Source organism: Pelodiscus sinensis, chromosome 12, assembly GCF_049634645.1.
Source record: "Pelodiscus sinensis isolate JC-2024 chromosome 12, ASM4963464v1, whole genome shotgun sequence".
Classification (NCBI taxonomy): Eukaryota; Metazoa; Chordata; order Testudines; family Trionychidae; genus Pelodiscus; species Pelodiscus sinensis.
Window position 1 is genome coordinate 22093858 of NC_134722.1, and position 511749 is coordinate 22605606.

Consider the following 511749-nt stretch of genomic DNA (forward strand, 5'->3'; position numbering starts at 1 on the left):
TGCTTATTAAAATGCTGTCATATGGGTGAAGCACTTGGAAGAGGAGAAAGTGATCAGGAATAGTCAACATGGATTCACAAAGGGCAAGTCATGCCTGACCAATCTGCTTAGCTTCTATGATGAGGTAACTGGCTCTGTGGATATGGGGAAGTTAGTGGATGTGATATACCTTGACTTTAGCAAAGCTTTTGATACAATCTCCCACAATATTCTTGCCAGCAAGTTAAGGGAGTATGGATTGGATAAATGGACTGTAAGATGGATAGAAAGCTGGCTAGACTGTTGGGCCCAATGGGTAGTGATCAACGGCTTGATGTCAGGTTGGCAGTCGGTTTCTAGCAGAGTGCCCCAAGGATTGGTTCTAGGACCGGTTTTGTTCAATATCTTTATTAATGACCTGGATGAGGGGATGGATTTCACCTTCAGCAAGTTTATAGAGGACACTAAGCTAGAGGGAGAGGTAGATATGCTGGAGGGCAGGGATAGGGTCCAGAGTGACCTAGACAGATTAGAGGATTGGGCCAAAAGAAATCTGATGAGGTTCAACAAGGACAAGCGTAGAGTCCTGCACTTGGGACAGAAGAAACCCAAGCATTGTTACAGGCTGGGGGCTGACTGGCTAAGAAGCAGTTCTGCAGAAAATGACCAAGGGATTACAGTAGATGAGAAGCTGGACATGAGTCAACAGTGTGACCTTGTAGCCAAGAAGGCTAAAGGGATATTAGGTTACATTAGGAGGAGCACTGTCAGCAGATCTAGAGAAGTGATTATTCCCCTTTATTTGGCTCTGGTGAGGCCACATCTGGAATAATGTGGACGCATTGGAGAGGGTCCAGCGGAGGGCGACCAAAATGCTTAGGGGGCTGAAGCACATGACCTATGAGGAGAGACTGAGAGATTTGGGTTTGTTTAGTCTGTAGAAGAGAAGAGTGAGGGGGGATTTTATAGCAGCCTTCAACTTCCAGAAGGAGGTTCCAAAGAGGATGGAGAAAGGCTGTTCTCAGTAGTGACGGATGGCAGAACAAGGAGCAATGGTCTCAAGTTACAGTGGGAGAGGTCTAGGTTTGACATTGGAAAAACTATTTCACTAGGAGAGCCCCACATGTGTACTCCTTACCCTCCTAGCACCTATGCTGATGGTCATGTATCCCCTTCTCCCTAATGCTTGGCCCCCCCCTCCTGTACCTTCTTCTCCCCAACTCTGCACTCTCCTCGTGCACCCTTATCCCCATAACCTGCATTTCCCTCCTGGACTCCCTTCTCCCTTATCTTCTCCAGAATTCTTTCTCCCCAATCTGTGTACTCCCCTCTGGCCTTAGCCCCCTACACCTCCTCCCCACACACTCCAGTCCCCAGGCAGCTCACTAGATATCAGTTATGCAAGCTTGTCCTATTGCCCATCTCCTCAGCTGCTTTCTGGCACCTGCCACACCATGATCAGCTGCTCCTCCAAAGTGAAGGTCAGCTCCTGATAGTGCCACTCCCCAGAGACAGGGTGTGGGGCCTGGAAGGGTGAGCCCGACATGCCACACTGTGGAGCTGGTAAGCAGTGGTGCCAATTGAGGAGGGCAGAGGGGTGTATCCTTACCAAAATCAGAAATGGTGCCCCTACACGGCTGCAGTACAAAACTCAGGGGAGGGAGCAGTATATTTTGTTGCCTATGAAAATTTGACTAATTATTATATCCACAGGTCACAGAGATCTTATGGAAATGGACACAGCCTCTTAACAAACCCAATAAAAAGATGAGGCTCTAAAATGTCTTTCCCTGAATCACTGCATGGTTTTGTGGGTATCCCTCCAGTAGTCCTTTAAAAAAAGAAAACCAAGTGTTGTTAAAGGGGCATGTTGGCTGCTCCGGACTTGTTGCTGTTGGTGATTTCTTGTTCATCTGGTTCCGTACAGCCAGAAGGTTGAGCATGCAGAGTACTTACAACAGACTAGATGGCATTTGCTGCAGTATGAGATAGTTGATAATCACATAATCTGTGCTAACAATCCCATATTGATTATTTTGGTGCCATGGTTCAGGACAGTAGTTCTGTGATGGGGCAATGATTTCTAAGCAGCTGCCAGACCAAACAAACCAACTCTGTGAGAGGTGCATAGACTAGAGGGAAAATGTCAGTTGCCAGGAGAAAATGGCTGCTTACCATTCTAATAAACATGCATGACACAGAGAGTGTGTATTGCGTGCACTGGCTGGCTTCAGCAGTGACATGACCTTGAATAAGAGGTGTTCTCGTCACACACACCTGGAAAAGATCTTTCCCCAGGCACTGAACTGCACACTGGGCTAGGCTGGGGAAATGCTATGTTTGGACAGAGAGGGTGATTTGTCAGAAAGCAGTGTCACTGAGAAGTAATTATCTACACACCAAAAGTAGCATATAAGATGAAATTCACCTCTTCACTCACAAACACACACACACCTGCCCAAGTAATAAGGCTGGGTGCTAAAGGACAGTCATGTGAGATGAAATTTCCTATCCTGGCTCTGGGACCAGGCTGTAGGGCTGCAATGCAGTCACTGGAGCACACAGGCTAAAATGGCAGCCACTACCACTGCAACATGCCTATGTGGCCAGGGGCCTGGGTTTGGCCATGATGATCCTCTCCCAGCTTGCCCTTAGCTCTGCATGCAAGTTCTGACTGAATCCCATTAACTTCATAGGCTGTTAGATCAGGCCCAAAGGACAACAAGCCTGTTTGTGGTTGGCTTGTAGACCTACCCTGCTTTTAGTCCCTGCCTTTGTGTCAATCCTATGAATGTCTTCCAGGTGTTACCAGTTTATCTCTTTGTTTCTTCTGTAGCCTAGCAAGCTATGTTACTGTGGCATGTGTCACATTCCCCACCCAATTCATCTTCTGATCTGTTGTTAACTGTAGGATCAGTAATGACGCGGCTTTCCAGCATGGTTTATGCTTCTCCTTTTGGTGTCCCATCTTTCCCTGTGACGCCAAGCAGAGCTCAGCAGAGAACAGAAGTTCTGTTTTGCAAAGGATTTTGAAATTTGGCTTTGTTCCAAATCCAGTAAAAAACTTTAAAAAAAAAAATCAAATTCTCCACAAGGAATGTTTTTTTCCATTTTAGGTTGATTGAACTGTGTAGTTTGAACAAAACTGAAACATTTAATTGATTTTGGCCTTCTTAAAATTTCAAAATGGAAAATCAGAACGTTTCATGCAGAAAAGGTGGAAATGAGAGGTTTCAGCATTATCAGGACTAATTCCTCCCCTCACGCCCACCCCAAGTTTTCTTCTGATATGAAATTGTGGCAAAAATCAACCCAATTTTGTGAATACTTTAGATTTTGGCAGAATCACAAATTCTGACTGAATTTTGCCAGATAACTCTAATGACAACTGCAATCTTTTTATAACATTACACACACAGACACACAAAACGAAACAATGTTATGGTAGGCACTCACCCCTGGAGTGTCCTCTTGGTAGCCTTGTGTAGAAATGTCACTGTATCCCCTGCCTCAGTCTCCCCTAATGGACTTTCAGCTAGTTCAATGACACTCTTAAGCAGTGAACAGTGCCCCTTCAAGCACTGTAAATCCTTTTTAACCAAAGGAAAAATCATGGGACTCAAGCAGTCCTCCAGCCCAGCTTTCTAACTGGAAGGTGTGGGTTAATTTAACTTAGACTGTCCACTCTAGTTGAGCCCAGTTTCCTTCATCCAAGCTCCTTATGAGTAAGGCACTCTCAGCCCAGAACTCCCTCTGGAGTTTAGACTCTTGCTATCACAAGGGAAGTGTTCCATCTCTGGACTCAGAGCCCCTGAACCATTCTGCGGAGCAGCAAGTAGTTCCTTTGAGATCTGGACCACTGCTTCAGTCTAGTAAGGTCTGTTTGCTGGGCCCAGCTCTCTCTTTAAAGGAACATCTTTCTTATAGCAACATGTTTCCTGGTGAGTCCTTCTTCACCATAGCTTCTTCTCTGACTAAGCCATCACAACCTTTTATTAGCCCAGCCTGTTCCTCAACTAATTATCTGCTGCCCAGCCACTGAGGTAATTAATTTCTCATGGGTGGATCTAGACTGGCTCATTCCTTGCAGAGTCTGTCACAGGTAGCTAGGTGCCAACTCATGCAACTCTGTGACATATAATTGTGCCCATTTTACAGATAAGGAATCAGAAGTACAGAGACAACAAATCCCCTGCCTTCCTGATGCAGGATTAGGCATAGATACAGAACTGGATTCTGTGAGATACTGAGCACCACAAATTCCCATTGGCTTTAGCTCAGGGTGCTCAGCATGCTGCAGGACTGAGTCCTAAGTTCACCAGAAGTCTGTGGCATAGCCAAGAACAGAATCTAGGCTCCTGGTTTAAACTGTTATATCTCAACTACAAGACCATATTTTTCTACCAATGAGCCATCAAGCTATGAAGTGCCCACAGAATAATGACAGCAATATACACTACAGAGTAATGTTGCAATAACATGGGATCTTTAAACATGGCCCAGTAGACAGAGAAGCCAACCATTGGTACAGGAAGGAGTTACCAATAGGGATTCAAAGAGAAATACAGGCAGTCCCTGAGTTACGCGGATCCGACTTATGTCGTAGCCGCAGTTACGAGCGGGGATTTTCTCACCCCGGAGGACTGGAGCAGCGGGACGCCTGGTCCCGCCGCCCGCCTCCTCCGGGGTGAGAAAAGCTGCTCTGCGTCTCCCTGGTCTGCTGGGGGAGCCAGCAGACCAGGGAGACGCGGAGCAAAGCAGCGGAGGACCCGGGCCGGACCCACGGCGCTGATCTGGAAGCTAGCTGCGTCCCCCCCCAGCAGACCAGGGAGACGCTGAGCAAAGCGGTGGAAGACCCGAGGCTGGACCCGCGGTGCTTCCAGCTGATCTGGAAGCGCCGCGGGTCCGGCCCCGGGTCCTCCACCGCTTTGCTCAGCGTCTCCTTGGTCTGTAGACCAGGGAGACGCTGAGCAAAGCGGCGGAGGACCTGGGCCGGACCCGCGGCGCTTCCAGCTGATCTGGAAGCGCCACGGTCCAGCCCAGGTCCTCCGCTGCTTTGCTCCGCGTCTCCCTGGTCTGCTGGGGGGGACGCAGCTAGTGCCCCCCCCCCAGCAGACCAGGGAGATGTGGAGCAAAGCCCGGGGCCTGTGGTAGAGCAGGTGGGGCGCTGCCGGTTGGTCCCGCAGCACCGCTCCTTGGCGCTACTGGACCAACCCGGCAGCACCCCAGCTGCTCTGCCCCAGGAGTCCTGATTCAGCCGCTGCTGATCAGTTTCAGCAGTGGCTGAATCAGGACTCCTGGGGCAGAGCAGCTGGGGTGCTGCTGGGTTGGTCCAGTAGTGCCGAGGAGCGGCCGCGCTACTGGACCATCCCAGCAGCACCCGAGCTGCTCTGCCCCAGGCGTCCCCAAGTCAGCCGCTGCTGAAACTGACCAGCGGCTGACTACAGGAAGCCCGAGGCAGAGTTGCTGTGCCCCGGGCTTCCTGGAATCAGCTGCTGATCAGTTTCAGCAGCAGCTGACTGGGGGACGCCTGGGGTTCTTAAGTTGAATCTGTATGTAAGTCGGAACTGGTGTCCAGATTCAGCTGCTGTTGAAACTGATCAGTTTCAGCAGCGGCTGAATCTGGATGCCAGTTCCGACTTACATACAGATTCAACTTAAGAACAAACCTACAGTCCCTATCTTGTACATAACCCGGGGACTGCCTGTATTGCCTCCTAAATAACACATGAAAGCAAGAAGATGGAAGAGAGGAAAATAAAGAGGGAGCTTGTGGTCCATGGGCAGAGCAAGCCAACACCTAAAAGTTTAAAATGTCTAATATCCTGTACAACCAATCTAGAGAAGTAAATCTGGGAGGCTGTGTCTACACTGGCATGAATTTCCAGAACTGCTTGAAACGGAATACTATTCCGTTTTCAGTTTTTCCGGAAAAGGAGTGTCTACATTGGCAGGCTGCTTTTCCAGAAAAGCCCTTTTTCTGGGAAAGCGTCTGTGGCCAATGCAGACGCGCTTTTCAGGAAAAGAGCCCAAATCGCCATTTTTGCGATCGGGGCTTTTTTCCGGAAAAGACTACTGAGCTGTCTACACTGGCCCTTTTCCAGAACAGTGTTCCAGAATAAGGACTTATGCCCGAGCGGGAGCAGAATAGTTTTTCCAGAATAGCGACTGATTTTGTACAGTAGAGCGTCGTTGCTTTTCCGGAAATTCAAGAGCCAGTGTAGACAGCTCGCAGCTTATTCCGGAAAAGCGGCTGATTTTCCGGAATAAGTGGCCCAGTGTAGACACAGCCTAATAGTATTTTATAAAAATAAAAACCATACTGTGACTTAAAAGATGCCAAGAAATGTCAAATTATGAGTTGGTAAAAGCACAGTTCTGACATATAAAGTTAGCCTAGTTTTCATTTATAACCATAACTGCTAACTAGTAGAAATAAATAAATAAATAATAATTATTAATAATAATAAATCACAGGCATTAAGAATATCATGAATGGTTACTGTCCCATTTGGCAGTGATGAAGCCTCAGTTAGAGAAGCAGTATCTAATTCTGGGCACCACATTTTAGGAAATATCGGGACATACTGGAGAGAGTCAAGAAGAAAGCAATTAAAATTACAAAAGATTCAGAAAATGTGACCTCTAAGAAAAGGTTAAAAACTGTCCATGTTTAATTTTGAGAAAAGAAAATGGAGGGGAGACCAGGGCGGGATTAAAACATGCTGAGGCCGTAAGCTATGTCAAGTTTAAGAGGCCCCATAGCATTACCCAAAAAATGAAATTTAGTCATTTTTTAAATTTAGATATCCCTCATAATCTGAGGCCGAAAATGTAGTTTACTTAGTTTATGTGTAAATCTGGCACAGGGGGAGACCCAATATCACTCAACAAATGTTCAATGGACTGTTATAAAGAAGACTCATTTTCCATATCTAATAATGGTAGGACAAGAAGTAATGGCTTATTCTTCACCACTGGAGATTTAGGTTAGATACTAGGAAAATCTTTCTAACTATAAAGGTAGTTAAGATCTGGAATAGATTTCCAAGGGAGGATGTGGAATCTCATTACTGGAGGCTTTTAAGACCAGATGGACAAATACCTGCCAGTGATTGTCCAGTTAACTTGGTCCAGCCTCAGAGCCAGGGGCAGAACTTAATGACTTCTTGAGGTTCCTTCCAGCCCTACATGTCTATGAGTCTATTATTTTTATCTTTTAACCAGTAAATTAGCTGTTACAAAGCTCATTCAGCCTGCATTCAGCAGTTTCCTAGAGAGAGAAAAAAAGTGCAAAGAAATCCTCCATCCATACCTGTGCTATTGTGTGGCACAACTTGCATTCTCTGGAATGCAGGACCTGCTTTATTTATTCACCCTCTGGAACTAAGGCCAGGTCTACACTGGTGGAGAAAATCAATATAAGACACGCAATTCCATCTACAATAATTGAGTATTTGGAGTCGACGTACCTTGCATCGATTTTCTTGGATGGCCCCTCAGTGGGAGGTTGACACATTTTAGGAAATGCTCCTGTTGAGAGGAGTATCATGGTCAACAGGGGCACCTTCAGTGTTCGATTTAGCAGGTCTTCACTACACCCACTAAATCGAATGTCAGAAGACTGATCACCTCAATGTTGATCTCCATGGCAATGAAAACAAGCCTTAAGAAAGTGGTGCTAACTGGCAGTGTTGATTGGTGCTTTGAGCTGGGGGTAGTATGCTACATCCTGCATTCCCTGAGTGTTTTAAGAATTAAGGCACTCATTTTCACTCCAAAGACAGAATTCCTCTCTCAGCTCTCCCTGGAGCAATGTGAAACCTGCTCCCCCACCCCCACTGTACTTAACACAGGGCCATCTTAAGACATAACTAAACCCAGAGCTGGCAGAACAAGTTTCAAACTTAATTGCATCTGTAATTGAGAAAGCTGAAGATGGATCTCTCACAACAAAATTTTTCCCTTCTTAAACCATAGTTTAGTGACAGGCAGGAGAAGCACCATATTTCTTTTCTGTCCCCATAAAGTTCATGACCTGTTCCCTTCATGAATATGATTCTGTCTGGGTAGAATAAAACAAATTATTTCACTCAAAATCCTTGTTCCTTATGTAGGAGATACAGACTACCTGAAGAATTTACTGCTGGACTCAAAGATCAGGAATGGAAATTTTGGGAAAATCACCTGCCTTTCCTCCTTGTTAGAGTCCTATGGAACCCTGTTGTAGTTCTGCAGTAATCAGACCACCAATTCCCGGAAATATATGATCAACTTTAAGATGGAGTTTCTCCTACCTGTGGTGTTGATAATTTTGTCGTGCAAACTTAGTTACTTGAAATTTTAAAACCTTAAATCTTTTCTCTAGCAAACTCCTGGATGTTTATAAGCATCTTGTCTTAGCTCATAATAATTGCGATGACTTTTGATTGATTCCTCTTATCTTATAGCTCTCGATATGAAGCCTGATGTTCTAGCTATTCAAGATGTTGGCTATATTCCCACTTGGTTAGGTGTGTAGCACATGATTTGAAAATTCTGGCTTGTTCTTATACTTCTGTGCTTCTTGAAAGGAATTCCTGTATAAAAAATGTTCATTTCCTACCATATTGTTTAGTAAAACTGACAATACAGAAACAAAGTTGCTCGCAGCCAGGTGCTCCTGCAACACATCTTGTCTGCAGCTCATTCAGGCTCTGTGCCCTGTGAAATCAACTTTTTATGAAGAAGAAAAGGCAAAGGTAGCAAAATCACTTGTGGCTTTGGCTGAGAAAAATTGGCTGATTACATTACCTTTGGGTTCACACTGGTTTTGAACAAAAATATTGTCTAAAGAATGTATTTTCCTTCTCAGATGATATTCTAAATATTTAGGGAAAATTGTTCATGCTTTGAAATCTATTAGCAATCTAATCAAATGGGTCCATGAAGTACAGAAATCTTTTAAGGTAAAATAGCTAGTTATCGGTTATCAACTTTCTCCCAGCTCCTGTTGAGACAAGCTGAAACTAATGTATCATCTACAAATGTCTGAGATTAGATCATCTAAGATATTTGTTGCCAGACATTTCAGAGGTTATTCTTCTATTTTCAACCTCACTAAATCTTTGTGCTGCATTTTCAAGGAACATAAAGAATTGCACGTAGTCTACTTGGTTACCAGCTGCTACTATCTGACTGCTGTGGTTGGCAACTGTAAACCTGTGTGGCCATTTTGAAACCATAAGAGATTAAAGACAAGAAGAGGAAGTCCAGCAGCTCGAAGATGCTATCATCAATTCACAGCTGGCCTTGAAACAGGAAGCAAGTGCAAACATGGCACAGAAAGCATCAGCCAGCCAGGGAAGAGAGGCAGAAACAAAACATAGAGCCCAGTGGAAGTTCTAGAGATGTATATATGTATCTATGTATGTAATATCCACTCCTGATAGGCCATAGATTATGTATATGTGCATAATACTTAGCCGCCATGGGTTATTTCTGCAGCCTAGATTATAAGATAGTGTTAACTGTATAGCTCCATTGACTGTAACCAAATACATCTTTTGACATCCCAGGAACATAGTATTTTTCATGTGGGTGCTTAGGTGCTCATATAGAGCTTGGGCAGTACACATTTAGCAAAGAGAACTCTCCTTCCCCCCATATGTTACTGATGTCAAGGGAGATTTGTAACTGTCAGCAGGTCAGGCCTTTTCTGAATAACAAGTAAGTCTGGGTGTGTCTACACAGCACCCTAAATTCGAAATAAGATACGCAATTTGTGCTCCACGAATTGTGTATCTTATTTCGATTGAATTTTGAAATTTGGCGTTTTCACACAGCGCCAGATTTCAAAATAACACACTATTTCAAGCCATTCCTTATTCCTCGTGCAATGATGTTTACCGGGATGGTGAAATAAAGCATCCATTATTTCAAAAAATATTTCAAAATAACGGGCAGTTTGTGTAGATGCAGGGTAGCTTTGGGATATCGCTGGTATCCAGAAATAGCCATGCAGTGTAGATGTACCCAGATCTGTCTTGTCAGCAGATTAGCTCCACAATTCAAACCCCAAGGAAGAATGAAGATTGACTCCTGCTCCTACAGCAGTCCAGGGGAGCTTTGCCATTGGCTTCAATGGGTAGGGTCAGGCCAGTTTAACTGCATCAGGTGAAGGGCAAAGCAAGCTGGGAAAAGATACAGCTTCTTACCAGGCTTGTAAGGGAGAGACAATGTCATTGTCCCCTCAGGATTTTGCAAGCAATGGAAAAATGCTTTAAGAAAATGACATTTAAGGCAAACTCTGGGACAGCACAGGTGGGAATAAGGGGCACAGCACCAAAAGCAGTCCCAGGGGCTGTGCGACTCATGTGCCCTGTGGCTATAAAATGAGAGTCCTGCACAGCTGCTTTGTTCTCTCTAAGCAAGCTCTCTGAGACAGAGGTGTGGGGGTGAGGAGGAGTTGTCCTGGATTTCCATGGCCACATCCTCAAGTCTGGAATGGCTGCTGGGTGCTGCACAATGGAATACATTGACTGTAAGCTGGCTTCTCTGGCAAAGGGCAAATTAACATAATGCAAACCCTGATGTACCCACCCTAACCACACAATTCTCTGATACCAGCTTAGTAGAGAAAAGAGGGAATAGTAGGGATAGCCTGATGATTCTGGCATATGTTTTGGCCTCTTAGGACCATCGCAAGACAGCATAAGTTAGAGCAGCCCATAGGCTGCTCTAATACAGTATGGGAAGAATAGGCTATTCAGTGAAAAGAAGAGTGTTAAACTCTGGCTTATATTCATGCCATTTGACCATGCATTGTGATCTGGCCCATAGTTTATTAAACAATTTCAGCTGCCATATTAATGGCATCTGATGTTGCTTTGTTTTTTAATGCAGCTGTTTAAGTTGTACCTGTAGTGTGTGGCATCTATTGCTTGCATCTGGTTGGATCAAGATACGAAAAGCTTCTGGAATACAAAAGTGCTCATTGTAATACATTCATGACCTTGTACTGATTTAGAGCAGAGTTCAGCTCCAGCCTACTGAGTTGTCAATGAATAGAAATCAATGTGGGTATGTTCAACCTGAGCACTAACATACAATATCTTCACCAGTGATGTAATGATGCTAATCCCTTAATTACTGGCAGTGGGAGAGTTTGGGAAAACCTGCCTGGCAAACAAGTTCACCTTACGAAACCAAAAGTTTGCAAGCCTGGGGAAAGCTGAAAAGGGCACCAAGAGAAAACAGAAGCTGATGAAGAGAGAAAGGGAATCAGAAGAAAAGCCAGGCTTCCTACTTGAACTATGGAAGCATGATTTTTAAAATGGTTTTATTGATGTTTCCCAATTTCTGTAGTTCTTTTCATAGACCATTTCACAATGAATCCTGAAGTCTCTCCAAACCCATGATGTTATTTGTTATGACGATTGTGAACCCACAGTAGAAAAAAAATTAAGGGGAGACAGAATTCGGGGCCTTGCCCAGAAATCCTATAGTGAAGAACTAGAAGACTCCAAAAGACTGGAGGCAGTCACTTGCCCTAACCAATAGACAATACTGTCTCTTTACAATAAACTAATAACTGAACTCAGCCAAAACTAGAATTAGGTTCTAACAGGAAACTAGAGAGAAATTAAAGGGAATAAAAAGCAGCAGACACAATATACTTAACTGTGGGCCAGGTTTTAACATTCTGCCCTGAGTAAGGGACAATGTGTAGCTTTGCTGCCCCAGAGGCAAACCAGGATGGGAACTCTGCCTCTGTGACTTGTAATTCATTTCCTATTCCCTCCCAGTTTGAGGAGTGTGAGGGGAAGTGAAGAGTAATCTCTTACTGGTCTCCACACGCAATGGGTTACTTCCCTCTATGCATCAGCTCAGCTGTTGCGAATGGTCCATTGGGTGCCAGTAGAGTCCTGCTCACTTTCATGCATGTGAGAAGGAGAAGCAGTCCAGAAAAGACTGTTCAATGACTATGCACTGAATTCTAGGACAAGTAGTTGGCACAGGGAAGGAAGATGTTGCCTGCATATGCCAGTATAGCAAATGATGATCTGGGGTGTGTCTAGACTACAGAGTTTTGTCGACAAAAGTGAACTTTTGTCGACAAAACTATACCTGCGTCTACACTACCGCTGAGTTCTGTCGACATAACGTCGACAGAACTCAGCAGTTTTGTTGACGCTGGTAAACCTCATTTTACGAGGCGTAACGCCTTCTGTCGACAGAGTTCTGTCGACAGAAGGTGTTATTGTATGTAGGGTTGTGTCTAGACTACAGGGTTTTGTCGACAAAGCAGCTTGCTTTGTCGACAGAACTGAATGTAGTCTAGACGCTCTTTGTCGACAGAAGCTTTGTCGACAGTATCTGTCAACAAAACTTCTGTCGACAAAACCCTGTAGTCTAGACGTACCCCTGGTATGAAGCTCCTTATTCAGCCCTAACTCAGAGAAACTCACATTGAAATTACTCAGACTTTGCCGGTGCTAAAACAGTGTAAGGGCCTCATATTTGTCCTTAAGACGAATCATCAGACTTGGTGATCTTCCCCCAGCTGAGTGTTCAGGCACACGGGGCAGTGGGTGCTTTATCTAGGTGGGCACTTTCCTTTCAGATCTGTGAAACATACAATCACAGTCTTTAACACCAGTGGGGTTAGGTCCATGTGCATTTCACAACAGAGCCAAATGGGGTTCTGAGGAAAATACAATATCGAATGAAACAATGCTGCCTCTGCCTGCATGTAGAATAAGCATTGGGCTAGGGCTCTTGAAATAACACACTCTGAACACTACATATATCTACTAATAAAGCAGAGCCTCAGCAAACTTAGCAAAGCACAACCCACCTGCAAACCTCTGAAAAATTACTAAAACTCACCTTAGTAAAAAAAATTATAATACAGCAAACGAAACCCTGCATACACTGTTCATAAACTTTCTTCAACATAACAGGTATCTTTCTTTTTATTTTAATGGAAGAAAATAACCTTCTGGTTAAATCACGCGTTTTGTTTTGTTTTGATCATTGCTCATATCAACTCATTTGAAAACTTCAGTCGTGGCTTTGATCTGAAGAAGGTTCTGTCTTTGTTTTAAATGCAATGAGTGTGGAATGGGTTCCATACAGACATACAAATGTATCTGATAGATTAGCACAGGATTATGTCATGCAAATTGAGAGACCTGTGCAGCAATAGGAGGACATATGGTAAAGGGTCAGGACAAAGATAAAGCAAATATTAGGTACATTTATATAGAACATATGCTGCACTACTTTACATTCTCACACACACATCACTTTTAAATGTGTTGGCTACATTTTATTCTGTGATGAGTAATCTAGGCTGATAAATAGACATTTTGTGAAATTTACAAAAGGAGAGCAAAACAGACAGATACACAGGCCTGATAGAAGTTTCAGTAATAGCAAAAAGTTAGAACTGTGTCCTTTATGAATAGCATGCTCAACTGTTTGCTGTGGTGGTTCCAGGATGTGACACAGACAAGATGGGCGAGGTAATATTTTTAATTGGACCAACTTTCAAGCTTTCTAGCTCCATGGATCTTTCCAAAAGCAGACGAGCTCTGTAGATATTACTGCATCCACCTTGTCCTTGACATTCTCAGAGTAGAGTTGTATGTAATCCTTCCCCACAAATCGTTCCATCCAATGAATGTTAAAATAAGGTTTATACACCTTCTAGATTACTAGTATCTACATTCTTCCAAATGTAGGTATAGGACCAAACTATTCTATTCTACTGACCTCCGTGGAGCCCCCCAAGGGATACATTTGTCCCTCTGACTTTTGTTTCTTTTAAAAATTGGAGTAAAAGTTGTGAAGATGGAGAGAGTCAGACAGTGCAGACACGTGCTGTGTAAACTTCCCTACAGAGGTCTGCTGATACAACACAATCCTGACCTGCAAAACCTCTGCTATTCTTAAAGAGAAACTATTTCTCATGAGACTTTGTATCCATTTTCTTTTTTATATGAATAGATGTCTCCTAGCAATTAGCCTGAGACCAAACATGTTCCATAAATATGGTATATTTGAACCCTGCAACGTGTCAAGAAATAAAAAGCTAATGAACGAGGGAGGGATAATGGTCCCTCTACAGTTAAGGTTGAATCTAGATTGTATTAGGAGCCCACATTTCTATCTTCACAAAACTTCTCCAAAGCAAACAAATAAAGAAATGTTAATGCCATCCCATGTTAAACATTCTCTGGAATGTTTAGGGCACATCATGCAAGGAGTTCCAAGTGTGTGTGGGGGAGAGGAGAAAGGAGGGGAATCACATTTTCATTAGGATTCATTAAGATTAAGCATGAGGTACAGTATTAGTGGATTTGGGGTTACTCATGATTGCACAGCTGGTTTTATGATACACAGAGTAGTTAGCATTCTAAAAAGGCAGTGGGAAAAAAAATCTAAGGGACATATTCTGTCATCCATACTTCCTTACTTTGCTTCTTGAGTAGTACCATAAACTTCAACTCCCAGTGAGTTTTAATAATGAAATGATCCTGTGTGCTGGTAAGCTAGAGGGTTGTGTGGATGTGTTCTGATTAATTGCTGCATGCGGTGTGCTTGGTCACAGAACAGGAATGAATCCAAGGTAATTAATTCTGGGCACATTGCCTCTACTTACAGGCCTGGCTCAAGCAGCAATCCAAGGGAACAAGAGAAATCAGTCGCCTTTAACTAAACTGCAATAGAAATCCGGGGACTGCTTAAATTTGTGGATAAAACATCAGTTTATCTATCGGAGGTAAGTCCTGGTGCTGCTTTCAGTGCACTTGTGCTGCCAGAGAGGAGGAGGTGATTAATTTCCTCTAGAAATAAAAGGTTCAGCACACATTGTAATCATTAGGTTTATTTGGATTCTTAATGTCAACAATTAAGGACTTAACTTGTTTACTGTCTAACTATGTTGGCAGAGCTGTAGATTGGTTTGTGTGGAGATGTTTATAATGAGATTCAGCAGCAAGGGAGCAATAGAAAAACCATAGAAATGGAACTGATCTCAGGATAGAAGCTCAGTATTGTCCTAATAATTACGTTGGCAGCTGTATTTGCATGAAACCATGCTTTTTCGGTGGCACTCAATTACGGTTATTCATCTGCCTTGATGTGTTTAGAAAAAAACCAATGGCATCCAAATAAGCCTAATAACAAAAATATGATGTTTCCCATTTCCAGCAAAGGGCAACAGAACAGATGTTCCTTATGTTGCCGTGTTTCATCAGCACAGGGGGTAGCAGAGGAAGTTTGCAATTCATAGTGACTGTGCCATTAAACTAATGTAGTACAGAATGTTTGCAACGGAAATATACAGATCTGAACAATCTGTTTCGGCACTGAGTAAAAAAAAAAGATGAGTGTGATCTTTAAAGTTAACACTGACCTTTTAGGTTAAAAAAAAATCAACAAACCAACCCCCCTTGGACTCTCCTCTAAAGAGCATATAGCAATGAGCTTTCTGGCTTGGCTATGAATGGAATCCATCCAGTTCCAGTTTCTTCTCAGATTTGTATTTAGCCCTGGTACAGATACTACAGATCCAAAGATAGATTTGTTTCAATTTACCCAACTGCAGCTAGTTTATTTGAGTATTATGCACGTTGCCATACTTCTATATAGGTAGACTCAGACACTCCAATAATGGGGGATACACAATTAACTACTGTAGCTGGCTAACTGGATTGAAAATTGATACATAAGCCACCTCAAGCCATATAGTTAACTCTCACTTTATAATGTTTGTTTCATTGCAGGGCTCTGGATCATGGTGCAAACTCCAGTTCCTATTTCCTCATTGGAGAGGTAAATGTAGGTTTTCAGATCTCCAAAGCAGACACAAGGTGGCAGCATTTTCAGAATATTGCCACTCCTTTCCAGTTCTTCCTTCCTCAGCGTCTATACAGCATAGATTATTTGGTGGTCCCTGGCTGGTCAGCTTTCCTGTCCCCTGATGATTCCTTTGCTCAATGCAAGGCCCAGCCTTTCTCTAGAATTGAAAGGCTTGAGACTTTGTTTCCTGCTGGAGCCTACAAACAAAATCTGAACGGGACTCAACGTAAATCCCACAGAGCCTGAGCTGCCGGAATGCACGCGTCGGTACTGGGATGGGATTTTGGCTAGTAGCTGGCAGCAACCACACAGATTACATCACTAACCCGTAAAGGATCAGCAGCGGAACAAGCAGGTGGGAGTGCCACACTGCCCCATAAACATTTGTTTTATGTTGGGTGGTTAAACAGACCCATGCCCAGGGACACAGTAACTCTAGGATGGGGGGGGTCACCTACTGTCTTTTTCAGAGTTGTTGCCTTCTTTGCAAACATCCCTGCTTGTTGGGAATGTCTGTGAAATGTTCCAAAAACTGAATGAAGCAAAACCCGAGAGCTTCATGGACCCGATTAAAACCTGTACAAAGGTCTTCTTAACCAAAGGCAGCTCCCGAAAGTAACCTTTGAGCTAGTATGATTAGGTTGCACTGTGTAGGATAGAGAGTTGCACATCTCCCTGTGGCTATTGCTGATTGAACAGGGGCCTCACCAGCAATTTGGAGAGCAGACGGGAATCCTGTGAAGCAACTCGGAGTAGTTTGGCTTGACATGTTGGGTACTATAGCCAGTTATTCAAATAAGGGGAACTGCAGCATACTCCACATGTATTAGAGAGCACAACCTTCTTCAGCAAAGCATCATCAGGCAGCAGAATGCTCTGTTGTAGCACCAGTGTTTGCATATTGCGGTGAAGTCTGTCATCAGCCTTAGGGGGCCCAGTTCTCCTCTTAATGTGGCCCTGCAAGCAGCAGAACAGATCTGGTTCCTGCTCTGTGCAGTGGGGCAGAATACAGTCAGCACATTAGCAGCCTCCACAGCAGGCATGCAGTGATACACTGGACTGGCCCAGCCTAGAGCTGCATGTAGGCAGTTCTTACAGACCAAGATTCTGATATATTTTAAATTCCTGTTTGCATCAATGTCTTTGGGGTCTATTTTCCACTCACTCCCTGAGCAGGTGTTCCCTGAAAATCTGCTGAAGTTATTCAGAGGGAACAAGGGGAGTCTGTAACCTGTCATGACTCATTAAAAGCAAAATTATCTTCTCAGATCCCCTGTGCTGAACTCACCCCCTCTCCTCACCCCCTCCTACACACGTACCTCTCATATGGACACGTAGGTCCAAAAAGACACTTATCCATAATGCTCTCTATTAGCATGTTTAGGTGGAATATGGGCACAGAATGGACAATACCCACTTTAAAGTATTTGGCTGGAAGCAATAGGAAAAGGTTAATGGTTCAAAAATTCCCATAGGGAGCTGAGAATGAGAAGACTATTGGAAAACCACATAATATCAAGGCAGATGAGATTGGGGCCACCAGCAGAGAAGGAGACACACATGAACCAGAGGATGCCAAAGTAAAGTGTCCAAAGGATACAGTATTGACCTCTTTATTTCTGTGCAATTCCTCTGGAACTCTGTATGCAGCTCCTGGACTCTTAGTGTGATCTTCAAAAGCAAATTATAGTTCCCAGACCTCAGCCTTAGTCCTGAGCAAGTGACTGGTATCTCCAGCAAGCTGCTGAGAGCCTCTCACCTTCCATTGGAAGCTAAAAGGGTCAGGCCCTTTGGCAGAACTGGAGTATTTTCACTGACCTTCCCCCAAATCTCCAGCTCTGGCTAGCTATGCCAGAGTAAATAAATAAATAGACTAACTAGCAGAAATGCCTTTACCGGACATTATTCTGGGCTGATTGGTTGTGAAACTTTATTCTAAACCCCAAAACCACAAAAACTGCCAGTTTTCCAAGCCCTGTGTTTTTCATAGCTCTCATAGCATTCTGAATGGGTTGCATTATTTCAGACATAGAATAAATATACATTTAAACTGCTTGGATTACTGATGCAGCAAAAATGGCACTTAACTCATTGCTGGGCTTCTTTTCTCTGAGAGGGGAAATAAGAATTAACACTATTTATTAATCGCTAGTACAGCAATGGGCAACCAAGGCTAGTGAGTGGACCTCATACGTGGCTCTCTGTCTCAGTGGGCTGCACTGGTGGGCAACCTGCAGCACACTGGGGTTCCACTTGTGGCCCATGCACCTCCTCCTTGCTCCTTTCCCCCATGCCTCCCATGTACTGGGGCACAGGAACCCTGCATTTCCTACTCTTCCCTCTCACTTCAGCACTTTCTGGGCGCCATGAATCCGCTGATCCACCCCTCACCTTCCCTCCCAGGACTTGAACAGCTGTGAACAGTTGATTCACGGCATTCAAGCTCCAAAAGTGCTGGGAGGGAGAGAGAGGAATTGCAAGTGCTGAGCTCCAGTGCCCCAGTGCGCAGAGGGGTGGGGGGAGAAGGGGAAGGGAGGAGGAGAACAGCCAGGGGGTGTGCAGGCTGCAGGGGGAAACCCGGTGGGATGCATGCAGCCCATGAGCCACATTTTGCCCACCACTGCATGAGCGGATGCTGGAAATCTGTTAATGCTGATGTTTTCCCAAATGCCCAGAAAGGCATTGGTATAAAATCCATTTTACAGCTGTGCTGTTAGCTAAAAACTCTTTAAAATAGCCACTAATGTCCTGGTAGCCATTATGCATGGAATACAGGTTGAACCTCTCTAGTCCAGCATTCTCTGGTCCAAAGACATCAGCGTTCAAGCATGATTTCAGTTAGCTGGATGTCCACTTACTATGGGTGTGGCCAATTTTCCCACAGTCAGCAGTCCTGGCTCTCAGTGTTCTATGCTGTTATTTAGTTCTAAATTACCCCTAATAAATGTCTTCTAAGAGCCCAGTAAACAGTGAAAGAGTTGGTAATGCTGCTAGACAATACTGACCTCCAAATGGTCTAGCAAATTCTCTGGTTTAGCATCAGTCAGGTCCCAAGGGTCCCGGACTAGAGAGGTTCAATCTGTACCCATTTTAATAATACTTTGCATTTTCAAATAACTTTTATCTGGAGGATCCCAAAGTGCACAACAAACATCATCAGAGTCCCACCATGCTGTGAGGTAAATGTCACTGTTCCAGTTTTACAGGAACACTCCGGGAAAACTGAGGCATACTTGCTCAGAGTCATAGGATGAGTCAGTGACAGAACCCAGGAACCTGAACTACCAGGCCCTTGCTCTAAATATTATACCTGATGAGTCTTTAGCAGATAAGGGCCTGATTTTAAAAACAAGAGGTCATGGCCGGTATGAAGTATGTGCATACTTCTGAAAATCTGCGTTTGTATGCACATTGCCAGACATGTGCATGCACACAGGTATTCATGCAGGGCCATGGAACAATGGCTTGCCCAAGAGCAAGCTCACTTTGCATGTGCACTCTTGCAATAAGTATACAAGTATATGCAGGAGCAGAGGTACACCTGCAAAACCATGTTTAACTTCCATGTTTAATTTAGGGGGGATATGATAGAGGTCTATAAAATCATGACTGGTGTGGAAAAAGTGAATAAGGAAAAGTTATTTGTTTATTCTCATAATGTAAGAACTAGGGGTCACCAAATAAAATTAATAGGCAGAAGGTTTAAAACAAATAAAAGGAAGTTTTTCTTCACTCAGTGCACAGTCAACCTCTGGAACTCCTTGCCAGAGGATTTGATGAAGGCTAGGACTTTAACAGGGTTCAAAATAGAGCTAGATCAATTCATGGAGGTTAGGTCCATCAATGGCTATTAGCCAGGATGGGTAGGAATGGTGTCCCTGACCTCTGTTTGTCTGGAAATGGATGACAAGGGAGGGATCAAGTCAGGATTGCTTGTTGTGATCCCTCCCTCTGGAGCATCTGGTATTGACCACTGTCAGCAGATAGGATACTTGGCTAGATGGACCTTTTGTCTGACTCAGTATGGCTGTTCTTATGTTCATAGCCCTCTTTTGAAAAGCAGGCAAAAAATGGCATTTAGTTGTTTTCACTTTCAGGTTGTGGTACTGGCTAATTTCATAAATTTGACAAAGAACAATTACAAAGGACTACTCAAAGCTAGCAGGGAGTTTGGGAAGCAAGCTTACAACACACAGAAAAATGTAAATACACAGGAGTCAAGGTCTCGTACTGGACAGATATACTGCTCAATGTAGTGAAGTAAGACGCTCAACTATAACACAGTGATGCCATCCATGATTAACTCTTTCTATCTCATTATGCTAATATCATTTCCTCAAGGACACAAATTAATTCAGAATTACAGGCATGGGCATGGAAAATCATCCTGTATCTAATTTGTATGGGCAAATTTCCTGATCGCGTAATAGCTGGAATTAATAGCTCACTTTATAATCTGAAGTTGAACTTAGAGAGATACCTTCCCCTTTCCATCCATATGAAGTGTGAGAACCTTGGTCACCCCAAGGCCTTGATTTATGAGTAGGAGTTAAGGTAACTCTCTGTCAGACTGAAAATCATACACTATTGTCTTTCTCGGTTTTATTAATGATATTTTATTAATATTTATTAATATTTTATATTAAAAGAAAGGACATTTTAAAAAGTCAAATTCAGCTTTGAGCATTATTTCTTGTCACTAACTTTTTGCATTTCTTTGATCCTGGGCAATGAAATTGACTAATCAGTTTCAGGAGGCATTTTACTTTCAGCTTCTCGTACAGTAAGGCCTCTACTTAGCTAAGTGACCCTAATATGGGCATCAGTCTCATTGTCATTAATGGGGTTTTAATCCTTTAAAGTTAAGCATGTGCTTATGTGTTGTCCTAAATAGGGATGGATTAAACTAGGCATTAAGTGCTTTCCTGAAATGGGGTCCAGGGTTGTTTGGATTCAGAATACTACAGGGGAATGTTTACATTTAAAAATAATAGGGGAAAAATCAGTGACCACAAATGTTTCTAGTCAGGTTTTGAAGACTATATATAAAGATCTTTATAACAAAAGTTACATTTTGAGTCTAGAACACACTGTGCCTCTTCAAGAGAACATTCTCCATTTTTGAGATTTGGTAGGACAAGTAGTAGCTGCTGTAAAAAATACAGTGAAGTCCTTGGGCCTCCAAGCTGTTCCAGGCTACAGAGCCAGTGTACACATGGAGCCTTAGTGAAGTTAAGGAGGGCTTTGCATGGGTGCAGGATTCCATCCAACCAGGCAGGATCAGGGCCTAAAATGAGGCTGCAATGGCTAGAAGAACCAATGCCAATTTCCACTGAAAAGACAAATGACGTCAGGACTACATGAAAAGTCTCTGAGTTCATTTTTTTCTTGGTTCTTCTGAGCTGAGGGACACTTGTCTATTGAGAAGGATGAGTTTTGTTCAGAATGAGTTTCTATTATAGTACAAAGATAAAAACTAACGTGCAGTATTTCAGAAAAAAAAAACAATATTACTTTGTCTGCTGGAATGTCAGACTATAAAATAAATAGGCTAATGAAAAAGTAAATTCTCGGGTGATTAATTCACTGCATTAAATATACCCAGTTCAGAGACAACACAATACACAAGACTGAGAAAAAAACATAAAACAATAAGAAATAATTTCAAAGCTGCTAAGTTTCTGTAGCGCTTTCTGATTTAATTGAACAACTGTAGAGAGCATCCCTGGTAAATAGAGCATGCCTTACAACAGATTCTCAATGCATAAGTGGCATGATGTTTTAAGTCAATGTATTGCTGTACAGAGGTGTTAGATTTACATTCCAGTAGTCTACTTTTCATCAAATAGGTTCAATGCCAAGAAAGACTTAGTTGTTAAATATGCCTCAACTTTCACTTCTAGAAGTTAGAGGATTATTCAGTTACCAGACACATTTACAGCCACATTTTAAGACACTGGCCTCCATTTTAGCAATAGTTATTTGCATCCACTCTTTAGCTTCCCCCACAAAATGGAAGACTGGATAAAACTGGGCTGTAAATCTATTTAGGCCTCAGTTGGAATAATTGTGTTCAGTTCTGGGCAACACATTTCAAGAAAGATGTGGAGAAATTGGAGAAGGTCCAGAGAAGAGCAACAAAAATGATTAAAGGTCTAGAAAACATGACCTATGAGGGAAGGCTGAAAGAATTGGGTTTGTTTGGTTTAGAAAAGAGAAAACTGAGTGGGGACATGATACCTAAAAGTACCTAAAAAGATGTTACAAGGAGGAGAGAGAAAAATTGTTCTCCTAGACCTCTAATGATAGGTCAAGAAGCAGTGGAGGTTTGCAGCAAGGGAGGTTTAGGTTGGACATTAGGAAAAACTTCCTAATTGTCAGGGTGGTTAAACAGTGGAATAAATTGCCTAGGGAGGTTGTATTAAATATCATTGGAGATATTTAAGAGCAGGTTAGATAGACATCTGTCAGGGATAATCTAGATGATGGTTGGTGCTGCTGTGAGGGCAGGGGACTGGACTTGATGTCCTCTCGAGGTCCCTTCCAGTTCTAGTATTCTATCATTCTATGAACCTAGTCATCACTAATGAGTCAATTCATACAAACTGTAGTGGTTTTTGACGTTTCTAAGTAGCTTTCTCTCAGCTAAGAATTGGATGTAGCCTCCAAAACACTGTCCTTCAGACAATAACTTCATGTAGGCCCTGAAAACATGGGCAGAATTTGATGAGCTAGAGGTGAAATGCTATCAGCCCCGTTAACCCACTGGCACTTTCACTCTGGCCCTCATTTTTATTTCCTCATCATAGCTCCCATCACTACAGCAACCCTCCAAGTAACCACAGAAGATGGATATGGCTCCACACAATGCTAGTCTTTGCCGTGGCCAGAAGAGTCCACATTTCCCTCCGTCTGAGAGGGTTTTGGTATTGTCCCTTATGGTGCTAGTGGAATTTTTTGATGTTCTCCTTTTGGTGATCATTCATGTTACATTTTAAGAGAAAATGTGCCATTTGCAATTCTCAGCTAGGTTTATTACACATGACTTCAATAGAAACAACCAGGGAACAGCTTTGAAACAGTGACTAATTACACCCATGACACTTTAACCTATTTGTGTCCAATGTGCAGCCACACATTCTGGACACCTAAGAAAAGCAGAGATCTGCTTTGCAGATTCTGGACACCTAAGAGGGCATTCTCGCTCAAGATCAAATGTAATTCTCGGCATAAAAGAGACTTTCTATGCTCACACATTATCATACTCAGTTCTTCTAAATGTTGTGGCATCATCACACTTTTGCAATCCTTTCCCCTTCTGTTATTCATCATGTTTATTACAGTCATGCCTTAGGGCCAGGCAAAGGTTGGGCCCCATTGTGCTGGGTGCTGTTCAAACACAGAGCAATAGATGGTTCCTGCCCAGAATGCTCACAGTCTAAACAGACAAACTAGACCAAAGGTATAGGAAGGGGTAGAAAACACAAGCTGAGTGAACTATGTGATGGCAGCAAATTTCATGCTGGTTGTACTATTTTGTAGTGGGGGGTTACTTAGGCAAGAATCAGCTAATAGGAAAGAAAAGGGAAGGCAAGGGGGGAAGAAGCAATTCCCTCCTCGCATTTCAGTATAGGAAGGCCGTTGGCAGAGGTTGGCTGCTACACAGTAGGTGTGCCAGTGCTTCCTCGTTTAAAACCTATCATGGCATGTTTCAACAGCAGAAAAACATGTATTGCAACAGCAAGTATCTTATGGTTTATAGCCAGTGCAACTGTTACAGTTACATTACAGAGCTGGGGTCCCTTTGTCCGCTTTTGTGGCTACAAATTTCAGAAGCGCCCAACCATAATTCATACAATTATTTGGCTTTTGACAGGTGAAGCTGACTTTGCTCATTTGTGACCTGATCCTGCAAAATGCCTGGCTCCCCCTATGGGAGTTCCCAGTCTGGGCAGCACAAAGAAATAGAGCCTTAATTTTAATTATTTGTTGCTTATGATATAATGGATATATAACCATTGTGCGCTGAGGAGGAGATTTTCAAAGTCACGGGATTTTGAATTGAAAATCAGTGGGAGTTTGGTACCTATGTGCCCTTTGAGCCTTTGAAAATCTCTGCATGGGCATTTCACAATGCCCTGCCCAAGTTGCTTATAAAGCAGCCAGCTTACAGAAAGATAAGAGAGGCAGAGATGTAACAAAAAGCCTGTAGCTGAACAAAGGGGAGCTGTGTTTGGTTCACTGACAACCCAAAAAATGATCTATGTTTCAAGATAAAATCATTTGTTTTTATTAAAAAAAATAAAAACAAGAGACTGACCATTAGCAATTAAATTGCAATGGAATTGTTTTAAGAGTGACATAATATGCTGATGGTATTTTATGCCCAACAGTAACACAGAGTCAATCACAACTAGTAAAGGCCATGATCGGTATGAACAATGCAGGAACAAAATCAAAGAGTGATTCAATTCAGTCCATATAGTGCCATGTTTATCTACCCTTAAAGTATGTTATTATTAACCCTCAATTTGCTCATACAACTCCTGCTGTCAGTGGGAAAGTCTGTGTATAGATCAAGGCTACGATGTAACCTTATATATGTCTTAACAGCTGAATAAACTAGGAGCTAAGCATTCCCCTCAATTTGGTCTTGTCCATACATAGCTCTGTGCCATACCCTATTGGCTACACCCTTTCGCACAAGTGTAAACGAGGGCTGCCTTTGGCCTTATATTATACTTAAGGGCCAAATTAAAATCTGAGGTAACTGGGGCAACTCCATCAATTTAAGGGAGTTTCACCCAATTATACCTGATCTGAATTAAGTACCATGTCTCTTCAAAATCCTGTTGAAAAGGTTCACAGAAATCTTCATTCGCAGTGCACACTGTAGCCTATAATCCGAGTAAATCTTGTAAATCAGTGCACTGTGGCTGCCAAAGCCCAATTACAAAACTGGAAATATTGCTTTTTTACCCCCCTCTAATGAAACCTGAAGCAAAATGAGTTTCTTTGCCAGACACCTTCAAATCTCCAGGGATTAGCTTCCCAGACTGGCGTAACCAGATGCTTTAAATGTTGTTTTGCGTTGGCATTAAAGGTGTGGTCTCGGGCTTTCAGTTTTGCACATTTAAAATCCTGCCCAAGAACTTCACAATTTCTAAGGAGACTTGTTGCTGGCCATTCTTCTGGTACAATGGAAAATCTGTCCAGTGCCTTTCAAGCACTAGCCCTTGTCTCTACTAAGGCTGTGGTGAGCACACTTTGCCAAAAAAACGAAGTGTCACATGAGAAGCCCAACCAAGTTTAAGAGCTTCTTGCTATTGGGCTGGTGGAGATGATGGCCTTTGCTGTGTGCCCTAATGGCTCTGTGGGGGCTCAAAATCAAGTAAGACCCTTCAGATCAGTGGAAAGCCATGCTGGCAGGGAACTAATACCAAGCCACTGAGAGAAAGAGAGGGAACATTCTGACAGACATATTGGTCAGTACCATGTTTTCAATGTAATTTCTGTAAAGGCGTCTCTCCAGAAGCAGAGCTTGGCAGAACAAACTAAGCCCTCAGATATGATCCTGAGGAATTCCCCTCCTCCTGAATCTGAAAGCCTTACTATTGGGAGGGAAACATTCACATTAATTATCAAAATGCTTCAAACTGCTCTCTCAGATGAATTGTATTCAGAAAGCATCAGCTGAATCGATGGCACAGATATAGCAGCTAGGCTGAGCCTTAAAATGCCTGCTTTGCCCATTATACCAAAAATCCCTGAACAAACAGCAGAGCAATTTATTGGTCTGTTCTCATTCATGCATGCGAATTATTTACAACCAGATATGCTATTAGCATTATACAAGTTTCCTGAAGGACTTCTGTTCTGATGGCAGAATAGAGCCCTAGATTAGAAGAAAAAGAGAGGAATTTAACAGAGCAACATATAACCAAGTAAGACTCAAGGGTTAATGGGATTAGCATTCCTGAAAGATGTGGGGACCCCACCCCCACCCCCGCAAGCTTATTGGCAGAAGATAAAAACATAGCCTGTTTGACTAATCAATTTGATCTTGACTTCTGCTACAAAACAATCCACTCAGTCCTTCAAGAATATTTTGCATTTTGTCTTTCCCAAGATAGGAGTATCCCTGAGCCCTTGTTTACACTGGCGGTGAAATTTTGGCCCCCACAAAGACCATGAAAACTTTACCATTGACTTCACTAAAGATAGGATTTCACCTCATGGTTACAGTCCCAGTGTAGCTACTCTTTTTATTAACCATGTCTATATTATGTTAGCAGCCAAAGACCCTGTTGGGACTGGGATGTCATCAGGCTGGGCACTTAAAAAACACTAAAGAGACTCCAATAATTGAATGCAAAAAGCTGTTACATTGATTACTGAGGTAGAGGGGGATCGTTTTCTCCTCCCAACCCCCACATTTCACTTCTAAACAGGGAGACAGAGAGAGAGAGAGAGAGCAGATTCAGCCCTACTTTAAAATATTAGCATCCAGGGACCTTATTTTCAGAAGAACAGGAGACAAGAGCAGGTTCAACTGCATGTCTCATTTGTTCATGTGCAGCCAGATTCTGACAGTACTGTATGCCACAAAAGGTCTGTCGTGTCAGTGGCACTGCTTCTGAAGTTGTGTTATTGAACGTAAGAGTTGGCTTTGTCTACACTGCCAGAACCTTTGCAACAAAACAGTGAGAGCGTTTACACTAAAATGTGACTTTTGTTGGGGAAAACGCTCAGTTTTTGTGACAAAAAGCTTCCATAGCTGTGAGAGACTTTTGTCTTTTCCCCTCCCTTTACTGTTGACAAAGAGACAACGTGGACTCTGCTGTTTGGTTTATTGAGGGAACTAACTTCCACCAGTATCCCACAATGCCTGCCCTGGTGGCTGTGCTTAGTGTTTTGTGATCTTTGCTGCCTTGCATGCATGCACCCCTCTCCTTTCAAAGCTCCAGGAAGTCTCTGACAGCTGAGTAAGCTGCTATGTTTGGGGAACAAACAAATAAACAAATAATTGGAACACTTCTGTTTTGCTGCTGCAGGTGGAGGGCTGGAGAGACTGCTGTGCTGCCTTGACGTTCCCTAGCACAAAATGCTCACAGAGGTATGATTGAATCCCAAGAAGTGCAGGGATCAGCTCTGCCTTCCCACAACACTGCGTTGCGGGATGCTTAACCACATTGCTTTACTGTATCTGGGGAGCTAATAATGTGACCATGACATGTCAAAAATGGGAGGCAGAAAAACTGGTTTGACTGGCTTTCACTTTTGGCAACTTTTTGCACGTTGATAGCACTTTTGTTGCCAAGACTTTCCTGTGTAGACATAACCTAACAATTTTTTTTGTGCAGAAACAGAGACATAACCTAACAAACTTATTTGTGCTGGAGCCCACTTCATCAGATGCATGAAGTGGAAACTTCAGTTTAGCAGGCATGTATACATACATGCAAAGGGGAGAAAGCTACTTACTAAATTATCAACATCACTTCCTTCAGTATCTGGGTCATAGTGAGAGTTTTCCTGCTCAAGTGTTGATCCAGACCTGCTCATGCTAAGAAATCTGGTAAAACCATACAATTAGAAGCTAGGACTACAAGTCAAATCTTTGAAAGATTATCAAGAGATTTCGTATCATCCCTTTATGGAGGGAAACTGAAGGAAGGTAGATGTGGTCTTAAATTATACAATACAATATAGTTTTACCCCACGGAAATTACAAATACATGTCTAATTGCTCTGTTGTTTTGTGGCAAAATCCTTCAAACCTTCAAGTCTATAAGACTGTCAGGGAAGAATTACTTTTGGTAGCAACTTTGGAGCAATTATTTTCTTTAATATTGGAAAATTGCTGAAATTACTCCAATCATGAATTGCTTTTGTTGGGAGCAACACATATCACTCTCACTCCTATCCATATTGTTGAAAGGAGCGTGGGGGGGTTAATTAATGGTAAATTCTGAGATGTGTTTTATCATTTGTAGCCAGACAACATTAGTTCTGAAAGATCTCTTAATTTAAATATGATTAGGATGCATTTGTTCCATGCATTTGGAGAAAACAGCAGATGCATGTATGGGTGAATAATTATGGAAACTATAAGCCTTTAGTTAGGACACATGGTGATGTACTGTTCACTAAAGGTTTTAGCCAAGATTTTCAAAAGTAGGAGCCTAACTTTTAGACAGTAACATCCATATTTTGATTCACAAATACGCAGTCTGTTTTTCTAAAGTGCAGAGAACCCAGCAGGCTCCCACTGAAGTCAGTAAAGGCTCAGCATTTTTGAAAAATTGAGTCCCACTTATTTAGAAATTTAAATATGGATTTAGGAGTCTAATTTTAGATGCCAGAATTTTGAAAATCTTGAGATGAAATCTCAGAAATGAACAGCAAAAATGCCCATTGACTGCAATGGGGCCAGGATTTTCCCCTGGGTCTTTATGGAAATTAATTTGGAAAGATCACATTTACTCTAGAGTGACAAAGCCACCAATTACTGATGCAAGCCATCCCAAGAAAGTACTAATAAAACCATTACACTGCATATTTTAGAAGGGCTAGAGATGGTTCTAAATATTTATTGGTACTTATTATTTTCATATACAATATATTCCCATTAAATTTAATTCTCTTTAAAATCCTACTTATCAGACTCCACATATCTGATCGGTAGCTCTATGCTAATCATTTTAAATAATTTCTCAGCAAGACTCTTATTGCTAATCAGTACAGAGCTGTTGACTAGTGTCACTGGACACTAAGAGACTCACGGAAAGTATGCCTGCACAGCATCATTATTTCAAAAAGACGGACATTATTCCAAAATAACATAGTCTGCATCTACACACAAGCAATTATTTTGACATTATGTTGAAATAATGTTGAGCTGGAGGACTTCTTATGCTGACTCCTTTAACCCTCATTTTATGAGGAATAAGGGAAATCGGAGGAAGAGTGCTGTATTTCAAAATAAGTGCTGTGTAGATGTTTAACGTAGCTTATTTTGAGTTTAGCCTTGCTGTATAGATGTACCCTGAGGATACGTCTAGACAGTGCTGCTATTTTGGGATACTGGAAACATCCTGAAATAGCTATTCTGGGTTTTTAAATGTGCCCATTATTTCAAAATGTATTTTGAAATAATGGACGCACTATTCTGGCATCCCTTTAACCCTTATTCCACGAGGGTTAAGGGACTTGTTGGAATAGCACTTTATTTCAAAATGTGGCACTGTGTAGATGGCACCAAATTTCAAATTCACCTCAAAATATGCTACCCAATTTGGGTAGTGCAAATTGCATAGCTCATTTCAAGGTAAGGGTGCACCCTGAGAAGTTATTGGTGATAACATAGGGTATGTCTACACTACCCTCCTATTTCGAAATAGGAGGGTAATGTAGGCATACCGCAATTGCAAATGAAGCCCGGGAAATTCAAATCCCGGGCTTCATTTGCATAAGCGGGGCGCCACCATTTTTAAATCCCCGCTGGTTCAAACCCCGTGCCGCGCGGCTACACGCGGCACGAACTAGGTAGTTCGAACTAGGCTTCCTAGTTCGAACTACCGTTACTCCTCATGGAATAGGAGTTTCGAAATAGGAGGGTAGTGTAGACATACCCGTAGAGTTATATGGGGGAATGCATAGTGAATTCAGGTAACTAGGATTTTTATATCAGTGAAACACCATCTCAAAATGGCACTTCTGTTTATCTGAATGCCTGGCTATTTGAAAGTTTTAGATGTCACCCAGCCATTTGGGGTACATTCTCATATATATATATATATATATATATATATATATATATATATATATATATATATATATATGGACTCCTACTCAATCCCACTAAAGCCAATGACAGTTTTGTCCGTGTTAAGGCCTCAGAACCAGTCACTATGCTTATACAAAGCATGTATAGTACCTAAGGAAACAGCACTATAGTGAAAATATTATATTTAGATGGTTAATTCCTAAGATCTTAAGTCATACTAGTGCACCTTCAGGGTTTCATAAAATATGTGTGTCCTCAGCAATGCTCTCTCTAATTTTATCCATCCATGTGAGGATTTTATATGCACAGAGGCATGTGTGAATATGCACCACTAATAGAAACACAAAACATAGCTGTGGGTGTGCTGCTAATTAGCTGGGCAGCATTTAAATTTCTCTTGAGCAGCTGCACAAGCACACAGGGAACACGGGAACTCCTCAGAAAGAGCTGTTAAAATGGATACAGCTTTAATGATACAAAATGTCTCATTACATTTACATGTATCTTATGTCCCACCAAACACCTTTGAAGGAATATAATTATAGAAGTCAAAGCATCAGAAAATGTTTTCAGACAGGAACCTGGTATTCTGTCTATACAATGGTGGGATATGGACGTCTGTGATGCAACAGGAGAAATTATCCACCTTACAGTTGCACCATCCAAATTACCAGCAACTAAAGTGACTTCCTTTCAGTAATGGACAGTACTTCCCTGCTGCTCTGTAAAGATCTTAATCTCTTTATCTGTGCTGCTTCTACATCCTAAGAAACTGGGAAGCAAAGAACCTGATTCATTGAGCTTTGGCTTTTGGTAGCAATCTCTGTTTACTTCATTTCTCCAGTAAGAGTCATCTGAAAAACATGCTTCGTTGTAAAGGAGTCGTGCAATGGAAGATAAATGTGGAATGATAGTGGTATTGTTAAATGTGGTTTATCTTCTCCACATCACTATTCCTCTTTCCCTCAGAGGTTTGTGAATGACCCACATTAACGTTTCCTGAGGTGTATCAGAAAAGCTGCACTTTGGAAATGACACTGAGTGAGATCTTCTGCTGCCCCAGTATTCTGCTTAGTGCAGCTGAGAGAAGTGGCAAGGATCGTTCCATGCTCCGTTAGTGCTTCCTTATCCTGGGCATCACTGGGGATCATTTTGGCTCTTGACATAATATAGATCACTGGTTTTCAAACTTGGGTTGTAAGTCATGTTACAGACATGTGAATAAACAAAGCACGACCAGCCTGCCAGCATCTTACCCAGGCAGGCTCACAATTCCCATTTGAAAACTGGTGATCTAGACTATTCAAGGTGCTGCTCCGAATTAGACCCAGTTGCAATGAAACTCGTAGGACTGTTCTGCACCTAGGGATTGTTGGAGCACAGCAGCATCCCAACAGTGAGGCCTGGGGATAGAATGACATTGGTTCTTCATAGCCAGAGAATTCCCATCGGATTACCATCTCTTTTTTTTACCTGCTTTGAGCAGCCAAAATACAAACACGTACACCCTATATACATGCACCCTCTCTAAGTATGCAAAGCCTTGGAACATGGGACCAAATTTACTACTTCCCAACGTCATTAATGTCAAGGAAGCTATACCTGCTTAGGCCAGCAGTGAGTCCCTTTATCACAGAGATGAACCACATCAATATGAACCTTGAGTGTTTGGTGGGAGATACACCATAGCTCGAGTGTCAAATATACAGGGCTTTTCTTGAGCCTCCTCTGCTTGAAGAGTCCTTCAGTTTCAGGAGGTGAGAACCACAATGATACTCTGCCCCCAAATAAAACCTGGCATTTATTCATTGTCCAGGGCTTTCTTAATGCCAATTCTGTGGCTATTATTCTTCCAGAGAAATGTTACTAATAATGAAGATAACTCTTAAAGCATTCTAAGATTTAAACCAACTGGCAGCACACTCAGTCTCTAATTTTTTTTTTTTTTTTGGAACAACGATCATCTTAGTAGCTGCCAATCCTTTCCCCCCAAATAACACAGGCCACTATATCCTGGTTTAATGTAGCTGTTGTATAAAGAATATATAAGTATTTTACCTTACAGGGTGGGGTGTTAAAACCTGAAGCATCCATTTAAAAGGTAGATAATTAATTACTAGCAGTGAACAAAGACCATTCAGTACCATAAGCTCTGACTTTGTCCAATTAATATTATAACAACACGGAGGTAACTCTGTCAACAAGTTTAAACAAAGCTCCAGTGGAATTATCTGGATGGGTAACAAACATCAGAATGTCATCAGGGAAAGGGGAAGAGAGAAATTGTATATTGTTTCTAATTGACTAAAGAAGCATTGTAACCCTTGAAGTTGCTTAGGTCCTGTGGGGCTAGCATAGTGTGTCCAAGCCAAAATTAACTGCAGTTAGAGAATGATCAAGATTTTGAGTTATTTGGCTAAGGTTGCATCATATCCTTGTTTTATTTATTTAATTTATTTCATTAGAAAACTCAACTAGCTTGGCTGTATAGCATGTGCCGAGTAACGATTTCTATTCTTGAAGTTCTGATCTTTGAAACAATCTTGCAATCTAAAACCCTGTTTGCCAAATAATGATAGACTAGAATGATACTTTTACCCATTTCTGATTATGACAAACTATTATTCATACCGGTCTAAATCCAGATATAAGCTAATCAACTGCAATGGCTTGCAAGTGTTGAAATGCAGCCCATTTAATTCATACTAGAATTAATTAAATAAAACACAAATACAGAAGTTAGATGTTGAACCATAACCATCTCAGAACTTTTTGAGGGACTGATTTTCAAAGCTAGCCATGCCCTTAGCTCGTGCCTATAACTACTGTGTGATTGTGTCGTCACTTCAAGTATTTATGCATGCAGGTGAAGAATTGAATATCTAACTGGCTCTTTGCCATGGATACAATCAATTGTGCACATAAGATATGTGGTATTTACATATCTCTGTATTTGAAAATCAGGCCCCAAGTAAGTCCAATAAGGGTTCCAAACAGCTCTCCAGAGATGTCACAGATGAATTTAAAGGTCAGTTTAATTTTCAACATTTATCCTAAATGCTTAGGATAGTCAAACTGTTATGCTCAATTTGGGTTATATATTTTTAATGGGACACTTCCCTGTGGTTGCTGCCCGGTGATATTTGGCCACTTTGTATTCTCTTTACAGCAGTGGAATTATAAAATTAATTCACAACATCTGGTTTCTGTAAGGGTATAAATATATCTCAGAAGTGTTTGAGTGAGAGGGCTATGCAGCTGAGCAGTTCTGGAAGCCAAGCTGCAAAGGAAAGACTTCACATTCCCTCAAAGATACCTCTGCACATGCAGCATTCAATACTAAGTGACTTTGCTAGTGTTATTATGCGGTTGGGATTCTTTGCATGGGTTTATGGACATAATTTACTAAAGGAGAGATTTCATCCTCCCTGCAATGGAATGTTTCACAAGCACAAAATAACTTCTTTCCAGCCAACCTGGATTCCCCAGCATTCTGAGATGGCACGTTTTGCAAAATGAGAGCTTTAAAGAATTGCTGATGCTTGGTGTTGATGAGTATGTGTGAAGAAAAGGGTCTGTTTAAAATAAGGTCCCACAGGACACCAGGGATTTATTGTGTGTGTGTGTGTGTGTGTGTGTGTTGGAGGGATGGCTCCATTTTTCCAACATGGTTGCCTAATTAGGAGATCCACTTCTCATCCCAAATCTGGATCTTTAAATTGGCAAACAGGCACCTGGAATGGGTATTTATGCAGTGTGTGTCAATTTAATCATTGGCTAAAAATGTGAGTGTCTTATTTAGGTTGTTATCTTTGGAAGTATGGGATCCCGTGTGTGTATAAGGGGGAAAGGGAAAGTCATAAGCCTATCCCATAAAATGTAGCAGTCACATCAACTTTGTCATCCCACTGGTTTCATAAGTACTGCTAAATCATTTTCCTTCCAGTGCAGTATTGTTCCTTCCAGTGCAGTGTACGTTCCCTAGTGCTTTCCCTAGGCCAGGTTTAAATATTATAGCTAGAGGTGATATAAGGAAATGACCTTTTTTTTTTTTTTTTGCATGAAAAATTTAGACAAGAGCATTTTTTCCATTTTTTCAGTTTTCAAAGAAAACTCTAATTTATTGTCAAAGCCAGTTTTTCTCCAAAAACTACTATTATTCCAAACCACCATTTTCCAGAGAAAAACATGTTTGAAAATTGTCAACCCATCTCTAGTTTCATGTGATAAAGGAGATCTCATGCAATCCTCTTACCATATTGAGTATAACCATGTTCCTTTCTTTAGATAAGTTTTATCAAACCTAAGGCTAAGGTTTGGTCCTGGTTACATGGAAACCTATCTGAGTTTCCTAGACATGGAGAAGATCACTAAAACATCCCATTCATTCTACAAATCCTGGAGGAAATCTGAAGCCATAGCAATACAAAGTGCCAGTGAATATTCCCAAGATGTAAGTGAAGCTTCTATAGAGTGCCATGCACAGAAAAATTCATAGTTGTTTATATTACAAAACAAATAGGGCAGCCATTAATTTCTATTAATATTCTTATCATTTTAAGCAAGGGGTGACAGGTACTGTGTAAATATAAGCGAGGGGTGACAGGTACTGTGTAAATATAAACATAGGCAAAAAAAGCATGCAAGTTTTAATTAAATGCACCTCATTGAAAGAATAATTAGGATGAAAGTTATTCTTAGCAACTGTGGCCTGTTATCTAATTAGATGTACACTAATTTACCATTTTGTGAGTATAGTTTACTCATGTTTCAGTTATTTAAGGATGAGAGCAAGTAGCTGCCTGAGTCTTGCCAATCAGTTAAGGTCCAGGTGTCTGCTGCTCAAAGATATCAATAAACTCTGGTTTATCTCTCTATGGAGTTTTGTTTCACTAGACTGCATTAGGATATGTACTAAATCCCATTCTTGGAGGAAACCCTTGAGAGAGTTCCTTCAGTGTAGGATTTTTTTGCTTGATACATGTCCCTTGCTAATTATAGAATTATCTGAAGGACTTTTTAAGTGATAAAGACTGTAAAACACAGTTCAATGGTGCAATTACATTTCCTCTCTCTCTCTCTCTCTCTCTCTCTCTCTCTCTCGGCTAAAGATTAACTGATTTTGTTTTAACATGCCAGTTGTTTGATAACCTCATAATATTTCCTAATCTCTGAGTAATTTCCAACTGATAATTTAACTAGTATAAAAGAGGTAACACAAAATTGCCATTACAAGCATTTTTCTGCAAGAACATTGAGAGCAAAAGAGAGCAGAAACAACTAGTCCTTAGCTTCCTTTATAGATTATTTGGATTTGGCTTGGATCAATTGGCTTGTGTAGATATAAAAATACATTAAATTATTATTCATACTATGTAATCTACAGATAAAATTGTATGCATTGTTTGCTCCCCAGGAATGTTTTCCACACTAATTTCATCTTCAAATTCAGTTATCAAGAAATTATCCACCCATAACAGCCAGGGAATGATGCTAGCTAGATAAAATATCAGATAGAGAAACTGCTGCTCTGGCAAAGGAACGATCTGATAGGCATGAAAAGTAGTCATGTAATCAGAGTGGTCCTGGATTTGTGCCTTGACTGGGTTGCACTTTTCATGTGCATGAAGGCGACTAGCTGTGTGTGTGCAAAAGATGTATGCATGTGCATACCTATCTGGATACTTGCAGTCAGACTCTGGTTATGAAACCTTTTCCCCCTCCTATCTGAGACAAATTCCTTTGGTTTCCCACGTGGCAGTGAGTGGGTAAATAGGCCATGAAATAGTTCGAGGGGATGTGTCCAGAATTCTTGAATGTGTGTCTGTGACGGGTCCACAGGGACCCGCACTGGGTCCGGCAAAGCCTCCACCGCTTTGCAGGAGGGTGGGTGAGGCAGCCTGGGGGAAGAAAAGCTGTACCGCCAACAGCCCGACGGCCCGCGTACGCTAGTTATGGGAAGGGGCGGGCCAAGCTGGGGGAAAGGCGACGTGGTGGAGCACCAGGACACCGGCATGGCAGAGTGGCAGGCTGGCATGTCCATCAGCGGGCCCATTCAAAAGGGTGGTGGTCAGAGGAACAGGTGGTGTCGGAGGATGGCAGAGCCCGGAAAGGGACTGGGAGGTGACCCGAACCGGGGCCAGAGCAGAACGGTGGCCATTGCGAGTGTACTGCAGCAATGACAAGAAGCTCCAGGGACTCTGGAAGGAACCCCGGTCGGTGAGCAGCGGGACAAGGACAGCGAGGGGGGAAGGAAGCAACGATACTGGTACCCATAGGCTAACGAGTTTTGGGCAAGCACCCCATCAGCCGGGTAGGGACCTATGCGTCCCTACACCTTAGGGCCCTGGGTTGGGACCTGGTGGAGAGGGAGGGCCCGGGTCCCCCTTACCCTCCCCCTTCATAACCGGAGGGCGACTGTAATCCTTACGTGGGTGGGGGATGACCAGCCCAACATACGGGACTATTGAATTTTGGACAGTCAGATAACAACTAGCATATGGGAATGTGGGGGACGTTAAGGCAGCAGTTGGCACGGGGCCCTGCCTGGACGCATGGGTAGGGGCTTTGGACTAAGCTGAACCGGCATTGTGTCTATGAAAGGAGTTCCATCAATAACAGGGAGAGGTTTCCTGTTAAACAGAGAGAAGAGAATGAGAAATTTGTGATGTGCCTCTGTCCCTGAATTTAACAAAAAGATCTGTCTCAGTTGGCTGACATTATTATAATCACTGTATACATTCTGTAGTACACCAAATGACACTGGAGTATAGCTATTACATCTCCCTACCCTTTCAACCTGTCTTCAGCCCAGTCTGTAAGAGCCCCTGTGGCTACATGTTTTGTAGCACTGACTGAACCAGCTTTGAGCTAAGGCCAGGTCTACACTACCATTTACTTCTGTATAACTTACATTGCTAAGGGACGTGACAAAGCCACTGCCATGAGTAACATAAGTAACTTCAACCTAAGCACCGGGGGGACAGCACTATGACAGAGGGAAAGCTTCTCCCACCAACATAGCTACTGCTGCTGTGGAGGTGGCTTTATTATGTTGACAGGAGAGTTCTCTCCCACTGGCATAGAGCATTTTCACCAGACACACTACAGCAGCGCGGCTCTGCTGATGTAGCCCCTCTAGTGTAGACTAGCTCTAATTCATTAAGCTTCACCTGTCCCTGAATAAGCAGTAGGATCGCCACCCTTATTTTATGGAGGCATTTGCTCAATACCACATATTGAATCTGCAGCAAAAACAGAACCCAGGAGTTCTAGCTCCCAAGCCTCCTGTCCTAATTATTAGACCTCCTCTTTTCTTGAAAAATTTTCATAGTCAAATAGGGTCATTTTTTTTAAATCAAGGATGCTGGTTGGCCCCTGATTTTGGCTGTCCTGTGCTTGCCAGTCATACAATAGCCAAAAGATCAGCTGTTTCTCTGCTTTCAGAATAAGGCAGTAAACTGTAGTATCCCAAGTATGTAACTTGTGGCCAAATATAGACTTGTTACGATAATCATCAATTTATGCCAGACTTGATTCCATTACCCAATGCTAAACAAAGAAGAAACACTACTCTGCTCATATATATTTCACAGTGTATGACTTGTTCAGCTGGTGAGCAGCACACAGCATTGTAGTGATCTACTGATACAGCTGTGACGTAGACTGAACAGCACTTGATCTTTTTGTACCTTGAAAAAATGGTTAGCACCGGTGGGAATTATCACAAATACAACCCATGGGGAAAAACTGTGACTGGTTGGGTAAGGAGATTGGGCAGGGCAGCTTGAGGAGGAAAGAATGGGTGCCAGAAGGTGGGGGCAACTTAGATCAAAGGAGAAACTGCAGGGAAAACATTGGGGCTGAGAACCCATGAGGTAGAGGAAGGAGGGGAGGAAATGGGGAGATATATCTGACAAGACAGAGGAAGACCTGGGAAGGGCTAAATATACAAACTGAAATCAGGAGTCATGGGGCTGGGAACGGGATTCTGAGACTGGATGAGGAATCTGGGAGAAAGAGTGGCACTGGGACCCAGTGAGAACTGGGAATGGAGGATGGGGGTGAATGAAAACAAGGATGGGAGACAGATTGGATAAGGAGCCAGGCTGGGGAAACAATGGCTAAGTAAAAAGGATGGGTATAAAGAGCTATGAAGAAGGAATTAGGAATTGCTGGGTTAGGAGATGGGGACTGAGATGAGAAGACTCATGAGTGGACTTGAACAGAACAGAGATGACCTGGACAGGAAAAGATTGGAAGCAAAAAAATAAAGGATCAAATCAGAATTAAAGCAGCTGAAAGCTTCCCTGAAAATTTTGTTTCTATCCTTGCCTCTTCCACATGTTCCTATGTGATGCCAGGCGAGTCACTGAAACCCAGTTAGGCACAGGTGGTCACTTGTAGTTTATTCTTCATTTTTGGATACCTGACCCAACTCAGGTGTAACTGACATCATTCAGAGCTGTGCTTGGATACATAAAGTACTATGTGATGCTAAGCACTCTGAAAAAACAGGTCTTCAGTGTCTCAGATGGGCCCCCAAAATTAGTGGATTATTTGTATCTTAGTTTCTCTATGCCTCAGTGCTCCAGAAGTACAATGAAATGAGAATAATATCAAACCCTCACTTCACTGGGATATAGCAAAAATAAATGCATTCACATTTCTAAATCCCTTGGCTGCTACAGAGAGGTGCACCATAAAAACACCCATGGGGAAATTAATAATTCTGTCTTCAGAGCACAGTTTGAGTAGAGTGCAGTAAATAAAGCCTACAGCCATACTCTGAATAAGACAAAATACTGACTAGCAGCTCATTGAGGTTATGTCTACACTGCATGCTTATTACAAAATAACTCATGCTATTTCAAAATAACAGAGTGCATGTCTTCACAGCAAGCCTGTTATTTCAAAATAATTTTGAAATAATGGGTTTTTTACTCCAACTTCTGTAACGCTCACATCACAAGGAGTAAGGGAAGTTGAAGGAAGAGTGTTCTTCCTTCAACTTCCTGCTGTGTAGACTGCTCCAAAAGCCAAGTTAAGGTACTTTGACTTCAGCTACACAGTTAATGTAGCTGAAGTTGTGTATCTTAACTTGACTTTAGCTCGCAGTGTAGACGTACCTTAAGTAAGCACCATTCATCCTGTGCCCTAAAAGAGGGCCCTGCGGGAAGACAGTATGCCATCTTGTATCTAAAGGCTTGTATCATAAGGCATACACACAAGGAATGCAGAATTAAGGTAGCACAGGCAACCTTAATTCTGGCATTTTCTAGCTCGAGAGCTTGATTTTGCAATGTTAATAACACTAGTTCAATGTTGTTTTATGTAATATTATACATATTGCTGAAAGCCAGAATGCCCTTCCTCACTCATGTGCCAAAGCCAGGGTGTGCTTAAGTAACCGGTGGACATTTTTTACAGGTAAATTATCTCCCGTAATTATTTTGGAGGAGGAATTTGTGCATTTTCAGGCTGTTGAAGTATTTTCTGCATTAATAAGTGCACTAACTCTTGATCTCAAACAATGTAACTACTAACAGGCGCACACTTTGCCTGCTGAAATTGCTTGTGAACCCGTAAGAAAAGTAATAGGCTGGCTATCACACAGTGAAAAGTCAATCTGTTTTCATTTGCATCTCTTTACATTTACCACAAGTCCTAATCCTGAAGTAATTTATCTGATTTTTTACAAGGCTGTCCATTGCTTTCCATGAAAATCAAACACACACAAAAAGAAGTTAACACAGTCATTCCTGAGAAGTTCAGTAGAAGTTTTGCTTGTGCCAGGGGGATGGCAGGATTGGTCTGTAAGTGCTTATTAATAGGGTCTTAATTTTTAGATTGCTCTGAAACAATCATGCTGATTCTCTAAAACCCAAGATTTATCTGCTTTGCACAATCGAACATTTGAATGACCTCCTGCAATTATAGATTTTATCAACGAACTATTCTCTGTGTTTGCAGGAGTCTTACTGATACATTTCATCTGGACAGATGTGAAAAGCAGATAATGAGTTGGACATTGTGGTGTTATTACCAGTGTATCATTGTTTTTTAATTGATTAATCAGATAAGGAGGACTATGGGTGGTTTTATAATAAATGGTAATTTTCTTCCTCTCTCACATGCATATGTTGTAGGAAGCAATAGACCACAGAAAATGGCTACCCCCTTTGATTTTACAGCAGATCTGGCCACAGGAAATGTTGCACTTTTGGATCAAGCAGGATAAACAGCAGGGGCTTCCTCTTTTTGTGAAATCATCTTTCAGCAGCACCCCTCCCCAGGAAAATAGGTTTCCACTTTACATAATGTTGCAGCAGCAGTGGTAAAAAGTGGTTTGTTCCTAAGTTTTTCTGGGTAGGTTATGAACTTTACGGCTCTGACCACAGATCAGTTATTTACCATAACAGGAAAGATGAGACCTAAGATATTTCCTAACCTTCTTTGCAGATCAGAGAAGAGTAAGCCAACAAACATTAACGCCTCATCTTCAACTGACAACGATTCCTCAGAAATATTTACTCTGCTTTATGAATATTTGGTTGAATACAAATGAAATTTTTAAAAACATCTAGCAGCAAATCTGTAAGAACGGTTTCCTTCAGTTTCCTATCAGTCCAAAGCAATGAAATACGATCAGTGTATTCACTCAAAGATAAGAATGCATGCAGGAGGGGGAAAGTTTCTTATAAGAGACAAAGAACTAAATTAGCAGTTTGCGAATGTAAGATTTTTTTCACTAAGAGAATGGAGAATGTATATTTTACAATCTGACTTTAAATTAAATACAAATTCTACATGCAAAATATCCTTTTGAAAAGTCTCTAGGGACAAAGTAACTTTTTTTATCCAATGCAAATTTCCCCTCAAATCTGAAAACTCCGGTGACAGATTTAGGATATTTTCCAAATGCAGGAGAACATATTCAAGTGTGACCTTAATTTGTAAGGCTCTATGACGAGATGCACATTATGTGGATTGCTCAAGTTACTGTACCACATACCTGCAGTGCAGCATATTACATGCACAGAGTCAGATTGCAGCATTTAACCACAGGCCCACACTGTGCTAGTGCAGAGAAGCACATCCCAGTGGAGGCGTGACAATAGCCATTGGAGTCAGTGTCTGGCAACAGGGTGACTAACCTCTGTGACCCTAAGGTGGCAGGCCAGTAAATTAAGTGCAATCTCTTACAAGCACTCATGTAAGTCAGATGTTTAATATGGGAGGGATTGTGCCTCAGTTTATGTGTATGCAAAATGGTCCTTTCCCCTGCTGCCTGGCAGAGCAAGGGCTCAATTCATTTCAGGAGGTTCATCCAATGGCCCTCACTGGGTTCATCTACACTCCAATCAAAAACCCAGGGCTGGCCAATGCCAGCAGACTTGAGTTTGCTGGACTTGGGCAAAGAGCCTGTTTAATGGTGGTATAGATAAATAAATTGCCTAGGGAGGGTGCAGAATCTCCATCATTGGAGATATTTAAGAGCAGATTAGATAGACATTATCAGGGATGATCTAGATGGTGCATGGTCCTGCCGTGAGCGCAGGGGACTGGACTTCATGACCTCTTGAGATCCCCTCCAGTTCTAGTGTTCTATGATTCTGTGATTCTAGATGTTCAGGCTGGGGTTGGAGCCAGCTAGCTACATGGATTAGTGCAGAGGGAGGCTTGGGGTCATGTCCCCTCCTCCCTACCTAATGTGGGGTGAATTGGACTCACTGGGCACAGAGGAGGAGCGCCGATTTTCTGACAAGGCCAGTGACAGCCTACCTCATGGGATTAGTGTAGTAGGATACTTCTGCACTGCAGCAGGGAGGTGTGATTCCAAGCTTGGGTAAACGTACACATACTAGGTGCACTCATTTTAGCCAGGTGGCCATGGTGGCATAGGCAGCAGTTTGGCCTCAACACCCGAATACATACCCAGGGGATCAGGCATGATTTTATTCGAGTGGCCAGCCTGAGCTCACTGCCGTGGCTGCTGCACCCACCCTGCCAATCAGACTTAGCACATGGATTTCTACGTAAGCTGGGAATCACACCTCCCATGTGCTGTGTAGGCATATCCAAGAAAGACTGTACCATTACTGTAGTCTCTTCTTCCCATCACTCCTCTTTTTATTTCATAATAATGGCCACCGTCCATGAGTGTATGTGCTTATTACACATACTCCAGATCATCTGTTTAGAGACAGTATTTCACCCTTGGAGACTTGGGGTCAGATTTACTGACTAGCTGGGCTGCCATTTTGCAGCAAGACACTCTGCTTAGGTCCTTCCCATGCTGTGTTTCAGTTTGGTTGTTTGCCACATGGTAGCACCCAGAATGGAAGATAGCCTTAGGACATGTCTACACAGCAGGGCTAAAGTCAAATTAAGCTACACAACTTCAGCTATGTCAATTGCGTAGCTGAAGTCAAAATAGCTTAATTCGGCTACACAGCAGGAACTTCCCTTACTCCTCATAAAATGAGGGTCACCATGGGTCAGAGTAAGTCGTCCTCCAGCTTGACATTATTTTAAAATCCAGGCTTGTGGTGTAGACATCACTATGTTATAATGCTGCCCTTAGCAACTAGTCAGCTGGCTTTTAGCCAGTAGAGGCTCATATACTAAGCTGTAGAGGTCCCAGATTTGATTCCGCCCGCAGATGACCAGGGTCTTTGGGACCCATGAAGTTACTGTGAAAGAAGAACCTTGACACCTCCTTCAATATAATGGGGAATCTATTCAGAAAGCACAAGTGAGGTGAATGTCACTGGTTTCATTTACAGAACAAGGGCCTGATCGCAAGGCCATTGAAGTCAATGGAGTCTTTCCATTGACTTCAGAGACCTTTGAATCCAGGCCCAATTTGGTGCTTCTGGGTTCACTCTGACATTAGCTGGGAACTTTTGAGTTCACAGAATTCTTGATGAAGCTTGTAAGCAAAAGATTGGGCTAATTACAGCCCTAGAGCTGGGTGTAAACCAAGCAATGGCATTGACATGTTCTGTACACTATCCTATAAACAGATTTCTACTGCTAGAATTCTCCTCTATTCTGGACTTTGTACCCAATCCAGGATGGATTTCCCCTTCCAGCCTTCCTTCACCAGAAACAACATAAGAATAGTGTCTGAAATTAGCACTAGATGAGAATCTGTGACTCGACTCTCAACAGATCCATCAACGCATATCAAATAGGTTTAACATTTGCAGATAAAGAAATAGGCACATTATCAGTCTGCTAATAAACTTTGTGCCTGATTCCTGCAGCTAGTGAGTCATGCAGGCTGTGTCTTTTCTGCTGGGTTCAGAAATCCATCCGTTCTTGATTTTGGGTTTTGTTGTTGTTGGGTTTGTTTGTTTGAAAGAAGCAATTACCTTTAAATTCACTTATTACTGAGACTAAATTTCCCCTCACAAAAGTCTCTGGCTTATTTCTAACTACCTGAAAGCTGTTCAAATTAGTTCTTTAAAAGGGAATATGTTTTTCCTCATTGCCATGTCTTCTTAATTAAAACCCCTCCTTGCAGGGAGCAATGTACTCCCAGGATTGGCCAAGGAAAAGTAAACCTGTTATCTGAAAAGAATGTGCAATTAAACTTCCAGAGCTGTGGATGAATTGAAGTGAAGGAAGTGGTGGATGGGGCTTTGTGGGTTGCCTGTCTGCCCCAAGCACTGCTGATATTTCCAAATACAGCAGCAACTCTCCACAGGGATCTTGCATGTTTTAGCAAGGAGTCTCATTTTAGTGCTGTAGTCCTTTCAAAAACAAGTTGTTGCACCCCGCTCTCCTCAGCTTGATTATGCCTCTATACAATTGAATCACAACTGACATCTCTGGGGCTCAGCTGCTTTGAAGGTGTTTGTCTCATCCCCTGAGCTGCCTGGTCAAAGATAAGAATGAGGATTTAAAGGGCTCTAGCACACACAGCTGTTGCAAGGCATAATTAGTAACGGTGTGTCAAGTGCTTTGAAGATAATTGTAATGATGAAATATTATTATTATTGTTGATGTCGTAATCACTGGGTTTTGGGGTGGGGGTATTTTGTCTTTGAGCAGTACTCCAATGCCACAGTGCTCTGAAACACAAAGAGGCAGAAAATAAATACTCATCTGGATATCATGGTTTTCTTGTGAGTAGGACTGAATGAAAATTTTGGGCTCAATTTTTTTGCATGATGATGTAGAAGAGAAATTCAGATTTTGGTTGACTGAAATAGTTCACAAATCCACGTTGATTTCACCAAACTACTTCAGTTTAAAACAAAACAAAAAATGTGAAAAAAAATCAAAATGGTTCAATTTGACACTTTTAAATTGATATTGTTCTATTTTTCAGTTCACAACTGTTTTTTCCATTCAGAATTTCCTGCAGTTTTATTTTAAATGGCCCAAAAAGTATGAAACTGAAACAAAACATTTTGTTTTGGGCTCACACAAAACACCGTTTGACCCCAAACCATGAGATGGGGGGTATTTTTATTTTCAAGAACTGTGGGTGAACTGAAAGATCAGTTAGTCACATGGCTCCATCAGTCTACTAGGGAGAGCTCACCCCCTACATATGGAATCTGGGGACTCTATCTCCTCTTGACCTCCTTCCCCCCACTTCTGGTTGTTGTTCGATGTGTCTTCTACAACATGAGTTAGGGCTGTGATTCCCCTCCTGGAGTACGCAGCCATGCTAGCTCTCCTGGAGCTAGTGTAGCAGAGCAGCAGGGTAGCAGTGGTGGAGGCATAACTGGGCTGTAGTGACAAAAATGGCTACAGTCCTGAGCTTGGGTAGTGTGGTCCCCGCATTCTGGCCAGCCCCAGGGATCCAACAGCCAGGCCAGCTCCTCCTAGTCCCAAGCTCCCCATACACCTGCCTGCGCTGTGCCCCCCAATCCTCTACCCTGAGCTCCCACACCTTCCCACAACCCTCTGCTCTGAGTCCTGTACCCCATAGCTCTGCCCTCCACTCCCTTACCTTCTGCCCCAACTCCTGCACCTCCATAGCCCTATCCCAAATCCTCCACACCCCGTTCCCCGACCCAAGCCCCCAAGCCCTCGCCTCCTGACCCAACTCCTGCACCCCTCACACTACTGTCATGAATCTTTCACACCCCACACCCTTGCCCTGAGCCCCCCTCTCCAGTTTTAACTCCTGTACCCCCACATCCCCACCACCTGCTTGGGTAGGGAAGGGTGCATAGTAGTGATCATGGTAGACTCTGCTTCTGAGCTGGAGAAGGAGGTACACAGATCTGTCAGGGTTGGGAGAGGAGAACCAGTCTCTGTGGGGTTCTATGAGCTCAGAGGCAGGGCTGGGCAGGAGGGCTGTGGCTGCGCTGTGCCTCCAGATAGCAGTGGAGTCCGGCGATGTTTTAAACATGTAGCATACTATTGTGATTAGAAGCACTGAAATATATCCAGTTTTTGTCTCCTAATATCTGTGAAAAAATTCAGATATTTTATGATTATTAGGCCCCTGGGAGTTCACACTGCAAATCATGGACAAGCTCCTGTCTCGGAGTACAGATAATTTTTTGTCCAGTGGTATTTTGGCCGACAGTTTCACTATGCTCCTGAGCCAAACAATCAACAGTGTTTTGAGGCCAGCTAACTCTTCATTTGTGCTTTATGGCACCTCTTTATTCTGTAAACAATAATAAAAGCCTTGACAAATAATTAGATTTGTGTATTTCAGCTTTTAGAGGGCTAGGCAAATTAACTTGATGATTTTGTGCTCATCTTTACCTTACCAATTCTTCATTTCTACATTCAAAATGCAGTTAGGGCATGATCCAATTCCCATTGAAATCAGTGGACAAGTCCCAATGATTTTGGTAGTCTTTGGATCAGATTCTTAAAACATTTATGCTAAATTCAAACTGTATTTAAGTGGGTAAAACATGACTACTTTCGCTGCTATTTAAATGAAGTCTGAATTTGGTCTGAATCTGTTGGAACTGTTAAATAGGCTTAAATCATTTGTCACAAGCTCTTCTCTGTTCCTAAACCAATTGCCAGTTTCTCTAATTTAGACGTTATTTGGGAATATTTCTCAATTTACTCATTACTCAGATTATTTGTGAATTTCTTCAGCAAATCATTCTTGCTCTGTAGATTTCTTCTGGTGAATATACTGAAAATATTCATCAGTCATGCTGTGATGGCTGCTAACCTCAGTCATGAGGTTTTGTTTCTGCTGCCTCAGGGATGACTTATGTAACTAAAAAAATTCACAAATTCAACTTCAAATTTCACACTGTCATTGGTTACTTAAATAACTTCCAATTTACTTTCTGGGAATATCAAACATTCAACCTTATTTTTCATGAGTAGCCAGGCCAAAAAAAACCTAATCACTAGAATATTCATGGAATATAAATACAAAAAGGGCATGAACATTGTCAACGGGAATTTATTTTAAAATAAAAACAAATTTTGTGAACATTTTTATATGCAGTGTTTACCGAGCATTTAAAGCTGTAGAGGGAATCCAGCAGAAAGGCTTCTTTGTTTCTCAAATTTTCAGGAGTGTAATCTACATTTCAATCCTCTTCTGCATATTTTAACTCAGATGACCTCAGAGGCACAGCCAGGTAACTTCTCTGAGGTATGCAAGCTGCCTAGATTTGTTGCATCAGGGACAGGTCTTTTTCTTTTCATTTTATGATTTTTAATTTCCATCTTAACTACAGCCTTGTGGATAAAAAAAACCGGTGTAAATAATGAAAGTTTGTTCTCATTAGAAGTATTCTTTTCTGTCTTTCCTTATGCAAATAAATCTCCCTCTGATAGCACATGTATAAGCATTGTAGAATTGGGCCCTTTCTAATAACATTTAAATAATGCTTAACCCTAGTCTAAGCACAAATTTTCACTAGTTTAATTAAATCAGTGCAAACCCTTAGTGGACAAACTAGCTCAGTTTGAATGACTTATTCAAATGGTTTACCTTTAACCTGTTCCTGACTGCTTTAAGCTAAATCCAAATAAGCCTGCTTTAAAGCTAAACAAGAGAATTCCCCCAACCTTTTGTACAGTTAAACTAAATCAGTTTAATAACACACATTTAACAGGAGGAACTGTGCAAGTAAAAATCCTTTTTTTACAGCTCATGTCTCTTTCAGAGCACTATTCAAATGTAAAAATTGCTTATTTGTAACTTATCATCTGCATTTTACAGCTAAGAGCATGGACTGGTGCACACACAAGTGTGTGTGTAAAAGTACAATGGGGGCCTGCTCATGATTGAGTCATTTGGGCATTGCCTCACAATAAACAATAAATGATAACAACAAATAAGTAACACAGGTTTAAGCAAATTGTCCAGTGCCACAGAAGGCTTCTAATTAGCACTCAGGTTTCCTAGCTCCAGCCAACCCGGTAATCAGCTCACCACTCTCCCCAAAATATTATATGCAGAAAAGGAGTCAACAAGGGTATGTCTACATTACAAAGTTAATTCGAACTAACAGCCATTAGTTCGAATTAACTTTAATAGCGGTTATACATACAAACTGCTAGTTTGAATTTAAATCTAACTAGCGGAGCGCTTAATTCGAACTTGGTAAACCTCCTTCTACGAGGAATAATGCCCAATTCAAATTAAGTAGTTCAAATTATGTGCTGTGTAGCCACTTAATTCAAACTAGCTGGAGGCTAGCCCTTCCCAGGTTCCCCTGGTGGCCACTCTGGACCAAACCAGGGAAACTCTTCTGCCCCTCTCCCTGCCCCAGAGCCCTTAAAGAGGCAGACTCTGGCCACAGTGCCTGTGCCAGTTGCCAGCCTGCCAGCATTCAGCCAGCATTTCCCCCTCTCCTCTCCCACCCTCATTCCTCCTTCTCCCACCTCAGTTCTGTGAAATAAACAGACATATTTGTTGGCAAAACGGGTGTTTTTATTTTACATTAGGAAGGGGGGTTAGGGAGGGGAAAGGGGAAGGAGGTGAGGGTGGAAGAAGGCCCCAGGGGGGCATGCCAGGGAGAGTTTGGTCCTCCTTCACCTGGAAGCACTCCTGCAGGGCTTCCTGGATCCGCTGGGCCTCCCAGACAGCATCAGTGTGGGGCTGCACGTACAGGCCAGCCAAGTGTTCCGCCTCAGCCATCCAGGCTGGCAGGAAAGCCTACCCCTTCCTCTCACATAAATTGTGCAGCACACAACATGCTGCCACCACAGGAGGAACATTGTGCTTGGCGAGGTCGAGGTGGGTGAGGAGGCATCTGAAGCAGGCTTTCAGGCATCTGAAGGCCCCCTCCACAATGTGGGCCCTGGTGAGCCTGGCATTAAAGGCCTGCCTGGAGGGGTTGAGGTGCCTCGTGTACGGTTTCATCAGCCAGGGCTGTAGGGGGTAGGCCGCATCCCCCACCAGGCATACTGGCATGTCCACGTCCCTAACCCTGATGTGGCGGTCGGGGAAGAAGGTCCCAGCGTGCAGCCTCTGGCACATGGAGGAGTTGCGGAACACCCATGCATCATGTGCCTTGCTGGACCAGCCCACACTGATGTCTGTGAACTGGCCCCAGTGGTCAGGCACGGCCTGCAGGAACATGGAGAAGTAGCCCTTCCTGTTGATATACAGGGAGGCCTGGTGGTCCGGGGCACGGATGGGAATGTGTGTCCCATTGATCTCCCCCTCCCCCACACAGTTGGGGAAGCTGAGGGCGCCGAACTCCTGGATGACTGTATCCAGGTTGGTGAGGCGGGCAACCCTGAGGAGCAGCACCCTGATGATGGCCTTGACCACCCGCAGAGAGACACACAAAACCGAGAATCACTGGGGTGCCCGGGTGGCTGGGAGTGTTCGTTTCCTGGCACTGCCCCATGCCCCACTCCCAGAAGCAACCCCCGCTGCAATCCTGGCCACCGCGGACAGTGTAGTACGGCTGGGACAGACCAAACCCTCCCATGCAGGGCACTTTCACCTCCTCCCCCCTGTTTTCCCTGGGGCAGCCCATTCCCTCCTTGCAGCTCTCCCTCCCCCCCGCCAGCCCAGTGGCCGGTGAGTGCCGTACCTCCATGAGCACTGCTCCGATGGTGGATTTCCCCACGCCAAACTGGTTCCCGACAGATCGGTAGCTGTCCAGCGTGAAGAGTGTCCATAGGGCGATGGCCACCCGCTTGTGGAGGGGAATGGCAGGCCTCATGCAAGTGTCCCATCACCACAGAGCAGGGGCGAGCCACTCACAGAGCTCCAGGAAGGTGTCCTTCTTCATCCTGAAGTTCTGGGTCCACTGTTGGTCCCCCCAGTGCTCCAGGACGATGCGGTCCCACCAGTCGCTGCTGGTGTCCAGACGCCAGATGCGGCGGGGCACGCTGGCATCCGGGCACTGCTGTGGCACCTCCATGGCCCCCAGGGAGGCCGGGGGAGGGGCAGGGAGCTGACGTGCACCAGATGGTGCCAGGCAGCCTCCAGCCATTGCTGCCAGGCTTGTAGCAACAAATCCAAAAACTGCACCAGAATGCCCAGAGGCAGCTCTGGCTCCATTGTGCCAACTGCTGTGGTATCCCCAATGAGAATGACTGAAACAGACAGGCAGAGAGGAAAATGCTTTGCTGTCCCTCGGCGAGGTAGGCAAGCAAGCAGAAAAGCTGAGAACCGGCTGTCCAGGGGGGTCTCTTTAAGCAGAAGCCTCAGATAGCCTCATACAGCAGCCACACCAAGCAACTACTGACTTTATGCCCATTCTGGAACCGGTTTCAGCTGGCCTTAAATGTGACCCAGCGTCCAATCAGTGTGGATGCGCTAATTCAAATTAGCAAAACGCTAATTCGAATTAGTTTTTGGGTCTAGATGTGTTATTTCGAATTAGCTTATTTTGAATTAACTAATTTGAAATAAGTTAATTTGAAATAACGCTGTAGTGTAGACATACCCCAAGTGAATAGGTAGTGAATCTCAGTATGATTCTGGTTTGTATAGGGTTAGTTAGTGTTGATGATATTGTGTGAATTTAATCATTGTATTGAAGGCTATGAACTGTGTAAAGATTGATATGCAATGGGTAAAAAGTCCTGAGCCAGGGAGAGGTGCAAAACAAATAAACATTTATAAATAATCCAAATACCTCCAAAGTTGGTAAGTCCAGATTCAAGATCCGATTCCAAACCCTAACTGTGCAACTAATGGCTTATCTATGCAGGGAGTTATTCAGGAACAGCTATTCCTGAATAACTCCATATGGGGACACCCTTATTGAATAAAGATGTCTTGTTGCTTTTTATCTTCATCCAGTGAGTTCCTAAATAACAGCAGTCACAGATGGCTATTCAGGACTAGCTGTTCCTATAACCCTCTGTACGGTCAAACCTTCATGAAGCCTTGCCTACACTAGAAAAGGTTGAAGTCTATATATTTACACAGTGTCTTCTGTGTGGTAAGATTGGCAGGGGGCTGCTCTTCTGTTGACTCCAGCTACTTTTCTCATTCTGGTGGAGTACCGGAGTCAATGGGAGAGTGCTCAGAGATTGATTTATCACGCTTAAGCAGACACGATAAATCGACATCTGTCAATTGCTGCAGTGTTGATCCACTATCCACTACGTAGTGGAGACAAGTCCTCAGACTCACCTCTATTTGAGGTTTACTTCCACAGACCAGAGTGAAAGAACAGTAAAGAGGATAAAAACCACACAAAAAAGGAACAGCAATATGCATGTCACAGTTTTTAAGCAATGACATATTTTTCCAGTTTGCATACTGTATTTTAATACTAATGTAACCAATACAAAGTTTAATACACATATTAATTGTCTTGGATCTCCAAAAGATTCCAAAATACTACTGTTATACTCCTTGCTTTTTCAGCATGATTGGCTGTTTTGCTCTTTCCTTGTACATTGTGGCGAACCACAACAAACATATGTAGCCCCTGCCCTCTGTATGGGAATCTTTATGAAGTAGTCAAAATTGTAAAAAAATAAATGTTGAGAAAGAAAAAAACATTCTGAATACTGCCCTTTTAAGAAGCAGATGGAATGTTGGCTCTTGAAAGCTTCATAGCATTTGGGAAGTGACCTTAAGAACCCTCTGGCAGCAGTCTGAGTTATCTGTTGTGAAAATACATGAAAAAATACATAAAACATAGAACACAGGCTAAACCTCTCTTCTCCGGCACATTCTGGTCTGGCAACATCCATGGTCCCTCATAATTTATCCACTTATCATGGGTGTGGCCAAGTTTCCTGCAGTCTCATAAAGTTTGTGTGCACCTATCAGTCCTGGTTCTCGGTGATCTATGCTGATATTTAGCTCTATTTTATCCCTAACTGTCTTCTAATATTGCAGGAAGCAGTGGAAGTGTTGGTAATGCTTCTAGACAATATTGACCTCCTATGGTCAGGCAAACTCTGGTTCAGCATCAGTCAAGTCCCAAGGGTGCTGGACTAGAGAGGTTCAACCTGTACTAAATTAAATGTTCCATTTAGCACCAGAATCATAAAAACAAAAATGGAAATTGAACAGCAAAATGAATGTCCAGAATCCATCAGTAAAGACTTGGAAATCAAAGGTGTATTGAAGAAGTAAAACAGTGGAGGACTAACAGGCTTGGACATTTGTTATACTGGGGTGCTGAGAGCCACTGAACCAAAATGTAAATCTTATGTATCATGGAAACCACTTCAAGATAGGGACATAGCAGCTCTTCTACTTCTAGCACCTATGGTGGATGGGGAAGAAAGAGAAAACCTGATAAACTTTGAAAGCATTTGCTAGAGTACTTACTCATTGCTAAGCAGGACCTGTAGCGGTGTAGTTGTTCATTGCACAATTGTCAAGCTATAATGCAGAGTTCAGTGAGTAATTAATTAATAGTGCTTCTAATGGAGCTACTGATTTTGTATCATGTAACAACAATGATATGGTGTTATTCTGCACTCATCCCACTATGTTGATTCAGTTTATGTTCAGTCAACTTCTGTTGGCATGATCACAGGGAAGGCTGCATCTAGAAATATTTTTAGTGCAGCAGGAGGAAGGAAGATCATCTTGTCGCCAGCAAAGGAGCTACAATGGATTGATTTAGGCTTAAAATAAAACAGCCTGTAAATGTTGTTTAAAGCTGAAAGGGAAAAAACACAAAGGATTTAGAAATGATGGGAAATGGAAGAAAGAAATCTCTAGATATGCTTAGTAATACTTCATGTCCTCTGTGTAGCTAATGTATAATCCAAGATGTAGATTGAGAGAAAAATTATTCTCACCCCATCGTAGTTTTGAAAAAACAGAATTCCTTCTCAAGAAATGTGCACAGGGATTATTAATTCTCTCCCAGCCTCTGCTTAAGCTTATGTTCACATGGATCAAACTGGCAAGAACATCATTTCTCATGTTGGAAAACACAAGAGAGCTGTAAAATTGGGATTTGTATGGAAAATTCTGCTGAGGAGAAACGTGAAAATGTGCATATCCAACAATCCCCATAACAACAGGAAGGAGAACTGGATATTGGAAGCAAGCAAAGACAAACTAGAGCACATAACACGTCATACTGAGAACTTCAGCATCACATGGTGTAACATGTTTGAAAGATTCTTTGGCCTGCTCTGAGTCTATACAAGTTACTGCCTATTGCACTGCCTGGGCATATGAGAAAGGGGATGTGTTCATACTGTATGGCCAAAATGACTGCTGAAACTCTCTTTTAAGAGATGTTGAGTGCCTTCAATCCCATCCCCCATCTCCACCCACCCATCCCAAATTTCATCTCCTTTCTTTTAGTCTCACTTTTCTTTCTGATCCTTCACTGGGTACATAGCTTGCCGTACTCCACTGCATGGCGTGCAAGCCACAGATAAATGCAGAGCCAGAAAACACATTTATTGATAGCTTTCTGGTGTAGGCAGGTATGCAAGCTATTTCAGACAGGAGTTGAGATACCGCTGCTGTGCAATGCAATGAATCAGTATTTGACTTCCCTTATTTTATTTTTCTGAGACTTGGGACAGCCAAAGTAGAACTTGCAACTGCTGTGCTCTCGATTATTGATGAGGAGGAGGATTATATTGCACTGTAGGCATGCGAGATATTTTACACAAGTATAAGAAGACTGGAACCTGAAGTTTTTACATAATGCAAGTAAGACACAACCCAGTGAAAAAAGAAGACATGCACTTGGAGGCTTAATATTGTAAGTTGTATGTATATCTTACTAGCTGGGCAAAAAGTGGATGTTTCTGTTTTAGACTATGTGAAAACTACAAGGGCATCCTCTGACTTTTCCCCCAAGCTAACGTGTCAATGTAATATCTGACACAGCCTCTCTCACAAGGACTTAACCCGTCCTTATAAATGGATAGACTCCGTGGGTTCATAGGACTCCCCTAGCCAAAAAAAGTTCCAGACAGCAAATTAGTGGAAAGTTTTAATTGCTATTAACAGCTTTAGTTAAATGTATAGAAAAAATACCATATAGTATTATGAAGCCATGTGCGCCCCTATGTCATCGCTCCATGAATCTCTACCACCTGACCCTAACTAGGAACTGTAGAAGAGTCATAGTCTCAGTGGCGTGAGCAGAATGTAACAGGCTGACTAGCAGGTAATAGCCTCAGGAGAAGAAAACAGCGAACCTCTCTCTCTGCGCATTCCCAACCCAGTGGCACAGCATTAAGAAAGGACTCCTATGTAGTACCCAAGAGTGCACTCAGGAAAGCAGGCCAGCTTCCAAGTATGCCCATGGTCTACCACAACCCCATTGTCCGTCCACGAGAGACCCTGGTCAGAGCCTCAGCCATCTAGTGTCTAGGCTACAGTGCACATGCAAGGGCATGAGTTTCTCTTTTCAAAATGTGTCCTATATTCCTTTCCCCTGCCTACTCTGTACTGTCTTGTGGTTGTAGCTCATATCTATTTCAAGCACTGCTTTGCTTCTTACACATGACTTTCAACAGTGAGGGAGGATCTGGTCCTAAGTACACAGAAACGTCACCATTATTACATTTAAAAAATACCCTGCTGTATTTATAGCATGTCACTGCATACTATACACATAATCTACCAACAATATCTATATTCCTACAATATGCTCATCACTGGTATATCCTAGTAACATAGAAGTTCGTAACAAGTGAGAATATTCACCAGTTTGTAATTAGCTCCTTCCCCACATTTCTGGCTGAGCAGAATTCAGATTTGAATCAGCTACTGCTCTATATTTAGGTTCGGTCATTCCACCCTCTGCTCTGGGTGGGGGGAGAGGACATCACATGAGTTAGTCAAAACTGTCTGAGAACTTTCACATGGTTATCGCTTGCTACTTGGTATCATGCCTGTCTCGTTGCCTCTGTCTGCCTTATCATGACATAGTGTCTGAACAAAATGGTGAATAAAAGTCTCTGCCACTGCTTGAATAGAGAGCAACAGTAAATTGGTGATTGTTGGCTTGCGCATAAGTTTTCATGTAAATCAATTACAAGACACTTTGAGTAAGTGTAGGTTGAAATAAGGGATGAAACAAAAAAAAAAAGTCCTCCTTACAGTGCTTTACTTAGATGTTCCAATACATTTGTTACAGAGGAAGCATGGTCTAGCGGATTGATCTGGAAGCCTGGAACTCCTGAGTTCTAACCTTCGTCATGCCATTTCATTGCTCTGTGTCGAGTCATTGAGGCTTACTTTTTCAAAAGTGTCTGCTTATTTTGTGTGCACAGATTGAAAAGCAGGCCCTGTGTGTCTCAGAGTTGCTGAGAATTTATAGTATCAGCCAAAACTGATGGGACTGCAGCTGACTGGCACCTCTGAAAATCAAGCCCAAGATTTCTCAAGTTGAGCATCAAAAATGGAGGCATGCAAAATCAGTGCTTGCTACTGAAAAAACTTGACCTTAACTTCTCTGGTTCAATTCACCTGTCTATAAAATAAGGATGATTATAATGTGTATTTAGATATACTCCAGTTAAATTCATTGGGCTTTGCAGCAGACCCTATTTAAGAGTAGAAGCTTTTGAAATCACATGCTCACTCATGTACTAGGTAGGGATGAAAAATCCCTATTTAATCAGTTCACCAGTTAAATATTATATTTAACTGGTTAACCGCTTAAATGAGAGTGCCCCCCTACCTATCCACCACGGCCAGGCGAGAACCGCCCCTGAGCACAGCAGGCGTCAGATCAACCAGTTAACTATTCGCAGCCTTAGTAGCAGGACATACAACCTTGTATTGTTCAACAGTTATTTCTTTGATTGATTTAGGAATTTCATTCTTGGACCTTTATGGTGGCTGATTGCAGACAAATCAGGAGACTGGACAACTGCAGAAGAATGCGAGAAATACAAGGACACACTGAGGTAATCACCAAGTCTCTGATAGGGATCTGTCATGTCTCAATGGAAAAAGCAAACAGGACAAAGGAAATATAAATGGTCATAATTAATTTAGTATGTTCAAAGTCCTTCTAGCAACACTTACCGACTTATTACTATAGTTTAAACATCATCTCTAGATTATCACAAATGATAGGGATCAGACAGAGATGAAAAACTGCACCCAAATGTTACAAAAGAATGAGTAGAACTTTGGCATTTTGAAAAGTTGTCAAATAAATTGTGTCAAAACATTCAGTGCTGGCAATGATTTTTCAGCAAAATCCTTCCCTAACAGCTAGAGCCTTAGAGTCAGCTCTATTTATTGGAAAGGATGCAACATGGATGACTCCCTCCTGGTAGAGACAAGTATGCAAGCCAAGCTCTATGCCTGCAAAGAAAGGGCACTGAATAACGAGCTGGCATGGCAAGACACATTTTTTATTCCATAATCCTTATTGGTTGGCTGCAAGCCCCAAAAATTTTGCAAATCATGATTGTTCCTAGGAGAATATCTCTGTCTGGCTAGTTTTTTGTTTGTATGTACATTTGGTAACTAGGTCATAAGCTTTATAGCAATGACTGTCTCTAAACTGTAACTTCACTCTGATTTTCTAGCCAGAGTCTTAAGACTTTTTTGCAATATTGTTAATAATAGAAATGTACATTGTTTTTGTTTAAACTAATTATAGACTTGTCAGATGCAGTATTTCATGTTCATGGGTGAAGGGCAACTCTAAATCTAAAGATTAAATTCTGCCCTCAGTTACCAGGATTTCACTAAAGTTACTTGGGGTTAAATGAGGTTAGAATTTGTCCCTAGTACTGTTTGAATTTGCAATTACACTGCTATCTCCTGACCTGAATATTTCCAAACCTTAAATGACACTTTTTTTCTGCAGGTAAAACAAATTCAAAGTTGTAAAATATGAATCACCCAATATCTGAAATTGAGCTATTTGAATCCTGCAAAAAGCCAATATCTGAATGTTTTTGCAAATTCTGAACATTTCTCAGTTTGCCTAGGTTCAAATCCATTATATTTGCTGTCTGTAAACACTAGGGGCTCGTCTACATTGGCCCCTTTTCCGGAAGGGGCATGTTAATTTCAGAGATCGCAATAGGGAAATCCGCGAGGGATTTAAATATCCCCCGCGGCATTTAAATAAAAATGTCCGCCGCTCTTTTCCGGCTTTTAGAAAAGCCGGAAAAGAGCGTCTACACTGGCTCCGATCCTCCGGAAAAAGCGCCCTTTTCCGGAGGATCTTATTCCTACTTCAAAGTAGGAATAAGATCCTCCGGAAAAGGGCTTTTTTTCCGGAGGATCGGGGCCAGTGTAGACGCTCTTTTCTGGCTTTTCTAAAAGCCGGAAAAAAGCAGCGGACATTTTTATTTAAATGCCGCGGGGGATATTTAAATCCCCCGCGCATTTCCCTATTGCGATTTCAAAAATTACCATGCCCCTTCCGGAAAAGGGGCCAATGTAGACGTAGCCTAGGGGTGTGTCTAGACTACAGGGTTTTGTCGACAAAATTGGACTTTTGTTGACAAAACTATACCTGCGTCTACACTGCATAACGTCGACAGTTTTGGCGATGGCTGTAAACCTCATTCTATGAAGAATAACGCCTTTTGTCAGCAGAGTTCTGTTGACAGAAGGCGTTATTGCATCTACACTGTCATGTCGACAAAGCGGCTTGCTTTGTTGACAGAACTGGATGTAGTCTAGATGCTCTTTGTCGACAGAGGGGCTCTTCCAAAAGAATAGGCTTTTCCAAAATTTGGCCCAGTGTAGAATTTAGGAAAAGCCTTTTCTGAAAAAACTATCGGAAAAAGGTACGCAAGTTGCAGAGCACCAGTTGTGTGCCTTTTTCCAATAGATCATTGTAGTGTAGACATAGCCAAATTTAATTAGGGTATTAGGCCATAAGCTTTCATGAGCTACAACTCACTGTAATATAATATTCTAAGTGGTAGTTAGGTTTCCAGCTAGCCCAGCAAAGCCCTGTTATCCCATTATGTAGCTGAACTACTGTATATTTGCAATGAAAAATAGTAGAAATAGGTTTTTTTAGCCTTGAATGCTGGTGTCTGAAAAAAGGAAGGTTTATTTAGAGGAGGATGAGGAGGTAGGTGGTGATTCTGAAGGGGACTTCTTAGCTTTTGATGTAAAAATATGGTGTTAAATGCAGGGAAGACTGGCTTCCTTGTTTTTACATCAAAAGCTAAATATGGGACACTTTCAGTCCACTTAATTAGGCTCATTATCACCTGTTCTACAATTCACACCTTTTTTCCCTTCTTTTTCTGTTATAAATACTGGGTTTCTATTATTCCTCTCCAGCTCATCATCTGATGAAGTGGGTTTTGCCCACAAAAGCTCATCTCTCTCTATTTATAAAACAAATTTTCCTGTAGGATAACTGAGTGACGTCATCACATCACTCTGCATCGCCCCAACCCCCTGGATCCTCAGACTCAGAAGGGGAAGCGGCAGCCCTGGCTCAGGGTTCCCCCCAGTCCCTTCTCAGGGACGCCCTGGGCTCCCCAGTGACCCCCAGCTCCTCTGCAGGAGAGCTAGACGACAGCCACTTCCAGCTGCCACTTCTGCTTCCAGGTCCAGGGCCTTAACGCTAACCGCCGCCACCTGCCTCACCTGCCTGGCGCTCCAGCCTCATGCCCTCCCTTCCCGCAAGATTAGAGCACCAGTGCTGGCTTCCTGGGGAGTAGGAGGAGAAAGCCCCAAGGCTCTGTGCCTGCCCCCACCCCACTCCTGCAACCTCCCTCCTGGCCAGACACCCTGTCCCCAGCCTGCTTCTGACCCTTCTCCCTGTCCAGACACCCTGGCCAATTGGGGCCCAGCCCCCATCTGACCACAGCAATCTGCTCCTGGCCCTGATCCTGGGGCAGGCCCCAAGGTCCAGCCCCCATCTGGCCATAGGAAGGGCTAGGGGCAGCCTCCCTCCTGCAGTGGCACAGGTAGGAGAGGAGGCCACAATCTGGCTGCAGCAGATAGATAGGGAGCGGGTTGGTGAGCACAGCTCCTAGTAATACTATATATTGTTAGTCTCTAAGGTGACACAGGAATACTTGTTGTTTTTAAAATTACAGACTAACACAGCTACCCCCTGAGTAGTTTTTGTTTGCTTGTTTTTGATAGAGAGATTATTATTCTTAAAAAAAATCATTTGGTTGTTTCAAATTGGACCAGATAAAGCACTGGGAGTATGTTCAAAAGAACAGGGTTGATGATATGTATGTTAAACCATTTAAAATGCAAAGTCTTGTAGCACCACTTTGGACGTGCCATAGGCTAAAAGGGTTCAAATTATAATTATGTGCCTCAGTGTGACATTGGCATAGTATTTCCTGAAATTTAATGCTCATCTCCGCATACTTTTAACCACAATGTAAACTTGAACACTGATACTTCTAACACTTATGAACAGGTGTAGCTTTTTGCACATAAGAAGGCTCATTGAGGTCAGTGGTACTGCTCACATGAGTCTTTTCTGGACTGTGGCCTTAATTTAGTAACATTCATTTTGTTATCCATGTAATTTACCAGACACAAAGATGAAAAGAGAACATAATATAGCATTAGATCTATATTTCCTGTGGGCTTCTTTGAAACTAATGCAATTACAAAGCCATTGTGATGAAGACACTTTTGCTGACTCCTTCATATAGGAGAAGTTACTGGCGGGCTCTTATCTCCTTAATCACAAGAGTGTTCCTGGAAACAGGACAGTACGTGGCTACTGATAACGCATCGGGGAATCTGCTGCACCTGCTTGGCTGCAGTATCCGTCCTGGTGGTCACATGCATCTTATGGAGATAAGAGATAGTCATTTTTGTCCCTGTACAAATCAACACACTCTGTCCCACAGAGCAGAAGTGGTAGCAGTGGCGGTTTCGATCTGATCAACCAACAAGAAAAGCTTTTTAAAAGCTTATTTTGAGTTATGCTTGTTTAAACATCGATTGTGTGACCAAAAAATCTTACAAAGCTCATGAATATTAATAGTTTCTCAAAATATATTTTCTACAAGCAAAATACAATGCACCCCACAGGAGTCATTTATTGATAATTATTGCCACTATTCATTTTATTACTAAGAATCAGAGTTAATTGTTTACCTTTTTAATTGACAAAGGATCTTGGTTAATGTAAACTGTATTCAATGTATTTAGTTTCATCTGATATTTATTATGAAATATTTTACTCAGTTCTAAATATTATTTTATAGCACCCAAAGGTGTTCTATTGTAACCCACTAGTCCCTGCAAAATACATGCCTCCACTGCCCTCTCCAGATGTGAGTCTATTGAACCAACTGCTTACAGAGCTCTTTAGCTCAAATTATAGCTGCCCATGCTTTTAGTTCTGGTTTAGTCTGTTTCAGTCAAGATGGCAGCCATCACATCAGACACTTCACAAAACAGACAAAGATGAGGGGCATCCTTCCAGGTTAATCAGCTTAGTCCTACCAGTTATAATGCACTCTCAATCTTGCCCCAAGATGCTTATAAATTAAGGCCTCAATCCTGTAAACTAAGACTTCTGGGTTTGTGTGCATGGGTCACACCAGCATCTCACCTCAGACAGAACAGGAATGAGGTGAAGAGGATGGGAGCTAGGAATTTACTCCTTGAAGTCTAGTGCAAAGCATGACAGAGTAATGGAAATTTGAGGGTTTGGTTTCTTTTTTGGTTCAATTAATTAAACAAACAAATGTGATAGCCACTGATGCACAGGGGAATAGCTCAGGAAGGACATTCCATGGTTTGGAGAGGTAGGGAAAAAGTGCATTGATGACTGTGGGAGAAATAGGCAAGCGAGACACAGAGGGGTTTGCATAATTGCTTCTTATTGGTCAAATATCATAACCCTGCCATGACCTTTAGTACACTCTGATATGACACTAATTTCCCAAAAACTTAGGCACAATGTGTACTGTCCTTTGTAAATCTGAGTACAGGGGGTCAAAGGGGGTGAAATGTGCTCTCATTCTTCTCAGAAAGTTGCCATGCTGAAGGTTTAACTAAAAAGGAAGCTTCTCTTTGGTCAAACATTTATAGTCATTTTTCTGCATTGCAGTTATATTTTTAACAGCTTGCAACAGAAAGAAACGCATGACTTTCTAAAGTTTATAGTACATTGTGGTTTTGGGCTTAAATGTGTAACTTCACAGCAGCAAGCGCTGTTCCTACTGTAGGCTGCTTCTGGTAACTCCTCTCATCTAGTAAGAAATAAGGAAAATTGTCACCTGGAACTTGAGACGGTGCTTTTTAATAGCTCTTCTTTACTTTCAGGAACAAGGTTATGACTTACTTGTTTAACAGAAAAGAAAAGTAGACTATCATTATGATATTAGTAGCATGACCTAATGGTCAGCATACAGGACTGGGATGTGGAAGGTCTGAAATCTAGTCCTTACCCTCATAGCTGAATCACCTTGGGCAAGTCATAACTCTTCTATGTGTCTGTAAAAAATGAATGTTTCTGTGGTTTATTCTTGAGCATTTGAGCAACTAATATCCTGCATGCCCAACTTATTAAATGGTTACATCATTTTGACTGCTATAAAAAGTTCACTTAAAACGGTATTTCAAAATCCATCGCTATGGATTGTACTTTCTGTTCTCAAGATTCTGTCTATAGTTTAGCTTCTGGCATCTGAAGTTCTGACTATTGTGGTTTGACTTCAGACTATTGTCGCTGAATACAAGTGCAGGTCTCACTTATCAATGGTTACCTGAATGACATCATTAAAACCATGGGAAAAATAACACAGATATTTTTCAGCTGTGCCATTCATTCAACCATGAACAGAAAAATCTTGACCAAGATTCAGGGAAGAGACAAAAATGTACACTGTTATTTAGAAACAAAAGCAGAATGCCCTAGTACCTGCTTGATAATGAGATTTTCTAAACAACAAAAACAATATTTTAATTCTTTGGATAGAAAGCATAAGGCTGAGAATTTGGAAGCTTTTATCATGTATACCCATTTGAATGTTACTACCTGTTCAGTCAAGAACTATTCGAAGTGGCCAGCTGACCAGCAGTAATTATAGCTGGGAAAATGATTTTTGACACAAAATTTTTTCTTCGTGAATTGTGCATGAGCTGCTTGTGATTTTCTTAGTCATCTTTGTTCTTCAAAACTATTTGATCTCAAAACTCAATAAATAATTATTGGCCTCTATTTTCCTTTTCTCTTTCATTCTCTCATTTTCTCAGTCTGTTGCTCCAACACTATAAACATCTTGTAGGTGAGCAATGGAACTGTGGTGTTACAGGCAAATAAATGGATAACAGAGCTGTGATATCAGAAGTAAGAAGGACAGAGAGACACATAGGCAGCAACAGCAATCTATGTAGAGGTTATTACAAATAGCAGTTAGAGAAACAGAGTCAGATTCTGACCTAAATCAACTTGAAGTGAAATCAGTCCAGCTCTACAAAGATGTGATTAAGATCAGAATCTGGCACATTGCTCTGGCTATGACTACACTACAGAGTTTTTTCTGGAATACCGGAGGTAACCTGGAAAAACTCTGCCGTGTCCAGGGAATGCATCCTCTTTTTCGGATCAGTTTCCCAAAAAGCGGGCATGCTTTTGGAAGCCCTGTATTCCTCATTTTATGAGGAATAAGGGCTCTTCCGAAAGAGATTTTTCCTACATTTGGCCCCGTGTAGATGAAAAGCCTCTTCCAAAAAAAGAATCGGAAAAAGGTACACAAATTGTGAACTGCAATTTGCATACCTTTTTCTGAAAAATAACTGCAGGGTAGTCATAGCCTCATATAGCTGAATATAAGAGAATAAGAATAAGAAAGGCTTCTGTGGCTTAAAAAAGGATTCCTTTTTCCTAGTTTCTTGTAGGGCCCTTGCAATATAACTCACAATAAAGATGCAGTCATGTTATGTTGGGTTCTGCACATCAGCGAAGGGGCAAAAACAGCAAGAATGGCTTCTGGAAGCTTCAACCCGCAAAAGGCCAGATAGATAGAGCCCTGCAAATCCGTGGCTATCCTGCTTTATATCCGTGGATATCTGCAGCTCGTTTTTGCTGATTCTGACGCAGAGACAAATTTTGTATCTAGAACCCTGCAAATTTGTGGCTATCCATTTTATATCCGTGGATGTGGATATCCGTGGCTCTTTTTTGCAGATATGAATGTAATGTGCAGGGCTCGACAGATGGAATTTTAAATGATCCCATTCCATCATTTGAATAGAAAGATACAGTACTGAGATAATCCCTTGTGAACAAGTACTTCCACAGTGGGCTAGAGAAATACCTGAGTAAACTGCAAATATATATGAAAATAATACAAAAATATGGATATTGTTGTATCCATAAATATCTTACCTAATATTGCTGTACAAAACAATAGGCTAATCCTTCAAAGCACTGCTCACATGAGGTGATCTACTGACTTTACTATTCACATGAATTAATAAGTATAATATTTAATACCCTCCCAGAATGAGTCATCAGTTGGGTTTGAATTCAGAATTTCAGCACTAAAACATGGTCCTCTATCAACTGAGTTAAAAGATTAACTCTATTAGCTTGTCCAGTATTTGGCTTTTATCTTCTAGTGGACCAGATGTCAAAGGAGGCCACAGCACTGTAAACGTGTTACATATTTCTCCCTCCCTCCCTCCTAAACATCTGAACTTCACAGGCATTAAAGTCACCATTTAGAGGCCAGTTTTGAAATGACCTGCCTAGGCATGCTTTGAACCTTCAACTTTCAACACTAAGAGTAGTCTTCACTACAGAGAAGATTGAAGCTGCTGCTGTCCACCTTCCACAGTTTGAATGAGCAGGTCTAGAGAAGGGACACTAATTCGAACTGAGATGGGTGCTACAGTTGATGCCAGTAGTCCTGTTCCAAGAGGAGTAAGGGAAGTCGAAGGGAGAGTGTGCTTCCTGCAGTGTGGACAGTGCCAAAAGTCGAGTTAAGGTATGCAATTAATGTAGCTGAAGCTGCGTATCTTAATTCGACCTTGTCCGAAAGTGTAGACATACCCTGAAATAGTCTGCTACCACAGGAACTAAAGGAAGACTGACATTAATTGTTGGCAGTAAACAACTGCAGCCTAGCATTGTGGCTCAGATTCTAGAAAGGACACACGTACACCCTGCAATTATGTTCCATATGCAAATAAGGACCTGCAGTATCAGCACTTGCATCGGTACAGACGGGGACTGAAATCATTGTTTTCTGTGATTTTGTGATAAAACTCTTGTCTTACTAACCTTTACAAATCCTATTGCATATAATATGACTATCTCCAATACAACTGATGAAATATTGCCATTGTCTTACACGCATGCCTTCCTACAGTTACAGCCCTCACAATCAACCTATTTGCAGGGCAGTGTGACATTTAAGGAACTGCAAATAATTACTTGAAAGTATTGTGTGAAAGTAATAGTGAAAAAGTATATTCTGCAGTTAATTGGAGTAAAAAAAAGGAACATTACAAATCTATATTACTTCCATTATTTGTATACTTCTGTTACTGACATTCAGAAAGTGTCTTCCAGTAAAATCTGGTCAACCAAATGACTCATCTGACATCTGAAGTGACTGTGGATTGCTTTTTAGTTACATGCACTCCCTGGAGTGCTTGTGTCCAAGGGCGGAGCAGAAAAAAAGAAGAACTGAAAATGGCTGACTGTAAAGATGGCTACTCATTGTACTTCCTTATTTATACTAAAATAAAATAGAAAACATCATTAACCATTTTACACTTTAAATCATGGTCCCTACAAACACTACAAGGACCAGTGAAAACCAGGCCTCGTATTTTTAAATAGGGCATCTGTCTCTTCTACACACACAAAACACCCTACATGGCGATTGCAAAAACACAAAGCGATGTGTACGTAGAAAACCTCAAATTACATGCCTATATCTCATATTGTACAAATAAAATGTTACGTATGCTTAAAAATGGATCTACAGATTTAATTCCACATCATTTACATTTCCCATACTCTTCAGACTCTTTCTAGTATTAAGTATAGAAAAATTATAGGGGGTAAAGGTAAATGCTTTGGTATAGTAAAACCTCAGGCCATTATTTTTAAAAGTGACTAGAGATTTCACGTGGCTATATTTTCAGCTTCCCAATTTGAGATACCCAAAAGGAATCTGACAAAGAAAACGCTAAGTACCCACCCACTGGAAATCAAACACCTTTCAAGTGTCTTACATTGAGCACCCAAAAATTGCACCACCTAAAATCATTAGTCACTTTGGAGAAGCTTGACCTGGCCAGTTCTCACTGGTGGCCGCAGTATGTAGCCATCAATATAGGTCTAAAATGTAAAGATTATAAAAAAGAATAAGAATAAGAATGCAACTATGGAGATGATTGAGCACTATGGAAGTGAAACTATTTTTAAAGATAAACAGTGACTGTGAAAGAATTCTGAACTTAGAAACAGTGTAACTTTCTTGGAGGATAAAACTGAAGATCCCATATATCACAGCAGATCAGACATCAGAATCAGTAATATTCCAAAGGAAGAAATTTAACTGTCATCTCTTTTTATTCAGCAGTTAATTTAAATGGTATTTTTAAATGTAAAGTGAAAGCTGCTGTCTTTGAATTTGAGCAAGATTACCATGCCCCCTTCAGCAAAGTCTAATGATAATGAGTCTCCCACATACCATCATTGTGAGGCTTCTCCAATTTCTAGATAAGGTACCAAATTCTATTTTCAATTGCTTTTTTTCCTTGGGCTAAATTCTATCCTCACATATGACCATGAACTCCCACTGGCATCATGGTTGTAAATGAGGTTAAAATTTACAGCCCGGAGAGAAAAAGCAAAAAGTGTCAGCAATTAGAATTTCAGCATTTACACCACTATAGCCTTGATTTAAATGCTGAAACTTTGAAATGCCAGAGAGACTGGAATAAATAGATGAAGCTGCTTATTAAACAGGCATTGCTGACCTGCGTGTGGCATCCAGCCAAACTGAATTTATTGCAGAATCAGGAAGAAATATCTCATTCCACTATTCCTCAAGAAACCACTGTGTTCATTAGAGGTCATTTTCTATTTAATTCATCAAAACAAAAGCTCTCACTTCAGAAGTCACATGAGAAAATATTCCCAGTAGCAGAGTCTCGGAAGAAAATTCTGGACTACTGCTTGGATCTCAGAGTATACTATTGGGCCACATTCATTTTGCCTTACTCCTGATGGAAACACATATGTATAGTAAAATAAACATGATTTGACCCCCTCAGAAGTTTATATTTCTACACTATATTACCATAAATGGTTACATTAACAGTGTAAATATTATCTGGTTAAATCAGGTTTCTAGTGGGTTTGAGGCCTACTGAAATCCATTTTATAACTGAGGCCTCTTATGTGCCATTAGAAGCCACAGAACATACCGAGGGAGGCCACCACCCAGCAGACAAACATAATACACATATTGGGAGAGAATACAAAAGAGAAGGTGGGTGGTGAGGTTTGTTGGAAGAGGGAGGAAATGGATAGTGAGGGCGAATGCATGATCCAGGGAATGGAAAGAGATGAGGGGGCTTCAATGTTGACTCCAAAGAAGGGAAAAGCTACCAAAAATTCTCCATGAACTATGCTTAGGACTAGCTCTGTTATCTTCTCCTTACTTAAACCCAAAGCTTTCATCTTCTAGTTCAATCTGCAATAGCCTGATGTATCAAAGCCTGTGTGAACCTCTTCTTCATAACCAAAGTAATGGAGAAGGAAGTTCCATTTCTTTGAAAAGAACACTAGAAGATTATCTTGACAGTGACTGTGTACCACTCTACAAGCATTGATATGGTAAATTTGTATTTTCTCTGCATCACTATAAATTATACAGTATTACAAAATACTCTACTCATACTGAGGGGAAACTTGAAAAAAGTCTAATGGTAATTATCAATGTTCTCTGTAGGCTGAGCACTTGGGCAGCCATCCAGGAGAAATTCAAATGTCGCCCAACTGATTAGCAGAGTGCCCACAGCCAGCACCATGTGTTTCTACTGGTGGCACATATTGGCACGTTTTGGTGCATGTAACAAAGTTTATTCCGCACATGGAAGGAAAACATTAGAGGGAACACTGGCTATTATTGCAGCTTATTTGTATCTATAATCTACCAGGCAAATGGGCACAGAATGACTGCCCAGACATTTCACTTCATCTATAGACAAAGTTTGTAATAGTTTAATTAAAATCAGTTTTAAACCCAGTTGGGTAAATGGCAAAAACCTTGTATGGATGGTCTTAAACTCATAAAAGATTTAACATACAATGAATTACACTAAACCGATATAGGTCATTCTGAATAAACAATAACTGGGAGTTTGCCAAAGAGTAGCAGTAGTGTCTGTGCCATTATATTTTGTTTACTGTTGTCCACACACACGGGGTTGCCAGATTCTGCTGGTTTTTCATCGATGTAAATTTTTTCCTACCAGTATTACTAAAGTAGCATGCAACTAAAATGAGAGTATGTGACATGAGGTGCATGCTGATTGGACACAACATTGTGAGGGGCTGTGTGCTCTCTCTGCAGCCAAAGTGCTGCCACGGTTCAATTGGCACAACCACAGATTTTAGGTACACAAGCACAGTTAGCAAAACTACCCTCTCCTGGGAGACCATCTTGGTGACAACAACCCAGCGGCCCACTGAGATGAAGGAGGGCCACTCATGTGGCCCCCTCACTAGCCTAGGTTGCCACTCACTGGCCTAAGGAGAAGCAGCAAGTCCACCTGGCTGCCAAAAGCTTTTTACAGCTGCAGATTTAAACTACAGCATTTGCCCTCAGCTGATCTGGAAGCGTGAGATTGAGGATGAGCCATAAGCAGCCATGGTAGCCACCCAATACATGACACTTGGCAATCATGCTCATAGGAAAGTGGCTTGATGGGAGGAGACCATTCTGATCTCTGCTGCTATTTTCCCCCCCTCCCACTCACCCTCCACTACTCTCCTGAGAAAGTGTCTCTTTCTTCAGGGTGGTAGGTCCCCAGCTGACTGGTTTGGGGGCTGCCAGCCTGCTTTGATGCTGGTGTTGTGGACACCTGGCATTACTGTCCCCATGATAGCACTTCTCACCAAGCAGACTCTGCTTCTTCAAGTATTTGGGGTTGGACAGAAAAAGTGGTTCCACAGCCACTTCTCAGGAGACCTTCTTGTGCCATGGAAAGAAAGCATGGCAAGGCCTCAGGGCTATGAAGTAGCAGAGTCAGATTTTGTCCTGTAGACTTAAACATCATAATATAGCCAAACATTTCCATTAGCAAAGCAAAGATGTGACCTGCTTGTCAACACCGATTAAGCTCATCAAACTGCATAATCCACAATGAAAGCAACGTTAAACCCTATGTTATTAAGCAATCGGCAGAAGTTCATGTAAGCAATGTGAAGGCATTCGTCATTGCCTTGTGCTGCCCTTCTCCAGGCGCGTAGGCAGCACTTTGAGCAGCCAACTGACAATATAATGCTTACTGGTACTGCTAAGTGAGTGCCATTCCTGCTAGTATACCCCAATATAAGTGAGAGGAGGAGTCTGGCTCTTTATCTTCTTCTGCACCCAAGGGACCAAATCCCCAAAATATCTTCTCAAAGGACATGCTAGCACATGGATCCCCAAGCACTAAAAACACCAAATGATTGACCTACAGTTGCTGGCCCTGTGACAAGGGCGGAGGGGAATGCAGGGGTGCGGCAGAGGGTATCAGAAAGGGAAAAAAAAAGGAAGCTGACTCAGACAAATCCTTTGATTTACTCACACTCCACTCCCTTAGCTTTGGGGTGCACCGGTCTGCTGGGGAAGGAGATAAATTTAAGAGAGGCGTGTATTACCAGAGAAATGGGGAAATCTTGTTTTTTAACATTACTGTAAATCCTGCTTCACAAAAGGGAGGGAAGGGAACAGGGGATCATGCTGTCTGTGAGGCGGCCTAGGATAGTCAGAGAACAGACGGGGCATGTGCTCCTCACTCACAAAGCATGGCTTTTATTTATTTCTTTCTCTCTTCCTGTTGAGCTGCCCAAGACTAAGAGGAACATTAAATAAGCCCACTGCCTCCCTTCCTTCCCTATGCTGCAGTCCCCAAATGGACTGATTTGTTTTCATCTTGGAGACATTACTTTGCTACAGAGCTGTTGGAATCAGTTCATGCAGCCCGGGTACAGAGCTATCTCCCAGGCACAGAAGAGTGGGGACAGAACAGGGTTGGCCCACAACATTTTGGCACCTCAAATGATGCCCCCATTCTCCCTTGCTTGGGCCAAAACTTTGAAAGGTCTCAATTCTGCCTTCTTCCTGTTCTACTCCTCTCGTGGTACTACAGAGAGAATACACATGCACCAGCAGCAGACACAATTTTCTACACTCTGGGTCCTAATGGAACCCCCTTCCCCCACAGTCTGGCACCTAAGGCGGCTGCCTCAGTTCGTCTCATGGTAAGGCCAGCCGTGGGACAGAACACACTGTGCTCTGGCAGGCCCTTGGTAGCTGTAGGGAGAGGGTGTCAATTTGAACACACACACACACCCCTATGACCTGTAATCTGTACTCTTATATTACTCCCATCTGGGGCCAGTGTGCAACCTGAACCAGGAGCAAGGAGCTGTAATTAATTTGCTTTGGCTCCCAGCAGAATCTGAGGATAACTAAGAACCTGGCTATCTTGTTTAACTTGAAGCTAACCTTTCTTGGGCTCTAACATAGGTATGATAAAGTTTTCCTCATGCAAAACAAGACTCACAGTGTTCCAGATTAAATGGAAAAGATCTGGGGACATGAGTGCGTGAATCATTGTGATTTATGACTACTCTGTAGGCAAATTTTAGCTCCCAGTTTACATAGTTACAACAGGCCCTTCCTTGGTGCAGAACCCATGGAAGCAAGACTATACACAAGTCAAACCTGAACAAAGCAGTAAAACTACATTATGTATTTCTACTAGTAAGTCTAATAGTAAATAATCTACCAGGTTAATGATTCACTGATGCAACTCAGTTTAAAAAAAAACCCTAGGGGATATTTTATCTATGACCTTTAGTTCAGGTCTTTTAAATACAACTCAAGAGCAAAGGTTAACTGTAACAGTCAATGTTCACTTGATGGTAGCTGAAACCCCATATTCTGTACCTTTTTATTAAAATGAAGACAAAAGCACTTAACAATAATAACAGCCACAAAAAAGTCTGTTGTTTGAAATGATCTGCCAGGCATTCCTTAAACTGGACAGATGGGAGTAGATAGAAAGGGAAGAGAGAGAAGAAACTTCCAACTAATGTAAAAACAGTACAGAGAAGAGCTACAGTCTGGAAATGAATACAGACCTCACAGAGGCAACAATTCAGAGAATATGTTTCATATAAAAGTGACTGAAGAATGTAGTCAGGAAAGAGCTAAATACATTTCTAAACAAGGTCCTAAGAGAGTACTGACTTCAGTGGGAATGGTCTGTGCTCAGTGCATCTCAGAATCAGGCTTGGAGAAAAGAAGAGAATGTTCAGAAAAGCAGGGAAATGGAAAAAAACAGGGCACGTGTTCATAACAATTTGTCCAAACCCTGGCCTCAGCTGTGCTTACACAGGGTGTAAGAGAAGCAAGAATATGATCCATCCATACAATATACCAGCACAGAATTAGGAAACATGAAATAAAATAAGACAGGAGAAGCTATGACAGATGAGATTTATACCATCTAGAAAAAAAAGCATTCTCTGTGGTTTTTCTGGTATTGTCTATTGTAAAACATTGGGGTTTGCTACCCTTTTCCACTTCTGAAGTTTTCTCAAGGCCTCCAAACCAGATCTTTATTTATTATAGGAATTTTGAAACTTTTCTTTTTACATTCTTTGAAGCTCATTCATTTTTTGAGCCCAATTAAATTGGATAATGTGGTTATGACTAACATAAATATAGTTCCTTTAGAAATCAGGACATGTTTGCCTCAAGATAGCAATTTTTCTTCCTCTTGCTTGTATTCCACAGCTGTCCAAATATATTCCCACAATCCTTGGAACCTGCAGCATGTTCACATTGCCACAGCTGGGGATGGAAATGTGCTATAGGCTTCCCTTCCTCTACACCCAGCCAGAAGGCAGATTCATGCTTCAGTTTACATGTTGACACTGAAAATATAATCTATTTCTGCTATAGACCTGCAGTTGTGAGAAGGGTTCTCCATAGCAGTGGGAGATATTTAGATTTGCTTCACCGGTAACAAAAATCCAATTGCAACTCCATGCAATGAATAAATGATCCTCAGCGATATCACTAAATCAAACAGAGCACCAAAAGCTTCTGACACTGGGTAACCTTAAAAACTCAGAGTTTGCCGTCAGTTACCAATTAGATTCTGTGATGCCATCTTTTTTCCTAGGCTTAAAATAGAAAATCAATGTGATTGTGGTGTCGTGTCCTGCAAATGCTGACTTTTAATGTGTCACTTTGAAACATCAGCTATTGGCTTTCACCACAGGCCTGACTAAAAGAATATGCAAACTTATCCGGCATCACAGTTGTGTGATTTTAATTTCCTTCCCAAACTGAAGGCCTATCTGGAAGGAGACAGTGATGTAAATACTAGGGATTGGCAAACCAGCACAGAAAACAAGGTCAATCTGAAAGTTCTGCAGAAACTCAAACTAGTGCTTCATTAAGATCATCTACCTTTTTTAAAAAAAAAAAAAGTTCTCTTCAGGTTTCATATGGCATAAGAAGCTAAAGAGACAAAATAGTTTAGGAAACACATAGGAAATTAAAGTACAGGTTGTTCCTCCCTTAACTGGGGACTCTGTGGTCTGGCAACATCCATGGTCTGGAAAGACCATGGATATTCCTGGACCACAGAGCCCAGGAACAGGGAGATCTGGTGGCAGGGCAGGAGTAAGGTAGGGGGGGGACCAATGACTCAGCCGGGAGCCCAGTGTGGGGGGACACGACATGGCAGGGAGTTCTTGTCCCAGTGGCCAGGGAGCTCCAGTCACGGCCAGGGAGCTGTGACCCAGCGGCTGCTATGGAGCTCCAGCCCCAGCCCCTGCTGAGGCTGCAGAGCCCTGGACACAGAGCCAAGCAGCTGGAGAGCTCTGGCCCTGGCCATGGAGCCAAGCGTTTTTTGGAACTTTGGCCCCAGCTCCGGAGCTCCGGCTGTGCCACTCCAGTCCTGGTAGCAGCAGGATTAGCAGCAGCTAGAAAGCCCCAGGACTGGGACAGCAATGGGGCCAGCTTGCCCTAGCCTGGTGGCAGCAAGGCAGCATGGGCCATGAGGAGAGGGACCTTCTCTGGTCTGGCAAATATCCTCGTTCGGGACCAGTTAGGTCCTGAGGGTGCTGGACAAGGGAGGTCTAACCCTTGGAATGGAGGCTATGTTTGTGATATTCTATGCTCAGTTGGGATAAAGCAGTAATTGGATACCTCATTAGGAAACCCATTGCCATGAGATCCCTGGTCCAGTTTCTAGCTTATAGGATTCAGATGAGCAGCTAAACTTTTGGATAAAATGATCAATTAGCAAATACATACAATTAAGGGTCTGATCTTTCAAACCGTTATTCATGCATACAGTCCTAGTAAGTCAATGATTTGTTGCAGTGAACCCTAGAATATAATCCTTAACATCCTACATAATACTTTTAAACACAAACATATGAAAACCCTGTATTACAGCACCAAGAAACATTTCCAAAACAGCCTTTGAGTTTGCATCAGCAAAAAGCTGAAACCTCAGTTTTACAGAGATGAAAGTAAGCTGGTGTGCTCTGGTGCATCGCACTGGCAAGGAGTTTGCTGGCTGAGGTGCTCAGTTGCAGGAGTAGATGGGGCCCATACCCAGTGCTTTTTTTGTGATGGTATGGGGTACCGTCACCGTTTTTTGGAAGCACTCGCTGCTTTCCCTTGGCACAGTCCCCCGCCAGCCCTTGGAGCGACATTTTGCGACATTTTGGTCTCGACCTTCCAGGTCTCCCAGGTGTTTTTTTTTTTTTGCTCGACAAATTTTTGAAAACATCTGGCCACCGGCACACTTTCTTTTTTTAAACACAAAAAAAGCAGTGCACACACCCAACCAAGTTCCTGGGGTTCACCTACAGGGCACCATTTAGGGACCCTACTCTTCCCTACACACACATCAGCCATCTGGCCTGAGCCCCACACATCTCCCAAACCTGACCCCTGCACCTCCCCACACCTGAACCCTTCTTCACCCCGTGACAGGACGTCTGCCCCACACTGGCCCTGTAAGGGTTAAAACCCAGGCCCTGGGAGAGGGCTGGAGCAGTGGAGTTGTGGAGCCAGCAGCTGTGGCCAGCATGAGGTAACTGGGGCTCAGCTGAGGATGGTATAAATAAAGGCTTCTGGAGGGGTGGAGACAGACATACTCTTGCTCTGGTTGGGTAGCAGGAGGGACCTGGCTTCCAGAGACAAGGCCTGAGAATATTAGGGCTATAGTTAGCAGGTTCATACCCCCTTGTCAATGATGAGTGGCCATTTCAGACTGCAGTTTTCCCCTGAGGTAAGGGCTAGACCAGCGGTTCCCAACCTTTTCCAGATGGGGACCCATTTTGACAGTTCAGGAAGACTTGGTGACCCAGGACAATTCAAAAAATGTGTGAATGGCTCCTTAAGAGCCACCTGGGGAGACATCTGGTGACCCTTTTGAAATGTAATGGCGACCCATATTTGGGTCCCGACTCATAGGTTGGGAAACCCTGGGCTAGACGAAGACTGATGTTGGGTCACTGAGGCAAGGAGGGCATAGGGGGTTATAAGTTCCCAGACGGGGAGGACACCAGAGTGAGGGGGCACGGTGGCAGGGCATGATCAGAGGGATGATGCTGCAATCTGGGAGGGACATGGGTCCTAACACAGAGGTGGAAAAGAACAGGTAATAGAAGTGTGAGACAAGCCAGATGGGGGTGCTCCAGCACCAAAGAGCTAATTCCCAGAATGACCAACAGGAGGCGGCATGGTGGTTCATCCACCCTGCAACAGCCCCTCACCACTGACTCCTATGCCCCAACACACGCACCTAGTCCCCTAGCCCTGAGCCCTTCCACATCCCCAAGCCTCTGCTCACATTCCTGTATCCCCATCCCCTGCCCTGAGCCTCCCCCAACTCTCTGTTCCACAACTTAAATTTCTTATAGGTATTGTTGTATCACAACCCCCTGCCCTGAGGGACTCCGGGGGGGGGGGGGGGGGGAGGTTGCAATACAATAGTATCTGTAAGAAATTTAAGTTACTTTCACCCATTTTTAGATTTGCTAGGCAAACGTGGTAGGTAGCCAAGTATCATTTGTGCCCACTGTTGATTGTATGTCCATAAACTAGTACTATCATAAGATTTGGGGTTCATTTTGCACGTTCAATCAATGTACATTTTTGCCCCAATGAAAACTAAGTAGGGATTGAGGATTTGCGCTTGATATTTTTTTTTAAGTTTATTTATTGTGCCTCTCTGGCCAGTTTTCTGGCATCACATTGCCAGCTTGATCCTGAAACCCTTCTCCATGTGAGTAGTCCCTCTGAACTCAGTGTTACTAAGGTTTGCAGGATTAGGTAAGATCTGGCAAGGACTTCTTTGCGGTTGTGTGGGAGGGTGTTTGAGGAGTTTAATTATAATTAAGCTGTAATTTTACTGATAGAAACAACAAAGGTTCATAGTTCTGGGGTAACAGGGAGTGGGTACTGTTGCCTTGTGTTCAATAAGTGAGCAATGCACTTGTAATATCTATTATGCAACTTTTCTTAGGAATTCCTCAGAAATGTAGCTGGAGAGAATTAGTACAGCTAGGAACTCACAGGTTGGAATCACTGAGGGCAAAACAATTATTCTTCAGTCTTAAATGAGAAATTACAATGATATAAAAGCACTTTCTTGAGACTGTATCTCTAAATGGCTTACCATCAATGCAATTGATATACCTCTTTTATATTCATCCTGTCATTACCGTATAATTTTTCATGTCTGTTTGATTTACTCTCTATCCTTTGGACAGAGACTGGAATTGAGGGGTTCCCTATGCACGGCCAGATTCTGATACCTTTCCTAAAGCCAAAATGCACCTTACTCCATGAGTTAATCCCTCTGAAAAAAAATGAACTGCTATCCAAATAAGACTGCTATCCAGACCTGGCCCTTTACTCATGAGAGCCCAGGAGAGAAGGGTAGTGAATGTGAAGACTGATGGAGGAATTCCTAATTTTCTCTATTTTCTGCTCATCGAGCTTTTATTTCAAAAGACCTCTGTATTTTTAGAAAATTTACTTAAAAATTCAACCACCAGCACGTGGTACATTGGCATGAAGTGAAAGTTTGCAGCTGCAGATGATCCCGGAAACTTTGCAATATTCAGTGAAGTGCATTATCATAGTTTTGCAATTAGATTAGCATTTATAAAAAAAACTAATCACACTAAGAAATGTTTTCTTTACAATATGGTTTAGTCCAACAAGAACTTAAGTTAACATTGCAGACAGCCATGTCACAAATACATTTGCCATACAGGAGCCTTGTCATACATAATCCTAGTTTCTTTCTCTCATTTTAGAAGAGTAAGGCATGAAGAGCTGAATAAGTAATGCACACTGTGGGCAGTTCTACATGAGAAGCACTACATCGGCGCAGCTGTAGTGTTTCTGGTGAAGACTGTCTGTGCTGACAGGAGAGCATAGTGAGAGGTGGAAGTGATGTTGGCAGCAGAGCATTTCTGCCAAAGTAGTGCTGGTATGGACAGCACTTAGCCCGCTATAATTTGCGTTGCACGGGGAAGTGTATTTTTTCATAACACTGAGGAACACAAGTCAGAGAAGGACTTACACGACAGTATAGATCTGCCCTGGGCCCGGGAAGAAGATTAGGAAGAACCACCTCCCTCCACAGCCGACTGTTTTCATGCTCCATTTGTGGAGTTATGCAGGCTTGACACCACTTCTAGGTGTCTGTGACCGGGCCCTTACGGGCACGTTTATTGCTTGTATCAATAAGAATGTTCATCAGTCCCTCGGCCTCGTCACTTCTCCCTTTTTAGTCTTATTTTTGAAGTTCTTGCATCTGTGTCGCCCCAAGTTAACTCAGTCTATTGGCGCTTACCACAGTTCGAGAATGTTAGCTCGTGATTCCCAGTCGCCAGTATACTCCCACTTCTGGTGGTAGGAAGAGGGGGGCCCGGGCCCACCCTCACTCACAGGCCCCAGCCCAGGGCCCTAAGGACAGAGACTGTTTCCAGTCCTGTCCCACTGATGAGGCTCCTTGCCGAAACACGCCAGCCTGCGGGCTTCAGTCAGTTGCCCTGCCCTGGGCTGCTTCCTCTCCCCACTCTCTCAGCATCACTCTGCCCTCCAAGAGACTCTGGTGGCAGTGCTCCCACCAAGTTGAGGCTCTCCTTTTTCCTTCCCTTCTTCCCAATGACCGCCTTGCTACCTTCTTCCACCCTCCTCCCCTCCGTGCAGCTGCTCCCGCATCTTTTGAACAGCCCATACCCCTGTTTCCCCTGACATCACTCTGCACCATCCCTTTGGGTCCCTCCCGTTTGCCCCTACATCACTTCCTGCTCCCCTCCCCCCGCCCTCCGTGGTTCACGTTCACCGTTACCTTAGGATCACGAGGCTGCCTTGCGGCGTGTGAAAAAAAGGATAAATTTTAGCTCAACACATCTCTACTGTGGAGGTCCCGTAGTCTAACACTGGCTGAAAGAAAGGCCAGTTCAAACACTGGAGTGAAATAACCAATATGCCTTGGCCATCTCATTAGGTTGACAGAAAGAGATACCTAAAATGTAAGTTGGGACATACTTTTTTTTCCCCCTGCATTTGCACAACACCTAGCACAATGGAATCCTGATCCATGAATCCAAGGCACTTCTACCATATGCATAACATCTGTCTCAGTTCACCTATTGCACCTTTCACCCTCTGTCACCAATTCAGCCACCAGTACTCGCAGTGAGTAGCTCTGCACTCAGTGAACAGTTTCATTAAGTGCTACTGCTGTGAGTGAGGATGGCAGAATCAGATGCTGAATGCATAACCACAGGTCTGTTATGTATTAGTACCTAAGGTTATGTCTGAACTATGGACTTTACAGCTGTACTGCAGCAGGGTCTCCTGAGTAGCCACTCTATGCTGGAAAGAGAGAGCTCTTCCTTCCAGTATAATTAAACCATTCCCAGCATGTATCGGTAGCTATGTGGGTGGGAGAGCATAGTATCATCCACACCTGTGCTTTCATTGGAGCAACGCAGGGATGTGTTCTTTCACAAAAATGATAATGTAATGCAGATAAAGCCTAATTGCTGACAGTCGGAGCCCAACTTGGAGAGTTCAGCACAGTGATTCTATTATCCTGGGTCTCTGTGAGATATGTACTGTGTGGGATAATTCAGTGTACCTGTTGACATGCTGGTCTTCTAACACAAACATAAACACTCTTCTGATAATGTCATTCCAAGTTAAGGCAAATTATTCATACATTCAAAATGGAATACAACCAAGAAGCCTGTGCAGTGTTTGGTAGCTGGGCTAACATCAGCTAAAACTCACAACTGAGGCTTAAAACTGGCTCAAGTAGTATTTAGAATGTTATAGCCTAAGCTTTATTCTCAATTCTGCATTTTTCAGAACATTCATGTTGTCAAAGAAAATCTGCAAGCACAAATGCAACACAACTTCCATTGACACCTCCTTGGAATGATTTTAAAGGCACTGGGCCAAAGTCTGAGCTCAAACTATAGGCTGGATCTCCCTGGTCCAGCACCCTGGGGACCTAAGTGATCCTGAACCAGGGACTTTGCCCACTCAAGGGAGGTCAAAGCTGCAGGCAGCCCCATTGCAGACTCTGCCCCTGTCCAGCAGGGCTCACAGCTGCAGGCCCCCCTGCCACTGGGGTTGCACCTTCCCACCTGGCTGGGGCTCCAGGCTATGGCTTCCCAGTCCTGTCTTTTCTCCCCTACCCCCAGCCGCTAGCCTGACTGGGGCTTCTACAGCCAGTCCAACCTGGGATTCCCAGTGTACTACCAGCCTTTCCTGTTGCCAGTCTGGCCTGGGGCTTCCCAGACACAGCTGGCCCCCTGTTGCTGGCTCTACCAGGAGCTTCCAGTCCACCGTCTGCCCCTAGCACTGACCCTGCTGCAGCCAACTCATCAGCCCCTCTACCACTGGACTCCCCGCAGGCCCCATTCCCAGCTGCTGGGGCTCTCTGGCCAGCAACATCTTGTCAGACCATGGATGTTGCCAGACCAGAAAATCCTGGACTTCGGAGGTGCAACCTGTACAACAAAATGAATCTGCAACAATTCTACTGAAGCCAATAGAGCTAACTATGGATTTACAACAGGCCAGGATTTGGCCTGTTGACATGTACTTTTGAGATGTGACTACTTTCAATACACTTCCTTTCCCCATGCAGATGCTGACCACAATAAAAGCCACAATGATAATGCTGTTTTTCTTATTAGCCCATTGTTGTAAACAGTCCTGAATGCCTGAATTTTTGCACAGACCCTGACTCTGTACATTATAGAACCTATCTGTGTTTTAAACTGACATTTTAATTAATAAATCTTTGCATAGAGGGCCTTATTTTCCACTGCTTCGGCATCCGTTCCTTTAATTCCTTTGTGAACTCAATGGCAGTATTGGGTGCATACGTAATGCAAGAGCCAACCCTGTTTCCATACTTAGTGAACATTAGCTATCATTCTACACATTGCTCATACTGCTGTGATATTTTTACCTTACAGGAGGGGATTTTTTTGTTTTGCTTTGCTCCCCATTTTCTCTGAGTTATACCATTTTATATCTCAATAACAAATATTTTTTCAATTTGTCCAAATAGATCTGACTTTTTAGCCTAAATTAACGTAGCATATTTTTCAAATTATAATTTGAAAGTCTAATTTTAAAACCATTTAAAATCTAATTTACGTGTCTCAGCTTTTGCCAGAAAAAAACATAGTAATAATATAATAAAGTCTAACTGGAAGAGATAGTAAGCAGAAAAAAAATTGACAAACACATTTTACATAGCAAACAACTGAACTTTCATTATAGTTAAAACTATTGGGTTTTAAATAAGCCAATTAAATTGTTTTCTTCATAAAAAATAATTAGTCACATTTTCAAAAACAAAAGATTCTTAACTACAATGTGAAAAAGCTTTTTACAGATCTGGCTTATAGAGCAAGTACACACAAAAGGAATTCTTGCCTTTAAACCACATACTTACGGCTGTTTTACTTTGTTCCCACAACCCCAATACTAACATGTCTCTGAAACAATGATGAGCTGATAGAACCTCCTAGGAACAGATATGCAAATGAGTAAACAAAGAATAAAACCTTCCTTCAGAATTCCTGCATCAGCGTTGTCATAATAAGTAATTTAAGCTGGTTGTCATCTAAGATCTTGATATTAAAATGGAAGATGTGGGTGTAGGTGTCTTGTCTTCACGCAATTTGCCTGATCTCCAGAGGACAAAGAAAACTATTAGATCTGGAAAGCAAAATCATGATTTTTGCTTTAAAAAAAATCAGCAAAACAATGTATATAAATTTTCTATGAAATATTTGTTTTTATTTTTTGTTGTTTATTTGCAAAAACCAAACAGCCACAAACTGAAATATTTTGATTAAGAAACATTTCTATATTGGTTCAGGGTAGAGGTAGCTTGGTTACCTCATTGTCCTATTTTTGTCTACAGGCCAAGACGCACCATCGTCTGCCCTAAAGAGAGAAGGTAAGTGCTTTGTGGGAACCCTTACTTATTGAGGATCATAGGAAATGTAGCCCAGCTGGAGAGCCTGGCCCATAGAGAAGAATGGAAGTAGCTATATCTTATGTTGTTGTATGAAAAATAATCACTTTGAAATCTTGGAGTCAATAATTAGGAACACTTTTGACAGCTGTGCATGTCATTAGAAACTGGGGCCTCAATCCTGCAAAAGAGAACCATGTGAGCAGACCTTCACGTTCACTGCAAGAGTTATTTAAATTACATATGATTACATCTCTTTCCTTTCTTTTATTGACACTAGTGGAGCCAATTGAATTAAGGAAAATTGTCCAGCTGTAAACTTAGGAAGCCTAACTCTATGGGTCTCAGAAAAATGCTGTTTCTGCTGGACACTTCATGGGAAATGGTACACTGCAGACACAGCTACTTTCTCAGGCCTGGGTCTACACTATGGGAAGATCAATGAGACACAACTCCAGGTACATAAATTACGTAGCTGGAGCTGATGTATCTTAAATCTCCATCCACACTCAGCAGGTCGACAGGCGCTAACGCTCCCATTGGCTTCCTTACTCATTGCAAGGAGTAGGAGTACTGGCACCAAAGGGGTGCCCTTTGAATTTAATTTAGTGGTTTTATACTACACCTGCTAAATTGAACCCCAGATGATCGACCACAGCAGCATCAATCTTCCATGTAATGTAGACATGCCCTCACTGTCAGGCCCCTGCACTTATCCTCCAACATCTCACATTGACTGGCACACTATTCACTTATTTCAGTCAACATAAGAACATAAGAACGGCCATACTGGGTCAGACCAATGGTCCATCCAGCCCAGTATCCTGTCTGCCGACAGTGGCCAATGCCAGATGCTCCAGAAGGAGAGAACACAACAGGTAATCCTCACGTGATCCCTCCCGTCACCCACATCCAGAGAAACAGAGGCTAGGGATACCATTTCTACCTATCCTGGCTAATAGCTATTGATGAACCTAACCTCCATGAATCTATCTAGCTCTTTTTTGAACCCTGTTAAAGTCCTAGTCTTCACCACCTCCTCTGACGAGGAGTTCCAGAGGTTGACTGTGCGCTGAGTGAAGAAAAACTTCCTTTAGTTTGTTTTAAATCTGCTGCTGTTTAATGTCATCTGGTGACCCTTAGTTCTTAAATTGTGGAAATAAGTAAATAACTTTTCCTTATTTACTTTTTCCATGCCAGTCATTATTTTTTAGGCCTCTATCATATCCCCCCTTAGTCTCCTCTTTTTTAAGCTGTAAAGTCCAAGACTTTTTAATCGCTCTTAATATGGGACCCATTCCAAACACCTAATCATTTTTGTTTCCCTTTTCTGAACCTTTTCCAATGCCAATATATCTTTTTTGAGATGAAGCGACCACATCTGTACGCAGTATTCAAGATATGGGTATACCATGGTTTTATATAGTGGCATTAAGATATTTTCTGTCTTATTCTCTATCCCTTTTTTAATGATTCCTAACATTCTATTTGATTTTTTGACTGCTACTGCACACTGAGTGTATATTTTCAGAGAAATATACACAGTGACTCCAAGAGTCTCCTCAGCACAATTGCTGCTGACAAATAAAATGTCACTCTTTTTCTTTCCTTGTGTTTGTTTTGTCACAACATTAAATGGTGGCGTTACACACGAGGAAAAGAGACAAATAGTTTTCTGGTTATTAAAATGGGAGATCTAGATGAAATTCCCTGCTCTGCCATATATTTCCTGAGTAATCTAGGGGTTAGATTTCTGTGTCTTGGTTCCTTATTTGTAAATTGAGGATAACAATACTTTCTTTCTCCCACCCTTTTTCAATTGTCAGCAGGTTAGAGCCAGAACTCTCTTGCTATGTGAATGTACAGCACCTAGCATGATACCACCTCAGTTTTGGTTGGGGCCTCTAGACCAGTGGTTCTCAACTAGGATCTGGAACCCCCAGAGGGTCCATGAGCAGGTTTCAGGAGGTCCTCCAAGCAAAGTCAGCATTAGACTTCCTAGGACCCAGGGCAGAAGGCTGAAGCCTCTCCTGCATGGGACAAGCTCAGGGCTCCAAGCTTTCTCACCCACAAATGAAGCCGAAGCCTGAGAAACTTAGCTTCGCTGGGCCCCCAGGCAATTGTCCTGCTTGTTACTCCCTAATGCTGGCCCAGGCTTTTGCATGAAAAAAAAATCCTAGTTGTTGTGGCTTAGGTGGGCTGTGGAGTTTTTCTTGCATGGGAGAGAGGTTCAGAAAGAAAAAGGTTGGGACCCCCTGCTCTAGATGCTACAGTAATGGAAATAATAAAAAAGTATACAAGTATAAGTTAAATCTCCTCAGGGTAAAGATAAATTGATATTTGGATAGGGGTTTATTTGTTCATTACTAAGTAGGGCCTAATTCTGACACATCCTATGAAAATTCTTGTATTCCGTTCCTTTTTATACTTGGTAAGGCATAAACAAAGGGTTAAGGAGAAATACGGCATTGTAATTGACAAGATACTTTATACGGTTTGCTTCTTTAATTCCCCCTTCCCCCATGTTCTGCCAAAACCAACTCAGAATCATCCTGTTCAATGTTTCAAGTGCCTTTGCCTGTGGCATGGCAATTTTTTTCACCTACGCATGTGTCTTTTTTTCCTAGCATTTGTATGGCTATTGTGAATGCTGGTATCCTTCACTAAACTGCTAGATCTTCACGACGAACAAGCATAGATTTCCATTCCTCAGCTGAGATTGATCTATTATGTGAGTAGTTACTTTGAGTTACAGGCAGTCCCCGGGTTACATGGATCCGACTTACATCGGATTCCTACTTACAAACGGGGTGAAGCAACCCTGCACTAGCTGCTTCCCCCCAGCAGACCAGGGAGATGCGGAGCGGCTTTTCTCAGCAGACACCTCAGCTTGAGAATAAAGGACTGAGGGAAGTGAGGTGTGGGAGAATAAAACTGACCTCTGGAGAAATGTTTGGCTAGAGTTTCCCCTACAATATGTACCAGTTCCGACTTACATACAAATTCAACTTAAGAACAAACCTACAGTCCCTATCTTGTACGTAACCCGGGGACTGCCTGTACTACAGTTCAGGAAACCCCAAGATATACGTGCTTTCTTAATGTCTCCTTCCCATCATGTTATAATTTCTTTTCTTTTCACTTGGAATCTCTTACCATTTCTAAAAATATCAAAATAGTCTGTCTTGTTATATACCAACAACGCACTATAAATACATACTTTACATGTTGGAGTATTTGCTCTATGTAATCTTTAAGTAATAGTAAAAGTAGGATTTTTTAAAAAAATATTAAACTCTCCAGACACAATTACAAAGTCCCAGAATTTTGTTTTCCAGCAACAGATAATGCTGAAATCACGTTGTGGCATGACTAATTAAGCATTGATTTATTTTAAAGAGACTGTCATATTTTGCCCCAAAAGGAACAGACACAAAAAGAAAAAAAAATCACATTTTTAAGAAACAACCACTCCTCTGTATGTTATTAAACTAATTTATTTAGAAACCTGCTTTTCAGTATGCATTTTTTTTCAAGCAGTGGCTTTTAACTTCAGTTCATGATCAAATTCTCAGTAAAGTCCTTACATAATTTGCTTGATGGCCTGAAAACTTCAAACAAAGCTACTTAAGGAAGTGGCTTCAAAGCAAGTGACTTATAAGAAAGCATGTCTGTGGGTTTGCCTACACTTAAAATGCTGCAGCTCCACTGCTGTAACACTTCAGGAAGATACTACTATGGTGAAAGGAGAGCTTCTCCCATCAGCATAATTAATCCACCTCCACAAGAGGCAATAGCTATCTTGATGGGAAAATTCCTCCTGCAGTCCTGAGGATGGGAGTGGGAGGGAAAGGAAGAGGGCAGCTACCATGGAGCTCAACGATTCAAGAGGGCCAGGGGCTCCTGGCCACCACTGCCTCTACATCAGGAGCAGAGGCAGCCAGAGTCCCAGGCTCTTTAGATAGGCACTGAAGTGCCACACACCATGCTCAAGATGGCTCAGATGGATGGCGGGGGTGGAATGGCGCACTTTGGGTGGCTCTGAAGGCTGGCTACTCAGCCCTGCCACTTCTGGAAGTGCCAAGCCAGCTCTCCCCTCCCTCCCCACCTTGTCCAGGAGCCCAGCAAGTCTGTCGACCCCCTTGGCCTCCTATTAACATAGTGCGGTCTACACCAGGGTTTATTCACTCCAGGCAGTGTAGTTATACCAATGTACTATAGACTGATCTTTCTCCCTGGGAGGTGGTAGCTACATGAAAGAATTCTCCCATCAGGCTAGCACTGTCTATACTGGGGGATAGGTTTGTTTAACTGCAGTGCTCAGGGGTGTGGTTTTTTCACACCCCTTCATAGCATAGGAAATTAAGTTGGTATCACTAGTGTAGACCAGGCCTGAGTTTCAAAATAGTGCAAATAGCTTCCATTGACATATGTGAATTCAATGCATTAAAAAAGTGAAAAAGCAAAAAATTAATTATTGACATTATTTAAGGTTTTAAAAAATCCCCCAAAGTCTTATGCTTATTCTTATGTTAAATGCCCTGTGATAATATCTGGCTCATCATGTCTGAGGTTTGGTTCAGTGCAATGACTAGACAGAGTAGATAAGCAGTTGACAGTTTTGCCCGTGCATGCGTGTGCGCCCACACACACCCAATTCATTCTTCAAATATAAAAAATGCTCAGTCATGGATCAGATGTTCACTGCTTTGAAGCCAGGGAAATGCTTGCTTTTCAGCTCCTTGGGCTGAGTTTGCAGTGCTGGCGATTAGGACTGGGCAGAAAACAATAGTTTCATTTCACAAAAAAAGGCTAGGCTTTGAACTTTGATTTTGTTCCAATGCAGAATGAAAATGAGACCTCTTGAACATTTGGCAGGGGGCAGGAGAATACGAGAGTGAGACAGAGAAGGAAAGACAGAGACCCACCCCAGAATAGGCAAGAGCTGATGGGATGAGGAAGACCCAGGTTCACATGACTGCTCCAGTTTAGGGGATGGCTTCCTCTCCCATCCCCTTTCAAGAGCTAAGAAACTTCCCTATGAAGTATATTGTCAAAATCAAACTGTTTCTGGGAACCATTTGTTTTTATCAAAGTGGTATTTTTTGATGGAAAAAAGTTAAATTGAAACGTTTTCCACCATCTGTGCTGGCATCTTGAAAAATGACTTTTGGCCTTGGAACAAATTTGATAGGAAAATGTGATAGCTTCCATTAACGTGCTCAAAACTGTCGAAAGCAAGGCACCTTATTGACATGCCTAAATATGGATGTAGATGCCCCTTTCTGAACATCTTAGCCACAGGGTCAAATGCTGTCCAACCCCTTCCCTACTGTATTTGATGCCCAGCAGCAAATACAAGGTGGGTCTATTACACCAGAAGGCAACAGGATTTGGAAAGCAATCCATTGGAGTGATGCATCCTTTGCACCTAGCAAAGCTCCCTGCAGGGAGAGCTGAGCAGCAAAATAAGGGAAGAGAGCTGAAGGTGGGGCAAAGAAAGAGAAGGAGCTAGAAGCTTCAACAATGCACACACCCTCTCCCCCTTTTTCTGCCAACTCCTGAAACAGCACTCTGCTTATTGGGCCCATTTCTAGAACTTTAATTCAAAGGATTCAAAGTGCTTATAATGTTAATTAGTTCAGCCTCAAAATGCCCCTGGGTGGCAAACAAGTATCATTATCCCTCTGTCCTAATTTCCAGTCCTTCACTCTCTCCCTTTACTGTATATCAAGAAACAAAATGATACGGATGCTGTGCAAAGGACCAGTGCATGAGGAGGTATCCAACTGCTCCTATTGCTATATCAAACTGTTTAGCAATATATAATTATAATTAGTCCTCCTAGTACTGAATTCAATGGCAAAACTCCTATTTGTTTCTATATGGAGAAGCCATTCCACAGATATCAATAAAGGAGACTACCAAAGTATAGCTGTTTAACAGTATAAACACCTCCACCAAGTGGGGAGGTATTGAATCTTTAGCTTAATACTAAGTTATTGTCTTGCTTTCATCTTATGTTGTATATCATGATCAGGAAGGGATTAATAGAAGTTTCAGACCTGCCTATGTGTGCTGGAGTTATTTGCAGCATTCCAGTAAATCTTTTGACTTCCATAAGCGAGTGTGACAATACTAATGAACTTCTGAGGGTCCCATCCCAGGGTGTGACTACACAGCTACTTTATTTCAGAATAACGGTTGTTATTCCAAAATAACTATGCGAGCATCTACACAGCAATTCTGTTATTTCAAAATAACCAACGGCTTATTCCTACTTCTGTAGACCTCATTCTACAAAGAGCTATTCAGAAATAGCTATTTTGAAATAGGGCGTGTGTAGACATTCCACTTCTGCTGTTTCGAAATAGCTCCTCACCGGGGCCATTCTAAGTTATTCTTCCTGGGGCTCTAAATCGAGATAGCATGTCTACATTAGGGAAGCCTGCCTTAGACTAATTTTGAGGCTTCTCTGCAGTGTAGACATTCTATTTCAAAATAAGCTATTTCAGAATAGCTATTCTAGAATAGCTTATTCCAAAATAACTGTGCAGTGTAGACATAGCCCCAGATGTTAATATCATTACAAGCAAATTAGAAAATGAGGCATATCTTGAAATAATAGATGTAACAGAAGATAAAAGAACCATGGGAATAAGCCAGACAAAAGACCTTGTCTTAGATAAATCTTGATACCTGCTGTGTTTTAACATGATACGAATGAGAAAATATTCTTGCCTTATTGATGCATTCATTCAACAGAGAAATTTCTGTAGAAAAAATAGTATTGCCAACCACAAGAGATCAAAAATCATTAGATGGATCCAAAAAAACATGAGATAGACCAAAAATCATGAGATTTTTTTTAAACATCATCAAACCAGGTTTGTTAGTTTGTTGGTATTAACTACTTTTGTCTATTTACTTGTAATGCCCCTCTACTCTTCTTGCTATGTGTAATTATTTCAGATTGAAAAGCCAACATGTAGTGCACACAAATATTTCCTTGGCTGTAACCTCTCCTTATTAGGGATGTAAGTGAGTAGTCAAGTAGTCGACTACCTGATAAGCCCAGGCTTATCGGAGGCAGCAAGGGAAGGGGAAGCAGGATCCAGTGTTGGGGAGAGCTAGCTTAAAAGCTGGTTCTCCCCAGCATCATTTCTGTGGTGCTGCCTGTCCCCTCCCCCCCACCGCTCCCCTCCCTCCCGCCGCTGCACTGCTGCCTTTATCAGAGGCAGCAATGCAGGGGTGGGGTGCAGTGGAGGCTGCCACAAAGCAGCCCCTGTCCATGGTGGCTTAGGTCGGAGCTGGGACCTCCCCATGGACAGGGGCTGCTACCACATAGCTTACTGCCCTGCTTCATTTAAACAGCAGAGCTGCAGTGGGGGTAGCTCCTGAGGAGCTCAGGTAGATCTGAGGAGCCTTCCCTTATTGACTAATTGTGTAGTCAATAAAATTTGTTTCGACTATACGATTAGTAGATTACTCACCTCTTAACATCCTTACTCCTTATCCCTATGATAGTGGACCTACCATCCATTTCCTCTGATTAAGCGAGTAATCATTATCTGTGATTATCTTGATCCCCCTCACACTTACACACATACATACAGGCACACCCCTCCTTTGGCTGCTGCCGCTTAGGGTTGTCCCCATCTTTGGACCCACCAGTATCACTTCACTCATTCCCCATCTCTCCTGATGGATTTTCCCCTCACCTCTGGGCTTCTCTATTCAGATTCTGAGAAGTTGGAAAGCAGAGGGAATCCCTGACCTCAACAGCAGCTTTTCCCAGCTTTCTCTCTCCTTCCTTGTACCCCTGGACTCTCTCCCTCTCTCTTGGACTATACATGAAGGCACATCTCAGTGGCATCGTATGTCAGTCTGTGTCCTTAACCCCCAGGCTGCTGTACAGAGCTCTCCCATATGCCCACAGGTTTGGATGAGCTTCTTGCATCATCATGGCAGAACCCTCTGAAGAGACAAAACTCCTGTGACTTGCAATCAGTTTCTCTGGCTGCTTGGAGGGGACTTGTCCTCCCACCTCCATCACCACCCAGGGAACCTGACATCAAGTCCCCTCCATCTCCAGTCCCTTCATTATCGTCTGCCCCCTCCAGCCACCTTTCTGACTCTACATCCATTTGCACCCCCTTTCCCTGCAACCCCGCAACTGCCTCCTACTTATCCCCCTCCCATTGCTTGCTTCCCCTCTCTTCCCACATTCATCTTTCAGAGTCTCTCTGCTGCTCCTCAGTCCTTATGTCCTGAATAACCTCCTGAACCACAAAATGCACTCACGCCCACAAGCAAAATGGTTGCCAATCTCATTTAAAATAGTGGAAGGTAGCAGCCAACATTATTTAAGAACAGCCTCACTTTAACATGCAGACAGACCATAGAGAACTGGCAACCATACTGCGGCCTTCAGCCCCAGTAACAGTAAAAGTTGAGGTTGGCCATTTTGAAAAAGGAAAAAAAAATTGAGTTGGTTCTTTACATCATTGTTTTCATGGTAAATAGGCAAAAGGTTACCCCCAAATTGTTGGAGTTATGATAAAATCCTGAGAGTTGGCAATAAAAAGAAAGATCATGATCTAGAGAATTTTTAATACAAGGCTATTTTAAGGAAACTCAGAAAAGGACATTATTTCTCTCTCTGGTGTATTCCTACTATTTGGAACATCATAAATGTTGCGAAGTACCAAAAAACCTTATTGCTCAATATCTGAAAAAGATACCACTCCCAAAGAACAGATTGGGCTTGTGATGGTGGGACACTCTTCTTACAACCATGTTATGAAATAAAATAATCAATTAAACTGCTGCCTGTTGTCTGTCCTTGAAAATTAGAAAACATGTATATTGAGTTGAATCATCTCTACTACCAGCAAATAAATATAGCATATTTCTAATATAAAAAGTAACCGAGAGGTAGCTGTGTTAGTCTGATCTTGGTAAAACAAAAAAAGTAGTCATGTAGCACTTTAACAAGATAGTTTATTAGGTGATGAGCTTTCGTGGGGCAGACCCTCTTCTTCAGATCATATTTTGAAAAAGTTCTAACATAGAAGTAAATATTGTTTTGAGATGGTGGGAACAAAGGTGCTTCTTAAAATCAGATTTTACCTGAAGAGTTTTTATTTGCATTTAAATAGTTTTGATATCTGTACAATTGAATCAAACTCCCTACCCAGCAGTGCACTTTTCATTGGCTGAAGAATAAAGAGCTGGGGCCAAATCCAGTGCAATCTGGTGTAGCTTCACTTAAATCAACAGAGTTATTCCAATTTACACCACTTGAGGATTTGGGCCTCAGACTTTTTTAAAGAAGTTTTCAAAGTCACAGTGTGATCGAGTTTGGTCTATTAACAAAATTTAACCAAACTTCCCCTCAGCAGGTCAGATGCCTTTTTGAGGACTGTTCAGCCTAAATATTACATGCTCTAGAGAGCTACTCACACCTCCTTTATAACTGGGTGAGGTATAAGACACCTGCTAAAGGGACTCAGGAGAACACATTGAACTTTCTCCACCGGGTGGAGGTTTCAGGTTACACATCAGTTACTTAACCTGGCTTCCTGACATAGGAACTGGGGAAACAGTGGTATCGGTTTTACAAGGGAATATAAGAGACCAGAGTGAACTTAGCACATGTATGTGTGCAAGAAGATGGTCCAAGAACTCTGCATCCATCACTGATCCTCCTGTGAATTTGTTGGGTGCTACACCATTCCCACTAGCACACCTGAAGTGTCTCAGCCATCCCAATGTGGGCAGGAAGGGTCATGCCTCTACCAGACAGAAGAGGTATCCAGGTACAGAAGGATATGCCATCGCGAGGAAAGGTGTGCATTGGGAATTCTGTTCCTGTGAATATTGGAGCTATGGGTAGGTCTTGCTTTCTTTAGTCACAGTACCTCACAAAGAAACTCCTTCCACAGTGATCTCCCTTGGCTTCAGCCTTTATATGGGCCTGGCCTCATGGGCACAATCGAGCCAAAGTTTACAGAAGCATCATGGCTTAAATGTTCAGTAAATGTAAAGTGGTGGAGCAGGTATCAGAACTTCTGAGTTCAATTCTTTCCTCTGCCTTGTTTTACCAATTTGTATCCATCTCTAACTTAAAAAAGCCTCCAAACACTCATTACGTAATCACTCATCTAAGCTTCACATCTCTACATGAAAGCCACACATGCACACAGTATTCTTTACAAAACTCATCACCTAGCACATTAAACACTATGTTATATAAGCAACACACAGATGAGACAACCTCAGCCATTTCCAAGTAGCAGTCTCTTTTTACTGGGATACTAACACTCCTCCATCTACTCAGCATCAGAAAGCGGTCCCTTATTTTCAAAAAGTAATTGTATCCTGCAATACTGAAAAATATTTAGCAGGAATAATTGTAGCGATGATGGTGGTGATACGTCATCTCCAATTTTATCGACCTCAGACCAAAAGCTAGGTTGTCAGACATAACCATATTTATGACTGAATACCTCCTTAGCCATACTTCCAAGAGATAGTATAGTCTTCTCCCCCACATATAAACACATCATGGAATCAGATTCCAATAAGTTCTGTTCACTAAGCTGCATAAGTTCTTCTTCCACAATACATTCTTTATCAAACCATGAGTTTTTCTTGCTTAATATGGCAGACATAATGAAATGGTGGGGGCTCTGTGTTTCTTTCCAAAGTTCACAAGGTATTTTGGCTTGTGCATACATGCTATAATGAGCAGAAATAAAAAATGTTGTAACAGCATTGAAAGTGATCCAAAATTATATTCAGCCCTACTAATTAGTGGAGAACAAACATTGTTCCTGAATTACCAATATCATAAACACATTGCATGCAGCTTTGCATAAAAGGCTGCAAACAAAACACATTATAATTCTTCAGAACAGATATGCACATTTTTTAGTTGAGGCTCACAAAAAAAAATTCTTTCTTCTGAAAGAATAGAGATTTGTCAATATACTCTCTCTTTTAGTCATGCCAGCATCCAACTTTTGAATTCTTCTCTTAACATAAGAGCATAAGAATGGCCATCCAGGGGCAGACCAAAGGTCCATCTAGCCCATTGTCCTGCCTTCCAACAGTAGTGAGTGCCAGTTGCTCCAGAGAGAATGAACAGAACAGGTAATCATCAGGTGACCCATCTCTTATCAACTACTCCCAGCTTCTGACAAACAGAAGCTAGGAACATCATTACTACACATCATGGCTAATAGCCATTGATGGTCCTATCCTCCATTAATTTATCTAGTTCTTTTTTGAATCCTGTTCAAGTCCAGGTCTTCACAACATCCTCTGGCAAGGAGTTCCACGGGTTGACTTGTGTTGTATGAGGAAATACTTCCTTTTGTTTGTTTTAAACCTGCTACCTATGAATTTCATTTGCTTACCCCCTAGTTCTTATGTTATGGGAACAAGTATATAACTTTTCCTTATTTACTTTCTCCACACCTGTAATTATTTTATAGACCTCTATCATATCCCCCTTTTGTCTTCTCATTTCTAAGCTGAAAGGTCCCAGCCTTTCCTCATATGGCTTTTCTAAACCCCCAATCATTTTGGTACCATTTTCTAAACTTTTTTCAATGCCAAGTTGAGGCAACCACATCTGCGCACAATATTCAAGATGTGTGTGTACCATGGATTTATATAGAGGCAACAGGATATTCTCTGTCTTATTCTCCATCCTTTTTAAAATGATTCCTAATATTCTAATTGCTTTTTGTCTACAGCTGCTCATTGAGTTCTCTTTTCAGAGAGCTATCCACAATGACTCCAACATCTCTCTATTGAGTGGAAATAGCTAATTTAGTCCCCATCATTTTGTACGTATAGTTGGGATTAGGGATGTTAAGAAGTGGGTAATTGACTACAATTTGTATTGATGACACCAATGTTTCTTAAAGTGTGTTCCGCGGCACACTGGTGTGCCACAAGGCAGTTGGAGGTGTGCCGCGGACAGAACAGAATTCAAAATGGCTGCCTTTAAAGGGACAAGCCTCCTTTTTTATTTTATTTTATTTTAGTTTATTTTTTGGTCAACAGCTTTTCCCTGGGAGCTTTTTTTCTCTCAACAAAAATAATCCTTGGTGTTCCCCATTTTAAAAAAATTGTTTGGTGTTCTTCGGTCTTAAAAAGTTTAAGAAACACTGGACTACATGATCAGTCAATAAGGGAAGGTGTTCTGTCTTGGCTTGCACTGGGCCAGAAGCTATCCCCGCTGCAGTTTAAAAGTAGTAAGAACCAGGCAGCTCTTAAAATGCAGAGCTGCAGCAGGGGTAGCCGGTCCAGGACAAATGTGGGTCTACATTTTAAATGTAGTAAGAGCCTAATTCATTGAGGGTATGTCTATGCTACAGAGAAAATCGAAGCTGCTGCTGTCAATCTTCCATGGTTCAAATTAGCAGTCTAGAGAAGACACACTAATTCGAACTGAGAGGGGCACTCTGGTTGATGCCAGTAGTCCTGCTTCCACAAGTACTAAAGGGAAGTTGAAGGGAGAATGTTTGACTTCCTGCTGTGTGGACAGCACCAAAAGTCAAGTTAAGGTACTTCGACTTCAGCTGTGCAATTAATGTAGCTGAAATTGTGTATCTTAATTTGACCTTATCCCGAAGTGTAGACATACCTTGAAAATGTAGAGCGTCAGCGAGGGTATGGGACCACTGCGGCTCAGCTTTTACTACATTTAAATGCAGCACTGCAGTGATCCTGGAGGGGCATGAGCTGGGACTATTCACAGATAGGGGCCGCTGCTGGAGCAGCCTCCCCTATCTGCCCCTCTGCTGCCTCTGATAGAGGCAACGGGGGGCAGGAGGCACCACAGAGATTGTGCTGGGGGGAAAGGGGTTTTAAGCCAGCAACCTCCAGTACCAGCTCCTGTTCTTCCCTGTCCCCCCCCCCCCCATTGCTTTGCTGCCTCTGATACAAAGAAAGCAAGAAGAAGGGGAATAAGTAGCCAAGTACTCAACTACTTGCTTACATCCCTCATTGGGATTATGTTTTCCAGTATGCATTCCAGGCAGTCCCCGGGTTACGTACAAGATAGGGACTATAGGTTTGTTCTTAAGTTGAATTTGTATGTAAGTCGGAACTGGCTCCAGATTCAGCCGCTGCTGCTGAAACTGACCGGGGCTGACTACAGGAAGCTGGAGGCAGAATTGCTCTGCCCCAAGCTTCCTGGAATCAGCCACTGATCAGTTTCAACAGTGGCTGAATCTCGAGCCTGGGACAGAACAGCTGGGCTGCCAGGTAGGTCCCTGCAGGACCAACCCGGCAGCACCCCAGCTGCTCTACCCCAGGGTCCACAACAAAAGCCTGGTCTGCTGGGGGGGGGCGCACTAGCTGCGCCCCCCCCCCACAGCAGACCAGGAACACGGGGAGCAAAGCCGCAGCAGCGGCGGGGTGCCGCGCCTCTGAGGCTTTGCTCTGGCAAAGCATCAGAGGCACGGGACCCCGCCGCCGCTGCGGCTTTGCTCCAGGTGTCCCTGGTCTGCTGGAGACGGTCCACAGCAGACCAGGGACACCCAGAGCAAAGCCGGGGAGGCGGAGGGGTCCTGCACCTCTGAGGCTTTGCTGTGGCAAAGCCGGGGAGGCGCGGGACCCCGCTGCCGCTGCCTGCTTTGCTCCCGGTGCCTCTGGTCTGCTGGGGACCGTCTCCAGCAGACCAGGGACACCTGGAGCAGCTTTTCTCGCCCCGGATGTCGAGGTGGCAGGACCGCTGCACTCTGGGCGGTCCCACTGCCTGCGAGCTTCGGGGCGAGAAAGCCCCGTTCGTAAGTGCGGATCCGACATAAGTCGGATCCGTGTAACTCGGGGACTGCCTGTACTTGCATTTATCACATTATTTGCATTTTATCACATAACTATTTGAAACAGATGAACTGTTAGGCATAGATTTTCTAATAGTTTTTAAATTATTAAGGGGACAGAAAATGATCCATGGCATAATGGTTTGTTGGATAATGTATTAAAATATAGTTCACATTGCTAAATTATTGATCTTTGTGCACAAGGGATTAGTGTTGTATAATGCTCTGATGACGACTACCTGGAGCAACTTTCCTTTTATCATTTCATTTGTGTTCATAAGAATACTATATTTTACTAGGAAAGTCAAATAAAATTATTGTACTCTTATATAAAATAACAGTTTAAGATACAGTATAAGTGTATTAAGGCTTGAGTGTGTGAAAGCAAAATTGGTGCATCCTCTTGGGTTAGGATTCTCAGTCCTGTATGTAGCTCAACACCTTTTAGAAGGTCCTGAGCACCATCAACTTAGACTGAATTCAGTTTACAGAAAATGGCCTCCAAAATCTGACAAAACTAGTGACTTGAGTAGACTTTCCCCATCAGCACGCACAAACTCAGGCAAGAGGTGGGAGTCACCCACTTTCTCAGCTATAATCAGAAGCCAGCAAAGGATCTGTTCTTATCCCAATTCTGAAAGCATTTTTATCTATTCCTACCTCTTTTTGCTCTCTTTCCAACCCACACACTTTGCTTAGGACTGTATTGTGCCATTTGCCCTGCGGGGAAGTCTACTAACCAATAAGGCGGAGAAGCACTTTAGCATGGTGCCCTTTTCAAACTCCCCTCACAACTAATTTGCTGACAGTCAGTTCCAGTTGAGTCTATTTTCTGTAAACAATATGAGGAGGGTGAAGGAAGGAGACAAGCAAGCCAAACCTTTTTACGCTTTGCCAGCCAACAGGCATCTGAAAGGAGTTTTCGATTTCACATCAACTTTTTTGCTAAAAAAAAAGAGAACTTGCACTTTATTTAAAAGCTGTTGCATTATATACACTGTCTTAAGAGGAGGTTATTGTATCTAGATTCCTCTAATTTTATACAAGAAACAACCAACTGACAAAAATTAAAGACCACAAGGCTCTTCCCCCTTTTATGCTTCTTCTCTCTCTAACAAGATTTTACTATATGTAGATGTCCTGGAAAGGTTTTACATACAATATTTTAACCTATCCTCAAGTGTATTTTTAAGTTGGACCCTAGCATCCCATGTTTAATATCATGCTAAACTCTCCCCTTCTTGTTATTTTGAGCCACACACTGATTATCACCCTATTTTACTTAGTGAGACACATTTGGGCCAGCCTCATTCCCTGACAACCGTAGTTATACCAAGGTTAATCGACCCCTTCAGTTAAATAGGGACGCTGCCTTTTCAAAAACAAAACCATCATATCAAACTTTATTTCCTCACTGAGGCTACATCTACACTGCAGGCTTTTTGCGCAAGAAGCTATTTTAACTTCTTGCGCAAAAGCACATCCACATCCACATCTTGCGCAGGAGAGCGACCACACTGTGTGGACACTCTTGCACAAGAAAGCTCTCTGATTGCCATTAACAGCATGGCCACCAGAGCACCTGTGCTTTTTCTGATAGGCTCTTTTTGCACAAGAAACCCCCGTTGAGCGTCCACACACACCTTTTTGCACAAGAACTCTAGTGCAAAAAGGAGTTATTCCTCGTAGAAAGAGGTATACCTACACTGCAAAAAGCCCTCTGTTCTGCCATTCTACTGTACATTTTTTTGTGCAAAATCACACTAGAGGCGTGGACACTCTGTAGATTTTTGCGCAAGAACAGCCGTTTTTGTGCAAAAACAATATAGTGTATACGTAGTCTGAAAATCTTCAAGCCTATGCCAAGCTCGGCAAAATTATTGGGTTCAGTGCAGTAATTGTGGGGTTAAAATCTAGGATCAGAGAAGATCAGACAATATAATCATAAATGGACTCTTCTCACTGTGAAACCTATAAATATACACACATTTCTCTTTACAGGCACCTTCCTCTTTTCCCTTGCTTTTTATATTTACATCTGATCAGTTTGTTTGTAGTCTAGTTCAACAGATGCCCTAATATTTATCTCCATGGTTTTAATGCACAAAATAGCTCCCATTTACTTAAATGCTAAACCTGTCTAATTATCATCTACCTCACCATGTAGTGTTTTTCAACCAAAGATCTCATAGTACTCATAGAAAAAAAAAGCAAATATTACCGGCAGGCAACTGTGTAACTTGATTAAAAATGGTACCTGTCAAAACACAGACTGTACATTTAAGCACCTAGTACTCTGCGCCCAAAAACATTCCTTCTGAAACAAACAGGGCCATGACAGAACATAAGAGACTGGCTCATCTTCAAGAATGCTTCTAATCTAAGTACGTGTTTCCTTTCACTCCCATTTTTACCTATGAGTAGAATTAATTTTTATTGTCATTTTGCTTTCATTTGAAAGCTTCTTTATTTTTATTGATTTAAAAATTCACAGTTGCACACAATTAAGCATATTTCAGTTTTTATTGATTTACTTTTTCCACAGGTGTGGGAAATTAAGGGGGGCAGACAATGAATGTTTAATTTAAAAAAAAAGTCTTGTAACTGTTAAATCAAGCTGTCCGTATCATATGTCAACATTTATAACGCAAATATCCTTAAATAAAACTTTAATGAGTTCTCAAGCATTGCTTTTCTTACTTTGTATAGCCATACATTTCAACAAACATTGATGAAAATTTTTTTTTTATTGGTTGTATGTGCTCAGTGAAATCAGTATTTACCAACATTTACTGATAAAAATCTAATCTTTCCAAGCCTATTATCCTCATTGAGTTAATGTATAGCACCTTCTCTGGCATTTTACATGTCTTTTGTGGACTTTTAGCTCTAGTTGTTCTTTGTATGCACTCGTTTTAGTGGGTGCTTTATGACTTAGAAATGTTACTAATCGAGCATGCTAGCATGGGCTAGTCAGGTTCTGTTTAACTCTTTATAATCTCTTCCTATTGTTTTCCCCTCCCCCCTCCCGCATCCTAGGAGCTAACAAATGCTCCTTAGTAACTAGAGTAAGAGTCCTCCATAAGATTAATACATTTCCTGGCTTTAAGTCATACTCCACACAGTGATCAAAATAATGTTCTTCTAAATTGTACTCCAGCCAGCACCACCTGCTTATCTTCTAAGAGACCTCACACAGCTTGGTCTCCTGCACTGCTGTTACCCCTTGGTCTCCTGCACTGCCAGGTGAGCAGTTGCATGCTAAAGAGGCCCTTACTCATGTGAGTCATGCCACTGAAGTCAATAGGAATAAACATACATAAATATGGATACTATTAATCAAGTACAGTACATACATGCAGCATCTTATTGAACATTAAGGCCTTGTCTTCACAGAAAAATGTGCTCTTAATTTGAACTAAGATAACTTAGGCTTCTTGAGGTGGAAACCAAGTAAAGTCCTGCTTTATCTTCACTAAAATTTTACCTCAAGATCAGGGCCTTATTGTACTAGGCACTGTACAATCAGAACTCTGATATTAATTCCAGGAAGGCTCTTGGTCTGTAGAGGCAGTATTGTCTATTGGAATGGTCATGAGAGACCAGGATCCCAGTGACTCACAGTATAGTTCCCATTGCCAACAACCTACATACTTTTCATGAATCTTTTTTATATGTGACACAAGTCCTATCCTATTCAACTTCCAGTTGTCTAGGAAATAATTACAGACGGATGACATTTTTTCACTAAAAGTTTTTCCCACTGAAAAATGATGCTTCAACTAATTTTTTTTCATGGAAATATTTTTTCAAAGGGAAATTTCAAAACAAAATATTTCAATATTTTTACTGAAAAAAATGAAAAATTTCAAAAAAACATTCTGCTGAAGTGTTTTTCAAGGTGAAAAGACCCAAATAAACTTTTTTTCACAGTGCTACAAATAATCAATTACTCTTTGGAACTTGTTTATAAAAATCACAGGAAAATAAGTCAAAGATGTGAGTCTGTTTTAAGTTACATGTGAACATACCATTACAATGTTTAACTCATTATTATCTGAAAAATGCTGGTGTTTAATATGCTATCTTTGAGATTTAACAAGCTCTTTAAAATGTTATAGTATTAAGCCACCAAATCAGACTGTGTCCAAGGACTAACAGCCTTAAAAATAATCTCCTATTTTCCACAACCTAACCCATATATTAATAAAAAGAAAATCCAGTCATTATGAGTTTATATCATATATCAGAATGTTTTGACATTCTTAATGACTAGGAGTTAAAAAGTTGGCTTAACTCTATGTGCTAGTGTGTGCTTGTTTGAGTGTAGGAGTTAAAGTTAGTGGTTTTCTAAAAGCCTAAAATAACAAAGATAATAAGGATGAAAATCATACATTTTTATCATAACTCGTGTCTGGAATCTTATTGCATAATTTAAAGGGCCAGCTGTATCAATCTTTGAGTCACTGAGAAAATGTCAGGACAGCCTCATGTTATGTAGCACAGTGAGCACTGAGTGCTTAAGTGTGTGGTGAGTAGCACATGTAGAACTTTTTGAAAAAACATTTTTCACTTGAAAATGCCATTTTGATAGAATGGAAGCTTTTCAACTAAATGAATCAATTTAGACTAAATTGAAATCAGAAAGATTTTTCAGGTTCAGGATGGAATTTCTGATCAGAGAGAGAGAGAGCCTCATAATGTTTCACAAAAACAGAATTATTTTCTGGCCAGTCCTAAGTGTAAGGTGTAGAGGGCAAAGGCACAAGCAAATAGCTCTGCTGTAGAGTTTGCTATCCTTGCATAGTATTAACTGCCAGTAACTCTGGTGCTGAGGACTTCTAGTTGTTTATAGTAAAAACATTGAAAATATTTGTATTTATTATTTGAAAAAGAATGCCACACCAAAGGGCACCTCTTCCAAGCTCTAGAAGACTTTAAGAAATATTTAAACAGATTTGTTTGATAAAACAACTGTAATGTAAGGTATTCACATTCAGGACCTAAATTTTATGCCATGTGAAATAATAAGTATGCATAATATGCACATGCAACGGCTCCTATTGCAAATCTGATACCTGTAATTGTTCACAACTTTTATATTTATCATCTGCCTGATTCTTCACTCCATCACAGGTTAAGCTGATTTAACTCTATTGAAGTCAAATAAACATTTGTGTAAATATGCATCCACATCCATATTTGTTTGCCTAGCCATCTTGAAAGCTGTAGGTTTAGGAAACATACAATCAAGGAACAAAGCAATGCGACATGATTTAGTTGACCAATCACACAATGTGAATAGTGAATTATAAATAGCACATATTCAAATATTCAAGAAAAATAGCTCTTGAGGGTGAAATACTTTTGCACAAACCATTAAATAATGCATGCCAAATAAATAAATCGGGGAAAAAGCTAAGTCTCCTCATGGATATTTAACTGAGAAATTTGTCCAATATATTGTGTGCTAAACTTATTTTTTCTAAGCTTTAAGGGGCATTTTGAAAATGCATATTTGTCAAGGGGAATGTTAAAAATAATCCAGGCATTTGCTGATAATTTGGATGGTATTTCATGCCCAAAACACTGACCCATCAGAGATTATCTCAAGCAGTCTAAAACATTATGACCCTCCCCCATTATTAAAATATCATGGTCTCATCTAAAAGAACTCACAGTTGTGTGTTTTAACACACACACACAACACTGAATTAAAGTAGCACCCTGACAGGTATTACCAACTTAGCATTGTTTGAGGTGTCTATTACAGAAGGATCCAAATTTTTCTTTAACTGACAAGTAGAATCTCTCTCATCTTTGATTCCTCTCATTTACAAACTTCAGGAATGCTGTATTAAAAAATTTGTGGGCTGAAAGATTCTTTCCCCTTCACTTGGAACTTGCTTCTCTGCTCATTTTTAATGTGCGGTGGATTGAAAGGCTCAATTTTTTTTATTTAGTATGTCTGTTCCTTTGCATTAATTCTACAGTGAAAATGCATTTCCATCCTGCACTCCATTAATGATTAGGTCTAGATTGTGCCTAGATTTCTGGAGGGAATAAAGGGGACACATTGCAGGCAGAGGTCGCAGGGAGAATGCTGTGTGACTCAGTACAGGCAGTCCCCGAGTTACATGGATCCGACTTATGTCGGATCCGCAGTTACGAACGGGGCCTGTCTCCCTGGTCTCCAGCAGACCAGGGAGAGGAAGCAAAGCGGTGGAGCACGTGGGCAGTGGACAGCCCAGACGTGTCTGGGCTCTCCGCTGCCTACGTGTTCCGCGGCTTTGCTCCCTGTCCCCCTGGTCTGCAGACCAGGGAGACAGGGAGCAAAGCAGAGCAAAGCCGCGGAGCCCGAGGGCAGCAGGACAGCCATGGCGCGTCTGGGCTGTCCCGCTGCCCCCGTGCTCCGCGGCTTTGCTCCGGACGCCTGTGGTACAGCAGCTGGGGCGCTGCCGGTTGGTCCCGTAGCGCCGCTCTGGGCGCTACTGTACCAACCCGGCAGCACCCCAGCTGCTCTGCCCCAGGCGTCCTGATTCAGCCACTGCTGGTCAGTTTCAGCAGCGGCTGAATCAGGACTCCTGGGGCAGAGCAGCTTGGGTGCTGCTGGGTTGGTCCAATAGCGCCGAGGAGCGGCGGCGCTACTGGACCAACCCAGCAGCACCCCAGCTGCTCTGCCCCAGGCATCCCTAAGTCAGCCGCTGCTGAAACTGACCAGTGGCTGACTACAGGAAGCCCCTGCCCCGGGCTTCCTGGAATCAGCCGCTGATCAGTTTCAGCAGCAGCTGACTTGGGGATGCCTGGGGTTCTGAAGTTGAATCTGTATGTAAGTCAGAACTGGCGTCCAGATTCAGCCGCTGTTGAAAGTGATCAGTTTCAGCAGTGGCTGAATCTGGACGCCAGTTCCGACATACATACAGAGTCAACTTAAGAACAAACCTGCAGTCCCTATCTTGTACATAACCCGGGGACTGCCTGTATTGCCAATCTCAAGCATGCAAACATTCTGAGTCAGGCCCACCAAAAATCATGAGCGTATCTTAAAATCATGATTTTTTTTAAAAGTAATAAATTCTGGGTTCATTTACAGTAGTTGGTTTTTGAGCCTTGAAGTTGAATTTGCATCTTATTTTTAAGGTTGTTAATGAGGAAGGCTAGAAACTCACTTCTTTTTAAATAGTAGCTAAGAGTCCCTTGCTCTGTTTTTTTCCCCAGAAACTGGGAAATACACCAAAGAACATGACACAGGATAAACTTGCAAAGGCTGGCAATACTGCTGACTCAGCTGTATTTGCTTCTAGGGTCTTCTCTAACAATGTATAGCAGTGCAGTAGCTACACCTAGGGATTGTGCACTCTCCAGGATTTCCCGGGGGCTCCAGGAATTACAGATTAATCTTTAATTAGGGATTATGTCAAGTGATGATACCTCCAGGAATACCTCCAACCAAAATTGGCAATGCTAGATTTTAAAAAAGGAGAAGGCAAAATCTGTGCCCTCATACCACCGGGTGTGTTCCAGCACAACAGGGTGGTGGAAAGGATACTTGCACTCTCTCTCCCATACTTAAACAGCCCGTTAATTTCCTTTCTTGTTGGGCTTCTTTCATATATGCTGTATCCACCTTCTTACTTTTTTTTTTTTAAACACAGGGACTTCTGTGTCCAAACTCAGTTACAATTTTGTGGTGATGGCTGAGAAGAGTGAAACTCTTGTGAGAAGGCCTATGGAAGCTTGCACAAGGTCATGGAAATCTCAACATTTCTTTGCATTGTCGTCAAAACTAAAGTCCATGTCGCTGTCTCACTCAGATAAGCATGCCATGTAATTATATTCACTGCACTGCACAGAGGTAACCAATGTTTAGAAAGCGTGGTTTAGTGCTCCAGGATGACTCTCCTTCAGGGACAACATATGTAAATAATCAGCCTGGCCGGTCAGGCATGGGGATATGGATATAGCAGGGAAGAGCTTCTCCAGAGGAAGCATGCTAGCTGTGGAACTGAATGATGGCTAGAAAGTTAGCTCCCTCTTCTGGACTAGGTCAGGAAAGACAAATAAAATCATGTGTTTATGGATGTGTCCCTTGGATAGTTTGTAATAACGTTTCAATGCTTCTGCTTTCCTTTTTTCTACCTTCAGCTTGGAGACGTCAGATGGACGGTACTGTAGCCAAAGGCAAATCATGATTCCTGCACATAGCCTAGGTTCCTGGGCTGAATATGCTGGAATGGTCCACAGAGACAGATCCCCAAGAGTGAAAACAATCCTCATTTCAGAAAGTAATGAAACAGCAGCTAAGCCATTTGTCAGCCTGGATGCAGACAGTCCCTACTGAGCAAATCTGTGAGGCCCAGGGCATGTAGATCTCCTGGACAAAGTCTCCAAGTCCATACCAGTGCAACTGCATGTAGTGTCCTCTAACAGCCACAAGTTTGCCCCTGTTCTTATGCAAGCAAAAACCCTGCTGTCATCTATAGAATTTGGCACGAATAGAAAATGGTGAGGACAGCAGGATTGAGTTCTCATTGTCTAAGCTGTAAATCCAGAGGTTTTTTAGTGTACAGGGTAGTCAGTAGTAGTTTTCTAGGGGTTCCACATGTTTACTTAACCCTCTTTACATAAAAGCTGCAATATTGCAAGTTTGTTCTCACAGAATTTCCAAACCACATGGAAACAGGAAGCACCAAAAATCTCACCAGACACACTACTCTTCAGAAGGCCTTTGCAGACCACAGAAGTTCAGAATATTCAAAGACATCTGAGATAAGACCATAGAAATGTCTGTGTGTTCATCTGAACCAGACATTTGTGGTTTACCCATCACTGCAGGCCTGGTCCTGCTCGATCTGAATTAAACAGCAAAAGTACTCCACGATCCCTAGGTTTTTACCTTGGTAGTATGAAAATGCATGAAAATCCAATCCTTCGCTTGCTTACCTGCAGCCTTTATTAACTTCAGAATTTGCTCTTTAAAAACCCAGTTCTTTAGTACAGTAAAACCTGTGTTATCCAGCAAGCTTGGGGATTAGGGCATTCCGGTTATCTCAGGGTCCCATCAACCTAGGAAAAACCAATGGACAATAATAGTTAAACTCAAGTTTTTAATATTCGTAGTTTTGTAGTGTGAGGCAGTTGGTCTCACATTTCTATTTTCAGTTAAAGATGATTAGTACTTCTTAAATAAAAATTGTTAAGACAATCATGGTAAACCAACCCAGGCCTGTGCGCCTGAAAATGTGACAGTATTGTGGCTGGGGACACAAAGTTTTCTAGTTGACAGAGTGCCGGATAACAAAGATTTCACTGTACCTTCTATTTGAGGAGCTAAAACATCTTCATAAGCATCTGTGAGCTGAGTTTCACAGCATACATATGGGCCCAGTTATCCCTGTTTACAGCTGGGGCACAGAGTGGTTAAGTGACTTGTCCAAGGTCACACAGGAAGCACTAGGAATAGAACATTGTATTCCCGATTCCCAGTTCTGGGCTTTAACTGCAAAAAAATCCTTCCCCAAAAGGATGCACTTAATTAACAGTACTGCAGAAGCATTTTAAGGGGCCTATTTGAAATTTGGAATCAGTGTTTTAGGGGAATTAACTGCTACTGTATTGTACTAGCTACATTATAAGTGAGAGAAACACTCTCTGTTCCTCCAAACTCCAGAGCATGGAATTCATGTATACCCAGTGCTGTATAAACACTTGGGAAGACAAGGGACCTTTAGGCCATCAGCTCAAATCCAGTAAGTTAATTAATAAAAGTTGTTAACCTGTGTGTCGGTGGTCTCAGTCCAGTTCCTATTGAACAGGTGTCTATATCACAAAACCACCATCACTTCACATGCTTTCAGAAGACACAACAAGAACTGACTGGGTATATAAACTGTTTTACTTTTAGATATGGTCCCTGTGAATTGAGGATGAGGCTCTGAAGGGATAGATGTGGTTCTGAGTTTGTGCTCTATCTGGTCTGCTCTGCCCTATAGACAAAAAGGCACATCAGTCTCCAGTGCTGTCACTCTGAAAGCTTTTATATGCATAAAGACACACCCAAACACTTGTAAGAAATGCAAACAATAAAAAAAAAATCTATTTTATATCCCTGCACCTACCTGAGCTATTTTATGGACAAAATTATATCTTGCTATTTAATTTTAAAAATTATTTAGTAATAAAGATCCCAACATAAAACTTCACTAACAATAAAATCTACAGTGCATTCCAGATATTATTTCCAGGCTACCATTTATAAAGAATCTCATAAAACAGGGTATTGTGTTCTAAGGCAGCGCAAATTACTAGCTAGGGTTAGTCAGCTAATGCTAGCATTAGGCAGGACATGTTACAAGAAATGCATTCTCTATAAAATGACAAGACATCATGCACCATAGAGCAGCAATATTTGACAACAAATATGTGAAATGCAGAATTATTTAACCAGTGTGCGCATAGGACAACTAATTTGAGGACCACAAAAGCACTTTATAAAGGCAGGACAGCCTTAGTAATTAGGTAGCTGGTACTTACAGCTGGAGAGTCAGGGGTAGGGCCAGACGATAATTTTGACTATAGCCTTGAAATCAGGCTGCCAACCTCCACTTTCATCTTCCTTGCATTAGCTAACCAATAGATGTGGCTCCTATTAATGTGGCTGTCAACCTTCAAGGAGGTTCTCAGAGTTTAACCTTGTCCTTGTCTCCTGGGCTCTTATGTCTACTTTCCTCATTTTCTACTGGAGGGATGCTATTGATAGAGTATCTCCAGGCCATACCCCTCAAAGGTCTTCAGTGGGGTGTCCTGCTGCTGTTTAAATTAAGGCGTCACTGAGAACAGAGATAGAGCCTTCAGATTCTCAGATGAAAAACACTATTTAATTCTTACAAAATTATTAATAGTTCAATACCCACAATCCGTTCTATTATCTATATGTTCTTGTACCATACTAATCCCCGGACTATCTGAGGGCCTTTCAGTAGTGCATTAAGCAACATGACTAACTTCTCTGTCAAATCTTTGCAGCTCTCTGTGTATGCACGTATTTTGAAACAAGTGGAAAGACTCAAAATAATATAAAACTTGCCTTCAATTTTACTAGTGCTTCTTCAAAGCTAGTAAATGTAAAGGAATCACTAAAATAACAGGAGTAGAATTATGAGTGCAGATACTCTGCCAGGACTCATATTAATTCCTTCATTTCTGTGTCAGGACGAAATTAAGCTGCCAGAAATGTTGTAGGCTTCCTTCTCTTCTGCTAAACTTTTATACAATTTATATTCTCACATCTCAGTTTTGAAAAAAGTTGTACTTTACAGTTCTGCATATGCCATATTATAATATAACCTGACAGGTTTTAGTCACCTGTAGTTACTACTGTATGTGCAGAAAAAAACTAACATTACCAGTTTTTCACTCCTGATACTAGGTACTAGAGTTTGCAAGCTTGCATAATGTTCCAGGATTGTAATATTACACATCTGGAGATTTACAATAATTCCTTATTGATACAGAACAAAAAGTTCTTTCTGAATGAAATGATACAATTTTGTGAAGACTGTTGATCTCCACTACATAATCCTCAATAATCTGATTCATGTTTATCCACTGCAGAATATTAGTCATGATGATGATATTACAGAAACATCTACAGAAAAGTAGCAGCAGTACATTCCTATAGTAGTTGTTGAACTGTTTCCAGTCAAATAGCTTGAGAAAACTTAAAATAAAAAAGTTGCTTTTTTCCATCATAAAATCTGTATTTTTATACTTGGCTTTTTGAATACCTAGAAAAGAAAAAACAATCACACCCATGATATTGAGTTCTTCCCGTAAACGCCCTCAGTAGTTTCATTGCCAATATTTTTGTTGCTAGTCCCCATGGAAACTAGTTCAATGTTTTGTTTTTTTAATTAAGACAGGACTGTGCAAAGTCCCATTTCTGCCATTATAGGTTTTAAATAATTGAAGTACTAGTGCTGTGCAAGTAGTGGTCAGATTTGCCTATATTTAAACAATTTTTAAAGCACTTGAGCCTCATAGATTAGATTGAAGCTGGTCAAAAATATTTTAATGAAAAACTGAAAAATGTTGAAAACCAAATATATTTTAAATTTTGGGATAAAAATGGGAATGATAATTTTCACCCTGTCTCATTTTTCTTCATATTTTTCAGTGTAAAATGGGAAGAGGGAGACAAAGAAAAAAATGAAAACACATAATTTTGAAAAAGGCCATTTTAATCAAAAACACATTTTGAATTAAATATTTTATAACCTTTTAACCAATTCTATGAGCAAACTAATTTTGTGACAAAATACAAGATCATTTTTTAAAAGCAAGCATGTGCAGAAATGCAAACCAATATCTCATTGTGGAAGTCAGAATTCGAACATGATTATAGCTAGGAACATGCCCCAAATCCAAACCTATACCCATACTCAGATATATATGTGCATACGGAAAAGTGTGGACACCATTGTATAAATGACTGTGGGAAATCTGACTCATTTATGTTACTGAAGAAGTAAAGTAGCATTTAGAAGAATTAAACTTGGACATGAAGAATGCAAATAAAAAAAAAATAGCGAAGGCCTTGTTTCAGTCCTCATAACATTTTGAATAAATCAGAAAAGTTCTCTGAACAGTAATTATAATTCTCAGATTATGGCAAACGATATAACCATGTACATCAGGAAAGACTTAAATATCAGAATTCAATTGATGATTACTTTACACATCCCTTGGTAAAATTCTTTCTGAATTTCAGCCAAAAGCTAATGAATTATTAAACCAAAGCTATAATTTTCATGTTTGGCAGTGCACTCTGCCTTGAAGCCTTATGCTATTCATATTGTTGGGTTAAATCTCATCCCACTGTATTCACATAGGGTAAAATCCTAAATCTGGTCCTGCTGTATAAGGGGGCCAGAAAGCATGGTCATGCACAGAGACATCATAGTTCCACCTGCCAGGCAATTGAGCTCTGAGGCAGTCTACGTTGCTTGAATTCACAAGAAGGTTGTGGGGATCTCATGGATACCTCACAAACTACAAATGGGACATTGGCCACGAAGCCTGCTTAAGGGGTACATGCCAAGTAGTGGCTATTACAACACCTCTGAATACTGGTACCTTATATGGGGTTAAGACTCTCTCTGGGTATGTCTACACTACAATGTTAGTTCGAACTAACGGACGTTAGTTCGAACTAACATTCATAGCCGCTACACTAGCGCTCCGCTAGTTCGAATTTGAATCGAACTAGCGGAGCGCTTAGTTCGAACTAGGAAAACCTCATTTTACGAGGATTAAGCCTAGTTCGAACTTACTAGTTCGAATTAAGGGGTGTGTAACCCCTTAATTCGAACTAGTGGGAGGCTAGCCCTCCCCAGGTTTCCCTGGTGGCCACTCTGGCCAACACCAGGGAAACTCTATGCTCCCCTCCCGGCCCCGGACCCCTTAAAGGGGCACGGGCTGGCTACGGTGCCCGTGCCAGGTGCACGCCTGCCAGCACCCAGCCAGCAGACCCTGCACCTGGCACGGCACAGAGCCACCCACCCGATGTCCCCCAGCCCACCCCCTCTTCCCAGGACCAGGCTGGCGGCTCCCGGGAGCTTGCCCTGGACCGCAAGAGGCGGGCACCTTCCTGGGCTAGTGCGGACATCGTGGACCTCGTCCACGATCTCCGCACTAGGCACAGGAAAGTGGCCGGCTAGGACAGGAGAGCTGCCAGCCTGGCCACCCAGGAGCAGGTGTGCATGAAAATCAAGGGGGTCCACTGAGACCCCCGACCCTGAGCCCTGAGCTTACAATGGCCGTCCTGGGTCAGACCAAAGGTCCATCTAGCCCAGTAGCCTGTCTGCCGACAGCGGCCAACCCTAGGGACCCTGGAGGGGATGGACCGAAGACAGTGACCAAGCCATTTGTCTCGTGCCATCCCTCTCCAGCCTTCCACAAACTTTGGGCAGGGATACCACTCCTACCCCCTGGCTAAGACTACTCCATGGACCCAACCTCCATGACTTGATCTCACTTCCCTTTAAACTCTGTTCTAGTTGTAGCCTTCACAGCCTGCTGCAGCAAGGAGTTCCGCAGGTTAACTATTTGCTTTGTGAAGAACAACAACTGTCTCTTACTAGTTTGAAGCCTGCTACCCATTCCTTTCCTTTGGTGTCCTCTAGTCCTTCTTTATGGGAACTCAGGAAGAACTTTTCTGAATGCACCCTCTCCACCCAACCCCTGCTTTTATAGACCTCTATCCTGTCCCCCCTCCGTCTCCTCTTTTCTAAGCTGAACAGTCCCAGTCTCTGTAGCTTCTCTTCATCTGGGACCTGTTCCCAACCCCTGATCATGTTAGTTGCCCTCCCCTCTCCCAGCCTTTCTCTTCCCCTCTCCCACCTCCTTTTCCCAGTCTCCCCCAGTTTTGTTCAATAAAGACAGAGTCAATGTTGGAAGAAACGTTATCTTTATTTTGTACATCAATAAGAAGGGGGGCTAGGGAAGGGTAAGTGGAAGGAGGTGAGGGAGGAATGGGGTACTAGCCCCCGATGGGGAGGACTGGGCTGGCTCTGCGGGCTTCTGGGGGTGAAAGCTCTCCTGCAGCCCCCCGATTGTCCCCTCTCCCCAGATGGCAGCCTGTGGCAAGTGCAGCCGGGCTGATGGCCGAGTGCTGTGATGTGCCCAGTGTGGGTAGTCCGGGCACTCCAAGCCAGAACTTCTTTGCAAGTGGGGCACCCCTTAGAACTGTCTGTCCGGGGTGGGGGTCGGGACTCTTTAAGCACAGCCCTCGGCTAGCCTGAGACAGCATCTCCACACTCTAAGTCCTCCTCTGATGCCCTGCCGGCACTGCTTCTGGCCATCCTTAAGCCCTGTTCAGAGTCCACTCAATGTGGACTTGCTAGTTCGAATTAGCAAAACACTAATTCGAACTAGTTTTTAGTTCTAGACGCGTTAGTTCGAATTAGCTTAGTTTGAATTAACTAAGTCGAACTAAGTTAGTTCGAACTAGCGCTGTAGTGTAGACATACCCTCTCTGTGTAAGGAATGGAGGACAGCGTCCTACAGCCTGCTTTCTCTGACATGAGTGTTCATGCAACAGGATGCTAGGTAATTAACACCTAAGCCTCTCTCAGCAGAAGGACTGACTGGGGGTGCACTTCATCATGCTCAGAGAAGACCAAAGCATTGGAACGAGGGCTGCTGGTCAGTGTTTCCTGTAAGCTGAGCACTTGGGCAACCACCCAGGAGAGATTCAAATGCTGCTCAACTGATTGACAGAGCACCCACAGGCACCCACAGCCAGCAGCGTGTGTTTCTATTGGTGGTGCACATCTGCACATGCCTTGGTGTATATAATAAAATTTATCCCACACATGAATGTAAAAAAAATTAGAGGGAACATTGGCTCTGGGGGTACTACTGTAACATCAGCTTGAAGTGGTTTCCATTATATATGGAGTTTACAGGTTTTTTTAAATGTCTCTCAGCACACGTTATAAAATTTGTACCATCACCCCTGGCATCAAATAGTTCGTCCTAAATCAGCCTCTGCTTTAAGAGGGCACCATGGTCTCCTCCCATACCCAGCAGGCAGAGGGTACATTGGATAGTGTTTTCTTAACATTCACTGCAACAGCCAGGGAAGGATTTGGCCACATAGGGGATTTTTGCCATAGATTTCAATGGGAGCAAGATCAGACTGTATAGCTTGTCTCTCCTTCCAAATGACCACACTTCAGTCAACCGATAAATGTTATAAAAACTTACATAATATCAGATTCTCTATGATGATGATGGATTTTTTCTGCTTTTCTTCAGTATGATGGAAATGGACAGTGAAAATGTTGGAAGTTCCTTTTTATGTAAGTTATATTTTGTAACACCCAAAGGCTATTTTCATTAGATAACTCTACATTTTGAACTCTCCCCTTGTGACCTTTTTTCTTACATTAAAAGAGCAAAGGTCGTCCCACAGCTGCCTTTATTGCGAGCCTTGGTTTGGAGAACTTGTACAGTAATTCCTCGCTTAACACGTGCCCGCTTAACACGTTTTTGCGATAGCACAATTTTTTTTTAGGGAACATTTTTTTGAACAACACGTCCCGTCCCCGCAATAACACAATTTCCCTTACCAGCCGGCCGGTCGCTGGCAGCTGAGTGGGGCTTCTCCTGCCTCCCTGAAAAGCAGCAGAGGTTCGCCACGCACCACGCCATGGCAGGATGCCTCACGTCTCACGAGGAGGGGTCTCCAGGGAATGGCGCAGCAAGCGGCAAACCTCTGCCACTTTGCAGGGAGGCAGGGAAAGCCCCGCGTAGCTGCCGGTGACCGGCCAGCTGGGGAAACCCAGCAGCCAGCTGTAAATGGGGGGCGGAGGAGAGGGAGCAAAGCATCCTCAGAGGGGGTTGCCGGGGAATGGCGCAGTGAGCTGCGAACCTCTGTAGGCAGGGGGAAGCCCTGCACAGCTGCCAGCTGGGGAAACCCAGCAGCCGGCTGTAAGCGTGGGGCAGAGAAGAAGGAGCAAGGCATCCACACCGGGGAATGCGAGGTGAGCGGGGGTCACCGGGGAATGGCGAGGTGAGCGGCAAACCTCTGCCACTTTTCAAGGAGGCAGGGGAAGTCCCACACAGCTGCCGACAACTGGCCAGCTAGGGAAACCCAGCCGCCGGCTGCAAGCCCCCTCCCCCGTCCTTCCCATCCCTTCTCCAGAGCCAAACACCTCCCCTCCCTGCTATAACCCAGTCTTCTTTCTCCCCCAACCTTATGTCCTTGTCCCAGATGCTAACAAGTGCAGGCTGGAGCTAAGAGCACATGTGCGCTTGAAACACAACCTCTACCTTTTCCATTATTTTCAATGGGAAAATTGACCCTGCATAACACGTTTTCACTTAGCACTATCATTTTCTGAAACGTAACTACCGTGTTAAATGAGGAATTACTGTATATAAAATTGGAGCTAGCAACCTGATCAATTGACCAATGAAATACTGTCAATTAACCACCTGCTGTTTGACCACAGTCAAATACTGTCAGGCTGCGTCTAGACTGGCATGATTTTGTGCAAAAGCGGCCACTTTTGCACACAATCTTGCCTCCTGTCTACACTGGCCACGAGTATTTGCGCAAGAACACTGACTTTGTAATGTACAAAATCAGTGGTTCTTGCACAAATACTCTGACGCTCTGCTCAGGGAGAAGCCCTCTTGCGTAAGTATTCTTGCGCAAGAGGGCCAGTGTAGACAGCAACGTTAATTTCTTGCGCAAGAAATCCCGATGGCTAAAATGGCCATCGGAGCTTTCTTGCACAAGAGAGCGTCTACACTGGCACGGATGCTTTTGTGCAAAAGGAAATCTTTTGCGCAAAGGCACATGCCAGTATAGACTCTCTCTTGCGCAAATACTTTTAACAGAAAAACTTTTCCGTTAAAAGTATTTGCGCAAAATCATCCAGTCTAGATGCAGCCTCAGATATTCCAGCAAGAACGCCCTCTTATAAGCGGTGGTCTAATTTTTTTATTGCATTTTTTTAGAACTTCATTTAGTTGTTTTCATTAAAATAACTCACTTATGTAACATGTGTTTTGCAATGAGGCACAAGTATGTAAGGCTAAGCCTATTGGAGACATACTCTTTTTTGTTAATGTTTTTTCTATTTTAATAAATTAGTAATTTAGAATATTGGATCATTTTTTACATCATTTGACAATATTTGCCCAGTCAATTGACAGATCAATTAGTCAGATAGAATAAATGCCAGCATGAAGATATAGAAGGACTTTTGTACCAATCATATGCCAAACTCTAAATCAAACATCCTTCTATATCTTCATGCTGGCATTTATTCTATCTGGCTAATTGATTATTTCAATAAGCATTCCCACACTCTATGGGGTTTCTCGGTAACTGTGTAAGTATGGATATGTCTTTTCAGAAACTGTGGGGCATTGGCAACTGTGATTTTTCTGCCCAAACATCCATGAATATCACAAGGATATTTCTATAAAAAAATATGCAAGAAAGGAAGCTAATGGCTAAAATTTAAGATGAAATTTGAAAAAATAAAGAATTTGTGTTTGATTTCTGTGCTGTATTCTCATTAGGATCCTGTTGCATTCCTCTAATATAATCTTGGAGATCCAAAACTACAGGGTGAAAAACTCTCATTCTGAACAGATGTGAATCAGCAGAATTGTGTAGGCTCAACTGGGAAGTGGTTTAAACTTCCTCTTTCAATTTTTTTTGTTTTTAGACATTTGTCTTGTGATTATTCTTCAGACACACAAGCTAAACCACTCCCTGAATAGATCCAAGATGCACCCTTTGATTCCACCAGCAATAAGACACAAAAATGGAAGCACCCAAGCAAACAGATTTAGATACCTTTTGCAGGAATTGACGTCAGAGCCAAAGTTTGGTAACATTCCACATTGCAACAAAAGAGTTAAACAATATAAAATCACAGATATCACCACAATGGCCTTTTAGATAGCGGTACTCTTGAGATAGCTAAACATCAAGAAAATATTTCCCTTTTTTTAAGATATTTGTGACAATATTTTTAAGAATTTGTGTGCTTTTTTTATTCTTCTTTTAAAATAATCAAAATTAAACACTAAATCATTGTATTTAAAACGTTGAACTAGAATAGACACAGAGAAAGGTGTTGTCCCCTGTTCGTAACCCAGCAGCATATACAGAGAAAGACACCACAAACGGCCAAGGGAATTCCCCTGGCACAGGGAGGGTAGTCTGTCATTAGCAGCCGTATGCTGCTGTCCTTGCAAACCCGGTTTAGGGGTAGATGAGGACATCTGCATTGCACACGCCTCTATGGAGATTCTATTGGCTGCATTATATCCTCAATTGCTTTAGGAGGCCGCCATTTGTTTATTTATACTGATGGACACATCAGAATTTGGGTGCTGCAAAGATGGATGGAAAAGCCTCTCCCCCCCCTCCTCCTTTCCCTGGACCACACCTCCAACTCTAAAACATATTCCCTGCTGCAGGGGCCTGCATTCCTATTGCATAAAGGCTGCAAGAGCATCTGCTAAAACTCTGACTCTGCCATTGACTGCAGTGGAGGTTGCAAGTGGTCAGCACCCCACAGGATTCAATAACTTAAAATTTGCTCCCCCCAGCCCAGCTGAGTCCCCCCACCCCCTCTTTGGCAGCACATCTGAGCTGTGCACCAGGCTCCTGACACCCCACTACATGATACCAGGCCCCCCTCCCCCTTCCTCCTCCCTGCCTGCAGCATGCTGGACTCCCAGGCACTCCTCCTGTCCTCCCCCCCACATGCAGCTCCCTGGACTCTCTGATCCTGAAACGTCTGTGGTCCTGCTGGACCTGGTTTATAGAGGTACAACCTGTAGTTCTATAAAAACCTTTGTTCTTTTACTAAGAAATGGAACAAATCTATAGGAGGATTATCACCTGGCCAGCAGCACTTTGTTTACGAGAACACTCTTCCAAGAACCTGTCTCTCTTCATCATGCCACATATCATGCAGGAGTTCACAGATCCTGACAAATTTCAAGCAGTAGGAAACAAAATGAGCAAATCCTTAGCCAGTGTCTACTGCTCTGCCTCTTCTGCTATACATACTGTGCCTGATTTTGCAGTTGAGCAATGCAGTCTTCCTATCTTGGGGGAGTCCTCCATATGGGACTTGATCCTGAGCACTGCAGCTCCCATTGTAGTCAGTGGAAGTGAGAGGTGCTCTCGGTTTTCAGAATCAGGCCCAAGGAGTCTAGCAAGATCAGGCTTATTAAAATTACACTTCCCTGTTATAGTAAACTTACTAATGAGAAAATTACACTGATTACTTTCAAGTTTTTGTTGTTGTTGTTTATTTATTTATTTATTTTAAGAATTAAAGGGTAAATCCATGAACTTGGAAGCAGAGAAACTGAGATGGTCCAGCTTGCAGCTCTAATTTCCTCATCATAATTTCTATTCCACGCCTGGCGAGGAAGGTGGTACACAGTCATGGGGCAGAAGGGAACTGATGTCAGCATGGTTGCTGATCTGCCCCTGAACTATGCTTCTGGGAAGATGGGCCTATGAATCAGTACAGGCAAGGCTTTTTCCCTCACTGATACCCCAAGACGCTGAGATCTTTTAGCTCTTTTTCCCTGTCTACAATATAAACTCCTCGCCCCTGAGAGGAGAATGTGTTGATTTTTTTCTTTTGTTAGGGCTCTTTTTTCTGTGGAAAGCGAGGATTTGAGCCTGATGTAAGGAGCTTCCATAACATAATATAACCTACTTCCACATTTTTATGGTTCTATTAAATTAAAAATTGTTTAGCTGATCATGAATCTTACTGAAGATTTTTTTAAATCTGATATAAAACCATTTAATTTGTTAGCCCTGTGATAGAATTCCATAAATTAGTGTGGAAGTGTTTTTCACACCTAACAGAATGGTTTTTAGGTTTACAAATGCTGACTTCAGAGAAGTCATCTGCATAATATTGATAATACATTAAAGAGGAAAGTAGACAATCCATCCCTTTCATTCTATGTAATAATGGCATAGTGCTAAATAATTTCTTTTGCCGTCAGCTTAGTTTTTGCAACAAATAAGAGAGACAGCAGATGGCGTCTAGAGCAGTTCCTGCTATCTGTGTTTTTGTTTTGGTGTTTTAAATATTTATTTGTTCCTTTAGCTATCCTATTTAAGAGAGATGTATCATTTATGTTGTGGGCATCTAAAAGATGTAAGGGCACAATATATTTTTGCTATGAAGCAGATAAACCCAAAATCTGATACCATCAAACATAGTGTTTATTTACACATTTGTTTTATGTCTTTTAACCCAATGAATTCTTCAGAGAAGTGAAGTTTTGTATAATGTATCAATTCTAATGGCATTGTGCTCTGTAATAAAAATATTTATTCTCAAATCATTAGCATTTTTTCATTTGAGATATGGACAAAACTTTATATACTTGTGCAAAAGATGCTCAGAAATGTCTCTTTGTCTGTGAGAGAGTATCTTTTTTTTTTTTTTTAATGAACTCAGTATTATTCAGTGGAATTTGCTTTCCAGGTTTGTGTCTGAATTTGACAGATGAGAGACTCCTAACCAGATTCTTAAATGAAGTCCAGCAAAAGAGTACAGAGGCAAGGCTGTGCAGGAGCTGGGGGAGAGGGAACATGGATAGGAAGAATGGAGAGAAAAATAAGAGAAGTGGAGGCAGTAGCCAAGTTAGGCTGTACAGGATAAACTTAAAAAATAACAAATGGTCTGGTAGCACTTTATAGAGTAACAAAACGTGTAGATGGTATCATGAGCTTTCGTGGGCAAAACCCACTTCTCCAGGTGACTAGAGTTTGGAAGTGGGTTTTGCCCATGAAAGCTCATGATACCATCTATGTGTTTTATTAGTCTATAAAGTGCTACCAGACCATTTGTTGTTTTTTAAATAAGAAAAGTGGGAACATCCTCATAGCAGACGTACTAGAGACAGCAGAGAAACAGTGGCACCTTAGCAGTCAGACAGGAAAATTCAGACATCAGCAAGGGACAGCTTCACAGGGAAGCCTAATTCAAAGATAAAAAAGCCAATCAAGAAAAAATAGGTGAGTCACAGAGGAAGAAGAGAAGCGATTCTTTGCCCTATTTCTTTTGGCCCAGCATGACACACTTTCCAAATAAATTACTGGAATAAGACGATCTGCTTGATTTCCACCATTGCATCTCTTTATCTGCCATCTCTCAGCTACATGTGGGATTCAGAACTGCCAGAAAAGTCAGGGGTTTTTCCCCCTTTGGCATCACTTCTGTTCTTTCCTCCCTCCTGCATTTCAGTCTGAATCAGCTGGGTCTGCCAATGCATATTGAGAACTGAATGGATTGATAATTAACTTCTTTGGAGCCCCAGTTTAGGAAAGAGGGTTAAGTACCAATGAAGTCAATGGTACTTGAAAATACTTTTAGAATGAAGCATGCACTTGGGGGGCTCTTTTTTTTAATTGTGGCCTCCAAGACTAAGAACACTCCAGACCCTAAAAAAATATGGCTACTAAGTTATATTACTGAGTTTCTTTTGGGTCACCCTCAACTGCTAATTTCCCAAAAACACTTAACTTTTATAATACTGACTCTAAAGCTACCAGGCAACAGGATCCGCATATGCACACACCCTATGTAATTTGAGAGAGAGACTGAAGACTACAAACTTGTCACGAAGTATGAGATTTGTATTGAGTGTTCATGATGGATTAAATGAGCCATAAGCTTAAGAACTTGCTTTAAACATATTAATAGCATTGCATTATCTTATGATAATTGCCATGTGTTATGTTTGTTAATCTCATAATTAACCTTTATCTTTAAAAATGGATAGTGTAGTCAGAAAGATGCCTCAATTTTTGCCCTCCCGTCAAGTTCAGTAATATGTACAATTACTGTAAATTAACACTAGTCATCTTAATAATTAATCTTCTATATTTGTGCGGTGCCTTTTATCTAAAAGTAGTTTAAAACCTGTACAGGGAGTCCCCGGGTTACGTACAAGATAGGGACTGTAGGTTTGTTCTTAAATTGAATTGGTATGTAAGTCGGAACTGGTACATATTGTAGGGGAAACTCTAGCCAAACATTTCTCCAGAGCTCAGTTTTATTCTCCCACACCTCACTTCCCTCAGTCCTTTATTCTCAAGCTGAGGTGTCTGCTGAGAAAAGCCGCTCCGCATCTCCCTGGTCTGCTGGGGGGGGCACTAGCTTCGCGTCTCCCTGGTCTGTTGGGGGGAAGCAGCTAGTGCGGGGTTGCCTCACCCCGTTTGTAAGTAGGGATCCGATGTAAGTCAGATCCATGTAACCCGGGGACTGCCTGTATATGCATAGCAATGTGGTAAATATTGCCATTCTAGCATGCAAAGGCAGCAATCAGTTGTGACTCAGAAGTTGAACTCTCCTCGGTAGATGCAGAACGGAACTTTGGCAATGGAATCTTCAGCAACCCCCTATCATCATGGAAACTGCCACAGAAACTTTGAAATCCACATTTCAAGGAGCTTGACCCACACAGAGTTAACTTAGTGGATCTCTAACATTTGTTTGTTTGTGTTTAAAATATTTTTACCCCACTTCTCAATTGTAAATATTCAAGGCGGCTTACAAAATTTCAAAACACAATATATAAAGAATTAAAATAAAATAGAAGACCCCAAGGGGAGGGAGAGGATAAAACCTACTAACACACACGAGAGGAGGGGCACACACACACACGCACGCACGCACAAATTCAAGCACCAATGAAAGCATGGGTAAAAAGAGTGGTTTTAGCCTGGCGCCGAAACAACACCAGCATTGGCCCCAGGTTAATGTCTGGGGGGAGAGAATTCCATAGCCTGGGAATGAAAGCTGAGAAGGCCCTTCTCCACGTAGATATCAGCCCTGTCTCCATAAGTGGAGGAACACGGAGCAGAGACTCCCCAGCTGACCTTAATCCCCGGGCAGGTTCATACGGGAGGAGTGATCCTTCAAGTACCCCGGTCTCAAACCATTTAGGGCTTTATAGGTCATAAACAGGACCTTGAATTGTGCCCAGAAACTTTCTGGAAGCCCATGCAGCTGCCAGGGCATCGGCATGATGTGCTCTGTATAGCGAGTGTTAGAACTCGAGCAGCTACATTCTGGACCAGTTGAAGTTTCTGAAGACTCTTAAAAGGCAGCCCCACGTAGAGTGCACTGCAGCAGTCCAATCAAGACATGACAAGAGCATGAATCACTGTGGCCAGGTCATTCTTACTCAGGAAGAGTTGCAGCTGGCGGATCAGCCAAAGCTGCCCAAAAGCACTCCTGGCCACTGAGGAAATCTGGTTCTCAAATGTTAGAAATTTTCCAGAGTACTCCCAAGCTGTGTACCTGTTCCTTCAAGGAGAGTGCAATCCTGTCCAGAACAGGTAACACACCACATTCCCGATCAAATGGCTTCCTGATCCATAGGACCTCAGCCTTATCTGGATTCAGCTTCAGCGTATTCAACCTCATCCAGGCCATCACTGCCTCCAGACACCGGTTCAGATCAATCACCGCCACACCTGGATCTGATGTCACAGGGAAATAGAGTTGGGTGTCATCTGCATATTGATGGCACCGTCCTCCAAATCTCCTTACAACCTCTCCTGATGGTTTCATGTAGATATTAAACAGCACAGGGGACAAGATGGAACCATGTAGGATCCCGTAGCACAATTTCCATAGGGTCAAGCATCAACCCCCAGCTCCACCTTCTGAAAGCGTTCTGATAGGTAAAACCTAAACCACCATAAAACAGTGCCTCCAGTACCCAACTCTACCAGGCGCTCCAGAAGGATACCATGGTTGATGATATCAAAAGCTACCAAGAGGTCCAAAAGAATCAACAAGGACGCCCTCTCCCTGTCTTCTCCCAGTGTAGGTTGTCTACTATGGTGATAAGCAGACATGGTTTCTATTCCAAAACCAGGCCTGAAGCCAGACTGAAATGGATCCAGATAATCTGTTTCTTCCAAGAATGCTTGGAGTTGCAATGCCACCACCCGCTTGAGTACCTTGCCCAGGAAGGGAATATTAGTGGCTTGGTGATAGTTAGTCAAATCATGTGGGTCCAGTGAAGGCTTCTTAAGGAACATTTTTATCATCGCCTCTTTCAAGGCAGCGGGAATCATCCCAGATCTAAAAGAAGCATTAATAATCCTAACATGGAGGAATGAAACCCTGAAATGACCCTGCAAACATTTCAGCCTAGGACTCCAGAAAATATTCACACTTGATTCTTATGAAATAATATAAAAACCTCTCAGCCAACCCAACCATTTGCCTCTTCTGTGCTGCCGCTATATTTGTGGAATAGTCTCCCCAGCCCTCGTGTTAATCTGCTATTCATTCAAATACTTCCTCAGAACTTACTTCACCCACAAAGCTTTTCAAAAATCAACAAAGGAGGACATTATATTTAAAAACAAAATCCAAAACATGTATGGCCCACTGGTTAATTATGTATCTGTATCACTTGTCCACATTGTACAACAAGTATTGTGTCATTTTCTTTGTATTACAGAAGGCCAAGTGCTCTGTCATTATATATAGTTTTTTATATAGATTTAGATGATTAAAAAGATACCTAAGTAGAGCTGAAGGTGCCCTGGTACATCTTCAACAACACAATTAAATCTCAGCAGCATTAGCATGATCAGTTCATCCACCTGCAAAAACTCTTTTCCAGCCCTCCATGACTGTATAATATAACAAATAATAAAAAAATATAATGGTTTTAGGTTACCTGGGTGATACTTACCGTGTAACAGTTAACTGGCTCCAGGGAGCAGCCCTCCACCCGTGACCTGCAGCAGATGGAGCCCGCTCCAGCGCCACCAGGCCCACTGCACCATAGGCTAAGGCAGGAACAGGCAGCCCCGCTCAGAGCCAGGAGCTCTGGGTGGGGATGGGAGAGCCAGTGGTAGCCCTGGACGGGACCTCCATAGATGGCGGCAGCCCCGGACAGGGCCGCTGGAGCCAGAGGATGCTGCAACCAAGGCCAAGCAGGCTAGCTGCACCCCCAAAGTAGGGGGAGAGGCTGTGCAGTTCCCCCCCCCCCCCCATCCCGCTTAATTGGCTAACCAGTTAAACCTAAGGTTTAACCAGTTAAATAATTAAACATGATTTTACATTCCTAAATGTCATATTTGCCATTCACTACAAAAATGAGAGGTCTCCCAGCTATGGATTAAGATCCTCATCCTCTAAAGATTAATTTATGTGAGTAAGTTCATGCAAAACAGGGTCTTGATTTACACTACTGAACTCAAAAAGTTCAACTTACAGGTCCCTTTCCATTCAGAGGGCCAACATATGATCTGTTCACCACTGAAGTTCCTTTTTCTCCCTACATGCACAAGATGCTAGTTGAACAGATTTCATATTTTCAGTGATGTTTCCTTATTCATGTGTACATTTCAATGAACCATTCTAGAAATAACCTCCAGTTTTCTATATTAACCAAAAACCAGCACTGCGTAAATATTGAATTGTACTGTTATCTGTTGAGGAACTAGATTTTTATAAACAGAGAAAATCCAAGCTTGTCAATCTGTGTATACTTGTTGTTAAATGTTAAAGTAGCTAACAAATAAGCATATTGCTTATTTGTTAGCATACTACTAATGAAAAAAAGCTGTTATTAAAGACTTCTCTCCCTGTGCATGTGCGTGTGTGTATTACAAACAATATAGATAGAATGATTATTGAATAGCTCAGGGAGATAATGATTTTATCAGTGTGAATTTGAGAAAGCCACATAGTCCCATGACTTGTGAAGCGAAGCCTGAGTTATGCAGGTAGACCCAAGTGAACTTTTGTATTGTTCCTCTCCATCTGGTATTCTAACTATATACATACAATATATATAGTATGCACATATTGCACATAGACTGTCTCTCTCATATCATATTCTAGGGCACACAATAATATACATGGCACACATAATTCCCTCATAAACCACAGGCTGAAATCTATTCATCAAAACTATCTGGCTTATACTTACAAATGATACACAGACGTCAGTATTGTCTTGTGAACTGTTTACTACTCCAGAAATGATTTGTAGCAATTTTTCTTCAAAATGAATCATTTAAGCAGCTCTCATTTTTAATCACATATCCTTTTTTAAAAAATGGCATGCCCATTTTATTAACAAACTACCCAGTTCCTGTGTTTCATCAAAACTCTTCTAAAATGATCTGGTAAATATTAGTTTCTAGAAATATAGCATCTTATGTTAATACTGTAACATTCTTGCTTTCACTGAGATAAACTGACATATCCTACTTTAACTATCTTCTTTGACTATCATACATATACAGTTGCCACCCTGCAATTTTATTTGTTCAGAAGTCTTGAAAGTGCCATTATTTTAAGGGCTATGGGAAGAAGAAAATTGTATGCTGGCTGGCACACAAAAGGTATTATTCCTGAAGGATATAAGCACCTAGAGATGCCTTTCTGGTTGCTCAATGAAATCAAATTCAATTTAGGTTTGCTTGTCTGGCTAATGGGGGATGAATAAAGTGGTAACCAGATCACATTAATATCAGCCTCAGTGCACTGAAGATTGGAGTGTGCTGGGAATAAGAATAGGGAATTATATTCTCATGTAACACTGCTCTACAGCCAAAATGCTTCTGAAATAAATGTAGTCAAACTTTACTAATTCTGGGTCACTGAGAACGAAAATCATGCTTAAAATTGTTGATTGGCTCTAGTTTTCAAGATATGCTATTGGGTCAGTATATACGACCCTTGACTTGCAAATGGCGGAGGATACGTGAGTTATAAAGGAAAGGGATCTCAATATAAACCAGAAATGACTAAAATACATCTTTGACTGGATCTATGAATAAATCTATGACTGGGTTTGGACAGTACTTGCTTTTTAAGCAAAACAATGAATGATGCAGTCTGAAGCTGGTATTGCATCATACATGATATGAATTGCATCATGTGATTCCTAGAAGTCATGGATGATGCAATCATAACGAAGCTTACATCACTCTTCTGAACAAATTGCCCTATATCAGCTCTAGAAATCATACAGTGTCATGCTCTCTTATTTGTCAGTGTTTGATTTTGCAAAGGGACACATTTCTGTTTAGCCAAAGTGAGCAGAGATGCCTCGTACTTGTGTGAACAGTGCAGATAACTTCTGCTATGTTTGTGGTGAAGTGGCCTTTGCATCACAAAAGCGCAGTATAACTACTATGGTTAAGAAAGCCTATCACCTTTATTTTGGCTGCAAAATTGGAGATCAGGACAAGAGGTGGGCCCCACACATATGCTGCAACACTTGTGCAACAAATCTTCATCAGTGGTTGAACAGGAAAAGTAAATCTATGCCTTTTGTAATGCCAATGATTTGGAGAGAGCCAACAGATCATACCAGCAATTGTTACTTCTGCATGGTGCCTCCAGTTGGGCAAGGTGTGTCAAAGAAGAAAAAGTGGACTGTGCATTATCCAAACATTCGATCAGCGATACACCCAGTACCCCACAAAGAAGGACTGCTGGTTCCTGATGCACAAGAATAATTCTTACTTGAGTCAGACAAGGAAGAGGAAGAGGATGAAACTTCTGGTCCTGAACCATCAATGTCACAGGGCCCACATTTTCTCCCATCCTCCTCCTCTGAACCACACCTCATAACACAAGGTGAACTGAATGACCTTGTCAGGTATTTGGAACTACCCAAGAGTAAGGCAGAACTGTTGGGCTCCAGACTACAGCAATGGAATCTCCTGGCAGGTGATGTTAGGGTTTCCATGTTCCGTGACCGTCAAAAGGATCTTGTCCCATTCTTCTTCATGGAAGGTGATCTTGTAGCCTGCAACAACATCGATGGTGTGATGGCAGCCCTCAACATAATTCACGATCCATATGAGTGGAGGCTGTTCATTGATTCATCGAAGACAAGTCTTAAAGCTGTTTTGCTGCATAATGGCAATGTTTTGCCATCAATTCCAGTTGGTCATGCAGTCCATATGAAGGAAACCTATGACAACATGAAACAACTTTTGAGGTGCATAAACTATGACCATCATCAGTGGCAGCTTTGTGGCGATTTGAAGGTTGTTGCTCTCTTGCTTGGTCTGCAGACTGGGTACACAAAGTACTGCTGTTTTGTCTGCGAATGGGAAAGTCATGCAAGAGATTCCCACTACATCAAGGTAGATTGGCCACTCCGACAGTCATTGGAGCCCGGGAGGAAAAGTGTTCAGCATCCACCACTTGTTGAATCAAGGAAGATTTTGTTACCACCCTTACACATCAAGCTGGGTCTGATGAAGAACTTTGTCAAGGCCATGGACAAAACACAAGCAGCTTTCAAGTACCTCCATGGAAAATTTCCAAGGTTAAGTGAAGCTAAGATAAAGGAAGGTGTCTTTGTTGGTCCTCAGATTCGTGAACTTCTTCGAGATGATGCATTTGACCATGCACTGCGTGGCAAGGAAAAGACGGCATGGAAAGCCTTCCAGTTAGTGGCAATAAATTTTCTCGGAAACAACAAGGCAGACAACTACAGATTGTTGGTGGAAAACCTCCTCGAGGCATACAAAAGCCTTGGTTGCAACATGTCACTAAAGATACATTTTTTGCACTCTCATCTAAATTTTTTTCCACCGAACTGCGGAGCAGTGAGTGACGAGCACAGCAAGCGATTTCACCAGGACATTGCAACAATAGAGAAATGCTATCAGGGCAAATGGAGCCCATCAATGCTTGCAGACCATTGGTGGACAGTGACAAGAGATGCTCCATTTAATGAATACAAGAGACAAGCCAAGAAGCGCCGAGTAGACACTGAATAGGACTAAACTATGTACATAATTGGTTTTGCCTTTTGTTTCATAATAAATTTTATTTATATAACCCTTTTGCTGATTTTTAAAGTGTTACATAAACAGGACAGGTGAAATATTATCATGTAAAGCAACCATAAACACATGAAAAGACCTAGGTTTACAATTTATGATTAAAACTCTACTAGCTACACAATATACATAGATGTAAAATGTAAAAACTTAAATATCTTGGAAACAATAGCCAATCAGTTGTTTTAATTGTCATATTTGAATTCAGCACATCAAAATACATAATAAATAGCACATTTTATCTCTGAAGCAGACGACTTCTAAAAAATTGTAGACCAGTGTAATTTGTCACTTCCAAGCACCCATGTTTAAGGGTTGGCATTGCAATAATGACAGTAAGAAAAGCCCCTTTAAGTACACTGTTTCTTTTAATTGCAACTTGAGATCTGGCATTGATACTTTGTGAGCTAGCAACACTACCCACTGCTACTATTGAATTTATAGATTTGAGAGAGAGAAAAATTACAGGTTTTCCCCTTCTTCCAATATAGCTGGATTTTAGGTGAACGGACAGAGCTTCCCAAAATTCATGCATGTTGTGTTGAAGCCATACACTTATAATCTCCTTGAAATTGGGTTCTCACAAATATTGCATGTAATTTTTCAGATACAGTGTTCATTTTAAAATATGTTAAACTGATTCATTACGTAGTTTGCAAGAGGGAAAAAGATGTAATTTTGCTTTGTTTTAAATTTCTATTACTTTTAACAGATCTTGAAAACAGAACTAAGTGGGATAGCTGTATTAGTTTGTATCTTTAAAAATAAAGATAGTCCTGTGGCACCTTAGGCTATGTCTACACTACCAGGTTATTTTGAAATAATAACTCCTGAAATAACTATTTCAAAATAAGCTTACTCCTCTTCAGAAGCAGGAGTGATTATTTTGAAATAACAGACTTGATAGTGTGGACGCTTGCCTTGTTATTTCGATATAAGGGGAGTTATTTTCAAATACCTCCCCAGTGTAGACATGCCCTGTGAGACTGACCAAAATATAAACAATCACAAGCTTTTGTGAGAAAAACCCACTTCTTCAGATGAATCAGAAAATTTGAAAACAGAGAGCACTTCCTTTTTCTTACTATTAACTATTTGTAAAAAAAATAAAAGGTCACTTTGCTCCAGGTTGTTCCAGCTAAGTTGCTCTCATCCATCAACCAGTTGTCCATGAGATGAAAGTATCCAGATTCTCCCCTTTTCCTCAGTAAGGGTACGTCTACACTACAGCGCTAATTCGAACTAACTTAGTTCAAATTAGTTAATTTGAACTAAGCTAATTCGAACTAACGCATCCAGACTAAAAAACTAGTTCGAATTAGCGTTTTGCTAATTCGAACTAGCATGTCCACATTAAGTGGACCCTGAACCGGGGTTAAGAATGGCCGGAAGCAGTGCCGGCAGGGCATCAGATGAGGAGTTAGAGCGTGGAGCTGCTGCCTCAGGCTAGCCGAGGGTTGTGCTTAAAGGGTCCCGACCCCCACCCCGGACAGACAGTTCTCAGGGGTGCCCCGCTTGCAAAGCAGTCCTGGCTTGGAGTACCCTGAGTGCCCACACTGGGCACATCACAGCACTCGGCCAACAGACCGGCTGCACTTGCCGCAGGCTGCCATCTGGGGAAAGGGGGCAATTGGGGGGCTGCAGGAGAGCTTCCACCCCCAGAAGCCCGCAGAGCCAGCCCAGTCCTCCCCATTGGGGGCTCGTACCCCATTCCTCCCTCACCTCCTTCCACTTACCCTTCCCAAGCCCCCCTTCCTGATGTACAAAATAAAGAAAATGTGTGGTCAAAAACAGAATCTCTCTTTATTGAACAAAACTGGGGGAGACTGGGAAAAGGAGGTGGGAGAGGGGAAGAGAGAGGGTGGGAGCAACTAAAATGATCAGAGGTTTGGAAGAGGTCCCATATGAAGAGAGGCTAAAGAGTCTGGGACTTTTCAGTTTAGAAAAGAAGAGACTGAGGGGGGATAGGATAGAGGTCTATAAAAGCATGAGTGGGGTGGAGAGGGTGCATCAAGAAAAGTTCTTCATTGGTTCCCATAATAGAAGGACTAGAGGACACCAAAGGAAAGGAATGGGTAGCAGGCTTCAAACTAGTAACAGAAAGTTCTTCTTCACAAAGAGTCAACCTGTGGAACTCCTTGCTGCAGGAGGCTGTGAAGGCTAGAACTAGAACAGAGTTTAAAGAGAAGTGAGATAAAGTGATGGAGATTGGGTCCATGGAGTGCTATTAGCCAGGGGGTAGGAGTAGTGTCCCTGCCCAAACTTTGTGGCAGGCTGGAGAGGGATGGCACGAGACAAATGGTTTAGTCACTGTCTTCGGTCCATCCCCTCCAGGATCCCTAGGGTTGGCCACTGTCGGCAAACAGGCTACTGCACTAGATGGACCTTTGGTCTGACCCAGTATGGCCATTGTAAGCTCAGGGCTCAGGGTCGGGGGTCTCAGTGGACCACCTTGATTTTCATGCACACCTGCTCCTGGGTGGCCAGGCTGGCAGCTCTCCTGCCCTAGACGGCCACTTTCCTGTGCCTAGTGCGGAGGTCGTGGACAAGGTCCACGATGTCCGCACTAGACCAGGCGGGTGCCCGCCTCTGGCAGTCCCAGGCAAGCTCCCGGGAGCTGCCAGCCTGGTCCCGGGTAGAGGGGAGGGCTGGGGGGCATCGGGTGGCTGACTCGAGCCGTGCCAGGTGCAGGGTCTGCTGGCTGGGTGCTGGCAGGCTTGCACCTGGCACGGGCACCGTAGCCAGCCCGTGCCCCTTTAAGGGGTCCGGGGCCGGGAGGGAGGCAATAGAGTTTCCCTGGTGTTGGCCAGAGTGGCCACCAGGGAAAGCTGGGGAGGGCTAGCCTCCCACTAGTTCGAATTAAGGGGCTACACACCCCTTAATTCGAACTAGTAAATTTGAACTAGGCTTAGTCCTCGTAGAATGAGGTTTACCTAGTTCAAACTAAGCGCTCCGCTAGTTCGAATTAAGTTCGAAGTAGCGGAGTGCTAGTGTAGTGCCTATCAAAGTTAATTCGAACTAACATCCGTTAGTTCGAATTAACTTTGTAGTGTAGACATATCCTAATAGAACTTTACATCTGAGAAAATATTCATGATAAAAACACATTTCTTGCTCTTGGTTTTCAATTTTCACTCGAAATTGATTCCTTCTGGGGAACAACTAGCTACAATAGATGAGTTCAGTTAGTCAGCTGGACTTAGAACCCCTGAGCTAGGCACTACCAAAACCATTTCTAGGAACATAGATGCTGATTTTTAGTTTTCCCTGATGGTGCCCTGCCCTTGCTCTGCCCCTTTCCTCAAGGCCCCACCCCTACTCCATCTCTTCCCACCCCTGCTCCTCTCTCACTCCCAAGGCTTTGTCCATACTCTACCTCTTTCCTCCCCTGCTCCAAACACCCGTTGGTCTCCACCCTACCCTGATGCCTTCCCTCAGCCACCAAACAGCTAATCAGTGGCCCCATCAAACTGATGACCTGCAGCCAGTGCCACCTTACAGCTGTACCTGGTGCTTTAACCCTGGAGCACCCACAGGGGCAATACCTATGACTGGGCTATGACCCTTCCCAATTTAACCACTGTAGATGCTACATGCAAAGTTAAGAGTGTTTGATGCTGAAAGAAGTTAGCCAAAAAGGCTGAGCTGGCATCTTTCTGCACACAAACCTGTGAGAGGTCTAGTACAGAATAATTGCTTGCCCCTGACAGGGGAGAAGCCATATAGAGAAGAAGAGGCTGTGTGGCTCCCTGCCCTTATGTGATCAGCATAAAGGCCAGGCAGAATTGCAGCTGCTCTCTTCTCCCTTGACAAAGTGGTTGCTATAGCTATAGTGTGAGATACCCACTTCTGAGGTAATCATCACTTTCAGTTATACTATTAGAAGTCTTTTTTTAATAGAGAACTCTAATGCACCTTGTTATCTTCATCACACCACACATAAGTAGCATTATCTACTGGTTTCATGGTGAAATATGTGACCAAATATATTATTTTTAGCTTAACATATATATATAATCATATAGACAAGGTGTACATTGTAGGCAAGTTAACATTGCAGTTAAAATCCATGTGTGTGTGTGTACTGGATTTTGTAGAATAGAGTATTTGTTTAGCAGAATAGAATTCATTGTTTTTGTGTTTGGGTGTCAGAGTAGAGTTCAAGCAGACTGCCAAACTTAGGTTTTAACCTATTGAAAATCGTTGGTATAATTCAAATCTCTTGCTAGCTAAAAACAAAATTATCATCCCACCTGAGCACAAAAGAAAGGTGTTCTAGGTGTAAAACCGGAGTGAGGAACCTTTTTGGCATTGATGATATACAGAAACATCAGTTGGGAACCACACACAAGTGAGAAGCAAAACACAAACAAAAAACCTTCACTGACGTAAGCCCCAGCGGAGGAGAAAGACATTCCACACATTCCCCTTGCACACCAGAGCCTAAGGGAGCCCAGCCTAATAGATTTTGTGTGCTTCCAGCCCCGCAGTGGGGCAGCAGGGAGACTGGAGCACCAACATGGGGGGGCCTGAGCCTTGGGGGCCGCATCCAGGCAAACAGGAGGCCGCATCCAGCCTATGTGCCTCAGGTTCCCCACCCCTGGTGTAAAAGGTGTGCTTTTACTACAGTCCATTAGCAAAGTAAGTTCTCTTACTTATTATTAGAATTTTTAAAGAATATTTTTTTGATTGAAAAATAGCATTTGTCAATGAACTAATGTTTTCATAACAAATTATTTAGATTTTTCACAAAAAAAGTAAATTTTAATACTTTTCAACATTTATATAAAATAATTTTAACAAAAATTCTAAAAAAATCATGAATTTTTAAAAAATGTAAAGTAGGTTAATTTGAAGTACTTCAAAAGAAAAAAAATCAACATTTCTAAATTTTTCATTCAACTATTTTTCAGCCCTCTCTATAGTTTAGTTATTTATGATTATTATTACCCATTTCAATTCTCTAAATTGAAACAAAACTGGCCTAAGTCTTGCTTTTCACTAAGACAGAGTTTGAAGCACCCACAGCCCAATATATCAATTATTTAGCATTAAAGCAATTTTAAAAATATTTGTGACTGAATACCTTTTCATGCATCTCTATTTACTGAGAACATTTATTTGTAAGTAAACCCTCAACAAATTGGTAATACTAATCTCAGTCAATGAAAGAAAATCTGAACATTTAGGGTATGACTACACTGCAGAGTTTTTCCAGAAAAACAATACTTATGTCCTCACTGCTAGTGCGAAAGAACGCAGAGGTTTTTCCGATGGCAGTAAACCTCATTCTATGAGGAAGAAGCCTTTTTCGGAAAAAGCTTTTTTGGAAAAAGGTGTGTGTGGACATGGAAGAGAATGTTTTTTCGAAAGAAGAGGCCTCCAGGAAAAAGCACAGATGCCCTGGAGGCCACTCCATCCAAAGTAATCACAACTTAAATGCGAGATAGCATCCAATTAATGTGGACTCTATCTTTCAAAAAAGCACATTGCTTTTTCGTTGCACTTTTGCTGTGTGGATGCTTTCTTTTGAAATAAGCTTTTCTGGAAGTTCTCTTCTGGAAAAGCTTCTTTCAAAAGAAGCTTGTAGTCTAGATGTAGCCTTATTGTCAAATTATTGTCAAGTGTTATACAGTCAAATGCAGTAAAATGGCTATTTTTATAGTATATCTAATTTCTATATGTATATCTAATTAGTATATCTAATTTGAAGTAAATGCCAGTGTTAAAATTGCTCTTTTTAAATTATAAATAGCAGGTGAAGTCAAATGATCCAAGTTATCATTGACAAACCAATTTAGACAAAAGACATGACATGCAAAAACATGTTTAAAGTGAATGTTCACAACAGTACAGGAAAAGCTACTGCACAGATGTTTGTTTTAGACAAAGAATTAGAACACATAACTGTCAATTCAAAGAAAGATTTGCTCTTGCACAATATCAATTATTGTTTTGAAGAGCGGTACAAGTATCCTCTTTCATAGTTAAAAATGCAGAAACGAGAGAGAGAGAGAGACAGAGAGAGAGAGAGAGAAGCAGCTGCTTATTCACAAATAACAGCACAGTTTCAAAAGACAATGGAAGAATCATTTTATAATATCATTCATTTTACAGCTTGAAAATTCCAAGCCAAATTCTGTTTGATGGCTTGGCTTATGTGCATGCCAAAAAATCCATGGACCAATGGGGAGCATGGACAGGGTTGGAAGATGATCTATATGTCAGGGCATACACTCCCAGTTCTCAGCAACAGCTCCTAATCTCTCACACACAAGATATATTATTCCTGCTCCTGGTAGGAATGAACTGACACTTTTGCCTTAGCCAATTCTCATTTTGTGGGCCATTTAGACCAGTGGCAGAATTTCCCTCATCTGTTTAAATCTGATAACTGCATGAAGTGATAAATGAATCTAAGTAAAATATTTCTAGCGATACCATTTCACACTGAGTTTATTATTAATAATATGGCCTCTCTCAACCCCTCCCCCCATAACACCAACAGTTCATCCGAAGGAGTAGCACTGCCCAATACATTGGCTCTGGCTTTGTCCCAGCACTCACTCATGCCCTGTCCCCAAGCCAGACCCACCACCAGGGAAAGTGAAGGTGTAAATGGGGCAATTGCCCCAGAAACCGGTGATTCAAAAGGGCCCAGGCTCCCAGCTGCCACTACTGGTGCTGCAGGAGCTGCAGCAGCTGGAGTCCCCTGCCTTTTAAATCATTGCTGGTGTGCTGTGCCATGCACTCTGGTCTCTGGGTAGCTCTGATGGCAGCTCCAGGTGGTGCAGAGGGCCTCTTCCACCCCAGGCTCTGCCCCTTCTGGGAGTGCAGAGCTGCCCTCCCCTTGCTCAGGGGCCCAGCAAGTATGTCATCCCTTCTACTGCAAGCCAACTACTGTTCTTCCCAATACCAGAACAGTAAATTGGAGTAGGGAGAGGTTACTACCGCTACGGACATCATTAGAGAAACCATTACTGAATACTCTGTCCAATACTGGTGCCCATGCTTTAAAAATTGGAGGAGGTACAGGAAAGAGCTCCACAAAAATGATTTGAGGGTAGAAAAACCTGCCTTGCAACCACAGACTAAAGAGGCTCCCTATATTTAATTTATCCAAGAGAAAAAATGACTTGAACACAGTCAATAAAGATCTAAGTAGGGAGATTTCTGATAGTAAAGGTCTCTTTAATTTAGCAGACAAAGGAATAATAAGATCCAGTGGCAAGAAGCCTAAGTTAGACAAATTCAGACAAAAAATACAGAGCAAAATGTTAAGTATATGTAATTAGCTTCTGGAACAAATTACCTAGGGATATGGTAGACTTGCTGTCACTTGAAGTCTTTAAATCAAGATTGGATGACTTTTTTAAAAGCACAATTGTCCCTACTGGCCTTAAAATCTCAAATTTCTGTGACTAAGTGCAGCAAATAATAGGGAGGAGATGGAGTGAGAAAGGGAGGGGCAAAAGCAGTAAGTAATAAATAATATTCAGCGTCCGTCTGCTATAGCACTTTACAAATTCAAAAGCATAAAACTTTGTACTCTACTGCTTTTTATCACAGGCCCTCAGAGCACTTCACAAAATATGAATTAATAAATAGGCAGCATTTTTAGGAAAGACATGATATTGGCCTCAACTAGTGTCAATTTGTTCTTCAACATCACTGCTTGTGTAATCTGGTTGATTTTACCATTGAAACATAAAATGTATATATCGTCCTGGCAACAGAGTGTTTCCACATTCAAATATAAACTGTTCCATTGCATTGCTCGCAATATGGCATGCCACATCCCTTCACGTTGCACTCCAGCATAACCTCACATAACACAGCATGGTTGAAATGTAAGAAGAGATTAACTTTACACAAGAAAATTGGATAACTGGTATTTTAGTCTGAACATCTGGCACATTTTTTTCTAAGTGTTCAAAAGGAGCTAATTTTTGCATTGCAAAATGTTTCACTGACTTCATCTCAACAGCTGAGAAATAAATCTAATTTATTATCTGTGCATGGCTAATTTGAAAGTACCCAAAATAACTGGATGCCTGTGTATATTAGGATTATTAAACATCATAAATATATCAGACATACATATATATGTACACACATCTACACCATTATAAAGTCACATAAAATTGATACATTTTGGGCCAATACCAAAGTTTTTAGTTCCAATAGAAGTGCTTGCACGAGTAAGGCAAGTAGGAGTTAACCCGTAACCCACCTATCACCTAATAGCATAATGCACTTTAAACTTTACACAGAAACAGAGCTAAGCCTCCCGAACTTCTGAAATGAAAAGGAAAATCCTCAGTGGGATCAATGTCTCATTTTAAAAAAGCTAGTGAAGCCAAAAATGTTAGACTCAAAAAATTGTCACTGAGCAACAAATGTCTGAATGGTGAGAGCAATAATAGAAGGTAAGAAACTTAAATGAGTGCCAAAAGTCAGTACTGTATAAGTACTATATATTAGGCAAAATTGTGGGTTTAACTTATGTGTAAGTCTGATAAAGAAAACATTTCACAAATCAGAATCCATTTATTTTGTCTTTATAGGTGGATCTAGTTCTTTTTGTAATACAGATAATCACAGCAATAGGTAGATTTGTTTACAAACCCATTGATTATATAATAAACTAGAGTTTACAGCTGTGTCTGATCAATATCGACTATGTAACTCAAAGCCTGGAATAACTTTATTAAAAGGCAAGTATAAAAAGAAATAAACATATAAAAAAAACTTAAAAGCCACAAGAGACTAGTGCTAAACTGTGAAACGGAATTTTAATGCTCTCAGAAGAATTCACATGCTTGATTTCGCTGGCTTTGCACTTAAAGTATAAATGATGTTCTAGAAAAAGATTAAAAATCAAAATCAAGTGACCATTATCACAGCCTAATGAGACTGAAATGTTATTTGAGCAAACCTTTGGAAGTGAGAGAAAAACCCACTTTTATTTGCGCTGATGAAGCAGGTAAGTCTGCTGGAGCTCTTTCATCAACTTCTATGCAGGTCTCAGAATTTCATTGTCACTTTACAAGGCCCTGATCACCGTGGTCACCTCCCCAACCTTCCTTTTTCCTTTCTCAGAAAGACAGCTGGTAAGAATAGGGGATTTTATTTTTTATTTTAAAGCCCCTCCTACTGCTCCCAAAAACAGACCCTTTTTTCTTTATCATTAAAGTGAGTCTTTGAGAGTGGCACATAACCTCTATTTAACTGCAATCTGAGTATTGTGGTTCTATACTTGCTTAAATTTTAAAGGTTCAGGGAAACACAGGCCTTTCTGCCCATATAAATTAAACAATGTGGATCTGAATGTGTCTTATACAAAACGTAAAACATGAAGCAACTGAATGTATTAAATGTCTGTTTTAAAACATAGGTCTTATCTTTCATGTTTCAGTAGAAAAAAAACTAAACCTAAAAGGGGGAAACAGTGTGTGACCCACTGTCTTTTTGGTTAGGGATTTTTCCATAAAGCCCCAACTAGATGCACATTGTCAGGGTCAAGAGTATGAAAAGTGATTTGTTAGATGCAAATCACACTTTATTTTAGTCCAAAAACCAAGCCAGCTTTAACTACAAAAAAAAAAAAAATGTGCCAGATGAAAAACAGCCAGAATGTTGTGTTATACATGCCTTAACTTGGAAATTCTCCCAGATTTTATTTTCTTGTATTTTCTTGTATTTTCTCTCTCTCTCTCCCTCTCTCTCTCTCTTTCTTTACTCCCTTAGTTATGGGGCGTGAACAAAAGTTGTAGATTATGAAGGGGTTAGTGAGAAGCATTAACTAGGGGTTTCTGAAAACATATATAAAATGCTTAGGCTGTAGCGATAGATAGATAGATAGATAGATAGATAGATAGATAGATAGATAGATAGATAGATAGATAGATAGATAGATAGATAGATAGATAGATAGATAGATAGATAGAGTAAGCTATTGCTACAGCCTAAGAATTACATACCTATAAACCACAGAATATGTTGAAAAAAGCACATGGAACTCAATTCAGTGTGGTAGGTCAGATTATTAGCATTATCAGCAATCTGCAAACACAACAAAGAATGCACATTCTTCTTCTCTTGCTCCCCAATTCAAATTGCTTTTCTTGTTAAAATGTGCATTAAAAACCAATAAATAACTTGTCAGATTTAGGAAGAGTTTGAGTCTTAATTTCAGTTTAAAAGACTTTTTCTCCAAAGCTCCCTCAGAGCGTGGAAACAAAGCAATTTGTATGACTTTATGCCAGCCTGGAAGCTGGGTTTTTACACAGAGACTTTGCTTCCTGTCCCAAGTTAACAGATGGGACTGTGACTAAGAAAATATGCAGTGAACATTCTTCAGTGGAATTTCAAAGCACATCTCTCTGTCCCTAGGCTTTACCTTTCTTGTGAAATGAACAGTAGAAGTGGAACGATCAACCAATGTCTTGCTCTCTTGTGCATGATTATTGATTTATCATTATATGCTGAGAAAGCAGTGAGGGACCACAGGTAACTGCAAGTAATCAGTGACAGCAGGGGCATAAGGACATCTTTAAAATCATGTCACTGGCTGTTATTGAGAGCCTCGGGAAAAGACCAAGGACAAGACTGCAGCAAGCACACTCGGTTCATGTTTTCAAGAAATGATGCAGTTAAGAGTTCTGTTTTCTGGATCTTTTGGTCCACTGTGCCTTTATAAGGAGGCCAAGAAGTGGCCTCAAGTTGCATCTGCCAGCTAAAAAGCAACAAAGAAAACGTTGCCTGAATGGTCAACTGAAAATAAAAGTCATGTTATAAATGTTTATATGATGTAAGTTTGAAGCACTAAGTCCAATAATTATCACTGGGCTCTTCTCTCTCACTTCCGTTCTTGGCGGCTAAATAGCAAGTTCAGCCAAACAACCTACTTCAAAATGTACTGACATGAATCTCCATTGCATAAATAACATGTCTTACCTATAAAGAATGATTCTGTTCTTTTTTCAGTTGAATACAACATCTCTTTAGCCTGCTCATGAAAGGACCATAATACAAATTCTTCTGACAGTTTGCAGAGTGTCCTGCAAGCAGAATACTGAGTATGGCTGTCAATGATGGGACATTTGAAACAGACCCAAATCAAAACCCTGATCTGACGACCTGTACGTAGAGAAATTTTGGATGTGAACTGTGCAGCTTGCAGCTCCAGTCTTCCTCTGCTAGAAATTCACAAAGCATTTTAGGCCTTGTCCCTCAAACTCTTAACACCTTCTGTGCAGAAGGTCCAGAAAATTCCTGTGCACTCTGAAGTCCCATTTCAGCTCTCCAGATAAGGTTTACGTCTGCACTGGAATTAATTTTTTCCTTATTGCCTACTCACGTAAGATGTACCAATGGCACTACTGGCATGTGTAAAGATTTATCATATATGAGTAAGAATTTTCCAGATCAGATACTAATTGATTAATGTTTATAAAAATGTCAGTCATTTGATTTCTTAAGGTGCATCTATACTGCACCATAACTCGAAATAAGAAACGCAATTTGAGCTACTCAAATGGCGTATCTTATTTCAATGCTATTTTGAAATAGCTTACTTTGTCATTTTGTCTAAATAAAGTGCTATTCTGAAATGTCCCTTACACCTCATAGACTGAGGTTTACAGGGACGTTGGAAGAGCGAGCTGGAAATAACAGGCTTGCTGTGAAGACGCGGGATAGCTATTTCAGGATACTCTGGTATCCCAAAATAGTGTTGCAGTGTAGACGTACCCTAAATTATGGTCCTTCTCTTTGTCATCTCATCACAAGCAATTTCTAAGTAAGTCTTTACATGAGTCACATTGTCACAGAAGTCATGGAAAGCCCGATTTGTTCTCCCTTTTTCCTCACTACTGCAATTGTTGCAAATTTTACCTTAACTTTCGCCTTTTCAGAATCAGAGATCACTTTTCACGTGAGATGTACAGCTGACAGGGCAGTCAAATGAGGTTGTATATCCAGTGGGGAAGAGTCTGGAGGAGACAGTATAGGAAAGAATGGAGTCAGCAGCTAGGGTGAAGGAGAAACAGATGAACTGAGTGGTGGAGAGTCTGTGAAGTTAAGTTTGTCTTTTGCATAAAACTTACTTTCACTGAAACAACTCATTTCTTTCATTCTTCTGCCATCTCAAAAAAAAGCATTTAAACTTACAGTAAAAAAATGTGGGCAAAACTTTCAGACAGAGGAAACTGTCTTATGCATGCAAAAAATGTACTGACCTAGGCAAACAGAGTATGTGCAAAAGCAAAGGGCTACTTGCATGAACAAGTACTCTCTGGTATGTAGTTTCCTGATTTGCTATGGTAGCACCAGTTTCGCATAAGCAATCCAGATACAGAAACTTTCTTTTTTTAATTTTTTTTGCATGTAGTCACTACTTTTTAGAATGTGTTTCCTCACTGGGAAAATCCAAGAATTTCTCATGACAAGGTAAACAATGAGTCAGGTGGCACCTTTGAGCAGTGTTTCCCAATTTAATTTGGCCATGGAACCCTTTTCAGCTTAAAAGAATTTTAAGGAATCCCTAGGATTGTCAGGGTAATTTGTCAAGCAAAAAAAACCCAGAAAACAAAAAGCAAGCCCCACCAGAATTGATCGAGCAAAAAAAAAAAAGCCGCAAAATAGACTGTCTTTAAGAGGGGGCGAAGGAGTGCCGCGTTCTAACGGAACCCTTACTTTCGCTTCACAGAACTCTGGGAGCACCAATTGGGAAACACTGCTTTAGAGACTAACAGATTTATTAGGGCGTTAGCTTTCATGGGTAAAACCCACTTCATCACATGAAGGAGAACGTGAGTATTTTAAAATGTAAAAAATGCCTTACTAACACTCAGCTAGTATCACCTTTTTTTCTAGCCAGCTCCCTAAAGGTAAAAAACCAAATTGCTGGCACACTTCCTCTTCTCAAGTTGCTAGCTCTGAAAGCCAAGAAGTAACAAAGAATTCCAGCTACACTATAGTGACCCAGTTATGATAAAGATTTCAGTCACTACCAGTAGTTTGTGAACTTAGTGGAAAGGACTGACTATGTTAATGGACTAAGGCAGTAAAATGAGTGCCGAAGCTACCCCAATGAGTTCACTGGCATTGCCACCAGTGAATAAGTTGGAAGGAACTTGGTGCTTCCATAGTCAGTAGCACAGCTGGCAGGCATAAGGGGGTTGCTAAATTTGCAGCAACTAGTATCCAAAGGAAGTAATTAAGAGACAAGTAGGGAACTGAGGGACTCTTCAGGAAATACAGCCTTACAGGATGTTTAGAGTCTCCTTTATACCATACTGTGGGCAAGCCATACAGTAAAATGAGATCAACTGGGATTCATGTATCTGGTTTGGAAGGAAAACACTATCAAACCACTTGGTCCTTCATGTCTAGAGGCTTGTGCCATGTCATATGTGACAAAGATGCAACATGGGAAGGGGAAGGGGATAGTGAAAAGTGTTAATATTATAGTGGTTTTCAAGAGCTACTTCACTAATATCAGGACTTTTAAACTTGACCTGACATGATCCTTCAGGAGGTACACAGGCTGTCAAAGAGCCCAATGGTCTGTAGCAATTACAGGTTGAACCTATCTAATCTGGCACTCTCTGATCTGGCACCATCCATGGTTCATCATGATTTTAGCTAGCCGGATGTCCACTTTCCATGGGTGTGGCCAAGTTTCCTGCGGTCCCATTAAGTTTGTTTACAGCCACCAGTGCTGGCTCTCAATGTTCTGTGCTGTTACTTAGCTCTCATTTGCCCTAAATGTCTTCTAAGAGCCTAGTAAGCAGGGAAGGTGTTGGTAATGCTGCTAGACCATACTGACCTCCTGTGGTTCACACATTTTCTGATTCAGCACCTGCCAGGTCCCAAGGGTGCCAGACTAGAGAGGTTCAACCTGTAACAGGAAATCTACAGTTTCACTACCAGCAGTTGAGCTCCATCACTGATAGTGTTACAATAAACTGGGCTTAGGAACCAGCTAACAATCATCATAGGGTTTAGATGGTTTTGTGTCTCTGCTAGTTCTCCAGTGTTACTATCACTGATGCAGGAAAACTAATGGTAATGACCTAGTGGAAGATTTTCTGAAAACTGCCATTAAATACAGTCTCGAGATATTAAAATAATTCTAGTTTCTTTTGACTGATTATAGTAAATAGAAATGCATAATAAATGTCTTTTCATTTCCATTAAACAGACCATCCTTATGGATGGAGGACAAGAAAAAGGGCAAGGCTGAATGGGAGGGTTGCTACATATACTCCTGCTACATTTTTTTAAATTGTTCATCTCCAAACATTCATGTCATGAATGAACCCTTAGCTCTGACACATTCTTGTCTGGGTTTTAAAGATATTTATCATGATAAGAGTTAATGCTGCTTGTGTTTATTTACTGGCTGCATCATGGCTTTCTTTAAAGTAACATGAACAGAAATGATTTAAAGTTAAACTCATCAAACACTAAAAGCATGTCCAGAATGTGTGGACATTTGGGAAAGCCCATGTCAGCAAATGCAACAAACAGCTGACAGACAACAAAAACAACTCATATATTTGTGGTTAAATAAGCAGAAGATGAGGTTAGTCGTTCACATCTTCATGAGATTCTATTTTAAATTAAAGTGGAACTCTTTTACAGTAAAGACATTCTTTGAGGGGTTTTTTGTTTTGTTTTGTTTTTTTAACAGTATAACTGTACTAGAAGCAGACATTTATCAAATCCTGCATTGCAATGTGAAAACTGCAATGCTCTGGGTCAGGCTCACACTTCCATTCCACTACAGTTTACACAAAGCACACACTGTAAGTGGGTTCATGTTTTGTTAGTCTTTAACGTGCTGCTAAACTATTTGTTATTTTTTAAGTTTTTCCATGTTCCTTCCATCAGTCATTAAACTGGAATGGCTGAAGAAGGGGGAGCTGTGGATTGTTTATGTCAGGAGATAGGAAAGGGAAGGTCCCACAACTAGAACTCGAGTCTGACTTAAGTTGCCTAGGTGACTCGATTGAGACTCGACTCGGGTTCATTGTTTGTGACTTGAGACTCAACTTGAGACTTGCTAATTTTGTTAAATCGACTTGGTGAAAAAATTGTCCGAAACGCCGCTGTTCTGACGTGCCCAGAGCGGCGATCACAGCCCCGCCTCCCAGCTGGGACTCCCAGGCTGGGAAGCGGGACCATGATGGCTGCTCTGGGCATGTCAGAAGCCTAGAAGGGGCGGAGGGAGTGGCTAGGAGTCCAAGCCACTCCCCCTGTCCTCCCCCCCACCACTTCTGACGTGCCCAGAGCGGCCATTGCGGCCCCGCCTCCCAGCCTGGGAGTCCCAGCTGGTAGGCAGAGCCGCAATTGCCACTCTGGGTGCATCAGAAGCCTGGTGAGGGTGGCTCCCCCCACTTCCACCAGGCTTCTGTGCAATCACAGGCTCCTAGCGCCGATCATGGTCCTGCCTTCCAGGTGCTCCCTCCACCCATGCCAGGCTTCCATCCGGTGCAAAAATCACAAAATACTGGACTGTCTGGTAGAATACCAGACACCTGGCAACCCTAAGTACTTCAGTCAAGTAAACAATTATTATATGCATGAAGATGCGAGATTTCAGATTTGTAAAGAATAAATTGATAAAAATACTGTGTTTACTTGTCAACAATATGCTACATTGTTGTAGGTTAATTTTCTTCCGAAATGATGCAGTACATGGTGAATGTGTTCCATTTTGTTGTTGTTGTTGTTTTGAACGCATCTAGGCGCAATTTCCGGTTTTAACATAGAGATACGACAACAACAATGCAAAAATAGTCTATTGACTTGGGATTTGCGAAAATCATATTGATTGTATGTGTATGTCTATTTATGAAATTTTATATTAATATGCTATTTTTGAAATTTCAAAGTGAACAAAAAAGAAAAAAAGAAAAATATTAAAATAATCAAAAAGTCTATGAAGAATGAGCAAGAAAACTCAAAATGTCATAAACTTTGGAGTTATTGATTTGACCAAAAAACAGAAAATCTGATCAGTGAAGTGCAAATTCTGTGGGGTTGTAATCACTGATGGCATTGCAACAACTTCCAATTTTTTGTGCCAATTTTTTTCCCATCCAGGAAAGCACAGTGAGTACAAAAACTATCTGCAACAAACCACAATCGATTCCACCTCACGGTGTAAAATATTGGATTTCATTATAAAGCATGATGATCTATGGAATAAATCATCCCAAACAAAGAAGAATAGTTAGTTCTTTGGCTAGGGAACTGATAATCAGTTGCTCACTACCACTTTCAATAGCAGAAAAACCTCAGTTCAGGCGATTGTGTCATATGTTGGATCCGCAGTCAAGTTGATCTTCGGTTATGGCAGAACTGGACAATTTGTACCATAATGTGAAAGCTGATGTGTTGACAATTCTTACTGAGACGGACACAATTGCACTGATGCTCAACATCTGGTCAGATAGAAGAATGAGAAGCTTTTTGGGAGTTACAGCCCACATAATAATAAGGTACGCACTCGTGACAAAATTGTTGTTGTGTGAAAGGTTCCTTGGCCAGCATTCTGGTGAGAACATTGCAGAAGTGTTTGAGAACATATGTGATTCTTATAAAATCAAAGATAAAATTAGATATGTTATAACAGACAATGCTGCGAACATGCGTAAAGCATTCACCATAGCATTTAACAACCATGAATCAGAGCAGCAAATTGATATGCAAGATCACTTTGGATAATGAAGAATTATGGGAAGACTTAAACCCAGATGTCGTTACATTAGTCTTCCATCATGTAAACTCAAGCGGACCTCCAATTAAGAGACTAAGTTGCTTTGGTCATACTCCGCAACTCACTGTCAGGGATGGTCTCAAGGAGGCGACGTTATATGGTACCCAGGAGAAAGAGTCAAAAATCTGCAGCCTTCTTCACACAAGTACCCTATTCAAGGAAGTCTTTGAAAGAAGGTTTGGTCTTCAAGCTAATATTCCCCAACCCAATGCCACCGGTGGAACAGTACTCGCAGACAAATAAATTCTTTTTTGTCCCTGGATGAAGAAAAGCTGAAACACATGCTTGAAGAACAAAACCAGTATAATTTAAAACCCAGCCAGAGGGATTATTCCCAACTAAGAGAACTAGCATTGCGCCTCTATCGTGCCAGACTGGGTGATAATGTGGTGGAAAAGATAGTATTTCTCAAATGTAATACTGAATACTAACTTTGTTAATGAATGAGGACTTTTTTTTATTTCTAATTTCATTTTGTGCACCTAGTTTTACATAGCTGTAGCTCAAGGCTGTTATGAATATGTTTGTATAAGTACATAAAGTGTGTAGTTTGTTACCTTTTAGCTGAGTAGTCAAAAACTAAACAAGACTACTGGGAGTTAGCAAGTACGATTCGGATTTATGTTAATAAATGAAAACAGAGAGTGATTATTGTTATTTATCGATATTGATGGCTTGTACAAAAGTGACTTGACATTTTTAAAATTAAGCCTTGAGACTTGACTTGGGACTTGACTCAAAAGTGACTTTAGGGACTCGACTTGAGACTTGAACTGTAGTGACTTGAGACTCAACTTGGACTTGACAATGATGACTTGAAGACAGCACTGGTAGGTACCCCACCAGCAATCTGACATCATGAACATTCGCAAGAGAGAATATGGGTGTATGGTTCTTACAGCCCCTTCTGGCCACAATGAGGCTCTGTAATGAAGGATAGAGTCAGAACTCAAAGCTTAATGAAGAGCCAGAATCCAGTCCTAAATTTTTCTACCTCCGTTCCACTGATAGCAATGAAGTAACTCCCAGCAAACACAACAACATCAATCAGAGAGCCAGAGCCTGAATCAGCATATGTCTGCCAACCTTCCTCTAGATTTTTTCTTGCTGATCTGCCTGGCCTTCACATAGTCAAGTCTCACTTTGCTAGCAAAATGAAATCTTTCCCATTGTAATTTCAGCACCTCATTCAGGTTAAGGAAAACATGAACTAAGTTATTTACACACTTTATTTCTGTATCTCAGTGTTTTAATCGGCTCATACTCTCCCAGAAATCCTTTATGATTTATTTTTAACTGCTGCTGAAGCTGGATGCACATACTATAATGTGGCAATAAAACATACTATAATGTGGCAATAAAACATATGCTCCTTGCAAAGTACTGACAGTCATATCTACTATATATTTGAGAGAGATTGTGTGTCTGCCTATCTGTGTGTTCATCCGCCCATCTGTGAGTCCATTTGTTCAAGAACTCCTCCTAAATGGTAAGAGTGAGGGCCACCAAATTTGGTATTCAGCTTCTTCTTAGTATAACATAAAGCAAGGTCGGGGTTTGGTTGTGCCAGGACAATGGGATGTGCATGGAATGCTATTGTTTCTCACCAAATGGAAAAGGAGGGGTGTGATAGCAGTGACAATTATACACGAGTGACTACAGGGGGTCAGCAAGCACAGGGACAGTTCTACCCCAAAATGATCACAAGGAACACAGAAAGCCTCCCAGCCATAGGGAGCAGCCACTGGCCAGAAACATGGCCCCTGCCATCTCAGCCTGCCCTGGGGAGCATCCACCAGCTCACCAGTGTGGCTCTGGTGCCCCAGCCAACCCTGGGAAGCAGCCACTGGATGGGTCACATGGCCCCTGCTGCCTCAGGATGACCCAGAGAGCAGCCACTGATTGGGCCACGTGGCCCCCCACTGCTCCTATGCCAGCCCCAGGAAGAAGCCAGAGAGCAAGCTGTGCAGTCCCTGCAACCTCAGATTGGCCCTGGGGACAATCTGGCCCCACCTCCTGTCCTGAGCCCCATCCCATTACTCTCAACTCCCCTGTTCTGACTCCTGCACCCCCACCCTCTGATCTGACTTCTGCACCTCCTGACTGGACCCCCCCACACACACCTCTCTGAGCTCCCCACACACACACACACACCTCCCAACTCCCTGCCCTGAGCCTCCCATCCCCTGCTCTGACTCCTGCACTCCCCAACTCTTGACCTGAGACCCGCCTCACCACCCCCGAATCCTGACTCCTGCACCCCCACACTCCCAGACTCCTGCCCTGGGCCCCCCACATACCCAAACCCTGCTATGACTCCTCCACCCCCCATACGTAACCCTAAAGGACCAGAGCAACACTGGGCAAGTCTTCTAGTATATGGATATTTTCCTATTAAATGTCAGATAAGTTGGACAACCTTGCAGTTCTACTCTGGCATCCACCAATATCTTACCTCTTGAGGCCTAGCAAAAATGACTATTCTCACAACCAATCCAACTATAGGCTCTGCTAGCCGAATGCACATTCTACAACAGTAGAAGCAATGTAATAGTGTAGACCCAGGGAACATAAGGCCTGGAACACTGGGGATCCTGCACTGGTGCTCCAGCTTCCCCACCATTCCCCTGTGGGGCTGGAGCACACAAAAATCTACTAGCCTGCACCCTCAGGGTATGTCTAGACTGCATCCCCCTGTCGGCAGAGGGATGCAGATTAGGCAGGTCAACATTGCAAATGAGGCAGGATTTAAATATCCAGTGCCTAATTTGCATAAAAATGACCTCCTGCAAGGAGGTTTACAAGATCTGTCGAAAAAGACTTTCTTTCACAGATCCCCCTCTAGACTACCACTTTTTGCCAACAACGTGCTGAGTCGGCAAAACGTGGTGACCATTTTTATGCAAATTAGGCGAGGGATATTTAAATCCATGCCTCATTTGCAATGTTGACCTGCCTAATCTGCATCCTTCTGCCAACAGAGGGATTCAGTCTAGACATACCCTCAGTTTGTTTAGTTGGGTGGTTGGTTGGTTTTTTGCTTCTCGCTTGTGTGCGGCCCCAAATGATTTTTCTATGGATCAGCAGCCCCATAAAAGGTTCCCCCACCCCTAATATAGATTCTGTACATAAGGATCAACCTGAACATTTTCTGGAAGCAAAGAATTCCCTGCTTTTTAACTACAATGTAAAACCTTTTTAGCATCAGGCCTGTTTTCTTTGCTATCATTTTCTTTGCTAACGTTCTCCTTTGGCCAGGCTTTTCAAACTTGGATGCCTTATATTAGGCACACAAAATCTGTATTTCAGCATCTGAATAAAACTGTTCTGAAAAGCCATAACTAATAGTGAAGCCAGTGGGGTCAATAAGCTATGCATCCATATGGCTTTAATTGCCTAACTTTAGATACTGAGTCTGAAAACTTAAGTCTGAGGGCACAAACCCACAGCCGCTCCTTAACTCATCAATAGGGTGTTACATCCCCCTTACAAACTGATCAAATCAAATACTTCATGCTGCCCAGTAAAATGAAAAAAAAAGACACAGAGCAGGAGTTTTGATTATGGGATGAGAGCACTGAAAAGGCAAATGGGGGAGAACCCCCTATCCCAGAATGAAAGTGCCTGTCTCTGGAAAATGGTAAGACTTTGGCTAGAAGGAAGTAAGGCAGGGCAAATTAAAAAAGAAACCAGATCCTGACAGTTATGCTACCAATACTAAAAGGAATTTAATTGTCCCTTCAGAGCTGTAGCTGTCTGTCTTGCAAGAGTAAATGAAGCCTTTTAGGGATAGGATGGGATGTTAATTTACATGGTCATACTGAAAACATTAAAAAACTACTCTGTATGTCATATGTAATGGTCACTTTACAGCATTAAATTACTGGTTCATTCATTTTACCTGGACTTTTTGCAATTTAAAAAATAGTTATTCATACCAAAAGTATCAGATCTATTTTTTAAAAACTTTTTAATGCTAACTGCTCCTCTCCAGTGGTTCTAACGGGTACCTCTGTAACGAAGAGGAGTTTCAATTTGTCAGTGGCACCAGGCACAGACTGAAATTTGCACTTTCTTATCTTTTTAAAGCTGCTCAAATAAGCAGATAAGTAATGTTGTAATCAGAGAAGATGTTTCTACTCATAATTTATTTATGGTAGTTATTTAGTTTGGGTATGTCTACACTACCCCGCTAGTTCGAACTAGCGGGGTAATGTATGCATACCGAACTTGCTAATGAAGCCCGGGATTTGAATTTCCCGGGCTTCATTAGCATAAAGCCGGCGCCGCCATTTTTAAAAGCCGGCTAGTGCGAACCCCGTGCCGCGCGGCTACACGCGGCACGGGCTAGATAGTTCGAACTAGCTAGCTATTCCGAACTATCTGTACACCTCGTTCCATGAGATGTACAGATAGTTTGGAATAGCTAGCTAGTTCGAACTATCTAGCCCGTGCCGCGTGAAGCCGCGCGGCACGGAGTCTGCACTAGCCGGCTTTTAAAAATGGCGGCGCCGGCTTTATGCTAATGAAGCCCGGGAAATTCAAATCCCGGGCTTCATTAGCAAGTTCGGTATGCATACATTACCCCGCTAGTTCGAACTAGCGGGGTAGTGTAGACATACCCTGAGTTAGTTAGTTAGTTAGTTAGTTCAATCATGCTAAACATTTTTAGAGACTGTAGAAGGGCTAGTGTTTTCCTCATCTGCATGCTTTCAATGGTTTCACCCCAGTGGTCCTCACAAAGGCAAAATTCTTTTGAGACTGCGGGGAATTTCTGCCTGAATGGAGGGCCAAGCAGATCTTGTATTTGACTGGTATGTGTTTTATACTAGTCAATATCAATAGCTTATACCACACTTATTTCTAAGGAGAGAAAAAGAATTAAGTAAGGTTTGGCTGTTCCCTGAATTTCCCTAGCTGTAAATCTCACAAATCCAAAGCTTGCAGTGACGAGGGGACCTGAGTATGCATTAGGAGAGAACAAAAGATGACATTCAGCACTCAATTCGGACTCCAATGGAACTTCATAGGGTATAAATTGGCACAAAATGTGCCCCCCTTCTATTCTTTTCAAAAGTAAGTACACCCCATAACACACTCATGAGAATAAATTGTTTAAAAACCGAAGTGGGGAAATTTCAATTCAGTTGTGCCACACAGCCTTTCTGCATTTCACTATGCATTATCCATATAGCCCACGAGCCACATGCAGCACATCGGGGTTCCATGTGTGGCCTGCGCACATCCCCTCTGCCCATTTCCCCCACGCCTCTCAGGCAGTGGGAGCCTCGCACTCACTTACTCCTCCCCTGCCCTCTCAGCACTTCTGGAGTGCCATGAATGGGCTAATTTGCACCCCATCCCCACTCCTCCCTTCCTCCCAGAGCTTCTGTTAACAGATGAATAATTAAAGCATTTCTGCTTGTTTTGAAATATTCAGCCTGCCAGGTATTCCTGTATCTAATCTTATTCTTGGGGTCATGGTTAGTGCACGATTGATTTCAATCCTGCAGCCCACTGAAATGAAGGAAGGCCCCCTCATGCCATCCACTCACTAGCCTTTGATTGCCCATTGCTGATCTAGAGTATATCTTCACTGTAATTTAAACACACATACATATAGTCATAGACTACTACTGATTGCGATAGTGTCAGATATGTATAGTAATGTACTGGAAAGGATGAAAGCAAAAAAAAAAAAAAAATGCACAAAGCTGATAGACTCCCATCAAAGTGAATGGGCTTTGGATGGGATCCTACATGCCTACGCGCTTGGGGCCCCTTCTGACTTCCTGCTTCAGTATGCCACCCTGCCAAAAACTCTCCTACTTGCTGTTGACCTGATTACTCTTCCTGCACAAGGAAGGGGGGGGGAGGGGGCTTCCACAGCGCAGAAGCAACTCCACAAGAAAGTAAATGAAGCCCTAAAAATCCACAATTACTGAGACATGCCTGAATCCAAGTGTGCAGCCCAAATTCAGCTTAGTTATTACAATATTTTTCCTCTCATAAGAAATTACTGTGTGTTTTGCTCTAAGGAAAACCCAATAACCCAAAGCTGCACTCAAAAAGCCAGGTTTTTAAGCCCTTTGAAGAAAACTGCCTGGTTTAAAAGAGGTTTGGGCTGTTTTACTAGCTAGCTGTATTGGATGTGTTTTAAGTGCCATCTAGTGGTAATAATCAGTAATTTCTTTATCTGAGTTGTCTACAGTTCTTAATTGCTCTTTATAGCTAAAAATATACACTTGACTCTATCTCTGACATACTTGAATATTTATGGGAGATAGTTTCACCCACTCAGAAAGTTTCACCCACTCAGAAAATTATCTTAACAACAGTAACTTGTTTTGGCCAGTTCCACAGGACTGGCACCAAAATTGAAAGGGTGATGATTTTTTTTTCTCCGCAAACACAATGATTTCCATTAAGCCCAGGATTCTCCTTTGGTTTATTTACGCAATTTTGTGTGTGAGCACAAAAACTTGAAAGACTTGGACTGAGGTCAATAATAGCACTGTTTAAATGATAATACAAGTCTCTCACATATATGAGGAAGGGAAATGTATTTCTTCATAGAGAAATTACTGCAAATTTTGAGCAAAGTAGCAGGTAGTTTAGAGAGTTAAATTGTCTAGCCTTATCCTACAAACACATCAATAGAACAAAAAAATTGTATGCAGTGTTGCTGTAGCCATATAGGTCCAAGACATTAGAGAGACAAAGTGGATGAGGTGAAATCTTTTATTGGAACCATTTCTGTTGGTGTGAAAGAGAAGCTTTCAAGCTTTCATAGAACACTTGTCTACACTTTCAGCACTGCAGATAGGGTTGCCAATTTTCCTGACTAGACGGACAGGATGCCATTGCCACGAATGGTGTCCAGTCAGGAAAGTTGGCAACTCTAACGGCACAGCTGCACCTCTTCCCTATCACTCTAACTAGCATGAAGGCAATTCTCTCCCATACCACATATGGAATGTTATTCAAAATTATATCAGATGCACTTAAGCCTATGATTCTCCAAGCCATTTGAGTGACCCACTGGTCCTTACTTTCTGATCATTCCTTAATTACCTGTAAAGTGACAAATGCCTCCTTTTCCCCTTTTAATCATAAAGTCTAAAAGGCAAAGCCAATAAAGGATATTGTCTGCCTTACACCTTTTAATTTCTTGTATTTCTGACTTTTCTGACTTTACATCATAAACATTTGTAAATCTGTGATGCCTATAGTCTTTTGTAGTTATCAGTCTCTTCATGGACCTGCAATTCTGTGCATCAGAGAACAGGCTCAGCTAGATTTGTAACAATGATTACTGATTTCTTACAAGTACAGGACAGCAGATTTCTGTGTGGTGGCAGAATTCTTATTGGATTCCAGTGGTCTTTATGTAGATTTTGTCCAGGTCAGAGGTGGGCAATAAGATTGAGGCAGTTTGTCCGGGTTAGCCTCTGATTCCCGCCGCTGCTTTATTTACCTGTGCCTCTGCAAGCCATGGGTGCTTGCAGTGCCCATTGGCCACAGATCACCAGATCCAGCCAATGGGAGCTGCAGAAAGCAGCACAGACCAGGACACCACTTCCCACAGCTCCCATTGGCCAGGTACAGTGAACTGTGGCTAACTGAAGCTGCAAGTGCCCGTATCTGTGGAGACGTCGGGTAAATACAGAGGCAGTAGCCTGCCAGGGGCTAACGCTGCAAACCGCATCCAGCCCATGGGCCAGTTATTGCCCACCACTGGTCTAGGTAATCATTAGTTCATTCTATGGCTGTTTATTTTAGACAGAGTCCCCGTGCAATGATGCCAGGCACCACTGGCTGTATTAGGCAGTCTGGAAACTAGGCAGCTAGGCAGAGATGCCTTCATAAAGAACTGTGGCATGCATCACAGTTGATTCCTGCCTCTTTTCTTCAAGCAGAAGCTGATAGATGGCAACGTTTTCAAGGTCCTTTCGGGTCTGTCTGACAATCTTCCATGAATCAACGGGCCAATTTACTTCTCTCTGCACATCTTATCCTACAAGTTCATAGACTTCTGGGTAACCTAGAGACACGATACATGCTAGGTAACATCCAGATAGAATTTTCTATTTGGCTAGTCACCATGAGTTTCCATGCTTCTAATTAATCTAAATCAGAGCTAGATTAACTTTTAACAAATATATACTTCTTTATAGCTGCATGGGGTTAATATTTGGCCTATTCTAGTTAAGACAACTACAGCATGAAGGTGGAAAAGCTTATTAAAATTACTCATTCATACTTTTTATTTTGTTTCTATGTGAGAGGCTCATGGGCGCTTGTATTTTTCCAGTGGCTGTTCTACCCCCACACCCCACTTGTACTCTGTTGCTTCCCCCAACGCTCTGTCCTTGCTCTGTTCCCTCTCTGGGGTCCCACCTTTACTTCTCTTCTTCCTGCCTCCTTTTTACCCCCGACCAAAGCCCTCTCACATGTTCCACTCATTCCTTTCCGCTTCCCTCAGGTGCCTCTCATCAGTCGCATCAGCTGGTTAGGCTGCCTCAGAATAGGAAGATATGTACTCGGGCAGGTTTCCTAAGAAAATGTTAGCCAAAAGGACAGGTCTGCTTTTGTCATATTATGTGGCCTTGATCTTAGAACAACTCTCTGGGCTTACTCTTAGTCCATCAGAATTAACACAACAGGCTCGTGTGTTAAAATATTTGCATAGGCACACTTTATAGTATATGCCAAGTAAGGACAAACATAAGGACTGTCCCCCACCTGCCCATAAAACAGAAAATGTATTGAAAGTTCATTATCCTAGAGTGAGCAGATCTTATTTGTTAATAGTTCCTTTCTATTTAAGGCTTATGAATGCTCAACTACAGGAAAAGCCCAATCACATGCTCAAATCCATGATAAAGTACATGCAGAATTTATAACTCAACATTTTCTGAATGATTATGTCCTTGGAACAGAGTTTTCTGCTGCAATCACCTATTTTTATTTCCCTTGTTCTGGTTATTCCATCTAGAAGCAATACAATTTTTGATCTAATAAAATGATACGTTTCAAAGCACTGTGTGTTACATGCTGACTTCTCACCAGGACTGTAAGATTTCAGGCAGAGATGGAGACTCTGAACTACGTCCTCCTGACCAAAGTACTAGATATAAACTGAGGCTGATAAACAGTAAACAATGCAACAAGCACTGATTCCAAGAGCAATTAGTTGAAATAATTATTTAAAAATGTTATCTAAGTCATTTCTGTGTAGTTAATTAGCTGCTACCAACAATGGCCTTGTAACCTAGTATTGGTTTGTAGCTTTTCTAAAGCTACAGGGAAACAATGAAAATCTGCCTGCCTCTCACCATCTAATTCATCCCATCATTAAGAGGATAATTCCAGATGTACTCTATAAATCAGAAAAATAACCAGACATAGAGAACAATATAGCAAGAATATTTAAATACATTAGCATTCTCAAATAAAATGACACTTTGGTGCCCTTGTTAGTGTAATTACCTACTATACTCACAGAGGATTGACTTTATTCCATGCAAACAATTCAAAACAAATAAATATTTGTTTTTAAAACATGCCAATTAAAGGCATCAAAAGAATACAGATCCAGTATATGTATAATAATTACATTTTGCACTTTCATCTGAGAATCTGAGTGCTTTAAACACTTAAATTAATTTAACCTCAAAATAACTAGTGTCATTATATCCATTTTGCAAAGGAGTAAACTGAGGCACGGTGAAGTTATATGATTGTCTAGGGTTATATCATGTTTTGTTAGTGGAGTCAGGTATCATCAGATTGTTGGCTTCCACTTTTCTATTGTGAACATTAAAACCACATTGCCTATGTAGTTCAGGACTTAGTTTTCTACTATTGGTGAAAAATCTCAGAGGGGTAGCTGTGTTAGTCTGTATCTGCAAAGACAACGAGGAGTCCTGTGGCACCTTAGGGCATGTCTACATAAAAGGGCAAAAGTCGAATTAAGCTATGCAACTTTAGCTATGTCAATTGCATAGCTGAAGTCGAAATATTTAATTCGGCTTTTGGCACTGTCTACACAGCAGGAAGTCGAAGAAAGAATACTTTTCCTTCGACTTCCCTTATTCCTCATGAAAATGAGGGTTTCCATGAGTTGGAGTAAGAAGTCCTCCAGGATGACATCATTTTGAAATAAAGAATTGTAGTATAGATGCACACTATGTTATTTCAGTTATTCTGAAATAATGCTGCTGTGTAGATGTACCCTCCGAAACTAATAGATTTATTAGGGCATAAGCTTTCTTGGGTAAAACTACTTCATCAGATGAACTGGAGTGGGATTTACAGAGGCATAGGTATAAGAGGGGAAAGGGTACTTGTATAAATGAAACTAATCAAGTCAGGGTGGAAGTGGCTCATTCAGAGCAGTTGATGTGGAAATGTGGGTATCAAGAAAGGGAAAATTGCCTTTGTATTGCATTAACAAATTAAGATACTTATTCAGTCCTAAACTAATAGTATTGAATTTGCAAATGAACTCTAGTTCTGCTGTATCCCTTTGTAATCAGGTTTTGAAATTTTTTGTATCCACAAAATCTTATGTCCTAATAAATCTATTAGTCTCTCAGGTACCACAGGACTCCTTGTTGTTGTTTTTTTAATATTGTCAAACAAGAGATGGAACAAAATGAAGATGAATGGGGCTGAAAAGCAAACAGAACTGTTGGAATTATTGTCTATTCTGTTATGTTCGGCCATTTTTGTCAATGCCCTGGCTCCTCATCTGACACTCAGTATAAACACATATAAACAGACACTGTGAGGACACAAATCACCAATGAAAAGCAAGGCCATTCCCATATAATATATTTTCTTAAACCAGTAAAGATTTAAAGGAATTTATCATAAGAAAAATATATTTTTCCAGCTGAAATAACTGTTAAAATATGCATGTTTAAAATAATTGGAATTTAATATGAATAAGGCCAATTGTTTAATTGTTAAAACTTAGTACTAGGGGGCTAAAAGAAGAACCAGAGAAGAAAGAGGGCTTCTAGAGGAGAGTGGAAAAGAGGGAAGGCACAAATCAGGTAACTGCAGTGGATAAAAAGTTAAAAAATATCACAAGAGAGCATAAACTCTTTGGAGAGGTGTTTGGTTATTAAAACATTCCTATAACTAAAAGCATTTTTTTGAAGTTGGTGACACTAAAAGTTACTCAAATTTAACATTTTCTAAAATTATTAAGAAATTTATTTTACTGCAATTCTTTGCTATAAATGAAGAATAATGCATTTTTATATAAACTGAGCATTTTAAGTGTAAGAAAAGCCAGATTTCAGCTCCTCTTCAAATTTAAGGAAAAGATCAATCAAAATATAATTTTCCTAAATTTGCATTAAGGTATTGAATTTGATCTGTGAACTCTATTGCATCTACATATAGACAGTGCAGAGACAAGTAAATGTTTTGGGTTGGGACAGTTGTATATTTGCTATAATATTACCAATTACAAAGAAAAGTCAAATTTCTGCAGTCCTTTGTACACAAAATTCCCATTGAGCCTGCTAACACTATGCAAATGTGATTAAATTCAGTTGTGTGATACAGTTAGGACAAGCTTATATGAAGAGAATTAAACCATGATATACCCAGAATAAAAATGTGATTATCCATACACAGGCAAGATCAATCAATAGTTCCCATCCACGATAACTGATAGTACTTAAAGAAAGGAGTTTCCAGCTGTGAAAAATGAAGGACTGATTCTTTAGCAGAATTCATACATTTCTATTGTAATTTATTTATGCTAACCATGCCAATTTTTTTTTACTGGGGTGATGTCTTAGTAAGTAAACAAATTCACCTCTAATTTTCATATTGTACTAATGAGTGAAACTGTCTAGCGGTAAGATAGGCATTGGATTAAGGACCATATTTCAAAGTATGCAAAGGCACTAGAATCCATGTTGACTTTTCCACTGAGTAACTTTTGTTTGAATGTCACTGTCTGAATTGATGCATCTCACAAATATATTACATCAGCAACAGGAGGTTTGTTCTATTGTTTTAAAGAAATATTTCTTTGGGACTGGATATCAGCTATTTAATATGGGCTTATGGACTCTTTAGTTAAAAATAGAAAATTGTAAATATCCAGAAAAGTCTAAATATATAATAAGGAACGTTTATGATAACAGTTCAAAATGTGCAAAAAGTAGAATAAAAATTAACAGGACATTAAATTGTTCAGTTTGGAGATAAATGTACAAATGTTGATTTTCACTGTGTGTGTTTTTAAAAATCTAATGCATTTTGGAAAATGTTAACAAATTAGCATGGCATAGAATTTGAATTCATACAAGTATCTTTCATACTTCAGGTATCTCCCTAAATGCTTTATGAAAAAAAATTAAGGCATTTGTAGCGAGCCTTGTTTCATTCATCTCGTATGGTTAACAATGAATCATTATTATCTACACTGAACGCAACGTAGGTACAAAATGCGGCACATTTTCCTGCCTGTTTCCTAGAGAACAAACAGACCTAAAATAGCTGATTGGTTTTAGAAGTTACTCTACCAAATATATTGTTGGTGTGGAACATCCACACAATGCCTAGACTAGAGTCTATAATCTCAATTTTATGCATTTATCATTTGGTTATAAAGTACATTCTGTACATAGATAAATGGGATAGCTGAAAAGGCTGTATTTTGCATAACATGTACTGTACGCTGATACATTGCAATAGCATTTCTAGCAAAACTTCAGTCTTCTTTCTCAGGAAAACTGTCTTTCATATGACCTCTGAGTTCTTAATTTAGCAATAAAATCTTCCTCCTCTTTTATTCTAGCACCAGTTTGCCTGTTTAAAATATTTTGCAATTTTGCCCAGTCTCCATATAGTAATACGGTTGATAATGAATAGCCTTTATCTGAAAGTATAATATTATGCTATTATGGGAAACCGAAGTGAAAAGGATACGATATCATTCTCTACAGATGAGACAGAATGCGTGTTTGCTGTCTGAGCTTGTAACTCCTGAACAATTGTATGTCAGAGATAATCCTGCATAATAAGCAGTCATATTTTATTAGAGTCCTGCTTTTATAATCTTTGGTTTTTCAAAGCGTCTCTAATTTTAGGTTTTATTCACTTCCTTCTTAAAACAGACAAAATAATTTCAAATTTCTGTGCACTGAGGCTACTAAAAGAAAGAAGAGAACATAAAAGTGGCCATACTGGGTCAGACCATACATCAATCTAGCCCAATATTGCGTCTTCTGACAGTAGCCAATGTCAGATGTACCAAAGGGAGTGAACCAAAAACAGCTAATCCTCAAGTGATCCTACTCCTGCCATCCATTTACAGCCTCTGACAAACAGAGACTAGGGACACCATTCCTATACACCATTCCTGCTGCTAATTATTGACAGACCTATCCTCCATGAATTTATCTAGTTCTTTTTGAACCCTATTAAATTCCTGGTCTTCACAACCTCCTCCAGCAAGGAGTTCCAAGGTTGACTGTGTGCTGCGTGAAGAAAAACTTCCTTTCAATTGTTTTAAAACTGCTACCTACTAAATTCATCTAGTGACCTCTTATGAGAACATAAGATTTTCCTGATTCACTTCTCCATACCTGTCATGATTTTATAGACCTCTATCATCTCGCCACTTAGTCTCCTCTTTTCTAAGTTGAAAAGTCTCAACTTAAATGTCTTCTTAATCTATCTTCATATGGCATCCTAATCCTGGGCAGTCAGTGAAGGCAGGGCTGGGGGAGGCCACCTCCAGCCCTGCCCCTTCTGCTAGGCCCCACTCTCGGGAGGCAGAGCAGTGCACCACATGCGTGCTTCCCCCTTTCAACCATGGGGAGAGGAGGGAAGGAAAGAGGAGCGGGTTCATGCTTTCCGCTCCTCTTTCCTCCCTTCCTCTCCCCATGGTTGAAAGGGGGAAGCCCCCATAGCCCCTCCCCAAATCCTGGGTCAGACTCTCCCCACCTCTCTGGGCTGAACCCCTTGCCAAACACCAGGTTGCCCCCCCTAATCCCAGGCTGGTCCAAGGACCAGAGGACACAGGCAGGAGTCCTACATAGTCCTCTCACCTGCCCCCTGCCCGAGACCCAGGCTGCGTTGGATAGGTCTGCTAGGTATGCAAGACAAATCAGACTCCTGACAAAGGTACAGTAGTCTGGAAAGGTTGAGAGCCACTACTCTATAACTTTTTACCTGTTTCATATCCAATCCCTTCTATTTCGAAAATGGTGCTGCGTAAAGAAACTCTATATTCTTTGATTTCACTGTGCCTGGGTGGAAGGCACATTGTGCCGCGTGGGCCAGCCAAACCCAGCCCAACCCCAGAGCACCGGGGAGGGAGGAGGCTGGGCCAGGCCAGGCTACACAGCATGCCCTGCCTCTCTCTCCCCCAGTGCTCCAGGGCTGGAGAGGCTGGGCTAGGCCGGACTGTGCAGTGCACCATAAAGGGAAAAGGTAGAGTGTGCTGTGCCATGCGACCCAGCCTAGCCCAGCCTCCCCAGCCCTGGAGCACTGGGAGGGTGGGCACTATGGGCAGCAACATTCCGCCCCAGATGCCTACAGTAGGCACTCAGGGGGCAGGGTGCGGGCAGGGCTATAACTGGCAGTTTGGGAAAGCAGAGCCTTCCCTGCCTTACATACCCAATGCCCAAGCCCCTAATCACTTTTGTTTCCCTTTTCTGAACCTTTTCCAATGCCAATATATTTTTTTGAAATGAGGCACCTACATCTGTATGCAGTATTCAAGATGTGGATGTACCATGGTTTTATATAGAGGCAACAAGATATTCTCTGTCGTATTCTCTATCCCTTTTTAATTGAGTCCTGACTGTCACCGCACACTGAGTGGATGTTTCAGAGAACTATCCACAATGACGCCAAGATCTCTCTGTTGAGTGGCTATAGCTAAATTAGTCCCCATCATTTTGTATGTGTAGTTGGGATTATTTTTTCCAATATGCTTTACTTTGCATTTATCAACATTAACATTCCTTTGCCATTTTGTTGCCCAATCACCTAGTTTTGCGAGATCATTTTGAAGCTCTTCACAGTGTGCTTTGGTCTTAACTTGGTCTTGAGCAGGTTAGTATCATCTGCAAATTTTGCCACTTCACTATTTACCCCTTTTATCATTTATAAATATGTTAAATAGGATTGGTTCCAGGATGGACTCAATCTTCTTAATCATCCACATTGATGTTCCAGGAAATACTAACTTTCAAGTGCCCTTCTGTAAATGGAAAGTCTTCCTTTTCAGTTCATTGAGACGATTTCAGCTTCTCTGACAAATATTGCACAGTGAAATCAAAGAATATAGAGTTTCTTTACGCAGCACCATTTTCGAAATAGAAGGGATTGGATATGAAACAGGTAAAAAGTTATAGAGTAGTGGCTCTCAACCTTTCCAGGCTACTGTACCTTTGTCAGGAGTCTGATTTGTCTTGCATACCCTAGCAGACTTATCCAACACAGCCTGGGTCTCAGGCAGGGGGCAGGTGAGAGGACTATGTAGGACTCCTGCCTGTGTCCTCTGGTCCTTGGACCAGCCTGGGATTGGGGGGGGCAACCTGGTGTTTGGCAAGGGGTTCAGCCCAGAGAGGTGGGGAGAGTCTGACCCAGGATTTGGGGAGGGGACATGGGGGCTAGCCTAGAGCCAGGGATAGGGTTTGGAGGAGGGAACGCTGACTGGGGCCAAGGGTTGGGGCTTCGGAAGAGGGAACCATGCAGGACTCCCCTGTTGTGCCCACCCCAGACCCGGGGGGGTGGGGAAGCAGCACTGGGTTCCCCGCGCCAGCACTTCCTGGGCCTGGCCAGGGGAGGATAGGGCAAAGAGGGATGCCACACAAGCCTCCCCTGTGCCAGTCTTCCTGGGCCAGGGGATGGGGAGTGGCTGTGCAGGCCTCCCCCACCAGTGCTCCCTGGTCCAGCAGGGGGGGACGACACAGAAAGGGGGAACCATGCAGGCTGGGCAACAGTGGCTACTCTGGGCAGCTCAGTGGTGCAGGCAGTGTGGAGGGAAGGGAAGCACCAGTGAATCCTGTAGGAGGCAGCAGGGGTTGGGCTGGCCAGCTCTGGTGTTACTCCCAGGGCAGAGTGGAGTCTGGTGGTGGATCAGAGAGAAGGGTTTTTAGCCGTGGAGGGCCACTTACCAATGGCAGGAGAGATGGTGAAACTCCATCCCCAGCTGGCAATGCTGTTGGTGGTCAGCTGCCCCCAGTGGTCACTCTGCAGGACAGCTCTCCCCTGTGCTCGCTGCCCCCCCAGTGATGGATAAAAGGATCTTGTGTCTCCTCTCTTCCCACCCCCTTTCCATTTTATGGAAAACTATCAATTTCCAGGCACATCTTGCTTTAATTTCGGATAAGAGGAACCTGCATACCAGTTTGGTGGTCTTAGCTCTTACTGCTTAGAAGGAGTTATTGAAAAATGGACTGGTAGACAGACATACAGATAGATACAAACCTCTAACATATTTATATTCCAATTGATTTCTATTTCTACTGCGTACTTACATTTCAGTGTATCGTATAAACAACTTGTTGCTTGATATTTTAGTCTGCACTAATTGCACTAGTGCTTTTTATGTAAAACTAGACAAATATATCAATGAGGTAAAGTACCCCCTGAAGACAGTCCCCTCAGGCGTACATTTACCACTGGCTGAGAACCACTGATACAGAATTCTTGCTTTGCATCGACATGTTGCTTTCAATATAGCTATGGAGTAATGGTACAACGTCTCACCCTTTCAATCGAATGACATAAAGGGAAGATGACCCTGTGGTTAAGACACAGAACTGAAATCAGACACATGGACTGTACTCCTGGCTTTCATGTTGATGTCCTATAAGAAATGGCTCCAACTTTTAACCATGTGACATGTGCCTCCATTTTCAAGTGTTTGCTAGCTTGGAATATCCATTTGGAGACATCTAGTGTCTGATTTTCAGAGGCACTAAGCACCAACAGATGCCATCAGTGCCATCTGGAGTTATGGATGGGCAATACTTGTGAAAATCAGGCCTGGGTATCTTAATCTGGGCACCCAAACTTGGTGGACACATCTGGAAACATGGGCCTCAACCTCTGTAACTCATTTGTTCCATCTGTAAAATGAGGTGAAAGCTGTTACATACCTCACAGGACTGTTATGGGGCCGAGTAGGCAGGTTGAAATAGCTAAAAAGAAAGATCTGGATGGTTTGAGGAGATTATGCACAAAAATTTACCAACCAAAGAGCAGGCAGTCATTTGAAAGCTGTTAGCCGGTTGCAAAGGTAATGCTTGGTGCAGGTTTCATATTCCTGACCTTGTTGGTGGGATTTGTTACTATTATTTATGAATATTACCATAGTGCCTATGAACTGTAGTCATGTTCCAGCATCCCATTGTGCTTGGTGCTGTACAAACAACAGAGCGGATTTTGGTGATACAGCATGAACAATCTCACTGACCACCATCATCTGTCTTGCTGCAAAACTTGCAGATATGTGTTTACAGGCAAAGTTCAAAATATCGTCAAAAGAAACAGTCAATAACTATCTGTGCAACTCACACACCTAGGCTACGTCTATACTGCACCCTTCTTCCACAAAATCTTATGCAAATGAAGCATGGATTAGCATATTGCCATGCTTCATTTTCATAATTAATTAGGGGGTGTTTTTGCGCAAAAACCCCCTTTTGTACAAAAGCCGTTCTTCCTCATTTTTTCAGGAAGAATGGCTCTTGCACAAGAGGGGGTTTTTGCACAAAAAGGAGCCGTCTACACAGCCCCTTTTTGTGCAAAAGTCTCTTGCACAAAATTAATTATGCAAAGGAAACGCAGCAACATGCTAATCCTTGCTTCATTTGCATAAGATTTTGCGGAAGAAGGGTGTAGTATAGATGTAGCCCTATTGGGTGTGGTTCACTGTCCCATGTAGTAGCACTTAGACCACTTACCATGACAGAGAAGACTGAGTGAGCTCTACAGCCTAAGCTGAAAGTATCTACTGTATATGTGAGAGAGTTTGTCTCTCTATGGATCTGTGAGTCTGTTTGTTCCAGACCTCCTCCTAAACATTACAAAATCATGATAGAAATGTAGCCGTGTTAGTCTGGTGTAGCTGAAGCAAAATACAGGACTATGTAGCACTTTAAAGACTAACAAGATGGTTTATTAGATGATGAGCTTTTGTGGGCCACTTTCGTGGAAGCGAGTCTGGCCCACGAAAGTTCATCATCTAATAAACCATCTTGTTAGTCTTTAAAGTGCTACATATTACAAAATAGGACCATCAAATTTGGTAGGCAGCTTCCTTTTATCCTACCTTAAAGCAAGGTTAGGGTTTGATTGTGGCAGGACAGTGGGATGAGTCTAGAATTCCAATGGTGTCCATAGCATTGAAAGGGAGGGGTCTGAGCAAAGAGACAGCAAAGACCCCTGGAGGCAGTGAGCGCAGGAGACAGCTATACTGCAGAACGATCACAGGGGGCATCTGCACAAGGAAGAGAGTGGCCAACTGGGGCTCACCACTAGGTAAGTGGCCCTCCTGCCCCAAACCCCTCCTCCCCAGTACTCAGCCACAGCAGTGGACTGGGGCAGAGGGAATGTCTTGCTGGCTCCCCCAGGAGCACTGCCAGGACCAGTCAGTGCAGCCCCATGTCTCCTCCCCCAGAGAAACTACAGCCAGACCCCCTCCCAGTACTGCCGGGGCCACCCAATACAGCTCCCACGCCCTGCAGGCCAGCTGTGTGGTGCCCCCCCTCCTCCCTTCACCTCTTGGACTCGCCCCTCCCCCCAGATAAGTCTTCTAGTAACCCTTCTAGAAAAGATAAGAAATACTACAGCTCAAGTGTCCAAGCAGTTTGGACCGTGAGGCTTTTCACATCCAAAGCACTCTTTAAGTGTGCTGCTGCCCTCATACCCTCCCCACGTTCCTCTCCTCCAGGCAAGATTTTCTCCTGGCTACTCCTTTTGTCTCTTTTGCCCAATCCCAAATCTATGTCTGTTTTCTTACTACTCCCTTAGGATTGAAACGACATTCCTATTGATCTCAGAAAGGTAGCCATGTTAGGCTGTAACTTTAAAAACAACAAGTTCTCCTGTGGCACCTTAGAGACTAACCAAAATATACAGAATTATGAGCTTTCGTGGGCTAAACCCACTTCTTCATTTATCTAATGAAGTGTGCTTTGCCCACAAGAGCTCATGATTCTGTATATTTTAGTTAGTCTCTAAGGTGTCACAGGACTACTTGTTTTTTTATTCCTATTAATGCTTGCCAGACACCCTCTCACCCCACGTCTTCTCCTTCAGAAAAAAAACAAAAATCCAACTATTCCTTGAAACATTTCAGCAATAATGGCTTCAGGTCATGCTCTTTTTGTTCAGTATGGGATTAGACTATATTGAACTCATTCACACATTTAGCTTGTCAGGGCTGCACTGAGTCTTGTTGCTTGAACACAGCTTGCTTATTGTATGATGCCAAATGAAACTGCAGCACTTTGGCCCAGATTCAGTAACGTACTTAAGCACATAGGTAAATTTGAAGTCAAAGGGACCACGTAGAGTTCAAAGTTATGAGTACCTTGTTGAATCAAGTAGCAAACTGAAATCTATACAAGTAAGAAATAACCATGGAAATGTTCCATTATGCTTTATCAAAACAAAAACTGAAATGGAAATAATGAACAATAGACAATGTTATGTTGCCAGTCATTTACAGATCAAGTGTAGATGTTCAGATCTGCGAAAGAAGTGAAAATACAAGGAAAGGAAGAGAGACAGAAAAAATATGCACTTCTTTATGGTTCTGCAGAATATAAAAAACTGCCTGAATGATTAATATGTTTGTAGTAAATACATTAATACGCATTAAAATAAATATCCCTCTGTCTGTGCTGTTGCATCCCTTCATAACTAGAATCCAAAATGTTATTGTTTGAAGCCTCTGACAAATGTGATTGAATAAAACTATGAGTTTGCTTTTCAATAGTACTATCTATCTGAGGACTGTCTCATCTTTTTAAGCTCTTTCTTGCAGAGACTGTGCCTACTTCTGTTAGTATGGTATCTAGCATGTTAGGTCCTATTATTCAGCCTGCCTATTAACTTCCAAGTTCTGCCTTTCACCTACAGGAGACCCTCACAAGTTTGCAGGTCTCTTCCATCCTCCCCATTGCACCTCATTCCCCAGCCTAAGCAGGGAATGCAGCCTTGGGAGGGCCTGTTGAGGGGTGAGCAGCCCCTATTCCCCGCCCAGCAATCATTGCAGTGGCCAGGAGCTACATGGAGCTTACCATGGCTCATAGCCACTGTGGTGAGTTCCTCATGGCTTCTGCCCCCCATGGCGAGTTCCCTGCAGCTCCCAGCAGCCTTGGTGAGTTCAGGAGCCACAGAGATCTCACCACGGGGGCTGGGAGCCATGGAGAAACGGAGCACTCATCCTGCTTCCCCACCCCAGTATTCCCAGATTTCACCATTTTCAGTGGTGTCAGGGAATGCATCCACCACAAAAGGGCGAGGGTTTCCTCTGATCTAATCCGTCTCCTCTCCGCTCCCTCAGTTTTACTAACCACTTGATTTTACCTGATGGTGAAAACTGTTCTGTCTTGCATCTCCCAAAAGAGTGTACTCTCAGGAGAAGTCAACCCTGGAAACATGGCATGGCTGCATTACTCTTTTTTACATCTAATTCTGCACTCACATACTTGCAAACTCCTCTAAAACCTGCAAAGCTGCATGAGGAGTAGAAATGTGGTCATATTCAGTGATGCCATTACAGTTTCAATATGCAGGTCCCAATCCACCTTTGGGAGCCTGGCTGCATGATTTGGACCTTAATGCACCTTCAGTAATTTGCCAAAAATAGTCTTTACCTAACTCTGCCTATATAAAGCAAGCCTAGTGCCCAGGCCTTGTTCTCAAAAGAGCTACTGTGTGCTGTACCTCACTAAACTGTATATCTAGGGCAGGTGTGGGCAAATACCAGCCCGTGGGCCAGAACTGATCACCAGAGGTAGCCCCTGGCAGGCCCCCCCACTGCCGCATTTACCTGCACCTCCACAGGTATGGGGGATCGCAGCACCTGTTGAACATGGCTCACCATTCCTGGCCAATGGGAGCTGTGATCGCCATACCTGCAGAGGTGCAGGTAAATATAATGTCAACAGCCCACCAGGAGCTAACCCTGGTGAACCGCTGCTGTTTTATTACCCACACCTGATCTAGGGGTAATGGAACCCTTGACTGAGCTTCTGGCTTCCTGAAACATGCCCCCAGCAGATGTCCCCTGTGATCATTCTGCTGTGTTGGGTGCCTTTTATACCAGGAGAATCACAGGCCAGATTTGAGCATCAAAGAATTCCTGAACATTCACGGAGAGCACAACTGCAATTCTACCATGCATACGTTTAAAAGAACTATGGTTACTTTCATTCTCTCAGCAGGTGAAAGGAAATGGAACGTGCATGTTTTGTAAGTGCATGCCTCCAAGATTCATGCAACCTTTTCTCTTCTGTACTCTTCAGAGTCACTCTTGCAAGAACCAAGCATGCAGCAACAAGGCAACTGAGCACAAATGGGGGATGTGCACAAAAAGAGGGTGTATATGGGTCTGTGTAATTTTACCTTCCTAATTATCCTATTATTAAAATCTAATGAATAATTATTACAGCAGCCTTGATGTCACAAATCATGTACCTACTCACATGCAGCTCATACTGAAACCAAAGAATAGTACTTGGGGCCTGATTCTGCAAATGCTTCCTATCAAGGTTAGTACTTCACCCACTTCCCATGCCAGTAAGTGTTATGTTTGCAAAACCTGGCCCTTAATTAGTGTTTATTGCTCTTCAAGTCATTTCAAGTTAATCATTGTCTACAATTTTTAAAAAATCAAAATACTTCTAGCCACATCAAATTCTAAAATCCCGGACAATTATTTTGTTCTCTAAGTGAATGTTTCTGAGCATTTAAAAATGTTTTATACACATAATATTCCATCTGAAGTGTTGCTGTAATGCAAAAAGGAATCATGAATAGGTCTGGTCCACAGAGGAGGAGACAACCCAGACATTAAAATAGTGAATTCAAACAGACTTGATGAGTTTAAAATCTGTAGAGCATTTTACAGAATAATTAACTTTGAAATTTTTTTAAAACTCCGCCGTGTTACATTTCTTCAGAAACCCTCAGAACACAGCAGCACTAAAAGGACAAAAATAGCTTTCCTATAAACAGCTTTATGTGCATGTGCTTTTAAAGTTGCTAGTCCTATGTAAATAGGTGTATATAAAAGCCTGGCATTCTCATTATGGTATGCTGATGTAGACTTTCCAAATATGATGCTTGACAGAGGTAAACAAACGGAAATTACTTTTTGAAACATGTTTGCAGAATTGTGGTCTAAACCAGAAAGGGTCAAATTATAAATTTGAGACGGGAAGTTTGAAAACAAATATTAACATACTGGGCACAGTTCTACATACTTTCTATGCCAAAATATCCCCAGGAAATCAATGAGCAAACAACATTGGAATGGTCCCTGTTTTCTGAGGTAGAATTATTTTGTTGGGTTTGTTTTAATGAGATCTAGAGAGATTGAGCAATTGAACTCACAGGGCTAGACAGTGACTCTTGCTACACTCCTATGCAGAAGAATAAGAATGAGGTGTCCCTTTACCTGCACCATATGTCTGTTCCTCCCCCTGCTCCTCATGACACAGGTAGCCAACACAGGGAAGGAAGGGTACACTCTCATGCACCTTTATTCCCCTGCCCAGGAGCACAGCCGCAACATAATCTGGCCCTCCTAACCCAATCTATCCATTCAGCCCATCATCATAGTGCCAGAGTTCCTGCTAAAACTCAATTCAGTATCAAGTCCCTTTTTTATATGTATTATATCATCAATAAACTGGGAATTATTTACCAAAGAATACCTGCACTACAAAAAATTTCACTATTACACTATTTAAATATCTCCATTCAGGGCTAGTTTCTCTGGGTATGTCTACACTACCCCGCTTGTTCGAACTAGCCGGGTAATGTATGCATACCGCACTTGCTAATGAAGCCCGGGATTTGAATTTCCCAGGCTTCATTAGCATAAGCGGGGAACCGCCATTTTTAAATCCCCGCTGCTTCGAACCCCGTGCAGCGCGGCTACACGGGGCTCGAACTAGGTCGTTCGGACTAGGTTCCTATTCCGAACTACCGTTACTCCTCGTGAAACGAGGTGTACCGGTAGTTCGGAATAGGCACCCTAGTCCGAACAACCTAGTTCGAGCCCCGTGTAGCCGCGCTGCACGGGGTTTGAAGCAGCGGGGATTTAAAAATGGCGGCTCCCCGCTTATGCTAATGAAGCCCGGGAAATTCAAATCCCGGGCTTCATTAGCAAGTGCGGTATGCATACATTACCCTCCTAGTTCGAACTAGGAGGGTAGTGTAGACATACCCTCTCTTAGGGGGAGTACAAATGTAATGACACTTGTCAGCCACAGTTGCAGGCTGACACAGTACAGAATAAGATTTTAAAAAATAGCTCATGAATATAATCATATGAATTAGATATAGTTAAGAGGCATTCGTTTTTTGTCTTCTCTCTGTCAGGTTCCTACAGTAAGTTTGCAAGGGTTTTAGTTAAGACATCTGAATTGTCCCTAGCAACAGGGCAGCCATTCTTTCCCTCGGCAGAACGTTTTAAAGCTGCAGAAATCAGCAAGTTCAAAGTTATCACATTACATTCTGCAGTTTAACCAGGCAATATATTAAAGTCATAGCAATTGGTTGAGCCACTGTTAAACTAACCGAATTCTCCTCAGCAGTGTGAAAAAGCAAATGTAAACTGTCTCCTTCTTATTTTACCTACTTACAGCAAAATTCTATCCTTGCATGATCCCACACATCTATATGTATGTAATGAAAAATGACTTTACTGTTGACATTTCATTTACAAAACTCTTCTTCAAATCGTCAGATCAGTCATACAAAGTGCACATCTCAGAAGGGACTTACTGTCCAAGGGCCAGAACTTAATATTATTTCTTACTTGTGAAATGGCAGATGTGTTTTTGGTGATATATAAAACATACAAAACAGAGGAAGAGACAGTCAAGGAAAACAGAATTTACATACTTACAGTGTTATGCTGACAGCCTGTTGGAACATATAACTGCTTCACCCTGTTTGGGCACTTGATTCTGCAAGAAGTTGAATAGATTGGGCCCAACAATAAGAATCTGACCAATATGAGAGGCCAGACGGGCAAAGGAAGGTGCATATACAACAAGTAGCATGGAGTAGTTGGTAGGAATTATAACCAGGGACATCTCACTAATTGTTCTCCTCTATACCTATTGAAAAAGGGATCTGTCTCACTCGGCTAGATACATTAAAAAACCCACTTCTTTGCCATTTTGAACTATGCCAACTACCATACAGGGGAGGAGAGAAGCACCATCACGGAGGCCCCATTCTCTAAAACTGTCTTCACTGGAGATGCCAATGACTGAGGCGTTATCACAGAGACTCCACCACTTAGCAGAAACTCTCTAGACATCCCACAGTAAAGACACAACAAGAAGCTGCCATGAGCCAGCTGAATTTTGGCTGAATAGGTTTGCAGGTAGCAAATCCATGCTGAGCAGTCTCACTTGGAGCTAGTGCACGGTGCAGGGCTCCCATGCAGTCAGTGAACACAGTCCTACCCCACTGCTATGGTTTAGCAGAACAGAATGATGCTTGCTGGAATATGACACTGTGTAAGTGACAGGCCCACCGATAAGGGGTGGGTGGGGCAAAAGGAGGAAGTTCTCCGGGGCATGGCAATTCAAAGGGGCCCAGGCTGCTACTGCCACTACTCTGGCAACAGTGGTGGCTGGAGGCCCGGGCATTTTATATCACCACTGGAGCACTGTGCCAAGTGCTCTGGGCAGCTGTGAAGGTGGGACTGGACAGATGCTGAGGGCTGGCTGCCCCAGCCCCACCCCTTTTGCCTGAGGCCACACCCTTTCTGGGGCACAGAGCCAGCCTTCCACACACTGCTTGCCCAGGGGCCCATAGAAGCTGTCAGTCCCCCTGAACAGCCGTTCATGAATACATGGGCTCATTGAGGTTCATTTCAAATGCTAACTGTGAAACTCTCTAAAAAGGGGCACCAACATTTACTCAAAGAATTTAGTACTGTACAAAAGCATTATCATTCAGACTGGAAACACTGAGAAAATATTATACAAGACACTACAGGTTGGACTTCCCTTATCCGGCACCCTGGGATCTGACCCGTACCAAAGCAGAGATTTTGCTGGATCAGGGGAGGTCCCTGTCACCAGCCTTCCAGGATGCTCCCTTCCCCCTTCGCCTCATCACCTGCAGCTGGCTCTGCTCCGGCCTCACTGCCCCTGGGCTCCAGCCTGCAGGGCTTGGACTTGACCTGCGGTGCCTCCTTGGGGACAGACCTCCACAGCACTATCAGCCCCACTTCTCTTCCACTCAACTGGGGATGGGGCTTGCTGGATGCTCCGCTTCTGCCACACTCCATTAGGGATCCCTGGAAATGGGGCTTGCCAGCTGCCCTGCTGCTGCCCCCACCCGGTTAAGCTCCTTGGGGATGGGACTTGCTAATCCCACTTCTGCCCCACCTGGCATCAATGCTCTCTGATCCAGCAACATCCGTGGTTCTGCCGGACTATGGATGTTGCTGGAACAGCGAGTCCCAGATTTCAGAGGTTCAACCTGTACATTTTGGGCTACTGCTTCCTCTAGGCCAGTGGTTCTCAAACTTTTTGGCCCACAGCCCATCCCGCTCAATTCAGACTTTTCTGCAAACCACCAGCCAACCACCTACGATGATAAAATGGGTGCAGGAGTGGTTGAGGGGAGATCTGAGTGGAAGGTTGGGTGCAGCAGCAGGGTGAGGGTGGTGAGTCTGGGTGGGAGACAGGGTACAGGAGCAGAGTCTGTGAAGGTGATAGGGGTGTAGGGTGCTTAACTGATTCTGTGCCTTCTGCCACTCCCAGGCACTACTCCCTGCTGCTCCCATTGGCTGTGATTCCAGTCAATGGGAGCAGTGGGAAATCCTCCAGGTGAGAGGTTTCCTGCACCGCCATTTCCCCAGCCAGAGGGAGCAGGAGCGGCAGCACACAGAGCCACTTCCTGCCCCTGCAAGCCAGATCCGGCTGGTGAGGCTCTCCTTCCCGCAGCAGGAAGCCAGCACTGGCGCTCCAACCTCACAGGGATGGGCTTCCTGCTGCAAAGGGGCTGAACCCTGAGCTCGCAATCCACAAGTAAGATGGTTGCGGACCACGAGTGGTCCCCAAACCACCCTTTGAGAACTGCTGCTGCTGCTGCTGCCACAGTTTTAGAGAGGAGGAAGGAAAGAAAGGCAGCCAGGACTCTCCTTTTTTGGCCAATTCTACTGTTATCCGTCCGGCCAGGCAAGGTGCTTCTAGTCCTCCAGAATAAGGGTATGGAAGGGTTCAGCCTTCCTCCTGTCCCTGCCTCTCCTTCTCCTGGGGGAAGGGAATGCGGGATGGCATAGGGAAGAGAAAAGAGAAGGTGAGTGGTAAAAAGGAGATGGTAACAAAAGTGGGGTATGAAATGAATGAGGAGAGTTAGTCGACGGAAAGGAAAGAAAGGGCAGATTGAAGGAGGAGGACTAAGAAGCGAAAGGTCTGGGAGGGAGTTTGTCTGTGCTCACGCACCTTAAACTTGAGCTCTGGTTTTCAGTTCACACACGGGGGAAGGAGAGGAATAAAGAGAATATGCATTCCTGAATCTTTCATTTTAAATGGAACTGCTCTCATTGTTCCTGTGCCTTGTAATTGTGAAGAGTAGGTAAATACAAATGCCACTATTCTTTATTTCAGTTTTCTGAAACCATATAAAATGAAGCAAAATTTGCATTTGGACTATTATCCCTGTCGAAACAAAGCTCATAACACCTTCTGAGACAGCTATAAAACGACTGCCGCATATCAAAACAATGAGAAGACAGCACAGTGTGTGTTAATGTGGCAGCTTTATTGTGCAGGACACCTCTCAGCTATTTTTATAGATTAAAAGAAAAATAAATTCCCATTTGTTCGACTCAACCCTCCACAAGTAATTGACTCACCCAGAGCATGGAAACTGTGAGCAGGTAGGTGCTCAGGACAGATATTAAGTACCTACAAAACCAAGGACCACAGGGCAGCCACACTGTGGGCAAACAATGATTCAAAACTACATTTAGTTCCCTTCAAAATATGCTTCTTTTTCAAAATGCAGAACCAGATAACCACAGAAACAAAGAGTATACGAGGAGCCCATCTCAAGTGTGAAGGCAGTGTCTTGTTCTTCTTAATATTATATCTCAGTACAATAATACTTAGGGTTAAGTGAGAAGTAATAGTAAGAGTAATAGGCCACTGAAAGGGGATGATTTCTTTCAGTGCCTCAGAGTTAGTTAAATGTACCTGAAATTAAATAACTTTGTGCTGATACACTGCAAATCCATTCTTCAAGAACCCTCAGAATATATTCTAGATATGGGGAGTAGGAACTTTTAAAAAGCTTTGTAACATGTACAGGCATGTTACATCCTCCTCCCATCTCCACCTACCATTGCTTTCCATTGCTATGGGAGTTCTGTGGGAATTAGGCTTGGAAGGTAGCCTGCATTCCAGGAAATAGTAAGTAAAATGCTGCAGCAACTGCACAGCAAGTCTCAGATGTATCCACCATTGCATATATAGTTTTTTCACAAGAGTCTTGAATTTTCAGTCATTTGCTCCATATGGGGCTATCCCTGCTGATCTACTGTATCTTTCAGGAGCCAGTTTTTTTGGTCTGTTGATCTTTTTATTACACTGACAGGAGCTCCTATGTATTTCCTAGCAGCGCGGTAGAAAATGGATGATGATTTAATGACTCTACAGGTAAAACTCATTTAAAAATATGAGCCATCCCCAAATATCAAATGGGACTGGTCATATTTTTTAACTTATGTGCTTTATTAAACAGAGAATAATATATGTCATACAGGGCACTCCATTAACCATGAGAATGCAATCTAAATGATTTGTGAAGGAATGGGCAGGGAACATTAAGCTCATTTTATTGAATCATAGAATACTAGAACTAGAAGGGACTTCAAGAGATCATCAAGTCCAGTCCCCGGCCCTTATGGCAGGACCACGCATGGTCTATATCATCCCTGAAAGATGTCTGTCTAACCTGTTCTTAAATATCTCCAGTGATGGAGATTCCACAACCTCCCTTGGCAATTTATTCCAGGATTTAAGCACCCTGACAGTTGGGAAGTTTTTCCTAATGTCCAACGTAACCTCCCATTGCTTCTTCTCCTATTATCAGAGGCTAAGGAGATCAATTTCCCCCCCCTCCTCCCTGTGAAATGCTTTTAGATACCTGAAAACTGCTATCATGTCCCCTTTCTGTCTTCTCTTTTCCAAACTAAGCAAGCCCAATTCTTTCAGCCTTGCCTCAAAGCTCATGTTTTCTAGACACACACTGCAGAAATAGACACAGGTTTCTCTCTTCCTTATAAAAGATTTATGGCAAACAGGATGGTGTCTCTGGAAGCTGGCAATGGCCTAAGATACAGTTTGTCACCTCTAGGTCACCACTCCCAATTTACACCAAGTTGCTAATGACTGGATTACATTCTCATAAGAGTGTTTATGGACGGTGTAAGCAAATTAAACGGGGTGGTGGTTGCAGCATTCGAGGAGGCCCTCCTCACAAACACCATTAGAACTGACACCTTTACTGGCAGTTTCAATAAAGATCCAATAACAGGCATGTAATGGAGACTGTGCTCCACACTCACCACCTTGAGGATTAATCCTCCTATCACAAGAGGAAATGTGCCAGGGTCCACTTGTGACTAATCATCTGCCTCCCACTTGAGTTCTTCCATGTAGTTCTCCACCCATTTCTACTCTGTAGCTCACTCATTCATCTCTGTACCCCCACCATCTACAGCAATCCTGCCTAAACACACACACACTTTCCAGGACATCTCCCTCCACACATTGCCAGCCACCGCAGCAGCAGGAAAGTTTGCCAGCTTGTGCTAGCCCAGTCTGTCAACTTGAAGGTCCTGGCTTTTCTTCCTGGACAGCGGTGCAATCAGTAGTGTCTGCTCGTCCTGTTGCTGCTGAGGTTCTTGGTTGGGTAAAGTCTCTGCTGTGCCCATGAGACCCCTGCACTTCCGGTTGATATCCACAGTTGTGTGGCCCACCTCTCTGAGATTTCTTGGCTAGCAATGCCAGAAAGCAACGTGTTATCATTTTCTCTAAATCCACTTCCCTCTCCTTCCTTGTCTGACTCTTCCCATGGGCCTCTCAAATCCCCTGCTGCATTCTCTACCATAACCATCTCCACTTAGGACAGGGGTGGGCAATAACATAGTGGCAGTTCGACAGAGTTAGCCCATGGTAGGTCACCGCCACTATATTTACCTGCACAGCTACAGGTACCGGTGATTGCAGCTCCCATTGGTCATGGAATGCTGGTCCCAGCCAATGGGAGTGGCAGGAAGCCGTGGAGACCAGGACACTGCTTTTCAGAGCTCCCATTGGCCAGAAACGGTGATCCACAGCCAATGGGAGCTGCAATCACAGGTACCTGCTGCTGTGCAGGTAAACATAGCAGTGGGGGCCCACCAACTCTGGCTGAGTTACTGAAGTCTTCAAATCATGATTTAAAGACCTCAAGTTACAGAGAATCCACCATTTACACCAGTTTAAACATACAAGGATCTGTTCCCCATGTTGCAGAGGAAGGTGAAAAATGCCCAGTCTCTGCCACTCTGACCTGGGGAAAATTCCTTCTTGACCCCATATTTGGTGATCAGCTAGCCCCTAAGTATTTGGGCATGGCTCACCAGACAGATACCTGGGAAAGAAATCTTTGTAGTACGTCTAGGCTGCAAGCCTTTTTCAAAAAAAGAGCATCTAGACTACAACCAGTACTTTCAAACAAGCAAGCCGCTTTTTCAAAAGAGAGCACACAGGCTGTCTGGAAGCTTTCTTTCAAAAAAGCAGTTTGCATTACATAGCACTTTCAAAAAAAGGCATTCTTCCTTGTAAAACGAGGTTTTCCGTGGTAGAAAAAACTGCTGCGTTCTTTTGATTTACTTTCGAAAGAACGTGGCAGTAGTCTAGACACAGGGGAAGTTTTTTTTTAAAAAAAGACCACTTTTTTTAAAAAAAACCCTGTAGTCTAAGACACACCGTTAGAGTAACATGTTTATTCTTCCCTTAGAGGAGCTATATGTATAGAAAATATACACTAGGCAAGTTTGTATCAAAAAATCCCTCTAGTGTTATCTCACTCCTGAGGCAGAATTGTCCAATGGTTAGGGTTGTATCTTAGGACACTGGTTCAATTCCCTACTCTGCCAAGCTTCCTATATGAACTTAGAGAAATGCTTAGCCTCTCTGGCAAAGAACCTCAGGTATTTAGGAGCCCATATACTTTTGAAGATCTGTGCTTCCCAGTTTCTATAAACTGGGAAACCTGATACTGCCCTATCTCACAGGGCTGTTGCAAGGACAAATATGTTAAAGATTGTGATGCACTCTGGTTGTGTAAGTTCCATAAACAGTTCTGTCTAGCCTTCGTGTAGATGCATAATGTGGGCTAAGTGGGGAGGATTCCTTTCTCTTTATAATAAAGGCAATTGGGACAAAACAAAATTTTAATTAGCAAATAATAAGTGCTGATTAGTTGGTCTCCAAACTGTAATAAAGTAAGTCTATAAAACATCTCCTAATAAAATACTACATTTATATAATTCACTTTTGTTATTTCCCACAGTTTATTTTCATATATGACTTAGGGTGTGGATTCAAAGATATGAGTCATAAGAATAATGAGACTTTTACAGTAAATAAGTATGAGTCACTCAAATGGGCCAGATCCTACTGTCTTTTTCAGATTTTACGAACCCCTTAATCTAGTAAAACTTCTATTGATGTCAATGAGAATTTTGTCCAAGTGACAACAAAGCAGAAAGTGAGTAGGGACTTCAGGATCTGGTGCATTAGCAAGGAACAGGTGATACACATTTATATGTAGAAGGAAACAAAGTATTGTAACTATAGGCAAGCTGGAGAGAAAATGTCTACTACTTAGCAGCCAAAATAAATATTTATCAGCCCACAAAGTAGGTTTGGGTATTAGAAGGCTGGATTTCCTGAAGAGGATAGGCTATGATTGGTTCATACATTATAGGGCCCAATCAGCAATGACTGACAGTATCTAAGTGGGACAAGGAGGTATCGAAGATGGATTTAGCAGTGGAAAAAATTCTTATCCAGCATGCAACTGGAATTTGATTCTGTTTAGCTAAGGGCATGTCTACATTGACCCTCCAGAGGTCGATCTTCTAGCGTTCAATTTAGCAGATCTAGTGTAGTCCCCCAAATCGAATACTGAGGGGAGCCCCTGCTGGCATCCTATACTCCTCATTCTGTGAGGAGTAAAGGAAGACGATAGGAGTGTGTGCTCCTGTCAGCCTCCCACAGTGTGGATCAGTGTTTCTTAAACTTTTTAAGTCCGAGGAACATCAAACAATAATTTTTATGAGGAACACCAAGGATATTTTGTTGAGCAAAAAAAAGGGGGGGGGAGAAAAAGGGTCGGGGGAAAGTTATTGAACCAAAAAAAAGGTCGCCTGCCCCTTTAAGGGTGGACATTTTGAATTCTGTTGTTCTCCACAGCACACCTCCGACTGTTTAAGAATCACTGGCGTAGATGCTGTGGCAGCTCAGCGTAAGGTAAGCCAATTCCAGCTGTGCATTTTGAGTAGCTGGATGGCATACCTTAAGCCAACCTGCCTGGTCCAGTGTAGACCAGGCCTTACGTACTTTTTTAAATCCCTCTTCCCTTCTCTGCACAGACACACAGTTAATTCTACTGAGAGAGTACTCCACTTTTAACTCAATTATCTTTGCTATATTTCCTGTTCAGATCCATCCATCACCATGAGAGATAGAGGAGCAGATGTTTTCTGCAAATCGAAGGAATCATTCTGATTCTCCCACGGAGGTGAGGCACTCAGCAGTGGCCAAATTAAGCAGGGTTCTTTGATTAGCCTGGTAGCACTGAAGATTTACTTTGAGTCTGGTTTGAATGGTCCACCACTCAGAAAAAAAACAAGTTTATCTGAGCTTGTCAACCCTTTGCATACAATACAGGATCTTATTCGGTACCTAAAGACTTTTCAGCATGAAGATATTCTTACAAGAAAAGACTGACTGTGGTCCCAAGCCAGCAAAGCACTTAAGAGCACACTTAACCTAAGGCACATGAGTAGCAAGGATAAGGCATATGCATGGAGATGATGCAAACCACAAATTGTCACTATGTTCAATTGCACGCACACACTGTGCTGGCCTGTCTTGCTCCCAGTGCTGTTACTGCTTCTAGAGTAGGCGCCATGACTCTGTTTGTTCTTCTCTTTTGCATAGCAAGATGAAACTCTTTCGGAATGCAGAGCAAGAGAGGAGGAGGCAGTAGGCGAGCAGTACATGGCCTGCAGCACTTGGCCTGCAGCACTTGATTTGTTTAGAAAAACACCCTTAGCAATCTTCAGTATTTGCATAGAATTAAACAGAACTGCAGTTCTCTTCATGAGACAGTTTCCACAACATATATTCTTCCTTGTCAAGTATTGCATTAATTCTGGCATTTATGGGCAACTTACTCCTTAGAACACTGCAATTGTCTGTATGACACTGGATGCTCTACCTGTCTGGCGGGTATGCAACACAGGGGAGCATTAGCCCAGAGTAAGGAAGGATGTCAAGCAGCTGGGACAAAATGATGGGCAGAGACTCTTGTTGGGAGTGAAAACCAGTATGCTTCTCTTCCGGCCTCTCTCACATCCTGCTGGAAATGAATATTAGTTTCTTTCCTCAATAACCCACTTATCAACTTGGGTTTCAGATCTGGGGCCAGCAAACAGGAGGTGAAAGTGGAATGGGTTGAAGCATATGTACAAAAACTGTCAAGGAAGACAATTCACCTGCAGTGAAGTGGTAGCAGATATCAGATATTACATCAGAGGCAGAACTCAGCAACAAGCACTAGCAAGTGGGTATCTAGGGAGAGGCATTTTTAGGGACATAGAGGAGGCCAAGACATCTTGAAGCAGGATGTGTCTTGTGTGGAGACTTGGGGTATGTGTACATGGAAGTTAAAAACTCACAACTGCCTCTGCCTGCTGCCTTAGGCTTGAGGGGTTTGGGCTAAGGTCTGGTTTAATTGGAGCCCATGCACTAAAACTGTAGAAGGTGGGAGGGTCCGGAGTACTACAGGAAGGCAGGTGAAAGAGAGAGAGAGAGAGAAGAGGCTGAGGATGTCAATGAAGTTTATTGAGGGTTAGCTCTAAAAATTAGTCCTTGTATCACTGTGATAGCAGTGGCGATTCACTTAGCTTACAAATTCTCCCTGCTTTTCCTTAGTCATGAAGCAGAGATAACAAATGAATCCTAGCACCTGGCTTCCCACTGCATCTTTTGAGACTTTTTGAGTGAGGCTTTCAACCAAATGAAGATTAGCCCATATGGTGCGAACCCATTCATCTTGCTGCATTTATACTTTCCAACATATTCACACTGCGTATTTATAAGTTGTTCCAGAAACCCCACAGGAATCAAGGTGGTTTACAGCATCTCCTCCTTGCACTCAGATTTGTGTAAATTACTGCAGTTAGCCTCTCTACACTCTTGCACTTAACCCCATAGTCAGATGAACCCAGGAAAACTAACCATATCCACCCATATCCTGAAGTTGGCCAGAAGAGGACTTTCATGGGCCCTAGGCACTTTTGCCTTCATGGACCCCTTCCTCCATAAAAAAAAAAAAATATTAACAATTATTTTTTATATAACTTTAAATACTTCAACATTTATTTTATTTTTTTCTGTTTTAGGCAAAATTTAATAGATTTTCGTGGGCCCTAAAAGTTTCATTTTTTTTCTTCTGTGAGAAAAAAATTAAAACATTTTCTTCGACCCTAAAAGTTCATTTTTTTCTTCTGATTTTAAAATAAATTAAAACATTCTCGTAGGCCCCTAAAAGTATTGTAGGCCCTAGGCACTGTGCCTACTGTGCCTAATGGATAAGTCGGCTCTGCTGAGGGCTGATGGTGAATTGGATAATTAGTGAGGTGGAGAAGGTTGTGAATCCTAGGAAACGTAGCAATCTCTGCCAAGGTCAGAGCCCTTTTTCACACTCCCATTAGGACTCAGCATTAAACTGGCAATGACCTTTCATTGAGGAAAGCCTCTGGATGGCAAGTCCTACCACCACCTACTTGCAGTGAGAGTCAGTAACTGGATTGCCAGGCAGAATATGTAGGGTGCTCCTTCCCCTTATGGAGATTGGGGGCGGAGGTGAGGTGAGCAGCCCCAAGAAATTTCTGCTCCCAGGGAACGGGTAGTTTTCCCCTAGCAAGGGTAGCCTCCTCCAGGCATGGGTGTCTCTCCGCTCAGGGACAGCTTTCCCCTGAGAAGGGTTACATCCTTTTAATTATGGAGGAAAGAATTCTCATCTTCATATTGGATTGGCACTGGACCAGCTAAACAACAGTCCCCACTGTTGGTTTTCATGCCCTGGCTGACGGCGTAAAATATTAGATGTTTGTAAGTGAGTGGATACCTCACAAGACTAAAATGGATGACCTCCATATTAGACCGACTATGGGAGTTGAGGAATCTCAAATGTTAGGTGAGGATCAAGTGGATTATTTATCGTTTTATCTTTTATTTTTACCAATAGCACTTTTGATAATTTAAGAATAGATTATTTTAATCCAGGTTTTAAGTATGTAGACATCTTGGAGGACCCATATTTTTGTGAAAGGGAACATTTTAACATTAATTTATTTACTGTTTTAATAATAAGGTTAATTTTACAAATTTTACAAATGGGGTCATTAAAAGGTGGAATTTTCTATTTGGAATATCCTATTGAATGTTTTTTAATTGTTCCATTTGCCCACAAATTTTAGCTTAATTTTAGACAATTTAATTAAAGGGGCTAAATGAAATGGACAGGAGTTAACTATTGTTTTTGTACATTTGCCCAAAGCCTTTAACTCAATAGGGCCTGGACCTATTATGGCAGACCTTTAAAGGTTTAGGATTAATGAGGGATTTATGGATATTGTTAGATATCTTTATAGTAATTATATCACTGGAGTGGGTGATAAGTGCACTGAGTCTGTTAACATAAGGAGTGGGGTCAAGCAAGGAGACCCCTTGTCTCCAATATTATTGAATATAGTCGTTGATCCTTTGCTGGTTAAGTTGGAGACTGAGGGTTTGGTGTTTAATGTTCAAGGGAAAAGTATCATGGCTTGGCTTTTGCCGATGATATGGCTGTTTTAAGTGGGATGTATAAAGGGATGATTAGGAACCTTGAGATTTTAGACTGCTTCTGCCGGAATCCTAATTTGAAGGTAAATGTTAGGAAAACAAAGGGATTTCACAAAATGGTTAAACATAAAACTTATGTTTTTAATGCTAAGGAAATTGGATAGAGAGAGGATAGACTAGGTGCAACCAGGACAGTCTGAAAAATATTTGGTTGCAAAGATAGACCTTTGCATAGGAGTGAGTAGTATGTCATGTAAGGGGAAATTGACTGAATGGTGAGATAAATTACGTGAACCACCTTTGAAACCTACCCAACACCTGATGATTTTTACAGACATATATTTTACCCAGGTTGTTTTATAATTTGCTTTTAATTGAGCCTCCTTTTTATGTTATAGGTGATTTGGATGTTTCAGTGAGGAAAGTTGTTAAGATTTTATATCTTCTTCAAAGCACATCTGACAGACTATTTTATGCTAGAGGAAGAGACGAGGGACTTGCATTGATCAAATTTAGCATTTACATCCCAAATATGCTAATTTGGAAGTAGAGAAAACCCCAAATCTTTCTACCAAAAAAGGCAATGTACAAGCAGAAGCTTGGGATGATGCAGCAAACAACAAACTCCTCACCAAGTTGTCTGTTGTCTGTCAGTAGGTGACCACGCATGAAACAAACAAGCAGGTCCTCACTTATGCTTGCATTGAAGTACAACTAGAAAAGCTCCCAAATACCTAGTGGCTACGTCTACACTGGCACCCTTTTCCGGAAATGCTTAAAACGGAACAGTTTTCCGTTATAAGTATTTCTGGAAAAAGCACGTCTACATTGGCAGGATGCTTTTCCGGAAAAGCGTCCGTGGCCAATGTAGACACGCTTTTCCGGAAAAAAGCCCTGATCGTCATTTTCGCGATCGGGGCTTTTTTGCGGAAAAGACTACTGTGCTGTCTACACTGGACCTTTTCTGGAACAGTTTTCCCGGGAAAGGACTTTTGCTCGAATGGGAGCAGCATAGTTTTTCCAGAAAAACACTGACAATTTTACAGTAGATCGTCATTGCTTTTCCGGAAAAGCAAGCGGCCAGTGTAGACAGCTGGCAAGTTATTCTGGAAAAGCAGCTGCTTTTCTGGAATAAGTGGCCCAGTGTAGACACAGCCAGTGTGTAGAGAGAGCTTTTCACCCTCGGATCTTGAGGCACTTTACAAAGGAAAGCAAGCATCATCATCCTCATGTTTTAGATGAGGCAACTGAACTAATAGTAAGTTCCCTGAGGTCATATAGGTCTATGAGTGAACATCTGCGCACTATCCACTAGATCACATTGCCCCCCTATAGTGACCATGTTCCCATGTAACTTTTTCTTAAAAGAAATAAAGCCAGATGGTAAAAGGATTGCCCAAGGTCAGCACGTTTTAAATGTCCACCAATTACTGGAAGAAAACTAGCAGCTCTATAAAGGGCTTTAAAATTGCAGGTCCTCGGCCATCTGGGGATGAGGAAGTATTCAGTGAAGCTAGGCAGACACACACATTTGTGACAGTGCACGTATTGCTATCTTCCTTCCATCTCTCTCGGTCTTGTGAGTATACTGAGTACTGAAAGTAACAAAAAGCTGCTGAATGTTCCTGGAATGAGGACTCCTGTACCCCAGAAAGCAGAGGGGGGGGGGGAGCGAGAAGTGGAGGAATAACCTCAGATGCTTGCAAGAGCTTGCATTTGCAGCAGACTCCATGCCTTGGGATTGTTGTTGGGATAGCCACACCTGAATTTTAGCCATGTTGCAGTTCTCGTTGTAGAAGCCTGAGAGTTTTTCTGTTTATCAGGAGTACATTCTCTGCAGAAACCATTTTAATGGGATTTGCCGTTTAGATTTTGTCAGGCTTGATAGGGTTCTTTTAATACACCATACACTATTGTATGTGAAATCTGAATAATGTACTAAAGAACATCATGTTTATTTAGAAAATTATATTTTGGGCTATCGCCATGGCATCTATACATGTCACACACAGATACAGTACCAGGCTGGAAGTTGGGTGTGATTTCTGACTCTGCGACGGAAACTCTGCAACAAAGAAAACTAGTCATTTAATTACTGTATGCCCATTTTCCCACCGGAAATGTAGGAATAATATGTATATCCCACCTGTATAATGTACTTTACTACACAGCTACAGAAGGAAAAAGCTGGTGTAAGAACTCACTAAGTATAGATCCAAAATATAACAGAAACCCTGGCTTCTTAGTTAAAAAAAAAAAAGGCTTTTTGAATTGCAAAGGTTATTCAAGAAGCTGGCCATAAAAATTTGTTTCATTATGCCCTGATGTTTGAACCCTAAATACAGGCTTTAGTGGATTGCTGGACAAATCAGTTTCCAGAGAGGTGAGCCTTCTACCGCTAGTCATTAAAGTGTGTCCCCCCAGAGCACTGTCAACAGATTTTAAGTCCAACCGTGATCCAAAGCTTATTCACACCCTTAAAATGAAATCATATATCCTTAATCTATAGGTTGAACCTCTCTAGTTCAGTACTATCTGCTCCAGCAATATCCATAGTCCAGCATGATTTTCTTATTAGCCAGATGCCCTCTTATCATGGGCGTAGCCAAGTTTTCTGTGGTCCCATTAAGTTTGTTTACAGCTAACAGTCCTGGCTCTCAGTATTGTGTACTGTTATTTAGCTCTAATTTACCTTAAATGTCTTCTAAGAGCCCAGTAAGTAGTGGAAGTGTTGGTAATGCTGCTAAACAACGTTGATCTCCTATGACTGAACAAATTCACCAGATCTGCATTAGTCAGGCCCTGAGGATGCTGGACTAGAGAAGTTTAACCTGTATCAGCTGCATGCAGCCTAACTAAAGATGGAAACAATGCAGAAAACAGCATTCCACAGCTAATATAACTAGCAAGATTAATATAATGAGACTACCTTATAAACAGCCTGAAGAATTTTTTACACATGAGCCTAATACTGTCACACAAGATCTCAGAACAACCTACACATAAAATGTATATTTGAACTGGTAAAACACAATATGGGATTCTCCCCAAGTAGTGACAGTATCATCATGCTTATTCTCAGCTTTTTTCAATTATTGTAATAGTATAACCAATATTATGTAGCCATATTTGTAGCAACGCTTCCAGGCATTATCACAAAATAAGATTCTCTCTCCCATATCACATAGCCCATGTACACAGCCTTCACAGAAACACAGAGACGGATTTTTAGATTTTTAAAAAAACATAGTAAGAATATCAGCTGTGCAATTCAATTTACCTAAATTTTGCAGCGAATTCAACTGTCCTTATAATGAATACTTTTACTGTTATAATACATTTAGTTTTCATCTAAGAAGTTGACCTCCAAAAAAATATTATTTAGAATTATCAGAGTACTGCTGTGAGCTTTTCAACTTCAAAAATGCAGCTGAGTTGTAGAATGAGTACGCCATCTACTGGGCTGCTCAAAAAATGATAAGTACATATAAATAGTAGTGTATTGGTTCAATTTGACTTGGTTTTCACATGTTTTGTTCTTAAATAGATCTATACCATATAAAGATAAATACAGCTATACATTTCAATGGATTTATTTGGAATCTGAGAAACAAATTATATTTATTTGAAAAAAATAAATTTCCAAAATCTATGGAAATAATTGTAATTGAAAAGTTTTAGTTAAATGTATCTATGGTGCAGGGATAGGGAAATGCTGAAGAGAGCCTGAAGGATGTGTCTTCACATAAGCCAGATTCACTGAAAAACTAAGACATTTAAGAAAAATGTTGGGGACTCTATCAGAGGGATGGTGAGTTGCCATTTCTCAGATAATCCAGTGTTTCTGGGTTAGTGTTTCTGTTGAATTTTACCCAAAACTCTGTGCTGTATAAGGGTTACAAAGAATGGATTTTTCCACTTGTTAGTTGCAGCAAGAATCACAATCTCAAGTTGTTAGAAGTGATGAGATGACCCTCAATCAGTACACTGAGTCCCTAAAGTTTTGGAAAGGCTAAAATTAGAAAAGCTAACCCATAAAGTCTGAATTCTGCGGGAAAGAAGGAAAAAGAATGGATTTTTCCACTTGTTAGTTGCAGCAAGAATCACAATCCCAAGTTGTTAGAAGTCATGAGATGACCCTCAATCAGTACACTGAGTCCCTAAAGTTTTGGAAAGGCTAGAATTAGAAAAGCTAACCCATCAAGTCTGAATTCTGCGGGAAAGAAGGAAAAAAAGATTATGGGATTTCATGGAATTAGCTGGGACAGAAACTCTGCCTGCCATAAAACCTGAAAGCTGGAGGGCTGTTTTGTTGTTGTTGTTTTTTAAGATGAGGAAGGAAGACGTTACCTACTACCTTCCTAGTCAGGCACTATCTTAGTTTTGCAGTCTCCTTGCTTATTTAGCCCAGCAAAAGAAGGCTGAAAGGGAATATGGTTGCTCTCTATAAAAACTTGTGTATTGGGGTGATGGTGGGGGGTAAACAACAGAAAGGGAAAAGAATTTTCTTCTTTTTCTTATTATATAGTTTATTCTGTCTGTGAGTCTGTTTGTGCTAAACAGTAAGAGCTAAGACCACCAAATTTGATATGCAGCTTCCTCTTATCCTAAATTAAAGCATGATCATGGTTTGGTTCTGCCTGCATAATGGGATGTGCATGGAATATGATTATTCCTCATAAAATAAAAAGGGAGGGATCTGGCAGGAGGCAGTTATACTGAAGAACTGGGACAGTTATAACCCCATTGGGCCAGCAGGGCTGAAGATTAGAAAAGGATGGCTATCTGCTATATATTTCAAAAAGGTTTCTGTATCTGTTTGTGTGTCTATGTGTCTCCCAGACGGGGGACATGCACCATCCCCCAGCTGTGCTTGATGCAGTTGCAGCAGCCATGGACAGACGCGTCTCACTTGGCCCCAAGCTGCTGTGGTGAAAGAAGGTTGTGTGTCATCCTCTCTCCTCAGGGCAGCATCCTGAACTCCTCATTCCCAGCCCCACCCCGGAGAAATGATTTAAATGAAGAAAAACAAAACTTATTTGAGTTAAGAACCTGAGCAACGCCAGGTAAATCTTCTCATTTAAGATAAAGGACAACCTTGGCACAAGCACAAATGTGTATAAACTGGCAACAAATGCATTTTGGCTGGAAATTAAAAAGCTTCTAACATCAGAGGAGTGAGGTACTGACAGCAGAGAGTGGACTCAGGAGTCCCTTCCAGACTAGGTGCCCGGCACCAGGGTTTGCAGAGGGGACCTTGTATGATTTCCAGTGGGTATTACTCAATTCTTGCACCAGTGGAATTCTCACTTTTTGAGGAATACAGGATCTGTCAAAAAGAAAGGGGTTATTTTCAACAGATCTGCATCTAGACTGCCTTTTTTTTTTAAAAAAAAAAGCTCTATTTCGGAAAAAAAAAAAGCAGCAGCCATGTTTATGGCCTGCATCATTAGCAATTTCAACTTGCCTAATCTACACCTCTCTGTCGACAGAGACGTGTAATCTAGACACAGCCAGAGACTGAAGGAAGAGGTTCTCTCCCCCTGCCTCCCCCCCAAGGTTCCTGAGCTAGTCACAAGTGTCGTGGCAGTGGTGGTTAGCAAATAGATTCCATTCTCTTCTTCTCATGGTGAAAACAGATTTTCCTTACAACTAGAGACTAGCTTCTACAGGCTAAGTTCATTGGGCACACTGAGGCTCCTTGCATGCCTCCATGCCCTCTACCCCCTTTGTGCCATCCCCACTATCCCCCCTCTATTTCAAATACTCCCTTCAGCCCCCCACCTCCTCCTCCTGTGCGCGCGCACACACACACACCATGCAAGCAGCTCCGTGTGCCCATCTATTTCCCCTTCTTCCTGATGATAGGGGCTTTGTATGCCTCCCTGCCCCCGCCCCCGCCTTCACTATCACCTTGTCCCCATCCCCAATAATAGTGTCTCCCATTCTCCCACCTCCATGCCAGGGGATCTGTGTGGTCCCTCCCTCCTCCCTCCCCTCCCCCTTCCCCTCCCCCCACTATGGTAGAAGCACTTTGCATCTCCCATTCCATCAAGCCACAGTCTTCCTACCAAATGCACCAGGGGTTCACTGTGCCCCCCATTTCCTGCCACTCCTATGTTAGGGACCTCTATTTTCTCCTTATGCTTGGGGCTGTAGGTGCCCCTCATTCTACCCTTTTTCCATACCAGGATCCCCCTTCATCCACACTGCCAGAGGCTCTCCATGTAGGTGTCCCTGTTCCCCCCACCATTCTGATTTCTCTTCTTTTGCTCTGGGAAATACCTCTGTCAGCGTGTCACCATTTTAAACTGCTTTGGGAGGATGGGCTGACATGGTGTGTTGTTATGCTGGAATGTGTTAATGGCTGCCATCAACTGGTTCTTTGACTTATGGACAATTAAAGAAGTGGTTGGCTCTGCTAAGTAGACCCAAAGGGTTACCTGTGTCCTTCATTTGCCCATTTCTTTTGTCTATTTCCATTAAAATCAGTAGGATCAGCCTCTTGTCACTTACACCAGTCCCTGAAATTTTGGAATGGATCAGATGTGGCAGTCAAAAGTTATTGAATTACAAAGAAGTTCTCAGGCTCAAGACCTAATAAATTTGTTAGTCTCTATTGGCATGTCTACACTAGGAAATTATTTCAAAATAACTTATTTCAAAATAATAACTCCCAAAATAACTATTTCAAAATAGCATGTCCATACTACAGGGAATCCTCAAAATTAATCCGAGGCAGGCTCCTTTAATGTGCTACATTAACTAAAAGCCCCAGGAAGTGCTGGGGAGTAATTACTTTGAAAAACTCTGGGGAGTAGTTATTTCAAAATAGCAGCAGTGGAGCGTCTACACTACCACTATTTCAAAGGTCTACTATTCTAAAATTTCAAACTATTTTGAAATAAGTGTTATTCCTCATGGTAAGCAGGAGTCAGTATTTCAGAATAACCAGTCCTTATTTCGAAATAACAGGTTTGAATGCTCCACTTGTTATTTCGAATAAGGGGAGTTCTTTCAAAATAACTCCCTAGTGTAGACCAGGGCTATGGTGCCACAGGACTGTTCATTATACCTCCATGGCACTGAGACACTTATTATGACCCATGAACATCTTGGGATCCACATTTCTTACTGATATTTGGTAATAATCTCTCACATTTATATGCATATTTCACACTATCCTCATAATGAAAATAATCAGACCAAAGCTGAAATGAAGCATGAATAGCAGAAAATGAAAGTTGGAATGAGAAGAGAACAAATGAATGATTTCCCCTTCCATACTTGGATTTTTATCAAGTTCCAGAAAATCTGCCCAGATATCTTGAAAATTTATCAAATTAGCAGTAAGTCAATGTAGTCACTTTTCTTAAAATGCTATCTCATCTATCCTTAATGAAGATAGGATTTTCTTTGTGAAGTCCCTAAAGATACTAAATAATACAGACCAATTCATACACTGGTATCTCTTTGGTGAATTTAAAAAAAAAAAAAAAAAAGCTTTACAGGAAAATTATATTAATCTTTTTTTTTTACTCTGAGCATTTCAACTCCATAGTCCCATATTACCTCAAAATACTCTCAACTAACCTGAAATATCTGAATCTGTGACCCTGTAAAAATGATTATAGGACAATATACTTCAAGCATTTAAAAAATGCAAAATATTACCCTTATCTAATATATTAAGATACAACAATAAATCATATCACACCACAAAGGGAACAATATCAGCTGAAATATTTCATTTATTTTTTTATTTTAAATACAAAGTATCATGATGTGTTCAGGACTGTTGAGTTTTCATTAAAAGAGAATTATTATGGACCTCAGGTAAAATGGACCTCAGATATGAATACTGAATGAAAGAATGCATTGGATACACTCTGCACTAATACTATTATTAGGGGCATACTACACACATTTTATGCTGAACTGCTCAATCATAGTGCAGATGAGTTTATTTGACCCCCCTCAGAAATTAGCCTCCTTCCAAGGGAATGTATATTCTATCAGAGATACAAAATACATGGATTTTAACGACATAGTTTGGACCCATCTCATGTTATTCTAGCTCTGTTTAGAAAGACAATAGGGCCAGGTTTTTACATGCTCAGCATCAGCAGTGAAGAAGAACTTAGTTCCCCATTTACACACCTAAACAAGAGCCAAATTTTTGGAAGCAATCAGCTCGTGGGACCATTATGGACAGATTTTTCAAGAAGGCTCAGACCCAATAAGCTGACTGCATATGGCTGTTACATAGGAGCTTAAATGGGCAGCAAGCTATTTTGAAAGTTTTGCCCTAAAATTTTAATCCATATGCCCATAGAGCAATTCCTCTTAATCTGACTTCCTTATTATCCGTTTTCTTAGAAGGCATCAGCAGATAAATGGGATTGCAATTTGTACCCGTGGCCCTCCTGATCATACCTGTTAAGGCTGACCATTCAGAACTGTAGAGATTTTATGCAGATACTTACATGTCTGAATCCAGCATACTTGCTTAATATATATTGCCTTATTTACAGAAATGACAGCAAATGTTGAGATCACCAAAATGTAAGCATGAAAAAGCTGCTGCATAATACAAGGTGTACATACTGCTAAATTCCTGGGAAACCTACTACCAGGTCTGCTCCTAAGAAGTACATCATGTTGCACTGGAAATGTGTTGCATTGTAAAAATGGGCAGAGATAGGAAAGCATTGCACTTTTGAGAAGGCAGTCTGCCTACATCTCATTCAGAGTCCTCTATTCAGCAAAGCACTTAAGCACCTGCTTAAAGTTAAACACATTCTAAAATCTCATGTGAATCAAGTATCTAAAAGTGAAGTATGTTCTTTGCTGAATCAGGGCCTTGAGTGCAAAGTATTCCCCATTTCAGTCAAGGGGGAGAAGTGGATCAGGCCCTAATGACCATGTACAACAGAGAACCAACAGGAAGGAACCATTCTACCCTAAATATACTTCAGATGAAAATAAAGCCTCTGGAGAAGTGTCACAATTATATTTCCTCAGAGCTCTGCATCCACAGTCATGCAAGATGGGGGGAATTAAATTGCCTTCTACCAATATTGTACCATTCACAGTTGAACACATTCTTTTAAAGGGCCAGTTAACTACCTGGGTTAGCAGTGGATTTGTTTCTGCCTAATCTTGCATGGAAACAGTCTGTTTTGGTGCTTATTCACACATACACAGCACCAGCTATCTACCTACATTTGTATATAAATATTTGGCACTTTCAGACTAAATTAGGCACATGCAAATCTTTGGCCCTTAGATTTTCTTAAAAGGGGATGTAAAGGTTAAAAAAGACATAATACCACATTTTATACTATGTGTGAACTCCTCTCAGAATGTTCTCTGCTTTGTTCCATATGGACACAAGTTCCACCTCCTCCCTTTCTCCTCACCCCACTCCCACCCCCAAATTCATGGCTATCCATGGATCACACTAACAGAAAGGGGACAGAGGATGATGCCTCACCATAGGCAGCATTCTGCCTTCCTGTGCCTCTAGTTTTAGCTCCTCTCTCTTCAAAGACTGAGGCACAAATTTGGTCCCATAGCTTATATTTAATAAAATTAAAATGTCTATATTTATTTCATTGGTCCAATCTCACTCAGGTGAAACTCCCTCTTAAGCCAATAGGATCTTGCTTGAATAGAAAGATAGGATTATTCCCCATTAAAATTAAGGTGCAATCTAGTACTAGTTTTATTTAGCTGGATTATGGGAGGTAGGGCATAAGAACCTAAGAACAGTGATTCTGGGTCAGACCAAAGGTCCATCTAGCCCAGTATCCTATCTGCTGACAGTGACCAATGTCAGATGCCCCTGAAAGAATGAACACAATGGTAACGATCACATGATCGTTCTCCTGTCATTCATTTCCAGACAAACAGATTCTAGGAACACCATTCCTACCCATCCTGGCTAATAGTCATTGGTGGACCTAACTTCCATGAATTCATCAAGATCTTTTTTTAACCCTATTAAAACTGTAGTCTTCACAACCTCCTCTGGCAAGGTGTTCACCAGACTGACTGTGCACTGTGTGAAGAAAAACTTCATTTAAAAAAAAAACCTGCTGCCTATTTATTTCATTTGGTGACCCCTAGTTCTTCTATTATGGGAACAAGTAAATAACTTTTCCTTATTCATTTTTCTACACCAGTTATAATTTTATAGACCTCTGTCACTCCTCCCTTTAGTATCCTCTTTTCTAAGTTGAAAAATACAAGTCTTTTTAATCTTTCTTCATATGGGCCCATTCCAAACCCCTAATCATTTTTGTTGCCCTTTTCTGAATTTTTTCTAATACCAATATCTTTTTTGAGATTAGCTGATCACATCTGTACGCAGTATTCAAGATGTGGGAGTAGCATGGTTTTATGCAGTGGCAATAAAATATTCTGTCTTATTCTCTATTCCTTTTTTAATGAGTCCTAACATTCTGTTTGCTTTTTCGACTGTCGCTGCACACTGAGTGTATGTTTTCAGAGAACTATCCACAATGACTCCAAGATCTCTCTTGAGTAGTTGTAGCTAAATTAGGCCCCACCATATTGTATGTATAGTTGGAATTATTTTTCTAATAGTGCACTACTTTAGATTTATCAACAATGTAAATGTGTGGTGCTGTTTAAACTGTGCTGTTTAGATTATGTTAAGATACGACAGGACATGTAACATTTTTGTCTTGCTTTTTTAAAAAACGAGATGTTTCACACACATAACCGACTGCCTCTCTTAAATGTTTGTATTCTCAGAAGAAAAATCAAAGAATTGTTTCAATTATAGTGCCATGAGAAGACAAAATAGTTTGCCAGTGCCAATCACAATTCCTATGAAGCATTAAGGCTTGCCATTCAACAAAATGAACATGGAAATCATTCAGCTTTACATAATCTAAATGAATCCAAAAAGGATAAGATTTCTTCAGTACAATAAGCTCACATTAATGACAAATAACAGTGTGTTATGCTGCTACAGGGAACTTTACTGTTTCTAGACATTTTAGGTTGTCAACTGTAATATTCATAAAAGTCACAGATTTTTTCCCCTCCCTATTTTCTATTAGATCATCTAGCCCAACTGCATGCTAATGGAATATTGTTCCATACAACCTAGTTAGGGCCCGTAGAATTTTTTTTTTGTATTATTTGTTTTATTCTTATGCCTATGAGCCATAGTCATAACACCAGGCACTCAACAAACACAGGTTTACAAGAAGAACAAATATCTTAAGAGTTGTAAATAAAAAGGATTGTGATCGATTGTTTTCTACATTCACTGAAGGTAGGATAAGAAGCAATGGGCTTAATCTGTTCTAAGGGAGAGTTAGATTAGCTATTAGGTAAAGCTTTCTAATTTTAAGGCTAGTTCAGTACTGGAATAGGTCACCCAGGGAGATTGTGGAATTCCCATTACCGGAGGCTTTTAACAACCTGTTAGACAAATATCTACCTTGAATGGTCTTAGTTTACTTGGTTCTGCCTAGGGCTGTCAATTGACCTGCATTAACGCCTGCGATTAACTCATTAATTTTTTTAACGTGTTAATCACAGGCATTAATGCTGTGCTGTCCCTTTGAAGTGCTTCAAAGGGGCAGTGCAACAGCGGAGCTGGGGATCAGCTGGAGTGCCCAGCTGATCCCAGGCTCCTAATGTGCTCCTCTCGTGCTTTGGCGCTGCTGCTCTGGCGCGTCAAAGGGGCTTTGCAACAGCGGAGCCAGAGATCAGCTGGGGATCAGCCACGGCGCTTCCAAGTGGCAGCCCCGCATGGAGCCCAGGGTCAGCTGGAGACTCCAGCTGATCCCAGGGTCCATGCAGCACTGCCCCACTGAAAGGCCACAGCAGCATTTCAAAGGGGAGGTGCACGTGATCAATCGTGATTAAATTTTTTAATCACTTGACAGCCCTAGTTCTGACTCTGTGCATAGAGGGAAAGTGTCAACATAATGTCTCCCAAAAGTCCCTTCTAGACTTATATTTCATTGATGCTATGGGTCTATGAATTCATGCAGGTGTATCCACACACAGCCTAATTAATAGCTCCCAAGAGAGTTCCACCCTACATTTTTTTTAAAATGCCAACTACAGAGTTCCTCTGCCTCCAGCATTTCTTAGTTTTAGTATTTCCCATTGTATATCATTTTTGGAGTATTCATTAAGAGCTATAAAATGTTTGATACTGAGTATCAAAATTAGTACTAGGAGATATCTTAGAGGTTTATTTTCAGACTCTATTCCAAAGCATCTTCCAGCTGCATTCAGTTCTAAAATCAACTTGCTGTGCAGTCAAATCTATTTGAATGTGTGGACCTAGCTCCTTGAGTCATCTGGTATATGTTTCAGAGCTGCCACTTTCTTTAATACAAAATTCAGATTTACTTAGCTGTCTCTGAACTTACATATAAAAATAATATATCCACATGTGCATTCATGGCATTTATTTTCAAGTGAATTAATACAACTGGGTGTTTGCATGTGCATATAACTGCAGCACCCAGAAAATATAAATATAGGCACGTTAGCATCACAAAAGAAGAGTGTGAAGAGGGAATGATAGGTGAAGTGATATGTGCAAATCTCAATTTGCATATGAGTATTCAGTTATTTGCATGCTTAAGTGGGACATAGGTACATACTCATACATGCTTCAGTGGAAACCATTTGGCCTGAAAGTGCATTATTGCAGGGTTTTGCATTCACTTCTGTTAACAATTTAAGAGCTTAAATCACAAACTTTACATTTACCCTTTAAGACCCGTTTTTTAGAAATACTGCCCACTATCTTTAATGTGTTTCCTGAGGTTAATAATGCCCCCGAGCAAGTCTGGAATTTTGATCTTTGCATATTTGATGCTGTCTCTGATGGTTGCTGCCACTGGGAAGGAAAAAGAAAGTTTACCCTACAATCCATCCTTCCAAACTGACCTCAGATAGACAAGGGATCCTGCCAGACCAAGAAAACAGCTGGAGTTTCGGTCTACAGCTGAAAACAACCGTCACACACCAAAACTTGACTGAAATATAGAAGCACCTACTCTTTGTTTTCCTTTTTCTGGGTGCTTTGTCTGTGTTTGGTTTGGTGGGGAAGTGACCAGACAAGCTATCAACTTTGTGTGGAAGCTGAAAGTGTTTTGTTGAAACCCAGTGAATAGTTCCATCATTTAAAAAAAGGTTTAAAGACAGAAAGAAAAATGGCTTAGTAATTTGAATTTGCCTGGCACATTTTAATAAAAACAGAATGTTTACAGCATGAATTTGACACCTGAGGAGCTAAACTGGATCTTATAGAAAGGAATCCTTAGCACTAATGACGGGGCATGAAATACCATCTACATAAAAGTTTAGGCACTGTGTTGGCCATCCGTAGTGGACTGAATGTAACTCCATATGGACCAGAGCAAGCCATTTAACTATAAACAGTGTGTAACCAGAGGTCTGCCATGAGCAGTGAAGATCCTTAATTGGACATACCAACTTTTTACACAGTTTCACTACACTGCCAATGGTGGAGCAAGATTTTCCCTTAACAGTTTTAGAAATATTATACTAGATATTGAAATGGAGGTGTGGATTATGAACATGAGCATTTGAACATTTGCCAGCATACATCACACAGTTATTTCTTAAAAATAGGGGAAAATTATAATGTGCTCCAATACTGATTGTGATAACTATTGGCAAATGCTGACATTTTAGTGGCATCACTACATGGTCTAAGCGTAAATACATTGTTTTCCCAAACACTAACAGAGATTCAACTACTCTAAAAAAGCTGTGGTGGCAAATCAATTTTTTAAATCTACTTTTACTCCGTATCATCAACATCAAGCATTAAGCGTGAGTTTGGCTTTAAATGTATTGACATTTTAAAATAAAAATGTGAGTTCTTTTTATTTGTTCTCTGCTATTTTGAGCCATTGGGTTCCTGTGTTCAAGATTTTCTCCGCAACCACAAAGGCTAAAATATTGTAAAATGATTGCTGAAATTCTCAGGTAAAAAATAAAAAAGCAGTCATGTAGCACTTTAAAGACTAACAAGATGGTTTATTAAGTGATGAGCTTTCGTGGGGCAGAAAAAAATGTGATTTCAGGAGGTGAGGATTGACAAAAAATAAAAGACCAAAAATATTGTGATAGTGGTAAGTTGACCATGCTACTTAAATGGGATTTGCACTGTCATGGAATCCCAAAGACTCTCCTGGGACTCACCTTCAAATGTCCTCTGTGTGTTGGCCTGTGTGCGTGTATACACTGCAGTTAGATACCTACGAGTGGCCTGCGCCAGCTGACTTGGGCTTTCAGGGCACAGGCGTTGGGGCTGTTTAATTGGGATGTATACTTTAGGCTTACACTGAGCATGGATTCAAGGATCCTTTGAGCTGGGAGAGTTCCACATCTTGGGCTACAGCCAGAGCCCAACTGTCTACATAGCAATTAAGCATCCTTTAGCCCAAATCTGCTGGCACAGGCCAGACAAGAGCATCTCATTGCAGTGTAGACATACACTCTAGTGATAGCCAATCCAACTGGCATGTTGTGCAGTTTGCAGAGGGCATGGCGAACCCACTCATGTAGCTTAACTATGTGGAATCCTTTCACACAGCCTGCTTGCTATGGTAAATTTCACTCTCAAAAAGTAGTCCAGCTAAAATTATAACACCGTTATCAGTAAAGAATGACTTCACAACATGAATCACGCTGCCTTTCAAATGATCTATTGCTAAATCAACATGTCCACTTGTTTTGCTTAAAAGTACACTGCTAGGATATTTTTCATCATTCCAAAATAATTATTTCCTCCCTTTTGATTATAATGCCCCTTGAAACTGAATTGTGTTTCCTTACCAAATATTTTTTAGTGCAACAGGCATATTATAGCCCATTTTTGCAGAACTGCTCATGGATACTGGAATCAAAACAAAATATTAAAAAAACCAGCAGTGGAGCAATGGATCTGAGAGAAAAGAGAGAGAGGAAGAATTACAGGGAGTTTGCAAATAAATACTGAGGGAGGAGAACAGGTCAAATTTGGGCCATAGAGACCTTGTCAAATATCTATCTACGTATCTTAACTCTGTCCTTGTATACATCTCAAACATACTTTTACGTTTTGTGTTTGGATTTATGTTAAAACTTTATGGCACAATTCCATCACATGTGACAAGTTTAATTCAACCTAAATAGTCTTCTTGGAGAACAATAATTAAGCTGATTTGTTTGCTTTTTTTAAAATATCTGAAGTACCAATACATGAAATAAGGATATGACTGTTACCAACAACTTTAATATTTTCTATACATTTCAAAGCATTGATAAATCAGGACAAAAATAGCAAAAAAAGAGAACACATGCAAGCTTGAGTGCATCCTCTCTGTGCAGTTGCTATGCAGCAATTTCCTTCCTACAAAGAACTTTGGCTTTTTTGCTTACTAACGTTTCGTCATTCAAATAGATACAGTATGTTCAGATCCAACGCAGTCTAAAAGAAGTCTTTGCTCCCGAGAATTGCCTTAGACAACCATTATTTATACATATACATGCCTTTGAATTACACATTTTTCATAATTACTTTAATCACTGGATAAAATTCAACCTAAATAAAAACGCAAACATAAAGCACTTCATCCTAATGCAGAAAACGCAGTGAAACAGACAGGCACTCTGCCTAAAAAAAAAAAGAACATTTTTTTGGCAGTAAGTGTGGGTAATCCTTTGTCACTGCTGCCTTTTACAACAAGTTTTCTGGCTCACTGCTGTTTCAACTCTTATGTTTCACTATGGATTTGTATATATCAAAAGCTGTGTCATGATCTGCCACCTGCCTGGTCCTTCAGAGCTGATGAAAATGTTCCTAAAATTTAGAAAGAGAAATCACTGTTTATGAACACACAGGCAAAAGACACACTTGCTGAATGTTCTAAAACGGATTTAGACAAAAAAAAGATTGTTTCCTATTGTTGTTGGCAGAATAAAATAGTTTCAAAATACAAGTTTAAGTTCCAAAGCTAGCCTTTTCATAGAAGTAATAGTGACTCTTAGCTCAGCCTTCTAAAGAAAGTGTGATAGTCCACTTGCACTCTAATAGACTTGTCTGCCCTATTATAATACTGACAATGCTTAGTAATTAAGCTAAACTTAGAAGTTTATTGCCTACAATTGAGGACTAAGTCCTGTCCTGTACTGCCCACAAGTGCCCACCAGAAAGCTTTGTGCCCAGCAGCAGGAGAGCAGAACAAAAGATGCACATCCCTATTGTGATTCCCCAAAGTAGGGTGCCAGTTTCTCACAAAGAAACAGTTCTTGGACCCCTCCTCAGAAACCTCTCTATCCAAGCTGCAGGTCTTAACAAGTACTGTCCCCTATCTATCATTCCCTGTTAGGGAAAAGAGGATTGAATTGGTTGGGGTAAAGCATGTCCATGTGGGATCTCTGATCCCTGTCAGTCTGGTTTTCAGAGAGAATACAATATGGAAACTCTTCAGATATCCTTGGTACGAGATCTTCTCAGGGTGATGGTGAGAGGCCAGATGACCATGCAGATTCTTTTACATTTTAACAGCCTTTAGCACCATTGATTAGGAGGCTTTGTTGATATACCTGGCACATACTCCAGGTGTTTGTAACTTAGTAGAAAGGTGGTATTAAGCAACAGCTTCTTACCAGGAGGGCAAGGTACCATCATGAGCCAATCTGAATTCCACCGTGGCCTCATAGCTCAGTCACTGTGGCGGTCTACTTCTGATCCCTCTTGAAGTCATGTCTCTGGGCAGAGTTCCTCTGGACAATTAAGCGGAAGGTGGGGATAAGGACAGGAAGGGGCTTGTGCTGAGGGGAGGGGGTCAGGGCAGGAGAAGAAGGAAGGCACCAAGGGGCAGGGTGGAGGAGAGACAAATTCTAGGTGACCAAGAGGAGACAATGAGGGAAAGGGCAAGAGGAGCAAGGGTGGGGGAAATGGGAAGGTGTCAGTGGGGGGTAGGAAAGGGGAGGGAACAGAGTGATGCTGGGACAGGAGAGGGGAGGGGCAATGGGGGCAAGAGGAAGGGGAGGAGTAGGTGCCAAGAGAAGAGGAGTTGAAAGGAGGGGTGGGCATGAGAAAGGCAGAGGTTGGAGCAAGTCATGTGTTACGGTGCAGAGGGGTGTGAGGAGAACTGGGGCAAAAGGTGGTGAGGGGGTGAGTGCCAGGGAGAAAGAGGGCAAGGGGGGCAGGTGTTGGAATGGCAGGGGCAGTGAGGGAAGAGGGAGGCACTTAGATGGTGCAGGGGATAAGGTAAGGTGCAGGTACCAGGGGTATTGTGGGGGTGAAGCAGAAGGGCAGGCATGGGGAGGGGAGGGAAGAGACAGACTCCAAGAGGCAGAGAAGAGAGGCAGGGCAGGTAGGTAGAGGGAAGTGTTAGGAGAAAAGATGGGGAGGGGAGCTACAAGAGCAATGGGCACGGGGGCGGGGGGAGAAAGGGCAGGTGCAGGCCTCAGAGAGGATGGGGAGGTGGGGCAAGTCCCAGGAGCGCTGAGGGGAGTGAGAAGTGCATAAGCCAGGACAGTTGGGGGGGAGGGACATCAGCAGGCACCAGGGGAGCAGATGGGGTGAGGGGAGGATGGGGGATATGATAAAGGGGGAAAGGGTGAGGTTTAAAACTTGGGTGCCACGGTGGCACACATCCGAACAAGCACACACGACCTCAATATTGGTGCACAAGACAAAACTCACTCTTAAGAAGGAACACCGGTGGATATCCCATCACAGTAGCAGCCTTGAGTAAAGGGCATGCCCATCTCAGTGCTTCAATACGTACTCTGACCCCAGGACGCTCTCATGCAGGGGTTCATTCTGTCATCCTTCTGATTTCACTTATGGTATGTACTGAACTGGGGGGGAGCTGGTAAGGAAATTTAGAGTACAGTTGGGTTTTTCCTTCTGTTCAAGCTATTAATGGCTTATTGCTCACCTAAAAACTCCTCCTAGGTCAGTGTTCTTTTTTCCGTTACTTTGTTGTTGTGTTGTTTTTTTACTATCTGAGCACAAAAAATAAAATAAAAAATTCACTCAACATGATAAAAGCCATCAAGTGGGATTCTGGAGCAGAGCCTACAAATCAGATGATGAAATTCACACTCTTATGAATGTACATCTGGTAATGACCCCTGAACTGGCCAGAATGCAAAATATGAATTCATGCTGCTTTCACAGACCAGCTCTGGAGAAGTTTAGCTGATTCCATCGAGTCTAAAATGTTCACGTTTTAACCTGGCAGCGTGCTGGTTCGCAGTAATCAGCACAAGAGTGCTGAACAAGATTTTTATCCACTACACAGAACCACAAAGAACATTATAAACATGAGTTAAAGTAAACCCAAAAATCTAATGCAGGAAAAGAAGAAACAACGCCACATGATTTTCTTTTTTACTGTTGTTGTTTTGTGTTTCTTATTTATGTATGTTTTGGAAGTTTGAACAGGTTTACAAAATCTGAGCCTTGTAAACATGAGACACAAAACATTAATCATTACAACAGTAAACTTTTATGCAAGGAAATATTATACAATAAAATAGTCATCAGAACTCTCTATTTAGGCAAGGTGTTATCATATTACAGAATGAGCATCATTATAATGCCTCATGATATCATTTCTATTGATTTAATTAAAATGTGATTAATTGTATATTTTAGCAAGCCGATTATGTCTATCAAATGTTAATATTTTTAAATGGACAATGCTACATTTTTTTTCCAGGTGAATGGTCTTTGACTGAGTATTGAATAAAATACTGGACCACATAGCTAGGTATCTATTTTTTTGTACTGGCTACATAATGAGTGTGTTACTTTTTTCCATTATTCCCATAATTGAACTGTTTTTGCTTTTTCGGGAATAGCCTATCAGCTACTAGCAGATGAGAGATTAATTCTTAATTTTCTTTTGTGTGACCATTTCTATTAGAGCCCCAGATAGATTGTCAAAGGATAATTTGGTAATAAATGCCCAATAATTTGTTATATTTGCCTACAAATTGAATCTTACTGCTCTGTATTGACTGGATATGTCCACCATATATCCTCTTTCACCACAATTTCTCCAGTATTTATCCCCAAACAACCTATCTGTGTATGTTATCATTAAAATAGCATCTTAAATATTTTTTATCATGTTATAGCCTGTGCAACATATTTTTCTAAACTTCTATGCATTTAATTGAATTTTTGGTTGTTCTTCAAGGTCAATTGACCTTATATTACATTAGGCTCTTAGAATACCTTAACTCCCTGAAAAATATTTTATTAGAGACCGATATTGGCCAGATTGAGCACAAAACACTGAACACAAAAGGGATTATGAACAAAATTTGAAAAAGTCTTCTAGAAAATTTTGAAAATATTACCCTACGTTATTTTTATTCTTTGCTGGAAATCATAGAGGGTATGTCTACACACAATTTTTATTTAAGGAGAAGGATGCAAATAGCGCTGCTCATTTGCATACTTCCTCTGGTGTTTTTTTTGGAAGATGGTCTTCCGGTATTTACCCGCATCTACATACGGCTGAATTTCAAAATAAACCCCTATTTTGAAAGATCCCTGTAAACCTCATTGTAGGAGGAATAAGGGGTCTTTTGAAATAGGGGTTTATTTTGAAATTCGGCCTCATGTAGATGCGGGTAAATACCGGAAAAGCATCTTCCGGAAAAAAAAAACGGAAGAAGTATGCAAATGCTCAGCGCTATTTGCATCCTTCTGCTGAAATAAAGATCCTGTGTAGACATACCCAGAGTGATAGGACTGGAAGAGACTGGAGTTAGGCAACCAAAATGGGGCTATTCTTCAGTTTAGTATTTACCTGAAAACTTCATTGGGAACTTGTGTTTGTGAAAATAATTGTTATTAAAATACATCCCAATGATTGAGGAAAACAAAGATATGCAAGGTGCATTTTAACAGTAGTTACAGTAGCAATTAATTCAGAAACTACAACTACAGAGTAACAGATCAATTTGAGAATAAAACATGACCTTTGAAAATCAATATGAAGTCTTCCATGCATGACAGCAGCAGAAATTACTTGAAAAAGTAAAATCATCTACAATTTCTCTATTGCCTTCAGTGGGAATAGTCCATTGACTTCCTGAAATGATTTCTCATTTGTCAGACCAACCTTACAGTGAAAAAGTCAAGAAAAATCAGATTGTGTTGAATACAAAAACTTCCTGTCACATTCCACAGCTGCATTACAGTCTGAGATCTTAGTTTCTTCTGCCACCAATGGCAAGGCAGCATGCCCACCTGAAATTTTTGGACTTTCCATTTTGATTCATGTCAAGTCCTCTTTTTTCATACTGTTCAAAAAGTCAGCATGGTTTATTACACAGAACTGTCAACTAACTTCACTGAGTAGATCACGCATATATGAGATGCTATCCTCAAGCCAACAGTATCTATGCACCAAACTCAGGACTATTAATATGATGGTCCAACATCTTGGCTGGCACACTAAAGACTGAACTTGGTACTCTTAGAACTAAAACCCTCTTGAACTAACGAGCCAAGATTCTACAGCTGGGCTGTTACAAACTCATAACCTCTGTGGATAAGGCACAGAGGGAGATCTGTAATACACACTCACCAGTGAGTCCTCTAACATTCAGTGAATTCAGAACACTCACATAGCAAGAGATACTTAAAGAATTACAGGAAATTTGAGTCACCCCATGTAACTATCTAGATATTGTTATGCTCCTTCTTCCTCCCATACTAAACATTAATGTATTTATCCTCCACATCCTTGTGAGGTAAGGAAATACTATGACAACCATTTTACAGTTGGGAAATTGGGACAAAGAGAACTAAGTTGCCTGACCAAGGACGTCTGTTGCAGAAATAAAAACTGAATCCAGGCCTCTTGTGTCAAACCCATCCTTCACAGGTGACTCTTTTTGGTTAGTGAAAGATGCTTAGTATTCATGTGAGTCTTTACTGGCTGAGATTGTCAATACCACATTTCAGGAAGGATATTTACCAATCACATTAAAACACACAATAGTCCAACCAATACTAAAGAAGCAATTTCTGGGCCTATGAAACTTGCCAACTAACATCCCATTCTTAAACAAGATAATCTTAACACAAAGAAAGCAGCATTTCAAAATGTACCGGGCTAACATACCAGCCTCCTCTCAATCAGGGTTCATGTCAGGACATGGCATTGGTCCCAGTGACACTGGATAACCTCTCCTGGTAATGGACTGGGGAGGAAAGTCAGCTATCTTCATATTAGTAGATCTCTCCTGGGATTTATCATTATCTGCTATACTGTACTAATCTCTTGTATCAAACAAGTAACGGAACTTAACAGAAAACACCAACTTCTCCAATTCTTCCTTTCAAGATTGCTGCCCAGAATGCTAATGGAAAATTACTTCATCACCTGGCGACATATTTACGCTTACAGTCATTTATTAAGGTAAGATTATGGCCCAAGATAATTATTCAATATTAAGCCTAAAATCATATTAAGATATTGCACATGAAAAGAATAAACTTTGAAGGACCTGGCACAGCACTTCCATAACTATTAACAGTTAATAAGAATTTTGTTTTATATTGGTGAATTCTGTTAGAGAGAAAAATAACCCTAAGACAACCAGCCAACAAACAAAAATAGATTAATGAAAAATATTATTCAAAATCTAATTTGAAAGACACTCAGAAGCCAGAGACTTATTCCATATCTTGGGCAATTTTGGGATAGAATAAAAAGGTCCTGAGGCAACAATATCTCACGCTGTGAAACCTTCCTGGGAACACACCCTAGTGACAGCAGCTCCAGGAGGAACAGCGCCAAAGGGAGGGAGGATCCTTGCAGATCCAGCACCGCCCCAGGTTGTCCTGCTCCTGGGAGATCCCTCCCAGCGCACTCAGACATAGATTGGGTGGTTTTAACATTCTGGGTGGTTTCTGTTCCAGGACTTTAATCCCCGATCCGAATTTTTAAGCCCCTGGTCATTTTTACCGCCCGGCTGCTGTCACCGGCTGCTCAGTCCCCGCCCCGGGCTGCAAGCAGAGTGAAGCTCTGGGCAAAGGGCAGCTAGGGGCGCCAGCTTCGCTTCCCTAATGGGCACGTGCAAACCCCTCTTCCCGGGGCAGCAGCTGAAGTAGTGGCTTGAGCCTGGGCAGAAGAGCCGATTGGGAAGCCCGGCAGCTTGTCCCATTGGGCTCCCCCCGGGCAGATTTGCCCCCACCAGCGCCCCTGCCCACGTCCCCATTCTCTCGGCTTGGGCAGCCGCGGCGCATGCGCCTGCCGTCGGAGCGCTCTCCAGCGGCGCTCGGGCTGAGCGGGGCAGTGTGGAAGGGAGTCGCTGCTCAAGCCGCGGGGGCGAGATGGCCGGGGAGAACCAGCACCAGACCCTCAGAAAGGGCCTCGCCGCCCAGCCGCCCGCAGCCCCGGCCCAGCCGCCGCGCGCCCGCCCGAGCAGCAGCCCGGACAGGGTGACGCTGAAGAAGGAGATCGGGCTCATCAGCGCTTGTGCCATCATCATAGGTGAGCGCCCCGGCCGGGTCCTGCGCCCAGGCAGCAACTTTTCAGCGGAGGCGGGGGAGGGAAGTTGCAGCCTCTGCTTGGACCGGGCCCCCCCCCCCCCCCTCCCAGCCCGTGCGTGCGCCTTGGGAGACGGGCTGGCCATTGCCCTTGGGCGCGCTCCTTTGCTTCTGGACGCCAGCGGGAGCGTAATTCTGCAGGGCGGCAAAGGGGCACCCGCGCGCCGGTGGCGAGCCGCTCTCGGGGCTCTGACAAGCTCCCTGCCGAGTGCAAGCAGCAGCAGCAGCGCCGTGCGGGCATTGCAGGGCTTCCGCGCTGCACCCCGGGGCGGTAGATTCATGAGAGCAGCTCGTTGCGCGCGTACGAACTTTTTGGGTCAGGGAATTAGTGTTCGTTCGGCACGAATTACTGTAGAGAGACAGAAAGATGAGCAAGTAACATGCACGGGCAGTCATTTGTCAAGACGGAACACTTACTTACTTTTCCCTCTCCTGCAATGGAAATTCCTTGATACATTAACTTTATTGTGTGCTGCCCCTATTTCAAACCAACAGATAAAACCCTTAAAATCCTGTCATTTAATGTACAAAAGTGTTCTTGAGACCGGTACAATGATTTATAGAAACAATAAATAAGCTAGACCAACGGCCATACTGAGTCAGATCGTGGGTCGATGTAGCCCAGTATCCTGTCTTCCTACAGTGTCCCCAGAGGGAATGAACAGAACAGGTAATCATCAAGCAATCCCACCCCATTACCCATTCCCAGCTTCTAACAAATACCATTCCTACCCATCCTGTCTAACAGCCATTGATGGACCATTGATCCTCCATGAATTTATCAACCTCTTTTTTTGAACCCTGTTGAATTCCTGACTTGCAGAACATCCTCTGGCAAGGAGTTCCACAGGTTAACTGTGTGGGGGTTTTTTGGGTGTGTGTGTGTGTAAATACTTCCTTTTGTTTGTTTTAAACCTGCTACCTATTAATTTCATTTGGTGTCTCCTAGTTCTTATTATATGGGAACAAGTAAATAACTTTTCCTTATGCACTTTCTCCACACCAGTCATGATTTTATAGACCTCTATCATATCCCCCCTTAGTCTCCTCTTTTCTAAGCTGAAAACTCTCAATCTTTTTAAATCTCTCTTCATACGGCAGCCATTCCGAACCCCTAATCATTTTTGTTGCCCTACTCTGAATTTTTTCCATTGCTAAAATCTTTTTTGAGATGAGGTGACCACATCTGTATGCAGTATTCAAGATATGGGCGTATCATGGATTTATACAGCAGCAATAAGATATTCTCTCATTCTCTATCCCTTTTTTAATTATTCTTAACATTCTGTGTTTCAATGATTCATTCCAAACATTCTGTTTGCAATGATTCCTAACGTTCTGATTGAAAAGCCACTATACATAAAGTGTCACCATAATCAAGGAGAACTACTGAATTACAGGAGATTCAGAACTTTTTGCACTGCACTTTTAAAGAAAGGCAAGAGTATAGGTTCACATAAATGCCTAAAATTATCAGCCAAAGCATCCAGCATTGTAATCCAAAATAGGTTTTAACCACTTTTGATTTAAAGCCTATTGAAAATTATTGTCTGCATCTGAAATGCCAAAATATAATTGGTTTACAAATAAAACGATTCACAAGACTCTATGTCAATAGATAAGAACCTCAACATATTAACAGACATCACTGTGACTGTACTACAGTTATCTTCCATTTACTAATATAACTGTATTAAACGATGAGACAAAAATCAAATTTTTCTCAATACCAATATATGGTCCACAAAAAATCACATTCCATTTCATTACAGAGATGACTTCTTACTGTGTATTTATGAAAAGTGCTAACTGGAACCTGTTTCCAGACCTCTGGCATTTCACACTTTACAATTAGGAGATTAAAAATATGCACAAGGGATGGGACAGTGAACATGCTCCAAATGACAAACATCTACAATCCACTCCAGTCCACCTTTTCTTATGATTAACACTATGCTTAAAAAGGAAACCATTCATTGTATTTCAATGGGCAAAACTAGCCATTAGAATTATTAACCACATAGCTAGAAGTTAAATAAGTACCGTATGAACATTTTTTTTATTATAAAATATCTAAACCAATCTGGTTTGAACCTAAACTATTTACATTGTCTTTCTATCATACTGACCTCATCATGTTGCTGAACACGAGTGTTGTAGTTGTACTAAGATTAAGAATATCTTGATTCCTTTTCCTGTAACTCATTTTCAGTATATGAAATTTGTATTATCTTAATTACACAGCTTAGAAATTTGAGCTGATTATATTGATTTCTTGAGTATCTGCACAACACCATTCTTACACCTCATAAAGCACATGCAATCCCAATTGATACCACACGCTCATATTACTACAAAATCCCATAGCATCCTAGCACCTAATCCTACAGGTTTTACTTACATCAGTACTGTTCATGTTACGGCTTTAAGACTGGGCCCACAGTCTTTCTGAACATAATCTGTGCTGTATTACATTAAATTAACCATTTTCATTCAGGACTTAAGGAACATACTAAGAAGAGCTCTTATTTTACCTGTATTAACTGTATTGCCAAAAGTATCCCAAACTTTTAGCAATCTGATTCAAAGTATCTTCAGACATAGTATCAAAGTACCAATGTCAACAAATGAAAATGAATTTATAACAGCTGTCTTTTTGATCAGATGTAAAATTTACATGTTGATCATCTATGTTGATTAAAGTCTTTGTAGCAAGATTTCAACGGATATTAGCAATCTTTTTGCAAGAACAGGTCCATTTGACCTGGTGTGCTGGCCAAATGCCAGTTTAGGTAATTATAGTCTGCTTAGTTAAATTCTCAATTCATTTTCATTTGGATGTGCTCTTCTTATTCATTTTGTGCTTTAATCTATGTTATGTAATATTTCTATGCAGCGTTAAACCACTGTCCTGTTAAGTGAAGTTCTGGAATGGCCTTCCAAGGGAAGTAGTGGGGGCAAAAGATCTATCTGGTTTCAAGATTAAACTAGATGTGTTTATGAAGGGGATGGTTTGATGAGATAACATGATCTTGGTAACTAATTGACCATTCATTATCAGTGGGAAATAGGTCAATGGAGGGATGATAGGAGTTACTATAGAGAACTTTCTGGGTGTCTGGCTGATGAGTCTTGCCCACATGCTCAGGGTTTAGCTGATCACCATATTTGGGGTCGGGAAGGAATTTTCCTCCAGGGTAGATTGGCAGAGGCCCTGGAGGTTTTTCGCCTTCCTCTGTAGCATGGGGTACAGATCACAGCTAGAGGATTTTCTGCATCTTGGGGTCTTCAAAGTATTTGAAGGCTTCAATATCTGAGATATAGGTGAGAGGATTATTCTAGGAGGGTGGGTGAGATTTTGTGGCCTGCACTGTGCAGGGGGTCAGACTAGATGATCATAATGGTCCCTTCTGACCTTAAGGTCTATGAGTCTAACCTCATAGGTGGTTGCATTTTGGCGCCTGTGATGTGATCTCTATGGGACATAACAAGGGGAATCATTGGACTAGATATTACAGCTTTTAATTATCCACACGGTGTAACCTCCACCTCATCCTTGATCCCTTGTTTGGTCTTGATCAGATTTTGAGTTGTCCATGTCAGAAGCAGGGGGGCATTTGGCATTTGACAGGCTACCTACTCAACATTTTTCACTAGGGGCAAATTGGCAGGGATGGGGCCTGGAGGGGTAAGTGCGAGGAGCCTTGGCTCTATCCCCAATTTGTCAAACAGAGTAATGGTGCAGCACTCCATCCTTACTCAGAGCAGACTGTAAGGTTGCCATTTGATCTTCTGCAGTCTGTACATCCCTCTGTCAGCCTTGGTAAAGCGTTTGGGGCCTGTTTCAGATGGAAGATGATATATACAGGCAAGTTATTATTGGGCCAGTGTGCAGCAATGTCACATGGCTGCATAGGGAATCTAGATTACCTGCTCCCCTGGTCAAACTCTGCTGGGAGCAACTGGTGTGTATGTGGAGAGGAAGATAAACTAGGCCACAAGTGCGAGCCATGGAGCTGTACAGGGACAAAGAACTGTTGTGAGGTCCTCCTCTTGGCTCCCTCCTCACTAACACTACTTCCCCTTCCCCCACCTCCAGGACTGGACATCTGCACAGTAACTAGAACTGAGTGCAGAGTGGGAGTAGGGCTGTGTTTTACTACTTTCTGTAATGTGGTGTAATTTCCAATTTGCCGAATTTAAGTGTTCAAAAATCATGAGATTGGCTTAGAAATCATGAGAGTTTTTTTTTAAACATAACACATGTGGAGTGCTTTTTCTTGGACTTCTGGTTGTTGACCCTTCAGAATTCACTTGGTTCATTTTTCCAGGCTTTTCTCTGCAACTCTGTGGACTAAAAATTTTCCTTTTTTAACTAAAAAGCTGGGATTCTCAAATAATCACAGGAATCCAGCAGTGCTGGCTTTAAGATGTCTCTGGGCTGTTCCATCTCTATTCTCAATAGGATGCCCCATGCTAAGAGGCCAGGGAGGACTATCCAGGCTCAGCACTTTCCCCAGACTTGTTTACAAGGACCCACCTGTCAGAGTGGTGGTTGAGCTAATGGAATCAGGCACAGACTCTGGGACAGGAAGGAACATCACTCCCCCCTCCCCATGAGAATATAAAGTAGTCACTGTGTCTGCACAACCTGGGTGGGTCACACAGAGCACCTATAGGTTCTGCTCTTCGGCAAGATTGGGCCTGTTTAAATAACTGGAGATAATAACTGTTATATAACTGACTGATGTAACTGCTATTAATATAATTAAGAAAATTGTTTAAAAGCCAGAGGGGAGCTGTTATGTTGAAAAGAGTATGAGCTTGCACTAATGTAACCATATCATTGCAATTACACCAGTGCCACTCCAAAACATGGTACTAACACTGATGCAACTTAATTCAGTAATGAACAGGGGAAATGAACAGTTAACACCCTTAGATACCCTGATAGCTTCCTGGATTTAAAGAGATTTGCTAGGCTCTCATGTGCCCTGTACCTTCCTACTGTCCTTCAGCCCCCCCTCTCCCACTTAAAGAGGTTTCCATTACATTGGGCAGTTCCACAGACAACGCCTTTCGTGGTTTTTACAGATTTCCCACCAATTTCCATGAGGTAGTAAGATGGTCTTATCCCACCAGTCCCCTTCCACTCCGTCTTTCCCTTTAGATGCCAAACCTCAAGGAGCTCAGCAAATTATGAGATGGTTGCAGGATAATGGGGGGAAAAACAGAGCCAGGAAGATGACACTCCTACTTTCACATGGAAAAAAGGGACATCTTCACGCAGGTCTTGTCAGGTAACAATCCAGTTTTACATTACAGTACTGAAAAATACTGGAGTTTGAGGATCCCATCCTGACCTATGTTAACATGTATCATTTTATTGAAGATCAAGACTAAGTCTTATTTAAACAACTGTATTTCATCACAGTATTCCAGTTCTTCATATAAATTCTAGCAAAGCTTTGCCAGAACTTCAAATACTAATTTTACATATTTTATAGTCTAAAGTTTAGAAGAATATTATTTTATCAAGCTACAAATGCTGAAAATATCTTTAGTTAAAAGTAAGACCTGCTTTCTGACATCCATACCCAGTGCCAAAATATATAAAAACATAGATGTGATTTTACATTCCTGAAAATACAACTGCCATACAAAATACAAGCTGTTCATCAAAAAAGCCCACCTAGCACATATATGTCAATATAATACTACTGTTATACAAAATACAAATCAAAAAAGCCCACCTAGCACATATATTTAATGCGAACACCCCTTTTGGGCAATCCTATCAATTAACTCCAAGGTACAAAGACTGCATGCACAAAACGTGCCCTGAATATATAAACTGGATAACTGCATAAGCAAATATTCTATTTTGTGCAACAATGGATGAAGACTGAAAACTGGCCCCACGTTATAAATAAAAAATAATTTCAACTTCTGAACATATTTATTAGCAAACTAAATTTATGAACCCTAACAGAAATCAGGAGGGGGAGGCATATGACATTGGAACACATGGTGACAGGTACCAGAAGAAGGGAGCCCATCCCAGGGCCCAACCAGGCATGGAGGATAGAGGCACTGGACAGAGAGGGTCTGGTCAGTCACCCCTCTGGGTGAGAGATGTACAGGAGTGTGTATGTGCCACCTCTCCTTGCTTATGTGTGGATAAGAGTGTGTGCTTTACCTCCCCCCCGTGTAAACTATAAAGCCTTGGAAAAAAAGAAGGTAAATAAAAAGAATCCATCTGTGAAACATTTCTTTTTAACAGGGACTCAGTCAACTTGATGTTAATTTGAACATTTGTATGCATAGTTCCAACTGATTGCCACTGAATTCACTTAAATATGAGTAATTTTATCTGGTGTCCCTCTATTCTGCATAGGGAAATAAGGTCATCCTATCATTAGTTGATAAGCATTAAAATATGTTGAGTTGCAAATGAATATAGCTTTTTCACTAAATTTGGTAATCAGAAAAATCTAGTACACATTTATCCAGTATACATTTATACACATTTATGAAAGCCATTATGTAGCTTATCTTACATTTATTCATATCCTTAACTTTTTCATTTTTATTATGTTAGAAAATAGTAAATGATGCATTTCTTATTTATGAGGTGATTAATTTTTTAAATTATGATTTGTGCCGCGTTCTGTTTGCATGGAAATTAAAATTCATTTAAAATGCATAAAACAGCTTTTTAAAATTATTTAATAAAGCTACCTTAAAATGCTGGATATATATGGGGAGGGGGAAGTTCTGTTTTATCAAAATGTGTTTTTCATTTAAAACTGATTTATTAAACAGCAGAATTATTTATAGCTAATCATTTGAACTGATTGTTTCTGGGCACCACGGCCTAAATTTTAGAACTAGTAGATCTCATCCTCCAACAACTACAGTATATTTACACTACAGAGAAGATCAAAGCTGCCGCTTTCGATCTTCCAGGATTTGAATTAACAGGTCTAGTGAAGACATGCTAATTCAAATCAAAGGGGTACTCCAGTTGATGCCAGCAGTCCTGCTTTCACAAGGAGCAAGGGAAGTTGATGGGAGAGTGTTCTCCCATCATCTTCCTGCAGTGTGGACAGCACCAAAAGTTGAGTTAAGGTACTTCAACTTCAGCTACGCAATTAATGTAGCTGAAGTTGTGTATCTAAATTCGGCCTTATCCCATAGTGTAGACATACCTCTAGTTTTTATTCATAAATTGGAAAATGAAAATGAGGTTTCTTACTTTTTCAACTCCCATCTGGTTCCTAAGATCTGAATTAAGTGAAATGAAGAAAATATTCTCATTGCACCTGCAGATGAGGCTACTGCTGTCAAAAATATGTTTAAGCAGTTAAACTCTGATTCTTGGTGCTTAGCCAGTGACTTTTACCAGTTCGGTGCTTTGACTTTCTTTGAAACTTGGCAGCAAACATTAACTGCCTAATACTATCTTTTGTATTAATTTAAATATTTGAATTTACTATAATAATGTTTGGCCTTTATGTAGCATATCAATTTCAAATTTAATTGTAAATAAAAATCCAAATTAAATTGGTTTAAAATTCAATTTTTAATAATAATGTTATTCATCCTGGGTTAGATGATCTTTACCACCAGAAAGATCCGAGAATTCTTCTAAATTTTAATCCAATGCTTTGGTAAAAACACCCATCCAATCTTACAATCCCACAATCCCATGTACTAGACCTCATTTAAATATCAGAAATATGTATATTCATTGCTACATATCTTTATATGTCTACTAATACACAGCTATGAGTAATAATAGTAGTGCTTTTTACATGGTATGTATAAGTGCATGCTTAGGCATATAACATTACAATCAGGTTTTTTTAATTCCACAGTCTGATGGCACTTAAAATCATAATACTTTCCAAAGTTATCTCCAACAGTATTTCTGAGTCATGTAAGACACAGATATGTCAATAATATATCTATTTTTAAGACCTTTTGAGCAGAACAACCAATTTGTGCCTAGTGCTGAAGTGGCATTATTAACCTCTCCTGCAAATTTGCTATTCAACGGAACCTAACTCAAATTAATGACAGAGACAACCTTTTCCAAATTAGTGAATGCTGAGAACAACTAACTGCAACCATAGCACCAAACTTTTGAAGTGGCAGCATAGAATCATAGGACTGGAAGGGACCTCGAGAGGTCATCGAGTCCAGCCCCCCGCCCTGAAGCCAGGACCAAGCTCTGTCTACACCATCCCTGACAGATGTCTATCTAACCTGTTCTTAAATATCTCCAGAGAGGGAGATTCCACCACCTCCCTTGGCAATTTATTCCAATATTTGACCACCCTGACAGTTAGGAATTTTTTCCTAATGTCCAATCTAAACCTCCCTTGCTGCACTTTAAGCCCATTACTCCTTGTCCTGTCCTCAGAAACCAAGAGGAACAAATTTTCTCCTTCCTCCTTGTGACACCCTTTTAGATATTTGAAAACCGCTATCATGTCCCCCCTTAATCTTCTTTTTTCCAAACTAAACAAGCCCAGTGCATGAAGCCTGGCTTCATAGGTCATGTTCTCTAGACCTTTAATCATTCTTGTCACTCTTCTCTGTAGCATCCCCCATTCTGGCCATTATCTTGAATTTGCTCCATGAAAAGTCTTTAACATTTTTCAAGTGCTCAAATGTCCGTGCTTTAAAGTGCTTTAAAGTCAAAATCTTACTGTTTTTAATAGGGCAGGGTTTCATAGCTGGAGCATATATCTCCACTCATTTTGCATATGAGTCAAGGAGTAAGTAAACTCCTTATTTTGTACACAACATTCTTGGTTGTTGCCGCTATATCATATTATAGTAAATATACAATATTTAACTAATAAAAGTACTTCAGATGCAGAAAATGCAACAGAAAATAATTTTGCTCTGTATATATTAGGTACAATTAATTTAATAATAATAATAATATATATTATTAACTTGTACACGTTACACCAAAATGTAAGCCAATACAATTTAAATTATCAAATTAGAAGTCCTTGTAAAGTGAAGGTTTTAGTGTAATCTTACAAACACCAAATTACGATTACTATCCTGAATGATTATGTCTTTCAAATAATTCAAACCAAAAACTTACAAGACAGGGGTGAAGATGAATGGGTGTTATTTGAAAAGTATAATAATGAACAAGACAATTGTCATGATTATGAGGGTTAGCCAGCAGTCAGGGGACTAAGGAGTTAACTACACCTAGCCAGGTGGAGTGGCCAGTAGGAATATAGGTAAGACTTTCAAACTGGGACAAAGGATTTTTGTTTTTTCCCTCCTTTGTCTCGGAGAGTCCCCTCCAGCTTCTGAGGGAGACAGATACGTCTTTCTCTCTCCAAGAACCCATTCTTCACTTTCTGTAAGTAGGATAAAGTTTAGATAAATCCATTAGGTTTTATTATTTTATGGGTTGGGTGTGGGATCTGATGTCTGTGCACTTTTAAACAATGTTTTGGCTTTTCTTTGTAACTAAGTTCTAGACCCATGGAGTCTCTCCATAAGTGTATACATTGTTACCTTTCAGTCTAGTCATTATGCTCGCAACAGGAAGATTGTGGTGATAATAAAAGCTTTATCTTTTCTTTTTTATTAACCTGGTATTGGTTAATTGTGTGTTCTGGTTTTTACTTTAGGGATGAGATTTCTCAAGTGATTTCTCCCCTGATTTCTTTATTATTTCTTGGGTGGTGGCAGCGAAGGATTTTATTCCCAAAATCTAGGTTGTTAAGATTTTGGGGGGAAGTTTTATACCAAAGCCTGGTAGATAAGGTTTTGGGGTACTTTTGCTGGCCCCCACTTCTGCATTTATCGTGCCAGAGTGGGGAAGGAGCCATGACAACAATATACGTATTTGATCAACAATTCTACTTCTGCTTGTGTCAAATAAGGCATAACTACTTTATTTGTAATTGGAAGTAAAAATAGTTTCTTAGTTTTCCTTTTGCTTTCCAAGTGTTCCTTAGAACAGTGAATTAATTAAGCCCACCAGTAAGTGAAGGACAAGTAATTAATCCCACCAGAAAATGAAGAATATGGAGACCTGGGAGATGAGTCAGAAATGGGAGGGAGCGTGGACTATAATAGCAGAAAAAGGAGGGACAACGCAGAACTGGGAGGCAAGGTCAACTCCGTATTTTAGATGCCTATATACAAATGCAAGAAGCATGGGTAATGAGCAAGAAGAACTGGAAGTGCTAATAAATAAACACAACTATGACACTGTTGGTGTCACAGAGACTTGGTGGGATAATACACATAATTGGAATATTGGTATAGAAGGGTACAGCTTACTCAGGAAGGATAGGAGGGGCCAAAAGAGAGGAGGTGTTGCCTTATGTATTAAAAATGTACACATTTGGACTGAGGTGGAGATGGACATAGGAACCAGATAACTTGAGAGTCTCTGGGTTAGGATAAAATGGGTAAAAAACAAGAGTAATGTCATGCTAGGGGACAACTACAGACTACATACCCAGGTGAAGAGGTGGATGAGGCTTTTTTTAAACAACTAACAAAATCATTAGTTGGGATCGGTCCTGCCTTAGTTGGGATTGGTCCTGCCTTGGCAAGGGGCTGGACTTGATGACCTCCTGAGGCCTCTTCCAGCTCTATGATTCTATGATCATCCAAAGTGAAGGATTTGGTGGTGATGGGAAACTTCAACTATCCAGACATCTGTTGGGAAACTAACACAGCAGGGCACAGACTATCCAATAAATTCTTGGACTGCACTGGAGAAAATTTTTTACTTCAGAAGACTGAAAAAGCTACAAGGGGGAAGCTATTCTAGATTTAATCTTAAATACGGAGGAGCTGGTTGAGAATTTGAAAGTGGAAGGCAGCTTGGGTGAAAGTGAGCATGAAATCATAGAGTTCATGATTCTAAGGAATGGTAGAAGGGAGAACAGCAAAATAGAGACAATGGATTTCAAGAAGGCAAAGAGCTGGTAGGTAAGGTCTCATGAGAAGAAAGACTAAGGGGAAAAACAACTGAAGAGAGTTGGCAGTTTGTCAAAGGGACATTATTAAGGGCCCAAAAGCAAGCTGTTCTGCTACGTAGGAAAGATGGATAATATGGCAAAAGACCATGTTGGCTTAACCAGGACATCTTGCATGATATAAAAATAAAGGAGTCATATAAAAAGTAGAAACTAGGACAAATTACAAAGGATGAATATAAGCAAATAATACAGATATGCAGGGGCAAGATTAGAAAGGCAAAGGCACAAAATAAGCTCAAACTAGCTACAGACATAAAGGGTAACAAGAAGACTCTCTATAAATATATTAGAAGCAAGAGGAAGACCAAGGATAGGGTATGCCCTAGTGAGGATAGGGTAGGCCCATTGCTCAGTGAGGAGGGAAAAACAGTAACCGGAAATTTGGAAATGGCAGAGGTACTTAATGACTTCTTTGTTTCGGTCTTCACCAAGAAGTCTGATGAAGGAATGCCTAACATAGTAAATACTAGTGGGAATAGGGTAGGTTTAGAAGATAAAATAAAAAAAGAACAAGTTAAAAATCACTTAGAAAAGTTAGGTGTCTGCAAGTCACCAGGGCCTGATGAAATGCATCCTAGGATACTCCAGGAGCTGATAGAGGAGGTATCTAGCTATCATCTTTGAAAAATCATGGAAGATGGGAGAGATTCCAGAAGACTGAAAAAGGACTAATATAGTGCCCATCTATAAAAAGGGAAATAAAAACGACCCAGGAAACTACAGATCTGTCAGTTTAACTTCTGTGCCAAGAAAGATAATGGAGCAAGTAATTAAGGAATTCATCTGCAAATATTTAGAAGAAATAGGGTGATAGATAATAGCCAGAATGGATTGGTAAAGAGCAAATCATGTCAAACCAATCTGGGAGCTTTCTTTGATAGGATAATGAGTCTTGTGGATAAGGGAGAAGCAGTGGACATGGTATACCTAGACTTTAGTAAGGCATTTGATACGGTCTTGCATGATCTTATAAATAAACTAGGCAAATACAACCTAGATGTGGCTACTACAAGGTGGGTGCATAACTGGCTGGATAACCATACTCAGAGTGTAGTTATTAATGGTTCACAATCCTGTTGGAAGGGCATAACAAGTGGGGTTCCGCAGGGGTCTGTTTTGGGACCGGTTCTGTTCAATATCTTCATCAACAATTTAGATATTGGCATAGAGAGCACGCTTATTAAGTTTGCAGATGATACCAAGCTGGGAGGGGTTGCAACTGCTTTGGAGGATAGGGTCCTAATTCAAAATGATCTGGACAAACTGGAGAAAAGGTCTGATGTAAATAAGATGAAGTTTAATAAGAACAAATGCAAACTCCACTTAGGAAGGAACAATCAGTTTCACAGAATGGGAAGTGACTGTTTAGGAAGGAGTACTGCAGAAAGGGATCTAAGGGTCTTAGTGAACGACAAGCTAAATGAGAGTCCACAGCATGACACTATTGCAAAAAAAGCAAACATGATTCTGGGATTCATTAATAGGAGTGTTGTAAGCAAGACACAAGAAGTCATTCTTCTGCTCTACTCTGCTCTGATCAGGCCTCAATTGGAGTATTGTGTGCAGTTTTGGGTACCACATTTCAAGAAAGATGTGGAGAAATTGGAGAAGGTCCAGAAAAGAGCAACAAAAATGATTAAAGGTCTAGAGAACATGACCTGTGAAGGAATACTGAAAGAATTGGGCTTGTTTAGTTTGGAAAGGAGAAGACTGAGAGGGGACATGATAGCGGTTTTCAGATATCTAAAAGGGTGTCACAAGGAGGAAGGAGAAACATTGTTCTCCTTAGCCTCTGAGAATAGGACAAGAAGCAATGGGCTTAAACTGCAGCAAGGGAGATTTAGGTTGGACATTAGGAAAAACTTCCTAACTGTCAGGGTGGTTAAACACTGGAATAAGTTGCCTAGAGAGGTTTTGGAATCTCCCTCTCTGGAGATATTTAAGAGCAGGTAAGATAGACATCTATCAGGGATGGTCTAGACCAGCATTTCCCAAACTGTAGTCCACGGCCCAGTACCAGTCCTTAGGAAAAAAAATACAAGGCCCTCAGAAAAAATTTTGCGAGAGAGCCCACCTCGCTGCCTGCAACCGCCAAGATGAACGCCACGCTGAACTTCCAGTGTCAACGGAGGTAGCGCGGGCTTCCTGCGGGGTCGGAGGGCAGTTCTGCAGCAGCGCACCAGGTCCTGGAAGTGTGCGGGCTGCTCTCCCCTCTGCCCCAACAGCTGGCGTGGTACCTAAAATGCTCTTCCATTGCACGCTGGGGACTTTGTTCCCCTGCTGCCTTCCAGCATGCGGGGGAGTGGGTGGGGATCGGGGACAGCGCCAGCTCCAGCAGATCGGGCGGCGTGTGCTGCGTGGGGAGTGGAGGAGCAAGGCGCATACTGTCTGAGTTGTTGGGTCCGGGACTCCCCCTCTCCTCTCCTCTCACGTGGGAAGGCAGCAGGGGAATAAAGTCCCTAGTGCGCCAGCTTCACCTCCTTGGGTGGCGTGTGCTGCCATGGGGAACGGAGGGGCAAGGTGCGTGCTGCCCGAGTGGTTGGGGCTGGCGCAGTCCGGAACTCCCCCTCCCCCTGCATAGGAAGGCATCAGGCGTGCAATGGACCAGTGTGTCAGGTACCACACCACTGTTTGGGGGACAGGGGAGCAGCCCGTGCACTTCCTGGGCCTTGACAGCTACAGGATCCCCAGGTATCGGTCCCTGTTCCCTCCCCCACCAGACCACCACAAGTAACCTGGTCCATCACCCACAAGCACCCTGTCTCCTGCCCCAGCACTCATTGGCACCCTTCCCCAGAACTATGTCCCAGCACCCACAAGCACAGTTGGGGCCACATTAGTGAGGTTTGAAGGGTCTGGAGGGGTTGTGTTTTTGTGTCTCACTTGTGTGGACCTGACTGACTTTTCTGTGAGCTAAAGTTGGCACTGTGAGCTTTGGGAGGACCAGAAACAATTTATTTGCATATTCATCATTTGCTTAATGAATATGCAAATATGAAAATAAATGTTACCGGTCCTCCAAAAGCTCGTGAATGGATTTACTGGTCCCCAGTATCAAAAAGTTTGAGAACCCCTGGTCTAGACAGTACTGGGGTCCTGCCATAAGGGAGGGGACTGGACTTGATGACCTCTCGAGGTCCCTTCCAGTTCTAGTGTTCTATGATTCTAAGAATATAAATGTCTGCACCCCCATTGCTCCAACTCACTGGTCAGACTTCTCTCTTCCATCACCAGCATAACTTTCTGAGGTGAAGCAGCACCGGAATAGTCTTCATAACATTTTTTTAACTTTTAAAAAATATTTGCATTCAGACAAATACTTGAAGAAGTCACACCAAAAGGCTCAGTTGGGTTGTGGTAAAGAACTCCTTTATGGACTATGCTGTTGTAAATGCAGACACTAAATATAAAAAATTTCTGTTCCAATCCAAAAAGAGACCATTTCTGAATGTCTACAGAGCTGCACACTGTAAGAATACCCTTTCTGGTCTTGCTGTTTTAAATAGTCACATATAACAAAAGACGACCTATTCTGGGTTTCAGGTATTAAAAGCCTGGTAACGTATTCAGCAATACTGTAATGAAGATTCAGCAATACTTACTTATACTACATTAATATAGTTTAAAAAGGGCTCGTGTGGTTCTATCATTTATTAAATAATTTTTACAACTATTGCATAATTGTTCAAAACCAAAATTACATAACTAAATCCAAAAGGGTTAATTCAATGATATTCTGTACATGTTTTACACAGAATCATAGAAATCCAGAACTAGCAAGGACTTCAAGAGCTCCCCCTTCCTCAGTATCAAGTGTACCTACCATCTCTGACAGGTGTTTATCTAACCTATTCTTTAAAACTCCAATGATGAGAATTCCAGTCTCCCTTGGTAACCTATTGCAGTACTTAACTAGCCTCATAATTAGAAACCTATTCCTAATAGCTAACCTAAATCTTCCTTGCTACACATTAAGCCCCTTACTTCTTGTCCTCCTTTGATTATCATCCTGTTTTTATATACCAGCTCTTAAAATATTTTAAAAATATTATCAGGTCCACCCTCCTTTTTTTCTGAAGCCTAAACATGTCTAGTTTTTTAAAATCTTTTCTCATAGTTTGTCTAAACAATTTATCTTTTATTTTCAATCTCATCTGGACTCTCATTTTCTCCATATTTTTGTTAAACTGTAGTGACCAAAACTGGACACACTACTCTAGCTGAAGCCAATGCCAACAAAATCAAGTTAATTGAAACAGTTATCTCCTGTGACTTAGCTCTCATGTCCCCTAACTCCTGTTAATGGACTTCAGCAAAACGTGTCTTTTTCATAACACATTGTTTCCTCATATTCTATTTGTGATCTGACATAACACCCACATCCTTTTCTGCAGATCTCTCTTGCACCAATTATTTCCCATTTTGTAGTTGTGTGCTTGGTTTTCCTTCCCAAATATCATACTTCACACTTGTCTTCATTAAATTACATTTTGCTGATTTCAAACCAGTTCTCCAATTTATCAAGGCCTTTTTTAATTCTTATCCTGTCCTCCATAGTAACTGCAATCCCTCCCAACTTAATTTTATCTGCAAATTTTAGACGTGTACTCTACACTTCATCCTCAGGGTCATCATTACAAGTTTTAAACCATTCCAAACCCAAGACAGATCCCGTTGGACTTCACTAGATATATCCTCCAAGTTTGAAAGCAAACTACTGGTAACTACTCTGAGTATGGTTTTTCAAACAGTTGCTCCCGCCTTATGGTAATTTCATCTATATCACATTTCCCTGGTCCAGCACCCTTGGGACATGACCAGTCCCAGGCGAGGGAATTTTCCGGACAAGGGAAGGCCCCTGGCACTGGCCCCTCAGCCCGCTGCCAGCTCCTTTGGCCCAGCCAGGCTGTCATTGGTCAGCTCCAGCCCCACTGCTGGGTGACATGTGGACCTGATCAGGTTGCCTCAGCCGGGCTTCCACAGCCCCAGCCAGACTACACCTCCCAGGCTGCCACAGCCGCCGTCCCAGCCTCACTGCCAGGCAGCAGGCAACACCAGTCGTGCTGCTGCCACTGCCACACAGGCTGACGTAGCCCCAGCTGGGCTTCTACTCTTGGGCTGCCAAAACCCCAGCCCCAGCCCTGCTGCCAAGCATCAGGCAGGCCCAATTGTGCTCCGCCACCACCCAGCTGCCCTGGCCCCACTGCTACCTGGGCTGCTGCAGCCCCACTGAGATGCACCAAGCTCCTAGGTGCTGGCTCCTTGGGGCTCCCTTATCTAGGAACATCTGTGGTCATGCCGGACCATGGATGTTGTTGGACTAGAGAGTCCTGGTTTAGGGAGGTGCAACCTATATTTAACTTTAATGGGACTTTTGCCTGAGCACAAACTGAGTAAAACCAAACAAAGTAAGGTGTTTCATGACTTGATCCTATGTAAATTCTACCATATGCTATTGTTAGAAAGACAAGGAATTAAGAATAATTAGAAACTACAACATAATTCATATGACACAGAATATGTTTCCACAGGAATCTCTGTGTGTAACTGCAACTTGCACAGACAAACGTGAGCTAGCTTTAATCTAGCTGGCTCCAATACAGAAGCAGGGACACCACAGCAGCATGGTCTGTACAAGTTTACCCAGAGGTAATTCCTCAGGGGTTTAGGTCAAGCTGAAGCCTGTACTTTGTGGTTCTGGTACCTGAGCCAGCTAGATGAAAGCTAGCATGAATAGGTATACACAGATTGTAATTACCACTTGTGACTGAAGCATAGACACAATCTTTGAGCCTAAAATTCACCATTATCCATTATATGTGCACAAATGCATGAGTAATTTGTGATGTAAAGTGTGTAATTATATACAAAAGATAGCAAGCACCTATGCCATGCTCTCATGTAGTTAATCTAATTATGTTAATTGCACAAACCTGGTGCAGAACACTCTCACATTTTTATGCTGGCATTTGCCTATAACTAATTTTGTAAATCAGTCTTGTTATATTACACTGTTTAGAAAAACAAGAAATTGGACCATGATGTCATATCTAGCTAAAACTCAACATATTTCCTATTTCACTAATGATCATGGTTTATCAGTTTATTTGGTACAAGAGACACAGGTTACCTTTAAGTATGTTCAGAAGAACCTATTCATCTATAGGTAAGTTTAGTATAAGAAACTTTTATATGGAAGTTACCAATTCAAGCCATACCAGAATGATAATGAACAAAATCAGATGGTTGTTCAGTGCCTGGCAAGAAATGTGTTTCTTTGTTCCTCACTATTTTCCTAATAATATATGTCCTCATCATACACACACCACGGTTGACATTAGTCAACTACTTTTCAGTGGACTCAGTAGAAAGATCAAAAACTACATGCATAGAGGGACTGAAACACCATCACACTTGAAAGTGGTCCCTCCAAGTCGGCATGGAGGCATATAGGCCATCCCTGCTATACATCGCTATTCATCGATTGATGAATTTAGGAACTGTTTCGTTATAAGTCCTCCTATTCCCTGATCTTATGTCACACACACACACAAATGGAAGTCAGCAGATTGAATGCAAATCAAAGACATTTCCCGCTTTATGTTGTTTCGCTATATGTCCACGTTTTTTGGAACTTATCTTGGACATATTGCAGGGGCGGCCTGTATTAGTTGGACAGCATGAGAAAACTTACACTTCTACTGTACATAGAATCATAGAACACTAGAACCGGAAGGGACCTCGATAAGTCATCGAGTCCAGTCCCCTGCCCTCACGGCAAAACCAAGCACTGCCTAGATAATCTCTGAAAGGCGTCTATCTAACCTGCCCTTAAATATCTCCAGTGATGGAGATTCCACAAGCCCATTGCTTCTTGTCCTATCCTCAGAGGCCAAGGAGAACAATTTTTCTTCCTCCTCTTTATAACATCCTTTTAAATATTTGAAAACTGCTATCATGTCCCCTCTCAGTCTTTTCTTTTTTAAACTAAACAAGCCCAGTTCTTTCAATCTTCCCTCAAAAGTCATTGTGACAGGGTGTAACCACCCAACACTGGTCAAGAAGGGGTTAACTCAGCCCTGAGAGCGAAAGAGGCCACACACCCTTTAACTTACTGGGCATGCTCAGGTTGCTCTAATATAAAAGAGAGCAGCTCAGCTCAGCTCAGTTGGGGCAGGCGGCTGGACAAACAGGACGTGCCGAACCAGCTCCCTGCTAGCCCCAGCGCTTACCCAGAGGCCAGGATGCTACTGCACAAACTGAGGATGGGACATCTCTTGAGACCTCGTTGGGTTCAGGGGAAAGGAGCAGTACCAAAAACATAGAGGGACATGGTGAAACTGAGGCCTACCAGTGAGCCAGGAAGCAGCCCTGGAACAGCAACGGCAACTGGGATGAGTGAGCCGCTGGTGAGGAGTCAGTGTGTTGCTGTTTGGATTCTCCACTGACTCAGGGGCATGGGAAGACCACCAGAGTCAGCGTGTTGTGGTCTGGATTCCCCACTGACTCAGGGGCGTGGGCAGGCCACTAAAGTCAGTGTGTTATGGTCAGGAATTCCCACTGATTCCATGGTGTGAGCAAGCCACTAACAGGGCCCTGGGCTGGGGTCTAGTTATGTGGGAGGACCTAGATCCCCTTGCTGGGGGATGCATACTTAGTGCTAACTGACTAACTCTTTAACAGACTACTAACTTCGGGTTAGGACAGGACTAGTGAACTGGGTTGTCCTCATCCTGGAGGGCAAACTATAGACTACAACCCGTAGGACATGGTGAGGAACATTGGACTGAGTGGCTGGGACATGGGGTGGAGAGGGGGGTGAACTTAAACCTCAAGCTTTGGGTTGCTTTGGGAGAGGCTATTGGATGGGGCCCTCCTATCAATAGGGGTGAGTCGATGAGCTAATTCCCAGGACTACCAGCTGGAGGTGCCCTGGTGGCAAGGCTGCCCCATGACAGTCATGTTTTCTAGACCTTTAATCATTTTTGTTGCTCTTCTCTGGACCTTCTCCAATATCTCCACCTCTTTCTTGAAATGTGCCCAGAACTGGACACAATACTCCAACTGAGGCCTAACCAGCACAGAGCAGAGCAGAAGAACGACTTCTCGTGTCTTGCTCATCACACTCCTACTGCATCCCAGAATCATTGCTTTTTTTTTTTTTTGCAAGTATCACACTGTTGACTCACGTTTAACTTGTCCACTAGGACTCCTAAATCATTTTCAGCAGTGTTCCTACATAGACAGTCACTTTCCACTCTGTAAATTTGAAACTGATTGTTCCTTCCTAAACGGAATACTTTTCATTTGTCCTTATTAAACTTCATCCTGTTTACCTCAGACCATTTTTTCTGTTAAAAAATAGACATTTTTATTGTCCAGTGCTTACTCCTATCCTGAATATTGCATTAATCTAAAATGTTTTTAATAAGAGTCTTTTGTTTACCTGACATTGTCCTCCCAAATGGCAGCCCACTGTCTGAATGCTGTCACTTCACTCCCAGAAGTATCACTTTAAGTGTGGCAGTGAGATTACTTATTCATGATACTTCTTTCTTACTAGCAAATAGACACAGACTGCTACCAATTTATCCGTTTTTTGCAGAAAAATTCTTTCGGTGAAATCCTGAGTCCTAGCTCAGACTCAGATGCATAACTACAGAACACTAATCAACCAGACTTACTGAAAGAATAGCTGGGAAGCAGCCATGATTTGGAATTATATAATAGTATCCAACATGATATTATATAATAATGAGTTTCTGTCTTAATGCCAAGAGTAAAAGGAAGAGTCTAATGTTGCTGGTGGGAAAAATTGGAGTTACCCTAAGGGAGAAAAAGAAGCCTAGAGGTGCTCATCCAAAATTTGGAGTGATTTGGTGTGATTTATATTTGTGTACCACCACTCTGTTGAATAAAGTGAGGTGGTGTAATCTTGCCATACGGCCAAGCCAGCATGCATTTATCTATTATGTAGTGATCTGGGCGCGGAAAATGTGTTTCAACTTCACTAGCAAGTTAAAACAGCACAGTTCAACATAAGCATGATAAATGTGCCATGGAAGTCCTGCAAGTTCTCTAAGTTAAAATCTCACCTCTACAATCTACAGTGGGTTATATAAAGAGAGAGAGACAATGAAAAAAGTTCTAATTAGAGATTCCTGGCAGCAAGAAAGGAAAAAATTAAACAATTTAACATTCAGTTTTCTTAATTGGGTCTTGCACTACACAGAGAATTGTGTTTGTCTATCTTTGTATCTTCCTGCCACAGTTGATTTCCATCCAGGGGAATGCAGCATGCAAAGTGACCCATGTACTGTACAAAGAGCAAGAACCAAAACAATAAAAATAATGTTGACACGACAGGGTCATTTTCATATGCTTTTATGGGAAAGGAACAGGATACAATGGAATTTCAATCTTGAACTCTTAATTATGAACTTTTTAGAGATTCAAAGAGTTGTTTGTACTATGCTCAATGCTTAAGGGAAGGTCTTCAGCATATCTACTACAACTCTGTTTCCAGTTTATTAGTTGGCAAAGGATATGTACAGGATGACTTTTTTTCTATCCTTTTCTACAACTGACAACTTCCTGCAGGGAAGAATTCAACCATGAGGATCAGAGAGCTAAAATGATGGGTTTTCTATTACGGATGTCTCAAGATCTACTGGAAATCTCCATACTTAAGGTGACTTGCATGGACTATCAGAAATTTGGATACTTTAGGTCAATGGCTTTCACCTCTTCATGGGTAGACAAGAAAACAAAGGTATCATCCTTTGGTAATATGTTACTGCTGACCTGGCAGTACAGTGCCAGCTTTCAGCAAGTCCATAAATCTCCTTTCCCTGTGCCTTACCATACATTTTCTTCTCATATCATGTAGCCATTTCTGTGAGGAAAGTATTTTGTGTGTGCGTGCATGCGCTTTAGCCGCCTCACAACCTGCAGAACTGGTTTGTTAGAAGTGAACTTTTATTTTAATTTCCCTCTCACACTTTTCATTTGAAGCCTTGATTGTTTTTGTTTTGCTCTTTTCTTCTATGCTTTCTTTCCTATCTTGGTGGTGGACATCACAAAATTACAGGGTACTTGTCAAAGCTGAAAATGTCCAAAGTTTAATCTATCCTAACTATACTATTTGTCTGTTCCCCCAAAAAAATCTATTAGTCCTCGAAAGGAAAAGTTGCAGTTTCTCTATAGGATGCCCCACCACCATAACACTGAGTCAAATGCACTTCTCAACATCCCCTTTCTATGCCTGCCTGCCTCTTCCAATACTGAATATAGAAGAATATTGAAAATACACAAATCTTGCTCTCCTGCACATTTAAAGGAGACTAGTAAATGTGTTTTTAGCTTACCAGCCTCTCCCTTTATTCATTATTGACTCAATCTGCAAATGCCTAAGGCATTGACCTCCACTGGAGTCTTGCCTGAAAGTATTACAGGACTGAACCTTGTACTTAAATTAGGCAAGTGGTTATCTATAAAACTGTTCCCAGTGCAATTTGTTAATCTGCCTGTCAGGACATTTATAGTCACAGAATGAGCACCCTTCTCTTCCTTCCATCAGAAGCCAAACACATCAGCATGATAATTCATGCAGCATTCACTAGACTAGAAGTCAAAATGCCTCTAATTTTGCCAGACACAGACTTCCTGCAAGGATTTACAGTATAGGTATTAATGTAGCGTACCTAAAAATAGTCAACAATATCACTGCTTATCGTTATGTTCCAATTTAGGTTCTCCAAAATCACTGGAGTGACCTTTGGTGAGGCACATGACATAGCTACCCTATTTTACTGTATGTAGTCATGACTTGGCCATTCCACATCTTCTGTTGATTATTTCTGCACAAGAAAAAAATAGTTTACATGGTGGACTCCACTGAGGCTGGCACTTAGGTCAGAATTTAGGACTACATTAATAAGTCTCAGAATTAGTAAGTCTATGCCTCAGTGAATGGGACCTGAATTTGGACTACACTTTTTTAAAAAGCTATAGGTCACAAAGTTCCACTTTAGGGCTAGTATCCAGTGTTCAGATTCCTAGATGTAGTCATTTAAAAATTCCACTAGTAATAAATTCTCACAGAGTTTCAAAGATCAGAGAAAAACATTTAGCGGAGATTGTCAAAGTCAGAAATATGGGTAAAGCGCCCCCCCCCCCCCCGATCCCATTGAGTTTAATGGCAACTGCGTACCTCACTATTCTTTGTGGCTTTTAAAATTTCCCCTTTATTATTGTTGTGGAATATCAAAGCAGCTTATTCAAGATTACTACAGAAGGTTGAAAATATAAGTACCAGAGCACAAAAGGTCAATTGGATGGAGAGTTTTACATTTAGATGAATGTAGAAATACACGGGACCATCATCACTGCTCTGTAAGTCATAGATCAGGAGTACTCTGTAGTTGGTTCACCATACCTTGGAAAAGTTTCATTTTTGAGCATTGAGAGAGGACAAATGGAGGTGAGACTGGATATTTTACAGTTATAAAAAATAAGTGATCAGATGAATTTGCACAAGGGCAAGGTTCTGTTTTAGTTCTGAGGTGATTTTTAAAATGAATTTAGTACTTATGAGAAGCCCAGGAGACACATAGCCTTTGGCCACCCACAGAAAGGTACTGTAAACACAAAAGAAATTAAAACTTTCCAAACCCATCCTGCCCATATGCTTCACTTCTGAATTGAGGAAGCTATTTCTAGGGGTAAGAAGCTCCTGCTCATTCAGTTCTTGTCCCCACTCTGCTGACACTTACACTCCATACCAATTTTGGTAGCAGCTATGTGATATGTACACCTATCCAGTAGGAGGTGATTCAGGAAAGTCTCTCCTGTCAGGATAACATGCAAACACACACAGTATTAAGCACACGCTCAAATGCGGTCCTGAATAGGCATAGATTTAAGCATGTAATTAAAAACATAGACAAAGTATAGACACAAAAATAACCATTAGATGGTATAAACCTTTATTCCCTATTATTTATTGGTGATATGCTAGTAAATAGTGGTTAAAGTTGTACAATGGCAAAGTTAATAAAAATATTAACAAAACGGGGAGACAATAGAAACAGTTACTAAACTGAGACCCAAAACCAACAATTTAGTTGGAATTAATTTATACGTATAATAATAAAGCAATGGACTCAGTTGATGATATCATTATCATTGGAAAAAAACCTCAACAGTTAAAGAAAAAGATGAATAAGCTCCTAAATAAAATACACATGAAGATTCACAATATGAGAGAAACTGAAAAGTACAAAATCAAATTTACTCCAAAGTTATACAAACAACATTGATTTGACCATATATTTCATCAGAATATCAATGCAAGTTTAGAGGGGGGAAAGTCTTGCTAATAAGAAACAGGAGCCAAGCAAGTCTAGACTATCAAAGTAATCTTCTCTCTTTCATATTCAAAGAAGATCTGTACATTTACATTCACTATGGAACATTTCTGTCACTAGAGGTCGTTCACCATTATTGAACCCACATGTTCATCACTCAATGGAATAAACAGATCCATTCATCTTTTGTATCTATTTTGGATGCTGGAGATGTGGGTGTTCCACAGTGTTGTGATTGGTTACAGGGCAAGACCCACCTTAGACCCCTTTTTGCTCATCTCAAATGCACCTCCCAGGTGACATTCCTGGCTTCCTTCCCCTCTTTTAAGGATGGACCTATTTTATTCAGCCATTATGGAAATGTTGTAGCCCCCTTTTCCCACTGGAAATATGACAGGCCCAACTGTGTTTGACACCTGTATGCCCTTTCCTTCAAGAACCCATGACTGTGGCTGCTTAAAGAGGCTTTAAAACAGCTTCTTCAAAACAAAACTTTATTAATTCACCCAAAGATACACAGTGTGTAAAGCAAAGGTAAATATAATAATGCCAAGCCTTTCATTGGAATCTCTAGTAAATTCCATTCATGGCAGTTACCTCCAGCTCCATCTGGAACTGAAAGAGGCAGATTATCCTGCTGCAACATGCCTTCTGTGAGTCTTTTTATTAGAGATTGCTCCAGGCAACTGCTGACAACTGCCATCTTCTCTACATCAACATTTTTAAGGTTTGGCATCCTCTTAGCATCACACCCCTGGGAAAAGGAACCTCGCCAGCCTGGTTGGAAACAGGGAGGGACATTCTCCCCTAAATCCCCAATTAATAGCTCCCCTCATTGTTCCCATATGTGCATCATTGTGATGTGCTGCTCAGGATATCCAGAGCCATGAGCTACTGTGTTACCTCACTGCCTCAGCAAGAATGAGCTTTGCTGACAATCAGATTGTGTGTCAGCTCCCTGCCACACCAGCCTGTCTGCTCCATCAATCTCCTCGGGGTTCTTCAGGCTAAACCTTACCTTGCAGGTACATGCACTTCTTGAGTTCCCCAGGTATCTCGCTACAGTGTCCAGTCCCTATCACTGAGACACTCACTGAAATTATTGTTTGCTTCTTCCAAAGGGACGGCCTATACACCAGCCTGCTAGCTTTGCAGAAAACACACCATTCACTTTAATACATTGCACTGAGTTGGCTTTGTAATAAAACAAGAATACATTTACAAAAGAACAGAAATGCAAGTCTCAGAGGATAGCCATGTTAGTTTGTAACTTAAAAAAAAATTAAAAACCTATAAGTGATCCTGTAGCACCTTAGGCTATGTCTACACTGCATGGTTATTTCGGATTAAGCTATTCCAGAATAGTTATTCCATAATAGTTTATTTTGAAATAGCACTTCTACACTTCAGGGAAGCCTCAACATTAGTCCGAGGCAGGCTTCCTTAATGTAAACATTCTATCATAATTTAGAGCCCCAGGAGACACTGGGGAGGAATAACTTAGAATGGCCCTGGTGAGGGGCTATTTCAAAACAGCAGCAGTGGAGTGTCTCCCTTATTTTGAAATAGCTATTTCAGAATAGGTGTTATTTCTCATAGAATGAGGTTTACAGATTTCAGAATAAGCTGTCCCGCTGCCCGCGTGCTCCGCGGCTTTGCTTCGCGTCTCCCTGGTCTGCTGGAGACCAGCAGACCAGGGAGACAGGGAGCAAAGCCTCTGAGGACGCCGGCAGCGGGACAGCCGCGGCGCGTCTGGGCTGTCCCGCTGCCCGCCTGCTCCGTGGCTTTGCTTCCTGTCTCCCTGGTCTGCTGGTCTCCAGCGGTCCCGCTGCCTGGGTCCTCCGCGGCTTTGCTCCGCGTCTCCCTGGTCTGCTGGAGACCAGCAGACCAGGGAGACAGGGAGCAAAGCCACGGAGCACGCGGGCAGCGGGACAGCCCAGACGCGCCGCGGCTGTCCCGTTGCCGGCATCCTCAGAGGCTTTGCTCCCCGTCTCCCTGGTCTGCTGGTCTCCAGCAGACCAGGGAGACACGGAACAAAGCCATGGAGGACCCGGGCGGCGGGACCGCGGTGCATCTCGGTCCACCGCCCGCGTCTCCCTGGTCTGCTGGGGGGGTGGGGGGCGCAGCTAGTACTCCCCCCCCCAGCAGACCAGGCTTTTCTCTGGACGCCTGTGGTAGAGCAGCTGGGGCGCTGCCGGTTGGTCCCGCAGCGCCGCTCTGGGCGCTACTGGACCAACCGGGCAGCACCCCAGCTGCTCTGCCCCAGGCATCCTGATTCAGCCTCTGCTGGTCAGTTTCTGCAGCGGCTGAATCAGGATGCCTGGAGCAGAGCAGCTGGGGTGCTGCTGGGTTGGTCCAGTAGTGCCGAGGAGCGGCGCTACTGGAGCAATCCAGCAGCACCCCAGCTGCTCTGCCCCAGGCGTCCCCAAGTCAGCCGCTGCTGAAACTGACCAGTGCTGACTACAGGAAGCCCGAGGCAGAGTTGCTCTGCCCCAGGCTTCCTGGAATCAGCCGCTGATCAGTTTCAGCAGCAGCTGACTTGGGGACGCCTGGGGTTCTTAAGTTGAATCTGTATGTAAGTCGGAACTGGCATCCAGATTCAGCCTGTTGAAATTGATCAGCGGCTGATTCCAGGAAGCCCAGGGCAGAACAACTCTGCCTCGGGCTTCCTGTAGTCAGCCGCTGGTCAGTTTCAGCAGCGGCTGAATCTGGACGCCAGTTCCAACTTACATACAGATTCAACTTAAGAACAAACCTACAGTCTCTATCTTGTACATAACCTGGGGACTGCCTGTATATATATATGTTAGTCTCTGGAGTGCCACAGGACCACTCTTTTTTAAAGAAGTTTAAGTGATATTAAATGAGAAAAAGAGACAGATATGATTAGTAACAAAACAAAACAATACTTTTCAGTGATTAAAATTTAATTTTAGCAACCTACAATCTTTGTCTAAGCAGTTTTCTTATTTATATCAAGTTACTAGCATCGTTAGCCCTGCGGGGTAAGAGATGCAACTTTCACAGGGGAAGCGGTAGAATGAATCTTTTTTCCATCAGCATGGTCAACTTGGTCCTCACAATTTAGCTTGAAAGCCTTCAAGCTCCCTTGATAAAAAAAGATGAGCCATCATCTGAAGGAACGCTGTCTTGTAGACTAAACATTACAAATAAAGTGGTTAGGCAAGAAATTAGCTCCTTTGAGGTGCCTTGTGAAATTATGAAAGCAAAGGGGTAACCACAGTAATAGTCGATAACAATCCAAAGCCAGTGTTGTAGCCACAATGCAATGAAATTGAGGGGCTAGTAATAACCACTGCAATTCTATGCCATGGTCTATCTATCACTCCTAATTTGAAAGGGCAAGAGCAATAGTAATTCTATGCATTGTGCAGGCTGTTCATGCTTATACATGCCTGAGTATAGCTCTGGCCAACAAATATAACCATGCAGAAGCTCCTTCATCTCCTTAACTCCTAAAATGCCTTTTATGAGACATATCCAGGACTCTTGCAATACTTCTGAGATGACTACCTGGACTTCAATGCATAAGAAATGTCACTTAGCACATCTATTCACCATGAGCTTGGCCTGAATTCTGTAGAATGTAGACAAAGTACTTTTCCATTTCTGCATATGAGGTTGCCAACCCAGCAGAATTTCTCAAAAGAGGATTGATAAATAAATTAGATCTTCCTTTGATATATACCAAATTAAAGATATACTGCTGCAAATGAGTAACTCATTTGCTATAGCCTCACATTCAGCAAGTCAATGGCTTTCTCATAGAGGCCCAACATTAGGCAAATGACTAGTTTCTAATGTAAAAAGTTCTCTCACTAAGTAGACTTTGAGCTAGAATTCTTGATATAGTACCCTTCAATCTGGGAATATTTTCCTACCATTGGGGTGAGTTTATGGGATGCAAATATAACTAGCCAATCCTTCCTGGAGCAGAACTGCATCTATGTCCCAAATGCATGCACCACACTATTTCATTACAGGGCTCCTTGGATCAAAATAAGCACAAACATGGATCCAACAGAGGCTTGACAAAACCCTGCTTTGTTTCTTTAGTCCAAACCAACTGCCCCTGGTCTTGGGTTAAATTCCACAGTGCTTTGGCAACAGTACTAAAATGGGACAAAGCCTGGCTACCTATGTATTGATGTAGGCCAAGGAATGAATGTAAACGGCTATAATCAATGGCTAACAATAGCAAAGAAACAGCACGTAGCCATTCAGGTATCAGCTTCACACCATCGATGGTCAAAGAAAGCTCTAGAAACTCTAGTGTCTTTTGCAAAACTGCACTTTTTGCCATTTTGTTAAGAGTCGGGTTAGCACTTAGTCCAGAATAGCATTACGCTCACGAAGGGTCTCATCAAAAAGGAGAATGTCATTCAAACGGTAACATGTACCCTGGCTATTATCAAGGAGTTGAGAGACCACACTCTGGAATATTTCGGAAGCAGAGACTAAACAAAAAGGGAGCCGTGGGTTGGTAGCAGTCCCTCCCAAATGGAGTGATCAAAGTCAGCAACAACTACAGACCTTCAGACACAAGTATTTTCCCCACTTACTCAGCATGCCACCTCTTTAAAGATGGGAATTAAAACTGCTCATGTTACACATATTTATTAAGTGCCTTAATATCTGTGTATAGTTGAATTCTTGTTTAAAGTAACCATGGGCAAGCTCTAATCCATCAGTCCTTCCACCTCCCAAAAGATACTATTATCTTTCATGTGCCACAGTTCTATCTGGATCTTGTCCACAAGCACAGGAGGTACACAAAGGGCAGGTGATGCAAAGGGCTTGGTGTCTGAATCCAACTACAGAGAGTACACATATCCTGTGGATAGAACACCATCACTGTTATATAAATCATGGTGTCTCTAAGTCTAAACAGTAAATTGGGTATCCCTTTCTGTTGTACCCATCATAACTACACCTGAGGAGTACTGTGAGAGTTCATGCAGGATACCAAGCTGTAAGCACAGATGGTAGGACAACAATGGAACCACATTTGCAGCAGTGACCTTATCAATATAAAACTTTGCAAGTCAAAGCTAGGCCTTTGCAGAGCACAGCAGAGCATACAGCTCCATCCACTGTCTTCAAAGCAAACAAATCCCAAGCTTTTATAACCTCTATAGTTTGGCATAAGAACATACTGGGTCAGACCAAAGGTCCATCTAGCCCTGTATCCTGTCTGCCGACAGTTGCCAATGCCAGTTGTCCCAGAGGGAAGGATCACAACAGATAATCCTCAGGTGATCCCTCCCCTGTCACCCACCTCCAAAGAAAGAGGCTAGGGATACCATTTCTACCTATCCTGGCTAATAGCCATTGATGGACCTAACCTCCATAAATCTATCTAGCTCTTTTTTAAACCCTGTTAAAGTTCTAGCCTTCACCACATCCTCTGGCAAGGAGTTCCACAGGTTGACTGTGTGCTGAGTGAAGAAAAATATCCACACTGTGAACTAACCCAGAGGGATCAACAACTTCAGCACCCATATCCACCATGCCCTTCAGTGGCATACCATTAATTTCTGTGATATCAGATAGCCGCTCAGGGGCATTGCTGCATGAGAAGATCATACCAAAAGAAACATCAGCTTCCCTGGGAAAGATGGTCTCATGCAGCTTCACATTTACTGTGTGCACTTCAGGCCTCCCATCACTGTGAACCAGCATGCTGTGGCACACTAAGCTTCAAATGTTCTTCCTTCCAGCAAGCCCAGCAAATAGCAGTGCTAGCAGCTCAGGCAGGGAAATTGGCAGTGTATTGACCTGTAAACCACAGCAGGACCTCTGAGGAACTGGCGGGAGTCAGTAAGGTAATGAAAGCAGGAGGAGCAGCTGACAGTTTAAATGTCGACACAAAAGGAACAAAAGTCTGAGACACAGAACCCCTTTCAGCCTGATCCTGCTCAAATGCTCCACTCTCACCACCCCAGCATCAAAAGTTAGAATTCTTGAATCTTCATCCAGTAACTGTTCACTTAGGTGGTCATTGGCTATTCCAATCACCATGCTATCTCTGAGCATGATCGTCATAGCATTCCCAAATTCACAGTCCTAGCCAGCCACTGCAAATGTCATGCAAATTCACATATGGTTTCATTGGGATGCTGATGACCTTCAAAAAAAGTTTCCTTATTTTTTGGAACAGAATCTCCAGTTGCAAAATATCTGTTGGGATGCTACATAGCCATATTAAAGGAGCCCCATGAGTCCACAGATATCGGTGTTATCATGGCCTAAGCAGTTCTGCAGCAAGGGTAATCTAGTAGCATTGAGAGTTGCAGGATCCATACATAGTTCCAAATATCTCCTTTTTTTTTTCAAACTAAAAATACCCAGCTCCTTCAGTCGTTGTTCACATGGCTTTCACTCTAGCCTTTTTATCATTTTTGTTAGTTGCCTCTGGATTCTTTCCAGTTTAATCTACATCATTTCCTTAGAGTGGTTACCAAAAGTAAACACAATATTCCAGCTGATGCCTAACCAGTGCAGAAGTAGAGAGGTTCTGTCATCTCTCATGACTTGCCTGCTACCCGTCTATGAATACAAATCCAAAATTTCATTTGCCTTTTTTTTTCACAGCATTGCATTGTTGACTCATGTGGAAGTTGTGATCCATCACAACTCCCAGATCCTTCTTAGCAGAGCTGCTTCCAATCCAATTATCCCTCATTTTGTATTTGTGCATTTGGTTTTTCTTCCTTAAGTGCACCACCTTATGTTTGCCTTTGCTGAATTTCATTTTGTCGTCTCCAATTTATCAAGCTCTTTTTAAATTTTACTTTCATCCTCCAACGTGTTGGCCACCTCTCCCCCTAGTTTTATACCAGAATGAAGTTATATTTGGGCTGAATTGATCTCTATTAATCTAAGTTTGTATACAATCCAAAAGAAAGCGTTACTGAAAAAGAAACCTTTAGGCATCTGAAAAGTGAGTTCATAGTCACTTTTTAAAACTTTCACTTATTTTCAGTCAGTCCCTATAATCTTTTAAAAATTACACGTCAAGCAAAACTGCTTCAAAATAGTGGTGTAAAACACAGCATTGTAAAGCATTACCGAAGGCAGTAGAACTTCAGAAATTGTACTTATGACTCAAAGAAATAGGTCAATGATCTGGATGAGTAGCAATGATTTTGCTGCGAAGTACAATGGCCCTTTCATCACTTATGTGAAGCAGCATAATCTAGATCAGGCCAAACATCTTAATATAATAAACCAAAAAATATGTTTAAATAATGTAAGGATCTTATTGAAATGCACAAATTCCAGGAAACTGAGTTAAGGCTGTGACTCCCTCTTTCAATGCACCACATCAGTTCATGGTATTTAAATACAAAATATCATTAAAACAGTGATAATGCACATTAAATGAGACCTCTATTTGATCTAGGTCACTGAAAAAGTTAAGTCTAGCAACGATATGTTAATGATCCCACATTTTTCTCTGGGCCCAATACCACTGGAGTGGTAACCTGATAAAGTCAAAACTACACAGTTCTTAAAGCAGGTTGGAAAAAATTCTTAGTGAACATCATACATGGCTTACTATTGCAGAACTCATTACAAGTAGATTGAGTCCCTAACTTTTCTCTGAGTCATCCCCTTTCTGTCAGTAATTTCTTATCACTTCATTTAGCAAGCCCAAGGTTGTACTCACCTTTGCTTTACCCTGTGAAACCCATTTGGGACTCAGTTCTCAAAATCCCACATTGCCATGAAATGACTAGGATTCTACCAAATTCATAGCCATGAAAAATGTGTCACGGATTGTGAAATCAGGTCTTTTTCCTTTGAAATCTGGTCTTCTGTGTGCTTTTACCTTGTATTACACAGATTTCTTGGAGGAAACCAGTGTTTCTCAGATTGGAGGTCCTGACACACTTGCAGGGGTCACAAGGCTATTTTAATGCCTAACCTGTCATGTCTGGAATAATTATCCTTGTGGTAATTGTGCTCCTGGAAGCGGCTGGCGTGTCCCTGCAGCCCCTGAGAAAGTCAGAGCCGGGGGTTGCCACCCTTATAGCTGTGCTGTCTTCAGAGCTGGGCAGTTAGAGTGGCGTCTTTTTGCCAAGCACCCAGTTTGGATGGCTTGCCAGCAGCAGGACATAAGTAAGGGTTACAATCCCATACCATGTGCTTCCCTTATTTCTATGCTGCTGCCTTCAGAGCTGGATGACCGGAGAGTAACAATCGCTGACTGAGAGCCCAGCTCTGCAGGCTGCTATGAAGAAATAAGGGTGGCAATACCATACTACGTCATCCTTACTTCTGTGCTGCTGCTAGCGGCAGCTCTGCCTTCAGAGATTGGGGCTCCTGGCCAGTAGCCACCACTCTCTAGCTGCCCAGCTCTGAAGGCAGCACCAGCGCCAGTAGCAGTACAGAAGTAAGGGTAACGATACTGCAACTCCTCCCCCCATAGACCCATCTTTTTTGGGTCAAGACCCCTAAAATTATAACACCATAACATTTCTGATCTCATTTTTTATGATTTTTAAAATCCTGTGACTGTGTGACTGTGAAATTGACCAAATGTCCTGTGAATTTGGTAGAGCCCTAAAGATAACCCAAGATCCTGCCTGCATGTTGGTTGCCCTTGCTGTGACCACGAGAGATTTCATAATCCGCTCTGGAGCTCAAGATGGCAGGAAACTGTTCCAAATCTCTCCCCAGTACAACTGCCATGATAATGAGCAGCACCTCCCTGGCTACTAAATCAGAGGGGATGACAGTCAAGGGAGGTATACATGGACACACATGGGCACAAGTCGTTTTAATTGGGCTTGCTGGCCCAACTCATTCACTAATTCCTGGTCACTCCAAAGAGTATCTAATTGATGAGGCCTGATATCAATCCCATGCAGATATCACCCCCACATATAACAGAGGAGCTGTGACCATTGTAGCCTTAGGCTGTGGCTCTCCCCATATTAACATGTGGCACAGTCACACTCCTTAAAGGGGCAGGGCATTTTTTCTATGTCACAGGTTTCCACTTAGAAAGAAAGACGATAATGTGCTGAGGTACTGAATCTCCAGAGGATATACAAATGCATTTACCCTTCGATTTCCTACCTCTGAGTGCTAAAGCCATTTTTCTTCTCCGTGGCAGCTTTCCACTCTGTCCAACTGATTGTGTTTCTGTTATAGGGTCTGATTATGGTCATGATGGTTCACATCCAGATTATTGATGAACTCAAGTCTACACCCTCTCAGGCAGATTTCACAAGGTGAGGGCTTGAGCCAACACGTGTCCAAGGCTACTGAGTACTAAGCAAAGGTGTGTGGCCACATCCCTGAGAAAATGTGCCGTCCTCAAAATCTCTGCTTTACCTCAGACTTCACCAACAGGCCCAGCGTAGTGTCCTTCATGGCTCATAATTTGTAGCTGCACCCTGAGCCAGACTCCCAAATGCTACTTGTACCTACCTTCCTTGTCAAAAAAAAGGGACCCAAACATATAGGCCAGAAATGCTTCTCACAGAAAGCTGCAATGGCTTCCCTCGGAAAAACAGGAAGAGCTAAGACTTACTGGCAACCTGGGCAGCTGTGCAATCTGGTTAATGAGACTGAAGCAGCTGCCTTGTGAACTACTGTTGCTATTGGGCTGCACCTTGAGCATGCTGATGAGGGAACTTTTGTTGCTGTTGGACTGCAAACTTGCAACTAGGCGTGTTGGGCTGACACCCGTGCAGCACCTTGTTTCTGCAGACTGTGCTTTTGGTGGGCATTAGACAGATTGGGATGCTGCTGTAGCTATCATTGCACCACCCATTTCAAAGAGTTTTCCATTTTTCCTCTTTGTGCAAAAGGAGTGTGAGAATTTCACTTCATCTACTAAATGTGAATAGACAGCATCGATACAGAATCTCCATCAGAGCATAGAGATCCTGAATGAGTGTCCAAATTCACATTCTTCCCAAGGCTTGGCTTATTTATATAAGCTTTCTTCTGAGTTTGGCTATTACTAAGGTTCTCCTATGTCCTAAGCTCTCCAGTTCCCTCTTGCCCCAAAATACATTCCAACCCCCTTTATCACATAGTTGGTAACAACTGGACTCAGTAGTTATTCTGAATGTAGGGTTTTAGCAACTGAGCCTAGTGCAATTCCTATACAGGCTATCTTTGTCATATGCATCAAAAAGCAACATATAACCACTAGTTTTCCTCTATGTGATAGTGACTCTAAATAGCAGTGGGTTAAGGCAAATTGGTTTCTCTGAAGAGAATTACAGAAGCTTCACTTTGCAGCATTACAGGGAATGTATGGCTCCTTTGTCTTTGGATTCTCGGATATTATCAAGTTGCATAGTGGTCTGTCCTAAATTTACGTCTGTTACATAAATTTGTTCTTCTGTAAGTTCCAAAAAAGAAATGCTAATATAACTGTGAGATTCAGTAGCACATCACCTTCTGGTCTGTGTACCGATCCTTTTGTATTTTAATCCAAAATCTTACAGGAATCTTATCTTGCTACTGCACACATTTAACAACTGTCTTGCTAGTGCTACTCTGCAGTGGCTCTGTGGGCATCCTGTGTTCCACAGATCTTGCACATGTGTGCCCCAATCAGATCATGGGTAGGTCTTGACCCTACTGAAATCAATGAGATTTTTACCACTGACTTAAATGGAGCCAGGATTTCTCCCAAAATACCTTTTGTCTGGATAAGCACTGCAGAGTTAGCAAAGAGTGAACAAAGAATTTACTGCTTTTAATTATATACCATTTATACTATGAAAATTATTCCCTTTGCACACAAAGGTCAAATAATCAGGTTTTGTTAGGGATAAGCAAGGAATGGAACAGAAAGAATGAAACTGGAGGAGTGGAACTCCCTCTCTGAATATGACCCTATGAAAGTACATAAAGAATAATGCAAAGAATATCTATTTTTTAACTGCTACCTTGACTTGATAAGAACTTTGAGTGAGAAAATGCATATATATTACATGCCATAAATATCTTTTAGCTATAAACAGTAAACAACAAAATGAAAGAATTATAATAAAAAATATCACCACCAATAATGAATTCACAATACTGACTGTAGTAACATCCTGTTAGAACATAATTGCTGACCCTGAACTCTAGGAAATGTTTTTAAACTTCAACATCTCCAACACCTTAATATTTCTTTTGAAAATTAAAATACAATTAGCTCATAAAGAAAACTATTTTAATCTCTCTAAAAAAGAAGTTATCCTTTACAAAAGAGGATAAAGCAGCCAAATTTGCTTAATTTATAAATATTTTGTTTGGATAAAGTTAAATTAAAATAGCCAGACTGATCGATGATTTTTTTTTTATTTTAATGCTATAATTAAAATAGTGGAAGAAAAAGCTGGCCAATCTCTTATTACAAAAGTGCTGGCAATTCCTTTTATAATAAAACAAATTTGTTACTGATGGGTACAAGAGTGCCAAAGACCAGGAGAACAAAAGGTCTACATGTTTGTTCATTTTGGACATGGCTAGTTACCTAGCAACACATTAAGATTTAAACAGAATAATACAAAGGTATCAAAATCCTGTACATACTGTAAGAACATACAGATGGAATGTCTCCTGCTATAGTTATTATGTTCCCAACAAAAGATTAGGGACCCAGTTTTAAAAGGTGCTGAGCTCTCTCAAATCCCATTGAAGTCAATGAGAAACTGAGGTTTTCCGCATTTCACAGGATCAGACCCTATATTAAATTAAAACAACTGTGTATGAAGAGAGTTAATCCTTTATTACCCACATAATTGAATTCAGTTTAGCCATGACATTTCAAAAAAGTTGCTGTGAATAGGCTCTACTGTATTTAGGTTGTACAGTATAGTTAAGAAATAGAGTGCTATATAATCTGTTCTAGTTAACAGTTATAGGAATCCAGTCTCCTTTTGTCATACATGGACATTTTAATAAACATAATACTTAGCTTTGATCTAATAAACATTAGATTTAAGAAACATAATAAACATTGATTTAATAAACATAATACTTAGCTTTTTAATAAACATAATACTTATTTAATCTACATAGCTTTCTTTTAGGGTACGTCTAGACTACAGGCTTTTGTCGACAGAAGTTTTGTCGACAGATACTGTCGACAAAGCTTCTGTCGACAAAGAGCATCTAGACTACATTCAGTTCTGTCGACAAAGCAGAACTCTGTCGACAAAAGGCGTTATGCCTCGTAAAATGAGGTTTACCAGCGTCGACAAAACTGCTGCGTTCTGTCAACATTATGTCGACAGAACTCAGCGGTAGTGTAGACGCAGGTATAGTTTTGTCGACAAAAGTCCACTTTTGTCGACAAAACTCTGTAGTCCAGACACACCCTTAAGGTCAGTAAAAGTAATTTCCCCGGTTTATAGATGAGGAAAATAAAGTACAAAGGCAAAATCCTGCATTTCCAAAAACAGGCGCCTACTTTGAGTACCCACCTTGAGAGATCTATAAACTCTGCAAAAACTTGTTGTACCAGTATGTGCATGTTTCTCTTTATGAGTCAATGTAGTTCTAACAAATTATTTTCACTTGGAAAAAAAGAGAACTAAAGATTTCACTGCTCAAAAGCATCTAGGGAAAATCATTCCCAAATCAAATTGCAAAAGTTCTTTAAAGTGTCATATTTACAGAGTCATTTGCAAATGATAGTTTTATTGTAGCAGAGGACTAGTAGAGCATTAAATAAATTCAATCAAGCATTACCAGTTTCTGGCAAAAAATTACTTAAAAGTTGAACTGGGAAACTGCAAACTGGCTGTAGAAATGGAACTCAGAAGACACGATGTAGAAATGGCTGTAGAAATAAAGAACTCAAAAGACACAATGAAAATTTACATTGTAGTGTATTTATATTTAGTAGTTGGCTAGAGAAAGCCAACTCATGATTTTGTTGCAAGTCTCACAGTATTTTATATTTTTCCTCAAAGCCCAAGATCTTCAAGATCTCAGCTTTAAAAAAAATCTAGTCCTCATGCTTATTGATAAAAGCTTAAATATGAACCATATTGGCTCAAGAACAGAAATTGAAAGGTACAGTGCCCAAAGCAAAATCCCTGCAAGCTGCATGGAAACTTTTCAAAAATACCATAACAGAGGCTCAACTTAAATGTACAGGCAGTCCCCGGGTTATGTACACCCCAGCAGACCAGGGAGACACGGAGCAAAGCCGCGGAGGACGCGGGTGGCGGGACCGCCGAGACGCACCGCTGTCCCGTCGCCCGCGTCCTCCGCGGCTTTGCTCCGCGTCTCCCTGGTCTGCTGGGGGGTTCCCCCCCAGCAGACCAGGGAGACGCGGAGCAGCTTTTCTCGCCACAGAGGACGCAGGTGGTCCCGCCACCCCCGTCCTCCGTGGCGAGAAAAACCCCGTTCGTATGTAGGGATCCGACATAAGTCGGATCCACGTAACTCGGGGACTACCTGTATACCCCAAATTCAAAAACACAGTAAGGGTACATCTGCACAGCTAAACTCAAAATAAGCTACGCAACTTGTGCTATGCTAATTGCGTATCTTAATTCGAAATAGCTTATTTTGAATTTGGGTGCGTCTACACAGCACTTATTTCAAAATAGAGCACTCTTCCTCTGACTTCCCTTAATCCTTGTAAAATGAGGGTTACAGAAGTCAGAGTAAGAAGTCCTCTGGCTGGACATTATTTTGACATTATGTCGAAATAACTGCTTGTGTGTAGATGCGCACTTCATTATTTGGAAACAACATCAGTTATTCCAACATAATGGTGCTGTGTAGATGTACCCTTAGAAAACCAAAAAAGTGCCAGCGTGGCTTAACAACTAAGTTAAAGAAGCAGTGAGAGATAAAAAGGCATTGTTTAAAAAGTAGAAATTAAATCTTTGTGAGGAAAACAGAAAGGTCCATCCCTGGGGCAGCCCCTGTTGGCTGTCCAGCTGCTGCTTCGGTGGGCGGTGGGGGGTGGGACTTTGAACCCACCAATCTTCAATCCCCAGGTAAAATTCCTGCCCCAAAATTCCTGACAGTCTATTTTCAGACCTGTTGCAATAATTCCCCATTCCCTTGCAGTAACAAAATCAGGTTAAGTGTCTTTGCTGTTGTTTTTTCAGATTGCTGTGTTAAATATTTACTTTTCAGAACCCTGATTCAGGAGAGCATGTAAGCATCCATCCCTATTCTGGACAGCGCTCAAAGCCATGCTTAATTTTAAGCATATGTTTCAGTTGCATTGATTTCAGTGGGACTTTAAACACATGTTTAAGTGCTTTCCTGAATAGAACCCAGGTTAGTATGTCATACCATCATGCTCAGTGTTATAGCAGGTGAACAAGATTTCAAAATTCACTTACTAACTCCCAAATCTGGAGTGCACTATATCCATTAGAAGGAAAAATCTGTCCGGAGCCAGAGCAGAGAACATACATACTAATATTTCTGAGAAACTGCAATCAGAGTAAATACATTCAAATTCTGCTTCCACAGCAGTTCATTCAATGGATTGACTCTTCCAGATGAATCAGTCTAATAGGTGCAGCTGTTGGGCCTGCTGTTCATAATACACAAAAGCAGCAATAATAGCACTTTTTGGAAAGATGAGGACAGGGACAAGGATTGGGAGGCTTCTGGCCCAGGTTTCTTTGATGCATCATGGATTCACATGGGTGCCGATGAACATTTCATTCAATGTATTCTTATCAGGTTTGTAACTCACGGAGTTGTATAATTTCATTTCATTGACTTTTTTTTAACTTGGACAAATCATGGTACTTCCATAGAGGCTGAGCACATACACAATGTGCAGGGTCAGGCTTTCATACAGAGCAACCAGTCATTGCTAATATTCAGTTAGTCTGTTGAACATGCTAATTTTCATGGCGTGACAGAAGACTATGGATACTAAAATCAGTATTTTTACATGGCAAGGTCTAAAATTTTATGATCTCAGAGGTATAGCCATGTTAGTCTGTAACTTTAAAAATAGGTAAGCCTGTGGCATAGAACTTCTTCTGTTCTTTATATATATTAGTTTGTTATTTCCACTCCCAACTCATCTGATGAAGTGAGTTTTAAGCACGAAAGTTCATGATTCTATATATTTTTGTTAGTTTCTAAGGGCATGTCTTCATTAGGAAATTATTTTGAAATAACTTCTGAAATAACTATTTCAAAATAGCATGTCCACACTACAGGAAAGCTTCAAAATTAGTCTAAGGCAGGCTCCCTTAATGCGGACATGCTACTTTGACCTACAGCACCAGGAAGCACTGGGAAGTAATTACTTTGAATGACTCTTGGAAGTAACTATTTCAAAATAGCAGCAGTGGAGCATCCACACTACTGCTATTTTGAAATCGGCATTGTTCCTCGTGGAAAGCAGGAGTTATTATTTTGAAATATCAAGCCCACTATTTTGAAATAATGGGCTTGGTAGAATGGATACTCTGCTTGTTATTTTGAAATAAGGGGAGTTATTTCAAAATAACCCCCAGCATAGACCAGGGCTAAGGTGCCATAGGACTACTTGTTTCTAAAATTATATGTCAGTAATGGGGCAGTTGGTGCTACTAGTTGGGTTTGTAGGACTGAAACATGGGGGCACACAATTTATCTGTGATGTTGTCTTTGTTTTTGTGCATAGTATCACTCCCCATCGCTGCTAAATTACAACATTGAAAATTCTAACGTGCATTTGAGAGCAGTATTTTATTATTTCTGTTGTTTTCTACAAATATTGGAAACCCTGTAGCTCAACAAATTAAAAGTAGATGCAGAAGATTCTGCTGTTCCCATCTTGGAGGCCAAGCTGTCACTGTTATGTGTTACCTCAGATAAGGGGCCTCCATGCCTTCTGAGGGGACACATTTTGCTTATCATTTCCTTGTCTTAGACATATTTGCCTAATCATCAGCAGAGCAATGTAGGTCAGAAAGCTGGGAGGATTAAGTTCATTTTACTGTAGTACATGACAAAGCAACACACAGATACAGGCATGCTTTCTGCCTAGATTCTGCAGCCTTAGGTTTCCTGTACAGAGAGTATTTCCAAATCTCTTCTGTATAGAGGAGAAGACAGCACATGAAATTTTCAATCTGAATTTGGCTTGCACGGAGGAGCTCAGATAAAAGGCATAATATATTTACTCAATATAAATTAAAATATTATATAAACACAAGAGGGACATTCTTGTTCTCCATCCAAAGCATGAGCTCACAGGCTTCACATTCTGCTTCTCCATGGAGATCAGGGAGAGGGAAAGAATCCTTCCCCTCAACCGTACAGCTACCATGATAGCTACCATGGCTTCAGTCTTGCAGGATCCTCTCTATGTGTAATATTTCCAAAGCATATGGGGGAACAGTCAGAGAAATCACATAGATCCTGATTCACCAGCCTCAGACGGTCCCTAAAACCTCCATCTGTGGCAGTGCAGAAGATGATACCACAGAGTATAGCTCCGTATCATCCATGAGTTGTGGGCCCTTTCAACAGGCTCTCACAATTCTACTCTTCCTCCCTACAGCATTATCCTAGCAGGGTTCCTACCTCCAGTAAAAATAAATGGCAGAGGTCACTACATAGATACACAGCTTTAACACTGCACACACAACTCTCAGTTTATTGGCATGCTGTACATATCAAGTTGTTTAACTGTATCCCTTTGAAAAAATATAGAGGAAAGCATGCTATGAAACATAACTAAGATTATCCCTCTGTCTTAGGTATTTATATAGCACCAGTCACATTAACATACAGACAATCCCCAGAAAAGCTGTGAAACCTGTTCTTTTGATAATGAAATGCAACCCGCGTAACCAGACATTGGCAAGGGGAGAGGAAGATGAAGTACAGGAAACTGAGAACTCCGATCAACTACACAAGTCAAAACAGGAGGAGGAGGAAATGCAGCAGTGGACTGTAAAACTGAAAGGAACAGATTGTGAGTGCAGCTGACGAAGAGATTTGCTAAATAAAAGGAGTACTGAATTTAAAACAACACACAACATAAAGCCTTAAACTACTTCTTTAACAAATATGCTTAGTGCTATTAACATAGTAAAACTGAACTGAAAGGAAATATGCCCTGGCAATATGCCCTTCTTCTCCCTTACTTTTGCACAGAATCGCATAAGACCCAGGATGACTTCCTAGGTCATCCACGCCATTCATCTCATGAGCGTAGTGGATCCACAGGGTTCCCAGATCCTTGTGGCCCCTAAGTGCATAGGTGGCCAGGCAGGTTCCACATGCTGCCCCCTACCCTGAGTGCCAGCTCCGCAGGTCCCATTGGTTTTGGTTCCTGGCCAATGTCCAGGCACAAGGATAACACACCGGGACTCCCTGGACACCTATGCACTTAGACCCATGTGCCTGGGGTTTATGGTAAATGCCACTGGAATCCCACACCCCAAGTCTCTTCTCACACCCAAACTCCTTCCCAGAGCTCACCCCACACAAACACACATTCCAACCCCTTGCACCAGCTGAGAGCCCCCTCCCTCATCCAAACTACCTTCTGGAGCCAACACTGCACACCCTCTCCTGCATCCCAACTCCAGCTCCATCCTTGAGCCCGCTCTTGCACCTCAAACCCCACATCCCCAGCCCCACCCCAGAGCCCAAATCCCCAGCAGGAGCCCTCACTCCCTCAAAGGTCTCAGATTTGCAGATGGAGATGTTTACATTGTTGACGCTACACTTTCTTCAACAAGGTCAGTTTCACTCTGTAAAATTATCAAAGGAAGGGTAGCATGAACTGGTAGCATGATCCATATGAAATAAATCTGCAGGTGACAAGATAAGACAGACTTCATCAGGGAAGCTTAAGCCTAGCCCTCCACTGTAAAAGAAGGTTTATTAATTATCACTAATTACTTAGGCAAGGGGAAGGCAAGAGGGAAACTACTTTCAGAGGGCCAAACATTTTAAACAAATCATATTGTTTGGGTTATTAAATAGGAAGTGTTTTAGCAGGGGAATGAGACTTTTGGGCCCAATTGCATCTGGCCACTGCTTGGGCTTGCATTGCCACAACAAGTAGGCCTAAGTTTTTGCAGATGCCATACTTCTTTAAGTAGTGTTTTTCCACGGTTAGTAGAAAATAATTCTACTCTTTATTAGATAATACCATGCACTCCCATGGTATGTGAAAACACACCTGCCAAAACATACCTTTAGTCTGAAAATTGTATCTAAAATATACATTTATCCCTTTCTAGTCCATTTCAGATTGAAACAGGCAGAATTCTCCAAATGGTCATATTAAACAACAACATAGAGATATATTTTCCTAAGAGCTCAGGTCAGATATTCCAGTGCTCAGCAATCATACGTGGGGCCAAATTTAGCCCACTTAGGTACCTTAATTAAGAGCCAGACTTTCAACGTGCTCAGCCCCCAGCAGTTTCATTGTTGGGTCCATGATCTCAGGACCCAATGTGCTGAATAATAATAATATTTTTTTTTTGCTATTGGCAACTTTATTGCTTAAATTGGAGCCAAACTACAGGCAGTCCGCGAGTTACGCGGATCCGACTTATGTCGGATCCGCAGTTACGAACGTGGCTTTTCTCGCCCCAGAGGACTGGAGCAGCGGGACGCCCAGATGTGCTGCAGTCCCACCACCCCCGTCCTCCGGGGCGAGAAAAGCTGTTCCACGTCTCCCTGGTCTGCTGGGGGGGTACCCCCCCCAGCAGACCAGGGAGACACGGAGCACAGCCTTGGAGCATGCCCGCAGAGGGACAGCCCGGGCGCGCCTGGGCTGTCCCGCTGCGGGCGTGCTCCAAGGCTTTGCTCCCCATCTCCCTGCAGACCAGGGAGACCGGGAGCAAAGCCTTGGAGCACGCCCGCAGCGGGACAGCTCGGGCGCGCCTGGGCTGTCCCGCTGCGGGCGTGCTCCAAGGCTTTGCTCCCCGTCTCCCTGCAGACCAGGGAGACGCAGAGCATAGCCACGGAGGTTCCCCCACTCCTACCTCATGGGGTGGGGGAACTACCATTTTATCTCTCCCAACTCCTTCTGTACAACCCCTGCCCCATGTCTCTCCCTTCCCCAGCCAGGCTGCTCTTGCTCCCACAGTCTCCGCCCAGCCTCCTGCCCCCCTTTTTCTCCCTGTGTCCCCCCCCTCAGAGTTTCCATCCATTGCACCCCTGCTCCTATCCTCCCCATAAGTCTCCCCTGAATCCTCCCAACTTTCCTTCAGCACCTCCTGCATCCCTCTCCTGCCCCTGCCTCGCACATCCCTGTTCCCCCTCATCCCCTTATCTGCTCCCACCCTTCTTCAGACCCCTCTCGATCCCCCCAGGACAGGCTCCCCCTGCCCTGCACACAGTGGGAGCTGGCAGGGCTTCCCTGGGCAGGGATCGCAGCCAGCTCCACTAGGAACTGCCCAGGATCAAGCCTTCCCCATGCAGCCCCAGGGCACAAGGGGCACTGCTCCTGGGGGTGGGGAGAGAGGGCTCTCTTACCTGCCCCCCAAAGTGCAGACCACCCTGGGGCAGGGGCTTCCCAGACTAGGGGTGCTGTCCTAGGAGAGGGTCCTGTGGAGCAGCAGGACTGGCCCTGCTGGAGATTCCCCCTCCTGGTTGCAACCTGGGCTCCTGGGGCCCAGCAGCAGCCCCCACGGGGACTCAGGGATCCAGCCCAGAGCCTGGCCCCAAAGTCACCATGAGCAGAAGCTACGAGCTGCTTCCTGTTTTGGGGGAGCTGAACCCAGCCCTGGCTCCCAGAGCCCCTGCCCACTGCTGCTGGGTCCTAGTGAGCAACCCAACATGCTGCAGCCCCTACCCCTGGGGACCTTCCCACCCCTGAGTTTGGGCGTGTTCCCTGCATCAAGGCAGCGTCATGCAGAGAAGCCAACGCAGTGCTGGGGAGAGAAGAGGAAGGGGCATTTCTGGGCAGACTGGGCCTTGATCCAGAGACCCACCAAGACAATCATCAAGGCATGGGCTTGGCCTGGCAGTATGCCATAGCCCGGCAGCCAGCAGTTCGCAGCCCGGCACCAGTCCATGGACTGGTGGTTGGGAATCACTGATTTATGTGACTCCTTAAGCTAGGCTGTGGCATTAACTTTTAATGTCCCCACTTCTATTCATGGCATAATTAATATCATTTTTATGTATTTTGTATAGATTTGTACAAAAGTGAAAGTGTTATTAGCTTATTGTGTCTTATATATGATTCCAAGTTATTCATTTAACTGATTCACATCTATATATCTGGGTTAAAATTGAAGTTATTCATTCTAGAGCCTGAAGAGGGCAGTTTGGGATGAGGAAGAGATTACATGTTCTGGATGACAGAAGATCGTTGGTCTTCTCATTTAACTTCAGCAGAAGTGGTTGTGAGACATTTAGCAAAAAGAGGATTTCAAAAGATTTTCAGGGTCTTAAAAAGGTTTTCAACCTATCCTATGATTTTGGACCAGCTTTGTAGACCACTATTTGCAGGAGCAGAGAAAAAATATAAGGAGTTCAATTTTTGAAGACACATCCATGTTTTCATCCATTTAGAGGAATAGGGAGTCCGAACAGGAGGAAGGGAAGTGGTGGGAGAAGAGGTTGTAGATGTGGGGAGAGAAGAAGAGAGTGGAAGTATCTGGTGTTAGTTTTGAGGACTGTCATGAAGGCAGGCATCATTTGGTTCATACACAAGAGTTGTATTAAATTGTTTTATATTTAACATTCGCCAATCTTATGTTGTCATCTATTTATTGTTGTTTACCAAAAAAAAATAATTTCATTCCATCCTCCAAATTTGTAATATTTTCCAAAGGGCCTGGATGGCACTTTCCTGTTTTTTCTAAATTAACATTTACATGTTTCAGAGGAAACAGTCTCCAAGCGTAACCTACCAGTATGTTAGAAAGAATAATGGACATTTTTTAAGGAAATGGGTACAGCCTTGTATCCTTCTCCCCACTGAGGTCCAAGGGAGTCTTGCCATTATTTTTAATGACAGCAGCATTGTGCCAGCTATTTAAAATTTGTGTAACTTTGAACCTAAGCATCTCTACTTTCTGAAAGACTCTCAGACAGGATTTGTCTTTCACTTCCACCATTTGAATTTGGTGCTATTTGTGATTCTGATATTTCCAAATGGTTCTTTTTACTAAAGAAAAAGATTTACCAAGAAAACTGAGGCTTAGTTTATATTCTTTTAAAAAGTAAATATATTTGTTTCATTGACAAAGGGATGGTGTGATAAATACTGTTGTATAAAATTCAGGTTTCTTCAAATGTCCATAATTATGAAAGATTTATAAAAACTAAAGTACAATACCTGACATAAACAAGGTAATAATTCAATTAAAATATCTGAACAAGCAATTTTAAATTGTCTTATATTGTTGCATCATGCAATATTTTTATAGGTATGGCTGAAATCTTTACCTGTTTTTTCCAAACTTTTGATTTAATTATTTGTTTTGATCACCATCCACCATTAGCAAAAACGGGTTTCTGAAATCCTCAACTGATATTTTTGTGCTCAAAAGCCAAATATCTTCTCCATGAATCTGTAAAACATTAAAGAACAAACATGTCAGTATTTTAGGTAGCCTAATTTTAAAAATCTTTAATGTTGGGCATAGCATAATCAGATTATAAATGCTTAACCTAGGAAAATCCAGCTGGAATGCTGGAATTACAGTTCATAATGACCGGTCATGTTGTTACTTGCTAAGAATTTTAACATAAATATTTGAACTCAAGTCAGATTCTAAGATCATTTCATTCTTTAAATACCAATCTCCAGTGGACATTAAAATATCATTCTATTACTTTTTAAACCATTTTGTATAATTTTTAATAATTTCATTAATAGGAAAACCATACTTTATTTTCTGCTCATGCAATACTTAGACTTTTGAGTCATATATGAAATTAACTGATTGTTAATTTTTTGTACCTTTATTTTGTATACATTTATTTCTGTCCGTCAGTCAATTCTTCATGCTGTGTTTTGGGTACTCTATTTGAAGGCAAAGAAACTTATATTTGAAGAAAACTCTAATTAAGTGATACTCAGACCTTAGTGGTTCAGAAACTAAATTAGCAATTAACATTACCCAGAAGAGCTACAGGAGTGTGAATTCATTGTTTCATTTACTATTTACATACATATATTATACTCACAGCAAAATGACTGACCAACTATTATTTTATCAATTATAGCTGGTTAATAACCTAATTAATTGATCAGGATGCTTTTCTAACTTAGACTGGTTGATAATTAAATCACATAGTGTTTTAATATCATGTGCTGCAGTGAGCAGCAGGAGACACATTAAAGAAGCACTTGCAGGTCGCAGCCTAGATCTGAATATCTCTGTTCTAAACCATTACATGAGATATCTAGGCTAGTTCTGTGTGGCCATTCAACAAAGCACTCAAGCTTATCCTAATTTTTAAATGTTTCCTAAGCTTAAATCTATTCATGGCTGTTTAACCTTACTCTTCCTAGATAAAGAAGAGACCAATCTATATTATAGCCTCTTGAAATACTGAATCTAGGATATGTCCCATATATGAACCAGCCAACAAATAAATCCCCTGACCTGCAGATATTCATGGTTATGAGCATTCTCAGTTACCAGTGAACTCAGTGAGAACTAGGTGCAGGATCAGATTCTAAATGAACACAACTCAGCACTTAGTCTGAGTCGAAGGGGGTGTGTGTGTGTGTGTGTGCGCGCGTGCGCGCGTCGCAGTATACATTCTGATGCTGCATCTGTGTGTTTTCAAAAGAAGTTATGTAGACAAGTTTAGTACACTTAAAACTTAACACCAATTAAAACACTAAATCACATAAAAGTTTTTAAAAAAGAAAACAGGTTTTGGTGCTGCCAGCTAATTGAACTGTCCTGTCCTCTGGGAAAACTGATTAGAACCAAGGTTATAAGCTATGCTTGGCTGCTTCTTGGCTGCTTCATGTATTGGATTCACCAATAGATGATGGCAACATAGACTGGTCACTACATTTTCCCACTTATGAGCTCTTGGCTCTGGAAGGCCAATAAGCAATTAACATAATTAATCAAAGCGGAGAGTGCTGAGCATAAAAGACCTTTCTTTTTATACATCTGTGTAGAGTCGTGTCAGTACTGCCACTGACCCAGTCTATTTCATACTAGGCATTTTTATTTTATTTTTATAGAAATCCAAACAACATGTCTGCTCTGAACAGTTTAATTGGGCTGAAACTTCTCAACTCAGCAACTGACTTAAAATAAAACACAGTTTACATACTTTGAAATATAAAATGGACAGCAGATGGCAAAAATGGTTTAGATTAGCTGCTTGAGGCTATTCCTTCTACTAGTGAAATTAAGCTCATATTAGAAAGGCAATGTACCAGTGGATTGGACACTTCACTGGGATTCAGAACATCTTCATTCTGTTACTGGCACCGCCACAACTTGCTGTGTGACTTTAGTCAAGTTCGTTCCCCTCTCTCTTCCTGTTTCCCCTCCTACATTACAGCCTTTAAAATAGAAAAGGCAAACAAACTCTTCAATGGAAGACCTAGCACTAGTGCTAGGGCTTCAGGTGTGTGCCTAGCATGTTGGGGCACTTATCTTGGTTTGGGGCATCTATATGTTCCTGTAATACACAGCCCACAAATGAAGTAGTCAGTTACAAATTGTAACAAATTCCATCTCCTTAGATGAATACTGCATAACTTACAGCTGAACATTCCAAATGTCAACACACCAATTTGTCCTTAGTTGTGGAGCATTCTCTACTTGACCCATCAATAATATTCTTCAAGCAAAAATACATTTGATCTTTTGTAAGGAATAGGTAATTATCCCTTCTCAATTAGTCCCTGGGCATTGAACCGTGGAATACATAGTTCACTGCCTGCTGGAAGAGATCTCCAGTTTATGTAACAGTAGCTTTGTTTTCACCAATCCACTTAGAGTTCTGGGTCATCAGCAAATTTAATTGGTTTACAGTTGGTCTGTCCATTTAAAGGTATTTATGTGGTTTACTAATGACACAGGTCTGAACTCAGATTTCTATAGAAAACTCTCTGACCATTGATTATAGCTCCTCTTACTCCTGTACTCTCCATTTTCTGTCATGGAACCTATGCTTAGTCCAGCACTGTGTCTTGCTACTTATCTGTGTATATCCTTTGCAATTTAAGGGGAAATCAGTCATCACAGTTCATTGCTTTAAGAGTAAGTTAAATATTGCTGTATCCACTGCCTTCAGGGTGTTGGTCCCAATTCAGCCTTGGTGTGATGAAGCACAGGGCCACTGACTTCAGCCTGGCCTCCAGGAAAAACAGCAAGCAAAAAACAAACTTACTTTTGTCCCATATACTGTACCAACTGACTCGTTTTATGTTCTCTTTGCATCAGGACCAGTGGTGAACCAAACCCTCAGGGTTATTACAACATAAATCTTTACTATATATTTTAGAAATGTGTGTCTGTCTGTCCATCCATCTTTGACCCATTTGAACTCCAAATGGTAAGAGCTAGGACCACCAAATTTGGTATTCCACTTCCTCTTATCATAGCTTAAAGCAAGGTCGGGGTTCGGTTGTGCCAGGATAATGGGATGTGTGTGGAACTCAAATGTTTCTCATAAAATGGAATGGGGGGGGGGGAATCTGGTAGAAGGGTGTTATCCTGCAGAATGACCACAGGAGGCAGCAAGGGACCAGAGACGGGGATCAGAACAGCAATAACTCCCTTGGGCTAGTAAGGTTGGAGAAAGGGACAGCTATCTACTATATATTTCAGAGAGTTTGTCTGTTTGTATGTCTATTTATCTGTGTGTCTGTCTGTCCCTCAACTGTCCCCCAGCTGCAGTGGCCATGGACAGTGGCCCCCAAGTTGCCGAGGTGAGAGAGGGCTGGGGCTGTCCTCTTTCCATCAGGCAGCCTGCATACTGAACCCCTCAGCCCCAACCCCACACCAGAACAATGATTTAAATAAAGAAAAACAAAACTTATTTGAGTTAAAGACCCAAGCAATGTTGGGTAAATCTTCTAGTCTCTCTATGTTTTACTGATTTGTGTGTCTGTCTGTGAGTCTGTGTATTGGTATGTGCAGGGCTTGCCGAACTCGCGCTGTCTGGCAATCTGCACATGCGCAGATCATTCTGCGCATGCGCAGATCGCCAGAACCCGGTTCTTCCGGGTTACTCACCAGGGGCGAGTAGATTGTATAATTTGTTGAGCCCTGGGTATGTGAGTCCTGTCTGTGTAGTAGTATGTGAGTCCATTTGTTCAAGAACTTCTAAATGGTAAGAGCTAGGACCATATTTGGTATGCAGCTTTCTGTTACTCTAACTTAAAGCAAGATCAGAGTTTGTTTGTGCCAGAAAAACAAGTAATGGGACCATTTTCCGTAACAGGGAGGAGGGATGCAATACTGAGCGTGGCCAGCAAGCCCACAGAGGAAAGCAATACTCAGTACAGACTACATGTAAACACATTAGAGAGTTCAGTGGAGGACAACAAAAATGATTAGGGGGTCAGAGCACATTACTTAAGAGGAGCGGCTGCGGGATTTGGGGTTATTTTGTCAACAGCAGAGAAGAGTGAGGGGAGATTTGATAGATTTGATAACTACCTGAAGGGGTGTTCCAAAGAGGATGGAGAGAGGCTGTTCTTAGTAGTGACAGATGGTAGAACAAGGAGCAATGGTCTCAAGTTGCAGTGTGGGAGGTCTAGGTTGGATATTAGGAGAAACTATTTCACCAGGAGGGTGGTAAAGCACTGGAATGGGTTACCGAGGGAGGCGGTGGAATTTCCATCCCTAGAGGTTTTTAAATCCCATTTTGACAAAGCCCCGGATGGGATTATTTAGTTGGGCTTTGCCCAGCTTTGGCCAGGGGGTTGGACTCGATGAGCTCCTGAGGCCTCTTCCAACCCTGATTCTAAGTAATTCTTCCACTCGACTCTGATTAGGGCTCAATTGGAGTATTATGTCCAACTAGCCAATTAGCCCATCATAAGACAGGATTTTCAGGTCTCTCCTCCATGTCAGTCTTCTCTCCTGAGCCTCCAGTCTCTTGCTCTCTCTCTCTCTCTTCCTCCTACTGCCTCCTCCTCTCTCTCTCTTTCTCAGCTCTCCTCCGCCTCCTGCCTCTCTCTGTCTCTCTCTTTCTCTTCTCCTCCCCCTCCTGCCTCTCACTCAGGGGACCACAGAGCCCAAACGGCCATTTGGTCTCCACGCTCCCCATGCTGCATGGGGACTGCGGTGCCCAAACGGCCGCTTGCGCAGCTTGCTCACCCGCAGCGGCACAGCTGAGCGGCACAGAAGTCAGCTGAGCACCATGGTGGGAGGAGAAGGACGTGACTCAGGCAACAGCGCCGCCCAGAGGGAACAGCCATAGAGGCAACAGTGCCACCCAGAGGGAACAGCCAGCATTTCAGTGTTACAGAGTCACAGACATTGGGCTACTATATATATGATTCCAGGGACCACATTTCAGGAAAGATGTGGAGAAATTGAATAGGGTCCAGAGAAGAGCAACAAAAATTATTAAAGGGCTAGAAAACATGACCTATGAGGAAAGACTGAAAGAACTGGGTTTGTTGAGTTTGGAAAAGAGAAGATTCAGAGGGGTAATGATAACAGCTTTCAAGTATCAAAAAGAATGTTACAAGGAGGATGAAGAAAAATTATTCTCCTTAACATCTAATGGTAAGACTAGAAGCAATGGTGTTAAAATGCAGCAAAGGAAGTTTAGGTTCCTAACTGTCAGGGTGGTTAAACACTGGAACAAATTGCCTTAGGAGGTTGTGGAATTGCCATCACTGGAGATATTTAAGAACAGGGTAGACAGACATCTATTAGGGATGATCTAGATAGTGCTTGATCCTGCCATGAGAGCAGGACACTGGACTTGAGGACCTCTCGAGGTCCCTTCTAGGGATGTCATAATGTTGTTGAATACCCAGTTAACAGATAAGCCTATGCTTATCGGTTAATCTTATCAACTACACACATTTCCCCTTCCCCCTTGCTGACTCTACATCAGAGACAACAATGGGCAAGACAGGATTTGGTACATGTGGGAAGCCGGCTTTATCAGAGGCAGCAATGCAGGGGAGGCAGAAAGAGTAGCTTTTAAGCCAGCTCTCCTCGCGTCCTGGCTCCGTGGAGCCATCTGACCCTTCCGCTGCCTCCCACAGAGGCAGTGAAGGGGAGAAGTCAGGCACCAATGCAAGGGGGGAGCCACCTGCCTCCTCCTCCTCTCCCACCCCCATGGTGCTGTCTCTATCAGGGGAGAGGACCAGGAAGGCTGCCACAGAGCAGCCTCTGTCCATGGTGGGCCCAGGCTCACTGCGGATAGAGGCTGTTCTGTGGGACTGCTAGTGCAGCCTCTGTCCACATGGACCTTGGACCCCCCGTGGACAGGGGCTGCTGCTGCATCATACTGCTGCTTCTTGTTAGATATTAGAGGCAGCAGTGCGGGATGGCAGATGGGGGCCATTCTGCACAGCGAGCTGGTTTTTAAACTGGCTTCCTCACAGACCAGCTCCCGCCTGCCAGCCCATGTTGCTGCATCTGATACAGAGACAGCAGTGCGGAGTGACAGGGGGTTCCCCAGAAGAGGGGCCAGGAGCTCACTGTGTGCTGGCCCCGCCCCCAAAGACTATCGATTAGTCGTGTAACCGATATTTTGTGGAGTTAAATGACTATTTGATTAATCGCTATCTAATATCCCTAGTCCCTCCTAGCTCTAGTATTGTATGATTCTACGATTTACTCCAGGTCTATATTTGACTCATAAAGCATTTATTAAAATACTTAAAAATAAAATCTTACACAACTTCCTGCATTACGGGCTACTTTCTGTCTATCATTTGATGCTCATTTCAGTCACTGGTAACAGTACACATTGCTCACTATTTTATCTTGAGTCTTGCAATATGGTATATTTTCCTAAAGCCCCTTTGAGTCAACATTATAGATTAAAATCTCAACTTTTATTTAAAAAATAAAGTATGTTTCATGGTTTCAGAGAAAACTTTTAAAATATGAGTCCTAAAAACTCAAAAACCAGAAGCCAAGTAAAAAGAACCTTAACATTATTATTTTTAAACATCTTGTTCTTTGGGTGGGGCTAACTTATTATTTTTGAGTGGCTGGAGTTATCAATAATGAATATGCAAAGGGAATGGTTCCCCCATTCAAAAACAGTGGGGGAAAAAAGAGGAAATAGCTAAAAAAGAACAGTTCCACATTTTTTCTGTCTAATACAGTTACACATTTTGGAATCATTGTGTGCAGGACACCAGAGGATGAATGAATTTGGGTAATTCCACAGGGGAGCTGCTGGCCCAGAGCAGGGAGACTAGATGGCAGATAGCCACCGGAATAGGGTTTGGTTTGGTTTTTTTTTTTTTTTTTTTTGCTTAACAACTCTCAGGGTCCTTGTTTTGTTGTTGTTGTGTTTGCTCAACAGCTTTGGTCTCCCCCAACATTTTTCAACTGAGTTTTTTCCCCAGTGGGTTTTTTTTGGGGGGTGGAGTGGGGGTGTTCAGTATTTTTGGTTTAAACCATCTGGCAACCCTATCTGAAGCCTCTAGAAACAAATACCTATTTCCCTCTCTTTACCTAAGGTAGAGCATATAAATCTTCACACAAACTATAAAAACACTATTAGTTTTAGAAAAACTCAAGGAAAAGCACAGGGTCTTGTCCTGCTTCTTCCTCCGTCTCCAGTAGCAGGATTAGATTCACACACTGCTCACACTGAAATTGGCATTTGTGCTCTCCACATTATGCATAACACTAAATATTTGAAGTGGCTAGAAGTACTTTCTTTGCCCTGGATGTTACAGTACTATAGTCTATCTAGGTATGTTAACTTGTGATTAATTAGCTAATCGAATAATCGATGGAATTTCCATCAACTACTCAAGTAGTCAATAAGGGAGGGACGCTCTCTACCCCCACTGTAGCGCTGCAGTTTAAATCTAGTAGGAGCCGGGTGCACAGGCAGACACTGTGGCTCTGCTTCCCCTAACCTGCCCTCCCACCGCACGATGGAGACGGTGCTCGAGGGAACTGGCTTTTAAGCCGGCTCCCCCCAGCACCAGCTTCTCCTCCCCCCCCTTTCTGCCTCGGACACAGAGGCAGTAAAGGGAAGGGGGGAAGCGAGTAGTTGACTCGACTACACAATAAGCATAGACTTATCGGGTAATGGACTATTCCTTTACATCCTTACACAAAATAATTATACAAAAATATTGTATAATAAATGTACTATAATAATTTTCTTTCTGGGATGCTAGTCTATTCCTTAAAGAATGCACATATGTCTTCCCATAGTATCAGTTAGCTAATATAAAGTCCCCTTGCCATTGCATACTTCAATTACAAATTTCACTTCTTTGAATTTACACAATTTCGTTCATGTATTTCACTTGTGCAAACAAAACAATAGGTAAACCAGGGTCCTGCCAATTTCTGACACATGTTTCTGATTTGCTGCAATGTAACAGCAGAATTTGTCCTGAGAAACTAATATAAAAATTGTTTATTTTACACTGCAGTACAGTAGAATCTCAAAGTTACAAACACGTTGAGAATAGAGGTTGTTCATAACTCTGAGTTGTTCTCAGAACTCAGACCAAACATTATGCCTGTTTACAACTAAACTTTGACTTAATCCAGCTTTAACACTTTACTGTGCAAAAGAAAAATGCTGCTTTTAAAATCTTAATTTAAAATCAACAAGCACAGAAACAGTTTTCCTACCTTGTCAAATCTTTTTATTAAATTTTCCCTTTAGTAATTTTTGTTTAACACTGTACTGTATTTGCTCTTTTTGTCTCTGATGGCTCCTGACTGTATACTGTGGTTGACCAGTCAGCGACTCATCTCATTTGGAACTCTGTGATTCTACTGTACTAAATCTGGACAGTTGGATTACTCCCTTATACCAGTAGGTGGAGACTAAATCTTAACTTATTTGTCTGCCTCATACTCCTCTTGCATATTTCATCTTTCCAGTTTTTTTTCCAATGTTGCTACTTCTCAGACAATTTAATCTGGCTTTTATCTGTCCTCTGCTCTTTGCAGATGGATAATAGTGTGTACTAAGGATCTGAAATCATAGGTTTGTGTAGGATATACAGTATCACTGTGCAAGTGCATAAACAGCAATCCTATCCAAATACCCATCTTGTGGAAATACATCTCTACCTATTGGGTTCCATCCATAGGAATTTTGGCTGCATCGGAAGAGTAAGAATGGACACTTTTACTTCAGGTCCAGTTTTCTATGGCCACCAATCACTGATTTGTAAGAAGGGATCATACAGCTTCCTTCACTAGTCCACTCAGAACCATTCTCACCATTTTCCTCAGTAAACTGAGCCAGGATAGTTGTGAAAAGGTTTTCAGGTAAATGTGTTTGTACCACACATCATCCTGCAACCTTGTATCTGCTGTTGCCTTACAAACTATGATCAAAGTTTCAACATGCTTCAAAGTCAAGGGGTGTCTTCTACCAGGATCACAGGGGCAGCTACAGCCACAGGAATGAAAGAACAGAAAGTTCTTGCAGCAGGCCACTGCTCTGCAGTAAAACATCGCAAAAAGAAAAAGGAAGGCAAGTGTTCACAGAAAAGACTATCATAGAGAAAATGAAAACAAAAAATGAACGTAGTCCACATGAGTAGTGCCAGAGCTGTAGAACTGAAGCAAATTATCCATAATAGAGGTACATGAATGAGAATGGCATTAGAAACTTCCCCATATTGCCCTGCCAATATACCTCTTGCTGTGGAAGGGCCACTTTTGTAGAGGAGATCACAGAACAGGCAGATTTTAAGTTACATGTTCTCCCTATTGACCACGGTTGGTTTTGAACTAGTGATTTGTAGGTAAAGGCTCTGTTCAATTATCAAATCTCACTACAGGCAGTCCCTGACTTACGCGGATCCGACTTATGTCGAATCCGCACTTACGAACGGGGCTTTCTCGCCCCGGAGGTCGAGGTGGCGGATTGCTACCTGCGAGCTCCGGGGCGAGAAAGCCCCGTTCGTAAGCTGCTCCGGTGCCCCTGGTCTGCTGGAGACTATCTCCAGCAGACCAGGGGCACCGGGCGGGTTCCCGCGCTTCTGAGGCTTTGCCAGAGCAAAGCCTCAGAAGCGCAGGACCCCGCCGTGGCTGCCGCTTCAGTCCCGGTGCCTGTGGTCTGCTGGGGACCGTCCCCAACAGACCACAGGCACCGGGACTGAAGCGGCAGCCACGGCGGGGTCCCGCGCCTCTGAGACTTTGCCAGAGCAAAGCCTCAGAGGTGCAGCACCCCGCTGCCGCTGCGGCTCTTCTCCCCGTGTCCCTGGTCTGCTGGGGGGGGGGGTGCAGCTAGTGTGCCCCCCCCCCAGCAGACCAGGCTTTTGTTTTGGACCCTGGGGCAGAGCAGCTGGGGCGCTGCCGATTGATCCTGCAGCGCCGCTCTGGGCACTACTGGACCAACCCGGCAGCACCCCAGCTGCTCTGCCCCAGGTCCTGATTCAGCCGCTGCTGGTCAGTTTCAGCAGCGGCTGAATCAGGACGCCTGGGGCAGAGCAGATGGGGTGCTGCTGGGTTGGTCCAGTAGCACCGAGGAGCGGTGCTACTGGAGCAAACCAGCAGCACCCCAGCTGTTCTGCCCCAGGCATCCCCAAGTCAGCTTCTGCTGAAACTGACCAGCGCTGACTACAGGAAGCCCGAGGCAGAGTTGCTCTGCCCCGGGCTTCCTGGAATCAGCTGCTGATCAGTTTCAGCAGCAGCTGACTTGGGGACGCCTGGGGTTCTTAAGTTGATTCTGTATGTAAGTCAGAACTGGCGGTCAGTTTCAGCAGCGGCTAAATCTGGACGCCAGTTCCGACTTACATACAGATTCAACTTAAGAACAAACCTACAGTCCCTATCTTGTACGTAACCCGGGGACTGCCTGTATAATCAACTCTTCTGACTAGATCATGACTCTGACAATATGGTTTTTTGTAAATAATCTCATTGAAATATGATGAAAGGCACTAACTCATGAATTTTCCCTTATTCAAAATGGCCACCACCAGCTATTACTGTCACTGGGGCTAATGTCAGCAAGATGTTTGCATTAAGCTATCTGAATATGGAAGCGAGGCTGCCCTTAATAAAGTCAGTTGCTGTCTCCCACTGCTTTCATTAAGATAGAAGACAGAGGATGCCGGGCAAAATGCCTAGTGTGCTAGCATTTACTGGGGTAAGCCTCAAAAGAAATCTGATGAGGTTCAACTCGATGACCTCTTGAGGTCCCTATGATTCTATGACAAGTGCAGAGTCTGACACTTAAAACAGAAGAATCCCAAGCACTGTTACATGTTGGGAGCCGACTGGCTAAGCAGCAGTTTGGCAAAATAAGACCTGGGGATTACAGCTGACGAGAAGCTGGATACGAATCAACAGTTTTCCCTTGTAGCCAAGAAGTCTAACAGCGTATTTGGGTGCATTGGGAGGAGCACTGCCAGCAGATCTAGAGAAGTGATTATTCCCCTTTATTCAGCATTGATGAGGACAAATCTGGAGTACTGCATCCAATTCTGCCCCTCCCTCTATTACAGAAAGGATGTAGATTGGAGAAAGTCCAGTGGAAGGCAACTAAAATGATTAGGGGGCTGGAGCACACGATTTACAAGGAGAGGCTGAGGGATTTGGGCTTATTTCGTCTACAGAAGAGAAGAATGAGGGAGATTTGATAGCAACTTTGAGCTATTATAAGGGGTGTTCCAAAGAGGATGGAGAGAGGTTGCTCTCGGTAGTGACAGATGACAGAATGAGGACAGTGGTCTCAAGTTGCAGTGGGGGAGGTCTAGGTTGAATATTAGGCAAAAATATTTCACTAGGAGGGTGGTGAAGCACTGGAATGGGTTACCTAGGGAGGTGGTGGAATCTCCATCCTTAGAGATTTTACGTTCCAGCTTGACAAAGCCGTGGCTGGGATAATTTAGTTGGAGTTAGTCCTGCTTGGGTAGGGGGTTGGACTCGATGACCTCCTGTGGTCTCTTCTTCCAACCCTAGGATTCTATTATTCTAAGCCAGACACAGGGACTGTGAGTAGACACAGTGAAAGGTGAATGGGAAGAGTGAGGGGAGCAGGAGGCAGATTTAGGGACTGCATTGAATGGGAGAGCAGGAAGGAGTCCCAGGTGGTGCAGAGGATAGTGGTGGGACGGAAGACAGAAGGTCTTGAATGGCAGCACCTTAGCCTGTGGCTAGTGGTATTTAGGGGGAACTCTCTCCAAGTAACCAGGAGAAAGCAGTGTTATCAAAATCTCACACCTTAATTGCAAGTCATGTGATTTTGGTGCCTTTAAGAGGCACTGTCATGGTGAAGGAAGTGTCTCCGATCCCACAGTTTTCATGGCTGAGTATGTATGTGCTTGAAGCTCCATGCAAGAGCCTCTGGGCTAAGAACACAGACCTGCCCTGTTCTCATATATGGCCCTGTAGCAGGGAGACTGGCCTGGGGCAGCAGGAGATATGGGCAGGGAAACCCAGAGAGTTGGTGCTGTTGGGTCCCAGTCATAGGAGAAGCCTCAAGGCAGTGAGAGGTAGAGTTTTCCCGCTACATCAAGACAGTAATAAAAAAATGGAGAGAATTCACTCATTAAGGGAAGAATAAAGGGTAAGTAACATCTTCATCTGAGCAGCCAGGGAGAGGCATTTTTGTTCACTTTTCATATTGAATTCACATACACACTAGTAAAGGGGAATTACAAAGTTGAAAGTCAGATCAAAAATTAAAAAAATAAAGAGTTGTTTCTGTCTCAGGATTTTTGATCTCTTGAAGTTGTCAACACTGAAATCTCCTTAGCCAAGGAGGCATTTTATTTCTAGTTTAAGGGCTAAGGATTCCACCACCTCACACCGGAAGGTTTATGAGACCTAGTGTTTCTTTGGCTAAATTAGATGTATCCCACATATCTGATTCTAAATATATCTTTCATGTGAAGCAAGATAAAAGTATCTTCTCAAATCTCTGTGACAGATCTCAACTACATGTGCTGGACTCACATTGGAATCTCACATGTAGCAAGAGCAGAGGAACGTAGAGCGTGATCCACCATGAGACCCCCAAGTAGAATTTTGCCTCAAGCCATTTCCAGATATGAAGGACATCAAGGATTCTAACACATGTATATCTGATAATGTAACTGAGAAAGTTTATAAATGATAGCATTACTTTTTCATACAGACATGAAAACTATATGATTTCCATAGAAATGGTTAAAACATGATTCACTGATTTTGTCCATCGTATCTTTGATGAATACAATAACCTGATTGTGAAAGGTGGGTTTTTGTTTGTTTGTTTGTTTTTTGCAATCAGGACACTATTAGGTAGAAAGAGGGACTCATCAGTAATGAAGGATTTTGAATATATAGAAAGAATCAGTCAAATGCTGTTATATACTAAGGATGTTAAATTTAGATTAATCGCCTAATCGAGTAGTCAATGAAATTTGCATCAACTATTTGACTAGTTGATAGGGGCACCTCCGCCTTTGAAATGTAGCAAGAGCCTTGCCAGCTCTTGCTACATTTCAAAGGCAGAAGCACCACCAGTTCCCTGTTGTGCCCCCATTTCTCCCCACAGAGATGGTGGTGGGGGAACAGGCTTTTAAGCCTGCTCCCCCCAGCAAAGGCCCCTTCTTAACCTCCCCCCACCCTACCCACACCCCATCCCCCGCTGCCTCTCTCTGACAGAGGCAGCAAGCAGGGGGGAAGTGACTAGTCGAGTCGACTATCCAACAAGCATATGCTTATCGGATAGTCGACTAGTGGCTTACTTCCCTATTATAGACCACTCTTGCCCACCACCTTTTGAATTTGCAAGGATAATAATTAATAATAAATAATAATAATAATAATAACAACAAACAACAACAATATTTTGTATTTGTTTATGCCCTTTACAAGATGACCTTAAGCACTTTGGAAAAATGTTTTAAATACCTAGTCCAAGGTCACATGGCAAAGTCTAGAATAGAAATTAGGTCTCTTACCTAGATTTCAGGCATTTATACTGTACTTATTGTCATAATACCAAGAGACCAGCTCCCAGCCCAGAGCCTGCAGCAGAGGATCGGGGTGCAGAAGGGAGTGCAGACTGGAAGGGAGTTTGGGTGCAGAATGGGTGAGGGGTCAAGCTTGGGGAGGGAGTTTGGGAGCAAGAGGAGGTGAGGGGCCAGACTCTAAGAGGGAATATGGGTGTGGGAGGCCTTGGATGCAGTCTGGAAGCTGAATGCAGGCTCTGGGATGGGACAGGGTGGGGCTGCAGGAGAGGGATGCAGGCTTTTTCAATCTCATTTTTCTCTTAATTTTGGGAAACTAGGCAGGGTTTGCATTTTTCCATCTCTAAATTAACTAGGACAACAAAAAAGATGACAATTAGCTAGGGACTGGAAGCTCATATCATCAGTTTGAATAGTATGAATAGAAACGCAAGTCAGCTGATGGATGTTAGTCCATCCCTTTTGCAGCTGAAAATAGCAGCAACCTTGAGCTATGAGAGGAGTACTGAGCAGGGAGAAGAGGGTACTGTTGGAGTCAGGGGACCCATTTACATATTATTTTGTATTTGTGTGAGTCATATAGTTTTTTTAACACAAGGGCCTCAAACAAGAATATTATCCAAATCTGAATAGGCAAATCTAAACAAAGCACAAGTTAATATTTGAGCAAAAGGGCTTAAACACTAGAATCAAAATGATTCTGGAAAGAATGAAAGAAAACCTAAATTTTGAAGTATATGTACAAAATATGACAATACATCATGATCTTTTACATCTTTTATACAGATTTTTCCACTCTCTGTTCCCACTACTACAGTTTACAGAAAGAGAGACCCATAACATATCCATTAACACTATAAATGATGTAAGTGAGTCACACAAAACCTCAAGACCTATTAATCTAGTACAGATTGTATCCAGTTAATTCTGAATCAAAGATTAACATGTCCTGTGCTATTTCAGCAAAAGATGGGGGCGGATGTATAATATTTAATTTTACCATTATTTTGTGTAATGTTTTTATCTAGTGTTGATATTATCTGCACTCCTCAGTCACTTTTCTGAAGTTGCTCTTAAAATAAAGTTATGGTAAGGATTAAAAATCTGCTCCTTGGGTGGTTTTCAGCCACATATACTAATTTTATTGACAAAAATCAGTAGTTTATCCTGTAAGTCATGCAGAAACAAAACAACTCTCTGAGAACAAGCTGGATTCTAATCAGTCTCATGGATCAGAAACATTGTAAACTAAAATTTAATGATAAGATCATTATTAATAGTGACGATGCAAAAGCCATGAGAAACAGATTTTCAGATCTCAGGTGGAATTTGAAGTGCTGGCAGTTTCAAATAAAATCAGTCACCTTCATTTGGACTTTTCCTCTAGTTTTTAAGTGGAAACTACCACCATTGTAAAGGAAGTGAGAAAAACATCTGTTCTAATACTGCACTGGCAGTATAACATACATCTCTGTTTGGGTTACTAATAACCTAGGGGGGAATAAACCCAGCACCTTCTCTCTCTCATGCAGATTCTTCCTCCTAGAAATAGGCTGTGCAGCTGGTTGCAGAAAGGGACTATCATTATATTTCAAATACTGATTCTGTAGCCAGCTTGTCTGAATATCGAAAAGCACTTGAGCATAAGCTTAAATGCTTTCATGAATTGGTTTATATTATGTATCACAGTTATCTATCTGCCAAGAAATCTTCATGATCCTGCAAATACTGGAGAATCATGCATCCTGCATTTGCAATACTTATGACAGTAGAGCAGAGCTGTGCAAACTCTGTGCCTCTGTCAGAGAGCAAGGAGGACCACCCAGGAGTGTGGGATTTTGAAAAAAAAGGTACAAAAATTATGGGATATAAATGATATTATGGAATGGAGAGAGTTGCACATTGGGAAGTTGTCACCCCTTGCCTCCAGTCTCCCCTGTGCAGCTCATTTCTTCTTCATGATGCATTGAAAAACTTTCCAACAGACAGTGCCCTGAACAGTGGCAAGTATATTAGGATACCTACCCACAAGACACTGCACTGTGCATTGGCACAAGTACTCCCAGAAAGCATGCCCAGTGCTGAGGCAAGGAGACAAATAGGCACATGCACAAGCAATATACTAACTGCGATGGCTTTATGCAAACATCACTTGCAACAGCCGAAGTATGTAATGTCAAAGTCAGACACAGGACTCACAAATTTGTCCGACCACTCTGTTTATTAGCAAAGCCACTCTGCTAATACTCACATTTTCTGGGTGTATCATACAAGACTCAAACCCCTTTGATTTATACCAGTGGTCCCCAACCTTTTGGGGTTGCCGGTCGCCAGGGGGCGTGGCCGGCGCTCTTTCCCCCTTCCCTCCCCCCCCCAAGCGCCGCGCGCCCGGGCCGGCGCTCTTTCCCCCCTCCCTCCTCCAAGCACCGCGCGCCCGGAGCCGGTGCTAGCGCTTCCTCCCCCCGCAAGCGCCGCGCGCCCGGGGCCAGGGCCGGCGCTCTCTCCCCCCCCATGCGCCACGGGGGGTGAATCCGCGGCGCCCCCGGGGCCGGCGCTCACCGTGCGCCACGCGCCCGGGGCGGCTCCGGCACCGCACATGCGCCACGTGCCCGGGGCCAGGCCAGCCCTGAGCACTTGGCGGGCGCAGAGAAATGCCCCCGCGGGTGCCATGGCGCCCGCGGGCACCGTGTTGGGGACCACGGATTTATACAGTCAAAAGAAGCCAACTTAACAAGATTAAAAGGTGGCAAAACTTCACATTAGTATGAGACTAGTCAAGTATCTTCATTTCTACATCAAGCACATGGCATTCTCCTGTCCATATCTCCCTGGTTACCTCAATTACTTTCTGCCTAAGACCTAATGTTCCTTTTCCTGTTATCCCAGGCACATCTGGCTTCATTCTGATCTGCATACCTACAAATACAATCTCTTTCCTGTTCAGAGACAAACAGTATTCCCAGTAACACCGTCCTTGCCACCATGGATGTAGAAGCTCTATACACCAACATCCCACATGAAGACGGATTACAAGCAATTAGAAATACTATCCCAGAGGACACCACTGCCAACCTAATAGCAGACCTATGTAACTTTGTTCTCACCCTCAATTATTTCCAGTTTGAGAACAACTTATACCTCCACATCAGCGGCACAGCAATGGGTACACGCATGGCCCCACAGTATGCTAATATCTTTATGGCTGACCTAGAACAACGTTTCCTCAACTCCCGTCCCCTTTTACCCCTTCTCTACTTACGCTACATCGATGACATCTTTATGATCTGGACGCATGGCCAAGAAACACTGGAGACGTTCCACAGAGATTTCAACTATCTACACCCCACCATCAACCTCAGCCTGGACCATTCTACACGAGAGATCCATTTTCTGGATACCACAATACAAATCAACAATGGAACATTAGAGACCACCCTCTACAGAAAACCCACTGACTCATACAGCTACCTACATGCTTCCAGTTCCCATCCAGCACACACCATACGATCCATCATCTATAGCCAAGCCCTTCGATACAACCGCATCTGTTCTAATCCCACTGACAGAGATCAGAAACTTCAGGATCTCTATCAAGCATTTATAAACCTCAACTACCCACCCGGAGAAATAAAAAAGCAAATTGAAAGAGCCAGACGAATACCTAGAAACCAACTACTTTAAGACAGACCCAAGAAAACCAACAATAGAACACCACTTGTCATCACCTACAGCCCCCAACTTAAACCTTTCCAACACATTATCAGTAAACTACAGCCCATACTGGAACAGGATACTAAACTTCAAGAGGCTCTGGGAGACAGACCCATAGTCTCCTATAGACAACCACCTAACCTCAAGATGATTCTCACTAACAACCACAGGACATACCACACTAACACCAACCCTGGTACCTACCCTTGCAACAAACCTCGGTGCCATCTTTGTCCACATATTCACTCTGCTGATACCATTATTGGACCTAACCAAGTGAGTTATAAGATCAAGAACACATATTCCTGCGCATCCAGAAATATAATTTATGCTATCATGTGCCGAAAGTGTCCGTCTGCTTTGTACATTGGACAAACATCTCAGACACTTCGCCAAAGGATCAAGGCCCACAAAACAGATATTAGACAGGATCACAAAGAAAAAAGTTTCTTGCCATTTCAACCAGAAAGGACACTCTCTCAATGACTTAACCACCTGCATCCTACTTCAAAAACCTTTTAAATCTGCACTTGAAAGGGAATCCTCTGAACTGTCATTCATGCTAAAATTTGACACTCTACGCTTGAGTCTCAACAAAGACTCTGGCTATCTCACCCATTACAAAGATAGCTTCCCCAATTATCACCTCTAATACCATTAACTCACAGACATTTCCCCACCTCTAATACCATTAGCTCACAGATATCTACCTTCCCCCCCCCCCCCACTCCCCCGCATCTCCCCTCTGTTCTGAAATTTGATTTGTTCTTGTCATATGTGTTCATCATTTTTTTTACTGTATCCATTGGTCTATATGGTTGTGACAATTTTCTTCCACTATTTGATCTGAGGAAGTGGGTCTGGCCCACGAAAGCTCATCATCTAATAAACCATCTTGTTACTCTTTAAAGTGCTACATAGTCCTGTATTTTGTTTCAGTATTCCTTTATCTTATTCAATTATTACAGTATAATTCATCTTTCTCTTACAATATAATTCTGTCTACTTTCACAGTAGTATAGAGGTGGCCTCAGTCACCTATCACTGTGTCAGGGAAGCTTCTGCTCCCTTCTTTGGGTATCTGTTATACTGTCAGGTTACCTTGATATATAAGTGTCATTAGCATGCCTTGCCCTTTTTTTCCTGTCAAAACAGGAAAATGGACTTTACTCAAGTTCTGCACCTGGTCATACTCTTCTCTCTGGCACAGTATCCACTGTATTTTTTGCATTTTCCTGAAACTATCCATTTCTATACGTACAGATTTCTTGTACAAGTTTTTTATTATGTAATTTACAGTGCTCAGAGGCATAAACTGGACCTGTGGGCACATCACTTGTTTAGAAGGCAGTTTATTTGCATAGCTATTCTTATACCACTTTGACACATCAGGTTCCCTCAGACTAGTTTAGCATTCCACCCAGGGTGACTGTCTTCCCTTGAGAAGGTTATTTTGAATGTTAATTAGACTTTCGCTGTCCTGATCTCAAGTGTCAGCCAGAAGGTTGCTCTGCCACCAGCTTAATATTAACCTGATTTCTACCCTATTGTTCAGTTATCCTAGTCTCTATCCAATAGGAATTCTTTGTGTGTGTGATTCAGTCCAACTCTGAGTCATTTCAAAAAGGCGATGAAAATTCTATTTTGAATATTTATATATTCTTATATGATAAATATTTATTTCTGTTAACAGTGTAAAATAATCATTTTGAAATAGAGCAACACTTTGTTTTTCTGTGGGGAAGAGAGATCATTTGATTTTAAAAGTTGTAATTCAGTTTTTAAATCCATTGAGGCTTGTAGTAGGCTGTAAATCCAAAGAGAAATCTTAAACAGCACTTTGCAATCAGTCTTTCATCTGTTTCTTTGCACACACATGCACATGCATGTATACACAAAGTTCCTTTTTGAATTCAAATAGGATCAACTTCTGACTTTGTTCGTGCCTTGGATTTTGCCACTTTTTAATGAGATGCCTTGAGATTACCTCACCCTGACATTGTAGCATTCTAAGCCATCTTCAGAGCTTACATAATGTCACTTATAATGTGTAGGTGCAATTAATCACCTATGTAAAGCAACCTTGTAGTTTTTAACTATAGAAAAATGGTGTCATCGAGGAGAATATATAAGAGATTCAATGTTGTTGCAAGACAGAAGACAACTAACTGCAGAAATTACTTAAAGAGTTCCTATAGCAATACACTAGTAAAACCTGCTTTTTATGTGAGATTCTGGTTCCAAAGCAGATTTAATGACCCTGCTTTAATAGGGTTGCCAGCTCTCATGATTTTATCAACAATCTTATGACAGTTAGTGTTTTTTCTAAAAGCCACAGTTCCTGGAGACAAAGTTATTATCCCAGAATCTCAGCTTTCTTTTACGGAAAAAGGAAGTTTTTGTCCCTGGTTGTAGAAGGATGCTTGAAAAGGTGATCAAGTGTACCTTAGAGGCTCAACAACTAGAAAGCACATTACACAAACTTGAACTGATTGTATATTCTTTTTTAAATCCCATGATTTTTAAACCAGTCTCATGGTTTTGAGGGTCTAGCTTGTGATTTTTGAATGTGTGGTGTTGGCAGAAGTACTACTTTAAGCTGCTGCACCTTTTCACCCTCATGCAAGGGAGCTGACGGTTGCTGCCCACCCCTGGGCAAGGTGAGAGGGAGTCTGGCTCCGTGCTTCCAGAAGGGGTGGAGCCAGGGGCGGGCAGCCTTCCATGCTGCCCAAAGTGCAGTGCACCCCACCTCCATCCCTCCGAGCCACATAGAGCGCACAATGGTGGCAGTACTCTCAGGTGAATCCACATAGCACCAAAATGCTGGTTTTGAGACTTAGTATTTTGAATTGGGTCAGCTGGAAACTTGCAAATGCTGTACTTCTTTAACGTAAGTAACAATAAAGCAGCTCTGTCCTATGTGAGTGAACATGTTAGCACAGCTAGAGTTAGCTCAGCTGGAGTAAAAGTAACAATGAATTTACAAATTAAGATATGAATGGCCAAGCCACCCACCTCTAACCCAGTGTCATAACTAGGTATTTTTACGCCTGAGGCAAAGTATTATTTAACACCCCCCCCCCCCCCCCCGTTAGATTAGCATGCGTCATGCTCTTTACTTTTGTAGCTTATTATTTTTACTTACTGCATCTTTGTGCACCTGATTAAGATGCACTCGGGGGCCCCACGTGTCCCGCCTTTGTTATAGCCCTGTCCTAAACAATAATTAAAACACCTTCCTTCCATTGTCATTATATAATGTATGTTGTTCGGAGGATGCATCTTGTTGCGTTTTCTGTTATTGTGATATGGAACTGGTTTTTGCTTTGTTTCATGGATTTGCCATGACAACGCACTGTGGCAACTCCGTGTGCTAGCAGCTCTGGATGTGGCCTGACATCAGGGTTTGATAGGCTGTTAGATATGTCAGAAGCTAGGAACCAGTGTTGGGTTTACAGTGGAGCCACACCCATGCTCAGAAGGGGCACTGCTCTGCTTCACTTTCACTGCAACCCTGCTGGCTCCCCCAACCCATCACTTTCCTCTCAGTCTGCCCACTGCCTGGCCAAGGGCACCTCTCCAGCTCCTGACCCCACCTACCTGCTCCTCACTGCCCCCTCTCCCTAGATCTGGACCCCTCAGTGCACTTCTGACTCTGGCAAATTCTACTTCCCACCACCCTGTTGGGCCTTGCCGGTCTCCCTGGAGCTGAGCTTCCTGGGACTGGTGCAGAGACGTGGCCTATCTCAGCTAGTTGTGGGGGGGCTTGGCTGGAACCCCACAAGCAAATGGGTATTAAGGGAGTCTGGCTTTGGCAGGTCCCAGGCCTGACTGATTGTGCCACTTCCCAGGGTCTGGAGCAATTCCCTGCCCCAGTACCAGCCCTGATACAGTTGCCTCCCAACAGGGCCAATGAGTGCTCTGGGAGGCAGGATGCAGGGAAGAGGGGCTCTGGGGAGTGGTGCTGGGCTGTGAGGTGGCTAGAAAAATGTGTGTGTTGGGACACTAGGGAGTGGAGGGTTCTGGGCAGTTGTGGTGGGGGGCACTGTGCTTTTGTGAGGAGATTTGGAGGAGTGCGTGGGATAGTGGATTGGGGACCTGGTCATAGAGGGTCAAGGGGGCATTGAGGGGAGGGGGCTGTGTGGCATGGCACGGCACCAGCCTGCACTTGATGGGGTGGGGCAGGCTGGCAGCACTGAGCCAAGTGGGCCACTATTGGTTTGACAACTGCTGGTTAGTAAATAGTACCCTCGTACTGGGCTGCCATTCCATGCCTCATCGCCTCTGGCTGGCCCATTGCTCTGGGGACTGACCTCCCCACACCAGGCTCTATTGCCTCTATGGGGGCCCGCAAATATCTTTGGCGCTGGGCCCACAAAAGGTTAATGCGGCCCTGCTTGGAATCTTCTAGATCTTGCACAGGAAAGCCCTGCTTCAGCACAACTGTTATAGTCTGTAACTGTGGGATTCCCCCTCCAGCAAGAAATACTAGCAAAGATGACCCCTACTGACCAATAGTGAATGAGGGCAGCTGCTTCAGCAGATGCTATTCAGCATGTTCAGTACAAGCCTAGTGACAACTCTGGCAAGGACATGTGACACTGAGTGCCCCTCCCAAACACCCAAACCCCTTCTAAACACCAGAGCCATCTATTGGAGAAATAGTGACTGCTTCAGCCTTCAGCAGACCTAATGCTCTTCATTTCACTTTATTTTTCTACGTTGCAACATTTTCCTTAAGATTTAATCAATCGTAAATGCAATCAAACCTTAGAAGAGCAACGAAAGCAATTGCATCTATCTCCTTCCTCTAACATCCCACCAATCTTCTTGTTTATTCCAGGTAACATTATTGGTTCTGGAATCTTTATTTCACCAAAAGGAGTTCTGGAACACTCTGGGTCAGTGGGACTAGCTCTCGTCATTTGGGTGCTTGGAGGAGGGATTGCTGTCCTTGGATCTTTATGTTACGCTGAGCTAGGAGTTGCTATCCCGAAATCAGGAGGGGATTATTCCTATGTCAATGAGATTTTTGGTGGGCTAGCTGGGTAAGTATGGCATCCATTTAATCCTTAATCTTTTTGGATGTTTCTGAGCAGCTTTGAAAACATTTTTAAAATATTTAGTGGAAAAAGCACGATTTTTCCCTTGTGCTGAAGTTGCAATTAACGTGTCTATTTGTCTTACAGACTTGATAAGAAACTTTTATAAAGTGATTCAAAGAACATTATCCTGTGCCTATAAGTATCCCTTCCGGTTGTTTTAGTTCAGCTCAGTGAAAAAAATCTCTCTGGCTAACCTCCACTAATTGAATAAAAATGATGATGTGAAAGTACAGTATTGCAAGTTATTCAATCACACTCTCAGACTATGTCTACGCTGCACTGCTCTTCTGGAAAAAGCTACACAAATTGCAGGTCACAATTTGTGTAGCTTTTTCCACTTCTCCTTTCGAAAGAGGCTTTTCTGACATTTGGCCCGTCTACACTGAGGGGAAAGAAAACCTTTTTCGGAACATCTCTTCTTCCTCGTAAAATGAGGTTTACAGGGATGCCGAAAAAGCGCATGTGCTCTTCCAAAAAAAAATTCAGAAGAACAAACATGTTCCCTGTAAAAACTCTGCAGTGTAGACATAGCCTCATAGAGATAACTGTAACCACTCAAGATAGGTGAGAATAAATTCCCTGAATTTATGCAGATTCAGACATGGGGAAATTTGAACTGGAACTAGAATTCATAGTCCTGTTTTGCCACACTTCCACCAATTTGTTTCTGTGTACAGACTGCTCCTGGAAATGTAAAAAATTACAAGGTACCAGAAGATTCAGGCCACTAAGCAAATTTCTGTGAGAACCTAGATTCCTGAGATGAACCATCACTTTATTAAAATCCCAAAATACCTAGTAGACACTCATGTGACACACACTTTACATATAGCACCAAAGAATTCAGGACTAAAGAGGTTAAACAACCAGGCCACCTAATCGCTTAAGAACTAAGTGGCCCATTATGCTTTTGTGGGAATAATTCAAAATAAGATATGGAGAACATACATTTTAACCAGCAGAGTTTACTTTGTATTCTTCCATTCAAGAACAGAAAGTAGATAGCTTCACATATACATATTATTTTTCAGGGTCGGGTGGGTATTCTTCACTCAAATTAGCTAACTCATGGCAAAATTCTAGCAAAGATAAAGCATTTAGTAGTTTTCACATGAGATAGGAGGTCAAGCAAGTTAAAGACTATGGAGGTACCTTAGGGTTTACCTTAAAGAAAACTACAAACTGCTTTGTCCTCCTCTAGATTTCACCTCCAGTTAGCCAACTCAAGTTACAAACACATATTTTTTTCTAATAAACACACAGCCAAATCAGCTGAGCTGCGGGATTCTGTTATAGGCACACAGTGTCCTCCCAAAGGCCACTTGCTTCCCATGGATAACAGTGTTGATGCCAGGGCCATGTTGCCTGCAGTTTTCCTAATCATGGTTGCTCCTTAAAGATAGGGGGAAAGCATAAGGCGCTACAAACACTATTTGCTATTATATAAGTGCATCCTGTAAGGAAATCCAGAAAGTTGTCTTCTAGAGTAAGAGAAACTCTCCCCCCCCCCCCCCCCCCAAATCAAAAACTGGAGAATAAAACTTGTTTTAGTTCCTAATCAAAGCAGCAGCAGCTTTCTTCTTCAGGTTTGAGCTAGCCAGGCAATATCAAGAGAAATATAATCTTCTGACAAAAAAAGTAATGCTCCAATTCTCTTCTCTCCAAAATGATTCTATTTGTGCACCTGAGGGAACCAAAGGATATCATAAGAATATGACAAAGGTTTGTTTTAGCTGAGGAGTCTTCAGATACGTTTTCTGACTGAGTGTTAGTTTAAAAGGAATTCAGAAAGCTTTGATCCTCAGTAAGGAATTATCTTTACTTTTTCCCTGAGAGATGATTTCCAATAAAGGATGCACAGCGATTGTAACATTCAGTTCCATCAGTAACCCAAGTTTACAGCTTTTGGGGACATTTTAAGTATTTTCATTTTTCCACTGAAAAAGTGCATGTCTTCAATCAATAACTTCCCAGGTCAGTAAAGCTGAGCTAAACAAGTTGGGAAGCCTGCATTTTTCTTCCTTTTAAAAAAAACAAAACCCCACACTCATTACCCCCCACAAGTTCAATTCTCCTCTAATTTATCCACTCTAGGCCAAAAGAATCAAGTTTAGCACCCCCATGTCTAATAACTTGCCAGATTTCATGCTAAGAAGTCTGCATAATAGTAAACCTTCCTCTTATAGATTCTCTTCTATGGGAGTTTTAATTTTCTAACATAGCCAATGACATGACTTTTACATTTATTTCTTCCTCCTTTCCTCTTTCTTTAGTGCCAAGTGCCTTTTGGAATTTTTTTTTTCCTTTTTGGTATCATTCATGGGTGTGAATGAAAAGTTTTATCTAATGCCCAAAATATATTTATTTATAATCCCTTGACTAGTTTCCACCTCTGCCTATATGAATATGTTTATTGACTGTGAATGCATCAATAACATATTATAAAAATAAAATATAGCCTCAGCTATTCAGACACCCGGATACCATGATGATGAAAATGATAGAATGAAACAGGACAGAACACCACTGGTCATCACCAACAGTCCCCAGCTTAACCCCTCTAGCGCATCACTGACAGTCTACAACTAGTCTTGGAAAATGATCCCTCGCTCATACAGGCTTTGGGAAACAGGCCAATTCTCGCCTACAGACAGCCTCTTAACCGAATGAAAATACTTTCCAGCAGCCACACATCATACTTCAGATACAGTCATCCAGGAACCTAACCCTGAAACAAACCTCGTTGCCAACTCTGTCCACATGCCTACACAAGCGACACCATCACAGGACAATCACATAAGCCACAAGATCAGGGGCTCTTACAGCTGCACTTCCTCTATTGTGATATATGCCATCAAGTGCCAGCAATACCCCTCTGCCATCTATATTGGCCAAACTGGACAGTCTCTATGACAAAATATAAATGGACACAAATCAGTTGTCAGAAACGGTAACACATAAATCTGTAGGAGAACATTTTAACCTGCCTAGGCTCTCAATCATGGGTTTAAAAGTAGCCATTCTTTTACAAAGGAATTTCACCAGTCAATTACAGCAAGAGCATATAATTGGTATTCATCTGCAAATTTGACACTGTTTCCCTGGGCTTCAACAAAGACATTAACTGGATATCACATTATAAAGCCAATCTCCCTTGCCTTTAACACTGTATTTTTACATCAAAAGCTAGGTATGGGACATTTCCAGCCTACTTAATTAGCCTCATTAGCACCAGTCTTACATTTGACAGGGAGCTTTTTTTCCCCTAAATAACTTTGTTTCTGTAATTTCTACACTAGTTCATCATCTGATGAAATAAGTTTTGCCCATGAAAGCTCATACTATATATTTTTGTTAGTCTTTAGCCCCTAGTCTGCACTAGGAGATAAGTTCAAATTAAGATACGCAACTTCAGTTATGTTAATTGCATTGTTTAAGTCGAAATACCTTAACTCGAATTTTTGGCAGTGTCCACACTGCGGGAAGTAACAGGGAGCATACTCTCCCTTCAACTTCTCTTACTCCTTGTAGAAACAGGACTACTAGCATCAACAGGAGCACCCTCTCAGTTCAAATTAGCATGTCTTCACTAGACCTGCTCTTTCGAACCCAGGAAGGTCAACTGCAGCTTCTTTGTTCTTATCTGTAGTGTAGGCAAGGCCTAAGGTACCACAGGACCACTTGTTGTTTTCAAACATTCTAGTTTCTGGTATAGTAATTTTGCTTGTTGTTTCTTACTGTTAATGTAGCTTAATTTAATCAAAAGAAGTTGAAGAAATATTAATAAGCATTTAATATACAGCTGCAGCCCTGTCTTTGGGCTTTGAAACTGTGTAGATTACCCATCAAGGACAAACCACTGTTATGTCTGATGATCTCTAGTAACTAGAAAGTCTGGCCTTCTAAAACAAGACAAATTGATTTGGAGAAGATAGGGAAGAATAATATTTTGGATTTTTGGAAAGCTTTCCACCAGAGTTTCTCAAAAGACTTTTCAAAGAAAGTTTCAAAACCCCGTGCAAGAGAAGTAAGTATTATAACACAAACAGGGAAAATGAGGGAGAGTAGTTAAGGGTGCATTGAGACAGCATTGCTATTTCAGGATCCTTGTGGAATCCCAAAATAGATATTCCACATCTTTTAAACAAGCCCATTATTTTGAGATACCTTTCAAAATAATGGGCTCACTATTCCAAAGTCCCTGTAAACTTCATTCTATAAGGATTAAGAGACATTTCAGAATAGCACTCTATTTCAAAATTTGGCGCTGCAATAATTTCAAGACTTAAGTCGTCAATGTAGGGTCCAGGAGTCCTTTATTCCTTGTCTCCCAACTATAGCTACTAGATAATGCCCCATAACTGAAACTATAGGGGTGCCACATTTTTGTTTTATAAAATCATTTCACTTGAGGCAAAATCTATGAAGATGTAGACAGGGATTTTCACAGGCTCTAAGCAGAGGTTAGCCACTGACTTTCAATAGGAGTTGGGCAATTATCTACCCGTGGTACCTTTCAAAGTCTCTCCATAATGAGGACTTAATTTTCTAAAGCACTCAATGCTGGCCTTACTCTGCTCCTCTTAAAGTCATAATTTAATTTCCAAGAGAACTCAGAGGAAAACAAAAAAAAACTGACATCAGCACAATGTATTATATAATTAAACCCACACTGACAACCCAAATTAAAACAAATCTTGTAAATGCCAAGAAGTTTGTTATTTCTCAAACCGGCATTCCATGCCACACTGGTGTTTTCCTAGTAGAGAAAGAATTCCATTCCAGAATACCTGGGACCTAAACAAGGAAAAGATTCCGCATATCCAGAGATTACAAAGCATATAAAGAATCCTTGAAAGCCACCACTCAGAGAGATGACATTGTAATTGACATCTTATAAATTACCATCAAGTCATTGTCTGATTTAAAGAAATAAGTTGCTTTTCTTAGCAATAAGGAAGGCAGAGTTGAAGGAAAGAGATTGGTATTGAGTATTCTGAACAGACTGCGGTAAATGCCTTTGCTCTGGAGTTTGGGAGCTACCAAAGTAGACTCAGCATGAGACCCCTGCTCCCCCATTGAACTAGGATTCCCATGAAACCTGATTTTCCCTGTCTAGTTCCACTCATCATACTGCAAGGCCAAGAAAATTCAGGGTATGTCCCCAGATGAAGGGATATGTTAGCACAGTAAATGGACCCAATATTTATGGTATTGTCAGAATGCTGGAATTAGCAAAATATAATTGGCAAGTCAGAAATTCAGAATAATTAAATTCAGTAACAAATATTCAGTTATGGCACCAGTGCCAGCTACAACTCTGAATTTCTTGCCTTTCAAACATTTGTTATTTAACAATTTTGCTGTAACTTATTGATCCTTTAAAAAAAAAAACTCCAGAAAAGTAGTCCTCCTGTAGCACTTTAGAGACTAACAAAATATATGTTTATAATATCATGAACTTTTGTGGACACATCATCTTCCTCACTCATCTGAAGAAGTGGGTTGTGCCCACGAAAGCTCATGATACTACATATATATTTTTGTTAGTCTGTAAGGTGCTACAGAACCACTTGTTTTTTAAGTTTGTTTTTAAAGTTATAGACTAACGCAGCTACCCCTCTGAGGTTTATTGATCCTTTGTCAACTTTAATGCTAACTCCATTTTTTTCCCTTGTTTGTGAATTTCTTCCCACTAGAAACCTGAAACCAGGGCCCTTCTAAAGCTTGTCTTGACCCCCTTGCTTGGAGCATACAGACATGACATAGCTGCAGACAGTTGTGGGAGTTGTCACCGTACTTTTGATGGATTATATAGACCAAAGTTGTTATCATGACCCTGAAGCTGTACAGTATTAACACTTTTAAACAAGGACAGGATTTGACATACAAAGACCTCAGTCTGCTTAGAACTATGGAAAATAACATACCGGTAGTCCTTTAGATCATTTTATTAAAGATTCCAAAAGAAGGAAGGAAAACAGTTAAAGCATTTGAAACTAAGTATTTAGTAAGACATTCATTTTAACAGTATTCATTGTTTATCCTTTTTTAACTATAAATAGTTTTTAGAGGGATTAAAAACCCAGTTTGATGGTCTCTTAGGCCAGGTCTACACTAGACCCAGAAGCTCGGCTTAAGGTACGTAACTCTAACTATGTACAATACGTAACTAGAGTCAGTTTACCTTAACATCATCCCCATAGTGGTATGCCAATAGGAGCATTTACTCCCATCGGCTTCCCTTACTCCTCACATAGCAGAAGTACCAGCCACCAGCAGGGGCACATTCTCAGTTCAATTTAGCAAGTCTTAACTAGACTCACTAAATCAAACTCCAGAAGCTCCATTGTGGCAGCGTCAATCTTCTGAAGAGTGAAGGCAAGGCCTTAGATGGTAAAAACTGTCCTTTTTTGTGGGATGAAGGGTGATAAAATGTTAGCTGAAATGGGCTGGAGCCGTTATTGTCACTGTTAGAATCTGATCTTGTTTCCTAAAAGACAAAACAAGACAAATACTCACAAATGGATTGAGGAAAGAATAGCAAAGATGGAAAACAGAGCTATCTGTTGTTGATTCTCATTTGCAGTCTTGCTGCTAGAACAACACAGGCCTGGCATATGCTCTTATCAGCCACTCTGACACCTGGAACTTGTACTAGCATCAAGCTGTTTTAGGACACTGCTTTTAGCTGTTCCTCCAATTAAAGGTTTACAATGGCGCTGCAGAATAAATAGTCATGGGCAACTAAAGAAAACTCTTATGAAGCAGAAAGCAAAAAAGAGAGAGGGAGACAGTAGAAAAATTATGTGGGGAAGGAAAAGAACACATGGGGGGGTAACTAAAGCTTATACCCCAGATGGTTTTTGGAATGTAGCTGAAGACAGTGGAAGTGGTAATGTCATTTGAGTCCCTTTCTTTGGCCCAGTCTGCTCAGGACATCTCTCAGGATCAGGCCTCAGAGTGTCACTGTGGATCCCAGGAGGTGCCGGGTTGGCAGTCATAATGGTGAAGCCCTTTTCTTCCTGGTCTCCCAACTTTCAGTCAGCCAGCATTGTGGTTGCTAATTTTTCCCAGAAGTCTCTTTTTGAGTACCCGAAAAGAAAGTGGTGTCTCCAACCCTGGTTATTTTGTCCACTAATTAGGCTTAATTTCCAACACATCAATTTTAGTCCACTGATTTTGAGCCCCACTCTTCTTTCTTTTAGTAGGCATGATTTTAACAATCACTGAGTTATATCACTAAGCCTTTTTGGTTCGATTAATTTGGTCTTTGTCCTCCTTTTACACCTTTCCCTTCAACATTCATTAATACGTTATAAACTTGTGTCCATTTCCCCCACAGTTAGGCCCTGTAGGCCTCAGTTATCACAACCGAGTCTGCTCACTGGTTAATCTGAGAGGGAAACCTGGTCAGCAGAAAAATGGGGTGCCAGCAGGGAATCCTGATCAGGCCAGGAGTGGAGGGAAGTGGAAGCAACTTAAAAGCCAGGGAAGAATAGACAAACAAAAGGCAGCTGTTATGGGTCAAATAGGAGTAAGGAGCATTGGACATGGGTAGAGATGGAGAAACAGTGGTAGGATGGTGCTCAGCATATGGTGGGTGACTCTGGTCCAGGAATACCTGAGCTTCCCTTCCCACCAAGGTTTGTATCCAGATGCTGCTTGTTCCCCTTCCTGTCAAGGAGACAGAGGAAGTACAGTTTGCTGCATTCCTCTGATTCAGGCTGTGGAGGGCAGGGGACAGGTGAGCTGTGCACTTTCCTCTTGCTCCTTGACAAGTGATGGGAAGAGGAAGAGCAGTGTCCTGCTACACAAACCCACTCCCCAGCCCCCTGTCCTGAGCCCCTGCACTCCCCAACCCTGATTCCTGCACTCTCCCCACATACCCCAACTTTCTGCCTTTGCCCCTCCCCACACCCCCAAACCCTGACTCTTGCACACCCAACATCCCCGACTGCTGCCCTGAGCTCCCCTCTCCCGTTCCCACACACACACTCCCTGACACTCCCCAACTCTCTGCCTTGAGCCCCCTACACTCCACTCCACACTTAAATTTCTTTCTGGTACTGTCATGTCACAACCCCTCCCCCACAATTTCCTGCTCTGAGGGCCTGGAATTGGATTCAACTGTACCTATAAGAACGGTAAATTGCTTTTACTCCTAGGACAAAGTCACCAAAATGATGAATTTCTAAGGCCAAGCTGATTGAGATCCATATTTGGAGAACTTTACAAATATGTTTGTGGAAATTATGCCCTAAGGGAGTGGAGCACTCAATTCCCATTAATTTTAATGAGAACTCGGCTTCCAAATCCATTTGCCATCTTTAAAAATCATGCTTATGACTGTGCCACCTTTTTCCTTAGTAATCACACAAAACCCGCAGTGTCTAATGTGCGTTCTTAAATATCAATAGGTAAAATCGTTCTAATGTAAGGATATTTGTATAAATCATTTTTATTTGACCTGTAAATTCAGCATTGGGATACATTTTTGACAAATAGTACATCTGTATATTCAAAACAACAAATAGTCCTGTGGCACCCTAGAGACTAACAAAAATATTTATAGTATCATGAGCTTTCGTGGGCAAAACCCAATCCTTCAAATGAGTGCAAATGGACAGTCTCTACAGGAAAGAATTAATGGACACAAATCAGATATCCGAAAAGGCAACACACAAAAACCTATTGGAGAAAACTTTAACCTGCCTGGATCTGAAATTCACCATGTTGTTTCAGGCCAATTCCACAAGCCACATACACAGGGAAGGGTTGGAACTTAACTTCATTTACAAGTTTGATTCCTATCAGAGAGGAATGAATAAAGATACTGGCTGGCTAGCACACTACCTAATGACACACATCCTAATGACGTAACCAACCAAACTATGGCTACTTAAAGAGGTGCAAATTATCATCAGCTTCTTGTAACTTGAACAATATAATTCACTATTTATTTTCTTTTTTCTTCTTTCCCCCCACCTTTCCCACCCCCCTTCCCTTATTTATTCTTGGATCTGGACTTTTAATATTCCAGTCATCTGAAGAAATGGTTGTGCCCATGAAAGCTCATGATACCATCTACATGTTTTGTTAGTCTTTAAGGTGCTGATAGACTATTTGCTGTTTTTTAAGTTTTTATAAACATTTTGTTAGTCTCTAAGGTACCACAGAACTACTCGTTTTTAAAGTAACAGACTAACACGGCTACGCCTCTGAGTCTATATATTCAATAACTGTTTTATTAAATCCACTAGGCTCTCATTACCCAAATGCAAAGAGAGAGAATGTTTGATCTCAATACATTTTTAATTTGTTTCTAAAATGTAGATGAGGAGAATTAATCTACAGGGATGTTTGCATAACACTCAGTTTTGGCCTAGAATGAACAATATTTTTACTTAGGTTACAAAGCTGTCCAAATGTAATACATTAGTAAAAGCCCCAGAAGATTTACATTTACAACAGAGTTCCTCTCAAACAGGAAAGGGCCTGATCCAATGTCTGTTGAAGTCAATTAGAACCTTACCACTAGCTCCAACCGGCTTTGCAGATAAGAGTTCTATCCTGAAGAAAGTAGCCCTGGGCTTTAAGCCTGTGTAAAGCCCCACAGGCTGCAGACAGCTATCTGTTAAGATCATGCTATTGTGGAAGCCCCAAAACAGTCTCCAGGGTCATGTTAGCAAATGGCAAAATTGCTCAGGATACGGATTAACCATGCTAATAAACAACTTGACTCCAGCCCTGCTATTATTGAGTTCCTCTCCATTCCTGACCTCCTTCCTGTTCCAGACAGTGTATTGTGTTTTTCAAGCACACAGGATCCTACAAGCCAGTTAGGGTCCAATCCTGAGCAGTGCCAAGTGCCCTTAAACCCCACTGATTGCCATACCATTTGAGATTGATACTCAGCACTTTGCAGGGTTGGGCCCTTACTAAGGTTTCCAAACAAAACAAAACCCCCAAAACCTTGTCTTGCCCGTCACGTCATGCAGTATATCTGAGTCCCCTCAAACACAAAATCATTCCTCACACGCAAGAAAATATAGGAATTGCATTCAGGAAGAGTCCACAAGGAAATGACACTTTCCTCAACAATTTTGTCTCTTTCCTCCAGGATTCTCCTGAGGGTAACCAAGCAAGAATTATCATGCACGCTGAGGAGTTAAGAGCAATAAATATAATACTCAGCACTTCCACTGTGCTTTTCATTTCCAAAGCATTTCACAAACATTAACAAAGTGTTTCTCAGAATGCCCTGAGGAGGCATGCGTTACCCCACAGATGGGGGAAATGAGGCCCACAGAGGCTGGAATTTGTTCTAGGCCTCACATTCCGTGACAAAGACAGGATTAGGATTTGAGAATTCCTGATGCCCAAACTGCTGCTCTGTTCACCAGGACATGACGACTACTTAAAGGAAACGTTCTGACGGGCACTGTTCACTGTTACCATAAGCTGGCTCCTATGAATAACCAGGAGACAGTCAGGCACCTCAACTGCTGCTAGCCGCTCCTACAGCTGACATTTCCAACTGCAATTCATACATTCTCAATTTCTCACTGTAAACAAAAGGCAGGTGGGTCAGAGGGCTATGGCTCCTTAATCTTATCCCTCTAAATCACTGACAAGAACAGCTATACTTTCCCTAGGCCCAGATCTTCAAAGGTATTTAGGCACATTATGCCAACAGATTTCAGTGGGAGTTAGGTACCTAAATAACTTTGAGGATTGGGGCTTTAGCATAGGCCAGGGCTACTCAACATGCAGCCCATTTGTTTGCGGCCCATCGTGCAGTTTTGGGTTTGCACAGGGCTCAACATACAGCTCACAGGTGGGATCCTTTGAACATGGCCTCTACTGAGAACACGCTCCACAATGGTGAGGCATCTCCCAGGCAGTGTGATCATTGAAAAACACAAGCGGATGACTGGCTGGAACAGACACAGGCTGCCCGCGTTTCTAGTCCCCAGGGAAGAGGTGTTGGGAGCGCAAGGGCATTGTGTGAAGGAAGCTATTTGCATGTATATGCAACCACGGCGTCTGCTGTATCACTGTGGCCTCCAGGGCTTCCAAAGTTGAGTAGCCCTGGCATAGGCATTGATTAGATGAGTGCTCTGGGGCTCATGCACCAGTGGAAAAAAGCAGAGGGTGCTCAGCACTCATTAGCCACAGTTGCCGGGCAGGGCCAGCCCAAGTTATTCGTGTACCCCAGGCCCCAGGAGCGTGGCGCCACCTCCGGGAGTGTGGCGCATGTACGGCTCTGCCTCTCTGGGCGACCAGTGCCCCTGGGTGCCCAGCGCATGCGCAGCCCTGGGCACCTGGCGCATGCACAGCCCCGCCCTGGGTGCCCGGCGCATCCGCACCCCCATCCCCGCCCAGTCTGGCGGCACTGCCTACAATGGGGCGCCCTGGGCAGTACCCTGGTCAGCCTGTAGCTTGGGCCGGCTCTGCTGCTGGGTGGGCTTTGGGGCTGGCCATGGATCAGCTATTCCATGGGGCTTTGAGGCTGGGAGGAGTTTGGGGGGCCAGCAGCAGGCTGGGAGGGAGCTTGGGGACAGGGAGCTGAGAAAAGGGAGCAAAGGACAGGTGAGTAAGTAGAGCAGGAGCGAGGCCAAGGCTTCAAGGGAAGGGGGCAGAGCCTTGGAATGGGGCCACATTGAGCACCCACTAGAAAAAACAAAAACCTACACTTGTGGGCCCTAGTTCTTATTTTATACTGCCTAAACCTCTTTTATCTAAAAGGTCTGACTCCTTCTCCGCTCTGGTAAGGCAAGACTGATTTCAACATCTCTGATTCCACCAGAGTAGTGAATTACAGAACAATCCCAACAGTTTATCAGATAAAGCTCCAGCTTCTGCTTTCCTGATGTTCTCAGACACGCAAATCAATTCTCAGGAGAACTCCATCCCATGTAAACAGCCAGAACTGCTGACTGAGTATCTGCTCCAACTGCCCCTTCTTATTTCACAACTGACCTTTTTGTATTATCCATTTTGGTTAAAATCCCCTCCTAAGACAGGACTGGAACTCTTAGTAAGATAAAACTGACACTTTCACCATTTGCCTTGTTCTTTAATTAGGCAGGTTATGTATTTCACTCGCAATACAGACATTTAAACACAGTTATGTCCAAAAAAGTCCTGTCTCACTTCAACCTAAGTTCAACTTAAGTCATGTCCACTCCACGTTATGGGTGCATTGAATGGGCATATGCATTTTCACCGGCACACACCCTGATGTAGACTTTGCTGCATTCGCTCCTGTACTTGAAGATGATAGAAAATTCATGGGAAAAGCTTATGAGTTTTACTCACAAACATTTCAGTCCTTGCACACACAGGTGTCAGTGCTACCATGCACTCACACAAGTCCACACCTATCAAAATTGCATACACACAGGCAGAGGCTGGTTTGAGAGGAAAACAGTTTGACCAGGTGAGTCAGCAATCAGCATTGTCAACAACTGATTAGTTCAATCTTTATGTCTTCTTAATCTTTGATTATTTTCTTGTCGGACTCTAACATTGTAATCCAAATAAATTCCTTATGAGAGAATCCAAAAAAACTTAAATTTTTCTTTTAAAAGTATTATGACTGAGTAAAAATCACATCCCAAAGACAATTACCAACACACAGATAATCCTCTGGTGCTGTACTTTTTCACACAGCCACAGGCTAGAAATTATGTAGTAAAATTCTGTGGCTGTACCAGGTTTAGCACAATTGTATCCAGAGCCATGACTGGCACTCCTACATGATCAGTTAATGCAAATAATAATAAACAGTGTGAAAGAACTTGGCTGAGTTAGACCCTTTAAAGTGATAGAAATTATAGCAAAAGGAGGGGAAAAGCCACTCAAAGAAAGTAAAGAGAGAGATAAATGCTGAAAGGTTTTTAAAGCAAATTTTGTCATTTGGGAATGTAACCAAGTTTTTTTATGTGCTAGCTGATTTGCAAAGTTAATGATACAGCAGTTTATAAGAAAATGAAAGCATGAGAACATGCCATACTCCTCTGGAACAAAAAGGGGGAAACAAACATACTAGGAATGAAGAGCACTTACCAGCTACAAAAAAGGGAGTAGCAGCAAGAAATGAGTTGAAAAATGACTCCTTTAGGGCTGGAGCTGCTTTGCTCTGCCAAATTTAAAGGGCCAGCTACAGAAAGGCAGCTGGGAAAAAAGAGCCTGTAAGAGAGCACCCAGAAAAGGTGGCTGGGAAACATTCTGTGTTGTGCATTCCACTACTATATATATATATGTGTATATATATATATATATATATATATATATATAAAAGAATCAGCAGTATCTCATCTTCTTACACTGATAACATCTTACATATAGTTCCTATCCAATTGATAAGAAAAACAATTTAAGTTACTTTCTTAAAGTAAAAACACTGAACATGTGAAAAGTTCTGGCAGCTAGATTGATCTGTGGGCCTCAATCTGACCAAAGGATTTGCCTCTGAAGTGTTCAGAAGGAGACCTGAAGGTTCAATTCCTGCAAAAAGGAAGGTCAGTGGACACCAAAATATACCATCAATAATACTTTTTGTTTATACACCTCAACTAAGCCTTCCTGCACCTTTGTGAGGCAGGTATTTTTATCCCCATCCACAGAGGAAGCAAGTGAGGAACGTAAAGGCCTACATTTTCAAAAGTATTCACTAATTTTAGGCAAACCATTTCAGCTAGTACTGAAATCAGTAGTAGTTGTGGATGCTTAGGTGCTCTTATTCAGGTCCTGCATATCTCAGGTTGGGCTACCAAAAAAACCAGAAACATCTATATCTAATGGGCAGGCAGAAACTTGCCACAAATCCACAGCATCTGTGGCCCAGCTAGGAGTATAGCTCAGAAATTCTGCTGTAGCCTTTAAACCATGCTCAGGACAACTTTAAGATGAAAGACCAAAGAGTGTATTGTGGTAACACATCGTCCTAGAACACATCTTTTTCAGTTCTAGGGGCAGCATTTATCCATTGATTGTAGTCTGACTGTGACATTCAAAGCTAACTCACTGTGCTGAGAATATGTCTCTACCTCTTGTTGTGTGCATGTTTAAACTTTGTGTTACATCACATCAAATTTAAATGAAAAAAACCACCCCAGCTTGAGGGTAAATAAGAGTAGAGAAATATGGAGGGGAATCAGATAACTGATTGTTTTGATGTGGTTTAGAAAAATAGCTGCCTCGTTCTGAAACCTCTGTAAAGATAGTCATCAGATTATGAAACTGTTGTACAGTCAAATGAGTCTTACTGGCATAACAGCAGCACCAATTGTTTTTCTTGTGAATACAGTTTTTTGCTGTTATGGAGTGCAGTGCTTATCATGTACCCCACCAGCCTGGCTGTTATCGCATTGACATTTTCAAACTATGTTCTACAACCGGTGTTCCCTAACTGTATCCCACCTTATAATGCCTCCAGGGTCCTCTCCATCGTGTGTCTATGTGAGTATTTCCTAATGTTCTTTATGCTCATAAGAAGTTTAGATCATGTTTACATCAAAGAGGTTTAATATTCTCTTAGGGGTAAATTCATCCCCACCCCAATGGTCACTGAAGTTCCATTTTCACCAAGACCAAGGCTGTTCCATTATGGTGCAGGTTGGATGGGGAGGTTCTATATATCATGCAAAGTTTCCTCAAAGCAGCACACAGAGGACAGGCCATAGGTAAGGGAAGAGGATCCTTAGCTCTTCTGTGCCAGTTTTTCCTGCCCCTGGACCAGGCACAAGGCTCAGCTGAGTTTTATTTATATTTTCATTGAGTAATATGGGATGGTATATTCCCAGGGTTGCCAGTTTTGGATGGACATATTCTTGGAGGTTTTATCACATTTCAGAAGCTTTAATTAAAATTAATCTTTCATTCTGGGAGATTCCCGGACAATCCTGGAAGGCTGTCAACCCTATATATTCCTCAAAGAATTAGAATAGATCAAAGAGACGATAGATTAGGTATAATCTGGATTAGGTATAAACTGATGTTTTGAGGTTCAGGTTGAAAGATGAATAAAGGGTGGGGGTCAGTATGAGTAGCTAAGAACCTTTTACTCTGTTTAAGCCGTTTTTGCTAACTTGACAAATGGGGTAGCATTTCACAAGTCGTGTGTGTGTGTAAAAAAAATGCCACCAGTTCTTAACTACTAGGGGTCCAGACAGGAGCAAACCTTTGTGAAAAGGGATGAGAGACTCACCACTTCTCCTCAGGCCTGGTCTATACTACTGAGTTAGGTCAGCATAAGGCAACTTAAACTGACCTAAGTATCTACACTAAAAATGTGTTCCTATTGACAACACTACGGCTGTGTCTACATTGTCACCCCTTTCCGGAAAAGGGATGCTAATGTAGACTTCGGAATTGCAAATTCCGCGGGGGATTTAAATATCCCCCGCGGCATTTGCATTTACTTGGCTGCCGCTTTTTTCCGGCTTAAGTGCCAGTCTAGACGTGATTCTCCGGAAAATAAGCCCTTTTCCAGAGGATCTCTTATTCCTACTTTCAAGAATCACATCTAGACTGGCGCTTTTCTCCGGCTTATCCCCAAGCCGGAAAAAAGCGGCAGCCATGTAAATGCAAATGCCGTGGGGGATATTTAAATCCCCCGCGGAATTTGCAATTCCGAAGTCTACATTAGCATCCCTTTTCCGGAAAGGGGTGCCAATGTAGACACAGCCTACATGTATATCTACACTACGGGATAAGGTCAAGTTAAGATATGCAACTTCAGCTACATTAATTATGTAGCTGAAGTCCAAGTACCTTAACTCGACTTTTGGGGCTGTCCACACTGTAGGAAGTCGAAGAGAGAAAGCTCTTCCTTCAACTTCACTTACTCCTCGTGAAAGCAGGGCTACTAGCATTGACCAGAGTGCCCCTCTCAGTTCTAATTAACGTGTCTTAACTAGACCTGCTGATTCGAACCCTGGAAGATCAACAGCAGCAGTTTTGATCTTCTCTGTAGTGTAGACATACCCCAACTTAATAACTCCCCTCACAAAAAAACCCAGAGTTAACATCAATGCAGTTAGGTAAAGGTAGTGTCAGTGTAGACACAATGTTACTAACATCAACTGTTATTGGCTTTCAGAAGCTATCCTGCATGCCCCACACTGACAGTTCAGTGGGTGCTCCTGATAAGGACGCACACTGCTGACACAAGGAGCAAAGTGTAGACACGCACAAGCAATAAAATTACTGTGGCAGCTATATGCCAATGGAAGTTAGGCTGACTTAACTTTGTGGTGTAGACATGCCTCTGTTCACACAGAAGTCCCTCCACAGCTGGGACTGGCAGAATATTGATGACTCAGCAGGGATAAAGCTGTGGCAAACTTCCTTCTGAAACAGGCAGTTTTTGAGGATGGAGTTAATCCTGCTCATTTGATCCATCCAAATCCAAGCTAGATTTTCATCTGGTCTGCTGATAGGCAACTAGCAGCCTATGTTTCTCAGCTTTTGCAAATGAATGTTCTGAAATATACAAAATTTTGTTCCACTGAATTCAGTTTTCTGCTCTCTAGTACTCCTGACCTGGGTGAACAGCTCCAGCGTTCGATGGGCAACTCGCATCCAGGATATATTCACAGCAGGAAAACTGTTAGCCCTGGCCCTTATCATTACAATGGGCTTCATACAGATCTTTAAAGGTACTCACTGAGACAGCCTAAACATCAGTACTGTACTATTGGTGAAATTAAATTCTCTTTGGAATCCTATTGCACCCATCCCATTGTGACCTAGTCCTTAGCAGGCCTTAGAGAAGAGTTCTGAGGGCTTATTACTTCCACTGCTGACAGAATACAATTAGCAAGCAGTTGGATTTGAAAGAAACTGGATGAGGAAGTAGCTAGTGAAGTTACTTGATCTGTGTGGGAGGACAAGTTTCAAGCAGGGCCTAGCAAAGTTCCAACACTCCAGTCATCTGAAGAAGTAGGCTGTGCCCACAAAAGCTCATGATACTATCTATATGTTTTGTTAGTCTTTAAGGTGCTATTTGTTGTTTTTTAAGATTTTCCAGTTAGACAGACTAACACGGCTACCCCTCTGCAACCACTGGGTAAGGCGGACATTAATAAACTAGAACCTCTGTACTCTGGGTGTCCCTAACCCGGGAACACATATGGGAGGGAGGAGGAAATGGTGCTGCACACTCCCACTCCTTCTCCTCCTCAGCAAGGGGAACTGCAGCTTCCCCTGAGGCTTTTCCCGGCTACTCCCATAGCATCAGGATACAGGGCCTACAAGCATCAGGGAACGCAGAGCTATGCACGCACCTGGAAGCAGGCACCAGGTATGCAACCCATCTCCTCATGCTCAGACCCCACAGCACTCCGTCTCCCCCCCCCCCCAATCTCGGCCAGCAAAATCTTTAATCAGGCATGCCCTGTTTCCCAGGGTTCGCTGCATTGAAGAGGTTCAAGTATATGTGACTAAACTGAAAATAATTAATGTTAATTGCAGTTGATTGAAAATTACAGGATTCCTTCCAAATATGGAAAGAATCACAAAGGAAGTGTTCTTCATAACATAGTATAATAAGTAATTATCAAACAAGTATCATAGTACAGAAATAAGTTGTAGCATCCTTATACAAATTTCTCTCTCAAAGAAAATGGTTGTTTTAATAAAGGGCTGAACTGAAATATTGAGAAATATCTCATGAGGTAGATTTATAGAGTAATTTTATCAGAGACATGTTCCTCAGATTTTAAATTACGTTTAATGAACTCTGTATGCAGTAATCCTGAGAAATATAGGCCTCAAATCAACAAGCAGCATAATCAGTTGCCTAACTTTAAGTATACGAGTCGTTCCAGTTCCCCAGGAAGCGATGAGTAAAGTTAGATGAGTGCGTGTGAGTTTTAGTGATTAAAGCCACAATGAAAAGCACAGAACAAGGGATTATGATGTTTTCAGTATGTGTGAAATGGGTCACGTAGAGAGGACAGAAATACTGTACCGTATTAACAATTAACTGAAAGAATTACATGAGACCACCACTTTCCAGATTTGGGAAGAAAAAAAAAGCCCCACAGCTTGAAAAATTACACTCACCCTGGAGGTGGTTGTTGTTGGGTTGTTGTTGGTTTTTTTTTTTCTCTTTTTTTTTTTTTTTTTTTTTGTAGTAGATTGAATGTTATTGAAGAACCCTGAGTTCCTGTAGAGGGGGCACTCACTCCATTCAGAAAAGAGTTTAGGACATCAGACGCAAATAGCTAGTATAAATTGTCAGAGTTCCACTGAAGTCAATTGGGGTCACACAAGTTTTGGGGGAGCTGTCAGTCCAGCTATGACCATTTCATACCATCAAGACTGTGTCCCAGAACTGTTTTGTTCGAGAATCTAAAAAGAAGCATTAGGTGTTAAAATTTTCCAGCTTGCGGGGGTGCAAACCAGGGGAGCATAGTCTAAGATTAACAAACATAATATAAAATTGAATGGACACAATTCTGGAAAGTTTACAACTCTCTGAAAATATGCTCTGGTTTCCCGGGTAGGTGGCACTTCCACCAATCAGCATCAAAATATTTTGCACTTCTGACTTAACTTCTTGCTTTTGTTCTGTCAATAGGAAACTATGAAGAACTGATACCAAGCAATGCATTCAATTTTTGGAGGTCTCTATCTGTGGGACATTTAGCATTAGCTTTTCTTCAAGGGTCATTTGCATTCAGTGGGTGGAATTTCTTGAATTATGTAACAGAAGAACTAGTTGACCCCCGCAGGCAAGTATTTATTTACATATGACCCAAATACCTTTGTGGTAAAGGCAATGGAATCAGTCTGTTGGTGCCATGCACAGTGTGTTCCGCAGCAGGATTGACATCATTAAATGTCTATACATATTTGAAGCAAAGGTAATTAAGGTTATCACCTGCCTTTTGAGATCCCATAAGGGGCAAGCTAAAGAAATGAAGGTGCTGAAATTAAGACTGTTTTTGGCCCATCAATTTATACAAAGCACTCACTGAGCAAAGATCATATAGGTGCAACACTGACATAATGGCACTATTGATCTGTCTATTGCTTATATATCAATCTATATTAATGGGACTTAACATAACTATCTATTACTTATATGTTAATGGCACCAAACATAACTACCTAATATATTAATCTATACCATTGATGGGATGCCGCATTAAATTACATTAGAGAGAGAGAGATCTGTTTAATACCAAAACACTTTGTCTGTGGTCTTGGTTTTTCAAACAACATTTTCCCCAAAGAGAACACACAAGGAAGAGATTAAAATTGTCTTTTTGTAGAAGAGGCAGCATCTCCCCTCCCCTCCCCTCCCCTCCCCTCCCCTCCCCTCCCTCATCCCTCAACCCCCTCCATTTAACACTTCTGCATCTGCCCTCTTCTGAGGTCTGTGCAGCGTGGCTGCTGGCTGTAGGGAGGAAGTTCTTAAGAGTGATTGGCATCAGGTTTGGTGCTGACAGTGAAGGCTTTGACATGAGTTACCCCCATCATGTTTGAAAAGCCAGAGGGAGAGTGATTCTAGTAGACTGATTAATTCACAAAGCAGTTAGTTCTGGATGTTCAGCACATGTACCCCTCTCCCCAATTAAGCAAGATGTAATTTCAGGTATTACTCATTCTGGATGGAAACAAATGACAGCCTCAGTCCTGCAAAGATTTAAATGCATGTTTTAACTTTACCTGTGTAAGTAGTGATATGTTCATGTTATGCATGTTTGTAAATCTTTGAAGGATTTAAGAGGGAAAGGAGGCAGGTATGGAAGGCAACTGTAAATATTTTCACAAACACCCACAATGTCCTAGCTGAAGGATGAAAAGTTTTGATCTCAGTAAACTAGTGTAGACTAATTTGAGGTCTAATCTGAGTAAAAAAGAGCCATCGGAAAGAGTTAACATAGTGTTTGCAGCAGGCAATGAACACTGCTGTCAAATGCACAAGTTTAAGAAGAAAAATAATTCAGCTTGTAGAAAAAGAAACCATCTGGCACATAGTTTAAACTGATGGATTATCAATAGAGTGTCAGAGATGCTCTCTGGAAGTTTTGCAACAGAATTATATAGTTTTTGAAGGAGTATTACAAAATAAAATACTATTTTCATTGGTGAAAACTATTTATTAATCTTTTTGCTTATTGGACAAAGAACAAAATCAGAGCCTGAATGAAGTGTACATCCTATAGAGCTCTCTGAGTCCATAGAATGCTTCTGTCACTTGGTATGTTTCTCAATGAATAACTTAGGCTGAGAGAAAAAGGCAAGTCCATTTTTTCCATGGTATCATTTTTATCAAACAGAGCCTCATGTAAGCTAAATTAAATTTACAGAACGTTGTTTGTTTTGTTACTTATCACCGTAATAGCTTACATAATATAGAAGATATATGGGAATTCTTTAAGAGGAAGCAGCTTTCTGGTATCTCCATCATAGCCATGTTGTAAATTCTGTTTGATGGATTCAGCTCTGTGGTGATATCCTGTGTTACATTACATGGATTTATAATCTATATATACATGAAGCCCTGTAATGGTTTTAGTATTCTCAGAACTGCAATACAGGCAGTCCCCGGGTTACGTACAAGATAGGGACTGTAGGTTTGTTCTTAAGTTGAATCTGTATGTAAGTCGGAACTGGCGTCCAGATTCAGCCGCTGCTAAAACTGATCAGTTTCAACAGCGGCTGAATCTGGACGCCAGTTCTGACTTACATACAGATTCAACTTAAGAACCCCAGGCATCCCCAAGTCAGCTGCTGCTGAAACTGATCAGCGGCTGATTCCAGGAAGCCCAGGGTAGGGGCTTCCTGTAGTCAGCCACTGGTCAGTTTCAGCAGCGGCTGACTTGGGGATGCCTGAGGCAGAGCAGCTGGGGTGCTGCTGGGTTGGTCCAGTAGCGCCGCCGCTCCTCGGCGCTATTGGACCAACCCAGCAGCACCCAAGCTGCTCTGCCCCAGGCGTCCTGATTCAGCCGCTGCTGAAACTGACCAGCAGTGGCTGAATCAGGACGCCTGGGGCAGAACAGCTGGGGTGCTGCCGGGTTGGTCCAGTAGCGCCCAGAGCGGCGCTACGGGACCAACTGGCAGTGCCCCAGCTGCTGTACCACAGGTGTCCGGAGCAAAGCCATGGAGCACGGGGGCAGCGGGACAGCCCAGACGCGCCGTGGCTGTCCTGCTGCCCTCGGGCTCCGTGGCTTTGCTCTGCTTTGTTCCCCGTCCTCCGCGGCTTTGTTCCCCGCGTCCTCCGCGGCTTTGCTCTGCTTTGCCCCCCCCCCCCCCGTCCTCCTGGTCTGCAGACCAGGGAGATGGGGGGGGGGGCAAAGCAGAGCCAAGCCGCGGAGCGCGTGGGCAGCGGACAGCCCTGTCCGCTGCCCACGTGTTCCGCCGCTTTGCTTCCTCTCCCTGGTCTGCTGGAGACCAGGGAGAGGAACGGCCCTGTTCGTAACTGCGTAACTCGGGGACTGCCTGTATGTCAAACTACTGAGAGGAGTGCAGATATGGGGCAGGAGGAGGGGGACGAAAGAGTGAAGTTTCTCTTGTTTTGTTCTAGGTAGTGATAAGGGCAGTAAAACACAGATCTGGATGTAAACTTTCCCACGGTTGCCATGAATGAGAGGGACAAGTGAAGGGTGGGGGTGGTACAGTCCAGTTATATGTGAATACAAATTCTTATCAAGCCTCCTGATTCTTCTATTAGGAACCTACCTCGTGCCATATTCATATCCATCCCATTGGTGACATTTGTGTATACATTCACCAACGTTGCATATTTCACTGCCATGTCACCCCAAGAGCTCTTGTCCTCCAATGCCGTGGCAGTAGTAAGTAAACCATTCCATGGATGCCTAAAATACACTTTAATTTCAGTTCTGTGTTGTGCAGTTTATTTCAGTTTCTCTGCCTTCTGTTGCTTTAGACATTTGGTGAAAAGTTACTGGGCTACTTTTCCTGGGTTATGCCAGTCTCAGTGGCCTTATCTACATTTGGAGGAATAAATGGATACCTTTTTACCTCATCAAGGTTAGCTGGAGTACAATTTTATGAACATTATCTAATTTGGGGAGGGAATGTTTTAATTTAATTTGCTACATCAATGGTAGCGAGGCATTTTGTGTGCTACCGAACTTGATCTCAGTGTTGGACACATTAGATGCATTAAATTATGTTCCATTTTGGTCAGCAACTGTAATACTGTCTAGCAGGATCTCCTGCAAAAGAGCCCTGATGGTGTACTGGAAATGACTGCAGCTGTGATGGAATGATTTGTACTCAGAGTAAAATATTGTCTAAATATGTAGTCAATATAATTTTACAATAATAAAGTTTCAGTGTCCACAAGCTAAACTATGCTTAGTTAAAAAAAAATAGGTTGAAAAAAATGAGGATTCTACGGCCAAATTCCAATCTCAGTGACTTGGACATAAATCCAGAGTAAACCCATTCCCCTGAAGCGCATTTGCGCTGGTGGAACTGGAACCAGAATCTTTCCAATAGTCTATTTAAATTTGTAATTTGACAGAAATGTATGAGCTCTCTAAAAAAATAAAATACAAACATCCGTCAGAAAAGAGATACCAATTCATCTTGTTAGTGCTTTGGCCAAATCCTTAGTGCTCTCAAAATGTCATGAGACCTGACAAACTTGAGGACATTTAAAAACACATAACAATTGATGTACTTCATAAATATAACTTTGATAGATACTGGGCCTGATCCAAAGCCCACTAGTCACTGGAAAGATGGTTGATTTTGGCTGTATCTGAAATATTTATATGGCTCCCATCACTATAGTATCCAAAAGCCCATGAAGTTATTTTCAAAACATCACTGTGAGGTAGGCAGTTCTTTTAGCCCCATATTTACAGAAGAGTCCTGAGCCAGATTGAGTCTAATGCCCAGAGCCTCCTCAAAGGTACGTGGTAGCTTGCAAATACCTTTGAAGAGCTGAGCCTAAATGCTGTGCCCACGGGCACACAAAAAGTTTGTGGTGGAACAGGAAATTGAACCCCCATCTCCCAAGTACCAGACTAGCACCCTAATCAACAGAACAGGAGTGAGAAAACTACAGGCCATGGGCCACATCCAGCTTGTTGGACCTGTTGATCCAGCCCTGGAGGTCCCACAGCTAGGGAGTGTGGCCGGAGGCGTGACCCTCTCCATCTGCCACAGCAGCCAGTGAGTGCAGTCCCCACTCAGTCCACTGCTGCAGATCGGGAGCATGGTTGGGGGCTGGGAGCTGAGGAGCGTAGTTGGGCACTTGCTTAGCTCTGCCTGCCACAGCAACCAGAGAGCATGGTTTGGGACTTGCCCCACTCCAACCCCATTCTCCAGCTGGGGAGGCCAGGGCTAATGGCAGCACAGGAGCACCCATTTTTCTGGAGCTCCCCACTTGTCTGGGGCCCAATGGCTAATCCACCACTGTGAGGAGGTCAGGGCAGCGAGCATTTATGACTCACCATACAATTTGCCTACTCAGATGTGGCCCTCAAGCTAAAAAGTTTGCCCAGCCTTGCATTAGAGCAGCCTTTTCCCCAAGACCCGCATTAGGCTTTTGGATCAGGCCAGTTAAGACCAGTGAAACAATGTTGGACTAACTAGTATCTTGCATGTTCCTATTCTGCTTCCCAGGTTATGTTTTTCTGGAGCCCGCGAAGGTCACTTGCCAAGCTTGCTGGCTATGATTCATGTTAAGCACTGCACCCCAATCCCCGCCCTTCTAGTGTGTGTAAGTTTTACTTTTTCACAGGAGTGCAATTTAGAAATATCTTTATTTGCAAACGGAAATGCTTCACTTAGGAAATTGTGAACCCTTTTCCTGATTCTGTCATCTCCCTGCAAACGGTTAATGTGGAGAAAAATCTCCCCGCAGTCAATGCTAATTCCACTCCACGGGGCTAGTTTAGAGCTAATGGCCATATTAGGCCCAGTGCTGAGCTAAATGCTACTTGTTGCTCAGTAAAACTAGATGCTCTGTGTAGTGATAACTTGAGCCTTGGAGAATCAGGCTGTCTTTACTTGGCCTTGTATAGAAAGTGAGTTGAAAAGATCAGCGTAACAGATTCAAAAGAAGCATATACCAGCTGAACACATTGGGTAAAACAAGGAGGTTCCAAATTACATTGAAAGGCTACACAAAAGGAAGGATTTTGATTTGTTTTATGCAACATGTACTTACCTTACAGCTGTAATTTCCATTAAGTTGTTACTCATATTGAATTGGTAGCAAGGCTGTGGGGTTGAGCCTAGCATTTGGTCTTAAAAAAGTCTACATAGTCATCTTGTAGGAAAAATTATTATATCCCCCCAACTCTCTGCTTCTCCATTACACATCATGTCTTTGGGGATCAAGGTCACTTCCTTCCAGAGTTCATTAGGGTTCTAAAAGGCTATGACTATAATGCGCAGTTATAATTTATTTTATATTTGTCATGCTTCAATAACTGTAAACATGAAAATCCCCCTTAGGCACATTGGCTGAAATCTTGCCCTACTGCAGTCAATGAGGGGCTTTTGCATTGCAGTGGTAGTCAACTTGACTTCAGCACAGCCAGGATGTGCACCCATAGGCTAGGTTATTCTCCCAGGCTATGCCTACACTGCAGGCTTTTGCTGGCAGAGAGTATGCTAATGAAGTGTTCATTAGCATTTGTTGCGCTGTCATTTGCATATCTCTGCCAATGCTTTTGACGCAAGAGGTTTTTGCGCAAAAACAAGCAGTAAGATGGGTCCATTTTGCGCAAAAAAACCCCTTTTGCGCAATATCGCTTATGCCTCAAAAAAGGAAGTAAACAGGATCTTTCACAAAAAGGGGTTTTTGTGTAAAACGGATCCATCTATACCTCTTGTTTTTGCAAAAAGCATCAGCAGAGAATATGCAAATGACAGCACAACAAATGCTAATAAGCACTTCATTAGCATACTCTCTGCCAGCAAATGCCTGCAGAGTAGACATAGCCCCAGTGTGTTGCCAGCTGTAACAGTACTGCTATTGCAGCCCACCCCTACAGGCCCACCGACAGGGGAGGAAAAAGGGGCAACTGCCCCAGGGCCTGGCAATTCAAAAGCACCTGGGGCTCTTGGAAGCCACTGCTGCTACTGCAGCAGCCAGAGGCCCAGGCCCTTTAAATTGCTGCCAAATTCTGGGTGGCACACTCCAGGTGGCATCAAGGACTGGCAGGAAGGGTCCGCAGCATGCTCCTGAGGGTGCTGAGGGTCCCATCCCTTCCATACAAGTCCCTGCCACTTCTGGGAGCACAGAGCTGGCCCCCCACGCTTGCCCAGGGGCCTAGCAAGTCTGTCAGCACCCTTGCACCCCTATATTTTTTTCAGTAATCCTTCTGTATCATCTATATTTCTACGAAAATCACAATTTTGCCAGAAGGTGGCAGTGCCCTGGCACCCTTTCTGTCCAGACTTTCATGCCCCTATACATCCACATATCTCAATGCCTGGGAATGTTTTCTGGTTGAGCTGCCCTATGCCATCTGTGTGGGTTGCCAAAAGAGTTCCAGCACCAGTATAGACTGATGGAGAGGAAGTAAAGTCCCTTTGTCCATAAAAAAAATACATCAGCTCAAGTGATGTGCGGGGTATCAGTGACTATCACTTTGTGAAACAGCCAGCACATAAGCAAACTCTCTGTGCAGAATAGAACTGGCAAATCAAACAAATGCCAGATACCCAGTTTGTAGAAAACATTCCCTCTGATTTAGAGTGTACATTACAGAAGCTGCACTGCATATTAATGAGTCATTCAGGAGTAGGGGCTTATTTTACATCTCAGGATGTACCAAGTTTTGCTCTGCAATATTACTTTCTTAATGAATAATACTATAAAAATAATATGCTGCAAGGAGTCACAATAACAGACTTTCAGCAAACCTAATTAATGCATCAGGATTTTTAAATTAAGCTAGCCTGTGCACTTAAGAGAGGGTTTGTTAAGGGCTCAGAAGATTACCATGTTGTTGCCATGCCTTTTCAGAATTGGGTGTTTAAACAAGGTGGCTAGTAGTGCAAAGTGAATGGAATTCAAACCATGTCAAAGTTTATTTCATTGGGGTGCAGGACTTAGTAAGATAACCAGTGCCTTGTGCAGGGCTAGATAGATTCAAACCATGGAAGTTTTTTTACCTGAGGTTTTCACAAGGAGGCTGGATAGCCATCTGTCTGGGATGGGTTAGACACCATAAATCTGCACTTTGCCATGGGATTACACTGGCTGATGCTTGCAGTCCCATCAAACCCCAAGGTTCTATGATTCTAGCTCCAGGGTGGGAACCCTAGCCCTGGGGGCTGTATCCAGCCCCTCAGGTACGAGGCTCCCCCCAACATTGGGGAGTCCATGCTTGTGGGGGGGGGGGGGGTAGGGGTGTTTTTGTTTCTCATTTGTATGCTGTTCCCAACTGATTTTTCTGTGGGTCATTGGTCCCTGACCCAGAAAAGGTTCCCACCCCTGATCTAGATCATATTTCCCAAAGGCTGGTATTACTGCTTGCTTAAGCCCTGCCTGCCCCCTGACAGAGTCTGCCTCCCTCACTGTGTGGAGCTGGCATGGCTGCTCGCTCCTTACTCCAAGTTTCTTTGCACCCTACTTCTTTGACAAAAGTGGGTGTTCGTCCTGTTTGTTCTTGCTGGCTGATGCCCACTTTTGCCAAACAAGTTGGGACGGCTAGGCCAGGGCTTAGAAAAGGGACTGTCAAGGCCAAAACAGGATATATGCACCGAGCTTCTAATCTGCCCGGGAGGGTAGAGGTTCCTCTCAACTCCACCCAGGCTCCCGCCCCACTCCACCCTTTCCCCAAGGCCCAATTCCCATGCTGCTATTGCCCCCCAGTCTCTTCCTGCCCCCCACCCTATCCCTACCCACCTTTTCCCCATCTCTTCCTACCCCCAGTTCTGCCCCCTATCCCCAAGCAAACTGTGCCTCCCTCCTCTCTCCTTCCCACACCAGCATCTCCTGAGACTGTGAAACATCTGATCCTCAGCAGGCACTGGGAAGGTGGGGGAAGGGCTGATTGGCAGAGCCTTCTGGCAGGCAGGAGAGGCTGGCAGTTTGGTAGAGGGGCGGCCAGTGGGAGCTCAGCACCCACCATTTTTTCCTGTAGGTGCTCCAGCACCTATGCCTGTGGTCACATGTTTTGAAATTTTCCCCAAGTATTTTGCACGGCACAGTTGCCCACCCATGAGAGTCATCAGAGGCAAAAGACCGACAACCTCCACTCTCAAAATTCAAGAAAGTATCTGAAGGGAAAAAAGGGGCCAACCAAGTTGTCAACAGGGTCCTTAAATAGCTCTTATCACCTTAGTGTCACCGACGCTCAGATCCCATCAGCCTCAGGTGCTCTGCCACCAAACCAGGCAATCAAGGTAGAGAGCATCCAGAGCAAATCAGATGGCAGCATTACATGATATTGATACATGTCGGCTGTGTCTAGACTGGCAAGTTTTTCCGCAAAAGCAGCCGCCTACACTGGCCGCTTGAATTTCCACAAGAACACTGACTTCCTATTGTCTGAAATCAGTGCTTCTTGCGGAAATACTATGCTGCTCCCGTTCGGGCAAAAGTCCTTTTGCACAAAGCTTTTGCGCAAAAGGGCCAGTGTAGACAGCTCAGATTTGTTTTGCACAAAAAAGCCCCGATTGCGAAAATAGCGATCAGGGCTTTTTTGCGGAAAAGAGCATCTAGATTGGCACGGACGCTCTTCCGCAAAAAGTGCTTTTGTGGAAAAGCGTCCGTGCCAATCTAGACGTGCTTTTCCGCAAATGCTTTTAATGGAAAACTTTTCCATTAAAAGCATTTGCGGAAAATCATGCCAGTGTAGACGTAGCCGTTATGTTCTAGTGTAACTGCTTCAAACCATGATGAGTCTCTCCACAGTCTCAAGATCCCCTTAGGGCAGTAAGTCTCATCCCACAACCTAGCAGTGTGCTAAAGGGCAGCGGTACCTAGAGTTAGGGCTGCCACGCAGCAGAGTCGAAGGTTGGGGTGAAGGCTACCACCCACCTGGCCCCACACAGCAGGGTCTGGGGTTAGGACTTCTGCCCAGCTTTACACAGCAGGGGGTCAGGATCGGTGTTGGTAGCAGGGTCAGGTTGGAGTTGCTGCATGGCCCCATGCAACAGCGTCCAGTTTTGGGGCTGCTGCAGCCCTAATGGCAGAGGTCAGGGTTGCTGTTAGTGTCAGTTTAGCTTCCACCCACTCCCACAGAACAAGGTACAGGGGCCCTGCTATGAAGCCCTGCCACTAGGGCTCCACTCCTGGCACCATTCTATGACGGGGTTGCTGGACTGGGGGCACTGGACATCAGTGTGCATAGGGAGGTTGGGGGGGGGGATGCTGTGGTTCTCAACCTGTGGCCCACCATGATTAATAGGTTGAGAACCACTGCCTCAGGGACTCACGTTAGCAGCTGCAGCGCAGTGAGGCATGTGGGTCTCTAGCATTATTGTTTGTGCCAGTGGCACATGAGAGCCTCCCACCTTCAGTCACAAAACCAGCTAGTCATGGGAAACAGGAATCTGAGCAGAGAGAAGGCTCACAGGAGTGAAGAGCCAACCCCCGAGAGAAGTTGGGATCCGCAGGTGCTCCACTTCTAGAATTTAGAGGATAATATGTTTTTGTTTAGATTATTTGTATGATAATACAATACACATAGGTTTGAGTAATACAGATACAAATGTAATCAAAAGAGGTGTGAAAAACCTAGGTTTAGCAAGGCATAATTACCAAAATTGGGTCCCATTCTGGAATCGGCTGCACATCCCTAACTCCTGGCTAATGTTAGTGGGAAGTGGGGGCACTCAGGACTCTCAGAATCAGACCCATAAAACAACATTACACAGTGTTACTCACAAAGAATGCAAGTGCAAATAAGCAAGCTGATGCATGGAAATTTCCACAAGCCATCTGCCCGTTTCTAAACAATAGTGATGCTAAAAAGATTAATGATCTAGGTCATTTTCTGTGTGACCCACTGGCTGGGAAAAAAAGAAAAGAAAAGCTAAAACTTTTATTCTTTATACTATGTACAGGTCACCTGGAACAAAGTAATGTACTAACCACAGAATGTTTGCCTACAAGAAATCCATCCTTTCCCATAACAGACAAGTTTAATTTTGCCAGAAGTCCTGACATAGAGTTAAGCAGCTTTAAAAAATAACACACAACAGAAATTGGTGGAGTGAAGCCATTAAAAGCTTGCACAGTAAGTGCTCTGTTCTCTAGCATAGTTACACCTGCAGCACATAGGATCTAGTCTGTGTCCTCTGACATCATGATTAAAAACCCCATTGACTTCATTAGGAAGCTAGAACAAGCTTCAATTCAGGCAAAGGAAGGAGAAGAAATGTGGTAGGTAAAGTTACCGAAAGACACTGCTTGGGAATTCAGATTACACCCACCATTCTGCAGTTAAAAACCAGTCACCTTCATTGGTCTTACTGTCCATCAGCATCCTCTTCCCCTGATCTTATAGATTATGGAGTGCAAAAACTGGAAAGGTACTGTCGGGGAGCAGAGGGGTATGTGATCAGGCCCTTTCACAAAGATTGTTGGTATAGTGCAGAGGTAAAATTGGTGCTGAACATTCTTCAGCGATGGCACATTGCAGATGTGCTGCTGCTTTCTGAAGTGTGTCACCAAGTGTGCCTTCAGCCAAGGTTTTTATGAACAGCTGTAGCATCTGGATTATGCTGAGCATTCAGCTGGCACTTCCTTTCAGGAGAGGAAAAGGAATGGCAAAGTACCTTAATCACATAGCAGCCCCAGGGATGCAGCAGGTGCCCTCAAGGTCAATGCGCCACACTCCCTTAGATATCTCAGTTGCTAAAATGGAAGTCCCTGGGGTGAGGTTCATAGTGCACAGGCTGCAAACTCATCTTGCCCATTTCCTCCTCCCCCCATGCAGCAGATATCACTGGAGTTTCAGTTCAGGATTCTGCACAGCCATCAAGATGGTGGGCTTAAGCTCGTCATTTGGCCATTAAAATGCACAGTCACTTTGTAGAAAAAACAGGAAGAGTTACACCCACCCTGGCTCATTTCTTCTTCACTTCACATTACCTCTTGGGGATATCCAGGCCATTTCCTTCCACTTCTGATGTGTCCTTAGCCACTCTTTGACCTGGGTCATCAGATTTACCCAAAAACACTGTAAAAGAAATCCTCGTGATGGGTACTTGAGGTTCTGCACATGCAAAGGTTATATTTTAGGCCCTTTTGAACACTGGAATTGGAGTGCTTGTCAGAGTCATTCATGTAATTAGTGAGGAAAGCTCTGAGAGTATGCACAGGCATTACTACAGGACCATGATTAGCAGCATCAGTTCAGGGAATATTCTCTGTGCATTCTTGTAAGTAAAGCTATAGGCACCTGATTTCAACATGAACAAAACAAATCCAGAATCTCCATTCAATCCTGATTTTTGTGGCACACTTTTTATGTAGTAAACAGATTCATAAGAATCAGTAGCAACACCCAGCATGGGATGTAAATAAAAGGAACTTAATTGCTTGTTGTTGTATGTGTTGTTTTAAAGCAGCTTTTTCTGGTGTTGACTCAAATAAGAATGTGCTTTTCTCTTGTTTAGTGTTTGACCACTATTATCATCATGCTTGTTGGAGACACGTACACATTAATTAATTATGTGTCATTTATTAACTACCTCTGCTATGGAGTGACAATAATAGGCCTGATTGTGTTGCGCTGGAAGAAACCCAAAATCTTCAGACCTATCAAGGTGAAAATATTTAAGCCAAATTTCTTTGCTCTTCTGTCTTCCTATTAACAATTTAAAGAATGTGCCAACCACAGCAAATCCCTCATCAGACCTTGAAATACTGTTGGTTGATATTTAAGATGTTTACTAGGGTAGTGCTGTACAAACACATAGCAAGAGACATGCCCTGGCAAGTGGTAGTTACAGTCTACAAAGATAGGACAGACAGAGGATGGGAAACAGACCCAGTGATGCGAAGCCTTGGTCACACAGCTGGGTTGTGCCTGAGCTAGAAGTAGAAGCCAGGACTTGAGATTCCCAGTTCATTGCCTTATCCACTAGCCCTCGCTGTCTCTCCCCTGTATACCTTGCAGAATGCTACAAGGAGTCCTGTGGCACCTTATAGACTAACAGATGTATTGGAGCTTTTGCAGGCAAAGACCCACTTTGTCAGATGCGTGACATAACATGCATCTGACAAAGTGGGTCTTTGCCCACGAAAGCTTATGCTCCAATACATCTGTTAGTCTAAGGTACCACAGGTCTCCTTGTCGCTTTTGCAGATCCAGACTAACACGGCTACCCCTGATACTTGCAGAATGCTGTTACAGTTCTGTACATGTCTCTTCTCTTCCCTCCTTTCTTAGGTGAATCTCCTTATTCCAGTCACTTACCTGCTATTTTGGGCATTTCTACTGATCTTCAGTTTCTATTCGGAGCCAGTGGTCTGTGGAATTGGACTAATTATCATATTAACGGGAGTGCCTGTGTTTTTTCTCGGAGTGTATTGGAGAAATAAACCAAAGTGTGTAAATAGGTTAACTGGTAAGAATACATTACAGTTCATTCATTCAGCCTCACTATTTGTTGATGTACATGTAGGAATTTATTTCAGCCTTTCAGGTCTACATTGCCACCAATCTTTATAGGGTCCCAGTGACTGTGTGGCATTCACCAACACTACCATTAAATTATGCAGCTATGCAGAGCTCTTTGAACAGGATTTTGCTGAGCAAGGTGTTTAGATGTTACTGCAATTTTTTAATTCACATGAAAGATAACTGTCTTCATGCCCATACACAATATAAAGCTGGAAGCAGGCAAATGTGGGGCATGTGCACAAGAGACCATCAAATTTATAACTGAGCGTGGGAAAACTGCCTATTGATAAAGATACCCCTGACAACTTTTAGACCTTAAACCTATGCACAGAAGGAATGAGGGGTCTCTGAAATGTGCGGATATTCAGTACTTAACTTTTGGATAAGAAATAAGGATGCTAAGGTCAGACTATGAAATATGGAGAAAAATAAAAAAAAATCAACACACTAGAGAAAGCAAAAAACCAAGAGATAGTGGTGAAGAGGCGTAGCTAGCATGTGACTGCCAGTAAAACACAGAGAACCACCAGTAACTTCCTCATTCTTTTCTGCAAAGAAACTGACATCCCATATACAAAAGTGCTATCATTAATAAAACAATTCTGAAATTTAGCAAAGGTTTGAATGGCATTTACATTGTGGAAATATTAAAAAAGGAACCTTACTGAAATTGTTTCATAATGGTATCCAGATAAAAATAGCCTGGATTTACTGCCAGCTCCTTTAGGTGTAAGCTGAGCCGGTCTGACATACTCCATTCAGCTAGACTATGAATATTCAGCTCTGGGGCGAAGCAAGAAATTTCAAGTTTTATTTTTATGATGCTGCAGCTTTTTAATTTAGGTTACTGTAATTCTCCTGCCTTTATGTGTGTTCTGCTCTTTCTTTTGACATTGCACATTGCTCTATTTCTCCAGCTGACTTATTATGTATGGCCTGGTCAGCAAAGCACTTATTTAGGAGAGTATTTGTAAGCATACAAGTAAGTCTCATTGAACTCAAGTGCTACATAAATAATAAACTAACTCTTTTTTAGTGCCTTGCTGAATCAGACGTTAGCTCTATCCCACTCCCGCCCTACTTTTGAATATATTCAGTCCCCCAGCATATTACTGACATACAGCCCAAAGTACTACCAGAATTCCCACATTGTTGAATAATTGTTTGACAGGCATAAGACAGGAAAGCTAGGATCTATTACTTCCATGAAAATAAATTACACATGGGTCATATGTCTTAACTAGAACAAACTCTTTAAGGTTTCAAAAAATCAATTTGCTTTAAGGCTAGAATGTCCAAAGGATTCTAGAAAGGTTAGAAACCTTCCACCCTATGAAAGTCAGTGGGAATGGTGTGCCTAACTCCTTTAGAGCCTTTAGCCTCCCAAGACTCAATGCTTTCAAAAAAATGAATTCACCATTTTAACTTGAAAAGAGTAATAATATGGTGTGATGGGGTAAACCTCACTGTACTTGGACTTGCGTAAACAGCATGTATATAGGCTCACATCGGAGACTGTTTGAGAGGACTCAAATAATCATCACATTAACAAAGGGAGTTTGTGTTTTTCATAGAGTCCATGACATACTGGGGACAGAAGTTGTGTTTTGTCGTCTACCCCCAGGAGGGAGCTCCAGAAGAGGATGATCTGCCTTTCACTCAGTCTCAGTTATCAGAAAGTGAAAAGTCCTGGAAGAAAGAATGAAACAATTGATGAAACAGAAGTAGCTTTTTGTTTACATGTTGATTTTTGCAAAAAGTTTTTCTTGGAAAAAAAATGTATGTTTTTAGAAATCAGATACAGAAGCCCATGAAATGAGCTACATCTTTACAACCATTCTTAGCTCTTAGCTTTTCCTAAAAAAATAAAACAGGGAGCTGGTTATTTATTTCTGACCATGTATTTCAGTCAGCAAGGAAGTTCAGAGCAGGTACAGTAAGCTAAGTTCTTGATCACCAAGTCCAGCAGCCTTAGAGTTGTACTGTAAAGCAGTTGAATCTGGAAATGACAAAATTGGGGCCCCCTTCCTACAGTGAAAATAAAATAGGGAAAGTGAATAGAATAGGGGAAGCTTATGGTCCTACTGGTGCTACCAATGGAATCAGTGAGGCCGTGTCCAGACTCAGGGGTTTTTTTGGGAAAAGTAGCCTTTTCCCGAAAAAACTTCCCCTGCGTCCAGACTCAAGCCGCGTTCTTTCGAAATAATTTCGAAAGAACGCGGCTTTTCTTTCGATGGCGGTAAACCTCGTTTCACGAGGAAGAACGCCTTCTTTCGAAAGTTCCTCTTTCGAAAGAAGGCGTTCTTGAATGTAAATAGGGCTTCTTCAAAAGAGAGCATCCAGACTCGCTGGGTGCTCTCTTTCGAAAAAGCGGATTGCTCTTTTGAAAGATCCGCCTGCAGTCTAGACGCGATCTTTTGAAAGAGGCTCTTTCGAAAGATGCTTTCGAAAGAGCCTCTTTCGAAAGAAGCCTGCAGTCTAGACATAGCCTGAAAGAATGCCAATTGATTTCACGGGCATGGGATCAGGCCTGCATGACCCACGTCATTTTCAGACTACAATCTAAAAAAATCAGTTGTGCAAACAGTAACGCACATGAATAACTTTGCCCCTGAGAACAAAGTTACAGCCTAGGCAATATGCAAGTTTAGGTATTAAAACGGTGACCACTGGTAGAGTGCACAGTAAAGAGATATCTACACAGCAAAGAAAACCCCACTGCAGTTCGTGTGGCTCGGCTTGGACTTATGGAGCTGTTTCATTGCTCTGTAAACTTCCAGGCTTAGGCTGGAGCCTGAACTCTGACAAGGTACATGTGGGAAGGTCCCAGCGCTCAGGTTTCAGGAAAAACCCAAAAGTTCTACACAGCAGCAAAACAGCCCCACAGCCTGAGCCCCATGAGACCAAGTCATCTGGCACAGGCCAACTGCAGGATTTTCTTTGCTGGGTAGACACCTGGGTATGTCTACACTAGCTTGTTAATTTGAGCTAGGTAGGCAAATCAGACAACCAGAGTTGCAAATGAAGCCCAGGATTTAGATATCCCGGGCTTTATTTGCATGTTCCCGTCTGGCCTCCATTTTTAAATCCCCTTAGTTTGAATGAAGTGCCCGCGGCAGTTTAAATTAATCCGAACTAAATCCTTAGTTCGGATTAACTGTTACACCTCATTCCACGAGGAGTAACAGTTAATCTGAACTAAGGATTTAGTTCGGATTAACTTTAAACTGCCGCGTGTAGTTGCGGGCAGTCAGTTCGAACTAAGGGGATTTAAAAATGGCGCCCACCCGGGAATATGCAAATGAAGCCTGGGATATTTAAATCCCGGGCTTCATTTGCAAGTTCGAATGCCTATGTTAGCCACCGTAGTTCGAACTAGGGGGCTAGTGTAGACATACTCCCTGAGAGCTTATACAGGGTATTTACATAAAGCACGGAATGTATAACTTCTACACTGTACTGGATCACTTTTGTCATCATTCAGTTATGTAAAGAAACCTTGGAAACTTTGATATGCTCTAAAGTAATTTCAGTGTTCCAGCAATTTTGCAAACAATGAGCTGGGGTTTGTATTAAGAAATCTGAACAGCTCTGTTATTACAATAACCACTAAAAAGGTGAGAGAATTTATTGGACCAACTTCTTTTGGTGAAAGAGTCAAGCTTTCAAATTTAAAAAAAATGTCTAAACTAATTTTAAACTTAGTCACTTGTTCTAGCAGGTAATTTTTCTTCAAATAGGAATGGCAAGCAATGTGTGTGTAAAATAAAAGCATCCTCCTCAAGCACCACAATCTTTACACATATGCATTTGATGTCAGGCCCCTCCTTAGGACAAGACAAGCAAGAAGGGTTGCCTTCAGGGTTCCACGCTGCCCAGTGCCATTTACCTCAGCTGGCTGCTCGCTCTCTGTCCTGGCTGGGAGCCGCTGGGCCATGTAGCGCAGCTGCTGTCAGCGTGCCACTTTGGGTCCTGCAAACTCTTTGGCCAGGCCTGTTTGATGTACTACACATTAACAAACAAATACCCACAGACCAAGCATTGACTAATCACTGGTGCTTCTAGGACAGGCTATCTATCTAAATCTTTGTCTACATGGGAACGTTTCAGTATAACCTAAGGTGTGAATTGAAAAGTGATGGTTGTACAAGATACTGCTTTCTGCTCTTTGGATGACTGTAGTGTTAAAAGTTGGGGGTGAAGGAGTGGTTTAGCTTGTTACTTGGAAAGGATTTCAGCTAAACCAATTTAACACATATGGTAGCCACAGAGGGGAGTTCAGTGACATAACTGGTAGAACTCTCATATAAGCTAGGCCTTAGTGAAAGGATAGAAAGCACAGAAAGGGTTTGGTAAAGGTACTCAGACTGGGTCTTCCTTGTGTGGCTGTGCCATTGAAGCCGCACCATAGTAAGTAAAGCAGCGTTGGCCCTCTGTCACCAGGAAAGCGAGCTCTGGACGACAAAATAAAACTACCCCCAACAAGGGCAGTAGCTTTGTTGCCTAGGAGAACATCTCTTGCCAACAAAGCACTGTTCACACAGGCGCTTTTCCATCTTTAAAACTTGTGTTGTTCAGTGGGGTGTTTTTTTCAGCCCTCTGACTGACAACGTTTTAATGATGAATGTGCAGTGTAGGCCTATCATGAATGTCACAACTAAATACAAGGTGGAACAGCATGTTTTGCATAAGTACTTCACTCATATACTAAGAGACCATTCAAGGTGTTAAGAGCTCCATGTAATTCAAAAGCTTTTCTTTTTCACCAACAGAAGTCAGTCTAATAAAAAGATTCAGAGGGGTAGCCATGTTAGTGTGTAACTGGAAAAACAATTAATAGTCTAGCAGTGCCTTAAAGACTAACAGGTGCTGCTAGACTATTTGTTGTTTAAGTTCTTCTAATAAAAAGCGGTTACTTCACCTACTTTGTGTCTCTGATCCTGGGACCAAAACAGCTGCAAACAACGTTACAATAACCCAACATTTTTGCTTAGTGCAGTTCTACTGTCAAATGGAGAAAATAAAAGAATTCTGTGTTTCTAATATACATTGTAATGGAAAATGGAAAAAAGGAACAAATTGTGATATTTTTTTTCTAATATACTCACATAAAAATTCACCTTGCCTTTGAAAAAAACCTCCACATTTCATCCATGTTCAATGAAGAAACTGTCCTTAATTATTTTACCACCAGATGCTCATTAGAAAGTGCCTTGATATGATTGAAGCTGTAACAAATTGATATGTCTAGTGTTCTCGTAGTGGCTTATTTGGTAAAATTATGGTGGTTGCAAATGTAAAAATGTGACCATTTTCATACCAAAGAATCTTTTGAAAATGCAAAATCACAGAATAGCTCTAGGCAATATTCCAGTAGTTACTACTTTGTTATAACTTTTAGAAATACAGATGAACATATTTACTACTCTTAGAATAGCCATATCAACTTTAATCTGCAAGTATCGTGATTTACTGTATTTTAAAGGCCTTGGTACAAAAATTAAGGACTCAAAGTGGTCTCTTAGTTTGCCCAAGTACCATAGGACTGCTCTACAAATACACTGAACCTGATACACAGACTGAGGCAAGTTCAAGGAAAGCATCTTCCAACAGAATTTAGAATTTAGATGTATTTTTATTTTAATTCTATACACCCAGATGGTATATATCCAGATCTTTCAAACAGCAGATATTTTAAAAAGAAGCACAATATACCCTCCTCTCTTTGTATGACATGGTTAATCAAGAGATTATTAAAATATATATGTAACTGGAGAGAAAGTGTGTTTTATAGATACATATATACATTTATATATATGTGTGTGTGTGTGTGTGTGTCACATACATACACACACACACATTTATAAATGCTAGAGCAATTCCACATTTAAATAATCTTACGACTGTAGCTTTGCATATGAAAGTTGCATATATGAAGCCACATTTTTGATAGAGGGTGGACAACATCCATCAATCACTATGTGGAAGAAAACAAATGAATATTGGTTTACTATGTTTATCAATGATTTACCTTTGCCTGTCAAGGCTTTCATGACCAAGATTCTGTTGTTCTTTAGATTAAAATTCATGCTCGGTGAGAGTTTCAGAAAAGATTCCTTCCTCTGCCAATATTACTAGTCAGAAAATTATATACGGTTTAGCACCAATAATTATAGGTGCTGGAATTAGGAGTGCAGGGGGTGCTGCAGTGCCCCCCTTATTTGAAGCGGTGTTCTTTATAAACAGGGTTAGTTTGGTTCAATGGCTCTCAGCGCCCCCAGTATAAAAACTGTTCCAGTGCACCTGCCAATAGTTTATTCCTCCCAACAATGAAGATATAAAGTCGAGGCTTTGCCGAATTCGTTAGCAACAAGCCTGTGCTTTTATGAGAAAGGCATAAATAATAAGAATATTCTCTTACTGCTGCAATGGTTTCACTTAGATTGTTCATTTATTTGTTTGTTTGTTTAAGAAAATGAAAATCAGAATTAAAGGACCAATTGCCTCACAAGTTGTTAATTGTTTTTGCCTGATATCTTTCCTGATTGTGCTACACTGTCATACTTCATAAATAAGAACCCTCAGGGCTTAAAATCGGGAGTCTGAATTTAGAGATGTTTTGAATTCAGGGTTTTTTGCTTAGGCCATCTTTAATCCATAAATCACATAATCTGAAAGCTATTTCAGCCTGTTCTGTTTAGTGATCACAAATAGCTCCATTTATAATCTCAACAAAAACATATTTTAAAATGCTTATATTACAATTAGTTTCTAATTTATACAATACCTGACTGTCAAAATCAACATGCCCAACCAGCAAAATACTTTCATGCTCCTCCGAAGTATAAAGCTCTAATGATTTAAGGTGCACTTCGTATCTTTTTACATAAAGGAAGGAAATTACATCACAAGTTCAATTACTCAGACATCTGTCTTCAGTATTTTTAGAATGTTCAGAACTGTAGCAGCATTCCTAAAGATAGTAGAAAATGGCCTATTATTCCAAATTTAACGTTCTTGTCATCATTTTAATGCAGACTATCAGCCTTGTCAACCAACTTTTTACTACCACAGCATTTTAAATGGAAGAAGAAAGGCGGGAAAACAGAGCCAATTTGATGCAAAGAGTCATGTCCAGAATCTCTTGATATTTGATAGAATAGAATGAATAGTGTCCAAAACAGAGGCTGAAATAGGAAGTCAGTGGTGTTCAGGACCATTGTAATTCCAAGCTCTGTGCTATCCTAATTGAAACGTTGCTAGATTCCCCTTCCTCTACCATATTATAATTAATATTCTCCTTATTGACAGTATGTTAATTTTCCTTACTTGATATATAATTCCATAAACAGAAAAGCTGAATATTAAATTTTCATTTCTCAAAAAAAAAAAATGCCACGAATACAGAGAATTATGCATCATTTATACGAGAATAGCAACATTTTTTAGGGATGGATAAACTGCCTCAAAGTAATGGAGTTGTTCAAAACTGAGAAAGAGACCCATTTCTGTTTATTTAATAGAGCAGCCCATGTGGTATTACAGTGAAGTTTTTAAAGATATTCATTCTCTTCTGTTTTCAGACTGGTGGTTATGGGACCATAATGATTGCACACAAATGTTCCTGCTGCTGTTTCCAGCACTTCCAACTAATGATGTAAACAGTTGATTAAAAAAGTAACTCTGTAAGCACAGATAAGCTTTATACTGCAGTGCCCAGAGCATGTAATTGTGTAACCGCTATCATTTGCCTGCAGCAAATCCTCCCCAGGAGCAAGCTGCGCTGCCAGCCTCTTTTCCCCCACTCCCAGGGAGGCTTCGCTGCCACAGCCAAGCTGCTTCCTGGGAGCAGAGCCAGCAAGAGCTACCAGCTCTACTCCTGGGCAGGAGGCTTCACTGCCACAGCAAAGCCTCCTCCCCGGGAGCGGGGCCAGCAGACCCTTCCAGCCCCATTCCCAGGGGGCCAGCAGGTTACCTGCAGCAGGGGAGACCAGGCCGGGTCCACCAGAGACAGGGGTTTCTCCCCCCGGCTGGCCAGAGCAGCCCCTGCTTCCGGTGGGCCCCGTGGGGATGAAACAGCCCTCTGCTGGGGGCAGGCGGGGAGCTACTCCAGCACCTACTGTTAACCAAAATAGGTAAGCATTACTCATTTAGGGTGATGCTTACTGGCTAGCTGGTTAACCTTTCCCATCCCTACTTTCAACAATCCAGCATCCAGAAAATCCAACTAGAGGAGAAAGGAAATTAAGTACAAAGTTACAAGCATATTTAAAGTCTCATACCTAGAAAAACCTTGAAGGTAGCTGTACATCAGCTTGGAAGCCATTGAAAAGAGGAATGTGACAGAGGAATTTACTCTTTATTCTAATTAAATCACAAATGATGGAGCATTTCCCCTTCAATCAGAGTAAAGCTAAGAGTCACAGAAGGATACTGTGCTTTTACCACTCTGTTCCCAAGATGAAAAAAGCATCAACAAGTTACTGCAAAGTTGAAATTTACAAGTCCATTCACACTGGAGATATTTCAAGGATTTTCAGAATACTTTAATCAAAATGAACACTAACAATTGTTCATCAACAAAGCTAAATTGTACATTTAATCACAAAACTATACAAACTTACACTATGGAGCTGCAATTGGGGCCTCCATAATCACATCTGGGTTCTTCACCGGAGGCATCAAAGGAACCTGGAAATTCTAGAGCATAAGAATTAATCCTCATTCATTGCCATTTCAGTTGCGGTAAATATATTTTATGGTATAAAAATAAATCTAATTTCCTATACCAAGAAAGTAAAGCTACACAGAGCTGATGAGCTTTGGTGGATCAAAATCCTGCACAGCAAAGATGATGTACCTAAAATTTGTTCTTTTATATTGGATTCAGGATCAGTTTATAAAATCTGTGTAAGTTCTCTGTCTGATGGTGACCTGGCTCTAAGAAGACACACCTCACCTAATAGGTTCCTCATCTCATACATTGGGCTTGTCGTGTGTAGCTCCTGCATTTTACTAAACCTGAGACTTAGCAAAGCACGATCCTGTGGTCCCCAGACAGCAGTATTACCTGCCAAACGCAGAGAGAGTGTCTGATGAACCATGCCAGGGCGAGTTGCACTAAAAAGCTCAAGGCTAGAAGTCACTGCATCACCCAAGGATGCACTGATTTAAATCAAAGCCATTTAAATCACCTATTTTAATCATGCTTTAAACCAACACACAAGAAATCTAGATTTAAATAATTGATTATAATCATGTTTTGCATTTGTACTAAGGAACATAAGGAAAAATCGGTAACCATTAAAACGTGTTGCTTTGCAACTAAATATATAGCCTTTGGACTAACTTTGGAACTTATTGCTCATTAGGATACACTATATCTATATACAATTATATAACAACTTCCATTTATTCAAAGCCTTAATTTTTAAATTTATTAATTTTTTTATTTGTGATTTTTGTTCAGATTATCTGGACGGAAATTCAAATTCAATTAAAATGTGCAAAACCAACATTATTTTCATTTTAAAAAACTATTTCAAAGTGCTAAATACATAAAAAAACCATGTATCTAACTACGTTTTAAATTTAAAATGAATTGATTAATCAAAAAATCATCTGTAGGCAATGAATTGTCTCCAGTCATCATATCCTTCCAAATTATAAAACCAGTAGATCTCATTTTGTTATACCTAATAATTATTATTTACAGCTTTGAAGAAGAAAGAAAACTTTCCTACTTTTTCATCTCCAAACTGGCTCGTAAATGAATTAGTGGACTACACTGAAAGGAAGAAAATTTTTCTCTGAACCTGCAGCATAGGCTATGGCTATCAAAAGCTGGTTTAGCACATCAACAAACTCTTGTTCCAGCAGGATAGCCAGTAACTTCCACTACTTGGCAGCTAACACGTACTACTTAATACTATTTTTGTATTTAATGTAAATAACTAATAGATTTCAATAAATTTAGGTCTTAGATTATCAGTTTCTAATTTAATTTTAAATAGGTTTGTTTAAATAAAAGAATGCAGTTTAAATTGTGAAAAAAAATGATTTTTAAATCAATTTTACCCACCCTTGGCACCATTCCAGTAGGAGAGATCCCAATTGGAGTTGCCATATAAGCACATATCCAGGGCCTGGATATGACTGTGCTTGGGTGCTTAGTCCTGTGGTCCTGCAGCGACTCTGTGAGCAGGCTAAATTAATGTTAGTTTGAATGCACCTACACAAGCTGCAATTTTGCCTCCTGAACATACATCTCAATGCTGAATTTGAAGGTGAAAAAAAGAATCAGCATTTGCCCCCATAAATTAATGCAATAAACATTCTAGTATACGTGTTTGCAACAGATTGTGCTTGTGCCCTCATTTTGCAGTTCATGTAAAAATCTGACACAATTATAACCCCAGCAGAGGACACTTATTAAACATGGCTTTCATTTATTTCTAGTAGAAACAAAGTTCCCAAAGCATGGTAAAAATCACTAAACCAGGCCTGTTACATTTCAACTTCAGATCACAATACAGAGGGTGACCAAACTTCACCTGCTCCATTTCATCTCCCACATTGAAGATTTGAGGTATTTTTCAATGCTAAATCTCCAAAGTAAAATCCAGCCCTGTTGGGAGCATACCTCTGTTGAAGGCAATGAAATTGAGCCCAGTTAATTCAGGGTTGTATTTGGCTGAGATTACCTTCAGTCTCGAGCTCTTTAGTCTTATCTAATTTCTTTCTGGCCGTGTCCAGACTCAGGGGTTTTTTCGGGAAAAGTAGTCTTTTCCCGAAAAAACTTCCCCTGCGTCCAGACTCAAGCCGCGTTCTTTCGAAATTATTTCGAAAGAACGCGGCTTTTCTTTCGATGGCGGTAAACCTCAATTTACGAGGAAGAACACCTTCTTTCGAAAGTTCCTCTTTCGAAAGAAGGCGTTCTTCAATGTAAATAGGCCGTCTTCGAAAGAGAGCATCCAGACTCGCTGGGTGCTCTCTTTCGAAAAAGCGGATTTCTCTTTTGAAAGATCCGCCTGCAGTCTAGACGCGATCTTTTGAAAGAGGCTCTTTCGAAAAATGCTTTCGAAAGAGCCTCTTTCGAAAGAAGCCTGCAGTCTAGACATAGCCTCTGGTAATACATGCAAACATCATTCACTCTGCATGCTCAGCATTGCGAAGTGCTATTATCCATGTTAAGTTGCTAAGCATTCACTTGGTAACCTGCACCACATACTGCTATGCCTCTCCAGTGCTTTTCCCCTGCGTTTTTCTTTCACACCTGATTGTAAAAATTCTCTTTTGCACCAAGGATGGATAGACATTTCAATTGGCAAGTAGTTTCAGGATAGACTCCTTCAGAACTACGTAACTTAAAGGGCAATGAAACACCTCCTCACCCCCATCTCTGTCCTCATCCTCCCATGCAACTACCCAGGCTAGCTGGACCTTGGGTTCCTTCCCCTGCACATTGCTAAGAGATGCTTTGTGCTTCTTTCCCCTCTATCAGATTATGGGCAGGAAATGGCTTGGGGGCGGGGAGCTGGGAAATGAATAGACTAGGTCTTGTCTCTCTCCTCCTCCTGTGAGGAGGTGTGTGTGGCAGGGAAAGATTGAAATACAGACCAAAAGAAAACAGTTACTTTCCCCGAGTAGGGGAATTAAGGAAAAGAAGGGAGAGAATTGTGTCTACCTGAGACACAATTCAATCCCTTGGGTGCTATTGTCATCCCTTTTTTAAAAGCTATGTCCTCTGATGATCAGCATTGGCCAGAATACATCCTGTGCAGAGGCTTTAACCAGAGAAAATTATTAGCACAAATAATTGTGTTTGGGGGAGGGGGAGGCAGCTTTCAATTTCCTGACGGAAGATTCCAAAGAGGATGGAGAGAGGCTGTTCACAATAGTGACGGATGGCAGAACAAGGAGTAATGGTCTCAAGTTACAGTGGGAGAGGTCTAGGTTGGATATTAGGAAAAACTATTTCACTAGGAGGGTGAGGAAGCACTGGAATGGGTTACCTAGGGAGGTGGTGGAATCTCCACCCCTAGAGATTTTTAAGTCTCAGCTTGACTGGGTTGATTTAGTTGGGATTGGTCCTGCTTTGGGCAGGGAGCTGGACTTGATGACCTTCTGAGGTCTCTTCCAGCCCTAGGATTCTATGATTCTAATTCACACTATACAATGTGCCAACCGGCTGCTCTTCAGAATACTTCTCACTCTATTACCTTGCCAGTAAACTGTCAGCTCTTAGATGTTGCTGAACACAGAAACTGTATTTTCTTTGTATTTATTTACAATGCTGTTATTTTCAATCAATAATATTTTTCAAAGAAAGCAGATTTTCCATTGCTTTGAGGATAATGTACAGAGAGTTTACCAGCTACACAACAGCATCATCTGCATAGACCCTTTATCTTAGGGAGCAGAGGACTTCTTTGGAGTCTGCTTTAAAACTCACAAAGCAGCATGATCCATACATTATTTTCAGCAAAAATAAGCACTGTTTGCAGAAATATTTTTCTGAGAACACAGTCAATTCAAATAATTTTTCACTCGGTGTTGTCTATAGCTCTATGTGGCCTTGAAAATGAAATATGTTTACTTTTCAGTTCCTTTGTGCCATGAACTAGTTAGACATATGTGTGTTATTGTAGGACTATTTTTTTACATGAAATACTGAAGTACTTGAAGGAAAAAACTAAGTAATTAGATAATCTTTTCCTCAACATATGTACAAGAAAACAGAATGTCAAATTTTGGGCTTGCCAGTTTTGACTTTGTTCCTTAATAGAAAATAAGGGTTTTCGCTGGTATATTCAAACATTCATTTTATTGATTTGATAAACTTTCTTACCAGTGGTTGGCCAAATTCACCCTTATTTTCCTTCTCTCCTCACTCAATAATCCCACAGACCACCAGGTATTTCAGCTCAGGAAAAATTTCCTGATGGAAGTGTCTCACTAAAGCGTTACTTGCTTTGACAATTGTCAATATTTTGTGTACATAAGACAGGACAACCCTCCAAATATTTTGTAGCTACTAAAGGAGATGTGGATATTTCAGTGTGCATACATAGCACCCACTGAAGTTGAAGGCTGGAGCACACACAAGAGCATCCTAGGAGATGCAGAAGGAACAAAGAAAAGAGGGAGGCCCTTAGTCCCCTACTCCATGTTCCCAGTACATGCACTGGCAACAAAGTGCAGCAGTGCAGCAGCAAAAAGCCATCTGCTCTGGCTGACTCCTCACGAGCAACAGGGAGAGCAGCTACTGAACCATCAGACACAAGAATGGTTTATAAAAGGCTAATGCTCACTGGGAAGGGAACAGCTACAGTGTTGTGACCAATTTCACAGTTCCATCAGCTCCCTGTGCTAAAATTATTGTTCCTTCTGTACTTTTAGTCACTGACATGAAAAAAGCGAGGCTGAAGGTGTCTCCTTTTGAGGGTCAATGGAAGGAACAGGGAATAAAGGCTCAATTACCACAGTTCCATTTCTTCTAATCTCATAAGAAATGAAACAGCTCTAATAGAAAAGGAAAACTTAGAGGAGAAGAAATAAGAAGTTATAAATAGCGTAACAATACATGGTAGTTAAAAATAAGCCTGTCCCACTCACTCATGTCATCCTGTGACTTTCTTGGTGGCCATTTAATTCTTTCAGCCAACAACACCAAAGCCAGGACATAGGAGAAGGGAAAGGACAGTTTAATATCATTTGGTAGGTTAACAATAGACTAGCAAAACAAATATTAGGATTACTTTTGCTACCTGCAGAACTGAGGTGATAAGTATAGTAAGATGAGGGCCTGAAGCAAAAGCCCATGTAGCACAGGCCTAATTTGAAGCCTGAAGCCTAGCTAACAATGGACAAAGCTTGCCTAATATAAAGCAAAGCTAAGCTGTGAGCAAGAGGCAGGCCCCTGCTCACAGAACTTGGCACAAACAGGGCTGAGTGTGTAAAACACTACTGGGTAATAGGCCCAGGTGTTGAACAGTAATTGGTACTAGGTACCAACTGTAAAACAGTAATTGGTACTGGTCATAAGTTGAAAGCACATTATAAAAGAATGGTAACCTGTCATCAGAGGGTGGCAACCTGACACATCAGGAGTGATGTGTAACTTGTTTGTACCTGTACATAAAATGGTGTCTTGGAGGGGCAGTCTTTGTCCTGGCAATGGGGCAGTGGGACCTCCTACTGATTGAGCTGAGTCCACTGTTATGGGGAACATTTGTGTAGTGGCTTGATAGAGTCTACTGACAGTAAAGTCCACAGTACTATTACTGTACTTCGCTTAACAATAAACATGGCTGGTGCCTTCAGTCCTTAACTGATCTGTGGTCTTTGGGGGATCTTGGAATATGCTGGGTTGACTAATTGCACAAGTCAACAACAACACACATGATTGAACACACATGCATGTAGCCTTCTGATTATCATCACTGACAGAGCAGGAGACCTGTCATGATACCACAACAGTAAATCCTGACATACTCCATTGGTGACCATACTACAATGAAGACAGTCAATATTTTATTTCAGGCATCTATCATTTGGACAGGTTAAAAATACCAGCTATAGCTTGGGTGATTAAAATCCTGTTTTCACAAGACCAAAACTCTTGAATCAGCAATGGCTCCTTGATTTGCCATAGTACACATCCATTCTGATGCAGCGGCTGTTAATGAGTTTTGCTATGAGTGTGTGGTGTTTAGGGGTTTATTACTCCCGTATGGGCTATATTCATTTCAGCCTCACAGCAATATTTAAGTTACAATTCCACTGTCTGTGCTACTATAGTTATAGCTATTAGAGCATTTTATTGTAAACCACTTTGAGCATTTGTTGTCATAAGGGTTTACTTGCGAACAAGTCATTCATACTCCACTCTTTTTGACTATGGAAAAGTCTTAGCAACAGAGTTCATCCAGTTCCCCTCATAAAGAGACAGTATTTGAATTTGGGTAGTTGGTTCCTATCAGCTTAACAAATACTTAACAAAAAACCACTGTTATCTACTGCAAATCAGGCAGAGCAGACACAAGGATTTCACTAAGAAAAACTGAGCAATCACTGGAGAGAGTGATCTTTCACCACAACAAATATGAGTATCCCCTATAGATGTGAAGAATGTAGAGGCTTGGAGATCCAGAAGTCCAAAGAAGCTGCTTTCAGATGGAACAAGACTTCGAACGAGTTATTCCAGACTTAATGTTGGTTATTTTCGGGAAATGTATGCCTTTTCAACCCATTTGAGAGGAATGACTGACATCACTGCTGTAAAGAATTAAGGACAAATTTTCAGATGTGCCTCCAAGGAGTGAACATAAATTTTTGAGAGCCTCTGCATACACACACACACACACACACACACACACACACACACACACACACACACACACACGCATGTAGCTTTTGTACACTAAAACAAGCGCACACACACACACACACACAAATGCATGTAGCTTTTGTACACTAAAACAAGCACATAGATGAGCAAAAAAGATAACTGACACTAGATGTTCTAAGGCATATGCATGATAAAGTATGGTAAAGCTTTAGAATATTCCATGGAATAAATACAAACATAAGCAAAATATTGCAGCAGGGAGAGATTTATATAAAATTGCCCAAGAAGGTAGTTACACAACAAAATTACATTTACTGTACTGTTGTTCAGACAGATGTCAGAAAGTTTACCACTCCGTGGCTCTGTTTTAACAGCAACAAGAGAGATAAACAGCATTTGGAGTTCAGTTCTCTTTAATGCTTGCACCACACTTTCTAAAAACTGTAATTAGAGTTAAATACACCAGACACGATTTAAAAAAAAATTAAAGTATTTCCCCATTTCACTCAAAAACTTAAAGGTCCCAAGATGTGCACTGTGAGATTAACAAAAATAAGAATTTGAACAATTTTATGATATTCATTTCAGCTTATGTAGCCACTAATGCATGATATTTTCCTCAACTCAAAAGAAACAAAGGTTATTATTCATTTTTCCTTTACATTTGTCTCAGTTACAGTTTTCCTAACTATTTTTAAACCTTTATGAATGTGCAATTCTATTAAAACAAAGGTTTTTTCTTGGAAAATTAAATACAATTAAATACATTTTTAAAAGCTGGGAAAATACTAGACCTATAGTAAGGCAAGCCTCTTATCTTCTATAAAGTTCCTCCAATCCATGACATAATGCACAACTTATCTATACTGAGGGTACGTCTACACTTGTACCCTCTTTTGAGACAAGGACGCAAATGAAGACATTCGATATTGCAAATCAAGCTGGGATTTAAATATCCTGTGCTTCATTTGCATAATCACCTTATGGTGCTATTTCGAAATAGCGCTATTTCAAAATACAAAACGCAGTGTAGATGCGGTTATTTTGGGAGAACGCCCTTCTTCCGAAATAACTGTTAAACCTCATTTTATGAGGAATAAGGGTTTTTTCAGAAGAAGGGTATTCTCCCGAAATAACCGCATCTACACCACATTTTGTATTTTGAAATAGCGCCATAACTCAATTATGCAAATGAAGCACAGGATATTTAAATGCCAGCTTCATTTGCAATTTCGAATGTCTTCATTTGCATCATTCTCTCGAAAGAGGGTGCAAGTGCAGACATACCCTTAGAGAACAAAACAGATTTCTGTTTAAAGTTTAACAACAGTTAGAGATGCTTCACTTTAAGCACTGTACTAGACAAATAGAATCAGGAGTTATTGCAGACTACAAAAAAGCTATGTGCTTCTCAAAAAGCAACAGAGCCATATATTTTAATTGTCCAGGGCTGTACATTCCATAAAGAGGAAGCTAAACATTTCCTGGATGATGACATTTGTAAACTTCATTACTGCTTCAATTTTTCAATTTCCTAATCTTTGTAAATGAAGTTGTGATGCTGAGATATACAAGGAAGAAAAAAACAGATTTACTTAAATTATCATTTAGTTATTAAAATGCATCTTCAACAACACACAAAATACTATGATAGTGATACTAAAAAATTATTTACGTTACATCTTTTTTAAGCTAAAGGATGATGTTACTAGGTGTGCCTTGCGGTACCAAAAGATAATGCTGTTTTGAAGTACAAATTTCAACTTAAGCTGTAAGAAGAAAATTACAATAGTGATAATATAATTTAAGGCTTAGTCAGATCAAAATGATTTTATTATACAAAGAAGTATGTTTCTGTAACAGAATTAAATATACATTTATAAGGTTCTTTGTGTTTGTATAGTATTTACCCTGAAATATAATTTCCCACCCAATTATAACTAAGTTTACTACTTTATAAATACAATTCTATGTTCTTAAAATTACTTTTAGACCAAAAAAAAAAAAGACACTAAAAACTGTAGCCTTGGACACAAACAACCCTGGCAGATTAATGACTACAGTACATGATCTTTTAAAGGTGGAATGTACCTAAAATGCTTCGGAAAGTAAATATTCTCAGAATTACCCTTTTGTTGGGCTAACCGATATCTGACCACAGAAACACATTGAAGGAAATAACTGATCAAACAGGACTTTTATTTTTTATTTAATGTAACTATGATTCTTTACTAGGATGCACTTTGACCAAAACCCTTGCTTACTCTTAATGTTCTCCTGATTCTGCAAAACACAATACAAAAGTAATTTGTGTCAGAGAAAACATAAAGCACATCAATGTTCTTTCACATTATGATTTGGCAAAGCCAACCAAAGCACAGGGGCCTAGCCTGACCTCATTTCTTGGCTGGAACTCCCAGTGGGAGTTCTGTAGAAAGACCAAGGGCAGAATATAGTCCATGTAAAGGATTTTGACACTCAGGTGTCACTTCACTCTTCACTGCACAGACTCAACTCCTATCACATTCAAGGAACGTGCAAGAGCTAAAGACTATTTGGATTGCGCAGCCCAGGTTAAACTCCTGTGCAGTTTTAATAGAAGATCAATTAATAACGCTGTCATTATTATCTAGAATTAAAGCTCCTATTCACTTCCTAAATCAAAGTTGCCCTGAAGTAATAGGCAGGTTCTCAGAGTACTGAGATACACCCCATTCTGCACCTGCTTCCCTACAAAAGGAGTAGCAAAATAAAATTAGTTTCTCCATTAAAAAAAATGCTTACAGTGTTTTTTTAAATTATGTGCTTCTTTGTAATAGGAAAATTAAAAATACAAATTGTATGTTAAAACATGGATGACCCTGTTGGAGTCTACAGCAGAGTTCCCAGTAACTTCAATTCAACCAGTATTCACCAGATAATTTTTGTTATTCTATAGTGAGACACTCCTATCTAGGCAACATCACATAGTTAAATAGCTTAGCTGTTTTTAATTAATTTTTTAAAAGCAAAAGGCACCAGGGTCTACCCAAAGTATTTAAAGGTCTGTACATTTTCCATTTTGAAAATAGTGCTGATTTTTTTTCAGCTACCATGTATCTAGAAGAACAACAAAAGAATGAATATACCATTAAAAACCCACTGAGTTAAGACATCTGTATATAGGCCAATAACCTGGGTACCAAATTTTACGCCAACACAAATTTAAAAGCCTTATTCTGAATGATACCGAGTGTTCAGCAGATCCCACTGTAGCCAATGAGAGCTGGAAGCACTCACTTCCTCTTTAGACCATGCCCTAAAATGGCACTTAGGTCATAAAAGATAAAGAAGAAAATCAATTCAAATTTAACAAAAACCATTGTGAATATGATACAACATACAATAATATAAATATGTTTCTGGAAATGGAGCTCAATGCACTCCAGTGATGGTTAACATGGCTAATTTATTATTACAAAGTTATAGCAGATAAGAAACCTGATTCTTTTCTGTATGCAGAATACAGAAACTTTGGTTGCAATGGATGCCTCTACCTATTTATGGCCAACAATACATTTCTGAAGGGAGTGGAGAAAAAGGCGGTAATTTTCAGAAAAGAGGAAGAAAAGCTATAAGGATCCAATTTTCTCCTAAATATATTTTGGGGCTCTGTAAACATTTCTTAATTAAAACCAAAAAAATCTAAAAAAAGACAACAATTTGATACTTCTAGCTGAACACTTGACAGTTGTAATTTCCTGTGACTGATGTTTACGTAGACTGCTGATTTCTCTCTAACACATTAATGTCAATAGTAACAGACTTTAAATAAACTCAAATTCCCTGATTGCAAAGCGAAAGTGAACAAATGCACCGAACAAACAAAAGAAGAGGGAAATACTCCCAAATTGTGACAACAGATTTTCATTCACTCTTGGCCCCTGAACACATACATTGGCCCAATCTTACCCCACTGGAGTTCCGGGCATATTAACAATGACAAAATTTGTCTCCTAGTCTTGACATAGGTATTCTACTCCCTATGGGGTAAATGCACTTTGCTTCTAACAGACAACACTGAGAGCGCAGGTGTTTCGGTTATAATCAGTGTGTACTGCGATGTACATTTTAAAAGTTACAAAACCTACCAGGCCGAAACAAAATGTCATTAGCAAACTAGCAATGATTCATCATCACTGGTATTGATTTCTGAGAGGGGAGTAGAGGACTCTAGCATTGGCACTTCCACAGAATGGCAACAAGCCGCATGAATACCCAAAGGCTCTTCCTGATAGGAATGAGGGCAACATCGCTGCTGTCCATCCACCTGAATACAAACATTCATACAGCTGTCTGAGTAAGTGGACTCCCACTTTTTTAAGGGTAATCTACATGGGTCTTCACTCAGGGGATGACTCCTACTTAAATTACTGTTCTCTGCAACAGTCCTTCTGGATACCGAGCCTCCACAAAGTGTTTCTGTAACACTTTCGGACAAAGGGTCTCTGAAAGCCTTTCCTGAATCCACTTTCTTGGTTTGTTTAAGCTCAGTGCTAGAGGATTCCTCAGCACCTGAAGATTTGTCACTGTGGCCTGTCTCAGGCTCTGCATGTGCAGCCGTGCAACTATTAGATAAAACATTAGAGTGGGATGGCTCTGTGTCTTCTGTCTCTGGCTGCAAACTGCTACTTCCAGCTTCTTGTAACCCTCTAGCCTGGCCGTAGGTCTCTGCCTCTGAATTAGGTCCTTCTGGGGAAGGTGAGGGATTATGGATGTTCCCTTCTGTGTGATTGATAATTCCATCACCCAGTGTGGTTTGAGAAGTGTGCGCAGGTGTTAAGAGTGGAATCTGCCCTCTCACTCGTGGCCTGTGGAACAGTCTATTCCAGAGCCTGCCCAAGCGCCTCCGAGATGAATTCCGTCTCGATGAATGACGTCTCATCTGTCTCCTCATTGCTGTTCGGATGTTCTGCAGCACAGATGCCTGCAAAACAGAATCAATAATTTGACATTTCTTGACATGTCCATGGGAGAACACTATCAAATACCTATGGTTATCCTGCCTGCTAAATTGTCCATCTGACTCTTAAGAAAGCTTACTCAGATGGAAAGGCTACATTTTATATTTAAACTCCTGCTTAAAAATCAAGCCAAAGACAGCTCAGTCTGTATCACTCCCTGGGTATGTCTACACTACCCTCCTAGTTCGAACTAGGAGGGTAATGTAGGCATACCGCACTTGCAAATGAAGCCCGGGATTTGAATTTCCCGGGCTTCATTTGCATAAGCGGGGAGCCGCCATTTTTAAATCCCCGCTGCTTCGAACCCCGTGCAGCGCGGCTACACGGGGCTCAAACTAGGTAGTTCGGACTAGGTTCCTATTCCGAACTACCGTTACTCCTCGTGAAATGAGGTGTACCGGTAGTTCGGAATAGGCATACCCCCTTTTATTTAACCTCCACAGCGGTCAACTGAGATGTTAGATGCAGGATTTGACATACTGGACCACACTGTTGGGTCACTGAATCCTGTCTCACAAGCAATGCCAGGCGGACTTGATAACAGTTGATGTCTCAAACCTCCCCTCTTGCTTACATAATTACAATTGCTGTGTCAGGCCACAAAGTTATTATAATAGGAATTTGAGAAAGAGGAAGGTAGGTATGGGAGAGTACAAAAATACAACAGGCCTTTCTTTAAAATAAATTTTGCATTTTTTAATAAAATAACTCACATTTTTCGGAAGACAAATGACCACACTCCTTATTGTATTTTCTACAAAGAAAAACCCTTTCCTCTTTCAGTCTGAAATGCTGATCTCCTTTCTGTTTTAGTAAGATATTTGCCTATTCATTGCTATTTTGATGTAAAGCATTTTATCCGTTTGACTTTCAAAATATTCATGAGTTCCCATCTAACTAGTAAACTTAGCCAGATAAAACAGCATAACTGCAATTCTCCAGTACACAGTTGTTACAAGAGCCTTTCAATTAAAATGATTTAATTGTTACTGTTGCTTCAGATTCATTCAGTCTATCCAATCTTTGATAGTTTGAATGTAGAATGAAACCATTTACTTGTGATGCATTGTAAACAGGGAAGTCTTCAACTGGAGGGATAAGTCCTTGTGCAATAAGCTGCCCATAGGAAGGTGGAGCCTCACGTCGTACAAACTCTGCCTCAAGACGAGTCATCTGGGTTTCAAATGCTCTGAAACCAAGAGAACCAGAGTAAAATGGGGAAAGCCCCATAAAAATAACACAGAACTTTCTAAAAACAGTCCTCTCTCCCAGATCCCTCAAGTTTAATGTCACCAGGCAGCACTACATTATAACAGATGTTTTTATAACAATAGAGGTAAAAGTAACCCACTGTAATTCACTGAAATCCTTCTCTCCACTAGGATGCTGAGATATGCAAGAGAACTAACAGTACAGTAACAGGATAACAGCATATTCCTCTGTAAATATAGATGAGAGAGTACAAAAGCCACTTATCAAAATGTAGACCATTAACTTTTAATGCTAAGAAAAACAGCATAGTGGCCATTTTTAAATCACATCAATTTCACTGGACTCTGGATTAATTTTATTGTGTGTTTTAAAATTCACTTGAATGGATATTTTATTCTCTCTCCTAAAGGGATTGAAAGAAAGGCTTGCCTACTAAAGTTAGGACATTATGAACATAGAAGATTTTCACCTGTATTCTCTGGTCCTTAGTGAGTAGAGTTTAAATGCACAACCCAGTGCTATCACCAAGAGCAAGCCACACACAAGACTCCCAATCAGAGCAGCTGTGATGACTTTTCTGGGTACTATAACCAGACAGTTATGTTCATCACTTCCATCTTGGCAGTCTTCTTGGCCATCACAACGCCAGGTCTCAAAGATGCACAGATTTGTGCCACAGTGAAAGTTTCCCGGCTGGCATGTAAAGCAGTTCTTTTCATCTGAGCCATCCGGGCAGTTCTTTTGGTTATTACATCGGTCAAGTATTGAATAACACAGTCCACTGTTTCCTTCGCACGGGTATTCATTTTTCTGGCAAGCTGGACAGTTCTCTTCATCTTTACCATTTGGGCAGTGCCACCAACCATCACAATGCTGCTTATCTGTGAAACACTCTTCATCACTGCCACAAGGGTGCTCCCATGGAAGGCAATAGCCTTTCACCTGATAGGTTGCATTGAACCCATGGCCAGTACTCTTTGATCTGGCGTGATATGAAATGGTGAGCTGACCCTTTGAGGACTCCACACTCACCGAGTGCCTGTTGTTGTGATATGAAAGAGTCTGCATTAATTTTTCACCTCTTTCGCCAATTCCATCATACACTTTTACGTAGTCATTGTACCCTAGCTGTAAATCAAGCTGCAAGAGGACATGCCGATTATCTTGTGTATCCACATACCAAGTGCAGCGAAGGTCTGCCTGGCTATGATCTGCACGGAATAAGTCTGGGGAAGCGAAAGACCCATAAAAATTACCCAGTCTTTTGCCACATGAAAGATCCGGACAGTTATCTTCATCTGAACCATCGCTACAGTCTTTAACAGAATTACATCTCAACTCGTTTACCAAGCACTTGGTGGAATGGGCTATGCTACATTGGAATGTTCCTGAGGGACAGATGCTAGATTGAGGCTCTGTTGGAGGAATGGTACAGTTTCCTTCATCCGAGTTATCCCCACACTCATCCATGGAATTACACTTCCAAGTGTTGGGAATGCACTTGCCATTTACACAATGGAATTCATCCGACTGGCAAATAGTCTGGCCTGCTTTTCCTGTGAAGAAAATAATAATAATAATAATAATGAAACATCTAATGCCATAGGTTAGTTCTAATATGTTATCCCAAGGTGTTAACATTGAATCTGTTGGTCCAGCTCTTCTGCCAGAACAATTCTGGCAAATGGTGAAAGTATACAAGCCAAATGGTGAAAGTATTCAAATTTCTAATGACTCATCGGCATTTACAGGGGGTTTTGGTCAACAGAAGCCACTTTTGTCACAGGTAGTTAGGATTGTAAAATATTTCTGCTTAGTCTAACAAAATCCATTGAAACTATAGAGCTTACCTCTGATGTAAGAAAGGCGAAATCCCTGAGCCTGTCCCGAACTCAATGCATCAGAGTGGAAAAATATCCAGACATGATCCCGTGCAGAGATAAAGGATGGTGGTATGGAGGATCCACATACTCTATACTCCTCCCTCTTGGAAGAGGGACCAATCATCAGCCAGTCTACTGCACATTTCTGAGAGTCCTCCAAGTCAAAGTTCTTAAAACTGCCAGGAGAAAAAAAAACACATACACACACACACACACAAAGGAAAGACAAAGGATAAAGTCTGAATTTAAGGATACAGCCTTTCATATCCCAAATATCTGATAGGAATAAGTTAGACACTCACAAGATGGTGACTATGCGGGCAATCAGGGCTGTTGTTATTTTCCTATTTAGAAATGTACCCACACAAGAGCCTTAAGGCCTGTCTACCAAAAACTACAATAATATACAAAGCTTACTGACAAATCTACTCGAATGGATACCATGACAGGGTAAAATGATGGATTTTCCATTGCCTGATGTTTTTAAGTAAAAAATGGATGACTTTCTAAAAGAAATACTCTGTTCAACCACAAGTTGCAGCCTGTGTTATGCAGGTCAGACTAGGTGATAATAATGATCCCTTGTGGTCTTAAAAACTTCCAATGAATAAAACCCTTCTTGGACAAAGCAGAGAGGGGAGCTGTGTAAAGAACTCTCAAGGTATCGGGAAGGGCGAAACAACTCTTCGGCCTGTGCACAGGCAAAGGAAATGCAGCACAGTTCCTCTAATCCATTATTTGCAGCCCAAAGGCTGGAACGATGGTGTCCCTCTTTTGTGCATCCCATGCGTTTGCCTCCCAAACTAATGTTGAGCTTCTGTCATCAAACGCTCAGATTGAATAGTCCCTCTGCTGGGCCAAACTCAAAGGTATTCCACAAAACCCTAATTAAAACTGTGGCAGAGAGGATCCCAATTTGCAAGACCACTTCACACCCTGTACCTCGTAGCTCAGGGAGGTGAAAGTTTTTTTTGGGGGTGGAGGTGGGTGTTTCACATACTGGTGCATTTCATCCTAAGCAAAAAGCGTCACATAAGTAATGTACAAACATCACACAGCCCTGGACAAATACAAATTTGTCTCATTGAGAAAGGCAGCGTTGGCCAGGACTAGGGATGTAAACGGCCAGTCGACTATCCAATAAGCAGAACCTTATCCAATAGTCGGCTATTGATGTGACTAGTCGCTCCCCCCCCCCCCCTTGCTGCCTCTATCACAGAGAGGCAGCAAGTGGGGGAGCAGGAGCCACTGCTGGGCAGAGCTGGCTTAAAAGCTGGTTCCTCCCAGCACTGTCTCCATAGGGGGCAGTGGAGGTAGAGGCACAGTGGCAAATGGCGCGAGTGGGGACTGAAGCAGTCTCTGCTCGAGCCACGTGTGCTGCGATCCTGCTTTTGAAATGTACAAGAGCCCCACTGAGGCTTCTACTTTTGAAATATACAAGAGCCCTGCCAGGTTCCCCCACTGGCCCCGCAATCCCGGTGACGCCTCAGCCTGTAAAATGTACAACAGTTCCAGTGGGGCTCTTGTACATTTCAAAAGGAAGCCCTGTACTCCCTGCCCCGACAGGGCTCTTGCTACAGTTAAAAGGTGGAAGCATCCTTATAGACTAATCAAACAGTCGATGGAAATCCCATTGAATATTCAATTAATTAATATAAATTTAACATCCCTAGCTAGGACCCTGGGGTTATCCCCTTGAAAGAGAGAATGTTGCTGTCACAAAAAACATACCCAAGGTACCAAAATTATGTTTTATTTCCCTGTTACATACTGAAATGGGATAACCTAAGGCAAGTATGTCAGAAGTTAGCATAATATCCCAACCCCATAACATGTGGACTGAGAACTTTTAGAAATGGAGAAAGCCTTACCAAAAAGATGGGCCACGTTCTACACAGAAACTTTCATAGATATCAGAGCAAGATCCATGAAAAGATAAAGTGATAGAATATGGCCTTCTCGAATTAATATCAGAAATATACTCCACAATACCAGAAAACACTAAGTAAGCCAAATCATTTTCTTTGAGGCAAAGGGAAAGTGAATTTGCCATGCAGACTACGGAATTCACTCTAGCCAGGAATCTCAAACTTATTTTATGCATATGCAATATCCAAAAAAAGGTCTATGACAAAGATGTATGATTAGCAAGAGAGAGGCTAAAGCATGGAAAGAATGGAAGGAGAGTGGTTTAAAAGCACAAAACTGAAGTGAAAACTGAGAGAAGTCTAGTAATATACGTGCAGTGCCCCCAGAACCATCTAGGCAACAGAGAACAAATCAACAAAAGAAATAGCTTAACTCACTTTTTTCACAGCCTTTCCTTCTGTGATGTTCTCTAGCACTCTCTAATTTGCAAGATACACCTCAAAAATACATCATTTTCCAATTCCAGTGATAGTATTAAATGGATTTAGTAAATTAGGTAATGCCAGAGACTTTCACTGCCAGGATGAGAAGGCAGAATATTCACAAGCCCTAATAGGCAGCAGGTTGAAAACAAACAAAAGGAAGTTGTTCTTCACTCAGTCCACAGTCAACCTCTGGAACTCCTTGCCAGAGGATGTTGTGAAGCCTAGGACTATAACTGGGTTATACAAATGGTAAATTAAAATGTATCTCTGTGCTATATGTCCTTCACCTTCTTACTGATGAAAGATGGACATGCAAACATGAAAAAAGCAAGAAAGAAATTGTTTAGAAGGATACAAATTGCATACACATAGAAGTATTAGGATGAAACTAGCAAATAGATTAGTATGGATGAACAGCATGAAAATCTTTTGGCCAATGAAATTTGTTAGACTGTGAAGCAGTGCACCACGTGACATGGCAGCTGCTCAGTCATATCTGGATTTAAAAAAAATCACTTGAAATATATATTGAAGGGAACAATCCTGCATAAGCTGAGAGAGATGGACCAGATCACTTAAGCATTTTCCATCTCTAAGTTCATGATTAATAATAATTCTCCAATAACATGCTTAATAAATCTTAATTATCCCCAAAGGTTTGTCTTTTTTGAGTCCTGCCTTATATTTCTAATTCTAGTAATTTAAAGACATTTCAATCACACAAAAATCAGGGGAGTCAGAACTAGAATTACATTACAGTGTCAACTTAACCTGATTCTTGCCTTAAGTCTATGTTTTGCAGATGATAAAGTGCTACATTATATCAAGTGTCTGTAAAGAACAACACCTTGTACTGGTAAGATGGTTTCCATTGTGAGGTTCTCAAGGGTCATTACTAATTATAAGTCTTTCAGTTAATTATCATAATTCTGTGAGTTAGGGAAGTATCTTTATCCCCATTTTCCAACAGAGATCATGAGATGCAGAGAGGTTAAGAGATCTTCCCCAAAATGCCATGAAGTCAGAGGCAGCTGCAGACAGAACCTCTGCTTTTCAACTCTGTGCCCCATCCTTAGCCACAAGACCATCCCTCCGTTTAAATCTAGCACAGATATACTGGGGCAGAAGCAGAACTGTATTTGTGAGTAAAGGGGCCATGAAGATGCATGTCTTTTGGAAACAGCCATTTCAGCATATGAAAAGGTCAGATGCAGAATGTATTAAGTCTCCTCTTCAGCAATATTTCTCTAAACCTTCAAATCACAAATATCAGCTTCTAGCAAGTTACAGTTTAGAAAAAGATATTGCAGAATAAACAGTTTACCAAACTGCCATAGGACATGTAAATTTGGGTTTAGTCTATTATTAAATCATATAACCAACAGATATAGTACCAAGGGTGCAACTCATATCTGAGCTGGCAATGAAAAGAGGTAAAGGGAAAGTAATTTTGCGCCTTGCACAGTCACCTGCAAACTGGAAAATGTGTCATTCCTTAAAGGAATATTGCTGAGAATAGGGAGTTCGCACTCCAAAATAGTTTTTGATGTAAATTAACAAGGTATGGAGTTGTACTCTGAACTAGATATTAGTGTGTAGAAATCATAATCTGTTTACTACTTAGAACACCAATCATAAAAGGTAAGAATCTGCATGTGAAGTTTCTGCTGCATTAATTTAGCATTAAATGACTCACTCACTCTGATTTATTTTACTTTAAGTATTCTACATAATTTGCCTGATCTCCACTATTTCCCATCTTTCACCATTGGTAATTTGATCTTGTGCTGCTGCCACGGTCCTTTTTCCCCCCTGGCATCTATAAAACACAAGATGTGGACATTTACTATTCTAGGCAGTTTATTCAACTGAATTCTCACAAACGACAATGCAAATTCTTTTATCTTGAGCATCAGCCTGGCTACTCAATGGGTGATGGTAACAAATAGATGAGGGGTGGAGAGATCCACACCATTAGTATATACACAAAATACAGATTGATGTGCCGAAAGTGTCCGTCTGCTATGTACACTGGACAAACGTCTCAGACACTTCGCCAAAGAATCAATGCCCACAAAACAGACATTAGACAGGATCACAAAGAAAAAACAGTTGCTTGCCATTTCAACCAGAAAGGACACTGTCTCAATCACCTACTCACCTGCATCCTACTTTAGAAGACATTCAAATCTGCACTTGAAAGAGAATCCTCTGAACTCTGGACACCACAGTACAAATCAACAATGGGAAATTAGACACCACCCTCTACAGAAAACCCACTGACTCAAACAGTTACCTACATGCTTCCAGCTCCCATCCAGCACACACCATACGATCCATCATCTATAGCCAAGCCCTTCGATACAACTGCAACTGCTCTAATCCCACTGACAAAGACCAGAAACTTCAGGGTCTCTACCAAGCATTTATAAACCTCAACTACCCATCCGGAGAAATAAAAAAGCAAATTGAAAGAGCCAAACGAATACCTAGAAACCATCTACAGGCAGTCCCCGGGTTACGTACAAGATAGGGACTGTAGGTTTGTTCTTAAGTTGAATTTGTATGTAAGTCGGAACTGGTACATATTGTAGGGTAAACTCTAGCCAAACATTTTTTTTAGTTTTGGATAGCATAGGGAAAGGTTAACTCCCCTCTAATGTTTGTTTTGCTGTCTGTTCCCCTGTTCAGAAGATTTCACATCTATTTCTGTCCCTGTGACAAACTCAGGACTAAAGGAGTAACTCATCAAATACCAAACAGCTCTGCACCATGCTTTGAGCTAATAGCTTTATTTCCACACACCACCCAGGGTTCTAGGAGGAGGGTCCTTTTTTTGCTAACACAATGAGGCCAGCACTTTGTTTGTTTTGGTGGAGTCTTTGTTTGCCCAGGGAGCCCAGCATGTATAGGGGGAGGAGGGGCGGAGAGGCTGCTTTTGTCTGCTGTTCCGCAGCCTGTTGCTCAGGGGAGGGGGCAGCCTGTTGCTGGCAGGGGGGGAGGGGGAGGTGTGCAGGATGCGAGGCTGCGGGGGGGAGAGGGAGGGGGGCGCAGCGGGCGTGGGGAGGCACTTTTCCTCTGCCCGGCAGCTCTGCGGGATCCCTGTCCCTGTGGCCGGCTGCTGCAGGCAGAGGCCAGTTGGAGCCGGCCGAAGAGCAGGAGAAGGTGGATTCTAGGACCCAGGTGAGCGAGCCCCGGGGACGCTGCTGAGCTCCGGGAGCCCGGCATGTATAGAGGGGAGGAGGGGCAGAGAGGCTGCTTTTGTCTGTTCGGCAGCCTGTTGCTCAGGGGAGGGGGCAGCCTGTTGCTGGCAGGGGGAGGCACTTTTCCTCTGCCCGGCAGCTCTCCGGGACCCCAGTCGGAGCCGGCCGGAGGAGGAGGAGGATCCTAGGACCCAGGTGAGCGAGCCCCGGGAATGCTGCTGCGCATGTGCGGGAGTTGCCTCACCCCGTTCGTATCTAGGGATCCGACGTAAGTCGGATCCACGTAAGTCGGGGACTGCCTGTACTACAAGACAGACCCAAGAAAACCAATAGAACACCACTTGTCATCACCTACAGCTCCCAACTTAAACCTGTCCAACACATTATCAATAAATTACAACCTATACAGGCAGTCCCCGGATTACGTACAAGATAGGGACTGTAGGTTTGTTCTTAAGTTGAATCTGTATGTAAGTCGGAACTGGCATCCAGATTCAGCCACTGCTGAAACTGACCAACGGCTGACTACAGGAAGCCCGAGGCAGAGTTGCTCTGCCCCGGGCTTCCTGGAATCAGCCGCTGATCAGTTTCAACAGGCTGAATCTGGACGCCAGTTCTTACATACAGATTCAACTTAAGAACCCCAGACGTCCCCAAGTCAGCTGCTGCTGAAACTGATCAGCGGCTGATTCCAGGAAGCCCGGGTCAGAGCAACTCTGCCTCGGGCTTCCTGTAGTCAGCGCTGGTCAGTTTCAGCAGCGGCTGACTTGGGGACGTCTGGGGCAGAGCAGCTTGGGTGCTGCTGGGTTGCTCCAGTAGCGCCGCTCCTGAAACTGACGAGCAGCGGCTGAATCAGGACGCCTGGGGCAGAGCAGCTGGGGTGCTGCCGGGTTGGTCCAGTAGCGCCCAGAGCGGCGCTACGGGACCAACCGGCAGCGCCCCAGCTGCTGTACCACAGGTGTCCGGAGAAAAGCCGCGGAGCACAGGGGCAGCGGGACAGCCCAGACGCACCGTGGCTCTCCTGCTGCCCACATGCTCCGCAGCTTTGCTCCCCGTCTCCCTGGTCTGCTGGTCTCCAGCAGACCAGAGAGATGGGGAACAAAGCTGCGGAACACGCCGGCAGCAGGACAGCCGCGGCGCATCTGGGCTGTCCGCTGCCCGCGTGCTCCCCGGCTTTGCTCCCCGTCTCCCTGGTCTGCTGATCTCCAGCAGACCAGGGAGATGGGCAGCAAACCCTGTTCGTAACTGCGGATCCGACATAAGTCGGATCCGCGTAACTCGGGCACTGCCTGTACTGGAACAGGACACTAAACTCCAAGAAGCTCTGGGAGACAGACCCATAGTCTCCTATAGACAACCACCTAACCTCAAGATGATTCTTACCAACAACCACAGGACATACCACACTGATACCAACCCTGGTACTTTCCCTTGCAACAAACCCCGATGCCAGCTTTGTCCACGTATTCACTCTGCTGACACCATTACTGGGCCTAACCAAGTGAGTTATAAGATCAAGAATACATATTCCTGTGCCTCCAGAAATATAATCTATGCTATCATGTGCCGAAAGTGTCCGTCTGCTATGTACATTGGACAAACGTCTCAGACACTTCGCCAAAGAATCAATGCCCACAAAACAGACATTAGACAGGATCACAAAGAAAAAACAGTTGCTTGCCATTTCAACCAAAAAGGACACTGTCTCAATCACCTACTCACCTGCATCCTACTTCAGAAGACATTCAAATCTGCACTTGAAAGAGAATCCTCTGAACTGGCATTCATGCTAAAATTCGACACTCTCCGCGGGGGCATGAACAAAGACTCCAGCTATTTTACCCATTACAAAGATAGCTTCCCTAATTATCACCTCTAACACTATTAACTCACAGACATCTACCCTTCCCCACCTCTAATATCATTAACTCACAGGCATTCACCTTCCTTCCCCCCCCCCCCCCCCCCCCGCCCCGCATTCCCCTTCTGTTCTGAAATGTGATTTGTCCTTTTCATATGTGTTCACTTTTTTTTTTAATTGTATCCTTTGGTATATATGGCTGTGACTATTTTCTTCCACTATTTGATCTGAGGAAGTGGGTCTGGCCCACGAAAGCTCATCATCTAATAAACCATCTTGTTAGTCTTTAAAGTGCTACATAGTCCTGTATTTTGTTTCAGACTGATTTCAGACATTCTTAGGAAATGTACATGAAGGAAGCCAGAAAATTTACAGATCCCGAGGAAGTTTGCAGCCTTCATTTGAGCCGATAAGTAACTTCTTATTCTTTCTGATTGATTAATTAATAAAAAGGTGAAAAGTTAGCTTCCTTTGCAATTGAAAGTATTCTTTTAAAATGATGTGGGCCTGTAACTTCCCTCATTAACAGTGGCAATATATCCCCAATGATATCAAGAGAGACATGGGGGGATGGGCATGACGGTGTGAAATTTGGCCAAATTAATTTGAATCTTTTGGGAGAAACAAATGTGCTTTAATGAGAAATATTAACTTTAGTTAATTTGCCTTCTAAAATATCGGTTTTATTGATGAACTTTTAAAATCAATTCTATGCAAACTACAACATTCTACCTATTAAAAATATCCCACTACATACTGAAGACATTACATTTTTAAGGACCAAAAAAGTTCTAATGTGATTTAATGGAAAGACACCAGTAAGTCTGCTTACCTAGAATTCTGCAAGAAAAAGGTAAAGCACGTACTGTTTCTTTCCATCAATATATCACATCATTAAAGACTACTTTGGTACACTGCAGGGATCTGGGGAACTTACTGTAAATGATAGAACAGACTGTATAATGTATATAGTCTGTAAAGTTGCTCCAAATAAACCATAAATGGTCAATAATGACATTTTCCTAATAATTTTCTAATATCCAAATTAATTGCTAATAACTGCATTAATAACATTATCATCAATAGTCTTTTTCACCGCTGTAAGTTAAAAAAAGTCATGCCATCTATGAAGGAAAGACTATACTGAGTTTTTACTGCTTAGACTTAAAGGTACAGTCAAAATTTAGTTAGATAATATTATGTATAAAGAATCCTCTACATCCCTTTGAAAGCACTGGCTCAATGTAACAGCCAATTAAGCAAGATAAGTCACTCCTGTTTGCCAACTCTCTCAGCAGGGGCAGATTGTGAACACAGATGATGGCTTAATTGGCTCATTAAAAAAATTCCGTTTAACTGTTTAGAGAAAGGAGCTGGGACACAGCAAGTCTCCTCTATTCCCACCTCAACAACTGACCTGCTGTGTAACCTCAAGACAGACACAAAGAGCCTGCCTTTCAAGGGTGAGGCTCACACCTGCAATTCCAACTGAAGGCAACAGGAATGGTGGGTGTTCAGTACCTCTGGAAAAATCAGGCCATAAATCTCTCCAGGAACTTCCCCCCACCCTCATAAAAATGAGAATAACATTGACCTGCCTCACATAGGAGACAGAAAGCACTCCCATTATTTTTCCAGGATTACTCATATTAGTGAGGGTTTGCCAGAAGCAGGCCCTAGTTTTACAAGGTGCTTCCTGTACTTTGCTGGCACGAATAGGAATTTCAAGAGAACTTTGTTGAATTTTCACAAGGCAGATAACTTGTATCTCCGAAGCAAAACCAGATAAAAGACAAATGCCAAAATAGTTAGGGAGGCTAGTTGGCAAAGCAGATCTGTTATTACCATTCCACCCTGAAGTTTAAATGTGGAATAGACTTTTCTCTCACTTCTGTAACTTCAGAATAATTAAATGCACTTAATTTATAGTGTTACCATGTGTGAGTGGTGTAACAACCCCACACTGGACCAGCAAGGGTTAACCAGGGTTACCTGGCCGAGAGAGCTCTGCCCCCACAGCCCTGCTCAGCATGCTCCAGATATAAAGGCCAGAGGAGCAGCTCATTCAGGGCTGATCACCACCACGGAAGGAAGTGCTACCAGAGCTCTGGAGGAAAAGCAGTGAGCCGACTGAACCACAGAGGCCAGTCAGCTGGGAGTGGCCCCTGACGAGGCTGGACATTTCCACCCTGTGACGTGGTTAATCAAAACAATCGGATAACAATCACTATGAACAAAAAGACTGATCCTGATCTTATAATTGTAAGCCCTGTTACAGAACATATACTATGTATGAAAGATCAATAGCTGATCTCACAAGATAATTGATAATACACGGTCATGAAAGAAACCATAAGAAAATATTTTGCTTGTGGTCACCATATTTGTGCGTACGAATAGCAATACTGGGTCAGACCAAAGGTCCATTAGCCTAGCATCCTGTCTCCCAACAGTGAGTCAATGCTAGGTGCTTCAAAGAGAATGATCAGAACAAGTAATCAAGTGATCTACCTCATATTGCCCATTCCTAGCTTCAGGGAGTAGTAATTGGTAGTTACCCAAGTCTTTTTTTCCTGACATACATTTGGAGATCTTTTGTATTAAGACAGATATTTTGTAATTGTAGGTGGTTGGTAACAGAAGAGCCATGCTGGGAAAGTAGGCTGTTTACATATCACAATTGCTAATGAACTGGCTTCCTGAATTTGCAACAATGCAATGCAATGCTAGAAACTCCATGTTTACTAGCTATTAGGGACGTGAATGTGTAATCAACTACACGATTAACAGATAATCCTAGGCTTATCAGATAATTCTATCTACAACATGCATTTCCCCCCTCCTTGCTGCCTCTGTATCAGAGGCACTGGATCTAGCAGAGCCACCTCCCCACCACACATGGCTGCCTCTGATAAAGAGGCAGCAGCATGGAGGGTGAGGTGGGCAGGCGGGAGCCGGTATACACTGTAAGCCCTGAATGCCGGCTCTGCGAAGCAGCCTGCCCCACTTGCTGCCTCCCACAGCAGGAGGCAGGAGCTGGTGCTCAGTGGGGAGTCGGCTTACAAGCACTGGTCTCCTGCACCCCCAGTGGGGCTGGGGGGCAGGGGAGGCTGCCGTAGAGCAGCCTCTGTCCACAGTAGGTCCAGGCTTGCCACAGATATAGGCTGCTGTGTGGGATGCTGGTGCAACCTGTGTCCGCAGGACAGGTGAGATCCACTTTGCACAGGATGGCACGGGGTTCCCCAGGGGTGGGGCCAGGACTATCAAATAATCATGTAACCAATCATATTTGGTGCGATTACCCGATTATTAAATGACATTATATCTAACATCCCTAGTAGCTACCCACTTGTTCTCAAATTTTGGCAACATGTTCCTATTCAGGAAGCTTCTTTGGGGATGATAAGGAAAAAGTTAACAGAGGAGTACGCAAAAAAGCAAATATGTGTTCTGTTGAACCTGTCTCTGCTGAGTCTGAGAAATTAACTATAGAAGGAAGAAAAAGCGAAATCATGAAAAAGTAAGCAGCTGAGGAAAATCAATACAAACATAGGAAAGGAAAATATTAAAACAAAGTGTTCAAAGGGGATGCCCTTGGAAGACATGTAGAAGAGGACTTTTTTTTTAAGCTGCTGACTAATAGGTTTAGAAGAAACTGGCCCAGATTGCAATCGTCTTGTTTACCAAACTACTTACAATTGTAATTTCATCCTTTAGGGATTTCTGGTGTACCCCAACTATACTATTGTGTAATGCAGCTGTCTTGCTGGTCAGGAGAACTGAAGGTCAAAGTAAATACAGCTCGTTTAAAACAGTTCAAGGATTTTTTTTCGTTTTTCTAAAATCCAAATCCTATTGAATCAAGAACAGTAACAATGTCAGTTTGCCCTTCCATACCTTTTTATAAGAATGTTAGGGAGCATGACTAGTGGTTAGAGCAACACAATCCAAACACCTGGATTCTATTCACCTTGCAATGGACCATGCTATGTGACTATGAGCAAGTCACTTACCCTCCCTATTTCTCAGTATCCTCTTATGGATAATATTGCTAATATTGTAAGCTTTCTAGTGGCATTGTATGCATTAATAGTTGTGATGTGCTTAGAGATCTTCAAATTAACTGTGCATAGGATGCAAATTGATACTAATATGAGTAATTCTAAGATAGAAAAGCAACTATTTAACAAAACATCTTAACCCATCTGTCATCAGTGAACCAAACTGATCTCTTGGACATATACACCCAAGGATCCCAGTATCTTCAGTGAAACCTGTACATGTGAATCTTAGAGCAGGCATTGGCCCTGTGCAATTCTCTATGACAAAAAAACAAACACTGTTATCTGCGTACATAGCAATAACTCAAAACCACATAGCTGTGCATATACCTAGCTTAGGGAAACAAATTACTATCATTTCCATAGTCATCTTTACCCTATTAGCAACAAAGAATTTAAAGTAACTATGGGGACCCCAAATCAGATCTCAAGCTTCTGGTAGGGGGTGCTACTACAATACAAAACAACAGTATTTTGATTAAATAATGCCTAGCTAAACTGCAACAGAGTTGTGAATGGATACAACAGGTATGAATAATTTGGCCAAATATATTTCAATGAAAACTTCTATATAAACCTTCTTTAGACTCTTCTGCCATCTGTACACCTAAAGCAAGTTCTATATTTCATTAGTGTATTTCCCCCTAATTTCCAACAGTCTCTATTTAGAAGCTCTCTCTCTCCTACTCCAGTATATTTTAATGGAGTTTGAAGCGATGTACCTATTAGTGGATCTCAAATGTTGGCAGGTATGCATTTGCTTGTTTATTATAATTAGCTCCTATTTCAAACAGTGGAAGAAGGAACCCTCCTATTATTCCATCTGCAGCAGATTTCTTTTTAATTGTAGAGCATCTGCAGTTAAAAAGGTTTGCAGTCCTTTTAAGCCGCTGAGCTTACGACTCAGCAGATGGTGCCAAATACAGCAGTATTAAACACAAAAAATGGCTTTTTTCAAAAATAAATAGTTCTTGGTTTGAAGAGGATACTGTGATTAGCACAGAGAATTAAGTACTTTTACTTAATGTGAGCATTAGAGTCCAAAATATCCTTTTCAGATATGTAGATGTATGTGTGAGAGTATGTGTGTATATGCTTCTTTTATTAAGAGTGCTTTCCCAGAAAGGACTGAAATTATGTCATCGATGTTAACTCTTTAATTGTAATTGCTTATTGTTGGAAGCATTAATTCGCTTTGTTGAATGTTAATATAATGGATCCCAGTTTTGGATTACTGTAAAAGGGTGGTTTAGATCTGAGAACTAGGCTACAAAACTGCTTTCCATCTGACATTCACAGGAGAGAGTGAATTTAAGTCTCAGAGGGGTAGCCGTGTTAGTCTGTAACTTTAAAAATGAGTAGACCTGTATACCTTAAGGGTATTGCCTACAAAAGCTCATGATACTATATATATGTTTTTGTTAGTCTTTAAGGTGCTACAGGACTACTCGTTTTTTAGATTTAAGGTTATTAATCAGGCTTATGTTTAATCAAAGGCCGTTGTCTGTAGTAAGGAGAAAAATCCACAGATGGAAGAATTGAATATGTCATCTAGAATGTTTATGTTTACTCAGAGGGCTGGTTAATAACCCCTTGGAGATGACCAGGCTGGAGTTCATGTTGTTAGCAATAATGTACAGTATATTGATATATGGCAGTGGAAAACTGACTCCTTTATCAAGCAGAACTAAAGTATAAACAGTTCTTAACATATAAAAACAGCATGCAAATTCTATGGGTCTATTTTAAAAGACTTGTTTGAAAAATTGGCCTTCTGTATTATAGAGTGTGTGTGTGTGTGTGTGTGTGTGTGTGTGTGTGTGTGTGTGTGTGTGTGTGTGTGTGTGTGTGTGTGTGTGTGTGTGTGTGTGTGTGTGTGTGTGTGTGTGTGTGTGTGTGTGTGTGTGTGTGTGTGTTTATAGAGTCAGGGGGATGAAGTACTTGCAAAGGGTTGCAGACCAGGAAATAAAATACACATACACGCACACACAAAATAAAACAAAACTGAGCCATGGAACCCACTTTAAGCACCAACTGACCAAAGCTGCAACTTTCAGATTGTGATAGACCCTTCCTACTTCTTTCAGACCATTTTAACCACTGTTAACGCTTTAGATATTACTTGGTAGATTATTCAATTTCCTACTACCATGTACCAATATAATTTAATTATTCCGAACAATATGAACTCTAGCCTGGCTGCCTCCAATGGGTTATTAACTAGCCATCTGAGTAAACAGAAAAATCATGGATACCATGTTTAGATCTTCCATGTGTGGATTTTTTTTTCCTTATGTGACTACTAACAACTGCTTTAGATCAGACATGAGTCTGATTAACAACCTGAAACCCAAACACTCAACTATGAATGTCAGCTGGAAGATAGTTTTGTAGCTAAGTCCCCAGATCTAAACCATCCCTCTACAATAACCCAAAACTGGGAGCTGTACAATTTTCCTCAAATGGCTCATATCTCACTGACATCCGGAAGATTTCTGTCAACTCAAACAGGAAAAACTCAAGATTTTGATATCTTCGGACATGAGTCCTAGCATTTGTTCAACCTTAAACTCAAATGCTATTCTAAATCCAAGTGTAGTGTTCTCATTCCCATTACAATTAAAGCAAAATGATTGTTCAGCTGATGTGACCAAACTAGTCTTCCTGTGCCTCAGGTCCCCACCTTCCAAATAGGAATCACAGTAGTGCTTTCTTGCTTCATACAACTTTGTAAGGGTAAGGACATTACAAAATTGTGAAGCACTCATATACTACAGGGACCATCTCACTACCTCAGACACCTAAATAAACTGCATAATATCTTTTAAATGAAAGGATCTTCCTGACCAGCAATTATATTTCACCAAGCATCAACCACTACTTTCTTAGCAAAAGAACTTTATAATTTTTACAGTTCTTTTAGACACAACTTCATAATAGCATATTACACAAACCCTTATGCTTCATTTCAGGAGAGCAATCTTATATCAACAGAACACTACAAATCATACCTAATTGTTATCATATCTCCGTGATCTCCTTGAATGTACCAGCTGCAGTTTATGGCTGGAGGATAGTTTAGTGGCCAGGAAGGACTATAGATGACTCCACGTCTTTCTGTGTGCTGTTCCAGTTTTCCACTGCAAGCAGCTGTCAACCAAGAAAAGAAAAGGGCACTTCAATTAAATGTTTAAGCTAATCAAAAATACACATTAGCTATACTAGCTGTCATCAATTTCTAATGGTTACAGATAATTTAGGAGTCAACAATTGTATCCTTTCATTGCTGTCTGTCTCTCTCCTGCCCTGGTCTTAAATTAAGACACGTGGTTTTCTGCTTTAAATGCAGGTGAGCAGACACCTCACAAAAAAAAAAAAAAAAAATCAATAGTCCTGGACGAAGCTGCAAAAAGATACAATCAATAATCCTGCATGGATCTGCCGAGAGTATAAAATGATGCAGAAAGCTTCCTTACCTATTTACCAGCTTCCCAGAGACTGAGATGCCACTCAGCAACAGGAGGAGATCCATATTCAACATGAAATATCTGGAACCTTACTTTTTAATAGTAAGTTCCTGGAAAACTTAATTCTCCTAACCGAATCACAATCCGTCAGAGTTGGAATTTAAAAAAAAAAAAAAAAAAAAAAAAGAGTTCTCAAATATATGAAAGAAGTGAAAGACACAAGACCAGATCCTAATATTAAATACTCCCAAAGACAGAAGGGTGTTCAGATGCAATGCATTGGTTCAAGCACATCTCTGCTTTTAAACCATGTGCTCATGCAGACCACATCTGCCGGGAATAATATCAGTTGAATTTTGTCTGTTGCTTGAATGTTTATGCAGGATAACGTATTTCAGTGAATTGCCTTCCTTCCTTCCCTTCAGCTTACTCCGTACAAATACTAATAGTCCAGGTCTCTCATGCAACATTATGCTTTTGTACAGCCCAGGCCTAATTTTAATGTCACTTATTTTATATTAATTTTACATAAGTGTGATTCCACTGAAGATTCTCCTAATTTATCTTGAGTAATTGAAACTGCCAGAGGCTGAACACCTTTGAAAATGTGGCAGTTTTATATAGGTGCCCAAATAGAAGCCAAGGTCTTATGAAAATGTTTTAGTTGTGCTTAAAATATATAGTTTTATTTCACTGCATTTGCATAACTGAGCTACATGGTCCATTGCACATTCTGATTTTCATTCACAAGCACAATGTTTGGGTTCAGAACCCTGCCATGGGTTGTTAATTTAACAAGGCATAGTTGTTTTTGTAAATTTACTGAATATTTTATCTCTCTATTAAAAAGCAACCAAAGACATACATAAATGAGAAAATGGGTGAGGATATCCAATGCAGGGTTAGGTTTGTTTTGCTTGGTTGTTTTGTGAGGGGAGGAGGAAGGCTAATTTGGTGGTTCACCCATTGCAGCAAGAATCAAGAGTCAAGAATCAAGAGTCATGAGTTCCTGCGTCTGCCTCAGACTTTCCATGTGATCTTGGGCAAGTCTTGCTCCTAGCTGCCTTGGGGCGGAAGGGGGGGGGAGGGCAGAGGAATGCAGCAGGCTCTGCACTTTCCCCTTGCTCCCTAGTCATAGCAAACAGGAAAAACACACAGCAAATAGGAAAAACTCGCACACAGCAACCAAGTGGAGCTGAAGCTCCCCCACCCCCCAAAATGGCAGCCAGGGAAGGGAGTGGCAGCTTTGGACTTGGGCAGTCCCCAGGAGTGTGGGGTGCCCCCAACCGCCCATCTAACCTGCCTGGCTGCCTGCTGTGCTGAAAGCACCCTGCTCCTCCTCCTGCAGCTAAGCGATCCAGCCAGCCAGCCTCTTGCCAGAGCACCATACCAGGGCACACAGGTTTACTTTCACCTCTAACTTTTTGGGTAAGTCTACACAGGCTCGAACATAGCAAGTTACACCAAGTAAAGTGCAAGTGTGGACCATGCTACAGCACTAGGAGCTGTGCAGCCAGTGCTGTTAGCTACTTTCCTTATGGAGGTGTTTATATAGAGTTCTGTGGTCAAACTTTCAATTTAAATTGCTGCTGCAGCTGCACTTTAAACTTTTAAGTGTACACAAAGCCTTAGAAAAATCAGGTTCTCCAACAGTCCACTTCAGGTTTTTCTTCTGTAAAAGTCTGTGATACTACTTACCTATTCTAACAGGACGTCATGAAATGTAAATGGCTACTGGGCCCTATTCCCACAAAACTTTTGTGGTATCATCAGCAAGGACTACTGATGTCAATGAGAAATGTTTCTGGAGAGAGGAGCAGCGGAAGTAGGAATGTTAAATACAGCCCAATGTTTTCAAAACAATGTTAGATGTTCGTATGGAGGGCACTATGGGAGCGCCATTTATTAAATCAGAGCCTGTGACTATGTCTAATTTGCAAATATCCAATTTAATGGCAGAGGAAATCGAAATGTTCGAAGAACAAAAAGTTTTTCTGCTAGGAAAATACATTTAGTACAGTATGAGGGGAAAACTGTGGCTATGTCTAGACTGCGAGCCTCTTTCGAAAGAGGCTTTTTCGAAACATACTTTCATAAAAGCCTCTTTCAAAAGAGAGAGTCTAGGCTACCACCAGTACTTTCGAAAAAGCAAGCCGCTTTTTCGAATAAGCACCCAGACAGTCCAGATGTTCTCTTTCGAAAAAAGCACAGTTTGCATCACATAATGACTATTTTAGAATGAGCACTTTTGAAAACGCATTGTTCCTTGTAAAACGAGGTTTTCCGTGGTCGAAAAAAATGCCGCTTTCTTTCGATTTACTTTCGAAAGAATGCAGCAGCAGTCTAGACGCAGGGGAAGTTTTTTCGAAAAAACCCTGTAGTCTAGATGTACCCTGTGTGGATAATGTAATAATTGCTCTGAACGTTCTCTGTTAGATTTTGAAATTAATTTGGTCCTCACAGTACAACATTTTACCTTTTGATGGGAGCTTCATTTCCCATATCCTAAATGCATATAAAGAGACAAAGGAGGCCCTTATCTTGGATTTTCTTGTGCATGTGTACATACTATTAACACTGTTCTCAGTGTGCTGAGAACATACCATCAACATTTTGTAAATCATGGGCTAACAGGTGATTGTTGGAAATCTACCACCATAAAATAGTTACTTTTAAATTCATACTCTACAGCTTGATATGCAGAAAGTACTACATATTGTAGTTTAAGTGTACACCACATGAATATAAAAACCATTAGACAGATAACTTACCTGAGGCATGAGATACAAAAACTTTACTGTCATCCTGTAAACAGCAAATACACCAAGACACCTAGTTTACATTCATAGTCTTTAATTACGCATGTTTGCAACATGAAATAATTCCACAATGAATTTTATAACAATGAAATGTTGTCTGCTCACATTTCTAAAAATAAAGTGCCCCCCAATGTAGCCCCCCCTGAAACTGCTCATAGGCAGAATACTGAGAAGTGGATGCAACTATACTGAAAGTATGAACCACATGATTGTCTCACCATAGCTCTAAAGTTCTCTCCTTACATGTATTGCTACAGACTGTACGTAGAATTTTAAATGAGTTCCCTCTCCACTATCATCACTGTATCAATGCAACATGGGCAGAACTAAAACCACATGAGGTGAACCTGCAACAATTAGATCTTCTAACTGCTGCAACTACAACTTTATGAATATTAGGTTCTTTTCACAAAGGCTCTTCAGCACCGTGATTCAAGAACAATGAAGCAGCAGGGAACCAAAAGCACTGGAAGTGGCTAGTCCCCAGCCTCGCCCCTTCTGCCCCAGGCTCCACTTCTTCTGGGGTGGAGCCAGCCCATGACCACATACCAAACTTAATGAAGAGCCCTCCTCCCCCCCCTCCCCCCCCCCCGTGAAAATTACTGCCCACTAGTGATCTAGATTAGAATGATCATGAGAGTGACCCCAAGTAATAGATTCTTCGGACAGTTTAGCTTTTTCCAATATTAGAAAGTACATGCAGTGGATTTCATGCAACAGAGATTTTAATTTTTCAGGTGTGAAGTAGTTTATTTCGTTATTTCTGCATGCCTGCTGTCAACTACACCCCTAAAAGAACTACATACTGTGCTAGCTAACTCACTAATTTGAAAGTATATGTGGGAAAAAATGGTTATAAAGGAAACAAAGCTTTGCCAATTTTGGCAATTTATCTGATAATGTCCACTGCCACTGGATACCTCCTCTAACAGAACAAGAACACTCTGGGCTTTGCTGCTCCTATTACAATTCCTAATCTGAATGGGCAACAGTTTAATAGCAAAGTTTTCCTTTTGTTGTCTCCTACTGCCACAAAAATATTTTTATTAAAGTCAGAGGACCACTGACACATTAAGGCAAACTGAAAAAAATACGCTCATATTTGTCCAAATATGATTTAATGGGCATGTATTTTTGAGGTATCCCATTTCCTATCAATGCTCCTTACTATGGTATTTGTGCTTCAACAGAAAAATCTCCTTCCTAGTTAGTTGCCTCTTCCCTATTCACTATGCATTGGCTCTACTGTGTAATAATAGGGAGCTATTTATACATAATGAACTGTTCAAAATCTGCTTTCTAAGATGCTCTTCTTTCACCTTTCATAAAGTGTGTGCTGGGTAAAATAAATGAACAGATATATATTTTTAAAAACTCAGTACCTTTTTACGTTAGCAGAGCCTTAAATGTTGGTAACAAAACACAAAACAAGTCATCTCAGTCACATCAAATATTTTTAAATTTACATTCAGTGTAAGGCAGTCAACTAATCGCAGTTAACTTGTGATCAACTCAAAAATTAATAACAGTTTTAATCACACTGTTAAACTATCAAATACCTTTTGAAAATGACATAATATTTTGAACATTTTTCTACATTATCAAATATATTGATTTCAATTACAATACAACGTTATTTTTATAAACATGTAACCACTGAATTTTTAGTGATTACACGTTTACACGTAGGAGAGCAGGCTAAGGATGTTAAGGACTAGTCGACTATCCGATAAGCATGCACTTATTGGACAGTCTGTCGACTAGCCGATTCCCTCCCCTTGCTGCCTCTATTAGATGGAGGCAGCAAAAAGGGGGGGAGAGGGATACTGTGCAGCATTTCCACAGAACCCGGGGGCTGCCTTGGCATTTCAAATGGGCAGTGCTGCACAGCTGATCCCGGGCTCAGCTGTGCAGTGGCTGACCCTTTGAAACTCCACCTCCACATTTCAGAGGAGCAACCATGGAGCCTAGGGTCATCTGGAGAATCCATGAGGCATTTCAAGAGAACAAGGATCAGCTGGGGAATCCCTAGCTAACCCCAGGTTCTGGGGAAGTGGCATGCAGTGCAGTCTGGAGCCCAGGGTCAGTGGGGAACTCATAGTCCCCTCTGGGGACTCTTGTACATTTCCAAGCAGCCACCTGTGTGCAGCCCGGAGTCCTCAGGATTTCCAGGCTGTATGCGGAGTTCCTCATTCCTCCTTTGAAATGTACAACAGCCCCAGTGAGGGCTCTTGTACATTTCAAAGGAGGAATGTGGAAGTGCCTATCGACTAGTCGAGGGACATTCCATCGACTACTTGGCTAGTCAATTAACTGCAATTTAACAGCGTTAAAGCAGGCAGGAGCCGATGCTCACAGGAAGCCGGCTTTAGAGGCAGCAGTGTGGGGGGCAGCTCCCTGGCCCCCTGTGAGCCAGTACACACAGGAAGCTGGCTTGAAAGTCTTGGGAGCTATGTGCATGAAGTGCAGAGCCACAGCAGGGGGTAGCTCCCAGGACCTGGCACAAGCCAGGACTGAACCGGGCTGCCTGCCCGCCCAGCTGCTCCTACATGACTTTCCCTGCAGAGCCACAGCAGGTAGTAGCTCCCGGGGCTGAGCCAGGCTACCTGCCCGCCGGCTCCCAAAATACTCTTAGTGCAAAGTTGCAGCGGGGGTAGATGCTGGACCCTGCACAAGCTGGGAGGGAGTGCTAACCCTCATCAATTAATTGTGTAGTCGACAAAATTTGTGTCGACTACACAATTAATTAATTAATTACACACTTCTTAACATCCCTACTGCAGATGCAGTCGCCTCATTTAAAAAAAAAAAAAAGAGGTCTTGGCATTGGAAAAAGTTCACAAAAAGGCAACAACAATTACTAGGGGTTTGGAACAACTGTCATTTGAGGAGAGATTACTACAACTAGAATTTTTCAGCTTGGAAAAGAGATGGCTAAGGGGGGACATAAAATCATAACAGGTGTGGAAAATGTGAAGACAGAAGAGTTATTTACTCCTTCCCATAACACATGAACTAGAGGTCACCAAGGGCACGTCTACACTACAGCATTATTTCAAAATAACAAGGTGAGCATCCACACAGCAAGACCATTATTTATTTCAAAATAACAAGCTTTTTATTCCAAAATCATAAACCCTAATTTCACAAGGAATAACGCCTATTTCGAAATTTCTATTTTGAAACAGGGTGAATGTGGATGGCTCAGCTGTGCTTATTTCAAAATAATTGGCCTCCAGGGCTTCTCATAGCTTCCCTGGTGGCTACTCTGTCCACACCCCTTAAAATGCAGTAGTTTCCCTTTATCCTTTAAAGGTACAGGCAGAAGGGAAAGGGCTTGTGGCACCATACCAACCCTGCCAGCCCCATGCCATGCACCAGCAGCTTTCACTGCTCTTGCTTGCCGCCATGGCAGACCCCGTGGCTCCCTCCAAGCCCCTCACGGGGGCAAGCAAGTCTGACGCCACCCGAGAAGCCTCCAGCCAGGGGTGGAAAAGGAGGGCCCCCTCCCAGACTGGTAGAGATCCTGGATCTCATTGTGGTCTGGGGTGAAGAGTCGAATCTCCAGAATCTCCGCACCAGGCCCTGGAATGCCAGTGTCTTTGGCCAGATGGCTACCAGCCTGACCCAGAAGGGGCACTGTCATAGCCAGGGCCAGGTGCAGATGAAGGTGAAAAGTCTGGCAGGCCTTCACCAAGGCCAGGGAACAAAGTTCCCACTCAGGGACAGCACCCCAGACATGCTACTTTAAGCCCAGCTGGATGGCATCTTTGGAGGGGAGTCGGTACCTTCCCCCCTTTTTGTGGACTCCAGCCTGGCCTCAACCTCCAAGAGGGCAGGGCTGTGGACCAGGAGGAGGAGGAGAAGGAGGAGGAGGAGGCCAGCATTGACACTATGCCAGCCAGCAAGGAACTCATCCTCAGCCTGGAGCTGCCCTCCACCCCCCCCTCCCGGCATCCCCCAGGGCTCAGATGAAACCAGGGAAAGCACATCAAGAGAGTTCCATTACCTATCTACATGTGGGGTCAGGCAGCGGGCTGCGAGGGGCTGCACACTTCTCTCTTGGCCTGAGGATCGCACCACATGGATATACATGGAGCGCCAGTCCAGAGCAGACAGCCCCATGAGGCTGCCAAATGGGAACCTGTTGCTCCTTCTCACAAGGTACCTGGACAGGCCTGCCTAACTCCCAACTGTGGTGGGACACCTTCCCTCCACAGGCCACCACTAAGGAGGCTGGGGTCAAGGAAACACACAGCAGTGCTGCACAGAGCACAGGCTCATGCCTGCACTCAGACAGCAGCCACTCCTGGTCAAGCACAGCAAGGCGAAAGACACTGATCCTCTGCAGTGGAACCTGTTGGAGGGAAGTAGAGAAGGGGACCTCAGTACCACCCTTCCTGGTAAGCGGCAACAGCTGATCAAACACTTTGCCCCATCTCCTCCAGCGGGCAGGGATAGAAGTCCTCTCTCTGTGGGACGCCGTGTGTGAGTGGCACAGAGGGAATCCGAGCCACCCTTTCTCCTCCCTGCCACCCACAGGCTCCTGTCCTGCCCAGCACCGTCTCATGCTTGCTTGTCTCCGGGAAGTGGGGGTAGCAAGGCTCCTCTGGAACGTCTATGCCCCTGCAGGACAGTGCCCACTGTCTATGCCACAGATGGCCTTGCTTGAAGCTCATCTCCATTGTCTGAACCGAGACCTTCGGCGTAATCTCAGACATTAGGGCTGGGCTTCATGCATACTGTCTCCTGGGATGACTGCCCTTCGCACTTTTCTTCGCAGCTGGACCAGCTATGAGCACGATGCATCCGCCAACTCCCGTGCCATCCTCCCAAACCCACAATAGCCGCAGGTGCTGGTGACCCCATAACAACCTGGAGCAGGAACATCTGGACTGCTTCCGTTCCATGAACAGGAACTCTGAGGAGGGCTGCCAGGAGCACTGTGCTGACAGGGAGCTGTGGCACAACATTGGTTAGCAGCTGTCCTGGCACCAGGAGGTGATGTGCATGGCATACACCAAGGCTGTTGAGTGTATGGTCGCTGTCATAGAGCAGTCCAGCAGCCACCCTCCAGCACTCTCTCCCCTCCCAGTCCCTACAACACCCCTCTACCCCCAGCCCCCGGCTTCTCTTCCTAGCTCCCCCACGGCTGCCAAGGGCCCTGCACACGAGGCGGTGGGACCACCTGAAGCAGGTGCCAGTCCCAGCCCCATCCCTGTACCCCTCCTCCCACTTATTCCCCCTCCCAGGTTCATTTACCAGTCCCTCCCCAGTTATATATTCCCCAAATAAATATAAGAGAGTTTATTGTTTGAAACAAAAAGTCTTTTTTTTATTTGGTCTGCAGGGGAGTGGAGGGAGTGAAAGTGGGAAGGGAGGGCAGGGGAAGGGAGGTGTGAGGGAGGAAAGGCACAGAGGCGCAATGCAGAGACCCCTTGTGGGGAGGCCTGGGGGAGAGTGTCACAGTTGGCCTTGTCTGAAACTCTCCCTCAAGGCCTCCCAGGTGCACACAGTCCCCGACAGCCTTGCCTGATGGCAGCCGTGTGTGGCTACTCAAAAGCCCTTATGAGCTGCTCGGCCTCTGCCCTCCCCCCTGGCAGAAACGTCTGCCCCTTGTTCTCATACAGCAGGCTGCCACCACTTGGGGGATGTTCCCGTCACCAAGGTCCAGGCAGGTGAGGAGACAGCAGAGTCTCCCTTTGAGGAGGCCGAAGGCACCCTCCACCATGATGCAGCACCTGCTGAGCTTGGTGTTGAACCATTCCTTGGTGGGATCCAGGTGTCCAGTGTAGTGCTTCATTAGCCAGGGGAGCAAGAAGAGGGCTGCATCCCCCACGATATACATGGGTATGTCCAGGTCCCCAACTCTGATGGTGCAGTCGGGGAAAAAAGCGCATCTTCTGGAACAGGCTGGACTTCCTAAAGACACAGGCATGGTGCACCTTGCCTGACCACCCAACATTAATGTCAGTGAAGTGGCCTCAGTGGTCCACGAGGGCCTGCAGGACCACTGGAAGGTACCCCTTTTGATTGATGTATTTGGAGGCCTGGTGGTCGGGGGCCCGGATGGGGATGTGGGTGCTGTCAATGGCACCCCCACAGTGGGGGAAGCCCATGGCAGCAAAGCCATCAATGATGAGGTCCACGTCACCCAGGATGGGGATCCTATGCAGCAGGATGCCGTTAATGGCCCTCACCACCTGTAGAATGATAGAATCATAGAATCACAGGGTTGAGAGAGTCTTCTGGAGATCCCTGAGCCTAAGCCCCTTCCCACTGCAGGACCAACCCCAACTACCCCATCTCCGGCAGGCTTTGTGAAGACAGGACTGAAAAGCCTCCAGGGAAGGAGGAGATTTCCCCCTGTCCCCCCACCCTTCCCTAGGGAACCCATTGCAGTGCTTCTCCACACTCCTGGGACAATAGCAGGAGAGGTATACCTGCATGAGCATGACCCTGACGGTCGATCTCACCGCGTCAAACTGGCTCCCGACCGAGTGGCAGCTGTTCGGCGTAGCAAACTTCTAAATAGTGATGGCGCCAGGCTTCTGGAGGGTATCCCGTCACTGGAGGGGAGGGGCGAGCCATTCGCACAGCCCCAGGAAGGTGGCCTTCTACATGCCGGAGTTCTGGAGCCACTGCTGGTCATCCCACTGCTCCATGACGATGCAGTACCACCAGTCGGTACTGGTGTCCCGGTGCCAGAAGCGGTGGTGCACAGTGTGTAGGGGAAGATGGACGGGAATGTGGTGCATGAGGAGCACCTGGGCCTGGATGAAGTGGTCAGACATTCCAAGCTGGTCGTCGTCCTCAAGCAGTGCCACAAGAGCAGCCTGCATAAACTGCGCTAGGAGTTGCAGCAGCAGGTCCAAGAGCCAGTGAGTGCTTTGCAGCTCCATGCTGGAAGAGCTGCTGCATCCGCAAGGGTGACCAGAGCATGAGGCGTGGTGTTTGCTGTCCCTCAAGGAGGTAGGCAAAGGTGAAGAGTCTGAGACATGGCTGTAGAGGGGAGCCCCTTTAAGCACAAGCCTCAGGAAACAGCTACAGGAAGTGAGCTGCCCAGAGTGCTTCCGCGAGGAAGGGGCTCCAATGAGCGTGGCCACACTATTTCAATATAGTTCTGTGCTACTTCGATGGGGATTTGTAGTGTGGATGCATTATTTCAAAATAGTTATTCTGGGAGTAGTTATTCTGAAATAACCTTGTAGTGAGGACGTAGCCCAAATAGAAAAGGTATCAGTTTTAAAAACAAACAAAATGAAGTACTTCTTCACACAATGCACTCAACGTATGGAACTCCTTGCCAGAGGATGTTGTGAGTATTCAAAAAAGGGCTAGATAAATTCATGGAGGATAGGTTCATCAATGACTATTAGGCAGGATTGGTTGTGATGTTGTCCCTAGTCTCTTTGTCAGAAGATGGGTATGGGTGACAGATGAATCACTTAATCATTACCTGTTTTGTTCATTCCCCTCTGGAGCAACTAGCATTCACCACTGTCAGAAGACAGAATACTAGGCCAGATGAACCTTTGATCTGACACATTATGGCTGTTTTTATGTTCTAAGAAACATGTGAATTTTTATATTTTGTGATGTTAGCTACAATAGTGCCATGTGAACACCTCTTCTTACTTTCAGGTGACAGTAAACAAGAAGAATTATCTCCTGCAAATGTTACTTGTCTCAGATAAGCTGTCTGAACAACTGACTGAACAAGAAGTAGGACTAAATGGACGTTTATGCTCTAAATGTTTATACTGTTTTACTTTTGAATGCAGGTATTTTTGTACATAATTCTACATTTCTAGATTCTGTGATGTTTTCTGTGTTCATACATTTTGTATTATGTGTTGTAATTGAAATCAATATATTTGAAAATGTAGAAAACATCAAAACATTTTATTACATTTCAATTGGTATTCTACTGTTTAGCAGCTGGAATTAATTGAATGATTAATTGTGATTTTGTTAATCACTTGACAGCCCTAGTTTAGTTCAAAACTAAGCTCACTGTGCTTTCGCCCTTAGAGTGATAACCTAAAAAGCTGCCACTCAGGAGTTAATGGCAGAGAGTGGAAGACAGAGTGAGAGGGATACTAATGTGAAGAGGAAAAAAAGGCACCATAGCGTAGCAGTACAACAAACTACCTCGTATGCCACTTGTTCAGTTCCATAATTAAAACATCATGATTTGGAAGGGATTGTGATGTCAATAAATTTAGACTCAATCATGCAGTCCATACAAAGACAAAATGTCCATTAATAATAACTGGTATTTAAGAATTATACAAATGGTTTCTAGCAATCAGCAACAGATTGATGGAGATGTGGTTATTAATGTGTGTATTTATAGGACTTGTTATAAAGATCACTGAAGTCTAAACATAGCATCTGAAATCAGGAAATTATGGTTTTTAAAGTTTACTTTAGTGTGTGACAGTGTTTAAAGTTTACTTTAGTGCAGGGGTGGGCAATAATTTTTGCCCAGGGGACACTTCAAAAATTTTTGAAGTAGCCCCGGACTACCCCGGAAGAGGTGGGGCCTAAATGGGAAGAGTGGGCCTACCCCACCCCCAGACCATCACCCCAGGTCTGGTGGTGGCGTAGCCCCTTTGCCTCCCCTTCCCACTCGGCACCCATGCCCTGGAAGAGGCTTGGCACGCTCCCCCATCCACAGGACAATCAGGGCCTGGGGGCAGGGGAGCGTGGGAAGCCTCCTCCCGCCCTACGAGGAGCACGTGGCACTTTGAAATGCCGCGGGCTCCTCGCAGGGCTGGGGCAGAGCGAAGGAAGCTTCACGCAGCTCTTCTGACCCCAGGCCCTGATTGGCCTGGGGACGGGGTAGTGTGAGAAACCTCCTTTGCTCTCCCCGCAGCCCAGCGCCATGTGCTCCTGGGAGGATGGGAGGAGGATCAATCTTTTAAGCAAATTCCGAACAAGAATGAGAACAGAGTTTATTAAAAGCCAAGAACAGCCTACATTTCCTGCCTTTAAGATTAGCCACGCAGAACAGTACATCACAGAGAATTGTAGGCCCTAGATAATGCTACATTATTTTCAGAAATGCTGTATTTAAAAGCAAAATCAATATTTAGGACAACAATACTTAATCTTTTATGTTTGTATCCCTTTTTAAAAAACTGTATACAAATATTCTATGCAAATCTTGACATGAGTGATCTGAGGTCAGAGAGCTTCTCTCAAACAGAAATGCATCCTAATAATGTCCTCTATATGGAATACTGAATCAAATCCCTAGTGGAGGCTTACACTGATCAAACTGAATGTAAACAGACACACGGTCTGCTGGCCAGATAAACTGTGTTAGAGTACTTTCCCTGTTACCAAATATTCATGAGGAAGATTGCAATGCATAGTACCATGCACCCATCAGTTTCCCCTTATGTTTATGATCACTATTATACATGGAGTGAATTAATCCATCCACATTATTAGAGGTAAGACACAAACTGCAACCTCTGGCTCAGCAAAAGCAACTGAACCAGAAGAGAAATTCAATCCCATGGGAAGACAGTGTTTACAAAATGAGCTTATACTGGGGGTTCAGCCATGGAAGGGCAATTTTTAACATAAATCTGGCAGAGAATGAACTCTCAAATACTCCAGGAACCTGGCTGTGCCCCTCCTTCACCATGAACATATTTTTTAGAGCTATACTGACCCACTCTCCCTTCCCCACAAACCCCAAGCACAGAAGTGGTTGCAGGTGACTTACTCCACTATAATGCCCCTCTGGGTTAAATTTCTACCATTCCAGTTGCATGGCCAGAAGCCAACAACACCAAGGCTGAGCCAAACCCTGAAACTTCTATGAGCTACAGTATCTCAACATTCCTCATAAAACAAAACCCATCTACCGCTTCCAACTTCTAACCAGAAATAGCATTTTTAAAATGATAATGCCAAGACCTTTTCAATTAAACTAAATCAACAAGAAGCAGTGCAATTCTGAATGAAATAAGTTGTGACCTCACATACAGTATACAGTAATGGATACAGAACAAAAGCCAAACAATCATTCAGGCAGAATACTGACTAGAGCTCAATATTTTTGTTCCAAAAATATTTTTAAATAGTTTTGTAAACTACCCACATTTCTGCTGGTATGTCAAAGGGAAACTACCTTCTCCCATTGCACTCACAACTGCCTTCCAAGCTCCAGTTCTGTTCTGAAAGCATTAAATTGTGCAAAAACTAGCTTATTATGTTATCTTCTGGATACTTCATTCTCCCTCCTACTCTCTCTCTCCTATAGTTTGTCACATTCACTTATTATGTTTTATTTAGATTTTGATTATAACATTTTTGAGCTGGGATTATACATATCTATGAGTCTGAATAGTTTCTCTTAAAATGGGGCCCTGGCCCTTATTAGGATTCAGTGTTACTCATAATAATAGATATAAGTAATAATATTGCCAGGGCTCAACAATTAGTGTAATCTACTCGCACATGGCGAGTAGATTACAAGCCGGCACAGCTGCGCAGCGCGGTCTGCGCATGCGCAGCATGCCGAACCATCCGGCTGGCGAGCAGGGCTCGCCGCCGCTTGGCGAGCCCTGAATATTGCTATTGACTAGAATATTATATCAATAATGAGAAAGTATTATTTGCAGCTCAAGCATAAAACATAAACCTATGGCTCATAACAAAACTTTTGAACTAGGGATGTTAAATATCAGTTAATTGAATAGTCGATTAACCTCATGCATTCTTATTGGTTACTTGACTATTTTATAGTACCCAGGGGCAGGGCCAGCAGCCAGTGAAATCCAGCCCCATTCTCAAGGATCTCCATGCTATTGCCTCTGTATCAGAGGCAGCAGTGTGGGGCGCCAGGTGGGAGCTGGTCCACAAGGGAAGCCAGTTTATAAACCAGCTCCCCTCATGGACTGGCTGACTGTTGCCACCTGCTGCTGCCTTTGTATCAGAGGCAGCAGTGTGGGGTGGCAGCAGCACCTGTCCGGGGTGGGGGTGAGGTGGGAGAGGGAACAGTCTGAGCTCCTGGACCTGGCACAAGCCAGGACTGAGCGGGGATGTCTGCTCCAGCTCCTAATACACTTTAAAAGCAAAAAATTTACTGGTTGGGGGTAAGGGGGAAATGCGTGTAGTCTATAGCATTAATCTATAAACTTTTGCTAATCGGTTAATCAGCTACAGTATTACATCTCTATTTTGAACACAACTGGTCTCAATTTTTTTCAGACCCAGTAATAACTAAATACTTAGCGCCTACATCACCTGTTAAATCTCTAATGAGCTGTACAAGCCTGGAAGTCAGGAGAGAGGGTGTTTATAACTGTGGTTAGCTAATCCCTATCCCTCTGGAGAAGAGGTCCAAGGTTCATTTAGAAGCCAGGGCAGCTGGAGCTCTGAGGCTGATGGCTCTTTCAGGATGAGCCTTTTTCCATGGGGGGCTGTTGTGACCTGTCCAGCTTCTCAACAGATGGGATGACAGGAGTTGCATCTTCACAGCTGCAGTTTCCATTTTGGGTCCAGTGACCAGAAGTCTCTGTACCCTAAAAGCACCTCATGATCAGAATGCAGGGAAAAATGCTTCACCACATACACTTGTATTCTCTTTGGTCTCAGGTTGCTCCAGTCATATTCACTTCCCATTAAGCCTTCCTGCTCACCAAGAGATTCAGGCAGCTGCTCAGGAGGCCTGGAGAAAACATCAGAAATCTGGAATCTTCCATGGAAATTAAGAGAATCAATGGATCAGTGTTAAACTATGTACACTGTGTGAATACGTGGATTCATTACAAGTAGTCTGAAGCCACAAGTGAAACACTCGAGAATACAGTTGTCTAGTTTCCTGGCCACACAAGCACGGTATACAGGATTTAACGTATTACCTAGCTGTGATGCTGGTCAGACACATACCCATCTTGCACAAAACTGAATAAAGTTTGCTTAGAGGCCCCCCACTTAGCATTTCTAGATCTTCTTGTATTTTCAGAGAATGTAAATACAGGAGGCCCCCGACTTGAGACCACCCAAGTTCCGACCCCCCCGCACTTACAACCATTTTTGTAAGTGCGGAAGGGGCTGGAAACCCCCGACTTACGTCCTCGGCCCGCATTTACAACGGCGCACGGTGCCTATTGTAAATGCAGGTTCCAGTTACGACGCCCCCGACTTGTGACACTTCCCCCCCCCCCCCCCCGAACCAATCACGTCGCAAGTCGGGGGCCTCCTGTACATACGTGAGTTTCATGGCTTCCCATTTTCTACAAAAACATAACATTGTTCAATGCAGTGTCGATGTACCTGTGTTAATCCCAGGATATAAGAAGAGATAAGGTGGGTGCGGTACTGGACCACTAACCCAGTGATTCAGAAGGGCCCAGGGCTTCCAGTTGCTGCTGCTATGGGAGGAACAGCAGCGGTGGCCGGAGCTTTTGGCCTTTTAAATCACTACTGCACAGCGTGCTCCAGGTGGTTCTGAGAGTGGGGGGGGGGGAGTGAAGCACACTCCAAGTGGCGCTATTAACCTGCCCCTTCTGCCCAAGGTCCAGCCCCTTTCAGGAATGCAGAGTCTCCTCCCCTCCCTCTCCCCTCCCTCTCCCCCCCCCCCCCCCCCCCGCACTTTGCCCAGAGGCCTGTCATGTCTGTCAGCTCCCCTTGTGAGGTAATACTGGACCAACTTCTCTTGCTGGATCAGAGCATTGAGGCTACCTACAATATGGGACACAGGAGTGTTTAACCTTATATTTAGTTTGAACACTATGGTTACCTTCCCCAGACCTGAAGAAGAGCTCTCTGTGAAACTCAAACGTTTGTCCATACGACCAGCAGAAGTTGGTACAATAAAATGTAGTTTCTCTCACTGATATTTTCAGGGGAAAAAATCTTAATGTGTATTTGCAAACAATCTCAAGCTTAAAGTTTTGTCTAGGAAAGCAATGTCTATTTTGGTGAAGTATTATACTCATCTAGAGATTTAAACTTTTCAAACAAGAACTTTCTAACAATACATTGTTAAACTTTTTCTCTGAGTCATCCAGTTTCAGCAACAGCATTATCTGGATGGGGGGAATGGCAACATCATCAAAATAGGAAGAACCGCAAATGCTTGGAGGAAATAAGATAAACATCTCTTACCTAATGAGGTAACAGCACTTTCTATTTTCCCAGTTAGGAAGAGATTCACTGTGTAAGATACAAAAAATAGCATTCATTATAGAGTTAATTGGCATGAGGTAGCAGTTAGCTATCAATTTTTCTAAGCCTTTGCAGTGATACTTGTGCTGCATTCTTCAAACAAGAACTTTGTTTATCTATACTGAGAATTCGCATAATTTACTATTCTTCTGATATCCAGAAAACAAGAAGTTAGATGTCTGTCAACTACTCTATGAAGAGAATCAATTGCCAATCTACTTTTAAGTTATCTTCTATAGGTTATTTATTACACTAAAAACATGCATAACAACAGTTGACCATTTCACCCGTTTCAATGTTGGAAATTAATTATTATGATACTATTTTAAAGTTTGGCCCCCCTATTTAAAGCAAAGTTTATTCCTTACCAACAAATGTCACTCTGTAGAAGATTTTGCCAAAGCCAACACACCATTTATTCAATGCCATTATAGAGGTATAACAAAAAAGAGATGAGTGCTAATCATGAGAGATATGGAGATACCTGCCGCTATCCCACTGCAAATTACTCCCCAACCGATCTTCATTTTTCAAAGTCTCACTTCACCAGAAAATGTTTCAGAATACAGGATGAGAAATAGCGATTCACTAAAGACATTAATTAAATGTAGCAAAGGGTACAGCAACAGACTGACATTACAGTAAATGAGGCACCTGCTTCATTAATAAGGGGGTTTCACTAGTCCTGACTACCCTTTGGGACAGTTTTCTATAACCCACATACAATGCCCAGACACTATAGTGACAGGTGCATTAGAAACACTGAAAAATAGATATGATCAGAAAATTCTCAAACTTTCTTCAACAATATCCCTTCTGAATGCCCACTTTGAAGTACTTTGGAAAATAAAACCAATCATAAAGCTTTTATGATAAAAGGATTTATTGACAAAAGTGTAATAAAAACAACATGAAGAACAGGACTTGTCTCCTTCTCAGACAGCCACTTGGGATGCTGCACCCAACTATTATTTGTACTGCAACAGAATCTAGCGGTCTTAGACTTGGAGGAGGGCCATACTGTGCCAGGAACTGTACAAACACAGAAGAAAAAAATAGCCCTTGGTCAAAAGAGCTTACAAAACAATTAAAACAAGCATAACAGAAATATTAAATACTTAACAAAGGGTACTGCAAAGGCCAGCCAATGGGACATGCTGCTAAGCATAGGTCTACACTGCAAATAAAAAAACAAGATTGGCCCATTTCATTACAGTGCAGACTTCAGGGCTTGGGCTGCATCCTATGTTTGGGGACCAAGCTCAGGCTCAGCCCAAACTCCGAAGTCTTCACTCCAATGAAAAAGCCCCACAGCCTGACTCCCACAAGCCCAAACCAGCTAGCTTAGGCCTGCTGAAGGTATCCAACTGCATTCTAGACATACCTTAGTTGCCAATTCAAATCCAGTCACCACTGCAGCAGAGCAGTTCAGTACCCTGTATCAAACAGTGGTGTTTTTTGTGGACAGCAATTCACACTGAAAAACCACCACTGATCACACTAATTAGAACACTTTTCACCCTTGTAATCAAAAGTCCAAAAGCTAGCTAGACCCTCACTGATTTCAGCTGACTATTGACTACCTCAAGGGAGAGATCCATAACAACTGAAGATAGAAAGGGACCCTAACAGAAGACTAACCACACAAAACTGCAATTGTTGTGATGGTGATATTATGATGAACACAGCCAAGAGAGAATATTGGTGACAGGGAGAGCGAAGCTCTGAAGCAATAAAATGATCTTCAGTGCTTTCTAAATATCTAAAAAGGATTGCACATTTTAGTAAAATATGTGGGCAGGAGGGCAACTGAATAACAATGTTTGTGTATTCTGTGTCAGAAATAGAGCTGCAGATTTGTATTATTAAGCATTAACATTATCTTCAAAGTATTTTAATAGCATTAATAGCATAAATTTTATTACATAATTAATGTACAGTAACATATGTAATACTGTGAAACTAATAACATAATCACACAGCATTAGCGTACTGTGATATGTTGGTAAGTATATCTTAGGGCAAGTCTGTAGTAATCTATTAAAGCTCACTGATGCTCAGCTCGAGTATGGCACTTAGTCTGGTATTTCCCAGCTTGCTCTCACTCGGTCATATTCCTATCTAATCAGATCTGCCAGTGTCATCCACTCATCAGTTCTTCTATCCACATCACACAACTCTGTTCAGATTTTCCTGGTCTCCACAGGTCAGAGTACCTCTCTGCTTCTCATGAAATGTTTTCATAAGAAAGCTAGTCTACAAGCACAGAGAATCTAATAGGCAAACTGAAGATAGTCACTGCCCACTCAGTTGTAGGGTGACTCAATGCCAATCTCAGGAAAAAGCTGACAGATTTAGAGACTTAGCTCAGACTCCTTAGTGATTGAACAGTAAGGGTCGGTCTCTGAGTCTACTACAACCGGGATCACACTGTCGTGATCAATCCACCAGGGTCAATTTAGTAAAGGCCTGTTAAAGGCTCGCTTGGACGTTGACTCCAGAATGAGATGAGTAAGGGGAGTCAATGGGAGAGCTTCTCCCATCAAACTAGTATAATATGGATCCTGCAGTAAGTAGATCTAAGCTATGACGACTTGAGTTACACTGGGAGTTGTTATCTGTAGACAGTGCTCAACACAGAGATGGTTCAGCTGACCTAGTGTCACATGACTGCTTGCTGGAGATTATATAAAAGAACGCTCCTAAACTGGTCTTGAAAAATGAGGATTCAAATAATTTTATGAAGGAAGTCTCTTGGATAGGGCTTAGCCAAAGACCTATGTCTCTGGAAAAGGCTACCCAAAGGAAGGGTGTGTCCTCTATCTTCCCAGCTTGTTGAAGGCTAGAAAGGATTTTGGTGGCTGAGACCAAGAGTTCTGAGCTGCTTTGCTTTCATTTCAAATTAAACTATCATTATAAATAGGGCCTTGGACTGAACTGTAGTTTGAGTTTTATTTTACCTTTCCCAAATGCACAACCAGTACATAACTTCCAATGTCCCTTTCCTTCTTACTGAAGGGACCACATTAAGTCAAACTGCCTTCAGTTAGGTTGTAGCTGTGCAAACTTACATGCTGTCACAAACATTAGAGGCCTAGAAGAAAACACTCACCTATACTGGCTTCTAGTGGTCTCATAACACTGGAATCCTTAAAAGTATGGGTATAGAAGATAAACTGCAAGGAAAATAGCGCATAGGAAGATCGATAGACTCATGGGATGAAAAAGGGGAGCTGGAAAAAACAAGGAGTCACAGTTTTCCCAGTCCACAGTAAGTGGGCTTGTATTGCATGCAATAAGTTTATTGTATAGGCTATTTTGTTGCTTCAGGGCATAGTCTTCTGAGGTGCTAAAAATCTGCAGCTTCCAATGAGCTCTGTCTTTCAAGATGAGGACTTTGGATTGGAAAATAGCTCTTATCAACTTCTGCTTTGACGCCAAAAAACTTTTCACCTCTGGTACAAAACCAAAGATACAGAAGTCAATTATGGTTCAACATAAAATGAATCCATTATAAGCGATATTCCTAGGGATGTCTGCACAGCAGCTAGGAGGTGTGATTGACTCCCATCTGGGGTGGACATCCATATTCCAGCTCTGCACCAGCTACTGCATTAAAAATAGCAGTGTGGCCAGGGCATTAGGGATGGCAGCTCAAGTTAGTTTGTTGAGTACATACCATGGGGAGTGGATAGAATTATACAATGCATTTTTACAATTAGTATTATTTACCATTAAGGATTCCTGGAAGTTAGTATTAGTTTATTATATTAGCAAATAAGGTCTTTTTTTAAAAAAAAAATACTATTTATTTTGATAGGACATCATAGTTCAAATATATGTCAAGATAACTAAGTATCAAAACAGTTTAGAACATAGGGTCAGTTACCTGGGCATGGGCAGGCAGCGCTATGGACATTAATGGACACACAGGCATTTTGGGCACTGGCAGCCAGCTATGCACAAAAGCATCTAAAATAAGTAACTATGTATTCTGCATTTGAATTCCCAGAAATTAAAACTTGCTATGAAGTAGAGATGAGAACAGTTGCTCCAGGCAGAAGGGAAAGAGGAAGGGAAACAGAAGATGATGGAGTAAGAGAAACTGTCAACTACTACTACTACTATTAAACTACTGCTATTTTTAATCTGTCAACCAGATGAGAGCTCTAGCCCAGTGGTAGTTGGTAGGAACCTCTGATGATAGGACTGTAACTGTTGCAGAATTAGTGATACCTTCAACATGTCTCACAAGAGTTAGACCAGGGTATGGATTATGAAAAAGTGGCAATTATCCAAATATTGGTAAACTTTCTAAGCATTATGTAATGTTACAGTGATAGTTTTGAAGTCAAGAGGAATTGCAAAGTTAAAACCTTAGTAAATGTTATACAAATTTTATATTTAGCCATCTTGACAAGCTCCAATGTCTGTGCCAAGTTTTAGTACACAGGAAGTTATGTTATAGAGATGTTATAAACCACTGGTATTTAAACAGAAACTCGAATAGAGCCAGAGATTTTGCACTGTGTGCTTCACTAACAACAGAGTATCAAACTCATAATGTGTTATGAGCTTTTTCCTTTAAGCTATTAAATATATGTATTTTGTTAAGAAGTTTGCACACATAGAGGTATGTTGAAATAAATAACACCTAACATTGGTTATAAAAAGTGTTATGTGTTTATGTGGTTGCAGCAGCATTAGTAACCTTTGTAAGAATATTCCGTTTTTCTTGGTAGTGGCATTTTTGTAAAGCACAGAACACACACAATAAAAAATGCTATTAAGGGAAACCATGCTGACTTATTTGTAAACCATAAACAAGCCCCAAACCACCCACCTTGCTTACACAGTAACTATACTGCTAACTTCCAAGAAATAACCTCTAGCTACTGCAAACTAGACTGAAAACAGGGGCACAGAAATCTGTGCAGAAACAGAAAACACAACTGAGAACAAATGCAGTCACACCAACCTGGCCCAAGCTCCAGGAGACACGTCATGCCCCACACCAGGTACAGCTGATCCCATTTCAGTCTGCAGTCTCCTTGCACGAAGTACAGACACTAGCACTGTGCCCAGCGCGTCTGGCAGCGATTTGCGATCAGCATGTCTACCTGTCCCTACCCAAGGCATTCATCCATGTCTGCCCACACCCCAGGGGCATGCACGGCCATGTGCCCACCTGTGCCCTGTGTGCGCCCATGCCCAAGCTGCAGTCAGAGCTTTCTGCCAGTGCCCAAGGTGTCTCCGTGTCCTTCAATGCCCAGAACACACACAGGGCAGGCTGGCAGGGCGCTGGGTGCCTGCCCATGACCAGGGTGCCCATACGGCTCCCTGCCTGTGCGCAGCTATCATAGGGCTACCTGCGCCCAAAGTGCCACCCATGGCCAGGGCACCCATGTGCCCGTCACGCTCCGGCTCCGCATCCACCCAGCGTGTGTCCATCCCGCAGCTGCCCGGGCTCCGCACTAGCGCCCTTCTCTCCCGGCTGCGGCTCGGCAGGGGGGTGGAGAGCGGCGGGGGGAGGACGCTGCACTTACCCAGGCAGATGGCGGTGAGCGGCACCAGTGCGCCCTGCCGGAGCTCCGCGGCCGCCGCCTTCTCCATGGCGGGTCCCCGCTGCCGCCTGCCCTTCGCCGGGGGGGGAATCGGCCGGGCTCACCCGCCTCTCCTCTACGCCCAGCCCGCAGCGCGGCAGCCCCGGGGCGCCCCTGCAGCCCGACGGGCCAGTGGAGGCGCCGGAGCATCCCGCCCCTGGCGCAGCCCCATGGCCGGCCCGCGCGCCGCTCGGGGCAGGTGGAAGGGACACGGCGCTGCGCCGCCGCCGCCCACGTGACGCGCTCGCTGTGCAGCTGCGGCGGCCGAGGCTGAGGGGAGCTGCGCGCGCGGCCGCCCTTCGCTCCCGGGCGCGGCGGCGGCTCCCAGGCCGGGAAGCGGCCCCGCGGCTGTAGCCGGAGATGGGGCTGGCCGGGGCGGCAAGCGAGCCCTTCCGGTGGCTGCGGGCAAACCCGCCACTCCGGGAGGGAGCTGAGCCGAGCCTGCAAGCCAGGGACTGGGGGACCCCTACAGATGGGGGGGGGGGCTGAGCCTACAGGGAGCGGAGTCCCCTATAGACACGGGGGCAGCGCCTGCAGGAAGTGGGGACCCCATAGACGCGGGGGGCGAGCCTGCAGGAGTGGGGTCCCTTATAGACATGGGGGGGCTGTGCCCACAGAGACTGGGGTCCTCGGACAGGGAGGGCTGAGCCTACAGGAAGTGGGGACCCATAGACACTGGGGGCTGAGCCTGCAGGGACTGGGGGAACCTCAGAGGCACTGCGGCTGAGCCTTCAGAAATTCGGGGACAGATACCGGGGTAGAGATTGGGGACCTGCAGAGATCTGGGGGGAGTGAGCCTGCAGGGATTGGGGGACACCCAGACACACAGGTGCCTGAGCCTGCAAGTTCTGGAGATATCCCCCAAGGTGTGTGTTATAGTAGCATTCAGGGGCTTCAAGCCCTCAGTGTGCTTTGCCCTGTACAAATGCAGGGTAAGAGATGGCTGCTAGCCCCAGAAAGCCCCCCCCCCCCCCCCCCAGGTTATAGATAACATAGATGGGAATTATTCTTACCAACCCTGCCAAGGGAGAGGAGGAGCTAGAAGCAAAACATTTCTCTTCCAAGCCAGGGGTAGGATCCTGTGTCACAAAGAGCAATTGCACCTATATTCCCCGATGGTGATCCCTCCCGCCGTATTTCTTCAGCTGAGCCCCATATTTCTCCCCATTGTGACCAGGGGATCTTTAAAGGCTCTACAGTTCCCTACATACATTGTAATATTCCCAGCAAGCAAAACTTGCTACAAGATCAGCATCTATACTTCGATTTGTCTCCAAAGGCTATGCCCACTCTTGTAAGCTACTACTACATAGAGCTTTTGAGGCAAGCAGATGCCAAGTGAAAACATTATAGAGAAAACACATTAATGACACTAGAAAAGACTACTCATGCTAAAAAGCTTAGCAGAATCACTCTTTTTCCAACTTTAAAACCCACATCTGGGATTTCTCATGGTTACATGTTCATAAGAACCAGAAACCAGGCTGTGCAGAGCAGCTGTTTTTTTTATACAGCTCATGCCTTTGATCTTGGCCATTGGTCTCTCTGGGATCCCTCGAATTGAGTAAGATTTCCCCTTGGACGCCTATAACTGATAAGCATGAAGATGAGAAATTAGGCCAATTCTGGCAAGGACACTCTCTTGCAGTGGCTTCATGTGAGGTCTCTATCTCCATCGGCATGTGTGGCTGAGCATGTTCCTTTCATCAGGCTGTCTGATCTTCATGGAGACAATGCTTGATCTCAAAGTGTTGGGCACCGTTCTTGATGGTGGTCCTCCATGTTACTTGATTCTTCACCTGCCTCTCCTAAGTGTCAGTTTCAATGTTACACTTTACCAAGGTGTTCTTAAGGACATCTCTGTAGTGTTTCCTCTGCCCGTCCATGAGACCTCACCCGTGTCCTCAGCTGAGGCCTTTGGTAACATGTAATCAACACAGACTTTCCTCAGAGTATAGCTTCAAAAGGCTGTAGTTTTGCATAACGACTGGAGTAATTTGCATTAATTTCTCCCTATGGAATCCCTAGGAAATTCACTTCACACGCAATTGTCCCAAAAAGTCCATACTTGTCTGGCACATTAGCCTTTTGAATCCCTCTGTCTCACTATCACATCTTTCTCCTCCAGAGCTTACATACAATCTCAGCTCATAAGAGCTGAGATCCAAAGATAGTTAAATTTATTCAATAAGATCTCATGAGGTTATGACAGGAAATATTGGTCACACACCCCTGCATTTTTTCCTGCAGCTCCACCCCTACTTTAACCACAGCATAGGGGTGGCTTTTGCACATACATGCACCGTAGAGACAGATGTGACCAAGGGCAGATTAATATATGGAGAACAACTTTCTAGGATATCTAAGACTTCAAGCAGTGGCACCTCCTAGTGACTGATTGGTTTCATGGAGGAGAACCTAAGATAAATTCTTTCAATCCAAATAACCCAAGTTGCCGCTTTGTTTCAAAGTTTCCTTGCTTTGCTGACATTTTGACCCTGTATTTGAGATCTGCTTAGCAATTAAGATATAAGGTGTCATTAGGATTAAGTTAATTATGATTTGAAAACTGAACAAATTTAGGATTTGGAGCCAGAAGGTTTTCAGAGATGTGCTGTTACTCATCAGCAGAATATTAAAAATGCTGATTCAAATTCTTATGTACACTGTTGTTGCTAGAATGCAAGTTAGGGCTGAATTTGATCCTACATGTTCCCTTGAAGACATCCCTCATAAATTATAGGTATGCACTGAAAGTTTCAACTTTGTAATTTTCTCTATATCACTAAAAAATCATCATCTGATGAAGTGGATTTTATCCATGAAAGCTCATGATACTGTTTTTGTTAGTCTCTATGGGCACGTCTACACAGCAGGGCTAAAGCCAAAATAAGCTACGCAACTTGAACTACGTCAATTGCGTAGCTTAAGTTAAAATAGCTTATTTCAACTTTTGGCACTGTGTACACAGCAGGAAGTAAGTCCGAGATAGAGCACTCTTGCTCTGACTTCCCTTATGCCTCATAAAATGAGGGTTACAGGAGTCAGAGTAAGAAGTCCTTCAGCTCAACATTATTTTGACATGATGTCAAAATAACTGCTTGCTGTGTAGACATAGCCTACTGGTTGTTTAAAAAAAATATTGCATTTTACATTCTCTGATTAGTTCACATTAATGTTATCAGATTTGTTAAGTATATGGTACACCTATTTAGAACACAGTTGAAACTGGCCCCACATTACACATATTCTGATCGATATAACACAGAAGTGGGCAGTAATTTTTGATGGCGGAGCCTCTCCAAGAATTTGATAAACGGTCAAGGATTGCGTTCTTCCATATTAATGGAGGAGGTGGGGGGTCTGGGATGGAGGTTGAGTGCAGAAGGAAGCTTAGGGCCTGGGATGGAGTGCAGGTGTGGGTTCTGGGAGAGGATACGGGTTTGTGTGCAGGAGAGGATTTTGACCTGGAGAAAGCGTGTAGGAGGGGGTGCAGAGTCTGGGAGGAGTTTGTGACCAGGGGCACAGAGTGCAAGATAGAGTGTGGGGTCTGGGAGCGGATATGGGTATCAGTGCAGGAGAGGATTTTGACCCGGAGAAAGGGTGTAGGAGGAGGTGCAGAGTCTGGGAAGAGTTTGTGACTAGGGGCACAAAGTGCAACATAGGATATGGGGTCTGGGAGGGGATATGGGTATCAGTGCAGGAGAGGATATTGACCTGGAGAAAGGGTGTAGGAGGGGGTGCAGAGTCTGGGAGGAGTTTGTGACTAGGGGCACAGAGTGCAAGATAGGGTGTGGGGTCTGGGAGGGGATATGGGTATCAGTGCAGAAGAGGATTTTGATCTGGAGGAGGGGCATAGGAAGGGGTACACAGTCTGGGAAAGAGCTGTGACCTGGAGCAAGGGTGCAGGGGTTTGAGTTGTGAGCTGTGAATTGGATGCAGGGTCTGGGAAGAGGTATGGATGCAGGATAGGGATGTAAAATCTTGTTTAATTGGTTAACTGGTTAAACATATTGGTTAACCAGTTAACTGATTAAAGGGGAGGTGGGCGGGGGGCTGCTCTAACCAATCTGTATGCAAATATACTCTTCCCCTTCTTTGGTGGAACCCAACATTGCTTAGTAGTCCTTCCTCCCAGAACAACATCCCATGGTCAATGATGCCAAAGGTTTCCAGCATCACCCATCCACCCAGGCAGGTATTCAGCTCCAGGATGCATCTGTCTCTGCCTGAGTCCCAACTACTGACTAGAAGGATGAAAGAGAACAGCACTTGCCAGGGCACCCTGCAGGCAGGGGCTATTTATCCAAGCTAGAGCAGTCCTGCCTGCAGGTGCTGTTCTCTTTCATCCTTCAGGTGCCTTGGCAGGTGCTGTTCTCTTTCATCCTTCTAGTCAATAGTTAACCAGTTAAACATTTACATCCCTAGTGCACAAATGGGGTGCAGAGGGTTTGGGTTATGTGGGGCAAGGGTGCAGGAGAGGCAGCAAACAGTTGAGAGAGGGTGCAGGCTCTGGCCAAGTGGTACATATCTTAAGTGGCTCCCTGCCAGCAGTCCAGTGGGAACATCAGGCAGGTTCCCTGCCTTCCATGCTTCCCCCCCTCCCCTCCCGCTCTCTCCCCCTCCGACGCTCAAAGTGACCAGCTGTGGGGCCATGTGTTCCCTGCGCACCATGAGCTAGTGGAGGGCAGGGCACAAATGTCCCACACCGCCTGAGCCGCAAGCCCCAGGCAGCTCCCATTGGCCAGTTTTCAGCCAATGAAAGCTGTGAGATTATGCTGGGGGCAGGGGCAGTGTGCAAAGCCCCCCCATCGGTTCGCAACCTGCAGAACATATGGCCCTCCACAGCTAGCCATTTTGAGTGGTTTGGGGGTGTGATAGACAGAAAGCCTGCCTGAAGCTTCCACTGGGCCATCCAGCATTTTGGCAGCCAGGCCATGTGCATTTTGTCTGCTCCTGATATATTATTTTTCTGCTTGTTTACTTGCACAATCAACATTATGGAACAACCCATGATACTGAAAAGTTCCTAAGATTGTACTAGATTTTCCACTAAAAATATAATTTCTGAGTTAATAGTTCTCACTAACCTGTGACATGAGTGAATATAACTAAAATATAATGTTTATTAGAAGGAATATACAAGATAATACATGTTTAAGCAGGGAATGAGATACTGAAGTCAAGCTGAGGTGTTTGCTAACTGTAAATGCTATCTATTAGCAGCACAAGCAGACAATATGACTGCATTATAATTCTTTGAAGGGCAAAAGAATTAAGCAACAAACTTCTTGTCCAGTGATATTTTTGAAAGTTTTCTGCTCCTGCAGACTTTAAATTGCCATCTTCTTGCAGGCCAAGCTTAGGTGAAGCACACTGTTCAAGAGTAGATTCAAAAGTAAATAATTATTCAGAATGAGGCTAAAACTCCTATAATTGGAAGATTTAGGAATGTTGAAAAGGAGGAATCTGATTGGCCATGCACAAATTATCCACTTACTCACATAAATGACCTGTTTGATGTGTAGGTGCCCACATGTTATTTCCAGATTTTCACATATATAGTAATCATACATTTTATGCAAAAATGCATACTCAATCCTGGAGGACTGCCCCATGCTGTCAAAAAGGAGTCAGTGTAATTTGTAAAGGAAAATACTTATTTTTTTCTATGCTGACATGCTTTGTGTGTGTTACATCTGTACAAACCCGTTAATTATTCAAATGTGTGATCTTCACCCACCCCTAATTCAAGAGTGTAATTTAAACAAATTACTCCATCTATTAAAAACAACAACAACCAATGTTTACATATTTCTGCACTGAAAATATTACAATGGGTATTTTTTAAATAAAACTGTTTTGATGGTACCGAGATAAAACCTACTCTGTAGTTTGTTTAAAACAGGTCCAGGGGCCAAATGAAGCCCCGGCTTGTCAGGCCTCCCCCCAGCTTTGGGGAGCCAGCCTTTCCACTGCCCACCGTGGAACTTGAGCACACAAAATCTGCTAGGATGTGCTGCCCTAGGCTCTGGTGTGCAAGAAGAATGTGGGAAGTGTCTTTCTCCTCCTCAGTCAGGGACCATGCCAGTGAGGGTGGTTCTTTGTGTGTGTATGTGTGTGTGTGTGTGGTTCTTTTTGTGTGTGTGGGGGGGGTGTGGCCCTGGCCAATTTTTCTGTGGGTCAATGGTCCCCGACTCAAAATACGTTCCCACCTCCTCGCCCTCTGGTTTAAAATGAGGACACTTGGCATAGTTTTGAAAAGAGATGTAGCCTGCCTGGGAACAACAGGAAAAGGTTAAATAAATTAATGGAGAAGAAGGGACTTGGTAACAACAGGAAATAAAAGGACCCAATGACAGAATAGTAAGAGATGCAAAAAAATGGAAGAGCAAGATTTCTGCTTTTTTTTTTTAATTAACACTCCAAATTGAGGCTATAATGATATATTTGGGTTTCAGGGGAATCCATATCCTACATGAGCTTAACACCTGCATTTTATGCTCGAAACCTCTTGGTAACATTACATATACAGGTTGAACCTTTCTGATCCAGAACTCTCTGGTCTGGCAACATCCATGGCCCAGCAGGAGCACGGATGTTGCAGGACCAGAGAGCAGCCTGGAGGGCCAGAGGCCTGGGGGCAGGTCCAGTGGCTGGGGTAGGGAGCCCCGCCAGCTAGGGAGTGGGGCCAACAGCTGAGGGCAGGAAGCCCTGCCGCAGCTGGAGTGAGGTCAGCCAGTCAGAGATGGGCAGCGGCGAGGAGAGGAGCCTGGCCAGGGGTTGGGAGCCCCACTGGCCAGAGTGGGGCTGGTGGCCCACAGAGGAGTCCCACTAGGGGCAGCAGATCCCAGCAGACACTCTGGAGGTAGTGCAGTGACTGAGGCCACGGCCAAGAGAGCACCAGGAGAGCCCAAGGCCTGACCTCCTCTGATCTAGCGAATTCCCTAGTTTGGGACCACTCACATCCCAAGGATGTCTGACCACGGAGGTCCAACCTGTACTGTCATTCAATTTGCTATCATTCTACATATTAATGTGTGTATTCAGAATCTCTTATCTATAGTACCCTACTCGACTGGTAAATTAACCTCAAAGAGAGGCAGCAGGGAGGGGAGGGGAGGGGAGCAGGAGCTCCCGCTCACACAGTTCCCCGCTGTGCCTCTCCCTTTGAAACGTACAAGAGCCAAGAAATGTACAAGAGCCGCTGGTGGCTCTTGTATGTTTCAAAGGCAGAGATGCAGCAGGATAGTGAGAGTCCCCTTATCAACTAATTGCGTAGTCGATGGAAATTCCATTAACTACTCAATTAGTTGATTAATAAAAATTTAACATACCTAATCTATATTGCTTGGTTCCAATGTAGTCAGACAGGTATTAGCAATGAATCCCTTTAACAGTTTATTTTTATACCCCTTAACAAACAAGTAATATCATTGCCAATTACTGATTTCAGCTTAAAATCAATTTGAGACAATCTTCTTATTTTCAGACTTAACCCAGGCAAAATTCACTGCTGCTTTTTTCCCAAAGCCTTTCCTCTCTTATCTTCTCCCCACCACCACAATCTCCTTGCTTACAGCAGAACAGTGGCAATGTTTGCGTTTGTTTCCTGTCTACTAAATATTGGAGAGAGTTTGTCTGATTGTTCAAGAACTCCTAACAGTAAGAGCTAGGACCACCAAAATTGGTCTACAGCTTCCTCTTATCATACTGTAAACAAGGTAAGGGTTTGGCTGTGCCAGGAAAATAGGATGAGCCTGGAATAGGATTGTTTCTCATAAAACCATACAGAAATGAGAATCACCAGACAGGTGAAAGAGGCTGGCTGGGGGTACACGTCCCTCACTCCCTGTCTGGGACTACCCCAGCCCTGAGTCTCCCACATCCCAGGTGCCCTTTAGGAAAGCTGGGGGGGCTGAAGTCTCCCCCACCCCCAGGCTCTTACAGGGACATTGCTGGCTGTGCCTCTTCATCAGGGAGTGAGGAGAAAGTGCAGAGTTCACTGCATTTCTCACTCTGACTGGGGAGCACAGAGGGCAGATAAACACAGACTTGCTCCAGCTGGGGGACATGAACCCTCCTCTGGCTGCACCCACTGGAACTGCAGCAGCTATGAAGAGGCACTTGTCACTTGGCTTCAAGCTACTGCGGTGAGAGAGGGCCGGGGTAGTCCTCTCTCCCAGGGGCAGCCTGCATGCTGAACTCCTCATTCCCGAGCAATGATCTAAATAAAGAATGTACATTTTCATGTTATTTTCAAAAAACCAAAAATTAGTTAAGGACCCAAGCAATGCTGGGTAAATCTTCTAGGGTACGTCTACACTACAACGTTAATTCGAACTAACTTAGTTCGAATTAGTTAATTCGAACTAAGCTAATTCAAACTAACGGATCCAGATTAAAAAACTAGTTCGAATTAGCGTTTTGCTAATTCGAACTAGCATGTCCACATTAAGTGGACCCTGAACAGAGGTTAAGGATGGCCGGAAGCAGTGCCGGCAGGGCATCAGAGGAGGACTTAGAGCGTGGAGATGCTGTCTCAGGCTAGCCGAGGGCTGCACTTAAAGGGTCCCGACCCCCACCCCGGACAGACAGTTCTCAGGGGTGCCCCACTTGCAAAGCAGTCCTGGCTTGGATTGCCCGGAGTACCCACACTGGGCACATCACAGCACTCGGCCATCAGACCGGCTGCACTTGCCGCAGGCTGCCATCTGGGGAGAGGGGACAATTGGGGGGCTGCAGGAGAGCTTCCACCCCCAGAAGCCCACAGAGCCAGCCCAGTCCTCCCCATCGGGGGCGCATACCCCATTCCTCCTTCACCTCCTTCCACTTACCCTTCCCTAGCCCCTCTTCTTGATATACAAAATAAAGGACAATTGTGTTCAAAAATTGAATCTGTCTTTATTGAACAAAACTGGGGGAGACTGGGAAAAGGAGGTGGGAGAGGGGAAGAGAGAGGGTGGGAGAGGGGAGGGCAACTAAAATGATCAGGGGTTGGGAACAGGTCCCATATGAAGAGAGGCTAAAGAGACTGGGACTTTTCAGCTTAGAAAAGAGGAGACGGAGGGGGGACAGGATAGAGGTCTCTAAAAGCAGGAGTTGGGTGGAGAGGGTGCATACAGAAAAGTTCTTCATTAGTTCCAATAAAGAAGGACTAGAGGACACCAAAGGAAAGGAATGGGTAGCAGGCTTCAAACTAGTAACAGAAAGTTGTTCTTCACAAAGCAAAGAGTCAACCTGTGGAACTCCTTGCTGCAGGAGGCTGTGAAGGCTACAACTAGAACAGAGTTTAAAGGGAAGTGAGATCAAGTCATGGAGGTTGGGTCCCTGGAGTGCTATTAGCCAGGGGGTAGGAGTGGTGTCCCTGCCCAAGGTTTGTGGAAGGCTGGAGAGGGATGGCACGAGACAAATGGCTTGGTCACTGTCTTTGGTCCATCCCCTCTAGGGTCCCTAGGGTTGGCCGCTGTCGGAAGATAGGCTACTGGGCTAGATGGACCTTTGGTCTGACCCAGGACGGCCATTGTAAGCTCAGGGCTCAGGGTCGGGGGTCTCAGTGGACCACCTTGATTTTCATGCACACCTGCTCCTGGGTGGCCAGGCTGGCAGCTCTCCTGCCCTAGACGGCCACTTTCCTGTGCCTAGTGTGGAGGTCGTGGGCGAGGTCGACGATGTCCGCACTAGACCAGGCGGGTGCCCGCCTCTTGCGGTCCCGGGCAAGCTCCCGAGAGCCGCCAGCCTGGTCCCGGGAAGAGGGGGAGGGCTGGGGGGCATCAGGTGGCTGGCTCAAGCCGTGCCAGGTGCAGGGTCTGCTGGCTGGGTGCTGGCAGGCTTGCACCTGGCACGGGCACCGTAGCCAGCCCGTGCCCCTTTAAGGGGTCTGGGGCCGGGAGGGGGGCAATAGAATTTCCCTGGTGTTGGCCAGAGTGGCCACCAGGGAAAGCTGGGTAGGACTAGCCTCCCACTAGTTCGAATTAAGGAGCTACACACCCCTTATTTTGAACTAGTAAATTCGAACTAGGCTTAATCCTCGTGGAATGAGGTTTACCTAGTTCGAACTAAGCGCTCCGTTAGTTCGAATTAAATTCGAACTAACGGAGCGCTAGTGTAGCGCCTATGAAAGTTAGTTCCAACTAACATCTGTTAGTTCGAACTAACTTTGTAGTGTAGACATACCCCTCGTTATTAATAAAGTAAAAGCTCCAGTTACTTTTAGAACCATACATCCTTACCTTACCACAAATGACACAACTTACCTATTCTCACAGCTTTCACTTACTTGCTGATGTAACCTTTTCCCTGCAGGCCACAACCTATAAGGTGAAACTGTTATATTCTTAATCATACTTAAATTCTTTAACTTTATACTTATCCTACAAATCATAACACATTTTATACAACTACATTCTTCCTAAACAGAGAATTCTTTCATTTTAACAGGACAATGATTGCAAAATCATTTCTACCTGGGTTCCGAGGCAGTAATTTTTAAATTATGGGTCTGTGGCAGCAATAATAGAACATGTCATAAAAGAGTTGTTCTTCGGTGAGTCTATTATTTTAATTAAAAGATGTGTCTAGTCACCTCTACATTCTGCATTAATTATTTTTATGATAATTGTGAGTAAAGTGCATCTCTCATTTTAAGAAAAAAACTCCTTGCTTTTTTTTTTTTTAAATTATAGTAAAACAGACATGACAGAAATAAAAATATTCATTTGCTTATTAACTTTATTAGAAATCATCTTATCACTAAGTCCTGGTCTACACTAGGGTGTTGTTTTGAAAAAACTCTCCTTAGGTTGAATTTATAAGTGGAACTACCACACCCGTTATTTCAAAATAATGGGCCGCTTATTTCAAAATCTGTACTCCTGCTTTCCTCAGGTAATAACACTAATTTTGAAATACATGTTGTACCTGCCTTAACTGGCAACATCCCTGGTCCAGCATGGATCACATTTGTTCCTGGACCACAGAGCCTAGGAACAGGGAGGTCTGGCGACGGGGCAGGAGTGCTGTAGAGGCACCAGCAATTCAGCCGGGAGCCCAGTGTTGGGGTGTTCTGGAATGGGTGGCATGGTGGGAAGTTCTGGCCCCAATGTCAGCCATGGAGCTCCAGTCCCGGTGGTGGTGAGAGAGCTTTGGTCCTGGCCACAGAGCTCCAGATCTGGCCCCATTTTGGCTCCAGGCACCTGGGAAACTCCAGCCCCAGCCCCAGCGACATCCAGGGACCTCTGGCTCTGGCTGTACTGCTCCGGCCCCAGCCGCAGAGCTAGGCAGCTGCGGAGCTCTCTCCCCACTCCAGAGCTCAAGCTGTGGTGCTCTGGCTCTGGCAGCAGCGAGGCCAGCAGCATTTAGGGAGCCCCCAGGAGGCCTGGCACAGCAGCTGGGGCAGGCTAGCACCCTAACCCAGTGGCAGCACAGGCCAGGCAGAACAGGTCCGGCAAATCCCCTTGTTCAGGACCAGCGAGGTACAACCTGTAGTTATTTTGAAATAGCATTACTGTGGACACTCCGGTGCTGCTAAGTCAAGTTAGTGTGTCCACATTAACAAAGTCTGCCTTGGACTAATTTCAACGCTTCCGCATAGTGGGGACACGCTAGTTCAATTTTGTAAAATTGGGAGTTAAGTCGAATTAAGTTATTTTGAAATAGTTTACTAGTGTAGACATGCCCTAAATTATTAATGAGACAAAATTCCACTTGTCTGCAAACCGCTTTCAGACTTTGGAGTTTAAATAAACCGTTTTGAAAGACTAACTCCTAAATTGCAGTTATATTTTTGTGCATACAAAATTCATTTTCATATACAAATCAAATAATTACATTAGCAAATTGATATTTGAATATGACCATATTGTAATTCTCCTTTCTGCTACAGGCCTTCATGTCTGAGTCAATAACAGATTCATCTTTTGAAGATAGATGTTAGAGTGCATGTTTTCTGGCTTATAGTGAGATCCTAGATATTCAGAATTCTGCAAAAACAGCTGCTGAAGTCACGGTTGCCAGGATAGTATTGTAATGCAAAACCTTGAGAAGGAAGAAGAGTAAAGCAAAATAGGAGGGGGCTTTAAGAAGGGGCAGGAGTTTAAGAAGGGCTCAGATTAAGAAACTGTTAACTTACAATAACTGCAATTCTTTGAAATGTGATGCTGATGTAACCCTACTGCCAAGAAGAGCCAACAGCAACCAGGGCTGGATTCAATATCTAGAGGTTCTTTTCCATTGATGCAACTCAGTACTAAGGATGCAAGCGACTAATCGACTATCCGATAAGCAAAATCTTATTGGATATTCAACACACTAGTCGACTAGTTGCTTCCGCCCCCGCCCCCGCCCTCCTCCTTGCTGCCTCTATCACAAAGAGGCAGCAAGAGGGGGAAGAGGAGAAGGTGCTGGGGGGAACCGACTTAAAAGCTGGTTCCCCCCAGCTCCAGCTCCAGCTCCATGGGAAGGGGCAGGGTCACAGCAGCACTTCCTCTTTGAAATGTACAAGAGCCCCAGCAGGGGCTCTTATGCATTTCAAAGATTGAAATGGCACGTGGAACCTGGGGCCAGTCCCCCGCTGATCTTGGGCTCCATGTGGCGCTTCCACGTTGAAATGTACATGAGCACCGGGGGGGGGGGGGCGGGGGGCTCTTGTACATTTCAAAGATTGAAACGCCGCATGGAACCTGGGACCAGCGGGGGACTTAAGGTTGGCCCCAGGCTCCATGCGGTGCTTCCTGTTCCTTCACTAATTCGCTGGGCTGTGTGGCTCAGGGGAAAGTGCTTGGGGGAGGGAGTGGAATGAGGGGTGGACAGGGCATGGGGAAGAAGTTACCCAGCCCCTCTCCAAACCCCTCCCCACACACACACACTCCAGGAATGGCCCTGCTCTTAGTAACTGTCAGCTCTTTGTAGGCCAGGCAGGAACCCTGTACCACCTCAAGTGATTTCAGCTCTTTGGATATTTAACATAACAAAAGCGATGAGGAGTCCTGTGGCACCTTATAGACTAACTGAAGTGTAGGAGCATAAGCTTTCGTGGGCAAAGACCCACTTCGTCAGATACATGCATCTGACGAAGTGGGTCTTTGCCCACGAAAGCTTATGCTCCTACACTTCAGTTAGTCTATAAGGTGCCACAGGACTCCTCATCGCTTCTGCAGATTCAGACTAACACGGCTACCCCTCTGATACTTAACATAACAAAGATGCCCCTAATGCTATTTAGCTCTTTCTTTAAATGGTGGGAGGAAACAAGTTAAACCAATCCAAGGAAAATCCTTTGGAAAGGTTTTCAGCCTCCTTACTAGGACACCTGTCCTTCCCACCCTTTACTTTCACAAGGCCCTGGCAGTGTTTCCTGAAAGCTGAGTGCATGGGCAGCCACCTAAGAGAAATTCAAATGCGACCCAGCTGATTAGCAGAGTGCTCACAGGGTCCACAGCCAGCGGTATATGTTTATAATGGTGGTGCACCTCTCCACATGCTTCAGTGCACATAACAAAATTTATTCTGCACATGGATGGAAAAGATTAGAGGGAAGATTGGGCCCTGGCATTTAAGCCCCTGGCTTAACAAGGCTCCCTGAAGGGTGACCTCCCCTTATTTGGACAAAGTTAAGCACAGTCCTGCTTCCCTGTAATCGCACAATAATTACAACACAGGTAACCACATTTCCCTACCCCTACAGTCAGTACTAAGATAATTTGTAACCCAACACCTGCCAAAGTTGATCACTTTGACACCCCTCTATTTGCTGAATAGCTAAGCAGAACAGGAGCAAACTGTATTTACATAAACACACCCAAAATCGCTTCCCCTTCCAGCTAGCTGTCAGGGAAGCGTTCATTCAAACCCTGCTTACACTGACATGTATTCCAAATAGGTGTGCAAGCACTCTGGCACTGCAGAATTTTGCTCAGCTGTATCCAGGCCCACTAATTGAGGGGATAAAAGGGACAGTTGCCCCAAGCCCTTTAAATTGCCACAGGGAGTGCTGTGTGCTCTGAGGGCTGCCTGGGTAGGGAAGGGCCAACATGACATGGTCTGACATGGTCTGAGCAGCACTGCAAGATGGCTGCCCCCAACTCCATCCCTTCTGCCCGAGGTCCCCTTCCAGGAGCATGGAGATGGTTCCATCCCACCTTGCCCAGAGTCCCAGCAAGTCTGTTAGAACATAAGAATGGCCATAATGGGTCAGACTAAAGGTCCATGTAGCCCAGTATCCTGTATGCTGACAGTGGCCAATGCCAGATGCCCCAGAGTGAATGAAAAGAACAGGTAATCATCACATGATCCCTCCTCTGCCACCTATTTCCAGCCTCTGACAGAGTATCCAGAGATGCAGCATGTGAACCTCATGCCTGTAACTCCTGCACTGGTTATATGAGACGGTGTTTTCTGACCCTCTCAGTTACTTTGCACCAAATGTGCACAGCATGCACACATCTACTTGGAATACATGTCTGCCTCTGCTCAAAGAAGAACAACACCTTCTGGGGGAGGGCAAAACTGGAATTTAAACCATTTTCTTGTGACAGAGCAGCACACACCCAAACTCTCAGGAAACAAATGCAGATTACCTTCACTCTGCATGGACTGTGCTCAACGGAATCATGTTCAGTCTTTTCTCCAGCATGATTTAAACACCACGCTCTAACATAACAGTAAAACAGTAGTCTAAGTCTGAATTGTGGCTGCAAAATATTTGTTATTTTAAAGCCAACACAGTCTCTTTTATACAATTAAAATGTGTAATATGGACAAGGTTCTTGGAGACCATTAAGAGAAGATAAATCTACTGAAAATTCTGGCAGTATAGCCACATGCATTCATTTGTTTTCATGCTTATGACTCCCTCACTCACCATGATAACAAAAATAACCTGTATTTTTAAGGAGAAAACATTTTTATTTATGAGATCATTTTTATTGAGCGTGAACATTTGACAGTGCAAGTTATTTTCTTACAAAATTAGGGTCAGTGAGGGTGTCAGAGAAAATAATGCAGCAGAACTGAAGCAACAGATTATGGGTTACCAGTAATATATTGTAAGATGTCATAGCAACAAGTTCAGGCCTGATTCTGTTCATGTGAGTCATCATACTTACTCTGCCTACTTTACAATTCTATTAGATTCCCCACTTCAGAGCCTTATATATTTAGTTTTTATTGTTCAGTGAAACTTGAATTTCTCATTTAATTCTTTTTCTTGGGATTCATTCAGGTGAGGCTCTTCTAATCTAAATGCATAGTATTGACCGTCACAAACTTCTTCAACACATTGTGCTCTCTCTTGCTAAATTAGTCTGAGGAAATAACACCTGTTGTGTTTTGCACATAAGATACAAGTCTGAAAACCCAAATATGACTGCTTTTTTAAAAACACTTGGTAATATTAAAGACAAGTTGGTCAGAATACAATTTATAAATCATAGAATCATAGGACTGGAAGGGACCTCGAGAGGTCATCGAGTCCAGCCCCCCGCCCTCAAGGCAGGACCAAGTTCCGTCTACACCATCCCTGACAGATGTCTATCTAACCTGTTCTTAAATATCTCCAGAGAGGGAGATTCCACCACCTCCCTTGGCAATTTATTCCAATATTTGACCACCCTGACAGTTAGGAATTTTTTCCTAATGTCCAATCTAAACCTCCCTTGCTGCACTTTAAGCCCATTACTCCTTGTCCTGTCCTCAGAAACTAAGAGGAACAAATTTTCTCCTTCCTCCTTGTGACACCCTTTTAGATATTTGAAAACCGCTATCATGTCCCCCCTTAATCTTCTTTTTTCCAAACTAAACAAGCCCAGTTCATGAAGCCTGGCTTCATAGGTCATGTTCTCTAGACCTTTAATCATTCTTGTCGCTCTTCTCTGTACCCTTTCCAATTTCTCCACATCTTTCTTGAAATGTGGCGCCCAGAACTGGACACAGTACTCCAGCTGAGGCCTAACTAGTGCAGAGTAGAGCGGCAGAATGACTTCACGAGTTTTGCTTACAACACACCTATTGATACAACCTAGAATCATATTTGCTTTTTTTGCAACAGCATCACACTGTTGACTCATATTCAACTTGTGGTCCACTATGACCCCTAGATCCCTTTCCGCTATGCTCCTTCCTAGACAATAAAGTAGCGAACTATTTATCTCAGCCTCACATAGTATATTGTTGGGTTTTTTATTATTACATACATTTATGTGCCACTCATTTACTACATTATCTGTTTGTAATTTATAATATTTATGTTTAGTAATGGCCAACCCATCTCTAAAAAGAAAGCAAATTCTTTATGACTCTCTGCATCCAATAGTTTCACACTATACCTATCAGCACCTATCATGCATAGGTCATTACCAAACTATTCATAGATTATTATTCTTTTGTCCTAGTTTAAGAACTGAATTATCCATGTGTGACAGAATGAATGGAAACACTAATAATTCACACTCACTGTGTGAAACAGGCAGAGAGTAAATGTTATCAGGTAGGTATGCCAAACAACTCGGTCAAGGTGACACATAACTAATGGAGAAATATTCTCATAAAGGTCAGCAATTTATCTGTACTTTTTGTGAAGAAATTAAACTAAAATGCTATTATTAAATCTTTTCAGTGTGATATCCTGAATATTCAATCTAGGTTAGAATTTATTATTAAGCAGCCCAGACTTAAATTAGCAATTACTTTAGGGCAATTGCTTGAAAAAGTTTAATTTCTCCCTTGAAAGATTTCAATTGTCTTTATTAATTGTTACTCAGGAAGCATAAATCAATATAATTTTTAGTACTTATAATTTACCTAATCTTTATACACTCGAAGGCCTGCCTAACTTGCTCTATGACTGATGTACATCATGCTAGATTTTGATTGTATTAAAAAGTAACTCAACTGAAGTCAGTGGAGTTACTTCGGATTGATACCAGTGAATGAACATCAGAATCTTTTCCATTTCTTTCCTGTCTCGTTTTGAAGCAGCACGGTTTGGCAAGGAACCAAGAGGGTTCCTGACAAAAACTGATCAAGAGACTTACACAAGATTACAAAAAGACAAAATCAACTGAAGAACAGATGCTATGTTGCAACTATATGGTGTATTTTTTAAAAAATCTAGCTGATAGCACATAAAGTGGAGCCCTGTCTTTCATCTCTCCTCTCTTTACCAATCTTTATATTTTACAAGCAATACATTCATTTTAAAAGGTAGGGACCAATAGAACTGATTTATGACAGGAAAAATACATATTGTTTTGCAAGCTTTCATAAATATCTTGCTGCCAACACATATAAATCCTATCCTGCAATAAATTCTGCATTTCCAGTTCTTGGTATCATTTCAGCAGTATGCCAATCATGCCAAATTATGGATTAGTCCTGTAACTTACAAATAGGATGATCTCATTGTTAATGTTATTTGTGACCTAGAGGTGAAAAGCTAGTTCTACCCACTGAAACTCCTAGACCCCTTGTCAACCTTTAACATTTAATAACTGTATTTTTGATTGATTTATACAATGGTTAAGTAGTTTTTTATTATCAACATATTGAAAAGGCATAATATGAAGTATTGAGTGACCCTGATCTACTAATATGCTATGTTGCTTTCTAATTCTCTTTCCTCCCACACATCTAATGATGAACAGCCTTTGGACAATTTAATTTAGTTTATGATAAATCCTTTTATTCTTTAGCTCTGCAAATGTTTATTCTTTCTACTAGTTGGAGTCACTGAAGGATTTTCTAGGGTCCTTGACAAATATAAACTGTAATAAATAAGATTTAGAAATGACTCGGTAGCAATTCTCATCTGCTTGCAAATCAGAAAATAAAAAACAAAAACATAGTTTAACCGGATGTGAAGTGCGTATAGAAGAATTACCTTACACATAATTCAGACAGATAGAATAACTTATTTCACAGATCTTAGGTCTCACTGCATCCATCACAGTTTTCCTGCTTTTAATTCAGAAAAGAAGTTAAAAAGAGGATGTCATAGACACTACAACATACTAGGGCTGTTAAATTTAGTTTAATCAACTAATCGATGGATTTTCCATTGACTATTCAATAAGAAGGGAGCCCCAGCAGGATTAGCCTCTATTGGCTCTTTATCCATTTAAAACATGCAGCAGTAGGGACCTAGCGCAGGCCGGGACAGCTGATTCCCAGCTCGTGCAGATTCCCCATCTACTCACCAGCCTTTCAAATGGATTAAGAGCCGACAGGCCATTCCCCTTTACCTCAGTAGGCTGCAGCAACCCACAGCCCACTGAGGTTACAACTGTGGTGCCGCAGGCCCCCATCAGAGGTGGAATCCTCTGCTGTCTTAAATTCAGTCTCTTAAATACATCAACTGATAGGTCATCACTCCTTTCAAGCTTCAGTTCATAGCAAAGATCCTCCAGAAGTGATGAGCCAGATTGAAGACAAAAGGAAGGAACCCGCAAAGACCTTTTTTATATCCTGGGCCAGGTGGAGGGACTCCAATTATTCTCACTAGGTATGTCTACATTACAGAGTTTTGTCAGAAAAACGATCGTTTTTCCGATAAAACCTGCGTTACGTCCACATTGCAATCGCATTCTTCCAAAAGTAAATCGAAAGAACAGAGGGGTTTTTCTGGCATTGGTAATCCCCTTCTACGAGGAAGAAGCCTTTTTCCAAAAGAGCTCTTTCGCAAAAAGGAATGTGTGGACGAGGAGGAGAGGTTTTTTTCTGAAGAAGAGGCCTCCAGGAAATAACACAGGTGCCCTGGTGGACACTCCATCCAAAGTAATTAGGACTCTATAGTTCCTGTCTCCTGGCCCCTCTTAAAGCTGCAGGCCCCCTGGACAAGCCTTGTGGCAGGAAGCCAGCCTGAGAGCAGCACCTCACCACACGGCTCTCCGTTTCACAGACCTTGCCACCCATGGCAGAGCCTCAAGCCTCCCGCAACCTTCCTGGCCCTCACAGGGAGCAGCCCCAGGGATCCCAGAACCCACCCAGGGGGACCAAGAGGCATACACCCTCCTGGTCCAGAGTGGAGATCCTCTCCCTCCTCCAGCTGTGGGGTGAGGAGGACACCTTGCAGGATCTCCGCTCCAGGCGCCGAAACACTGAAATATTTGAGCGCATGGCTGAGTCCCTGGCGGAGCACAGACACGCACCTCAGACCTTGGAACAGGTCCAGAGCTCCATCAGGAATACGTCCGGGCCAGAGAGCGCAGCTCGCGCTCAGAGGCAGGACCCCACACTTGCCCCTATTACCAGGAGCTCCACCAGATCTTGGGGGGTGGGGAAACGTCTTCCCCACCCATCATCGACTCCTACCTCGAGATCCCCGTCATCAGCTGGCCAAAGGTCACAGTGGAGGAGGACCACGAGGACCAGGGCCAGCTGGAGGAGCAGGAGCAGGAGCAGGAGCAGGAGCAGGAGCAGGAGCAGGAGGAGAAGGAGGAGGAGGAGGAGACTGTCACCCTGTCCCTGGAGCTGGTGCCAGACAGCCAAGACATCGCCCAGGCCTCGTCGGATGCTGGGGAGGGATCTTCAGGTGAGTGGTCTCAGTTTGTAGCACACACAGGGCCAGGGAGATGACCACAAGGGGCAGGAGTGTGACTGTCACTTGGGCTGCTTGGGCTGGACATCGTGCTGCGGTCCACACACGTGGAACCATGTGCAGCATTAGCGTGTGGCATGCAGATGCAGCAGGCAGCCCTTGAGCACAGGTGGGATCTTGCTGCCAGGCTCAGGGGAGACCAGACAAGTCCAGCTGTGGAGGTGGGTGGGGTCGGGGAGGGGTTAGGGTTAGGCTGCCACGGCTGGAAGCAGGCTAGCCATAAGAGTGCAGGTACGACCCCAGACACACTCAGGAGTGCTGTACACAGCAGGTGGCCATACATGCACATGCAAGGCACTATCCATGCCCGTGGGCAGAGTTGCAATCCACAAGTGTGTGTGTGGACACCAGGGAAAGCCAGGCTGCTTCCAGCTCATTTGCTGCCCATGGGGGACCCCACTGCAGACAGACACTTCTCTTGCCTGCTTTTCCGTGGGCCAGAGGAGAGGAGAGGAAAGTGGGCAGCATGGTCCCCGAGGCACTTCCAGGCCCCTGTGAGGCAGGGCCTGCTGTGCAGGCCACACATGGCCTTGTTCCCAAGACATCCACCTTCTCTGCCTCGAGGACTGTTGGTCGCTGCTCACAGAGGTGGGCACGGCCTCTGGGACAGTGTCTACATGGATGACTGACCACCTCTCCCTCTTTGTGTTCTCCACAGCCAGACCAGCTGGGACTGAGGGCCAAGCCACACCACTCATGCCAGCTTCCACAGCCCTGGGGACCTGAAGGCATGCCAGGGTCCTCGCGCACCTTCTGCGCCAGCATGCTGCACAACATGCAGCAGATCCCGGCTCAGAAGGTCCGCGAGGACACTGAAGGTACATCTAGATCACAGGCTTTTGTCGACAGATACTATCAACATAGCTTCTGTAGACAAAAAGCTTTGTCGACATGACAGTGTGGATGCAAAGGACAGTATAGATGCAATAACGCCTTCTCTCAACAGAACTCTGTCGACAAAAGGCGTTATTCCTCGTAGAATGAGGTTTACAGACATCGACAAAACTGCTGAGTTCTGTCGACATTATGTGGCAGGTATTGTTTTGTCGACAAAAGGCCACTTTTGTTGACAAAACCCTATAGTCTAGACACACCCCTCATGGCAGAACCGCACATGGGACCAGCTCATGCAGTCATGTGATACCATGTCACGCTGATGGCACAACTGCCTGCTGTCGCTGCTTCTGCCTTCCACCCTCATGCCCCCCCCCTCCGCTATGACCATTCCCCCTCTGTCTGCCCTCCCAGGTAATGCCCATGCCCCCTCCCTCTTCCCTACCTGCCATCCCTGACCCCACTCCAGCCCCCCCTCCTGCCCACCCACCCTGTGGTCCCCAGACCCACACAACCCCGACAAGATTCCCACACCCGAGGTGGCACATCTAGCCGTCCCTAACGCCACTCCGGGCCCCCTTTCCTCTCCAGGTTATAAGTCCCTCTCACCCTCCAGGTTATGCGCTCCCCCTCCCCCACCCATCTGTTTGTAATGAAAGATAAATGCAGAGTTTATTTTGTTGGAAATCAAACAGGTGTTTCTATTGAGAAGTCAGGGAAGGGGGAAACGGAGGGGTTGTGGTGGGGAAGGGATAGAGCAGCAAGCCAGAGGCCCCTATTGGGGAGGCCCTGGGGAGAGTTAGTGGGGTCCTTGAGAGAACCTCTCCCTCGCGGCCTCCCGATGCGCACCCCGGCCTGACAGGCCTGGCAGATGGCAGCTGTTCTCGGCTGCTTGAACGCTCACCCCTCGCAGCCGGCGTCTGCCCCTCCATCCTGGGAGGAAGGCCTCCCACTTCTTCTCCACAATTTTGTGGAGGACACAACATGCCGCGGCCACCTCAGGGATGTTATGCTCCCCCACATTGAGGCGGATCAGCAGGCACCTGAAATGCGCACTGAGGCAGCCGAAGGTGCACTCTACCTGAATCCAGGCCCAGTTCAGGTGGGCATTAAATTGCTCCCTGCTGGGGTCCAGGTGGCCGATATAGGGTTTCATAAGCCATGGCACAAGGGGGTAGGCTGTGTCCCCTATGATGCACAGTGGCATCTGCACGTCCCCAACTGCAAATTCACGGTGGGGGAAGAATGTTCCCGCTTCCAGCTTCCCACACATTGTGTGCCCCGCCTGACCACCCGACAAAAATGTCCATGAATTGTCCAGGGTGGTCTACCAGGGCCTGCAGCACCATAGAAAAGTAGCCCTTCCTATTAATGTACTGGGCCACTCAATGCTACAGTGTGTGGATTGGGATGAGAGTCCCATCAATGGCTCCAGCACACTTTAGGAACCCCAGGGTAGCAAATCCAGCCACAATCAGGTCCGGGTCTCCCAGACAGATGACCCTCCAAAGCAGGATCGAGTTCATGGCTCTCACCACCTGCAGAAGGAGACAAACAAACACACAAAACAGAGAATGAGAGGGAGTAGCCTGAGCCCTTGGGAGGTGCCCATCCCTCTCTCACCCTTTCACCCCCCAAACACCCCAGGAGCCACCCCCTATGAGGCTGCCCCCCCCCCAAGCAGCAGGGCTGTGTGAAAGAGGGACAGTACAACCCTGCAGAGCCAGGGTTTCCCCCCCGCTCCAACTCCAGCCCCCAACCTTCTTTTCCCTACAGTGCCCCTTTTCCAGGACTCCCCCACCCTGTGCAGGGACTGCAGAGTGTCTTACCTCCATAAGGAGGGCCCTGACGGTGGACTTCCACATCCTGAACTGGTTGCCCACTGACCAGTAGCTGTCAGGGGTGGCAAGCTTCCAGAGGGCTATTGCGATCCGCTTCTCTAGGGGGATGGCAGGCCACAAGTGGGTGTCGCGTCTCCAGAGGGCGGGGGCGAGCCAGGCACATAGCTCCAAAAAGGTGGCCTTCCTCATGCAGAAGTTTTGGAGCCACTGCTGGTCATTCCACTGTTCCATGATTAGCTGGTCCCACCAGTCTGAACTGATGTCGAACCTCCCAAAATGGCTCTCTACTGTGGGGTGCAGTTGCCAGAGTGTAGCTCCCCAGAATGAGCTTGGGGTCAAGCTCAGTCAGGACCAGGAAGGCAGCTGGCACAAAGTGCTGCAAAAACTGCAGTATGGCCGTGTGGGGCCATCGCATGCTCAGGGGCAGCTCCAGCTCCACGGCTCACAGGAAAAAGCTGCGGCATCCACAAAAGCAGGGCAACCACAGCAGGCACTGTGAGAGCTTTGCTGTCCCTCAAAGAGTTAGGCAAGCACTCAGCAGAAGCAGAGAAATGGCTGTCCAGGGGGGTCCCTTAAGCACATGTCTCTGCAAGGCTCCAGCACCAGCGGAAGCAAGTGGTGATTTAAAGCCCTGTCTGCAGTGGTTCCGGGTGGTCTTTTATGCAAGAGAGTGTCCAATCAGTCTGGATGCTCCCTTTCGAAAGAGCGCATCTTCAGAAGGAAATCACAGACAAAGTTGACCAACCTGCCCATCACTATCTGTGATTTGGGAGGCATATAATGGAGGGAAGGGATGCTGTCCTTTTCTAAACATACCAGCATTCAGCTAAAACGTTACACTCAGGTAGGTAGGACATGTTAGAAAGGAGCCAGGAGAACCAATGGGAAGTGTGGAGATTTGAATTGAAAGAGAATCTGCTTGCTGCTTTCTTTGTGGGAGTTTTAAAACCAGGAGCTAGGGGAAAAAGATGAACTGAACCACAGGGATTTCCATGCCCAGAAAAGGAATACCCATGCCTAGAAATGGACTGGATCTTGAAGACATGGGTATGTAAGTGATAGGGAATGTTTGTTTAGATGTGATCAGGTTATTTTCTCTGTTTTGTTGTTTGGTTAAACTTCTCTGTGCTAAGTCCATGTGCCCCCCTTCATATATTGTATCTAAAGTTGAATCCTAGGAAAGCAATTCTCTCTGCTTTAATCTGTTTTTTCCTCAGTTGCTTTATAGTACTTAGCAACGAAATATGCTTTACCAGATATAGCTTTTTGTTTTATTAATAAAATCATCTTTTTAAGACTATGATCTGATTCTTGCTTCCTGAAAGGTAATAGGAGGTCTATGTATGCATGCCTAAGACTGAGTTCGGCTATCAGTGATTGCAGTTTGTTTTTTTCAAGCTCTGTTGTGGTAAAGAGGTTTGGGGTACCCCTCTGGAAGAAGTTCTCAAGTGATTTCTTCCTGGGTTCAAGAAGAAAGGGTTTTTTTTTCACTTGGGTGGTGGTAGCAACCCTCGCAGAGTCAGGGAATCTGTAACCTTGGGGAGTTTTTAAGCAGAAGCCTACAGAGGTAAGGTATTTTCAGGTGTCTTGTGGCCCCCCTTCTGCACTCAAAAGTGCTAGAGTAGGGAGCAGCCTTCAGAGAAGCAGAAATACAGGAAGGTAATTTTCCCTTCTCAAAAGACTTCATCATCCACACAAGATTCTCACTTCCTAGCAACTAAAAAGTTCAACAAATGTTCCAAAAGAAAAACACAATGAAAACTGCAACAAGCAAATATCAACAATGAGTACAGAGAAAATTATAGACTTTTAAGAATTCTCTTATAAAGGCAACCTAAGACTGTAGACGGAAACAGCAGTCAGAGCAAAATTCCACGTAAAAAATATCTGAAAGGAGCTCTGCTTTTTAAGGAGGTTTCAAAGTGGTACAGTTTTAGAGTAATGTATTTTTATTAGACTACATACATATCACAGATATCCCCATGGTGCCCATCTGTATAGTGATCAGTAACCAAATATCCTTTGTTGTGAAATATTTCCTTGACAACACATTCTTGCACTTGACACATTTTAACAAGTGCTGTTAAGATTAAATATTTATTTACTGGTCAAGTAAAAATTAAAGCATATATTTATGTTTATATTTATGTAAGTATTTGGAGACTCACTATATTTTTCTGTTTCAATTGCTAACTCAACCAAGAATCTGCTTTGGGAAATTTGTTATAATTAGCTTTCATAACTGCTGCCATTACTCAAAGACCACCTTAAAACAGTATCCAAAAAAAAGAACTAAATGGTATGCATGCTTATATTGTTAAATTCAAAGGAAAGCAGCCCATGTGTAATTTATATGGTTTTAGGAGAGTATGACCATTCTAATATATTATTCTAGTATGGCATACTTATTCATTTTAGAAAGTAGAGAGGCTATTGTGATAGTAATAGATCTTTTTATTAGCTAAATCAAATAACTGTCTTCCACACTCTTTACAAAAGACAGAAATCCAGCATGATTTTCAGCTCTATAATAGGGGATTTATATTAACTTGAATAAAGAGGTCTAAAGAGATTTCATTTAGTACTGTGGTTTCTATAAGCAACATGACATTGATTCATTTCTATAGCTCTATCACAGCTAATTCTTCTCATTTCCTTTATCAGCAACAACTTTGATTTCCATGAGTATTTCATTTAGAGCTTAATCCTATTGTCATTGAAGTCAGTGGCCAAGCTCCTGCTGACTTTAATGGTGCAGGATCAGGGACACAAATAATAAAGATTTCTTACTCCTTAAAGATGATATACAGGCAAATATTTAACTGCCCCGCTATTTTCAATATTTCATCCCACTTGTACTTAAAGTATGGTAATCCCAACTGGAAACAATCAATTACTGCTGTGCCATACTTACCTCTGCTCCCTTCTGGCTGTATCTTTACTTGATGCATTCCTACACAGAAGGTCTCATTAGAGTTTTCCACAAGCTTCTATAATATGTCCATAGTACATTAGAAACAAAATAGGTATCCACAATACTGGTCACTCACCAATATTTCCACTGAAGTATTTAGCAATGGAGAAGATAAATACACAGTGGACAGGTATAGATGAACTTCAGCTTCACAGTACCTAGCAGTAGCTCTCCAGCCAAATTAGCCATAATCAATATCAAATATGAGGCCAATAGTGCCAAGATAGAGCAGAAAAATAGATTTGGAGTTCTCAGGAACCCCTTGCTCAGGCTTGATGAAATATGGAAGCTGGCAGCAACTATATCATCAGTTACAATCTCTGGTGTAAAAATTACCATGACACTATTAGATCAGAATCTCCACAAGATGGCACTAAAAGAGATGGCTAAATTTGGCTCTCTTTTTCACTAGTGTAAATAAGAATTTGGCCCACAACAGGAAAAGCTGATTCTAGGGCAGGGGTGAGCAAAAGGGCCTCCGCGGGCCAGATTCAGCCCACCAAGAGGGTAGATCCAGCCCACAAAGGCCCTGCTACTCCCTTGCCATCAGGCTAATCAGGGGAGCCTGCAAAGTTTCCTGCGCTCTGTCCCTGCCCTGCGAGCAGCACACGGCACTTAAAAACGCCAGGCATTCCTGGCAGGGTAGGAGGAGGCTTCATGTGCTCCTCCGCCCCCAGGCCAATCAGGACCTGGGGACAGAGCAGTGCACAAAGTTTCCTCTGCCCTGGCCCTGTCCTGTTAGGAGCACGCAGCACTTAGAAGTGCCGCGCGCTCCTGGCATGGTGGAAAAAGACTGATTGGCCTGGGGGTGGGGGAGCACGTGAAGCCTCTTCCCACCCTGCCAGGACCACATGGCACTTTTAAGCTCCGTGCAGGGCGGGGACAGAGTAAACTTCACATGCTCCCCCGCCCCCAAGCCCTGATTGGCCAGGGGCGGGGGAGGATGGGAAGTCTCCTCCCAGCCAGGGGCATGGACACTTAGAGGAAAGGGGGGCGGAGGGGCAAAGGATAGGGAATCCAGAACTATCCCAGCCCGGCCCCTTCCACTCGAGGCCCCGCCCCTTCCGGGGCAGCCCAAGGCCACTTCAAAAATTTCTGAAGTGGCCCCCAGTAAAAAATTGTTGCCCACCCCTTATCTAGGGCCACCACACAGGGGAAGCCTCAGAGGTGGACCTGGCGGCAAAGCATGGTCAGGGCCACGCCTATCAGTGTGAGGAGGCAGTGCTTCCTCCAGCCTACAATACCTGTCAGCCATGCACTTTGCTTGACTGTGTCAGGCAGCAGTACTCACACTCAGGTCTTACTGTTATTAAACAGACTGTTTCTATCTCCAACCCAGTGCCTGCGAGAGGGGAAGAACTGCTTCTAAAGGCATCCAGGTGGTAGGTTGGAATTTTCCCAGTTTACTGAGTGGGGGCTCGAGCCAGTTTGGTTACATTGTTGAAAGAACACACACACCCCCCTCTCCCCCCCCAGATACCGAACCTGGCCCTTCTGGCTGCTGACTGCTACCAGCAGAAGGGTCACATACCCATGATGATTCCCATGGTTTGGACTTATTGTTGAATGAAGAATTGATATATTAGTGAGGACAAAATGGATGAGTTTGGCGACATATTTGGGTTGGATAGCTGAATGTTGTCCATTGTCGTGTAGATACTGAGGCAGGCAGCAATCCCATCCTTGTGACAAATGTTGGTGAAGAGCAGGGGCAGGGAACCTCAGGATATGGACCCCCGAGGCTCAGGGCCCTCTGTGTTGGCACTCCAGCTTCCCACTTTCCAACCACAGGACTGGAGCACATGAAATCTACTATGCTGGGGCCCCTTAAGGGGAAACGTGGGGAGTGTCTTTCTCAGTCGGGATTGTTCGGTTGTTTTTTGTTTTGTTTTGCTTCTCACTTGTGTGCAGCCCCAACTGATTTTTCTGTGGGTAAGTGGCCCCCAACCCAAAAAAGGATCCGCACCCTGGGTGTAGAGGGAGACATCTCTTTGTTAGAACAGTGTTCTAATAGAGACTGTTAATTCTGGAGTTTCTGGAGAATATCAGTTGTGTCCTGGAAGAAGCTGGCCCTTTGTGTGATAAGTGGATTCAGGATGGTTTCTATGGGTGCGTCTACACAGCAACATTATTTTGAAATAACTTAGTCCACATCTACACAGCAGGCAGTTATTCTGAAATAATGTTGAAATACTGTCAAGCTGGAGGATTTCTTACTCCGACTCCTGTAACCCTCATTGTACGAGGAATAAGGGAAGTTGGAGGAATGCTCTATTTCAAAATAAGTGCTGTGTAGACGCTCCCAATTTCGAGATAACCTATTTCAAAATAAGCTACGCAATTGATGTAGCTCAATTTGCGTAGTTTATTTCAAGTTAAGCCCTGCTGTGTAGACACACCCTATGAGTCCCGATATTCCTGGGAACTTAAATTCATCACTTTGCTAAACACTACAAATTTTGGTCTTAATAAACACACTGGATTTATGGCTTATTACAACAATCTGTAACACCCAGCCCCCCCCCTTTTTTTTTGTCCTATGTCTCCACAGGTGTTCACCTTGAACATACGCTAAACAATCTGTTCCACGTTATATTTAGATCTGACACTCTAAGGCCACGTCTACACTAAGGACCTATATTAGTATAACTGTTATTCAGGGGTGTGAAAAATCCACAACGCTGAGTGACAGTTATACCAATCTACCTCCTTTGAAGACAGTGATATGTCAAAAGGAGAACTTCTCTGTCCATAAACAAGTGTTAATACTACTGTTTTACTTTGTAAGACAATATTCTGAAACTCTTGTAACACATCCACAAATAATTCCTAATAAAAACATTCAAATAGTAAACAACCATTTAAAATCTTTTCAAAATGGTAGCTTATTTTGTTTGTTACCACTGAAGCAGTCAATGCAAAAAGACTGTTTTCTCAGCTGCAGACTACAAAAAATATTTTTTCCCTCTGACATTCAGAGCTGATCTATCAAATTCCATCAAATCTTTTTATATCATATAGATCATATTAAATTAAATAAATATGACAATATGTAACTGGACATGTCTGTCAAACTATGACACTTCACAAAATGGCATGCCCGGGACTATGAAAGAGCAGTCTTTCAAACTGAGGTTAAGAAGGGAAGAAACTTCACTCAATGTTTGCATCAAATGTTCTTATCCAAACCTCTATGAAAAAAAAAGTGTGCAGCAATATTTACTCTCCTAGGCAAAAAAAGAAAATATCCACCCCGACAGCCTACAATCACACCAACACTAAGCAGTCACTAAACATTAGACTGCCCCTAAGACTTTTCTTTCTTTAGGCAACCATCTGTATAACAAAGATGGCCCCCAATGTGATGATCTGTCTGCAGGACCTGTGTCACTTTTTTGCTATTCCTAGCAAGAGATAGCTGAAAATCAAGTTTGATCTGGTCCATATTTGGGAGTTCAAGTGATGATGCACTCACAGGCATCGTTACTGAGCAAGAAGCATGAAGTCTCTGTACAACTGGGGTAAGCAATGAATAAAATTTGGCAGGACACCATGGGCTTCAGTCCTGAAAAATCTTCTGAGGAAATGTACTAGATGAAATCTAGGAGTTGAAGGACTTTTGGAGCAAATCCCTGTGGATTAGGGACGTCAACGTGTAGCCGACGACATGATTATACAATAAACCTGGGCTTAATCTTGTCAACTACTCGCACTCCCCCTCTCTCCTTGCTGCCTCTGTATTTTTAAAATAGCTCCCCTTTTGGACAGGCTCCCGCCTGCCACCCCATACTACTGCCTCTGTATCAGAGGCAGCAGCGCGAGGTGGCAGGGAGCTCCGAGGGAGTGGAGCCGAAAGCACACTGGTTACAGGCTCTGCCCTCAGGGACTATCAAATAATCATGTAACCACTAAAACTTTGATGCAGTTACACAATTATTCAATTACACCATATATAACATCCCTACTGTGGATGCGCATTTTCAGAAGCTCTAGCCACGGTTTTGTTTTGGTTTTGGTTTTGTTTTTTTTGCAAAGGCTATACAACATGAGATCTTACATCACTGCTGTTCCTCCATAAGCATCTTTTATGAAACCCTAGATCCAAAATCTCAAAAAAATATTAATTTTGTACCCACAATTTTGAAAGAAATCAATGCTGGATGAAAATGATTGAATTTTACCCTCTAAGAAGAGATACATAATAAATATATATGAACATAAATATATTTTAAAATAGAGAAGTTATGTGTCCTACATTATTTCTTCTTGTATTTGTAGTAAACGCAGTAGTAAAGTCAAATACCATGCCACTGTAAAGGATGCTTTTTTAATGGTGTTTGCAGCATATATTTTTGCAGGAACAAATCAGCATGCTAAATATGGGCATAAATAATAGAATCTAGACAAATGCTTGTGCCAGCAATTAATTGTTGGATCAAAATTAGAATTTGTGTTGAGGCTTCTAAAAATGTGGTCCTTACTCTTTATAAAGATACAAGGCCTGTCACAGGCAGGACTGGCTCCTGTCAATGAAATGGGTCCAGCTGCCCTGTGCCACAACTGGTGCCGTAGTAGCAGCAGTAACTGTCAACACTATCATCATCTTTGGAGAAAGCTGCTGAGAGCAGAAAGCACTCTGCCACCCATCCATGGGAAGAGGGAAGAATTGACTATGAGACTACATATTTGGGGCCTGGAAGGATGCTGAGAGCTTGAGAACAGCAAAAGGCAGAGAGCCAGGGCTGGAGAGAGCTTAAGGAACTGGGGCTGGACTTGTACCCTGAGGAACTGAAAGATAACCATGGAAACTGAAGGATTCTCCAAGCAGAGAGGCTCTGGGGGCTCCTCCTATGAAGAGTGGAGCTGCAAGGATGGGGGTGTCTGTGCTGATAAAGGACAGGAGAGGGCAGTGCTGGAGAGCTGTGGTGTGGTGAAGACATCAGGGTTGCATGTTACATGTACTTTTGGAACTATGCTGTAGAATTTTGGATTATGGTTGTGGGCTTCTTATGGTTTATCTGCCTAGGTATGCAGTAATAAATGAACTCCACCAGAGATATATTTACACTTGGAAACACTCTTTGGGCTATGTCTGGACTGTACTCAGAGTACGTCTAGACTGTGGGAGTTTACTCCGCTGCATCCAGGGAATGCGTTTGCTCGTCCGCTTTTTTTTGCGGAAGAGCAAATGTGCTATTTCAGGGAGCCCTGTATACCCTGTTGTATGAGGAATAAGGGTTCTTCCAAAAGAGGAGGCTTTTCTACCATTTGGCCCCATCTAGACCAGAAAGGAAAAAAAAGCCTCTTTCAGAAAAGTAATCGGAAAAAGCTACGCAAATTGCCGGGCACAATTTGCGTAGCTTTTTCCGAAAAAAAAAAGCTATAGTATAGACCTACCCTCAGAGAGGAACTGAGGCAGACCTGCTACAGAGGGCACTCTAGATGCAGTTAACCTATGACAGGGTTAGATCCTCAGGTGGTAAAAATAAGTGTGGTTTCACTGGTTTCCCCTCAGTTCTCATCAATGATTATATGCAATCATTTGGAACAAAATCATCACTGGGGTAACACCACTGCAATTAATGCCATTGCACCAAAGGTGAATTTGAACTAGTCTATGCTATAATTTAAATATGAAAACCGTTTGCTTCTCCTTTCTCACCAACAGAAGACATTTTTTAGGCAAAAAAAATGTCTCTGCATAGCCTTGCAATTGTCATGAATATTTAATGGGCCAGGCACATATTTTATATATAATTATTTTTAAAAGCTATTTTGCTTATTCATCCCAGTTGAATTTGAATACTGCTATAAATACAATAATTTCCCCACATATCAGTTCCAGATAGCAAACATTTTATCTGTATGTTGTACATTATAACATTTTTCTAATAACTCTGGTTTCATGAGTTTGTAACTAAAAATTAAATAGATTCATGCCAGACGTATGCTTGACCAAGTTGCTGTAACTTTAAGCAAGGCTTTTTATTACTAAACACGTAAAAACAAATAACATGCAGGTGGCAGGATAATGATCATAATATAATAGGTTATACATCTTGTTGCATAAAAAAGCCTCTGCCTGAGCTCACTAGATTTATATACATGGATTTTCTAAAGCGACACCAAACTGTAAGGTCTGTTTTAAACTAATTTATTATGATTGTCAATCTTTGCAATCTGTGTAACTCTCAAACTTACTGTAAACTGCAACTTTGTAATCTTTGTAACATGCAGCCACCTTGCTTTTAAGCTGCATTCTCCCCTGAGTGAATGGAGAGAGAGTGTGAGAGTGTGTTTGAAGAAGACTGGAATCGATGGAGCGTATTTCAATGAGCCATCACAGTCTGAGCATGCTGCTTGCTGGATAAAGGGAAGTCTGGGCATGCTCCCTGATGACGAGGTGAATAAGTCACAGGAGCCATTCAGACACCGTATAAAGAGAAGGAGCACATGTGAGACTCTCTCTTTTTCCTTCCCCTGCTCCTGAGAAACTCCTCTTCAGTGTCCCTCCTGACCAGCTTCCCCAGCCATGATGAGCAGACTGACCTTCCAGGATTCACATGCTTTGGCTCCTTCTGCAACCCATATGTCTGTGTAAGTGTGTGATTGCCTGAGGGAAGGAATGAATGGGTGTGAATGAGTGAATGAATGGAGGGGTGTGTGCTTGCATGGGTGCAAGAAAGAGAGAGTTCTATCTTCTTTAGCTTAAACCTTTGGTGACTGGTTTCTCCTCTTTACTTTTACCTAGTGGAAATAAACCCATACTAGTGTAACCCTGGGTGGCCTCCAGTGAGAATATTTTTAAGGTAACACATCTAACAATGTAAAATGCAAGATTTCTAATCTCAAAGCATCTTTGCTAATTTTTGCAATATACTGTATACTACTTACAGAGGACTATTACAGGCAGTCCCCGACTTACGCGGATCCGACTTATGTCAGATCCGCACTTACGAACGGAGCTTTCTCGCCCCGGAAGTCGGGGCGAGAAAGCCCCGTTCGTAAGCTGCTCCGGTGCCCCTGGTCTGCTGGAGACCGTCTCCAGCAGACCAGGGGCACCGGGCGGGTTCCCGCGCTTCTGAGGCTTTTCAAAAGAGCTTTTCTCTAGGAGCTCAAAGTGCTTCACAAAGTATTACCTGATAGAGATGCAGCCGTGTCAGTCTGGTCTTGCTGAAACAAAAGACAGGACTATGCAGCGCTTTAAAGTCTAACAAGATGGTTTATTAAGTGATGAGCTTTCATGGGAAGTGGGTCTGGCCCACGAAAGCTCATCACCTAATAAACCATCTTGTTAGTCTTTAAAGTGCTGCATAGTCCTGTCTTTTGTTTCAAAGTATTACCTAATTCTCATAGTGCTGCCCTTTTACAAGTAAGGAAATGGACTAGAGAGAGGTAAGTGACATGCCCAGGATGGAACAGCATGTGAGTACCAAACCTGGGACTACTATCCAGCCCTCCTGACTGTCAAGGCTACAGTTTGATTATACAAGACCACTATTCCAGCCATATGTTGAAAAATTATGCAGGTCTTGCTTGGCTATATTCTTTTTAAATAACATTGCTTGGCAGTATAAGCTAAGTGCCTGGGTACAATGCCCTATGAACACCAGGTGCTGTAATCTAGAGCTATATAATTTTATTAACTGTACAATTCCTTTTTAAGTGCCATGATGTTGAAAGTGCTGGGGGTGGGAAAGGTCTATGTATTAGCTGAAATCCCTATAAAACAAAAATGGAAATATTTATAGGGAGGCAGCTGCTCCAACCTGCTACTTGGCAGATGATATAGAAATTTTAAAGCTGTTTAAAAAATGGTTACTACACTCTTGTTAAATATAATGCTACAGCAGTCCCCAGGGTGATGTTAATTAGCACTGCCACAGAATTAAGAGCTTTTTAAAATTAGCCTTGCTTCTCTCATCCTTGTTGCTGCTCCAGACTCTTTAGACTGTAGCAGGTAGGAGGAACCAAAGAGAAAGGAGCTTGGGGAAGAGAGAGAAAGATAAAGGATCTAAAAACAACAGCCCCAGAGACTTGGAATTCAAATCCTTGTAAAAGTATAAAGCAAACATGCTTATGCACATGCAAAAAAACATTAAAATTAAGTGTTAGCATTTGTTTCATGTTTTCAAATAGCTTTACAAACTATTCTTCCATGGTATTTCATGTGGGATAACAATATTTTTAAAGAATCGTTTTAGCATGAATCAATTTTCAAGCTATTAAAAGAGAATCGCAATTTTATGTTTGCATTAAAACACTTCTTCGGAATCATGTTGATTAATTCATTTTATAAGTCCCAAGATACTGACTAAATACTACCTAGATATAAGAAACAAATAAGAAAAGAGAACTGTGGTACCAATCCTGCAACTACTTATGTATGTCAGTAATTTTGAGCGAGTGGCCTCATTGAAGTCAATAGTAGTAGGGTTGCCAGGTGTCCGGTTTGGAACCAGACAGTCCAGTATTTGAGCTTTCTGTTCAGGAAACAAATTGAGAAAATATAAATGTGCGATATTTTCTAAATAAGATGTAATGTAGATTGTGATGTAATGTCAAGTGTGTCCAGTATTTTTGTTGAAACCATCTGGCAACCCTAAATGGAACTACTCATGCAAGTCGATGAGTCAATGTTCCTGATCCTGCAACAGTTATGTACACTAGGGATGTTAGGAAGCGTGTAATTTGTTAATTGTGTAGTCAACAAAAATTGTGTCGACTACACGATTAATCAATAAGGGTTAGCACTGCAAACACTCAAGGTCCAGCAATTACCCCTGCTGCAGCTCTGCAGTAAGAGTATTTTAAGAGTCAGACGGCAGGGACCCTGGCTCAATCCCAGCTCGCACCGAGTCCAGGAGCAACCCCCGCTGCGGCTCTGTAGGAAAAGTAATTTAGGAGCCCACTGGGAGGCAACTCAGCTCAGTCTTGGCTTACAACAGGTCCCAGGAGCTACCCCCAGTGCAGCTTGGCAGGAAGAGTAATTTAGGAGCCAGGTGGGCAGGAAAATTACTTTTCCTGCAGAGCAGCAGCAGAGGTAGTTCCTGGTACCAGCTGCAAGCTGGGACTGAGCCGCGTTGCCTGCCCATCCAGCTCCTAAGTTACTTTCCCTGCAGAATCGCAGCAGAGGTAGCTCCCAGAATCCAGCATGAGCCGGGACTGAGCCAAGCTGCTGGCCACCCTGCTAAAAATATTATGGGCAGAGTGGGGGGGCGGGGATGAATGTAGCTGGTAACATTAACCTTTAATCATTTAATCAATTACACTATTACATCCATATTGTACATGCTTAACTTGGATTTCAATAGGCCTACTCACAATTCATGTGTATTTGCAATACACTATCACATGGCTGTGCCCACATATATGATCCTTCTGAGATAGAGGCTGAGTCCTAAATGACTTTTTGGATTTCAAGTCACCTTTGTCTCCCAACAATTGCGCAAAACTTTGAAACAAGTGAATAAGAAATGGTGGCTGACTTGGTCATCTTCTTCCAATTTGTAATATTGGAATGCTTAACTCCTTTCAAAACAGAGAGGTTGCAAACCTTGAACAATTCAGTAGCTATGAAAAGACAGATTTGTCAGCAGAATGAAGACTGAATACAGCCAAGCAGAGTTCACATTATTTCAGGAATGTCTTTATAACATTGAAAAAATAGACCCATCCATACAAGACCCTTGAACTCTCTCCCACCTGTAGTCAGTGGGCATTTACGTACAGAGAGGCAATTTGTCTAATTGGCTAGATTTAAAACATGGAAAAATACTTATGTGATGGATTTATTTAATGTTAATCAGGCCCATGGTTCATTACAGGAGAATCAGCATTTTATAAACAATTTTAAAATATTATTTTCACATAAACTCTCTGAAATATATAGTAGTTCCTTTCTCCATCCCTGTCTCCTGCTGGCCCAATGAGATTAAAGCTGTCCCAGTCCCTATCCCTGGCCCCTTGCTGCCCCTGTGTAGTCATTCTGTAGTACAACTGTCCCTCCTACCAAGCCTCTCCATTTCCATTTTATGAGAAACAATGGAATTCCAGGCACATTGCATTGTTGTGGCAATCAAACACTTACCTTGCTTTAAGTTACAAGGAGAAGCTGCATAACAAATTTGGGGGGGGCCTATCATTTAGAAGTTCTTGAACAAACGGACTCACCGATGGATGGATACAAAGTTTCTAAAATATACAGTAGATTAACATGCACAGTCTTATTAGCTTATAGAATTTCACACGACTAAGGTTACTCACTTGTGTAAGAATTAAAGCTGTTAAAATGTGTTTAAATAACTGTGAAGCCACTGAAAACTTCAGCAGTCCTACAGTTAAACATGAGGTGGCAGTCGGCTCCTCTGGAGTTTGCGCGTAACTGTGAAGATTAACCAATGAGCCCAGGCTCATCAGTTAACCATGTGCATGGTTCCACTTTCATATCCCTAGTAAGAATCTGCAAGGTTGGGACCTTAAGGCTCTAATACTTTACTTAGGGTAACCAGATAACAAATATGAAAAATTGGACCGGGATGGGGAGATAGTAGGTGCCTATTTAAGACAAAACTCCAACTAAGCCTCCTCAAATTGGAGGATTGGGCCACAAGAAATCTGATGAGGTTCAACAAGGACAAGGGTAGAGTCCTGCTCTTGGGACGGAAGAATTCCAAGCATTGTTACAGGCTGGGAACTGAATGACTAAGTAGCAGTTCTGCAGAAAAGTACCTGGGAATTACAGTGGATGAGAAGCTGAATGAGAGTCAACAGAGTGTCCTTGTAGCCAAGAAGGATAATGGCATATCAGGTTGCATTAAGAGGAGCATTGCCAGTAGATCCAGAGATGTGATTATTCCTCTTTATTCTGCTCTAGTGAGGCCACATCTGGAGTACCGTGTCCAGTTCTGGGCCTCCAATTACAGGAAGGATGTGGACGCTTTGGAGAGGGTCCAGCGGAGGGCAACCAAAATGATTAGGGGGCTGGAGCACATGACCTAAGAGGAGAGGCTGAGGGAGTTGGGTCTATTTAGTCTGCAGAAGAGAAGAGTGAGGGGGGATTTGACAGCAGCCTTCACCTTCCTTAAGGGAGGTTCCAAACAGGATGGAGAAAGGATGTTCACAGTGGTGATGGATGGCAGAACAAGGAACAATGGTCTCAAGTTGCAGTGGGAGAGGTCCAGGTTGGATATTAGGAAAAACTATTTCACTAGGAGGGTGGTGAAGCACTGGAATGGGTTACCTAAGGAAGAAGTGGAGTCTCCATCCCTAGAGGTGTTTAAGACTCGGCTTGACAAAGCCCTGGCAGGGTTGATTTAATTGGGATTGGTCCTGCCTCGGGCAGGGGGCTGAACTTGATGGCCTTCTGAGGTTTTTTCCAGCTCTATGGTTCTATGATTCTATTGGGAATATCCCTACAAAATCAGGACATCTAGTCACTCTAATTTTACTGCACTGGGAGTAAAGTCTGGAACAATACTCCTGAAGTCAATATAATAGCATGACTGAGGGCAGAATATGTCTCTCAAATTTTATATACATTTTAAAGGTTCATATTTAACATGTTACTTTTTCCTCCTAGTAGCATCCAGCATTACTAGGTGCACAGAGACCTTGTTACCATTTACACTTGGAATAGACAGTCATCTATTTGTGAAAGCCTTCAGTAAGAAGGCTAAATAAAAAGTCCCAAAGGTTTTGGTGGTGTCAATACTTTTCTGTAATTCTCAACTATAAATACCAATTATAGAAAAAAGGAGGAAAAAAATAAGTTAATTCCCTAAGAAGCTATTGAATAGTCAGAGCGTGGGAACAGAGAGTTTTGAGAGGGGAATTTCCCTGCCTTTTTGTGAATGAAAATCTCAAAAAACTGTTGAAAGGCTCAGATCCTTGGTAGAGATACCATTTTCAGCTCATTAAGGAACAGGCTCCTCAAAATTCAGATATAGACAACTGAAGTTGCCAACAAACTTCATCCAGAACTTCAGCAGTTGAAACATACTACACCACAACTAATTAAACATGGGCTAGATACTGTAAGCCTTTCTAGTAAATATGATGTTCCTTCACTGCGGCACACTTTCACTATCTCTAAAGCACTTGCTTAAACATTCTAAAATATTTATTAAACCCTCTATGAGAAGATACTTTTCAAAATATAAAAATAACCAATTACTTGGTAAAACTTCAATTACTGCAACACAGGTCAACTTAATATTCTACAGGACAAGAATAATGGTGATAGGCATTGTAAGCCTGATGTTAAATAAACAGCCTAGTATAAAAAAAAACCATACTGAAGAAATATTATTAAATTCCTACTATTAATCATTCTCAGCTTGGTAATGATCCAGAGTAAAGTATAACATGCACCATAAATAATAAGTAACCACTCACTATCCATTACCCATTGGATGTAAAATTGATGCATTTAATAATACATGCTACTTTGAAATTACTGAAACTGCAACAAACAAAGAAATCCCCCCCCCCTTCACTCATTTAGACAATCTCTTGCCTCATTAAAGGCAATCTGGGAAGCAGTGAATGATAACTTTTCTTTCTGAACCTTGCTCTTCCAATCAAAAGAGAAGCTTAGTATTTCTTATTCATACAATTAGCTAAATACACCTGAACCTCTTTAATCCAGCAATCCTGGGAAACAGGGTTTGCTGGATTACAGATTTTGCTGAGCCAAGGAGGGAATAAGGGGGAAAAGAGCAGGGTGCCTACTTGGCACTCTGTGTCTCCCGCTGCTTCCTGGGCAATCCCCACCTCCACCCCAGCCCATATGGGAATCGAAGGGAAAAACCTCCAGCAGAGCACATCATTGTGCTGCCAATCCCTTCTGCCTCTGCCGGCCAGGGTCATACCATGTGTGTTTCCAAATTAAGTACACCCAGAGTACGGAGAGTTTGGGGGATTGGTTCAGGAAACATAAAACACACCAGCTACATTCATATGCTAAAATGTCTTTTTTATTGGACAAAAAAGGACCCCAACATGCTCTCTAAACTTGTCAACTCCTTAAGGTACAGTTGGTTATAGATATTCAGCGTGCTTAAAAGAAGTCACTGGTACAAACCAGTAAATACTGAAGAACCTCCACTACAGACATTCTGCTATTGAATGTGTTAGCTTGCTCTCCCATAAAACTGGGATTCTCAAACTTTTCCTTTCTCAGGCCCCCTCAGCATGCTATAAAAACCTCTATGGCCCACCTGTGCCACAATAACTGGTTTTCTGCACATGGAAGCCAAAGCTGTTAGGGAGTAGCAAGCCAGGCAAAACTGTGTTTTTCAGGCTTCAGCTTCAGACCCAGCTGGCAGGGCTCAAGGCCCAGGTTTCAACCCCAAACAACAATGGCTGCACTTGGCAGCCCCTCTGAAACCCGCTTGCAGTCCCCAAACCCCTGCTTGAGAACCACTGCTGTAAAGGAGAGGGGCCCAGCCAGTCGGGGGACAAGAGCTTCCCAGAGAGCAGCTACCTACCAGCTTGAGCTAGACCTTGAGGATTCATCTTCTGCCTATAGGAGCTGTGTATGCTGAGCACCAGCTGAATCTCCTCTAAGAACTGACCATGCAGCTGGCACGGCAGGGTGCCAAGCTTTACAGGTGTTGTAAGGCAGGCAACACACAGGTCAGGATGCCCAACATTATGGGTGCAGAGCAGTGTGAACAGCAAAGGGTGAAAGGCAGCCCCCTCTCTTCCCCCCCCCCCCCCCCCCAAGTAATCATGCTCTGACAGGCCAGGGAAAGTCAGGAGTGGCGGGCTGCCCAAGCCTCCTTCCCCCATGCTCTGACCAGCAGGGAAGGCTGGGGCTGATTTCCCTGCTTACTTGGGGCACCGTGGGGGTGCATTCACACCCTTGCAATCCACATGTACGAAAAGGCATACACTACACACACACACACACACCGTAATTCCTGCGCAGCGCAGCAGACGAGGGCAGAGCACACACGGGGACTGTGGGTGCCCAGCGGGCAGGGAGGAGGGCAGGAAGGAAGAGGGGAGAAGCACTACCCGGTGCGCAGAACAGCAGACAAGGGGGGGGCAAAACACGCCCGGGGGGGCAGGAAGAGGCAGGCACGATGGGTGCCATAACACAACCGGCGAGGGCCGAGTAGGCAGGGAAGAGGCACAGAAGACGGGGTAGGACAGGCGGCAGGGCAGGCGCTCCGCGGCGCGCAGCGCAGCCCAGCCGGCGGGGCCAGGCACCATGGGCGCGCTGGGGAGCAGAGCCGCGCTGCCCGGGATCATGGCAGCTGGCTCCGGGAGGGGACTGGGAAGACCCGGCTGCCCTGGCAGCGGCGTCTCCTTCTGCCAGCAACGGCCCCGCAGCAGGCAGCTGGGCCCCGTCACACGCACCCAGCCGTGGGGTGACAAGCCGGGAGCGGAGATAAAAATTACCGGGTGCAAAAGGCGGGTTGGGCCCGCGCAGGCACCGCTGGGATTCGAACCCAGGATCTCCTGTTTACTAGACAGGCGCTTTAACCAACTAAGCCACGGCGCCGGCTGCTTCTCCGTGCGGCCAGGCGGCCCATCGATGGCTCGGCAGCCAGGCTGCTGCTCGGTGATAGATACATACGGGGATGGGGTGTAGGAGAGACCCCGACCCTGCTCTTACCGCTGCTGCGGGCGCGCTGCATAACACGGCGCTCGCTCCCGTTTCCCTGCTCCGGGAGCTAGGTTGGGCCTCACGCTGCTCTCGGTCCCTCTGCAAACCTGCCATTGTGCCACGCAGGCAGAGGCAATCCCCCCCCCCCCCCCACGCACACGCTCCCAAAAGTGGGGGAGGGGTGTATATTGCCCAACCATTGCCTACCCTTAAAAGTCAGGTCCCCCTACCTACGGTATTCTTCAGGGACACGAAAAATCCACACTCGGAGCAGCATAACAGACCTCCCTGCAGTGTAGGGGGCAGTCTGGCTTTGATCAGCACCCTCAAACCACTGTCCTAGCTGAAGCAGAACATTTCCCACCTTCAGAGTCACCCTCTGACAAAGGGGGCAGTTGCCCTGCGTGCCAGGTTGCAACATGGGCCAATGTTCCCTCCAATCTTTTCTATTCCCCTGAAGATTTTTTCCTTCCAGATGCAGGATAAATTTTATATGCACCAAGGCATGTATGAATGTGCACCACCAGGAGCTAAAGGGTTCCCCGCTTTAAGTCGCCCGTTATACATCCGTTCCACACTAAGGCTACGTCTACATTGGCCCCTTTTCCGGAAGGGGCATGGTAATTTTTGAAATCGCAATAGGGAAATCCGCGGGGGATTTAAATATCCCCCGCGGCATTTAAATAAAAATGTCCGCCGCTTTTTTCCGGCTTTTAAAGTAGGAATAAGATCCTCCGGAAAAGGGCGCTTTTTCCGGAGGATCGGGGCCAGTGTAAACGCTCTTTTCCGGCCCTCCTAAAAGCCGGAAAAAAGCGGCGGACATTTTTATTTAAATGCCACGGGGGATATTTAAATCCCCCGCGGATTTCCCTATTACGATCGCTGAAATTAACATGCCCTTTCCGGAAAAGGGGCCAATGTAGACGTAGCCTTAGGGTTGCCAGGTGTCCTGTTTTTGACCAGCACATTGGGCTGAAAAGGGACCCTTACAGCTTTGCTTAGCACCACTGATCAGGTGGCTAACAATCCAGTTGGTGCAGGACTGGTAAGCCCCTACTCCGCTGCACATGTCTCTTTGGCTTCTAGACATAGATGCAGTGTGAGTAGCCCCCGTGGCTCCCATCAGGCCCCAGGGATGCAAGGACATGCTTGCCAAACCCCAACAGCTGCCTGAGGTAAGTCCCACCCAGAGCCCACATGCCTCATTCCTTACTGAACCCAAACCACCTGCCTCAGCCCTAAGCCCCCTCTCACATCCCAGCTCACCCTCTTGGATCCCACACCCCAACTCCCTGTCAGAGCACCATGCACCCTCTCCTTCTACCCCATTCCTGAGCCCACTCCTGCACTCCAAACCTCTCCCCTCCCCTCCCCTCCTGCACTCCAAACCCTTCAATTGTAGCCCTGCTCCAGACACCACATCCCCCCCCCCCCCAGCTGGAGCCTGCAACCCCTCCAACTCCTCAACCCCCTGATCCAGCCTGGAGCCCCTTCCCACACCCTGAGTCCCTCATTTCTAGTCTCACCTCACAGCCCACAAAAACTAACCAGAGCCCTCACTTCCTCCTGTACCCCTAATTCCTTGCCCCAGCCTGGTGAAAGTGAGCACTGAAGGGAGGGCAGATGGAGTGAATGGGGATCAGGCCCTGAAAGAAGGGACAAGGTGGGAGAGGGGCCTTGTAGCCCTGGAATTTTGTAACTAAGAAGTTAGTTATAATGAATGTATGTTATAGCAAAGGATTGAATTAAACTTAAATACAAGATGTAGGCCTCAGACAGGCCAGGGAGCTTTGTTAAGGTAGCTCCAGCTCTGTTTGATGTTAGCATATTGTGATGTTACAGAAAAGGGATGGAATATTGTAATACATACTGATGTTAATATTAGGCAAGGCCTTGTAGTAGATAGAAAGAAGTTTAATGTTGAAAGACTTTGTAACTTTGTTAAAGTGACTAGAAGTACCCCTTTGTTCCATGCTGCAATTCTGCAGATGTATTGTTTGTGTGAATGAGAGAATGTTTTAGGAGAGAAAAGTGCATGTTTAGGAGAGGCCACTGCATGTTCAAATGGTCAAAGGAGGGGCCGAGTCTCAGAAGCACCAAATAATTATCAACTAAGTGAAAGCACACTGAAGACACAAACTGGACTGAGGCAGATTGACGAACCCCAATGTTAGTGGCAAGCACCCCTTGATAGGGAACCAATAACAACTTCCACCAGAAGACAACACCCCTGAGGAGTTGTCAGCATACTGTTGTCAGCATGCAGATGACTGCAAGAACAATCTCCAGCTAAACATATGTTGCAGAAAAACTGACTGTGATGCTGAATGACTGATTAAGGCCTGACAAGACAAAATGCATAGACTTGCATGGAAGGAAAATCCTATAAAGGATGGGGTATCTTGTATGGTTCTTCGGGTTCTAGTCCTGCTGAGACTATGGAGCATCATTTCGGATTGACAAGATCCCAACTCCTTCTTTGCACCTGACCTATCTGGTCAATAGGTTGAGCCGAGCAATAGACTGGTAACAATTCCATCAGCCAAGAGAGAGAGACAGAGAGTGTGTAAGTGCATATGCTACTTTGTTATATTATCAATAAATGTGGCGTGTTGCCTTATCCCCCTGAAAAAGATCCCATGTACTTCTTTTAAGCATAACAGCCTCAGGGTAGGGGGTCAAAGGTGTTTGGTTTTCTGTGATTAGTAAGTTGGCAACCCTATGTACACTACGCTTATATGACAACACATTTAAAGGTGTGAGAGTCAGAATAGAGCAAGTTGGCAGATGTATATGAACCTCAGATGCCATGGCGTTTCAAAGAGGCAGCAACGTATGGAGCCTGGGATCAACTAGGGATTCCCCAGCTGACCCCAGGCTCCGTGCGGTGCTGCTGCTTTGAAACACCATGGAGGCATTTCAAAGAGGCAGCACCGCCTATCGACTAATCTAACAGTTGATGCAAAAATGCATCGACTATTAGATTACTCAGTTACATGATACTTAACATCTTTAATTCATACACTAGCATTGGTACAAGAAATGTTAAGATTGCCAGGACAAACTTATTTAAACGTGTAAAATGATATATGCTTAAGTTCCAAAACTGACTGGGCATACATAAAAGCTGTGTCCTAATGGCACAGAGTCCATGCTGGCAGACCGCTATATAGCAATGGTCGACAACCTGCAGGCAGCCCACTGGGGTTCTGTGCATGGCCCACAAAACATTTTGTTTACTGTTGCACATGCACAGGGTTGCCAGATTCTCCTGGTTTTCATCCGTGTTCCCCCCCATAGTATTACAAAAGTGACACACACATAAAGCAAGGGCGGTGTATGCTGATTGTACACACCATTGTAAGAGCCATGTGTCCCTCTGCATCCAATCAAAGTGTTGCTACAGTTCAATTGGCCAAACCACAAAACTACCTATGGTGGGATACCGTCTTGGTTACAACAATCTTGTGGTGCACTGAGATGAAAAGGGCCATTCTTGAGGCTCACTCAGTAGCCTAGGTTGCCTCTCACTGCTGTAGGGGATCAGGACACTAACATTTTAATTTAATTTTTTTTAATAACTATAGTAAGTCAATATTCATATACATACACTGAATATGTATTTGAGGGAATATTTTTTGTGTGCACCCATTATTGTAAGACCTGAAAGATCACACATTACCTTCACAAATTTATAAAACCTCTTGCTTAGGAGGTTTTCCCTGCACTTCCATTGGCCAGAATCAGAGCCAATGAAAGCAGCAGAGAGCAGTGCTGGGGAGCAGTGGGGTGCACATTCAGGTAAGCGCCCCCCATTCCTCTCATTCTCACACCCCCATTGCCCTCGCACACATGCCCACAGAGTCCCCACACCCACCCCACTCCTGTATCTTCCCTCCCTCCCAGATCCCCCTGCTCCTGCACTCTCCCTCCTGCCCAGACCCCCACCTGAACCCCAACTCCTGCCAATACCCCCATAACCTCAGCCTGCCCCTGCACCCCAACTCCTGCTCAGACTCTCACGCAGCTCCTGCAGCCCACCTTCCACCCAGACCCTACACTCCCATCCCTATCCTGCTCCCCAACAGCCTCTCCCACACATTGAACCTCTCATTTTTGGTTCCAACCTAGAGCGTAGGGTGACCCACAAAATCTACTAGTCTTGAGACCCCAGAAGAGCTAATCTGTCTTGGGGGAAGGCCCAAACCTCTGTCCTTGCATGAGGGGAGTGAGGTGTCTCAGGGGTCACAACTGTGAGGGTTGGGGTTTTTTTGTTGGGGTTTTTTTTAGGGTTTTTGGGGAATGGTCCTGACTGATTATTCTGTGGATCAGTGGCCCGTGACCCAAACAAGGTTCTTCATGCCTGCCATAAATAAGGACAATGTTGAAACCTTTTGTTTTGGACATAAATTAATATTTTAATTTATTTAAAATGAAGTTTGGTAAACTAACATGATAAAGTTAAAGTGCTTAATCTGTTTAATGATTTTGATTCATAATATTTCCTTTCTTATCAGTTATTTACAGCCACTTATGTTATAGCTGCGTTTTTATGTTTTTATGTTCCAGTAGCCTAATACAAATAATTTAGTATTTAAGGTATTTAGTGATAAGCAAAGGTATTTTGTCATCATGGGTGGTTAGCTGGGGGTCCGTGGAAAGATTTGAGTTGAGTGGGCGGGCCGTAGGCCAAAAAGTTTGAGAGCCACTGCTCAAAAGTAAAGCCAGGGATCACTTTGACAGTTAACCAGGAATCTAAGAGCCATACTTGGAACCAAATAATGGCTATGTCAGTATGACTTTCCTTTTCCTCTACATACCCACAAGAGAAGCCATAATTACTTTAAAAGAAATGCAAAAACATAAGAAGTTAGGCAGCAGTGCAGATAGTGCTAGTAGCCAAAGAGGGACACAGTAGATAATTTTAGGGAGTTCTTAACCCTAATCCTTTATTCATCAAAAAAAATGCTATGTAACTCTTGAATGCCCTATCTTAGCAAGTGGCTAGGACCACATCTTATAAATCAGGCTCAAAATAAGCTATATATTCCCAAGCACTAAACTGGTTAAAACTGTTTATGATATAGTTGTAGAATTTCCTATTCTAGAGACTCTAATCTCTGACTTGGTATATCAAATTGATTCTGTTAAATAAGCAGTAATAATACATACTGATTTAATAAGACTTAGATTTGCTACACAAAGTAAGTATCAGTTTGACTTGTCTTTCTTAATTTGGAAAATAAAAGACCTTTTCAAAAGAAAGTTTCCAACTTATTCATCTCTGAATGTCATATTATTTATGCATAAAATCCTCCATTATAGAGTAATTGGTTTTGCTCTCTCAATGGAAAATCTTAGAGCTTTGATTTCTCAGCTAAATGAGACAGGAAGAATAAATAAAGGACATTCCCAATTCAAATATTATAAGAATATTATTTAATTAAAAAGATTATTTTCAAACATGCAGAAACAAGTTCAGTATTAAATATAAATAATAAGAGTAATTACTCCAACAATAAGATAAGCACATTTCATGTATTCTGCAAAAATAATTGTAGCACCACACAAACTGCATTTTTTCAACTTTTTATTGCAAACAAACAATATTTAATTAAGAGAAAAAAGAGGACATTGTCTTGGAATAGGTTACAACTTGCCACCTCATGTTTTATTCAAAGCAGTAAATCTGGATAAAACATACTATTTCTTTAAAAAATCATTTTATTTTATTCAAGTGCAAATGTAGCCTTGATAGCTACAGAATTCACATGGCTTAAAAAAGATAGAAATACTATAATAGCTTTCAATTTATTTCATAGCTTAACTACATTCCAGAGTGTTACATACCAAGGTACAATATATTTTTTTCTCCTTATAAATCCCCTTTAAAATAATATAATCTGCTGAAACATTTTTTGATGAATGAGACCCCCACATCTTGAAATATTAATCTCACATTAATTAACATCCTCTCATAGCTTGTGAAGAGGAATAGACTTTTAGGGTCAAATTCTGAAGGGTGCTGGAGTTGAGGGTGCTTCCAGGATTGGGCCCTGAATATTCAGAACTAGTTTGCCACATGATACATCAAACACAAATAATAATGTGTTCTTATGACAAAGTTCTTAGAAACATTTTGTAAGGGATGTTGGAATCAAGATGATAAAAACCTCATGGTCCAAATACCTTCTCCACATTTGAATTTCAAAATCCTTTAGTATTTTCAATTGATGCAAATGTTTTTCATATTTCCAGTATACTCCACTCCATTACAAAAAAGCATGGTTTTATTCTACACAATTTAAGGAAAACCTTTCAGCAAGTTACATAGTCACATATTTTCTTTATCACAATAACTTTTAGGGTATTGATGTAATTTTATTTTCTTACACAATATGCATAGATTTAAAATTTTAGGACTTGATCTGGTTCTCTGTCACACAGTGGAACTCAGTATGTTTTGTACAGGTCTATAATCAGCATTTTTTTTTTAACTCTGAAGTCACTTTCTGGCACAGAAGTATGTAAAAAGTTCTTGGCTATGTAGGTACATGCAATATATACTGATACAGTAATCACAAATATGAATAAGCATTATGAATGTTGATGGTTAACCAGTAAACCTCATTCTTAATGGGTGAGGTTTAGCGGTTCCAGTTAACTGGTGGGGGCTGGAGTAGCTCCCTGCTCATACCCTGCAAGACCCACTGCAGGCTGGAGGAGCACCAGCTCAACCCGAGCAGACCTTGTCCTTGGTGGGCCTGGGGCATATGGTGGGCAGGATGCTCCAGCCTGGCCAGAACAGGAGTACCGTGGGCCAGGAGTATACCATCAGCAGGGGCACTCCAGCCCATATGGAGCAGTCCATCCCCACAACCCTCCTCACCTGCCCTTGCCATTTAATTGCTTAGCCGGTTAAACTAAGTTTAACCAGTTAACTAATTTAATAGACTTTTACTTCTCTAATAGGCATATGCTTAAAAACACAGATGTATTTGCACAAATAGACTATTGGGAAGAATTTAGAGATCGGGCGCTATGGTAGGTGGTAATGGCAAAATATTTCTCGAAGGAGAAGCCAGTCGACAGAATACACACTTGGTTACTGCTTCAGAGTCATCGCACTGTAGGAGTGAGAAAGGTTTTTCACATTCTTCACACTGATGTAAATAGAACATTAAAAAACAACAAAAAGGATGTTAGTTCATCATATGTGCCAGACATGAATCATCTAACCACTGATGTTCAAGTAAAAATATGCAGGCCTGATTTTCAGAGGTGCTGAGCACTTGCAGCTGGTTAGCTTCAAATGGAGCAGTGGGTGCTCAATACTTTTGAAAAGAAGGCCCATTTAATCATTGTGCAGGAAGTTTCCCTACATTTACTAATACTATTTTGTAATTTGTGATATTGTCTTAGCAAATTTATTAGTAGTAGTTTATATAGCACTAGAGGTGTGATCGACTACAAAACAAAGATGGGCTCCCTTTCCCAATATCACATGGGTTTAGAACAAATTGTTTCATTTAAATTAAAACTGAATTGTCATAAAAATGTCTCTCTCCTCAACCTGTGGTAATGATTTCATACCTCTTCTCTTCCTTCTTTTGTACACTCAGTATTTTTATGTTTATTAGGGAGCCAGACATTGTTTTCCTGTTCTTTATTAATTGTGTTACCACTGTACCCATCTGCTACAATCAAAACACCTCTTGATTGTTGAAATGTAGAAACAGTTGGCATATAATACCCCCACTGAAATCAATGGGAGTTTTACCAATTACTTCAATTGGAGCATGATCTCACCCCTCTTCATGTATTCAGGAATGCCGTATCTACTTGTACTCATACAAAAAAACAGAATGAGGTATATCTTCTAAGTGATCAATATCTTTTTTTCAATATCTTTCCAACATTTCTAAAACTCCCCAGTGTTCTTTTGTATAGTCCTCCATTGCATTTACAAACTTCTGTCAATTGATGAATTTATATGAATGCAGGGAATATTTTTCACTTCAGTCACAAATGTATTTCAAAGTTTAGAAAAATTGTACTGCTTGGTTTTCAGAACATGAAATTCAACAAGAAACATCAATTTAAACAACAGTATTTGAAAAAATAAATTAGATTATCAAATAAAAATATCTGAAAATAACAATCTGATGCAAACAAGCAGAAAAATGGTTACCTACCTTTAGTAACTGTTGTTCTTCAATATGTATTGCTCGTGTCCATTCCGTTTTAGGTGTGTGCACGATCACATGCACAGTTGCCAGACATTTTTGCCTTAGTGGTACCGATAGGGCTGACCACGGTGTCCCCTGGACTGGCAATACCACAGCAGGGGAGATTAGGTGCTGCCAGTCCTGCACCCTCTCATATTTTTTTTTGTTTGGTTGGTTGGTTTTTTGCTGGTAACTCTGACTGCAGGGTAGAAGGGCAGGAAATGGAATGGACATTAGCAACACATCTCGAAGAACAATGGTTATGAATGGTAGGTAACTGTTTTTTCTTTGAGTTCTTGCTCATGTCAATTCCATGTTGGTGATTCCCAAGCAATATGTACAGAGGTGGACTCAGTTCTCAGCTTAGTGGCTTGCAGTCCTGCCCTGCCAAAGCCAGCATCATCCCAGGTCTGGTGGATCAGTGCACAATGGGATGTAAAGGCATGAACAGATGACCAGGTGGCTGTTCTACAGATGTCCTGAAAAGGCACATGAGCCAAAAAGGCTGTGAAGGAGGCATGTGCCATGATAGAATGGGCAGTGACAATCACCAGAAGCAGCACCTTCACTTGGTCATAGCAAAAATGAATGCAGTCTGTGATCCAAGAAGAAATTCTTTGAGTGGATGTGGGACAACATTTCATTATGCCAGCCACTGTGATGAACAATTATGTCGTCTTATGAAATGACCTGGTTCTGTCAATGAGAAGGCTAGAGCCTTCAGACATCCAGGGAATGTAGCCTATGCTCCTCCTCCAATTTATGCAGTATTGGGAAGAAGACCAGTAAATAGAGATGTCTTGATTCGAATGAAACTAAAAGACAACCTTGGAGAGAAATGCCAGGTAATGCTGTTCACAGGATGGTTTGGGGCAACTGCCCTGCACTTTGGGGGGGCCTCCCAAGGGGTCAAAGGTGGCACCCAAGGACCCAGGGAATGAGTGAGAGACCTGGCACTGGCAGCAGGATTCAGGCCTGCTCCCGCACTCACCGGCAGCGGTGTCAAGCAGAGTGACCCAGCCTCAGTCTGCTCTGCTTGACCTGCTCCCAGCCACTTCACTCTGGTGAAGAGGCTTGGAGGAAGGGATGGAGGCAGGGAGAGGTGGGGTGGGAGCAGAACAGGGGTGGGAACTTCGGGGAATGGGTGGAGTTGGGGCAGAGCAAGGGTGGGACTTTGTCCCCCCCCCCCCCCCCCCGCTCCAAGGATGGCCCTGATGCTGGGTGTGGTCTGAGTTGGAGGAAGATCCAAGACCCAGTGGAGTCAAGGATCACTCCAATGAATTTTATGCACTATACTAGGGTTAGCCACTGTCTCTCATGTAGGGGGAGTTGCCCCTTCTTGGCAACAGGCTGAAGTCCCAATCCAATCCTCTCCAGTGTCCACAGCAGGGCCACTGGGACCTGGGCCTGTCTGCTGACCCTGGTGGATGAACAAAGGGGTGGAATTGTGCTGCCTGCCTGAGGATCGGTACTGGAGTGAACAAGACCAATGCCAAGTTCCAAGCTTTCCAAGATGGCGACTGATGTTAAGAAGACCACTGGAAAAAGGCTGACCAGTGCCTGGGCAACTTGTGGCCAGACATTGGCTGGTACCGGTGGTAGAGGGAACAGTGCCTTGGCTCAGGAGTCCCAAGTCTGGTTGATGGAGACTTCATTAGGGACATAAACCTTCTGGCCTGCAAGTTGGGTCACACTGACCACAGTGAGGTCACAGCTAAGGAGACCTGCGCCTGCAGTCTGGTGACCGAGGGTGTTCCACCAATCTATGTTGCTGCATTCCAATGGGCTAGGTCTTTGGTGCCATAGGTGGAGCTGCCTCACTTCCCTAGTGGGGCACCTGAGGAACCAGTCAGCTCTGGTCTTTAGCTGCCAGAATTGCTTCGAGCACCGAAGGCCCCACTGTAGGCAGGGAGATATTACCACCTCATGGGAGGGTTCCTGGCTGGGCTCTGGACCCCAACCACAGTGGTACCCCCTAGGAGCCTGAGACAGGCACATGGCCTGACATAAGTGCTTTGCCTGCAGGCTCTCGGACCTTTGATGCTGAAGGGCTCTCCTTCTTTTTCCACTTCCTGGGCACCAGTGGTGATTGGTTGAGTCTGGGGGCAAGTGGCACACTTGGCATCTAGGCCAATCCATTCACCTCAGGGTCAGATGAAGATGATTCCAGAGTGTGACAGAGTGGGTTTCATTAGGAGAAACCTCAAGCTGATATCACGCTCTTTATGGGCCAAAGTTTTTACAAATATGACACTTGTCCTTCCTGTGGCTCTCTCCCAGACACTTGAGACAGCTTGAGGTGTAACTTGGAGACTAAAAGGCCAAAGCCATCAGATGTAACTACATATAATGCTTACTTGAACTATTTTTGAGTCTCTTGTATTTCTGTTTTCTATTGCCTCAGGAACATTATCAGCCTTTTCAATGTTCCATAATCTCAAAGTAGCATCCTAAAAATTAGAAAAAACAATTAAGACGTTAATGTACATATTATCACTGGTCAAGCATAAATATTCTTTAATAGTCTTAGAAATTGAGTTTTTGGGTCATACCAAACATACACCAACACATAAACTTCCTTTTAATATTCTTTGTAATTGCTTCTCAGCTAAACAAAAAACTACAAATGAAAGACTGGGGCAACTGCTTCAGTATGTTATAATTTTTCTAACATAAACATTGAAATATATAGTGAAATCTGTTTCCAAATTAGCTTTCTATACCACATCTGTAAGTTTGCTGCTACCTTTGAGGAAGAAAGGATCCATTTCTTATTGCTGCTAATTGCAACATCCGTCACCCAGTCTTCATGGCCCTGCAGAAAAGAGGAAGTTATTCACCTTGGTGCAGTAATGACGGTTCTTCGAGATGTGTGTCCCTGTGGGTGCGCCATTGTAGGTGTCGGTGTTGGAGTTTTCTTGAGAAGTAGTCAGTCGGACTGCACATGTACAGCACACGCCTCAATCTGTTCATGCTCTTTAGATCTCTCTCAAGGTCTGGTTCCCACCAGTTCCTCGAGCCTGACCCTGTATCTGAAAGACAATAAGGAAAGAGAATCTGAGACGGGGAGGAGGGTGGATAGTGGAGCACCCACAGGGACACACATCTCAAAGAACCATCGTTACTGCACCAAGGTGAGTAACTTCCTCTTCTTCTTCGAGTGGTATCCCCATGGGTGTTCCACTGTAGTTGAATGTGTAGCAGTACTCAGTATAAGCGGTAGGTAGGCCTCAGATTTATGGTTTAACAGCAGTCGATAGGACCATGGAAGCCACGATAGTGTCTTTCGCTTAAGCCTTCAAGATTGCATAGTGCTTCATAAAAGTGTTATTGGTGGACCATGTAGCCACTCTGCAGATGTCCTTGAGGGGAACCCCATGAAGAAAGGCTGTAGAAGTCACCACTGTCCTTGTCGAGTGTGCTCTAGGTGTCTGAGGTAGTGGTTTATTCCTTAACATATAACATTGCATAATGAAGGAGACAGTGAGTTTGGAGATGTGTTGTGACGATAGCGGATATTCCTTATTGCGTTCCATTGTAGAAATGAGCAAATGATCCAACTTGCGGAAAGATTGAGTTCTTTCTATATAGAATGTAAGAACTCTGCATACATCCAATGAATGAGATATTGCATCCTTTGTAGTTGAGTGTGGCTTAGGGTAGAATGAGGGGAGTCCAATGGGTTCATTTATGTGAAAGTCAGAACAAACCTTAGGAACGAAGTAAGGATGTGGATGTAGTACTACATTGTCTTTATTAAAAATAGTGTAGGGTGGAACCGCCATTAAGGCTGCCAACTCACCGACTCTACAGGCAGAAGTGATTGCCAGCAGAAAAAGCACCTTTAATGTCATCATAGAGAGTGGACAAGTAGCTAAAGGTTCAAAAGGTGCCCGGGTAAGAGTGTCCAGAACCATTTTTAAGTTCCATGATGGTGGCAGTAGCCTGTGTGGTGAGTATAGGTTGGGGAAAGGCCTTTTATGAATTTCTTTGTGATGAGGTGAGTGAAAATTGATAGATGTATCTTTAAAAAGGAAAGTGATAATCCAGCGTCCTTGAGGGACAGTATGTAGTCCAAAACTGTATGTAATGGTGCTGTTCAGGGGTCTAAATGCTTGTTAGAGCACCAAGAGAGGAATCTACACCACTTTTGAAGGTAAGTGTTTCGGGTGAATTGTTTTCTGCTGTGTAAGAGTAGGTGTTTTACTTGGTTTGAGCACTGTAGTTCTTCCTAGTGGAACCAACAATGAGCTATGCTGTTAGGCGGAGAAGATGTGGTTGTAGGTGAAGTAAGGATCCCCTGTTCTGAGTTAGAAGATCGTGCTGAATCGAAAGGTGGTAGGGAGGCTGAAGAATCATCAGATACAGACAAGGAAAGCATATCTTCATGCCCAAAACGGTGCTATGAGACTAACTCTTGCTCTGTCTCTGGCGATCTTCTCCAACACGTTGGGAATGAGTGGGATGGGGGAAACACATATGAGAGGGGACCCTTCCAACTGAGAAGGAAGGCATCTCCTAGAGACCCCAGTCTGATGCCTGCTCGGGAGAAGTAACAGTGACATTTCTTGTTTATGTAGGAAGCGAATAAGTCAATTTCCAGTGTACCCCATTGTTGGAAGATGGATTGGTGGACCCTAGGGTGCAGTTCCCATTCATGATCTTGGGCAAAATGTCTGCTGAGGTTGTCTGCTGTGATGTTGTTTACTCCTGGTAAGTATGAAGCTACAAGAGTAATTTTGTTTCATATGCACCAGTTCCATAATCGGACCACCTCTATGCATAAAGCATGAGAACGGGCACTCCTTGGCGATTTATGTAGTACATCGTTGATGTTGTTGGTCAATATTCTGACGTTTTTGCCTTGAAAGTGTGTAACAAAATGCTTGCATGCATTGAACACAGTTCTGATTTCTAATAAATTGATATGTAAAGTAGTCTCTTGTGTGGTCCATCATCCTTGTATTGACATGGCACTCGTGTGGGCTCGCCATCCGATGAGGGACATGTCGGTAGTTATGTGTACAGATGGTTGGTCTCATGGAAATGGTACACATGCTGGAAGATTGCAGGGATTGGTCTACCATGTAAGAGAGTTTAAGACGTGAAGTGGAGGGGAGATCAGTCTGTGCACTTGTCTCTTGTGATGGGCATATACAGTAAAACTCCGGTGGTCCGGCATCCAGTGGTCCGGTACGCCTGATGGTCCGTCACCAACTGCAACCCGGAAGTGCTCCGGCAGCTGCTTCAAGTTGTTAGAGTAATTGATTAACTGCAGCTGGATCCACAGCCGACACGCAGTTAATGTAACTTTCCTCTCTACTGATGGGAGGGGTGGGGCAGGAGAAGGTAGGGGTCGGTTGGAGAGGGAGAGGAGGAGGGGGCGAGGGTGTGCCAAAGCAGCCGCATTCAGGACGTTCTGGTCAGTTACAGTCACTCCGGCTGGATCCACAGCCGACACGCAGTTAATGTAACTTTCCTCTCTACTGCCGGAAGGGGGAGGCAGTGGGAACAGGTAGATCCGCAGGTGACAGGCTCCTCCTCCCCCTCCCGCTCTCCCACCGACCCCTACCTTCTCCTGCCCCCCCTCTTCCCGGCAGTAGAGAGGAAAGTTACATTAACTGCATGTCGGCTGTGGATCCAGACGGAGTGACTGTAACTGACCAGAACGTCCTGAATGCAGCTGCTTTGGCACACCCTCGCCCCCTCCTCCTCCTCCTCTCCCTCTCCCACCGACCCCTACCTTCTCCTGCCCCCCCTCCTCCCGGCAATAGAGAGGAAAGTTACATTAACTGCGTGTCGGCTGTGGATCCAGCCAGAGTGACTGTAACTGACCAGAACGTCCTGAATGCGGCTGCTTTGGCACACCCTCGGCCCCTCCTCCTCCTCCTCCCCCTCTCCCACCGACTCCTACCTTCCCCTCCCCCCCCTCCTCCCGGCAGTAGAGAGGAAAGTTACATTAACTGCGTGTCGGCTGTGGATCCAGCCAGAGTGACTGTAACTGACCAGAACGTCCTGAATGCGGCTGCCTGCCTGTCACCGCTTCTCCTCTTCCACCGCTCACAGGCTCTGCCTCCCTGCAGCAGGAGGGAGGGTTTGGCACACCCCCGCCCCCTGCCCCGCTTCCCCTCCGATGAGATCCGCCTCTGCCAGAGTACCTCCTGATAGTCCGGCATTTCTGATAATCTGGCACCACCTGGGTCCCAAGGGTGCCGGATTATCGGAAGTCTACTGTACTGTCTCAAGCCAGTGTTGAAGACATCGAAGATGTAAACGAGCATGGTCAACCACATAGGCTGTAGCAGCCATGTGATCCATAAGCTGGAGACAGGTAAGTATGGGAACTGTGGGGCTGAGAGTAACAGTAGTAATCAGTTCTTGGATTGCTTGGAATTTTTGCATGGGGAACTATGCTCTTGCAGATACGGAATCTAGCACGGCGCCTATGAATTCTAGAGTTCATGTAGGTTGTAGTGTTGACTTTTGTGTATTGGGTATAAGACCCAAGAGATCAAATGTTTGCCTGGTTGTTGCCATGATTCGCTGTGTCTCCACTTCTGATGGACCTTTTACTAGACAATCGTCGAGGTATGGAAAAATAATCACAGCTTGTCTACAATGGTAGGCTGAGACAATGGCTAACATCTTTGAAAACACTCTTGGTGCTGATGAAAAGTTGAATAGTAGTACTCGGTATTGGTAGAAATCTGTACCCACTACGAAACGTAGGAACCATGGGGTGCACAGAGTGAATAGTTATATGAAAATAGGCATCCTGCAGGTCGAGGGCTGAAAACCAGTCTCCCTTCACTAATGATGGGATTATTGAAGCTAGGGTAACCATTTTGAATCATTGCTTTTGAAGATACCGATTCAATTAGTGGAGATCCAAAATAGGCCACCATCCTCCCGGGTTTTTTTTGGTGTGAGAAAGTAATGGGAGTAGAACCCCTTGCCTCTGAAGTCCTCTGGAACTATTTCCACTGCTCCTACACTGAGCAGTCATTGTACCTACTGTTTTAATAGGTCTTCGTGAGGGGGTCCTTGAAGAGGGACGGGGAGGGTGGGGAGGTAGAGGGAAGTGAGGTAAAGGGGACGGTGTTCCCCAATGTTACTATTTTGAGGACCCAACGGTCCAATGTGGTAACCACTCAATGATGACGAAAAAGCCTCAGATGGTGGTGGAAGGCCAGAGCAGGGTGTGATGTTTCGTGCGAGATGGGGAGATTTTTCAGGCCCTCAACCAACAGGTCAAATCTGCTGCTTGTTCACCTGGCTGCCAGTATTACGAGTGCCCTGTGGGCATTTCCTCTATGGGCATTGTTTGCTCCTTGATTGATCAAAAGAGCATTGTTGGTATCTGGAGTAAGAGAACTCCCGCTGCTTTTGATATTGAGTGTATAGTTTACAGCAGAATGGGGGAGTATACATCGCAAGTGTGCACAATGTTGTTCTATAGTCTTTGCTGGAATGCAGCACATCATCCGTCTTCTCAGCAAATAATTTTTGCTCATTGAAAGGGAGATCTTCCACCTTTGACTGAAGTTCATGAGGGACCCCCACAGACTGTAACCAGGAGGCTCTTCTCATAACTACTGATGTCGCAGTAGCTCTGGCTGCCGTGTCAGCAACATCTAGCACTATTTGGAGTGCTGTTCTGGAGGAGACATATCCCTCCTAAAGTACGGCTTTTAATATGGTCTTTTAGAGTCCAGCAGGTGTTCTAAGAGAGGGGTCAACTTCATGTAGTTATCGAAGTTGTGATTGGAGAGTACCACTGCATAGTTTGCTATATGCAGGAGTAAGGTGGACGAAGAATAAAGCTTTCTCCCAAAGAGATCCATACATTTATTATCCTTATCCGTCATGTTTTTATATTGTGGTAATTTGGCTCTGTGTTGAGTAGCGTCAACGACTAACAAATTTGGTTGAAGGTGAGAAAATAAGAAATCGGTTCCCTTTAGAGGGACAAAATATCATTTGTCAGCTCTTTTATTAGATGGAGTTGCCAAAGCTGGGGTCTGCAATTTCTCATCAGCAGCCTCCATGATGGCGTCATCTATGGGGATTGCAACTTTTCCCCACTGTGAGGGCTAGAAGTTTTTAAGGAGCCTGTGTTGTTTCTCAGGTATCTCAGTTAATGTGATGTCCTCAGATGCATTCATCCTTTTGAAAAGCTCCTGAAATTGCCTCAGGTCGTCAGGAGGGGACTGGTTGCCAGATATGACCACTTCGTCAGTGGATGACGACTCCTGATCGGTCGGTGATACATCTCGTGGGTGCTTTTCGGCCTCGGAGAGTTGACCTCCCTCCGGTTCTTAATGATGAACTGTAGACAGCACAGTAGATGGTGACGTTGCTACTCTCTGACTATATGAGGGTTGTGGGGAAGTTGAGGGAGCATGGGAGATTGGGTGACTGTGGAAGCAAGGACAGTCGTATTCAGAATGATGATAGCAATGATGGGTTGAGTCATGCCGAGAGTGATATCTGTAATATGCTGGACTATGTCGTCTGTGGTAAAATTGGACTGGTGAAACATGCCAAGATGACATACCACTTCTGTAGTACACTGGATGATGTGGCGGTAGGTGCAGGGAATGGGGTGAGTGTGGTGATCCCCTTGAAGAAGGAGGAGAATGAGGCAGGTATCTTGTATAAGGGGAAGGTGATGCCTAGCTTGTTCACGTGGGATGTGACCCCTATCATCAGTTGTTATTTGAAGAGAATATGGAGAAGGTGGAGCGGAAGACGGTGCCAGTAAGAACATCAATAGTTCCGGGCTGGCTGATCTGATGGAGGTGGATTCATGAGGTGCTTTCTTCGGCACCAGAGGACTGGACAAGGCATATGGTACCAAAGATGCTCGTGCCGAACTGGTCGGTGCTGAGCTGGTTGGTGCTGAGGTTGTCAGCACATGTGTGGCTGGTGCCAAGGTCATTGGTACGTTTGTTGACTGCTCTGACACGGAAGGTGCCAATGTTGTCGGTACCATTGTACGTGTTGCCATTAACAGCGGTGCTGAGTGGCAGACCATTACGACCGTTGACAGCACCGTTGCAGATTTTCGTCGTGATTTCAGCTCCGAAAGCGACGGATGTTTGGGCGCCACTGAGCCTGACGTGCCAGGCTTATCACTGACACTCACTCGTGCTGAAGATAAAGACTGAGCTGGCAAGGCTCTTTTTCAAGCTGAAGCTGACTTTGGCAACACAGCCTTTCTTTTCTCTGCTCTAGAAGACTGTGAAGTGGAAACTGTATGAGAATGCTCTGGTGGCTGAAGTGCTTTGTCAAATAAAATATTTTTTAATCTCATCTCCCTGTCCTTACATGCCCTAATGGTCAACTTGGCACAGTGGACCCATTTTTGAGGCACAAGGGCCTCACCGAAGCACTTGATACACTCGGCATGACCGTCTGTAGCTGGCATGGTGTCACGGCATGTGGTGCACTTCTTAAAGCTGGGAGCTCGGCATCGCTAATTGTACGACGTGCTAAATAATGAACTCTGCTCTTTTTTTAAGTAAAAAACAAACTATAATATCTAGAACTATAAAAACTGTAACTCTAACTACAAGACTAAATAACTAACTATTCTATTCCTGACAGGATTTCTCTGAGGAGAGAAGGCTCGCTCGGTCTGCAACTGTAGTCGGTAAAGAAGCAACTGGCAGGAGCCAGACCGTGAGAGATTAAAAGAGCACGAATGGCATGAGGTGCGTGCCGCGTATGTGCGGTCTGGCTGACCACTGCTCAAGAAAACTCCAATCTGCAGCTCCAGGATGACCCAACACCTACAGTGGAACACCCACAGGGACACACCACTTGAAGAAGAAGCAAATTGTAACTGTAGCCCAAAAATAAGCACTTTATTACTTTTATAATAAATAAAATAGCTGTCTTCACCATAAATTTATTCTGGCAGCCCTTCCTACAGTAAGCAAAATCTCCAGACATGCTCACTCATCCCTGGTCAGAAGATCAGGTTCATTTTTTCCAGCATACACTTGACATGGCCAGATTCTCTATCCATGGTTTGTGAAAGTGCAGCATGTAAGCTAGTATTGTAGTTTTGATGGAAGCAGTGCAGGCAGCTAGGGCTCGTCTACACTGGCCCCTTTTCCGGAAGGGGCATGTTAATTTCAACTATCGTAGTAGGGAAATCCGCGGGGGATTTAAATATCCCCCGCGGCATTTAAATAAAAATGTCCGCCGCTTTTTTCCGGCTTTTAGAAAAGCCGGAAAAGAGCATCTACACTGGCCCCGATCCTCCGGAAAAAGCGCCCTTTTCCGGAGGCTCTTATTCCTACTTCAAAGGATTTAAATCCCCCGCGGATTTCCCTACTACGATAGTTGAAATTAACATGCCCCTTCCGGAAAAGGGGCCAGTGTAGACGTAGCCTTAGTGTGATAGTTATTTTTGGTTTCAGGCCTGCTTGTGTGTTTTCTTTCCTAAGTTTTTAAATAATTTAGCTAACTATATATAAACTATAGGCAGGGGAGAAGAAGACAGGGAGAGAGTTGTTTTCTAGTGCACACAGCAGTTTGAAGATGTGGCTGAAATAACAAAAAAGGGAAGAGCTTTGAGGCAGCCACCAACCTTTCCCTACTTCAAGGGAAGGAGATGATTCAGAAGGCAGGCAATTGCATTGGGTGGACTGCTCCTACTTGCAGCTGCACAGCTGATCACTGAGCATGCATGGAGATTTGAGGAAGCACCATTGGGTCTCCTACCACAAGAAGAGAATTAAGCTATAACTAAAAATGAAGATGTAACCCACACAGTGAATTTTCTCATTAATTCTGTTCATTTTAAAATAAACCCCTTAGTTCAAAAAGTGTTTTTCATTTTGACAGACAAACTTCACATATGAAAAGTATGCATTAACATTTATCAAAAAAGAAACATGGGGAGAAAGGCAAAGACATTTAATAGGAGATATGGCAAATTTGCCTTTTAGAATCATGTATTTTGATGCAGTCCCATTAATTTACAATGCATGTATACAAAGCCCGTTTCCCTAATCACAGTGGGTATGAAACTATAGGAAAGCATTTCCTTTGCTCAGAGTGTCAAGACTCTTCTCAGTTTACACTCTACCCAATAAACTTCCCCACTTTACTTTCTCTCCCAGCCACTTTTCCAGTGCTTCTTTTGCTGCTTGCTTGGTTTTTTGGCTGCTTCTCTCTGCCTGCATCTGCCCACAGATGCACACATCTACATCAAACAATACTCAAAGAATCCTTCCTTTCACATATCTCAGTTCCTGACTAACCTTGAATGTGACCTGTTTTGGGTGGTTCTCCTATTGTTTCCAAAACTGTACTCCAAAAAGGAGCTTAACTGCTCCTTACATTTATACTGAATGAATGGCAGCTATCATATTCACCAGTTTCAATAAATTTTTATCCAGCCCCCAGCAAACCAATATTATGGCCAACTTTACAAAGCACATAAAATTACTGTTATTTTGCATACAGACATCTTGCACACACACATTTGAAAAGATGGGATTGTAAGTATGCACAGATGGCTGGATCTGGCCTCCCATCTGTTGATGTAAAACATTGTTGCTTGGCTGTCTGTAAAAATCTGAACCGTGCTGTTGCATATATGGTATAGGAAATGTTGGCATGTGTAGAATACCGCCCTGAGTTCTAATATATTTATGTGTAGATTCAATTCCTGTGGGGATCATCGTCCTTGAGTCATAAGAGGGCCTGAATGAGCCCCCGAACCCAGGAGAGAGGTAGCCGTAGTGAGAGTTGTGGATGGGGGACGTTTGTGAAAAGGTACCCAAACACACATGTTTTTGGGTCTGCCCACCAGACCAAAGAGCGTTTGATTCTGTTTGGGATCAAAACCAGTTTGTCGATGCTGTTGCATAGTGGCTTATACACCATCCTCAACCACTGTTGCAGCAGTCTCATATGCAGTCTCCCATGCAACACTACTGACATGGTTGCCACCATGTGCCCTAGTAATTGCAAGCATGTCCTTGCTAGTACTTGCAGACTGGCTTGAGACAGTGATATGAGGTCCCATATAGTCTGAAACCTCTGTTGTGTGAGAGATGCTATGGCTTCCATGCAATTGAGGTGAGCTCCAATAAACTCTATTTTCTGGGATAGTTGGAGTTTGCATTTGGAAAGATTTATCTGTAACCCCAGGATCTGAAAAAGAGTTCTGGTCAGAGAGACTGCATTTTATACTTCTTCACTTGTGCTTGCTCTTATCGGGAAGTCATTGAGGTAAGGGAATATGGAAATCCCTTGTCTGCATAGATGTGCAACAACAACTGCCAGCACCTTTGAGAAGACCCTTGGGGCTGTGTAGAGTCCGAATGGAAGCACTGTATATTGGAAGTGTGCGCCACCTACTGTAAATCTGAGGTACTTGCAATGAGTGAATGGATACGTGAAAATACGCATCCTGGAGGTTGATAGTTGATAACCAATCCTCTTTGTTTAAAGGCGGAGATTATAGTGGATAAAGTGACCATTTTGAATTGTTATGGTCATGTGTCTGTTGAGCTTCCTGAGATTGAGAATTAGTCTCCATTCCTCCCCCCCTCCCCCGACTTCTTCGACAGGAGGAAGTAGTGGGAGTAAAACCCTTTTCCCTTATAACAATGTGGAATGGGTTCCACTGCACCGAGGTGAAGTAGGTGGTCGATCTGGAGGAGAATGCTCTGGTGAGATGGGTCCCTGAAAAGGGACATGAAAGGTGGGTGGACGGGAGGGAGGGGGGTAAAAGAAAAGTGGATACAGCATCCATTCTTTACAACGTCCAGTACCCATCTGTTGATTGTAATGGAGAACCATTGATGGTAAAAGGGGGCTAGACATTGATGGAATAGCTAGACAGGATGGGTTGCCCTAAGCAGAGAGTTGTTACCAAACTCTAGACCTGAGCTTCAAAACATTTGTCTTGAGATTGATGGCTGAGAGGTGGAGGGTTGGTCAGTGGTTTGCCTCCCTCTGCTCTGGCACTGTCTCCATTTGTTATCAAATTGCCTTTGTGTTTGGCTAAGAGGCATGGGTCTGTACCTCTGAGTAAAGTGTCTTCCCTATTTGTGCTTTACTGTGGGAACATGAATATCTAACATCTTCAAGATGGCACTGGAGTCCCTGAGTAAATGAAAGGAAGCACTGGTGGTGTTGACAAAGAGCTTAGACCTCTGAAAGGGAAGATCTTTTACTGTGGCCTGCACCTCTCAGGGAAATCCAGACAAGTGTAGCCATTATGACCTCCTCATCACCACTGCCATAGCGATGGAACGAGACGCTGTGTCAGAGGCAGCCAGAGCTGCTTCAAGGGCCGTACATGAGACTGTGGTGTCTTCATTGATATTGACCCTGAACTGATTTCTTCTGTCCTCTGGGAGACATTCAATAAAGTGTGCTCAAAAATGTGGTGTGTGTATTTGGCAAGCATGGCTGTGTAGTTTGTTATGCATAGTTGGAGAGATGCAGAAGAATATGCCTTCCTTCCCATTAAATCAAGTCATTTCCACTCCTTGTTGTATGTTCCACTGAGTGGTCCTTGTAACACACTGTTTTCCCCTTTTTTTCACAGCATCGACCACTAAGGAGTTAGGGACTGGATGTGAGAACAAGAAGTCAGTCCCTTGTGGTGCGACATAATATTTGTGGTCTGGTCTCTTGCAAACTGATGGTGTTGTCGCTGGTGTCTACCAGGTGGCTTTGGCAGGGTCCAGAGGGCTGGGTCCATGGGCAGGGCTAGTTTAGCTGCCAGGGAGGCACGTAGTATATTGGTTAATTAGTGCTGATTCTCACAGAGGCTAAGTAGGGAGACCTCAAGGATGTCTGCCACCCTCTTGTAAAGCTCTTGGAAAGACTTAAAGTCATCTCCTGCTGCAGGAGGAGGAGGCATAGGTGTGTCATCCAGAGAAGATGACTAAGAGATGGAAGATTCATTGTCCCTTGAAGGTGGATCGTCCTCCTCCTGGCACACTGATCTGTCCAATGATGGCATAGAAGTAGCCCTAGGTGGGGTTGGTTGAGGTTGCACATGTGGCAGTTGCTGTGCTCTGTAAAGACCCCAAGGACCCTTCGACATTGGATGTGGAAGAAACTGGGGTGGTTCCCATTGGAGTAAAACTTGCTGCACTTGCTGCTGCTGTTGGAGTTGACGCTGCTTGGTCAAGGAGTGCCTTGGTGTATGGGCACCAACAAGAGGCTTGTTATCTTCATTGCTCGACAGTGGTGGTGCTGAACCCACAGGAGTGGACAAAGTAAACCTGCTGGATGTGGGTGTACCATCGGTGCCAAATAATGGGGTCATCTGCACAGATGTCACTCTGAGCTCCTCTGCCATTGTAAATGAGTGCAGTTCCAGTGTCACTGGTGCCAGAGGTAGTGTGTAGGGTGGTACCTGTGGTGCGGACAGTGCCCATTGCGTATTCATCGGTGCCATTTGTTTTTGTTTCCCCAGCACTAGGGGTGGTGTGGGTACCGATGGCGCTGAGTGTACCTTAGATTTTTTCGGTGTCTGAAGAAGGCATTTTTGACTTTGCCTTCACTGGTACCGACTAGGAGGCAGGTGGTGCTGGCGGTGCCAACTTTGACTTAGGCTTCTCCAGTGCCCTTGCAGCTGCCTTTGTGAAGTCCTTGGACCCTCAGGAACCATTAGAACCAGACGGTCCTGGTACCTCCCTGACTGATGCCCTAATGGGAGTAAGTGCAGGGGGTATTATGGGTGTTTGTCCCTTTTTTTTGAGGGGGAGTCACCCTTACTTGATGCATAGGATCTCTTCCTGGGCTGGGCTAAGGAAGAGTCCCTAACGCCAGAACCTGAGGGAGCTGCCTTCTCAGACATAGACACTGGGAAGGGCTACCAAGGTGGAGTGAAATGTTCCCGGTCTAAGGCTGGTCTTCCTGTGTTCTCCAGGGAGAACAGCTTCAGTTGTAGCTCCCTGGCTTTCCATGTCTGGGCTGTTAACTGCTTGTGCCCATCAGAAACCAGAATGGAGAACCTGCAAGACATGCAACATTTAAAGCCTGGGGAACCTGGCATTCCAGAGAGGAAAGATTGAAAGGTAAAAACCTGGCCTCCACAAAGTAAAACAAAGAAGAAAAAAGAAAACAAATTTAAATAACACTAACTCTTTTAACTATTAGAACTATGAAGATCAGCTAACTATATTAAACTACACGAACAAGAACAAAGTGAGAGTCTTTTGAAGAAAAATAGGTGAAGACCACTGTGGTTCTGACCAACACCGGCAGCACCAGAGAAGGAACTGAAGGGATGGTTGGCTGCACATGCCATCTGCTTCCCATGCGCAGCCTACCAGAAGGTAGTGCTACCAAATATATCTGATTAGGCACGCAGCAGCACCTGCACACCTAAGGTGGAGTACCCAATGGGACACTCCTCAAAGAAGAACTATGTAGCTACTGTATTCTGCATCTGCTACAGGCAATGATTCTTTGGCAGTCAATTTACAGCACATGGCAGCAGACCAATCTTAATATCACCAAAACTGGATTAAGGACAAAATGAAATTAAGAACTGTACTCTTAAGAGGTAAAATCCATCATATCCACAGTTAACATCTGAATATTTCAAGTCAATAATAAAATTATAATGGTACATTTTGAAGGGCCTTTGAAAATTTTCACCATAAAGTGCTAAATTTAATAGTTCCTATGTATCAACCATAATGTACTTCCTCCATAGATGTACCACCTTGTTTCCTCAGATATAAGGCAGTCATACTGTGTGTAGTGAATGAGGAACAAGGGCAAACACTGAGCATTGAGGATAAAGTAAATATCACAAAGCTGCTTCATTTACTAAGCACCATCTACACTGTTAAGACTGAATAAGAGAATATAGTAGTTGATCAGACATGTACCCATAACTAAAGATGGATTATAATGCATATGAACATGAGGGCAGGCTAAAGATGAATGGACAACCATGACTTTGGCATTGCCTGATTTTTGAGTGCATCTCCCTTGTGACCTTAAGATTTTTTTTTAAACGTAGACCACTATATTTTATGGATATGAATAAAGTGACATCGCATTTATAAATTTATACACATACTGGACAATCTCTTGCTGAGTGAAATTCATGATCTTCCAAGGTAAGATCCATACAATGCAGTTACTAACATAGCTGATGCAGTAAGGAAGATATCTAGTGGTATGCTAATAACACATCTTACAAAATAGCCTTGCCGGTAATTATAAAAGAGTGTGTGTCCCAGGAAATTAAAATCACATAGGGTGCATCTACACAGCACCCAAAACTCAAAATAAGATATGTGTATTTCGAGTCTATTTTGAAATAGGCTATTTTGAAATTTGGTTCTGTCTACACATGCCAAATTTCAAAATAAAGCACTATTTCAAGCCATCCCTTACTCCTCATAGAATGAAGTTTACAGGGATGGTGAAATAGCGCGTTTGCTATACTGTATTTCGAACTAGTGGATGCATTCAAGAGATGTGGTATCCTGAAATAGCACTGCAGTGTAGACATGCCCATATGGTAAATGACAGAGTTTTGTCTACATCTATAAGGATTAGGGTGGGGGAAAGAGAGAAAAAGACACACACATCAGTTACCGGTAATGTAAAAAAATACAAAATACTCATATAAGCAGTGCATTTATATAGCTTCTCGCTAAACTAGTGACAAAAATGGAATTTAGTACCTTTAACGCTAGTTTTTTATATCCTGCTCCTGCATCCCACAGAGCTATAGTTTTGTCATATGCTCCAGATACTACAAGGGATGCTAAAATACAAAATTAGATGCCATATTATCTCTCTGTTTTTTCTATACAGACTAACAGAACAAGCTCAATCCAGATTTGAATCAGACTGTTACAAAATTTAAATAATGCACTGGTATTAGTTATGCTTTAGCAAAATAATGAAAGTCCCTAGAGCTTTTTAATATGTAAGAACATAGGCATAAAATTAAGTTATCAAAAATACAACTGAGCTTACAAAAAAAATGCTTATGTCTTGAAATGTGATGAGACTTTTTATATTTAAAAAGTTGAAAGAAAAACAACAACCACATTTATTAATTATTATTACTGTATCTCACAAAATACCATAAAGATGTTTTTCTGAAATATCACATTATTGGAAAATGTTGATTGAACCATATCGAAACTTTACTCCTGGAAGGTACTGACTAAAGACACATAGTGGCATCCTTTCTCTCATTAACAGTAATAATATATAGCATTTACTTTCTATAGTGCTTTACATTTTCTATAGTGCCTTACAACCATTAATTAATACTAGGTGGATAATAGCAAGCGTTCATGCATGAGGTGGCTCAATACTGTTTTTATTTCTCTTAATCATGATCATTGTTCAGTAAATCCTTGATGATTATATCAATTAACCAGCATTTCAGATGTCCAAATAAAGCAGAACACAGACCATCAATTTCAATTTACTGACATTATGTGGGTAGCCATTTAATCAGAATGAAAAACATTAACATTTGAAATTGAGAAATAAATTAGTCATATGGTCGGTATGTGACCCCTTTGTGACTCATCTGAAATGCCTTACATATTTATATTTAAAAAATATGTATAATGATATTTAACTTAACTCACCATCTTTGCTAAAAATGCAGGAACTAACAGAACCTTTATGGCCTTGGTTCAAGCAAATAGGTCCATGACAACGAAACTCCCCTATTTTTACATCCCATATTTTTAAGATTTTGTCCCAAGATGCAGTGCACAAGTAATGCCCATCTATGGAAAAGCAACAATCTGAGATGACATTGTTGTGTGCCCTGAAATACATGAAAATCACTGCAACAGGATATTGTGATTTTTAAAGCCATTAGAATGCTGTAAAGGCAGGGGTAGGGGTGGAATCTATGGACTGCAGGCTGGATCAGGCCCATAGCTTGCCTCGACTTGAGTCTGCTCCTGCACGCTACCTTTCACCCAGACCCCACACTCTCCCCCTCAGCCGGCTCCTGCACCCTACCTCCTACCCAAATCCTGTACTCTCACCCCCAGCCTGCTCCCCAGCAGCTTCTCCTACACGCTGAATTCCTCATTTTGGTGTACCCCAGAGCCTAAGGGGCCACAAAAAATTCACTACAAAATCCAGACCCTACAAAAATTAATACAACCCTGGGGAATTTCAGCAACTCCCCCTTCCACAGGGCTTGAGCTTGAAGGAAGTATCTTTTGCCCCCTGTTTTTCACTGGGGAGTCAAGTGAGGGTTGTGGCGTTGTTGTGGAGTTTGGTTTTGTTTTTTTGCTCTTCGCTTGTGTATGGCCCCTGACTGAATTTTCTGTGTCAGTGGTCCCTGACCAGAAAAGGTTCCCCACCCCAGTGTTCCCGCTAAGAGGCACAGCAGCACAGCTTCACAAGTGGTTAATCAGCCCCACCCAGTCAGAGGCTCAAAGCTCCATGCAGGGAGCTGACTGACTGGGCACTGCTGATTAATCACCTGCGAAGCTGTGCTGCCATGCATCTTACAAGGAACACTGACCACCCCTGCTGTAACGGCTTAATCTTGCCAGTTCTGAGCACTTTGGCTCCATCTAGTGAAGCATTTAAATACCTTCTTAGCTTTTAGCATCAGAATAGTCCTGTAAAATTCACTGTAACTGCTCGTTTGCCAAAGGTCAAGTATGTGATTAAGTGCTCTTCTGGATGAGGTCATAAAAAGTTTTAAAAAATTACTTGGGAAAGTTAGATATCTTCAAGTCACCAGGGCCTGATGAAATGCATCCTAGGATACTCAAGGAGCTGATAGAGGAGGTATCTGAGCCTTTAGCTATCATCTTTGAAAAGTCATGTAAGCTGGAAGATACACCAGAAGACTGGAAAGGGGCAAATATAGTGCCCATCTATAAAAAGGGAAATAAGAACAACCCAGGAAACTACAGACCAGTCAGTTTAACTTCTCTGTCAGGGAAGATAATGAAGCAAGTAATTAAGGAATTCATCTGCAAACATCTAGGCGATAATAAGGTGATAAGTAGCAGCCAGCATGGCTTTGTAAAGAACAAATCTTATCAAACCAATCTGATAGCTTTCTTTGATAGGATAACGAGTCTTGTGGATAAGGGAGAAATGGTGGATGTGGTATACCTAGACCAGTGGTCTCCAACCTTTTTACACCCAACATCACTTTTTAAATGACAGAACAAGCCAAGATCTACCGCCCCGCCCCTTCCTTGAAGCCCTGCCTCTTCCTTGAAGCCCCGCCTTCTCTGTTTGCCTCCTCTCCATCACTTGCTATCCCCAACCCTTACACTGCTGCTTTTTTCCCAATTCTTCTGTAGGAAGAAGTTTTTCCAACATTTGGCCTGTCTAGACTGGACCAAATGTCAGAAAAACCCCTTCTTTTGGAAGCCCCCTTCTTCCTCGTGGAAAGAGGAATATAGGTGACCGAAAGATCATGTTTGCTCTTCCACTTAAAGAAGTGGAAGAACAAACACATTCCTGGGTGCAGAAGAGTTTTTCTGGGGTATCTCTGGAATCCTGAAAAACTCCTGAAGTCTAAACGTACCCTCGCTGGGTTGAGACAGGATGTGTAGGCTCTGGGGTGGGAATGAGAGATTTGAGTGTGGGAAGGGGTGAGAGGTGCAAGCTCTGGGAGGAAATCTGGATGCAGGAGGAAGTGGATAAGGGAACGCTGGCTTGGGGAGGGAGTTCCAGGCCAGGCAGTGTTGGGGTCAGATGTAGGGTTAGGGTACTAAGTAAGCCACAGACTTCTGGATGTGAGGGTTCAGGAATTTGGGTTGGGGTATGTGAGGGGCTATGGGCAGGGGGTTCCAGTGTATGATAGGCTGATATGTAGGGTCTGGGGGAAAGGGGAGTGCAGAAGTGTCACGATCAGGGCTCGACAAATAATGCAATCTACTCGCCCGTGGCGAGTAGATTGCAACCCGGAAAAGCCAGGTTCAGGCGATCTGCACATGCACAGAACGATCTGTGCATGCGCAGATCTCCGGACAACGCGGCTGGCAAGCGGGGCTTGCTGCGGTTCGGCGAGCCCTGGTCATGATGCTGTGGCCAGATGGGGGCTTGGCCCCAATTGGGGGTTTGTTGGCCAGGCTTCATTTTCAAATATAATACTATGTCAAACACAAAAAGTTTCTGCGTTGTCTTTATTTCTGAGAAGGACAGGGAACGTGTTTGGACAGGGTGCCAGTGCGGACAGGTTTCTGCAGCTGGAGACGGGAGAGGGGACAGGGTACCGGGAGGGCAGGGGACAGGGTGCCAGTGGGGACAGGTTTCTGAGGCTGGGGAGTGGGGAGAGGGAACAGGGGGTTGGGGAGAGGGGGGAGGAAACAGGGGGAACTGAGGCAGAGAGTCTCCTGCTATCGCCTCCTCCCAGGATTCTCCCCCCCACACCCCTGAGGGAAGCCGGCGCGTGCCTCCTGCAGCGCAGCCAAACCCTCACGGGCACCTGCCCCGGGGCCAAACCCTCTCTCCCACAGCAGGGCCAAACCCCCGCGGGTGCCTGCCCCGGGGCCAAACGCCCCTCCCGCAGCGCAGCCCAAACCCCGGGGCCGACCCCTGCTCCTGCGGCGCAGGGAAACCCCTGCGCTCAACTCACCCCTCCAGCGCCGGCAGTGCAGGGAAGCCGCCATATTCCTCTTCCGGGGCCGATGTCCCCTCCCCCAGCACGTGACAGAGCTGTGGGAGGAGAGAAGCCAGCGCACTTCCGGAACCCCCGGAAGTGATGTGGGCTTCAGACAGGACTTCTGTCCACCCCACAGGAAGCCGGCACTACACTAGAGGTAGGTAGTGGGGCTTCTCAGGGGTGGGGGGAAAATGGAGGGTGGTGGTGCCCGAACACCGCATGATCAACTGGTCGAGGCCTCGTGATCGACCAGTCGATCGTGGTTGATGGGTTGGTGACCACGGACATAGACTGTAGTAAAGCATTTGATACAGTCTCGCAAGACCTTTTTATCAATAAACTATTGGGAAATACAACCTATTGGGGCTATTATAAGGGGGTGCATAACTGGCTGGATAACCATTCCCAGAGAGTAGTTATTAATGGTTCACAGTCATGCTAGAAGGGCATAACAAGTGGGGTTCCACAGGGGTCTGTTTTGGGGACAGGTTCTCTTCAATATCTTCATCAAAAATTTAGATATTGGCATAGAGCAGTGGTCTCCAACCTTTTTATACCCAAGATAACTTTTAAATGACAGACCAAGCCAAGAGCTACTGCCCCGCCCCTTCCTTGAAGCCCCGCCCTCTCTATTCTCCTCCTCTCTATCACTTGCTATCCCCAATCTTTATACTGTTACTTTAAAAAAATATTCCTACCATTCCTCGCATCTACTCACCTGTGCTGTTGCTCAGTGAGTAGCTGCTCCTCAAATGAGGAAATCTAATGTAAATGTAGTGCACAGGCGCGCAGTTCAGAGAGGGCTCAAGAGCTACTCTTAGAGCCTCCGAGATCTACCGGTAGATCGCGATCTACTGGTTGGTGACCACGGGCATAGAGAGTACACTTATTAAGTTTGCAGAGGATACCAAGCTGAGATGGGTTACAAATGCTTTGGAGGATAAGGCCATAGTAATTCAAAATGATCTGGACTAACTAGAGAAATGGTTAGAGGTGAATAGGATGAAGTTTAATAATGACTAATACAAAGTACTCCACTTAGGAACAATCAGTTTCACACATACAGAATGGGAAGTTACTGTCTAGGAAGAAGTACTGCAGAAAGGGATCTAAAGGCCATAGTGGATCACAAGCTAAATATGAGTCAACAATGTGATGCTGTTGCAGAAAAAAGCAAACATGATTCTGGGATGCATTAACAGGAGTATTATGAGCAAGACACGAGAAGTAAATCTTCCGCTGTTCTCTGTAATGATTAGGCCTCTATTGGAGTACAGGCAGTCCCCGGGTTACGTACAAGATAGGGACTGTAGGTTTGTTCTTAAGTTGAATTTGTATGTAAGTCGGAACTGGTACATATTGTAGGGGAAACTCTAGCCAAACATTTTTTTTAGTTTTGGATAGCATAGGGAAAGGTTAACTCCCCTCTAATGTTTGTTTTGCTGTCTGTTCCCCTGTTCAGAAGATTTCACATCTATTTCTGTCCCTGTGACAAACTCAGGACTAAAGGAGTAACTCATCAAATACCAAACAGCTCTGCACCATGCTTTGAGCTAATAGCTTTATTTCCACACACCACCCAGGGTTTTAGGAGGAGGGTCCTTTTTTTGCTAACACAATGAGGCCAGCACTTTGTTTGTTTTGGTGGAGTCTTTGTTTGCCCAGGGAGCCCAGCATGTATAGGGGGAGGAGGGGCGGAGAGGCTGCTTTTGTCTGCTGTTCCGCAGCCTGTTGCTCAGGGGAGGGGGCAGCCTGTTGCTGGCAGGGGGGGAGGGGGGAGGCGTGCAGGATGCGAGGCCGCGGGGGGGGGGGGGGGCAGCGGGCGTGGGGAGGCACTTTTCCTCTGCCCGGCAGCTCTGCGGGATCCCTGTCCCTGTGGCCAGCTGCTGCAGGCAGAGGCCAGTTGGAGCCGGCCGAAGAGGAGGAGAAGGTGGATTCTAGGACCCAGGTGAGCGAACCCCGGGGACGCTGCTGTGCTCGGGAGCCCGGGCAGAGAGGCTGCTTTTGTCTGTTCGGCAGCCTGTTGCTCAGGGGCGGGGGCAGCCTGTTGCTGGCAGGGGGGTGGGGGGGGGCCGCGGGCGTGGGGAGGCACTTTTCCTCTGCCCGGCAGCTCTGCGGGACCCCAGTCGGAGCCGGCCCGAGGAGGAGGAGGATCCTAGGACCCAGGTGAGCGAGCCCCGGGAATGCTGCTGCGCATGTGCGGGAGTTGCCTCACCCCGTTCGTATCTAGGGATCCGACTTACGTCGGATCCACGTAAGTCGGGGACTGCCTGTACTGCATCCAGTTCTGGACACCACATTTCAAGAAAGATGTGAAGAAACTGGAGAAGGTCCAGAGAAGAGAAACAAAAATGATTAAAGGTCTCGAAAACATGACCTAGGAGGGAAGACTGAAAGAATTGAGCTTGTTTAGTTTGGAAAAGAGAAGACAGAGAGGACATGATAGCCATTTTCAAGTATTTTCAAGCATCTAAAATGGTGTTAGAAGGAGGAGGGAGAAAATTGTTCTCCTTGGCCCTGGATGATAGGACAAGAAGCAATGGGCTTAAATTGCAGCAAGACAGGTTTATGGTTGAACATTAGGAAAAACTTCCTCACTGTCAGGGTGGTGAAATCCTGGAATAAATTACCTAGGGAGTTTGTGGAATCTCCATCACTAGAGATATTTAAGAGCAGATTGGATAGACAGGTTGGATCTATCAGGGTACTTCTACACAGCAACATTATTTTGAAATAACTAACATTATTTTGAAATAACTTAGTCCACTTACTTACTCATCAATAGTAATAGTGGTGGATTGTGCTATAATGTCCCAAAGCTTTATGGTCTTATCACATGATACTGAACAGACTCTCTCATTGTCAGGATCAAAACAACATCTTGTGACTGTGCTTCTGTGATGATCTGTAATAAAAACCAAAATGAGAATATTACCTACCTTGTAATTCTGATTCCCTGAATATGCTATTGTCAAGATTGTCACATTTAGATCTCCGCTCTTTAGCTCAACAAAGGCAGAACTCCCTAAACTCCTAAGGGTTTTTTACCCCTACATGGGTAAACAGAAGCACAATCCCCCTTTCCTTTGCAACTGTGATCATACAAAACAGCTGCATTAACTTATTCCCCTTCAAATCACCCACTCCTGATTAAACAAGAAAGGAAAAGAAAAACAAACAAAATTGGATAATAACACAACAAAATGTTTGAAAATGTAATCTGTCAAAAGATAGAAAATTATAATATCAAAGTGTAAGAAAAAAATTCACCCCAGAAATTCCCTTCTGAACTTTGAGAGGAGGTAGGTAGGGAGAGTGAATAAGAGTATCATGTAAAATGCTTCAGAGAAGCAGGTCACCATTCCCCCTTCTCTAATGATATCTTCTAGCCAAGACTCTAATTGCTAGAGAGTAAGCAGCGCTAGGAATAACCCCAAAAGACTAATCTCAATAGGTAACAAGAACAAGTCCAATAACAATAACGTGAACAAGCAATTAAACCTTGGGCATGAAACACCAGTATAGGCTTGGTGGCTCTCTACTTACCTATTATCACTAACCTTTGGACTTAAAACCTTAAGGCTACGTCTACATTGGCCCCTTTTCCGAAAGGGGCATGCTAATTTTACAGGTCGTAATAGGGAAATCCGCGGGGGATTTAAATATCCCCCGCTGCATTTAAATAAAAATGTCCGCCGCTTTTTTCCGGCTTTTAGAAAAGCCGGAAAAGAGCGTCTACACTGGCCCCGATCCTCCGGAAAAAAGCCCTTTTCCGGAGGATCTCTTATTCCTACTTTGAAGTACTTTGAAGTAGGAATAAGAGATCCTCCGGAAAAGGGCTTTTTTCCGGAGGATCGGGGCCAGTGTAGACGCTCTTTTCCGGCTTTTCTAAAAGCCGGAAAAAAGCGGCGGACATTTTTATTTAAATGCCGCGGGGGATATTTAAATCCCCCGTGGATTTCCCTATTACGACCTGTAAAATTAGCATGCCCCTTTTGGAAAAGGGGCCAATGTAGACGTAGCCTAAGAGTTTGGGGAGATAGCTCCTCCTATTTTACACTAGGGAGCTGGAGTCCAAGAGTGAGAATCCTCAACAAACATAAACTTGTAAAAATATTCAGGGGGTAGCGGAGTTAGTCTGTACAGGATAAACTTAAAAAACAACAAATAGTTTGTTAGCACTTTAAAGACTAACAAAACATGTAGATGGTATCATGAGCTTTCGTGGGCGCAGCCCGCTTCTTCAGATGACAGTGGGGCTGTGCTGACGAAAGCTCATGATACCATCTACATGTTTTGTTAGTCTTTAAAGTGATAACAGATTATTTGTTGTTTTTTAAATTTATTTTAAAAATATATTAACCACTGATTTTAATTGGTAATTTATAACAATTCTTTTAACTATCATAGAAAGAATGTCATGCCAAAATAATCACTGATGATTTGAGATAAGTCTCTCTGCTAAACCAGTCTTGCTGGTCACCTGGGAAAGAACTAAATTGGATTATATCCAGGCAATCCAAATTTGCAATGAAGTTGATATGCTAGCTTGTTCTTTAGAGAAGAGCACAGCACTTCACTCTTTAAGCACAGATTCTTGGCTAATCTTAGGAATAGTGTAGGCAGCAAGGACAGGAGAGATCACTTACCCTAATCCCTAAACAGGAAAAAGGGTGTTGTGGTGCTGTCACTACATGAGAGGAGGATTAAGAACCTATATCTAAACCAAAAGGCAATTTTGAAGCAAAGAGATGAGCACTAATCTTGCAGGCATCCGACTTGATTTGACAACCTGCATTCTTCAAGGATCAGAGGATCTTACATTAAATTGAAATATCATAGATTCATTAAGCAATTCTATAAAACTGTAGACTTGCAAATATAAATCTTATGTTTACTACTAATGTATTACCAAAGTGAAATTCTATTATGAAAATACTGACTCCTCACTGGTTTTGTTATATTAGTTGTCAGATATTCTGCCATGAGAGATACCTTTATGACACACAGTAAAACTATCCTCTTTGTAAATATTTCCAATCAATAAATTAGCATCGGTAGATGCTGAAACCATCTTCAATCTATAAAATTAAAGTCATTTTAATCTAAACATTAATTTGCAATAATCTCAACAATGGGATTAGAATTTGCATGAGAAAAATAAATTGGAAAAAGTTAAAGAACATTTGAAGTACATGGTACAACTCAAAATCCAATATATCGTAGGTGGAATTTTGTTTAAACCATGATAATCATCCAGTTTGAATATAAAACAAGCTCATGGAAAGGTCTTTCTTGTATCACAGTTCAGTTGAAAGGATACAATAAACTCCAGTAAAAACAATACACTGCATTGGAAAAATTATGGGAAAAAGTAAGTTTTCCTTGGTTATGAATAAATCTCAGCTGTCTTTTGACCAATAACTTTATTAAAACATATCCTTATAAAGTGCCTTAAATTAAAATTTAAAATGTAAAGGAGTAGTAACTTTGTAGATTTGTTTGTAATGAATCTAAAAATAAGTCACTAGCTCACCATTCCATTGATTTGTAAGCTTTCAAATCTTGAACTAGCAAAGTACATGATTAAACTCTAAGCATGTAAGTAGTTCCATTAAAGTCCATGTAACCCAACTCTGTACTGACAATGTCCCTTTAAGGCATAAGGGTTGTCCACCTTGAAACTACATTCAGTTGTAGTGTACTACTGGCTTAAGAACAAGCAATTTCACCAAAGCACTTAAATACACATTTAACTTTTAATTTATAAGATTTTCCCCATGTTTAGGGCTTGATTTTGGAACATACTGAGCATCGTCAGCTCCCACTGGCATCAGTGGGAAATGAAAGTGTTCAGCATATCCCAGAATCAAGTCCTTAAAAATGTGTTGATGTACTTGCTGAACTGCAGTATCGGTGATCAAATTGCTTTAAAACGAGAATGCTTAAAAATAAAAACAACTGTCAGGCTAATTTTGGTCCACAACATAGTTTTTATAGATACAAGTTCTTATAAACTCTAGGATGAGTTTTTCCATGAACTTCTTTACAACAGGCATGGAAAGATTATTTTAAATCAAATAAACATGACCTTGTAGTGTTTGCATCTCAAACATATATTATTATGCCAGAATATGGTCTGTAAAAATATAATTTATAGTCAGTTTTCAGTTTTCAAAGAGAAGGAAATTTTAGAAAGAAAAATTAAATGAACTATGGAAAGTAAATTAGATAATTAAAAATTGTAACAATGTAAGATGATATTTGTTAGCTTAACTTGACAATACATTTATGTACATACAGAAAACACACACGACTTCTTGGTTACTGCAAAGCAACCACTGGAATTCAGTCTTACATGTTTATTTATGAGTCCACAAGTAGACTCATGAACCATGTTATCATCAATCTACCACTTATCTCATCTTCCTCCAGTTCCTGGTGTTTATAGCATAGTAGCTATCACAGAGGTTTTGGAAAGAAAACAGAAGGAAATATTAACTTGTGTCACCAGATCTGGGATGCAACTCGCCTAGACTACGGCTACACTGTAGCCTTCTTGCGGAAAAGCTTATGCAAATGACACATGGCATGGAATATCGCCGTGCTTCATTTGCATAATTAATTAGCAGCTGCTTTTGCGCTAAAGGCTTTTGCACAAAAAGGAACTGTATGGACAGCTCCTTTTTGCACAAAAACCCCTTCTTGCACAAGAGCCGCTCTTTCTCATTTTTTCAGGAAAAGGGGGTGTGATGGGGCGGTGGGATCCAAGGACCGTAGCCCCGCTCCCTGCACTAAAGCCAGCCGGAAACCCGGTGCGGCTTGCTCAGCAGCCACGGGAGACGAGGACACAGCTGATCTCTGCCCGGCAGCCCCGGGCGGAGTCAGAGAGCGAACACATGGGCAGCCAGCAGCCCAGCAGGGCAGCGGGGCTTGCCATGAGGACCCAGGCGGCGCCTGCGCTGGACACTACGGGTGCCCCGGGCCACGGGCCTCCCACGGTGGCGAGGAGCGCATGCGCTGGCATCCTGAAGTCAGGGTGCCAGCTTTAAAAGAGGGATAGTGCCGGGCAAGAAGGGGGAGTGACCGGAGCCCCGGACGACGACTGGAGCTGGAGCCAGGCATCCAGCAGGAGCCAGAGGAAGAGAGAGAGAGAGAAGGAAGGAAGGAAGGAAGGAAGGAAGGAAGGAAGGAAGGAAGGAAGGAAGGAAGGAAGGAAGAAGCCTAGGACGGGGCAGTAGGTAGCCCACGGACCGGTGAGTTTCGGGACAGACTCCCCCACCGGTCGAACAGGAATGAGCAGTGCCTGTTCTTAGGGTCTTGGGCTGAGACCGGAGTGAGGGCAGGCCCAGGCCTCCCTTCCCCCTCACCGTGCAAACCCCTCCTGTTGGGGAACTAACAAAGGACATGGAAACTTTCTCCCGGGACACGAACTATAGACTTTCCCGCGGACTAAGGTGGGCAACGGGAACGCGATAACAGGGGATTTCTGCACAAAAAGGAGCCATCTACACAGCTCTTTTTTGTTCAAAAGCCTCTTGAACAAAAGTGGCTGCTAATTAATTATGCAAATGAAGTGCAGCGCTTCATTTGCATACGCTTTTCCGCAAGAAGGCTACAGGGTAGCCATTGCTCCAGCATCCCATTCAAGCCCTTCTTTACCACTTAAAGAGTACACAAGGGTAGTGCAGACCCACAGAATTATATGGGTTTTAAGTAATTCAAAATGCCTAATCAGACCTAGTGACATGGGATAAATTCCATCACCAGTGAACCGCAAATGCAGCTCTCAGACCAGACAACACCAATCTGCTGATCCTGAAAAATCTAGAATTAAAAATCCTAGAAGGAGTCTATTACAGAAAACAAACACTTCAGAGAGAGAGGAAAGAAATTGGAGAAAAAGGAAGGGTGAATAGCAGACTGCTAACTCACATAAATGGTTAAGATTCTTGTACACACACACTCATATAATACATACTGACAAAGTTGTGCAAACTATAACAGGATAAAAAAATCTTATAGAAAGAAAATCCAGCAGGTCTGTGATATGACTTATTATATTCTGCTTACCCTTCCTTACATATTACTTTATTTCTCCAACCTTACAAAAAACTAGTTGAATCTAATTGATCTTGAGTTTAATATTAATCTAGTTTTTATGACTTTATGTAACAAAACAAAAATTATCTCATCAGATGCAACACTAAAGAACTGAACAAAACAATGTAAAGATTTTAATTATTACCTTGGACATATGCCACTGTTATGGCATTTACTGCATCAATAACACATATAGCATTTTCCATGTCCAACCCAGATACCACATATTTACCATCACAAGAAATATTACATGAAGTTACAAGGCCTTCTTGCTCCACGGTCCACTGAAAAAGAAAATAAATGGTTTTAAAGTCATGCTTTTTGAGATTGGTTATGAGATAAGAAACTATCATTTTTTCTATAATCAGTAAATAGTTGCAGAAGGAATACTTTCTGCCACTGGTATTTTAACAAGTTCTGAGAGATGTGTGTTTCAGTATTTCAATTTTTAAGCCCCCTTAATATTTTGCATTAACAGGAAATTTAAAATTAAATAGCATTGGCCAGCTGATGTCTTAGAACTTAGAAAAACTTAGAAGAACTTAGACAAATATTAAATGAATTCATCTTCAAAGTAGCCTTTTGGGGTAGGTAATCATTCTTATGATATTTTACAGATGAGGTAACTGAGGTACATCACCAAACTGACATGCCTCACACAGTTAAACAGTCTCAGAGGGGTAGCCATGTTGGTCTGTAACTTTAAAAACAAGAAGTAGTCCTGCAGCACCTTAGGGTGTGTCTATACAGCACCCTAACCTCGAAATAAGATACACAATTTGTGCTACAAAAATTGCATATCTTATTTCAAATCTATTTTGAAATTTGATGCATCTACACAGCTCCAAATTTCGAAATAACGTGCTATTTTGGGACATCCCTTAACCCTAGTGGAATGAGGGTTACCAGGATGCCAAAATAGCGTGCCCGTTATTTCGAAAATTATTTCTAAATAACTGGCGGCTTGTGTAGATGCGGGGTAGCTATTTCTGGATGCCTCCAGTATCCTAAAAAAGCTGTGCAGTGTAGACGTACCCGCAGAGACTAACACAAATATATAGTATCATGAGCTTTCATGGGTAAAACCCACTTCAGGCGACCGCTCTCACAGCTGAGCCTGCAGACTCCAACTAGACCACATTGCTACCCCATGTGATGGTTCCATTTTTTACTATACTTCTAATTTCAAAATCTTTATGAATTTGATGTTATACATTTCTGAAAAGCATTGAAAAAAATCAGTACATACAAGCATTTTTCCTGTTTCCATATCCCAAGCCTTTACTGTTTTATCATATGATGATGTTATCACTCTAAAAATGAAACATATTAAGATAAAAAACAACAATCAATGTTTCCATTAAAAGAAATCAGACTTAAAATGCTATAGAGCAGAAACAATAAAAAGCTGTCTTTATGGAAAAAACTCTCACACACCTTTAGTTTTTTGTTAATTATTTGTTCTCTCTACTTCCCAATAATTTAGGAAATGTATTTTGCTTTTATATCTTTATATCTTTGCATAAGCTATTGCCAAAAAAGTGTTAGTTAATTCTGAAATAGAAGTTGGATTTTTTTGAAGTAGAAAGTAACAAAAAATGCCTTGAATGTAATTTGTAGTGCAGAGAGCCTACTCATTTTTATTTCACCTTATTACAAGTTATTTTATTTTAAAGCAGTTATGGTGTTTTTGTTGTTCTGAATGTGAAGTGTTTTGGTTGCTAGTTTTTTTGCATTTTCAGCAGTTGATATTGCTGTGTAACACCACTAATCTTGCTATGCACAAATACAAAGCCACATTACAAAACAAATACATTTAATGAAGTATACTACAAACTGACAGCTTTCAGGTAAATGGGAGCTCACATTTATTACAATGTCACTGAATATTATTTTATACAAGTTCAATAAGAAAATGTATTTTAAATATATTAACAGAATAAAAGGAAACTAGACAGCAAGGAACTTCATATATTAATCTTCTGACAATCTAAAAATATCATTTTATGATTATAGCTTTTCATTTTAAACACATTTGTACTTAAATATCTAACAATGTATTTTCTGCTCTATATTAGGAATTATCTGACACATAAAGGCCATATCTAATTCATGTATTAGTGGTATTTTTTACTGGAAACAGATATAAAGTCACCAAACTATGAATGTTTGCTTATCTGTTTAGCAATCTTCAAACACTTAGCCAACGGCAAAAAGTGTGGACGTACGTGTAGTTTTTCCGTAAAAACTCTGCAGTGTAGTGTAGCCCAGTGAGGATCAGGAAGAGGCTCCTCCCACCTAGGGGTCAGTGGACAGCCAATCCGCCCCACTACCACAACATACAGTCTACAGTGAGAAGTCTTTACATGCCAGCTCTTGTTCTAGGCAGGGCGACAATATACCCCAAGAACCATCCTCAGGCCCAACCCTACTTCAGGGAGAGGTAACAAGTAACTAGACGGTTAGTACAGGTAAGCAGTTATGAGTCTGAGCCCTGGCTCAAGGCGAAGCTACAGGGAAACAGTTTGTATACCCAAGTCCTGGTTCAGAGTGGGGCAAGCAGAGAAGCAGTTTATAAATCTGAGCCTTGGTCCAGTGCGGAGCTGCAGGGAAACAGTTTGCAAATGGGCCTTGAGCAATTGGTGTCTGCTTCACTGCAGACCTGCCCTGAACCAGGGTTTGGTTCAGAGCAGGGCTGCAGTGAAGCAGACACCAATAGCTCAAGGCCCATTTGCAATAGCCCCAGATGGGACCCCTTGCTCAGGCTGGGGTCCGGCAGATGCAGGTGGCTGAACAGGACCAGCTGAGGGAGGGGGACTGCCACCTGAGAGTGGAGTAGCAGGGGGGGGGACAGGCCCACCCACTCCACTGCATCCCAGCCCAGGGCCCTAACAGCAGCAGAGCAGATGGCTGCTGGGTCATCAGGGATCCATACCGCAACACACTGACCTTCTGCTGTTGGGTCAGTGGGGGTCCATACCACAACATGCGGGCCTTCTGCTAAACAGAGGTCAGCTATTACTGGGCTGTTTCCATTTCCCCCCTTGGGTTGTACCTGGGTCCGGAGCAGGTCATCTGGGCACTGTAGTTCGAAGTCCTACAGCCAAGTAAACAAACTCTCCAGGCAGTCCTCCAGCAGTGGGCCTGGCAGCCCAGGCCAGTCATCAGCTTCCCCAGAGTCTAGCTCCTTGCTTGGTTTTGCTGGGGAGGCTTCTGGCTTCCTTGCTCACTGGGGCCTGACTGACTTCTCTGGCAGGCCTTTTATACCCCTGGCCCTGCCTCGTGACTTCCGCCCAGGTGAGTTGCTACGGCCAGGTGCTGCCCACCAATGCTCAGGGAGGGGCTCCTCCCCCTCAGAGTCAGTGGGGGGGGGCACTCCACCCCACTACATGTAGCCATATCCCTAGTGGGCCTCAGCTTATGGGATTTACTCCAGCACCCAGATGTTTCATTCTCTCAAGATACCATCATCTCAAGATTCTCATTTTGTAGAATAAAGATGTCTCACAATAAAAAAAATCTAATAGTGAAAATTACTGAAGATAATGTGTGCAAAAAATATTTAAAAAATATACTATGAGGCCCTTTTTTTTTTCTTCTTCCAAAAAATGAAAGCCTAGGTCTCAGGCAATTATCTGACATGCTAAAAGATTTCTAGCAACATTCCCAGTCAAGTTAATATCTTCTGAAATTATTCTTAAACCAACAATCTGTCGGAAAGTCTTAGCTACATCTAAATTATGGGCACAGCACCACTGTTAGGCTGTGTCTAGACTACATGCCTCTGTCGTCAGAGGCATGTAGATTAGACACATAGGCAAAGTCAAATGAAGCCGCGATTTAAATGATCGCGGCTTCATTTAAATTTACATGGCTGCCACGCTGAACCGACAAACAGCTAATCAGCTGTTTGTCCGCTCAGCGCGCTAGTCTGGACGCTCTCCTGTCGACATCAAAGCCCTTTGTCGGTAGCCCCGTTATTCCTCGTGGGATGAGGTTTACTGGGGCTGCCGACAAAGGGCTTTGATGTCGGCAGGGGAGCGTCCAGACTAGCGCGCTGAGCGGACAAACAGCTGATCAGCTGTTTGTCGGCTCAGCGCGGCAGCCATGTAAATTTAAATGAAGCCACGATCATTTAAATCGCGGCTTCATTTGACTTTGCCAAAACAACAAATTTACATGGCTCCGTCGACGGAGCCATGTAGTTTAGACGTACCCTTACAGTTAAGTCTAGACACTCCAATGCTGACAGGAGAAGCTGCACCCAGGAGGGCATAGTTATATCAATGGGAGAAACTCTCCTCTTAACATAGCACTGTCTACATGGAGGGTTATCTCGCTATAACTACATCACACAAAAGTATGGATTTTTCGACCCCCCACAAGTGTACATCTACACAGCAGGGCTAACGTTAAATTAAGCTATGCTACTTCCGCTACAACTTCAATTGTGTAGCTTAAGTCAAAATAGCTTAATTTGTGTTTTGACACTATCTACACAGCAGGAATTCGAAGGAAGAACATTCTTCCTTCAACTTCCCTTACTTCTTGTGAAATGAGGGTTACCATGAGTCCAAGTAAGAAGTCCTCCAGCTCAACATTATTTTGAAATGTTATTTCGGAATAACGCTGATGTCTAGACGTACCCTGAATGACATGGTTATACTGATATAGGTCTATAGTGTAGACTTGCCCTAAGTTTCTCTCCTTCATTCAGTCAGGGGAGTTTGCTCAGTGAGTCAAAAACAGAAGAATTTTTGGTTTCTGTGGGGATCTCATAATTTTGGAAACTTTTGCACAATTCTCTTCACATTTAGGAACAATTCTATGATGGCTAAACTATGATGTTTGAGCTAATGCCTTTTTTGTGGATTTTAGAGAGAAAACTAATACTGAGTTCAGAATCAGCTAGAAGTGGATTGCAACTTTTACTGTGTGGTATAATGATCATGGTTATTTCTGTAAATGCTAATGCTCTAAATATAATAACAGAATACTGAATTTAGTGTCTAATTTCAAACACATGAGTTTACACTAAAACAATAATTTATATTACTGCATTATAAAAGTAATATTAAATGGTAAAAGATAAGCTAATGAGCATAACAGTTTATTATCTATACTTGTTTAATCACCTTCAACATACCTATCTATGTGTATTTAGAAAAGATTAATTCCTCTCTAACAAAACCATCTGGAAGCATCAAAGCAATACGCAGTTTATTTGTTCTGAATTTTGTTCTGGCATTTTTCATTTGTTGGAAAAATATAACATGTAACACTCAAACAACACTATTTTCTCCTCTCTATTTATATTTAGATATGAAATACAAATGAAAGGTCACCTTTTGTTATCAGGAGTCAAGCTGCACTCAGAAATGGGAGCTAAGTGTTCTTCTTCAAAGACTTGAACAGGAACACTTTTTTCAACATCCTTAAATAAATCCAAAAGAGCTTGATTAATGATTTTGAAATAAAATGCAACATATAAAAGATCTGAAATCAGTGAAGTTGGCCTCACTTGTAACATTTGATCTGAGAATTAGAATGATTACTACCTTTATCCATGAAAAAAATTATCTTTCATGTGTTCCACAAATCAGACATCAATACGTGTCCTGAGACTACCACCGGTCATGCTGATCAATATTGTCTTATTATGTCCTTTTACTCCACTGTCTGTTTAGTATTAGAGATGTGAAAGGTTAACCAGTTAACTATTTTGTCCTCTCTTATTTTTCAGTGCTCCAATAGCAGATGTTAAGGTCATTGTGTCTTTCTAATGCTGACCAAAAACAAAACAAAACAAAAACACCTTGCAATCTTGTTTTGTCTATGAATTAAGAAAAACCTTGCAGTCAAAACTGTCCTTCTAATCCTATTTAGACTAGTAGCTCTTAACCTTTCCAGACTACTGTACCCCTTTCTGAAGTCTGATTTGACCTGCATAGCCCAACTTTCATGTCATTTAAAAATTACTTGATTACAAAATCAGACATACATATACAAAAGTGCCACAGCACACTATTACCAAGAAATTGCTTACTTTCTCATTTTTACTATATAATTATAAAATAAATGAATTGGAATATAAATATTGTACTTACATGTCCGTGTGTAATATATATTAGAGATGTAAAATCCTGATTAGTCAGTTAACTGGTTAAACGTTAGGTTAACTGACTAAGTGGAATCCCGGATGAAGGACCGCTCCAGACTGGCTGGAGTAGTCCCCACCATGTGGGGCCCCTGCTCCCAATCCTGCTCGGGGTGGGCTCTCAGCGCTCAATCCCAACCCCACACACTGGTTAATTATTACCCAGTAAGCATCACAACCAGAGCATCTCCTGCCTGTCACATGCCTGGTCCTACCACAGACAGAGCCGGGCTGGAGCAGACCCTGCCTGCGGCAGTGGGGGCCACTCCAGCCCATCTGCACTGAAACAGTCCCCCTAAATCCCCTCCCTTTAACCCATTAACTGATTAAACTTAATGTTTAACTGGTTAACCAATTAAAAGGGTTTTTACATCCCTAGTATATACAGCAGTATCAATAAGTCATTGTCTATATGATATTTTAGTTGGTAGTGACTTTGTTAGTGTTTTTTATGCAGCCTATTGTAATATTAGGCAAATACTTACATGAGCTGATATACCCACTGGAAGACCTCTGCATACCTTCCAGGGCATACATACTTTTGACTGAGGACAACTGAACTAGATCACGTGTACTATGTGCCTTATTAATGTGTGTTTTCCAGAAGATGTGTGCACTGCCAGTGAAATACTTAGGAACATAACATAAGAACAGCCATAAAAAGTCAGACAAAAGTTTCATCTAGCCCGGCTGCTGCTGGCAGACAGGATACTAATACCAGATTTCCCAGAGGAAGGGAACACAACAGGTAATCATCACGTGATTCCTTTTCTGTCATCCATTTCCAGACAAACAGAGAATAGGGCCACCAATCCTACCCTTCCTGGCTAATAGCCATTGATGGACCTAACCTCCGTGAATCTGTCTAGCTCTTATTTTAACAGGGTTCAAAACCTAGTCTTCACCACATCCTCTGGCAAGGAGTTCCACAGGTTGACTGTGCACTGAGTACAGCAAAACTTCCTTTTGTTTGTTTAAAACGTGCTGCCTATTAATTTCATTTGGTGATTCCTAGTTCTTATATTGTGGGAATATGTAAATAACTTTTCCTTATTCACTTTTCCCACACAAGTCATGATTTTTATAGACCTCTATCATATCCCCCTTAGTCTCCTCTGTTCTAAGCTGAAAACTCCCAGTATTTTTAATCTCTCTTCATATGGGACCCTTTCAAGTCCCTAATAATTTTTGTTGCCCTTTTCTGAACCTTTTCCAATGCCAATATATCTTTTTTGAGATGAGGCAATCACATCTGTACACGGTATTCAAGATGTGGGCATACCATGATTTTATATAGAGGGAATAAGATGTTCCCCGTCTATTCTCTACCCTTTTTAAATTATTCTAACATTCTATTTTCTTTTTTGACTGCTGCTACACGAGTGGATGTTTTCAGAGAACTATCCGCAACGACTCCAAGATCTCTCTTTTGAGTAGTTGTAACAAAATTAGTTCCCATTATATTGTATGTACAGTTCAGATTACTTTTTTCAGTGTGCATTACTTTACATTTATCAACATTTAATTTCATTTGCCACTTTATTGCCCAATCACTTTCTAGTCACAAGAGCAATTCCAAATATTTTCTCAGATACACTTTTGATAACTTCTCTTTCAAAAGAAACAATTCAAACTAGAATTTACAGTTTCACTAGCTCTTTGTGATCAAAACTGGCCTTTTATGAAAGATTATTGGCCCAGTTACTCCTACAGATGAGGAAATCAGAGCTGTCTTGACAAAGTAGAAGTTATCAGGATATATGAACCATTGTCTCTCTTCTGTGTTGCCTATGAATAATCCCTCAATATTGAGGCAGATTCTCTTTGATAGCACTTGAAGCCAGGTCTACACTTGCAGATATAAAATCAATGCAAAATACGTAACTCCAGCTATGTGAATTGTGTAGCTGGAATCAATGTACCTTGCATCAATTTTCTGGGGTGGCCCCACAGTGGGAGGTCCAAGGGAGAAACTTTCATGTTAACTTTCCTTACCCCTCATACCTGCAGATGGAGGAGCCCTCAGCATTTGATTTAGCGGATCTCTACCAGACCCGCTAAAACAAATGCTGCAAGATCAACCTCTAGAGCACCAATCTTCCCTGAAGTGAAGACAAGTCCTTACAAAAAAAAATCTCTCAGCACTAGATAAAAATATTCTCACACGACTGTTCCTGAAATATGCAAGTCACATCAGATAGTGCTAATCTTCCACACGTGAGAAAAAAATATTTGGTACATTATATTCTCTTTTTAATGAAGAGGTTTGTGACTCTCTTCCATCTAGTTTATTTAAGGAAGAGTTCACAATTATCTTATTTTTTTTGTTTTGATTTAAATCTCAACATGAAAGTTTGATATCAGCTTTTCATTAAAAGAAGCTATACTTTGCAAATTCCAGTTCTATGATAGAATGAGGAGTGAGTGTGTAGTTCTGACAATGTGATGGAGTTATCAACATTAAACTGAGAACATCTTAATGAGCCACATAGCTGGATACATTAACTTGCTATGTTGTCTCCTACAAATATTAACTTTAACTCCACCTTTGTAATCATGATTATCTGCCTTGAAACCTGCCTTGAAACCTATCATAAAAGGTAAGGACTCTTCAGTTGTTTCATGGGAAGAGCTAAAAATGGAATGAGTCCTGTCTTTTTGAATACCCCAAAGCTGTTGAACACTGTGGCTACGTCTACACTGGCCCCTTCTCTGGAAGAGGCATGCTAATTTCGAACTTTGGAATAGGGAAATCCGCGGGGGATTTAAATATGCCCCGCGGGATTTAAATAAACATGGCTGCCGCTTTTTTTTCCGGCTTGGGGAAAAGCCGGAAAAGAGCGTCTAGACTGGCGCGATCCTCCGGAATAAAGCCCTTTTCTGGAGGATCTCTTCTTCCTACTTGAAAGTAGGAAGAAGAGATCCTCCAGAAAAGGGCTTTATTCCGGATGATCGAGCCAGTCTAGACGCTCTTTTCCAGCTTCTTCTTGAAAGTAGGAATAAGAGATCCTCCGGAAAAGGGCTTTATTCCAGAGGATCGCGCCAGTCTAGACGCTCTTTTCCGGCTTTTCCCCAAGCCGGAAAAAAAAGTGGCGGCCATGTTTATTTAAATCCCGCGGGGGATATTTAAATCCCCCGCGGATTTTCCTATTCCAAAGTTTGAAATTAGCATGCCTCTTCCGGAGAAGGGGCCAGTGTAGACGTAGCCTGTAAGTGCCTGATCTTGTGATAAGCAAAGCTGTATTCTTCATTTATTCCCAAACTTTAACTAGAAAACTTCTCAGAAAATTTCTTAAGATATAATGGAAAGTAAGCATTTGTATAAGTCCACAGTTATTCAGCAAAGCATTTGAAATGCAAGTCTTACTGAAGTCAATAGAGTCCACCTACATACATAAGTGCTTTGGTGAGTGAGAGACTAGGTTTTTGTAAGTAATTGGGGGGGGGAAAGGTCATTTATCTCCAGGTGCTTACATGAAGTATATTAAAGTATGTAATAGGAGCATTATCACTGTAATTGTGCCTGTGAAATAAAAAGATGTTTAGAAGGTCAATTGATGAGTCACTCAACCTCCATTCTTATAGGACATTGTTTGCTTGGTTTAGAAATTATGGTGTGACTGCTGGATTGTTACAGATTCATGACATACCCAGAGTTTCACTGTTTTGTCATAAGAGCAAGAAAGGATTTTTGTATCTTCAAAACAGAAATGGCAGGAGCTCACAATATCAGTGTGTCCTCTCAAAATTTTGAAGTGGATCTGTAAATGAACAGAACAAAGACTAAATACATTATATCGTACATAATAAATCCTTCTTGTTGTCAAGTTAGCCTTCAAGAGATAGTATGAAAGTAATAACCTGATCAGACTATTTTAGTTCCTGCTGTTTAAAACATTCAGGCATTTCTCTCTTTTATTAGACTTTAGTTGGTTTATCAGATGACAACAAGACTTTAAGCTCCTGTTTGTTCATGATCAGGATCTTGCTCTTCTCTTCCAAGCAAAATTTATATTTGTTTAAAAAAAAATCTATTTTGATTCTTGAATTATGTTGTATGGTGTTTATTTATTTCAATATGACCATTTAATCATTAATATTGTCACTTTTAGAGAATTGCAACACATTTTATACAAAGTATGTCATGTAAGATATCAATGGATAAGTTACAGTCTAACAAATACGATGATCTTGTTTGTATACATGTATCATCCTTGCATCTAAAAGTATGAATATTGACTCAATACCTGTATTTCAAATGTGTTTATTCCAGTAGTAACGTCCTCAAGACAATTTGTATCCAGTCTGAGCAACACATGAGCAACACATGAACTATTCAAGTTGATGGCCTATTAAGGAACACTTCACTCTTAGCATGAGCCACAAAGGCAGCTCATCCCCATCCCATGAGATTTTTTGTGGTCACTTTAGCCAAAATATTGGTAATAGCCACTCCCGTGAGTTATCAAAGCATGCAAGGGCATGTGCCCCATAGGCACAGTAGCTAATCTGCCACTGGTCACATGCCCAATGACCAAATGGGGGGTCCTGGAGTCCTGGGAAGGTGGGAAAAGCCCCTGCACCATAACTTCACTCCCAGGCAGCAAAGCAGGGTAAAGGTGACAGGGCAGTGGTAGGGGAAGCACCTCTTGACTGCAACCCTATTCCCTGGTTATCATCCAGGCACAATAACATAGGTGCCCAACTCTCTGGCAGCAGCACCAGGTGTGGTGGTGAGGCCAAATCCCAGTGCCCCCTGCCGAACCCAGCAGCAGCCTGGGAGTAAAGGAGGGAAACCCCAGCAGTGGGCCCTCCACTGCAGCCCTGAGAATAGAAGAGCTCTCAGACAGAGCTTTTCCAGTCTTGAGGCCACTGTGGAGAGACAGAAGGGGTGAGGTCCCAAGAAGAGGCAGAAAGTGGCGGGGCAGTGGGTTAGGGTCATATGTGGAGAGGGCAGAACAGGGATGAGACCACAGGTGGAAGGGGTGAGGAGGGGCCCCCACTTGCTCTGGGCCCAGGGCCCTGTAAATATTCCTCTGCATGGGACCTTGGACTCCATCTTGCACCTGTAAATTCCCACAAACTAAGAAGTTCCCTCCACATGGGAGAATATATACAAGTCCCTGGAAGCATCTCCATTTTGCTTCTTACCTGCTCTGATCTTTGGAGTATGGACTTACAGTAAAAAGAGCATTCTAACCAATGAACTGAGGATAAAGTCTGTACAAGCCAACAATCTCTAACATTTCTGCTTCAAATATGATAAACTTTGAAATGTGTCAAGTGTATGTATTTGTTTTCCTGGGTTATTTTAACTTTCCCCTCTTTCTTTTCTCTTATATATAAAAACCTTTAAATATTAGATACAAAAGGGCTGTGTCTAGACTGGCATGATTTTGCGCAAATACTTTTAATGGAAAAGTTTTTCAGTTAAAAGTATTTGCGCAAGAGAGCGTCTACACTGGCACGGATGCTTTTGTGAAAAAGCATTCATGCCAGTGTAGACGCTCTCTTACGCAAAAAAGCGCCAATGACCATTTTAGCCATCGGGCTTTCTTGCGCAAGAAATTAACTTGCCTGTCTACACTGGCCATCTTGCGCAAGAATACATGCTCAAGAGGGCTTATCCCTGAGTGGGAGTGTCAAAGTATTTGCGCAAGAACCACTGATTTTGTACAGTACAAAGTCAGTGTTCTTGCGCAAATACTCATGGCCAGTGTAGACAGGCGGCCGCTTTTGCACAAAATCTTGCCAGTCTAGACGCAACCAAGGAGTGCCAATGGTGTGATTATTATGTAAAATCTGAATTAAATTGTGACCTGTGTGGATGATCTCTTGGGATTATAAAAAACCTTTGTTTGATTAAATTGGTCTTAAAGAACCACTCATGATATAGTCTACATCCATGATGTCCAACCAGTTCTGAAGCAGTAGCCACTATAGTGGCTATTGCTACAGAGAACTAACAACATAGTTCAACCAGCCAACTAGCCACACTCAACTGGCCAAATAGCCACTTGTGGCTTAGTGGCTAGTGTGTAGGACACCACGGGTCTAGATAGAGGTTGGGTTGTAAAACAAGGGCTGGAATGCCTAAGAAGACTGCTATTCAGACTTCTTGTTAACCAGGGACCTGAGATAATTTATTTATGTTACTAGGTTGGTGTATCTTATGGAAGTATAACCACCAGTTAGGTTTCTATCACTAGTTAGGGTGAGACTACTCTGTTTCTCAGCGGTTTGTCTTGGACCTGAAATCCTCAGCTTGATTAGCCCACCGAGGCATAGTGACATGTTGCCTGAAAGACTTCACTGTATCTGTTTACTCCTTAGCTTATTATCCTCAAAAACTTTAATGTCCTAGACCAGCAATGGGCAACCCACGGTAGTAAGTGGGCTGCATGAGTAGTCCTTCTTCATCTCAGTGTTGGGATGTAAGCAAGTAGTCAGCTATTCGACAACCCAATAAGCATAAGCTCTGTATGAGAGGCTTAAAATCTGGCTACTCCCAGCACAGTCTCCATGGTGCTGCCTGCCCCTTTGCTCCCAGCTGCCTCTGTCAGAGACAACGCGGTAGATAAGGGAGGCTGCTCCAGCAGTAGCCCCTGTCTGCGGGAGACCCAGAAGGGAGCTGGGCCCCGCCTTGGACAGCAGCTGCCAAGCAGCCCATTTGTTGTAACCAGGGCTGGCTGCAAGCAGGGGGCTGCGAGAGCAGCCTTTGCCCGCGGCCGGCCCAGGCCATCATGAAGATGGGCTGCTGGACCCGGCCCAGCTGGGATCGAGCAGTCCTGGCTTGCGCTGGTCCGGGACCACTGTGCCTCTGCTTTTTAAGGTGGCTCTTAGTACATTTAAAATGCAGAGCCGCAGCGGTCCAGCACTAGCACAAGCTGGGACTTCTCAGTCTAGGTTCAAGCCAGCTCCAGGAGCTACCCCCACTATGGCTCTGCAGAGGAGCCCCCTTATCGACTAATTATGCAATCGATACAAATTGTGTTGACTACATGATTAGCCAAACAACCGCTCTTTAACATCCTTATTTCAGAGGGTGGCAAGATTGTCATATCCAAGATGGTTTCCTGGAATAGTGTAGTTTTGTTATTTGTGTTTGCATATCTAGAATTTGAGGAGTATGCCAACTGAACCATAGCACTTTGATCAGATGCAGAGGGAGCACACAGCTTCCACAGTCAACATTTTGCAATCAGTATGCACCTCACTTCACATGCCCTTACTTAACATGCATGTTATTTTAGTAATACCGGTAGGAAAAAACCTACATGGGTGAAAACCAGCAGAATGTGGCAACCCTGTATGTGGGCAACAGTAAATAAAATGTCTTGCGAGCCACAAATAGAAACCTGATGGGCCATATGTGGTCCATGGCCATAGGATACTCTCCACAACCTTCATGCCTTTCATCCTGTGCCACCACAAACTAACATGAGCAGTTTTCATTTTTTGTGCGACTTTTTTGTAGGTATACATTAGTGTGGTGGCTGCTGCTGTTCAGTACAGTATTTTAAGGTTTGGAACCTGCCTTGATCTTACTTTACTTTCTTTTCCTGGATAGGCTGATACAAGTTCTCCACTGGTCTTCACAGACAGCTATAGGGTATGTTACTAATAACATTTTCAGCATAGCATATTAATTATAATGAAACCATCATGCAATATGCATGTGGACTATTAGCACAATTTAGCACAGGGCACAGTTTTTTTTACAAAGTGCATTATGTTTGGGGTGGGGAGATGAACCAAGTTTTGCAATACAAATATACATCACTGTGATTCAGGGGAAGTAAAGGAGCACATAGGCACTGGGGAGAAGTCAGCATGCTGATAGCAAAGAGGCCTTAGATGGGTGATAACTTTCCACAGGCAGGGAAAGGTACCCAACTAGCAGACTCTGGTCCTACAAAACAAGGTGGTCTTCAGCTCATCCCAGTAGTGCTCCTACTGATTCCCCCAACTCTCTAGGTACTGAAATGACCTCTCCATTCACACACATCTCCACTGAAACCAGCATCCCCAGGCTCTCACATATCTCTGCCACAGACACTGACACCTCCCCCATCCCATCTTACCCTCCCTGGCCCATAGGCACTAGACACAGACACACACCCTGCTCTTATCCATGCTCCCACATAGAGACTCCCCCCCAGTTCTCAGTCACCCCTTCAGCACACAATAAGGCTTCCGCACCCCTGGCACTGAGACTCTCCACCCCTCCCCCAGGCACTGACACACACACACACACACACACACACTGCTCTTCTACCTGCTCCCAGGCACTGACACACCCGCCCGGGGCTCCCCACCCCTCTTAGTCACCCCTTCCCCAGGCACTGAGACATGCCCCCTCCCTCCCGACTCCCCACCTCTGCCCCAAGCCCCTGAGACACACACACGCCGCTCCCATGTACTGAGACTCCCCCCCCCCCCCCCCCCCCCCCGGGCTCTAAACCTCCCCTTCTCTCTGAGTGAGACCCCCCCCCCCGGCACTGAGACACGCCCCCTCCCTCCCGGCTCGCACCCACTGAGACTCCCTGCCCCCGGTCTCTCAGCCAGGGCACCACGTACCCGCCGCTCCTCTCCCCCCCCCCACTCCACGGGCAGCCGCCGTCCGCCTCCGCCCCCACCTGCGCCAGCCTGTCCGGGTCGCCCAAGCGGTTCTCCTGCGGGGCGGGCCTGGGCGGCGGAGGCTCCTCCAAGGCCAGCGGATCCCCCCGGCCGCTCGCCCCCGCCATGTCCCCGGCTCTGAGGTACCCGCCGCTCACGGGAGCCCCTAGCGCTCGCGCGGCAGCCGGCGCGGGGCAGCTCTGACTGGCGCCTGCCGGGGAACGGGCTCGCGGGCCAGGTAGGCTGCGGTCGAGAAGTGGGGGGCGCCAAGCTCTAAAGACCCTCCACCCGCCCACGCACCTGGGGTTTGCTGCCCGTAGCCCTGGCTTGGAGACGCTCGCCTACCAATTCAAGCTGTGTGCGGCTGGACGGCGGGCTAACTCCAAGCAGCGGGCTTGATAGCTGCAAGCACGAACAGGTGCTTTCCTCGTGAATACTTTCTAAAGAAAGGGAGTTTCTGCAACCTAAGACTACAGTATGTATCCCCACAGGCCGCCCTTGCCTTATCTCGTAACTCCTTTCATCCTCACTTAGGCGCTGTTACCTTTTTACAATATACAAATGACAAATGTGTGGCCACCAAAGATACAGGTCTGGACTTACACAAGAAACTAGAGCTAGTTTAGGAGTCATGTATTTACCAATGACACAGGAAGGGTATGAGCAGAGCCATACCATTTTTAGGACAACTTGGGGTGGCTTCCTGGGTCTCACACTTTAGAGGGGCTCCATAGCAGCCACCTCAACTGGCCTATAGGCAGGACCCAGGAGATTACTGGAGGCCTGGAACAAGGCAGCAGCAGGGATAGCTCCTGGCCCCTGTACTCACTACAGCAGTGGAAGCCAGAGCAGCCCAGCAGCATGCTGGCTCCACCCTCTGCCTGCCTGCTGTGCTTGTCTTCTCTGCAACAGCTGGAAACAGAGTGACCTGACTTCAGGGTACTCTGCTTCTGCAGAGTGCAGCTGGCTGGGATGGAGTACACTAGGCTCCTTGGCCACCATGGTGGGGGGGGGGGGGGGGGGGGGGGGAGTCCTGCTGTCACCCTACCCAGTCCTCTCCCCAATCCCCATTCCCCTGCTGTAATCCTGTTTTATGTTGCTCAGGGGTGGGGAGAAAGGGGCAGGGCATAGAGAAGGAGTGGAGTGGGGGCAAGGAGGAGGAAGTTGCCCTATGCCCCCCTACGGATGGTCCTAGATATGAGAGATCTGAGAGGCCAAATTTAAGCAGCTAGGAAAGAGACTGAAGTCCAGGATCTCCACAGTAGCATTTTCAAAGATGTTTCCAATCCCACGCCTGGGGCCAGTTAGACAGGCAAAACTGCAGGGTCTCAGTGCATGGATGAGACAATGGTGTAGACAAGAAGAGTTTAGCTTTATTAGGAACTGGGGAAATTTCTGAGAAAGGGGGGAGCCTATACAGGAAGGATGGGCTCTACCTAAACCCAAATGGAACCGATTGTTAGCACTTAAATTTTAAAAGGTCATAAAGCAGTTTTTAAACTAAGTGGTGGGGAAAAGCCAACAAGTGCAAAAGAGCAAGTGGTTTGGACCAACACATCCAGAAGGGGCAGATGTACTAAAGGAGATTCTCTATTTTCTAGGGAGGAGAAGAGGATGCAAAATAATACAAGAAGGATCTGATCTAAGGATGTTAAGAGGCAGGTAACTGACTAATCCTGTAGTCAATAAAACTGGTATTGATTACACAATTAGTAGATAAGGGAAGATGCTCTGTCCCAGCTCACGCTGGTCCAGGACTTACCCCTGTTGTGTCTTTGCAATTTAAATGTAGAAGAAGTGGGGTTGCCTGCACACCTGGTTCCTACTACATTTAAACTGCAAAGACACAACAGGATAGGTCCTGGACCAGCACGAGCTTGGACCAGAGAGGCTCTGCATTTTAAATGTAGTAAGGTGGAATGCGGATAATCAACAGGGCATAATAATACCAGAGTACAAAATATACAGGAAGGACAGAAGAGGTCATGTTGGAGCAGCAGCACTGTATGTGAAACTAAGTATAGAACCAAATGAGGTAAAAATCTTAAATAACCCGAACTGTATCACAGAATTTCTATGGGTGGAAATTCCATAGGTTAGGGATATATTATCAATCACCTGACCAGGATGGCGATAGTAACTGAAATGCTCAGGGAGATTAAAGAGACTATAAAAATAAAAAAAACTCAATAATAATGGGAGATTTCAACTATTTTGACTGGCTATATGTCACCCCAGAAGAAAATGCAGAGATAAAATTTCTTGACACCCTAAATGACAGCTTCTTGGAACAGCTGGTCCTAAAACCCACACGAGAAGAGTCAATTCTTGATTTATCTTAAGTGGAGCACAGGATCTGATCTAAGAAATGAATGTAGCTGGACCACTTGGTAATAATGAGCACAATGTAAATAAATGTAACATCCATATGGCAGGAAAAATACCACAGGAGTCCAACACTGTAGCACTTAATTTCAGAAAGGGTAACTGCACAAAAGGGGGAGGTTAAACAGAAATTTAAAAAAAATACAGCGACAAAATTGAAATCCCTGAAAATTGCAGGGAAACCTTTTAAAGACACAATAATAGAGTCTGAACTTAAATGTATACCTCAAATTAAAAAACACAGTATGAGAACCTAAGAAAATGCAATCATGACTGTTTAGTAAAAGAAGCAGTGAAAGGCAAAGAGGTATCATTTAGAAACTGGAAAATAGGAAGGCAAATTAAATATAAAAATATATTTAGGAAGGCCAAAAAAGAATTTGCGGAGCAGCTTGCCAAAGACTCAAAAAGTAATAGCAAAAAAATAATAATAATAATAATAATTCAGAAGCAACAACCAGTGGGGCCACTGGACAATCAGGCCATTGTGAAGGAACTAAATTAATTCTTTGCATTAGTCTTTACAGTTGAGGATCTGATGGAGATTCCCAAACCTGAGCCATTCTTTTTAAGGTGACAAATCTGAGAAACTGTCCCAAGATTGAGGTCTGATTAGAGGAAATTTTAGAACTGATACAATAATTAGTCACTAGGACCAGACGATATTCAGCCAAGTTCTGAAGGAATATAAATGTGAAAATTACAAAACTACTAACGATAGTCTGTGACTTAATCTGCTTCTGTACCAAATGACTAGAAGAAAGCAAATAAAATAGCCAATTTTTAAAAAGAGCTTCAAAGGTGATCCCAGCAATTACAAGCTGCTAAACCTGACTTCAGTACCAGATAAACTAGTTAAAATTATAGCAAAGAACAATATTGTCAGACACATAGATTAACATAATTTTTGGGGGAAAAGTTCTGGTTTTCATAAAGGGAAAACATGCCGCACCAATCTACTAGAATTCTTTCATTGGGTCACCAAGCTTGTGGACAAGTAGATATAGTGTACTTAGATTATCAGAAAGACTTTGACTAGGTCCCTCACCAAAGTGTCTTAAGCAAAATAAGTAGCTATAGGATAAGAGGGAAGGTCCTCTCATGAACTGGTAACTGGAGAAAAGATAGGGGGGAAAGGATAGGTATAAATGGTCAGTTTTCAGAATGGAAAGAGATCTGTTCTGGGACCCAGTCCTATTCAACAATCATAAATGTTCTGGAAAAAGATGTATATAGAGAGGTGGCAAAATATGCAGATGCTACAAAGCTACTCAAAATAGTTAATACCCAGGCAGACTGCGAAGAGCTACACAGTGATCTCTCAAAACTGGATGACTGAGCAACAAAATGACAGATGAAATTTCATATTGATAAATACAAAGTAATGCACATTGGAAAACAATCCCAAATATACATATAAAATGAAGAGGTCTACATTAGCTGTTACCATTCAAGAAAAAGATCTTGTAGTCATTGTCGATAGTTCTCTGAAAACATCCACTCGATGTGCAGTGGCAGTCAAAAAAGGGAACAGAATGTTGGGAATCATTAAGAAAGGACAGATAATAAAATGGAAAATAGAATATTGCCTCAATATAAATCCGTGGTATGCCCACAGCTTCAATACTATGTGCAGATGCAAGCACCCCATCTCACAAAAAAGATATACTGGAATTGGAAAATGTTCAGAAAAGGGTAACAAAAATGATTAGGTGTATGGAATGCATTCTGTATGAGGAGAGATTAATAAGAATAGGACTTTTCATCTTGGAAAAGAGACTACTAAAGGAATATGACTGAAGTGTATACAATCATGGACTGGTGTAGACAAAGTAGATTAGGAAGTGCTATTTACACCTTCTCATAAAATACAAGAATTTTATTTTGGAGTCACCAAATAAAATGAACAGGCAGCAGGTATTGAACAAATAAAAGGAAGTATTTCTTCATACAACACACAGTCCACTTGTGGAATTCCTTGCCACGGTACATTGTGAAGACCAAGAGTGTAACAGGATTTTAAAAAAAAGCTAGATAAATTTATGGAGGATAGGTCCATCAATGGCTATTAGCCAGGATGGGTAGGAATGATATTCCTAGCCTCCGTTTGTCAGAAACTGTGGATGGGTGACAGCGGAGGGATTACTTGATAAGTACTGTTCTGTTCATTTTCTCTGGGCCCAGATTTGTTGACTCAAGTCCCATGACTTGAACTTAAGTCCGACTTAAGTCACCTAGGTGACTCGACTTGAGACTCGACTTCATTGTTTGTGACTTGAGACTCGCTAATTTTGTTAAATCGACTTGGCGAAAAAATAGTCTGAAAATGCCGATATTGATGGCTTGTACAAAAGTGACTTGACATTTTTTAAATTAAGACTGGAGATTCGAGTTAGGACTTGACTCGAATGTGACGTTAGGGACTCGAGACTTGACAATGACAACTTGAAGTCAACACTGTCTGTGGCACTAGCCACTGTCAGAAGACAGGATACTGGGCTACATGGACCTGTGATCTGACCCAGCATGCCTGTTCTTATGTCATGGGAAAAAAAGATATAACAAGGATTTTAAAATTAATGCAGTGTTGAAAACATGTACTTCTAAAGAAACAAGCTGGGTATATAATGTTTTTATGAAACTAAATGTGCACTGTTAATTTGAAAACTAATTAATTTTCAAAACATTTTAAAAGATACAAAAACGACACTTGTCCTAAATCTTCCTGTCAATTTTGTAGGATGGTAATCAGATTTTCCTATCTTTTTAAAGTATCTTTCTCCTCTATTGGTGTATGAAGAGACCCACATGGACAAAAGTGGAAACTCACTACAGGCAGTCCCCGACTTACGCGGATCCGACTTACGTCGGATCTGCACTTACGAACGGGGCTTTTCTCGCCCCGGAGCTTGCGGGCGGCGGGACCGCCCAGAGCGCAGCGGTCCCGCCACTGCGTCCTCTGGGGTGAGAAAAGCTGCCCCGGGTCTCCCTGGTGTTCTGGGGGGGACTCCCCAGCACAGCAGGGAGACAGGAGCAAAGCCGCAGAGGCGGGGGACCCCGCCGCCCGTGCAGCTTTGCTCCGGGGCAAAGGAGCAAAGCTGCACGGGCGGCGGGGTCCCGCCGCCTGTGCGGCTTTGCTCGGGTCTCCCTGCTGTGCTGGGGGGGAGGGGGCGCAGCTAGTTCGCCCCCTCCCCCCCAGCAGACCAGGCTTTTGTTGCGGGACGCCTAGGGTAGAGCAGCTGGGGTGCTCCCAGGTTGGTCCTGCGGGGACCTACCCGGCAGCGCCCCAGCTGTTCTGTCCCAGGAGTCCAGATTCAGCTGCTGTTGAAACTGATCAGCGGCTGATTCCAGGAAGCCGGGGGCAGAGCAACTCTGCCTAGGGCTTCCTGTAGTCAGCAGCTGATCAGTTTCAGCAGCGGCTGAATCTGGAGCCAGTTCCGACTTACATACAAATTCAACTTAAGAACAAACCTCTAGTCCCTATTTTGTACGTAACCCGGGGACTGCCTGTATATAAAAAAAAATAATGATTATACAAAGTGCTATCAAATGCACAGGCAAAACATTTTTAAGTTTAGTATAATTTGACAGGATTAAAGAAAAATATAAACAAATAATGTGTCATATTAGCAAATTTAAAAAGAAGCAATGGCTTTTTAACTTTGACTTGATTTTTTTAAATAATTGGTAAAAAGTAAATCTTTGTTCTAAATGGAAAGGATTGAGAAATGGAGTTTGATTTAACAGGAGCCTTTTTGCCTTCTGAAAGAACCAGAACTTGAGGCACTAATGTTCATAATAATACTGTACTACTAGTAGTCTACCAAAATATGTTTATTATAATTAAGAGAGTTTTCTGCTGCTTTTTAGTTAATCTTATTCAGCTCCTTCATTTTCTCCTTCTTGTAATCCTGACAGCATTTCAAATCCATATTTGTTACTAACTCTCTCCCCTATGCCATGTTGCTGTAAATCTAATGAACTACTAAAGAGACTGTCAATGTCAAAAATTTACTGCTTTTTTAAAGTAGCCCAAACAAGAGTATCATTTACAACCTTGAGCTTGTTTGATGTTTTTGTTAGCAATTGCAAATGGATAACATTTTTTTAGTCTCATAATAAATCATGATGAGCTGTTTTAACAACTTGTTCCATTCAAGGAGTTCAGACAGTGCACATCAAACAACCCTGTAAATGTAATAGGACTTTATAGACTAATATGTACTTTTTAAATGAAATTTCAGCCTCCTTTTAAGTGTATTATACAGCACAGATCTGTACCCAGCAAGCAAGAACATCTGAAGAATCTTTGGGTTTTTCAACATAACATTTGTGTTAATTTTAAACATGAATGTAGAATAATGCTGATAATGAATGATGGAATTTATGTAAGTAGTGCTCAAGATAATCCAGTACTGTAATGCTATTTTAGCTTGCATCAAACAGTTTAAATTATTGAAAAAGCTATATGATGGTGATGGGTAATAGAATTTGTCTTAGGTAATTTTGTCTAAGACAAAAAGTCTGGAAAGCAAATTATCACATTTAGAAATACACAGAAATTCTACATTCTGGACATCTATATAAGAGAGACATGGAATGACTTGTCTTTGTGTAAATTATGCCTTTTTAACTTCCTGGCTTCACTTCCTTCAGAACGGACTTACATTCTTGTTTATGTTTTAAGAACTTTCACACAATGATTTAACAGACCAGAAATACCAAATTTGTAATATATAGTTTATTAAAATATCTGAAGTCAGCCAAGGAGTCACTATTTTGAGTCAACCTTTAAGTAAAACATAGGGGTGAAATGGAGAAATCCTACTTTCATTCATGTGTCCTTGCTACCTATAGCCCTCACATTAAATAAATTTAGCACCTAAGCTATTACTGTTTTTTTATTGCTAGCATGCATTATCAAAAGTATCTTTCCAACATCCCATAATTCATAAGGTTCAAAATGATAAAACATCACAAATGTATAAATTTATTATTTCAAATATATGTTCAGCATAAATACAACATTTACAGTGCAATTTATACATTACTGATCTTCCATCATGGAGGAAATCAAAGTTTCAGATCAAAAGTCATATAGCATTGAAGAAACAAGTTACTGCTTTCTTGCAGGAAGGCATTTCAGCCTGGAATAAAAGGCCATATTTAATAGATATACACAACAGCAACAGGTACATTTAATCACTTTAACAAGAATTAATAAGTTTCTCAAACTTCAATCTGAATTCAATCATTTATTTTTGCTCTTTTAGTAAATCAGGATTGGCAAATCGAAGACCCTCTTCTTTGTTCATATTGGAGGGTCTTCGATTTGCCAATCCTGATTTACTAAAAGAGCAAAAATAAATTGCTCTTTTAAGCAATTAAAAGTAAATTAGTCCACTGGAATGCTGAATTAGACCCAGCAGGTTACTGACTTACAGGAACCTTGTATTCAAGCACAGAATGCTGTTAACCTTCAGTAAATTGCCAATTCTCAAGAACAGATCCAGCAAGCAGGGAAAGGTGTGATACTGATAGGCCCAGACTGTGAACCAAAAGAAGCCTAACACCTTGCACCTGCTGAAGCTGGGTCATTCAGTTGTGAAGGCTTTTAGCCAGACAATTTATTTTGTATTCTAAAAATCCATTAGGGATGCCAGTGGTTAACTGGTTAACCTGTGGCCCAATGGGGCTAGAAGCCCCCAGCCTACCACGGGCAGAAAACTGCTCCAGCCCAGCTGGCCCAGTCCCCCCTGCTCAGCTGGAGCAACCCACCATGCCCCGTTTAAAAACAGTTGTTAACAGATTAAACAACCTTTAACCAGTTAACTGATTCACCAGGATTTTACTTCCCTAAAATCTATCAGTCAATACCAATAGTTACCAGGGGAGGGTTACATTTTTGTTAAACTTGACTAAATATTCTGAAAAGATATAGCAGCAACACTTCTCATCATTTGTAGTTGTCTTATCTACGCAATATTTATTTCCATTTATAGCAATTTACAATGACACTAAGATCTCTTCCAAATTAACTTTCCTTATCTAGTGCTGTAGAATTAGCTGCTTAATGCTCTCTTTCCTGTAGCACTTTATCTTAACACTAGTCCTCAAATGGCACATCTAAATCCAAAAGCCTAAAATAAGTTATCTTTTCAGACTTGATTAACAAAAAGCTATCTATATTCTAGACACAAACATATTGTACTGACTTAAGTGGGACTACACCAATTTACACTAGTGAGACTATGGCCCATTACTGCTGCCAGATTTATAAAGATCTCAGTAAATTATCTGTTTACCTTTGTAGAAATTCCTGGGGTGACAAATTTGTGATCTTCTCCACATCACTAAGGCTGTCACTACTATCAGCAGTATCTGAGCTACTGCTTTTCTCTGATTTTTTATTCTTGTGTTTGCCTTTGTGCCTGTGCTTCTTATGTTTCTTTTTCTGTTAAAAAAAGAAATAGTTGAGTCTGCTAGTCATGTATTTTTTAAGTCAGTCAAATTAAAACCAAAGGTCACTAAAAAAGAATAACTGGGATCACAGGAAACAGTTTATATACAGGTTAAATTCCAAAGTTAACTGGAGCAGAGCAATAACAATAGTACTTACACATTTTCAGTTGTGTAAACTTTAAATAATAGAAGCCAATGTCTCTAAGTAAGGATGTTAAGAAGCGGGTAACTGATTAATCGTATAGTCGATACAAGTTGTATCAAGTACACGATTAGTAAATAAGAGCCGGTGGAGTCCAAGAGCTACCTCTGCTGCAGCTCTGCAGTTTAAATGTAGTATGAGCAGGGCACACAGGCAGCTCAGCTCCTACTACATTTAACTTGAAGACCCGAAGCAGGGGTAAATTGTTGTGAGCCAGGCATGAGCAGTCCTAGCTCACATGGAGTTCTGGACCACTGTACCTCTTGCCTTTTAAATGTAGTAAGAGCTCGATGGCTCTTACTACATTTAAAAGGCAGACCAGCAGCAGGGGTAAGCTGTCTCTCCCCAAGCACTGGCTCCTGCTTCTCCAGCTTGCTGCCTCTGATATAGAGGCGGGGGGAGGTGTGAGTAGTCAAGCAGTGAGTCACTTATAAACCTAGTCTCTAGAAAGCAAGGACCAAGTAAATTACATTAACATATTTAGAAGCTTTATCATCATAATGTATCTTGTTTTTTTACAGCATTATGCAGTATCTAAGCAAATTATGCATATGGTCCATAGGCACATAAAGAACAAGCAACACCCTGTTTAGAACTGAAGATATGTTAGCTTAACTAGAACTGCTAAGGGAGAGTGTTCAAGCAGCCCAACTTGATTTCTGTTTTCCATAATCTAGCACAGTGTTTCTCAACCAGTGGTATGAGTACCCTTAGGGGTACTCGAGAGAAGTCTGGGAGGTATGTCAACACAACTGAAATTTGGAGAAAACTGAATTTTTGTTTTAAGTTTTACAGCGCTTTATTATTTTTGTATTTTTTACACTAAAAAATGTCATCGCCCACCCATCTATGATTAAGCTGTTTAAACAAAAGTGTTGCAATGGTAGAAAAAAATTGTGTGTGTATGAAAACTGCAGGTACTGGGGGCACTTATAATTTTTTAAAAAAAAAAAAGGTTGAGAAACACTGATCTAGCATATATCCTGGCAGTTTTCACTTGACTTAGGAAATCAGAAGAAAGAAAGAAAGAAAGAAAGAAAGAAAGAAAGAAAGAAAGAAAGAAAGAAAGAAAGAAAGAAAGAAAGAAAGAAAGAAAGAAAGAACCAATTTATTTACCCTAACCTTTTCCTTTTTATGTTTGTGCTCTCTCTTAGCCTTGTATTTTTCTTTGTTCTTTTTATGTTTCTCTTTCTTATTGACTTCAGGAGAACTTGACAGAAGTACTGACTCAGGCTTCTGAGTAGTCTCTAAAGTAAAAAATCAAATATAGAGAAATAAAAACAAATAAAAACCAAGACAAACATTAATATTCAACTATGCACAATTTTAATTCCCTAATATATGGGTTGAGATTTTCAGAGTTACATAAGAGATTTGGGACTCCCAATTCCAAATATTTTAACTTCTCGATAGACATACCTTTGCAATCAGATATTGGTGAAGAAAAAAAAATTCAGCCTTAGCCCCTGTTTTGCATCAGAATCTGTTAAACATTGACATTTGAGTCTATGTAAAGCCCCCGTGAAATCAGTGGGCATCTGCACAGGCAAATAAGTCTGGGCTAGTGGATCCTAATGTACACAGGTATATATGAGGCTGGAGAGAAGAATGAAGGACCCCAGTGTTTTTAGTTTGCAAAGGGACCTGAATATAAATTGAAGTTATATTCTAAATATTCGTCATATCTTTAACCTGCGTGCAAGTTCCCAGAGATGAACAATGCCACGTTATTCACTTTAAATCTGTTGAACATGGTTAAACAAACAGGATTAAAACAACAGCAAAAAAATCCTGTCTATTCAACATTTACCAGGTAATGGCAACAGTATATATCCTCCTACTTAAAAGATCTAAAAGGTCTGATTCTGGGTACAGAAAAAAATAACTACACATTCATTTCAACATGAGCACAAACTGATAGCCAAATTTTTAAAAAAATGTATGTGTATGGGGGTGTAATGTGTATATAAACAGATATCTACTTGTTGACCTATAACATCTCTACTTGCATAGGGACAGCTGCACATTCACTTTCACTGGAATATCTATGTCTGTATGGTACAGGTTACATTTCTAAAATCCGGGACCCTCTGGTCCGGCAACATCCATGGTCCGTAAGGACCACAGATATTGCTGGACCAAAGAGCCCTAGCTGGCCAGATTAAGGGGCTGGGCTGGTGGTGGGAAGCGCACTTCAGCTAGTAGCAGGGCCATCATGTGGGGAGCACAACCCGCACTGGGGCTGGCGGCAGGGAGCACCGCCCCTATGGCAGCAGGGCCAGCACAGCAGGGAACGCAGCCCCCCACAGCTGGAGGCAGAGGGGCCAATGGGGGTTGGCAGCACAGACTAGGCTGAGCTAGCACAGCAGGGAGCGCAGTCCTGCATGAGTCAGCCAGAGGCAATGGGGTCAGCGCCCGGAAGTGCAACCCGGACTGGAGCCGAGAGCACAGCCCAGGTCAGTGGTGAGAACACAGCCTCAGCTAGAGTCAGTGTGCTGGGGAGTTTAGCCCCACCCCGGGTGGCAAGCACAGCCTAGCAGTGCTGAGGACAGCAGGCCTGTGGTGTGGAGAAGGGCCAATAGCCAGAAGGGGAGCTTTTACCTCCCTTGGTCTGGAAAACTCTGTTTGGGACTGCTCAGGTCTCAAGGGTGCCAGACCAGGGAAGTCCCACCTTGTACCTAATTGCAAATCAAATTCCAGTCAATATATTTCCCTCTGAAAATCAAACAGTTAAAAAAAATTAGCCTCATCTACATTACTGTAGTCGTAGACAAGGACCTAGTTGTGCTAGGTACTGTACAAACAGAACAAATGATGGTCCCTACCCCGAGGGACTTAAAAATCTAAACAAAAAATAGAACTTTACAGATATATTATGGATCTGCATGCACAAGAATCAACTTATAGCTGACCTGTGAGTCACAGTGTATCTGCAGCAACATGCTAAAGTGTCTCTCAGGAGGAGCATTGGTGAGACAGTGTGTATGTGAGCAAGCAACTGTCTACAGCTCATAGCCTATGAGGATCTGGAAGGCAGAGAAGCAGCTGCTTCTTATCTATCACCTCCCCCTCAGCCTCATAAAGAGAAAGGGGAGGAGATGATAGGTCAAAACAGGATGCAAAATTCCCTTTACTCTTATCCACCTAGTTTAAGCAGCCAAGCTATTTAGGAATTATCTCCCAACTTCATTATTGCTGTACAGGCTAGTAGGAAAGGGAGGCCACTGCTTCTGCAAAATAAGTAAGGGGGAGTGAGCAGGAGGGGAGATACAGGGTGTGGAAGACAGCCTTTAAGGTTGCTTTTCTATCAGCTACTGACAGCTGCTTCTTCACCTTTCAGATCTTCTATTTAGAGTCCTGTGTGGATACAAAAATTTACATCCACATCCAGGGATGCTAGAAAAATGTGTATAGTGGGGGCGCTGAAAGACATTGAACCAAACTGTAAACGGATATATATGAAACCACTTTAAGGCAGAGGTGTGTAGCAGCACACCTAGTTTCAGCACCTATGTCGGTGATTCATGATCCATAAAAAAAAGGTCTGCAGATATCTGCATCTGCTGGGCTCTAAATATAAAAGACAAAAGACAACAGATGACAGCAGAGAGGTTGGAGACTACCAGGAAATAAGACAGTATGGGTTAGCATGATAGACAGTGGTCTCAGTATACTGGGTTTGGTGACTTGACAAGTCAGGGGTCTAAGAAGGGGATTTGAAGGTGGATAATGAGGTAACTTTGAAGATGTTTATGGGGAACATAAATAAATAAAAGCATCTTATACTTGTTTTCAGTGTACAAAATGTAAAGTCTTCAATACTTACTAGAAAAGAAAACTGGAGGCAACTTCGGTCCAAATTCCTCTCCCTTATTCAGCTCCTCCTTCAAAAGAGGTGGCACAAAGTCAGGCTCATTTGTAACAGCCATATTTTCTAGAAAAACAACATATAGGTTTTAACTTAACATAAAAGAGAAAAGAACTCTCCCTACCCAAGACATCTGAGAAAACATGCCATAAAAATAAAATATTGAAGATAAGTTAATGAATCTTGCATGCTTGTTTAGATTTTGCAGTTCAGATTTTCAAAGAAGCAGAAGGTGCTTCTAACCATTATTTCTGATTACTGGGATCCTCAGAAGCCTCCGATAATGACACACATTCTTTAAAAAAGGACTTGCATTAATTACATCATTATATAATTTCTTAACCTTTTTTTGTACACAACCCCTTAACTTTTTAAAATCTTTATCAACAAAGAAGAGTTGATGCTTTTCCTTTTGCACCTTCCTGTGCATTTCAAAGATTGGTTGCATTGGTTAGGACAGGGCTACTTAACATGCGGCCTGCGGCCCATTTGTTTGCGGAATGTGAGGCAGTTTGGTATTACGCAAGGCTAAGCACGTGGCCCACGGGAGGGATCCTTTGAACATGGCCTCCACTGGGAACACACTCCACAACAATGAGATGTCTCCCAGATGGAGTAAGCACTGAAAGCGTCCAGGCTGGCTGAAACAGACAGGTATAGGGGTTTCTGCGTTTCTAGCACCATGTGAGGAGGTGCTGGGAATGCCAGTGCTTTGTGGGAAGTGCTTTGTATTCATGACCATCAGTGTGAAAGAAGCTATTTACATATATATTTGCATGTACATGCAACCTCACTTAAGTTGCAGCCCTCAGCATGTGCTGTGAGTATCATTGTGGACCCCGGGGTTTCCAAAGTTAAATAGCCCTGGGCTAGGATCATGAAATATTTAATCACAGTGCTGCTGATTTCTAAATCAAAATTAAAAATAAAAATATTTATATACATGTTGTCTGAAATTATCAAATTAATCTGTAATTTAAGGGCAAAAACAGACTTGTGTACATTTTTCAATAATTAGGCAAAATTACAGTGCTGAAGATATGGTAAGAATAGGTGATTTTAGATCTAGAAGTCTGAAAAGTTTCCAAATTAAAGAGTATACATAAATTGATCTTTTTACTATAAAATAAAGGCTACCTTAAGTTTGACTATGGGTGTTAGGTTATTTAGGAATTTATCATTCCATCAGCCATTTGCTCTAAATAGATTAATTGGCACTAATTATGAAGAGATCCATTTCATATTGCCTTTTTTCCGAATTGGCAAGTAAGCAAACATGCCAATTTTAAAATTAAAGATACAAGATCCTGTCCAACTCATCTGATGTTGGTTTTAATCTGCAGTTGGTTTTACCCACAAAAACCTCAAGATTATATATATTTTTGTTATTCTCTAAAATGCCACAGGACTACTCATTTTTAAAGTTAAAGATTAACACAGCTATCCCCCAGACTTTTCAACATCTTAAAATGTTAAAATAAATAGAATGTTATCTTGATTTATACTATGTCACAGTAAATTTTTAAATGTACTCTAGCATATTGTTACTTTAATTTCTAGTATGAGAACTCTCTATAATACTCTGCTATTCAGTCTTCATAGATAGAATAAGATTGCTTAGTCGCCCCCCTCTCAATTTATTTGCTGTGTAGACAGACTGTGAAAAATGCAGTGGTTCGGCTATACTGCTGTAATATTTAAAAATCCATTTCAATATTATCTTAAATGAAAATATCAAAATATAGAAATTAAATTCAAAAGCAAATTCAACTTATTTCTAGTCTGGTCAAAATTTCATCATTGAATACATATACTTTAACATATATCATATACCTTTTTACTAGTGTATAAAACCACCTAATTTGGGGGTTTCTTTCTAGAGAAATATAGGTTTTGTCCTCATCCCTCTTTGTGTTTAGCAAATAATGCATTTGACTATATATCTGTAAAAACTGCCTTTGTCTTATGCCTATGTAGATAATATTTAAATAGAAAGAACTTAATCCAGCATTCAATAACGCCAGTGTAAAGCTGGAGTAACTTCTTGGAGGGAAGAAGAGTTGCACCTTTGAGAGACTGGAGTAAAACACTTTTTTACTAGGCTCAGAAGGTTTTAAATTACTTACAAAGTTACCAGAACTTCATGAAATTGAACAAAATTATCAACTATTACCTTGTACCTCAGATACAGAGGTATCTGGTGGATTAGCATGACTGCCACTTTCTGAGTCTGGAACAGCAGAAGTTGGCTGATGCACCTCTTCATCACTATCTTCCTCAGATGATGATGATGATGATTTTTCATCTGAAGAACTGGCAAAGATGGCTTTAAATAAGTCCATAGATGGTCTGCTTTCTTCTTCTTCTTCCTGATCTGTGCTTTCATTAACTACCTACATAACAATGACCATAAGAAAAAAAGGAAACACCGATGAAGGAGAAAAATCTCCCAATAAAATTAATGTATCTTGACACTTTTAATGGTATTTTCATTGAAGATTTTTTAATTGGCAAATTTCACAGTACATTGGAAGTCTATAAACTTGACAACTGTTGATACACAATAGCAGAGCTCAGACACCACTAAATTAAGTCACTTTCCATAAAGAATACTGCAACCTGTGCCTTTTTCATGCATGTCAGAACAGCACATTTGAAAGACTATAATATATTAACTCTTTTTATTTTTAAATCAACAAATGCAAGCACCTCATTAGCTTAAGATCACGGCAATGAATTTATCATCTTCCTCTGTCTAGGTTCAAAGCACAGAAAAGTGTACATTGTCCAGGGAAAACAGTGGGTGTAGTGGAAGGAATTTAACCTCCCACCTGCTATCCCTCTTACAGTCACAATCCCTGACTACACTTGCTATCCTCTTGTCCCCTAAGTATGTGCTACAGCCATACAAGCCTGATAAGCACAGATCCCCTACTTCTCTTTGCTCACTGTGAGTTGCACCAACTTATGTTAGACTACTGCAGACCACTTAGGGATTATAAAGACTGTAGGGCAGGGTCTCCAACTTTTTTAATGCCAAAGATATTTCTGAATTTAAGGGTAGCCCAGGATCTACCTCGCTCCTTCCACTAAGCTCTGTCCCACTCACTTCATCTCTCCTTCTCTGCCACTCGCTCTCCCCCACCCTCATTCACTTTCACCACGCTGGGGCAGGGAGTTGAAGTTCAGGAGGAAGTGCAGGTTCTGGATTGGGTCAATGGGTTTGCAGTATGGGAGGAGGCTCCAGAGTGAGCATAGGGTAGAGGTTGGGATATAGGAGGGGATGAAGTGGATTGGGGTGCAGGAGGGGTGTCTGGATTGAGAGTTGGTGTGCGGCTTTCCGCCAGGAAGTACTTCCTGTTAGAGCCCTACAAATCTGTGGATATCTGCTTTATATCCATGGGTATCCGCACCCGCAGATATGGATGCAGATATCCACAGCTCATTTTTGTGGATATGAATGTGGATGCGGAAACATTTTGTATCTAGAAGCCTACAAATGTATGGCTATCTGCTTTGTATCCATGAGTATCTGGATCTTCAGAAGTCAATGCAGAGGCTTGCATACTCTTTCCAAAACGTAAATACCATGCCCTTTATTAAATGTTCCTCAAACTCCCAAGTCAATTCACAATAAACCTAAATGGCAAATATGAAACTGACCTATGTTAGTTAATGCATACAAAATAACTATACTACTAAACTAAAATCATTAACTCTCAAGCAAATTTCACAGTTCGTGCCACATTTTCAAATAGCCTCCATCAGCATATTTGCTAAAACTGCAAGAGCAAAAGGGGCAACTGTTATTTATGGTAACTACCCACTTTGTGCACTTTTTGTTAATCCTTGTAATTTCTCATGGTTGGATCTACAGGTCTTCACAATTCGTTCCCACATATAAGACTCACATTCCTCTCAATAGATAGTACTCAAGCAAAACAAAATTTCCTACTTTATATAAAGATCTATATGCATGCAGTTTCCTGTTTTGTTTCTTCAGTAAAAGAGCAAGAAATAGAAATACAAGTACTTTTCTTCATCTGAACTATACATTCTCTATAAAAAAAATAAAAAGAAAAAAGAATGATCCGGTAGTACCTTTGAGACTAACCCAAAAATATAGATAGTATTACGAGCTTTTGTGGGCACAACCTACTTCTTCCTCTAGAAGTGGGTTGTGCCCATTAAAGCTCATAAAACTATCTATATTGTTTAGGTTAGTCTCAAAGATGCTACAGGACCATTCACTGTTTACGTGTTTTAGTTGCAGACACAGCTACCCCTCTGAGACACCATAGAAAGCAAGAATTCTTCCCTCATTCACCTCCTGCCATTTGCACCACTTCTTCTCCAACTTCTAGATGTGGGCACCACTAAGGCTGTTAAGTGTCAGGTAACTGACTAATCGAATAGTTGGTGCATTTTTGCATTGACTATTCAGTTAGTTGATAGGGTGCCCCTAGGGCTGTTGCTACACTTCAAAGGCGAAAGCACCAAAGCCCGGGGCAGCGGGGGAGTTCCCCGCTGACTCCGGGCTCCATGATTTGCTATCACTTTGAAACACCACAGCAGTGTTTCAAAATGGCAGTGCCGTACAGAGCTAATCCCAGGCTCCACGCAGCGCTGCCACTTTGAAATGCTGCGAGGAGCCTGACACTGGGCTCCATGTGACATGCAATGCAGCAGCGCCGCACAGAACAGCTAACCCCAGGCTCTGTGCGGTGCTGCCACTTTGAAGTACCCTCTTATTCTCCCCCTATAAAGCGACTAGTCTTTCACATCCTTAGGCACCACGTTTCCTCCTATTCATTACCACATATCCCTGAGGCAACAACACCAACTTGCTTATCTGTTTTTAGCTGTCTTACTAAAACAAAAAGCTTCTCTATCACCTTCATGTAGTATGGACACTAATTGACTATTTCTTCCCCCCTTTTTCACTATTCTTTTTCCTTCTCCCCTCCAATCCCGTATTTAGAAACTGGACTTTTAATAACTCCATTAATCTGAAGAAGTGAGTTAGGTCCATGAAAGCTCATGATACCATCTAAATGTTTTTTAGTCTCTAAAGTGCTGCAAGACTATTTGTTGTTTTTTAAGTTTTTCAAGTTACAGACTAACTCGGATACCCCCTGAAGCTTTTGAAATGAAGAAGACTGCTGACATCCTGAGATTAGCCAACTCCTCATTTACCACCAGCAGCACATGACCACAGGCTGAAAACCGCTGATATTAAAAGTATGTGTTGTATATAGGCAATTCTAGGGCAAAATGATGTGAAAAAAATACAAAGTGTTTCGATGCTAAATAATTTCATGGCAATATCCTAGGTTCCCTATCAATGTATAATATGTTTTCCCATGTAGAAAACTAGAAATTTTATCGTTTACTGTTGCAGTCCCTCTCCCCCACTTTTCTGTTTGAGCAGAGGGCAAAATTGGAGTTGGTCTTCCCACCACCCATGACAGGGAGATTTCAGGTCAAAGAACTCATGCAGCACCTACATCCACACATTGCGTCTTATATTTGACTGGTGCCTTCACATTGCCACCTAGTTTCCTCAACTATTTGACAACATGCTGCTGTGGGAACTTTGGTGACCAGGACCCTCTTATCACCGCTCATCTTTCATAGCTGTGGAAGGTTAAGCCCCCAAAATGGGAACATGAGTAAGTTAGAGCCAAAGTCAGGAAGTTCTCCCTAGTGTACATATGTGCATGTACAATGCTACAGAGCAGCTAGATCTGCCCTGGGCCTGCTGCCTCTCCATTTGTGTAACCCACTATTTGTAAAGCGCCAGTTGAGGAGCTTCAATAGGATAATGGTTCTCAACCATAGGTCCCATGGGGGGGCCACAGCAGGTTTTAGGGGGTCTGGCAACCAGGATCAGTGTTAGACTTGCAGGTGCCTAGGATAGAAAGCCTAAATCTTGCTGCACAGGGATGAAGCCCAGGGTCCTAAGCAATTTAGCTTTCTGGGGCATCCAATGTCATAGGGCTCTGGGCAACTGCCCTGCTTGCTATCCCTTAGCGCAAGATTTGGCTTTTATATGCACAAAACCAGTTGTGACACAGGTGGGGTGTGGAGTTTTTAAATCACATTTTTGAGCGGGGGTTAGAACTCATGGTTTACAAGAGACATGTTGTAGAAAATAATCTCTTTTCTACAGCTGGAGGGTACAGCTTGGTCCCAAGTGCGCACATCTTTTCTCACCCACACAAGCTGCTACTAGTGACTCTGTCCATACACAAGGAAAGGCATTTCAAAACACCAAAGAAGAGCCATGTACAATAGCACAATTGTTACTGAAAATGTTAAATCTTTGGGGATTTTATACCTTATTGGTAAGGGGTTCTTTTGTTCTATTTCTGGCTTCTTCTTTTGTTGATTCTGGTAGTTGCTGCTGATTTTCAACTTTTGATCTAGCAAGACTTATGAACTCACTAATAGAATCCTTTCTCTTCTTTTCTTTGTCAGATACATCCCATCTTGATGGTTTCTTTGGCTCTAAAAATGGTACAAGATCCCAATCAACATAGTTAATTAGCTTTATGTTAAAACACTACAGCAGTTCATGATCAATTATTTACAAATTATTTACAAATACTTGCTTTATCATTACACTTCCTACTTTAAAAAAATTAAAATTAGATTCTCTGTATTGGCCAGATTCTCAGCTGGTATAAAAAAAATCAGTACAATCTATCCCTATATGTGTAGATTTACTTGAGCTGCACGTTGGTATTTTCACATTCCATAATAATTGTAAAAAAATATTGATATACAGGCAGTCCCCGGGTTACGTACAAGATAGGGACTGTAGGTTTGTTCTTAAGTTGAATCTGTATGTAAGACGGAACAGGCGTCCAGATTCAGCCGCTGCTGAAACTGACCGCCAGTTCTGACTTACATACAGAATCAACTTAAGAACCCCAAGCGTCCCCAAGTCAGCTGCTGCTGAAACTGGTCAGCAGCTGATTCCAGGAAGCCCGGGGCAGAGCAACTCTGCCTCAGGCTTCCTGTAGTCAGCGCTGGTCAGTTTCAGCAGCAGCTGACTTGGGGACGCCTGGGGCAGAGCAGCTGGGGTGCAGCTGGGTTGCTCCAGTAGCGCCACTCCTCGGCGCTACTGAACCAACCCAGCAGCACCCCATCTGCTCTGCCACAGGTGTCCTGATTCAGCTGCTGCTGAAACTGACCAGCAGCAGCTGAATCAGAACGCCTGGAGCAGAGCAGCTGGGGTGCTGCCGGGTTGGTCCAGTAGCGCCCAGAGCAGCACTGCGGGACCAACCGGCAGCGCCCCATCTGCTCTGCCACAGGCTTCTGGAGAAAAGGCTAGTCTGCTGGGGGGGGGGGGGGGAGGGAGGAGGGGGCGTACTAGCTGCGCCCCCCCCCCCACCCCAGCAGACCAGGAAGACAGCGTACCGAGACGCACCGCGGTCCCGCCGCCTGGGTCCTCCGTGGCTTTGCTCCCAGTCTCCCAGTCTCCCTGCTCCGCTGCCGGCTTCCCCGAGGCTTTGCTCCGAGTCTTCCTGGTCTGCAGACCAGGGAGACACGGAGAAAGCCCCAGAGTACACGGGCGGCAGGGACCACGAGGTCCCGCAGTCCGTGTCCTCCGGGGCGAGCCCCGTTCGTAACTGCGGATCCAACATAAGTCGGATCCGCGTAAGTCGGGGACTGCCTGTACTTGTTAACTACTGGGATTATACTAATAAAATTGTGACCCACTTACTGTTAGGATTGATATTCTGTGGCATTTTTTCAGTTGTTTGAGTTACGGTTGTCGTGGAAGATTCCGACAGAGTTAAGAAATTGAATACAGAATACTTGTCACGTTTCACTTTGGGTAACCCAACAATCGATGAACTAGAGGAAAATGAATTTTTTGGTCAATCATTGTTTTTAATGATGGGATGATGGAAAATACTGGAAAATGAAGGCTTAAATTATCTACAAAACAAGCGAAGTCCATGAAACAGCTATTAACACTTAAAAACCCTAACAAAGGTGCTTCCACTATGGTCTGGGGGAGAGGATCACCTATTTCCTTTCAAAGTATCTCCAAATTTGAGTAAAAAGAAAATTGGAAAGATACCATAAGAAAGCTTGCCTACTGTTCTGGGTTGCATCTATTCTGAAGATAAAGAGGGTATCAGCCTCCAGAGATGTCAAACTAGCATTTTGCACAAGCATTGCATAAACACAAATTTTAGAAGAATTAAAATTATTTTGAAAGCATTAAGATATTTCATTATCTTACTCAGAGTAGGGATCAGGAACGTTAAATCTTTTACACAGTAGCTTCTCAGGGTGCCACTCAAACTTATCTCTTGTGAGCTTGCCAAACATCTTCATCTTCACTGCAGATTCCTTGTCATCAATATCTGTCTGTAAAATTCAAATGTTGATTAAATCCTCTACATGATATAATCAGCTTCTTGAAATTCTGCTATTATAGTAATAGTGTCAACATTTAGTGACCTTAAACCACAAATACTTGACTACTCTGTGAGAATAGTATTGTAGATTACCTTTTGGTTTCTTAATCACTACCAAAAGAAACCTAAAGCAATAGAAAATTATAACATTTATTTTCTACAAAGATGTTTCAAATAAATTGGATTGTGCTATTCAGAGTTAACACAGGTAATCACAATGCAGGATGATTAAGAGCATGAACCTCTTGGTCTCGAGGAACTTCCACTTTGTCAGTATCATCTTCATACTTGGCCCGAGTAAACCTTGATGACAGGATTGAGTTGGAGGATTTGTAGAGCACTGCTGCTTTGAAGAACTCCTCTCGTTCCCTTCCTCGCTCCCATTCTGTCATCCCTGGATCTGAACGACTCTCTTGTGTATCTACTGCAAGTTAAAAGGACAGAAATACTTAGCATCTCTATGTATAATATACACTAACTTGCATGTAGGTTTAACTCATTGTGTTATTCTTTCAAATAATTCCAGAAGCCAAGCTCATCTCCACAAGGGTCCGATGAGTACATAGTTGAATATAAAGGTGCTGAAAACTTCAGAAATAAATAAGAAGGGTAACCCCATGTGTCTTGCTGGATATACTATTCTTCAGTAACCAGGGATGATTGCTCAAGATTCTGTCAGAATGACCATCTTTATTAAATGAACGACAGCTATTTCATTTACCCAATCCATTACTGTACTGATGATGTCTAACTCACTGCTCTAATGCACTGGAATATACACAATATGAAATGCTCCATACCTCCCCCCCCCCCAAAAAAAAAAAAAACACACACACACAAAACTCCAACAAAATGCTTCAAATGTAAAGGTAAAAATGCTAAGTACGTGAGCCTCCTAATAAACTTCAGACCTACACTGAGGATTCAAATTGGCTTTTTGGATGCATACTATGTGCATGATCATACGTGCAAATATGGACATGCCAAGAAGCTTTTAAAAAAATAATCCTTTTCTGTTTACAAGGAACAGACTTTGGTTCATATTTTCTTCTAGAGCAGACAGGAATAGAATTAACACCAAGCTGAGCTTCTGAATGTTTTGACCTTCCATATTATTTCAGGACTTCCTGCATTTTCATCCTGTTTGATACTTAAGTTGATCTGTTTTATACAAAGCAACAATCTTAAGTCCTGAGCAGATAAATTACTCTCTTTAGGATTGTAGTTTCTCTCAAGATAGTTAGATTATTGACTAATAAAAAGAAGCAACATTTCCAATGTAGCACAAGTAACTGCTTTAAAAGAAAAACATTGGGTTTCCCATTCTCCTTTCCTACCCCAAAACAGGATTAAAGTTCTAATATTCCCAATAATTATCTTGTTGTAAGACAAAGTAGTGGATTTACAATTAAAAATGTAATTAGAAAAAACAGTACATGGAAGGAATGGAGGAAAGTTTTTATTAATTAAAAACAGGGTTCAAGGTATTCTATAATTCATTAATCACTGACTTTTCCATAAATGTCATCCTTTTCTGTAGAATTGGGCTCCAGACACTCAATTAAAATGTTTTTAGCCCTAATGATTGCAGAGATACGAACTAAATGTACCTGATATAGTAGTGGCTAGCCAAGTCTTCAGAGCCTGAAATAATAACTCAGAAATGTGAGCTGCCTCCATCTCGGAGACAAGGTGGGTTAAAGCTTCTGATTCTGAACTTTCTTTTATCTTAGTAAGGGGGACCTTATGGACTCTGTAAAGACAGGAAATGGGCTCCAGGCAATTGCCCTGGCTTTTATCTGCAGAAAACCAGTTGTAGCACAGGTGGCTAGGAGCTTTTATAGCACACTGCAGTGTGTCTCAGAAAGAATAAGGATGAGAACCACTAGTCTGTGAGGTTAAGAGCTACATTATGAGGGGAGATGAGAGAAACTAAGATAAGTATTATCAAAGTGCCCAATCTTTCAAACAATTTAATATGTTGACTTCGTCTCTCTGAAGTCAATGGGATTATATTGGGGATGTTAAATATTGGTTAATTGAATGGTCACTTAATCTTATGAATTTGTATTGGTTAATCAGCTATTCTATAGTTCCTGGGCAGCCCCTGTCCAGGGGGGGAGGGGAGTGTCTGAGCTCCCAGACCTGGCATGAGCCAGAACTGAGTTGGGCTGCCTGTCCACCTTGCTCCCAATACACTTTAAATGCAGAGCCGCAGTGGGATAGGTCCAGGATCCAGAACAAGCCGGGTCTGAGCTGAGCTGCTGGCCAGCCTGTTAAAAAAAATGTACTGGCAAGGGGTGGGGAGGAAATACGTGTAGTCTATAGCATAAGTCTTTGCATATTGGTTAATCAGTTAATCGACTATACTATTACATCCCTAGATTATATATATGCCTACATTTTACGAGATTAGGGACTCTGGAAAAAAGAAGGAAAAGCATGTAAACATTTTTGGAATCAAGCCTGTGAAACACTTAAAAAGAAACAATGAATAAAAGTTGCAGAAATATTGTTTCCAAATAAAAGAAATAAAGAAGAGTTTCATGACCACTTCCTAGTTACCTTTCTGTCCTTGTTTAAGACTCTCTATATAATCTTCATATCTTTTTTGTTTTTCTGGATTTTTTGCAAATGGTTTGAAATCACTAGAACCAGGTATGGCTATCTGCCCTCCCAACACCATTTGCCACTTGTGATGAGCACCATCTGACGAGGAGGACCTATTCACGGATTGCTGAGAGAAAGTTTGTATTTTCATTTGTTGTTCAGCTGCCTGTTTCACTTCTTTGATTCTCTCTCTGTCTTTTCCTGACAGATACTCTAAAACAGAAGGAGATGGTCCTGAGGAGGAGAAAAAGCGCAATAATAAGATAAATGGAAAAGAAAACATCTTTTTAACTACCTCTACTGTAAAAGAAAGACATTACATATATATTATTTCCCTACCTAAACAAAATGTAGGCTGTACATACATTCAAATACCTCTCAAGCAATCAAATATCTATTGTCTAGAATTAGTTAATTTTAAATGTTACGATTTTTCTGGAAACTCTTAGGAAATATTTTTAAATTGTAATTTAAAGAGGAAAATGTATTTTACCAGAAGTGGCCCTCAATGCAATTTTTATGCCATAATTATGTTACAGTATAAAAATTATAAACACGTTGCTTTTACAAGTGACATCTTTGGTGAACCTACTGCTGTTAGAGTAAATATAGCCATAAAAGGAGCAGGATAATTCCTCACACATTCATATATCTACACTGTAACCTACTAGATCTCTGAGGGTATGTCTACACTACCACCCTAGTTCGAACTAGGGTGGTAATGTAGGTAATGTAGGTGGTAATGTAGATTTGAATTTCCCGGGCTTCATTTGCATCTTGCCGGGCGCCACCATTTTTAAATGTCCGCTAGTGCGGACTCCGTGCCACCGGCTACACGCGACACGGACTAGGTAGTTCGGACTAGGCTTCCTATTCCGAACTACCGTTACTCCTCGTTGCACGTACACCAGTGAGTGAACTGACTTTCACCAATGTGAGAAAAAAGCCAGAAGATGATGAGCGGTTGGAATGTGTTAATGAACCATTTTGAGTCGAAACTCTCACTCCCTAAAACTTGTGACAGAGATGTAGCCGTGTTAGTCTGGGGTAGCTGAAGCAAAATGCAGGACAGTGTAGTACTTTAAAGACTAACAAGATGGTTTATTAGATGATGAGCTTTCGTGGGCCAGACCCACTTCCTCAGATCAACTAGTGGAAGAAAGTAGTCACAACCATATATACCAAAGGATACAATTAAAAAAAATGAACAAATATGAAAAGGACAAATCACATTGCAGAACAGGAGGGGGATGCAGGAGGGGGGGGGAGGAAGGAAGGTAAGTGTCTGTGAATTGATATTAGAGGTAGGAAGAGTGGGATGTTTGTGAGTTAATGGTATTAGAGGTGATAATTGGGGAAACTATCTTGGTAATGGGTGAGATAGTTCAAATGTTTGTTGAGTCCTTTTTGGAAAGTGTCGAAAATTGTCTGCAGACCAGGGAGACGCGGAGCAAAGCCACGGAGGACCCGGGCGGCGGGACCGCGGCGCGTCAGTGTGGTCCCGCCGCCCACGTCCTCCAGGGCGAGAAAAGCCCCGTTCGTAAGTACGGATCCGACATAAGTCGGATCCGCATAACTCGGGGACTGCCTGTAGTACATATATACTCAAGCATAAGCCTGTTCTATCATAAGCAAACCCCTTAAAAAACATTTAACATTTAAAAAAAAAAAGTTAAAAAGCCAATGACCTGTTTATAAGCCGACTCTATACTGGCAGTATATAAACTTCCAGTCCCAGATCATCAGCGCACACTGAGGGACGTGCTGGCTGCAGGCACAGAGCCTTTTAGCTTTCCTTGGCTGCTGTTTGCAGTTCTCAGTCAAGGGGAGCTGAGAGGCTCCATGCCTGCAGCCATCACAAAGCAAACAAATCTCCCAACGTGTCAGCGGCTTACCCTAAGGCTGCGTCTAGACCTGGAATGATTTTGCGGAAATACTTTTAACGGAAAAGTTTTTCCATTAAAAGTATTTCTGCAAAAGCGCGTCTAAATTGGCATGGATGCTTTTGCGCAAAAGCATCCGTGGCCAGTCTAGACGCAATTTTGCGCAAGAAAGCCCTGATCGCCATTTTAGCCATCGGGGCTTTTTTGCGCAAAACAGTTCTTCCCTGTCTACACTGGCCCTCTTGAGCAAGTATTCTTGCGCAAGTGGGCTTTTTCCCTCGAGCGAGAACGTCAAAGTATTTGCGCAAGAAGCACTGATTTTGTACATTACAAAGTCAGTGCTCTTGCGCAAATTCAAGCGGCCAGTGTAGACAACTGGCAAGTTTTTGCGCAAAAGCAATTGCTTTTGCATAAAATCTTACCAGTCTAGACGCACCCTAACAGGCTGGGAGCCAAAATTTGCTGACCCCTGTTGTAGACGCAGTTCAGGACTTGCTTTTTTTTTTTTTTTTAAAGTGCTAAGATTTTATCTTTATTTAAATTGTATCCACATGAAATTTGACTCTTCCACTTCACAAAGTGCTAGACATTACAAGACAATAAAAAAAAACCCAATGAATGATAGTACTATGGCACTGGTGTCAGTCTGCTATGAGTAATTTAAGGTCTTCATGCACGTTGATCACTGAACCTCCTAAGTCTCTAGGCAATCTGAAAATATAATGTGCAGACCTGAAATCTTTAATAAAATTTAAATAGCCTGTTATCACCCTAGACCAGTGTTTCTGAAAGTGTTCCGCAGAATCACTTTAAGAAACACATTAACTGGCTGCCCTGGTTTGTTTATTTACCGGTGCCGTGGCCACAGAGCCTAATGGCTCCCATTGGCTCCATTTCTCTCTTCACAGCAAAGTGGAGTAGCGGGAAGTGGTGGCCCGGCCGGCCCAAGCCACTTCCTGCAGCTCCCCTTGGATGCAAAGGGCAAAACGGAGTCAATGGGAGCCACGAGGCTTTGTGGCTGTGGTGCTGGTAAATAAACAAACTGGGGCGGCCAGTTAATGTGTTTCTGAAAGTGATTCCATGGAACCACTTTCAGAAACACTGCCCTAGACATGCCAATCAATCTGCAGGGCTTCTTTGAAATAAACAATGAACAATTATAATTTGATAGTGACAAAGCATGTGACATTCCTCTATAAAGTTCTACAAAATCTATACATTATTTTCTAAAATTTAGAATGAACAATGGTGAAATAAAAAGAAAACGGTCTGCTTATGATGCAGCATTTAAACTAAAGTTGTTGAATATGCAGAAGCAAACAATAATTGTGCAGCTCCTTGTGAATTCTGCGTCCATGAGAAGCAAGTAAGGGAATGGTGAAAAAAATAAAGCAACACTAAAGATATGTCAAGAAGCAAGAAAAAAAGTCCAACAAGGTACATTTCATTTTCTCAACTGCAGAAAGATTTCATTGATTGCGTTGTTGAATGTCAACAAAATAGGTACCTTCTGACTGGAACTGGAATTTGTCTGTATGATTTGCAAATGCCAAAAGACGACAAATACAAGTCAGAAAAGCTATCAATGTTTGTTGCATCAGCAGGTTGACGTACGTACTTCATGAACTATCACCGTCTCTATCTTTGTTCACTGCCAAAGACAGCACAAAAGCTGCCAAGAGACCTTGAAGAAAAATTGAACCTTTCCAAAGGTTTATTATAAAACATTGAAAGGAATGTGCATTTGAGCTGTCACCAATAGGAAATATGGATGAAACACCAATGACATTTGATCTCCTGAGCAACAGTAAATGGTGTTGGTAAAAAAACAGTTTTAATTAAAACCAATGGCCATGAAAAAAAATCCATCTTACAGTGGTTTTATCATGTTTGGCTGATGGATCAAAGCTCCATCCTGTTATTTTGAAAAGAAAAACTTTACCTAAAACCATGAAATTTCCAGGGGGTGTCATTGGGCATGCACATGACAAGGGATGGATGTTTGGATGAAAGTGGGACTACTGAATGGCTGGAAAAAGTGTGAAATAAGAGACCAGGAGCACTTCCCAAGAAACCTTCTTTGCTTGTTTGGGACAAGTTCAGGGCACACAGGACTGATGTTTCACATGGTGAAACATGTGGCCAAAAAATTGAAAACTACTTTAGAGTAATACCTGAAGGCTTAACTTCTGTTCTACAACCACTTGAGGTCTGCCTGAACAAACCCTTTAAGGACAGGCTACACAAAATGTGGTCTGACTGGATGTGCTCAGGCATGATGAAGTTGACAAAAGGCAGGAATCTTATGAAGCCCAAAATCAATCTGGTTGCCCAGTAGGTCGAGGATGCGTGGGAGTCCATTCCCTTGGAAATGATAGAAAAGTTATGCTGGATGGAACCCACCCCACCTCCCTACCTGTGTTGGCTGTTTGGTCACTCCCAAGGTGAGTGGGTAGGGGGGAGAACTTGAGCTACCAAGGGAATAGGTGGGACTCGAGCCCGCCACCCTGCACTCTACAAGCAAATGCCCTAACCCCTAAGCCACTCCATAACCCACCCCACCTCCCTCCAGGACATCCCATATCCTGTGTTGGCGGTTTGGTCACTCCAAAGGTGGGTGGAGAGAGGCAGGACTCAAACTACCACCCTGCGCTCCCCAGGCCACTTAATGGATCAGAAGATGACGCCATACTTGCTGATGACACAATGGAGGCTTATAAGGAATCTGAGTATGAAGATGACATTGCTGATGTCTACAATGACAATGAAGGAGCAGCTACAACTGATTCCAAGTTTGAAGGGTCTTAAGATTTTAAATAAGTGCATTAGAATGACATGAGCCATTAAAACATGGATTATAAATTTGAAGGTATGTGAATACATATTTTTTTCAGTTATTACAGCAGGTTGTGTGTTAGATTACATTAAAACAAATCTACTAAAACTTGTGTATGTTTCTTCAGACACCAACTTTCAGACACCAACTGCCGAGGGGCAGCGCTACGGGACCTACCGGCAGCACTCCAGCTGCTTTGCCCTGGCTTCCCCGATTCAGCCACTGGTCAGTTTCAGCAGCGGCTGAATCGGGGAAGCCGGGGGCAGAGCAGCTCCAATGGTCCGGCTGCCCGGAGCACTTCCGGGTTCCTGATGGTGCCGGACTATCAGATGCCGGACCATACTATATATGGTATTTAGTTCAGAGTCTATCTCCAGTGCTCACGAGTCAAAGTTAAAGGCCATGCAATGGAGCTTTGCCAGATGGAATGCTTTTAAAGACAATGAAATAGCATTATTATACTACAAAGTTAATTTGTCTTAGCTATTTAAGTGTAACCTGCAATGAATATTTTGTTAAATCAGCTTTGTGCAATGTTTTGTTTATTTATGATTTGTGGACAAGGCCTGAAAGGCTAAAGAAAAAAGGAAGCTTTCTACTTATTTTTTTACTGAGAGAAGTGAAGTCTGACCTTTCCAGGTTTTGCGGGGACCCCTTCTTCTGGGGGTGTTTCAGAGCAGGGTGGATAAAAATCTATCATTTAAAGAAAAAAATATCAGGAGTTTATTATTATAATTCAGATTTTATTTAAATAAAATAAGGTTTATTTTTTTAAAATCTGAAATGATGACTGCTATGTTAAGGCCTAAACTTATTATTGTTTAAAACAGTTTAGATAAAATTAAATATTAAGCAGTACATGCTGCTGAGTTTTAAAGAAAGTCAATTCACAGCACTGGCAGGAAGTCATTGGCTAAGCATCTGGAATAAGAGTGTTCAAGTGCTAAATCAGCTTCTGGCAAAAGTAGCTTCTGTATGCCAATAAATTATATTTCTTTGTCTCAGTTTATTCAACTAATTCAATTCAATCACCAATTCTCTCATAGTTTAAAAAAAAAAGACAACTGGAGGATTTTTTGGGGGGCTTTGGGTTTTTTTTTTTTAAGACAAAAAAGAAGTCTTCCAAAAACTATGAATAAAACTTGGTGAGAGAATGCGGCCTTTTAGTTCTAAAATCCTGAAGGACATGTTGATGAAAAGCAGCGAGTTTAGCAACTACATATAATACATACTTCCTTTGTTTAATAAATTGGTTTTAAATGCAAAACACATTTTGAAAAACTAAGACTTGCTTTTCTTATGTATCTAATACATGTGATGATTTAAATTTATCTAATAAAACTAAAAATGATTGTTTTGTGCATTTTAATTGATTTCCTATTCAAACAGTTTGACACAAATCAAGTAAAAAAGTATCTTGTAAAGAAACGCATTGATAATTTTCTAAATAATGTACATTTAAAAATTAAAAATCTGAATAAATGTAAGTTAAGTGATATACTTGCTTAAATAAGTGTGTATAGAGTATTTTTGGTTAGCAAAAAAAGACCAAAATTAGTACAAAGGCTGTATTTAATTACAAATCAATATATTTTAATGGTTACCAACTAATGAGAACCAACCTTTCTTTAGGGTAATAAATCAAATGTACAAATACAAAACAAAACAAAAACAAAAATAGATGATTTTATTAATGATTACCTGATTTAAAGATTAACAATCACAAATTTAAATCAATCCACCCTGCATGAATATTGTAGCCTCTCAACTTAACTGAAGGGAAAGGCAATTAATAATATATATTCTCTCTCTAGTGTCCTTCACTGGTTGACCTTAAAATAAGTGTTAATTTTGTTAAGAAGTTTAACATTCCCTTTTCCTTTTATTTACTATCTTCTCCAGTCTCTAACTAGCATCTAGAGAGCTATCAAATCTTATAGGCTATACAAGATCTGAATTTCTAAAGTTAAAAAAACCCACCCAAGCAGAAGTTTTAAAATAAATAAAGGCTTTCTGGATGCAAAAAAATGAAATATTTTCACATACATTAATTAAAATTAAAAAGTGTAAGGAACTGAAACACGCTTGTAGGTATCCCCAGTAATTAACACAGGGAACACACTGGCCAATATGCTGGCTAGCATAGAGGATGAGTTTAGTTTTTATTAAGTTAGAAAATACATATTCAAGATCATAAATATTTGAGTTTATAAACAAGTATTCCGTATGCTAAAAATATTACGAGGATAAACTAGTACTCTATTCGGTGTTCACTGAATGTAAATTTTAACAAAACAAGAACACCCCATCACATACCTTCCAGAGCAGTCTCTCCTAGCAATTCCCTCCTCTGAGATGCATTCAGTGTGTGTCTGCTTTCCTGTGGAGTATCAGTCTCAAGCTTCCCAGTTGATTCAACTAATGCCTGAAGTAAAAATGGGTTTTCGTTTCTAGCTGTTATCACTGGCCGAAAGTAATGGACTGGTCTGTAATCCCTTGGCAACTCAGGTGGTAGGTAAGTCTTCCAAAACAAACAGAAAACACAGTGAGAGATGTAGTTTCATATTTGTATTAACAGATGAGATGCCCATCACTAAAACCACAGGGCAGAATACAAAAAAGTTAGGGTATGTCTACACTACCCCGCTAGTTCGAACTAGGAGGGTAATGTAGGCATACCGCACTTGCAAATGAAGCCCGGGATTTGAATTTCCCGGGCTTCATTTGCATAAGCGGGGAGCCGCCATTTTTAAAACCCCGCTGGTTCGAACCCCGTGCAGCGCGGCTACACGGGGCTCGAACTAGGTAGTTCGGACTAGGCTTCCTATTCCGAACTACCGGTACACCTCATCTGAACTACCTAGTTCGAGCCCCGTGTAGCCGCGCTGCACGGGGTTCGAACCAGCGGGGTTTTAAAAATGGCGGCTCCCCGCTTATGCAAATGAAGCCCGGGAAATTCAAATCCCAGGCTTCATTTGCAAGTGCGGTATGCCTACATTACCCTCCTAGTTCGAACTAGGAGGGTAGTGTAGACATACCCTTCGTCTTTTTCTGCAAGCCTGAACCGTATAGTCTATCAGTTTAATTTGTAAATTTTAACAATAGAAAAACAAGCTATAAAACAAACTGGACAGGCCCAATTAGAGTCAATAAATAAATGCTGTTGTAATAAAAACAGAAACATCTGAAACTTGAAAAATAGTGAATTGTCAGTGTCTAAAATTATACTGTAGCATAACAGAAAAATCAAGAACTGGATTTTTTTTTAATTATTTCAGAAAATACCTTGGATATTATATAAGAATTCATCATCCTTCCAGGGGGAATTACATGCAACTTCAAATTTTAAAAGTTAAATTGTTTACCTAAACTTCTAAATTACCTCAGCATCCTCCACTGAAATTCTGTTTCTATAGCTCTTAAATGAGACATCCCAATACCTGCTTATGCTAAAGTATACTAAATGATTTTTTCCCTATTTCAGAAAAGATTACTGTCACAAAAAAATTCATATTACGCTTGAATTTTAGTCCACCTTATATTTACAACAATATATCTTGTACTTAAATAATAAAATTAGTATTAAAACAAATTTGCCACTATGAGTGTATTTGAGAAGTCATGGTCACTGCACTGCTGTGGTGTTCTGGCCACGCTGCCTCCAGCCCCAGCCAGACTGCTGGCCCTCCTGCCATTAGGCTCCCAGGCTCTCTAGTTCAGGAGCATCCAGACAGACCATGGATATTACCAGACCAGAGAGTGCCAGTCTTCAGAGGTGCAACTTGTAGTGGATGGACATATTTCAAGTTTGTATTATCAGCCTGAAAACCTATTGTTTTTACTAGTTAGGACATCTCTGCTGCTTATCAACACTTATTTTTCTTAAAAGACACATTATGAACGCACTAGAATACAGTAATAACCAAGAAGCTCTGTCAAATTGCATATCACTCTTTGGATCTATTTTAGACATGCTTACATCTTTCCTTGATAAGTTTGATTATTATTGACATACTAGCCAATAGCCCGTCATAAGACGGGATTTTGCAAGGAACCTGGAAATCATAAGATGTGTGTGTCTTGGTGGGGCTCGAGTATCCCTGCCCCACCTCTTCGCCCTGCCCTCGGGTCTCTCCTCCACGTCCTATTCTCTTTCTATCTCAGTCTTCTCTCCTGAGCCTCTAGTCTCTCTCTCTCTCTCCCCTCCTCCTCCTGTCTCCCCCTCTCTCTCTCAGCTCTCCTCTGCCTCCTGCCTCTTTCTCTGTCTCTCTCTTTCTCTTCTCCCCCTCCTGCCTCTCGCTCTCACTCCTCCGCTCTCCTCTGTCTCCTCCGCTCTCCTCCTTTTGAATCTGGCACCCTTTCCTGACGTCAGAGACACATGTTTGTCCAGGCCCCGCCCCCGGTACATCACCACCCAACCCCTCTTCACCTCCCGCTGTGGCGCTCGGCTGACTTCTGTGCCACTCAGCCGGGCTGCCACGTGGGAGCAAGCGGCGCAAACGGCCGTTTGGGCTCTGCGGTCTCCATGCAGCATGGGGGTCGGTGCCACTTGAGTGCAGGGTGGATCGCTCTCACTGCCGCGGGACGATCCTGCCCCGTCACACGGCGCTCAGTGCTCCGCTCTGTCTACTGATCAATTCTGTGACGCCGCCCAGAGGCAACAGAAAACGTTACAGTGTTACAGAGGTATTACAGCGTTATAGAGCCACAGACGTTGGGCTTTTATATATATGAGGAGTCAGGAATGTTAAATATCGGTTAATTGAACAGTTGAGTAATCTCATGAATTCTTACTGTTTACTTGACTATTCTATAGTCCCCCGGGGTGGGCCCAGCAGCCAATGTATTCTGTCCCCACTATTGAGGAGTTCCCTGCCACTCCGCGCTGCTGCCACTTATCAGAGGCGGCAGCACAGGGTGTCAGGAAGCAGCTGGTCCACTAGGGGAGACAATTTAAAAACCAGGTTCCCTCATGGACCAGCTGCCTGTAACCCCATGCTGCTGCCTCTGATACAGGGGTGGCAGCAGCCACTGTCTGGGGCAGGGTGTGTGTGTGTCTGAGTTCCTGGACAGAGTGAGCTGGAACTAAGCCGGGCTGCTTGCCTGCCTATTTCCTAATAACACTTTAAATATAGAGCTGGAGCGGGGGCAGGTCCTGGATCCGTCACAAGCCAGAACTGAGACACGCTGCTGGCCACCCTGCAAAAAAATGTGCTAACGGGGCAGAGGGGGAAAATGCATGCAGTCTATAGCATTAACCTACAAGTTTTTGCCTATCGGTTAATCAAATACACTATTACATACCTAATATAAGTGATTACTTATTGTCCATATTTAAAGACATAAAGATGGCAAAATTGTAAGAGCTGTTTTTGCTAAGAGGAAACATTTTATGTTTCATTTACCTTCTTTGGAGCCGATGATTTAGAAGCCAAGCAAAAGCCATCGAGAATTTTGCCAATATATCTAACTTCTTTCTCCACTTCTATAAAATGATGACAGTATTAGTTAGGACTTTCAAAGTCCTAATTCAACTATGGAATTAACTTCATAGACAGAAATATTCAACTTTAATTAAATAATTTCATAAGATTTTATTTTCTGATACAGCATCTTTTAACTAGTATATCCTGACGTTTTTAAAAATTCCTTTTTAAAAATCCTTGGTTTTCCTCAACTTTCAAACAAATCAGCACAATACTACTATGCATGGTTTAATACAAACACAGTATGCACGGTTACTGCTAACTTACATGTCCTGCAAAAATTTTGCTAAGCAACAATCCCTTAGGCATCCCTAACTCATTCAGAATCTACTGATGCCTCCACACTTGAGACTGGCTATACACTATGCATATTGGTGGAAAAATTGGTGAAAAAAAATGGAAAAATTCAAGTTTATACACATGCATTAAATTCAATCCAAAGATAGTACTTTACCAAGTGCTGCTTTATGTGAACATCCCCACTCAAATCTCCAAAATTATCCATATTAGCATTACCCATCCTGTTGTGAGGGCAGACATACACTCAGGTTGGCCTGGTGCAAGGGGGGTAAAAGCAGACCTGGTCACCATCCTGCCCATGAAGAACCTGCTGCTGCCATGGCCTTGCTCTGCCCCACCTTGTGCTGCCCGTGCGTGCCATGCACTCACACCTGCAGGAAAGCACTCTGGGGCTGTTGGAGTCTGTCATCCTGGTGCTGGCAGGCTGGATCCTGGCCAGCTTACCCATATCTGCTGGCTGGACTCCCTGTGTTCCTGGCAAGATGCGGCCTCCATCCCACACTCGGCCCATGGGCCCACTAACTTAGCTGAACCAGTCTGAGGAAGGAAGATTTGAGGGTCACAGTGGGGGAGGGAGAGGTATTTCAGGGCCAGGTTTGCAAACACGGGGCAGTACCGAGGGGCTGACTCAGGGATTTAATAGGGCCCAGGCTCGTGCCAGGGGAGCAGCTGGATTCTGGCTGCTGTTCGGGAGAAGGGCTTCTCGGACACCACTTCTGTGCGAGTCTCCCTTGAGTTCACTGGCCGTGTGGCAGAACAGCCCTGCCCAGGTGCCTGCGCACTCAGGGTGGGTGAGACGGGCTGCGCCACAATCCGGGAATGGCGTGTGGGTTCCACTGCCAGGGAGGGATACACGCCATTACCTGGCAGCGGCTGGTTTGTCTCTGGCAACTTGGCGGGAAAGCGAAAGGCACACAAAGCGTCTATGCTGCACCTTCCCCTTTCTCTGCCCAGCGCCTCCGGACCCACCAGAGGCAGAGAAGTCTCACAAGAACTCTGTTCTCTGTGACAAACGGCGTGATAGATGCCTCTCCTTTTTTTTTAAATAGTATAGCTATAGATAGATAGATAGATTAGTATGGGGTGCAAAATCACGCCATGTGTTTGCAAGTAAATTACTGAAGCATTTGTAAATATCAATGCATCTTTTCTGACATAAAACTTATTCAACAGTCTTAATCAAGGCCTAGTATTACTTTTAACCTAGTGCGCGTGCGAGCTCACACACACACACACACACACACAGTATTTCTGAGATTTTCAACAATAACCATTAATGTTACTCATGAACTATTGCTACTGTTCATTAATGTTACTCATGAACTATTGCTACTGTTAGTGGTAATTATTTTCCTCCTACAGCAGCCCTCTTTCATGGTAATTTAGAGCTGTTTAATGCTAATGTAGTTTTAGATCAATTGTGCTGGAAATTTTCATACTGACATTTTCTAACTTTTGAATGTTTTTCTTTGCAATCTTGATAGTTAATATTTTTTCCATATAATATTTTATACTTAGGCCACAGACAACTTTGGAATAAGTTCTTTTAATGGTGATCTGTATTTTTATAGCAGTGGCTGCTTTTCACTTTTTTCCTGCACCAGCACAAAAAATGTCTTCAAATAAATTAAACTGAAGAAAAAAGAAGTTTTCATTTAATCTGCTTTTGAACTACTATTAACAGGAATGGAGGGGAATAGGTGAAATGTTGAAATCTCAAGGCTAAAGTATCAATCCTTTATAAATGAACATACTTGAAAAAGAGATTAGCATCCTCATCTACAGTATTTTAAATACAAATATACTGAAATTTCAGATATAAAATTCTTACCTTTCTTGTTTTTATACTGCTTTGGTGCAGTCCAACCATACAGGCAATCTCCAGGTTCCTCATCTTTCAGAACTGTATCGTATTTTGACAGTGTTTCAGTAGCATATATATCTTCATCTTCTTCTTCCATAGCTCCTACACCAAAAGCCTAGAAAAAAAAAGTTTTCAATTTAAAATGGTTATATTTTGACACAGTAGAATTTTTTCCCTTGAAAAGGTAACATGTCACAATATGTAAATTTTGTCTAACATTAAAATTACATGTTTGGGACAAGTTTGATAGCTTTCCATTAGGGATGTGAAGTGTAACTGTGTACATGGTTAACCAATGAGCCCAGGTAGAGGCAGCAGTGTGTAGGGAGGCAGGGAAGGTAGAGGGATAGCCGGGAAGGCGCACCGGCTTCCAAGGAGCCGACTGCTGAAATTTACACAATTGAATGCAGTTTACTATCCCTACTTTCCATTATACCCTGCCAAATGAGAGACCAATGATCAAAACAGCAAATGTGTCCTTAAGCAGAAAGGGAATGGGACTACTATATGTTAGGGGCGTGTCTGGCTTATAATTGGCAGTCTTATTCATACTGAAGAATATATCCTGGCATTTGAATAACAAAGGTACTAGTTTAGCTCTCAAGGAAAAAAATAAATTACTGGAAAGAAGCCTTCAAAGAGAATAATGCAATGGGAATAAATACAGTCATATTTGACCATATTTCTTTTTTCCCCTAAAATCACATAACTTGACAATGTTCTGTGTGAAAACATGAATCACAGGCATAATGCTAAAAGGCAACTGAATGTGGCTGACAGAACCTAACATGGGAAAGAAATGGCCAAAAATTAAACATCTTTGTATCATGAAAAGCTCATTTTACTCCAACTAAAGAAATACAGCATTAATTTGTACTTAAACTGTACTCATCATATTATTACATTACATCAATGAATTTGCTACACCATATAGAAGCTTTTAGGGACTCAGCCATGGCTTCATAGTAAGTTACTGTAGCAATGGGAAAAGAAGCAAGGTAGCCTGCCTCCCAGGCCTTTTTTCAAACCACATAAACTTTCTTGCAATCACTCTACAGTTTCTGAGTATTTTCCATCTTGATCAGGCGTCAAGAAGAAATAAAAATCAATTATCTACATTTTATTTTCCAAAAAGCCAGAAAGAGTAGAAAAAGTATGACACTACCTTATAAAAGGGATCATTTAATGAAAGCATTGCTTCACATTGATAAGGTAGTTTCTGTTGTTCTAGCATTATCCCATATTCTCATAACAGAAAAAAAGAAATATCTGTATTTATAGAAAAAAATGCTATTGCTTTAACCAGAAGTGTTACCTGATATGGACTAGGTAGTTGCCGGATATGCATTTGGCCCTTACAGATTCTACTGCAATATTAAGCGTACTGAGAGACAGCGAGACCGCAAGAGAGGTTTGTTTTATTCCACTCTCACAATTTGGGTCTGGCCCATGAAAGCTCATCACTTACTAAACTATCTTGTTAGTCTTTAAAGTGCTACATAGTCCTGTTTTTTGTTCCAGCTACACCAGACTAACACGGCTACATTTCTATCACAATTTAATTTTGGAATGTCATGCATAATCTAATTGGAACCAAATCTTACTTCTTTCAACCAATATATACTAAATTCAAGATTCAGGTTAACCATATTTATTGGTGTTTGATCAAATCATTTTACCTCTCTGTGCCTTAGTTTTTCCCAACTCTAATTTGGTATAAAATGACTATTCTGCATCACAAAATATTGTAAGATTTAATTCATACTCTCTCTGATTCTCAAAGAGATTGAAACAGAGAAACACCAAGTATTCTTTTTAATAATAGAAACAGTATTTTAAATTTGCTTTAAAACTGTTTCAATTCTAATTTGAGAGATTTTAAAACAAACATTTATTTCCTATAACTGACATTGCAACACAATACATACAGTAATGTTTTACCTGGCCTGAGATTCCAAGTTTTCTTCCTTTACTAGGTCTCAGATCACCAAGCAGATTACTTGTATTTTCAGAACCATCAGTAAAAAGACTGAAATCTCCTCCTCCTGAAACCCCAAACAATGCTTTGGTGGGATCTAAACCTTTGTATCCAAGTCCATGGACATTCTCTTTAGGAGTCAAATCTACTGGCATTACATCTTTGGGTGCAAACGTAACATTCTCTGGCTGATATTCATCCTCTTCATCCTTTTACAAAGTTAAAGTACATTACAATAAAGAAGCATTAAACACTGTAGAACAATATAAAAATGCAAGTCCCATAACATTTAGCTAAATGAAGTCCAATTCTGAAAGAGTTTAAAAATTCTTTATATACATAGTAATGTCACTGCATATGCCTAACAAAATGAGCTGTTCTAGGTTTACATTAACCAACCATTAGCATTCAGAAGCAGAGCTCTGTATAGCTCAAAAGCATGTCATTTTCACCAACGGAACTTGATCCAATAAAAAAAATATTACATTGCCCATCTCTAATATCCTGGGACCAACATTACAAATATTAGTAGTCTAGTTATATAATAGTTGGAGTTTTTTTGTGTTAGACTCAATCACTTGCTTACAGACAGACAACCTCAAATATATAGAGAGAGTCTATCTGTTCAAGAATTCTTCCCAAATAGGAAGAGCTAGGACCACCAAATTTGATATGTAGCTTCCTTTTATCACAACTTAAAGCAAAGCAAAGGTTTGGTTGTGCCAGGATAATGGGATGTGCCTGAAATGCGACTGTTTCTCATAACCAGGAAAGGGTTCTGCTCCTAAGGACAGCTATCCTGTGTAACAACCACAGAGGGGCAGCAAGGGGCCAAAGACAGCTCTAACCCCATTGGGATACCACAGGGCAAGCATAGAGAAAGGGACGGCTATCTATACAAGATAGCTTATATGCTTGTCTGTTTTCTTGTCTATCCTCCCAGCTGGGGGAAAAAAGGGGGCAACGCACTGGGTCCACTGGAACTGCAGTGGCTAGGGTAAAGCACTGCTCACCTGGACTGAAGCTGCTGTGGTAAGAGATAGGGTTGGAGTAGCCTTCTCTCCCCAGGACAGCCTGCATGCTGAACCCCTCATCTACAGCCCCATCTCAGAACAATGATTTAAATAAAACACATACATTTTCATTTTATTTTCCAAAATTCAAAAACTGAGTTAAGGACTAGATCAACACCAGGTTTGTGTTCTAGTGTGTGTATATAGATAAAGATATATATAAAGTTATATTTTTATATAAAAAACAGTAACTTTTGCCTGCATAATACCTCAGATCCATCAGGTGGTAGTGCACAGCCATACACTTTTACTTCAGGATCTATAAAGACATAACAGCACCATATTATGAAGTTCCAATTCTTTAGTAAGTTTCTCTTAGTTAAAATTTAAAAAAAAAGCAAATTGAAGTTTTCAAAACAGCTTCTCGATATCAGAGAAGATTAGAAATTTATTTTCCATTACTCAAAACTTCATTGAACATACCAGATTTTTGTTTGCGAGGCTTTCTCTTTACTCGAGGTCCAACGCCTTGTCCTTCTTTCCAGCCCATTTTTCGCAACAGTTCAACACCAATAGTTATTCTAAGAGAAATTAACAAAACATTTATGTTGACAGTCTACTTTTAAAGTATTCATGATGAAGCTCCTTAAAGCTATAAATAAAATTGGGGGCTGCTGGCCAGGAGCCACTTACAATAAGCACCTTCCAACCAGAGCCTGCACCTGGCACCCACTCGCTCTCACACGCCAACTCCCTGCCCCAGGTCACAGCTCAAACCCCCTGCATCCCTTCTTTCAACCCTTCTCTCATAACTCCCTCCCCGACCCTGCATTCCTCTTGTTCCCTAATCATAGAATAATAGGACTGGAAGGGACCTCAAGAGGTCATTGAGTCCAGCCCCCCGCCCTCAAGGCAGGACCAAGCTCCACCTACACCATCCCTGACAGATGTCTATCTAACCTGTTCTTAAATATCTCCACAAAGGGAGATTCCACCACCTCCCTTGGCAGTTTATTCCAATATTTGACCACCCTGACAGTTAGGAATTTTTTCCTAATGTCCAATCTAAACCTCCCTTGCTGCACTTTAAGCCCATTACTCCTTGTCCTGTCCTCAGAAACCAAGAGGAACAATTTTTCTCCTTCCTCCTTGTGACACCCTTTTAGATATTTGAAAACCGCTATCATGTCCCCCCCTTAATCTTCTTTTTTCCAAACTAAACAAGCCCAGTTCATGAAGCCTGGCTTCATAGGTCATGTTCTCTAAACCTTTAATCATTCTTGTCGCTCTTCTCTGTACCCTTTCCAATTTCTCCACATCTTTCTTGAAATGTGACGCCCAGAACTGGACACAGTACTCCAGCTGAGGCCTAACTAGTGCAGAGTAGAGCGGCAGAATGACTTCACGAGTTTTGCTTACAACACACCTGTTGATACAACCTAGAATCATATTTGCTTTTTTTGCAACAGCATCACACTGTTGACTCATATTCAACTTGTGGTCCACTATGACCCCTAGATCCCTTTCCGCCATGCTCCTTCCTAGACAGTCGCTTTCCATCTTGTATGTATGGAACTGATTGTTCCTTCCTAAGTGGAGCACTTTGCATTTCTCTTTATTAAACCTCATCCTGTTTACCTCTGACCATTTCTCTAACTTGCTAAGGTCATTTTGAATTATGTCCCTATCCTCCAAAGAAGTCACAACCCCACCCAGTTTGGTATCATCTGCAAACTTAATAAGCGTACTCTCTATCCCAATATCTACATCATTGATGAAGATATTGAACAGTACGGGTTCCAAAACAGACCCTTGAGGAACTCCACTTGTTATCCCTTTCCAGCAGGATTTAGAACCGTTAACAACAACTCTCTGACTACGGTTATCCAGCCAATTATGCACCCACCTTATCGTGGCCCTATCTAAGTTATATTTGCCTAGTTTATCAATAAGAGTATCATGCGAGACCGTATCAAATGCCTTACTAAAGTCTAGGTATATGACATCCACCGCTTCTCCCTTATCCACAAGGCTCGTTATCTTATCAAAGAAAGCTATCAGATTAGTTTGGCATGACTTGTTCTTCACAAACCCATGCTGACTATTCCCTATCACTTTATTACCTTCCAAGTGTTTGCATATGATTTCCTTAATTACCTGCGCCATTATCTTCCCTGGGACAGACGTTAAACTGACCGGTCTATAGTTTCCTGGGTTGTTCTTATTCCCCTTTTTATAGATGGGCACAATATTTGCGCTTTTCCAGTCTTCTGGAATCTCCCCTGTCTGCCATGATTTTTCAAAGATCATAGCTAAAGGCTCAGATACCTCCTCTATCAGCTCCTTGAGTATCCTGGGATGCATTTCATCAGGACCTGGTGACTTGCTGACATCTAACTTTCCTAAGTGATTTTTAACTTGTTCTTTGTGTATCCTATCTTCTAAACTTACCCTCTCTCTGCTTGTATTCACTACGTTAGGCACACCTCCAGACTTCTCGGTGAAGACCGAAACAAAGAAGTCATTGAGCATCTCCGCCATTTCCAAGTTTCCTGTTACTGCTTCTCCCTCCTCACTAAGCAGTGGGCCTACCCTGTCCTTGGTCTTCCTCTTGCTTTTAATGTATTTATAAAAGGTCTTCTTGTTTCCCTTTATGCCTGTAGCTAGTTTGATCTCATTTTGTGCCTTTGCCTTTCTAATCTTGCCCCTGCATTCCCGTGTTGCTTGCCTATATTCATCCTTTGTTAGTTGTCCTAGTTTCCATTTTTTATATGACTCCTTTTTTATTTTGAGATCGTGCAAGATCTCCTTGTTAAGCCAAGCTGGTCTTTTGCCATATTTTCTATCTTTCCTACACAGCGGAATTGTTTGCTTTTGGGCCCTTAACAACATCCCTTTGAAATACTTCCAACTCTCCTCAGTTGTTTTTCCCTTCAGTCTTGCTTCCCATGGGACCTTACCTACAAGTTCTCTGAGCTTATCAAAATCTGCCTTCCTGAAATCCATTACCTCAATTGTGCTGGTCTCCCTTCTACCTTTCCTTAAGATCATGAACTCTATTATTTCGTGATCACTGTCCCCTATACTGTCTTCCACTTTCAAGTTCTCAACTAGTTCCTCCCTATTTGTTAAAACCAAATCCAGAACAGCTTCTCCTCTGGTAGCTTTTTCAACCTTCTGAAACAGAAAGTTGTCTCCAATGCAGTCCAGAAACTTATTGGATAGCCTGTGCCTCGCTGTGTTAGTTTCCCAACATATGTCTGGATAGTTGAAGTCCCCCATCACCACCAAATCCTGGGCTTTGGATAGTTTTGTTAATTGTTTAAAAAAGGCCTCATCCACCTCTTCCACCTGGCTAGGTGGCCTGTAGTAGACTGCTAGCATGATATCACCCTCATTTTTTACCCCTTTTAGCTTAACCCAGAGACTCTCTACACAGCTATCTCCTACGTTCATCTCCACTTCAGTCCAAGTGTGTACATTTTTAATATACAAGGCAACCCCTCCTCCCTTTTTTCCCTCTCTGTCCTTCCTGAGCAAGCCGTACCCTTCCATAACAACATTACAATCATGCGTCCCATCCCACCAGGTTTCTGTAATACCAATAATATCATAGTTGTATTTATTGGTTAGCAATTCCAGTTCTTCCTGCTTATTACCCATACTTCTCGCATTTGTATATAGGCATCTAAGATACTGATTTAATCACCCATCCAGAGCTCCCTCCTGTATCCAACTACTGCCCAGACCCCACAGCCCCTTCATTAATATCACAGAAAAGTGCATCCGTTAACCACTTACCAAATTCTTAGACTGGTCCCCCATCAAAAATTATTGCCCACCCCTGCATAATATGGGTCAAATTTTCACAGAAAATTGCTATAAGCACAATTCTGCACATATCATTTGTATTTGTACCTTGCATGCAGAAATGCAAATGACTATGCACAAAATTTGCTTGTACCAAACAAGATGGCAGATGAAGACATCTTTGAAAATGTAATTTTACATATTTTGCAGTTACTTGCACTTAATGCAGCAGTCAGAAATTCCTTTACTTGCCAATACAGCATAGGTTTTTGGTTTCGGGAAGGAGGGAGCTATACCTACTTACTTTGCAGGTGAAATTAAATCACCCAGTGCAGTGGCTCCTGGAATGGATGAAGCTACCTCTGCAATCTGCCTAGCTTTTTCTTTTATTCTATCTTTGTGTTTGGAAGCAAAGTCTTCTGTTGTTGTAATTTCTTTAGGTGCTATCCCATATTCACCAAGATCCTGAAAAACAGACACACAAAATGGAAAAATTAAAATTACAAAATAACTTTTCTTCAAATATAGATTAATATTAAATATTCCAAGGACAAAATGTGGTTTATGCCCTTTATTTTGACTAGGTTAGATGTCTAACTCCAATTACATTTCAATGGGAAATGAGCACCTACCTCCTCTTAAGCACTAGCACAAATCACAGTCTTCAATTACATCTGCTTCTTTATGATGGAGACCTAGTAAGTTTTGTTTGCTTTCTGTTTAGTAAGGCTTTTTGTTTGTTTTAAATAGATCCTACCCAGAAGATTTTAAGGTTTATTATAAAACTGGTTAGAATTATCATATCATAGATACAAAATAAGTAAAACATTAAGGCTACGTCTATACTACAAGGTTTTTGCGGAAAAATGGCTGGTTTTGCGTAAAAACACACAGAACATCCACACCTCAAGTACGCTTTTGTGCAATAAAATCTACAGTCAATCGACACAACAGAGGGTTTTTTGAAGTGTAAGTATACCTCCTTCTATGAAGAATAACTCCTTTCTGTGCTACAGCAATTGCGCAAAAAGGCACGTGTGGACATTCCACAGGGGTTTCTTGCACAAAAAAGAACTTATCTGGAAAACCACAGGTGTTCTGATGGTCATTCTATCACTGGTCATCAAAGCTTTCTTGTGCAAGAGTGTCCATGCAGTGTGGATGCTCTCTCGCACAAAAGCGATGCGCTTTGAGGTGTGGACGCACTTTTGCACAATAAAGTTTTTGTGCAAGAAACCTTCCGCAAAAGACTTCTTGCGCAAAAACCCTGTAGTGTAGATGTAGCCTAAATTATTTTATTTAGATTCTTGAAAATGCTATTTTGTTTAAATTCCCTACAAACATTTAAAACTACACCTATCAGCCCTCAAAACTAGTCTGCCATCAAAACGAGATGCTCATATTTTACATCCTAATATTTCCAAGTTAAGAAGCAAGCAAAACCCACCATCACCAAATATGCACTTGTCCCTGATAAAATTAATCAGTTTTTTTCATGAAAATTTAAAATGAATCGTTCTTACAAATTTCTTATTAGGCTATCTATAATAAAAGTGACTATTATCCATATTTATATAATTCATGCAACAATATATCACTGCATATATTGCCACAACTTTTTGTAAATTTACCTCTTCGTCCATAAAGTCTTCTGGTCCAAGGACTCTTTTGTCTGCTCTCTTCTGACGTGATGATACAAAAGTTGAAGGTGCCCATCCTTTTAAGAAAGCAAATTTTTAAGAAATGTATCAAAATAAACTCTAATATAATGTATGAATGCAGCAAGGAAATGGTATACGTAGCCATTCTGACATTCTATGAATTAGAAACACATGAAGGACATGCCAACATAATGTGATGCATCCATAAGCAGAACATTCCAAGGGAAGCACCTTCAATAGTGTTCATTTTAACAGAAAAGTATTAAACACTGAACATCAGCAGAAAAAATTATATAATGCCAATTTACATTTGTTTTCCCAAAACAGAGTAATGTTGTGTTTTGATAAAGTAGCATTGCAGTCTTTTCCACGAGAATGACTTTCATATACAATCTCTGACCTTCTTTTGAACCAACAGTGTTGAAGTAGCCAGCAGAGAAACCACCGCTAAACGCTCCATGAAAACGTTTGTATCGTCCCTTTTCATCTTTAACAGTCTGCTCTTGAAGAGGAACTGGCTTCTTAATTCGTTGACCTATAATTATAAAAATACAAAGGAAAGTGAATTAGCCCGGTTAAAAGAATCAAATCTTCACTCTTCTCAACAACCATTTGTTCCCCACAGGAATAGCAGCCAACTCTGAAGTGCAAAGCGACAGCAGTTCAACTGTGCAGGTCAACACTACATGCTGTAGTAATGAAGTGCAGTTTTATGTACCTCATATTGCATGTGAGTCTTACCGTTGGATACAAATACTGTGTACCTCAGTTTTCCTAGGTACTGCACCAATGCCTAGATGGTCATGGGAATTGGGTATGTGACTTCTCCTGAGGCCCAGCTTTCTGCACATAAACAATGTCTGATGTCCATAACCTGAGCTACAGAAGGGGGATGCAACCAGTGACACCTTTAGCCCAGGAAGCAGGATAAAGGCCAGACCCTCAGCCACAGGTGAGGTCTGGGGCCAGGCAGCGGGAAGCAAATCAGTTTTACAATGCTGATTGAGTGTCTGCTTCCTGCAGAGTTGGGGGGGCAGTGCTTTCTCGCTTCTCCAGGAGCCCCACCCAAGTGCATGGTGTGGAAGTGCATGCTATGGAAGGGGATGCTGAATGCTCTGAGGTCAAGCCCAAGAAGGTCAAGGCTATGTAAAGCTTCTTGCTCTGGTGACAGTGTGCTCCGAGAAAGGAGGCACACTACCTCGAGTTCTGACTGGTTTCATACAGAGCAGTTTCAGAGCAGCACTCTCACAACTCCACAGTTTAAAACAAGAACTGAGAAAGAATAAGAAAATTAAAATAGTTAAGGATTCCTAAATCCTAATCCCAGTTCTGACACCCATTATTTCTATGGCTAGGAAGCAAACCATAAACTGTCTCCTTAATGTCCTGATCTATATAATGGGAAGAATAATACAGGTTGGACTTTCCTGGTCCAGTACATTTGGTACCTGACCGGTCCCAGACAAGGGAGTTTGCCAGACCATTGGAGATGTGGGAGGCGGGCAGCCTCCCTGCTAGGCTCTTCTCCCCAGCCACCTAGCACCAATCCCCTGGCATCCTGGTTGCAGCAGCCCTGCCCTTGCCAGTGGCCCCACAAGCTCCAGCGGCCCCACCAGTCCCACTGGTTGCAGGTTCTGCTGCCCCATAATATCCATCAGCCCTAGCAGCTCTGTGGTGCCATGAGCATTGCCCCTACAGGCTTTGGGCTCTGCTGCCCCTGCTGGCTGGCTCTGCTCCCAGCTGCCAGCAACCTCTGCCACTGGGATTCTCTAGGTCAGCAACTTCTGTAGTCCTGTCAGACCCTGTATGTTGCCAGACCAGAGATTCCCAGACCACAGAAATTCAATCTGTACTTATTTATCTACATAAGAGGGTGTTTGTAAAATATTATGAAAATTAAAAGTGCTAAGTGTTACTAATATTAATATCATATCCAACTGAAGCTCTAAGAATCTAGAAGGCAGAATGTTACTATCCAATTTGGAAATTAATCAACACAGAGGTTACCTAAGAACACTATCATTGCAAACAGTCAACAGGATCTTCAAAAGCCAAGCTTATCTTTAAGTGGCCAGTACCTCAATTGCATGATTCTGCCCCAAAACCAAAAAACTTCCAATAGCACCATCACCCTAACCGGAGTTAAGGAAGCTCTGTGAAAGTGCAGACCTCTGCCAACATGCAATCTATTACAGAATCATGGACCTTGAAATATGTGGTGCAATTGCCTGTTCTGAAATTACATTTTAACAAGACGACTTCCAGGGAACAGAGGGATTCGCATAATAAGCGCTTTTAAAGTGTATATATATTAAAGTGTATATATAATATTTTTATATAAACTTGTTGTGTGTAAACTCATTACTGTATTGTTTACTGAAAACCAAAAGTATGCATGTCTTGACAAAATCATGTAAGACACTGTCATTTCTCCAAGAGATTTATAATCTCAGGGACAGATAACTGAAACATGTTTTATTTAGTGCTTACTGTCCACTGACTTCAACACTACTCACAGTAGTGAGTATTAAGTCCCAGTTAAGTGTTTGCAGGATCAGATAGGTCTCTAAGGCCCCAAAACTTTTGTCATGGCCTTCAAAGGGTGGAAATCTATATTAGGCAAATATTTACCACTGAAATATAATATTGTACATATATAATACATAAGATGAAGGTTAAACATTCATGTGGCAAGCAGTCCTGTGCATGTACCCACATGCAGATGCTCTTCTGGTTACATAGAGTCTCTGTGCTTTTGATAGCAGGATACCTATTTACATGCACCTCCAGGGCAGTTTTATGAAATTGGATATAAAAGGAAAATTATTGACTCTGACCCTTATAAATAGGGTAACCATATTTCCCTATTCTGAATATGGGACAACTTGTAAAATTACTCATATTCAAGTGAGTTCAACAGCCATCAGAACTATGCAGTACAAACATTCACACTGATAATCAAGTTGACTGAATCCCATTAAAAAGAAATTAAAAAAAATCAACCTACACAGTATTTATCTTCATATATTTAAGACTTTCGGGCTCACGTGGGCAGAGGTAACACACATACTCCTATACATCTCTCATACAGCAGGGGGTGAACGACAAATCTGATCCTCCCCACTTATAAACTCTCCACCCTCCATGCCTGGCTGGGCTCCCAGTGGACCCTCTTGTCATGTTACCTGGCACTGTGACTTCCCAAGGCAACATATGGGGATGAGGAACACAAGGTCTTCTACTATTTGATCTGAGGAAGTGGATCTGGCCCACGAAAGCTCATCACCTAATAAACCATCTTGTTAGTCTTTTAAGTGCTTCATAGTCCTGGTTTTTGTTTCAGCTATACCAGACTAACATGGCTACATTTCTATCACTAAGGTCACATGCCTCCTTCTTGATTTCTGCACTAACACCAGCAGAAATGTGGCCAGCAGCAGCCTTTCAGCACTATGCAGGAGAGATGGGATGGGAGCTGCCCTAGCCGCAGGAAAGGAGGAGAGGGGAAGGGATGACATGTTCCATGTCTTTGCAGAGCTCATCCCTTCCTGCCTCACATAGTGTTAAATAGCATCTAACACCTCCAAGCTGCAGCTGGCCAACAACAATACCTATTGTGCACCAAGGCCCAGGGAATCTGACTGCAGGGGTTACAAGTATCACAGAGCCTGGTCAGAAAGGTGGCTGAGCAGGGACGGTGCATAGGGGACAGAACAGTCCCACACTCCCTGAGGGCAGAACACAGAATAGGGGAGAGAGAGAAGAAGAGGGGGCTAAGCCCCTGCCCAAGGGACTGCAGGTTTGGGATGGAAACAAGCTGGAAATTGATTCGCTACCCCACAATCCCAAAATTTGTGAGTGGAGAGGCTCTCTTGTGCTAGAGCTGTACAGGGCTTTGGCATATGCTCAGCTCAGCTCCTCTTGGCCAGCCACCGGCCTGAGGGTCTTGGACTTTTCTGGGGTGCTAGCTGAGACAGAGGCAGTGGAGGAAGGCAGGGGCATGCCAGCCAGACTGTTGGTGAGCTCAGCACTCTGACCAGGAGCTGATTCTTCACACAGCTCTGGGAGTGAGAGGTACTCCACATGGAAAGGGGATATTGGAGGTGGGGGAGGAATGAACGGGAAAGACAGGGAGAGGATAGCAAGAGGAAGAGCATGTAAAAGGCCAATGGGAAGAGGCAACATGTAATCAGCCACCACGTGGCAACCTGCCTGCACTCACCAACCACCACAGCCTGCAATGCACCGCCACTGCTGGCTGGAAACCGGATATGTGGGTGGGACTCTGCTGGCTGAGAGCTGGCATGTAGTGGGAGCTGGGCAGATGCACCAGCAGGGTAGTCAGCCCCATACACTGCATCTTCGCCCTTCTACCAGCTTGTACACCTACTCCCAATCATCAGCTAGTAAACCCACCTGCCACTCATTGTTGGTAGGTAGGCAGCTGGTGAGTAGGTCCCGCTGACACTTATGGGAGGAGGGAGACAAAAACTTCAGGACAATGTGCCTATTTTTAAGAAAAAAGTCAGGACACCTGCACAAGGATTAAATACAAGGATGTTAAAAGGTGTTTATTTGTGTAAAGTGTAACTGCTGACATTTTCAGTGGTTACACATTTACATGTGAGGGGGAGCAGGCCACAGAAGCAGCAGCGCAGGAAGGCAGGCGCTCACTTTTAAACCAGCTCCTTCCTTCCCCCCTCACCCCAAACTGCTGTCTCTGTGGGAGGCAGTAGTGGGGTGGTGGGGAGGACAAGCAGCTCCCCATAAGCACCAGCTCCCGCTTCCTCAAGCTGCTTCTGATAGAGACAGCAGCGGAGGAGGCGAGGGGCTGCATTTAACAGTGAGTGTTAACGGATGAGCCCCATCCCTATTAAATATAGGACTATCCCTTTAAAAATGGAACATCTGATCACCCTACTTATAAGGCAATAGAAAACAGTATTAAAATGAGCAACACTTTGTATTTCATCCTTGAGTACGATGCACTAAAAACCATGGAGAGATCTACTGTACATTGTGCCTACCTTCTACAGTAACAAATTGCTTTCTAAGTTTATCTAAATAAATACATTTACTTTCATTGTTTACTGCACTCCAGCCCTATTCCAACATTTATGAGAAATACAATTCTGTTTTTGCAAAAGCCTTGTGTCAGCCATGTACATGTTTTTGGTTATCTGAGTATAGACGTGAAAAGGGTCAACTTTTATAACTACAATATACTTTTATTTTTAACAATCTGACCACCAACAAGACCTTACAGAAATGCTGGAACTTCTCTGAATGTACTAAGAATTGAAGCCTTCAATTGTTCAGAATGTGAAAACTGTACCAGGATTTTTGATATTCCATTTAAGCAGACATTTGACAACTTGGCCGAGAAGTGACATTATTAAAAGACAAGTAATCCTGAGTGATCTAACTTATTCCTGTACAGGAAGAGAAATAATCTATACTCACATAAAGCATCTTTATATTAGCATAACTGTGTTTCCACTATGAGTTGCACTGGTATCACTATTTTAGTAAACAAAATCACAACCATAACCAAACTGGTACAAAATCTGTGGGCAGATCCCAGGCCTTAATGGCATTTGTGTCCGAAAACTGAGGACCTCTTACTGCTAAAAGAAGCATCTAGAAATTAGTAACAAAGATCAGAGAAGAAATCCCATGCTCCCCTTCCAGTTTGCTTGTGTTGCATGTTTGCCAGCTCTTGTCTATCATTTGTACCAACCAGTGGTACAAGTACCCGTAGGGGTACTCAAGAGAAGTCTGGAGGGTACGTCAACACAACAGAAATTTGAAGAAAACTGAATTTTTGTTTTAAGTTTTACAGCGCTTAATTATTTTTGTACTTTTTACACCCAAAAATTTAATCGCCCGCCCGGCGATGATTAAATTGTTTAAACAAATGAGTTGCAATGGTAGAAACAAAATTGTGTGCCTGAAAACTGTAGGTACTTGGGGTACTTATACTTTTTTTAAAAAGGGGTACTTTATATATATATTACAAAAGTTGAGAAACACTGATCTGTACCACCCCCTTTTCCCTATAGACGCAACTGCGTTGTGCACCAACTACTACATCAAGCCTCCCCAACCACCAGACCAAACCCAGAGGTTTCTTCACCTCTACGCCCCCTATTAACACTCCGCAGCACAGCAGCCTCGGTTCACTGGCATTTGCCCGCCCAGCCCCTTCTTAACCTGGCCGTGTTTACTGGACCGCCCCCGGGAAGAGCTTGGCTGAGGAGAGCGGGGCCGCTCGCGTAGGGCAGGCCCCTGGGGAGCCACAGAGCAGGCGGCGGCAGGGAGAGGCGCTCGTCTCGCCAGCCTGGAGCCGGACGAGCGGCCTAGCTGGGCGGCTGCCGAGACGGGGATCTGCCCCGCAGGGTCTGGCTACAAGGCGGCTCCCCTCCGGCCTCCCCATGTGGGCAGAGCGCTGCGGGCAGACGCGGCTCCTCGCTCAACGCCCGCCCGCAGCGTAAGTCGGGCTCCTCAGGGAGATGCCGCCACGCCAGCCGGGGGAGCCGGACCCCCCTTACCCTCGAGCAGAGGCTCCAGGGAGGTGCCATAACTCGCCAGATCCTCCTCCTCGCTGTCGCTGGCCTCCATCTTCGGAGCGCGGCGCCTGGCGCGGGCCCGGCGCTGTCACGTGAGGGAGGCGGGAGCCGAGCGGGCGCCGCCATGGCTCGGACTCGGCTCCGCTCGGGCTGAAGCTGCCCAGAGCCCGCGGGCGCTAGGGGGCTGCTCTAGCGCGGGTCCCCTTATCGGGTAACAGTGTCGCTGCGGGTCCGCGTCACTGCATCTGAAACGAAGAGACGGGTGAGCACCCTGTGGGGCAAAGCAGTGAAATAAGGGACAGTCCCTTGAAATACGGGCTGGGTGGGCGCTGAGCATTTCAAATCGTTCTTGATGTCAAAGAAATGCAAAAGCCCTGGTAGGTGATGCAGCCTTACCCCCTCTGCAGGTGGAGGGTGTCCCTCCGCAGTACGTTTTCTATTGCATGGTCCCATCTAGTTTTAAAAGTTCCAAGGAGCTGGGATTCTAGCACATACCTCAACAAAGGACAGGGCCAAGTTCTGCTTACAGTTACAATCATACAACCACTTTCTTCCACTATTTGATCTGAGGAAGTGGGTCTGGCCCACGAAAGCTCATCATCTAATAAACCATCTTGTTAGCCTTTAAAGTGCTACATTGTCCTGCATTTTGCTTCAGCTACCCCAGACGGCTACATTTCTATCACCAATCATACAACCACTGTTTCCCATGGCATCTTACAAGTGACACAAGGTAGAATTAGGCGAGTGGTGTGTCTCTATCATGTTGCAAGTTGTGATAGTGTGTCACTCCTCAAATGTGATTTCTGGGATCCATTCCTGGCTCCCAAGCTATGTTTGCAGGATGCAGAATTGCCACAACAAAAGCACAATGAACTTGGAAATAATGTGACAGGAGTCTAAGATCCCTTTCATATTCTTGTGGCTGTACTGGAATGAAGTGGGAATGGGGTCAGGAAATCCACTGGGATTTCATCTTTAATTTCCTGTAGCTTCATCCCACAGCAGCACGCATCCTTCATGTCAATCAGAGGTCAGCAACTTATGGTTCTTGAGCCAAATATGTCTCTTTCGTCATTTCCAAAATATATGCAACTTTTCAAATTAAAATTTTTTAAAAAAAAATAAAAATTTATAATTACTCATGTCAAGATAGTCTTTTTTATTTTTTCTATTTCTCCTTTAAACAGAGGTAATGGAAAGGCAATGATCCCGGGTAAAAACTAGCTGCTTAGAGCATTCTGCTCATTTAAAGGCCCAGTTGAGGGAGCGCTGTAGAGGCTGTGTGCGTGCTCCCAGCCAGGATAGTAAGAGGGTCGGGCAGTGGCAGATGCCTCCACCTGGCCATGGTAGCCCTGGCTCCAGCCCCCATCAAACTGCCTCAGTCAGTCCCCGGCTGCCATGCTCATGGGGCAAAATCTGTGGCCTAGCCTTGGTGACCATGCCACTACTGCAACAGACCAGCTGCGGTGGTCCAACTTGTGCTCCAGCTGTGGCAGCCTGGCCAACAAGACCCTACTTGGGGCCTAGCACCCATGTGGCTGCAGTGTCCTGTCCCTGGGCCCCATCCTGGTCCAGCTGATGTCAGGACTCTTATTTAAAGGCTTGTTCAGGGAGGTGAAGTGCGTATGTGGTGCTAGCAAAGTAAATACATGTATGTAACAGAGCCTATTAAAGCAGTACTGGGAAAAGAGTAGTGTTAAGGTTAGGTGGGCCACCTTCACTGCACCTCGCCTGATTTACCCAAGTTCCTATTTTGCTGACACTAAGATTCTGAAAGGAATGACATCTCAGCAGGCAAACTTATTTTTCCCCTTGTATGAAGAAAAGCAGAAGAGGTACCAACTGCATAGAACCCAGCTATCAAGGCCAACCACAGGATGAGCCAGTGGGAAAGGAAACAATGAAAATACCCATCAGCCAAGACTCCTTTCAAATAAATGCATCCCTCCAACCTGCACTGTGAAAGGTGGTAAAAGGCAAAAGAATGAAAGCAAATGCCACTCTCTCAGGGGAGAGCTTTCCTACCTCTGTCCTTGGTGTCTTTATGATAAAGGTAAAACAGCTAAATAAACTCTGAGGAAGAAGCTAGCAGATTTATTCCCTTTCCCAGGCCCCAGAGAATGAAGGTTGTTTTCCATGTAACCCTTCCCTTTATAGTGAATTCCTTTTCATTGCTCTGAATTTCTTTTAGTAACAAACTCTAGTTTGGCCTTCACAGTCTAAATAGGCATAGGCTCTGAGGATAAGGGCCAATTCATTCCCTGTTCAACCTGACCCAGACTCAGCTGCAGCCCCTACTTCCCTTTCCTCTGTGATTTGGTGTGAGAGGGGAGCGTAGTGGCGGATGGGCTCCAATCCACTTTTGGGTGCCTGGAGGTGGGTCATCCCCTTGGCTCCCATGAGAAGTAAGGATTGGGGTGTCCTGGTGGGGCTTGGGACAGGCTGTTCACTCTGGTGGTGAGAGTGGGGATTGGATCCTGAGTTATCCTGCCTGGGGTAGAGGGTGGCTGCCAAGGAGGGGGGGTTACCTGCCAGCACCAGCTGTGTGATGACTCTCCTTACACGTTAGATGTTATGATGCGGAAGAAGTGAAGACAAGCCTGAGCCCCAGCGCCAGGTCCCATGGTCCCACTTTGCTGAGAGCCTCTTTCCGCCACATGCATGTTAGGACTATGCACTGAGGCTGTGAACCTCTTTGGGGCCCTATTCTAAGTTCCCTGCAAGCTGCACAACCGGGCAGCTGTGCAGCTACTAATTAAGCCCTGCCCAGAGGTTTAGGGGTGCTGCACAGAGAGCTTCTTGGCCTGAAAGGGGCACTTCCTCAACAGCAGAGGTTTCCGTTAAAAGCATTTGCAGAAAAGAGCGTCTAGTTTGACATGGACGCTTTTCCGCAAAACCACTTTTTGTGGAAAAGCGTCTGTGCCAATCTAGACGCGGTTTTGCGCAAGAAAGCCCCGAGCGCCATTTTTGCTATCGGGGCTTTTTTGCGCAAAACAATACCGCATTGTCTACACTGGCCCTCTTGCGCAAAAGCATTTGGGCAAGAGGGCTTTTTCCCGAACGGGAGCAGCATAGCATTTCCGCAAGAAGCACTGATTTCAGTCAGTAGGAATTCAGTGTTCTTGCGGAAATTCAAGCGGCCAGTGTAGACAGCTGGCAAGTTTTTCTGCAAAAGCAGCTGCTTTTGCGGAAAAACTTGCCAGTCTACACGCAGCCTGTCTGTCTCAGCACAGCAGCCATAGCTGGGCTCCATAAATAGGTCTCTCTCCTGAGTAGAACTTGCTGGGGAGAAGGAGGAGGAGTAGATTTCATGAGGGTATGTGGAGAAAAAAGGGGGGTGAGTGGGTGCTAGCATCTGTCCAATGAGCGGGGGGACAGAGCGGAGTTTGTTTGGGGTATCTTAATTTGCTCTTGTCTGGACTGCAGGCAGCAAGAGCCAGTTGAGCTGCAGACATAGGAATCTCTCCTGGCCTGGGGCAGTCTGTACGGGGTGGTGCCAAAATTTCAGGTGGGTTAAAAGCTCGTGACATTTGCATGATTACATTTCAAAGTTTACATAGGTGTTAATGGCTTAAGGTAAGAAAAGGAAAGGATTCTTTTAACATAATTTTTTTAGTGTTGTCCATATCTGCAAACTCTGATCTTAATTATTGTTATAGCTCCTATGTCACTAGTTAATACATAGTAAATTGTTAAAACTGGAAGAACTTTACCATGGATCCTGTTCCATTTGTTTGGCCTTTCAATTGGAGTTGGATTCTGGACAAGTGTTCTGGGGACTTCTGTGAGTTAGTGACACACACACAAGGTGAAAGTTTCAAAGTAGAACTTTTATCTATTTTACAGATCTCTGTTTCATTTGGATAGCATGGATCCTAAACATTTCCCAGAGAGAGTGTGTAAGCCTGAGTGAATGCCTTTCACTCTCGTATTAACACTGGAAAGGAGAGCATGACTATTTCTAGTTGACTCGATTTGTTTTAGCATCTTAAAGCTGTGCATATTTTTTAGACTTTTACTTAATGACTATGTCTGATTTATTTATATAGCTATGTGCAATATGCCCTATTTTGGTGATAGCTTGAGTTGTTAGGACAATAATAATGTACTCCAGGGGTAGTGTTAGTTTTCTTCATTTGATTTCATATTAAATAAATATCTTAAGCATTGCTCCTTGTTAATTATCCCTTGTTTTAATATATTGTCTTCCATCCCTATGGACTGTTTAAAATATATATTTATACCTAGGCTATTTGTTTGTACTGGCACACCCTCCACATCCACATAAAGCCTCAATATTGATGATGTATATAAGAAATTTCAACCCGCCCAAAAGAAATTCATCGCCCATTGACCTGCACTTGTAAACCAGGGAAGAACGTTCAATAAAACAGCAAAAAAATGTCTGAGCTGGTTACCTTGCTGAGCTGTGCAGCACTGCCTTTGAGAGGGCCTGGGGTGAACATTAAGGGGACGTGTCTGGGCCCCTCCAAGCAAGTGTATCTTGAGGGAGCCCGGTGGAGGCAGGCTGGGTTTGGCCGATCCCAAGGAGTTGGAGCAATTCCCTGCTTCAGGACCAGCCATGGCTGTGCAATGGACTCAACCTGGCAGACACCGTCACCTGCCAGCAGGTGTGGCTAAATCTCTGTAACTTTTCCATATAACCATGTGTCATTCTCATATAACTTTGATTAAGAGAAACTTTGTAAGTCCTTTTATATATAGATAGATTAGATAGATCTTGTCCTTTTATATATATCTTTGTGTTAAGCCTTCTTATAGAATCCCTTGTATTAAGAGAAACCTTGTATCCAGTCTTTTCCATAGAAACTTTGTATCAAGCACTTTATGTTATAGGCCTTAGGAATAGTTAAGGTAAAGAAAAATGTCTTTCTAGGAGTAGAATAGATCTCTCCCTTTTCATTGATTGCCCTATTGAAATGAATGAGGTGTGAATGGAGAAGGTGTGAAAGGTGAGCACCTTCAGCAGCAATTGCAAGGGTGGAGAGGGGCTGGGAGTCAGATCCAAGAACAATAAGACTTTGTGAAATGAGCTCATTGAAAATAAGATTGGACATATAGACAGCCTTGGGAGTCAAGCAGCAAGTGCCTGCCCTTGGAAGGACCCTCTTTGAAGCAGCATTAAAAAAGGCGAGATGATGAACAACTGGCTGCATGAGAGAGATAAATGAGGCATCTTGCAGGGACCCTGTGTTTTGTCTTGTCAACATTGGAGCATCAATCCGGATCTGCGGAAGCCCAGCTCCACCCCTTCCCCATCTAAACTCACCTGGCCAGTGCATATAAGGGGAGCAACTATTAGTTGCGTGTGTGTGTGTGAGTGCATGAGTGTAATGTATTATATGCGTATGATAAAGTATTGAGTGGTCTATCTATGCTCCATAAATGTGACGTGTTGCCTTATCCCCCCTGAAAAAAAGATCCCGTGTGCTTATTTTAAGCACAACATAGGGTCAGTGAATGTAGCCAGGAGGCACGGCGTGGGGGAGTGGGTCTCTAGGAGGGTCTTATGTGTGTGGGCTGTGAGATGGTGGGAAAGAAAATATGTGTTAGAAGACTAGGGAGCGGGTTCTGGACAACTGGTGAGGCTGTGGCAGGGGGGCAGTGGGCAGGGGTGATGTTCAGCATTCTGTGCTTCTGGTAGGGATGTGGGCGGCTGTGGTCATAGGGAGTCAGGGGGGATGTTGCATCTAGGGGCTGTGGGGCATGGGAAAGGGGGATTCTGGCACCACTGCGTGCCTGTCAACTGCCAGTTTGTAAATAATGCCCTTGCACTGGCCTGGGTGGAGCAGGGCTGCCACTGCCATCAGTGGTCCCTCTAAGCTGCAGGGCAGCACAGCATCCCTCCCGAGTGATTAATCAGTGTTGCCCAGTCAGAGGCTCAGGGCTCCCTGCATGGAGCTGACTGACTGGGCAGGGCTGATTAATCACCTGTGAAGCTGTGCTGCTGGGTAGCTTAGAAGGAACACTGCCTGCCATCCATGCCCCTTTGCTTCTAGCTGTCCCTTTGCTCTGGGGACTGGTATCCCAATGCCATGTTCCATTGCCCTTCTGAGGACCCACAAAAATGTTTGGTTCCAGGCCCACAGGTGGTTAATGTGGCCCTGATTCTGCATGTGGGCTCTGTCGGCTTCTCCCCCATGGGGAGCTCCAGGCATGCAGGATTAAGCCCTGATGCTCTCAGCCTGAGCCCCACCAGTCATGGCTTGGATGGCAGGATGGAGCAGGGATGGGTATTCAGCAGAAGTGTGTGCTGGGGATTAAGGCCACTGGGAATGGGGGGACTTGCTGGGGAACAGGGCTGTCACTGGATGGTGGGGACCACCAGGGATAGGGGTTGCTGACCCATGGTGGGGGGCCACCAGGGACCAGGCCTGCCAGGGCGATTGGAACTGCAGCCAGTGGTGGGACCCCAGGGAAAGTGTCATCAGCCCACCAGTGCAGGCCACCCAGGAATGGGGCTTCAGCCCCACGGCAGCAAAAGGCTTTAGCCCAGCAGTAGGGGCTGCCTGGGAATGTGGCTGCAGCCCCACGGCAGCAAGAGGATTCAGTCCAGCAGTGGGAGCCACCTGGCAATGAGGCTGCCAGGGAGTTGGGAGCTGCAGCCAGTGGTGGGGGTGCCAGGGAAAGAGGTTTCATCTCAGGGAGGAGGGGGGCACTGGCAGTCAGGGCTTCAGCCCCATGTTCTGGAAAGGCTGGCAGACATCCCCACTTCTTTAAGGTGCACGGTGTGTGGGAAAGATGCACACTCCTCACTCACCCCATACACCCTAACCCTCACTATATACAGGCTACCAATATTCCTCAGTACTACCTGGTTTCTATCTTTCTCCCTCCTCTCCCTGCCTACTTCAGACACCAGGGCTGGTCATGCCTGCCTGCCTTTATGGCCAGCTACAAACGAGAGCTGCTGTGGTTGCACTGAATAGGGAACTCAAGGACCAGCAGAGGGAGTGCAAATAAAGGACTATTTGCGCCTTTAAAAAAAAAAGTTGTGACACCTTGAAGACAGCTTCAATCAGGGACAATAAAGAACGGGACAGATTGTCACCCTACCCAAAGGGCTAGAGTGGGGGGCTTGCTTCCTTGGTTAATGCCCTGAGACTGCTGAACTAAGCTCCTGCCTCCCTGTTAGTCAGAGCCAGGGTTTTTCCTTTTCTTCCTCCTCCAGACCTGGCATTGGTTGCAGGATTGAACTAGTTGGACTCCGAAGGTTTCTTTAACCTCTGGGACACCAGACCTTCCTTTCACTGCTCCCTCACAGTCATGTTTCTAAACCTTTTATCATTTTTACTGGTTTCCGTTAGCTTCTCTCCTGTTTGTTACAAATTACACTTAAACAGACTAACATGGCTACCCCCTCTGATACATTTAAACAGTTGCACAAACATTTTCTTAACATGTCTAGATTTTTACCATTAATGATCATTCACATTTGCTTCTTTTATCCAAAGAATAGAAGGCAACCAAGGGTAAATTTACTATGTTCCACTCCTTATTGCATGAAGGTGTACCTCCTACCACCTGGTCTGAAGTAGCAAAATTTTGGGCAGGAGTTTTACTTCAGAACTTTCTATAGTATTTAATGAAATATGTACAGGAAACCACCATTATTAGATAATCTTCCTTTTTAAGAAACTGCTCCAGAGAATCACTAAAATGTATTGACAACAATTCTGCCCCATCTTCACTAGAAGACCACTTCATCTAATCAAACAATATTTGTCACCCCAAAAGTGTTTTTTGTAGACTAGGTCTTTTCCAATGTTTGTTAATGAATGAGTCGGCAAGATGGAAGAAGGGTGCCTCTACACATGTCTCAAAGAAGAAGCCATTTTCCAAAACTGTCAATGTTTCTCTTAACAGTACTTTATCATAGAGCTCATTCTCTTTAATGTGTTTTGTATAAATATGTGTTTAGGTTTTGTGAAAGACATCAGTTTCACCAACCCTGGAGCCTTCAGTCTTTTTTCTATCCCTTCTTTAGCCCTCATGCACCAGTCCAGACTTTTAGTAGCCAAAAATCTTCCAGTTTGGCTGCAGTATCCTTCAGAAGACAGAGCCCGTTCTGGGAGCCTTTAGGCAAAAATGGGAGAGTTGGCAACCTTAGTCCACTAAGAACTCAACTAAGAGCACCGAATTTCATTTCACAAGACACCAAATTGCCTTCCAAAGGCTCATCTGGCTTGGGTTTAACTGAAACCAGGAATCTATATAAATTAAAGATTCCAGATGCTATTACTGGTCTCCTGAGATATCTAATCACTTGTACAGAGCGTTTTCAAAGTGTTGTTGTACATGGTTAAAGGGATGTCCAAAACTTTTTTTTATTAAAAGATGAAGGGGGAAATAATTAGTTTTGTGGCACCAACTTTTTTCTAGTTCACATATTAGGAAGATTTACTCTATAAGGCACTTACCAAGTTAGTGTTAGAAACAATTATGAAATGGACAGTCACGTCTGTTAGTTGCTACAAACAAGCTCCAATTGTTGTCAAGCTCCTACGGCCCCCAGCGCCATCCAGGACTCGCCCCCTCCCACCCGCAAGGTTACATAAGTGACCCTTTTCCCCCCACCCCTCACCGGCACCCAGTGCCCCAACCCCCACGCACACAACGGCTCAGGCATCCGCCCTGCCCCCCGTGGCACCTGCAGCTCCGGGCGCGAGCTGGGGTGCCCCTCCCGCGTGTAACCTCCTCTCCACCTGGGGTCGCATCCCCCCTCCGGGGATGACGCGGATCTATATTTTAATCCCTATAGAAATCAGTGCAACTTTTCTACCATTCAAAAAAAGATAATGGACTACTGTTTTTCTACATTTGTTCCTCCGGTTTCCCGAGCAACGCCAGGTAACTCCAGCTAGTAGTATATACACAAGGTGTGTTGATAGGTCTTATTCTGCCCATTGGACTAGCACAGGGTGTGCCTCACTAGGCAACATGTAAGAATCTAAAACAGTGACATCCACTCAACCTGTTCCTTAGCTGTAGTCAAGGACAACAAGCAGGGTTTGATTACGTATAGTATTTACTTCTGACCATGTATAGTATTTACCTTTGACCGTAATCATACATAGTCACAACTGTAGATCAATTATTAGAATGTAAGTGGATAGCAAAAGCACAGCTTATGTTATATGAGAGCTCAGTCAAAGCTGTGCATACCTGCTATTTTTGGTTTGTATGGATTAATACTAATTCTGGTCCTGCCCCAAAACCTTGGACCAAAATACATCCAGATGTTGGCTATTTCTGGGTCCAGTATTTGCACACTGACCTCTTATATGAGTAAAATAAAAAAACCCAAATCCTCTAGATATGAAATCCTGCAACTTTTAATCTCTCTCTGGATTTTAATTTTGTGGCTTTACCTGTTAATTATCTGAGATAAACTTTTATGGACATTTTTATTCAAATGGTTTTGCAACCTTGCATTTTTCTTAAGATTCAGGTTAATTCAAGGTCAAGATGCTGAAGGTAAAACTTCATAAGAAGTCTGATATCAAATTTTATGCTGCATGTGGGTTCTTGAAGTTTCTATTGATCTTGAAGATTTATCATATGAGCAACTGTCACGAGTTTCCTAGAGGGTACATCTAAACTATATCCCTCTTTCAAAAGAGGGATGTAGTCTAGACATAGCCCAAGACACTGAAAGAAAATCACAACACTCAACCATGAGAAATTCCTTTCTAATCCTAGATAGTAACATGTTTTGCTTTGAGTTTAAATCAAGAGTTCTTAGGATCAACAATTCTTTGCACAGAGCTCAGCTGCTTTAATATCTGTGTTCAAACTGAAACTAGCTGAGTTTCACGTTTTCAGGCTTTCATGGAAAATATTTACACAGCTCTGAATAGAGTCCTCCCTATCTACATCATTTGTTGTTTAAATCCAACTTTAAATCTGTAGAAAGGGAAACAATGGATATGTACGTACATTATCTTTTTTCTCATTTTTGCTAATTACTGAGCAGTCAGGCCAGAAAACATAATGTAAAACGAACTGTTAGTCATTCCTATGCTAAGAGATTTCCTTTGTTTAGTAAATAATTGATCCCCAAAACTTTATAACCACAGAATATTCAAATCTTCTTTGAATTTAGCACATACACTTCAATTACCTACATTTTGCACAAAATTAACATTAATAACAAATCTCTTGCACATTTTGTTTGCCACATATAGAGAGATGGGGTAATAAAGCCTACAGTTCCTTCTTCAATTATATTGACTTGCCTTTACCAGATGAGAATTACATCTTGCATCATAGAGTGGCTTACTTTGGCCATAGTAAACTGTTATCTCTTCAAGTCAATACAATTTTTGCAATTGTTATACAAGTTCATGGGGAGGATAAGTGATGATTTAGTTATATTCTGGATAGGTTTTTATACCACACTCGTACCATGGTATTTGAGCACTTTCCAGTAGTTCTTTCAGTAACATGACTACACACGTGTTACATGTTGTTTGTTCTCTCATCCTCTCCACAGGTATAGAACCATTTGCAGTGGACTTTCTTTCTTTGTAGAGGGGGGTTATTATTATTAAATATATATACATTTTTCTAATGGGGCAGGTTTTGGGACAGGTGACCCATGTGACTATCTGTCGGGTTTAAGGTGCCCTTTTTGCTATTGGCAACAAAAGGGAAAACAGATTGTTTCAGGTAACATGTTCCAGGTATTCCATCTGTGGATTCCATTTTTCACTAACCTCCTAGGTGGGGCATTCAAGGAAGAAGGAGCTGGTGCTTGGGGAGACTGCCAGCTAGACCCAACATGTTGGCTGGCCAGCCTGTGATGGCACTGGGGTTGGCATAGCTCCTGATGAGGTTCCATCTCAGCCAGACACTGGTGTCAGCCCAGTGCTCAGAGGCCAGAGGATCTGAGGCTCAGTAGTCCACTGAGGCTGGGGCAGGCAGGCTCCTCTGGTCCAGGGGGATCCCTCAGGGTTTTTCTGTTGGGAGGGGGTTGGATGGTGGCTTCAGGGCGCCAGCTTGCAGGGGTGGAGCCTTATGCAGAAGGGGTAGGGCCAGCAGGCTTGCCTCCCCAAAGTGGTGCTTCACCCGCTGCCCATGGTTTCTATTGTTGATATTACAGAAGGAGAAGTACTGGAATCATCACAAAACTTACAACTTTTCACTCCATTTACAGGGCAAAGTCAAATGCCTTGCAACTGTAATGGAAAGTTATGAGGCTTGTGATGACCTCAGTGCCTTTCTACAACAGTGCTACAATTAGTGACAATGTAGCTCTCTAAATTCTAGAACACTAAGGATCACTGATCAAATATATTATCCATCAATTAAGTAATTATTTGTTAATAATATAGGCGTATATATTGTGAAACGTTTTTGCCACAAATAGGCTAGGCTACCAGAAACATCACCATTTTTATGCAAATGGTGAAATACAGGAAGATACATCAAAACCTGGAAAAAGGCCCCAAATCCACATAAGGATGTAATGTTTTGTCACAGTTGTTAAGGGTAGAGTGAAGTTTGCCAATATTTGTCAGTGTGTTTGTTTTAAATTAAACTTGTTAAGAGAGTGGACCAAATTAGACTGCTTATTAAATGTCTTTTGTGTAGAAGGAACCCTTCAAATAGGTAGTTTATTGATTGGTTTTAAACTACATGTGAGTCATTGACATGTCATGGTAACAAACACATTATAAGCTCCATAAGTAAATAGATAAAATTAAGTGATTCATTGATGGGAATATTTTAAACATTGTAACAAAGAGATAAAATATATTAACAAGAAGCACAGAAAATAATATTAGGTCAATTAAACTCTCTTATTTTATGAAAATTATTTACAGAAGAAATAAAAATCTTCACTTAACTGCTGACTTAACTCATATGAACATAAGAACGTAAGAACGGCTGTACTGGGTCAGACCAAAGGTCCATCTAGCCCAGTATCCTGTCTGCCGACAGTGGCCAGCACCAGGTGCCCCAGAGAGATTGGACAGAAGACAATGATCAAGTGATTTGTCTCCTGCCATCCTTCTCCAGCTTCTGACAAACAGAGGCCAGGGACACCATTTCTATCCCCTGGCTAATAGCCTTTTATGGACCTAACCTCCATGAAATTATCTAGCTTCTCATTAAACTCTGTTATAGTCCTAGCCTTCACAGCCTCCTCTGGCAAGGAGTTCCACAGACAGACTGCACGCTGTGTGAAGAAGAACTTTCTTTTATTAGTTTTAAACAAACTCAGGTTCCACTGAAGATTTTCTCTTACTACGATCCACATTCACATATCCACACTGTACAACAGAGTAAAGTAGCCATACCTCCTGTGGCATCTTTACTGACACAAAGGGAGTTGTATGCAGTGTAGTTACAATAGTGTAGTTATAATGTCAGTCCCAGAATATTAGATAGAAAATATGGATGAGGCCATACAGGCCCATTCCAGGAATTTCTGTGGGGGGGTGTGAGCTGAGGGAGGGACTTGTGGCTGCCCTACCCCCACAACTCAGCCCCACCCCTGGCCTTGCTTCCATGGGGGGAATCAGCCCTAGCTTTCCCCTAGCTGACTGGAGCACGGGGAAGGGAGGCTGGGACAATGCACCACTTCTGCCTTCCCCGAGCACCACCCCAGCCTCACGCTTACTCGAAGGACCATGGGAGAGTGCATTTGCACCCTTCGCATGCACCACTACCACATATGGGCCTGCCATATCTTTTATTAGACCAAATTCTGTTGGAGAGAGAGAGAGAGGAGCTTTTGAGATTCACGGAACTCTTCTTCAGATCTTGGAAAGGTACTCCTAGTAAGGCAGCAAAATGCAGGGTGGAACAGACTTTTTTGCTCATCAAAGGCACTGGATTTATAGCTTAGTACAATATCTAGTAACCCACCAATCCCCTCTTTTTGTCCTACGGCCGCGGAAGTATTAATGAGTTAGTCTATCTTGAACGAGGTATTAATACAGGGGCGGGGAACCTAAGGCTGGGGGGTGGGATGCAGCCTAGATTCAGCCCCCGAGGCATAGGGCTCCCCTCAGCATCAAACCTGTGCTGGCACTCCAGTCCCCCTAATGCCCCACTGCGGGGCTGGAGCACACAAAATCTACTAGCCTGGGTCCCCCTAAGCTCTGGTATGCGAGGGTAATACGAGGAGTATCTTTCT

The 511749-nt window shown here is 42.6% G+C and overlaps 4 protein-coding genes, 3 long non-coding RNA genes and 1 other non-coding gene across 16 annotated transcripts; 2 read left to right on the top strand and 6 right to left on the bottom strand.

The window, feature by feature from the left end:
• The first annotated feature begins 14618 nt into the window (after nt 1–14618).
• LOC112544469 (uncharacterized) lies at nt 14619–100827 on the top strand. 2 transcript variants are annotated; one of them, XR_012906687.1, is made up of 7 exons: nt 14619–14746; nt 15753–16183; nt 54803–54898; nt 78657–78692; nt 81338–81441; nt 100210–100300; nt 100700–100827. It is a non-coding gene; the product is annotated as an uncharacterized LOC112544469 (long non-coding RNA). The 2 variants fall into 2 exon arrangements; XR_012906686.1 differs by lacking the exon at nt 100700–100827 and having other exon boundaries at nt 100210–100349.
• A 669-nt stretch (nt 100828–101496) lies between these two features.
• On the bottom strand, nt 101497–277633 carry LOC142831067 (uncharacterized). The gene is made up of 3 exons (XR_012906688.1): nt 277088–277633; nt 241565–241689; nt 101497–101620 (listed from the first exon to the last, which is right to left on the bottom strand). It is a non-coding gene; the product is annotated as an uncharacterized LOC142831067 (long non-coding RNA).
• Nucleotides 189332–192691, bottom strand: LOC142831150 (uncharacterized). The gene is made up of 3 exons (XR_012906814.1): nt 192128–192691; nt 190845–190961; nt 189332–190035 (listed from the first exon to the last, which is right to left on the bottom strand). It is a non-coding gene; the product is annotated as an uncharacterized LOC142831150 (long non-coding RNA).
• Nucleotides 196082–297738, top strand: SLC7A10 (solute carrier family 7 member 10). The gene is made up of 11 exons (XM_006114933.4): nt 196082–196711; nt 263752–263956; nt 278331–278482; nt 280558–280683; nt 282609–282762; nt 285711–285834; nt 285930–286033; nt 287642–287738; nt 294605–294754; nt 295381–295558; nt 297189–297738. The coding sequence occupies exons 1-11, from the start codon at nt 196552–196554 to the stop codon at nt 297317–297319; spliced, it is 1581 nt and encodes a 526-aa protein (XP_006114995.1). The 5' UTR covers nt 196082–196551; the 3' UTR covers nt 297320–297738.
• Nucleotides 297739–312133: 14395 nt separating this feature from the next.
• Nucleotides 312134–395621, bottom strand: LRP3 (LDL receptor related protein 3). 5 transcript variants are annotated; one of them, XM_075940108.1, is made up of 9 exons: nt 355570–355633; nt 349964–350011; nt 348098–348521; nt 333555–333693; nt 330179–330334; nt 319032–319240; nt 317651–318737; nt 317026–317158; nt 312134–315932 (listed from the first exon to the last, which is right to left on the bottom strand). In XM_075940108.1, the coding sequence occupies exons 5-9, from the start codon at nt 330190–330192 to the stop codon at nt 315117–315119; spliced, it is 2259 nt and encodes a 752-aa protein (XP_075796223.1). In that variant the 5' UTR covers nt 330193–330334; nt 333555–333693; nt 348098–348521; nt 349964–350011; nt 355570–355633; the 3' UTR covers nt 312134–315116. The 5 variants fall into 5 exon arrangements, with proteins under 5 accessions (XP_075796223.1, XP_025036401.1, XP_014424976.1 ...); XM_025180616.2 differs by lacking the exon at nt 330179–330334 and having other exon boundaries at nt 312135–315932; XM_014569490.3 differs by lacking the exons at nt 330179–330334; nt 348098–348521; nt 355570–355633 and adding an exon at nt 395493–395621 and having other exon boundaries at nt 312135–315932.
• On the bottom strand, nt 395305–395378 carry TRNAT-AGU (transfer RNA threonine (anticodon AGU)). Its single transcript has one exon. It is a non-coding gene; the product is annotated as a tRNA-Thr (tRNA).
• A 6587-nt stretch (nt 395622–402208) lies between the features above and the next one.
• On the bottom strand, nt 402209–448146 carry WDR88 (WD repeat domain 88). 2 transcript variants are annotated; one of them, XM_075940110.1, is made up of 11 exons: nt 447234–448146; nt 442245–442355; nt 437783–437871; nt 433687–433750; nt 432583–432721; nt 427110–427239; nt 421330–421514; nt 420403–420485; nt 406458–406526; nt 406069–406161; nt 402209–402646 (listed from the first exon to the last, which is right to left on the bottom strand). In XM_075940110.1, the coding sequence occupies exons 1-11, from the start codon at nt 447339–447341 to the stop codon at nt 402509–402511; spliced, it is 1209 nt and encodes a 402-aa protein (XP_075796225.1). In that variant the 5' UTR covers nt 447342–448146; the 3' UTR covers nt 402209–402508. The 2 variants fall into 2 exon arrangements, with proteins under 2 accessions (XP_075796225.1, XP_075796226.1); XM_075940111.1 differs by lacking the exon at nt 442245–442355.
• A 6419-nt stretch (nt 448147–454565) lies between these two features.
• GPATCH1 (G-patch domain containing 1) lies at nt 454566–498698 on the bottom strand. Of its 3 annotated transcripts, none has more exons than XM_006114930.4 (20): nt 498561–498698; nt 492410–492544; nt 491980–492065; nt 490653–490813; nt 487022–487119; nt 486808–486857; nt 485489–485734; nt 483515–483662; nt 481303–481382; nt 478214–478418; nt 471134–471412; nt 468811–468992; nt 468391–468518; nt 467863–467996; nt 466471–466640; nt 462304–462523; nt 460089–460196; nt 457385–457509; nt 455904–456052; nt 454566–454745 (listed from the first exon to the last, which is right to left on the bottom strand). In XM_006114930.4, exons 1-20 carry the CDS (start codon nt 498628–498630, stop codon nt 454715–454717), a joined length of 2805 nt encoding a protein of 934 aa, XP_006114992.1. In that variant the 5' UTR covers nt 498631–498698; the 3' UTR covers nt 454566–454714. The 3 variants fall into 3 exon arrangements, with proteins under 3 accessions (XP_006114992.1, XP_025036400.1, XP_006114993.1); XM_025180615.2 differs by having other exon boundaries at nt 457379–457509; XM_006114931.4 differs by lacking the exons at nt 454566–454745; nt 455904–456052 and having other exon boundaries at nt 460089–460146.
• Nucleotides 498699–511749: the final 13051 nt, after the last annotated feature.

Bases quoted from the DNA above. Each gene is read 5' to 3' on its own strand.
- SLC7A10 (XM_006114933.4), top strand. From the start codon at position 196,552: ATGGCCGGGGAGAACCAGCACCAGACCCTCAGAAAGGGCCTCGCCGCC. The intron at 280,684-282,608 runs GTACTCACTGAG...TTCTGTCAATAG, and splicing joins CTTCATACAGATCTTTAAAG to GAAACTATGAAGAACTGATA. The intron at 282,763-285,710 runs GCAAGTATTTAT...TTCTTCTATTAG, and splicing joins GAACTAGTTGACCCCCGCAG to GAACCTACCTCGTGCCATAT.
- LRP3 (XM_075940107.1), bottom strand. From the start codon at position 355,636: ATGGAGAAGGCGGCGGCCGCGGAGCTCCGGCAGGGCGCACTGGTGCCG. The intron at 333,694-349,963 runs GTAAGAGATGTT...CTTGGTTGACAG, and splicing joins AAGTGCTGTTACCTCATTAG to CTGCTTGCAGTGGAAAACTG. The intron at 317,159-317,650 runs GTGAAAATCTTC...TCTTGGTTTCAG, and splicing joins CTAAGGACCAGAGAATACAG to AGCATTTGAAACCCAGATGA.
- WDR88 (XM_075940110.1), bottom strand. From the start codon at position 447,341: ATGGCGGGGGCGAGCGGCCGGGGGGATCCGCTGGCCTTGGAGGAGCCT. The intron at 437,872-442,244 runs GTATGTCATGAA...GATTTATTTAAG, and splicing joins ACAAAACAGTGAAACTCTGG to GATGTTGAAAAAAGTGTTCC. The intron at 427,240-432,582 runs GTAATAATTAAA...TTTTTATTACAG, and splicing joins AACAGTGGCATATGTCCAAG to ATCATCACAGAAGCACAGTC.
- GPATCH1 (XM_025180615.2), bottom strand. From the start codon at position 498,630: ATGGAGGCCAGCGACAGCGAGGAGGAGGATCTGGCGAGTTATGGCACC. The intron at 492,545-498,560 runs GTAAGGGGGGTC...TTATAATTATAG, and splicing joins CCTGGAGCCTCTGCTCGAGG to GTCAACGAATTAAGAAGCCA. The intron at 457,510-460,088 runs GTAAGTATTGAA...TTTTTACTTTAG, and splicing joins GCCTCCAGTTTTCTTTTCTA to AGACTACTCAGAAGCCTGAG.